We start from the raw sequence: 576716 nt of genomic DNA on the forward strand, positions 1-576716 counted from the left end.
AATACCAGTGCCTTTTTTCCTGTGGGGATGCAGGGGGACACATACCCCTAAACATTTTGGGAATTTAACAGGAGAAGAAATTCACTGTATTTATTTCCCCCAATTTGAACTGTAATTATTTTTCCCCAGTGGTGATTTTCTTAAGTCAAAATGAGAGTACCCCTAAACATTTTTAGAAAAAAAGCACTGAGTTATACCATAAAATTATATATCAATGGAAAGATAATTTAATGAAGAATGTAATGCAATAACTTTTATGAAGTTATTGCATTACATATTTATTACAACAGCAGTCATAAAGAAGAAACGTGAAACACACAGAAAAAAATGTGTTGGCACTTTGCGATAAATAACTGGGTTTTGGCTTGCAGTTTGGGCACTCAGTCTCTAAAAGGTTCACCATCACTGTAATAGGGTATACAAGTGGGACAAGTTGTGCTCATATGACACAACTTGTCCCACTAATTGATATGAGCCTCAAGCAGGCCTTTTCACTCTCCCTTGTTACCGGAAAAATCCGAGGGCTCCGCTCCCTTGGACAAAATAAAGACACCAACCAGGATAACTTGGAGCAAAACAGCAGCCTGTAGGCTTGGCCTTTATTGAACTGTTGCAATAGGGTGTTCTCCTCACTTGCGAGAGAGGAAAGACCCAGAAAGATGGTGTGCAAGACCTTATAAAAACTTTTGAAATTCCCATCCTCTAGGTCAAGCCCACCCCCAGAAACATCATGCATACATTACAGAAAGGAGGGGTTGAGGGAGGAGTTGTGGTGGTAACCTGAGTGTTCTGTCACCTGGCTGGTTCCTCCTTTCCCCCTCCCCATGAGTCACTTCCAGGAGACAAAGGGGAGTTGGCAGTTTCCTGCCCCCAGAGGGAAGATCTGATCATTGTCCTTTGTTTCAGTCCATGCTGAATCCACTCCCATATGCAAGTTCTTTGTGATCTTGATGGTCTTCTGTCTAGGACCATCAGGGTTGGCATAGCAACTGGGCAGGGCTCCTGTGGATGTGCTGGGATGGTGAAGGGATTATGGCTGACCAGAACCAAGCCACCCCCCTTTGATAGTCCTTGTCATATGGAGTAAAATAAAAATGGAACAGTGCAAATCCGATGTATGGTTGATTTTTCTATGAATTTATAACAGAAGTGTGGCATATGTAGTGTGTGAGTGTGAGTGTGTGAAGTTTGTACAAACTGAATGATTGGGGTGGGGGGTTCCTGCTACACTCTCAATTTCCTTTTCTGTGGCTACTGGTAGTCTTCATTGGGCTGCACTCCCCTGGAAAGAACAGGTTGATATCTTGGGCTTGCTCCCTGATTTAACACTGTCACTATAGGCCCCTTTCCAGCTATAGCTGGTTTGGAAGCTATGGCCCCATTTAGACAGAAATGACTTGGCCCCTGTACTCCATGCTCTGGCAACTTCCAGACTGGATTACTGCAGGGTGCTCTACATGGGGCTGCGCTTAGACACAACTTGGGACAGTTCAACTGGGCCAAAGTGCAGCAGCCAAATTACTGACTGGGGTTCCCTTTAGAATCCCACACAATCATAATTTAATAATAATAATAATAATAATAATAATAATATTACTTATACCCCACCTATCTGGCTGGGTTTCCCCAGCCACTCTGGGCAGCTTTCAGCACACATGAAAACATAATAAAACGTCAAGCGTTAAAAAAAGACAACCCATTTCAAAACAGATACACTGGTTGAAATGGGTTCATTTCCAGGCTCATTTCCAGGTGTTCGTATTGGCATTCAGATCTCTACGTGACTCAGGCTCCAAATAGCTGGGGAAAAATGCCTCATTTTCTACAGAGCCTTCCTTCCCCCTCTGCTTGGGCCTCCATTGTTCCACCACCCTCAGAAAGCAGCTCAGGGAGTATGGCCCAGGAGCGGCTGTTTTCTGTGGCAGCCCCTAAGTTGTGGAACTGCCTCCTCACAGAAGTCTGTCTGTCTGGCATCTTATAAAGCTTTTGGCGAATGCTAAAGACACATCTTTTTACTATGGCTTCTTACCCACCTTAGTTTTGTGGTGGTAAGTTTTTTTTAAACTGTTTTTATTTTGTGTGTGTGAGGGAGAGGGGAGGGGGGACTAGCCCACCCCTGAACAATGGCTTTTTACCCACCTTAGTTTTGTGGTGGCAAGTTGTTTTAAGCTGTTTTTATTTTGTGGGGGGGGGGGACTAGCCTACCCCTGAACAATGGCTTTTTACCCACCTTAGTTTTGTGCTGGTAAGTTGTTTTAAACTGTTTTTATTTTGTGGGGGGGGGGGGGGAACTAGCCTACCCCTGAACAAAGCTAAATTTTCCGTTTGTTGCCTTCCCACTTGTGCCTCTGGCTTCTTCCACCAAAGGTTGCTCAGAAGGGAATGTGGATTACTTGGAATTGGTAATCTGTTTGTTGATGGGCCTTATCATTGAAATGACTGGAGATATGAATGGTCTGAATGGAAATGGATGGCTGTAGTTTTGATAAAGTTATTTATGATTGATGGGGTGGGGAATCAAGAGACAGAGTTGAAGAAAATTGGATTGAATTCATTTCTCATTAGAACACAAAGGTGTTGTTTTTTAATTAAAAAAACCCCAACTCTAACAGCAATAGGAGTTGCTATATTTTGTATTTGATTCCATGATCTATCTATTGCAGATTCATACTTCATAACCATAGATAGATAGATACTTAGGAAACATGTATAAACTGGATTTGATGCCAGTGTTTCTCTCCTTTTGCTAGCCACCTGTCTATAGTAGTCAAGCATATTGGGTTGAATCCAGACTACATTAGTTCTGCTTATGTTCTAATAAGTTCAATGGAAATGAAACCATACCTTGCCTGTCTATTTCAGTGGGTACTAAATGCAAGTTTCTGCGTATGAATCCGTTCCGGTGTCCCACCCTGAGTGGTAATAACTGGTAGACTTAGATCCCATCTGCTCTGTACATTTAAAGCTGCATCATACCACTTTGAACAGTAATGCTTTCCCCCAAAGTATCCTGGGAACTGTAGTTTGTTTAGGGTGCTGAGAATTATTCTCCCTCACAGAGCTACAGTTCCAATAATGGTTTAACAGTCAATCATCAAAGGGAACTCTATGCATTGTAGCTCTGGGTGGGGAATCAGGATCTCCTAACAACTCCCAACACCCTTAACAAACTACACTTCCCAAGATTATTTGGGGGAGCAATGACGGTTTAAAGTGGTGTGATACAGCTTGTTACAAGTGTTAAATGTATATAGTCCTGATAGGGCTTTATATGATTGTCAGCAGGCCAGTTCTAAAGTTAGAATTCCAAAAAGGAGGTTTCCATCCAGTTCTCCCTTCCATCCGTAAATATGCAACAGTCTGAACTATATCATGGTATTTCTGTACCACTCCAAGATGATGAAGTTTAACTCTGTTCTTTGAATAATATTTTTATAAACACTTAATGAATAAATAGATTTTTTTAAGGGTAGATTATCTGATAATTTGGAAACACTTATTTTCCTGAAGATACCTATATCCCACCTATTGATTTATATGCAAAATTTTCAAGGCTCCTTCCAAAAAAAAAGAGATAAAAATGCAGAGTAAAAACCAATGCAACAATGAATCACAAATGGTGAAAGCAGAAGAAAACAAGATAAAGCAGCAGTAGAAAGAAATAGCATCAAAACTTCTGAAACAGAAATAAAATGCCATCCTGTTCATTTAAGCACTATGATTAAAATAATTCTTTTAACCTGGTGCCTAAATCTAAGTACATTTGGCACCAGACCAATTACTCTGAGAATTACAAGAGAGTAATTCTCTATGCCACCTAGAGCCTAACATGTTTATTTTGGCATAATCTTTCAGGGATGGAGTCTACTTCATCATATGCATGAAGTGTTATCCTTGTTTAGTAGGAACAAACATGCATGAAAAGGGAAAAATTGTAAACAGTGGAGTCAAATGTCAGCACAAGTATACTGTGGAATTCAGGTAGTTTAGCAGAACTACGCTATTCCATAGATGGGTCACCACCAAAGGACTGGGCAGAAGCCCAGTCACCTCCTGCCTCATCCTCTAAAGGTGGCTAGGTGTTTAATAGAGCAGATCCATATGAAAGCATGAGGTTATCCCAATATCTGAGCTGTTTTAATGCTGTTGAGATATGCTCCATAATCTAGTTACTGTCTTCAAAGGCAGCCCAAATTGTAGAAATTTAATACAGATGTAACCAGAGCATAGATATGGTCAGACCCTCTCTGTCCAGGAAAGGGGCACTTGGTGCAACAGTAGAAGCCACAAGTGCTACCTGTGCACTCAAAAGAAGGGCTGGATCTTAGTACCGCCTACTTGCACACCTGTTCCTTAAGAGGGAAAAGTACAATCTCATCCAGAACAGAGTAAACAGTCTTTTCCTGAACTGTTCCAAACAATTTTACTGTACGTTGGCTTGCTTTCTCCGCAGGATCAATATTTACTGGATCTCTTATCAGCAGTGAAAATTCAGTGCCGATACTGTAGATATAGGCATTCTGTAATGTTCATTATCTCTGAAAGATACCATAGGCACAAAGAAGGGTCAGTGTGAATTGAAATATGTCAGGCCAACATAATAACCAGCAAATTGCAAAGCTCTAATGGTCCTCCTTCAAAATAACAGTTAAAGAGTTCATGACACAGTTTCATGCTGCAAATGACACAATTCTGTCGTTCTTTGCTATTAGACCTTTTATTTCACAGTTATGTGGCACTAATTCTTCTTGAATGTGGTGCACAGCATTTTGCTTTAGACTTTTTCTGTTTGATTGGGAATGACACACTGAAAGGAGCCAGGCCCCGTCTGGCTGCTTTATTGCCTCTCTTGAATTCTTTTTCTGCACATAGACCATCTCAAGTATCTACATTTATTTTTTTTTTTTAAATAATATTTATTAAAATTTTCAAAAATACAGAAAGTAAAAATTAAAATACATTCATAGCCCTATTTTCATATATCCACTTTCTGGGACTCCCCCCTTCCCCCACCCCTACCATATTCCTTTTTCATATTGTTGGCTCCACAAGCTCTCAGTTCTGATTAAAAACTTAATTTGTTTAAACCATTATTCGAATTTAAAATTTCTACACTCCTCATCAATACCCTTAATAAAACACAAAAAATTTCTTTCCCAGGGCCCACCCCATTTTCATTCCACAATTTCCCTTTTTTTTGATAATAAAGACACCCCACATAATAGAAATATCAGAAATAAGAAATAAAAGGTATAATAGATAAAACAAAGCCAGTTCAATAAAAAGAAGTTGACAAGCCTTTGGATTTTAGTTCTCCCCCCCTGTCCCCGGTTCAATTTCCCCCTGACCACCAAACCATGTTATCCGCCTGGAATTCTTACAATCCATAAATCACCTATTTCCCCCAACTCCTTGCTGGTTTTTTTTTTTTTTTCCTTTCATAGTTATTTTTAGAACACTTAACTTCAGATCTTTAATAAAGCTCCCCCCATTGTTCTTTCCAAATTGTAGTCCAGTTTCCTCTTGTTCCGCTGCTGAAACGTTCTAATTCAGAAGCTTAGTAAGTCTGCAGGGATTATTATTATTCAGGAACAAAAACTTGCGTTCAGTCCCTTCCTTTCTTCAATAGAAAATTCTATTGTCTCCTTTAGCTGAACACCCTGTAGACAAAATATTATTTCCGTTTTGCAGCTTTCCCAGAAGATAACCAGTCCTGTGAAATTCCAATGGTATTTTTCCACTTACGACCATCTTTGTAATGTCCCGAAACTCCTCTAGGGGGATTGTTGTAACTTTGTCTTCTCTAGTCCAAAAGTCCGATTGTTATCCATGTTTTCGCCATTTTGTATCCAAGTTTTAACAAGTTGTAGCAAATTGTAACAAATTTAGCCAGCAAAGTTCTCATAGTAAAATCCTCTCTGCTTTCCGACTTTGACAGCTACTTTGACAGCTGTCAAAATCTCCGACTCTTTTCACCAGGCTCTCTCTTCAATCACCCCGGTTCCCAGGGGGGGGGGGTTACGTTTCTTCTCCCTCAATTCATCCTCCAGCACAGTTCTTATGATTCCCCATCGTGGAATTCTTAGTTTTTATCAGCAATACAAATCTTTTTGGACCTTGGTTTCCCCGTCCTTGTCTTGGAAGGTCTACAATAGGGGGGGGACTGACTTCCTTTTTGGATCCCCCCCCGCTCGTGTCCAATTCAAAAAGAAGTTCTTTTTTTTTCCTCCTTTTAAACCCAGTTTCCAAATTACTCACGGGTTGTTGTCTAAAAGTCCGAATTTTCAATGGAAGAAGTCAGCGCTCTCCGCCGGATGGCATGCGGCTGCGCTCGGCAGGGATAGCAGAGGACTCAAAGCACCACGCTTCTCCCCGGCACCCGATCCGTAGCCTTTAAAAAGGCTCCTTCACGAGTCGGGAGGGCGCTAGCGGTGCCAGCCGAGTCTCCATGTCCACGACCCTCGTGGCCGTGGTTTTTAAGGGTCCCCGCATCGCCGGTGCGGTAGGACCCAGCCCCTGCCGAGCAGGCTCCCTCCGGAGCTCGGAGGGAGTCCGCCATTCGGCGATGGCGCCAACCCGGAAGTCCTCAAGTATCTACATTTAATGTATTTTACAAGTTTGGTCTCCATGCTCAGCTAGCTTTCACACTTGAAATGCCAAACAGGGTAAAAACACAAAGCCTCTTGAATCTGACCTGTTGTCCCTTTGGGGGGCATGTTGGAAGAATGAAGGGTCAGTCTTATTATCATTTATTAAATTTATATATTGCTCTTCATTCCGAAGATCACAAGGCAGTTTACAAGTTAAAAACACAGAATGCATAACATAATGATAAAAAATACCCCTCCACTAAGTTTTACTCAGAGAAGACCCCTTCTCCATAAGTAGAATGTGAAATGTGTTCATCTGCTTACAACAGGCATGGGAAACCTCAGACCCAGGGACCAAGTGCAGCCCTTGAGGCCTCTTTACCTGGCCCTTAGGGCACTCTCCAGGCCACACCCATCAAAAACCTTGCTTCACACCCCCTTTGGCTGTTTTTGGCTGGCTGGAATGGAACTTTGAATTCCAACAATGACTCTTGCTTGATGTCATGGACTGGCTGGATGCAGAGGAGGAGAAGGAGGCATCAGCTGGGGAACCTCCAAGGGAAACCTCAGGGGAAGAAGGCTAAGAGCCAGTGGATTGGTGGTAGGACAACAATGAGCGACCAGAGGGAGCAAACTGGGAGGAGAAGGTGTTGGAAGCTGAAGAGGATACAGGGTTTGGTGAGCAGGAAGAGGCTGGGGCAGAGAGCCATCCAGAATCAGAGGCAGAAGCAGGGGTTGTTCAAGAAGCAGAGTGGAGGCGGGCTGCTGAAGAAGTCAGGGAATCTCTCTTCCTGCTGTAACCAGCTCCCCTCCCCACCCCCAGTCTCCCAGAACACAGAGGACGGAGCAAAGAGAAACAAGACGAAGGAGCCTCATGTTGGTGGGGAAAGACCCAGGGGAGGAGCCTTAGAGAGCAGTGGGAAGGCGAGGACCTTCAGTCCTCACAACTGCCTCATTGGGGCAAGACCTGCTGGGAGGAGTTGATGTGATTACTAGGCCTGTGCTGTTTGGGTTTGTTTGAATAAAGAGTTAACTTCTCTGACAGTGTTTAACTGCTGACCTGCCCCTGACTCCCACTCCCGACCCTTGCCTGGATGGGAAATAGACAAATGTGTGTGTAGAAACTAGCCTATAGTAGGTGCAAAGGCTCCACTATTGCCTCTGGTCCTTCCCATCACCGGCATGTGGCCCCCAGAATGTTGCCCACAAATAAATGTGGCCCCCGGGTTGAAGAGGATTCCCCATCCCTGGCCTACAGGGCTGTGTAGGATGAAGGATGCAAGGATTCTAAAACACTATTGCACATAAATGATTAATGATCAAAGTACAGTGGTGCCTCGCAAGACGAAATTAATCCGTTCCGCGAGTCTCTTCGTCTTGCGGTTTTTTCGTCTTGCGAAGCACGGCTATTAGCGGCTTAGCGGTTTAGCGGCTTTAAGAAAAAGGAAACAAACTCACAAGAACTCGCAAGACGTTTCGTCTTGCGAAGCAAGCCCATAGGGAAATTCGTCTTGCGGAACGACTCAAAAAACGGAAAACTCTTTCGTCTAGCGAGTATTTCGTCTTGCGAGGCATTCGTCTTGCGGGGCACCACTGTATACACAGTTTTGATGGGGAAAAGGCAGCTTTTATTATGCTGTGAACTTTAGATTTGGCTGAAAACCCAAAATAATCTTGGTCTTTTAAGGGGGAAAATCAATAATCCAAAGATAGATCTCTGAAAAGATGATAACCTTGTAAATGGTAAGGATGTTGCTTATCTAGAATGAAGTGTGCTGTTCCTCATTACAGACTGACAAAAGAGCCAAATGTGCTTAGATGAATGTGCCTCTTAGCTAAGTTGGTATCATGTCATGGCTTAGGCTGATGGGAGGTTTAGCAAACAATTCTGAGGAATGCAGCTGAGTGAAATACTGGCAGCAGTTAGTGATTTAGTCAGTAGTAAATAGAATCCATTGTTGAAAGTACCAGTAAAAAGTCAGGTTACTGGCAGGTTACTGACTTCATGATAAATCATTAGGGATTGATTAATAATTACAGCAAATGACACACATGAAGACAATCCAAAACCAACTGTTCTGCCCTGCATTTAAAAAGCAGTTGTAGGGGACAAAAGAAACCTGGCTTAAATGTATGCTTTTTGATATTCAAGCCATTTGTTTTAAAGTCCTATCCCATAAAAATATATCGGGGTTTTGTGGTGTCTATATATTGGACAGGCAAAGCCAGTGTCCTTCTGAGCGCATAATATATGTACAGTATAGAATCCACTCACTGTGATTAGGAATTGTAGATGGCATTAGTTGAGGGTGGAGTGGAGAATATTTGTTATGCAAAGAAAGCTACAACAGGACTTCAGTTTCTTTCTTTATATTAATGTAGGTGGGATTCAAATCATAAGATCTGTCAGTGGAAGCCCTGCACAATCACTTCTTGCACAACAGGGTCCCCCCCCTACCAAATTGGTTTAAATGGAGAAAACTCCATGGGAGGAGGAGACGGGGGATCAGTCTGTCTGTAAGCCAAAATGTTTGCATTGGTGAAACTATCAGAAGCTTGTGACATTGAATTCCTCTTATGTCTGGAGGTTCTACTGTATGTTGCTATGGTTTCTCTTTCAAGGCACTTAGATTTTTACAGAATTGCAGACAATGAACAGGTGACATAGAAATACGTGTCAGTGCTTCCCATTAAGATAATTCAAGAAAAAACTCTGGCAAATTGATATCAATTCCAGTATTATTGTGTCAAGCAATGGTCTGTCCTGGATGATTTAGAAAAGTGGTCCCCAACTTGATGTCCTCCAGCTGCTTGGACTACAGCTGTGTCTGGTGGAGTCTAATACAGCTGGAAGGCACCAGGTTGAGATAGGTTGGTGATTAAAATTTGTGCAGTTGAATGCTAGCAGAATCAACTTTTTCTTTTTCTGTCATTACTCCTCACTATTGCCAGTTGTTTATAAAAGAGAGCTGGCATAGCACAGTGGCTGAGGAAATCCCCAGTTTGAACCTTGATTCTGCTAGGAACTCACTAGGCAACCTTAGGTAAACCTAAGCCACACTCTCTGTTTCAGTCCTTCCGCCTGCGGTATGTATAGCAGATAATAATATTGACTCCCTTACAAGGACTGCAGTGTATGCAAAGACCTTTGAACTACAAGTATTGTATAGGGCTGGGCGAATTTCAGGGTGGTGAGCCTGTTTTCTTTTCCTGTTCCCAGCCTACACTTTGTCACACACACACACCCCCAGTGCTATGTGGGTGCTGTCCCTTGCTTGGTGCTGGTGCCTGTAAGATGACAGCAAAATTAACTTGCATTTCCCAGAAAGCAAAATTTTATTTAAAAGAAGCAGATTCCTAGGAGAGTCAGACACATGGAAAGGTTGTTCCTGATATGAGTATCATATATTAGTCTAGTATATTTTGGAGTTATTGTTTTTTTACAAATTAAGAACAATGTTTGCACCTGGAGACTTGCTGAGCAATTTCTGATTTCCCTTTGCGTCATTCCATCCATCTCCTATCTATCAAGAACAAAGCACATATCGGAATACATATTTCCCCACTGCCAAGAAGTTTGGTTTATTCCTTTTTCTTACTGCTTTTTTGCCGTAGGACAGGAGCTGCCTGGCAGCATTCACACTTATTTTCCATGGAAGTGACGGGCAGCTTCACACACCAAATCATGTTAGCCCTCTTTCCACAGGCCGCAAATGGCACAGCATGAGGGGAAATGGGCTCCCTCTGCTCTTCAACCACTTGCAGGCAGCTTTGTTTGTTTGTTTGTTCAGGTTTGTCTCTGCAACTTGGGTTTGTCACAGGGCTACAAGAAGAAACTGTGCATCACTTCCCTGAACTGGCATTAAGTCGAACGGAGGGGGAGGACTGTGCGTTCCAAAGACAGCCCTGGCCACTTCCTTCGACTTCATTCTTGCTCTATTCGCACAGCCCACTGCTGCGGTATGCAGGTCTTCTGAACTGCTCAAACTCGGTATCAAGCCATTCTTTACCCTATCCTTCTGGGTTTTTAAATATCTATGGAAGTGAATCATTGCAGTATCCAAGCAACAAGATAATAAAGAGAGAAAAGAGAACAATATTAGAGCCTATTGTGACAGGTACTTTTCTCATGGGCTCTGGAAGCCCTGGAGCATCAACAGAAGCTCACCGTGAGGGAGACATAACATTTCTCCACTTCTTGACTATGTGCATTGTCAGGGGACTACTGCTGTAGAAGAGCTGTGGTGCTTAATCCAAGGCTGAGGGAAATGGTCTGGGGTTTTTGAGCAGCCCACTGTCTGGCCTGTAACTCTCCACCCCTTATAGAATAACAGGGTTCATTTGAGCCAGAGTCCAATTTCTGCTAATGAAATAATACTTCTGCCGATCTGGTTACCCACCGTCAGCTTCAGAGCAAGTCACTTCAAGAAGATATTTCGCTAGCTGAGGTCTCATTGCATTTGATAGGAAAGGAAGAAAACAGGATGGAAAGTATCCCATCCTGAGCCCCTGTCCTTCCAGCAGGGCTAGCACAAGAGTTTTTACTACCCAAGGCAATACTGTAATTACTCGAGTCTAATGTACCATCAAATCTAATGTGCACCTCGAAACAAAAAAAAGGATTTGTGGCAAATGTACATGTTCCATCGAATCTAATGTGCACTTTAATTTTTGCAATGTAATCTGTTCCAAAACGGTGTGCATTAGATTTGAATAAATACAGTAAATAAGATGGTTCCCTGTCTCCATTTCATGGAGTGGCAGCTAAATTTTGTTTCAAAACACCAGCAGCTGTTAGCATCCTCCACCACATCTGAGGCAGCAGGCTAGTTTAGAGGTCCCATGACAGGCTGTGTGGTATACCCAGCTCTATCCTTGATCAGAAGAGAAATATCCATGGGCTCAGGAGGAACAACCAGGGAGCTGCCACTGCTGCCGTCCAGCATCTGCCACCTAAGGTCATTTCTTTATTTTTTTCTAATAGTAGAGCTGGCCTTGCCTCCAAGATACCAAGCCACCATCTATTATTGGGGCTCTTTCTTCAGACAGAGCAAGTCTTCTTTCCGAAAACCAAACTGAGTTCCAGAATGCCTTCTGAACCCAGAAGGTCCTTGGCATCACCTCTTTTCTTCCTCCTGCTCTTTATGCTGTTTCTGTGGGGAGCATCAAAAACATTTCCTTCCTCCTGTTACTCCTGTCATGCCTTCACGTTGGTAGTCAGAATTGGTAGGCAACTTTTTTGCCCCACATCCTAATAGTAAATGCCAAATTTATCAGGTAAGGTTTGATCTTCCACATCAGAAAGCATTGTCTTCTCTAAACATCAACTTTCTGTCTGTAAAATTAACAGCCTCAAGAAAATTCATTCCAGACCTTTAGAAACAGTTGGATTCAAAGGGGGTGTTGAATAATCTCATGGATCAAACCAAAATATTGAAGCTAGGCTCTTCTTTGTGACTCCTTTTTCTTATGAGAAATAGTAACACCTGCAAGAGGCTATTCCTTGGATGCAGCCCCTTATTTTGGCACATTCCTGAGAAGAGCTTTACTACAAATCATCACTGGATGGTTTGTTGTTTGCCTCTTCACAGAACAAACAGTCACAAGGCTAAGAACACTTGCAGGTATAACACTTGCCACTCAATGCTCTATTTCTGGCAACTGTAGAGTGTCTTGGTACCAATTGTACCTACCTACCTCAAGTGATGCTAATGGAACAGGAGGGCAGCAAACGTCTCCAATAAGTGATTGAACTAAGCAGGTAGAAAATTGTGAATGATGGACCATTTTACAGGTGGAAGGAACCACTGCCTTTTTACTTAATGTAGTTGAAAAGTAATGTAAGTTAACTATATACTTTCTCCTTCCTGCTCCTTGTATTCATTCATTGCAGTTCATTCATTCATTAAATCTGATGCTGCCTGATCATAAGGGCAGAGCATCACAGTGAACAAACAACCCATATTTGGAACCCCAGCATGGTGTCATGAGCAAGGCGTGTTCAATAGTTACAGTCAGTGATCCTGTGACAATTCAGTGATTGTCGGGCCTTAAACAGCACTGTGCACAGAAGCCCTAACTATCTTCCATAGCACTAAGAAAGACACTTTGCAAGCCATGGGCTTCCTGCACAGCACTATGCAAAAATAGGTCACCTGTCAGGTGATGGTCAGAGAGGGGGTGGGATCTGTCTCCTTTCACTCACTTTGATTATTTAAAGTGCCAACACCAGGAGAAACAAACCTGTGAGCTACCTTCAGGCAGGGTTCATGGAGGTTAAAGGGAGCAGAGAGTGCTGTGGAGAGGCAGATAATCAAGCATCACAAAGATAGTCTGAACAATTCAGAGTGCAGAATGCATAAGCAGCCCCTCCCCTCTCCCTCCACCCCCTCCTCTCTTGCCAACAACACCCCATCCACACAAGAGCACCTTGACTGCACCAGCCATGGCTTGTCAGACAAAGCAATTGCTGACTTTAAAAAGGTGATGAGGAAAATGAGTGTGTATGTGCGTGTGTGTGTCAAAGAAATGGCTGGAAATGCTAAGAAGTACTTTAAATTTCAACTCTGTTGTGGGTTTACACAAAAGCTTCCAAAACTGGCTTTCCAACCTCACTGGCCACATACTCTCCACCACTGCAGTGGATACACTTCAACGTGAATATATTTGAGTGGCCAGTGAGGTTGGAAGCAAATTTACAATGTCATTTCTAAAATGTCTGTGTGCTTTTGTCCTATGTGAATGATTGAAAACACACCACATGCAATATGAGTATAATAAAATTAATTGTCCTAGTTGCCATGGAAACATACCTTTGGTAATTTCCTAGGCCAAATGCTCCAACTATCAAAGATGCATGCTTTATTTAGTACATCGCTAACATAAGTCTCCTCTCTTTTGATCTCTTCATCACGGGGGAAATAGAACCTACGGTTTGTGCAGTGAGCTGCTTTAAATGAGAATTTGAGGGATATTGCTTTCTCTGGCTTGTAAACTAACCAGTATTCAATCTCTAATCTTAGAAGCTCCTACAGAGCATGCAAACTTGCACCTTTAGCTTGTTTCCTAGGCGACCAATGATTGGTTTACTGGGTGACAAGACTAGCTCGATTTGAGGAATGTGCCCTTTGAACACATCTCGGTAGCGATGATTCATCAAAAGACACCTGACCAGCAGCAATTCACAGAGCAAAATTTATTTTATGCTAGGTGACAATTGTCTCTGCGGTTGTTTTCAGTGTGTTCCATACAGACCCCCTGCTCATTTCATGGGGAGTTGTGGTTCAATGCCAGCCAATTGGCCAGTGATCGATTTCCATGGTTACTAGGGTGGTTTGTTTCCATATATGGAGGCTAGATTGGATCCTGCTTGACTCTCAGCTACCCCATGGGATGCTTGATAGGCCACGCTGCCCCGATTTGCCACATGTTAAGATATAGGTCACATCCATTCATGCTAGCTTTCCCCCCTGCTACCACATTTTCAGGTTCTGCAGCCACAAAAAACCCTTTCCGTTGTCTAAATGAATGTCAGGCACTTTACATAAACAAGTGTGATTTGCACAGTCTACTATTTTATTGATTTTACACTTTTTAGAGGTGAAAGGAGGCATAATACAGTGAGAATTTTACTAGAGGAAAGATGTGATTAATCCATTTCTGATTTCTTCCTCCTTTTCTCTGATACTGGAGGACTTGCTCAGCAAACCCATATGTTTACAAGCTTGTTTATTTATTTACAGCATGCATAAGCTGTGGAATAACACATGTTCTCTGAGTGATGAACAGTGAAAGCTTAAAATGCCAACTGTTGCTGATTCAAATCATTGCGAGAATCAAATATTACAGCCCCCAAATTCTTTCAGGGGTGCGATTCTTTTCAAATCTTCTGGGGACTGCAGACTGGAATCTCTCCAGTTAGAAGAAATGGGTAGAGACTTCTGCCCAGGTCCTTGGACAGTCACTGCTAGTCAGAGCAGACAGTAAATGCAGTAAATGTCCAACCACCTGCATCCATAGGCGTAGCCAGGATTTTTGTGGGGGGAGCAGGCCTTTTGTTAAGGGGGGGGCAGAACTTCAGTTTGCTGTGTATTTTTATTGATTTAGGGGGCAGCTGCCCCTCCCTGCACCTACTTTGCCAATCGCATGCCTGCATCCTGTCATTCCCTTTCTTTCCTGCCTGTAAGGCAGCTTCCTGTCTTTCCCTCTACAGTGGTACCTTGGTACTTGAATGTCTTGGCTCCCAAACAAATCAGCTCCCAAATGTCACAAACCCGGAAGTAAGTGTTCCAGTTTGCGAACATTTTTCAGAAGCCAAACGTCTGACGCGGCTTCTGCAGCTTCCAATTGAGCGCAGGAAGCTCCTGCAGCCAATCGGAAGCCGCACCTTGGTTTTCAAACTGTTTTGGTTTTCAAACTGTTTTGGGAGTCGAACAGACTCCTGGAATGGATTAAGTTTGAGAACCAAGGTTCTACTGTATTTCCAAAGTGAGTTTGGATCCTTATGTAGCCAAAACAGTACCATCCATACAAATGGTAAAGGTAGCAGCAGGCATGGGGGCATCCAAATGTTTTCAGAAGTAAATAATTATTTAGTGAGGGAAGTGAAGGGAAAGCCAAAACATCCTTATGAGGACTGAGCATGCTCAGTGGTGGCTACAGAATGCAGAATGACTGTTGGTGGGGGATGGAAAACCAAGACAGAGAGAGGGAATGGGATATTCTGAAAGAGGACACAGCTGACTAACCAGAATATGAAACAGGAGTACTCCAGGTTCTTCTTAAAACATAAGAATAACCCTCCTGAGTAAGACCAAAGGCCCATGTTGTCCAGCATGCTATACCCACAGTGGCCAAACAGATGCCTGTGGAATTTTCTGAAAAGTGTTGCCACTGGTTTCAAACAGCTAAGAATCCCTCCCTTTCTTACATTCCAACCAATGGCGCAGCTAGGTAATTTTCAGCTCCTGGGTTTGGTGATCTTATGGAGGAGGAGAGAGGGCCATGTGTGTGACCTCCATTCTGAAGCACGCATTAACAGTCCAACAACATCTGGATGATTACAGGCTCCTCATCTTTCACTAGATGAAACAGTACATTAATGGACAACAGAGAGCCAAACATATTTTTTTAAAAAAATTGCATTAAAAAACCAAGTGCTTTTAGAACAAAGGATGCAAAGTCTCAGCTAAAAAGCTCTATGCTCCTGTTCCTAGTCTTTTAGTCAAGTTAATTAATTTAATAATTTCATGATGTTATTACAATTAATGATTTCATAAATCTGTTGAAATGGTGGTTTTCTTGGAATACACAGCCTTGGGTAAAGTCCCTCATTTTACAGCCATGCTGATTAGGAAGAACCCAATCTGCTTTTATCTTCTCTTCCATTCCTGTTCCTATTTTTAGACACATTGGCTTCATGCAAGAAAGTGATTGCATCTGTCTTTCTCATCATAACCAAATGCTTTTGTTGACATTAGCAATCAAATGGCGTTTGCAGAGCAGAGACTCAGACTATTGTCACTATGACTCTGACCCGTTGAATGGATTTGCTGGATCAGCACACAACCTTTGTTTTCAGTATGTTTGCGGCTTTTAATTCACCATTCCTACTGAAGGGCTTGAATGATGCGTAGGTGTTGAATATTTGTAGAAACTCATGAGGATTTATGAAAATAACAAGTGGCCCTTCAGAACAGTGTATATTTAAAAGAACTATTATTTAGCAATTCAGCATGTGAGATATTGGCATAAAACAAGAGAAATGAAACTGGCTTGCTATTAGCTTGTGCAAAAATAATCTAGTGTAAGAGCCATGGTTGTGTTGGATCTTGGCTAGAGACACATAGGTTCAAATTGCTATTATTATCTCTATCTTTCATTATTACCTATCTTGTTGTATACATGGTATTGGGTGAAGTGAGAGAAACCTATGTAAACTGTGAAGGGTGGTAATATGACATATGGGATCATTAATAATTGTAAGACTCAGGGCTTTTTTTCTAGAAAAAGAGGTGGTGGAACTTGCTGAGCACTCACCCCGATTTGAGCTATGTAATACCTATATGAAACTGCTGTAAGAAGCAGTCATGATAAGTTTTTGGGCAAGGATGCTGATGACACTCAGCTCTATTTCTCCATAACATCTGGATCAGGAAAGGCTATGTAGCGCCCAAGACGGCTGCTTAGATACGGTAGTGGAATGAATAAGCTGAATCTTGGCAAAAAGAAAGCACTTTGGGTGAGTGGTCCCTTTGTCTGACAAATTAGTCAATTGCCTGCCCTGGACAGGTTGCAATCCCCATGAAAGAGCAGGTGTGCTGTCTGAGGATGCTTCTGGATCCAGCTTCTTGTCCAGGAGCCTCAGTGACTAGAAGCACCTTTTACCAACTATGCTTGGTACAACAGCAATAACCATTCCTGAACCAAGAGAGCTTCACCACAGTAGTCTTTTTTATTGCATGGCGAGGCCCCAGGCCCCACAGTTCCCTCAGAAATAAAGACACAGACACAAATATGTTGGGTTAATGGGATAAATTAGGCCACAATTTTATTGGTTACAGATGTGAGTGGTTTGGCTTAGGCAAGTGGGTGAAGCAAGACTATATCCTGACTCCTGCCCGTCTGCAGGAGTCCTGTAAGAGTCAACCACCGATGGGGGAACCCTATGATGCACATCAATTGAGGGTCACCGATGGGGTAGCCCACACCCAGGCTTCGGACAGGAACAACACCCCCAGATCCCTTTAACAGAATACCCTTTACGTGGAGGGGCAGGCCAGAGGCAACAACCGCCCCATGACAAGGCTTATCCAATGCCTAACCGCCACCTGAGCCAAAAGGCTCGCCGCCAACACCCTCACACCTGCAACCAACCCCTAATGCCTTTGACAATATTGGCCAGCCAAATATCATTGGAAAGGTGAACACCATCACTGTGCAACAAGGCCTCCTGGTCAAATGTAATGGCAGGGTGCCGAATCACCTAGCCCCACAATAGTTGCACCTTCTGTGCCATGGCACTATCTGCAATTTTCTAGGCCCTGTTGATTGCTGCCTGGTGTGGCAACCACACCAACCATGCCTCTCCAAGAGTTGGGACCATATTATCGTCAATTCCAGGTGTAAGGCGACCAAATTATCAAAGTCCTCTTTGATGTTCCAGGTCAGGTCAATGCCCTTCCTTAGGACCAAATCATTCATTCCAAGTTGAATAATCAAAGCATCGGGAGGCCCATGCAGGGCAGCTCTGGCTGTCACGTTTGGCAAAAACTCCTCACACCTCATGCCAGGTCTTGTGACCCAAGAAATTATGACAATTTCAGGCAGCCTCAGGCAGCTACCCATGCTGATATTGATGGGATGCACCCGGGCCCAGTGGGCAATACTGTGTCCCACCATACAAATGTTAGTCACGGGGTAACCTGAAATAAGAGAAGTGACAAGGCATAATTAATGAGGGTTCTTGCGGATGTACCTTCTGTACGCCTCTGATCTCCAGCATCCCATATCCTTGATTCTGTTTGTTGGAAAACTCCAATCTATTGACATCAGGCAGCTGCCTTCACTGTATTCTTTTCGTTGCCTGCTTAAAACAATATTGTGTAGGCAAATCTATCCAAAAATGTAGCTGTTGATGTGTTTTAATTTATTTTCAGTTTGCTGCTTATTTGAATTTTCTTTTCAAAGTTTTGACTACTTGTTTTTAACTGTTTTTACTGATATTTTTAATTTCTTGTAAATCCTTCGGAGATTGTGTTACAATCAAGCGTCATAATCACAGTTACAGTGGTTTTACCATCAATCCCTCTCTCCAGAGAACTCTTGAGATTTGTATCTCTTTGACTGGTATAAGTGTCAAATACAAGCTTTTTTTAAAGGGATGATGGCATCAACCCCGGTGGGTCCCAGCATTTGCTTCACCAAGATGATGCTGGGCCTGCCCAACCCTCTTGGGCTGCCTAATATACTGGGCCATCTCAATTCAAGAAGGTCAAAGACTAACCGGTCCGAGGAAGTCACCTTTGCAGGAGTCTATGAATCACTAGCAAGAAATGAAAAGAGCTCCGTTTGCCTGCTGTATTGACTGCAACCACACTATAATAATTAATTAATTACTGAGTAAAACACATTTGCTCTGGTTTCTGTAAATTGGCACTATATTCTGGAAAGGCTTATATATTAGTCATTTCTTTATGTGTTTCCCTTTCATTGTCTCCCTGGGGGTTTTTCACTATGAGGCTGATGGCTTAGCCACAATTTGACAGATCTCCCTGAAATTTCCACTGGTGATTCAATCTCTAATTCTTATTGTAAAGGTCTGCACTGTACCATACTTGTCAAGAGCCACTAGGTATTCGCTTCTGAAGCTGTTGTGTCCTATAACCCTTTGGAAAGCACAAAGAATGATTGTTGGAAGGTGGCACAGCTTGAGAAATCAAAGGCATTGCTAGAGCAATTGTGCTCAGAATACCATTTCAATAGTCTCAGGGCATGTTTCTTCCCTATGGGGTATAGGTTGGGATCCAATCAGTCCTCTGTGCATGTGGAAGGTCAGGAGATCTCTGGAGTGGCATGAGGAGTAGGAAACCTGGTGCCATCACCCCATGCATGCACAAGCTTCTTTGGGAACTAAGCCATAATCTTTTTCTATTTCATTTTCCATTCAAGCATATTCACTCTTCAAAACGGAAAGCAGACAAAACGGAATGCGCGCTATTTAGAGCAGCTCTCCAAATGGAGAGAACAAAAAGGAACAAAACCAATGCAGGCAGATAATTAAAGGTGGGGGTAGAGAATCTGAGCAGCACATTGCTGAAAACACCAAGACCCAACAACAACAAATTCTTCAAATATATATAAGTAGCAGGATACTAGTTAAAGAACTGCTTGGACCTTTGGATGACAAGAGAGGAAAGAAAGGAAAAGGAGATTGCAGAGAAGCTAAATGAATTATGAAGACCTGGGAGAGATGACTGAACTTTCTCAGGAAGGGAACCTGAGTAAATGAGGCAAATGGCAGTGACAAGAGATGCAGTTTGTTTGCTTGCAACTTTAACAAAGAAAGAGTTGACTTGGATTAATTTAAAAGAATATTAGACAAATTCATGGAGGATAAAACTATAAATGAGTACCAGCCATGATGCCTATGTTCTGCCTCTACTGTTAAATGCAGAATGCCTCTACCAGCTGCCTGGAATCCAGAAGTGGGAGCACTGCTGTTGCACTCGGGTTCTGTTTCAGGCTTCCCAGAGGCATTTTAGCTTCCATAGGCTTCCCACAGGTTGGCTAGCCACCGTGAGAATAGGATCCTGACCTAGATGGGCCTTTGGCCTGATTCACAAATGCTCTTATTATGGTGTCCTCCAGATGTTTCTTGTTTCAACTCCCAGCAGTCCCAGCAGCATGGACAATGGTCAAGTCTGATGAGAGTTGTAGCCCAAAATGTCTAGAGGGCACAAGGTTGGGAAAGGCTTATTTAGAATGAATGATTCTGAGCCATTCCACACATGACATGGCAGTCAACTAAAGTTTGTCAGTGACAGGAAACTGCAGTCAATGACTGGCTTTATTTTGTCGCTTTTACACACTACACTCTAGGTGTACACTTAGATATGCACCTAAAATAATAATGATAATGATAATAATAATAATAATAATAATAATAATAATAGATAGTCTATAAATATACAGCAAATGGGGATGCAAATCATAGTATTTGTCATTGTCTAGTATGACCCGGAAGCTGTACACCAGCTCCCTCGGCCAATAAAGCGAGGTGAGCGCCACAACCCCAGAGTCGACTGGACCTAATGGTCAGGGGTCACTTTACTTTTACCTTTAGTGTTTTTGTTTTTGTTTTTGTTTTTTTATGAATTTTTATTGATTTTACAAAATTTTTAAAACAATACAAACATATAAAAAGACATACAAACACGTATAATTTCATGACCTTTTTTTCATAAACCTTCTTTCTCGGACTCCCCCATACCTCCCCTTTCTGCATCCCAATGTCCAAAATTTTCCAGCAACTTCTAAATAGTTCTGTCAAACATATGTCTTCTTAATCTTTCCTTCAGTCTAATCTTATATCGCTGTAACCCTTTCTTTCTCAAAACCTCGACATTTTAACATTCATCAAGTTTATAATAGTCCTTAAGATAGATTTTAAATTTCTTCCATTCTTCTTCCGCCGTCTCCTTCCCCTGGTCGCGGATTCTGCCAGTCATCTCAGCCAGTGTCATATAGTCCATCACTTTCATCTGCCATTCTTCCAGAGTGGGTAAGTCTTGTGTCTTCCAATACTTTGCGATGAGTATTCTTGCTGCTGTCGTAGCATACATAAAAAAGATTCTATCTTTCTTTGACACCAATTGGCCGACAATGCCCAAGAGAAAGGCTTCTGGTTTCTTCGGGAAAGTACATTTAAGTACCTTTTTCATTTCGTTATATATCATTTCCCAGAAAGCCTTAATCTTCGGGCACGTCCACCAAAGGTGATAGAAAGTACCTTCAGTTTCTTTACACTTCCAACACTTATTATCAGGCAAATGATAAATTTTTGCTAGCTTGACTGGGGTCATGTACCACCTATAGATCATTTTCATAATATTTTCCTTTAAGGCATTACATGCCGTAAATTTTATACCGGTGTTCCACAACCATTCCCAGTCAGCAAACATAATGTTATGACCAATGTCCTGTGCCCACTTAATCATAGCCGATTTAACTGTTTCATCTTGTGTATTCCATTTCAGCAGCAAATTATACATTCTTGATAAATTCTTGGTATTGGATTCTAACAATTCAGTTTCTAATTTTGATTTCTCCACCTGGAAGCCAATTTTCCTATCTTGTTTATAGACCTCCATTATTTGATAATAATGGAGCCAGTCTCGTACTTTAGGTTTCAATTTCTCATGACTCTGTAATTTCAATTTGTCTCCATCTTGTTCCAAGATTTCCCAATACTTTGGCCATTCGGCCTCCATATTGAGTTTCTTCAATGCCTTAGCCTCCAAGGGTGACAACCATCTAGGGGTTTTGTTTTCCAACAAGTCTTTATATCTTATCCAAACATTAAATAACGCTTTTCTGACAATGTGATTTTTAAAGGCCCTATGCACTTTGATTTTATCATACCATAGATATGCATGCCAACCACATGTATTATTGAAACCTTCTAAATCCAAGATATCTGTATTCTCGAGGAGCATCCACTCTTTCAGCCAGCAAAACGCTGCTGCTTCATAATACAGTTTTAAGTCCGGCAGGGCAAATCCCCCTCTTTCTTTTGCATCTGTAAGTACTTTAAATTTTATTCTGGGCTTTTTGCCCTGCCAGACAAATTTTGCAATGTCTTTCTGCCACCTCTTGAAACAGTCCATCTTGTCAAGAATCTGCAGAGTTTGAAACAAAAATAACATTCTAGGCAATACATTCATCTTAATAACTGCAATTCGGCCTAACATTGACAATTTCAAATTTGACCATATTTCTAGATCTTTTTTAATTTCTGACCAACACTTTTCATAATTGTCTTTATACAAGTTCAAATTTTTAGATGTCAAGTGAACCCCTAGGTATTTCACCTTCTTAACCACTGTCAAACCTGTCTCTTCTTGAAATTTCTCCTTCTCCATGACTGTTAGATTTTTTTCTAAGACTTTAGTCTTCTGTTTGTTCAGTTTAAATCCGGCTACCTGGCCAAATTGTTGAATTATCTCCAACACCCTTTTCGTACTAGTGTCTGGCTCTTGTAAGGTCAATACTAAGTCGTCTGCAAAGGCCCTTAACTTGTAATGTTTGGCTCCGACCTGTACACCTTTAACCTGCTGGTCATTTCTAATCATATTTAGCAACACCTCCAGAACAGAAATGAAAAGCAATGGGGAAATTGGGCACCCCTGTCGTGTTCCTTTTTCTATCTTAAGTTCCTCAGTTATCACATTATTTACAATCAGCTTAGCTTTTTGTTCAGAATATATCGCACCCATACCGTTCTCAAAACCTTGCCCTACCCCCATCCCATGAAGATTCTTTTTCATAAAACTCCAAGAAATATTGTCAAAGGCTTTCTCCGCGTCCACAAAGATCAACACTGCTTTGGTATTTAAGTTCACCTCTAGTAGTTCCAAAATGTCTATTATATTCCTTACATTGTCTGATAAATGCCTTTTTGGGAGAAAGCCTGCTTGATCCTTGTGAATCTTCTCCATCAACACTCTTTTAAATCTTTTTGCCAAAATGTCTGCAAAAATTTTATAATCCACATTGAGTAATGATATTGGGCGGTAGTTCTTAAGTTGAGTCTTTTCAGTCTCAGTCTTTGGTATGAGTGTAATATAAGCTTCTTTCCACGACTCTGGTGCCTTTTCCCCCTCTAAAATCTCGTTACAGACTTCCTTTAACGGTTGAACCAACCACTCCTTCAAGGCTTTGTAATATCTGGAAGTCAGTCCATCTGGTCCTGGAGATTTGCCCAGTTGCATGTCCTGAATGGCACCCTCTATCTCTTGTTCTGTTATTCTCTGGTTTAAGTCCACCTTACTTTGATGAGAGATTTTTTGTAATCCATATTTATTAAGGAATTCATCTATATCCTTTTCATTTTGTGGCCCTTGAGAGTATAGTTTTTTAAAATAGCTCAAAAAACAGTTTCTAATCTCGTTAGGTTTAGATATATTCTTTCCATCCACTTCTAGGCTTGTAACTGTATTTAATTTCTGCCTTTTCTTCAATTGCCAAGCCAGAAGTTTGCCACATTTATCTGCCGATTCAAATGTCTTTTGTTTCATTTGCTTTATCTTCCATTCAATCTCTTGATTCATCAGTTCCATATATTGTGTTTGATATAACTTGATCTCTCTCAGAATCTCCTGGGACTTTGGTTTTGATCTTAATTTTTTCTCTCCTTCTTTTATCTTTTCCAAAATCTTTTCCTTCTTCTCATTCTGCTTTCTCTTTTTTATTGAATTTTGTTGAATCAGAAATCCTCGCATCACAGCTTTGCTTGCGTCCCAGATCACTCTTTTTTCCACATCGGCCTTTAGATTTATTTCAAAGTAGTCCTTTAAAGTTTTTTGGGCCTTCATGTGGATCTCCTCATCTCGAAACAGGGTGTCATTCATCCTCCATCTAAATTGAGCAGTTGTTGTGAGTTTCATTTCCATCTTCACGGCGTTATGGTCGGAGCAAGTTTGTTTGAGAGAAAAAAGTTCCCTCTCTCTCAAGAGGGTTCCTCGTTCTCCATATGTCTATTAGGTCCATATTTTCAGTCATTTCAAAGAAGGTCTTCGGAAGTCTCCCTTCCTTGGAGATTGTCAGTCTTTGTGCCTTGTCCATATTTGTAGAGACCACACCATTCATATCTCCCATAATTATTACATTGTAATCCAAATAATCCATCAGAGTTTCATGAAGCTTCTTAAAAAATTCCGCCTTGCCTTCATTTGGGGCATAAACTCCAACTATTAAAAATTTTTCTCCTTGTACTTGAATTTCAACTGCCAGGTATCTTCCTTGTTCATCTTTAAACATCATTTTTGGGGTCCATTTCTCTTTTACATAAATCACAACTCCTCTTTTCTTGACTTTGTCCGATGAGATAAATTCTTGTCCTAATCTTTTATTTATAAGTAGTTTCCTGTGTACCCTGGTTACATGGGTTTCTTGTAAGCAAATCAAATCCAATTGTTCTTTTTTCAAAACATGAAACACCTGTCGTCTCTTCAAAGGCATGTTCAGCCCATTGCAATTCCAACTGAGGAATTGCAGGGCCATCTTATTGTTTCTCCGTTACTCCTCCTACTGCTCCAAGTTGTTGCTCTTCCTCTGATGGCGGTGGTTTAAGTCCAAATGATAGGTTCAAAATATCTAAGGCTCTCCTTTGTTCTAGAATTGGATCCACCGTTCCCTTCTGTAAGTCCTCGTTATTTCTCTCCAGGAACTTCTCTTTGTCTTGGATTGTCTTTATTTTGACCTTCTTTCCCTTGTAGTTAAAGGACAGTCCTTGTGGAAACTCCCACCTAAAGAGGATGTTGTTCTTCTTCAGCAGGTAGACCAAATCCTTATAGAAGGTTCTCACCTCCAAGATATATTTAGGGATGTCTTTAAAGATTTGTATAGGTGAATTTTCAATTTCCAAGGTCTTTTGGTAATGTAGTTTTAATATTTTGTCTCTTTCTTCCGTGGATCTGAGGGTAATCAGACAATCCCTCGGGGTCTTTCTGTTCTGTCTCCTGCCCAATCTAAATGCTGTTATTATCTTAAATTCTTCCTCCTCCAAATCCTCCTGCCAACAGTCAGCAAATGCTTGTGTTAGGAACTCCACAAGGCTGTCCCCTTCACTCTCGGGAATTGATCTTAATTTCAGGTTTCTCTCCTTTCTCTGTAATTCCATCAAAGACAGGGTCGCATCATGCTCATATACCTTTTTAGCAATCGGTTCTAACTTCTCCTGTGCCTCTCCAGCAATTTTTCTGGCGTCCTCTGCAATTTTACGTGTTGCCGAGTTTTCTTCAATCAGCTTATTTATAGATTCTGTATTGGATGTCACACTTTTCGTGTTCAAGTCCAATCTCGCTGTTAGTTCTGTTAGTTTTTGTGAGTTTTCTGTACTCTGCTTTGTCAAAGTCTCCAAAGATTGATTTATCTTAAGTAATGCCTGTGTCACTGACTCCATGGAGGCAGCTGTCACTTTTTCTTGCCCAGCTGCTCCTGTAGGAGTTAGACTAGAAATTGAGCCTCTTTTCTTTTGTTGCAGTTGTTGCTGTTTAGCTTTAGCTCTGGTAGTTATCTCTTCTGCCGGGGCACTCATGTCCCAAGGACGTTCCCACAAAGACAGTTCCCTGATGGAAAATCCCACTGTCTTAAACCGTTGCAACTAATTCTTTCAGCCCTCTAGAGGGAGCAGAACAAAATGTCCAAGTGAGGGAAACAAAGAAGTTAAAGACAAATATATCAGGAGGCTTGAATATCTTTTTTCCTGTAGATACTCTTTCAACACACTCCAGTATACTGTAGCAATAAAGTCCCAAAACTTTGTATCAAGCAAAACTTTAACCATGTAACTTTCCCACAAGTTTCTAAAGACAGTTCAGTGTCCTAATATCTTGTTTGGCAGTCCGTTTCAGTGGATTAAGACAGCGGAAGGCTTTTTTTTTTTTTTAGGTAGATCATGCAGAATTCTAATGTCCCTTTTCCTCCCCTCTGCCCTGCTTGCTAGAGGGGATCTATATTCAATGTCAGGTTTAAACAGTTCTAAATTGCTTCCTGCGGATGCAGCTTTAAAACTCCGTTGCTTTAACTGTCATGCAGTCGGGGGAAGGCAGACTTCCTTAATTTTCACCTTCCCCGTTTTCAGCCAAATTTCAGGTTTAAATCTTTAGTTCCAGATAGACGTCCAATCTTACTCACGGGTTTTTCAGTCCAAAATTTACAGGAAGGAATCGGCGCTCTCCGTCAATGGCGACGCGGCTTCACCCTGCGGTCTGGGTAACGACTCTCAGCACCGCGCTCTCCCGATGCCGTTCCGGAGCCTTTAAAAAGGCTCTTTCGCAGTAAGGGGGGGCGCTTCTGGTGCCCACTGAGTCTCCTTGTTCACAGGCTTCCGCGCCTGTGATTTTAGGGGTCCCCCGCTTGCCGTAGCGGGTCAGACCCGAACTCGCAGAGCAGTCCTCCTCCGGAGCTCGGAAAGAGGACCGCCATTAACGCTGGCGCCGACCGGAAGCTACCTTTAGTATTTTTGGCAGTGAGTTTTTAGGATGGAGATTTGTATGCTGTAATTGTCCTGCTGACGAGTTATGCCTGTTTTTCCTTCATTTGACCTTTTAAAGTAAGGGTAACGAACCTCTGTTCCTCCTGGTAACATCACCCCTGGTTTTTGGTCATGCTAGCTGATGATGACGGGCAACAGAGTCTAACAATAGCTGGAAGGACATGGCATGGGTTAACTGCTCCTGAGTTACAGCATCCTTCTCCCCTACTTATTATAATGACACCCCAAAAAATGTGTAAGATCAGCCTATTAAGCACTATGTGAGAACTTTTCTGACACTGCCAAACCTAATTATTTTTCACTTAGTTGTCTAAACAAATTAAATTAGCAAGGGCACAGCCAGAATGTCAAAATTGCTTTTAATGAATAAGCCAGCTGCTCAGTTGTACATAACTCTTGTCTCAGTACCTCTCTGTCACACAAATTTGAATTTTCCCCTTTGCTGCCTCCATAATGTTTTTAACAATTATATATTGTAAATTACCTAAGGACTGCCCCATGTTAGGCAATTAATACATGATGCACAGAACTGAGGTTCTGTAAAGGAGGGGTGGAAAACATTGACCCTCAAGATGTTGCTGGACTATAGCTGTCTATTGGGATTCGCAGGATGATGAGTAAGTCTGCAGGCTTCAACAGGCTGATGCAATACTCTGTGAAGTGCTGGGTCAGAGTGACTCAGCAGGAATGTGATTGGCTATCACCTGTTTTAAAAGGAAAGCCTGTTCAACAGTAATGGTGGTTGTGGTGTGGTGTGGTGGTGCTGTGGTGGAGAGTATTCGTTTGCCCTAAGGTGCAGGTACTCTGTATGAACTGCTTTTGTAAATACTTGCATATAGCTCACATTAAAAAGACTGCAACACTCTCACCATGCTTGACCATTGGCCATACTGGACAGTTCTCACCATTGCTATGCAGCAATCTGAATATTAATGCTTCTTCTTCAAGCATCTTGAATGTGCACATTTCTTGTTTGCCTTGTTTCACTTCCAGAAGTATCACTCCTGGCTGCTTTCCAGGTCTGTGGCTAACTGACCTACAAAAGTATTATGAGAATCTGCCAGGTAGTGATAAGCTGTCCTACTGGAGTAAGGGCTGGCGAAGGGCTATAAAAAGAACATAAGAGCTATGCTGGATCACACCAATGGCCCATCTGGGTCAGCATCCAATTTCTGTCAGCCAAATGCCACTGCAAAACTAGAAAGCAACAAAACTCCCACTTCCTCCACAACTACTGGTATTTAGAGGTATACCGTATAAAAACTTGGAGGATTCATTAGCTATCATGGATAATGCCTGTGCATTCACCTAGTCTGGTGGAGGCTGTGACTGAGGGGGGGCCATGGCTGCTGTTATAAAATGTAGAATGGGGAAGGTAGAAGACTTCCTTTGATCTCATGCACCATCAAGTTCCAAGAGAAGCAATGACTCCTGGCTTTGGAAAAGGCAGTGACAACTAGAGCAAACCTCTGCTGCAGCCTCATCCCTATTACCGTCAAACAGCACAAGTTCTAAAAATTTGCAATTCCCTGTCACAAATGGTGAGGTCCCTTTCCAGTGCAAACCAAACAAAGCAATTGGTCTACTGCAGGCATTGTTCTCTTCTTGCCACCATCCACTTAGTCGTCACCTAGTTCAAGGACCTTATGGGAGTTCTGCTGACTTGCTGCTTATTTATTTGGGAGTCAGAAGACTGATAGCCAAACTCCCAGGCACCTAATTGGAAGTTTCAGCCAGTCACCCCTCCTGATCCCATGTGTGTGAATCTAATAATGTAGCCTGAACAGTATAAGCAGAGATCAAAGAGAACGAGCAGGGTTACATACTCATCTCTCTCCTGATAAAATGTCATCAACAAGGGCAACCAAGGCAGTTTCAGTGCCATGGCCAAGCCTGAAGCCAGACTGGAATGGGAACACCTGTACTAGGTGAGCAGCAGCAAGCAGTTATAGTTTTCTGTTGTCACCTTGGTAACAAATTAGAAGAGGATGGTTGTGAATAGTTTATAATGTTTCTGAGCAAGCATGTATATTAACGGTGTTGTGGCCCATCATTCATTTACTGTGTCTCCTACTTTCCTTCCGTGAATAGGGGTGAGGTGGGGATGGAAAGGCAATTGTAGATGTGGAATGGATCTGGCTACCATAGTCTGAACCACTGAGCCTCTTGGGCTTGCCGATCAGCGGTTCAAATTTGCACGGTGGGGTGAACTCCCGTTCCCTGTTCCAGCTTCTGCCAACCTAGCAGTTCCAAAGCATACCAGTGCAAGTAGATAAATAGGTACCGCTGCAGCGGGAAGGTAAAAGGTGTTTCTGTGCGCTCCAACATTTGTCATAGTGTCCTGTTGTGCCAGAAGCAGTTTAGTCATGTTGACCCAAAAAGCTGTCTTTGGACAAATGCCAGCTCCCTCGGCCTGAAAACGAGATGAGCACCGCACCCCATAGTTGCCTTTGACTGGGCTTAATCGTCCAGGGGTCCTTTACTGTTTACCTACTTGTAATCTCAAGTTGGTTTTGATTTTGGTTGCTGTTTAAATGGCTGTTTTGTACTCATTTACGATATAATTTTAAAAGGAATGAAGCCCTCAACCTTCCACTTTTAGGCAGGATTGCTCATACACTATCCACACCCCCACCCTACTTAGCCTACATTGCCCTTCTTGCAGTATTACCGCCATGGGAGAGCAGAAGCATAAAAGAATCTTCATGCTTTCTGCAGTGGCTACTAGAAAGCAGGTAGCTGCAAGATGACTCAGCAGCAGCGAGTGAGTCAAACTCACTACTGAGCTTTAAGAAAGGAATGGATGTGGGCAAGAAGACAGGATTACTAATAAATCTGACCAGAATTGCATTCCAGGTCAGCCCCAACAGCTGCAATCATGTAGCTCTTGACAGTGAAGCAAAAAGCTTCTGTCTGTTTTGTCTTGTAGCAAGTTCATGCTAATGATTTGTGTTGCGGAGTTAAGACTGGCAGTCTCTACTAACCTCAAGATCTGGAGCAAGGGAAAAATTCTGAACTCAGACATAATATTTGGAAACTTGCGTGTAGTTCTCCGCAGTCTTCTGTGCACAGTCAAATTTAATTACAACGTGCTGGTACGCATGTGATGTGAACCCTGGCCTGTGCTTTAGCATATCTGCTGAATGTGTTGTCATGGACACCCTGCTTGATTCAGTTCGCAGTTCAGTGGCCTTGTCTTTGTGTGGCCTTGTAAAGGAACGGTACATTTCGCTGCTGAACAGCATGAGGACAGTAAGCGTACCTTTGCTGGGCAAATTGTTTATAGAATTCACTCCCAACAACTCATTTAATGAAATGGCTCTCGTTCTGAGACATAAAATGTAAGGTCCATGTTTCAGTTTACTTGCATTAAAGTGTAAACATCATTCCTAAGGTGCCTTTGCATTATAGAGATGAAAGACATTTGGTGTGTTTTTGGTGATGCTCAACCTTAGACACAGTTTGACCATGGTATCTAGATAAAACATCAGAGTTCAAAATACCCTGAAGTGCACCAGCAAAATGTACCAACTGTGTGGATGTAACTCTATGCAGATACACACACACACACACACACACACACACACACACACACAGGATCTGCCTAAAAATGAGAATAGAATATTGAGGGAAAGCACCCATCTTATTGCTTACATTGGCTTCAAAAAAGGCAACCTCAAAAAGCTGCTTCATGCTTTATATAGCGGCTATGTTTGCTACAGACACACTGCTGTTACACAGCTAAGTGTGAAGGGATGGTGTGCATTCCTAACACAGAGAGGGGTGCACTAGAGTGTTGATTGGCTGCAAATCCATATGTCATTTATGTGCCTTTCACACTTTACCTCTTTACTTTAATAAACACTCCACTGCAGCCATGGCAAATGTTATAGTGCAATACCCATCAGGTGCAGATGTATGGAAGCTGCAGTGAGTGGCTACTGATGAGAGGGCCTTCTCAGGTGAGTGGCACCCCAGGTATGAAATGTCCTCCCCATATATGTCTGCCTGGTGCCTACAATGTGGGAAAATGAGAAATTGGTAGAAATGAACTTGACAGATCTTTCCATCCCAACTCTGAATCTTTGTTGTTGCTGTGAACTTTGTCTTAGAATTGTTATCTTCTCTTACTATAATAGATTTTATGGTTTTATTTTTGTATACAACTCTTTTTTAAGTTCACTGTAAACCACCTTAGTTACTGGGCAGCATATTAATACTGCAAATAAGTAAATAAATGTTCCATAATGGAACACCACATGGGTGGGGGCTGAGTGGGACTAATGAAGCCACATAGGTCTTTACTATGTGGTCAGCATGAGCTGAAGCTTTGCATGAAGGGCAGCTGTAAAGATCTTATAAGTTATTGTAGCAACCAGAGCCATCTTTCCTATAGGGCTTAGTGGTATGTTGCGCCAGGGCACCGGCTTCTCATGGGCGCCCCAGTGAGTGGGGGAGCTGCGCTTCTTCCCCTTTCCCTGCATGCCCGCCAACTGCTCCCCGCCAACCATATGGCTGGCGGGAGTGCAGCTTCCCTCCCAAGCCTCTGCAGGGATCACTTTCCTCCCAAGGTGGCCTGGGAGGGAAGCTGCATACCTGCTTCTGTGCCTGGCTGGATCTCCCCACGCTCCCTGTATATGTATGTGTGTGTGTGTATATATACACACACACACACACACACACACACACACCCTTCACCTGCCCACACAGGAGCATGCTCAGATGACAAGCAATGCTATTTAAAGGCTGTGAGACCGCTTCCCTTCCACCTGACGACAACGTATACACATGCTCCCACTGCCCCTCTCCCTTGCCGTGGGGTGATTGCTCTTCCAAGGAATGGCAGAAAGCCCCACAAGCACTCACTGCAGAAACGGCTGGGGGAAGGAGTGAGGGAACCCGGAAGGCGAGACAGGGGTGGGGGAGAAGGATGAGGGACACGCCAAAACATGTTGCCCCCGCCTGTTGGGGGAGGGGGGGTTCCTGGAGAAGAGGTGGCCCCTTTCTCACAGTGGGAGGCAGTGAAGGCAGCCAGGAAAGCAGACCGGAATAGGTGCGATGGCATCTCCCGACTTTTTTAAAAAACAACAACTTTGAAGCAGCTGCAGGGGAAGCATAGAATCATAGATGTCTGACTTCGATCATAGAATTGTAGAGTTGGAAGGGGTCCAAAGGGTTATCTAGTCCAACCCACTGCAATGCTAGGGGATTCTATTAGCAACGTTTACGGGGGGGGGGGTTAAAGCATGTGAGTGTGGATTTAAATCCCACTCCCCCCACATGGTCCTTCCTCTTTGCAGCCCCAGGCACCTGTTTCCTGTTATCTTTTCCTGAGCAGAAATAAGCATGGCATCTTTCCTAAAAAAGATCAACAACTTTGGGCAACCTGGGGGGGGGGGGCACCAGAGGCAGATCTTTGTACCCAGGCGTTGCATATGCTTAAGTCGGCCCTGGTAGCAACAGCACTTTTTTGTGGGATCCAGTGATCATATAAGTTCTGCTCACAGAATGCTCTTGCTGATGGAACAGGAGACCATTTTAGTTGGTTCCCCCTGATGATGCTTTTAAGAACGTGGTGTACAGTACCACAAGATGCTGTAGGGAAAAGGGGGGAATGAGTGAAACCTGTCTCCCACTCTTCCAACGGTGGGAACCTACTGTACATTGGATCAAAGTCCCTTTGATGAATGGAAGGTACACCTTCATTAGCAGAAAGGCAACACTGGATATAAACCAATGACAACTTTAACAAAGTCGCTTTTAAGCTGATGAAATTGCTTCAGTATTCATATTTTTCTTTTTTTAAACTTTTGTATGTATTTTATGATGCTGGTGTTTCTTGACAAGCATGCTAATGAGAATAGAGATGGGCAGAGTGCTTCTTTAAGACAGATCCTCTCAATGGCATTGCCAATTCAAAATACAGAGCCTTGTTCAAGTTTAATGCAGAACCTCATAACAAAGCACCAATTATCAAACAATTTCACGGCTTGGTTTTTTTTTAAAAAAACACACTAGAATGCTAAATTCTTCAGTGCAGATCAATACAGTGGAGGAAAGAAGCATTATCTTGTGATTGGGAAGGAAAACACCAATTAAGCAGGGTGATTAATAAATTTAATAACTGCAGGCTTGAAGTTTTAAAAAAATGTTTTAATTAAATGTCAGAAAAAATGACATTAAAAAATGCCCTCCCTGTAATAAAATACTATATTTAAGTTGGATAGGCTGTTGAAAAGTTAACATAAAAATCTTTAACACAGTTCTTATCACTATTTGTACTTTCCATCTCCCTTATGGAGTTCCCTCTAGTTTGCCCAGAGGTAAGCATTTTGAAACCCCACTGATTTCGATCTAACACCTGTTGATCTTATCCCTTGCCCAAGTCCTGCTTTCTGTCTCTGTTGGCATTGTTTTCTTCTTTGACCACATCATCAACCTCTAACTCAGTTCCCACCTCCTCTCTTACTGCATTACACTCAAACTCACCACTGTTTGCCACTATCAGCAAACCCTCCCCTTGTCCTTTCTAACACTTGGTCTCTTTTAACCCTCTAACCACCATTCAGCCTCCTGTTTACCATTTGCTCCAAACTATTGAAACACATTCCTTACTTGCCGAGTACAAAGTTTTCTACTCTGCCTCATCCTCTTGAGAATTTATTCTAAGTTTCTGTGGGAAAGTTAAATTATGAAAAGTTTTCACTACAGTTTTCAGTTACTTCTTCAAGATCTTTAGGCATGCAGATATGTACCGTAATTATTTTGGAATCTCGGCACACACTTTTGTTTTATTTTATTTTTAAAAGCTTTATCAAACCAATTTCACTGTGTGTATATAGTCTACAGAAACATAAAAGTTTATGAAGCCAAGCATAATGGAAAATCTGCAGAATCTAGTCCCCTTTATGCATTATACTTGTGAAGGAGTTTGATATAATTAGTAGGAAACAGGATTATAACCCTCCACCCTCAGGGTCATGTGCCACTCTTAGCCTGCTGCCATATCTCTACACGGAGCACAGATATTTGAAGAGGGGAAGGCTTTGGGGGAGAATTTTATAACTACAATGAGAAGTAGATGAGTGACACTTGGACCCTGGTAATTCCTCAGGGTTTGCATTGAAAGTGAGAGTGATGCTTCCTGAATTTGCTTTGTTTGTCTTCAATAGCATCAGCACATTAAATCTGATTGGCTACATTGTGACATCATTCCATTCTGACATCATCAATTAATCCCTAATTGTGACAGCCTCTCATAATCCCTAATTGGTTAGGACAATCTATTTGACAGATGGAAGAAGCATTCTCCTCATCTTCCATGGACTTTGCTTGACCTCAGTGACACTGCAATGTAGCCAGCTCTAGCTCGTTGACTGGGATAGCTCATGTAATTAAAGCAGAAAGAACAGGATGCAGTCATTTAAATACAAAAAAGAGCATTGTTACCAAAAGAGCAGCAGAGACAATGGCAGAAAATAGGCTTCAAAAAAGTGATATGACGGCATAATTATTATGCAATTATATATTGCTTCTATACTAACTTTCTTCTTAATTAGTTGTTTCAATGGGGGTGTTAGGCATTTTCAAGGTCTCATATTTTAGAATGAAAGGCAGTATATGAATATATAAATATATAAATAGGTCTGGAAAAAATATTACTTCATCCCTGAAAGCACTATTTTCTCTGTCACTGCTATAATGTTTGTTAACTGTGCTCTGAAAATTGCAAAGAGTGCAAGTGTAAACCCTTTTAACTACAATGATAAACTCTATTTGATGATTTATCAGGAGAATTGTTAGACTGGCTTCTAGGCCTGTTAGCATTATGGAAGTAGGTCATTAATCAAAGCTCAAAGAATTCCTAGTACTTCTTACGATAGAAAATATGACAGAGATTTAAAAGATTATTATTTATAATTTATTTTTAAAATCCATAGACCACTTCATGGCATTAAGCCTCTGAAGCAGTGTACAGAGTAAACACAGAATAAAACTCAGAAACACAAAAAAAGAAAATAAAGAAAAAAGAAACACAAGGTCTAAGAACAATGCAATCAAACTGATAAACTCTAAAACAATAAAACCATCCATACAAACAAAAGCACATCATCAAAGATAAAACTGATCTTCTATAAATGACTGGGTTACACTTAGGGAAAGCCTTCCTAAACAAAAGCTTCTTTAGTAGGCAACTAAGCATCATCATATTTGATTTTGGCTTGTAATTGATTACAGATAGTAGATGCTGCAACAGCAATAGTCCCAGGTTCTAGAATAGGCTAAGTGAACCTCTGGGGCATATGGTACTCTCAATATAGGCTGCAAATCTACACACACTTACCTTGCAGGAGGTCCTGTTGAACTCAGCGGGGCTTATTCTGAGTAGAGATATCTAAGATAGCACCACAAGTCTTTCAGATTTGTTCAGCTGAATATATATTTGACTATATTTGACTTAAATCCTGTGTATATTTAAGATGCAAATGGAACAGAGATGAAAGGAAGAGAGGTGGTGACCCCACCCCCACCCCAAAAACCATTTCACGATACATTAGAACATGATATTCAAACTTCAGGATGCAAATGCTGTAGTCCTGACTGATCTACTCTTAGCTTTCTTGGGTTACTGCACCTTTTAAAGAAAAGCCATAGAAAATCTGGAAAAGATTCAGGGAAGTGTGACAGACTGAAAAGTCTTTAATACAAGAAGTGTTTTGAAAGCCTGAAAAAGAGCTGTGTCTTTTATAGGGACAAGGAGGTACATTCTAACACCTGTAAGATGCTATTATAAAGATGACGCTAATTTGTTTTCTGTTAACAGAGGAAAGAACAAGGAGTAACAGTTTTAAATGGAGGCGACTCAGGAAGGAACTACATGTTACAGGTCATACAAGGCTGTCACTGGAAACAGAAACCTCCAGTTGATTTCTTTCCTAATGCAAAGCAACACTTACTCATGTGACATCACAGTATTGAATGTGCTACCACCCACAGCACAACACTGACTGCAGCTGAAAAGAATGGAGAAATGCAAAAGTTGACATCACAACCCAGGTAAATGTCTTGCTACTTGTTAATATAGGGGGAAAGGATAATCCAGCACAAGGGTGCAATTTTTGGAGGCATCCTCATGTCATAACGTATAATTTTGCCCGGATTTCAAACGTTGCACTCGGCTACGGAAACGTCAGCATGAAATATCTATCATCTATCTATCTATCTATCTATCTATCTATCTATCATCTACCTATCTACCTACTTACCTACCTATCTATTAAATTTCTATCCCACTCTTCCTTCCAAAGGAGCCCAGGGCAGCAAAAAAAGTGATAAAACAGTAAAAACATATTTAAAAGGCTTGGGGGGGGGGAGAAAGGTATTTAGTAGGTGCCAAAAAGACAAAAGAGAGCAGCAGTCTAATATACAACAGCAGGGAATTCCGAATGGTAGGTGCCACAGCACTACAGGCCCAATTCCTACATTGTGCATTTCTTACCTCCTGATAAGATGGTATTTGCAGGAGACCCTAATTATTTTTCAGGAATATATCCTCTGGAGTTCTCTTGTACACACACCTTGATAAGAGGCATGAATAATTTGCATTGGGTATTCATTCCAAAATGGAGGTAGGAATTCAATGTTGTGCTGTGGCAGTCATTCCATCTGTGCAAGCTTTTCAGCTTGCAGGACAGAATGATCCTCAACATGCATACACAATCCCAAGCCAATTTCAGGGGGTGCATGGGGAGAGGAGAGGAGAGGTGTGGAAAGCCTTGATGTCTTAGTGGAAGTCCTTGTTCCAGCTTCCACTAGCAGGAATAGTTAGCTGAATAAGATATAAAGTGGGATAAAAGATAAAAATGTCAGTTGATTGTGGACCGATTCTTTATGCCATATAACGTATAACATCCGTCAGTTATTTCAATCACAACCATTAGATTCTTACCAAACGTTGTGAAGATGTTAATAATGTAATATTACTAATGACAGCTGGAGTTGGGATCTCTTCTGCCTTTGAAGAATGAAGGTTGTTTCATAAGTTTCTCATGGGGAATCATCAAGAAGTGCAAAGATTTTCACTTTAATTGCTGTTATCTAATTATCCTCTTCCAAACGGGAGATAATCAAAGCTGGAATGTGTCTTTAAGGCATTGATTTCGTAGCTACGTGTGGTTTTAAATCTTGATCATATGTAGTAGCAGCAGCTGCATTATTCCAGTTAGTTTTGAACGTCATACTATCTGAGTACAGCATAGTGAATGATGTTGAAGAAATGGTGTTTTCAAATAAAGAATATCAGGAGGACACCAAACTTGAAGACAGGAAGAGAGGAAGCCCCCCCCCCCCCCCCCGGTGCAGTGTGCTTTGAATTTTTTTTTTTTCAGGAGCATGCTTAGGATGAACTTGAGACTTCAGCCTCTGTGCATATTTCCCCCAAAAAAACTGTCTCAAACTGATCATGCATCTGAAGAAGATATTCGAAATACACTGAGCCCAATAAATATATATTTGCAAACCTGAAGGATTTATTGCCCCTTTTATTTTACAATGAAACGGGTAATGAAAGCATTCCCTAACAGTACAATTCTGTACCCCAGGACTAAGTCCCATTGAGTTCCATGGGGTTTACTGCTAGGTAAGTGTGTATAGGACTGCAGCCCATGACTCTTGTATCAAGGGTTTCCAAAGATTTAATAGATGTTTTACTGTATAGTTCCTCACTCTTCTCAGTAATAGGGAATCCCAAAGGCCTTCTACGGGGTCACTTTCTTTGTGAGGAGAAAGCACTTGTGTGTATCTTATGATGTTCTATATCTTTACAAATGTACAGTGTGTGTGTGGGATTAATCAAGCATACAGCAATACCTGTGTGAAACTATAAAGAGTGCAAGTTTCCCTCAGAGAAAAGAGCATTAGAGCCCCCATAAAGGCTCCTTCTTTTTAGTCTTCTGCAAAAACCTACACTTCTATCCCACTTCACGGGCTACAGGGAAATTTGTTTTTCTGTGAGTCTCACCCTGGGTGAATGAGATACTATCAATAGTACTAGCCATGACTGGCCATTATGGCCTATTTAAGAAACCTGTTGTAGCAATCAACACCCACTGCAACATAAAATTGATTCTTGTGTTGTCTGATGAGTGTGTACAGATTATTAAAATAGTATGAAAAAAATTATTTTGCTTGAATAACTACTTCCTAAAGGTAAAGGACCCCTGACCATTAGGTCCAGTCATGACCGACTCTGGGGTTGTGGCGCTCATCTCGCTTTATTGGCCGAGGGAGCCAGCGTACAGCTTCCGGGTCTTGTGGCCAGCATGACTAAGCCACTTCTGGCGAACCAGAGCAGCACACGGAAATGCCATTTACCTTCCTGCCGGAGGTACCTATTTATCTACTTGCACTTGATGTGCTTTCGAACTGCTAGGTTGGCAGGAGCAGGGACCGAGCAACGGGGGCTCACCCCGTTGCGGGGATTCGAACCACCGACTTTCTGATCGGCAAGTCCTAGGCCACAGTGCCACCCGCGTCCCAAACTACTTCCTACATTGTGATTAACATGTATTCATCTAGAGAAGTATCATGTGTTCTGTTGCCGAACTGCTAGTATATCTTCTAAACTGGTGTTTACAGGACTCAGGCTGTGGTAAAAAAATTAAATTAAATTCAGGGAACACTGAGATACTTATGAATCAAACTCAGACTGACAGCAGCAAAATGTTCCACCTACATGTATAAAAAAAAACCTAAAGAAGAAATAGGGAAAGTGGCTTTCCTTACCACTTTGCAGGTGTCTTTTTTCTCTCCTTAGGCTGGGTTCTCACTTTGTACTGCTGGCCTGGCAGTCGCTGAAGTGCCATTCCTTCCTACCTCAACAGGGCAATATGAGAAGCTCTAGGGCCATACATAGGCTTCTCCTTCAATTAGCATTAGTCCAGTTTCCTAAAAGGCAATGCCAGCCTGGGGTTGAGCTGCAGTATGGATTTTCCCCACATGGTCCAAAGCTTCAAATATTATTCCAATGGTATGGGAAGGATCATGGCTTAGTGCTGTAGCAAATGCTTTGCATGCAGAAAGGTGCAGGTTTAATTTTCAGCATCTCCAGGTAGGTCTGTGAGAGAACCCTGCCTGAAACAGTGGAGAGTTGCTGTCAGTCAGTGCAGACAAGAGTGAGCTAGATTGACCGGTGATCTGATTTGGTACAGTATAAGGAAACTTCCTTTAGTGTATATCATTAGCAGGTGCTAATTATCCTCTTTGTCTTGACAAAGACTATAGTTTTGTTTTTGTTTGGTGAAATAGGTGGGCAGTGGTAGTGGGAAAAGAACGTTCACTGTGCTACATCTCCTTCCAGTTTTGACATAAGGCAACTTTCTCAACCTGTTTTCTAATACCTTATCTTCTCCTCAGTCTTTTTTGTTCTCAGTGCAGTTTTTAAGAAGGTTGCATTAGAGCATTCGGATCTTTAGTCACTAAGGCTGCTTACATACGAAACCTTTAAAGCACATCTGAAGCACATTCTGTTCCTCAAAAAATTCTGGGCACTGCACAGAGGCATAGCACGGGGGCAGGGCGCACTTACTGTGCCCAAGCCTCGCTTCTCTCCTGAGAGTGACACGGTGGCTCCGGCACCTGCAGGCTCCACATTGCCCGAAATGGCAGCATGGGGCTTACATCCCAAGTAGCTAGCTGTGCCACTGGCACTGTAGTTTACTCCTCACAGAGTTACAATTCTCAACAACCCTTTAAAACAACAGTGATCAGAATTCCTTGAGGGAAACAACATGCTTCAGATGTCATATTGTGTACACAGCCTAAGTTATTCAGACTGAGACCTTATGCAGTTATTTTAGGGTAGGTCCCACAGAAATTGGCAAAGCCTTTCTTTCTGCACAGAATTGGGCTGCATGGTAGCACTTGCTTAGTATATCCCACTGAGTCCTATAATAATTGCTAACTGCTACTACTACTATTTCTTCTTAAAATTTAATGTAGTGCATTCACTTTGCAACAAACACGGTGAACTCTTTTGCCATCCCTCCCATAGCAGTCTGAGAAAAGTTACTATTGTTTCCACTATGCTGATGGGGAAACTGAGGCTCAGACTGAGTATTACACACAATTCCATGATATATTTTTGTGTTAGCTTCCATACTGACTTTTAAGGGTAGCCCCATGTTAAGCACATTGCAGTCGTCCAAATGGAAAGTCACTAGACTAGAGCATGGATTATTGAGGGCAGGTTATCAGGGTAAAAAAAAACAAAAACAAGGGCAACCAGTGAGCAGCCGGAAATGGGGGTTAAGCACCCCTAGCTGAGGAGTCTTTTTGGGCCAGCTGCGACAGAGCAAATCCAGTCGCACTCCTAGACTTACTAACTTGTTCCTTCAGAGGGAGTGCAGCCCCTTCCATGTAAAAGTGTGGATGCAACAGCACGTGTTTGCAAACACGTGTCTCACACTCCAGGGGGCCAAGATGAGCGGCAGCTCCCCCACGACCGCACTGGCGTGGGAAGCGCCTCGCCTTGCGGGGGAATCTCACCTACCGCGTTGTCTGGTCAGGAACCAGAGCGGACGGCCTCTTTCGGGGTTGAGGCAGCAGGGCGGGAGGGCGCTTGCAGCTGAGCGCTTCTTGTCTTCGCCACCCACGAGCCCCTTTTCTCCTCTCCTCCCCCTCAGCCCTGCCGGCCCCCTGCCCTCCCCCCACAGCAACGTTTCCCGCCTTCTTCTTCCCCTCTGCTGCCCAGTCCACGTGCCCGTCGGCGCTGCTGTTCCCCTTCCTTCCCGCTCCCGACTGGAGTATCTGCTCGCCCCCCGCCCCGCTGCTTTCGGGGACGCTTCTCCGCCCTCCTCAGACGCTCAGCGTCTCTGCTCGGCGGTGCCTTCCTCCTCCCCGCAGCCGCGTTGCTCTTTCATCCCTCGAGTTTAATTGCGCGCGCTTTTCCCCCTCCCTCGGCGGGCGGGGGCTCGTCCGGGGCCAGCGCTCCATGTGCGCGCTTGGGCGGCTGATGGCCCTGCCCTCGCCTCTGTCATTTCTACGTCAGACTCGGAGCCGCCTGAGAGCGCTCCCGCTCTTTCTGGCTCACACTCGGGACGGAGACGCGCAAGGTGGCAGCCGCCTGCTCCCGCCTCCTCGGCTCCTGCCCGCCAAAGGCAAAGAAGGGACGCGGCTCCAGCCACGCCACGGGGCAGACGGCGGCGAGCAGCGGCAGAAGCAGCATCCATGAGAAGCATCTCTCAGCCTTGAAGCAGAGTAAGAGCGGGTGCTGCGGGGGGGGGGGTGTTTGTGTGTGTGTGTGGCGGGAGAATCGCAGGACAAAGAGAGAGCGCAGCGCGTAGCTAAAGCCAAACCAGCGGGATCTTAATAGGCTGCGATGGCGAGATGCGGTTGAGCCAGTCGCCTGCTTTCGCGAACAAGGCTCTCCTGCCTTGGGATCCGCTCCCAAAGAGGGAGGGAAAACTTTAGTTTCAGCACCAAGGAGAGCGCCCGTCGGCTTTTGCAAACGCGGCTCTCTGAACGCACCAGCTATTGACCAGGCTCTATGGGTTTGTGTTGCTTCTTTCCCGCTTATGGATGCTGATCCCCACTTCCTTGTGCCTTAGACTAGACATGTTTCCTTCACTTTCGTGTTAGATTTCTGCCTTCTATTATTTTGTCCTTTTAACTTAGCTATTATTCTGTGTTTTCTTCTCTCTTGTTTTTTTTGTTTTAGCAAAGGCATTATTTTAACACCCCTTTTCTTCCTTCCTTTCCTCCTCCTTCTTCTCCTTGCAGGTGGCATACCTAGCTGTGGCAGAGATGAATGAAAGCATTGCCTTGAATGAAACCAGGAGCCCTGTGCCCTGGATCCAAGCCAGCAACCAGAATTCTTCTCTGGAGCTCTCTTCCAAGCTCCCCATCTTTACCATCAACCCTTGGGATATTATGCTCTGCATTTCTGGGACCATCATTGCCTGTGAAAATGCGATCGTTGTGGCCATTATATTCTACACTCCCAACCTAAGAACCCCAATGTTTGTGCTGATTGGGAGCTTGGCCACAGCAGACCTACTGGCTGGAGTTGGCCTGATCCTCAATTTTGTTTTCCAGTATGTGATCCAGTCAGAAACCATCAGCCTTATTACAGTTGGCTTCCTAGTTGCCTCTTTTACTGCCTCTGTGAGTAGCTTATTAGCCATCACAGTTGATCGCTACCTTTCCCTGTACAATGCACTGACTTACTACTCTGAGAAGACTGCTCTCTGTATTCATATGATGCTGATCATCACATGGGGGGTTTCCCTCTGCTTAGGACTTCTACCTGTCTTGGGCTGGAATTGCCTAGAAGATTATTCATCGTGCAGTATTGTGAGACCCTTGACCAAAAGTAATGTGACCTTGCTGTCTGCCTCCTTCTTTGTCATCTTTATTCTCATGCTGCACCTGTACATTAAAATCTGCAAAATAGTTTGCAGGCATGCACACCAGATAGCACTCCAGCAACATTTTCTGACTGCATCTCACTATGTTGCAACCAAAAAGGGAGTCTCAACACTTGCTATAATCCTTGGGACTTTTGGAGCCAGTTGGTTACCTTTTGCTATCTACTGCGTAGTTGGAGATTCCCGCTACCCTGCTGTGTACACTTATGCCACACTTCTACCTGCTACCTACAATTCCATGATCAATCCTATCATTTATGCCTACAGAAACCAAGAAATTCAGAGGTCTATGTGGGTTCTGTTTTGTGGCTGCTTTCAATCAAAAGTGTCCTTTCGTTCAAGATCCCCCAGTGATGTCTAAGTGACTTCTCCTTCTGTGTCGTTTTGCACAAAGTGACAATCTTTGACTTTTGTGAATTACAGTGCCTGGTATGAACCAGATACATGTTGTGAAATTGTTTTTTGGGGGGAGATGTTTAAACAGTAGCACTTTATGTGTGTGTATTCTTGAGAATGTGAAAAGTCTGAAGCTTTTGGTTGTGTGTGGGGGGGAGGGACCACAGTGTGGTTGTATACAAGATTGTGCATCACATTTGTAAAGTGGAGGCATTCCAAGACTACGTAATTATAGCACTTTATTTTTAGCTGCTGAACTGCCAAAACAGTATTGCCATTTTTAAAGGGCAAAAAGAAAGAGAGAGAAAGAAGAAGTAAAATATTGTCTGATTATTTTGGGATGTGAGTGATAATATATTTTGCTGCACAGTATTGACAAATTATGACATTTTGTATACAAATAAAACAATTCATTACATATTTTTATTTTGTGTGTTGAGCTGATTTAATAGCCTCTAAGAGCCTGAAAAACCTTTCATGATGCCTCACCTTTATTTACTTGAAAATATGAATTGGGTTTATCCACCCATATGAAATTAGTTTACTTATGCAGAGGAACCATGTCATAAAATAAGTTTCTCAAATATACTGTTTTGTTTATTTTGTTTCTATTCAGTAGTAATTTATTTTCTGTAGAGATAAAGCTAATCAAGCATGTGTATAATATTAATTCCTCTAAGTCTTTAAAAGGCCTCATCACTATTCTTAGGTAAGATATGAGACTATCAAATAAAATTGTTTCAGGAGAGGAAGCAAGATCAAAGAGTTATTCTGATTCTCAGATGATGGTTGCAGCTCACAGGGAGATGATTCTATATGAGTGTCATTGAAATCTTCAAGAGTTCCAATTAATTTCCATTCATTGGGGGGGGAGGGGTAGCATCAGAGAAAATTTCTATATTTTCCCATTTGACCTCCTTTGTGGCTTAGTTTTGATTTGGTCCATGTTTCCTTCCTGACACACCTGCGCAAGCTCATAATAAATTGATTTCTGTCACAATCCACAGGCCCTAGGTGCCTCTTTTTGTCTGTCTTTGTCTGACCAATTCTTCAGGGTGACTTATGCACAGCTTGCTGGCTGTGTGCATTAGGCCACATTGTGATATAACCCATTCACTTATAATAAGTCATTTTTTTCCAGAAGCAGCAGGTGAGAATTACATCTTAGCTTGGAAGGACTTGCACAGCTGAATCAAAATGAATAAATAAACCAATACTTTGAAACCATAGTGTATTGCAGTATACGTCTAGATTCAGAGTATCCTTGGGAGAGTTCCTACTTAACTAGAGTCAAATGATTATTTATTATCACTTCTGCTTTTAATTTAAAAAGTGCAGCTATCTAAAACATCTCTAATAAGTTCTAGAAAGCAGATTCCATATTTTTTTTCTAGGTCATAAATTCTTTAAAGTATATTAATCCAGATGCAATCTTTTTAAAGAAAGAAACAACCTATAGTTTAGACCAAATCATCCGGCATTTGCATCCTGCAGCAGTAGAGACTCAAAAACCCAAAACTGCATGAACACTTTGATCCAGTAACATTAAAATGAGGAAAACATAAACATGCTAAAATTCAAGGTTAACAAAATCTGGGAACTGATAGAAATTTCTCCAATCCAGTGAAAGCAATATATTCATGGGAAATAGTTCCTCTGACAGCAAGAGTAGACACACTTTTTTCTCTTGAGTGAGGGCTGCATTTCATTGGGTAATTTGTCAGGCTGCATACTGGTAGTGAGTGTGACTGAGGCAAAAGTAAATGGGACCAAAGTTTGGCAGGATTGCTTATTTTCTCTCTTCCAACTCTTTCGTGCTGTTTTTCACTTCCTTGCCATCTGCATGAAATTAAGCAGAGACACATGACATGAGAGGGCAATATGCAGCTCTACAACCTATGACTTGTATGGATAATGGGGGGGGGGCAGGGAGGACCCTGGATTCAATAGCTGCAGCATTCAGACTCCTGCAGATTTTTAAGGGATGGTGACACCGTTTTGCCACGAAAATTATGAAATTAATGCATAAATTAATGCAATGCCATTCACTTGTTGAGACATGGATTGGGTGTGGGGGGAGAGAGTATGAATATAGTCTCAAAACATCTGGAGGGCCAAGGTTGAGGAAGCCTGATCTAGTAGTTACCCCTTCCCTTCCTCCAAGTTGCTGAACAAATCAGCAGAAGTATTGCTCTGCTAGCACTAGTTAGGTAGAAGGACAGGCTCTGTGAGAGTTTGGTTGTGTTGGCAGTTCCCTAAACTGGAGCAAATGAGTATATTGTGAGTAGAATGTATATGTTAGTTTTAATATCTGCAGCGGCTACACAACATCATTTGGCAACAAAGACTGTAAAGACCAAATCTTTTGGATCAGGTGATCCCTACATCTCTCGCTCCTCCCACTTACATAAGTATAGACCAAGAAATACTACATAAAAATAGCACCAATGTAATTTTCACTTGGAGAGCACCATGCTTGAAATACAAATTTAGTCCATTGCTTAAGTATCAAACAACTGTAGAATGCCAAACATCAGGTATTTAGATGTAAAGACCTAGTTAGGCGATCTGTAATTATCAAAATGAGGAAATGAAAGGCTATTTCACACAGGCATGCATGCCACATGATCTCCCACCACTTTATTGTTCAACTTTTGACGACTCGCAGTGTGAACTGCTTTTACTGGAAAGTATTGCATTTGAGGTGACATGAAACCTCTGCTTGTATTTGACCTGGGAAGGCTTTTTCCATACAACAAAGCCATCATCTGGCATGTGGTCATCAAAGGATGAAGCATGTATAAGCAGTGCCAACTAGTTTCAAGGAATAATACTGCTTACACTGTACCTACGTAGTGTATATAACATCAGATAGACAACAATCTTTTGTCAATTTTTGGCTATTTGATCATCAAGCTGTGCTAATGATATGTGAGCAATGTCTTTACTTGCTACTTATATAATCCTGCTCCACCATTACCAAAATACAATAAATTTACAGTACACCAGCATTTACTGAATAAGGAATAAGCTGTACATAAACAAGAGGCAATAGTTCCACTGATTGACATCTAATTCATTTCACATAATCTTTTGTGATATTGTTAAGTTGTGCATCTTTTACAATGCATGCAAATGTTTATTGAATGTTAAGGTGTGAAAACATGGGCAGAGCAATCCTTTACTCATATTGCTTTGGGACCAGATACAGTATATGCCGCTGCTACATTGGTAGAATTGCTACCATATCCAAGGTGTGCTCAGGAGGGGACAAGGAAAATACACAAGCAGAAAATACAAAAATTGGCAGACATGTCATCAGCAGTCATGGGAATTCTGCCAATACCTGAGAATCCATGTTCTACACATGGAGGGAACCAGTGAACCCATGATGATGGGGACCCTCACCCAACACACACCCCTACATCACCCCCACACACCCCCACACATGGAAATGATACAATACCACAACATCCCCATGAACTCAGTCTTTGCTCCTGCCAGCCCCAAAGCAAAGATACAAATTCATTTATACTGCTCACAATCACAGTTTTATAAGCACAAGGGAAGCAAGAAGACACACCACAGCGCTCACCTAGCTTTTTAGGCAGGATACCTACAAATATTACACACACACCTCCTGGGACAAGAGTTCAAGACTCGTTTAGAAAGTTTATTTTGTAGGGCAGCTGAAGGAAGGCACAGGACCTACAACAGGGGCAGACACACACACAACAGCAGCAGCCTCCAGTGGCTCACTCCATAAGGCATGGATTTGGAAAGCAGGAGACGAGAGCTTAAGCCTATCAGGGGAAATGTGGGGAAATACCCTATTCACTTTGAGGGGAAGTCATGTCAGAGGGCACTGCATGTGCCTAACCATTTGAAGTTGGAATGTGCCTGCCATTTTGAACCTGGAAATTCCCAGATTAGTGAATCCTCTTCCTTGAAGTGAATAGACCAGTCTACACATTGAAGCACGTGCAAGATTCTGCATTGTTGGAGGGCTGTCTTGTTAACACAAGTTACTTACTGGTGCATTGAGTAATCTGATCGATCATTCATGGTAGGATTGTTTTTAATATTAATTTCCCCAGATGATTGGGCACAATCCAACCATAGGTATGCATTTTAAGTACTATTAAGTTAAATGGGTGTATGGGGTATGAGGGGACTTACATATACTGGCCTATATCCAATTTAGTCTTGAATAACTGTTCCCACACCCAGTTTTTCATCAGTTGGCATTCCATGCCACTGAGCATGTTCTTTGGAGGTCTCCCCCCCCCCCATGTGTTTTGTCCTTCTGCAAAATGTTGTGCTTCCCCCACCCCAGCCTGCTGATAATCTCTTTCTCTCTATTGTGCATGGGTAGTGCCATTTTGGATACAGAAGCAACACAATGCACACCCTAAACATTGGAAGTAGAGGGCTTTTTAAAAATAAAGTTTTCTCTAATGTCACTTGTAATTGCTGACTTAATGCTGAATCAAGCTGAGTGGGGTGGTTGCCATCACTAATTAGACAACAGTATTAGGAAGGAAAGAAATGGAGTTCCCTCTTCCCAGTCTAACCTCATGGCTGCATAATAGTTGGTGCTGTCAGACCCTTCATTTCAGATGGCTGCAGTTGTAAAGAACATCCCTCCCTCTCCCGCCCAACCTAAGAGGTGTCTGGTGCCATCAGAGCTCTGTGATATGTGACCTTTTCTCCACAAGGATGCACACTGTTCTCATAAAAACCCACAGAAAACATGTGTACAGCATAATATTTGAAGATCGTGCAAGTGTCTGTTCTGCCTCGTGTACACTCATTGGGAACCCTCTGCCACTCATGTAGTGAGTATATAGACACTGGCATTATGTTTGCAAATGATGACATGTGCTGATCTATGTGGGTCTTTCTCCCCCTTGAATACTAGTGTATACGTGTGGTGGAGCAGACCTCAGAAACTTCAGTATCTCTGGCAGAACATAACATCTCTTATTAAAGGGGTTCCTCGACCATATCGGTATGAACGCATGGTTTCCTACATCAGGACAGCTACATTTTAACCATTCCCCAATCATTTATAATACTGAAATCGATAAATGTTAATAATTGGATAAAATCTTTAATGGTAATAATAATAATAATAATAATAATAATAATAATAATAATAATATTTTTTATGTATAAAGGTAAAGGTAAAGGTACCCCTGCCCGTACGGGCCAGTCGTGTCCGACTCTAGGGTTGTGCGCCCATCTCACTTAAGAGGCCGGGGACCAGCGCTGTCCGGAGACACTTCCGGGTCACGTGGCCAGCGTGACAAAGCTGCATCTGGCGAGCCAGCGCAGCGCACGGAAATGCCGTTTACCTTCCCGCCAGTAAGCGGTCCCTATTTATCTACTTGCACCCGGGGGTGCTTTCGAACTGCTAGGTTGGCAGGCGCTGGGACCAAGCAACGGGAGCGCACCCCGCCGCAGGGATTCGAACCGCTGACCTTTCGATCGGCAAGTCCTAGGCACTGAGGCTTTTACCCACAGCGCCACCCGCGTCCCTTTTTTTATGTATATACCATGTCAAAAAAATCTCTCTCAGCTTGCAAATTGTTTCTGGGAAGGAGTACACCTAAATGAGGAAGGGGACGCTTTGGTTTTGTCTAGTCCTGGTTAACTCTTGGACTAGAATTGACGTCAATCTAGTTGCAGTAAAAAGATGGCCTTTCATTTTCATACTCAGGTTGGATCTGCAAGGGTACCTGAGCAGAATAACATTAGCACCAGCTATGACATTTTTGGCTTTCCAAATAAGAGAAGCCTCTAGTTATATGCAAATGTTGAAAGCACTTTGGGGAAGAGATAATATTCACAGTGTAATTTTGCATGTCTTAACTTTTCCTGCTTGGAGGGCTCTTTAAAATTTAGTAACAAGCACTAGAGAGAAATCCCAGTGTGAAATGAATGAACTAGAGATTTATCAGCAAATGTGATTATATTTTATTTGAGTTTTATCAGAACCATAGCTGTCATTTGCAATACAGGTGCATAATTATCATAGCATATATGAACAGTATAGTATAGTGCTGGCTTTTCACCAATTACTGTTGTTGTGAATTAGTCACTGTTCTTATATACATATGAGATTTGCAGACATTACATTGCCTTTTTCATTCTTCATTGCCTTTTGGCTATTTACAATCTGCATCATTGTGTTTGAATGTGTACATGTGTAAGTGGGAATTTTATTATTTATTATTATTATTATTATTATTATTATTATTATTATTATATTTATACACCATCCATCTGGCTGGGTTTCCCCAGCCACTCTGGGCGGCTTCCAACAAAATATTAAAAATACAATAAAACATCAGACATTATGTTCCCTAAACAGGGCTGCCTTCAAATGTCTTTTAAAAGTCAGGTGGTTGTTCATTTCCTCGGGTGCCACTACCGAGAAGGCCCTCTGCCTGGTTCCCTGTAGCTTTGCTTCTCGCAATGAGGGAACCGCCAGAAGGCCCTCGGCGCTGGACCTCAGCGTCCGGGCAGAATGATGGGGGTGGAGACGCTCCTTCAGGTATACTGGGCCGAGGCCGTTTAAATAGACTACAGCAGCATCCAGAACACTTCCAAGTTTTTATTTGATATTTGTTTGGCCGAGTGTTTTATGTTGCATGATGTCCTTCTAGAAGCCATAATTTGCCACTATGTGTTGGTGCCTCATATAATTTGTGGGGCCCACCTTCTTGAGTTAGAATCCACACCTGGATCCAGTTAAATCAATGGGACATGACTATTGGTGTAACGTTGTGTAGTGGTTAAGAGCAGTGGACTGGTAATCTGGTGAACCGGGTTCGCGTCTCTGCTCCTCCACATGCAGCTGCTGGGTGACCTTGGGCCAGTCACACTTCTTTGAAGTCTCTCAGCCCCACTCACCTCACAGAGTGTTTGTTGTGGGGGAGGAAGGGAAAGGAGAATGTTAGCCGCTTTGAGACTCCTTCGGGTAGTGATAAAGTGGGATATCAAATCCAAACTCTTCTTCTTCTTCTATTCTTAATTTTATGTGAAAGGCTTAAGAATCTACTTAAATCAATTATTTTGAAATCAACAAGAGAAATCAACAACTAATATTTATAGGTTGGGTGGTATCCATTTTTGTAATTTCAAATTTCAAAACAAAAACTAAACTACAATTTATTTTTTTGCATGATTCATCAGCATTCAAACACATTTACATCCCATTTTTTTGGATAGCTTGGGGCCCCAATATGCTTAACTTCAGGTGGACTGTGCACGCAAATCTTCACACTCAGTTACAAAAAGCCACTGCATCCAAAACAGAATTTAAAGCTACTGCTTCAAAACTGTAGAATTTGAAAATAGTTTTGAATAGATTTATGGTCTCTAGAATAACTTTTTGGGTAGTTTTTGTTGGAAAAAAACAGTGGCTAGATTGCAATTTCAATTCTACCTCCCAAGTATGTGCTAAAATATTCAAAATTCATCAGATACATGAAGCGTAATCCTCCGTTAGAAGATATGTATGAATATATACACATACCTGAAGGAGTTTCTCCACCCCCATCGTTCTGCCCGGACACTGAGGTCCATCTCCAAGGGCCTTCTGGCAGTTCCCTCATTGAGAGCAGTGCGGTTACAGGGAACCAGGCAGAGGGCTTTCTCGGTAGTTGTGCCCGCCCTGTGGAACGCCCTCCCATCAGATGTCAAAGCGATAAATAACTACCTGACATTCAGAAGACATCTGAAGGCAGCCCTGTTCAGGGAAGTTTTTAATCTGTGGTATTTTAGTGTATTTTTGGTTTCTATGGAAGCCGCCCAGAGTGGCTGGGGAAACCCAGCCAGATGGGCGGGGTACAAATAATAAATTGTTGTTGTTGTTGTTGTTGTTGTTGTTGTTGTTGTGTGTATGCATGTGTATGTGCATGTGCATGTTCTGTTGCTTTATTATTTCTATTAATTTATGTTAACCCGATACAAGCAAAAAGTTAAATCCTTAGACTACAAGAGAATAATAACTAGGTACACTGTCCCCACTTTAAAATAACTAAGTAGGCCAGCCCCATACTAATTTTCACCCCTGGGGGTGGGGATCACGCTCAATAATTTGAGAAGCTCAATAAGCTCTAGAAGTTGGATGTTTCAATAATACTGGAAATTACCTCTAATTTCTGCTTGAGTGTCATCTGTTATTGGATTTTAATTACAATCAAATCAACCCATTCATATGAATACTCGGTGGTGGTGGCAGGCGTAGGAGGGAGAATGTGTTGCAAGCACGTTTTCATTTTTAAAAAAAGAAGAAGAAAGGGGAGCATTTGAACTGAAACATCCTACACACACATCAACAAAACATGGTTTTCAGATTTTAAATGGATGAACCTGGTAAACTTCTACATCTGTTCTGCATCAATTTATGTCACAAAATGCTCACAGATATATAAGTAAATGAATAAATTGACAGCACTCCAAAGGCAAGCTCTTTATTAGATGAGCTACACCACTGGGGTAAGTGCCAGAGCCCTTAGCCAGAGCGCATTCTATCCTTATTCAACAGGAGTTTTGCCTGAAGGGTCCACAAAAAGCTGATGCACTATTAAAGCCTTCAGTGTTAATTTCACTACCCTGCTATTGCTAAAGGAACTATCCAGTCAGAGTTAAGCATTTTCAAGTCCCACTGGGTGCTATTCACACTGGCGGATGAAGTTGGGGGGGTGGTCAAACCCGGGTGCCATCCTGGGGGTGACATCGTGGCTACCCCACGGGACACGTGGTGTGCATCCCTGGGAAGCTCGCCGCACCCCCCCTGCAATGTGGAATGCTTGCCACACACCCCCAACGTGCGCCACGCACCCCACGGGCAATGTGCCAGCCACGCCCCCAGATGTACGCCGCACCCGGTGCCGGAGCAGGTAGCTTCGCCACTGGCTATTCAACTATATTTTAAGAGTAAACTCGCTGAAATTTATTAGCATGACTAAGTTAGGTCCATTAATTACCACTTAGTTGAATATCACCCATTGATTTCAGTGGGAGAATAGATTCCTTGCTTACCACTCTTCTAATCATAGAATAGCTTCTGTGTTCTACCAAACCAGGGTTATATCTATTCCTCATAAATTCAATAAAAGGAAACCAATTTATACAAAAAGTCTCTATTGTATTCTTCTCTCTCTGGTTTTAAAAAAAATCCCATGAATTTCATCATCTCTATTTGCTACTTTTCATAATTTAATTAACAATTCCTTTAGAGCATGGGCTTCAAAAGGAATTATGCCCCTTCTTTGCCAGCAAATGTTTTGCACCTGCCAATGTACTCCATACTAAATTGATGCTTTCCTTCTACTGTACATACAAATCCTAGTATCAATGTACAGTGGTACCTTGGGTTAAGAACTTAATTCGTTCTGGAGGTCCATTCTTAACCTGAAACTGTTCTTAACCTGAAGCACCACTTTAGCTAATGGGGCCTCCTGCTGCTGCCGCTCCACCAGAGCACAATTTCTGTTCTCATCCTGAAGCAAAGTTCTTAACCCGAGGTACTATTTCTGGGTCAGTGGAGTCTGTATCCTGAAGCGTATGTAACCTGAAGCATATGTAACCCGAGGTACCACTGTAAAATGACTGTATAGAATTTTTTAAAAGCCAAAGGTTTCTTGATAATTTGAACAATGACTTACTAAAACTTCTTCCAAAAGGGTTTGATTACTGGGCATTTCCACCAGACATAAATAACATTACCCATTATTATCTCCTATTTGTTATTATTATTATTATTTTATATATCAAATCAACATGCTGTTAAGTGCCACTGATACAGTATTTTATAATGATTTCCTTTTAAAAGGAATTTCAAAGAAGGCTGCATTCTTCTCTCCTTACAAAAAGCAAGAACAGAATTCAACTAAATGTTGCTGGTAGACAGTTCCTGGAAAATGATGTACTTTATTTTACACTGAATAGTGATAAGGTGTCTCATTACCAAATTTACACATTTTCCCAGGCCACAGTTCTCAGGTGTGACTGCTTTTCAATTGTTACTCTGATAAACTGCATCCTTATAAGGAACAAACTAATTCTGTGCTGTATCATCTTAGTGAACATTCATAGGGAATTATAGGAGAAGAAATAATAAACGGTGGTTGTATTGACCAGAGCTTGGATGACTATTTAAGTAGGAATTTAGGTTTTGCTCTGATAAGTGATTAATTTCATGACACATTTTGTATGACTAAATATTTACCACAGTTGTAATAGTAGCAAGTAATCTTCTGCATCACAGGAAAATAAATAATAAGATTGCCATACCTGCAGGGAGATATGATTTGTCTCTTCTGGTTAATGTTATATACTGTAGGGAAAAGTGAATCTATTTACAACTTAATGCTACGAAAAAAGGCGTACTCCACAAGATCTAAGAGGTAAGAAAATTAAATTACTCTGAATTCATTAATCTGCTCAGAGGAGAGATCTTCAGCATGGCTAACCCTTCCAGATTTTGAGTTATTATTTCCATAGAACCAGAAATTTAGGATGAAAGTCAGTTTATCAACTCCGGCTCTCAGACCTAGCGCAAAGTATCCTTACCATGATGTCTGGAGGCAGTTCTGGGATGGATGTCAGCAGAGGCTTAATCCAGATAAAATGGAAGTGATATAGAAGGGTGGGAAACCTGCTGATCTGAATCGAACTGAAAGACAAAGTTTTCACACAGTGTTGTTGTTTTACCTGTACTTGGTGCTATCTGTGGAGGCACAGGTGGTATTGGTTATCAAGGGTGCCCTTTACTAAATTCAGCTGATATATCAGCTGCATCCCGATTTGGGAAAATGGAACTTGCTACAGTCATTCAATGCCCTGGTTGCACACTCTGTGCATCTGCCTTTAAAGAAGCTTCAGCTGCTGAATAATGCAGATGTCTGGTTGTTTTTGAGCGTATATAGGCAATCAGAGCATATAACACCAATTCTGTGCCCAGCTGCACTGGTTGCCAGGGTTAGAGAGAGCGGTTTGGAAGAGATATCCTTACTGTTTTGTAAAAGAGTTAGCACAATGGTTATTGCTCCAAGCGCATTAAAACTTGGTTAGATTGCAAATAAGTGAATGTTTTACTCACAGAGTTTCCAGAAGTTGCATCAAACAAGTCTCCATCTGTTGGCAGGAAAACAAAGGAGAGAGAAAATGTTCCAAATGACTTAAACAGAAAAATAATTGGTTTCCGTACAAAAAGGATCATTCAATATTCGGGTTAGCAAAGATGCAGACTGTAAAATCTCCTTCAAGAAAGTTACAGTTCACTTGCAGGGAGCCATGGCCACATGGCTTCTCGCTTGCTCCAGGGAGCATGAAGAGAGAAGAAGAAAGGGATGGGGCAGAGGTTGTCCAGAGCCTGCTAAACCATACCCATGCTGGCGACTTGAGCTCAGGACTCAGATTAACCCTTTCATGCACCCAAGTGTTAGTCAGTAACTGTATATTGCAGCAGCCAGTGCATTTCCAAAGCCAATTTGAAGATCTCTCCCTCATTACAGTCGATCAGGTATATGAAGACGAGCAGCAAAGTCAGTCCTCAGGGAATGTGCAGGCGACCTTGGAGCGGACAGCTCACGAAAGAACCCCGACCAAACCTAAGAGGAGGCGTGTAGTGGTGATAGGGGATTCCCTACTGAGGGGAACAGAAGCAGTGATCTGTGGGCCTGACAAGATGTCTCGGGAAGTGTGCTGTCTCCCCGGGGCTAAGATCCAAGATGTAACTGAACGACTGCAAGGAATCATAAAACCCACTGACAAATACCCCTTCCTCTTGGTTCATGTGGGAACCAATGACACTGCAAGCAATAGCCTCCAGAAGATCAAAAGAGACTACGAGGCTCTGGGCAGGAAATTGAAGCAATTAAATGCACAAATTGTGATCTCATCTGTCCTCCCAGTTGAACGACGTGGCCCAGGGAGAGAGGGGAAAATAGTGGAAGTGAACAGCTGGCTTCGCAAATGGTGTAAACAGGAACGGTTTGGATTCTTAGATCACAGACTGCAGTTTCTTGAAGATGGACTTCTGGCAAGCGATGGGCTGCACCTCACAACGGTTGGGAGAAATGTTTTTGCCAAAAATCTCAGAAACCTCATCTGGAGGGCTTTAAACTGACTAATGTGGGGGAGGGAGACAGTGCTCCTGAAGGTAGGAGTCTATCAATTGATGAAGATGATCATCCAAATGTCATAGACCAAATGGAGCAAACAGCACACAGACCTAGTGGTGGGAGGAAAAAATCCTTAAATAAGAGTCACGGGGGAATGATTAATGGACTTCAATGTCTGTACACTAATGCGCAAAGCATGGGAAATAAACAAGATGAGCTTGAGCTCTTGGTACAGCAAACTAAATATGACATAATAGGCATCACTGAAACCTGGTGGGATAAGTCCCACGATTGGAATGTAATAATGGGGGGATACAATCTATTTCAGAGAAACAGACCAGACAAGAAAGGAGGAGGAGTGGCGTTATATGTCAGGGATGTGTATACCTGTGAAGAGATCCAAGATTTAGAACCTCAAAGCCAAAGTGAGAGCATTTGGGTCAAAATTAAGGGAGAGAAGAATAACAGTGACCTCATTGTGGGAGTTTACTATAGATCCCCAAGCCAAACGGAGGACATAGATGATGCCTTCCTGGAACAGATGGCCAAGCATGCAAAAGGAAGGGAGATAGTAGTAATGGGGGACTTCAATTACCCGGATATTTGTTGGATGTCAAACTCAGCCAAGAGCATAAGGTCAAACAGATTCCTCACTGGCCTTGCAGACAACTTCATTGTCCAGAAAGTGGGAGAAGCAACAAGAGGAACAGCCATTTTAGATCTGGTCCTAACCAATGTTGATGACCTGGTTAGTGGGGTAGAAGTGGAAGGATCATTAGGTGCGAGTGATCATGCTCTTCTGAAGTTTACTATACAGCGGAAAGGAGCAGCCAAGCATACTAGGACTCAATTTCTTGACTTTAAGAAAGCAGACTTCATAAAACTTAGGGAAGTGCTGGGTGAGATCCCATGGACAGTAATACTAAAAGGAAAGGGAGTTCATGATGGCTGGGAGTTTGTTAAGAGGGAGATACTAAAAGCACAACGTCAGGCAATACCAATGAGACGGAAACATGGAAGGTGCCTAAAGAAGCCAGGGTGGCTATCTAAAGAACTTTTAACTGAGTTAAGATTAAAAAAGGATGTGTACAAAAAATGGAAAAGGGGGGAAACCACCAAAGAGGAATTCAAACAAATAGCCAGCACGTGTAGACACAAAGTCAGAAAAGCTAAAGCACAGAATGAGCTCAGGCTTGCTAGAGAGGTTAAAAGCAACAAAAAAGGCTTTTATGGGTATGTTTGTAGCAAAAGGAAGAACAAAGAAACAGTGGGGTCACTCAGAGGAGAAGATGGTGAAATGCAAACAGGGGACACAGAAAGAGCTGAACTCCTCAATGCCTTCTTTGCCTCAGTCTTCTCCGATAAAGAAAACAATGCCCGACCTGAAGAATTTGGAGCAAATGATTCAGCAAAGGAAACACAGCCCAGAATAACTAAGGAGATAGTACAAGAATACTTGGCTAGTTTAGATGTATTCAAGTCTCCAGGGCCAGATGAACTGCATCCAAGAGTATTAAAAGAACTGGCAGATGTGATCTCAGAACCACTGGCAGTCATCTTTGAGAATTCCTGGAGAACAGGCGAAGTCCCGGCAGACTGGAGGAGGGCAAATGTTGTCCCTATTTTCAAAAAGGGGAAAAGAGAGGACCCAAATAATTACCGCCCAGTCAGTCTGACATCAATACCAGGGAAGATTCTGGAGCAGATCATTAAGCAAACAGTCTGTGAGCACCTAGAAAGGAATGCTGTGATCACCAATAGTCAGCATGGATTTCTGAAAAATAAGTCATGTCAGACTAACCTGATCTCGTTTTGTGACAGAATTACAAGCCTGGTATATGAAGGGAACACAGTGGATGTAGCCTACCTTGATTTCAGCAAGGCATTTGACAAGGTGCCTCATGATATTCTTGTAAAGAAGCTGGTAAAATGTGGTCTTGACTATGCTACCACTCAGTGGATTTGTAACTGGCTGACTGACCGAACCCAAAGGGTGCTCATCAATGGTTCCTCTTCATCCTGGAGAAGAGTGACTAGTGGGGTGCCACAGGGTTCTGTCTTGGGCCCGGTCTTATTCAACATCTTTATCAACGACATGGATGATGGACTCAAGGGCATCCTGATCAAATTTGCAGATGACACCAAATTGGGAGGGGTGGCTAATACCCCAGAGGACAGGATCACACTTCAAAACGACCTTGACAGATTAGAGAACTGGGCCAAAACAAACAAGATGAATTTTAACAGGGAGAAATGTAAAGTATTGCACTTGGGCAAAAAAAATGAGAGGCACAAATACAAGATGGGGGACACCTGGCTTGAGAGCAGTACATGTGAAAAGGATCTAGGAGTCTTGGTTGTCCACAAACTTGACATGAGCCAACAGTGTGACGCGGCAGCTAAAAAAGCCAATGCAATTCTGGGCCTCATCAATAGGAGTATAGCATCTAGATCAAGGGAAGTAATAGTGCCACTGTATTCTGCTCTGGTCAGACCTCACCTGGAGTACTGTGTCCAGTTCTGGGCACCACAGTTCAAAAAGGACATTGACAAACTGGAACGTGTCCAGAGGAGGGCAACCAAAATGGTCAAAGGCCTGGAAATGATGCCTTATGAGGAACGGCTAAGAGAGCTGGGCATGTTTAGCCTGGAGAAGAGGAGGTTAAGGGGTGATATGATAGCCATGTTCAAATATATAAAAGGATGTCACATAGAGGAGGGAGAAAGGTTGTTTTCTGCTGCTCCAGAGAAGCGGACACGGAGCAATGGATCCAAACTACAAGAAAGAAGATTCCACCTAAACATTAGGAAGAACTTCCTGACAGTAAGAGCTGTTCGACAGTGGAATTTGCTGCCAAGGAGTGTGGTGGAGTCTCCTTCTTTGGAGGTCTTTAAGCAGAGGCTTGACAACCATATGTCAGGAGTGCTCTGATGGTGTTTCCTGCTTGGCAGGGGGTTGGACTCGATGGCCCTTGTGGTCTCTTCCAACTCTATGATTCTATGATTCTATGACTTTAATGCCCTAAATGACTTGGAACCAGGTTACTTAAAGGACCATCTGCAGCTGCATGACGCTTCCCAGGCCTCTGCATGTGCCTGGTTTTTAGACAGGAGAGACACAGCCTTTTCTCTTGTGGCCCCATCTCTATGGAATGTCCTTCAACTGAAGACATTCCTGGCTCCCTTTCCTATTTTTAAAGGAGTCTTAAAGAGCTGAATGTCTCAGTCTGTTTTTTATTGATGCTGGCTTTACATTATACATTCTGTAGTTCTGGTTTCAACTGTTAGTAATATTTTTATTTTTATTTGAAATGTTACCTAACTGTTCTTGTATCAGTTATTTGTAATGTGTGTGTGTGTGTGTACATATGTATTACTGTTACAAGTTTTTATGTTCTTAGTTTGTAAACCACCATGAGGTGGTTTTTCCCTATAAAGGTGATATAAAAATAATCTAAAGAAAATAAAGAAAAGTGTTTGCTATAGGGGACATATGTCACCTGCCCCAAGTGGTGTGGGGAGGTTAAAAAACCCCAGAGGGCATGTACCCTTGCGTATATCTCCAAATATATGCCCATTATTCTATGAAAAACATCCCAGGCAAGACATTCATCCACCTCTCATGGAAGTTTGTTCTGTTGCTATTCATAGTCTTTTGTTGCAATGCATATGCTCATAATATTTGATCTAAATCTTTCTTTCTGTAATTTTAAGCAGCTCTCAAACTGACATCTTTTATCCTAAACCCAGTTACTGATGGGTATCATTATTTGGTGGCGAGGGAAAAGCACTCAGCACCCTTTCACAGGCATCCTGCATGTCTGAGCTTTTGGAATTAGAATAGATTCCCAAATCAAAGCATTTATGAGCCCTGGTTTGAATTAATCCTTTCCCATTTGACAAGCATGTTCTACACCCACAAGGCCTCATGGTGACAATGAGCCTATATAAGCACATGAGGTAATGTTGCAGAAAGCTGCAAAGTACTTTCACTTATGTACACAGACCAGCTATGAGTCCAAGGTACAATCTACATATGGAGTTCTGGGGTGGGACCTGGTGCTGTGATCTTCCTTCTCCCCACCCCCATGCATTGATTGTACCTGGTTTGCAATCATCTGCACAAAACTTAAGCAGCACCAGCATGTCAGCCAATAAGACCTAGAGAGTTTGTGTGCTTCTCATGCATATCAAGTGAAAGTTCACAAACAGCAGATCAGGAGAGCTCTAAAGATGGGGGTTCCTTCATACAACACATTTTTCTACACATGAACAACTGGAAGCTTTCTTCCTTGGCATGAAAACTTTCTGTATGAAAGGCTTTTAAATTTTATTTTATACTGTTGTGTGTGCCCCCACCTACAACCTGAAGTGGTAGAGCCCCCAGACAGCTTTCCCTCCTCATCTGCCATTTATGAGGAGGCCATGGGTATAGGAAGGAGGATGGTATGGGGTTAGAGGGGAACTAATCTGTCAATGTCAGTTTAACTCTTTCTCATTTTTCCAGTCTTCAGTTCTTCCCATTTCAACATCAATTCCTGATTTTTTCAAAAAGTCTGCAGGAACATTTCTACACATTTTTGCATGCGATTCTCCTAATATGTAGGGATTTATATGCTACTTTTTCCACAAATAACTTCCCATAAAATTATGTATTTTCAGCAAACTTTGTCCTAATACACACTTTTTTTGCATGCATCTTTTGGTTGGAGATCTGTAACACAAAATTAGGAGGAATGAGAATTTTGAAGGATAGCTCTGTTTCAGTTTGCATATTGGGTTGGTAAGAGCAAAGGAGGCAAGTTTGGGTTTCTTTTCCCATCCCTAATTACAATAAAGGGGACCTGCTTCTTGGACTGCCTGGTGTGAGGAGTCTGAGGCACAAAGTGAAGGATTACTAGTTCTATTGAACGTTACTACTCTGGCTACTTTTGTATATAATTTTCAATGTTCCTTGCTTGGATAAAGAAAAACAGTGGTACCTTGGGTTACAGATCCTTCAGATTACAGACACTTCAGGTTACAGACTCCGCTGACCCAGAAATAGTACCTCGGGTTAAGACCTTTGCTTCAGGATGAGAACAGAAACTGCGCGGCAGCAGCGGGAGGCCCCATTAGCTACAGTGGTACCTCAGGTTAAGAACAGTTTCAGGTTAAGAACGGACCTCCAGAACGAATTGAGTTCTTAACCTGAGTTACCACTGTATTGAATAAGGCAGTGAACTTGGCTTCTTATTTTTGTAGCACGAATTTAGCTATCAACCCACACACTGGCATATCACCATAACTTTGAAATTGCCATCTTGCCACCCCTTCACTGAATGCAGTTAATAAAAACCAATCTGTGTTAATCCTTTAGTTGACCAGATCCAGGACTTCTTAAAACATGAGAAAATCAATCTTTGTTAACACATGCTACTCAGTGACTAATGGTTGTAAGATTTATTTAGCACCAGCATATGCAAAGTTCTGAAATATGGGGGAGATGGGATGGAAATTAAAATTCTGAATGTGCATACACTGAAAACAAAACAATTTCTTATACGACTCCTTGCATTCTCTTCCAAATTGGACAGCTTGTTGACTTCTGTGTTCTGGACTCATTGTGCTGCCAACCCAGCATTATAATACTGTCAGTTTTAATTATGCTAATTCATTCTCCTGATGACACTTCATGCTTGGAAAACCCACTGCTTCCATTGACGCAAGATTACAGTGTCATACGCCCAGTGGTATTTTGGTCTTTCTTTGCTGCTTTTTCCTTTCTCAGTAAATTTCAGCCTGGAAGTGATTGGATTTGCAACTGAAATGGAGTCAAACTAATGAACTACAATGTGTAACCAAGCTAACTTGAAAAAAGCTTCATGTCATCTTTTAATACTCAATGGAGCTTGTGCTGTATAACTGTGGCTGCAGTTGGTTAATAGGCTGCTGATCTAGATGGACCGGTAACCTGACCTGGTAAAAGGCATGGCCCTATATTCCTACAATCATATCAAACTGTGCCAACTTCATGCATCTGTCTACTGCAAAAATGCAAATAAAACTATAAACAAAACTGCTGATTGTTTTTTAAATCTTAATATCCTGGGTACCTGGCGGCAAGTCATACTGGTGTGCATGATCCCATGGCACAGGCTGGCATGTAGTCCAGCAAGCCAACAAGTCCAAAGTCCAGGTTCCTACCCCAGCAGCTGATCCAGAGGTCAGCATCTGGCAGTCAGTCCCACACAAGCAAAGTCTCTCTTTTTTTTATAAGATATTTATTGAGATTTTCAAAATGCTACAAAATAAAAATAATAATAATAAAAAAAGAAAATACAAAATAAAAATGGTTAACAAAGTAAACAAAGAGAGAAACAAACCCTTCCAACAATACGAATACAAATTCAAAATAAGAAAAAAAACAGAAAAAGACAAAAATACACCACAAACATTTAAAAACATTTAAAAACAAATTCATTATTCTCAAATCCTCAACTGTCATTACCTTCTTTCTTTGACCTCCTCCTCCTCCCTTTCTTTGTATCCTAGTTATTAATTATCCCAGCAAATCCTTTCCATATTTCATAATATTCTGTCGTTACATTACCTTAAACTGTTTTAATCTTATCTTTTTATATAAAAAAAGAAACCTTAAAACTTAAAGCTTAAATCTTATCCTTACCAACTTCTCATAACCATAATATTCTTTCATAATTCTTTAGGCATCTTTACTAAAGCTGAGTAATTTCATTCCAACATTTTTCTAACATTCATCAATTTTATAAAACAGTCCTAATAGTAAAAAAAAAAGAAATACAAACAAATCCAATCTTCATCCAGCGTCCCTTCCTCCTGGTCCCGGGTTTTGTCAGTCCTTATTATCCCATCGATCTAGCGCATTAACCTGGCAACCTTATATCCGAGGCCCTCAAGTCTCTTCCATGTCCCTTCCGCAGCTCTTCTTCATATTTGTAACTGTATTTTCCCTTGTCTCCTGCTCGTGGTAACTCCAGCTTGACAATATTTTTGACCCTTCTCGACAGATCAGCCCCTTTTCCATATTCAACACTAAATTCCATGTGATATTTAAAAACATGTTTCAAAAACCCTCCAAAATTAAGAGCCCCCACAATCCCAAACATCTCACGGCCCATTGCCAGATTTGAAAAGTCCAAACATCCCAGCATAGGGGGGTCAATCCAGCCCCCCATTTCCAAGCCAAACCAAACTTTTTCTTTCCAAATCTGGCTTTTTCCAAGTTCATTTGTCAAATCCGAAAGCTCATATTCCTGTTGGGCCTGTTCTGTCAGGACACACTCCTGATTTAATTCCTGGGTGGGCTCCACATATTTTCCCACTGTCTGTTCAAAATTTCCCACTGCCTGTTCAAAATTTCTAGTCGAAGTCACCATCAAATTCATCTTCTCATGTAACTGTTCCAGTAGGACATTTGTTTTATAGAAAGCGCACAACAGAGCTTCTGAATACATTGTCCTGCAAGGTCAAATGTCTGTTCCCACGATTGTAATCTGTAACAGCTGCCGGCTCCCTGGAATTGGTTACAGTTTCACAGTCTCCCTCTAGGGGGAAAGCTTCTATTTGTTCTTGCAACAAAGTTTCCCTTTTTGAGATATTTTGTCAATATTTGTTCCTTTAAAATGCGAAAGGAAACAGTGGAATCACTATGTTTCTCTTCTTTTAGCTATCTGTCAAAAACGTTTGTCTCTGGTCAATGAGCTTCAAACGTCTGTCCTGACACCCCGCTCCAGGATCAGGATGGTGGAAAGTTACTTTACTTTAAACTCACTTTAAACAGTCCGAAAAAGATCCCCCTTCTTCTCCTGCTGTCGAAGGGGGGTTCCACAATTTTAAATGATGAAATCCAATCCTTTAAAGGCGATTTTCTAAGCTCTAGTTTACGTTGTCTTTGCTTTATTCTGTCTACAAAAGAACGGAAGACTGACTTCCTGTTTAGACCTTCCCGTTCAGTACCAAATTGAAATAAATTTTTAAATCCAATTCCTTTCTGCTCGCAAGTCCTTATTTAAGGTCCAGTTGTTCAAAGTTTAACTACTCACAGGTGCTTATTTTAGAGTCCAAATTGTCCCAGGAAAAAGGCAGCGCTCTCCGGCAACGGCTATGCGGCTTCGCTCCACGGAAATAGCAGTTAACTCACAGCACCGCGCCACTTCCCCCTCTTCACTTTGGAGCCCGTTAATGGGTTCCTTTGCGAGTTGGGGGGGCGCTAAAGGTGCCCGCCGAGTCCCAAGGTCACAGGCTTCATCCGCCTGTGATTTTTAGAAGGGTCCCCACTTCGCCGTAGCGGAGAAGACCCGTTTTCCGCGGAGCTAGTCCCTCCAATTCAGAGGGAGTCCACCATTGCCGATGGCGCCACCCCGGAAGTCCCCCACACAAGCAAAGTCTCAAAGAGAGCCCTGGAACATCCAAGATGTGGCCCAACCAATATGGGGACTTGAGCAAACACAGCTCCATAGCTCTACTGCCCCTTTTATACTCTGCATGCTGATTTCAGCCTCTGAGCTTGATGAGGCATGTGACCCTCACTTGTTCCAGCTGAGGAATCACATCCTTCTTTCCAGAGCCAATGAGCCCCACCTGGCTAGCTAGGGAGCTGGGCTGTGGACCCTTGCCTGCCTCAGTCTCCTAGAGCATACCTCCTTACACCTCAAAGCCTGCTGTATTCGGGGAGACAGGGGCCTCTCTGGCTCTGGTGATGGGTCCTGCTGCTCTGGTTCCTATGCACTGACCCCATCCCCTCGCTATCCTCCACTGAACTGTGAGTACTTTCTACACCAACCTCTCCTTCTCCATTCCCATCTTGCCCCAGTGCGTCTCATTAACCCCTTGCTGGGTTCCTCTTCCTTCTTGCCTTTGTCCTGCCAGTTCATGACACTTAAGCTATATAGTTTTTAACATCTGATTTTATTGGCAATTCGGATCAGTAATTTATATTTTATGTAAAACACTTAGAGGTTTTGACAATTAAGTGGTATATAAATTCTGTTAAATAAAAAGCATAAATATGTGGGAACAGTTCTATAGCTGGCATATGGCTGGTTGAAGGGCTGTGGGAAGCAGTGTGCATGTCACTGCAGCGACAGAAAGGAAGACCAACCTACAAGATGGTACTTTCATTACCAGAGAACAGGTACTCCTGCAGGAAAATGGCCACAGGTGAGTCATGCTCTAAGAAGTTGGGCAGGGCCATCCATTTAACTTTTTTATCCTCAAAGTGACCCCCAGTGTGAGATTTATGGTGAGAAGGTGGATCCACTCCATTCTTTCATAATTTAGTGGGAGTGATTCATCATGGGCTAACTGTAGTGACAAGGCATGGTGAAACTGGGTTTGGTTCTAAGGGGTCTTTTGGCTGCTCCCATGTGCTATTATTGGAAATAGGGAACAGACTCTTTCTATGCATTGGAGTGGCATTTTTGGTGATCTCAATGTTACTACTGTGATGTCAACTTGCTATTTATCTGCTGCTTGAATTTATAACTGCATTTTAAGTAATATTGTCGCTGTTAGTGCTAATTTGATATTGGATGAGGTGGATATGTGATTTTGCTGACCTATTAGCATGGCAATGAGAGTTTATTCCCCAGGGTATATTTCCAAGGTAAACTGGGAGGACAAGAGCCTCGGGCGGAAGTTAGAGAAATAAGTCAAATTCCTCATATGGAGAGTAGACTTATTTGCTGGAGCTCAATTATGTTGCATTAGAGATGTGAGAGATGGTGTGGCTGGATCAGGCTGTAATTAAGTAACTGCACTTATTATAATATCATGTGCTTTTTACTGAGTCTTCTTTTGGTTGCCTTCTCCGCTCAAAGCTCTGTAGTCCCAGAGCAACCTGTTTTATTTTTACTTGGATTGTGGCCAATGTGTGTACACTGCTTTCCACACCAGCAGTGTGAGCACATTGGATGCACAGTAAAATGGAATGCATACACCTAGATGTCTTTGAGCAGAGGTGATAGTGGGACAAATGAAAATACTATGATGGCCTCACTCTGTCAGGAGAAAGGGAGACTGAGAGGAGACAACATGGCACCCCTTTAAGAAAAAGTTTTCAAAAACAACAACATACAAACAATAAAGAAACAAAAACAATGGCTGTACGGAGCACATTATTGCAGTTGAAATAAAATAAAGGTTTGGTGCACTTTTGCAAACATCAAATTAAGAGTCAATTAAGGGTGGTGCTGAAAGCCTTCTAGTAAAGGCAGTACACTGAAGCTGCTTGCCAGGTGGAACAGAGCCACAACACTAGATTCCCGACAGATGGGGCACTGTTGCTTACCTGTGAGGGAAAGGACTAGGGGCAAGGAAGCAGAGAGGTCAACACAGTGCAAACACACCAGCAGGAACACAGATTGTCTCCACTGTACAGCTCTGACCTCCCCTCCCCTTGCCTCTCCTGGTAAATAACAGTCACCCACCTGTCAGGGCACTGTGTTTCAATGTAATACTTTTTGAGCTTAGTCATGCTGGCCACATGACCCGGAAGCTGTATGCTGGCTCTCTCAGCCAATAAAGCGAGATGAGCGCCACAACCCCAGAGTCATCCGCAACTGGACCTAATGGTCAGAGGTCTCTTTACATTTTACTGGGAATGTGTGTTCAGATGCAGTATGAAAGAGAGGGAGAAAATGCAAAGTTTTAAATTAGGGAGATATTAGTACCCCCCGTCTTTGGAAGAATTAGGCTAGTTGGTTCAGTGGGTATGGTTTTGCTTTGCAGAAGGTTTCTGTGCCTTCTGCCATACTTTCTCTGCTTGCCCTCTTCTCCTCTCTTCCCTGAGCACCAGCCATGATTATCACTCTTTAATCTTCCCATTGCAACTGCCAGCAAGCAGGAGCTCTTATACAACACTTGCTCTCAGGGATTGTCTTTTCCCAGAAATTATTCATTCTGCTTTTCTCAAGAGCCCTCAAGTCCATAGCACTGGAATGGACGCTAACCCTTCAAATGTTGAGACAAAAGTGGTCCAGGTTTTCATTCATCTTTTTTTCTTGCTCATTGTTTCTTATTCATCTGTACACAAAAGATAAGGAAAACATTATGTACCTTGCAAAGCATTCTTGAAAGATGCAAATTTGCTGTAAGAGAAGGAAGGGCACATGTGAATATGAAAAATGACTCAATCCACAAGCCAACTGAGCAGATATCTTTCTATTTCTAAGCTGATTGACAGCTCAATCCAAAGCACATTGTTTGGAAGTAAATTTTTCTGGGTATTGTAGACCTTGCTTCCAAGCAAGTGTTCTTAGAGTCAGCATGACAGTCTTGTTGTGAGACTAAAAGAGGAGCAGTTTGATTAGCCACAGCAACAGTAACAACTTCACCATCCCCTCAAGAGCCTTCATAAGTCACCCCTGCCAACCAGAAGAGCCAGGAGATGCAGACTGCATGAGGAAGGATCCTACCACCTGACATTACCTGGCCCAAATTGCCACAATGGCAATGATACTTGGGGACTTCTATTCAAAGCCTTGGTCCTACGGTGTTCCTTAAGTTTCCATTTTGTACTCTGTGCTACTGGGCAATTTATTTATTTATTTATTTTAATTTCATAAAATTTATAAACAGCTTAATAGTAAAAAAAAACCCCTCAGAGCAGTTTCCAAGAAGAATACAATAGAATTATCAGTTAAAACACAACTATTTACAACATTAGAAATTAAAATCAGCAATAAATTGAAAAGAGTTTAAGACTCACATCAACATTCTACATACAGTGATACCTCTGGTTACGTACTTAATTCGTTCTGGAGGTCCGTTCTTAACCTGAAACTGTTTTTAACCTGAAGCACCACTTCAGCTAATGGGGCCTCCCACTGCCGCTGCCCGATTTCTGTTCGCATCCTGAAGCAAAGTTCTTAACCCGAGGTAATTTTTCTGGGTTAGCGGAGTCTGTAACCTGAAGCGTATGTAACCCGAGGTACCACTGTATCTGGGTAGGCTTGTCTAAAAAAAAAGTGTTTTTAGCTGTCGCCAAAAGGAGTACAATAAAGGCACCTGCCTGATGTCAGTAGGCAGGGAGTCCCAAAGTATACGTTCTGCCACACTGAAAGATGGGTTTCTGACAAATGTGGGATGAGCATTGTGTGGCATTATGCTACATTTGTAACAGTGCCAGCTCCATGGATCAAAACAGTTGACTGGGCATATATGGGGTAAGACAATATTACAGGTAAACTGGTCCCAAGTTGTTAAGGTCTTCTGTATATGAAACCACTGGGTGAAGAGCTCTGGAATTTGTTCTTTTCCGTCTAGAACGTCATACTTCCAAAGCATTCTGTTCTCTTTCCCCTTGCTGTGGAGTAAATGAGCTACATGGAGGGGTGTGAGTACACACTGGGAACTATTTTTCAGATTCTGACTTAACGTTCATTTTTCATTTATAAACCCAAAGCACGAAAAAATGGGTAACCTGAGGTAACTGCCTTTGAGAACTATTACAACAGGCCCATGTGAAATGCATTTTACAAACGGTTGTCTCAGACATTAGATTGATCTGCTTCCACAATCACAATTTCTGCTACCTTTCTTCAGTGGCTAGACCTGGCATATTAGCATGAGAATGATGACTATGCTGCCTTTTCAGGCAATTTTGTGTGTAAGTAGCAGGTGACATAGCTAACTGATTTTGAAGAAGTGGCTTAATTCAACACAGACAAAGGCATCCAGTGCCCCTGAGGGTAGCAGACTACTGGGGGTAGGTATGTGACAGACCTGTGGCACACATAGTTCTAGTCTCCAACAGAGGGGAATGGCTAGAGACTTTGGGAGAAATTGTGTGGGAGGGGGTCTCCTGCCCCCCTCCCAGCATCTGCCACCTGAGACAGTTCCCTCACTTTGTCTAAGCCAGCCTTTCTCAACCTGTGGGTCCCCAGATGTTGTTGAACTACAACTCCCATCACACCTAGCTAGCAAGGCCAGAGCTCAGGGATGATGGGAGTTCAGGGTGCCATCACGGCTGCCCGCCCCCACAGGCGGTGCGCCCCGCCTCGCCCCGCCCTGCGATATGCACCAGCCCCGCCCCCACCTGCTCTCTGCCCCCAGTGCTGGAGCATGAAGCCCAATCGCCTTCTCAATCCGGACTGCAGAGGGTCCGGGAATCAGTGTGTTTTTACATTAGTAGAATGTGTCCTTTTATTTAAAATGCATCTCTTGTTTTTTGTGGGGCCTGCCTGGCGTTTTTACATGAGTAGAAGGTGTGCTTTTATTCAAAATGCAACTCTGGGTTATTTGTGGGGCATAGGAATTCGTTCATCCCCCCCCCCCCCCAAAAAATATAGTCCGGCCTACCACATGGTCTGAGGGACGGTGGACCGGCCCACGGCTGAAAAACGTTGCTGACACCTGGTCTAAGGGAAGGGCTGGCACTGCTGAAGCTAGGGAGGTAAGGATGTGGTCAGTATACCACCCTGACTTGCATGGGATATAAATGAAATGGGCAAATCAATCAATGAAAAGGTGAGGATGCAAATATTGAATTATCATTAGCTCTAGTCAGTGTTGGAAAAGAAATGTATTTATAAGCTCACCTTTTTTCCTGACAGGGACTCAAGATGACTTACAGATAAAACAGAAACAGCTAAAAACATACATGCTTTTTCATGTGTGTGAGAGAAATGATATTGAGACCCTATACCTGAGGTGGGAAATACAGCCAAGTGGGGGATGATTTTGAGCTGAAACAGATGATGGGGTAGACTCATGGAATTCTGGGTAACATGGAATTCTGCCTAGTGTGCAGGCTGAGTCATGTCCTGTCTGAAGAAAAGTTCTTTGTGCCTCAAAGGGTTTCATATTCTTGTTCCAACAATCCAGAAAGTATATTAAATTATCCTCAATCTCTGATATAGTATGGTTAAGGATATCTAAACTTTCATACAACTACTTTTCAAGATTTTAAATGGTAAAAAAAAAAACATTGGTGGCAAAAAAGCCAAAGTTAAGTATATTTTAAGACACAACTCTCTTCTGTTGAAATGGATAGGGTTTTGAAGTGCATAGCTTTTCTTGGATTGATTCCAAATCTCTTTTATATCTTAGTCTATTGTACTCCCTAGCTAACACTTTTGATGTTGGATGTTATTGTCTTCAAAATTCAGAACACTGGGCTAATGCAATATCTCCTTCAGATGGCCCTTCTCTGAGGCTTTTAACCTCATATAAATAAATGGCAACAGCTTCTTGGCTGTTCCATTATTTTGTTATATTGATCTGCTGCACTGAGCTCATGGTGTTATGGTCAAACAGTTCTGACTCTGTGGCTCACATCTACAAGAGGAGGCAAGAGAATTATTACTCAGTTCAATTTCCTGTCAAGCACTATTTCTCAGGAGTGTATTTTTATTGGATTCTTCAAATAAGTTTGCTTGCCTGCACACTCTTTTTATGATTTGACACCTTAAAGAGTCTCTTACAACACCTTAAGCACGTGTAAAATGCCCCCAGTCTCACTCCCATGTAGAGACTACGCTTCGAGGAAATGAATGCATTTTAAATTCTCTGCTCTTGATCTTGTATGAAAATGTGATCCTTCATTGCCTGTTTTTAAAATATTTATATACAACAATCATCATAGCTGTCAACTTTTCCCTTTTCTTGTGAGGAATAAAAACAATCCATAGGAAATGGGACAAGAAAACAAGAAAAAATTATCATAAATCCAAACACTACCTTAAAATGCCCACTGGAACAAAAAGTCTTAGTCATGTGCCTGAAGTTCAGAAAGTAGGGTAGATATCTAATCTCATTTGGGAGGGATTTCCACAGGCTTGGGCTCACTATGCTGAATGTAATTCTTCTAGTAGTTATGAGCCATGCATAAACCATAATGGATCACCAACAGAGACTCCCCCAAAGATCTAAGTGATGGAGAGGGGGTATAAGGGATCAGGTGGGTCCTTGTGATATCCTGAGCCCAAGTTGTGAAGGACCCTGTAAATTAATACAAGAACTTGAACCTGGCCTGTTTCTTTCCTGACATCACAGCCATGAGTAGGGTCAATAATAATAAGCTCTGAGAAGTGTTCACTCAAATTTACTATGAGTCTTCCCGGTAAGTATAGATAGGATTGCATTCACAACCTCAGTAGTATGGAGGAAAGCATATGGACACGAGTATTTTCATAATGCATAAGTATGATCAGCACTTATAAATATCTTGTGATTGTAAGTTCTCACAACATCCTGTTGAAACTGTGTAAGGTAAAGGTAAAGGGACCCCTGACCATTAGGTCCAGTCGTGGCCGACTCTGGGGTTGCGGCGCTCATCTTGCTTTATTGGACGAGGGAGCCGGCGTACAGCTTCCGGGTCATGTGGCCAGCATGACTAAGCTGCTTCTGGCGAACCAGAGCAGCGCACGGAAACGCCGTTTACCTTCCCGCTGGAGCGGTACGTATTTATCTACTTGCACTTTGATGTGCTTTCGAACTGCTAGGTTGGTAGGAGCAGGGACCGAGCAACGGGAGCTCACCCCGTCGCGGGGATTCGAACCACCAGCCTTCTGATCAGCAAGTCCTAGGCTCAGTGGTTTAACCCACAGTGCCTACCTGCCACCAACTATTATGTCCTGGTGCCCAGACTGAATGTATTTGAGTCAAACTGTTTCTCAGGAGAATGTTTTTCAAAGTTATCCATGAGTTCCCAGCCTTTGCAGTTGGTCTGTAGATCTTTCTGTACCTTTTCTTCTTCTTCTTTATTGCATTTCTATACCGCCTTTCATCTGAAGATCACAGGGTGGTTTACAATATAAAAACACAAAAATAGGTACCGTGATAACAAACAAAAACAATAAAATAGCTTTCTGCAGAAACGAATACTGCAAATCATGCACATGGGTAGAAGGCAACTCGTTAACCATTCCTGCAGGGATTCTCTATCCAGTTGAGCTTGATCTTGTTACAGAGGAATTACTGAAGTCGTTTAGGGATAGCTGCCCTGGAGTGCCTTGGCTATGGCCTTAGAAACATGCCATATAAAGTTCTATTCTGAGCCCCTGAGCAATGGAAAGGTGAAAAAGTAAACCATAGCTCTTCAAACTCTTTCACCTAACTGTGTTACAGGTTTTTTTTTCCTTTTTAAAAAGCATTGATGATTTAAGAAGCAGGGAGCCTATAATAACATCCTATAATAGATCCGTGTTTGAACTACAGGGACTCAGTAATGATGTGCCTGCATGGGGTAACACATCCGTTCCCTGCAGTCCACCTGCCTGCAGCCTCCTGCTGGCAGTGCCATCTTTTGCTTTGAAACACAACAGCCCCCACCTGGGTCTTTTTCCTCCCCCTGCTCTTTCACCTGCCTCATTCTCAGCCTCCCAATAGACCAGAACACAATGGTGCTCTTGGGAGCTTTGCTGTTGCAGGATGGAGCATTTGTTGGGAGAAAGAGAAAGGGTCTGGACCCAAACTAGGCATCCTCTCATATGCCAGGCTGCTCACTACAATGACAGCAGAGATAGTGAGGCACTATTGGTGGTGCTCAGAGGGATTCAGGTTTTCCAGCTGTCTCATGACTTGGGCTGGGACCTGACCCAGCCATTGAAAATGCTTTGTTTTTATCACAATGCCCCCAAAATAACCAGCAAGGGTATTTATAATTTATCCCATTGGCTTAGCTGACAGACTAGCTGCCATTTAGTTCTTTCTTTCCCTGAACTATTTCTTTCCTGCATAGTCACTGTAAGAACAGCCATGTAACTTCAAGAAGTATTGTTCCAGTTTCTTTATTTTCCCCTTCCCATCCCATTCTTTTTTCTTATTGTGTCATGACTATTCAGAGGTGCCGCCTTGGGCCAAAGATTGGGGAGCGGGGAGCAGCAACATATCATGTCCCTGATGCATGCCTGTGACATCACGTGCCTGTTGCCCATCATGCTTGCATCATCGGGAGGAAGCCTTGCCCGGTGCCACACAGTTTCAATGGCTGCAACTCCTTCTCTCTCACGCTCAGGAGGAGCCTGCCTTTGATGCTGCACTGCGCTTGGCTTGTTAGTTCAGCCTCTTCCAGTAATGGGTGGGTGGAAGTTGAGCCCCCTGGTAAGGAATATTGAGGAGGCTGACGGCACTTCTGCTCCCTAGATTTGGCACACCTGTGTCTATTAGATTGTAAGCTTCTCAGCAGGGACTACCTTGTTTTTTATAATAGCACTTACAATATTTTAGTGCTTTTAAAATTACAAATAACATTTTTATCTCACCCTTCTCCCAAGGAGCTCTGGGAAATACTAGGGGGACTATGCAGATAGGTTATGCTGAGAGAGTGATTGGTCAAAGGACACTTGTTTCAATATCCAAAGATTCACCTCTAGCCTAATCTTGCATTTGGGGACTTCCGTCTTGTAATTTTACTTATTGTTATTATATTATACTGGTTAGTCTCTTGTTACACAGATTTCTTGCTAAGTGATTTACACAAGTATTTGAAAATATAAACATAAATACATTATAGTATTAACCAATTCATACAAAAACGCATGCAATTCATAGAAGTATACAAAACAACACCCCTACCCAATAACAACCACAGGAAGCTTTGGCACCATACTAACAGCAAAAAAAACAACATGCTAAAACATCAGAAGTGAGGGAAATGGATGTTGTAACCTGGCACTGAAACAAAAGTACCAGGCAGACCTCACTGGGGAGGGTGTTCCACTGATGCAAAGCCACAACTGAAAAGGTCCTCTCCTATAATTATTTAATAATAATATATTTTTTTTGTACTCTACCCATCTGACTGAGTTGCCCCAGCCACTCTGGACGGCTTCCAACATAATATACAGAAACACCACAACAGAGCAGAATACATTAGAAGCATATGCAAGGCTGCCCTCAAATGTCTGTGGAAGGTCGTATAATTATTTGCCGTAATCCTCTAGTCCTCCCTCAAAGAAGGAACCCTGAGAAGTAATGCTGCTGGTGTTCTACTATAGATCAGGCTGTGGCCCAGCTGTAGGCCCAGTTGTACCAGTTGAAGGTGATGACCTAGTTTGTTTCAAAACTGAGGTGATATTTGAACCCGGATCTCCCCAGACTTAGGACATTTCCGCTTGTTCTGTGCATAGAAAGCACTGGTCCTGCTCCATTACTAGGGAAAACCTGCTCTTTAGCTCTAAATTGAAGCAAACGTCAATCCGGAGAAAACACAAATTGCCGTTTGCTCCAATTGCATGCTAAACAGTGGTTTTCCCTGGAGAAAAGCAGTGGAACAAAAGGGAGTAGGGATAAGCCATGAGTCAATTACATTACGCAACTCTAAATACCAGGTGACACACTTCCCTGTGGAGGAGTAGGGCGTGGCATTTTTTAAATATTTTGACTCCATTATTGCAAAGAAATGAATTAAAAAGGCTGATTTTTTTGTAAATTATATAAGGCTTCTTTGATGTGCTTTGCAATCTTTATGTGGCTTTGGTTGCTCCTTTAAGTTTGGTGATGAATAATCTCCACATGGCTGATGATGAACAGAGGATGAGAGATGAATGTTTTAGTACAGAATCTCTTCTAGAAAATGGTGGGAAAGAGTATGCTTATTATAAAGGGCAGAAAGAACAAACAGACAAATTGCTAGTTGGTTCACAGAGGCTCCATACTGAGTGAAATATTAAAGCAAATAAGCATAGGATCAATATGTAATAAATCAGCAGAAAACAAGTTTCCCTGCTGAAAAACAGTGAGATGCCATGAGGATGGGTTATATCAGGTAAAATCAATATTTTCTTTGTCAAACTTTTTTTATGGTGAAAAAAAGGGAAGACATTTGTCTGCCTTTCAGCAGACGTCCTCAAAGAAAAACAAAACAGAAGGCAGGTTAGTGCAGATTATAGCATCCCCAAGAAGGAAGTTGGTAAACTTCTTTTTTAGAACACACAAGCTGTTGGAGGTACCATGAAACCTCACATGTTAAATTATGACCATGCAGCCAGCTTCAAACTCTTACTCACTACCTTCCTCTCTGTTCTTCAGTCCTTTTCTCAGCCACCCTTCTCACAATGAAGACTTTTCCATAATTCCTTTGTCCAGGGGGAGAGGTCAAGCTGAAGAACCAGACCAAAGTCAGTAGCTTTATAGGGCCAAGTGGCTTGTATTGGGCCATACTCACTCTTTGTGTCACTTGAACCCTAGGAGGTGCAATATGACCGTCTGTAGTGGTGGCCTTGATGGTACAGAGACAATAAGGCATCTGGGTCTCACTACTGAAACCCTCTGGCATCTTATACCCCAAATGCCTCGATTCTTGTCCACAACTGTAAAAAAACCCAAAGTACTGTATGTGTATTTGAAATGGTTTTTGTGTTTTCATTGCCCTGCTGCGTGTTTTTCTTTTTCATGATTATGTTTTTATTATCCATTTTGCATTTGTATTTTTGGTAGGGATGGCGTAGGAATTTGGTTCCCAAAACAATACACAAGCATAAGTATCCTTCAAAATTCACACTTCTGTGATTTTTGCAATGCCAGAACGAAAATATGGGAATACCCATTTTGAAAAGCTACATAGCAGTCATGATTGCTGTACAGCAGTTTGAGATATCAATTAAATAAGGCTTGTGTCAGCCACCACTGCTTAGTTTGCCGTAATGTGTGAGTTAGGGGTTTTCAACCCAAAGGGTTTTGGCATACATACCTTGCTCATAGCCCCATAATTTATTACTGTAGTTAGATAGTCAGTATGTAAAAAGTGATCTGTCAAAAGACGTAGGTGATCTGGAAGAAAATGTGTGCACTGCCAAAGGATGTAAGGGAACCTGATAAATACTAGCTATGCTTGCTCAAAAGTAGGCCCCACTGATTTCAATAAGACTTATTTCAAAATAAACCTGAATTCTGAGTGTTTATTTATTCTTGAGACTGTCTTGTGATGTAAGAAGGTGTCTGGCTGTGCAGGAGATGCTGGTGAGAGCAACACATGCAAGGGCACATGACATGCAAAGATTATTCTAAACTACACCAGTTGCCAAGTAAGACAATCTGTGCAGTTGATATTTCTCCTGGCTGTGTTTACTCTCCTCTGAACAGTAAGTTAATGAAGGTGTTTTGAACAATCATGTGTTTGGCAATGAGAAATGATTTTTTTAAAATTATAGTCAAAATTTTGAATTAGAAAGAATTTGACTTATGAAGTTTCACTTTGGGCACTTAAATAAAAATAAAAATAAAGCAGTTGATGAACAAGAACGTGATGCGATCACAAGCTCAGCATTTGTGTAGACAGCAGTAGTTTAATCAGCAAAGCATCTTTGCTGTCATTTATAAAATGAAAATCTGGGGTTAACGTGTTTAAAATTAGAAAGGCAATCCCTGTGTGTGTGGTTTTTTTAATTCAAATATTTTTTTATTGATTTTCATGTAAATACAAGAACAACATAGAACTACAGTAACTTGTCCAGTGGTACATTCTTAAGTTTCATATGCAGTACACAGTACACAAGCAATACATTTATTTATGCATTGTCAATTCAGGTTTCTTCTCCACAGAGATTCTTGTGTTGTGGGTGGAATGAAAGTATATACTGTCTCATTTTTAAAGGAAAATAATGGAAGCCAAGTCTCAGCAAAAATGTCTATCTTTGAAGTGCCTTTATTTACCCTTCTATGGCAAGTAAGGCATTCCGATAGAGCCACATTCCAAATATTATTTACCCAGGTTTCAAGGGGGATTTCTATTAGCTGATAATAGAAAAAAATATTAAGTCTCTGCATTTAAGGTTATTTTTTAAATTTGAGCCTAAGGATAACAAGGCAAGAGCTGAATTGGGTGGAAGGAATTGCTGAGTAATTTTGGAAATAATCTGGAACACCTTTCCCCAAAAGGTGTAAACCAACGTGCCACTCCACCATGCATGAAAATACGAGCCTATCACTCAGTGGCCTTTCCAGCATAGGCGAGAGATGGTAGTGTTTATTTTGGCTAGACGTGGTGGAGTCCAGTGCCAGCGAAATACAATTTTAAGAGAAGCCTCCTTCAAATGAGCAGAGATTGTACGTAGGGATGGGTTGTGCTAAATCGATTGCCATTTATTATCTGCAATTAGGATCCTCAAGTCTCTTTCCCACACTGTCCGGAGGCCTCCTGTATCACCTGCATATTGTTCTAAAAGAATGCTATAGTTTAAAGACGCAGCTCCTTTTATGCCATATTTTGATTTGTTATATAGAGACTCAAATGACATAAGAGAATGAAGGCCATTCCCCTTGCGTTCCAAGTATCTTGCAAATAATAATAATAATAATTTATTTATAACCCGGCCATCTGGCTAGGTTTCCCCAGCCACTCTGAGTGGTTCCCAACAGAATGAATGTGCACAATTGAATAGATTGAAACCAGGTTAACTGGGCATCATCCAATTTCTCCATGAGATCATGCGTTGAGATTGCTTTACCTCGAGGCAGAAGGTCTCTTATCGACGGATACCTTTCTCCTCAAGTTTTTAAAATTGTCTTTATTTATCCTCTTGTTGGAATGATGGAGGCAATCCCTGTGTTTGATGGGAAGGGTACAGTCAGACATAGCTGCTCGCAGAAGAAAAAATAAAGGAGCAGCTAGTTATGATTATAACTGAAAGATCAAATGACTCTTAAAACTATCATCCATGCCTGTCTGTATAGGCCACTTCTTGTTGTCTGAACTGCTTTCATTTGCACAAGTGCTTTTGGTAGGTTAGTTTAAGGCAGTCTTTGCCAACCTGGTGCCCTTCAGAAGTTTTGGACTACATTTCCCATCAGCCCCAGCCAACACAGCTATTTCAAGGGCATAAGGCTGATGAAGGCTGGTTTAAGAGATATTGAGCTTCAGGTTTTGCATCCACTGTGTGCAGGAAACTATTCCCTGTTTCATGAAAAGACAGCTTCACTAGATGTACATCTCCTTTAAAGTTTGTATCATACTGGCTCAACTGTGCTTCCTGAGCGCATGTTTGAAGCTCACATGTAGGTATGGCCTTGACAGGCTGCTCTTCATTTTATCAACATCAGTAAATGTGTTTTATTTTTAGAAGCAACTGCCCTTTAGAGAGCACCTGCTGAAGTAAGAATGGAATGGACTCCCCCTGGACTCTCCTTCATTGCAGGTTTTAATGCAGAGGTTGGAGGCCTTCTGCCAGGGATGCTTTAGTTGCAATTTCCTGCACTGAAGGGGGTTGGACCAGATGACCCCTGGGATCACTTCTAACTCTACAGTTCTATGATTCTATGAAACTAACTGTGAATTTAAGCATACTTAGGCGGGAAGCTTTTCCACAAAATTCCTTAGTACACCACAACTGAGTGCAAGGATGCAAATATGCCCGATTAAAATATTGGCAAAGCAACTCTGAGAGGGAAAGTTCGGCATTGGAAAAGTGGTCACGTCCCCCCCGCACTCCGCCAATCCCCCCTGCCCCAAGTTTGCTATGTTTGCTTGTGAGGAAAACACCTTCAATATAAACCTAAGATCTGGCACTTTTTGCAATCAAGCACTGCTCACAAGCCCTATTCTGTGATTGCATTCCATATGCTTGGGGAGTTTTGCCTTCCCAGCCCCAACCCTCTTATGGCAATATTCTTGTATCATTGATAAACTTTACACACAGGCCTGGACACGTCACTGCCTGATGCAAAGAACAATGTGTGTTCCCCACCACCACTCAACTTCAGCTCAGAAACAGAAGCTGAATCTTAATTCACCCCGGTAATGGGTCTTCCACAGCACCTGAGGCAGCAGGCTAATTTAGTGTGGGGCAAAGGCATGTGATATAGTCTACATAGCTGTGTCTTCAGACACAGGGAACTGGGCAGGGCACCTTAGGAGCAACAACCAGGGAGCTGCTGCTCTTCCCCCTCCCTGCCCAGCACCTGCTGCTTGAAGTGGTTGCCGGACTTTGCCTAATGGGAGAGCAGCCTTGCTTACTCTTATATTCCATATGTTCCCATATCCACACTCATCACTGTTTCACAAATGCCGTCTGCGGAGATAAATGTGCCCCATCATGTGAGACAGTCATCCACCTCTCTGCTCACCAGCGTGTGGATGCAGTGAACTGAACCTTTACCAAATATTCAGGTGTGATCATGGAAAAGGGGGCGCATGCTTCTTGTATGCACTTGTGTAGATAAAATGTCACAAAAGCAGCTCTTCCAAAGATCTTCTGGAAATCTTTAATGAGCTTCAGATTGTGAAAAGCAGGGGGATGCTGCCACCTGTTGGTGTGCATTTTCATTTTCACAGACTCTTATCCTAAATTCTACTTCTTATCTTTCTCCATTAGGCTTTTGAAACAAAAAGATTAGCTGTGAGTGAAACATCAGCAGGATGACTCAAGCACTGTGGAAAGCAAGGTCCCTTAAGCAACTGCAGGTGACCAGCTTCTTCTTGCCTGGGGATCAGACAAAGTCCTGGATAAGTCAATGAATGGCTACTAATCATGGTGGCTGAATACTACTTCCAAGAGCATAAGCCAAAGGTTGCCAACCATCTTGGACCAGTGAGCACATTTAAAATTTTGAAAGAGTTCTGTGGGCTCCAGTCACAAAATAGCTGCTATGGGGAGAGGGTGTGCAGCATAACATCACATGGCTGCCGTGGAGAGTGTGGCACAACACACAATTTAGAGAGACAGGCACAGTGGACGACTTTGCTTTACCATGCAACCTCAGCTGTATCCTGCTGGCCCTGGTTTTAACATATACACACTATGCAGAGATGTTGCTGTCAATGTGTCTATTTTATTGTTATGCCGTCTGTTATTATGCTTTTTATTATGTTTTTAATGTTTTACACCGCCCTGGGAACTTTGATAAAGGGCGTATATAAATTGAATTAACATCAACAACACCAACACCATTTAATAATAATAATAATAATAATAATAAATTTATTATTTATACCCCGCCCATCTGGCTGAGTTTCCCCAGCCACTCTGGGCGGCTCCCAATCTAGTGTTAAAAACAGTACAGTGTTAAATATTAAAAACTTCCCTGAACAGGGCTGCCTTCAGATGTCTTTTAAAGATAGGATAGCTGCTTATTTCCTTCACATCTGAAGGGAGGGTGTTCCACAGGGTGGGCGCCACTACTAAGAAGGCCCTCTGTCTGGTTCCCTGTAACCTCACTTCTCGCAATGAGGGAACCGCCAGAAGGCCCTCGGCGCTGGATCTCAGTGTCCGGGCTGAACGATGGGGGTGGAAACGCTCCTTAAAACAAATTACAATCTCAAGAATAAAGTGGGTGTTTAGATATTATTTTCCCAAAAATAATAAGCTAGCTAATATTTTGCCACATCACAATTTTGGCCTTAAAAAACTGTTGGCATGCTGAGCAGCAGAGGGCCCTCATTCTTCCCTAGAGCTATCTATGACATGGACTCCATGCAATATTCATTTCAGCTCAAGATTGGCATGCAATTGTTGTAAACATAACTTTTTTAAAGAATAAGAGGCTACCAAATGTACATAGTAAAACTTATATTGGCAATAAACACAAGAATGCATGTCAGGAGATAGAAAGGCAGCTCTGGTGACCATGAGATGTTTACATGAGATGTTAACTCTTTATTGTAACCCCCAATCTGTAAGGGATGCTGGTGTAGCAATAAAACTGCTAGCACATTTGCAAAGTTAAGCAGGGTCTGGTTTGGTTTCAAAATGGATGGGGGACTGAGCATTGAGGAGGTTGGACTAGATGATACCTGGTTCTCTTCCAACTCTATGATTTTATGATTAACATTTTAATAACGTTTCAGAAAAATGTAATCGGTCAGTGTAAAGTTTAGCTATTCTGCAATTACAGAATTTGCATCCATCCATCCAGTCTATGGAACTGAGAGGATTTTGTATTTTTGTGCTGATGCAAACATTTGCACAAACTATATTGGCTACCATTCTATTTCTTACTTACAAGCATGGTGTAAATCAAGGAGCATTCCGGGGGGGTAGACTAGATGATTCTTGGGCACCTTCCAATTCTACAATTCTTTGATTCTATAAATAGAGGATTAGACTGGGGAAGAAAGCAATATGACATGATTATTCTTAAAACCCTCTTTTCAAAAGGTAAAAGAGAGTATTTTATTCCCACAGATTCCGAAAGCACAATAAAGGATCAAAAAGAGGAAAACTGTTATGGAACTTCGGAAGAACCCTGAGACATGTGAGTTGTGCAAGTCCCACTTTATAATATTTATGCGACCTCCTGTATGCATTCTGTATGTAATCCAGTATTGCATGTTTGGCTAGTAGCAGTTCTCCTGGGGCTCAGTATCTCACAAAACTGCTGGTGATGCCAAGGACTATGTGTGGGATCTTCTGTATGCAGAGCCCTGTGTAATGTCCATGTATATGCAGAAATGCATCTGCCCGCCCCTCTTCTTTCCAGTGTGATGGTGTTCACCAAAACACACAAGGAGCGTAATCAAATGTCCTGTCAGGTGCCTGTCTTTATGCTATGATTGACCCTTTGGAATACTGTAACATACTCTACATAGGGTTAAACTCAAAGAGCTGCCGCCAAGTTGCTGACTGGGGCTGATTGTAGGGAGCATACTATTTCCTTGCTACAACAGCTCCACTGGCTTCCAGTCTGTTTCTGGGCACAATTCAAAGTTTTGACCTATAAAATACTATACAGCTTAGGTCCAAGATATCTGACCATATTCCCTCATACGAACCTGTCTGGGTTTTGAGATCTTCAGGGGAGGTCTTTCTTTTCAGTCCCACCACTTTCACAGGCATGCTTGGTGGGGACACAGAACAGGGCCTTCTTGGTGGCTGCCCCCTGACTTTGGAACTGCCCCCTTCCCCAAGAAGCTAGACTGGCTCCCTCCTTGTTGTCCTTTGGTTGGCAGGTGAAGACCTTCTTCTTCTACCAGGTTTTTGGAAATGGACTTTTAACAAAAGGGCTGGTGCTATGCTGTTTTTATCATAATTATTTGTATGTTTAAACAGATTTTATATGTATATAGTTTTAATTATATCAGTGTTTAGTTTTTTAAATTATTTTTTTATATATTTTAACATTATATTTTTTAAAAACTGTCAGCTGCCTTCAGTCTTGTCAGGAAAAAAGGCAGGGTATAAGTAAATATAATAATAGTGATAGTCCTAATATAGCCAGGATTATCTGCATAGGGAAACTTCCATGTGAGGATTCTCATATGTGTAGGGATTATGTGTAGAAGAAAAATCTGCACACCATCAGACTGACTGCTAAGAAGCATTGTGTGGGTGTCACTGCCAGCACTGCCAATAACGTTGTGAGGTGCATATTTCTGTGTCACAACTGGTCATGCTGTTAAAACTTGAGCACGTGGCTACATAACACTGCAGTGTTAACTGGGGCAGAGTGGTACCAAGATGATGCTATCAGGCATTGCATTAGCCTCCAGGAAGGCCACTGGGGTGTTGTTTTCTGGAAAGACCACCAATGGCCCCACTTTCCATCTCATTAACACAGTCTCCAGAAGCCATGCAAGGTTATTGCTGAGTCATGTAGAAGCAAACACTTTTCAACAGGAGATGAGCACTGGCAACTTCATGGTATTGCTTCATGCCATACTGACAGCGAGTATGGTAGCTTGTTGGATTAGACAATTTGTTAGTCATATTCAGCATAGTGTCAAAATACAAACACGATTAACTTACAGATGAGGTATTTAGTGGCAATATAGGTAGGGGTGTCTCCTCTTCACACCCTCCAACTTTCTGAAGCAAGTAAAGCTGAATTGTGCAATTTAATGTATTTATTTATTGGGGACATTTCTAATCTGCTCTTCAGTGAAATATCTCAGAGTGGCAAATGTAGATTAAAAATTAACAATAACATAATAATATAAAAACAAGGAGAAAGATTTGGTGAAACTAGACAGCTCATTAAAGCACAACATATGGTCTGGGTGGTAACAAGGTCTCCACATGGGACCAGAGTTGAAATGCCACAACTCAGATCCCCACCCCCATAAATCTGAAGAGGGGCATTTGAGGTGGATCTCAATTGGGAGGAGGCAGTTCTTAAGTGAGCCTGGTCCCAGGCCATTTAGAATTTTCAACTTTAAAAGCAGCAGCTTGACTTGGTCTCAGAATGAAGCCAGTGCAGCTGTTTCAAAACTGGCGAGAGATGCATTCCATCAGTTTGGCCCCACTGAGTAATCTTAACTGCTATATTCTATGCTAACTGCAGCTTTTGCACTCTCTTCAAGGGCAGTCCCATGTAAAATGGGTTGCAGTAATTTGAGATGTACCAGAGCATGAATGATTGTGGCCAGGCTATTCCAGCTGAAGAGAAGGTGCACCAGCATTAGCTGAAAGGAACCTCTCCATGCCACTTGAGCTACTTGAAAAAGGACCAGAGCTATAAGCATCTGCAAAAGATAAACCTGGTCCTTCAGGGAGAGTGCAAACACCACCTGCGGGCACGGTAGCCCCTCTGTCTTATCAGGATAAAGACTATTTGCAAAACTAAGTCCTGCTTAGCTGTCTCTCCAAAACTGAACACTTTCAAGCCTATATCCACATTTATTGAGACTAGACAAATGTCTTTAAAAAAAATTGAGTTTCAGAATTATTTCTGTGACCAGTATCAAAATCAATATTTTCTTCTTACACAGAAGTGCAGAAAACATAGTTCACTTTGCAAAAATTATGTATGTTTTGCAGAATTCAGCTTTTATTTGCACAGAATTTGAAAAACCATGGCAGTAATTTTGCTTGTTTAAAACACCAATGAAAAAGGATGAAGTACACAGAAAGTGCATGGTAGTACCTAGGTAGCAATTATCAGGTGTGTCTCTGAAATGGCGGACTAGCACTGTGCAAAAAACATGGCTGCTAATCATAGCAAATGAATCAGCCAGCCCATTTCCCAGAGAAACAAGGTAAAGAGATTGCCACAGGCAACGGTTTGCTTTGGGCAGAAAGTAGTAGGCATATCTCTCAGTTGATCCAAATTCTTGCAAAACATCACTTACTTACAGAGAATCTCCCTCGTCAAGGTTGGAAAGCTTATCTGTAGACAAAATATTTATAGCTGTTAGTTTAGTTCTAATAATCTGTTCATTAGAACATATTAGGAGACAAAAAACCCCTCCTTTATATAGATTACAGATTATGCGTGATTCATCATAGTTATTTCTGGCAGCACTTCTTGGCACACAAACATTTCTTTGAAGGCAGAATTTACCATCAAGCTGCTTTATGGGTTCTTTTGAGAGGCAGAATAGATTGCTCTGTAGTACAGAGCAGGAAATATAAAACAGCCTCCCACCTGCTAATGATCATCAGCCTACTTTGGAAAGCGTAAGAGCTACGAGTTCTCTAGCTGTCAGTTACACATTGCCTTCCTACGCAGACTGTTAAAATTGAGAAGCTAGGTTATTTCATGTTAAACTAAACAGTGCCTTAGGTTCTTCATTACTTAGCTAAATCAAATTGGTGTTTTGACCCTTTTTGTTATTTTAGCTGTTTGGGAAGGAATAAAATTGCAGATACATACCACATGGACAAAAAGCAACAGTATTTTGTTATATAACTACATGGTTGTTGTTGTTTTTTAAGGTGATGGCCCTTTTCCAACAGTGAATGGTAACAATTATTAATTATGATTAATCTGTAGATAAAGAACTTGAGGATTGAGTAAATTCAGCTGAAGCTAATGTTTTCATAGCACAGCTAATTTAAGAAACGAGCAATTGTTTTAATTTTGGTTGGTGTGATTGGTTGATTCATACTAAGTAGTTCCTGACTTACTTAAGGCAATAAATTCCCTCTGAGTAGGGCTACAAATTCACCCAAACATTGGTGTCTGCTGTTGTTTTTGTTTCTTAAACAGTAATGCTCTTAAAGTGACTCGGTGCTGAAAAAAGCAACAGCCAGAAACATTTAAAACAAACCATTTATTTAAATCAAACTGTTATTTCTAACAGTTACATAAGTTACATAGAATGGCTAAGTCAGAAGATTTCACAAGGTGGGGGAGGAGGGTCAAACTCTCAAGCAGGCAAAATAGTATCACACAATAGGTACCAGTAAAGAAAATCTTAAAACATTCAAATAAGGCCATAATTTTTAATTAAAAACAACAATAAAACCCCCAAAGATCATTATTTGTTTTTCTTTCAGTGTGTCCAGTGCTGCTAGAACTACATGTACCTTGCAATGTACAGATTTAATCCAGGCAGTAATAACTAGGGTGCAAACCCCGAAGTTCGTCTCCTGCTCAAATCCCTATGAAGTACCTGGGAATTGCAGCACTTGATGGATTACACCCTTCTCTGTTTTTAAACTGTTAACAGTGTAGTAATGCTCATTACTACGTACAACTCTCCTGGAAGCTTCTGCCTTCATAACTTAAAATTCACAAAGTGCACAGTTAAAGATATGCCAGAAAATTTAAATCTGCTACTCTACCAACAGCTGCCCATGCTTAATACTTAGTGGTCTACTGGAACAAAATTACACTCTTTTAAAAGAGCTGTATCACTGTAAAACATTTAGTTTCAAAGATGTGCCAACATTTTGTGAACTGAAAAGTAGAAAAACATGGATTATATAAAGAAAATACAAAAACACTAGAAATGACCAAACAGTTTTAAAGAACAAGCACCACAATGGACATCAGCATTCAGTTTAGTAGCATATATCCATTCTACTCCAACCAGTCAACTTCATCAAACTCTGAGTCATCTTCTGAATCACTGTATTCCACAGCAATGCGACGAGACAAGATGGTGGCAACATCATTCTCAACACGCTCGTGTTTAGCTTCTTGTTCACGTTGCTCTTCAACTTTTCGTAACTGAATACCTAAAAGTACATGGGGGGAATTAATAGTACTGTGTACCAAATATTTATCAGACATGCTAATATGAACTTGCTTTGTTCAAAGCATTGCCAAAGCAATGTTTTAGACAGCTTTTTATAGTTCATGCATTTGCGGTTTCCCCAGTATCTTGCAAATCTCCACAAAAAACTAGTTTGTATATGGCTATAGGTTTATACAGGGAGGGGATTTCATGTAACATAGAGAAAATTGTTTTGATTCTTCTCCTAAGGACATAAGTGTATGGAAATATAAGGCATAAAAATGCCATTATCACACAGTGAGACTCCAGTTTCTCCTCATGAACACAAGCTATTTCTACTTTTTTTTAAAAAAAAAAAGTACCAAAGGTTGAAGTTATAATTGGCTACTAATGCAGATGTCTTTTTGAGAGGCATATATTCTTTTCAATCATGCTTTTACTGTAAAAAGCAACAACAAACTTCTGTTGTAGCTTGTATTAAATATTCAATGGTCCTTTAGTGACAATGAAGTTTTTTCCTGGTAGCTTTAGAAATCAGCTCAAATAGAAGGCTGATGGATGCTAATCCTACCAGTAAGTATTAGCAGCAATAAATATTATATACCCTTTTCTTCTTCTTCATTGTCCTTTTTAGGGTTCTAAACTCATCAACAACAGTTGCCCATATGAAAAAATTCCAACTTCCCCTTACTGTTGATTAAAAAATAAATTCTGCCTGCATAGTTAGTTGCACGTGGAGAGAGTCACACATGAAGAGTAAACTGCAGCAAAGTCTAGTAGAAATGGGATAATGGCTTCTTTTATTATTTCAGAGTAATTTAACAGCAAAGGGAAATGTCAACAACTCCCTCAATAAATATTCCGAGGTTTGCTGCTAAATTGCTATAAAAATTGTAGCCTCTGATATGGTGACTAAGACTCCCAGGAGATAAAACTAGCCTCTCTCAAATTATGCTGGAGAACAACGTCTAAGAGCACATGCTCTCCAAATGTTAAGCAAGCCTGACCTTCCAATGTTGGGATATGCAGTATATACACAAAGCAGAATACCACTTGGTGATTGTCTTATATGCCCACCCCCTTTCTGCTTTGCTTTATTTAAGTTGAGAAAATACACAGCTTTTCTGAAACCATTCTCAAGCTACTAATTATCTAAAGTTGACAATGTAAAAAGACCGACGTCATGAAAATTATCATAGTTTCTAGGTGGCAGAAGGATGTAACATGACCAGCACAATATCTATCTGTATTTGATTGGTTAAACAATTTGCAATTAATAGAAGGAAAACCTGGTTTTTCTATTTATTACATAAATTGTGGGTTTTTAAAGTCATTCTGGCTCAATTTAAAGAAATATTATTTAAATAATGCTATAACCTCATGGTCATAAAACTGTAGGCCAATTGTTCTGTCATGTGAACACTTCTTCAGCTAACATGAAGCCACTTTTACATTCTTATGTTAAGGAGCCCATCTCGTCCAACACCCTGTTCTCAAAGTGGCCAACCAGAAGCTGGTGGGAAATCCGCAAGCAGGATTTGAGCACAAGAGCATTCTCCCCTCCTGTGGTTTTCCCTTCCTGTGGCCTTATCACCTCCAACTGTGAAGGCAAAACCTAGGCATCATGGCTATGTTATGTCTAATCCTCTTTAGTTCCACAGTTAACTATGTGCTGCATGAAGAACTTTGTTTTATCTGTCCTCAATCTTCCAACATTCAGCTTCACTGGGTGTCCATGAATTCTAGTGTTGTGTCAGAGGGATAAAAACTTTTCTCTATTTATTTTCCCCAGGCCATGCATAATTTTATAAACTTCTAACATGTCACCTTTACACTTTAGCCAAGGATATGTAAAGTGCATATGAGAAAAGAATCTATATATGGTAATCTGCCTATTTTGCAGAACCAATGAAGTGTTTAAAATATCCTCAACAGAAATAATTTAATTGAAAACATTAAATCTGCTAAGAGAGTATTTGATTCATTAAACGAATAACGCTGCTAACCAATGAACAGAAGAGATACCTTTTCGTATTGCTTCCAGAAGGACACTTCTGGCATCGCTGATGACAGGTAGTGTTGATGGGTGACGCTTGGGTTCAGGAGCAGGAGTGACTTGTGAAGGTGGTGATGGAGGCATTATTGGAACGTGAGCCCCAGGGGCAACAGATGTGGGAGTGTGGGAGAGTGCTGTAACTGGTGATGAGGGTCGGATGCCAGGAGGTGGCAATGGAGGAGGAGGAGGAGGTGGAGGAAGTCCTTGCATTTCGCCCTGTGGAACTGGAATGGCTTCACAGACTTGGGCCGCTCTGGTGACGGGAGGAGAGGGTTGTGCCAAAGGAGGTGCAATTGGAGGAGGAGCAGGGTGAAGCACTCCAGGAGCAATCTGGAGAGGAGCTGGGGGCGGCGGCACAGCTGGAGCTTGCAAAACAGCTGTTGGAGGGGGTGGAGGCGGTGGCACTGGAGGTGGTGGAGTGGAAGTCATTGCAGATCTTAATGAAGAAGTTGACAAGGCGGATGGAAGGGGTGGTGGAGGTGGAGGAGGAGTAGGACTCACAAACACTGGTGTTCTGCCAGTAGCAGGTGACTGAGGACGATTTTCAGTCAAACCTGTGGTAGAGCTGAAATGGAAAACACTCCAAGTGATTACTATAAGAGTGAAAGCTGGCCACAGGGCATTTATATTTAACTTTCAATTAAACTCCAGTAATACGGCTATTGCAGATATATTTTTGCACAAGCATGCTAAAGGGCACCATAGTTTAGTCATTTACTACAAGCTTTTACTACTCAAACAATGTAACAACAACACTGCGTTATTTACGCTTTCACTTTTTGAGAATGTTCCATAAATTCAAGTTCTGTCATATGGCCAGTGCTAGACTGAAACCAACTTGAAATACCCTTAAAACAGGGGTGAGGGATCTGTGGCCCTCTTTATGGTATTAGACTGCAATTCCCTTTATTCCTGACCATTGGCCAAGGTGGTTGCAGCTGGTGAGAGTTGGGAGTCCCAACAACATCTGGAGTGCTTTGGTTTCCCCACACCTGCTTTTAAAGCACAGCATGAAAGCACTTTAGAACTGGGAACTAGTATTAAACTGATCTCTAAACATGTTAACAAATTTACAACTACATTTTGGAATGTGTTCGTTTCTTGAAGCCTATGTCTCAAGCCAGGTCCCCACATGGCTAATACTGTGTGAGATGAAGCAGGGTATTTTCCTTACCTTATTTTCAAAAATCAGTGCCTGTGTCCTGCACTGGAAAACACTCTAAAACTCATATAAAGTTGTGTTTGAAGTTTGTTTTTTAGACTTATGCTTTAGAGTGTTTTGTACTGAACGAGATAGAAGTACTTTAAAAGACACTTCGAAAAACTGATTTTTTGTTTTTTTTAAATGTACCGGTAGGTTTTCTTTCAGTAATAATGTAACAAAACTGAAATCTCAATGTTAAGTTCTGTATTTATTATAGTACAGTATCTCAAAGTATTTGGCAAACAAGCATTCCATGCCTTTTAGTTCCTTGATAGGTTGATTTGCCTATAGCCAAGACCGGTGGTGTCAATCTTTCCCCCACTTTGTCAGTTCAATGAAAAGGTGTCCTGAATTAGTATTTTAAGTGTTTCATACCTGACACAGGGTGGAATGGGTTTCACATCTCCTGCTCCATGCATTGGTGGAGGTGGGGGCGGCTCATGTGGCCTGACTAAGACACGTTCCTCTGCTCTGCTCAGCAATTCAGTCATCTGGCTGTATGGCAATGCAGAAAGAGAATAGGGTCCATCCATGTGTTCCACATATGCCTGAGGTCTGAAAAGAAAGAAATCCACTTACAAATTGTATATGCTAATTTTGCATCCTATCTACAGCCCTATTGGTTTCAAGAACCACAAAAGAATGAAGACAGTCCTTCTGGCAGTTTGTATGGGGTTAAGACCAAAGACAGAAACAGTACAAAATGATCAGTAGAACATGACAAACTAGGTTACACAAAGTAGCTCTGCAAGTATAAACGAAGCACTTCGCAAGCATTTAGCAAATATTTTTTGCTTACATTACTCTAACAATTTTTGTATGTTAATAAGAGTATACAAATAACAGTAAATAATGTAAATGGTAGGTTGAGTTCTTCTAATCGCAAAGTAGAAAACAAATAAAGGGGATTTCTGGTTCTCTGAAACAGAGGCAAAAGAAGGACAAAGGCTTAGACCAGGCATGTCCAAAGTCTGTTTCGGGGGCCTAATCCGGCCCCTGTGGAAGTTTTTTTCCTGGGGTAAATCCTAAAAAAGCCTGAACAACTTCAATCCTTAAAAAAGGTCAGCAACTTTGGTTGGCCCCCACGGCCCTTCACCTCATCAAATCTGGCCCTCTTTGAAAAAGTTTGGACACCACTGGCTTAGACACTGAAGGAGGAACAGCTGGACAATGAAGGAGGGATCACAGCAGCAGTAGGAGTGTAGAGGACAGAGTGGCAACCGCTGGTAGTTGGGAGGTTGCCTGAAGAACCAGCATAAAAACTGCATGTGTACATCCAAATATATAAATGGGTATAGTAGGAATGTGTTGTCATAATAGGCCTCAGGTGATTATGCGGCTCAAAAATCCGTGCAGACAATAAATGAAAAAAAGCTGCTAGGTCAGGAGAGAAATATAATTTGATGTGATGGATAGCACCAACTCATGAGCATTTTGTCTACGATATCGAAAGTTTAAACAATGGCCTCAAGTTTTCTAAATTCTATGAAAAATTATTTTACAAACTGGCCAATCTTTATGTTTTTATAACTAATATACAAAATAATTAGCTACTAAAAGTAAGAAGTAAAAAAGAAAACCTCGTCTCAAAATGTGACGCAGGGCCATTAGCAATTTCAATGTGCTTATGTAAGAGACTGGCATCATCTTCAGCAAGCTCTGGACCCAGGGCTAACTTCTGCCACTCTCTGCGCCTGTCATGAGGAGCCCGCGGCACTTTTTCTGGTTCATGAGGACGATCTAGATTCTTCTGCTACAAAATAGCACAAAAAATAAATTGACAACCGTTCTTCCTGGCAAACTATAATATCTGTTATAACACCAACAAAATTACTTAATTATAGGACAAATACAAAATTCAAAATAGATCAGTAAGGCTTATCACTACAACTGATTCAAACATTTATTTGTACATATAGAACCATTTTTAATTGCTTCAGCTATTAATGCAAAGGTTTATTATGCTTTGTAAATCATGCTAATTGAGAAACACTGAAGAAAGTGTTTGAATGGAGGCTATAAGGAGTAGAAACATGCATTTCATATATATAAGCACTCAGTCCCCTTTATCTGGCATTATATAAGATGTTGTGGAAGAGAATGGATTACCTGAGTGTTTTTTCTTAAAAAGAATTAATATACTTCAAAAACAGAAAGAAAGTAAGAGAGAGAGAGAGAGAAAGAAAGAAAGAAAGAGAGAAAGAAAGAAAATTAAACCCAAACACATATACAAATCTTTTTTGTGGGTTTTTTCTACAATCCAGTGACACATAAATTTTATGAAACAAACAAACAAAAAAAAAAAAAAAATAAAACCCCTGGAAAAAGTAATTACAGTGGTGCCTCGCAAGACGAAATTAATCCGTTCCGCGAGAGTCTTCCTCTAGCGGTTTTTTCGTCTTGCGAAGCAACCCTATTAGCGGCTTAACGGATTAGCGCTATTAGCGGCTATTAAAGGCTTAAAGGCTTAGCGGATTAGCTGCTAAAAGGCTATTAAAGGCTATTAAAGGCTTAGCAGATTAGATAAAGGGGGGGAAAGCGAAAAAAAATCTCAAGACTTGCAAGACATTTTCGTCTTGCAAAGCAAGCCCATAGGGAAATTCGTCCTGCGAAGCAACTCAAAAACGGAAAACCCTTTCGTCTAGCGGGTTTTCCGTCTTGCGAGGCATTCGTCTTGCGGGGCACCACTGTATTGGCGCAGTGACATCTTTTAAAATATTTGCTTTATTTATAAATACCAGGATATTGTCCTCAGGCTCATGAAATGCTCACTTAAAGCTGAAAAGTTACTAAGAACGCAGTAGCATATTTCACAGGAGTTTGAACTTTGTTATCATTAATATATAAAATAAAAATTTGCCACATAGCTGAAAGCGAATTCTTGTTTGTCCTCTAGTATACCTTAATTTATGAGTTAATTTTTCAGCAATAGCAATGGACCAGATTTGACGATACCATATTAAATCTTGATTTAATCCTTCTAAATATTTCTATTTTCCATCTTGGCAGCTAACACAAGAATGGGGAACAACCTCTGCCTGACACTAGGGAAACTGCTTCCAGACTGGGTTGAGATTACTAGGCTATATCTCAGCAGCATCTTTTCTTTTCTTTTGTAAAGTAGCAGCATCTTTTCTCTTCCTGTGTTTAGATGGTCTTTGATAATTTCTCCCATTCAGAAGGCTTTTATGGATGCTTTTTGTTTGTGTTATTCTGCCTCCTAGATTTTTATGACAGCATGTTTGATTTTAATGATTGTTTTATTGTGGTTTGTCTTGCTTTGTTGGTTGCTTTGGTCAATTTTAGTTAAAAAAATGAGAAGCAAATGATTAGAATAAAACCAATAAAATATAGCGCAAATCTGAAAAAATTGTTCTATTCATGTGATGTTAAATTTTCTTAATAGCAGGGCATCCTTCAGGACCACGTAACGTAACTCATTTCCTAGGAGGATAATACCTTTTGCTTTCTTTTCTCCTTTCTTTTGTCTTCTGTGTCTTGTAACATCTTTTCTTTCCATAGATCAAAGAAATAGGAAGGATTGGTGTAAAACTTCAAACCCTCTTTTCCATCATCTCTAAAGGAAAAATAAGATTATAAGATAAAACATGTTACTAAATAAATATAAAATATGGTATGCACAGCATGTAACAGCAAAAGGGAGACTGCTGAACCCTCACCTCCCAATTAAGGAAAGAAAATCCTTACAATTAGGAGGGTATGAGGTTAATACAGTGGTGCCTCGCAAGACAAAAAGAATCCATTCTGTGAGTCTCTTCGTCTAGCGGTTTTTTCGTCTTGCGAAGCAAGCCCATTGACGGATTAGCGGATTAGCGCTATTAGCGGCTTTTAGCGGTTTATCGGCTTATCGGATAAGCGGCTTAGAAAAAGGGGGGGAAAGGAAAAAAAACCCGCAGGAACTCGCAAGACATTTTCGTCTTGCGAAGCAAGCCCATAGGAGATTCGTTTTGCGAAGCACCTCCAAAACGGAAAACTCTTTCGTCTAGTGGGTTTTCCGTCTTGCGAGGCATTCGTCTTGTGGGGCACCACTGTATAATTTTCATTATATAAAGTGAACAATAAGAAAAATTGATTGTTTGTTCTTAGGGGTACGGCACAAACAAATAGTATATGGAAGAGAAAAGAAAAGACATGGAGAGGTAGAATGTGTATGTACACAAATTCAAGCTGAGAGTGGATCTTGGGAAGGAAGGGAGATAAGGAAGCTACCATGGGGTGGGGGAGAGAAGACCAGGCCCCACCAGGCTTTTTCAGCTGGACTCTGCTCTTTCTTCATTAAAGCAATGAAGAGGAGGTTTCAGTCACCACCCATCCATCTGGGAGAAGGGTTAAGAGGCCCTCCCTCTAACTACAACCAACCGGGCATCTCGATTACCCCACTGCATCCAATCAGCTGGCTGCATTACCCAATGCATTCTTATGGCCTTTGAACAGCTGGGCTCTGTCAGTGCTGCAGCAGGACTAGTTTGCCCATCCAATGCATTTGGTTGGGGTCCTGGAAGGGAGAGTAGCCAATGGGTCTCTGGGTCCCTCTGGGCTGCAAGTCAGTGCCCCACCTGAGGGCCCCAGCACTGGGCTTGAAAATGTACTCTGCATAGAAGTAATAGAATGGTTCAGTTGGAAGGGACCCTGAGGGTCATCCTATCCAAGCTCCTACCATTCAGGAATATCATCATGCAGTCCCTCATCCAATTTGAAGCTGTACCAGACCCTCTTTAAAGTAAAGGGTAAAGGGACCCCTGACCATTAGGTCCAGTTGTGGCCGACTCTGGGGTTGCGGCGCTCATCTCGCTTTATTGGCTGAGGGAGCCGGCGTACAGCTTCCGGGTCATGTGGCCAGCATGACTGAGCCGCTTCTGGCGAACCAGAGCAGTGCACGGAAATGCCGTTTACCTTCCCGCCGGAGCAGTACCTATTTATCTACCTGCACTTTGACATGCTTTCAAACTGCTAGGTTGGCAGGAGCAGGGACCGAGCAACGGGAGCTCACCCCGTCGCGGGGATTCGAACCACCGACCTTCTGATCAGCAAGTCCTAGGCTCTGTGGTTTAACCCACAGCACCACCCGCGTTCCTCTTTAGCTTTGCAAATATGCTAGCAGTTTTATTGCATTTTAAATCAAATGTTACAGGCCGTAGCCCTGGTAACAGGTTCCTGTGCAGTACTGTATCACAAACAAAACCCTCAACAACATCACTTTTTCTCTACAATGTGGACTGAGTATTTGTAGGGCTGTGGACAAGATTAAAGTATGAGGCTAGAAGACTATACCCATCATACCTGATATTTACATGAATGCTAGGAATTTGGTTGAGCCACTAGTACAATTTCACAGTGAAGAAGACAACAGTTATGCATTCTCAGGGACTGTGTCATCACAGTTAATGGAACATGCAAAAAGTAATCTTAGAATGATTAGCTGTCCTCGTAAAAACTGCCCTAGTAAAAATAAGAATCGAGCTACACAAATCTCCAGTTCCCAAATTAAACTCATTCGCTTGATTAGAGGATTCTTACTTATCACTAGTAAAGTTTGAGAAATTAAAATGCATTCTGTGCATTTTTTAACACTGACCTGTAAGGGGTAAGTATGTTGAGTGGAGGAGGCTGTTCACATGTGTCATAAGTCTCTTGCAAAGGAATGGGCAGACTCTTGCGGTCAAAAAGCTGCTGATCTTGAGTTGTGGAACTTCGGAAAGCTTTTCTCATTGTTATATCTTGCAGTGAAACTGGAAAAAAAAATCAACATTTAGATAGTGAGATATAAATGTTGCATTAGGAGGCAAAAGTTGTATTGGACAATTGTAGCTCATAAGACACAAGTAGATTGTGGAAATTATTGTTGCTGAAAAAGAAAAAGAAAGTTACAAAAAGAAATCATGATCACGTACAATGAAGATTCCATGCAATTCTGTACAGGCAACTCCCCATTTATGTGTGTTCAATATGTGCATGACTGCACATACATGCATTGACCCAAACCTGGTAGTGACCCAAAAACGATATGAAAAGGGGCAGAATGGGATTAGCACAGAACTGTTTTTTGGCAGGCTTTTTCAATGGTATTTCAAATGTACACAATTTCACTGACGCATGCAGTGAATCAGAACATAACCCCCACGTAAATTGGGGGTTGCCTGTATTTAAATATATATGCATAATTTGGAGTAGCAAAGCAATGAGCATTACTCCCATATTACTAGTCATGTCTTTAAAGGCAATTTGAACAGAACTGAGGACATCCTTTGAAGGTACTTTTCTGCAGTGTCTTGTGGAACACCATGATCTTCATAGCACAGGATGAGTAGATGGTAGGGCTAAAAAAAATTTGGTGCCTGATAACAACACACTAACACTGAATCTATAGATTTAGAGACTCCTACTGACAACATCAGGATGTTTTTTTAAAAAATGGGCTGACAAAAGCCTATGTCTGAAAAAAAAGTTAAAATGACTGTTTAGATTTTATATGAGCAGTCTAAGCACTTCAATCATGCAAAATATTCCTCATCTGGCTATGTCTATCTTTAGGATGACTGACTATGATTATATATCAACAGGTCTTGCTTACTGTTTAATTTTTATCCCTTCCGATTCCTTTGGGCAGATAACAATACTTTGGACATCAAAATAACACTCTGCACTTTCAGCAAATTGGCTCTACAGCTAAAGCTAAGTAATCTGTCTGGAAACACCTTTATAGGAATTAGCTTCTCAGCTTTTACAATAAGAAAATTGCCTTCTAGACTTCATCTACTTACTATGCTGTTTTTAGAACTATGCTGCATTTTAGAGAAGGCTCTTCAGTACAGTGGTACCTCTTATTTTGTTCTGGAGGTCCGATCTTAAGCCGAAACTGTTCTTAACATGAGGCGCGCTTTCGCTAATGGGGCCTCCTGCTGCCACCACCAGCTTACAAGTTACACTCATATCCAGGGGCAGAGTTCACAACTAGGGACATCTACTTCCGGGTTAGCGGAGCTTGTTACCCGAAGCATTCATAAGGAGGACAGTATGTAACCCGAGGTTCCACTGTATTTTCTTTCAGCCTGGCCTCCATTGTTCCATTTGCATCCTCCTTGACATATTAAAAGTAAAGGGACCCCTGACCATTAGGTCCAGTCGTGACCGACTCTGGGGTTGCGGCACTCATCTCGCTTTACTGGCTGAGGGAGCCGGCATACAGCTTCTGGGTCATGTGGCCAGCATGACTAAGCCGCAGCACACGGAAACTCCGTTTACCTTCCCGCTGGAGCAGTACCTATTTATCTACTTGCACTTTGATGTGCTTTTGAACTGCTAGGTTGGCAGGAGCAGGGACCGAGCAACGGGAGCTCACCCTGTCGCGGGGATTCAAACCGCCGACCTTCTGATCGGCAAGTCCTAGGCTCTATGGCTTAACCCACAGCGCCACCAGCTATTGCTAAATTATAGCCTTCTGTACCAACTTTACTAAGAAGCTGCTATCCTGTAGCTTTTAAAACTGTTTTTCCCCTAGTTCCCTTTCTATCACTTCATTCATGTCATTTCTCCAGCTTTCCATTACAAGATACATCTTCAGGCTTGGTTCAAAGGATCATGTGAATTCTGGTGAGCCTTAGACTCATGTACTGCCCCCTCTTTGCATGTTACACCTGAATTCTATACCTTAACAGATTCTCTGTTTACATTTTTCTTTGGCAGCTTATAATCTCATTAAGGTGATTTAGGCCTCTGGCAGGTTTTAACTGAGTGCCAGTTGCCTTCTGACACGAACAGGCAAGACTACAAGCTAAGAGGGTTCTGTGGATCTATGCTAACAGAAGTCTTGCACTACAGGTTCATAAATTGGTAATTGTTTTGGCTAATTTTATTCCACTTTCATTTACTTTACACAGAACTAATTTTATAAACTCCAATATCCCTCTAGCAATCCTTAAAACTCTGAATCAAATTGACAAATAACCCCAATAATAAATAAGATTTCCATATTGATTTTACATCCTATTTACTAAGCAATGATTTTTACAACTGTCTGCCCCATTTTTAAACTGACTTCATACTCTGGTTCCCGTTTTTATCATGTTTACTTAGGCTTCATCGCTCTTGAGATTCTTTACTTGTACATAACATCTGTTATAAAACTGCACATAATTCTACATACAAAAATGTTGAAATACACAGGCATAATTTTGATCAAATATTTAGCCAAATATGAAAACTGTCAGACATTTGACAAATATTCTATATATTTTAATCAATCTTTTGGCAGACATAGTTTTGTTATTCAGCTTCCTCCTCTCATCAATATTATAGTCCTACATTGTTATACCTCTACCTATAATAAGCACATAATAGCATCTCTTTCTTTACTTTAATTTACAGATAGGTAGCCGTGTTGGTCTGCCATAATCAAAATAAAATAAAAATCCTTCCAGTAGCACCTTTAAGACCAACTAAGTTAGTTCTTGGTATGAGCTTTCGTGAAAGCTCATACCAAGAACTAACTTAGTTGGTCTTAAAGGTGCTACTGGAAGGATTTTTATTTTTTTTTACTTTAATTTATTTGCACAAACTTACATGGAAGTACTATTTTAATTCATCATTTAAATCAATTCAATCCAAACTAAGTGAAATTCAATCCATAGCAATTTGAAAATTATTCCCCCCCCCCGCCCACCTGCCTAAGTAAATGCTGTCTAGTGGAGTAAAAGGAATAAAAAGTATTTGCATAGGAGGCAGGAAATAATACTATGAATCATGAATTTTCAGTTTCTACTTGACTGTGAAAGATGTTGACAGAGAAGAGCACAAGTCTCTGAAAGAAAAATAGATGAATACAAAAAGTCACTCTTTTATTGGAATACACAATTCAACCAATTCCAATGATATATTAATCCAGTGGCAACCCAACCATTACTTTGGTGTGGATTGAATAATGTGGATTTGATTGGTGGTAGATTTGGAGTTCCACTTCAGATAATTTATTTATGGAATTCTGGCTTTTGCTGCTGCTTTTTTTGTTTTCACTTTTTGGGAAGAAGGGTATGCGGCATGGCTACCATCACACTTTTGGGGTTACCCTGGGCACATGTGACTTCCACAAGGCAGTTCCGGTTTTGCACAGACACATCTGCACCCCTGGGGGCTTAAAAATGCTGGATGCCATTTTTTGAGCCCCAGTCTGAAGCACTGATAGCTGTGCTGAGCTCCCTACTTGCTCTCACTTTGCCCATGTTCTCTGGAAGGGGAAGCTGGTCATGCTTTTGAGAGTTGGTCATGCTTTTGAATTCAACTGATGTACCTGAAGACTAGAGAAGAACATGCTTATGGCAGCACTCCTTCTGATAAGCCTATCACTTGAGGAGGGTAAACAGGGAAGGAGTCAGAACTTGTGGCTGGTTTTAGAAGTGGTTAATCAATTGATGAAATTACCAATTAATACAGTTTTGCAGTCCATGTTGAAGTAATTTGAGTTTGGGAGTGGGTAATCACAACACACAATTCATTCACAAAATTCACTGGATGCATTTGATTTAAATGGAGTAGTCAATTACACAATTAATTATTGGAGTTCAGAGATCAATGTGAGCTTGATATCAATTAGTAAGAGAAGAGATCCAGCCCAGTATTTAACCTTGAGTACTGTAGTTAAAATGGATATAGGACAGAGGAATAAGACCAGAAGAGTAGGGAAAAGAAGTCTAATCATCAAGTGCGGCAGAAAACAAACTGCCCTCCAAGGAAAGGGAGATACTAGCATCTGGTCAAAGGATGGTGTTTTCTGCTTCTTCAAGCGAGTGTAAAAATAACAACACCCATTTGGTAGTATCCTAATGCCTACTTAAAAACAATCTCTACTAATAAAAGTAGTGAACCGAACATTCCAGTGATTGCAGCCATTTGTGGAAACAAGAAAGAAGCTGGGGGTGGACACAGTATTTTGATATACCGCTGGCCATGGAAGCCCAACACAGGCCAAGGTTGGACAATTTTTGCAGGGCTGAGGGCCACATTCCCTTTGGGAAAAGTGGTCAAGGACTACAGATCGGTGATGGCAAGCAGGACCAAAGCAAAAAGTGGTGGAACACTCCTCCCTCTCTCATTCATTCATTCATTCAGTATCCATTCTTTTTCTCCCTCTCCTTCATCCATCATCTATTCTTCCACTCACTCTCTCTTTCACACATATGTGACCACATCTTTTTTAGTCCTCATCCATCCGTTATCCATTCTCTCTCTTTTTAGTCCTGGGGTGCACCAAAGGAGGTGCAGAGGGTTGCATTAGGCCCCTGCGATGCCCTTCTGTGATCTAGGCCCATGCTGCTAGTGCAAACTGCATCTCTCATGTTACCATGCATTACTTAATAATAGTAATACAAATACAAATACAAGCACTAATAATGACTTCCGGGTCAGCGCCATCGGTGAATGGCGGAGTTCCTCCGTCTGGAGGAACGGGCTCCGTGGAAACTGGGTCTTCCCGCCACGGCGAAGGTGGGGACCCGCTAGAAATCCCAGGTGGAGGAAGCCTGGGAACGTGGGGCTCGGCAGGGCACCAGGAGCGCCCCCCTACTCGCAGGGAATCCCATTTAGGGGCTCCGGAGCGAAGTGGGGTGAGAAGCGCGGTGCTGCGAACTGACTGCTACTTTCACGGAGTGAAGCCGCACAGCCATTGCTGGAGAGCGCTGACTTTTTCCTGTGGACAATTGGATTTAAAACAAGTACCCGTGAGTAGAAACGGAAAATTGGATCAAGAAATTTCTTAATTTGGTAACGAAGCGGGAAGGTTCAAAACAGGAACTCTGCCTTCCGCTTTTTGTATATAGACTAAAGCAAAAACTTTGTAAGCTAAAGCCTGGAAAGCTGTCAAAAAAGTCTAAATTTCCTACATTCAGAATTACTGCAACCCCCTTGGAAGCAGGAGAAAAGGGGGGGGGGGACTTTGTTCAACCCTAGCAGGAGAGGGAGTGAAGAAGGATAAGTTTCCACCGTCTCTAGCCTGGGAACGGGGTGTCAGAGACAGAAATTGTTGGAGAGGTTCATTGACTGTGAATGGAATATTTTGACAGATAGCTAAAGAAGAGAAACAAGCTGATTCCAATGTTGCCTTTTGCATCCTAAAGAAACAAAATATCTGAAAAATATCTGAAAATTGAAAGTAATTTTCCTTTGTTGGACTTGCCTAAAAAAAATGGATACAAATAGAAATTGCCTCCTCTAGAGGGAGCTTGTCAAATTGTTGCTGCAGTACATTTGAGGGCTCAACAGATGTGAGATTAAGACCGTGGGAACAGGCTTTTCTGACCTTGACTAAAGATGAGCTGGAAAGAAGACTGGGTGCTTGCCTTATGCAAGACAAGTGCCTTGCTGGAACAGATGCATGAGAAGATGGACTTGATGAATGAGAAAATGGATTTGACTGTTGCAGTTAATAACTGTGGGCAAACAGGGAATATTGATACAGAAATTATCCAGGGACCAACTCATGAATCTGTACTGACTGGGCAAGTGCTGAAGATAATGGAGGAGGATGCGATTGCACCCCAAATAATACAAATGGAGAGTCCCGAGGCCCTACAGGAGTATGAGCCGCTTTCATTGAAGATTGAAGTTGGAGTGGGCCAGGGGGAGTCTGGAGTTGAGGAGGTTCCCAACGTTGGAGAGACCTTGGAATATGCTTTTAAATACTTTCTGGACTATATTGAGGATTGTGGGGAGTGGGACTGTGGGGAATGGGCGGGTTTGATGAAGGGAGATGGAGACAATTTTGGCTTGGAATCCCCCAGAGGCCTACTCCTCAATGAGAAAGGGAAAAAACTAAGAAAGAGACCAACAAAAGGCAAGGAAAAGGGCAAGTATAAACAAGAAGAAGAAGAATTGCAGAAGGGACATGGAAGAGACTTAAGGGCCTCGGACATAAGGCTTCCAGGTTGATGGACTAGATGAAATGGACAGTAAGGACTGACACGATCCGAGACCAGGATGAAGGGACGTTGGATGAAGATTGGAAGAAAATTTATAAAGAAAATTTTCTATTTAGGGAATTGGTTAAAAATTAATGAATATTAGGGAAAATGTTGGAATGAAACTATATGACTTTAGCAGAAATGATATCAGGAGTAATGTATATTTGATAGCTAAGATTCAAGCTTTAAGGTACTTTAGGGTAAGATAAGGTTAAATAAATTAAGGTAATGTGAATAATAGAATATGGGGAAAGATGGAAAGGATTTGTTGAGCTAATTATTAGGTTAAATTAGGTTAGGATAAATTTTTTAACAAAAATTGAGAAAGATGGAAAGAATTTGCTGAAAAAACTAATTAAACTAGAACACAAAAAGGGAGGTGTGAGGAAGTCAATGAAACAAGCAAATGGAAGTTTTAGATATGTAATTTGGGATTCGTGCTGTGTTTTTTTTCTTTTTTTCTTTTTGTTGTATTGCTGTATTGGTTTTTGTGTTTTTTCTTTTCTTTTTATGTATTATAGTGTTGTTTTTTAATGTTTTTTTTTCTCTTCTTATAATTCTGAAACTACTAATAAATATGATTTAAAAAAACACACAAATACAAACCCTAATAATAATAATAATAATAAATTTGTATGCAGCCACTCAGGTTGGCTTACAGCACATGTAAAAACATAGAAAAATGTCAAACATTAAAACCTCCCTTCATATGTCTTCTATACAGATGTTGGTCTATACGGCCAAATGATTTGTGTTAAGGAAACAATGCAGCTGGTGCATTGGCTGGTGTATTGGCCTAAGCTGGTAAAAAGCATTCTTCACCACACCAACGTGTGGGCATCTAAGCAGCAGCCCCAGATCCAAGAGCACACCCAAGAGCATACACTAGGTTTTAAAGGAGTGCAACTCCAGGATGAGATATATTCCCAACCGATTGTACTATATATAGTCCACTGTTCTTGTAAAACAAACCAAGGTAGCTAACAATGTATCCTTTAAAGCAGACATGTCCAACCGGTCGACCGTGATCAACAGGTAGATTCCCTGGTGACCCTGGTCGATCGTGGGATCCTTATCAATCGCGGGCTTCGGAAAACTTCATAATGAATGTTTCCGCCCCCCACCCCCCTCTCTTTGTCCCTCCGTCACGTCATGTGGATGCAGTTTGTTTTTTCCTCATTGCGTTGAGGAATGGAATACGGTGATTGACTTTAGCACTATGTGCGTTTATTATTGGTGTAGTGTGTGAGATGAGCAAAGTATGTCTCAAAATCAATAAAAAACAATAAAAATCAATCAATCAATAAAAAACAATAGTATAAAAATTAAAATGAGCAGGAAAATATCCAAAGCTACATGCTACATGAGCAACAAAAAGCCAGCAAGGCTCATATAAATCCACAGCAACTAGTTTTTTTAAAAAAAGGAATGCAAAGAAAAGCCTGAAATAATAAAAAGCTAGGATGTAGCCTGGTACAAATTTATATAAGTGTCTGGTTTTAACAGTTGTCCCTGGACTGAAAAGGTCCCACTCCTAGCAGATTCCATGGAGTCTTATTCAGCAGAAGCACCTAGATTAAGACGTGTAATGTTGAAAGGAGTGCATGCAGTGACACATATGGGAGCAGGCACAACTCTAGGTACCCAGCTCTGAAACTATTTAGGACTTTACACATTTAAACCAGCATCTTGAATTGAGCTTGGCACAAACATCTAACCCACAGCCTGGAGACAGCATTCTATACTACTATTACAGTATTTATTTAAACATTTTAGGTCATATTTCAAAGTGAAGTCTCCACAAGGCAGTTTACAAGACATAAAATACAAAACAGTGCCCCAAAATAGTATTTTTGTAGAGACTACTTAAAATCCCACAAATTGATAACAAATAACAGTATGAGTGGTGTGTGAGAGAGAGAGGGAAGTGGCCAACCCTCTATGTGGTTCTTGGGGTAAAAGTGGTTAGCTACCCAGCACTAAAGCATGAAATGTCATGGTGAAATCCAACTTTAGCTGGAAAGCTTGCATCACTACTCAGAACGAGTACCTCCAACTTATCAACCTGATTTTGGGGAAGTACAATCTCATTCCAAACAGGCTGCCCTATAACCTTGAAGCAGACGGCCACCAGCCAACATTATTTCTAATTTGTCTGTCAGTTTGTTCACCTTCATCTAGACCAGAGCCTTCCAAACTTTTCATGCTGGTGACATACTTTTTAGTTATGCATCTTTTCGTGACACAGTAGTTCAGTTTTACTAGCAAACCAGAGGTTAAACTAACCCCTTTTCAGCCTGGGGACGAGCGTGGGGAGTGTTTGCATGACACACCTACACACTGCAGCTGACACACTAACGTGTCGGGACACAAAGTTTGGAAAGCTCTGATCTAGACTATCACTGGCCTCAGAGAGATTCTAAGTGCTGCTACAATTCAGTAACATTTGGTAGGTCTTTGCTGAAACCTCATAAGGCTCCATGAAACAGGAGATCCAGGAGATTTCTGTGAGAATCTCCCTCCCTCAAATATTTTTGTTGTTGTCTTTTGCATCTCACACCAGATATGCTCACTACTAATAGCAACTATGGCTGATATGATCCATAAGACCACACATAATATTATTTACATAAAAACTTACGTTCTTCTTCTTTTGGATCAAGCTGTGTAACACTGATAGATAAACGGTCCACACGTTCTTGCAAAGAGTTCACTCGGAAAGAAAAACTGTGTGCCTCATTGAAAAGCTCACCAAATATATCTTCTGCATATTTACCTGCAAAGGAAAGTTTTTAAAAGTTAGGGTTAAGAATTTGAACAAGCAGCTAAATTTGTTAAATTATTCTTTGATATAGGGCATTCTTACATAAGCCTGCCTCCCATAATTCTTTGCTCCTGCCTCCATCACTTGGAGGAATTACCCAATCCAGTGGCTTCATTGTCCACTTTAGTAAATCTGTTTATTATCAAAATTTGCCAATTTAAGAAAGTTAAGACATTGCAATTCTCCTTAATAGAAGCTTGACCCTGTTCTTAGGAGTTTATACTTTTTGTTTTATCATCCAGGATATGCCCTATTTCCCTTCTCAATCATTATTACCCGGTGTTCTCCCAGGTGCAACAAGACATCTGATGCTTTATTCCCACTGCAGAATTACAGTAATCAGTAGCACTCTAAAAATATGAAATGCACATAAGACAACCATGGAAGGAAGTGTTTAAATATGTATTTGCAAATGAAATAAAATGGATTCAATGACTACATGATTCAGTTTTGAATCTGGAGTGTTGCCAGTCTTCTGCTGTATCAAAATTAGTGCAATTAAGGTTGCCAGAGCAGAGTTCCCAAAATAAGAAAGTGGCACAGGTCTGTAATGGTTGCTTGCACAGCATTTTGTTATTTTTTTAAACACTGAATGCCATGCAACCTTAAATGCAACTATCTTGGCCAAGCATTCAGTGTTTTGCTAAGGTCTCAATCACCAATGTTTTACAAACATTTTGATAGAAATCTTTTCTTTCTTTTTATTTAAAATGCACATATATGTAATTATAAACCTGAAAAAGATACAATAATGTATTTCAAAATGTCACTTCTTGTTTATTTGCCTGAAGAATTTCACTGGGACTTACAGTTCTCTCTCTCCCAACAGGCTTTATATTTAAAGCCTGCTAGATCCCATGGTTTCATGCAATATAAAAACTAATTCCTGCCACTGAATGGCTCATAGCTTACACAAAAAATTGTACTTCCTTATGAGTTCAAAACATCCCTTGATCTTTCCCATCATTATTGAGATAATTGTGACTAGGCTTGTCAGAGAGCTTGTCTTCTATAAAATCTCAAATCCTGCAATCCCATTTTATCCTCAAATGCTCACCTTGTATTATTTTAAGATACAAAATCATATAATGCATTGAAATATACCTGCACATATACTGAACCTCTCAGCCGCTGAAACTTGACAGTCCACCAGAGGAACAAAGTTAATGTTTGAAGAAAATGCTCATGCTCCCATTCTGACAGGGAGATAGTTCATAACTGGTATGGTGGTAGTGTGTTAAACACTAGGCCTGCTGGTAATAAAGCATCTATCATGTATGTCTTAATCATGGAAGAGGAGCCAACCTAGTGGCCATGGAAGAGGACATTCTCTGTGGCAGCCCTTAAAGCTGTGAAATTCTGTCTCCAGAGAAGTGTGCCTGGTACCTTCATTGTACAGCTTTTGCTGTATGCTGAAGACACACCTCTTTATCCTGGCCTTTGACAGCTAAGATATATATTTAAGATACACCCTATTGAGATGTAAAATGTTTTAGTTGATTTTATTATTGAACTATTATATTGCTGTATGGCACCCATAGTGAAGGGGGAGCAATAAATCCTAGAAAAAAATGGAAGTGCAATTGCTGTTAATACGTTTTCATGTGCTTGCTTTCGCTACTCAGAATGATATATAGATGGAACCACTAGTGGCTAAAAGCTAGATCTTATCCAGGCCACAGCTACAGTCTCTTTTTTAAAAAAAATAATTTTTATTAACAGGCCAATCACATCACATTAATTCCAAATAACAATAATTCCAAATTACACAGCCAAATTTTTAAAATTTTTGTTGGGGGTACCCATGCTTCAAGCTCCGAAAGGGATCCGATCATCTCTCTTGCTGCTGCTTTAATTACACATTTCTGTCAAAATAATATTCACAGTTCTGTTCAATCTTCTCTTTGTTGTTTTCCTCATCTTCTTGTTGTTATCTCATTTCTTTGTGATCTCTGATAATCTCCACAAGCGGGTTGAAGACAAACGTCGTTATTTCCTGTGTGGATTTTACACTCATCCAAGAGCCATAAAAGTAGACAGACGCTATTTCAACACCTCCGTACAAAACATTCCAACAGTCTGTCCTGATCTCCCCAGGCCCGCCGCTCCCTCATAAATTTTCTCAGAGGGCCCTGCTAGGCCGAACCCACACTCCAACATAGTAACAGCTATAGTCCTCCTCCCCCTGGATTCCTGTGGGCGGGCCTGCCATGATAAATCTCTTTTTATAACTGCGTCACAAAGGACTTACTTTCGTTTCCCGATGCTCCCATAAGCCATGTCCTTACATAGTAATTAATTTCCACACAGTTCTTATTCCTCCTGCTTGTGATCAGTAATTGCAACAATTCTTTTTTTGGGGGGGGGGGATTATTGGGTACTCACATAAGACAAAAAAAGAAAAGTTTTTCTCCCCCCCTCCTTTTCAGTCTTGCTCTGACATACCGATCTTTTGATGAATCTTCTTCTTGATTTATTCCTCTTCTTGATTTATTGTTAAGTCCAGCCCGTCGCTCCTCTTCCCAGAGATCCCTTTAGTTAGCAGTCCTTACTCCCGATCATCGCTTGAAGTATGTGCGTTTGCTTCTGTTCTGATTGTTTATTTTGAGCTCTCGCAACTAGCTGCGCAGATCAGAGACAGCGTCCAGGAGAGCCGACCCACACGAGGGCTTTTGTGCCTAGTGCCCTCACCCGCTTTCAAATCTGGGGGTGAATTATGGGCACAGCAGGCAAGGCAGCGTTCCCCATTCCCTTGGGGTAACGAGGGAGGCTGCATACTCCCATAACAGCCTCTTAATTACCTTGTGTGAGCCGGAGAGATGGTATTGTCGGCCATCTTCTGATGCGCCCCCTAGGCCACAGCTACAGTCTCAGTGGTATTTGGCAAAACTCTTAACTAGCAGAAGAATCTGGAATTTGATATTATCTCTGTACACCTGAAACTCCAGTGATCACCTAATTTAAGACATGATACTCAATGTGGTAATGCAGGGAACAGGGCAGCAGCTCACTGAATAATCCATGTAAGTAGTAGATTTCTTATGCATGTGCTGGTTATCATCTCTCCCAACTTGGAGAGAACTGAATTAAAGTAGTCACTTTAAAAACAAAACAAAACCATACACACATACACAACTTTTAATTAGTGAGAAACACATGACAGAGCCTTCCCCTAATCTAATACTCAGTCTAATACTCCAGTATAAAAACACCAGATAAGCATATTTGAAAAAAGAGACGTATATTCATTTTTTAACTGAAGTCATAATGAACTTCTGGGTCAAGGATCCTGAAGAAGCTGAAGACTTTAATTTATTAGAGAAGCTATGCACATGCTATAGCTCTGTGCTGCTCTCCTTAGGATGCATTTGGCTGACACAGGATGGAAAATGATAATGTCAGTGGTTAAAATGTACTAGAAACAGTTGCAGTTCAGGCCAGTACTGCAGGCACCATATTCCATCTGATAGCCTTTTGAAGTGGTTACAGCTCAGAGGGAAAAACAATACATTTCAGTAAGATTGCTGTAGGGTTCTAAAGTATTCCTTCATTTAAAATTAACATAAAAAAGGGGGAAAGCTTTATTGTTTCCTTTTTTCACTTCTGCTACATACATAAAGCAAAGTGTAGTTCAGGGCAATTAACCGACAGCTATGTTTTAAAAATTATTCTTATTTTGGGAATGAATAAACAAGTTTTTATGAGCATACTTTAGAACATAGGTCACAAGTGAAAATATGAAATCTGTGGTATGAAATATTAAATCAGCTTCAATTTTCTACAGGTAAGACTGTAATATTATTTCAGCTTTACCAAACTCTTGCTATCTGGTTAAATAGAGCCATAGTGTCTTTGTTTTTGCAAAAGAAGAACAGTACAATAACTGAAATATATAAATGATCAATCATTAAATGTGCTACTAGGAAAGGTCGTATAGACTACTTCCAGTACCCCTAAGGTTTATGACAAAACACTTAAGACAGGGTTGGATAACCACTTTTGTCCAATGGACTGGATAAAAAAGTGGCCAACCCACATCTGTCAATCATCTGATGTCATATGACACCAGGTGGCTCCGATTCCATGCAAAAACAGTAGGCTAGGGCTGCTAAGAAACAACTGGGAGCAAACTCTTAAGGCATCTGATTGTTCTTTGCAGGTGTAACTTTAGTCATCCTGCACCTGATGTCATATGATATAAAGTGAGTGACGGTTGGGCATGGCCACCCAAAATGGCATGGCCCATGGACTGGAGGTTTCTACTGCCTACTTAATATAAGCATAATAGACTAGAACAGTACTCATGCAAACACATAAAACATTCCAAAATACTATTATCTATATTCTTCATATTTACACAATCTGTGTTTTGCAAATATTTTGTAGTTTATGCTTATTTGTATATTGTTATTTTTCAATTATATTTTTGAGGACCCTTTTTGAGTTGAAAAGTGGTTCTGAATTTTACCATTAATAATATCCCATATCCCCCCCTTCTCTGAACATTAAATCAGTGGTTTGTTTCTTGTTTATTCTAATTTAAACATATGCAACTACCTGTTTTCCTGCTTTTCCTCTTTATTCAGAATGTCTTGGGAGCAGCCTCTACCATTAAGCTTTCCCCAGGCTGGAATATAAACCTTCTCTCCTTAAAATTGTGTGGAGCTACCAAACTTCTGTTTTAGGTTACCAGTCTCAAAAGTCAATCGTTCTTTTGTTAAATCAGTCGAGTCCCTTTAACTTTGGTTAGGTTAACACTATTAGCCTACTGAGCAGGAGCCTTATTATATCTATGTTTTGCATGGCAACTGCACATGTTGGCTACTAACATTCACTAACGATTGTCATTGTGCTTCATAAGTAGTACAACTGCCAGAAATGTGTACAGAACTAGAATCTAGGTTGTTGTTTTTTAAAAAAACAACCAAATGAAGAGTGAAAATTACTGAAAGACAGAAGGACATAAAAGAGGCCTCTCCAAGAGAGAAATGTTCTTATACATGGCAGTTGTATTATCCCAATATTATCCTCAAAATAGCGGGTCAGAAACATAGCAAGCTGGCAGAGTACAGAGAGAAATTTCTGCCTGAGTTCTATAGTCTTTATATAAACTTTGCAAAACTGCCAGTTCAGTTCTTTTAAGACCATTAAAGTCAACAATGAAACTACACATCATACATTTTGTTAAATGCACAATTGATGGGGACATAGAACATTTTGGAATGATTCAGAAAAGATGGGATGAACATTATGAATTGTTTTGAAAAGAGTAATTTTATTTTGTTTAACCATAAAATGCAGCTGTATTACACATTATCTCAAAATGCACTGTCCCTTAATATACTGGGTACTTACTTAGACTGCTTAGTTGTCTGATTATATTTGCCAAGGAAATATTTGTAACACATTCCAGTTCATTCTTGATGCCTCGTGGTAGTGCTGTATGACAAAGATACCTAGGGTCTATGTTTCTTTTTACCAGTGGCATCCTGAGATATCGATGACACAGCACACCTAGGAAAAGACAGGAGATAAATTACAACATGGTTTAATTAGCAAGATCATTGATCACTTATTGATAATGGGAAAATTTAGACATTATATACATTCTTTACAGTAATGTAAAGTCAAGAGAACTACAAAATGGTTTTTCTTTCAACTGCTGTTCATTTTGAACTTCCCTTACTTGAGAATGCTACAAATGTAGTTGTTAATGCCACAAATACTTTTCTTAAGAAAATGAATAGTATGACCTTTGCATGTCCACTATGTACAATGGGGCTTACTTTCAGGTAACACAGGATTAACAATAAAGAATTAAAAACTGGAGAAACTATTTGTAAATTGTTTTCTTTGCATAAACGTTTTAGTTAATATATAACTACAAAAGCAAGCACAAAAATTAAATAATGATTTTCATCCAGAATTTGAATGAAATTCAAATCAAGAGTCTTCAAAACTAGGATGTTGTAAATATTCCATTGTCCTTGATCCCTCATCCTGCAACCAACACTAGAGGTGACCACTGAAAGTATGGGTACCTTTGGTAAAAGTACATTCATACTACTGCTTATTCCACATCTAATGTGCTCCCACTGCTGCATTCACCATCAGCATCAGCATCTGATGGGAGGGTGTTCCACAGCGCGGGCGCCACTACGGCACTGGACTTCAGCGTCCGGGCAGAACGATGGGGGTGGAGAAGCTCCTTCAGGTATACTGGGCTGACTTTAGCTACAATCCATACCAACCCTATGATTTCTTGACAAATATTTCTGTTTGATGTGCTTTATCCTCAAATCTGCTCCAATCCAATTAGAAAACTGGATGCAGAGTAAGCAGTAATATGAACATACCCTAAGTTTTGGTATGTTAATTCTGCCTGGTGTCGGATCAGTTATATTCTGATGTAGTATTGACTGTACAGTTTTCCACACCAGAAGGGGGTGGAATGGTCTTACGTACAACTGTTGATGTGGCACAATGATCCAGAACACAACCCCCATGCAAATGGGGAGTTGCCTGTATAAAAATACTATTTTTAAATTCATTCAATTTAGTTTACATTCCACTTAATTTTTATCATTGTGTTTCTTTTAAAGAGATACTGTCACTGTATGTTCTGTCTCTTTAACATGTATACTTTTAGAGAAATTACATATATATTATTTTTTCTCATATTTGTACGTATGAATCTAACTAAAACCTTCTTCCATTTTGGCTGCATTGTGGACTAGATGAAGTTTTGAAATTGACAGTGAGAGAAGCCCTGTCTAGAAGCATTACACTAGTCAATCTGTGAAGTTACCCAAGGCATGGATGATGGTGGCTAGGTCACTAAATAATGTGCTTTTTATTGCATTAAAAACAAATAGATTTTTTTAGTGTTCTCTCTCAAGGTAGGGAAAGCAAGAATAGCCCTAAAAATATATTGTACGCATTAAAAACTACAACATGTCTAGCCATATTTCTAGTCTATTTTATTCATTGATTTAAAAATTGTTAACTCTCCTTTCAGAACACATTGCTCTCACTGCGTGGCTTACAAGACTCAGTATAATAGTAACAAATACACTTACATTTCTGACAGTGTTGATGTTTTTGTATTCTTCAAAAACATACCTGTTCCACAATCTAGCTACAGCTAAGGACATTTAACTCCATTTATTTTAATGGGAAATTTAAGTAAATGCACAGCTATCTCCCACTGAAATCAATGGGGACTTGTGCTTACCTTAGGGTGAGTTAAACCCATAAAAAACTGCATTGAAGTGCATCTATTAGTATACAGGCTGATTTTTGTTCCCATTATATGCACTCCCCAAAATAAAAATTAATGTAATTTAGTATAAAATTGCTTTTTTTTTAGTCCTATTTTTTTCAAAATGATTTCACTTTGAGCTTATTCATTATCTCTCCACTGCTGCTACGTATAGCATACAGCCACAAAAGCTCTATGGCTGATCACAACAGCTCTTTGTATTCTTGACAGCCATAGATAACCAATCCCTTTTTAAAGCTAAAAACGTGAATAGTTTAAACAAACTGTATCTTCTAAGGATATAATTACATCATTAATAAATTATAATTTTTAAAGTTCTGTGAAGGCTTTCCTTCTCAAAAATCTACTTTTTATGAACACTGCTTGTGTACAGTTGGAATCTCAAATCCATTTCACTACTTAAGGATAACTTGCTTTTCAAATTCAGACAACAGTTGAATAATCTGAGTTTAAATAAAATGCACACCAATTTATGTTAAAGGTAGTCTAGAATATATTTCAACTTCAAAAAGTCCCCTATTTCCTATAAATAGCAAAATGCAGTCTAGTACTGTACATTTATTTTACACCTAAACTTTAACAGCTAAAACAGGGATGCACAAATTCACTCTGCTATTAAAAACAAAAAAACTGCAGTTCAACCTCTACTGTAATGTTAACTTCACAATTAGTCATCAGTGGCAGAATTCTAAATACACAGAAAGCACAGACGGGCTAGTCAATCACAGAGCTGTGATTCCATTAATCATACTGAACACCTCCTGTCATTCTGATGCTACAGAATGGACCGCCAGCCCTTACACAAAAGAACTGGAATTCAACACACAGTGTCTTCCCTTAATAGTGCTGCCTTTTCAAAGAGACACTCACCCTAGTGCTCACAATTCCCCCTCTTCTTCAGAAATGTGAAGGTTGTTTTTTTAAAAATGGAGGAGGATATATTTGGTGATGAACCATAACTCCTAAATTCTAGGCTAGGACATACAGGCAACAAGAAGCGATGTTCGGGGCGGGGGGATAAATATGTGCAGCTCATTGTGCTGACCATACTGAAGATTCAAGTTGGAAATTGGAAGCTAATGAAATAATAAATCATGTCAGACAAAATGAAATCTATTGTTCAAAGGTCTGTCACTAGGAACTTTCATATCATATATGACCTAATTTGCTGATTATTCAAAGAGTGATGTATACTTAAATTTAGATTCATTTGAAAAATTATTATAGAATTTTAAAAATTACTTTATTTATGCTATTCTCTTATATTAAAAAACTGCCTAACATTCCTTAAGATCACAGGAAATCAGTTGCTCAGAAATTAGTACTATCCACTGCTAAGTAATTTAAGTCCATTAATTCTAATGGGCCTACTCTGAGTATAACCAACACTGGATATTACCCAAGAAATTTTCAGCTTCCTAAATATATTTATCAAGTTTTATATTTTGTAACTCCAATTAACAACTGCTTTTTTAAGTGATAAAAGTTAAAAATGTTTTAGATATAAGATATTACTGAGTTGGAAAGGATCTCAAAGGTAATCTAGGTGAAGCCCCTGCTGATACAAGAAATCCATTACTACTACTACAGTGATCAGCTTGTTATCACTCTCCAAGGGCTGATTTATAACTATTGTGTGGTGAGGGGATCTAGAGTCTGAAAATGTGGAAGTACATTTTAACTTATTTTAATTGTATTGTTTATTCATTGTTTTAGACTGTACATGCTTTGTGGTAGAATTACTTCCTTTAATTGTGTACAGAGCCATATATGTTAATGGTGCTATGTAAATAAATGTGAATACAGTAATGCTAAATTAATGAAAGAGGTACTGATTGGCAACAGAACATGGAACTGGAGCCAAACCAGGGACAGTACTCTTCCCAGCTGTTCTCAGAATATATCCTATACAGATATATTTTTGGCAGGGTTAAAATCTTCTACTGAAAATCAAAATGTGCCCTAGAGAGTCCATGGCTGGGTTGTGCAGAAGGGTCTGCAATTTTATTTAAAAGGTTAGCAATATGTAAAGTAGCATTCTTTTATCAAATTAAAATTCTGAGCTCCATTGTTGAGAAATATTGCTATCCTACTTCAAGTTTGTACTCACAGTACACCTTTAGCTATACAAGTTATTATTAATTTTCAGAATGTTTATGAGATGTTAAGTAAATTATATTTAAATCAGTTTTTTCAAACTAAATGAAGTAATTGCTCTTTTGAGAGTACCATTTTACAATAAAATTTCTTTGCAACCTAAGGAGTTGAAAAACTGCTACCACGTAGTCATATATAGCATCCCATTAGGTTGCAATGTGCTTGTTTTTGATTCAAAACACTAATATCATGTGGCACTACTGCCATAGCAATAAGTCCCATATTTATCATTCTGACATTACAATGAATAGCACAGTCATTCAGTTGAAATTCTGACTATTGCAATAACACAAACACTTGAATAAGTGTGGCTTCTATTCTGCAATGCAAATTCTGAATATGGAAGTAAAGACTTGCAACAAAATGCTGCAGTGTAACACCAGCCCCTAAGAGGTGTTTCCCCACAAAGACCTTGAACAGCAAAATAGTTGTCCGTTTCAGATGGTGGTCTCAGCTGGGTGAGGTTTGAGCTCAAGCAGGACGAGAGTGCTAAGCACAAATTTACAAGGAAAAGTCAAGCAAGTCCAAATTCAACTTCTAGTCAGACAATATCAAGCATGACAAAATTCAGGTTCAGATAAAATAAGAGTCAAGCAAAGCAGAAGTCAGGTTCTGATAAGGCAAAGTCCAAGCAAATCAGTAAATGTCTTGGATAATTCTGTGCAAGGTTTGCTGAACAGCAAACCAAGATTTAGCATTAGATGAAGCTGCAGGACTACCTCCACCTCTAGTAAATGAAGTCTCATCAGTTAAAGAGACTTCATCAAGATCACTAGCTGTTGACTCAAACAGTGCTGGTTCTGTTGGAGCTTCAGGCCTGGAATCCAAAGACTGCAAAATGGCTTCCTCAGGTTCCAGCTGTGCTGCAGGAAAAAAACATAGGGCCAGTTCTGAGGGGAAACCCCTTCTACACCTCTGAATCCCCAGCTTTGTCCACTGAAGACAAATGGGATCATAGGATCATGACAAGTAAGTGCTTTGTAGAATGGTTTGACTCTTGCAGAGGATGAGGAGTGGAAAAGGAAAAAGCAACACCTTTACTGAAACCTTACCCTGCTGTTCTATACAGTCATACCTCGAGTTGAATGTGCTTTGGGTTGAGTGCGTTTGAGTTGCGCTCCGCGGCAACTAAGTCTTACTCAGACTTAAGCTGTTTGGAACCTTTTTCATCTTCATTTTACTGCCAGCAGATGGAGACTTGTTTGCTGTAATTTCTGGAAACTGTGGATAGAACATTCACCTATTTGTAAAGCTAAGAGTCTGTAATGTATTCTAGCTGAAGTATTTTCATGAGGAACGTTTGTTTAAAGATGGATGTGGCCAGATGCTAATCTAACAAAGTTTTAATGTGCGTGAAGCAACCGCCACTGTACTAACTCTGCTATGACCAAGTGAAGAATGTCTCTTCCAAACTTCTCTCACCAAAAGTTTTCAGCTCTACCCTAGCAAGGAAACCACAAGGACCACAGTAAACAAAAAAACTAGACTAAATCCCAACTTTGGAGAAGGAATAATCCCCTCACCCTCACCAATACAGTTCCACACAATACAAACCTAGCTAGAGGGAGTCATTTTAGAATCATACATGGGCATAGCTTTTAGATAAGGCTCTGTGGAGACTCAAATTTCAGCAATCAGTTCAGTTTAAAACCAGGTAAAACCTATTTAGTTTTCTTTTTTAAAAAATGAATCCTCAACAGAGCATCAATGACTAGTTACTCACTGTCCACATACCTCTTGGTTGACATCCATTGTCCACACCTCACTTCCTAAATCCCCCCACCCTTTCAAATTCCTAATCCCTGGAAGTTGAGTCAGACCACCTGATATCATTGGCTTCAGCAGCAGCTAAGGGTAGCTAGCCCAGCGACTAAGCCAGCTCCATAAACTAGAGGGAACTCCAGCTGATACAGTGTCTTGGCCCCAGAAACAAAGGATCAAACTAACAGAAAAGTTAAGCAGCTGAGTAAGGCAAAAGGGTGAGGAGGCCTCTGTCCCTCCACTGTTTGATCTAAGAAATGCCAAGCTCTCAAATAAAGTAACACAATAAATTACAAAAACTGATATGAAGGTAGAAAATCACCAGAAGGGTGAGGAATTTCCAATGTATTGCAGTTTGTCACATGTATAAACTATCTACCTGCTAGACAGAAGTCATGGGTGTGTCCTCATTCCACTGAGCTTCTAGCTCTTAGGGAACAGGTTTTTTGCCTTGAGGCCAAGGTGGGCATACAGCTTTTTCACTGACCCAGAAGCAATAGCACCAGTTCTTAAACTCTTCCTCCTTCAAAGTAGCCAATTGGAACCAGACAGATTTACAAGACAGTATAGTTATTTGGAATCTAATAGGATTGCTGGTCCATTACTGATAAGGTTTATTCCCTCCCCCCTTCCCAGTTGTTAATTATGTCTGCTGCTACTGCTTAGGAATGTTTCTGGAACCAGCCCTGCTGCCAGAGGCAATTTTAGGCTAGTGTAACTGGTTCGGCTGCACTGGACACTGGTGCCACAGGGGACGTGTCAACAGTGATGTAGAACGGAGCAAGAGAGGTAGGTGGGGGTGATGCTGAATTTTAGCATTCCAGAAGGAGCTGCTGAAATTTGACAGCCCAACATCCACCACTGCGGCTGTTACTAGGAATAAATCTAGTACCACTGAATTACATAGTATATATGACATAGTTAAGAAGCACTATAAGTAGGTTTTGATTTTCACACCAATATTTTGTACATATATTTGCAACCTGAAAAAACTGAGAACTTTAGTATGCTCCACGTATATGAAAAAATAAGATTCTTCAGCTTCTCAAGATTGGGGAGTGGGGGAAGAAATTGAGATGTTCCTGTTTTGATTTCTGCAATGCACTCTACGTACAGCTACCTTTGAAGGTTACTCAGAAACTACAATTAATCCAGAATGAGGCTGCTAGACTGGTGACTGAGAGCGGCTGCCGGGAGCACATACCACCAGTCCTAATATATGTGTGTGTGTGTGTGTGTGTGTGTGTGTATATATATATATATATATATATATATATATAGGCTCCAGTACATTTCTGAGCACAATTCAAAGTGCTGGTGTTGACCTTTAAAGCCCTAAACAGTTAGGCCCTATATACCTGAGGACAGTGTCAGAAACTCAGGTATATAACCTAGACACCAAATGGCTCCTTAAAAGGAGTTACAGTTGTCAAAACAGAATGTCTAGTTGCCATTTTGGGGCAAGATGGCTCTAAAGTCTTATTTTTCATATGACAGACTGATTATGATTGATTCTCAGTTAAATATCTGGTTAGTTCAGATGACAACCTTGAGCTAGGTTAAGAGCTTTCAGACCTTAAAGAAAAAATCCATGGACAGTCCACATATATATTGGCATATTCTGACCTCTTTTTCTTAATGGTGACTGCTTCTGCTTAGGCTGCACAGAAAAAGCATTTTGGTTCCAGAAATTCATTCTAATTATGCAGATAAAATATAACTGATAGAATTCTACAAGATGAGGTATTAGCGTGTAAAAACTGTCCAGATCAAATGATCCGTAGGCATGCACCTCCAGATGGTGGAGACGTCAGGCGCCATCCTGGCACCCAGGCATCTTCACTTGGTTGTAAGTAGTCAAAAGCCAGGTGCAAACACTGTCTGGATAAGATATAAGGACTTACTTGAAAATAAAACCCCAAGGTGGTTGTCACCAATGGAAGCAAAGGCTCAGAAAAGGCTCAATATGGAGGCCAAATGGCCGAAATATTGGGAAATTTTGGAACAAGAAGGAGACAAATTGAAATTGCAGAGTTTTGAGAAATTAAAAGATAAAGTGCGAGACTGGCTTCATTATTATCAGATAATGGAGGCATATAATTTGGATAAGAAAATTGGCTTCCAGGTGGAAAAATCAAAACTATAAACAGAACTAAGATTTTGTCAAAGATGTATAACTTGCTGTTGAAATGGAATACTCAGGATGAAACGGTGAAATCTGCTATGATTAAATGGGCACAAGATGTTGGACATAATATTATGTTTGCTGACTGGGAACAGTTGTGGACTACAGGTATGAAATTTACGGCATGCAATGCCCTAAGGGAGAATATTATGAAAATGATATACAGGTGGTACATGACACCAGTCAAGCTTGCAAAAATCTATCATTTGCCCGATAATAAATGTTGGAAATGTAAAGAAAACGAAGGTACATTCTTTCACCTTTGGTGGACGTGCCCAAAGATTAAGGCTTTCTGGGAGATGATCTCTAATGAATTGAAAAAGGTATTTAAATATACCTTTCTAAAGAAACCAGAGGCCTTCCTGTTGGGCATAGTCGGCCAATTGAACTTTCTTTATGTATGCCACAACAGCAGCAAGAATACTTATTGCAAAGTATTGGAAGACACAAGACCTACCCAGTCTGGAAGAATGGCAGATCAAGGTGATGGACTATATGGAATTGGCGGAAATGACTGGCAGAATCCGAGACCAGGGAGAACAGTCGGTGGAAGAAGATTGGAAAAAGTTCAAAGACTATTTACAGAAATATTGTAAAATTGATGAATGTTAGAATGATGTTGGATAGAAACTAAGTGGCTTTTAGCTGTAATGTTATAAGGGAATATGAAAAAATGGACTATTAATAGGTAAAAATTTAATGTTACAATACTTTAAGATCGAAGACTAGGATAAACAAAGAGGGGAGGGATTTGCTAAACTAACAATTGAAGTGGAATACAGAAAAGGGAGGCGTGAGGAGGTCTGGGAAACAAGCAAATGAAAGATAAGTGATTGAAAGACTGAATTGTTTTTAACTATTTTTATTTTGTATTTTTCTTTTTTCTTTTTCTATTTTGTAATATTTTGAAAATCCTAATAAATATCTTATTAAAAAAAAAACAACAGAAAGCCAGGTGCAAACACATCTAAAGGAGTGCCTCCACCATCATCATTCAGTCCTGACACTGAGGCCCAGCTCTGAGGAACTTCTGGCAGTTCCCTCATTGCGAGAAGTTACAAGAACCAGGCAGTGGGCCTTCTTGGTAGTTGCACCTGTCCTGTGAAACGCCCTCCCATCAGATGTCAAAAATTCAAACAATTATATGACTTTTCATAGACATCTGAAGGCAGCCTTGTTTTGGGAAGCTTTTAATAATTGTTGTGTCCCTTTATATTTTGTTGGAAACTGCCCAGAATGCAACCTAGTCAGATGGGTGGGGCTAAATAAATAAATAATGTGGGGTTTTTTCCCTTAAGAAGCATGAGGGCCACCCTCTCCTCAGCAGCTGGCATGGTTGGACACCTGTCAGGGGCCTCATCCCAACATACAAACTGAACCACTGCCAACCGCAACCCTCAAAATTAGACCTAGATGCCACCATTTTTGTTTATCCTTGTGAGCATGCTTTAACAGCACAATTATACAACCCAATCTTAGCCCTTTTTCTCCTCTTCCTGCTTCTCTTTTGCCTCATGGTGCAACTGAAAAAGACTCCAGTTCCTGTAGCACTGGCAGGAAAAAGAATCAACCATTTCTGTCTCCCTCCCTTAGGAATCACTCCCACTTCCATTTGGGATCACTGCTTGATAAATAAGAGGCTGTGCTGGGGTAGTATGCGGGAACAAGTGAAAGGCCAGACTTGAAGGGCAATGCTTCACTTTCTAGCCACTTTCCTTTCTCTTCCCTGTTTCCCCCAAGCCTACTTCTCTGATATGAGCTTTGACTCTGTGGCTGTAGTAGTATTGAGGGATGAACCTGAACCCAACCTTCTCTAGTGGCAGCAACAATGAGCAGATGGAGCCAGTAGTACAGCATGCAGGCTCAGGGAAGCAGCAGTAAGGGGACATGATACTATGGTAACAAAGGGCCTACAAATGACTGAAATCATTCCTGCACAGAAAAAGCAGTACTGTAGTCAACAGAGGTGGTAACTATGATATGCAAACTGAACATCAATATATGAAGAGCAGCAAAGATAAGGCTTCTGCATGAACAAAATCAAACAGTGAATGCGTGTTCCATGACCAACATAGTAGCTTGAGTAGCTTGATGCTGCATGGCCAGAAATACATATTCTATGGCATAGGATTCAATATTCTTGTGAATAAATGATATAGATGTCCATATCAGCAAAATGAATATTGCCACATTCAAAATTTCTACAGAAACATAAATATTACTGTACACATTATCTGTGCACAAAGAAGAATCCATCTTATCCCCAGGGCTACAAATACCTTGTTCTTAAAGCTCCACACACTTCTGTAGGTAGCTTTACATATGCACATTTCCAGCAGTGCAGAGGCCACAAACACGAAAATGGCTAAAGGAAGAATGTGGTATCTTCTGTATGGCTAAAAGAAGGATTGGGGCAAGTTTCCCAGATTTTTTTGCTGTTCTTAGCAGGGGAGCAGCAGTTATTTCTTTAACCAGAATTCAGAAAGCAAGATCTGTTATTTGTTGCTGGCAGTGAAAACTAAGGCTGCCTTCAGAAAAACTGGCTCTATATCATGTATTATGATTTTGCATAATTTTTGTTTATTCTCTTATTTGTAGTATCTTTTACCTTCTTGTGACAAATTCTAGATGCCCTCTTCCCTGCATCATAAAAGCTTCTTTAATAGAAAATGCTTTCTTGTCTCTCTCCCCCATGCCTTCCAATAACAAGGAATAAAGCACGTGTTGTTATTACTCAGAACCTGAGCTGGTGATTTTGGGTTGAATCCAAAGATTTTGTCTGCACAAAACGCCAACTGTGGCAACTTATTTTTACAATAACAAAAAAGGAGGAGAGCACAAAATACATTGTCTATTAAGGGAAATAACCAAAGCAGCACAGTTGTTTTGATTCACGGACTGCACAATATGCTTCAAGGTCTAAAAATCTCCACCTCCTTTCTTCAATATAAAAATTAAGTGTGCACAACCCAGACCTTTGCAGCAGTTGGAGTAAGTTTGTCTAACAGGAGGTTAAAGAATGAGAGAGAGCTGCAAACAAATAGACACATCTAGGAGGATATTGGCTGTTGTAGAGGTCTCCCAGAAATCCTATCTCTCTACCAGCAAGACTTTCCTCAGCTACAGATTGACTGTGGCCAAACTTTCAATGCATTACAAGCAAGATTTAACTGCATGCAAGGGCCTTTATCTGCCTGACCAGTTCGGAATCCCTGCTGGAAGGCACAGAACAGTTTTGTCATTGCTATAACACAGCTCACCCTGGAGGTACATGTCTAGCATGGCCATGATAAAACAGAGAATGCCATATCTACAGTAGAAGCTTGGGGCAAAATATAAGAGCAGACAGTACCACATGGCCAGCCTCTTGGTTCACTGGTGTGTATGGATGCTTCTGTACTCGGTGTACCAACTCAAAGCTGGAACACATCCTTCTTTTTAAAGATTTTCCATTAGTGACTCAACAGCAGTCTAAAAAGCCAAGAATTAATCCTGGGGGGGTGGGGGCTAGTCCAGTGAAACTTCAAGACGAACAAGTATTTGGACATAAGCTTTGGTGGGTCAAAGAACACTTTTCTCAGGCACATGAAATGCTATCTGCAGCTGACAGATGCATCCGTAAACATATGGGTATGCGTACAAGAGTGTACCGTATTTTTCGCCCTATAGGACGCACTTTTTCCCCTCCAAAAATGAAGGGGAAATCTGTGTGCATCCTATGGGGCGAATACAGGCTTTCGCTGAAGCTTGGAGAGCGAGAGGGGTCGGTGCGCACCGACCCCTCTCGCTCTCCAGGCTTCAGGAAGCTATCAGCAAGCCTGGGGAGCCCGCGGGAGTTCCCGCAGGGCTCCCTAGGCTGCGGATAGCAGCCTGCCGCCCGGCGCGTGGGGCACCCTGAAGCAGAGCGCCCCTCGCGCTGGGCAGACATCCCCACAGTTCGGATAGCAGCCTGCTGCCCGGCGCATGGGGCGCCCTGAAGATGAGCGCCCCGCGCGCCGGATAGACATCGGCCAGCCCCACAAGCTCGGGGGACAGCGGGGAGGCGCAGCACCGCCATCCCGCTGTTCCCCGACCTGGTTTTGGGGGGGAAATAAAGGGGGGAAATTCCTTTATCCCCCCCCCCAAAAGCTAGGTGTGTCCTATGGGACGGAGCGTCCTATGGGACGAAAAATACGGTAAGTGTACACACACAGCGCTATAAACAAGTTTGTGGGAAGAAGTGCAGTGTAGCAAAGTGAAGATGAAAGGCTCAGGAAAGCATGATAGTCATGTTATAACCTATTAAGAGTGCAGTTCAGAACATTAGGCATTCCAAAAAAAAAAAAAAAAGAACAAGAAAAATCCAATTATTCTTGTCCAATACGCAGAGAAACAAAAAGCAGCTAAAGAAACAATTATTTTCAACAGCAACCTGGCCACACCCAGTCTCTACTGACCCCAATTGAGATGATTATCAAATCTTTAAGTGTTTTATGTTTATTAATCATATTTCTTTGCCAAACCACAACTAGTTGTGAGTGGGTCACAGCCATGATTATTGTATCTTTTGCTTTTTTAAATAGATTTTGTGGTTCTGTGCCAAGCTGTTCATTTCCTGTGAATGCTGTGTGCTCCACCCCTTCTGTTCAAAGCTTTTGCTTCCCTGGATAGCCTCTCCTTTGATTGTGATCTCATTGCCCAAGGAGAAGAATTCCAACCCTAGTGTTCTCTTTGAAATGTTAGCATCTTTATGTGGGGACACTTAAACATTCAATCCCTACAGCCAAACAGCAGATGCATCGTGTGAGTCAGCTCTCATTTACAATCATTTAGGGACAGGGTAGGAGTGGAGAAAAAGTTGTGTTGGGTGATTGAACTTTCTTCCATATAAACTAGGTTGAAAGTCACACCAGGGTCACTTTTCATTGCAGAATTTACACAGAAGCAGAGCTACTAGGATATGGTCACCTGCACAGCTGCAGCCAATGTCCACAAATTTCAGACACGTGTAATTCAAAATTTTCATTCTGTAAACAAAAAACACCTAGGGTAAAAAAACACAAAACCCTCACTAAATCTACTAATGTTTTGCCATTGTGGTACTTTTTTATTTCTGTTAAAGAATTGCCATATTGGATTAAAGGGAAAGGGACCCCTGACCATTAGATCCAGTCAGGGCCGACTCTGGAGTTGCGGTGCTCATCTCGCTTTATTGGCTGAGGGAGCCGGCGTACAGCTTCCGGGTCATGTGGCCAGCATGACTAAGCCGCTTCTGGAGAACCAGAGCAGCGCATGGAAACACTGTTTACCTTACCTATTTATCTACTTGCACTTTGACGTGCTTTCAAACTGCTAGGTTGGCAGGAGCAGGGACCGAGCAACGGGAGCTCACCCCGTCGTGGGGATTCGAACCACCGACCTTCTGATCAGCAAGTCCTAGGCTCTGTGGTTTAACCCACAGTGCCACCCATAGACGTTCCATAGTGGATTAAAGTGTCCCAAAGGGTTTTCCAAACAAAAACTATTTCAGGGAAGTATATTAAAGTGCTTCTCTCCAACATAACATTTATGCATCTGTCTGGGGCATTCTACTACCCCAAACAAATAAAAATTATCCCCTAAAATTGTCTAGGTCCATTCTCCCTATTATGTTTTATAAAAAGACTGAGATATGACTGTCAATGTCATCACTTATGTTCTACACTCAACATGTATTAACACAAAATAGTAGTACTTTCTAAACCTAGGTTTAACTGTAGATTTTCACTCTAGTCTTTTAGCTTCCGTTGATTAGAAAGGTTATACTAAAACATTTAAAACTGTTAATCAAACTTGTACTTCTCACAACCTGTCTTTGCATTTGATACTTACAATGTAATCCTCAGCCGAAAGAACAATCACCCCTCCCTTCAGACCTCAATCTTTTAGCAAGAAATTGTATATGATGTTCACTTAGAATCTAACAAGATGACAAATGTTCACAGCTACTGAATAATTAACTGAAAGTTTTGCTGACAGTAGTTTAGTCAGAATGAACTAGAAATTAAGAATTGATACAGTTCTATAGAATCAGATCTAAGCCTAACACCAGATCAGGACAGAGTATGCCACCTCAAATTGCCTACATCTTAAGACTCATACTACACTTTTCAGAGTTCCCTGTTTTGTCCCTATCTGCATGTGCTTCTTAAAGCAAAATCAGTCTAGGAAGGTGGCTACCACCCAGGGTACAGAAAGGACTGTTTTACCATTTCAGCTAAAAGTTCACCTTTCCCAAGCTAGGGGTAGAAGTAGTTTGGGGATTTTGAACCAAAAAACTATGAAAGAATTAAGCAGCCACACTTGGCCCAAGGCTTGCTGTCTGTCTAAGCCATGTTTGTTTTAAACAAAAACACATACATATATTTCTATATATGTATAGTTTAAATAACCCAAGTGGCATTCAACTAAGTTTTACTCAGGGTAAATGCACTGAAATTAATGTTCATTAATTTTAATGAGTGTACTCTGAGTAACACTTAGATGAGTAACACCCAGGTATTGGGAGCCCCATATAATGCATAGTTTGAGAACAAATAGCTATACACAGTTGAACAGAATTTTCACAGCTATGAATAAAATGTATGTGTCTATTCTAGTATGCCAAGTTTATACAATTCTCATTTCTTCTAGTTTGTAGTTTAAATTGTGTTTAATTGTTTCATTTGTTCTAATATCAATGAGTTTCCTTTAATGTCAATTCACTGTGTGTTAATAATAGTATGAAATGAATCCTGCTTGTCATGTGTAGCTCTTGCAGATTCATCCCCAAAATTCAAAAACTTTATTTCCATTAGAGACATGGCTAGAATTGATATCATAGTGGATTAATTAACATATACAGTAAGTAATTCTGAATCAGCTGATTGCACTCCAGAACAAAGTGATGCGTTCAAAAGTCTATCTGAAAAGCAGTATGTTTGATGTAAACAATAGCCATACATATTGATATTCAGTGCCTGGATAGGGAAAATTCTAGGTAGGAAAGAATGATCTAGGACAGGCACCCCCAAACTCGGCCTTCCAGATGTTTTGGGACTACAACTCCCATCATCCCTAGCTAGCAGGACCAGTGGACAGGGATGATGGGAGTTGTAGTCCCAAAACATCTAGAAGGCTGAGTTTGGGGATGCCTGATCTAGGATCTATCTGAATGCCAGAACACATCCTCTAAAACTCACAATTTTGTACTACAGCGCCTAGGCCTATACAAATATTCCACTACTGCAATCCTGCATATAGTTCAAATCCTGTATCACACACACTATAGACTAAAAGTAATTTAGTCTATAATAGGCAGAATAACACAAAAGGATGGCAAGTAGGGAGCTGTTCAGCTACCACCAACAGCTGCTATAAAGCCCTCTCCAATCCCTTTTTGATTTATTGACACTCCTTCAACATGTACAAACAAATTAGACTACATCCAAAATCATATACGTGTGGAGGTTAAGATCTACACCAGCTACCTCTTTGATTCTTATTAAAAAACAATATGGACATGTAAATTGGTTTTGGGGGGCTTTTTGTTTGTTTTGGTTTGTGGTTTGTATTTTTTTGCTGTTTTATGCTCTGGACACAACCTCTGGCAGAGGTTGCTAAGCTTTTGGGGCCAACAGGCACAGATGGAATTTTGGGAGACAGATATCCAGGGAATTGTTCTGCAGTAGTTCCAGTTTTATCTCTAGTGACAGTTCCAAAAGGTAGCATTTGATGAATGTCAAGACTTCCTACCATGAATAGTATTGAACTAAGTTTTGAACTAAGTATTGAACTGTTGAACTAAGACCAAATACAGAACTTTCACCCACAAGACCTTTAAAATTATAATTAAAAGAAATGATTAGAGTGGGATGCAAAAGTGTATCAGCAGTAGAGCACTTCAGTAACTGTAAACTTACAGTTACAGATAGGTAGCCGTGTTGGTCTGCCATAGTCAAAACAAAAAAATTCCTTCCAGTAGCACCTTAAAGACCAACTAAGTTAGTTCTTGGTATGAGCTTTCGTGTGCAAGCACACTTCTTCAGATACACTGAAACAGAAGTTGCCAGATCCTTCTATATAGTGAGAAGGTGGGGAGGGGTATTACTCAGAAGGGTGGTGGGAATGGGTGATTGGCAGATAGCTGAGATGAGCCTGTTGACGACTCTTAACGACTGCAATAGGTCTTACAGGAAAAAGCAAGGGGTGAGAAGGCGAGAAATGGCTTTGTCATGTATAATGAGATAAGAATCCAATGTCTTTGTTCAGGCCAGGTCTCTCCATGGTTTTAAGTTTGGTAATGAGTTGTAATTCAGCAGCTTCTCTTTCCAGTCTATTTCTGAAATTCCTTTGTAGTAAAACAGCTACTTTGAGATCTTGTATAGAATGTCCTGGGAGATTGAAGTGTTCTCCTACTGGTTTCTCTGTCTTGTGATTCTTGATGTCAGATTTGTGTCCGTTTATTCTTTGGCGTAAGGTTTGGCCTGTTTGTCCAATATAGAGAGCTGAAGGACACTGTTGGCATTTGATGGCATACACAATGTTAGACGATGAGCAATTAAACAGTCCCGAGATGGTATGTGTGATGTTGTTGGGGCCGGACAACACCATTACTGGCCCCAACAACATCACACATACCATCTCGGGACTGTTTAATTGCTCATCGTCTAACATTGTGTATGCCATCAAATGCCAACAGTGTCCTTCAGCTCTCTATATTGGACAAACAGGCCAAACCTTACGCCAAAGAATAAACGGACACAAATCTGACATCAAGAATCACAAGACAGAGAAACCAGTAGGAGAACACTTCAATCTCCCAGGACATTCTATACAAGATCTCAAAGTAGCTGTTTTACTACAAAGGAATTTCAGAAATAGACTGGAAAGAGAAGCTGCTGAATTACAACTCATTACCAAACTTAAAACCATGGAGAGACCTGGCCTGAACAAAGACCTTGGATTCTTATCTCATTATACATGACAAAGCCATTTCTCGCCTTCTCACCCCTTGCTTTTTCCTGTAAGACCTATTGCAGTCGTTAAGAGTCGTCAACAGGCTCATCTCAGCTATCTGCCAATCACCCATTCCCACCACCCTTCTGAGTAATACCCCTCCCCACCTTCTCACTATATAGAAGGATCTGGCAACTTCTGTTTCAGTGTATCTGAAGAAGTGTGCTTGCACACGAAAGCTCATACCAAGAACTAACTTAGTTGGTCTTTAAGGTGCTACTGGAAGGAATTTTTTTGTGTAAACTTACAGTCTCTATCCACCCTTTAAAGGCACTGGCCCTTGCTTGAGCATTATATTGCTGGTCCTGACTTGGGAACACAGTAGAAAGCTATTTAGATTGTCCCCAGTTGACTTAAGAGAACTAATGTAGAAATTACAGAAATATTTCAAAATAGTGGGACTGCACTGTAACAGCAGAAGTCCTCACTCAATAATTATTTGCAAAACTGCATCACAGTCATAATATGCCAGTAATTAGCAATTTGGATTGGAAGCATTGGTTAATTATCAATTACTCTTGAATCTTGGCTTCTTACACTGCTGCTGACAATCACCAGAGAAAAAGGCAGCAGAAGTTAAAAACTATAGCTAACTAGATTTCTAACTTTTCACATTGCTTCAATTGTGATATCCTGTATCTAGCCTGATGGAGGAATCCCCAACAGCAAGGAGGAGATGTGCAGCATAAAATAGTTCTGCAAGCTATGAGAAGATTGGAATATGTAATTTTCACATTTTTCAATGTATATGTTGAAATAGAATGTAAATTAAATAAATTTCAAGGCATTCCCTAAAACACCATGCTGAGAATCTTCTAATATCTCCTACTGATATATCTAATTAATGTGCTCATCTGTTCAGATGTTGTAAGCCAGACATGAGCTTTATAACACTACTTTCATTCTACAGTGTATTTTGAAAGCATCAGCAGAACAATTTTGCTAAAGTGTAGAAAAAGCCCACAGAACAGAAATTGTGTTATTTAATACGATGGTACAAACAGAAGTGAAACTCTTTTGCTATCATGATGTTCAATCTGTTTCAGATTTCAATTTCCATAATTTGCTTTGGCTGCTAAGCAACAAATCAAATATGGTTTGATGTATTTCATATTTGAATGCATTATTCCCCCTGCTGCTCTGATGGCTGAAAATACAGTTGCAGAAGACTTGCTTTCAGAGGAACACTATTCAAAGAAATATAGATTTCAATAGGGGTATTAATCATCTGAAAAAATACAAGAATCCACAGAAAGTAAGACTCCAATTCTTAGAAGAGTGTTCTCAATCCATCATCATTTCTCCTTCATACAACATGAAAGGGCTTTGGTTCTTACCTTAGTCTATGGGAGAGCATCTCTAAAATTAAAAAAATGGAAACCATGGGAAAACAGTTTAACTCATATTGATCTATTGCTAGAACTCCTTTTTTAGTACTCAAGGTCTTGTCTCTCAAGTTTCCATTTGCCAACTTCAGTACCCTTAATAAATAAATCACAGTATCAATAAGGCACACCTTGCTAAGACCTTCACTTTAAAAGACTGCACACAAGTTACTCCCGGTGTTTAAAAAAACTGCACACAAGGCAACTGATGTTGAGATGGAAGGCAGCAAGCAGAAGAAGTTGGAAACTTTCAAGAATATCATGATTAGGAAATGGCAGCTTGCACATTACCTCTTCCAGAGATAAATGACAGCTGCCTCAAGCCCATTAATTTTGCATTGTTTGACATTAAAATTGGTAATTATAATCAATATTTCACTGGTAGAAAGCAAATGGGATGTGCAAGATAAATTATAGATTTACCATTTAATTAAGCAATTTTTCAGACAAAGAAACTGGAATTCTGATCCAAATTATAAGAATTACCACTGCATTATGGGAAAGTATACTATATTCTCTCTATACTGTACTGGAAGATAGGAACGCTCGACCTTGCATTCAGATTCAGTTTACCAGATCACAGCCAATGTGTCTAAGATCAGAAATTATGTTTGTACCATCTATCTTATCTTACCTTTTGCTTTTCAGTTGTCTTCTACCAATAACACTCCAGGGGGTGTTTGATTTTACACTCTCAAAATAGTCTTCTGTGCATAAACAGGTACTGCTTCATTATAGGAAAGCATACACTGCAATCACTTGTGTCTCATCTCTGGCCAGGAAACGGTCACATCTAGAAGTGAAAGGTTAATTTAAAACTATTTAATCTTTGACCTTTCTACAAATGATTGTCAACAAGGATGTAATTGGTGTAAATTATTATGTTAACACCTGTCCACTGGGAACTAGACTGAGACTACAACTGCATTCCACACATTAGAATATACTGGCTTTTTTGGCATTTTTCAGATTAAGAGATGGATGAACATGACTTTCAGTGAATTTTTTATATTTTCCACCTGCTAGATATATAAACAACTACTTTTTTTTACAAGAAAGTTATAATCTCAATGCTACCATCTACAATGTTGGAGGATTAAATACGAAGGAGGGAAGGAGACAAAAACATCATGGGACAACAGTCTCCATAGTTGTTGAGGAGCACACAGAGTATTAAGTGGGTCAGGTTTGCTGCACAAAATTTACAATTACTGTACATCAAATAGCTGCAGGGGTCCAAAATAACCCCACCGGCTTTGGGGCGGGGGATACATTTTGAGTGTATTTCAAGGATTTGTATCTTCCAAAGCAAAAAGTCCTAATCCTTAAAATTATTAATTATATTTGGGGAGAATACAAATCAAATGCTATCTATATACAAAATTCATTACATGTGAAGCCACATGTAAGTAATGAAGAATCTTATTGACACCTGCCCCTTGCTTAAGAGATCCCTCACTCCATCTGTTTTAATCATCTCAAAATAGGACATCTCAAGTCCACTTAATCTTTGGTTATTTGGATTGGATTTAATTCATCCTGTTTGACATATGGGATTTATGTTACTCTTTTGCTGTGATCTTATTTTATGATTACATCGGGCTTTTTAAAAAGAGGTGATGTGTGCTGTGGTGTCTTTAATGCACCAAGTAAACCTAAGTCTCATGCATGGGATAAAAATGATAGGCAGCAAAACTGATAATGTGACAAGAAGGGTGGGATAGGAATATCAGATTATAGAGCACAAATGAAAATGAGATCCAGTAAAGCAAGAAAAAGACTCAAATTGAAGTTGGTTAGAGAATACCTAGCAGACATGTTCATCCACTGGTTTCTGAGTGTTGACATGTTTAATGTTCAATTCGTGTCTAGGCAGAAAGGCACTGCTGGCACATGATAACACGTATCACACAGAAAATAGGCAAATTAATGAGTCCCTGATGGTACTGCCAATTATGTTGCCCCATGATAGCATCACTTGAGCAAATATGAGGACAAGGCTAATATTGAATCAGTTGAAAGGGCTAGCTCCTGAATTTGTGTTTATTGGTAAGTAGTTGCTTCAGATGGTAATGACGGGCAAAGGAAGCTTTCTACCCAATATTTGAAAAGAAAAGCTCACATTCCAAGACAGGCTGCTGATCCTTAACGGTGCGCTGGAGATAGGATATAGCTGGGAGCTGTAGGTGACAACTATTGATGTTCAATAGTTGTGATAGCAGAAGCCACCAGTGCAATGAATCCTGTTAGCACAATGGGGCTTCCCCCACTCCCAGTTGGCTCCGAGGAGGTTGAGAGAACTGCTAGAACAGCTCACTGGAGGAGAATGGAGATAGTGCCATTAGTGCAAGTATTTATACTTGCCTGATGGAGGAATCTCCTTAGTACTATTTTGAATTCCACCCTTTCTCGGTTCAGTTGACTCATTAGACTGACACAGCCAAATAGGTATCCATTTCTAAATTTGCTTAACTACAGTGGTACCTCAGTTTAAGAACAGCCCTGTTTACGAATGATTTGGTTTATGAACTTTGCAAAACCGGAACTCGTGTCCCGGTTTGCAAACTTTACCTTGGTCTAAGAACGGAATCCAGACGGTGGAAGGGCATCGGCGGCAGGAGGCCTCATGAGGGAAAGCGCGCCTTGGTTTAAGAATGGTTTCAGTTTAAGAACGGACTTCTGGAATGGATTAAGTTCGTAAACCGAGTTACTGTAGTTTTTGAAATCCTTTATGTAGATCCTGTAGATGTTTGTGCCTATACAAGTATTATTGAAAATGCAGTTATGTCTTAACTTGGCTGTAAACCTTCAGGCAATGACAGAAGTCAATTAGAAATTCCACCTTATTCCAGAAGCTATATCTATTACATAGCTATATTATAGTGATCAGAAAATTTAATGGTTATGTACTGGTTGATGGTGGAGTGAAAGGCCTGGAAATATTACTAAAGGACCTCCTTCCTTGGAGTGAGTTGCTTCCCTGCCTCCTTTGGCAGAAAAGGTAAAATATAAATTTAGGAAGTAAATAAATAAAGGTATGATGCCATTGACCAAGTAGATAGTTCAGTTGGTTAGAGTGTGGTACTGATAACAACAATGTTGCCGGTTCAATCCCTGTGTAGGACAACTGCATATTCCTGCATTTCAGGGGATTGGACTAGATGATTCTCAGGGTCTCTTCCAACTCTATGATTTTATGATTGGAGTATCTCAGATACAGTAGACACATGCAGACAGGAGTTGAGAGTATTGCTCCAACTCAGTCAAAAATATGGGGCGCTACTATGCATATGCCAATTTTACAACAGTGACATTCATCTCCTTGAAACTGGAGTGTTAAAGATTGTATTCTCTCAAGCAGACTTATGTGGTGGTGAGTTTTTTCAAAATGCACAAATTTGCTTGGAATCAAAATAGCCAAAGTTGATGTCTATCCAGTAAAAATAATTTGTTTTCAAAATGTATATGCCCCTCCCATTAAAACTGTTCTTTTGTATGCAGTTATTATGAAATATAATTTCATTAGACATTATTGCTGTTTGGAATTGCATGTGACAGCAAGAAATCATTGTGCAAATGTAAAATATGTGCTGGAAAACTGCTGATTAAACTAGCATGTTTAAGGAGGTTATTTGATTTATACTACCTGTACACAATCCAGACAATGTATTCCTCTTGTACAAAGACAAGAACATAGCCAGAATAAATATTAAAATACTCAATATGTTCAGGGATTTGGCCAAGACAGTATAAAGAGACTTCTGAGAACCTGACTTGACACAAGTCTGGTATGCTGCTGTGAGAAGGCTCTGGGACGGTAAACTACAAATAAAAATGTACAACACCCCCACCCAATCAAAAAAGCTACTGGCTTTCCCTGCTTTTTAACTTCTGTACCCTAAAGCAGTGAATAGTGATTTACCCCACAATCTAACCCAACAATGGACAGAATGAAGAACTCCAGCAATGAAACAAAATTATTCCAGAGGAATTCTGGTTAAAGTGCTGGTACAAAATGGAATGCATAATTATGTCAAAAAATTATATACACATAAATCTCAGATCATACCTAAGCCCTAAAATTTCAGTTGATTATTTTACCATATGTATTAAGACTTTGGTTTGGTCGTGGGATATTAATTAGATATGTTAATTAAATGTGCCACACTCAACTGCAAAGTGAATCACCTGACATCACTATGATGTCAAGGGATGCTGTGCCTTGAAGCCCCCATTGCCAGGACTTGGGCTGCTTGAAAGCCCTTTTGCAAACAGCCCTGCACTGCTCTACAAACCTCAGAAAACCAGGGATTCAAGGAGCAGTGCAGGGCTGTCTGCAAAAGGGCTTTCAAACAGCGGTGGTTTCCCATTCAGTGAAAACTGCTTCTCCCTCCAGGAGAAAGGTGATGGGCGGTGGGCATGGCTCTTCCAAACTGGTCTGACAAGGCCAAATAGGAAGGGCTGGGGAGCCATGTCTGACCCATGGCTGGAGGTTCCACGCCCCTGGTATAACATAATGCTATTCTTTAGCAGGTAGTCATTATATAAAACAACTAAAGTTAGTGGTAATGTTTTACATTAATCTAGTATGTTTTCCATTTTTAAAACTTTATAGCAAGCAAGAAGCCTAGAAATGTCTTTCTCATCTGAAGATTCTCATGTTGGAGTTTGATGTGCCAGTATATAATGTCAAACCAACAGGCTGGTCAGATTTAATATACGGGGGAAATGGAATCTATACCCAAGATGTACAAAATGGGGGGGAATGTATAGAAAAGACTGTACACAATGCATAAATGTGATTTAGAAGAATAAATTAACAGGCACTGCACTCTTATTACCTACAGCTTGTCACAAACAAAGCACAGAGATCAGCCTTCCTCAAACCATTCTATCAGGTTTTCATCATCTTGCCCCACTTTTCTTCCAAAATTTTATCCCAGTGCATTTCACTCCACTGTATAAAACAAATTGCAATGAGATGTCCATTTCTTTCCATGCACATTGTGTGCTTAAAAGTTCTTCATCCCACTGAATGGGGAGGGAAAAAATTATTGCCAAATATAATTGGTGTGTGTGTGTGTGTAATATTTGTGTACATATTCCAGAATGGATTCCTTGAAATCCAGTGATTTCAATGGGGGCCCTACAAGAGTGACTTAGTTGAGTATTATCTTCTGTGACCAAGTCAAGAACTGGCAACTACATTAGGCATCTAAAAGATAATTAAAGAAGAACCCTTAGGAATGAACACCAACACATGCCAGTCGGTATTCAAATTCAATTTGTTTATTTAAACTACATATATGCTGCAAAGCCCTCCCAGGGCAGCTTAAAAAGAAAATTGGATTCACTTATGTAGGATAATTTAGCTTCATATGGTTAGCAGAAACACTGTGCTTTCAAATGATTTACAGTATTAACCACTTACAATGCTTCTGATCCTCCTTTTACCATTCACCTTCAATCAGTTTATATGCCACATCCTCTATTATCAGCCGCCACTGGACATAACCTTTGGAAGTTTCAAGCTTGTAAAATAATATACTAGATGACAACTAGCATTTTAAAAATCCACACATTTGTTTGTCCAAAGCAAATAACTCTTCCTGAGACAAGAATGGTAACAAGAGTACCTTTTATAACTGAACTGTTCTAAATATTCCTCTTGTATTGACTCATTCTAAATCAGACAAGGCTATCTTCACATATACCTATTTCCCTCAGTTTTATACAAATGCTGGTTATGTTGTTCATAGACTCACTCTGAAAACACACACACATACTGCACCTCACTGATGGTAAAACTAGAAACAGATATTTGAAAGCCTTTACAGCAAATGCATGCTACTGCAGAACAGTGCACTACTGTATTCACACATTTCAACTTAATTATATATCTCATGCCCAGTGCTGCTGGATAAAAGCAATAGAGCCTTCAACAAAATAGTTTTCTGAATGGGGTATCTGACCAATGTTTTCAAAGATACATTCCGAGCATGATATTTTTGAACACTGGTATTCGTAAACAAGAGACCTCTGTATGTGCATTGTTATGTTCAAAATAAATTTGTTACATTATCACCTAAAGCCAGTAGGGTGCTAATATAGATATATATTTGCTGCTGTTATTATTAAGTTGACCATACCTACAATCAGGTTTTTATCATCTATTATAGAATGTCTAGATTTAGCTTTATTTTTACATTTGCTTCACATATGATGGAACATCTGCAGTATAATGATCCAAAGGTAGTATCAGAGAATTTTTTTGCAAATAGGCCCTTGAGAAATGTTTTCTCTTTTTTTAATACACAGTTTGAGACATCTATTTCCAGACAAAGTTTTAAATTTTAAAACCTAATTTACAGGAAGAAACAATTCAATGCAACTGAAGTACATTATGCAAGATCCAATATTGGCAGATCACATTTCAAATTCTTTAAAATAAGAGCATCAAAGACACTTAGTCTCTGCAATTCTCAAGACTCTGCAAAAGATTAGAAAAAGCCTAGAAATGTAACAAAATATTACTAGGGAGCCTATTTTCATATAAATATTTTATGCTTTATAGATTAAAAAACTTATGAGATACCTCTATCACCTTATTGTCCAGCACTGGCTTTCAAAAGTTCTTATATACATGAATTATTTAAAAGCACTCAAAATAAAATGTCAAATTCAATACCTCATATATGCACTATTTTTAATTTCAAACTAGTACAAAATTATGTAAAATGCCAGAAATTAGCAGCTAAAAGAGTTGAAGGCAGTTGAAAGAACTGATTTAGATCTATCACTATAAGCTTAGTTTCATTTAAAATTAGGCATTTAGACCATTTTAGATTACTACCATTTTTGCATTGTTACCTAAGCACATCTACTTTGCTTGCAGTAGATTTTATACATTTGGGAAGCATGTGTATGCTTTGACTACTACCAGGCAGTTAAGGTCTCTAGCTAGATTTAAGACATATAGGCAAAAAATTATGAAGTAGTTATGATCTCTCATAGCACCACCTATTATAACACATCTACAGAGAAAGAGAGGAAGAGAGGTCCTTTCTTACTTTTACATGTCCAGAAGAAAAGCATTACAACTCTTCATCCCATCCTATAATACTTTCTTGCCCACTTCAGTTATACTGGCTGTATACAGTAGTAATTTATTATTATTATTATTATTATTATTATTATTATTATTATTGCTACCCATCTGATTGGGTTGCCCCACCCATTCTGGGAGGCTTCCAGCAAATTATAAAACCACAGTAAAACATCACACATTAAAAACTTCCCTAATATTTTACTGCACTTTATAGCAGCAGTCTGGCAAATATGAAGAACAATATTCATATTATATGATCTAAAGAACATGAGGCTGCCACCTTGCTGAAGCTAAGGCAAAGGCCATAGCTCAGTAGTACAGCATTTGCTTTGTATGCAGGATTTCCCAGGTTCAATCCCCACCCTTTCCAGGTAGGACTGGTAGAACCCTGCCTGAAATCCTGGAGAGCGGCAGTGAGTCATTGGAGAGGATTGCTACTGATCTAGATGGATCAATGGTTTGACTCAATATAAGGCAGTTTCCTATGTTCCTAAACTGAACAGGTCTAATGTCTGGTCAGTGCCAGGATGGATGATCACTTGGAAATCACATACAAGAAAAGCATGATATAAATGTAAGAAGATAATGAATAAAATAAGCAATGTGCTGAACAGCAGCTATGTTGGGGCTAAAGCCAGAGTAAAACAGCCCCCAAATTTGGATAGAAACACAATAATAAAATAAATAAATTAAAAGGGTATTTCCCAGTCCCCTCCTCCATTTTTCACTGAAACCTTATTACACTAGATCACAGGCTTTTGCTCTCTGTTAATTAGCCGAGAATAAATACCATCTGCTGGTTTGGTATTCAGAACCACTAATGCAGATTAAGATTCCTACTTCACTCTCAAAGGTAAGGTGGGGGGGGGCGAGAAGGGGCCCTCATACTTCTAACCACTCCTTAGTCAAAATGTGGGTTGATGGGTCAGGAAAAAGGAAGTAACAAGTTTGCATCTTACGAGACAGAAGTTGGAAATTGGACAGATGGGGTGGGATGAGTTAGGAAACGGGGGGGGGCGGCGGATTTTTTAAAAAGGCTGTTCTTTTATTTTAGAATAATAGGTACGTACACAGGAGTGCAAACAGCTCAAATAGAGGGGCGGTGAGTAACCAACCTCACGATCAGTCCCTTTTGAGGAGGATTCCCGAAGCAGAATCGCCTCGCCCCCCCCCTTTTCTTTCAGAGACCACAACTCCAATCTCTCATGGGGGGGGCGAGGAGAGCAAGGCGACCGGAAGCTCCTGCATACCCCAACATGGGGAAGGGAGGGGAAAGGGAGAAGAGGCTGCAAGACCCTGACCCACTCGCCTGCGTCTCCCCTCCGTAAGCCGCGCAGAGGCGGCTGCAAGCAGGACAAGGTGGGAGGCTCCCTCCCTTCTCCGGGTTGCAATCGGTGAGGTGAAGTCTCTCCCTCCAGTCTGGAAAACCGGGGAAGGTGGGGGTCGGAGAGAGAAGCGGCGACGGCGGGAATGAGGAGGGGGGAATGGGGGGGGAGCACTGCGGTGAATGCGGGGCCGCAGCAGGGCACTCACCGTCTCTCTCTGCCCGTTCTCACAGCAATAGCCAGCAGCACCGTCCTTCTCTTCGCATCTTCACACAGCCGCCGCCGCTGCTCAGCCCCTCCCCTTTCTGTGTCTGTTGGGCTCGTGCCAACCGGGTCCGTTTGGGTTTGAAGTTCGAACTCTCAATAGCCGCCCCCCTCGCGGACAGGCGCTCGTGAGAATTCGGGGGGGGGGGAGAGAAGGAGGCAGGGATGATCCGTGAGAGAGAGTGGGGGCGGGGGGGGGGAGAGAAGGGGCCGGTAGAGAGAAACTGCGAAGGAGAGAAAACGCGGAGCTTCCCCCGCACAAAGCTTCACAATAGACACGCAGCGGCGCGCGCGTGTGTGTATGTGTGTGTGTGTCGAAGGCGGGGCTTCTCCGCCGGCTCCAGCACTCTCTCCTGGAACGGGGGTGGAGGATGGTAAAGGGGTGGGGGGAGGTGGAGGTGTTGTTTACGCAACCACCTGACTGGCGTCCTCGACAGATCCCTTGACACACATTGGAAAGGGAGTCGGGAGACACCACCATCATCCGGCTCCCCTGCCTCGCCACCCCCCAGCACGATGTCGGGTGGTACAGGCTACTTTTGTTCTCTTGAGGGGGGGAGGATGATGGAGGAGGCACCAGAATTATTGCGGCGTTTACTCAAGCCGGCTTGTCGCAGCCAATCAGAACGAAGGGAGGCGGAGCTGGAGGCTGTTCCGACGCACTTCTATACGAATTATTTCCAGCATTTAGCCCTGCTTATTCGAGAAAAATATTTTTCATGGCCCAGGGTCATCCTATATATTTTGTGTCCGCCTCCATTTTCCTTTTGAGACGTGTTTGACTGGAAGCGAAAAGTGCTGAGGAGCCAGTACTTGATAGCGCAGGCTCTGGAACATTTATCACTGAAGTTTTCTTAAAGCTTATGGGACGTCTCTAGTCTAGGATGCACAAAGGAAGTGAGGCTGCAGTCCTATTACACTCAGGAGCCAACCTTATCCAGCACACCTGACGGATTTCTGAGTAGGATTGGATTGCAGTTTGCGGATGTTTATCGAAAGACAGTCTTACTAAATTCAGTGGTGCTTAACTATCTAGTAAGGCTGCAAGTGAACTAAGCACACTTACGTAAAAAGTAAATTATGGAAATTAATGGGACCTGCTTCTGAATAAGCATGCGTGGGATTAGGCTATAATACACCTAAAATGCACGATTCAGAAATAAGCCTCATTGAGTTCCGTGGAATCTACCTGCAGGTGAGTAGAGGATTGCAGCCTGCCGCCTACCGCCTTAACCTGGGACTAACCCAGGGCCAAGAGCCCTACTTACCGGGGAAATAAGAATTGGTCTTCTGAGTAGCTGTGGTTATGATTGCGCTGCATTTCAGTGGCGTTTACTTAAAAGTAAACATGCATATAGAGCTTGTCGTTTGCTTTAAAACACCCTACTTGTTAATGTAATGTGAAATCAAGTGCTTTGCAGGCTACAGGATAATAAAACAAATGACACCGCGTGGTTGTCGGTATGCAGTGGTTCCTCCTGAGTGCCGCAGGAATGAGCATTGGTTGATACGTAGTTTGTCCTCGTAATGGACATGTAGCCTTTTAAACAACTTGCATGGCTCTTGACAGCGCAATCCTATGCGCCATTTCTAGGGAGCAAGTCCCACTGATTTCAATAGGATTTCTACTCAGAAGTAAGTCCAATTCAGTGGGGGCTTACTTCTTGGTAGGTGGTGGAGTTGCAACCTAGGGCTTCGTGAATGTTAAATCATATTACTTCGTATTTATCTGCTCTTCTGGGGCTACTTGAGAAAACAAGCTTTGTTTACTGGTGGTGGGAAATACAACATTTAAGTGTTAAGTGTCACAGAATATTTGTGGAAGGGGAAACGATGGGGTACTGCGTCTCTTCAGCCATTTTATGGCAGGCCATAACATTCCTTCTCACATACTTGCAGCTGCCGCACCTCTGCTTATTTACTCGGAAGTCCTCCTGAAGCGTTCTCCCAAATACATGTGCATCAGGGAGCCGCTTTATACAGCCCAGTTCAGCGACTAAAAAGCTTTCATGTTTGGCTCTGGGTCGGCATGTCGGTTGCATGCTGGGATTTGTATACTTGCTGGAAGTCCTACGCCATGTAATCTTAAAACCAATCTTGGAATGAATGATACCTACGGCGAAGACTTCTTGACGGATGCTTTTAAAATTAGAGCAATTTTCTAAAAGCAATTTTGCGATTTAAAACTGGGTAAAGTCGCGGAGCGAGCGCGTTATTCCCGACAGGGAAAGGGAGCTGTTTTGTACAGCTGTCAGGACCCGCCGGGTGCTCCTCGTGGCTCCTCCCTCCTGCCGATGGTCCACTTCCGTTCTGCTAAGATGTCGGCCGCCATAGCAGCGCTCGCTTCGTACGGCGTCTCGGACTCCGATTCCGACTCGGAGGCGGAGGGCAGGCCCGGCCACTCGGCGGCTCCCGTCGCCGACGAGGATGCGGTGCTGCACCTCGCCTCGTCTGCCCCGGCTCAGCAAGCGCTGCTGCCCGTCGTAGACTCGGCCCCGGCGGTGGCTGTCAAGGTAGGAGCTGCTCCGGAGTCGCCCGCCTGGGGCCCCGGGGCGGGTGGGGGGAAGGAAGCGCGGCCTCCTCGCCCGTACGTGGTCTGAGGAGGTCGCCCAGAAACGGCGGCTGCGGTGCTGGCACTCGCTCTCCCTCTCTCGCCCCGAGGTTAGTCCTTTCATCCTGCTCCGAGCCTGGCAGCTTCTCCCCGGGGTAACTTACGCCGCGAAGGTTTCTCATTGGCGCACGAGGGTTGGCGCCAGTTTTTCTAGAAGAATTCCTCTGACTTCTATGCAGGACGGGCAGAAAGTCAACAGGGAGAGCTTTCTCGCCGTGGAGGGAGAGTGCTGGCAGACGAGTTCTCGCCTCTTGGAAGCCTGCCTGTTCCTTTAAACTTTAAAGCTTTAGGAGAACTCTTAAGGCGGAGAGGGGACGTGGGGTTTACAAACTTAAGGCTCAAAAATACTTGGGTGTTTTGACTGAGAGAGGGTAAGGTGGCCTATTTGATATTCCTTAACGGGAAAGCGATCTCTAAAAGGTAGTGTGTCATATTTTTGCGCTGCTGCATCTTGGTGTGACCCATATTTCAAACTTTTGCTATGAATAAAATTTGTTTATAAACTTTGTTTATGGGTTTCCCTTGCCCCTACTCAGATTCTGAGTGGGGAAACCACCATTGCCCAGTTAGGCACCTTGCAGTGGAGGGGCTTGAAAAGAAAACATCACTTGTCTTTTCTGTTGATTGGATCCCAGTCTAATTTTTGCTCTGCTCGATTTTAAGGAACTAAGCTCATACCATTGATACGCTGGTTATGCCAGGCTCTAATGCTAGGTGTGATTCCACTCCCTTTATACATAAGGGGAGCTTACCTGCTTCATTCTGTACAGTAGAGATGGCTGACCTGTGACCCTGCAGGTGTTGCTCAGCTCCAGCTCCCAACATCCCTGACTAGTTGCTGTGCTGGCTGGTGCCAATAGAAGCTGGAGTCCAGCTACATCTGGATGGCAGAAGGTGAGACAGCCCTGTTGCCCAATATTCTTCACATCTGGCTAGGATCCATTTAGGCTGAGTTTATTAATGCTTTCTCATGTATGTGAAACTTTAAGCTTATTCTGTTGTAGTAGAACAGGCTAGACGTCTATAAATTGCTTCCTCCTGTTTCCACTTTAATCATCTATACTTCACAGTAACCTCCAATTCCGTGAGATTAAAGACCATTAAAACAACAATAACCCTATGATGATTGCAATAGCTCTTGATTGCAATTCCGTGAGATTAAAGTCCATTAAAACAACAATAACCCTATGATGATTGCAATAGCTCTTGTTTGTGTTCCCCAGCAATTGATATTCAGAGGCAGAGTGCTTCTTATCCATGAGGTAGTATATAGACATCATATTGGCAGTTTGCTTTCAATTCCTTTTGTAATGATCCTTAATATGGAAAAAAAATTAAAAAAATCTTCCAGTAGCACCTTAGAGACCAACTAAGTTTGTTATTGGTATGAGCTTTCGTGTGCATGCACACTTCTTCAGATACCTTAATATGGAATTTGTCTTTTCTTAGCTGCCACACACTGGGTCATCATTTTCTCTGTACTACTCATCGCAATTCCAAAGTCCTCCTGAGAATTGAAATGCTAGTATAGGGTGGACCAGGACTGGACATGAAATAAAACTGAGTGTGGTTATTAGGCTGGGCTGTTAAGATCTGGTCTCTTCTTCATTCTCTCAGCAATTCCTTTTGCTACCCTTGTGAAAAACAAGGAGACCCTCACACGGATCTCTCACCTCCCCAACAGATGTGCTTTTCTTGTCTGTCTTAATTAATGGCAGGTCTTAAGCAATGCTGCTGGTTGAACTAGCAGATCAGGAGAGAAGCAAAAGACTCAACCTTTTCCTTTCTTCTCTCCCTCTGCCATAGCTGCATCGTTCTTCCAAAGTTCAGCATTCAACCACTTGAGAGAAGGAAGTTAGTTGGCAGTCCTCCCAGAAGCAGTTTTGGAGAACGAGTTGCCCAAGCCCTTATACATTGTCCAGTATCCATCTGCATAACCCTTTCCATCTCTTTGTCATGCCAGTGTGTGTCTAAAGCAGATGGAACTCTTACATCTATGGCAATATAATTATTCATGAAATCATGTAGCTGTTGTTAGGTTGTGGGAGTGAGGACTCCTTTTAACCTTCCTGCTCTTGCTTATCTCAGCCCTTTCTTTTACCCCCACTGTAGTCTACTAACTGCTCCAACATCTTTTGTCTAGGTAAAATCCTGTAATGTTTCCTTTGGTGCTAGTTTTGAACAGTGTTCAGCAATTTGGTGGTGGTTGTTTCCTACACAGTCATAATAATTTATCTTGTAAGCATCAGTTATAAATTTTCACTGCCAAAAGGCAGTGAACAGCCAAGAAATGTACATAAGTAGTTCAATCCTGTGTCCAACAGGAAAGGTACGTACATTTTAGGAAGTAGATAACTCTTGGGTTTAAATTGCGTAACACAAATGTTTGCTTCCGATTCTGAAACTTGCATAGAGGCAGAAGTCTGATTTGCAATTGTTAATTCATAGTAAGGAAGATTTATTATGAGCAGTGTTGCAGTTGTTTAGGTTGTATGATTCTAATTAAGTAATGCAAGTTTTTTTAAGCTTTTTTAGTGTACTTCATCATCGTAATAGAGAATACTTTCCCATTTTAAGATTGTTATACTGTATTCATGATACTAATCAGAGAGCAATTTGGAATAATTCTTTTTGTTGCAGTGCATTGAATAAGATCCCACATAGTAGCTATGGATATTTTTCAGTTAAATTTTACTTAGATACACTGAAATTTATTCAATTTACTTAAGTTTGATTAATTTCAATGGATCTACTTTTAGAAAAACTGAGTTGACTGTCACCCTGTTTTTCTCAAGAATGGCCCTATTTGCACATCTTGGGAAGAGCATTGTTTAGCTTCATGTGTGGCTTGCTTGGAGTGAAACAAACCATAACTCCTAGTTTGGCTACAACGCTAAGCCACATGTCATTGTTGCTTTCACTTGTGCTACCAGAAGGATAAATCGGGAGCTTCCTGCACATTTACACTTAAGCATTAGCTATTGTTTGCTGTGACATGTGAATGTAGTCATTACATCTGTTTTGTTTGGTTGTCCTGTTTGCTTATATATATGTGTGCATATATTGCTATATAGATACATTGTGTGTGTGTGCACGCACGCGCGCGCTAACACACACACAGAAAATCCCTCCTAGAATTGTAGCTGTCCATGGGCAGGACCTGGTGTTTATGTAGAAATAATATGTTTGGTAGACTTTTCCAAACTCTGGCATTGTTTGCAAAAGTAGATTAAAATAAATTCTGAGGCTGTTATTCTACACATTATTTTAATGTTAATATGTTTAAAAGTTTTTATAATACGTTTTTCAAATTCTTACTGACTTTCTATACAGCCATTGTAGTATCCATGAAAAATTCACTGACTTGAAATGTGTTGACCTTAGAAAACATTTCCAATGTACCCCTTTTGTTGCTCCTACTATGCTATTACATGCTGCATCAGGTGTTTGACAAGAAGTTGTGGTATAGCATTCCAGAAATTCACTTCTAAATTCCCATATGATCACAGTTACACCATAAATTGAGTGTGATGTTTTATTTCATTGTTTGATTGTGAGTGTTGCTTATTCTTTGAGGAATTGCATGCATTTTTGTCAGCTTTAATTCAACGGGAGGGTAGGAGTAGGTGTTTTGCCTGCAGGAGGGCCCAGTTCTGAGTCAGTCCAAATTTTCTTCTATGTAATGAGTATTGTGCAGTGCCGATGACATTTTCTTAGCTTTTAAAATGTTCTCCTAGGCCCCAAAACTTTGGGGACCCCTGAAAATAGATAAACTCTTAAGCAAGTAGATGTGTCAAGAGTTCTCTACAATGTACTAAACAATAGCTTTTTTTTTGAAGGCTAAAACCAATACTATATATTTCTTTCTCTGCCATAATTCATTAATAGAATAACATTACGTTGTGTAATATTCTTGGGCAATGGTGGGCAATCTGTGGTCCTCTGCAGGTAGCAAGAAAGCAAAGTTAAGATTGTCAGCAGCCCACACTTCCTTTCTCTCTTAAGATTATCACCGCCCACACTGTTCTTTCTCTCTGTGTCTTGAAAATTCAGGAGAGAAAAAAAGGAGGGAGAGAAATAGGGAGGAGTGATGATCATTTTAAGAGAAAAACAGTGTGGGGGTGGTTCTGGCCACACTCTGAGTGGCAGCATACAACCCCACTCCCTGCAAAGAGATTACCTCCAAGAGGGTGCATTTCTTGTAAAGAAAAAAAAAAGCTCATTCCTGTTCTAGTGGTTATATCATTAAAAAAAATGGTTGCTGCACACCTCAGATATGGAGACCAAACAAGAATCAAGCAGCCTGGTTTCAAATGACAGTACTAGTTGCAAAGATGTTGATCTTGCAAAAAAGGAATGCTCAAAAGGGGCAGATACAGTTTTCTGAGTGTAAGGGTCAAGAAGTCATGATTAGACCAATGAGAGTGGCTTATATAAAAAGAGAAATCAAGATAAATTTGGATGTCTGTGATAGGGCTTCCTAAACCTCTTCTCAGATTGAGGAGTGTGGAATCTCTTATTCCTTGGGGCAGCTGGAGGATCTCAGAAAACAATAAAACATCCCCCCTTCTTTCATTTTCCTAATTAACAATTAGAGAAAATGAGTTAAGCATCTTTTGTGATTTGCAGGTTGGGGCTTCTGGGAGAGTGAAAAGAGTATGTGGTCACTCTTTTCGAAGGTGCTGGATGGGTAGAGGAAGAGACACATTGCATTTATTGTGCTAAATGGTTTGAAATAAAAGTTCAGGCAATAGTAGTTAACATGCGATAGCTCAATTGGTAGAGCGTGAGACTCTTAATCTCAGGGTCATGGGTTCAACCCCCACGTTGGTAAAAAGGCTTTTGCATTACAGGGGGTTGGACTAGATGACTTTCATCATACCTTCCAATTCTATGGCTCCACTGTATGTTTGCACTAATCTCTGCCAGAAATAGGGATTTGCACTGAAGTACTCTCTTGGCGTTGCAAGCATAGAAGTGGATATATGGGATTCCCTGCTTCCCTTCTTCAGTTGTCTAAACTATAATGCAGCCTCATTTTTCCAGTGATAACTTTGTGCTGGGAAAAGGCCGTCCTCTAGTTCATCGCCTGGTGCACAAGTGGCCCTCGTAGGTTCTGTTGTGCTTGTGAATATCTCTTAGCCACTTGCAAAGCTTCTGCATTCTTCTCTTCTCTTCTCCCCTCCCTGCCCATCTTCAGAGGTCTGAAGGGAGCAACATCTGCATTAGAATCGTAGAATCTTAGAGTTTAAAGGGACCCAAGGCTTACCTAGTCCAACCCCCTGCAATGCAGGAATCTCATCTAACGCATCCATGACAGATGGTCATCCAACCTTTCCTTAAAAACCTCCAAAGGAGAAGAGTCCATCATCTCTCATGGGAGTCTGTTCCCCACATTGAAAAGTACTGAACTCTGTGAACTTTTCAAAGCAGATCAGCAGCAAACAAAGCCGAAGGTGGAGAGACTGGGAGGGAAGGTAGGAAAGTACCTCATACTATACTACCCTTCTTCCAAGGATCACAAGGCAGTCTACCATATAAAAACACAAAAATACATAGCATAGTAACAAACATCGCAATGCACAATAACCAAAAAATGCCTTGTTAAATTCCTGGTGATTTCACATAATTTTAATTATGCATAAAGTATTTTAATGTGAGTTGTGCTGGAAAGGAGAAGGGCCTTTCTTATGCTGTCTTCCCTGCCGGATTTGTGTGCAATGAAATCCATGAGGGGCTCTGATGTACCCAGCTAGGGAGACCATTGCATAGCATGGGATCACTATGAAGGGTGGGGCAGAGTAGGACGTCATCTCACAATTTTATGAGCATGAAGAAGAGGAGGAGTTTGGATTTGATATCCCACTTTATAACTACCCCAAGGAGTCTCAAAGTGGCTAACAATCTCCTTTTCCCTTCCTCCCCCACAAAAACACTCTGTGAGGTGAGTGAGAGACTTCAGAGAAGTGTGACTAGCCCAAGGTCACCCAGCAGCTGCATGTAGAGGAGCGGGGAAGCAAACCCTGTTCACCAGATTACGAGTCCACCGCTCTTAACTACTACAACACATGGCGAGATACATATGTTAGAAGGTACTCCTTAGAGTACAAGGACCTGGATCATTTGCATCTTTAGAGGTGACCACCAGCTATTTGGATTAGCATTGAAAGCAAGCGGACAACACCTGGTGTCGGCCAAAAGTTGTGGACTGCAACTGCCATCAGCCGCAGCCAGCATGGCCAATGGTCAGTTATAGTCAGTCAACATCTGGAGAGCACCACATTGGCTGCCTTTGCTGTAGGGAGAAAGACTGCACCATACTGCATTAGCTGCAGCTTCTGAATCATCTTCAAAGGCAGTCCCACGTACCCATTCAGTCATTTTTCTCTTGATTTAAAGCTTGAACAATGCCTTCAAGGTGTTGTGTTTATCTTTGAGAATGGTATGTAATGAAAGAAGACAAATCCAGCAGACAGCGCTTTCTAATTTCACTTTTGTCATATTAATGTTTAATTAAAGAGCTGCAGTATATTCTTCATGTTCCATAAATGCTGGATTATTCTGTCAGCCTGTTTTGACTTTTTCTGGTATGTGTGATTTTTTTAATAAAAAACCTAATGTTTAGAAATGTGTGGTACAGAAGCAGGAAGAATTTGCAAAGCAAGGAGTTAGATATATGCACGAGTCCCCCAAAGATGGCTAAAGAGACTAATCTATAATATGGCAAATTTTTGGAGGTGTTACCCCGTGCATGCTAGCCATACAGTGTTGTAAATAATATATTGAAAGAAATCCACATTTGTGCTAATTTCCCCTGCTCCTTTTTTAATCTATTGCAAAATGATCACTATTCCACTTGAAATTTTGGAGTGTACTCTTCCAAAATCACACATAGTGATGTGACCTACACTTTTCCCCCTTCAAAGCAGTACCAAAGAGGTTGAAACATCATGGTTCTGAACATATTTCAGAGACAGATCCAGATAAACTTGTCTGGATTAGCAGGAAGTCATCTGTGCAAAAAAATAGATTTGCTTGTTGAAAATGGTGAATGCAGGGAGCCTTGTAAGTGAAAGCTGGATTAATACTACTGTGCTTCAATTTCAAAGATCCCAGGTTCAGATAGAATGGTGAATGCATTGTGTGGTTTTGAAGTTAGAAGTTGAGCTAACAGTACAATAGAACTGGAATAGCTATAATTGTCCTTGTGAGAATTGTTCATGTCACAGTCTGTTCTCTTAGTAAAATAATTTTAACAGGAAAGAGGAATGAGATAAAATTATGGATTTGTGACATTTCAGCAAGGAGAGAATTTCATATGTTCCCTTAATTAAATGTGGGGTGCTTTTGATTTCTGAATCTACATTAGTTACTGACAGCTAGAGTAGTTGCATAATTGTCTAGTTTCCTTAATAGCAAAAAGTATCCTCATTGTTACTCAAGAATTAATGCATTTCATGTAGTAGAATTTGAGATCCATCAAAATAGATTTTAATATTTTTTTAAAGTATGGTAGCCTCAAACCCATAGCATAGAATTGGAGTGTGTGAACCACACATGTCACATAATTGTACTACTCCATACAATTCTGTTGTGGTGTCTTCTGAAAAAAAATAACTGCTGTTAGTGCAACTCTTTCCAGTTAGAGTACGGGGTTCAAAGTGAAGGTTTGTGAATATACCAGTAGCTGTTGCCATTAGAAGCAACTGAATTGGGAAGAGGCTGCTTTGAAAAGAATGAAGTCAGGCAGTGCATCTACACCACCATTGGAGCACATACTGTGGAATGCTGTGTGTACATCATTTTTAATAGGCAAAGTTAGTGAGACACACTTATTGTTTTGGATTGCAAGTCACTGATTAGTTGATGCATTATGCAAAGTAGCTCACTGAACTGGTGTCTTCTATCTTTTGTAACCCTTTTGTTAAAGGACACAGGGAGGGCATATAGTCATACCTCATGTTGCGTTAGGTTCATGTTGCATCTTTTTGGCTTGTGAACGTGACAAACCTGGTAGTGTATACTTCCGGGTTTTGCCCCACACGCGTGCACAGAAGTGCTCTATCACACTTACGCAGAAGCGCCGCTTTAATTGTGGACTTTTCGGGGTGCGAATGGCACCCCGGAACGGATCATGTCTGCAACTAGACGTACTACTGTACTTTGGACTGTAGCTTTTTTTAACTGGCAATAGTAGTAAACTGGGGAATATAGGTACTTTATAATATGCCTACTTTATTTACTGAAATATTTATAAGCCACATTTTCATATAAGATATCACAAGGCAGTATACAACCTTAAAACATAGCATTATAGTAAAAGCAATGGTTGGCAATAGGGCTGGGCAACATCGCAGTGTATCGCCAGCCAAACATCGCAGTTGGGCAATATACTGCAGTGTTGATAAAACAAGCTGCATTGGCCTCTGCCCGCAAGACAGTGCTAGCAGTGCCGCTGGAGGAAGGAACTGCTAGAAGACGTTGCTAGCAGAGAGACTCAGGAGCAGTGATTACTGCTGCTGAACCTCTGTCAACAGGGCAGGGGTCTGCCACACTAAAGACTCAGCCCCTAGTAGGTTATTCAGATTGTTTCAAACAGAAGCTGTCCCTAATCTTGCTATTCTCAACTGTAGAAAAGTCTGGTGCTTAAACCTCTGTACAGCTTGACCATTTGTAAGCAAACTTCTTATGAAGAGTTCTTTGAAAGCCACCAGCTTTAGCAATAATATACAGTGCATGATATTCTATTTTGAAAGACGCATTCTTTCCTCCTATAGAGAGCTACACAAAAAATACTGTCTGTCTTTCCCTGTATCCTGCAATTGGGGAGTGGGAACCTCTGGTCTGTGGGGCCTTTTCATCCAGCCCACAGTTTATCCTTCACCAGCCCTGTTCCATCTGCCTCTGCTTCACAGTAAATCGTTGCAAGCTGCTGCCGTTGCTTCCTGCTGCTGTATTTTTCATGCTGGACTCAGAGAAATATTTTCTTTCTTCTTCTTCTTCGCCTAGCATGGAAGGAAATTGAGCTGCCAGTGGAGAAACAGATCACTCTGTTTGGGTATTAGCAGCCTGCGTTCCTTCTGTGCTGGCCTAAGGGAAATAGAAACCTATAACCCCACCCAGCAACGAGGAAAGATGCATAGAAAGAAAGTACAGTGGTACCTCAGGTTACATATGCTTCAGGTTACAGACGCTTCAGGTTACAGACTCCGCTAACCCAGAAATAGTACCTTGGGTTAAGAACTTTGCTTCAGGATGAGAACAGAAATTGTGCTCTGGCGGCGCGGCAGCAGCAGGAGGCCCCATTAGCTAAAGTGGTCTTCAGGTTAAGAACAGTTTCAGGTTAAGAATGCACCTCCCGAACGAATTACCGTATTTTTCGCTCTATAAGATGCACTAGACCATAAGACGCACCTAGTTTTTGGAGAAGGAAAACAAGAAAAAAAATATTCTGAATCCCAGAAGCCAGAACAGCAAGAGGGATTGCTGCGCAGTGAAAGCAGCGATCCCTCTTGCTGTTCTGGCTTCTGGGATAGCTGCGCAGCCTGCATTTGCTCCATAAGACACACACACATTTCCCCTTACTTTTTAGGAGGGAAAAAGTGAGTCTTATAGAGCAAAAAATATGGTAAATACGTAACCCGAGGTACCACTGTAAATGAATTGTGGTTGGGGGTGGATAGAAGGAAAGCCTGTGGTGAGGGTGGGGTGGATGAAAAGAGAGGAAAAAGTATGGCAGAGACAAAGAAAATGGGTGTTTTGCCCATTTCTGCTTACTATTGGTAAGTAGCCCTTCAACCACTGCTCCCCCAAGCCCTTGACCCAGGGGTTGGGAACCCTTTTCAGTCTAAGGACCACATTCCCTTCTGACTGAGGGAGTGGGATCTAACCTGGCCAGTGTCCCAAAGGCCAGGTAGGAAGGCCTGTAGTGTCACATTTGGCCCCCTGTTCTCTTAGGTTCCCACCACTGCCTCGACCACATATCCCAAGAGAATGCAGCCTTTGGCTTTAAAAAGGCTCCCCATACCATCTCTATTCCTGAGCAGACACAACACCTAAGCACGTTGTTTTTCCCTTTAATTAACTATATTGCATTTCAATACCTTAAGCATGGTCTGAAAACATGGCAATATCAAAATGCTCATCTTGTGTTTCTTCTCACTCAGTTGTAAGTATCAAGCCTGATGGCTCTTTCCACTGATGTGCTAGGCCTAGGCTAACCTAATTTTCTCAATTTGTGGTATGTGTTGGTTCACTTCCACATCTGAATTGCACATTTAGTTCTTGGTTTCACAGGTTGAGAAAGATGCTGACAGTGGAAAACAGATTTAGGGGAAATTTACAGGGGCAAAAGCAGGTCCTTTGTGGAAAACTTGAGGCATGTTCAGACTGGAGAAAACAAATGTATGCAGTCCAGAGAGTGACTTTAGTCTTACTCAACTGTGTGCATGCACAGTGGCCTGCAGATTCCTGTGCTTTATGTTTCAAACAGCTTTGGCAACTCGCCTGCATTTTAAAAGCAGGTTGCTATGCAACATGCAGGGACTGCAGTTCAAGGAACTTTACTCCAAAGTGCTGATGGTCATGTGGAAATAGTCATGCAATTCTGTAGACTGTGGGCAAAAAGAATATTGGTCAGCATCAACAAGAGCTCGCAACTAGTCCAGTGACTTTTTGACTACTGCTTTAGTAACATAACCACCTTTGTCACATGGCATTCTAGCCATTGGTATAGTATAACATATTGTCTAAAACACAATATAAGTGTGCTATGCTGAAGGGAAATAATTCCTTTCAGCGGCAGCCACTATTACCATATGGAGTCCTACACCAGAGGGCACAGGGGTTGCCACTGGGAGGAGGTAGCTTAAAAAAACCCCATGTGCAAGCAGAACATTGCATACCTTGCTGTGGAACCCAATGATTTTGAACTACATGGAGATTTAATGTTTGGGAAAATGTCCTAGTTGATAAAAGCAGTTAAGCAACTGAGTAAACTGTTTTGTGTGATTGTGACATTTCGTTCCTTGGTTACTTTTAATGGGGGGGGGGACAGATTGTATTTGTCATTAATATTTTTTGTTATAGGATTTAACTTTAAGTTGGGGTAGCTGATGCATGGGGCCCCATTTCCATATTATACACTTTGAACTGAATAGCTGAAATTAATAAAGGAGAGTAGCCTGGTAACAAGAAACAGACAAACAGGTATATTGTCACTAATGCTATGGTAACTTTGTGACATGAAAATAGTCAAATTTTCATTTATAAGTTGTGAATATTCATGTGGATCAGTTGCTCATAAATGTAATTGGACTGCATTATTACATGAATTGGAACAAGTATGAGTTGGCTGTGTTGTGGTAGGTTTGGAATTTGTGCAGAAGGCAATCCCCTTCTTGGCTGATTTTGCATTACAGTGGTACCTTGGTTCTCAAACTTAATCCATTCTGGAAGTCCGTTCCAAAACCAAAGCATTCCAAAACCAAGGTGCGATTTCCCATAGAAAGTAATGCAGAATGGATTAATCCGTTCCAGACTTTTAAAAACAACCCCTAAAACAGCAATTTAACATGAATGTTACTATCTAACGAGACCACTGATCCATAAAATGAAAGCAAAAAACAATGTACCCCAGTCACACAATCAATCAATCAGTAGCTGAACTGGGTTCCACACAGTCACAAAAACAAAACAAAAAAGCACCACAAAAAGGCAAAATAAATAGCAAAAACAGACAGACCTCAGTATAACACTCAAAATGGAAATGTGCAACTCAAATCAGAAGCATGACACTCAAAATGGAAGTGTGGCACTCAAAATGGAGCATGTTCGACTTCCAAAAAAGTTTGCAAACTGGAACATTTACTTCCAGATTTGCAGTGTTTGGGTTCCAAGTTGTTTGAGTACTATGACGTTTGAGAACCAAGGTTCCACTGTAAAAGACTGAAGGGGAGCTGTGGTGAGCTGTATTGTCAGAAAAGGTAAATGGGCATTTCTATATTTGGAAGTATAAGCATTTTCTTAATGTTTTTTTTTTCTCCCCCACCCCAAGAAGTTAGTCTCAGCAATTTATCCACAGGATACTTCCTCAGTGTGGGGACAGTACCACATCAGAAGCAAATGTAATTAGCATTTAGTGCTTCAGAGTTAAAAGTAAAAACATGGTATTAATAGTAGTGAATGTTGCCACTTGGTAGAATCAGCTTATTGCCTATGATGTGCTGTCAGAAAATGGTTTTTATTAAAATACGATTGAATTTTCTAGGAAGATGTGGAAACAGGAGTTCACCTTGATCCAACTACAAAGGAAGTTCAGTTCAACCCAACCTATGACACAATGTTTGCACCTGAGGTAAGCAAACTAACTTTTGTTAAAAATATGAGTAAGTTGGAACAATATTGGCTAACTTTCTTCAAGGAATACCCTGTGAACTATTAAATCATTCCTGTTTAAAAAACAGCCCTTTTAAATTAGGAATAATACTAAATTCTACAGGCATTTCTATAAATCTTGATCTGAGGCCAAGCAAACTTGGCTTTCGTTTTGTATATGTATACATCAAAATATGTAATGACATTATATTTAAACTTTTAAATTAAGTACTTGAAATGTGGCATAGGTAGTTTCTTCTCATAATAAAGCCATAATTTGCACACACAAAAGTAAAATTTGCAGGGTAGTAAATAAAAAAAATTAGAAGTCAGATGTCCTTGTGAACATCTTTTTTAAAGTCATCGTTTTTAAATTTCTATAATGAGGCCACTTAAAGTTGCAAATAGGTATGTTCATCAGGCAAAAATCATGGAATTGCACACTCAGAGTTCATTTTCATGTTCGGTTGAAATGCTTAGGATATATCATGTTCAGACCGGGGAATATTAGACGAGTAAAAGAAAACCATGCATTATTCGCTGTTTATAATCTCCTAGCCAGGGGTTATGTTGTTGTTTTCTTTCCCCCCCATTTGTGGAATCACACAGTTGGTGGGTATACTGCATCTAGCCTGCCTCCCCCCCCCCTCTCTCTCTGATGAATTGTCATATCTGTATACACGAGCGTGCAAGTTATTTCTACTAAATGCTCAGACAATTCATATGTTTCATGATTTGTCAGATAGGAGGGTCACTTGTACCTCTCTGTATCCCAAAGTATCATGTATTCAAATCATGGGTACACTAATCTGGCACCATGTAAGATCTGTGCTTTATTATTTTTGCATGTTGTTTGTTTTTCTGAGTTTGCACAGTTTCAAAAATATACTGTATTTTTCACCCTATAGGACGCACTTTTTCCCCTCCAAAAATGAAGGGGAAATGTGTGTGCGTCCTATGGGCCGAATGCAGGCTTTCGCTGAAGCTTGGAGAGCGAGAGGGGTCACCTCTCGCTCTCCAGGCTTCAGGAAGCTATCCGCAAGCCCTGGGAGCCCGGTGGGAGTTCCCGCCGGGCTCCCTAGGCTTGCAGAGAGCTGCCTGTTCTGGGGGCTGGGGTCGGGGGAAAAAATTTTTCCCCCTTTATTCCCCCCCCCCAAAAAAACTAGGTGCGCCCTATAGGGCGAAAAATACAGTAATCTGGATCTACCCTTATCCACATTAGCAGTATTTATCATAGCTGCAGCTGAGAATGCAGAAAGCATTGTAGTAAGTTACCCTTTTAAGAAATCTTCACAAATGTTAAAAAGAAATACGCTTTAAATGAGTGTGCATAATAAAATCTACTCCAGTACAGTGGGGGGGGGAGGTTGGAAAATAATATTTACTATATAAAAGCTGTCAAATAAATGGAGTATAAAAACAATTTAATCTTGAAATCAAATATTCCTCATGGAAAAACACCTCTGGGGAAATGCAACCAGTATAAAAATACAATATAGTTAGTTTTAATACATGCAGCTGTCAAAATCTTGAAATTGTTGCTGTCCAAAGCTGTAAGTTATTTGTGTAAGCTTGAGGCAGTTTTCCTAGGTTTAGCCAATCAGTAAGTGTAGTTTCCATTCCCCATGGAAAAGCTCATCTGAAGCAAGGATGTTAATATGTACACTAATTTTCTGTTTATTTATTATTTTATAAAACTTAGTCACAGTTTAGGTTTAAATACTGATTATGAAGTTTCAACCTGTATTAAAAGCATGAGAGTGTATGGGAATGCTTCAATAAATAGAAATGGGTTTGCTCCTCTTAACCCTTGAGAAATAGCAAACAATGCATGGAAGGAATCTGATTAGATTTAGCAAATGTGGCGCAACATTACTTTTCTGATGGCTGTGGACTTATTCATTATTTTAGGTTCTCTGTGGGTTATACTACACTTTACAGTAGCTGGTTTATGGGGTGCCAGCAGTTGGACAGGTCAGGCATTGTCCAAGGATCCCAGGGGCTCCAAATGGCTCTCACCTGGCCAGCCTGCTGGACCACACTCCCCACCTAGCCCCCAGAGCCATTTCAGCGATAACAGGCAGCGCTGCCAAGCTCAATTCCCATCCATGGTGCCCACTTGCTCTGTTTAATTACGGAAAACGTGCTAGCCACTCATTTGTTTTGCTGGTCAACTTGTACGCAAAGGCTTTAAAACAGAAAGCTAGTAGGATGGATCACAGTGGATGTTGTCATCAGGACAGCCTTCTCCAACCTAGTGTCTTCCACGTGTTTTGGATTACAACTCCCATCATGCATGACCATTGACCATGCTGCCTGAGGCTGATGGGAGTTGTAGTCCAGCAACATTTGGAGGTCATCAGGTTGGGGAAGACTGGATTAGACTAGAGTTGTTGAGCCCTGGGTTAAAAAGCCCAGCTAGTTGTGCATCTCACTGAGTGACCTTGGGCCAGCCAGTCACTACATCTCATGTTTGTTAAGGATAAAATGGGCAGGAAGAGAATCACTTTTATTCCCCTAAGAGCCTTAGAAGAAGAGCAGGATGAAAATGTTACAAATGCATGGATACACATATGTAAGTAAAGAGTTGCGTGTGAAATGGCCTTTATTTTTAATGCAGTTTGGGCCGGTGAATCCATTTAGGACTCAGCAGATGGCTGCACCTAGGAATATGCTTTCTGGATATACAGAACCAGCACACATTAATGATTTCATGTTTGAACAACAGAGAAGAACATTTGCAACCTATGGTAAGGTGTATTTTTAGATAATCCTCTTGTGATCTTGAATCTGCTACATTTGTCTGTGGTTGACATGGTCTGATAGAGTTCAAAGGTTTTAAATATACTCTTATTAGTTCTAAATGTTAGCTAGTTCAGATAATTAGAAAAGGGATCCGATTAGGAGTGTAATATCGACATGATATGTCCTATACAAGGCCATTGATCTTTGTGCATGGGTCAGTACACAGTCAATAGCCGCTTGAGGTCCTTGTATCCAGTTTGGAGACCTAGAGGTAGCATATGCCGTATCCCTGTTTCCACCAGAATTGTCAGAAACTACAAAGCATGCAGCTTTCAGTTAGCCAGGTAGCTTTAACGTCTCAGTCACTCTTTTATTTGCTAATGTTCTTCCCCCCCCCATCTAAATTTTAATTGCGTGAACTCTGAGGTGGGAGTTCATTATTTAGCATACAACACAGGCAGAAATGTACTTGAGTCTATAAGATAGCTGAAGCTTCTTTTAATTACTATGTGCTAAATGTATGTTAAAGTATGCCACAACTACTTATTTGTATTTATATTTGCTATATTATAATTTGGATTTCTTTATTTGTATTTGTGGGCTAGGGGGTGGTTTAAGGGCTTTCGCTGGGGAGTGTATTTTTTATTAGCTTGTATACATTAGTATTGTTAATTGTTTTAATTTTTATTCTGTATTTTGTGAACCACCCTGAGACCTACAAGTATAGGGCAGTATCCAGAATTTAAATAATAGTAATAGTAATAATTTCTACCTTCTAATGTAAGTTGAGAGCACTGTTGAGATTGAACTGCACTTGCTCCAACATATGCATCATAGTGAGATAAGTGTTTTGGTTATTATGTATTTTCCTAAAATAACTAAATAAGTACAGAGCATACTATATCTGCAAGACATGCCTCCAAACTCTTGTCTCTTCAGAAGCTGCTTTGATTCCTAGAACCATTAATGCAGTCCCTTTTCATGCTGGTTCCCCTGGAAACTGCTAGGTTATCCAGGAGTTATGGTTACCCGATCTGTTCCAATTGTGAAATGCTGCTAGAGAAAGTGGAGCAGTGCTGTTGTTAATTCAAGTGGTAGTTAATATCATGAAGAGTATTGTATATTTTCTGAATTTTGTGTGCTATGATTTCGATCCTGACATCCACTAGCAGCTTCTTTGAAAAATGAAGCCTACTTGTAAGAGTAACTTGAAGGAAATGTCAACTAGTGAATGGTATTTCACTATTCAATAGCCTTTGAGATTATTTTGTAGATGTCCTCTGTAGGAGGATCAGTGAATAGGAATTTCACAACAATAGTGGTAGTGAACACAAGGGCAGCAATTCTGAGAAGTACATCTAAACATTGTGCAAAAAGATTGAAGTCTAAAAAGATTCCCCGTGTCCATTCCACAAGCCTCGTGTTGCTGCTTTAAGCAATCCTATATGTCAGACAGTCAATTGATTGTGGCAAGTAGAGGGAGGAAGCATCTTCAAGAAACCAAAAAAATGGCTACATAGAAAAAGGAAGACCCTGTCCTTTGTTCTTTAGAGAATACTCATTGATGGGGCACATGCTTGCATGCAGAATGTCCCAGGTACAGTTCCCAGCATTTCTAGATAGGGCGAGGAAAGTCATTTGTCTGAAACCCTGAAGAACCACAGCTAGTTAGCGTAGCTAATATTGAGCTCAATAGACAGACTTATTTCTTTATTTCAACAATTTATATGCGGACTAATTACAATAATCTCTAAGTAGTATACAGGTGATTTAGCACAGTATAATGAAGATAAAAATCAGTTAAAACTATAAAATCAGAACAGTTAAAATGTCTGCTGAAATAATAACAATAAAAGTCTTCAGTAGCTGCTGGGCATCCAACCAGGAGGGACCTGTGCAATCTCAGCTGGAAGAATTGAGTCCATAACAGCTTCTGGTGGATCCAGGCTGTGCATCTGAGCCATGAGGATCTGCTGATAGTGACTCCCCAAAGAACTCCGTGATAAGGAACGGATATAATGAATCTGGTGGTCCTTAGGGTATCCTGGACCCAAGCTGTTAAGGGCTTGGTAAATTGATACCAGAACCTTGAACCCAGCCTATGGGCAGCCAGTATATTGGCAGCCAGGGAAAGCTTTTAAGCACCAGAGTGGAAGCAATTGTCTGTCCCTATCAGTAGTCTAGCCACAGCTTTCTGCACCAGCTGGAGCCTCTGGTCCTGACTCAAACGTAGCCTTAGTCTTGGTATAAGGCAGCCTCCGATGTTCTGAGAGCAATTTCCCATTTTAATTGAGATTTTTCAAATAAACAAAAATTACATAACAACAAACAAGACACATAAGAGGGCAACCATTTCTGAGCAGCATCAGCTTTACAAATAATCCCAAAGCCATTGGAATCTGCTAATCACTAATGCCTATTCCAATATGATGTCTGAAAATGGTTGTAAATAAAAGTAGAGAGAATGGATAGCAATCTATGGATAATTTTTTTATCTCCCATCCGCATATACTGTTTTGGAGAGCTCTCCAAAGATAGCCCTTAATGCACCATTGCAATGTCTATATATATGGGGATATGTGCATGTTGCCTTGGAATTAAATGTTGGTGTGGTTTCAGTGTACTTTATAAGAAGAAAAATACTTTGCTTTTCTATTGCATCCATGACATGGTGAGCGATTTCTCTCTGTAAAACCACAATAAAGTAATTTTCTAAATACCAGGGTGCAGAGAAGGACATATTGTCTGTCTCCAAGAATGCAAGCTTCTTTGCACAGGAATGCACTTCATGCCTAAAATGTTGCTAGCATAAGACAAAGGCACCATTGTTCAGTTACATCAGGCTAATAAAATACGCTAGGATGTTGGCAGTAGGAACTAATAAATCTAATTCATCCAGATACTAGGCTGTCTTCCAGGCTCATCTTAGTGCTCCACCATCACAGTGCTGGTAGCTGGTCATAGTCCTTACGCTAACATTAGGCACTAGAATTTATTTTCAGAGAAGCAAAAAAAGAACAAAGCCTCAATTTTGCCCCAACTCTTGCATTTTGTCTTTAAGTAGGTACATTATGTTTCAACCTAGAAAGAGCATTATAGTATGTTTGACATTATTCACTCATTCAGAACTTATTCTTCACCAGCTAAAATATGGTTATACCCATTATGCTTTGTCAAGGCCGTTGAAGTCCTTCGCTTTTAGGAAGGTAGCCAGTCATTCCATTCAAGATCTTTGCTGTCAGGTTGCAGAGGAGCATTTTATTTTCAGGGGATATATGGAAGGAGAGCGATATCTGGGAATCAGAAGGGAGAGTATTGTTCTTTTTCCATACTCTGACCAGTAATAAAACATTTCTCTACTATCCATAAGCAAGATTCTACCTGCTGCATTATTGAAGCAAGTTTCATGCTGCCAGTGGATTATTCTACCCTGAGCTTGACCTTTGTGTGAATAGACAAACTCTGTGGTTTCATTTGGAAGGGAGCCATTCAGCTGCCTTTTGTCGGCATGCATGCTGGCCAGTGGCACTGCGGATAATTCCATCTTGCAGTGATAGCATTTATAGACCGGATGTCACTGAAACAAATAGTATTTATTAGCAGCCACATGCTTGTGTTGACCACATCACTTTCATTGTGTTTTATGTCAAATAGGAAGGAAGGAAAGGATCCTTCTTGGTCAATCTTGTGTTTTTGGACTGTGCTTTTAGACAACTTGCCATTTGCTTGTAACCTCCCAAAGGCAATTTAATGCTTGTGTCCTTACCACGGCTGAGTCAGTTCTGTTGCCACAGAGAAGGTAGGGAAGAGAAGGCAGCGCAGTCTCACAAATGTCTCCTTCTTTTTAAAGACTAAAACCATACAGTGTTCATGTTTCATTTTATTCTCAGTGACTGGGGAAGGTGAACCGCATGTGGGCCTGTTTATTTGTAATTGGGTTGGGGGGAGTTAAGTCAAAGGTTCTATGCAGAGACCAGTTACATAAAAAGAGGTCTGTTTTTAAAACAGCAGGTTTCCCCTTACAGCTGCATTTGGAAGTCTCTGTCAGAAAAAAAAAGATAGGAATCTCTTTCACATTCTCAGCATAAAGTAGGAGTTGTTCAAAGTCCTTTTCATAAGGAAAAGATGCTGAATGAAATGCAGGCAGGCTATAGAGAACACAGCTCCCGCTGAAGATTAAATCTCACCCAGTGGCTCCATTCACGATCACTCGGTTTGAGGGAGCAAACAAATAGTCCCAGAAATGGCATCAATACAGTGAGAGGACAAATAAGCTGCTGTATTGATTTTGACATACATCCAAATTGGCATTTCTGCCTTAAATAAGAACTGTGAAGTTGAGTCTAACTGAGAAATTGGCTCATTGGCCCCACGCAAAGACCTCACTCAGCATAAAACTGGGTTCTATAATGCTTGGCTTATTTATGTGGAATTCTCATCAGAATAGTAAAATCCAGACAATTTTCATTTACAATGGTCATCCTTGCAAATTGTTCATGAAATCCCACCTCACCAGCTAGGTTCTGGCAATTGACCAGACTCTGGGTTGGATTGGAGAGTTGCTACTTTCATTTGGCAAGCAGATTGCACTCTAAAACTATTATTCAGTGTAGGTTTGTTAAGCTGGAAACTTTACTATGTTTATTCAGTTAATTATATTTGTATGCTGCCTTTTGATAGGGTCATTAAGGTTGTTAATATCTGCCACTTTGAGTCATGGTACTGTAAGCTCAGGGTGTGCAAATCTCTGTTCTTATGAACAAGTTAACATTGTATTTCATTGGTTGTAGCAGATTCAAGAACAGTCTGCTACGTTCAGCTTTGATAAACAGACTGAGAATTTTGTTTAAACAGTTCATTCTTTGCTGAAAGCAAAGTGATCCCGTCTTCTATAGCAGATGATCCATGACTAGTAGCTGTCATATTAATATACTGGCACCTAGTAATAGATACTTTTGGTTGAGGCCTGCCACATCACCCAAGTTATTATTGGCCTACTTTCTGTCTTTTTCTGAATTAAGATAGTATTGACTATAAACGATGAAGCTATTCTCATGTATCCACCATGTGAAAGGGTTGCTAGCATGGCAGGCACAGGGGCACGTGTCCCTACAGAGGCCTTCTCTGGCATCCAGAAGGTCCCCTTCCCTTGGTGAAATCAGGTTTGAAAGAAGCACACTTTTGTATTCTGGGTTCAAACAACATGCTAAGCTGAATGATGACTTAGTTCAGTGCAACAGCAAAATGGCCAGGGAGGAGCAAAGCGGTCACAATTGCCTCTCCAGAAAGCTGCATGTCTGTTCCTTTGTGCTAAGCTGTGCTTTGGCTTCACTATGATGGATGTGTCCTCAGGGTAAAGGTCTTCTGAGAGTTGGTGGCTGAAATTGGAGCTCTGCCAATAAAAATATTCCACAAGAGGTGAATCTTAAAATGTTATGGTTTTGTCCTTCCACAGGATATGCTTTGGATCCCTCAATAGATAATTATGAAGTTCCTACTAAATATATTGGTTCTGTTGAAGAAGCTGAAAAGAATCAAGGTAAAGAATATTTGTTATAGCGTTGCCTAATTACAAAGTTCAATCAGTTGTGTGTGTGTGTGCATTAACAAAATGTTTAAAATAAATTGTTATTAATGGATGAAATAGTAGTTTACTTAAGTAGGGAGGTGCTTTTAAGTGACTGATATTGGACATACAAAGGGACTGCTTCTGGAACATAGCAGAAGTCAGGCATAGTGTGTAAAGAACTTTGTGTATCTCAACTTCTTGACAAAATGCTAACAAGATTTGCATCTTATATGTTTCTTCATTGGAGAGTGCAGAAGGCGGCAATAGGTCAGTTGCCGATGAAGGCACAACTCTCTAGAAAGGCTAATAAAATATAGCGTATCGAGAGCTGATTGGTTTATCATCTTGTGATTTTACAGCTGCCATTCACTTTGCATGCAGTGCTTGTTTCTTGTTTGACAGATCATTTGAAGATGCATGTCCAAGGCCAACAATTGCACACAAAAGCCTCAATTTACCCTAATCTAGTACATTCTTTCTTTTCTGACAACACTGAAATGATTCAAGTGGAATGTGGAAGAATACATTGTCGTTCTTAAAGTGAACCTAGACTTAAAATTCTGCTACTGCCTACAGGTCTGACTGTGTTTGAAACAGGACAAAAGAAAACGGAGAAACGGAAGAAATTCAAAGAGAATGATGCATCTAACATTGATGGCTTCTTGGGACCGTGGGCAAAATATGTTGATGAAAAGGATGTTGCAAAACCTTCAGAAGTGAGCACCCCTTGTTTATTCTTCGAAGTAGAATAGTAGTGGTGATGCTTAGTCTGGGATCCCATGTGTGGTCATAGGGGAGTTCCTCACACCTTGCAGCAGGGTGCCTGGCTTTCCCTTCCAGCTCCATCTGCTTTTATTGCATTGAATGCTACCCTGAGAGTCCCCTGAGCTTCTGGTAACTCTGAGGATGGGACACGCAGGGCTGAAGTGGGAGGGGTCTTGAAAAGTTCCCGTTGTCAGAATCAGTGTAGGTTTATTTGGGCAATCTTTCTGAAGGCACAGCAAGTGACAGGAGATGCCAGGGCTGCACACCAGTGGTGGGTGGGAGCTGGAGCCAATAGTGGGCCCAAAGCAAGAAGTGGCCAGTGCAGAGTTAACTGTGTCTACCCACCATGTTGGGCTGAATTCTTTTATATTGTACATGTGCATCTCTGCTGTTCCTTCTTGGCCATTTGTGTGCTTTCTATTGCTCCCTTCCATTCAGAAACTGCTTCTTCTTGAAGCAGCAGCAAGGTTGATCCATTGGGTGCTTGTCCCCCTAGCAACATTTGCCCCCTTCTCTCCCTGTCTCAATATTGGGTGCCTTTCTCGGGAGGCTTTCGTTCTGTGTCAGGATTTTCCTTCTGCCTGACTTAGTTCTTAACGAGAGGAATCTGACACTGCCATAAAGGGAAACTATTAGGCATGGTGATCAGAGTGATTTCTGCGTGAAGGTATGGTACATGCCACTGTGTCCAGTCCCAGATATAGTAAAACATTGGATTTGTCCATTGATTTTTGTAGGCATTTATCACTTTCATCTCAGTGGTGCTACTTAAAATTAACATCTTGCTGTAAGCCAATACAGCAACTTTGGAGTTGTGTATGGCTGTTGCTGTTTGACTATATAAGCAATGAATTGAATCAGAATTGGGAAACATGTTTAGAATTTATTTTGTGAAAACTTGTTTCTAAACTGAATAGTTTACTGACCTTTTGTTTAACATGCTTTTTCGACCTTTCCCCCCCTAAATAGCATTAAAATTGGAAACTTTAAGTGAATTCAGTGAAAATATTCTAGATTTTGTTGTAAAAACAAGACTGGTAATTTTTAATGTTTGGGCTACTTAGGAAGAACAGAGGGAACTGGATGAAATAACAGCAAAGAGACAAAAGAAAGGCAAACATGAAGATGATAAGCCTGGAGAAGAAAAGACTATTTTGCATGGTAAGTGCTTTCTTTAGCAGCTGATTTGCATTTCCTGCATCTACTTTCAAACACTTGTTTATCAGGAATAATGTATGTTGTCATTTATTTGCTATGTTAGTTCTTCTTGCAGCGTACCATGTAGGAAGAAACGATCTCTAAAAGAAAACATGGTGCCAGAGACACAAGGGGGATTTCAGTAAGGAAGAAACTTAGAAACAGCCTGGTTTTGTTGTTTCTGGTAACACCGGAAAGAATTTCAAGATGTGGTTAAATTTAGCTTGTGGGCAGATTGTATTATTGGGAACACTGTGGAAATGTCATTTGCTTGTATATTCATCTCAAATGTCAGCTCCTTGTATTTTAATTTGGCAGCCTCCTTTTCTTGGCTGTCATTTGTACCACATCAAACTTAATCGTTTGAATCTTTACTTTTGTCAACTTTTAGATCATTACATATTGATCTTGCCTCATTTTTGACAATATAGGAATGTAGGCTTCATTGTTGACTATAAAGGCTTGAAATTGTCATTTTTTATTTTGCTGCTGATGTGGAAGCAATTCATAGGATTATGGAGAAAAGTCTTTTTTGTTCCCCACTTCTACATAATGCATTTTCTTAACCTAATGTTTTGCTCCTCTCTTTGTCACATCTCTCCTGAGATTCACACATGTGGCAGGACTTCATTCACATCTCCTTTTTTATAGAACCCTCTTGCCCATCACCACAAATGCAATGATAATTTGCAAGTTAACTTTGAAATTTGAAGTTACATGCAGTGTTTTAATGTACATTTCACTGCTTGGTGCCTTCGTCAAAGATTGCAAGGGGTGTGCAGAAATTGCAAACAGGATTTCTGAATTGTTTCTCATTGGATTTTCATAAACCAATAAAAAAACCCCTAACATTGCAGATAAATCATTTTTGATGTTTCTTGATACAGAGCTGGGTATTTTAAACATAAATATTATACAGCGTTGGGTATAGCATTTTAGCCTATGGAGATTTAAATTGTTACCTAAGAGGCATGAAAAAGCCAGCTAGAATAAAGTATTTAAGATCATGAATGTGTGTATCTGGTCAGGAGAAGTTAGTTTTTGAGCCGTGTAGTTAGTAGATTATTCATTTTAATCACCGTTGTGTCCTAAAACTGATTTCATCCATGTCATATTTGAGGGAGACTGTAAATCTGCATGTTCTAATTTTGTTTTGTTTATTTTGCAGTCAAAGACATGTATGACTATCAAGGGAGATCCTATCTTCATGTTCCTCAGGATGTTGGGGTTAACCTACGTTCAACAGTACCCCCTGAGAAATGCTACCTTCCTAAGAAACAGATCCATGTATGGTCTGGTCATACAAAGGTAAGAGACAATTAAAATATTAAGTTTTCTTGGTTTCATAATTATGGGCCCAGCATCATTTTTTTTTTCAATTTCAAAAATTGCCCTTGCACAAACATATTTCATGTGCCAGCTTGTATTCATTCAGTACTTGGCGATCCTATATAGGTGGAGACACTTGTGGGTAGATTCAGCTGCCCAGTTCTCTTAGCAGAAGCCAGCACAAGGACTACTAGCACAGCTGAACTTCCCCCCTCTGCCACCTCCAAATCCTCTCTGGTGGGTAGGGAGAACAACCAGAATATGGGGTGAGAAGGAGAAATAGGAGGTCGAATGTCCAAAGTCTTCCAAATGCAGCACTGTATGGTTGCTCAGCCAGTTGCTAAACTTGCCAAATCATTTCCTTTGCCACTAGATAAGGTTCCTCTGCAGTGGAGGCAGGAGTGGACTCTGCATTATCCCAATTCTCACCCATAGTTTAGACCGGTGTCATTAGGTGCACAATAGTGTTCATTTGCTAATGGTGTGTGAAAACCTTATTACTATATTCGGAACTATGAATATTTAATTTCACACTCTATATAGGCCATCATTCTTTCACCATTAAGCCATGATACAAGCACGCAAATCCCCTGAGATGCAATTCTCTCAGCCAGTTAGTCTCCTAACTAATAATTCCCTATCATGGGTCCCTGTTAGTGAACTAAACTGGCTTTGAGAAATGTGTTTCCTTATTCATACAGAGGTTATTTATATATTTTGCACCGGTAGTCCTCGCTGTACATTTTGTAGAATTACAAGTGTGTTTCTGTGATTTTATGTTGCTAATCTTTGAGACTTTCTTGGGGAACTTATACAAATTCAGATGCCTACTTGGAGATGGTAGGAATGGAATGGCAGAAATTATTCCTCAAACGTTAGCACATATAGCTGTCATTTAGATGCAATATGCTTAACTTGAATCCATCAGGGCCCCCAAAGCCAAAGACATGGGCAAATCTGCAAAACTTTGATTCAGTTAGATTTGGAGTGCCTGCTTAGTAGTTACTCCCAGGCTTTTTCTATATGTCATATGAAGCTATGGGCCTTGGTCAACTAAGTCGTTGCGCTGGCGAAAGCCAGTGCAATGAGTCCCAATAGTGCAACAGAACTACCCCCAATGTGTGTCCCCTGTTGTTGTTTAGTTGTTTAGTCGTGTCCGACTCCTCGTGACCCCATGGACCAGAGCACACCAGGCACTCCTGTCTTCCACTGCCTCCCGCAGTTTGGTCAAACTCATGTTGGTAGCTTTGAGAACACTGTCCAACCACTCGTCCTCTGTCCCCTACTCCTTGTGCCCTCAATCTTTCCCCTGTACCACCCCCAAATTGGGTTGGGAGAACCCCAAGAACCATGCATGGGGTGAGGGTAGGAGGGGGGAATTCCACTGATAAAGCTGTACTCTTAAAAACAACAGCAACAACCAGAGCCTTTTATTCAGTGGTGAGAATAAAAATTGGGTGAGAATAAAAATCAGCATGATTTCAAAACATTGATAATGTTTTGAAAAGGAACCCATTTTCCAAACACACAGTACATGTTTCTTCGTTAAGAGATTTTGGTGGGCACCAGTGCAACTTGTGCTACTTACTCTATTCAGTAGTATCAAGATAGTGACCTGTTGAATCAGCAAACGGAATTGTTGCTGTGCCAACAGCTAAGTTAGTGGCATTGGCAGCCACCCTTTAACAATGAATGTCTCCTATAGGATCAAATATAAACATGTTTGGAAAGAAAAGAAAAATATTTGTAGCTATTTCATAGTTGTTTTTATTTATAAGGGAGTCAGCGCTGTCAGACTGTTTCCTCTTTCTGGCCACTTGCTGTTGTCTTCTTCCATGGACTGTAAAATTAAGGTGAGTACCTTCAGAAAGTACACTTATTGCTGCCTACAGATGGTTAAATTCACATCAAAAGTATTGGGATATGCCTCCCCTTTAACACTCATGTCAAGGCAAATTCAGTTGTTGCCTTTTTGTTACGCTAAAGTAATAGGTCAGGTTCATAATGGAACCTTCTGTTTATCATGAAACAAATACAGTGACTCTTTAATCACTGTAAAGCAACAACAAGACTACAGCAATATATACCAAGCAGGGTGCCGTACAAACTTTTTGTGTGGGGAGGCGAATCTCCTTGGTCAGTGGCTTTAACTTAGCCTGTAGAGGTCAAGTCATATGTTCTGGTAACCTTTACTATTTCTTTCTGTTTCCTTCAATAATGAGGACTTCAAATAGATGTCTGAAATCTGTTCAGCTACTCTGCACTGACACCTTGCTCAAAACAGGCAGCAATTCATCTCCATAAGTGAGGGAAAGAAATGCACACCTGCCTCTCCATAAAGCAGATGCCTTCGTGCATAACAGCCCAGTTTTGTGCTGTTTCTACTTTTAAAAAATTCCTGAAAGGGGGCTGCAAAAAAATGGGCTGTCAGGCATGCAAACCTTTGCATGGAAGATGCACCTCACATGTTACTGTTTGTGTTTGAACTCGAAAGTGGATTGCTACTCAAATAAAGTATGTGGTACAGGCTATGCTTTTCCAAAACTGCTGTTAATTGAGACAGCATGTAGTAGTTCTCTTATGTCCCAGTCCACCATGCTAGCCACTACATTACACTGCTTTTCTCTCTTTAGGGATGCAATATTTATTCAATTTATCTTAATTTCTTTTGATCAGTGGAAAATGTGACCCTGTTTTTTAAAAAGTGTATAAGTGTTCTCTACTGCCTTGCCGGATATTGTCGAGAGAAGAAAGTGCTAAGGAGTAAACCCTACACAAATCAGGAGTGGAGTCCTTAAGATGGTAGGATGGTGCCTTGTACGCCTCCTTCCAGCCACTCCTGCATCCAAGCTGGTGCCAAATGTATTGCTCTGCTTTCCTTTGGACCACATGAGTGAGGCTGAGAGAGGGGTCTCGTCCATCTGGGCAGCCCAGGACCCCCATACACACCACCCAGGGTTACGCCCTGCGAGGTCACCTTGGTGCTGTAAACGCAGCAGTTTGTTTCTCAAGACAGGAGGATGCCAACAATACAATATGTAGTAAGACATGGGGGGGGGGGGAGGTACACGTGGCAATGCAGCTGCACTTTCCTTCTCCATTGCTGCTGCCACACTTCCCTTGTTTGTTGATACGCAGTTCCAAGAAGTAGCTCTGTGAACATCCTATGAATCAGCAAGTTCTCTTGGTATAACATTTTTCAAATCACACAGTTAATTACATTTTGTACCTGTTTTGTTATATTATGGGAATTACTTTTAAAAAACCATAGCTTTTCATTCAGCAGGTGTTATAAAGCTTTTTTAACCAAGAAAGAATGTTAACAGTACTGGATTTGAAATAGTGTAAATGTATGTTTTCTTAGGAACACGGGTGGCGCTGTGGGTTAAACCACAGAGCCTAGGACTTGCCGATCAGAAGGTTGACGGTTTGAATCCCCGCAATGGGGATGGCTCCTGTTGCTCGGTCCCTGCTCCTGCCAACCTAGCAGTTCAAAAGCACCTCAAAGTGCAAGTAGATAAATAGGTACCACTCCGGCGGGAAGGTAAACGGCGTTTCCATTCGCTGCTCTGGTTCGCCAGAAGCAGCTTAGTCATGCTGGCCACATGACCCGGAAGCTGTACGCCGGCTCCCTCGGCCAATAAAGTGAGATGAGCGCCGCAACCCCAGAGTCGGTCACGACTGGACCTAATGGTCAGGTCCCCTTTACCCTTTACCTATGTTTTTCTTGTTGATTTTGTTTTGTTTTGTTTTGTTGAATTGCTTCAAGAAATTTTATGGGAAGCAATTCATAAATGAGGCAAAAATAAGATGGGCTTAATTTAAAATAGTATGTTGTGTGCATTAGCTGTTCTACTTGCATTTTGTGTCTTCCTTAAACCATATTGTAAAATGTATTTTCCACCCACCAGCTCTGGGAAGTATATGGTGAACGAAGATGCTTAAGAACTTTCATTGGTAATATTTTTATTTTTATTTTTTAAAAATAATCAGCTTTTTAATAAATGCTAATTGTGTCAGATTCCAGTTGTGTGCTGCCTTTAGCAATATGTCCAAATATTAATGTGTGCCTCAAGGGAATAATTAGAAGTGATGGATGCTAAGAAAATAATTATTGAGCATGGTAGTTCAAAATTCTCCCTGCGGTACAATTCATTCATGTGTGGTACATAGCTAAACACACATTTATCCCAAGTAAAGCAATTGGGTGGTACCAGAGGGGAGGGCAAGGGAAGCTCCCACCCCAACAAATAGCTTATCCCCCCCCCCCGCCCGGATCTTCAGGGCTGCTTGTTTTTAGAATGGGGTCATTAACATGAAATATATGTATTTTTGCTCAGCATCTCTTTCCACTTACATTTTAAAAACTATGGTTCACGTGACGTAGCCTAAGGACACCCTGATCCTAGTGAGGGGTGGTACACAGGTGGATCTGGGCCTCCCTGTGCGCAGCCACTGCTGAATTGAGAACTGCATGCGCAAAAAGGTGCTGTATCCCTAGTTTCCAGTGTTGGATTGAGAACCACAGTCACAGCACTTGAGCCCAAATGGTTTGTGCTCTTAATTAGATAGAATAGCTTGCTTTTAAGGGGAAGCAGGGGCAATGGAGATGGGAGGACTGAATAGAGGGGGAGATAAAAAGTGCATGAGCCATATTGCAAATCACAGACACTGCACATCCAACAACTGCCCTAGTACCGAAAAGAAAAACATCTGGTACCCTTTCCTACTAATACTATATATATTTGTCCTGCAGGGCACAGTAAAGCTGTTAGAGATATATGCTTTAACAATGCTGGGACTCAGTTTCTCAGTGCTGCATATGATCGGTATCTTAAACTCTGGGACACGGAGACAGGTAGGCGAATGCTTGTTATGTTTCCTCTTCTGATACCTGTATTTTTGTGAATGACAAATACAACTGTTAAAAGTGCAACAGGGTGGCAGGAGCGCAGATCCCTCTACAGCATTATTGTCTTAGAATAGCTTTGCTTTTTGGATGCATTTAAACCATTCTGGAAAATGGTTGGTTCAAAAGTGAATAAGGGTGTATTTATGAAATAGGATAAGGAAACATAGCTCAGTGATAGAACATCTTGACACTCTGGCATTTTCAGGGCGGGCTAGGAAACACCATTGTCTGAATCCTGGGGAGTTCACTGCCAATCAGGACCACTGTGAACAATCTTGAGTTAGATGAACCAGTGGTTTGAGGGTAACTGCCTATATTTCTGTACTCCAGAAATTACAGTTGTTGGCAAAACCAGGTTTGTTGCTTTGTATTGCATGAAATGGCCATCAATGGATTGGGTTTGGTAATCTGGATTTAAGGCAAATGGCACTCCCTTCAGAAATACAGGTTGAGGCTTATTTTATTATGTGCAAAATTGTCATCCCACCATACAACCCAACAGCTACAACAGAAAACGAAGAAGCTGGGTATGTGAATCTCTTCCTCTTCATTGATCTGTTTCCCCTCCCACCCCCTCTCTAGGACAGTGTATTTCAAGATTCACAAACAGGAAAGTTCCCTACTGTGTCAAATTCAATCCAGATGAAGATAAGCAAAATCTTTTTGTAGCAGGAATGTCAGATAAGAAAATTGTACAGGTAAGTTAGAAAATTCAGAGTATTTGGTAAAGATCATGCAGAAACAATTTGAAGATCAAACCAATTGACTATTTAACCAGAATTCTTTTTGTATTGTTGCAGTAATAATAGGCTATTTCTGTTACAAAATACTTGGTTTTTTAAAATGGATCATTTTCTTCACCATTTTTAAGGAGTTGTTTGGATTTGTCTTGCAGTGGGATATTCGAAGTGGAGAAATTGTTCAGGAATATGATAGGCATTTGGGTGCTGTTAACACCATTGTTTTCGTGGATGAGAATAGAAGATTTGTGAGTACATCTGACGACAAGAGTTTAAGAGTCTGGGAATGGTAAGTAAAAAAACTGTGTCTTGACTTTTTTATTAGAGAGGAAGAAAATATAGTTTGAGTAGTGAATGTATTCTCTTTATACTTTCCCCCTCAATATAGCCATGATGCCAACTGGTTGCAGAACTTTAGACTTCTTTCCTGTGAGTCTACCCCATCCAGAATGTTTAGTAAATTCTCGACTTGGTTTTGCAATTTATGCTGTAGAATCTAAATTTTAGGACCTAGAGTCACAGGTCTCCTCCCCTTCTCTGGAATTAATGATGCTGAGATGTAGCATACAATGACATGGCCTGATTCCTAAACCTTGGTTAGCTTGCATCTCTGTACCAGCCTTGAGATAAAACTTAGGAGGGACCGCAGTTTACTCCACATTTAAAGGGGATGTTGTCAAAGAAACAATGGGCAAATATGGCAAAGAAAGGAGTATGTTTTCCAGTGTTGTGTCAAATCGTGGGTTATTCAAGAAAGGATGCCAAGACACAAACATTTTACTTTCAGGTCAGAGACTGGAGTTATCAGAATGAAGACATACTTTTAGTCAGCTTTCTTTCTTTCTTTCTTTCTTTCTTTCTTTCTTTCTTTCTTTCTTTGTTTTTAAATGGAACCATTGCAATAAAATTATTTGTTTGGGCTTTGGTTAGTTATTGACTCTGGGGAAAGAGCACCACCTACTGGCTTTACCAGTACCACTTCATAATGCTTAAGGGCCATATGAACATCTACTATAACCATGAGGAATGGGTAGATGAAATACAGAAATCACAGTAAATGCAAACGGAGAAATTCATGGAGGGACAATTACACCTAGTGTCTGTACTACCTCCATTATCCAAAGTGGTATAGCTCTAATTATCAGTTGCTGGGAATCTCAAGTGGAAAAGAGTGCTGTTGCACTGGGCTCCTGCTCTAATCTTTCTTGGGGGGCATTTTGACTTCATTTTAATGATCTCTGAAGTTGAATAATAAACTTCAAAATAACAGAATGTTTGGTATAGTGAGTGAGAGATGGGTTGAGGGCCCTCGCATCCTGTCTACTCAGATTTGCTGTGCCCTTCAGGGTGAGGGTTACTTGTTTTCTTAAACAAAAACAAATAAATGTGTGGTTTATCTAAAATCTGTAGGATTCTTTTAATGATGTGCTGCATAAAAGCTGGACATGAAGTACTGAAGTTATTTGCCATAACAGGCAAATAGGTTTTCCTCCCTTGCATTTTTGCTTCTTAAAGGTGTGAGTGATTCTTCTAAAAAAAGCTTTCCGGTCTTTCTGTTGGCCCAAAGCGCCAGTGGTAGAATTTGATTACTTTGAATTTATATGATCTCATGGTTATATGAACAAAATTAAGCTGCAATTAACCTTCATGAGAGCATTTACACTCCATCTAATTTGTCATTAATGTGATGTATGTAAATATTATGGAGGTTAATGTAGCTGTGTAATGAATGGTTTCTGCATTGTTAAATCTTCAGTGCCACCCACAGACGCTGATGATATTTATATCAGCCATAGCAATTCTCAAGAGTTTCCAAAGACCATTTAGTTAACCAAAACTAAACAGTTAAATGCCTTGAGCAGAATCATGAAGCAAAAGAAAATTCTAGTGGGAAATCTTTTATTCTTTGTACAGTGTAAGTGTGCTGAAGTCCTTTAACTCTCTCCTACTTGAGGCAGATCTTCCCATGTATTTATTTTCAAGTATTTATTTATTTTTTAAAAACAAGAAAATCATGTTGAATGCTGCCTTTTACTTTCTACAAATCTTAAGATATTACTAGGAACTATTCCTAGTAATGGTGAAGCAGCCGCCAGCAGGATTGAGCCTTGCCCTCCCCCATTAGCCCACGATTCAAGCTTCCCTACCCTAGTCTAGAGCAGGGGTAGGCAACCTAAGGCCAGGGGGCCAGATGCGGCCCAATCGCCTTCTCAGTCCGGCCCCGCGGATGATCCGGGAATCAGCGTGCTTTTACATGAGTAGAATGTGTACTTCTATTTAAAATGCATCTCTGGGTTGTTTGTGGGGCATAGGAATTCGTTCATTTTGCCCCCCAAAATATAATCCGGCCTACCACATGGTCTGAGGGATGGTGGACCGGCCCACGTTTGAAAAAGGTTGCTGACCCCGTGGTCTAGAGCATTATTCAAAAATAAAGAACTAGAGAGATCTGCAACAAAGTGCTGCTGTGCATACCTAGGAGTGTTCCTTTTCAGGGCTCCAGCTAGCATAGAATCAGGAGTCTTGTGACACAGTGTGGGTTTGTGAATGATAGGTAAATAGACTCCTCCCCAACTCTTCTCTTTCCAGCCCTCCTAAAAACCACCTCCACAGTGCGCATAATGCCAAAGGGCTCAGATTTAAAGCTGGCTGCCTGGCCCAAACCTGAGTCCACTTTGTTGTTTTACACAGGGAGGGGAGCTCTGGAGAATGAGAGGAAAATGCTGCTGCCCCACACCAGCTGTCATTTATGACATCTGGTGTAGGGCAGGTGAGTGTGGCTTGGCCAAATGGCAGGCCTAATTAGGCCTGTGGGCGAGGTATCTCCCACTGCTGCCCTACCCCATCCAATGCACTATAAACTGTTAGAAGCTCAAGCCAGCCCATTCCTTCCTCCTCCATTGTTCTTTGGTTTATTTCCAGCTGATACCCTCAACCTTTCGGGGCTCAACTGCTGTTTTGAGGCTAGGGATTTTTCATGAGCAGGTGGTAACATTTTGCTCTAACTGGCAAACTACTGTATGACAGAATGCAGAAACCCCACAACATTGTCCAGGGCAGGGGGCTCATTTCACTTCAAAATGGTTAGGCATTAGACCACCCACTCTCTGCATTGAAGGAGATCCTGATTCCTAAATTTGGAACACAGGGAGAAAGAAAGAAAGTGTATTACACATGGCGTTGTTAGACACTGCAGAATTCAATAGCCAAGTAAACACATTTAGACTGCAGACCTCTAGGCCCCTCTCATCTCTTAATTTTGTTTACTAGGTGTATTTTTGTAGTATTTCATCCATATATTTTGTCTTCTTCCATAGGGACATACCAGTAGATTTCAAATACATAGCAGAACCCAGTATGCACTCAATGCCAGCAGTGACTTTGTCTCCAAATGGTAAGGCAATGTATCTTCTTAGGCCTCTCATAGAATAATTTATTGCTTTAGAATTTAGCTCTTGAGGCTCCATATTTATGGCAGAATACAAATCCATGTTAAGTCCTATTACAACCAAAATAATTAATAATTCCATGTCTCAGATTGTGTGTCTTTGTAGAATGCAAAATTGGGGCTTTATTTTTTTAAATATACTATGGATATCAGATGTAGAAATCTAAGTGCGTGAATTTATTTTAAGAATGACATTTAACATTCATGTTTTTTACTCTTAACAGGGAAGTGGCTGGCTTGTCAATCGATGGACAACCAGATTTTGATTTTTGGAGCTCAAAACAGATTCAGGCTAAATAAAAAGAAAATATTCAAGGGCCATATGGTGGCTGGGTATGCTTGCCAAGTAGATTTTTCACCTGACATGAGGTATGTTTCATTATAGTTCATCTGGCTATTATGGGATATCATTCCCCATTTTGATTTTCAGACTTTTTCCCCATGGTCTGATTTTGGACTCTAAAGTGATTTAAAAGATGTTTTTAAACTGTCAAAGGAGTCCTCATATGTGTATAGTCTGTAACAATGATTCTGGATTAGGGAGGAGGATGAGTGTCCCGGTTCCTCCATCCAGTAGTCAAGGCTGCACATGTGGTGCCCAATACTAGCAGTGCTGAGCCTATGTTTTGGTACCATTCGTTTTTGACAGAATCTTGGGGGAGGGGAGGAATTGGGGGTTGTCTTCCCCTTCCTTGTCATATGATGGGGCAGCATGAGGAGAAATTGGTTTAACTATTTTAACCCTTTTGAGCAGCTGATTTGCATGGTGATACTGACCACAGCGGCAACCGGTTGGGCAACTGATGCACACAGCATCTTGTAAGCAGCCCACTGCTGGGCAGGTAACTTTTGAGGCCATTGTGATTAGTGTAATTCATTGCAAAAACCCTGCAGTAAAAAGTAAGCATGGAAAGCAATTACTATTTCATCTGCTTTCTATGTTAAACCGTATTTTGGTGTTTTGACATAACCCTTCAGAATTTGATTTCAATGGATTGAAGCAATTTTTAATTTTTCTTTGAAGCTATGTTATATCAGGTGATGCAGATGGAAAACTGAACATCTGGGACTGGAAGACAACAAAACTATACAGTCGATTGAAAGCCCATGACAAAGTCTGTATAGGTGCAGTATGGCACCCACATGAGACATCCAAGGTAATCACGTGTGGATGGGATGGTCTTATTAAGCTGTGGGACTGAAGGCCATACTGGAGAACTCTAAACTTCTCATCACTTGGTGAACACCTGAGATTTTGGAACACCTATTCTGCAACAAAGACATTAGAATATAAAGATGGGTTGCCTCAGGTATTTCAGTATTACAGTGCACATATACCATATGGGGAATTCAGAAGATTTCATCTGAAATGTTTTCAATCTCAAACTATTATAAGCTGAAAGTGACCAAATGAAGTGGTCTAAATGGAATATCCTTTGTAAGATATTTTAAAATTAAATTAAACTGAGGAGATTTGTGTCTAGCTTTGTGTTCATGAAGCTGAAGTATACACTTCATAAGCTTCACTCTATTCTCGAAAGTGCACAATTTGGGAGAAAAAATGTTTTCATTTCAGCATTGTAAGATGATGCACCTGTTTATAAATACTGTTTGGCAGTACTCTCAAATTTCCAAATGTGTGTGTACAGTATAATAGAAGTTGTTAGAATTGTTTTTGTATTTTAACAGCAGTTGTTGGTCATGTTGAAATACACAAAGATTTTATATGTGCAACACGGTTGTTGTTTCTTTGTGAGGGCAATCCCCTCAAACCCAACAGCCCGGCTTGAAAATATGAAGGAAAGCCTAGTGCAGAGACCCAGATAGGCAGAGGATGTCTATCTGTTGCTATGTTTAGCTCCAAGATGGGTTCCATCAAGTCCTGGATGTTTCTCTTCACCCTTATCCATTTTGTGGAGCAGATGGATATAGCTAATGGGTTAGATCAGAAAAATGCTTACGAAAGGTGATGAGCATGAGGTACATTTAATAGCTCCTCCCACTACCAAAAGGCCTTTCCTGGATGTTAGGGCATGCTGCTGAGTGTGGTGGGCTGTAGCACATGGGGGCTAAAGCAGAAGTCACCAAAAATTGGGTGGGGGCACCTTCTTTTTACAGGAGCCCAATATTCAGCAATCCACATCCTTCCTGTCAGCCCCCAACACCACAACCCATTCCATTCACCGAGGGACAGGCTGTTTGTGGTGAGATGGGATAGGAAATACATTTTATGCTCCCTCACCTCCAGGTATTTTTCTCAATCCCATTATATTTGCAGATGCATGGATTTGGATACATGCTAAGAAACTCTTCATTTTTATCATGACTCCTTTTTTATAATTATTATTGACAAGTCAGGTTTCTATTCTTACTCAAATATTTTCTTTTTATAATGAAAAAAAATCCAAAGAATATTATGTATATATGTATATAAGACAGTTATATACATATATAACTGATGAGTAATTCATCAAATGCTGTTTTAGCATAGGCCCCATTCAGCCAGTGGAGCTTGTGCAATTAGTGAATTACTGCCTTTGTGGAGATGCTTCCGAGAGGTATAACTGAAAGCACATTGCAGCTTCATTGCCATTTGACCACCTATGTCTTGTAAATGGGCACTTTAATATCTATTTTTATTTCATAGAATTATGTGTTTTGTGCTAAACTACTGTACATATGTCTCAATCCTCCTTTTTACAGATCTTATTTTTAATAAATGTTTTATATTAAAAGATGGATACCAGCTTAGTGTAACATCTCTAGCATTGTCTGCAGGTGGCTGCTGCTTCTTCCTTTCTTTCTTTTTACTCTTTATTTGGTATTAAAGTTGTAACTGCCTAGTTTTCTGCAGTGCCAGAGTGTAAATTTATCTTTCATTGAATTTATTATATTAAAATATTGTGGGATAATTTCTTTGTGCTGTACATTTCTACAGTTGAAGATGTGCAGCATCTTCAGAAATCTAGAACCGCTTCACACATTTCTGGTAACATGGCATTTACAGTGGATGAAGCATGTAAGAATACTACATTATAGCTACGCAACCACTTTTTTATTCTAAATACATGCATCAATAAATTGCTGCTGCCAAATTTGTGTTTCCCATCTACTCACCCACTGCTACATGTGCTTCATCTAAGGGCCTAACTAGGCATGATCTCACACTGTTTTTTAAACTTAAAATCAGCTCTTTGGGGGGCGTTTGTAGTGGAGTCATAGCATGGAGAGAGGAAAGGTCTCACCTTTTTCATTGCTACCATAGTCCCAGTTCCACATGCCTCCTCAAACAGCTGTTGGCCCCATGGGTGTGAAGCATACAGGCACCTGTGTGCCACTTTGGGAGGATTCAGATAGGGCAATTGCAGGGGGCTTAATTCCCCCAGAAGCCCCAATCTGAATTGCCTTTTGAAAACCTTGGCTGTTGCTGTGTGAATTTACACAACTGTTTTGTAGTTGTGCATGGCTGCTTCTAAAAATGTGGTCATGGACCAAAACTGACACATTTCACACGATGATGGGCAGTTAATAACAGCATATGTTGTAAACCACCATTCTGATAACCTTAGCCCCCGCCCCAGTGAAGAAAGCTTAGTATTTTAAGACAGCTTTTTTTGGGGGGGGGGATGCTATTCAGCCATGAAGAAACAATTTATTTGTCACACATTTTGAGTTTTTAATCAGTATGATGATGAAAACATCTCAACAGGCTTGGGCTGGGCAGCAGCCAAGCGCATAGATAAAGTAAACAAAATACTTTATCTTAAAAGAGTTGAAGCTTGAATTTATAGAACAGGCTTCCTCAACCTCGGCCCTCCAGATGTTTTTGGCCTACAACTCCCATGATCCCTAGCTAGCAGGACCAGTGGTCAGGGATGATGGTAATTGTAGTCTCAAAACATCTGGAGGGCCGAGGTTGAGGAAGCCTAATATAGAAGCTATGCCTTCCCACTTTTGTTGGGGAACAAAAATATATATTATATACCATAGCTGCTGTATTTGCACTTTGGATAATTTTTGACAGTGCATCTCTGAACTCACCTTCAATAGTACCGTTGAAGGGGATGAGTCGCAGTTCTGTTCTGTAGGCCGAAGCCCCTATTTCCATCTTGTATTCACCCAGCTCAGTGTATAACAACTACTTGCGTTGAAGGCTTCCCTTTTTAGGAACATCTGTGGTTTTGATAAGTCTTTGTAAGTGTGAAAAAGCCTGAAGTCTTTCAATTCTAGCTCTTTGAGGAGACTGTACCAGTACCGAACCACAGTGCTGTCATTGCCGCTGACCTCAAATCCCGGCCAATGAACATGGATTTCCAAGACCAGTTGCCCTATGTGTTCCACAACGTCCTCTAGGATCAGGTTTTCCAAAATTTTCCACTCTGCACTTTCCATATCTGCTTTGAGGATATCGATCTGTAACAGTATGACAAGAAAGCATGAAAAAGAGGCTCCTTGTTTCATAAATCAATTGTCATATGAATCAACTATATATTTAATATATCAAGCCTCATCAGGGAGGCCGTTTCCATGTGATTATTAGAGGTTAGAATGGTAGATTATTTACCATAGAAAAGAGATTGCAAAGGAGGTATAAAAAGAACTAATTATTAGAAAACAGAGACATGCATTATGGTGAGATCACAACTGACTTCCACATGTGCAAATAAGACCTATGCTTCCTTTCTTCATTGCAGCCCCCCCCCCCCCCCGGGCAATCTGCTTTGGAGTTTGGTGAGCCACTGGAGGAGATGGAAGGGGCTGCAGGGAACAGAAGAAGCAGCCTCATCATATCTGTTAGCATATTGTCGGGTCCTGTGCATAGTATTCTATGCACTACTAATAAATTCATGTTCCAGGTGTGGATCCTTATGTAACTGAACAGTTCTTTGTGCGGATACTGGTTGTATCTTAACAGCCACTGGAACATCCATACTCCCTTTCATATAACACAATAATGATAGATAACCTGATAAAAATTATCATGCAGAAGACTTCCCAAATAAAAGACCACACACACACTCCTACAACACAGAGAGATGCACCAGCCAAGAGTTTGTCAAGAGCGATTGCTCAGCTGTCCTGACTACCCTTTGACTGACTTGGCTGAACGAAGTGCTATCTGTCGTTTCCATGGGCACTCGATTCATTCCTAGATACAAATTTCTTCCTGATTGCTTCACAGTTTCAACAGTCACAGATAACTTGGCTTTTAGGCATCCTTGCTGGGGAGCAAGTCCCATTGAACTAAATGTGAGTTATGGTACTTCTAAGTAGATGTCTGTAAGATTGTGCCATTAGCATCTATGGAACATTTTAAGAAAAAGGAAATCCTTTCTCTTGTCATAGTCTCTCCTGGTGAAAGGAAAAGTCACTATCAGGAACCAAAATAAAAGACTTTATTAATGTGGAACTTGAGAAGCAAATGTCACAATAGCATCCACATTTCCCATGAAAATTATTTCAAGTATGGTGGCTGGTGTTCCTTCCTTAGCCTCTGCACTGCCTATGCCCCCAATAGATCTAAAGGCAATTACAACAAATGACAATCATTAGGAGTAGGAGCCAGCCAAAGTTCAGCACTTTCAAATTCCACTATTTCAGCAGCAGAGTCAAGTATGGGTTGAACCTTTGGCTTCAGGTGGAACATGACTATGGAAAACAAGAGACATCAGTGGAAGTGGTAAGGAAATGATTGTGGCTCATGGCTGTGAGCACCAAACTCCAGGATAATGAGTTGCTCTTAAATATCCCAGTGTGGTACATTTTACTATATAGTCCCTACATCATGCAAGGCTATTTAAAGGAACTAAGCTTATAGATTGCTTTTTTAAACAGGACTAGAGCATTCCCTTGAGACTGGATGTCAAACATCTGAAAGGCACTCATCTCTTCTAAAGAAGAAGTACAAACATGGAATGCTATGCAGATGTTTGCTTAAGTATATTAATTACTGCAGGACTGCTACTACTGCCAAAGAAAAATCCCTATTAATGCTTTTGCAGAAGAGGATTCATAGCAATTTCCTTACTGTGCGTGAAAGAGAACCTAGACTACTTAGTATTCACGTCAGACATTTGTTGTCTCCACCCAGATCCACAGCTGTCAGTTTATGTCTTCCAAAAGGAGAAAAGAAAAAGTCCATCTTGGAAGATGGAGAAAAGCATGCACTCGTCACCAGGCTCCATCTGGTGATAATTCAGTTGTGCCATCTCAGTTTTGCTATGTGCGCCATCTGCATGATTTTGCTTCATGCCCTGTTTAACTCTTCAATACCTATTAACTGCCTGCAATAATTAAATTAGGGTCAGAGCAGACAGTGCAACCTCTTTGTGGGGGCTGCTTGACAGAGCAAATGTGCTCACCCAGTGAACTACTTTTGTGTAGTGACCTACGGAGTGGATGGATTTTCACCTGGGCAATCCTGGTGGTTGCTCTTTTTTCTATCTGTGTGGTGGGATCCCATACAGAAAATAATTCAATACATACAGTTAGGCAGCAAGCTCCTACTTAGGGCAATTGAAAATGACATCCACAAGACATCTGTTTGGTGCATTAGGTCTTAAATCTTTTTTTGTATTGGGACAAGTAACAAGAGGTTCAGATATCGTACATCCCATATTTAATACGGTACAGGGGGAAACTGTCCTCCCCAAACAAAAAGAGAATTTAGACTACTTGGGAAATATGCTCATATTTGTACACAGGTAGGATTCATTCACACAATCCATCTGCTGCAGTCAAAAGCAATAGATGGTTCACGAAACAGAGGAAGCCTATTTGTGCAGGAATGTTTGCACATAGGTCATTCACAATAAGCAGCCTGATAGGGAGTGGCAGGGGGAAGCCCCGCTGGGCAAGGCCCAAGACTCCCTGCCATGATCCACCACATGTAGAATTTACACACACCATTGAATTAGCCCTACAATTAGAATTCCAAGAGGGATTTCATCAGTTTCAGTTCAGTGGAGAAACAGCTGCATCTCATGCTAACAGCTGTTAGCCAGTATGATACAGGTCGAGAGAGAGGGTGGGTGGAAATGTATAAATGGTGAATATGCATTGCATTTAGTAAAATGTTAAAAGTATCATAAGATACACTTGAAAAATTAGTTTAGTTCCTGCAGTTGTGCAGAAATATTAAGCCACAGGCAACACATTTAACCATTAAAGTTCTTGTGCCTTCTGTAAACACCCAGCTCACTGGTTGCTATGTTTCCATGTGACATATAAGGTAACCAGGTATATCTGAATAGGAGTATCTTAAGATCTATTCGGAGAAAAATATGCTCCTCCATCAATTTTGTGGGTATTTTAAAAGAAACATCTCTCCGCCCCCCCGCCCACTGTTTCCAGTGGGAGGGGGAAAACAAGGAAGTGGTTTAAAGGAGCTCCTTAAGTAGACCACATGTCATCCTCGTTTAGGTTTAGGGAATCCCTGGTGGCTGAGACAGCTTTGCACCCTTCAGAACCAAGCTGATTCCGAGTCCTTTCTCAAAACTGCCCCAACGCACACCGTTTCTGGCTCTTCTGATGTCAGAGCTCCAGTGTCGGTAGAGCCAAGATGCTGGAGGCTGCAGTGGCAGAAGGGAGGAGGGATCCAACACCAGATCTCTCTGGCACTGCATGCTTGCATATGGTTTTAAATAAGAAGAAAGAGACATCTCCCTTACTGAAATAGTTACGTAGAAGAGGAGGGAATTTCAACGGCTGCTACTTGTCTCACAAGCTGCGATTTCCAGGATTTTCTCTCTTGCACAACTATTGAAAGCATAGAGATCCTCTACTCCTTTGCAGTTGGTCCAGGGACCCTAAAGGAGGGGTAAATAACCAGTGGCTCTCCATATGTTGCTAGACTACAGCTCAAATCCTCCTTGACCATTGGCCATACTGGGGGAAACATATGAAAGTTCAACAACACCTGGAAGGCCACAGGTCTCCTCTGCTTTAGAGAAAAGCCAATGTACAGCATGGTAAAAAAATTAAGGGGGTTTCCAGTTTGCATAACTATTGTAACTAGATATCTGACTGCCTTCTCATACAAGCATTTCCCTTTTCTTACACACCTGCAAATGCAACCTTTTCTTTTTTACATAAATAAGAATAACTTGGCTTTTCCCCCTTTCCATTCCATCAGTGACAGGATGTTTTTTGGGGAAATGTTTCTGTCACATACCAGACCTTCAGGTTTGCACAATAAAAGTGGATTAAGCTGCTCTTTCACCCTAGCACAACAAATCCACTTTTAAAAAATAAACAAACTTGTGTGGTTCAGAAAATGACAAGGAAATGCACTGAGGGTTCATCCAGACATCCTTTTCATGGTGCATTCATGGTGCTTTGTGCTCATGATGGGATCTACGCGCTCAGTGGTTTTTGGTTTTTTTTAAAAAAGAGGTGCTGGCATTCATATATTGATAGTGTCAGGGGTTCAGGGACAGAGGCACAGGGTAGGCAGGAGATGGAGAGCGATGGGGATGAGTCCCAGGACAGCGAGGAAGAGGATGACAATGACTCAAGAGATTCCATGAGTCTTTCCAGCGAATCAGAGGATTCCCAGAAGGGGGCGCCGGTGGTCAAGGCCAGGGGAGCCCCAGGGGGAACGTGTCAGGAGCAGGGGGCCAGCGGGGGATCCCAAAGTGGCAGCTGGGCGTCAGGACCAGCCTCCCTGCCAGAGTGCAGCGAAGGGGGTGGAGGTTCCAGTGTATCAGGGGAAGCAGCTCCGGCAGCAGAGAAGGGAGGGAGGTCGGAGCAAGCCACCCTCCCGGAAGGGGAGGGGAGTAGTGAAGGGAGTAGTGTAGCTGTCAAAAGGAAGGTTAGAGGTTGGGCGCGCGCGCCAAGTTCAAATGTGGAGGCGCGCGGAAGTACAGGGAGCCCGGAGGAGGGGCCAGGTCCCAAAGCCCGCAGGAGGGGGCAAGAGCAATCTGGGGATTCCGCGTCAGAGGAATCCAGGAGGGGCGAAACCCCAGCGGGCAGGAAGACCCTGCGGAAAAGGAAAGAGAGAAAGAGGTGGAGCAGCGCAAGCCTCTTAAACTGGTGCAGGGGAGGGACTGACTCAGAGGGGACTTCAGCGGTCTAAGCGTAACAGACGTAGGGCTACGCGCCTCGGATGTGAAGCAAACAATGAACTGCAATAAACACTTTTGTATATAAGAAGAGATTGGCGTTGGTCTTTTGTGAGCTGAGACTTGAGGCAGCCCTGACAGATAGGATTGCTCTGCCAGAATAAAACAGCTGCCATTGGCAGCAAAAGAACAGGTGCTGGTATTCCGCATAGGGAGTTACTGTCACAAAAATGCCCTGACATGCAGCAATGTGTGATCCCATTTTCAATACTGTTTGCTCCTACAGAAGTTCTGGGATGGACATACTGCTTCATTTCCAATTGCTGCCTCTCCTGAAACTCTTCATGCTACAACAACAATAATAATAATTTATTATTTATACCCCACCCATCTGGCTGGGTTTCCCCAGCCACTCTGCGCAGCTTCCAACAAAAGATTAAAAATACATTAAAACATCAGTCATTAAAAACTTCCCTAAACAGGGAATGTTCCAGGATTGTGTGTTACTGTTTTTGTCCAGCTTTTGCTGTGTCTCCAGATGACAATAATTGCAGTAACAATGGGGAAGCATCACCGAACAACACATAAAGCAGAATCATGTGTGGACGGTCTATTGTTGCATCAACAACATTGTGAACAACACACACACACACACACACACCTGTCGAGTGGCCTGAAGAGGGTGAGATGAATAAATAACTAATGGGAAGCTGTGAAAACACCCTGTAAGCAAATCGGGAAGAATGCTCATTGACTAAATCATAACAAATGCTTAATAAAGACCAGATATAATCTAATCTTGATGTAAGGATAGTGCACACAAGTCCAGATGAATACCCAGTATATGGGTCATCTGGAGGGGCTTTTAGGTTGTGGTATTCTGGCTTTGATGCCTCCCTTCACCTCATGTACTCTCAAGTTAATGCCCAAAAGAGTTGACAGCCTTGCATTCAGGAGGACAAGCAGCAGGTATTTAGCTCATAACCTACAACATTCACAAAACTGAACTGAAATGTGACTGTTATGAACAGCATCTCCAGGACAAAGTGAGCTGCCGGAAGAAGAAAAGCATAAGCTGTGCCTCTGTATCTGTTGCATACGGGAAAGCTCACAAAAGAAAGATGACAGTATTAAGAGATAGCAGGTAGCCAATTCAAAGTTTGACACTACCTGCACTGCTCACACAAAAATGTTCAGCATGCTTAGAAAAAGAAAAAAGATTGACAGAAAAGCACAGCATCTAAAATGCTCCAGCATCTAAAACCCAAAACAATGCCTGCCATGAAGGGCAGATTTCTACCCTCAGCTCTAAAAAAAAGGTGTGAGTAAGTAAAATAAAGACATGAACCAAATAGATGTGTCTTTCTACTCATGACTTTCTATACATTACTGTTGTGTTACTAGTGCACGTCATTCTGGACAGTTCTGTCACCAGACGTACACACCCCACATACACACTAAATCCATGTCAGGCAAGGGGTGTGTGATTCTGTGGCCCTCCTGACAGGCCCTGCTAGCTGGCTGAGGAGAGTCCAGCAACATCTGGAAGGCCAAAGCTCCCTCAGCCCTGATGTAAGGGCTGCTCTGGACGAGCACAGGCCTGTTCCAGTCAGAGCTCTAAGGAAAGAGGACAGCAGACATGTACTTAGCAACAGAAAAACAGATCTTTGTGGAAGTGGCAACATCACCACTCTTCCCATTGCACCCAGAATGAAGCCTAGAAAAGGCTACTCTGGGCAGAACTATTATATATTGAATTAGAAAGTCTTCCTCTTTTTCTCTCTGTGAGACACTCTCTCTCTCTCTCTCTCTCTCTCTCTCTCACACACACACACACACACACACACACACACACACACACACCAGCACAGCTGTCTGCTCACTATAGGAAGAAGTCCAAGTGGGCAATGCTGCCATTATTGCTCATGTGCCCCTAAGCAAAACAGGTGGTCATGCGACCATGCACACATTAAAACTACATTTTCCCAGACATTAATAGAATACTATAAGGCGGCTTCATGGTGTGCCAAAGATTGATTTTCCCTCCTTATTTCCAGATTCATTTTACAGTGTGGAACTGTAGGAAATTTCCAGGGAAGGAGCATAGCACATACTTTGCCTACTTAGTTCAATCCCTGATTCCATGGCATATTTAGCTAAAAGCATCACTTTGCTGCCTGAGATCCTGGAAAGCTGCCGTCAGTCAAGAGACATCAAGTCACAGGAAACTGCTTTATACAATATCAGACTTTGGTCCACCTAGCTCAGTTTTATCTACACTGGCAGTGGCTCTCCAGAGTTTCAGGTAGGAGTCTCTCCCAGTCTTGTCTGGAGATGCCAAGCACAGAATGTGGGACTTTCTGCATACATAGCAGATCCCCTGCCACTGAATTATGGCCCCTGCCCTAGACAATTTGGGGATGAATTGACAAAGAACCTGGCTTGGTGTAATGCACCTTCCTTTGTTCTCACAATGCACACTCCCTACTCCTGCAATTTGCTTGAACTGTTTTTAATTTCTGAATTTTAAATTGTCCTGAGATCTGCTGCTGAAGGGCATGCAATAAACTTAGCAATAACACTGCTGCTGCTGATATTGTTGCACACCTAACCTTCATTATTTCAGGCTCAGTCATAAAAATGGAGATGCCAAAGGAGTGTGCAGGTTCTGTGTCTTAAGCATTCTACCTACGCGCTGCTTATCACCAGGACACCATGAGCACCTGAAAAACATTTTATGTTCCTGCTGCAAATTACCCTCAGGAGAGACAAAAGAATGTTGCTTTAATGATTCACCATGCATTTGCCAGCATTATGTTCCGTGTATAATCTGTTTCCCTGGTGCTACATTGCCATTCTTCCACACGCTGATGCTGAGTATGGGAGACTGGGGAAAGAGGAGACAGATAAATTTCAAGTATACTTATGTTTACATGCAATTTCTTCAGCAACTGGAATGAAAAGTAATAAAGACTTCTAATTTCTAAACCCGCAGGCCCATAGCGCCTGCTCTACTCACAGCCGTGTGGAGCTGGTGCACTTAGCTGCTACAACAGCTACAAGGACGGATGAAATCCAGAGCTCATCAGAGAGCCTTGAGATAGCACTGACAATCCATTTCCGGTTTCTTTTATATGACCAAAAAACATACCGGGAGTGCACTTGTAGAAGTACTGAAAGGAATGTAACATGCCAACTGGACTCATTGTTGTGGCACAGTCCCAGCCTATGTCTTAAATTTTTTTTTTAAAGCTTCACAGTTCCCTCAGCTTCCATTCCCTAGAGGCAGGCAGACCGTGGAAGCTCCTGCCAAGTCTCAGTGCACAAGCTGTGCAAAGCTTGCTGTCTGGCAGGGGAGTTGGGCAACTCTGACAGTCATTAACGCTGTGATAGCCGCATCCCAAAAGGTGGTAACAGTACCTTTCCTGGCTATGTGCCACTCATCAGACTGGCTTGCTCAGAGCCACCTGTCAATCAGAGCCCACCCGGACAAGGAACCCTTCACAATGGAATTTGGCCAATAAATTCACCGTCCATCCAATCAACCTGGTGCTGCATTACTCAGGGGCCTATGTTTGTGAGTAACTACTTAGGATAGTTGCTTAGAAACTTAGATAGATACTTAGGATAGTAGCTCGGTCCCAGCTCCAGCCAACCTAGCAGTTCAAAAGCACGTCCAAGTGCAAGTAGGTACCGCTCCTGCGGGAAGGTAAACAGCATTTCGGTGCACTGCTCTGGTTTCACCACAAGCAGCTTAGTCATGCTGGCCACATGACCTGGAAAAACTGTCTGCGGACAAATGTCGGCTCCCTCAGCCGGTAAAGCAAGATGAGACTTGCAACCCCAGAGTCGTCCGTGACTGGACTTAACTGTCAGGGGTCCTTTACCTTTACCTTTTTACTTAGGATAGAGTAGACTTGGTATCAGGGCCAGATGAAGACATGCTGAGACTATAACCCTAGTCAACTTTAAGAGATCCCACAGCACATGAAACACCTTTAAATGAAAGTACCTTCTGAATTCTTACTTAGCATATATGAAAACTTTTTATGCTCAGGAACATAAAATCAGTTACACACATAGTTTAGCACTTAACGAAGCAGAAGAGGCATGCACCCTGTGTGTTATGCACATATCATAAAATTTAGAAAGAATGAAAAAAGCATTTAGAGCCCCCTCTTAATCTGAGGCCTCAAGCTGTAGTTTACTTAGCATGAAATGTGTGAAGTGCTTTTTACTTCCTTTCATGCAGTATTCTGCCTTTCCCCTTTTTGTTCCCTTAAACCCTTTTCTCTTAAAACTGGTTGTAGGGGATTACTCATGTGTTGTTGTGACTGCTCACAAGATAGTCTTCTCTCCAGGGTGCCTAGATCTCTGGGTCCATGCTGTTTTCATGTCTAGGGAGCACTGCGGGAAAGCTAGCTGCCCTCCTTCGTAGAGGGAGAGAGGCGTGGGCTGGATGCTCCCACATCTCCCTAACCAGGATGAATTGCTCACAGCCTTGAGCACTGCCCTTCTCTCAAAGTCAGAGGAAAAGGAAGGGCTGGTGGCAGCAGACCAAATGGTTAGAGACAGGAGCTGTTCCTGTTCCCAGGAGAGAGGGAGGGAATGAACTCTCAGGCTTTCGCTACAATAGTCAGGGCCAAGGGGGCCTTAATATCTGCAACAACAAGGTTAATGGGATTTCTGATATATCTGGCATTGACCTGAGTGCCATTTAAAGTTCCCTACAGAGAACAATCAGTTGAGAGTAAGTACCTGAGAGAAGCTATTTGCCAGCGTTATCACAGCATGTGATAAAAGCCACTAGAGAAAGCAAGATATCCCAATTTACCACACATCAGGTTTCCTGCATCTCTGCACATAACAAGAGATCATATCTGCAGTGCTTGGGTCCAAAGAGATTTAGGTTACATAGCCATAGTGTCAAAGTTAAGCACTGTAATCTTTTCTGGTTGGGAAAGAAGGGAGAAAATAATTTCCCTAGTTCCTATACTTTGCATGGATGACAAATCTACCACATTGTATATTTACATGTTTAAGCCATATGCAAATAAAGGAGTGGATTGTAACGATTTCCCTTCTTATTTGGGCTATTCAGGAAGAGTTCACCCTAACAGCTGTTCCATCACCATGACCTATTCTTGGCATAGGGAGCATTTGGTGTTTTGCTCTTGTAGGATTTGTTTAGGATTCTGTTCCTGGGATATTAGTACCTCAATCAAGAGATACACACAAGGACTGGATGAGCAGCACAACAAACACAGAGCACCACAAGCCTCCTTCATATAACGGCAGGATGGAAAACCTATCCAAGGGTCTGACCTCATGCCAATATATAAGGACTTCTCCTGCCTTTCAATACACAAGCGCGCGCGCGCACACACACACACACACTCAAGAGTAAAACACAGTCCAAGGCTACCCAGAGCTTAACCCTGGAAGCAAGGGTCTATTATCATTCCATAACTTCTACTATTAGGATGTTTAGGGCCTGCTGACACACCCATAAAAGCTATTAAGAAGAATGGCTTTAAAGCCTGAGACATCCTTTCTGTACTATCCTGAATTGTGGATTTCCCTGGACTGATCTGGGAGAAGGTTTCTTGCCAATAAAACCTGAATAAAAAAAGAACATAAAAAGAGCCCTGTTAGATCATCCAAAGGGGGTCATCCCTAGTCTAGTACAGTGGCGGAGCAACCTGCTCTGGCACTGGGAGTAGTGTATATCCGGGGGCGTGGCTGGCATGCATCCCAGGGGGTGTGGCGTGCCACTGGCAGGGGCATGGTACACGTCGGAGGGGTGCGCAGCAAGCAGTGTTGTCTCAGGACGTGTGCGGTGAGTAGCAAGCATCTCGAGGGTGCGCGCCAAGTGCCCTGGGGGGTGGGGGTGGCTGCGATGTCACCCCCCCAGGATGGGCCGCGATGTCACCCCCACCTTCGTCTGCCAGTAGTCTAGTATTGTTTTCAAGAGTGACCAGACAGATGCCTCTGGGAAACCTACAAGCAGAGCGTGAGGCCGCAGCCCTTGCTATTTTTTCTCCCCAGCATTGTGTAAGTAAAGGTGCAGCATCTTTGACTCTGGGCATTCTAATTAGCTCAAATAGTTAACAGCCATTGACAGGTTTTTCCTTCATGTATTTAGTCCTCAGACTCTACCTAAGAATAAGAACAGCCTGCTGGGTCAGGTCCCCGAGGCCGGTATTGCATCTTGTCCAGCATCCTCTTCTCACAGTGGCCACCCAGAAGCCAATGGGAAGCCCACAAGCAGGACCTGAGTGCAACAACACTGTCCCCATCTTTGGTTTCTAGCAACTCTATATTGCCTCCAACAGTGAAGGTAGAACAGAGCCATTGGGTGAGTAGCCACCAATAGCCTTATCCACCATGAATTTGTCTAATCTCCTTTGGAAGTCTTCTAAGTTGGTAACCTGACCCCTTGAAAACTTCCCCTGTTCTTAACTTCACATTTCAGAGGCTTTCCTATGGTAGTAAAATGCAGCAGTTACTATAGAATAGAATATAGAATCCCCGTGGACTAGACAAACTTTTGTAGAAATGACTGAGGTTGTCTTATTTACATTTCTATCTTTCTATGAAAAATATTGCACTAAAGGCAGGCAATTCATACTCTGCTGCACAAACTAAAACTCACACACTGTAAAAGCCTTAAAGTGCTGGCTTTCTTCCTCTTCTTCTTCTTCTTCTTTTTAAAAAAGCACCTTAACTTAATCTCTTCTGCCATCAACCATCAATAAAATGAGTTGCTCTCTCCCCCCATCCCCACAATACATTTAAAGCATGCCCAATGCACATTTAAAGCACTGGACTTCTCCCAAACAATCCTGAGGACCATAGTTTCCCTTCACAACGTTGCAATTCCCAGGACCCTTCTCAAACAACAGTACCCAGGATTCCTTAGGGGAAGTGATGTGCTTTAAATGAACACTGGATGTGCTTCAAACATACGGTGCGGATCTGCTAAAGATGAACTCGTGGACTGGAGGAAAAGATTCTGCTAACAATGGGCACAATCGAGTCCCAAAGGTAGGCATCAAAAGTTGAGGTTATGTTTAATTCTCTCACTGAGGTTAGTAGGACTCAGAGTGGAATCTTATGCATGTTTACTTGGAATCATCTGTAGTGCAAAAGAAAAATCCCATCTTATCTGCAGTTTTGATATGAAGTGCCACAGGCCCAGACACAGCTGGATTCCCTAGCATACCGGATGTTTACATAAAAGAATTCATTATTTACAACAGTGAGCCCCTGTTGCTCCTTTTTGACAGAAGAACAAATATTTGCAGCTTGTTTACACTGTTCTGGTTTTAAGCTATGCGGCAAGTTTGCAATACGTAACCAATCTCAATCAGCAGCCTCTCTCTGAATGTAAAAGCACGTTACAATGCATTTGAAATTATACCTGCAGCTGATTAGAAAGAGAAGTTTTATGTATTTCTAACACAAAGCAAATATTTAAACAAGCAGAAACATTACAGTATGTCACACATCACCCCAACCTCCGCGTGGTGCAAGATTCCAGGGGCTCCAGGCACTTCCACAGAATGTGAGACAGCAGAGACTGTGGTGCCTTTACGATATATGGTTTATTCACAAATACATACAACCTGAGCCTAAGTTGCAGGAGCTCACAGCGTTAACACCCCCAAAGGTCTTGCTTCCCCCATAGTCACAGCCTTGGATTCTAGCATAGACCAGTCATGCCTCTCTCCCAGCTTCTGCCCACTTGCAGCTCTCCACTCAGCTCACTCTGCCCTTGTTTTCCAAATACCGGCCAGGTGAGGGAGGGGGCCCATCCATTTGCCCTCTGGCAGAGAGCAACTTCTTTTGTTATACCAGGGATGGTACTCAGGCATCATTGAGGCTAACCATCCTCCCACCAATTCACAACAGCAATTCAAATATGTGCAATAATTGTGTTTGATTGTTCAGCATTATAACTATAACTACTGTATTTAATTCTTTCCCCATACTCCCTTTAGCACGCAAAGAGAAGTTCATGGCAGCTGTTACCAGGATTATCATCTTTGGGAGGAGAGGGTGCTAGAAAATTGATATAGTCTCTTTATTTATTTACAGCTGAACAGAATACAGCAGGAATTGGACAGAAGCAAGAATGCACAGGCAGAGAATACTAGTAACACGGCAGTATTGAGCCGTGCCCTAAAGCTGCCATCTTTCAAAAAGCCTACTGAGTCAGTCAACACCAAGCAGCTTCTTTCACTTCTTCTTGCCCATTTTTTTTTACAGACAAATCCCAGCTTCCTAATGACCTGCAGAAAGAGCAGCCCTAGCTGGATACAACATCTGGAGTCCCATGGTAGTTAAGAGCATGAGCCACAAAGTAACCAATTCAAATCTCTGCTCAAACCACAAAGCCTTTAAGAAGCCTTAGGCAAGTTAATATGTCCACTGCTGCCGAGCCACTCCAGGTATTTCTGGATGATACTGATGATCAATATCTGCTTCAATCTGCTTTTTTACCATGATTTTTTGGCACTGAAAGGGCCTTGGTCATCCTGGTTAATGATCCATGGCAGGAGGTGAGCAGGAAGGGATCAGATTCTTCATCTAGCTACCACTCACACCATTTCCTCATTTGGGGGGGGGGGCAACCTCACCACCACTGCTCATTTTCCAGAAATAGTTTACTCCTAGAGCTCAGGATTTATCATCCCCAGGCAGATACTTTATGCCCCTATCCAGGAGGTCCCACCTCAAACCAGGTTATGATGCCTCTTGCAAAACACACATGAATTGCTTTGGTTGCTTACAAAATGCTTATTTTCCTATGACGGGGAAGTATCTTACATCCCATGGTGCCTTTGCAAAAAGAACAACCTAAGGACTGCCTGCTGTAACCTATCAAAGACTTGAGCCAGATGCAGAAGAAAGAACACAAGGAAGAATCACAACAGTACCACAGGAACATCACACCAAAAGCCTTCATTGCTAGGACATGTTACAGGGGAGTAACAGATACCCGATTCAGTTACTACTTCCCAGCATCTCCCTTCCACTCAGTTTAACCTCTTCATTTAAATTAACACCTCTCCGCTGAAATTCATGCCTAGGCTCTCTGGAGATTCATAGCCTCTAACTTTCTGCCAGCCTTCACCATTATTCAGAAGATAATCACAGATAAAAGCAAGCTCCTAAAAAAATAATCCAGATTTGAATTCGAAAGCTGTTTTCACAAGTGAGGCATACCTAAGTGCTCCCACTTTTCCAGCTCTGCAAATGGAATGAAGAAAGAAAAAGAGACATCCATTAGACTGTTCACTAGATCTTAAAACAGCCATTTTCCTTTCTCACATTAGCAACATGTACAAACAACACATCCCAGACCGCGGCATTTTCAGCATCGCTTGTGAGAACACCCAAGGGGTCTGGGTTGAACTGTAAAATAATAGTCATGCATGATAATTAAAATATGCTGCTATTTTTAGATAGCTTCCGTTTTAACGCTAAAGGAGGAGCAAAATGTTAAATGGAAACTATTTGTTCTGAACTCTTTCTCTTCCCAAGCCCTTCTGCAATTTTCCTGTTTCCTTCTGCCTGATTTGACAAGTTAACTGCCTTGCTGTTCTCACTAGCCCAGGGGTAGGCAACCTAAGGCCCGGGGGATGGATACGGCCCAATCGCCTTCTCAATCCGGCCTGTGGACAGTCCGGGAATCAGTGTGTTTTTACATGAGTAGAATGTGTGCTTTTATTTAAAATGCATCTTTGGGTTATTTGTGGGGCATTTGTTCGTTTTTTATTTTTTTCAAAATATAGTCCAGCCCACCACATGGACTGAGGGACGGTGGACCGGCTCATGGCTGAAGAAGGTTGCTGACCCCTGCACTAGCCTTCCTGATTCTATCCCTTCCTGCTTGACAACTTCCCTACCATTATCCTTCCTCTCAGAGGCAGATTTAGGACAGTGTGACCAGATCCTCCAAACTGGGCACTGAGCCTCGGGGCACTGCAGGGCGTTGCAACTGTGACCTAGTGAATTAAGTAGAACAGAAGGTTGAGAGGCAGGGGGACACAAATTCTGGCTTTGCACAGGGCACTGCTGAAATTTCAAAGACCGAAGTCTGTCACTACTCCTTACCACCACATAATTATTTTCAGGCTGCTCCCCTACCACACTCCAATATACCACCAATCTCCCCATTCAGTCATCCTTGCCACGTCCTTCTCTTCAACATCTGCCTGGTTCCATTTTACTCTTAGCCTCCAAGCTCCTGAAACTTGCAGCTTCTGCCCATCACCTCAGCCTTCTCTCCCCTGACTTCTCTACTGGCCTCCTCTAGCTTCTAGGTTCTGCCCATAGTGCTCTAAAATCATTGCACTGATTTTGCACTTCTCTGAATTTTGTGATACCGTTCTTGGCTATAAAAAAGTACCAAAATGTATTTTAAGATTAAAAAGAGGCCAAGAAATGTGTATGTTGAGATAAAATATTTAAGTATATACAGCGGTACCTCGGGTTACATACGCTTCAGGTTACAGACTCCGCTAACCCAGAAATAGTACCTCGGGTTAAGAACTTTGCTTCAGGATGAGAACAGAAACTGCGCGGCAGCAGCGGGAGGCCCCATTAGCTACAGTGGTACCTCAGGTTAAGAACAGTTTCAGGTTAAGAACGGACCTCCAGAACGAATTAAGTACTTAACCCGAGGTACCACTGTATATACTTAGTAGTGCAATTAAGAACAAATTTCCTTGCAGGTTTAAAAAAATTCACAAGGTGATGACTGAACAGACTTGGGAATTGTCACTTGTGAAATTGACATGGACCGAAATTGCCTGACCCACCCATCCCTGGAAAATATGCAGATTTCAAACATCTTAATATAGGACTAATGCTTCACCAGCACTTGCAGAATGCTCCCAGACAGTAGTTATCTTCCTGTGTTCCACCACCAAAACTGCTCTTTTTCTAGCCTGACTCCTTCCTTCATCTCCCAGAGGAAGGATAGCTACTTTTTCTAGGTCACAGTCAATGAGGCTGTTGGGAAATGTAGACCTTAGCTTCAGAATTATTGTTACAATATCATTAAAACACATTTATGAATGGGAAACAAACCTGACAGTTTTCAACACAACAGTGACATTCCATTTTTTTAAAGGACCATTTGATGTCCACTGAATTTATCTTATTCTAAAAGCAATGACTTCCCACACCTCAATGATGCAGGTTTAACCGGTGAAGGTCAAGATGCCACAAATGAGCTTAGTTCTAAAATATTAAATGGAAACACCTGCTACTTGGCTACCAATAACAGTTTGCCATAGAAACAGCATTCGCTTGTGTGTTGACATATCATTGGAAAGAAGGCTCACACGTGGTAATGGTTAATGCACAAAATTAAGTTGTAGTAATCATAATGGCATTCCTGGGCTTCCACCAAGGTTCAACTCGGTCCTGATTGTGTAAGCATGATCCTGGTGGAACTTAATTTGTATCATGCACCATCAATCTTGCATGAGCCCATAATTCAATTATAGAACTGAAGACAGATGTTTCTTGTTGAATCACATGCTCTAATAGTTTCGGATTTATCACCTTAACATGATGGTTTTTAAAAGAGCTTTCGATTTTATCACTAGCTATTTCCCCATGATTTTAAAAGGAAGGCCGTACATTAACAAGCCCTTTCCCCTTTCTGTTCCTGCCGTTTCCCATCTTCCATTTCTGTTCAGACATCATAGGCATTTTTCCACTTGTCAAACTTTTCAGTAAGTACACCTGCTGGCTACAGCAATCCAACTTGTTGCCAATTCCCCCCCCCCCTTTTTTTTAAAGAAACGTTTTGGTACAGCAGTAAGAAAGTCTGACCTTCATATTCTACTGTACTGTGCTTTCATAAAATAGAAAGATTTCAAAGTCAACCTGGAGATAACACGTTACGGTGCTTTTCTATTAGAAAGCACAAAATCTGCTCCAGATCTAACATTCTTTAGCGTTTGATTTCATCCTGCTGATGTACCTCTGCCTCTGCTGGCAAAGCAGCCTTTATGCCCCTTCTTGAGGCCCCTCATTGGATTTACCTATCAGGGTAGGGGCACCTTCAGACTGTTCAAATTTTGTGGGAAGGATTCAAGTGCATAACAAAAAATTTAAGTTTTCACAATTAAAGTGGGTGCTTTACCCCAGTGCAACAAATCCACAGAAAGAGGGGTTTTTGTGGTTAGGAAAGTGATGGGATAATGCATTGAGAAGTGTAGAATAATCAAATAAATGTAAGCACAGCAAAAACAAATCGGAATGAACGCTCATTGTCCTAAAAAGTCCTCACAAACAAATCAGAACCAATGCTCTATAAAGACCAGGTATAAGCCAATCTGAAGGAGCCCTAGGATTCCTAGCTAAGGGCTTATTCCACACCTACCTTTCCTCTGCGCTTTCCAGGCACAGTCCACAAAAAAACCCAAATAGCCATTTGTTCTGATTCAACTTTAAAGAGCACGTGTTCGCGGGGAAAGCTCTGGAGCAAAAAAAGGGGAGCACTCAAACACGGAGCTTTAAACCTGTACGGGAAGCAGTGGGGCAAAATAAGTGTGGATAAGCTCCAAGTGTTTTAACCAGTTATAAGAAAATTGAGGTTTTTATTTAGTACACATAAACAAGGAAGTTCCCACTGCATCACTAACAGATACTCTAATCCAAAGACCTACAATTGCACACTTGGATCTCTTTCATGCTTCCCATTCATTTCAATCACAACTTACCGTATTTTTTGCACCATAACACTCACTTTTTTCCTCCTAGAAAGTAAGGGGAAATGTCTGTGCGTGTTATGGAGCGAATGCACGCAGGTGGCGGGGGGGATCTGCTGCAGTCGTGAGCAGAGGATCCATGGTTCCCCTTCCTTCCCTCCTCCGTGGTTACAAAGCATGGATCCACATGGATCCTCAGGATTTTTGCATTGGGCTACTCCAAACTCACTATCAGATCACATGTCTGTGGCCACAGCATGAACCACAAAAATCATATATCCACTATTTCGTTTAGAGTATTTTTTTTCTTCTTTTCCTCCTCTAAAAACTACGTGCGTGTTATGGTCTGGTGCGTGTTATAGAGCGAAAAATACGTAATTTATTTGTGCTGGCATATCAGATTCCTGCATGAAACCGGTGGAGGACCCATTATAGATAGGTTACGAAAGGTATATGTGGTATATGTTGCAAATTCCACAGCCCTAAAAAACAACTGCTTGTGTGTTTTTATTTCTTGCTCTTACTATGTCAGCATATAAAAATGAGCTTATTGTCCTTTGTTAGAAGGCCTGGAAAATTTTGAGAGATCAAGGAGGAGTGAGTTTTGCTTTTTTTGTCACTATGGGCAGCCATGTCTTTGAGCCTCCCTGCCATTAGCCTGACTTTTGATCCTGGGGGCTTTCTTCATTCCATTGTTAGGCGGCACAGCAGACAGAGCCAGTGCCAACATTATGATTTTCCACCACACAGGAATGCCAAAAAGAAAGAAAGAAAAAAATGTGACATTTGAATTCACAATCCACACAGACTTTGCCACCCGGTAGAGCATTTTTTTTACATGAATCCCTTCGAGGATGAAGAAAAAAGTAGGGAAGAAGCACTAAAGGCTGGGATCTTCAATTTCTATTCATGTGCAAAGTAAGAAAAGAGTGATATTGCTTCCCCAAAACTACAATATGCCTTCTGATAAAGCTGGAAGCAAAAACTCCTCATTATTTCTCACCGTTTTACTTATTGGGCAATGCTGCAGAACCATAAATAGAAAGAAGTTCTCTTAGTTCACTGCTTTGAAAATTAAGAATAGCTTTTCTTCAGGCACATGTTCTATACTGTCTAAATCAGGGGCAAAAAAACCAAAAAACCCCTCAGGATCAAGGGCTGAATATAGCCACTGCTCTCTCTTTCTGGCCAGAGAGAATGTACCCAGGCTACATCTCCCACCAGCCCTGCTGTGTTCACCTTGCCTAAGATGGAGAGAAGTGTGTGTGTGTTTAGAAACCTCTGACCTTTGCATGGCTGGAATTTAGTCTACCGTACAGAGGTAAGAACTACTGTCACACATCTGTTGCTTGGCCCCCTTTTGCCTCTGGCCCTGTTCACCACTGGCATGAGGAAGCCCCACAAGGCTGCCTAGAGGAAATGTTGCCCCTAGCTTGAAAAAGCTCTCCAAGCCTGGTCTAAATGCTAGAAGTAACTAACATGCACAATTTTTTTTTCATCTGCACAATTATTTCAATAGTTTGCATAGCTTCCACCAGAAATGGCAGAAAAATTTCATGACACAGACAGTTTACCACTTGTTTATATCTCTGCTGCTATGTGGTTTGTACTTGGCCAGCTGTTGCTCAGTTCTAATTTATTGCTATTATGGTCCAGCCATAAGGTCTCCCGTGAGTTGAGAAAAGGGACACTGCCAGGATACTTTGGGATTGAGAGGGTGACCTAGTTCTTTTCTCGAGGGCCGAAACAGATGATTGGAGTGCTATTTTCAAAGGCAGCAGACTCCAGTCTCCAATTCAATGCAATGAACTGTGACATAACCTGGGCCAGCCCATGACGTTTTGCAGCCTGTGGTGAAGCAGCAAATAGCACCTTTCTCCCAACCAAGGCCATTTGTTTATTTGGAGACCTGAGGCAGAAAATCCCACAAGCACCTCTCCTCTTTTCCTGGCAGTAAAATATTGTCATGGATTGGTTAGACACAGAGGACTGGTGGGAGGAACCAGCTGGGGAGCCACCAAAGGAAGAAGGCTCAGAGCCCAGAGAGTGGTGGTGGGATGTCGATGAGTGGTCAGAGGGAGAAGACTGGGAAGAGGTGGTGTTGAAAGCTGAAGGGGTATCAGGGCTTAATGAGCTGGGAGAGTCTGTGGCAGAGAAGTTCAGAATCAGAAGATGAAGCTAGCAAGTGGGAGGAGGGAGGTCAAGAGGCAGGGATGAGTCAAGCTGGTGAAGTTACGGGTGTCTCACCCTCTGCGACAAGCTTCTCTCCCCCATCTCCCAGAACCAGGAGATGCATGAAAAGGGCATGAAATATACTCAGAGTCACAAAGTGATTTCATGCTCTTTATTCAGCTCATAGTGGTGAGGAGGAAGAATGAAAGTCCCCTCAAGGTATCTGCTTATATACATTATTTACACAATGGGCTGCACACGATTGGCTAATTCCGGAATTCTCCTGTAGGCCAATCAGGTTGTGGATTCACTTCTATCTGCAGCATGATTGGGTGGTTCCTGCCGACCAATCATACTGCTGCATTGTTCTAGGACCAATCAGACTGCTGCATTCTGAATCCTATTGTTCTAGGACCAATCAGACTGCTGCATTTTGGATCCTATTGTTCTAGGACCAATCAGACTGCTGCAGTTTGGATCCTATTCAACTCAGTACATAACAGGGCAGATGAGACTGGCTGCACACAAGCGCAGTCTCAGATTGCTTGGGGAAAGCCCTGGAGAGAAGGAGACTTAGACCGCAGTGGGGAGGCGGGGACCTTAATCTTGGCAACTGATTTCATGGGGTAAGACCCACAGGGAATGAGCTGCTGTACTCATGAAGCCTGAGACTCAGCCCAGTCTGTGGAGATCATGTTTTCGCTAATAAAGAGTTAACTACAACTTTGAACTGTGTAATTTACTGACCGGCACGCTCTGTAACAAATATATACTAAAAATTAAGTAAATTAACAATCTGCTCCACTTTCGTAACACTCAAAACCAACTGCCTGAGGTGGCTGCCCCACTTTGCCTAATGACAGGGTCGGCTCTGCATCATTAGTACGTTTCTTCAAGTTTGGAATGTAGAGCAAGGAGAAATGGCAGCTGTTTAATCTCTGGAGATGTGGCAGCACAGAAGGGAAGCATAATAATGGTGAATATAGAGATAAAATATTTCTATTTGAGGAAGGAGGTGCAAACGTCTTCAAAACAGAATATTCATATTTGAGCTGTCACCTTAGATTTATGCAATAAAATAAGAAGAGGTAAAAATAATGATGTTCCTACTCCAAACCAAAGGGTATGTGCTTTAGGTTGCAAATATGTACACACCTGGAAGTAAGCCCCACTGGATTTGCTTTTGAGTAGAAATGTATGGAATTGTGCTGTTTAAGATTTGCATGAACTGCCTGGAAATAAAAAAGTGGACAGGAAAAACTCCTTGTCCAGGAAGGCACTGAGCTGTTAATGCATTCTACCACAGAGTTAAGTTCTTCAGCAATGGCGTTGGATATTTAAAAATACACCAAAAGTTAGTTTTTTGCTTACTAAGCCTTAAATCTCGGCATGCTTTTCCAAACAGAGCTGACATCTGTTAGCAGATTTGTCACACAAGCCACCTTTACTTAAGAAGCCAGCACCAATTATCCTTAAAATAGCCACTGTGACTCAAAGACTGCTTTCCTTTCTTTTAACTGGGAACCTAAGGGTGAAATCTAATGTCAGGCAAGCAGGCATCCTCTCACACAGTGATGCTTCTCTTTCTTCTTCTCCTTGTAGCCCCCACATGCCCTGAAAAATCTGCTTGGGGTGGGGGTGGGGTGTGCAGGTTGCAGAGTGGGAGATGAGAAATGCCTTTGCCTACAAACCTGATTTCAACCCAGTTTTAAATATTAAGACTTTGTAAAATTTAACATATTAAAAAAGGCTTTATGGAGATAACAAATAACTAAAGATATATGGGTGATTTTAGAAACCCAGTGCAATGCTGAACAGGTTTTCTGACTGTCAGAAGTTGAAGATCCATATCTGAACATTCCTTTTATTTTGTCATGGTTATTTTTCTCCATCTCCTGGTGCTTCTACTCTCATAGGTACCAGAAGGAATGCCTAATCCCATATAAAACTGCTCCTATTCCAAGGCCCTCCAGGGTCCCCCATCAACTTAGATGGCATCTGGAAACTGGAGGGAGGGCCTTCTTGGTGGTGGTGTCCTGTTTGTAGAATTCCCTCTCCAAAGAGGCTTGCCTGGCACCTACTATGCTATATTTTTGGCACCAGTCCAAGACATTTTTGTTCTCCCAGGCTTTTAAAATTAAAACAGTTTAAGTTTCAATGGGAACTTTGAAGTGTTTGGCTTTAGTACAAATCTATTTCATTTCTGTTGTGCTGATTTTACTGCTATTCAATTTTTACCTGAACAGTGGTATAGGAATGCATTAAATAATAGACATATGAGCAAATATATACCGTATTTTTTGCTCTATAAGACTCACTTTTCCCCTCCTAAAAAGTAAGGGGAAATGTGTGTGCGTCTTATGGAGCGAATGCAGGCTGCGCAGCTATCACAGAAGCCAGAACAGCAAGAGGGATTGCTGCTTTCACTGCGCAGCTATCCCTCTTGCTGTTCTGGCTTCTGAGAGTCAGAATATTTTTTTTCTTGTTTTCCTCCTCCAAAAACTAGGTGCATCTTGTGGTCTGGTGCGTCTTATAGAGCGAAAAATATGGTAAATGAATTAACATCTATCCTCAAGCTCCATAATAATCCCTGCTTCCCTTATCCAAGAACTCAAAAAGCTCAAGAAATTCTGCTTCAAGAAATTTCCACTTCCAGAAGCCAACCCCATAAAATATAATAATTGCTTTTATTTTGTATCTCTGATTCAGGGCTATATGCATTTTTCAAGCACTGAAATTTGTGTTAGGCACAGAATACCGCATACTGAGTGTCATACAATCTGCTGTATGGCCTTCCTAGAAGAGTAGCCACTTTGCGTTGATCTGTTGAAGATCAATGTACAGACATCTGGGTGTACACAAATGTTGGTGCAACAAATGTTGTACATAAATGAATATTTCTACATCTGTGCTCACAGTAGCAGTGACTTGCTGTAGAAAGAATAGCAGCTACCACAAAGCAGCCATGAAAATGGGCTCTCAGCTTACATTAGCCCAATACTCTCTGTGCTGGCTGGAAGAAGCTCTCCAGTACCTTAGCAAATTCCTAGTCTTTAAGGCACAGAAGATCTGCTTGAAAGTGTGAGCAATGCCAGGCTGATGAAACCTCAGAAACAGGTGGGTGGTGTGCATAAAGCAACGAGATTTCTACCAGTTATAGGACAGGTCCTCAGTGTACTACTCCATGTTTGGCATAAGTAGAACAAAACAGGGCAAAATAATTTTTACTGCTTTGCAAATTCAGCTTTTCATGATATGTTCCCTTAGGATTGCCTAAGTACACAGTCCTACCTGACCTCCAAGAGCAAGGTTGCGTACATATTACCAGCTAAACTGTTCTTTTCCTCAATTCCAATTAAAGCTGTTTTGGAGGAAAACACAGCATTTCATAAGAAAGGACAGGATAGATACAGGATTGTGGGTAATATTGTGTTTACCGAAACCAGCAGTGGGAGTGCACTGGAGCAAGCAGGAGTGTGAATACAGCCTCAGAGCCAATTGCAAGTGATACTGAGTTGTGTGTAGTTTTCCCAACCTACTTCTCCATTCAGTGGAGGCTGGTGGAAACAGGACCTGGTGGGGTGCCTAGGAGGTCATGTGGGTGGTGCTTAGGTCACATGGGTGGCACCTAGGTCCCCATGCTCCCCCCTTTCTGTTGTAATGGTAAAGAAGGTAAAGGACCTCTGGACGGTTAAGTCCAGTCAAAGGTAACTATGGGGTGTGGCACTCATCTCGCTTTCAGGCCAAAGGAGCTGGTGTTTGTCTGCAGACAGCTTTCTGGGTCATGTGGCCAGCTTGACTAAACCATTTTTGGCGTGACAGAAGCCAGAGCGCACAGAAACACGGTTTACCTTTCCGCTGCAGCAGTACCTATTAATCTACTTGCACTGGTGTGCTTTTAAACTGCTAGGTTGGCAAAAGCTGGGACAAAGCAACCGGAGCTCACCCCACCGAGCACATTCGAACCGCTGATCAGCAAGCCCAAGAGGCTCAGTGGTTTAGACCACAGTGCCACCAGCTCCCTTTCTACTAGGTCAGCCACTTTTGTGGCTTGTTTACCTGTTCAAATGAGGGAGGAGCTTGATGAAACTTAGAGGATTGCATACAGCATACATCATTCATCAAAATAAAATGACAGCAATTGCCTCACTGTGATACAGTGACAGTACAAAGACTGGACCATGGCGTTGGATGTTTAGGTGAGTTTGTAATCTTGACAGAACTATGTCCCACTTTTCCCATAAAAAAAGCCCTGCCCCCATGGCTTTTTCTTTTCTTTTTCTTTTTTGGAAAAAGAAGCCTCAGAGCTGCAGAGGAAGAGGGTCCTAACCCATTCCTATTGCCAGTTTTCTGTTAAAATTCCTCCAAGCTGGGTTTTTCACCCATAGCAGGAAAGAGAGGTGTAGCCCCACCCCTCAACTAAGTGAAAGAAGCTTGGGGTGTGTCATGTACTGAGTTGAATAGGATCCAAAAGGCAGCAGTCTGATTGGTCCTAGAACAATAGGATTCAGAATGCAGCAGTCTGATTGGTCCACAGGAGCCACCCAATCCAGCTCCAGGTGGAAGTGAATCCGCAACCTGATTGGCCTACAGGTGAATCCCGGAATTAGCCAATCATGTGGGGCCCACTGTGTAAATAATGTATATAAAGCAGACATTCTGGGGGAACTTCCATTCCTCCTCACCACTATGAGCTGAATAACGAGCATGAAATCCACTCTTGACTCCGAGTATATTTCAGGGTGTTTCACTGCAGTAAGGGAAAGGGTTAAGAAGCCTCTCTGCTGCACATTTTGTGCTTCAGTAGCACCCTCCATGAGTGCATTTTGTTTTCTATTTAAAACTCAGCACATTGTATAATTTGGCCCTATCCCAACAATAACTGTTCTGCCACCAGCAATGTATACATATGGCAGAGCTAATGCCAGGGGGATCCTCAAATTATTACATGGGGGGAGGCTTTCCTAAAAGGATAATAAATCATTGTTGAGGGGTTCCAGATAGATATATCTTCATTATTTTGTGATCCCAGGCTATTTCTCCAGTGCCTTGGCCCAAGGGCACAAACAGATTTATGGAGAATGAAACATCCTCCAAAGTTGCAAATTGCTGCCATGACTGACGATGTTTAGATTCTGCTGGATCATTAGAAATGCAAGTCACAGGCACATGGCTGAAGGAGAAGGGAGATAGTGAGTTAAAGCCAAAAAGAAATGCCTGATGTGCAAGTGAAACGTGGACACCCAACATACAAAGCTGCCTTGGGCAATCGTTCTGTTTAAGCCAAGATAGGTATAATCCTTTTGCATACACTCTTTCTCCCCTACACACACACACACACACACACAGAGAGAGAGAGAGAGAGAGAGAGAGAGAGTCCTGTTGCTTTTCACTTCTGCACAAATCGTGATGAAACAAGGAAGTCTCTCATTAACCACAGTTTATCATTTTCTTCACTTTAAACCATGGTTTAATATATTCGCTGGTTCCAAAGATGACATCATGAATTTCCTGATTTGGACAAAATAGGAAACTAATACTATGGTTAATCAGAAACTCCATGGGGGAATGGCTTGTGTGCAGAGGCAAAATATCCATGCACATTTCAGTTTAATAAGCAGGTGTATGATTGTATGAACACAGCCACACTTTAACTTCCAAAATAGTAGGGGTGCTCTTTTTTGTGTCAGCCACATGAATATGAAGACAAATATTTCCAAAAGAACACTCAAGAGACAATCCATTGCAAACTCACAGAGCTGCCTTAGAAGCAGACCTGAGAGAAAATACAATTTATAGAAAGAATCAGAAATTAGTAGAAAGAGCTGCATGAATGGCTCCCCATGATCTGTTGTGGAGGTCAGATGTGGAAAAATTAAGCAGGAGCTACTAAGGGATAATGCAGGCAGTTTTATGGGACATGTTCTTTTTAATGCAAGAACCAAATCTGATTTTTAATTTCAATGGGAATGGCTTGGATTGTAGCAACTGGAAAAAGGAGATGTGGTATTAGATAATAGAACAGTCACCAGGAATGTTACTATGTCAAGCATACCCACCAACACTGCTATGGTAAATATGCAAAGAAGCCCAAAGAACATCCACATGTTTGGATTGTGCCCTGGGATTGGATCTTCCCAAAAACTCCATGTTTTCACATTAGTGGAAAAATGGAAGGAGGAAAAGGCAAGGAGTAATTTTCAAAAAGATGCTGGTGCCATGCCTGATTCCCTCCCCCCTCCCAAAACAAGAGCTGCGGAAAGGGCAATGAAAGGTCCTTCTAGAATTACCCTAAGAAAGTGAATGAACAAAGTGAATGAAGAATACAGGGAAGAAGAGACCTCTAATTAATATGTGCTGGAAAGTTCTGGCATCAATTTGTTCTCAGGCAGAACATGATAGACATATAGGCAGATGAAAAGCCCAGGCGGCAATTATATAAACACTTACAAAGAAGTAAATCCTATTGAACTCAGTGGGACTTACTTCTTAGTAGACATGTCTGGGATTGTACTGTCAGTATTTACTCTGATGCACTCTTTAATTGATAAGGAGCTTTGGGGAGCCTCTCTGCAATACCCAACGCAACCTTAATTCCCCCAGCCTTTTCTCAAGAACAGAGAAAGCAGTGTAAACAAACTGTGTGTTTCATTCTGTAAACAAGAAATTCTCATTAATTGGAAGCAACACAGTTCTAATTCTCCCTAAGTAACCACCCCAGACAAAAAAAACAACAAAACACGCTGTGAATATAAGCCTTCTACAGGACAAGATGCAGTGTTCACTTGGCTGGCTTCCATCTCCTTTGTTCTGTCATCCTGCAGGGGTGGCCCCATCATGAGACATATTGAGACAGTCACCTCAAGCAGCAAATGCTAGGGGGCAGAGACAGGATGGAGCTGTGTGTGCTCTGCACTCCCTAAGATAGCCTTCAAATGTAGTGGAGGATGGGACTTCCGGGTTGGCGCCTCTGGCAATGGCGGATTTCCTCCGATCGGAAGGAATCCGCTTCGTGGAAAAAAGGGTCTGAACCGCCACGGCGAGGCGGAGACCCATTAAAAACCACAGGCGGGAGAAGCCTGTGGACGTGGGATTCGGCTGGCACCTTTTGCGCGCCCCCTACTCGCGGGGAGACCCGGTTTCGGGGATCCGGAGCGACGTGGGGTGAGCGGCGCGGTGCCTTGAATCGACTGCTTCTTTCACGGAGTGAAGCCACATGGCTGTTGCCGGAGAGCGCTGACTTTTTCCTGTGGACAATTGGACTCTAAACAACGACCCGTGAGTAGAATGGAAAATTGGATTAAGAAATTTCTTCTAATTTGGCACTGAAGCGGGAAGGTCTAAACAGGAAGTCAGCCTTCCGCTTTTTGTAGATAGATTAAAGCAAAGACACGGCAAGCTAGAGTTAAGAAAATCACCTGTAAAGGATCAATTTTCATCATCTAAAATTACTGAACCCCCCTTGGAAGCAGGAGAAGAGGGGTGGGGTTTTCTGGACTGTTTAAACCTGCAGAAGAGAGTGTAAAGAAAAGTAATTTTCCACCGTCTTGAACCTGGGAGCGGGGTGTCAGGACAGACGTCCTCGGGAAGTTCATTGACTATAGACAAACGTTTTTGACAGACAGTTAAAAGAAGAGAAACATAGTGACTCCATTGTTCCCCTTCGCATCTAAAAGGAACAAAATATTGACAAAATATCTGAAAAAGGAAACTTTGCTGTTAGATCTGCTATAAAAAAAAAAAAGAGAGAGAGAGATGGATACAAATAGAAGCTTTTCCCCTAGGGGGAGCTTGTGAAACTGTTATTAAATCTGAACTGGGGAGCTTTGCAGCTGCAATAGATTAAGATCGTGGGATCAGACTTTGACCTTGCACAAGAATGTACTCGGAGGCTCTGGTGCGTGCTTTCTGCAAGACAAGTGCTTTATTGGAACAGTTACATGAGAAGACGGATTTGATGACTGTTGCGATCGGAAATTTTGGACAGGTAGTGGGTATCTATATAGAACCCACTCAGGAATTAATCCAGGAGTGTGCTCTGACAGATCAGATGAGGGAGGAGGTTGTGGCTGGACCTCGGGAGGCAGAGATGGAGGAAACTGTGGCCCAGCAGGAACATGAGTTGTTGGATCTGACGAATGAACCTGGAAAAAGCCAGATTTGGAGAGATAGAGTTTTGCTTGGCTTGGAGATGGGGGGCTGGATAGACCCCCCTATGTTTTGACTTTTCAAGTCTGGCTTTGGGCCGGGAGGAGTTTGGAGTTGTGGGGGTCCTCAACTTTGGAGGGATTCTGAAACATGCTTTTAAATACCACATGGAGTTCAGTGTTGACTATGGAAAAGGGGCTGATCTGTCGAGAAGGGACAAAAATATTGTCAAGCTGGAGTCTCCATGAGTGAAAGGAGCAGAAGACAAAGTAAAGTACAGGTATAAATATGAAGAAGATCTGCGGAAGGGACATGGAAGAGACTTAAGGGCCTCGGACATAAGGTTACCAGGTTAATGAACTAGATGGATGGGATAGAAAGGACTGACAAAACCCGAGACCAGGAGGAAGAGACGTTGGATGAAGATTGGAAGAAAGTTTTAAAAATTTTACTTAGGAATGTTTTGTAAAATTAATGAGTATTAGAAAAATGTTGGAATGAAATTATTTGGCTTTAGCAGAAATGTTAAAAAGAATTATGTAAGAATATGCTAGGGTTATGAGAAATTGGTATAAATAAGATTTAAGTTTTAAGTTTTAGGGTTTTTTATGGTAAGATAAGGTTAAAATAGATTAAGGTAATTTAATGACAGATTATTATGAAAAATGGAAAGGATTTGCTGTGATAATCAACAACTAGAATACAAAAAAGGGAGGTGTGAGGAGGTCGATGAAATAAGGTAATGACAGTTAAGGATTTGGGAATACTGGATCTGTTTTTAAATTTTTTTGGCTTATTTTTGCTTTTTGACTTTGATGTGTTATGTGTTTTGTTTTTGTTTTTTGACTTTGATTTTTATCGATTTGTATTGTTTAATTGCTATTTGTTCTTTCCTTGTTTTTTCCTTCTTTTTCTCTTTGTTTTTTTTTTGTAATTTTAAAATTCTCAATAAATATCTTAAAAAAAAAAAAAAAAACAGATGTAGTGGAGGATGCTGTCCCACTGCCCGTGTCAAAGTAAGATGAAACTCCCAGTCTCGCTGGCTTCTGTGCAAGGAATGAGGGGAGGCGTAATCTTGTCTGCCTCAGGCAGCAAAATGTCTTAAGATGGCCCTGCTGCCTTGTCTAGTTCTGGCTGCTCAAAACTAGGGTTTTAAGTAGATAGTCTTCTCCTATCCTGGTATGTCCCACAGAGAAATAAAAACATCCTGAAGATCCCAGGCCACAGAGAGGTTAGGCTGGCCTCAACTAGAGCCAGGGCCTTCTCGGCTGCGGCTCCAATCTGGTGGAACGCTCTGTCACAAGAGACTAGGGCCCTGCGGGACCTGACATCTTTCCGCAGGGCCTGCAAGACAGAGCTGTTCCACCAGGCCTTTGGTCAGGGCGCAGCCTGACCCCCTCCTCTGGCAATCTGCACAGAATTTTGCTTAATGGTTGCCATCAATTTGATTTTAATTAATTTTATAATGAATGTTTTTAGAATGTTGGATTATTTTGATTGTTGTTAGCCGCCTGAGCCCAGCTTCGGCTGGGGAGGGCGGGATATAAATAAAATTTATTATTATTATTATTATTATTATTATTATTATTACTATTGTTTATCCCTATGTTCCAGTATAGAGACCTCTAAAGTTCCACATAAGCAGGCATGTCCAAAGTCCATTTCGGGGGCCTAATCCGGCCCGCCGGTCAGTTTAATCCGGCCCCTGTGGCAGTTAACTTCAACCTGAACAACTTCAATCCTAAAAAAAAAAAGTCAGCAACTTTGGTCGGCCCCTTGGTCGGCTCTCACGGCCCTTTAAATCTGGCCCTCTTTGAAAAAAGTTTGGACACCACTGAAAGGTATGGCTCTTTTTAGAGGCTTTCCCAGTCTTTACAAACTCCAGTCATTCTAGTTTGAAAAGAGAGACAGACATTGGCATTGTTGACAAGGGGCATTATTTCATAGCAACAAAATATTACAGTCCAAACGGAGAATTAAATATACCTGCAAAAGAGGTATATTTTCAAAGAGAATGGCTAGAATCGCAGCAGATATGAGATGCAGCATTAGAGAGCACAACCAAACAAAATGGGATGACTCCAACGCAGTAACAGACTCAATGGACACAACTCACTTAAGTCCATTGATTTCAGTGGGTCTACTCAGAGTATGACTTAGATGGATACAATTTGGTGTGTTGAGAAATTCCCTTAGAAACAAAGGAGCATTCAGAAATGCTGCCCAGAGTGGCTGGGGCAACCCAGTCAGATGTGTGGGATTAAAATAAAATACTAATACTAATAATCAGAATGACCTTTTTAATACATCTCTTAAAAATAAATTATACCCTACCTTTTTGAAAGAGCTCAAGAATACACACAACATAATAATGTATCAATGACAAATGATAACAATAAAAAGTAAGAATCCAAAGTTCAAAAATCAGCGAACAGCAGCCACCTGAAGTACACCCACCCACCAAATGTAAGTGTTACCAAAAGATACCATTTCTCTCTGTGGTTAAGTATTATCTGGTCCCAAGACAGATTCATAATGTGATTCAATGGTAAAAAAAAAAAAAGGGTTCATTTTCGATTTTTAGCTATTTCAGAAGTGTTAATTCCCCAGAAAATAGCACGTTGCACTTTGCAATGATGCTTTATGTTTCACAGCCTTGCTCTGCAAGCCCTGGAGGTGGTGTCCTCAGCCAGGTCTGCCCATGTCTTAAAAAGGAACCAAAAAGCATACAGCACTACCTGCAGGCATCAAGATATATTAGCAATCTAATTCATTCCCTGCACACTCTCAAGGGCAGCTGTAACTTGAAAGTATGCTAGCTGAGAATGTCATGAACTTTTTGAAGTATGCATTGGCAAAAAGTTAGTGGAAAGCTTCTACTGCATTCACAGTTCCCTAAAAGGAGGTCAGGCAAGTCCATTAAAAAAAACTGCACTCCATTTCAAGCCAGGATGTTTTTGCTACTGGTGTCACTAACAGGGAGAAAATAGTGACCCTATGAACATCAACAATCCCTTTATAATCTCTTCTGCTCCAATTATAGCTGGAAATGTTTTCCCATCTCTTTAAATTCTGCACTTAGGACCACTGTACAATTCTGCTCATTGCTACATTTTCAGAGCCAGTAAAGAATAAAAGTTGCAGATATTGTAAGACATACAGTACAGTACTGATGGGGCAGAAAGGGAGAAAAATATGATCTTAAGAAAGTGAGGGTGATTTAAAAATTGTGGGGGTGTTTGACTATTGATTTTAAATCACGATTCCTTCCCCCATTTGTGTCCCTCCCATCCTCAAATATCCACAGTAGAAGCTTGATTACTCACACCATGACTACCTAAATACACGTTAGTGTAGTTCTATGTCAATGTAGAAAAACAGTCCGAATTATCTAAACATCTGACTATCCTAATATTATGGACATTCTCTGCGTTGCTTATATAAATGGAGTTTAAGCTCTAATGGCTTATAAACAAAATGAAGGCCCCCAGTAATTCATAAAGCTATATGAACAGTAAGTGGAGTCTTACCTTGTGGTGTCCAAAGTCATTTAATACAGTGCCAAGCTTCTTGGTGTTGGTATGAAGCTTATGAGCCACGATCATTGGATTTGGATCCCGCCAGTCAATGGACAGGCGATGGTACCAGAGGCGCTGTCCTTTCTGAATATGTGCCAGTTTGATACTGGGGTCAAAGCGATGCACCTCACATCCACTATTGGCCATGCTGATCTCAAACTGGTTGTTGTCACTGCCCAGTCTTCCCAAAGCAAACAGAAGAGGTATTGTTACTTCAAATAAAAACAAAATCTGAAGGATCGCTACTATTAACATCTTAGCGCACCTACCCCTGAAGGACTTAAGGTAGAAAACATTAATTCTTGGTAGATGTGCGGAAGCACTAGAAAGAGCTTAAAGGTACCCCTGCCCGTACGGGCCAGTCGTGTCCGACTCTAGGGTTGTGCGCCCATCTCACTTAAGAGGCCGGGGGCCAGCGCTGTCCGGAGACACTTCCGGGTCACGTGGCCAGCGTGACGAAGCTGCTCTGGCGAGCCAGCACCAGTGCAGCACACGGAAACGCCATTTACCTTCCTGCTAGAAAGCGGTACCTATTTATCTACTTGCACTTAGGGGTGCTTTCGAACTGCTAGGTGGGCAGGAGCTGGGACCGAAGGACGGGAGCTCACCCCGCCGCGGGGATTCGAACCGCCGACCATGCGATCGGCAAGTCCTAGGCACTGAGGTTTTACCCACAGCGCCACCCGCGTCCCGTCAGAAAGAGCTTACAATACCACAATTTTCAGAAAATACGTAAATAAAAACAGTAATAATAATAATAATAATAAGACTAATGAAAAACAGTCACTGCATGATTTGTCAGCCTAATTCTAATCAGCCCAGAAGTTTTCCTGAAAAGTGAAAAGCCAACAGTGAAGTAGAAGATACAAGGATTTGTTTAGAGAGGGCATTCCATAATCTAGGTGCTACACTCAAAAAGGCCCTGTCGCGTTCCTGCATGTTACACTTCAGACAGTGGGGGGAAGGGGCAGTCAGCAGGGTATCAGTAGTTGACTGAAGCACCTAGGCAAATTCATATGCAAGTTTGGGGACCTTAAGAAACCCTAGTTACAAATTATTTCGGGCCTTAATGGATATGACCAATGGATATGGCATATTTAATTGGGCTCATAAGGAACTTAGCAGACAGCATAGTTGAAACAAAACTAGAATGATGTGCTCAGAACACATCTGCCCAGAAGTCTGTATGATGCATTCTGGAGCAGCTGGAGCTTCCAACCTCTTCAACGCAACCTTCCCATGCAGATGCTCTAATCCGGATGTAACTAAGGTATGAAAGACTATGGTTCGGTCCAATTTCTCCAGTTCGGATGTGCATGTGCATTGCATGATGTAACTTCATTCAATGGCTGTCAGCTAAACTTGTCGACTTACTCAGTTGAAAGCCATTTTGTATGTAGCGAAACATATCTGTAACATGTCAGGTGTTAATGGCACGTTGGCACATGCTTGTCACCAGTTAATGCTCCTGCTATCAAGGGTGAAGGCGCATGTATGAGTTTGTCCAAACACTGCAAGATGAATTAAACTCAGGGCATTCTCAGGGCTAAACATCACATTATATTAATCACAATTTTTTAAAGAGCATGCTTAGTGCTGATATCTTTATTTTGAAGGGGAAGTAGCTGTGGGGCCCCCATCTAGTTTCACACTCCCAATTCAGACTGAGGTCTAAAAACCAGTTGCTCATTAACTCCACACTCACCCCACCCCACCGGGCCTCAGAACAGTTTGTAGTAAAGAAGCACCTTTGGAACCAGTAGTAACTGGGGCAATTTCAGGTGGGAAAATAGGGAACAGGAGATGGCACCAAAGACCCATGGCTACATTTCCTTTAGCATAAACCAATAGTGTTAAGCACATTAAAAACCACAGGGCGAGGCCTTCCACACATAAGCTGAATTGTGACTGACTACTGCATATTGGCAAGTCTCTACATAGCATGATAACATAATAAATGTAGTATGGCTTAAGGTCATAAACAATGCTCTTCTGTGGGCTACACACTGATTTTCATGCTGCTCTGATTTCTGGAAACGGAGGCAGATGGGAATCTAGAAGAAAAGTTGAGCATCCTGTTTCCACCAAGCATTCATTAGTTCCACCTAGCTTCCTCTGAAATCAATGGAGTTTAAGTCAAGTCATAATGGGGATTACATGCAGCTAACAGCACAATCCTAACCATGTCTACTCAGAAGTAAGTCTTGTTGAATTCCATGGAGCTTACTTCCCAGAAAGTGGGGTTAGGATTGCAGCCTTAGTCTGGATCCAGCCTCATGAGTGTTCAGTAGCTAGAGGAAAATGTAAAATGAAAGCTGTCTTACATTCATTGCTGACTGTCAATTTAAAAATGCTTAACGATTGTGTGCATAGTTAAACACCTGAGAATGCTGAAACCTGGTAAAACCTTTTGTGAGTCTGTGGTTGTTGTTTTTTTAAAAAAAAAACCAACAACACTTTCAGATGGAGCATTAATCTCTTTAATAAATTCAGAGTGCTTTTTATACTAAGCCAATTTAAAAATGATCATTCAAATTCATTGATGCATTTTGCGATATCCCAGCCAGCCAGTAACATTGCCCTCTGTACACCACAGAGTGTCACGTGCCTCCCAATGGATGGAGTAGCTAGAAAATAATCTAAAATGGGCAGCCTCCAGAGGATTTGAGCTCTGCTCCATCATGTTCATATGAAATGCTTCTGCTTTTCATCTCAGTCCTCACAAATGCACAGACAATAACTTCATTCCTCTCAATGTTTCATGCAATACGTATTTTTCATAGGGCTGTCCTATATATACTCAAAAACATTTGTTCTCTCTCTAGTCATCCTCTGGGAAGAAACCAGCTGGTCTTCATTTCCTCTTTCATAAATAGAAATTCATTAGATAAGAAGTGTATTTCAAGGAGATTTTGTCTCATTCTGAACAAGATTGCTTCTCTGTGCAATCATACACCAAAGAGCAGAATTAAGTGCCAATGTTACTGAAAGATTGTAATTGGATTGGAGTCACAAGGAATTAGAATTGATTGCTATGTAATTCCTCAAGAATTGCAAACACACGCGTGCACACTTAATTTATTTGAACGTTACTAGAGTTTGTTCCTTATTTTCATTCTGTGCTTTAGGGAGAAATCTTCAGTGCTTATATATTCCAGCAGAAGGGACTGGTTTAGTTTCCATTTTTTAAATATTTTATTTATGCAGCAAAACATTTTTTCAAAGGTCTCATTGTGCGCTTGCTTTTCTTAGGCTAGCAGAAGGCATTCTTAATGGAAGATAGATAAGGAGGCAATAATGTTCTTTGAAGTAAGGTGACAAAATTCAACATGAAATTTAAAACTGACTCAATTGAATTATTTCTACATAATCTATGTGAAATCATAAGGAGGTAAGAATAGACCTGTTGGCTCAGAGTAAAGGCCCGTCTAATCCAGCATCCTATTCTCACAGCACCCAACCAAATGCCTATGGAAAGCCCCTAAGCAGGACATGAGTGCAACAGCCCTCTCCCCATTTGTGGTTCCCTATCAACCACTTCATCAAAAGCTTTTTGAAAGTACACAGTGTCAATTGAATTGCCTCTATCCATAGGCATCTTGTTGCAAAATGGATATGCACCAGTCTGTGCTTGAGTGGTGCAAATACCTCTGAATACACATTTGCATGACTTTTTTATTTTTTGAAAAAGTCGGCTACTTCAGCCCACATTCTTCCAATTAATCTTGCAATGGTGTTTTTTTTAAAAGAAAAAAACCACATATATCCTGGAGCAAGATAAGCATAAGATAGCCTAGCAGATTGTGTGAAGAGCATGCCATTCACGATTGCTTCATTTGAATTTCCCCCATCATGCATCTACCTGTGCTTAAAGATCAGCACCTGATGCCGTCCTCTGTATGCCACCTCCAAGAGAGGTTCAGAGGGTAGCAACAAGGGAGAAGGGACTTTTTGGTTGTGGCTCCCCACTTATGGAATGCTCTCCCCAGTGACACCTGGCTGGCGCTGACACTGCTATCTTTTCAGCAACAAGTTAATTTTTTCATGTACCCCCAGGTATTTGGTGCTATGTGATGGGCTGTTTTTAACACTGCTTTTGCACCAGTGTTGTTTTTGTTGCTTTGTAATGGAGCTGGGGTGGTTTTAGCACTAAATGAATTGTTGCTTCTGTTGCTTTGTTTTAAATTTTGGATACCTTATATTTCTGTAAGTCAACTTGGATCTCTCTGAAAAGGGCCCCTTAAGAATGTTAATTAATCATGAATAACATAAATGGATCCCCCCACTCAAATGGGAGACTTACCCCAGTGAATATAGACGGCACTGCTTTCTTTTGATTTGATGAACTAAACTGAATCGGTCATCCAAGCATATTGACCATGGCCTCCTTGAGCTGTTGGGGTTTCCTGGCAGGTTGTTCATGCTCATATGATCACATGAAATCTGTTAAAATAACAAATGTTGATTTCATTCTGTGTTACAATCTTTCTACACATCTCACATTCTGTTTGAGCAGGGAGAAGGGAGGATGAGGGAATGTCTTACAGGAAATTGTTCAACAGTTATGTGACTGACAAAGTGGGGTGAGGGAAAGGCAGCCAGGCTTAATTTATTGTTTGCTTATCTCTTGTTTGTTTGCTTTGCTAAAAGAAGGATGTGCCAGATGAAAGAAGTCAGACGGTGAGAAGAGCAAAGCAAACATTAAAAGGCAAATAATTGAATTCCAGTGAATATTATGTGCCAGATGCATTTCACCAAAAACAGCTCCCTGGACTACAAAAGACCATTTATTTTTATCCTTCAAGCCTTGGATTCGATTCCACATTTAACATTATTTAAATAATAGTAACGACCTAACTCCCACTCTTAACTTTAGGTTACTTGCCCTACAGGTCTGAAATCTGTATCTATTGGGATCTAGCCTCCCCACTAGAACATCAAGGGGCCTCTTTGGCACAGGGAGCCTTAAACCAACTGAGGCTGCCCCAATGGGTACAACCCCTTTTGAATGGACACAGCCTGGCCACAGGGACCGTTGTAGCAGCTTCCAAGTTAGATTACTGTATGCGGGGGCTGCCTTCAAAAACTGTATGGAAACCACAGTAAGTCCCAATGCAGCTATTAACAGAGACCAAGTGCTGAGATCATATCACACGAGTGCTTAATGGACTGGACTGGACCATCTCCCAGTCCATTTCCAGGAACAAATACTGGGGTGGAACTCAATGTTGTGCCATTATGAACAAAATGCACAATCATTTCAGCTTGCCAGATGTAACAATCCCCGCCCCAGTGCACACGCCGTTCTGTGGGTTCTTGCGTACCCGCACCAGTACAATTTTGGGGGTTCACACACTGCAACATGCTGAAGTCACTCGTGCATGCCACACAATGTGCCCTCCTCCTGTCCTGATGCTGCAGCCATTCTGTCTCCTGGTGGCTCGCTGTGAGGAAGGTCACTAGCCACCTTTCTCAAAGTAAAACATTGGGGTGTTCAAAAAGGATGTGTTATACAGCATGTGTGTGCTGGGCCTTCTCAGTTGTGACCCCTCAGCAAAGCGCATGCTCCTGGTGATGGGCATTGCTTAATGCTTGCTTACTTTGTTATCTCTTTGGTGCCTGGTGAACTCCTTTTCCATTTCTTAGGCCTTTTAACGAATCCAGCACGTGATATAAAAATGTATTTTCCTGCTCTTTTATAGGCTGTTCCCCCCCCCCCCGCCTGCTGTTAGTTTTGATATCGTCACATTTTCCGTGGTTGCATTTGTTTTTGTGTGTAGTAAAGAAAGTCATTTTGAAAGAGAGGCTATACATATGGTAAAATAATACGGTTTTCTTAAATGGAGGTTGTCCTACAGGCATGCAAAGCAGCAGTCAAGCCAATATAAAGTCTCTGATAAAAAAAAAAATCTCTCTCCCACCCGCCTCCCTACCCTCCCGTGGGGCTTAAATCCCTGCTCATTTGAATACCCATATGCTTAAATCCATTCATTCTTTTTCAGTGGATGTGCTTAAATAAATCCCACTGGAGAAAATGAGAATTAATTATATGTTCAGCTCTTTGCTGAACACATTCTATATAAAGTAAGAATGCACTGTAATAATCCTGTCTAGAACTCACAACAGGATTATTTGATACAGAAGGTGTCAAACTAACGATTGCCCTGCTATGCACATATGAAGCAAAAGAAATCTTGCCTCAGAATTCCACAAGGTTCCACAAGACAAGGTTGCTCATACTCTGTAGTCCAAAGATCCAAGCTCTGTAACATAATACTCCAGATTCTGCAATCTGAATAAATTCTACACACACACACACACACACTTGATTTCCTACCATAACGGTTTTCACTTATTTTATTTATTTCAATGTATTTATATCCCGTTTTCATTTAATTTATATATTTCTGTTTGGAGTGCCTAGGCTGTTCCTGACGAGAAACAGGAAGCTCATTCAGGGGACAGAATTATAACACCCCAATAAATAAAAGTCCTGCTCAGCCGCTCCTGGCTGGCTTTGAGATTTCACAAGCCAGGATGCTAGAGGCCGTTTCTGCAAAGAAATAGAAGAAGTTTGAAAGAGTGATAGTTCTACTTTCACCACTTCTTAATATATTACAAAAACCTGCAAAACCTATTCAGCAAACAGGATTTGTGGGATTTTGCATTCTATTAAAATCTACAAAGCCTGTTTGATCAGTGACTGGAAGCAACACTGAGATAGAAAGGCCTCTCTCAAACCACTCTCTAAGAACTAGAAATTTTCTAACGGGAGGGGACACATTTCCATGTTTACAGAGTAATATCTAAGACACATAGAACTATGAAGGTTCTTGAAGAATTTGATTCCAATGCTAATTGATACAATCCTGGACAACTGCGCAGTTTGAAACCGAGTTGTCTTTTGGATTTCGTACCCCTCTGACTTTTGTGTTATTATTCTTGGCTGCGTATACACCATACATTTAAACCACATTACTTCCCACACAACTGTGCCCTCCTGTAGCACAGAGAAGGTTACCAGGGCTTTTTATCTGATATTGATGCAGGCTGAGGGGTGGATATTGCTGGCTTCCTGAGATAAAAATATATTTATATGTACTTGTCTTTAACTGCTGTAATGTACAGTATCTTTTATCTTTGCACTCAATTTTCTTGGCCTGCTACCATAACAAACTGCTTGGTTGCCCAAAGCATCGGGAACTGTATGTAGTTTGTTAAGGGTGCTGGTAACTGGAACTCTATGAGGGATAAACTAGAGTTCCTAGGATTCCTTTGAGTGCAGGAAATATGCTTTAAATGTATGGTGTGTATGCAGTCCTTGACTCAAAAAATGTATCCTAAAAAAGCATATTTTAGGATAAAAAATGTTTACAAATGAGATTAAAACATATTAAAATTTTAAATATATATTTAAATGCAAATTTTCATATTATTTTCTCTTTAAAGTTACAGATTAGCACAGAAATGGGATGGCATGATCACAGGCAGGAAAGAGACTGATCCATTCATCCTGACACAGAACACGCACCGTCTTGCTTATACGAAAATCCCATCAGACTTTCCAAGACTGGGGAAAAAAATCTATAAAAATCCTACCCATGCAAATGGAAGTTGAATTAAAGAAGCAAAAATGAAAATCAGGAGTCCGCCTTGACTAAAGCAGATGCTAACTAATCCTTCCTAATGAGCAAACTGAACAAACATGATTAACGAATATTAAACTTTATGAATGTGTTATACTGGGAGAATTAACACTGGAAGGGCTGGATGCTACTGTGGTTATTTCTCACTCCTCCGTTCTTCATTCCCACAAGATTTTTATGATTTTTATTGTAAGGATCTGACTTTCCTTCCTCTACCCTTCCATAAATGTAGTAAGCACTTGTTTTAAATATGGGAGTGGGAGACTGCTTAACTGTGCAACACATTAAACTGAAGTAAAATTAATAAGAGTTCTATTAACATTGCTAGCAGGGGTCACTGATGAAGGAACTGGTGGGTATTTTAGCAGGGCAATTTCAATCTTTATGAGAAATTATTGGGTGCTGGGGCGGAGGCAGGGGGTGCCACAGCCAGCACCATGAAAGCATGTGATTGCTAACTAGTTAGCCTTGCCTCAAACCCCATTGGGTTGCTGATATAAGCAAGAGATGCTAACAACTATATGCTTGCATGAGGCTGACAGAAGTGCCCCTTTCTCCAGCACTGCCTCCTAATCTCTGGTAAGAACAAGAATTCCTCTACTTTCCTTGATCTCCCAGCAATGTTCACCAGCATGACGAGTGAACTGGTCCCTGATCATAGCAAGCAGTTGAAATGGTAATGTAGATGTCATGAGTCCCATGGAGGTGTTGGTCAGATTCTGAGGCGGAATGGGAGGAGCTCAGGGAATCAGAGCTATAGGAATTGGGACCCCAAAAACATGACTGAGCCCAGGAGGGAGCCAGAGTCTTCGCAGAGGGAGATCTGGATCCAGTGGAGGGGCTTAGTGGTTATGTAAGAGCCCCATACTCATATTACACCCTCACTAAAAGCAGTCATGAATAAAGGCATTAAAAGAGCCCACCAGAATGATAGTAAGAGAGAAAAGATAGCTTGCTGAAACCATGAAATAAAACTGCAGAAGGCCTAACGTTCATTGTTAGGTGGGAATTCTGCAGCATCTGGCAAAAAGAGAATGCGGATTCCTCTTCCTTCTCCATTTTAATTTATGCCTGCCTGGAGGAGTTGAGGCATTCATTCTCCAAACTTAAAAGTCCTGATTGCTATGCCAGCAACTATAAATTCTCTACAAATTGATGCGCTTGTAGGTTTTGACCCAGCTAGTGAAGCCTAGCAGACTCTGCCACATTTTATTACATCCTTGAATGCGGTAAAGGGCTGGCTTGCTGCACAGTGAAGCTACTTCACTCCGTCGCTCTAGTCAAAAGCTAGGTTGCATTTCCACACCTTCAGACCTCACAGGTGTTGTTTCATTGCTCTCCTTTCAAATGCAGTTGTTTGATTTTCAAATGCAGGATGTGTTTCTGTTTTGTTTCATCTGGGTGCCACTTTTTATGTGTGGGGGGTTTTTTTCCTGGCATGGAGAACAATACCAGTGGTGGAAGAAGTCTGCACTTTTCAGGTTATGAGTGGAGGGAAATGGTCTCTTTCCGACTCAGGTTTATCCTCAGTCCCCAAGGTGGCAATGGCAGTTATATCACCATTGCATACTTTTCCTAACAGGAAGGTTTTCCTACATAGCCAACAAATGCAGGAAACAAAGTATTATACAAGTATTTAATATCTCACCCCCCCCCCAAAAAAAACCCAGAGTAAAGATAATATGGAACGGTTTGGTATCACCCGTCACTTCAGGTATTCAAGGCCTTGACTACTGAAAGGATCCTCAGGTAAGCCAGGTCTCTGCTGTAAGGATTCTGTAGCTTAGAACCTCAGCACAGGGCAAATAGTTCCATAAAGGCATAAAAGCAATGCCCAGTCAAACCACAGAAAAAGGGCACTGCAGAAAAGAGTCAGGGTGCAATGCAGCATAAACGACATGCCTGTTGCAGATTCAGAGATTTCTCACCATGAAGTGCACACCAGTTGGTAAGCATTCATTTAAAAAACAAAGCTGTCCTTTGACAGGTTGAGTGGCACATGCCTAGGACAAAGTCATTGTCTTCATGCTTGGGAGCATTTCATGGGGAAATGTTTTCTCAAGGGAATGTACATCCATCATGCAACATTCATTGCTCTTCCTAGACACAAAGCAATAGTACTAAAAAAAAAAAAGGAGTTAGGAAAATGGCTTTCAGACTACCATTCAGATGCACATTAGATGCACACTTCCATTTTGTAGTCCCACAAGTCATTTGGGTGACAGAGACAGAGGTACACTTGGAAGGGAGTCCCACTGAACTCAGTGAGGCTAACTGCTATGTAAACTTGCACAGGATCACAATGTCAAACTGTAATAATGAAAGGTTCATGCACAATTCTACGTGCTTTTGACTCATGTGTTACTGCAGATACTGAAATATCTTCTCACACTGTGGTTCTGCTCTGCTCACAGAAGTGATTTGCATGAGCACTTCTGTTAATGAAAATTGCAATCTGGGAAGCTGACCTGAAACATTCACATTGCTGGAGTGGTAAATACCCTTCACTATTCCTCTTCAGTGAAGGAGAGTTAAATAAAGTCAGAACATATTCTCTCTTTTAACAGGAATCTGGAACAGTGTTAGAAACTGAGATATGAAAGCTAGGAGTTAAATGGCACCTTAAACCTAGGTTATGGGCACTTTTTTTAATAACAAGAATACAAAGCTGGAAATGAATGAACTGCAGCTAAAATATTATGTTCATTTTTCACATGGTCTAGTCTTCATCTGAAGACTGCAAAAAATAAAGCTATGCTTCCCCTAACCACCCCCCTAATATTCTTAAGAGGGTCTCTTCTCCAGTCTTCAGAGAGTAGCTGGAAGTGGGGAGGCAGAAAAAGGTCCTCCTTTGCTTCCACTCTGCAGTTTTAATCTGAAATCTTAGGTGCAGCACTGCGCCCAGACCTCAGAAACTGCTCATGCTAATGAAATTCCTTGTCGCAAAACGCACCTGGAACAATGGGCGTTTTGAACACTGATCTGGAACTAATATTGACAACTGATGCTAGCTTTAGGGAGGATTCCAGTTCACTCCGCATTTGGGGGTGAACCTTTCGCCCTCCACCCCAGGTCCTGTGCACATATCAGAATGTAGTTCTGCGGATTAAGTTGCATAATCAACAAACTAACCCACACATGGGTCCTGCACTTACAAGACAGTCGAGGGCTGCCTCTTTCTTCCTTTAAATGTTTTAAGCTGTTTAGAGCAACTCCATGCAGTAAAAATTCTCTGTTGAAACATTGTTCAAATACATCATATTGTTCAGTGGGGAATTGTATGGAGAAAAGGATGGCTGCCCCATGTACCTATGGGAGTTCCCATCTTTTTCTTCATTCAATTCCCCAAGAAGGGACTGCACATTTTGATGTATGGTCATTTCCTGGGAGCAACTTAAAATATATATTTTTTGCCTCATGGAGCTGCTGTAAAGAGCTTAAAATGTTAAGGAAGAAAGAGGCAGTCCACAGACTACCTGGAAAGTATTTTTGTTTGTTTGTTAAAATGGGTGTATTTATCCGCCCATAAACAAGATGAAACAGAATCAGTTTTGTTAAAAAAAGAAAATGAAACCAGTACATTTTTTTGAACTTTACCTTTGGGCTATAGTCTTTGAGAGCAAAAAAACCCAACACCCTTATGGTTTAGATCCTTTGCTTAAGTTATTGTGGAAGAGCTATACCAAATGAACAGAATTTCATAAAGACGAAGATTAACCAGAGTCATATAACAAGAGGTTAGGAGGGGTCTACAGCTGCCATCTGTGAGAAAGTCTTCATTTGTTCTGAAATTTGTATGAAATGGGATGCAATCCAGGAGACTGTACTAAACATCTGAGATCCAAGAACACATTTTCCCCCACCAAGGGGATTTGCTGTCATATAGCACAATGCTGGTTACCTGGATAGAGCAGTGGTACATCCAACTTTTAATTCGAAGGGACCCTATTCAGGCATACAATGATGTCCACCCAAATCCTCACTAAATTTCCACTTGTGCAAAAGGACTTCCTTCATCTACCCCCTGAAACCCTCCTGCACCTCCAAAATCTGCTCCAAAGGGTCAAGCTTTCAGGACAGATTTTGGGGGTGTGCAGGGGTATTCAGGGGAGAGTTGAAGTTTACCTGAACCATGTTGGATACCACCCACAGCTCTCTTCTTGAAAACCAATAGTTTGGACCCTGGGGAGTGGATACATGTTGGCCTCAGACTGGGAAAGAATCATCCATGAAACTCATTGGGTGAACTTAGTCCAGTCACTAGCCTAATCTACTTCACAGAGTTATTGTGAAGCTACATATTCTAGAGCTCGATAGATGGAATGGTGGAATAGAAGTATATTTAATAAAATAAATAAATACTCGGAAGTGCTTCAATGTTTTAGAGACGGTGTGCCATAAAATGCACAAACAATAAAGTCCCCCTCAAAGCTTCCTAGTTTTCAGGGTAATGATGGATTTTGTGAATCAGAACCCCTCTTTAGAGCTTTGGTTTTGACTACTATTTTTATCTGAAGCAGTGCCTGTTAAATGGTAAAAATCACAAAATGAATGGTCATACCTTACCCATTATGCTACTTGCCGTATGATTATGCCACAGATTTTTTTTTCTGAGAACAAATCTATATAAACTGTGATTTCCTAAATGACTGTCAAGATGAAAACCAACCTGTGCAGTGCTGATGTATTTTAAGAGCCTGCGGGCTTCGTTATTCAGGGACGCTGTAGGACTTGCCCAGGGTTGCAAATTTATGTGCCAGCGGATTGTCTGGAATACCAAGGAGGGACAAAAAGAATATTAGCATAGTCAAGAACATATTTTCAAGAAAAGACATTTCTAGATCTAGAGCAGAATGCATTGAAAGTTTAATTATACTATGTCAATATATATTTTATATTTAACAATACTTCCACCCAGTGCTTTTTTTTAGGCAGTATGCTGTACCGCTGTCTCTTTTTCCCTTGCCTGCTGCCGCCACCGCTTCCCGTGATGGCAGGCACCAGTTTTTGCAGAATAGACATTAAGTTAACTGTCCTATAATTTCCCGCATCCACACTGGATCCCATTTATGGATTTCTTCTTTTTGTGGCTGGCTTTATGAGGTAAGAATAAAAATTTATAAAAACACAAGCTTGTTCTGTATCTGTTCCTGCCAGCCATGTGGAACAATGGATGCAGCCTATCTAGACTTAGAGGAAGTCAGAAAGAAAGACCAAGATCATAAGAAAAGCTGCAAAGGGGAGTCAAACAGGGCTCCCCAAATCAGTCCTCTGATTTTGTGAATCTAACCTTATAATTCAAGAAGCTATTCTGCACCTGTAGAGAAAAGTTATTCCATCCCCCCCCCCCCCGTCGAGACCATTTTGTGGTGTCCTGAAAGAGGCAATGTTGTTGCCCACAGCATGGCATGCTCTTGATTTCATCTCTAGGGAAAGCTAGTGTCAGCACTGTTCGTACTTTTTGGAATCTGTGAAACCTGTCAGCTCAAAACCTTGGAGATCCTGTCAGCCTAGCATATAACTTTTCACACATAAAATAGGACAGGAAAGAACTTGAGGAAATGTGCTTGCATTAACAAAGGCAATTGCATTCCTTCGCACCCTCCAGAAACCCATTCCCTTGGTGGAATCTCTGTCATCATGTCAAAAATGCATATGGCCACCCTTTTCCTCTCAGAAATACATAAAAAATAATGCTCTTTTAAAGCAGGGGTGGCGCATCAGTGGCCAGGCCATATTGTTGGAGTACAACTCCCACCCTTTGACCATGTAGGCTGGGGCCTGATGGGCATCAGAGTTCAATAGCAACTGAAGTAGAACAACACAGTTCCAATTTCTTTATTGAGGTACTTTCATCTGGCTTCAGAAGGAAGAGAAATCAGACTCCATTGACTTGGCTGAGGGACAAGCTGAAACCTGCATAACCACTAGCACAGCCTCATTTGAACATCTGCTACTTCCTCCCACCTTCCATAGGAAGACTACGGTTAAATGCAGACTCCATGGCTGCAACATCAGTCAGCTTTCTTTCTTTCCTTCCCCCATCCCTTCCTTGTTTGGTTTACCATTTGCCTGGAGAAATAGGATTTTGGTTCGCCTTTGTATTGCCCTACTGGGGATGCTGGAATTAAAAAGGATTCTTCCATGCTGTTGATATGCTGTGGCTATGATGTGAATGGTAGTTTCATTTGATATTCAGAGACTGGGGAAGTGGGGGAATGTATGAAGTCTGAAGTAGGAAGTTATGCTTCCTCTCTCCTGTTCTCTATGATACACCTAATGCCAACCACAGAAAAAGCAAACAAAGTGAGAGCCAGCTTCTGATGGCAAGTATCACTACGTTGAGTCCCACAGATATTTTCATCAGAAGAGGTGCTGAATAGGGCAATATATCACCAGCCAAACATTGTGATATAGTGACATATCAGGATGTTGAAAGGCGGGAGTGGTGGTGGTTTCACCCTGGCACCTCGTGGGGCCAGAGCTGGTGCAGCTTGTTCCTCCCTCCATGCGCCAGGTGCTGGCAGTGGAGGGAGTCAGGCAAGCCCCACCCACAGTATACCGCCGGGTGAAGGTGCCATCACGCTCTGGCCCTCAAACCAGTCCTGGGTGATACATCAATACATCACCCAGGCCTAGTTCTGATGAGTAATTATTTCAATCATTAATTTGTGCACTGGCATGTTCAGATTTGGATCCTAGGTATTAACACTGTGCTAGTGGGATCTTTTCTGACAAAGCCAGTGTCCTGCTCCTGCTATTTATCATTAAGAAGAGTGAGCTCAAGCAGGAGGAGCAGAGTTGGCGTTAGAGACCATGGATTAGGAAACCTGTGTTTTTCCTCTATTGCACAGAAAAGGAGAAAATAAATATATGTAAAAATAATGGGAAGGGAGGTACCCATCAGGAATTCTAGGAGGTTGGAAACTAAAACACAGTCCCTGAACAAGAGTGCAATTGTGGATTTGATAGGGCAGAGGTCTCCAACCTTTTTAGGCCAGCCCCTCTCATCACTTCTCCCCTCCCCTCCACTGGATCACCTCCTCTCCCCCTCCCCTGGCAGAAACAGAAAAAGAGAAGGCACCTGTACACCTATTTTGCTTTTCCAAGGGAGGTGAGTAAAAGTTGGATCCAGTAGTGACTGGCAGAATCCGAGACCAGGGAGAAGAGTCGGTGGAAGAAGATTGGAAGAAATTTAAAGACTATTTACAGAAATACTGCAAAATTAATGAATGTTAGAATGATGTCAGAATGAAGTTAAGTGGTTTTAGCAGCAATGTTAGAAAGGTGTATGTAAAAATGGATTGTTAACAGGTGAGAATCCAAAGTTATAATATATTAAGTTAAAGGATTAAGACAAAAATAAAGAGGGAAAGGAATTGCTGAATTAACTAAGTGAACTGGAATACAAAAAAGGGAGGTGTGAGGAGGTCAGGGAAGCAAGGAAATGAAATGTAAGGCATGGAATGATTGATTTGTTTTTAAGTGTTTTTTATTTTTCTTTTCTTTCTTTTTTTCTTTTTTTCTTTTTTTATTATCTATGTAATCTTTTTTTTGAAACCTTAATAAATATCATTTAAAAAAAATATCATTCAAAAAAAAAAAAGTTGGATCCAGTAGAATTGATCTGGGCCTTGGAAAGCACATAGAGCTTAAAGAGAAAATTGGAAACTGTGTTTAAAGATGAAATGGGAAGAAGAAGAAGAAGAAGAAGAAGAAGAAGAAGAAGAAGAAGGAGAAGAGTTTGGATTTGATATCCCGCCTTTCACTCTCCTTCAGGAGTCTCAAAGCGGCTAACAATCTCCTTTCCCTTCCTCCCCCACAACAAACACTCTGTGAGGTGAGTGGGGCTGAGAGACTTCAAGGAAGTGTGACTGGCCCAAGGTCACCCAGCAGCTGCATGTGGAGGAGCGGAGACGCGAACCCAGTTCACCAGATTAGGAGACTACCGCTCTTAACCACTACACCACACTGGCTCTCCCGCCAGTGACACTATGTGCTTTTCAAGAGAGAGAAAAGGTAACCTCCTCGTGACCAAGGGGGCAGTGAGCGTGGGAGTTCGAAGGCTTTGTGAGTGCCCATGCCATTCCACCCATGAGTACAGTGGTACTTCGGGTTACAGACACTTCAGGTTACAGACGCTTCAGGTTACAGACTCCACTAACCCGAAATTATTACTTCAGGTTAAGAACTTTGCTTCAGGATGAGAGCAGAAATTGCGCAATGGCAGCGCGGCGGCCCCATTAGCTAAAGTGGTACCTCAGGTTAAGAACAGTTTCAGGTTAAGAACGGACCTCCAGAACAAATTAAGTTCTTAACTTGAGGTACCACTGTACCACATTGGTAACCCTGTTTCTATCATAAAAAACCTCAGAGCCTGTCATAGAAACGCCTTGTACCATTCAAGAACACTAACAGAAACAAAAGCAAATTGGGTGCCAGGATCTGAATTCATCTACAACGGACTTCATGGAGGTCATATCCTTAGGACTACCAGAAAAGGATCCTTTGCAAGGACGGATGGTAGACACATTGCAGCGAGCGGGGTGGAATGTAATGAGAGGGAAAGGGCAAAGTTCAAAGACAAAAGGGGGATGAGAGTCAGACCAGATCAACAGCCATGAATGGATAGCGTGAGTCATATTTTTGCAGCTTAAATAAACACTGTCTTAATGGGAGCCAAAAACACTACACGAAGCTTTTTGTTCATTGAGGGTAAAATTCTCCCTCGTTCCCTTGTAGAGGAATGATGAAAAGAACATTTTAGAAATTTTTTGCAGTTGACAGCCAGAAAGCCGACTTCGGTTTTTCCATCACTTAAACTGTTCTTTTGCACTCTCTTAACTTTCCATTACTGGTCAATGAATGAGCTTGCATGCCCTTCAAAACTGAAGCTGAAATACCAACTTGCAGCATCTGTCACTGCTATCTCATTTCTAGGCAGCAGTGTTGAATTGCCTGGACCCATTGGGAGGGAGAAGCATGAAGTTTTCCAAAACCATTCAAAACTTTCCTACAGCCAGACAGCATTTGAAGGAACTTGAAGGCTGGAATTCTGACAGGTCAGAAGACAGAGATGAGAATGAGAATTGACAACACATTCCCAGGCAGAAGCCAAGGACATATGCAGACCTGAGTCCAGTTAATTCAGAAGTGTCTTTGTGGCAGGCAGTGCATGTACCACACAAAAGAAAGTAAACTTTAGTATATCCAAACCTACATTTTAAATGTATTTTTACATATAGCTTGCAGCGGGTGGGGAAAACATCTGCTGCAACAAACTGAACTTGTGTCTTTATTTTTTTAAAATAAAATACTTGCCACCTTTCTGAGAAGAATTTTTTATCATGGCAGATTTAATGTAGTTAACTTTTTGTGGAAAGACATGTGTCTAGGTTAGCCAACATGGCGCCCTCAAACAGTTGTTGGTTCACAACTCCCATCAGCCCCAGTCAGCATGGGGCTTGGGGGGGCGGTGTTTTGTTACCGGCAGGGGAAGATAAGATATACAAAACCAAGCAGTGCTAAAGCAGAAGCAGAAGAAAGACTGCTTCTAAGAACTCAAAAGCTTACTTTCCCTCAGTCGAAATCCAAAGGGCCCAAATCGTTCATTTTATCTCATGCCCTCAAGCTTTAGGACCATTTTACCATTTTTATGTAAAGAAATACTTGTAAAGTATTTTATGTAAAGAATCACCTGTTGTTCACCATCAACCAACAAATACAAGCTGGGCCTGTACAGAGAGGGATTTCACTATGCTTATCACAACAGAACAGCCTGGCTCATGGCAAATCAATCTGAGATTTTAAAAAGGAATAAGAAATTATGGGGAGCAGTGAATTGTCCAAGAGCAACTAATGCTGCAGCATTGCTAAAGCTAACCAGCTGTGGACCTGATCAGCCCCTTGAATGGAAGACCACTGGTAGCACCATGTAAAAGCAGAAGCAGGGGAATTAAAAAGTAGGATAAAAGTATGCTGTCTCTCAACATGTTTGAATGTACATCAGTGCAATTGCAGTATTATACTTTTATGTCCTCTGCTCTGCTAACCTGGCACAAGAGGCTGCTTTAGCAGCACAGAGGTATGTGCCAGTCCATTCATCCCAGAGATATTATGGGCCAAGTATATTATTGATAGAAAATTAAATCACAACAGCCTCAAGACAAAATAGGAGTCAATTTAAACTCTACATGATAAATGGGAACGTCAGTTAATCCAAATGTAACTGCCAGGTGCTTGTAAACATTGGCAAAGCAAACTGGAGATGGTGGTACCAGCTATGGAAAATAATCTGATGGTTCCATAGACATTTGAGACAAATGGGTCCTAGACAGGAAGCCAATCTCAGGAGGAGGAAGTGTTACCAGCCAACTTGTCAGGCCAGGAACACTGGGTTTGGGGGTGGAGGAGGGGGTGCATGTGTGTCTGAAAAATAAAAAATAAAAACTATTATCTAAATTCAAAGTTGCTTCTAGATGACATGTTTAATGAGCATTCAGCCTTATTTGTTTGCAAAGAGGTTAGATGCTGAAGGCCATTTAAAGAGCACTCATCAGAGCGTTTATTATCCCACACTTTTCAGTGCATTTTCTGTTCACTTTCCTTGTCACAAAAAGTCCAAGCTTTATTTCACAAGGGCTCCACATCAGATTTAATTGTACAGTCTGAATTTGCTGAGATATGATTGAATCCCACCAAAAATTAATGACAGTCTAAAACCTCCGCAAGTCAAGATTTTTTGGACCTCTGATCTTGACAGTAACAAGAATATGGTAGGGCATAGATTTAAACACAATTAGATTTCCTGTCCAATGGCTGACACAAATTCCTTTCAAAGTTAATGAACGGATCCAATTAGGACACAGATTTCTAAAGCACAAAATTCTTATCCACAGATGTCATTTCTCATATCAGGACCAGCAGCATATAGATGAAGCACAACTTGAGAAGCTAAAACATGATTTTAAAAACACCACCACCACAAAAGCTTGTGATGTCTATAGTTTTACATTTCCTCTTTTTTATCCAGTACATACCTAAATGTTAACTGTTAACTGCAGTCTTAAAAAATTACTGCTAAATACATAACACACCTACAGTGCTTTGTGTTTGTTTGTTTGTTTGTTTGTTTGTGTTTTTTACAAATGATTCCCTGCATACAATGGCTGTAATACAGATGTAAAGCAGACCTTTTTAAACAGAAGACAAAGTCTGAGAATTACCGTACATGTACATCTATGGGAAGTCCTCTATATTTTGTAAGAAAGTGTAATTCACAAACAATTAGGCATAAAATCATATGGAAATAAATGCAATGTGGTGCACTGCACAGCGTTTAAGTACCACATTCTTTCTAGCATGGCATAATGTTTACTGGATTGCTCCATGGGAATATAAAATAAACCCCACAACAGAAGATGTTTAATACTACAGTTGTCTTCATCTAAGAGAGTGCACAGCTTTGCAGAATATCTGACAGCTAGTACAGATGTTACATATTTAAGGAGCCTGTGTGTCACTTAACATCTGATGCACAGAGTGGTGTCACAGCAGAACAGAGCTGGTATTTCAGCTATTATAAAAATTGCATTTCCTTATTTGTTTTTAATCCTTTCTCTTCCTCACGAAGAACCTCAGTAACCACAAGATAGGGATGGAATGTTTTGAAAATCTCAGTGTCAAGTTTCTCTGCATGGATTTTTTCTAACTCCCATCCTATTCCTCGATTTTGAAAAGAAGTTAATTCCCCCTACCTAACCACTAAAAATAATAATAAAAATCCTGCTAACAATATGAATAAGTCTAGCATATCATACACTTTTTATACAATCCAAGTTACCTAAAGTAACCAACATGTAAACAGATGCATATAGCTGTATAAAAATACTTATGTATCTTATAAAATTGTGCAGCAGAAATATAGTATAGCATAAGGCTTGACTCATTTATACATATTGGACCGTATTCAAAGTAGCACCATTTCCCTTATTCTCTGCTCTCACAATCCCTTGACTCAATAATGGTCCACATTCCTACTGATGCTGGTTGTCTCTGGTGCCTCACGTAAGAGACATCATCTCATAAGATGTGGCCTTATGACATCATTGACAAAATCACATGGTGCATTCCAACAAGACTAAAAAAAGTAGAGTGAACAAATTGGGCCTAAGAATGTGAGATCAAAGAAGAATGAAGAGAAACAGAATTACCGTATTTTTTGCTCCATAAGACTCACTTTTTCCCTCCTAAAAAGTAAGGGGAAATGTGTGTCTTATGGAGCGAATGCAGGCTGCGCAGCTATCCCAGAAGCCAGAACAGCAAGAGGGATCACTGCTTTCACTGCGCAGCGATCCCTCTTGCTGTTCTGGCTTCTGTAATTCATAATATTTTTTTTTCTTGTTTTCCTCCTCCAAAAACTAGGTGCGTCTTGTGGTCTGGTGCGTCTTATAGAGCGAAAAATACGGTATGTGTTCAGAGGTGCCCACCATTTTAAAAATTTTAAGGTACTTTTCATCAAGCACCTGATTATACCCTGATTATACATCAATGCATTTTTAGTCATCTTTATTATTTCTATCTGTGTTTTAAGCAGTGCTATAACAGCTGTAGAAAAAAAATAATTATCCAACATGCAAACTTTTCTTGCATGGAAGATGTTTCTTTTCATGGAAGATGTTCTCTTCCATGAGACAGTTATATGTTTTTGAGAATCTGTTTAATATCTAGAATCATGCAAAGGTCAGGTTGTTTTTTTTAAGTGTTTTCTTTGGCCTAATTAGACAGTAATCTGTGTTGATGTTCCCCTGGAGACCACTCTCTCTTTCAGCATATGCGCCCTTTAAATAATCTGCAATTAAAATCGTCTCATGTGTCCTTCTGAAATGGCAACACTGCAATAATAAAGCATTCAAAGGCCAAGTTTACAAGTAGCTATTATATCACTGGAATGACAGACTACAAGGATCTTTGGATATCAGCTGGTGGGCTATGCCTTGTCACTGATACTCCTTGTTTAAAGGGGGGGTTGCTTTACCCTCAAGGGCAGAGAACCATGCCACTCCCAGTCATTCCACACTGGGCTACATGGGCAAAACCTTTGACAGGATGTACGGCTGCTTTCTACATGTGAATTCAGTGTGTGAGCTTGCTGTTACTCCCTAACTCTTCACTTCAATTGATGGCCATAATGTTGTTCTCCAAACTCGACTTTTACACCCATATACTTTATTATGGCTGGCACCGATGTGTCCGCTTGCCCGAGAGCAGGTGACAGTGTACTATCCTTCTTTCCCATAGCAATAGCATGGATGAGAGTTAAGTCGTGGGCAACCAGCCCTGTATATTATGGTTTGGGTACAAAGAGCTGCTCTGAACACCAGTTGCTAGAAATCACAAGCAGGAAAATGCTATTGTCTTCATGTCCTGACAGTGGGCTTCCCACGGGCTTCTGTTTTGCTACTGTTAGAAAAGAATGCTGGACATGGTCTGATCCAGCAGAACTCTTCTTATATCCCCATGCTTGGGCTCACACAAGAGACTTGTGCTATCCCAATATTTGTGTTTTTTGGATTCCTTCACCTCTGGATTGCCTGACCTACATGTCATATTGCAAAAACTGTATTTTGAAAGTCCACTCAGTTTGGAAAGCAGCTTGCATTTTGGCATGGGGAATGCTGTTTACGAACAAGAAGTCTTACCCTCCCCCTTGAGCTCATGGAACTAGTTTCAGAGAACTTTGGATCTTGGTCAGTTTGCCCCACAGGGAGACTGCCACGAACAGCACCCTACATGCTATAATGTGAAGTACCACCCACCACATAGATCATCTGTGTCATGTAAGTAATTCCCATACCAGTTGCTGTCAGGTTGCTATATTCTAAATTCTCTGATCTACCGTATGTAGCAAGCTAATCTAGACGTCAGTGGCAGTGCATGGACCACATGGAAATAACATAATTGTGAAGTAAATGACATCTACACCAGCCATACCCATGCTGCAAGGCACCAGAGGTCTTGGACCAGGGACAATGGCTGGTAGCAGAGCCTAGCTCTCTTGCTCCATGTGCCACAAGGACAGCTCTCAGGTTTAGAGATCTTTCAGCCTGATCTCTGCAGTGCCACTGGTTTTCCTGGGCTTCAGGCAGGGAATCTTTTCCCAGTCCTATCTGGAAATGCTGAGGATTGTACATAGGACCTTCTGTATGCAAAGCAGATGTTCTACCACCTGGGGAGCCATGGGTTTGCCTCAGGTCAGAACCAAATGCTTAAGCAGAGGTGTTTGTACATGAAGAAAAGAAATGAAAGCATTAAGAACCAGCAATATTCCATGACCAGAGAGAAATATTTAGCACCTGTTCGGGGGGGGGGGTCTGCTTGTTCTAAAAGACCATTTTCACATTACTTCAATGGGCAATGTGTGCCAGATTCACGATCACTTTCCTGACAATATTTTTTAATATATATTTTCTTTGGTTTCTTTCTGTGCCTCAATTTTTTTCAAGTGAATTGCTCAGCCAATATTCCATGATCCTATGTTGCTAAATCTGACTGACTGTGTTATGTACTGAGTTGAATAGGATCCAAACTGTAGCAGTCTGATTGGTCCTAGAACAATAGGATCCAAAAGGCAGCAGTCTGATTGGTCCTAGAACAATAGGATCCAAAAGGCAGCAGTCTGATTGGTCCTAGAACAATGCAGCAGTATGATTGGTTGGCAGGAACCACCCAATCCTGCTCCAGATAGAAGTGAATCCACAACCTGATTGGCTTACAGTAGAATTCCAGAATTAGCCAATCATGTGCAGCCCATTGTGTAAATAATGTATATAAAGCAGATACTGTGAGGGGACATTTATTCATTCCTCCTCACCACTATGAGCTGAATAAAGAGCATGAAATCACTTTGCGACTCTGAGTATATTTCACTGGCGACGAAGATGGGATCCCGCTGAGCTGACTGCCACACACAGCACCGCAGCACCGCCAACTGCCGCACCGCTGCCTCGCACCGTGTATCCAGGCTTCAGCTCCGGGGCACAAGGAACTCAGAATGGCAGCCAACAGCAGCTTCTCGCCATTCAACCCAGCATCTGGAGACTGGGAAGCGTACGCCTCCCGTTTCACCTTCCTCCTAGAAGCCAAAGGGGTCACCGACGAAGAAGACGCCAAGAAGAGGGCGATATTCTTCAGCGTCTGCGGAGAGGAGACGTTTGAAATCGCCCGGGCTCTCCTTGCGCCTGAAGACGTCGCTACTGTTCCATACAAAACAATAATGGAACAGCTGAAGGGGCACTTTTCGCCGCAGCCCTCAGTGGTGGCTCGTCGAAATGCCTTCTACGCAAAGCGGCAAGCCCCTGGGGAAACCATAACTGGGTTTGTGACCTCTCTCCGCCAAGCCGCCCGGTTCTGCAACTTCTCAGAGCTGGAGAACATGCTTCGTGACCGCCTCGTCGGTGGCCTGAAGGATGAGAAGCTGCAACGACGCCTCTACGCTAAGAAGGACCTAACGTTCCAGGTCGCTCTGGAGGAGGCCCTGGCAACAGAAGCTGCCGAGAGGTCGACCCAAGAGGCACGGCCGAGCCTGCCATCCCAACCGAGGGTCCACCATGAAGACCTCACCGACGACTCAGGATCCGACAGGGAGGAGGTGCACCGAGTACAGCAGCGCACTCAAGCAGCGCACAGACCACAGCTGCCTCGACGAGAAGGAGGGAACTGCGCAAGCTGCGGGGAGAGTCACGAGAGGAGGACCTGCCGTTTCCGCAACGCAGAGTGCAGGCAGTGCAGAAAATCGGGACACATCGCCCGGGTGTGTCGGGCTCGGCCCACCCGACACCAGGCATCAGATGACCAATCCAAGAGCCCCAGGTCCCGGGGCCCAACGCACCAAGGCAACTCGACGGAGCTCACGGACTTCCAGGTATACCAGTTGCCCCACCCCAACGTAGAGAAAATTTATGTAGAGGTACAGATAGAGGGGGCCCCATGCCGCATGGAGCTTGACACGGGTTCAACTCTATCCATAATCTCGGCAAGGACCTTAAGGAAACTGTGTCCCACTGGGGGTCCCAAACTCAGGCCGGCCCCATTCACCCTCCGGGACTTCCAGAAACGTAAGGTCCCCACAATGGGGGTGGGGACCTTCAGGGTGCAATACCGAGGGCGGACGCGGCAACTGGACTTGCTTGTGGTCAAGGGCCCCTACATTAGCTTACTGGGATTGGCATGGTTTGGACCACTGGGGCTAGCTGTCACCGGGGTGAACCACACTAGCTTACAAGTGGACGTGGACGCCATATGCAAGGAATTTCCAGGGGTTTTCGATGGGAAATTGGGACAGTATACGGGCCCCCCCATTGCGCTACAGCTTGACCCCGCAGTACGACCGGTCAGGCTCAAGGCCCGCCGGGTCCCGTTCGCCTTGAAACCCCGTATAGACGAGGAATTGGACCGACTCGTAGAGCAAGGAGTGCTGGAGCCGGTGCCTAATGCTCCCTGGGAAACCCCAATCGTCACACCCGTCAAGCCTAATGGTTCGGTCCGCATCTGCGCAGACTACAAATGTACCATAAACAAGGCCCTCACGGCCCACGCATACCCAGTGCCAGTGGTCAGCCATGTCCTTGCCACCCTGGCTGGGTCGAAAATTTTTGGCAAGCTGGACTTGGCCCAAGCATATCAACAGCTGCCAGTAGATGAGGCCACAGCAGAGGCACAGACGATTGTGACGCACAGAGGAGCGTTCAGGGTAAAGCGGCTGCAATTCGGTGTCAGCGTGGCACCAGGCATATTCCAGAATATAATGGACTCTCTCCTTAAAGGGATTCCTGGCGTCACCCCCTTCTTCGATGATGTGTTGATTGCCGGCCCCACACCAGAGGAGTTTGAGGACCGCCTCCGCACCGTTCTGCACCGTTTCCAGACGGCGGGTCTCAAGGTGAAGCGGGAAAAATGTCTACTAGGAGTGCCTCAGGTGGACTTTCTGGGATTTATGGTGGACGCAGAAGGGGTCCACCCGACTGGGGACAAGGTACGGGCCATTTGTGATGCCCCAGCGCCCAAGAGCAAGACTGAACTTCAGGCCTTCTTGGGGCTATTGAACTTTTACCATTCCTTCCTTCCTTCCCCACAAGGCGGCGGTAGCGGAGCCCCTACACAGACTCCTGGACAAGCGGGCCCCTTGGGTGTGGGGCCAGCGCCAGGAGGCCGCATTCCAGGCAGTCAAGGACTTGCTTGTCTCAAACTCGGTCTTGGCACACTTCGACGAGAGGCTGCCGGTGGTGCTAGCATGCGACGCCTCACCCTATGGCATTGGAGCTGTCCTGGGGCACCAACTCCCGGATGGAAGAGAGGTACCGGTGGCGTACTTTTCCCAGACACTCAACACAACCGAGCGGAACTACTCGCAAATCGACAAGGAGGGTCTGGCAATCGTAAAGGGAGTAAAAAAATTCCATGATTTCTTGTACGGGCGGCCCTTCACCGTGGTGACTGACCACAAGCCGTTGCTTGGCTTGTTTGCCCCCGAAAAGCAGACCCCCCAAGTGCTGTCTCCTCGCGTCCTCAGGTGGTCAATTTTCCTTGCCAGCTACCAGTATGCACTGATTCACCGACCTGGGAAGGCGATGGGCCATGCGGACGCCCTCAGCAGGCTACCACTACCGGAAACAGGCCCTGACCCAGCACCTGCACAAGAGGTTATGAGCCTGGAGCTGCTTCCCGACCGCCCCATTCAGGCACAAGAAGTTGCACACCATTCCAAGAAAGATAGGGTCATCTCCCGGGTCCTGGACTGGGTGTGGAGGGGATGGCCCAGCAGCAGCCCCGGGCCAGAATTCGCCGGCTACACAACCCGCAAACATGAACTGTCGGCCCACAAGGGGTGCCTGTTATGGGGAAGCAGAGTCGTTGTTCCCCAGCCCCTCTGCAAAAGGGTCCTCACAGCCCTACACGAGACACATCCAGGGGTAGTAAGAATGAAGGCCCTTGCCAGGAGTTATGTGTGGTGGCCGGGGATCGATGGAGAGATAGAGGCCTGGGTCAAACACTGCCAGGCCTGCCAAGAATCCCGCCCAGATCCCCCAAGGGCCCCAGTCCAGTCCTGGGAGTCCGCCCGAGCACCATGGTCACGCCTGCATGTGGATTTCGCTGGCCCCTTTCAGGGGAAAACATTCTTCATAGTGGTGGACTCCTACACCAAATGGCTGGAAGTCGCACTGGTACCGTCCACTTCCACGTCCGCAGCCATCCGGGTACTACGCAGGCTGTTTGCAACCCACGGGCTCCCTGACACTCTCGTCTCAGACAACGGGACTGCATTTACGTCAGGAGAATTCCGAACCTTCACAGCGCAGAACGCCATCCGCCACATCCGTTCGGCGCCGTTCCACCCTGCCACCAATGGCCAAGCAGAACGCATGGTGCGGACCACCAAGGACACCCTTCGCCGCATGACGCAAGGGGACTGGGAGTACCGCCTTGCCACATTCCTTCTAGCACAGCACAGCACCCCCAGCTCAACGACTGGCCGGAGCCCCGCTGAACTACTAATGGGTCGGCGCCTTGCAATCAGATTGGACCGCCTTCACCCCGATAGAGCTCAGGATGAGGTAGTGGTGGGGGAAGGCAGGAACCCCCGGACCTTCGAGGCCCAGGACCCAGTGTACGCAAAGAATTTTGGGGCAGGCCCAGCATGGGTACCCGCCACAATCACCAGGGTCACTGGCCCCGTGTCGTACGAGGTGCTAACGGATGGGGGGCAATGCTGGCGCCGCCACTGCGACCAGATACGGCGACGATTCCCAGGAGAAAACCAGGAGGAGGACAGGTCAGAGGAGTCCCAAGGGAACAGCGGGGCAGTGAGGCCCATAGAGCAGGAGGGGCCAGCAGGAGAGGCAGAATCAGTAAATACAGAGAGGACCAGTGAGGCCGAAAGGACACCGGAACCAGAACCACGACTGAGCGAGCCGGTTGCACCAGACCAAACAGCCGCATCACAGCCAGCATCCTTGGAACACGAGCCAGAACCCGGAGCCCGGACCAGGGAACACCCCAGGCCACAACGCACACGTAGGCCGCCGGCATACCTTGAGGACTATGAATGCGACCTCCCGGGCAGGACTGGAACTTAGAGGGGAGGGGTGTTATGTACTGAGTTGAATAGGATCCAAACTGTAGCAGTCTGATTGGTCCTAGAACAATAGGATCCAAAAGGCAGCAGTCTGATTGGTCCTAGAACAATAGGATTCAGAATGCAGCAGTCTGATTGGTCCTAGAACAATGCAGCAGTATGATTGGTTGGCAGGAACCACCCAATCCTGCTCCAGATAGAAGTGAATCCACAACCTGATTGGCTTACAGTAGAATTCCAGAATTAGCCAATCATGTGCAGCCCATTGTGTAAATAATGTATATAAAGCAGATACTGTGAGGGGACATTTATTCATTCCTCCTCACCACTATGAGCTGAATAAAGAGCATGAAATCACTTTGCGACTCTGAGTATATTTCAGACTGTGTCCCCCACTTGGAGTCATTTTATTTGCTGGCAGCACTGCTCAATGTCAGCCAGCAACTACAATCCAAAACGTTTCCACTTCCCTGTGTGTGCCAACATGTCTTCTGTTTACAAGGCAGATGGACAAAAAGAAAGACACAATCTTTATCCTTACATGCCCATTTTATAAGTGTGAAAAACAGAAATCCAGCTAATTAATTCTCTAATTGCTCTTCAGCATTACAGCCAAGATTAACATAACCATCATAAGTCAAGGACTAGCAATAAATATGTGAGTCATGGAAACACAAAACGTCTCTAACATTTGATTTACTGAGAAAATTGCTATTTTTCCTACTATATAAGCCATTCCAGGATGTCTGTTCAATCCATATATTCAGATCTTTCCTCCATACTTCCTTTAACCCAGTTGGATCTCCAGCATTTATCTTGCAGATTCAGGAAACCAAACTTGACTATGAGTGGCTCAAACTGTTATGTACACATGAGACAGTTTAATATGTGTACATGCATCACACAGTTTCATTCCCCCTCACCCCGTGCGCTTTTGTACATGTTTGTCCACACAGGAGAGCTTTCAACTGAACTCTGTCTCAATGTTTCTCAGCCATCCTAGTGGGCTGTGCTTGATGGGGTGCATTGTGACTTCCTCCCCCTCAATTTATATTTCCCTACCCTTCCTGAATTCTGGAAACTTGAAGTCCATTGTGGGCAAACACACAGGTATTCGTTTACCTGTGAAGGCAGTCATTCTTTCCCATTATTTCTGAGATACGAGCTTTATGATATACAGTGGTACCTCAGGTTAAGTACTTAATTCGTTCCGGAGGTCCGTTCTTAACCTGAAACTGTTCTTAACCTGAAGCACCACTTTAGCTAATGGAGCCTCCTGCTGCCGCCGTAGCACGATTTCTGTTCTCATCCTGAAGCAAAGTTCTTAACCTGAAGCACTATTTCTGGGTTAGCAGAGTCTGTAACCTGAAGCATATGTAACCTGAAGCATCTGTAACCCGAGGTACCACTGTACAGTGGTACCTCTGGTTACGAACTTAATTTGTTCCGGAGGTCCGTTCTTAATCTGAGGTACCACTTTAGCTAATGAGGCCTCCCGCTGCCACCGTGCGATTTCTGTTCTCAGCCTGAGGTAAAGTTCTTAACCCAAGGTACTACTTCCGGGTTAGCGGAGTCTGTAACCCAAAGTGTTTGTAACCTGAGGTACCACTTTACCCGACTTGCACAAAAACAGCTGTTCAAAACAACATCACGTGTGTTGACCAATCCCACCAGCAACCCATGGAGCACCTCGTCAACAGAAGTAGAAAGTGTGTTACTAGATGGTCGTTGCAACCAGCAAAACATCACCATATATGTAGCGCAAAGCAAAAACATTCCTCTTCTCCCAGGCCTTTGGCTAACGAAACAATCAATCGCCTTTTAAACTAGGGGAAGGGGGTGTTTTTTGCTGGGTGCGGGTGACAAATGAAGCCATGGTTTACATGTTTTACATGCTTTATTTGTTACTATGTTATGTTTGTTTTTATATTGCAAACTGCTCCATGAGCCTTGGATGAAGAGTGGTATAGAAATTATTATTTTTTTTTTTTAAATCCACTAAAACAATACACTTTAGAATGTCCACAGTCAGGTAGCATGCACTTTTAGGCTGGGATTTCCTCCCCCCCCCCCCTCAGCATTATCCACCAATTGAGAAAATCTGCACGGGGGTGGGAGTTGCAGTCTGTCACTTAAGATGAGAAGATCATCTTGACTATGCAAAAAACATGCACAAATGAGACGCATCGAATCCATTTTCAGCTGCAGCGTGTGTACACAGCCAGTGATAAGTCTCTTGTGGCTTGAGATTGAGAACTATTAATTCTTAATACATATTGTATCCTGAATGTAAATTCATTGATAATGCAATGCAAATAATTTACCTGCAGTAAAAAGGATAGGAAACAGACCCTAGAGGCTATTTTCCCCATGTTCATGATTTGCTCTACTAACATCTGTGACTGAAGCAAGCTAATGAATTGCTGAGGGAGGAAAACTAATTTTGCAAAGAAGCCCACCACATTTCTGCAACTGAACTGCCTCACTCCACACTGCAAACACCAGTGATTGTTTGACATTTATACTGGCTGCACCAACAATTTGTGCTTAGCTACTCAAAAGGTGGCATTCTTATAGCTATTCTGCAGCCTCTGTAGGTAAAGTTAGAGTGATGGCAATTTTAAAAGAGCTCTGCGGCTATGCACACATTCCTGTGTACTCTTGGCTCCAGTGCTCTCCTGCTGCTGGTGTTTGAAGTTGTGTTCACATGAGGTCAGCCACGATTCATACTGAACCTGCAGTTCCTTGAGAAAGTGTTGTTTGATGCATTTCCTATCAAACCAGCTTTCATCTGATTTGAACATACAGTGGTACCTCACAAGACGAATGCCTCGCAAGACAAAAAACTCGCCAGACGAAAGGGTTTTTTGTTTTTTGAGCTGCTTCGCAAGACGATTTTCCCTATGGGCTTGCTTCGCAAGACGGAAACGTCTTGCAAGTTTGTTTCCTTTTTCTTAACACCGTTAATACAGTTGCGACTTGACTTCGAGGAGCAACTCATAGAACGCGGTGTGGTAGCCTTTTTTGAGGTTTTTAAAGACTTTGGTGATTTTTGAAGCTTTCCCAAAACTTTCCCGACACCGTGCTTCGCAAGACAACAAAAATCGCAAGACGACAAAACTCGCGGAACGAATTAATTTCGTCTTGCGAGGCACCACTGTATAAGCCACAATCACTTTGCAGTTAAGTCGAGATGTGCTACGCTTGAGACAGAAGATGACAACTTTGTGAACAGGAACGGGGGAGGGGGAGTCCTGCAGGCATGAGGAAACCAAAGGGGCAATGCATATCAAGTGAAGACATTCCCACCCCCTCTCTGGTGTGTACAGCAATGTGTACATGCAATTTGAAACACAGAAGGGGAAACCGGTATTTCACCACGTTTTAAGCTGCTAATCTGTACACAGTCGACCACTGAAATATAGATTGCCTTACTGAACATGAACATGTCTAGAACTGGAGTTTAAATATTTTGTAATGCAGCATTACTGGAGGGAAACATAGTTATAGCTACAAAGTCTTCTCCTAAAAGGTTGAGAGTTTGTTGGCTGAATATCACAGGGTGTTTGCTGGAGATGGCTTCCTTTGAAGCAGCAGGTAATTGCCCGAGAGTCAAACTCCCACCCAGTTAAGTGGAAAGCTTGGAGGAGGAAGGGCTTGCAAAGAGTCAGTAGTAGGTTCCCCCCCCCTCCATTTTTAGACTTCAAAGGCATTTCCCTGAGAGAGCCTTTTTAAGGCTTTCCTTGACAGCATCAGCATTGTGTACGCGTACAATGCCTTCTTTGTATCAGTTCGTTAAATAATGCTCTCACTCTCCATCAGTATTCGATTTCATGCCGTTTAGCAGTCTGACCACATGTGGAATCCATCCCACAGCCCTACAATAATAGAGCGTGTTATCTCAAAACTTGAAGCTGACCCACAAAGGCCTTGTGCCAAAAATTAGCTACCCAGTGCAGCTACCCACTGAGAGCTCAATAGCAGCCGCATTTGTAAACTAGCTTGTGTGCTAAGGGAAGCCAGGAGGGGAGACGTCAAGTCTTCCCAGGCCAAATGTCAAAAGCAAAGCACACTTCAGAGCTGTAAAAAACCGATAAAAATGAGGGGCACTCCTAAGATTGCTGTGCCTTAGTAAATATAAGTTTCACTTTGGAATGCCCATGTTACCAGTCTTTGTACGTTCTGGAAATCCCACCTGATAGACATTCAAATGTGCACCATTGAAAGCAATGCTGTGCGGAAAGACAACATCCGTAATTGGATGCACGGAACACTGTGCATCTGAAAGCACAGATCATGAGCCTCAGATTGTTGCGTATGATTCCTGATCCAACAAGGCCTTTGCCCTGTGCAGATCATCTTCCCTGAATTGAGCAAAAGTGTCTTGCTCCACTTTTACTGCATTTCTCATGTGAGCTTAAGTTTTTAATAATTAAAAGCAATTAATTCTGAAGCACAATATTAAAAAGCATAATAATGACAAGTGCACAAATTATCTGAGTCGAAATCCCCAGGAAGTAATGCAATGTCTTTTTTATTCAGACAATAATCTAGTGGTAGGGGATTAGTAGAGGGAAAGGTCCTTTAAGTGCAGGCTCTTTTTTATTATTTTAATATATTGTACACCAGTGTTTCATTATGAAATGCACTAAGAGTTATTATCCACCCTGAGCCTTTGAGAGAGGGAATATTAACAAGTGTAAGAGCAATAAATGATTTTTTAAATAAATGATGGGCCACAGGAAACAGTCAAATATTACTTAATCAATCATTTATTTCGTTGTCAATATACAGGATGCTTTGCAGAGGTAAAAAGATAGGTCCCTGCCCCAAGGAGCTTAGCCTCTAAATCTAAATTTAGAGGAAAGTGTCAGGGACTCCAGGGATCAAGTCAGAAACACCATGGTCTGAGGTGGGGCTGTTGCCTAGATACCTGGGGCTGTACATGTTGAAGCATCAAAGCGTCTATCAGCACAACAGAGGATGGGAAATGTGCAGCACCAACCCCTGTGATTTCGTTAAACTATTTCTACCCAACTCTTCAGCCAAAAAAGCTCCCAGGGTAGCTTATATAATATCAGTTATAAACAAGACTGTCATTACCCCCGGGCTTACACAGCGGCGTAGCGTGGGTTGTCAGCACCCGGGGCAAGGCAAGTAATTTGCGCCCCCTAACCCGGGGCAAGGCAAGTAATTTGCGCCCCCTAACCCCTAACCTGCCGCCGCTGCCAGCTTCTTCTTGCTGCTGCCTGGGCTGGTCTGGTGTGGTTCTCTCCCGTGCTCAGCGCTGCGCTGGGTGGCCGCTGCACTGTCCCTCCCCCAGATAGTCCCTCGCTCTCTCTCCGCACCGCACGCCTGGCACCCACCCCCTCCACAGTGGGCGGCGACCCAGCTGCTCGGATCGGATTCGCACAGCCAGCACTGCAGTGAGAGAGAGTGAGTGAGCCAGGTAGGGGCAGAGAGCTGCGAGTGCAAGCGCGCCCCCCCCCAGATGTTGCGCCCGGTGCGGCCAGCCCCCCCTGCACCCCCCACGCTACGCCACTGGGCTTACAACCTAAAAGGCACAACGCAAAGGAAAAAGAAGAGGGAGAAGGAAAACAAGCAAACTCAGGCACCATTCTTAAAGTTATAAAGCTCTTCTAAAGACCAGTTCAAATGAAAACTGTTCAGGGAAAGGAGCAACTGTGGACCTTGCTTCCCATCTGTCCCATTGCTGCAGTCTGCTGGAATGACTGCTGCCAGGAGACCATCGAGAGGCCTTTGCTTAATGCTGGTGACCATAGCTTGCTACAATCCAGCCTACCAAGGGACTTTAGGGAAACCTGGGGCTCAAAAACTCACTCTCCAGATTTAGCTATAGCATAGCTGTTAAGCGTCCCTTATTTGAAGGGACAGTCCCTTATTCTAGCGCCATGTCCCGCTGCTGTCCCTTATTGATGGGTGTCCCTTAAATGTCCCTTAAATGATGTCCCTTAAATTTCAAAGGAAGCAGCTCCTCTCCCTCCCAACCGTGTTGCTTGGCTGTGTTGCTCACCTAATAAGAAGTCTAAGAACGACTGGTGGGTGGAGCTTGCATGCCTTGTGTGTGGCTAGTTAATGCAAGCTGAGGGGGCTTTTGAATGCTGGACGCCATTTTGTTGCACGTGCTGCTGCAAACATTGCAGTGCAAAGCCAGGCCGGGGAGCCATCTTAAGTTGAGGCTGCATAGGCCTTGTGGTGCATGTGATTCAGATTCTATTCAGTTGAACCTCTGGTTACAAAGTTGGTTGGACAGTGTTCTCGAAGCTACCAGCATGTTTGACCAGACTGCAGGAGGACAGGAAGACTGGAGTGCCTGGAACAGGTGAGGCTGCAGGTCCCTTATTTTGGCTGCTGGTCCCTTATTTTCAAGGCTGCTGGTCCCCTATTTTCAAATCTGTAAGCTGACAGCTATGAGCTATAGTAATGACATTACTGACCAGAATGGTTAGATCTCTCAGGGATGCTGGGAGTGGGCCAGTAGCTGCCAAAGGGCTACAAAGATAATTCCCTCCCTAGGATAAAGTTTCATATACAAGACTGGCTGAATTGTTGGTTTAGAATGCAAATTCTAAACCTGTGGCTTAGATGCCGTTTTAACATTTATACAGCCATGTTATATTGCAATATACAGTGGTACCTTGGGTTACATACGCTTCAGGTTACAGACTCTGCTAACCCAGAAATATTACCTCGGGTTAAGAACTTTGCTTCAGGATGAGAACAGAAATTGTGCTCCGGCGGCGCAGCAGGCCCCATTAGCTAAAGTGGTGCTTCAGGTTAAGAACAGTTTCAGGTTAAGAACAGACCTCCAGAATGAATTAAGTTCTTACCCCGAGGTACCACTGCCACATGTTGCATGCCTCTGTGGCGCAATGGGTCAGTGTGTCTGCCTGTTAACCAGAAAGTTAGTGTTTTAAGCCCACCTTGGGACAGCTGTGAGCAGGATTCCTGCAATGCAGGGGGTTGGACTAGATGACCCTCGGGATCCCTTCAAACTATGATTCGATGTTTTTGCACATGTTCTTTGAAGTTTCTCATGCTCACAGGAGGAAAGCAGCAAGGGGAAGGACCAGTAATATCTGCAATGCAGGACAGAGAAGGATCAAAATGCAAATAGGAGAGCACACCTCTCTCTCTAACAACTCTTCAGCAGCAAGAGTGGATGCAGCCAGGGCTTTTCTTGGCCACAGACACTTCCACACATCACCTGATTTTGGATTTGGTGCTGCTCACTCACACGAGCTGCATGCAAAGGGGTGAGAACAATGAAATGGAATGGTCAAGTGAAGTGGAAGAAACTATGGCTGCCTCCTCTCTTCTTGTCATGGGGCTCTTAAAGAGATAGCCTGATTGAAACTTAGCAACTCCTTTTCCACTTAATGTCCAAGTTGCCAAAACCATCCTTGCCCATCACTGTTGACAGGTCAGCTATACTATTTTTGATCTGCCACCTACAGCAGAGCATTCCAATAAATCCAGATCACTAAGCAAGCTAAACTAGCCAACTTAAAGTCTGTCTAACCCTAGACAAACATTGGTCTGTAAGGAGTAAGTGGTGCTTGACTTCAAACAGGCCATTTCCCAGACGATAAGCTCGAAATGGGATGATCATCCAAATGAACCAGATGCTTTTATTAATCAGTAAAATCAAGTGCTTGGGAGATTGTGATCTCTAACCCCCAAAAGCAGGTCTTCCAGTCGATTGCCAGATTTTTAGTTTTACTTTGGAGGCTTTCAGGACTCTGGAGAGCACTACCACTAATGGCTTATTATTTATACACCATACTTAGAAATATACTCTTAGTTTCAAGTGCTTGAAAGCATAACCACAGCTTTTAAAATCTGGAGGCCCACCAGGGTACTGGAAAGGTAGAAATTGGAAATTTGGAAATCTCCTCTAGGCTCTGAAATTAAAGACTGTTTTGAGTGGATCCAGCTGACAATGAACATCTGGTCTTTGAACACAGAAATCCAGTTAATTAATCATGCATATTCTAAAGGGCGGGTTGTATGTTGGGGTGTATTTTTATTCTCTTTATACACAGGTATAAAACAAACGGGTTTTGAATTTGACAGAGAAAAGGTTAAATGTAATTTTAAATCTCAAATCACAAGCCGGGCTTGCAGCAAAATGTTGCAGTATTTCCCCACCCTTTTAAGCGTTTGGTTCCAGAGTTCCACAGAGCAAGTCACACCTTCTCCAGCATTCTATGAACTGTATGGAGCTCAAGGCAGCTAATTCTTTCACCTACATCTTCCATCTTTTCTGTTTTGCTTTTTCATCAGACATCCCTGGAAAACACAGGGCATTCTCGTGGGCTGTTGGGAGGGTATCATTCCTTTTCCTTTACAAAATTACATCTCTATTTCCCCGGTGGGGGGCAGGGTCACCAAAATGCTTGGAAACCAGCACCTTCTTTAAGGTGCTCACATTTTACTTTGAGATTGATAGGGCCTTGACTGAGTGCACTATGAGAGGGAGCAATTAGAATCTGTCTAGTTAAAAAGAAATGTCCTGTAATATATACAGTACAGCAAAAGGGAGCATCACAGGAACACAGGAAATTACCTTATACCAAGTCAGACTTTTGGTCCATCTAGCTCAATATTGTCAACTCTGATTGGCAGTGACTCTCCAGTGTTTCAGACAGGTCTTTTGCAGCCTAATATTAAACCTGGGACCTTTTGCAGGCAAAGTACTGTTGCATGCCACCCCAATCTCTGAGCAGTGTGAGATTCCAGGGGTTCCAGGCGCTCACCCAAGGTCCATGTTTCCTTTGGGAATGAGGCACAGTGGAGACTGTGGTGTCTTTATGATATATGGTTTATTTACACATATGTACAACCTGATCATATGATGGAGTGGTTCACAGCACCCCAAAAGGATCTTGCTTCTCCCATAACCCAAACTGAAATCAAATATTGCTTTTAAACATTACTCTCACTCTCTCTCCAACTTGCTGCTTCACTTCTGGCCCGCATCACTGCAATTCTAAACTCTTCACCCCTCTAACTAACCATGAGCTGAGGGAGGGAGGCCCACCCATTTGACGTCTGGTGCCAAGCCACTTCCTTTGTTGCCTTAATAACCTAGGATATTCCCTCAACTCAGGAAGCTATCCTGCCTTATATTTTAAACTTGCTGGATCCAGGGCTTAGATGGCTCTCAAATACAGCCTACTTCTTCCCACCCAACCCCCAAACTTATAACACAATGTATTCTGCCACTGAGCTATGCCCATCCCCATCCTCTTGGTCCAATTCTATACTGGTTTATTTGGCTTTAAATCACAACGGGTTAAATGAAAGTTACTCTCAAGTAAGTGAGAATAGCAGTGCAGCTGCAGGTTTTGTTTTTTGTTTTTTAAGTAGAACTAGCTACGTGTTAGCTAATAAGTCTGGAACAAGATCCACTGTGCTTCACTTGCTTCTGACTACTTTAAAAGAACCACACCTTCATTTAAAAATTTTCATTAAAAGAACTAAATAGCATTACTATGCCTAAAGCAAGAAAAATAAAAAATACCCTGTAGTCTTTTACAAGCAAAAATCTGCTGAGCAGAACAAATTCCCCTAATCTTTCTTTTTTAAAAAAACACAACAACCTTAAGTCTTTAAGCAACAAGGGTTTTTTATTTTTATTATACATTATTGTTGCATGCAAATACCTTTCCTACCACCTGAGTGTTAATGGCTGTATCTTCAAGCAATATTAACTATTTTCAGGTGTAGGATTACCAGGATATAAAAGATCAGTAAATTAACATTTCCAGTAGTTACTTATAACATAAGAAGACCCTGTTGGATCAGACCAAAGGCCACTGGGCAGAGCAATCCTAACCTGCACTGATGTGGCAGAGGATCCAATGCTGCAGGGGGCTTTCCTGCACCCACCAACACTGTAGGGTGTTGCCAGTGCCAGCAATATCCAATGTAATGTCCTCAAACAGGGAAGGATGAGGAGAGAGAAGCAGAACAAATGGCCCACCCAAGGGTCCAGTGTATCCCAAACTGGTTTAACAGTTAGGGAGGAGTCAGATCTGGATTAATTAATTAATTTTATAATAAAATGATTTTATAATGTTTTATCATTTTACTGTTGTTAGCCGCTCTGAGCCCGGCTTCGGCTGGGGAGGGCAGGATATAAAAAATTATTATTATTATTATTATTATTATTATTATTTCTTTCTTGTACCCACTTGTTGCCAGCCCAGCAACAAAATCAAGAAATATACTGCAATGGTGGCCCCCACTGCTCTGCTCAGCCCCACTGCTCTCCAACCAGAAGTTAGGATTATTCCAGAGGACAGGATGACCCCAGTAAGGTCCAGTGAGGACTTAGCATGCTTAGAGTTTTAGAATCGTAGAGTTGGAAGGGATCACGGGTCATTGAGTCCAACCCCCCAATGTGGGGCTCAAACCCACAACCCTGAGATTAGGAGTCTCATGCTCTACCGACTGAGCTACTTAACGTCTTAGAGACCACAGAATGCTGAATGACTTGGGGGGGGATATAAAACCAGAATGGAATAGAATGGAGTGGCCTGGAAGAGGGTGTGGTTGGCTAGAGGAGGACTCCAAAACGGCAAGACTTTGTTGCAGGTCCCACTTGTTCAACTAAGTTTGCTGCTAGCTCCTGTAAATGAGGCTGGAAACAGCTCAACTGCCTCTGCTCTAAATGCTGCTGAGTTATTACCACAACAGTAGATTCCAAATTATAGCCTTCATTCCACTGGTATGCATGGCCTTCAGCATATTTGTATACAGAATTCTATTACTCTAATAAATTATCTGGCTCCTTAAGAAGGCCGGCATGTCGCCTTTACTTTATTCTCTCAAAAGAAGGCTGACTAGCATAAATAACTTCAAGCTGCATCAATAAGTTACAAAGATCCTAAAGGAATGTGGATATGTTGTCTAGAAATGATAAACTAGTTGCATTCTAACAAATTGCAGTCACTCCATTTATTATCTGCTTTACGTTTCAGCCCACTAGGAAGACTGCAGGTTATATTTTATAAATACATGGGTGTGTCTCCGCATGTATTTAATAGCCATTATACTATTCAGTATTTATATGCATTCACATATGTTTTTCCAATAATATATTACACATATATGCAATTTTTCAAGCAAGATTAGTTCCCAATCAGAAAACCCTGCAACAGACCATCTACACTGTGTTACTCATGGGGAAACCAGAAGCCTATATGTAGCTAGGTCAGCATAAATTTTAGCTAGGGGGTCCCTTTATTTTCCAATAGCCTGCTCTATCCATTTTTATTATTCTTAATTAAACTTCATAGCATTTGGCTGCTGGGGTCTGAAGTGCATTTCAGCCAAACTCTAGGATTCAGATAATCTCTCACATGTCTAGCCACTGAAACCTATGCTCCTGGGGTGAAATAATGGGATTTCAATGGAGAGAAGAGCTAGTCGCACTGTATCCGCAAGAGGGAAAGGCAGCTGGATAGTAGCCCTATTGCTCCTTGTAAACTGAGATAGATCTTGCACCCTGGAGAGGGTCATAGAAACTAAATGCTACTTCATAGTCCCGGGTTTTAGTATTTCCTTAAGCACTCTAGAACTCCCTCCTGTCTGGAGGCTGTAAGTGTTGAAGAAAAGTGGCAGCAATTACCATATAGTTTCAGGGCATGGCTGACCTACTCACAAGGAAATTGTGCAAGGAAGTGCATAAGCAAGCTCTCCCAGCCCCCCCCCCTTCTGTTACATTGCCCAGCTGTAGATTTTGCAGGTTGTTGTTTTTTCTTATACACCAACATGGCTACATTTTTAGGTGCCTTGGAAAATACCTTCTTAGTCAATTTGGCATCACTCAACACTCTCACCTAGCGCCACACAGAATATATCATCAGCTTTGCTAAAATACAGATTGCTGTGCTTCTCTTTGTTTCTGCTCTGTGCCTAACTAGGGCCCTGTGTGTATCAACTTGTGATGTGTTGAGGGAGCTGAGTAACGGGTGGCCTTTGTGTTCTCAGAAATATTGTGTAACTTGGTATCTGTAACAACAAGCAGAGATTTTTTTAAGTGCACAGTTTTGGAACCAAGTCTAAAAGCTCATAACATCCAGAATAATTTATATACTTTTTTGCTTTTTAATTCCCACCCCCCCGTGTCCCTGCTAGGGATGCAAGAAGGCATTGATTTCCATTCTGACCCATGTTCATTATGTACAGTGCTTCTGTTCTGAAGCATTTCAGCTTCTGACCACTGTAATGTAATTTTATGTAATTACATAACTAATGATGTTATTAATCACAGTATTATTATGCTATGCCCCATGATTCATTTCAATGCACAGGCCATTCACTTCAATACAATACAAAGGAAACACAACTGAACTTGGGGAAAGGCGAGTCATCCATTATGTATCATCTGAAGACTGAAAGCAGCAACAACTGATCATATTTGCTGGATTGATTTCCATTCTGGACACTGGACAAATAAGTGGACATCAGCATTTTCCTCTCCAGTTTCTGTCAGAGGTCTCCAGCATCCCTTATCCTCACTACCTCCTACCTTGGTGTAGTATCTTGCCTGATGAAGAGTTTGATAGAACTAGAAATGTTGCCCCTATTTAGTGACAGATGCATTGCCCAACTGTGTATTTTGGAGTGTCAACCCCCACTCAAAAAACAATGCTAGGAAGTTGATCCAACAGATCCTGCTCGTTAGCTGTTGTGACTAAAATGCTAGCAGGAAATGAAGAACAAGGCAATACCCTCTTACCAGCATGCTGGTAAGAACCGTCTGCCTCCCTCGGCATAGGAGCTGGGGCAGAATAATGACTCCCGGGATGTGGGGGGCAGAGCTAGAGAATGGGGAACAGGAAGGGATGAAAAGAATTTGAATCTTATTGGGAGAAAGGAAGACGGAGCTCTCTGTTCATCGCCCATCACCCTGCAATTCATCAAATTTGATGAGATTTTGCTAGGTGATTATAATTACAGCATGTCATGCTATGAGTTTCCCCCACCCCTGAAAGATAGGATTCCCCAGCTGCTGCTCAAAAATGTATGAAGCAAGACTAATTTTTTAAAAGCTAAGGATCATGGCTCTGCTGTGTGATCATTAACCTAGTAAGCTTGCAAGAGACATCACTGCCAGGAACCATTTTATAATCAGTATTTTCTGGTCTATTAACTGCAAATGAAAAGGCTTTAAAATATAATTAAAAGATCAGTAGCTTTTCCTTGCACAGTTACTGCGAAAATAATTCCAGAGCTTCTATATCTTCTGTTTCATTCTTTCTCTACTCCCCTCCCCCCTGATTTTGTACCAGGTTGCGCTGGTGCTCCTGGGACCTGATTATTTGCTGTTGAAAACAACTGTCAATGAAAGGGCATCCTTTTATTGCAAACACAATAATCTCTCTCAGTCTGCTCTTTCAGACTGACAATATTTGAACAAGAACTCCCTGAAGTCTTCCTTAGTTATCCATGCAGATGCCAATGGCTTGAAGTCACAATACCTAGTGCTGTAATGCTATTAATCTCCCAGGCGAAATGGGTTTGATCACAGGAGAAGATAACCAAGAGTTTATATAAAATCCATGTGTGCGAAAAGTTCCCCTTTCTTTGCAATGAGAGCACAAACTCCCTTATAAGCCCTTTGCACCCAGAGGATTCCTAAGGAATGCTATAGGACCAATTCTAAGAAAGCTAGTTGCACTTAAGCCCCATAGTTGTGGGTTTAACTTTCCCCAGAGCATGCCCCACATCTCATCCATTCACAGTGCATGAGGTGGGATGCCACTGCTGTGCCACCGCCACCATGACCAAGATAGGGCAGGGTGACAGCCACAGCAGGGGAAGGATCAGGCTGGCAGTGACAGCAGGTATATGCACATCTGCACCCACGACTGTCAACCCAGTGCTTCCCCAGCCATTCCAGTTCTGGCAAGTGGCAGCACTGCCACAGCTGAGAGAGCAACAGAGCAGCAGCACACCTCATGTGACATTGATGTATTCAATTCAGGATGCCTTTTATGTCATTATTTCAGCAACCAAGAATGCTGTTGCTATATGTTCACGAAATTATAAACACAGGAGTGAAGGACTATGTCTCCAAGTGCTCAATGTCCTTAAAACAGTGCTGACAGTATCTGCTAATTTTGCAGCGTGATCCTCACTTCCAAGCAAACATGATTAGGATCGTATCCAAAGTCTGGGTTTTGTTTGTACGTGCATGGGAATAATCAGAGACTAAAGATGACCAAAACAACAAAATGAGAAGCAGTATAATGAGGCTCCTCTCATCTGAGATTTTGAAAACCTAGTAGGGTGGTTAATTCAGATATGAAGAGATGGAGGAGTTCAAAATTCTCTTGTCAGTAGCACACTAAAAGCAATCCAAGATATTGAGCGAAGATATAAGAATATGTGCAACACTTGAGATTCCCTGCCTGAGTAAACAAGGAATGTTGATGCAGAATAACTACTCTGAATCAATCACTTCTGAAAGGTCTGGTATATCAGATCATATACATAAGCCCTTGGAAGGAATGCTAATGATTATAATTAGTTTTGGTTTTTCCTTTGAAGCTTCCAGTCCAGGCACAGTCAGATATAATTTCTTTAGTCCATCTGTTTCAGTGTGGCATTTCCTAGTTTCTAAGATGATGCAATAGCATTTTTATTGTAACATAATGATGTTATTGTTAAGTGTCCTAAAGATTTCAGTGTGTGTTTTTTTTTGCCAAAGGCTACAAATTCCCTTTATTAAGGAAAATAAATCTGGATGAAAGTCAAAGAGAATGCAAGATTTCAATTTTTAAACATTCAAGAAATGTTTCTTTCCCAGAAACATAAGAAAAAACCTTGTAATGGTGTGCCTGTAATAGTCAGTTCCCAACTTTCTCTTTGACTCCCTGTGACAAAGGGCAGAGAACCAATTCTGGCAGGAAACTTTATCTTCCCTGAATCTCAAAACAGGGGGTATAAAAAAGATGCATTTCCGAGGCTTTGCCTTCAGCAGCTCAAGAGGGGAAGTGGGACAGGCAATATATCAAGTGGAAGTATTGGGGAGGAGGGGATGGAGAAGCTGGGGAAGACCTTGAAAGACGTCCCAATTATCAGCCTCTCTCAAACCTTTCCTTTTGGGGCAAGTTGGACTATTGCAATCTGGTGCACATACATTTTATAGGATGGGAGCTAGTTTGAAATAGTCACTGGGTTGCTGTATTCACCCAGCTCCACTGACTTCCAGTCCATTTCTGAGCTTAATTGGAAGTGCGGATGATTAACTAATTTAAACACCTACATTGTTTAAAGCCCAAGTACATATTAGCTCATCTTTGTCCACACTAGTTCACCCAGTCCCTAAAGTCATTGTATGTCTTTTCCTGGTGTCCCGTCCCCCCGCCAGGGCCGACCCTAACATTAGGCAGAGTAACACATCTGATTCAGGTGGTAGAAGCCAAGTGGCAGCAGCCTTCCCAGCTGCTCCTTTTGAGGCTCCCATTCATTCTCCCACAGCCTTCTGCCCTCTAAACTAGGCTGCTGCCCTCAGATGCAGTAGTGGACACTGTCCCATTGTTGAAGCAAAATCTGACTGCCAGTACAGAGAGAAGTTGGAATGTGTGTGTGGGGGGGTGTCCGGCATTGCCCTTTCCCTCAGACCACAATGTCTTGGGCTGGGCCTGCCCCCTTTTGAGGAAAGGCAGATGGTGAATGAAATAGGCCACGTCTTCACCATACATTTAAAGCACTATTATACCATTGTAACAGTCATGGCTTCCCCCAAAGAATCCTGGGAACTGTGATCTTTTAAGGGCACTGAGAGTTGTTGGGAACCCCCTATTCCCCTCACAGACCTACAGTTCCCAGAGTTCCTTGGGAAAGGGGATTGATTGCTAACAATTGTAACTGAGTGGACTAGTGGTCTTCTAAGAACTCTTAAAACTACAGGATTCTTCAGGGGAAGTCATGGCTGTTAAAATGCTATAGCAGTGCTTTAAATGCATAGTGCAGATGTGGCCAAAGAACTATTCCAAGGTACTCAGCCTTGGAATGTTTCCCCAGGGAAGCTCACCTGCCTACACCGATATCAATCCAGTGCCAGGCAAAATACCTTTTTATTCTCCTAAACTTTCATTTTAAAGCCTACTAAGTAAGCCACTGAGGAAATGCTTATGTGTTGCATTGTATTTATTATGTTCTACCTGCTATTTTAATCTTATTTTTTGTTGATTTTTTTTATTTAAAAATGTATGATTGGACTGTTTTTAGTCTTTTATAATCAGCATGGATGAGGTAAGGCACAGGATAAACATTTAATGAATGCATAAATATTAAAACGTAAACTTCCATTCTATTTTCTTAGTTGCAGTTAAGGCAATGAGTAATATGTAGGCTTCATAATTGCTAGCAGCCATGAAGGACAAATGTGTGCATTTCTGAAAATAAAAACCTGATTTTTGTTGGTATTGTTTAAAATCGTCATCATACATTTCTTTCCCACTGTGGTATTTTGAGCCATACTTGACAATTTTATCTTGGCTACTCTATCAGGCTATAAAGAGGGCTTCATGCTTTCATTTTGCAAATCATAACACATCATTTCTCTCCACTAGTTATTCTTTGGATGGCTGTGATGGACTGTGAATGCCAAGTGGGATAATATGTTTTTTATAAACCAGAAAGTGTAGAAACATCTGGTTTCTTGGCAAACATGCTGAAGAATTATATTGGTGGCTCTGGTGTTTACCAGATCTGTCACATGGTTGGGCTGCAAAGGACAATCCTTTTGTTTTTTATTGGTGTTTTCCATACATTCAGCTTTTTAAAAATCAGATAAATGTACTTAGCAGTTATAACTTTACATAAAAACAGCCTGAAGGTGAAGACAGAAGCCATTTAACTCTCAATGTGTTATTTTAACACACACTAAGAACAAAAAATCCATATGATTAATATGATTATAATTGCTTGCAGTTATGGAAATAACCTGCAATCAAGATCCTTGCATCTGATAAGAGGCAGAACTTTATGAAATATTTCAAAATCTTTTCAGCATAGCCCCTGTGCATTTTTTTTCTCTTTACCTGCGGCTCCCAGCAGGAAGTCCCTGATGAGCATGCCAAAAACCATCATCACAATGTTTACTCATAGAAGAATACCGCTATTTCCTGATAGTCTTTATCAAAAATAAAACAAAGCAAAGCAAATTTCCTCCCAACAATTCATCTAAACCCTGTGGTTATTTAAGGATTATATTAAGAACATCATTTCAAACATCTGAGAGTGCGATCCTTATCAGTATTTTAAATTTCTCTGTAATCCATTTTAACTGCTGGAGGAGAAATGGGGGTAGAATAACTTTTACATTTACAAAGCAATCCAAGGAAGCAAGTCCTATTGAACTCAATGGGGCTCACTTTTGAATAGACATGTCTAGGATTGCACTGTAAGAGCATGGGTCACCAATGTGGTACCTGAGGGCACACAGCTGCCCACAGAAGCCGCCTATGATGCTCACAGGGTCTCACCCCCCTTCTGGCTTCTTCCAAGGGTAATAAATGATTTTTTTCAAGCCTAATTGAGGCATGGGGTGATTTTAGTGGGGTTACAGCTGGGGAGGGGGGGAGAGTTGCAGCATGCATGTACTGCCCAAACTGTTCCTCTGCTTTGCAAATGTGACCACAGGTCCAAAAAGAATAGTAACATCTGGTAAAGGGCTTAGGGTCTGACTTCCTTGATTTTAGACTTTGCTTGCTGCTCTAATAATGGGTGGTGTCTTCCATCCGAGGTTGACCACAAATACAAAGACTGTCTGTGTACTGGAGCTTTTTGTAGCAACCATCCAAGGCTATGGTGGGAATCACTTAGAAATAGCATAGGTAGGGTGGCACTGGGCAGGCTGTGGCACTGAGGCCCACCTGAAAGTGGTACAAGGTCCAATGGTGAATCCCAGCGTAGTGTTTGAGAAACACTGGTCTAACCTATCCTATGTTCCTAAAAACAAACAAAAGCATCCCTGAAATGTAAGTAAAAAGCAGAAAAGCAGAGGCAGAGAGACAGAAAGAACCGCTGAATTATTCATAAAGTATTTGTCCTGCCTTAACACAATGCAGCTTACCATTCACGTACGTACACACACACACACACACACACACACACACACACACTATCCAGATATAATGTAGGAAATGAGCTACAATAAGATATCTGAAATGAAGGACAGGCAACAGCTTTTCTTCTCTGAAGTACATCTGGGGACATCTGATACACTTTAAAGAGGGAAATTACTGCCACCAAGAATTATTTCTAATTGATGAAGGGCACTCATATAGAGAGGACCGGACATAATGCAGATCTGAAAATGACATTTCCCTGAAGTACATGGCTATTTAGATCTGAGACACCAGTTGTTATCTGAACAGCCTGAACTTAAATCATGTTTACTCAAATCCCACTGATTTCAAGTGGGTTTACTTCAAAGTTTAGGTTGCTTCAGACTGCAATCTTACTGCAGAGTCTCAAAGCTCGACATTCTTTGATCACATTTGAACTCTGTCCTCATTACAGAGCTTGTATTGCTTCAGGTTGTTATTGTTCCAGATGAGGACAGCATTTTGAGTCCCTCATCATAAAAACTAATTTACTTCTCATGATCTCTTTGGCTCAGCTGCTTCAAACCCTGTCTGGGCCCCAAGTTTACGAACAACTTCAAATTCCCAAATCAACCTTAACCTTATTTTTGAAGGCAATTTTACCAGCATATGGGGCTACCTGCCATAATGGAAATAGATTTGCTAGGCTGAGATTAAATAAATGTACCAGTCTAGCACTCATGACTTATGGTTGCCTTACGATATTCATTGTCAAAGGATGCCTTTTATTCCAGAATACACATCCTGTGGATGCTCCAGATTTCTGTAGAATATTTCCAAGGTCACTTTTTCAGATTAGACAGCTACACAGGGCCCCTCACTTTACAGTTTGGTGACAGCTTTACCAGCTCAGTCTCAGTGCATGCCTCACCACTTATTTCATACATATATTGTATTTTATTGTACTATAATCTGAATTACGCAGAATTAAAATTGTAATAAAACAAAATACAATATAAAAAAGAAGCAATAAAAACAAAAATCCCATATTCAACCACAAATCGACAAACATGCCACAGACCACCTGAATAAAGCTCACATGCCACACACGCACACCCAATAATCTTGGGAAGAGCAGTTTAACAGTGCTGGGAATTGTAGTTCTGCTGGGCAAACTACAGCACCTACAATTCCTGGAGGCTGGATGTACTTTAAATGTAGGATGCATAAACAGCCAAGAGAGAAAGAAAAGAAACCATCCCTTTTGCGACTCTCAGCAGAACTAGCAGACAACCCAAGGCCACCTCATAATTTAACATCATGTCCTGGCAACCTCAGGGCCTCAATGCATCGTATTGCAAGGGGTTGGACTAGATGACCCACCGGATCCCTTCTATGATTCTGGGATTCTCCTCCATACGATTACCTCCTCACGCCCACCAGGCCTGAACCGAGCCACGTCTCAAGCAGCAGCAGCAGCAGCAGCAGCTCCCAAGTGAAGGGTGAACCACCGACCGCACGGAGGCGGCCATTCTTACCTTCTTGCGGGCGTCGCTCGGGGGCGCCCCCTGGAGGCAACAGGTGGGCTCGGCTGGGCCCCTGCGGCGGCCGCTCCTCACATAGGTCACCTGCCGCCTGCTGGTCGCCTCGTTCGCCTTCTCAGCTCTGCGAGCTCCCGGCGGCGGCGGGAGAGGCGGTTTGCGCGCCTCCTTGGCGGGCTCTGCGGCGTCCCAGGAGCGCCGGAGCCCCAGCTGCAGCAGGCAGAGGAGGAGGGTGGCGGAGAGCAGGCAGAGGCGCAGCGCGCAGCCCTTCCCCGGCCGCCTCTCCTGGGCCGCCGCGCAGCGCCACGGGCTCATGCTGCCGCCAGGGTCCCGGGCGAGCGCGCGGCTCTCCTCTCCGCGCTCCTGCCGCTGGGCGCGTGCCTCGCCCAAGGACACATGCCGGGGAAAGTTTGGGCTCTGGCTGGCGGTAGTTCCGCCCCTCTCCTCCTGCCCCAGCCGAGAAGCGGAGGGCGCCTCAGAGCCGCCGCCTCCCGGCCACCGGGCGAGGAACGCGAGCCTCGCTGCAGCTCTTGGCATCCACCGCGGGGCTCTGCGGGTCCCTCGGTCCTCCTCTTGCTCGCTCATCGACGGAGCAAGCAGGAGAGAGCATGGCCGGGTCCGGTGGGGCTTGGTTGGAAAAGCGGCGCAACAGGTAGAAGTTAACGGAAGGCAAAGGAGGATGGCGGGAAAAGTTGGCCTTTCTTGCAGCGCTTTCCAACTTTCCCTTGAAGTTATGCCATCGGAGCCGGCTGTCCTGTGTGGCTGAGTTCGGAATCGGGGTTTGTTGCTCGTTCCCTGCTGTTTTCTAGGTAGTTGCAGCTTGCAGTGGATCAGTTTAAAAGCTGCTACCCAAGCTTTTGACTGGCATAAAGCATATATGCTTTTTAAAAACTGTGTAACAAATGAAAAGTACATCTAGAAGGGTGATTCCACCCACCTCACCTGGAGATTATCTGTGTGTGACAGACAGTGAGTGGTGGAAAGATCGTTATCCCTTAACACACACACACACACACACACACACCACATCAGTGCCGGATTTGCATATAAGCTAAACAAGCTATACTTTAGGGTCCCACTCTCTTGGGGGCCCCCAAAAAATGTAAAGGGGAAAAAACTGGATGTACATTTCCAAAATATAAGGTAAAAAACAAAATAAAACCTGCATACAGCAACAGTGGTTTGTGTTGTATAGGTTCCTACAATGTAAGCAATGAGCCCCACCTGCTAGCTTGCTCCCTAAAATATCACTGGTTTGCTTATTTCTATATATTGGGTGCCTACATTCTGCATGGACTGGTTGCATGGCAACATGTGCAAATGGCTTTAGATACCTATTAGGTCCATAAATTACCATATAGCATATATTCAACACAAAAAAACAGCAACAATTGGTTGTTGAGAAAGGACAGCTGGACATATAAAGAGCCCCATTACCTTCAGTAGCTTGGGGCCTCAAATCTGGCCCTGCTCCCAATGCTTTCCCTCCTTCCTTCTTCCCCCCCCCCCCAGCTCAGACCAGGATCCTGCAATGCAAATCCTCCTTCAGCAACTGCCCCAAGTGAACGGGGAGAGGGGGGCTATTTCCCAACAGAACCCAAAGGGCAGGAGGCAACAGGCAGTGCCGTCATGTCCAAAAGTAGCTCTATGGGTCAGAAGTTTCCAATCAGGCTAAACAAGCCCCTCCAGAAATGTGCTTAAAATGTATGGTGTGGATGTGACCATAGTATTAGAGATCATACAGAAGCACACCCTGATCATATGCTTAAAGCACGTGGCTACCCGCTGAATCCTGGGAACTGTAGTTTACCCCTCACAAATCTACAATGCATTCAACTGCACACTAATTGAAGCTGACCTAGCAGTGACCAGGAACATTTCATTAAACGTTTAATCGTGCTTAAATAAGGTACACATTTCCACCAGATTATTTTCAAACCCTGAAAACAGCAGTGTTAGTCCAGATGCCACTCTTTAGAGTCCATGCGTATGTTTGAAGCAGTTTCTCACTGGAAAACCACAATGTAATCTGCAAAAAATTAGCAAACCAGAGCACTGGCCTGCAACACAACCAGGCTTAAGAAGTGTTAGTTCAAGGAGGAGGAGACAGTCTTTTTTGTGAGAGCAAAATGGTAAGCAGAAAAATGTCCTGGTATCCCCTTCATCCCTTTTATGGTGATGAGGAAATTAATATTGTTCACAGGTTTGGCCATGATTGTTAGATAATAATCATCAAATAAGCCCCTCCCTAACTGGTAAAATAAAATAAAATACAGATGCAGCTGCTATAAAAGTTCTTAACAGCCTTAGGTATTTGCTTGAAAAGAGAAATGCTTTCTCCTGGTATCAATGGACTTGTATTCTCTTGGCAGTCAGAACATACTTGAACAGTTACAGTTGCTAAATAAATTCAGCCAGACAAAAGCTCCTTTGTCCTGAAGTAATAGAGGGCAAAGCCAATGTAGGGTAAAAAGAGCAGAGGGCCAAGTAAACATAATTGCTTTTCATATAAACCGTATGAGGGGAAAGTAAATTCTGTGGAATGCTACAGTAGCCTTGAGTCTTCTTCCTGCGTGAATTGGTAAAGAATGGAAAAGGTATTCTTTGAAAGTCATTCCAATGAACCTGAACCAGCATAACCTATTCATGGAAATCTAAGGTGAGCCACTGAACTTTTTATTCAGAAATTGAGCACATGCTACACTGTTTGTTTAGCAGGTGTTTAATTCTCAAGTTACTATGTGCCTTTAGGATCGTGCAAGGTGTTCAAGAAGAGCGGTGAAGAACAGGTTTTAAAATATATATTTACTTATGTTTCCATGCAGGCTGTTGGAGTAAAAATCAAAAACCTACCCCCAAGGCAACTTACATACAATGAAAACATAAAGCTACAAAATAATGCCAATAAAAATCATTTAAAATTGAAGTGTAAAACATTTCACAACCCATCAACACCATCATACAAAACTAGTTTGAACAATTTAAAAGAAAACAAACACTGCAGCAAAATAAACAATTAAAACTCAGAAATTCAATTCCACATCTCAGCTAATAAACCAATATCTAACGTGTTTCCCTAATAAAAAAGTAACAGAAACGAACTGCAGTCCTGCACATAATGTAATGTATGCATAAAGCCTCATTGATTTCAACACATGTGATTCCTTAAAAAAAGCAGTATGCTGCTTCAGTCGCTTTAAAAAAACCAACACCTGTTACCGGTAAAAACAGTTATGGTGCAGGTAGGGACTGGAGGAAATGTTAGATAAAGAAGGAAGAAGACACCTGCTCTGCCAGTTCTGTAGTTGTGGATGGTAATGCCAGCAATTGTGCTGCACAGGCACCCTTAAGTCTGATCCTATGCATCCCAGAGAAGGAGTGCCAAGCAAAGAATCAGACTGTGGGCTGCTTAGCATAGGTGGCAGCAAGCTCATGTTTATTCCATGTACAGTGGTACCTTGGTTTAAGAACAGCTTAGTTTATGAAAAACTTGGATTAAGAACGCTGCAAACCCGGAAGTAGGTGTTTTGGTTTGTGAATTTTGCCTTGGAATAAGAACATGTTTCTCTTCCTGTTGAGTGTGTTCCATATATAAATTGAGTTCCCTGCTGCTATGGGAAAGCACGCCTTGGTTTAAGAAAGCTTTGGTTTAAGAGGGACTTCCAGAAAGGATTAAGATGGACTTCCGGAAAATGGACTTCCGGAAAGGATTAAGTTTGTAAACCAAGGTACCACTGTATACATGTTGTTAGAAGTCACAGCTAGGATCCACTCCTTGATGAATGTATCCACATGATACAGGTTTGCCATGCTATATTTTGCATGTTTAATTTGCATGTGCAAATCATGTGTATAAACCTAAAAAAAATATTGTGTGAAATGGCCGTGTGGAAGGGAATCTTGTCCCATTTGCTAAATGTACATGCTCATGCAAACACACTTGGTTTGAGATTTAAAAGAGATGGTGCAATATCCAATGTTATATTAGCAGATTCAATGGGAATTCCCTTTGGGAAGCCAACTCCTGAGGGCCGAAGTCACTTCAAACCCCCCCCCCCCCTGGCATCCGCAGTAAAACATTTGAGGATGTCCAGGAAGAGGACAAAGTTGATGGGCCTTACCATTCAAATGGGATGTGTGGGCTGCATCTTGTGATTGATTATGTGGGTTGGGGCTTACCTGGGGCTAAGAGGAAGAAAAAAAAACCATTGCACGAGCAGAAGTCTGTTGTGCATGTGGACTGACATCAGTGGATGTCACCCAAGGAGATTTGATTTTCTGATACACTTGGTAGAGTGGCTAGGGAACACTATGATGCCACATTGTAGTTCATTGTTATGAAGATGTTTTAAGCAGGGCAAGCTGAGAGAACCAACACAGAGAAGTCCACACCGTTGTGAATGGCACAGGTCTCTTGCTTTAAAAGTAAAATAAAGGGGGGACATGACCCCCTCATATAGCTACAGTGAACAAAAACCCCTTTCCCTCTTTGTATAAGAGAACATTCTTCCTCAAATAAGGAGAATACCACCCCCCTGTTTTTACATGAATGCAATAGTTTTGCAAAAATAAGGGGACTTTACCCCAGCACTGGTAATACATGGATCAATCTATACTGGAGTGAGATCATTTAAATGGTGGCAGGGGTTTTACTCAGAAAGGAAATCTTCCCAAACTTGAGAAGCCAAATAGAACCTACTTTCTTCATTGAATTATGTATAATATACTGTTGAGCTATCACTCTGAAATGGAACCAAATCCAAAATCTGTGATTAAATCAGTCACAAGATCTTGGTCATTCTGTACATTCTGATAATTTGAAGTACTGTATGTAAGGCATAATCACAGGCACATTATTGAAAGTGTGCTTAACAGTTTTATGCTATTATCAGCTGCATTGAGAAGGCTTTTTGCCCTGAAAAAGAGCCTAAAATGTTTCAAATAAATACAAATGATACATAGCTTTTAACAAAATATTTGTACATACTAGAATTTCCCTCTCCAGCTGCTAAAATAGGCCAAACAATTCTGAACAGTTTTATTAAATGGCACTGTATTTTATGGTACAACTCTGTGTGGATGCACAGATCTAACACAAATACCAATATTAAATGGTTAATTATTTCCTTGGTTCAATCTAGCTAGTTGCTGTAACTTTTGGTGTTAAATCATTCACATACTGCATAGGCCTTTGATCTTAGAGTTAAATGTTTTATCAGCATATTCAGGACTTACTTAAAAAGAGTTGGTTGTTCTTTAGATGTAAACTTTGGGATGGGTTAATGGAATGTATGAAATGGCAATTGTTTTTACTTTGCAAGGACATCAGTAACACTGAAACATTTATAACTAATGTTAAATATCCTCTCCCTGCTCCTCTGCAATATGCAAACTTAAAACCTCACTGTAGTCAGTTACAAAATTTCCTTGGTGATCAGGCCAAGATGTAAGCATGTGTCTGACAGTTCAATACTATGCATATTTACTTGGAAGTAATCGCAATAGCACTATTAGCCATTATCAGCAGGACTATGGAAAGGAATCCCCCATCTTCCATCTGGCTAAGTTCCCTGGCACAGGATGTTTCCAATAAAATCCTTCCTCCCTTGTTAGAGAGGAAAAGCCAGGGTTAACCTGCCTGAGTTTTATCAACTGCATGATGCTGTCACTTCTCCAGAATCCAGTTTGGTGGCACAACTACAAAATCCATAGTTATGAGTCAATCATTATTAATGTGGAAGTGCTAGTCGCTAATAGACTAGCGGTGCAACCCTTAACACATCTACTTAGAAGTCCTATTGAATTCAATGGATCTTACTCCCAGGCAAGTGGGGATAGGACTGCAGCCTTAGGTAGGAATAAGGAACAAGGTCCCTGGTTTGGATTTCACCAGACCATAAGCAAACTTAGTTGCCTTATGGTTCATTGTGTTATGCATGTAGACTAAAAAGGTGAGGTATAGCGTCTGATTTCCTGTATACAAATAATACTATCTTACCTTCAGCCTACTATCTGTGATACGGTGTTAAAGTAACTGAACCAATTTGCACTGTTGTGGTGAGGATTACCACAAGATATAGGTGAAACTGTTTGAACACTCAAAAGCAACAAAGGTGGGGGGGAACCCAATTTTGGGAAATGGCAACAGCTGGTTGTCTTAACCTTGCTTGTCCTCCGGGCAGTCATGCTTGGCTTTCCCTACCTGCCCACCTGTCATCACTGAACCTGCCTAATGGTTGCCCAATCATTCTTAAAAGTCTGGAATGTTTTAGGGAAAGTCTTTCATCCCTGAATTCAACACATTGCAGTGCTTAATTCATATCAATCCTCATTACCTTCAGAAATGGAAATCTAATTTTAGAATACATTTCTTTTGGGTGACTTTCCACCAGCCCTGCCTCTTTCCTTGCAAGATATTGATTGACCTACATTATAGGGGAGGCTGCAAACCTTTTCCTCTGCTACCTTTTAAAGACACATGGAATGGTTGGCCTAGAAGTCACAGTCAGAAGCATTACACACTTTGAAATAACCTAAACAACTTAATGGACTTAATGGACATTGGGTAATGGGAATCATGCAAGTCTCCTGAACCTTTTATACCATCATAGGATAAAGCTTTTTAGCCAGGTTAAAAAATGTATTATTTCCGTCAGTTTTAAATTCCATATGAACCAGTATTCAACAAATCTGTTTTTCAGTTGCATTCAGTGGTGGCTGGGGCCCATTGTGGTGGGGCAGAAAGTAGGGAAGCCAGGGGTAGGTGGAGCAGATGCCGTAACAGATGAAACTGACTCCTCATAGTTTTGCCCCCATCCTCCTCCTTGTTGGGTTCTCAAAGGGTGAAACTGAGATGAAGGAGGAGGAAGCTGCCAGCCAGGGCCACAACGGGGATGGTTCTAAGTAAGGCAGCAGGCAGGTGGCTACTGACCCAGCTTGGTGGGGCAGTGCCCCATTTGCCCTATTGGATCAACCTCCACTGACTGCATCAATGTGGTTATGGAACCTCTAACTATGCATCTAAGCACACATGACTAAGTCCTACTAAGTCATACTCCAAGTAGACCCACTGAAATAAATGGCATGCCTAACAAGTCAATTGGTTTCCATGGGTCTAGCTGGAGACAACCCACCAATATGCTATTTACAATTGGTAAATTAATACTTTGGCTTTATACGAGAGGCAAACATTTCTCAATGCACCAAATACCAAATCATCATCCTTTTATTTGTATGCCGCCTTTCCACAGTTAAAGCAATGCTCAAGGCGGCTTACAATATGAAAAGATTTACATAATTACAAACATAGCAAAGTAGTCATAAAAATAAAGAAAACACATCAAAAACTACATAACCAAACTGAACAAATTCCACTTAAAAATAAAGCTACCAAAAAAAAAAAAAAAATCAGTAACAGTAGTAAAAACTCCCAACAAAAACTTCCCCCCAAATACCCCAGTCCAAATCAAAGTCTGATGGCTCCACTTGGTCTGCTGGCAACCATTTTTGCAATCCTTTTAATTTTAAGCATGTGCACAATTAGGATGTTGGTAGTAACCTCTGCTTAGCCTCAAGCCTTCCACTGTGACCCACACTATGTATGAAATAAAATTAATTCTTTAAGCCTCAGGCTGTTTGCAGGCATATGGGGTTTGGGGAAATACTTTAGGTCTAAAGTCCACATAAACAAAGAGTGTATGAAGCTATTCCACATCATGGCAGCTGTCACGACCTGGTTCAGTTGATCTCCACCCCATCCAAAACATTACTATTGTCCTAAATCCCTGGCCTACCTGGCAGCAAGTCAGTATGCCAAGTCCAAACTCTGAGGTTCAATCTACACAAGCGAAGTCCAAAGACACAGTCCAGGGTCAAAACAAGTAGCCAGGTCTGGAGTCTAGCAGTCAGGATACAGCTCAGAGTCAAACCCAAAGCACAATCCAGGAGTATCCAAGCCAAGGTCCATCAACATGGACAGCAGACACAGCCCCTCAGCTCTGCTTCCCTTTTGTACTTTGCTGATTGCAGCAGCTGAGCTTGATGAGGCAGGTGACTCTCACCTGTTCCAGTCCAGCTCTAGCTGAGGAATCAAATATCTCCTTCCAGAGCTAGGGAGCTGGGCTGTGGGCCCTTGCCTACCTTAGCCTCCTAGAACACCCCTCCCACTGCTCCCTAACCTCAGAGCCCACCGTGTTCATGGGGACAGCTGTTCCTCTGGCTCTGGTGATGGGCCCTGCTGTTCTGGCTTCTGTGCAGTGACCCCCATCCCCTTGCCATCCTCTGTCACCCTGTACTTCCCCACCCCCTGCTTGCCCCGGTGTGGCCCAGTCCCAGCTACACCCCTCACTGGGATCCTTTTCCTCTTCCACATCATCCTGCCAGTTCATGACCACTATAAACAATAGCAGAGAAGGAACAGGATGCCAGATGAACAGTTGTCATTTCCCTCCCTTTAATCACAGTGCTATTTTTAAGTTGTGGGTGAACATATCAGACGATACAGCGATTCTTCAAACAGCTCTTGTTTATTCACAGAACAGAACTGAACTGAAGGGTTCAGTCAGCCTGCTTATATAGAGCTCCAGTACAACGTAACTATAGCAATTTTCGAAAACTATCCAATCACTGAATGTCACTTTCGATCCCTTATTTGCATAACTATCTACAGTATTCCCCCTGCTGGCCCAGGCTGAGAACTTCAGTACATAACAGCTATGATGTAGGAATGCAGGAGTTGGTGAATTATGACACAACACAAATGCTAACACTTAAGACAAAAGCCACAGAACGGCAGCTGCAGCATATGAGAAGAGACCACAATGCTTCTTTTAAACAGTGGGGAAAGACAGAAAAAGAAACATTTCTGTGGCACCATTTCTTCATGTTGCAGGTCAGAGGCCGAGAAGGGGGGAATTTCACCTAAAGCCACCTACTGAATTTCCAGCAGCAGTGACATTTGAACTGGAGCTTATGATTATTTTGGTTCAAAGCTTCGCCTCTTTGCAGCTCTTCCCTAAGAATGCAAAATTCTGCCAAAGCTGTGAAATATGATTTGAGAAGTGAAGAGGGAGAGAGGAATGTGTGCACCTCTAGCAAAACAGGCAAGCAGCACAGATGCCTTTATTGGACGAAAATGAAGATCAGTGAGGTCAAAGGGCCATTTTATCACATCACAGTTGTCTTTTTACAATAATGGGGAAGGTGAGAAGTTGAGTTGCACAGGTGCTGTATCCAGATGATTGCTTCAGATACACTCCTTTTTAGTCTTCGAATTCTTGCCAGAGTTCATGATCCCACAATGCATTTCTTTCTCCACCTAACTACTTACTAAACCACCTTAAATTGTTCCAAATGAGACCGTGAACTCTGGAGAGGTGGATATTCCCGCCCCCTGCCAACCATAAGAAGTGTCTCAGTTGATACAGTTAATTCCACATGAGTTTGCCCCCTCAGAAAAGAGGGGGAGGAATTGCTATGTGGTACTGATATTTATTGTTCTTCAGCAATGTTAAAATCTTTTGGCAATAATCAAGCTCACAGGGGGAAGGGAAAGCCTGTAGTTAATTATTAAAATGCTGCCTTAGTTATTGCAGCATGTCAGAAACCACTGGATTTTCAGAGTTGGGAAACTTAATTCCTTTAAAACAGAATACATAGAGTGCTAGGAAAAAAAATCAGTATAATATTTAGTTTGTTTGCAAAATAGATGGCTGCTAAACATCAGAATAGCCAATTGGTGTACAAAAAAAGTAATCATATAAGGCAATAACAGCATTAGAAACATAATAAAACAAATTTCTGACATTTTTGCAATGCTAGTAAAGGTAAAGGGACCCCTGACCATTAGGTCCAGTCGTGACCAACTCTGGGGTTGTGGCGCTCATCTCGCTTTATTGGCCAAGGGAGCCGGCGTACAGTTTCCGGGTCATGTGGCCAGCATGACTAAGCCGCTTTTGGTCAACGAGAGCAGCACACGGAAACGCCGTTTACCTTCCCGCCGGAGCAGTTCCTATTTATCTACTGGCACTTTGAGGTGCTTTCGAACTGCTAGGTTGGCAGGAGCAGGGACCGAGCAATGGGAGCTCACCTGTCGCGGGGATTCGAACTGCCTGACCTTCCGATTGGCAAGCCCTAGGCTCTGTGGTTTAACCCACAGCGCCACCTGCATCCCTTATTTGCAATGCTGGATGTAGACAAATTGACTGAATTGGCCCACATGGGTGAACTTCCCACACATTGGGGAGTTAATTCCTGTTTTCTGTGCAGAAAAGTTATAAAGAAGCCAATCCAGCTACTCTACACCTACTGTTACATAGGTCATCAGGTATGGAGCAGATGAGTGTGACTTGGGGAAAATTCCAGTGGGAGACCTGGCAGGCCAAATTGGGCCCACAAGCCAGAGGTTTTCCCATCTCTGCCTTAACGGAATACAACCCTCCGGGTTTTCATCTTTGTATATCCAGGAAAGCTTTGCGCCACTGAATCAATCCAGGTCATAGTTCTTCACATCACTGCAAGGTGCCTGCAGACCTGAGAGTGCCAGATGGCTCAATGAAGCAACTGGAACTATAAGGGAAAGTTTGAAGGTATAAACTTTAATCATAATTTTAAATTTTTTAATAATGTTTTTTCACCCATGTGTTAACACTTATGACTAGACAGGAACCGTAAAAAAAGAGAGGATAAAGACTTTTAATCCTTCATATTCTATCCATCTGTTGTTTAAATGAGACAAGTCAATCCAATTGTTCAGGTGCCACTCTTGAAAACGAAAAGCTTTAGTAGTGATTCAAGGCTGAATCATTGGTGCATATTGCATCAAAACAGCCTTAGTTCAGCGCTTAGTAGGTAAGAGTATAATAAGAGGGCTTTTTTATCACAGCATTTCCCATTAGCACATCTTGCTCCAACAGAGGTTTTCAGCGGTATAACAAATGTTCCAGTCTGAGGTTCAACACAGGGCGCAGGAGAATAAGGGCAGGCAGATCTAGAAAGCTGATTCTCCTCCCAAACTGATGGACAGTCATAGCAGAGTGACATTTTCAAGCAAAGAAGCTTCTGTTCTAGATCAGGCCAAGGAACCATCTGGTCCAGCATCCCATTTCCCCCAGTGGGCATCCTTTCCCCTACCCCTTAATGTACACAGAATCATAGAATCATTTTTTCCCCCTGATGCTAGGCGTTTTCTCCCTATGTATTGTTTGTGGTTGATAGGAAATTTCTACAAGGTATTTAGTGTGCATGTTTTATGATGGGTGTCTTAATATAGTTGGGCTCCACTAAGGGACAGAGGCACGATGATGATATCAATATCAGAACGGTAAGGAACCTTTACTTAAGTGGAGTCTCTGACATGCAGTGCTTGCTTTGTTTTGGTTGATAACATACAGGCTGAAGTATTTTAATCAACAGCATCTAGAGCCGCTTGTCAAAACTGTCTGGGAATTTCCAACTTTTACAGAATGCAGCCATCAGGTTGTTAACTGCCATGAATATATCACTCCAGCATTACAAGATCTTTCTGCGTCTTTCATTATGGGCTCTATTCAAAGTGCTGTTTTTGACCTTTGAAAGTTTAAATGGCCTGGGGACAGGCTGCCTTCTGCTACATAAGCCTACTTGTCAGCTGTGGTCATATTCAGATGCCCACTCTGGCTGCCCTTGCTATCAGGAGACACCTGCTGAATTTGAACTTATCAAGCCAGTTGATTGATTTTGTTTAGGTTTGAATTGAGGCAATGGGTTCCTGGCGCACTACCGGAGCTAACTAACTCCCCAGTGCTGTGATAGTTTTGTTATTATCGCTGCTGTTGAGAACTGTCACTTTGCTTATCTTAGACTGCATACACACCATGTATTTGAGGCACACCCCACTCCCACAATCCTAAGAACTATAGTTTACCTCTCAAACATCTACAGTTCTCAGCACCTGTAGCAAACTACAGTTGCCAGGATTATTGGGGGGAAGCCATATGGTGCGTATGTCGCTACAATATTTACCTGGAATTGTCACAAGCAGTGCTTATTGCATTTGATTGCCATTTGGCTCCATTGCTTACCATTTTCTCACTGCATACCAGGGATGGGGAATCTGAGGCTCCCCAGATGTTGTCAGTCTTAGTCAGCAGGATCAAATGTTATGGATGATGAGAGCTGAGGTCCAGCAACATTTGGAGGGTGACAGATGCTCCTTCCATGCTCTATTCCTGTTATATACATACCTACCAGTTGACAACATTTGCATCTGATGAAGTGGTCCACAAAGGCTTGTGCCATAATATACATGCTAGTTTTTAAGGTGCCAAAAGCCTTAACAATTTTTTAAATCACTGTCAGTATCATTATTTCATTTGCTCCAAGGAGCTCAAAGTTCTTCCCCTCTTCACTTTATCATTTCAACAACCCTGTGAGGTAGGCTAGGTAGAGATAATTCTCTCCTTAAATATGTTGACCTGGCACCCTCACCCTTATCCTTCTGGCACCTGGTAAAGTCCATTCTGCTTCTTTGGCTTTTAATAGTATTTAAGGCCCCTCTATCTGGTTTGTACCTGCAATTTTTGTTTGCTTTCTGATTTTTCCTCCTGCTGTTTTGATTGTTGTAGTTGGATGCTCTACTTTTATAGCGTATTCTGTAATGTTCACTTGCCGTTGTTTTGGAAGCCAACTTCAGGGCTGTTTAAACTCATATTCTGTTATCTGCCTGTTCTGAAACATTGGTAGCTATGCCCAAAGTCCCCACCCCCACCCCTAACATTTGCAGCTGGAAATATTTTTAATTTTGAATGCAAAGGCTCAGAGCAACCTTATTTTCTCACCCATCTGCATCACATCTAACGATTAAATATTGACATGGCTGCCTTCGGAAGCATGTTTCACTCCCTGAGGCTAAATATCAAAGGCTATTCTTGTAGCAGGCCAGCAATTAGTCTCAACTGTATAAAAAGGAGAAAAATAATATTGAGTAGATACTGCCAGAGGGAACTCTATTTCTAAGTCATTTATTATCGTTCTTTTTTGCACCTACTTCCTGTTATTATTACTGATAATTTCCAGCATTTTAATACTATAGAATGAGATTAGCAGAATGCCGCCTTTTCCAGCCCAGTAACACTAGCACTAGAGATAAGGTAAGCATAGCGACCAGGGGGCTGAAAGGGACTCTCCCAATGCTGTACTCTGGACTCAGTCCTGAATGTAGGGTTGGAACCACTGTTAATACAGTGTCCCCAATTCCCATTCCCTGGATCCAGTCTAGGAGGATATCATGGGTGATGGTATCAAATGCTGACGAGAGATTAAGGAGGAGGAGCAAGGTCTTGTCTTGCTGTCTGAAAAGGTCATCCATCGGGGCAACCAAGGTTGACTCAGTTCTGTGGCCAGGCCTGAACCCAGATTGGAATGGATCTAAATAATATGTGTTGGAGGACACAGAATGGTTGCAGATGATGTTATAGCATCACCCTGGAGGAAAACAGGTTGGTATCTGAAGGAATAATAATGCTTTTCCTTCATAGTAAGAAAGCCTCTTCTCTTATATTTCTTACTGCTTTTCATTTGGAAAGCAAATTAAGAGTTAGAGAAAGCATTGTAAATTCCTTTCTTTGTGTTGATTTTGACCTTACACCTCTGTTTCAGCCCTGCAATCCATGATTACTAGGAGACTTTTTCCAAAACATGGTGGACTGGGGGATTCAACTGTGTAATCCAGTGGTTTTCAACCAGTGTTTGAAAAGGGGTGAGGGGCTGCTGGCTCTGCGAGCAAGGGGTGACATAACTGGGCTCCTGAGCCCCACAGGGGTGCCGCAGAAAGAATGTAGTTGCTCAAGGGAGCCTTGGACCCAAAAAGGTTGAAAACTTCTGGCCTAATCTACAAAAAGTACTGCTTAAATTAACCTTACAATCTGAGCTTGCCTCTCCTGTTGTTTGGCAAAAAATGCAAAGCTGAGAGCCGAAATCCACGTTGAATATGTTCCTCTTCCTTTTGTGGGATGCAAGAAAAGCTTGTCTCTATTCCCTTCCTAAATGAATCTCTCGGTGTGCCTAACAAGCCTTGCCAATTTTGCCCCCTGGAGGCAGAACCCCATCTGCTAAACCAGAGACTACTAATTCAAAGTGTTAGCTCTCATCTCACATGAAATTTTAATGAAGTTAAACTGAAATCCCTTCTCTGTCCCTGAACATCAACCGATCAACTTCCTTGATTGTGCTCTAAGAATATCAATATTCAGTGGTGCAAAGAAAGACTTTCCAAGAGCTGGGGCTATCAAGGTGTCTCCTAAAGTGTTGTTAGTTCATATGTTCTGAGACAATTGGCCTCTGATTTGTATTTGTGAGAGTCAAGCACCACTCTGGCAGTGTGATTTTAGGCATGTCTGCTCATAAGTGAACCTGAGTTCAGTGGGCCTTACTGGTACATGTGCATAGAACTGCAGCCTGATTGGCTGAAAGCAAGAATGTGGACCCTGATGTGATACTCTCCAGATGTTGCTGGACTACAACTCCCATCAGCCCTGACAACTACCTGTGCTGGCTGGGGTGATGGGAGTTGGTGTCCAACAACACCTGGAGGGACAGAGGTTTCCAATTTCTAGCTTGGAAGAAGGGTGAGATGAAAATGTGACTTAATATAGAAATTGTCTTTTTTAGCAGAGCCTATTCTCTGAGGAACAGCATTTGCTCTTGCATTCAGGTGAGCATATTGCATTCCTGCTGATTTCCCAAATGCTCCCCCTTTCATCTCTCTGAAAGAGATCTGAAGGCAAAATTGAACTGGAAACATGGAACAATATTCTTCTCCCTGTAAAAGTACAGAAGATAACCAAATGACAGCGACAGAAGCCAGGAACGCAAATAATACATGTGATATATATCCCAAAGAGAAGCACTTTGAAATCCCAATTGGTTTCCACAGCAATGCTTATAGGCTCCTCCAGACAGTCAACTTATTGAGCGATTCATCCTGATTTGCTTTCACAATCCTTGTGCAGACGGTGGATTATGGAGCATTTGTTCCAATTCCCTGGTATGAGCTTGAATCACTCCCACAAAATACTGTCTGGGGGTGACCTAACTCTCCCCTGAAATCTTTAGGGCTTGATACTTTACTTAGATGTGTAAGATTTATAAATGGTTTATAAAGGAAACCTACAGTTTGGGAAGAGGGATGCGGGTGGCGCTGTGGTCTAAACCACTGAGTCTTGGGCTTGCCAATCAGAAGGTAGGCGGTTTGAATCCCCGCAACAGGGTGAGCTCCCATTGCTCGGTCCCAGCTCCTGCCAACCTAGCAGTTCGAAAGCACGCCCCTCCTCCAAAGTGCAAGTAGATTAATAAGTACCACTCCAGCAGGAAGGCAAACGGCATTTCCATGCGCTGGTGTCCTGTTCTGTTGTGCCAGAAGTGGCTTAGTCATGCTAGCCACATGACCTGGAAAAACTGTCTGCGGAGCGGACAAATGCCAGCTTCCGCAGCTAGTAAAGCGAGATGAGCGCCGCACCCCAGATTCGTTCGCAACTGGACTTAACTGTCAGGGGTCCCTTTACCTTTACAGTTTGGGAGCAGAAGGAAAAAGTGAAAGCTTCTCATAAGAAGCTAAATTGGGGATAGCCAGCACAGAGGCTTCAGATGTTTACAACTCCTATAATCTCAGCTGGGGTTTATGGAAATCGTAGTTCAAAACACCTGGACAGTTGGATACCCCAGAGCAAAATGTGTGTGTGCAGGCACACGTCAGGTTGCAACCCAGAGCCTGGAACTGGATTACTGAGGAATGACTGAGGAAGTGGGAGAGAAGCAGCTATCTTCCCATCTCTAGCGATGCAGCAAGTGGGATTCCAAGTTGGCAGGTATAGTGGATGAAATGAACCGACACAGGGCTAGCTGAGGCTGCTTTCTTACATCCCGTTGTCTTGAAGCTGTACTTCAAACTCTTGGGCTGCCTGCAATGCTACTCAGCACCAGCAACATCTGAAAATGTTGCTGGGGTGACTGTAGCGAGGAATGCGCTGTTCTGTATTCAGGAAAGGTGAGCAGTTTTGCTCAGAGCTACTTGTAAAGAGTTACAGGCAGCGTAATGGTCTGACTATTAAAGCCCAGGAATTTGGCAGCATCGTGCAACAAGCTAGTAACATAAAAGATAACGGCAACTGTAATCTACAACTGCCTGCAGCTTCACGGTCTGCAGCTTATGATATATGGCTCTGCTCTATAGTTTGAAGGATGATGTTTTGGCACTGTGGCCACACACAGCACTTGTTCGAGGATAGCAGATGCTGCTCGTGTGTTCACAAAGGAAGGCTTTTGCATAGTCACCCAGGGCTTCTTGGGAGGAAGGTGCAGGATATAAATTTCATAAATAAATAGTCATCATTGGGAAAGCTTCCACCATGAACAAAGACATGCACTAAAAAGAAACAGCTGCAGAGTTTTTCCCATTCAAAATAGGAGACGATTAGTCAACCCATCACATTGGCAAAGTCTGCCCCTTGCCTTTTTTTTTTTTAACCCACAAGCCCCACTGAAATAAATGGGAGGCTGGTCTTCACTACAGCGAAGTATGTGCTGAATAAACCCCCTGGGGCTTGCTCCCTGTGCTTCTTACCAGTATGTTGGCTTCTGCAGAGGAAATCCTTTATTAAGATGATGTTCAGAACAGAAGAAAGAGCGGAAGAATGATTGGCAGCAGGGAACTGGTATGGGGTGCTGGGTGGAGTCAGAGTGAGTGACAGGCGGAGTCAATTGATAGAGATCATTGGAGAGTGGAGAATGACGCAGAAGAGGAATTAGCAGAGTGCTAGGAAGAGCAGTGAGCTGAGTCAGAGTGGTGTTAGAGCTGCTGAAGAGAAGAGACAAGCATGCCAGGTTATGACAGCATAATTCTTTGTTATTATATATTAAAAGTCCACTTGCTTGGATGGCGCTCCATCCAAAATTATATACCAATTTTAAATTTATGAATGTATTCTGGTCTGGGGGATTCCAAGTTAGCAGATCTCACTCCGCATACTGATTTTGAATTGCAGCCAATAAAGGGAAAATCTGATTCCTCTATGTAAAGGAGTAGGTGGTGACAGCAGGTTGCTCTGGGAAATATTAGGGGAAGTCTGGCCTGGACCAACTGAGGGCCTTGCAGGAGACTCTTGGAATGCCAGTGTTGCAGCTTCTGAACCATCCAAGCCATCCCTGGTTTTTAAAGAGCAGCCCCCATTCCCAAGCAACTTGAATAGGGCTCAAATAAGCGACTGATCCAATGCTGCCCTCTGCTGGCGAATTGGAGATGCACAACAGAAATTTTTGCAAGGGTTGGTGACTCAATAATATTTTGTATTCAACTGCATTACAGATTAAACACTGCAGACAGAACCTCTCCTCCCATCACCTTTCAGCCAGTTCTCACATTCCCCTGCTGGCCATCAAGTGCTCAGCTGTCAAGAGAGAGACGCCTCTGTAAATCAACCCAATGGCATTTTTCCTGACCAGATTTCAGAACTAACACACTAATCCAATTTATATCAGTAATTACTTAGAGAGAGAGAGAGAAATGAGAATATGAACGGTCACCTTACAGGCTACAGTTTTGGCTTATGCCTTGACATTTCAAGGGCTGCAATGCACTCTTTAACCAGCTGGGTTGCTTCCTTAGCTGTACCCTGGTGCACGGAAAATCCACCGCCCCCATGTCCATAATTGTGCACCACCAGAAGCTTTCCACTGCCTCGAACCAGTATCTCTTTCTGGACTCTCACGGCTGACCTGGATGGCCTCAGGCCCACCCTCACCTTTATATCCTGAGCTGCCTGAAGGGATGGCTCAAGAGCACAACATCGGCCAAATATGTCTTTGCTGATACTGGGATCTGGAGACAGCTTCCAGTTGCCTTTTTGCCGTGTCCCACCTAACGTTATGTTGTGTATCCCTGGGTAGATGTAGGTTAATCCATCGCCGTCCCGAATGAAATGTGTTACCCAAGGGGCCTTGACCTTGAGAACCTGACCTCTGACGGGGTGTATCTCGAGGTCACCCACGAGCTTCCTGGAGCCAATGCCAGAGCAATTCACTATGATGTCATAGTCATTCCGGAGCTCCCATAGGTCTCTGATTTTTCTAGCATGCACCTGGCCCCCATTTCTTTTCAGCCTGCAAAGAAAAAAGAATCAAGAGGTGAAATCATTATCTATCAGTGTGAATGTTTTGCCTGACTGTTATGCGGGCCAAGGATATAAGATAATTTAGATGGTCTTTGACTAGTGTGAAATAGAAAGATGTAAAGAAAAAAACAGAAAGGTTCCAATATGCAATCCAGATAATCTCATCCTACTTTTTTAAAAAAGAAACTGTTGAGAAGAAAAAACAGTGAAGAGATTGAAAAACCTTATGGAACAGAAGTGTACACAAGTCAAATGGGATCCATTTGTTTAGGGAAGTTTTTAATATTTGAAGTTTTATTCTGTTTTTAGTGTTCTGTTGGGAGCCACCCAGAGTGACTGAAGAAACCCAGCCAGATGGGCGGGGTGTAAATAATAAAATTAATTAACAGTTAAAATTAAAGCATGCATTTATAGACATTGCTGAGTATATCCTATCTCCTTCAGCTATCAGTTCATAGCCACCAGTTCAGTCAAGAGATAAAGTATCCATTCGTAGATGGATGTAGAATATCTCATTTATGTAAAGATTCAGGTAGGTAGCCGTGTTGGTCTGACGCAGTCAAAATATATAAAATAATAATAATAAATGTCCAGTAGCACCTTAGAGACCAACTAAGTTTGTTCTTGGTATAAGCTTTCATGTGCATGCACACTTCTTCAGATACACACTTCTTCATTTATGTAAAGTTAGTGGAACAAAAATCAAAAAAGTGTGGCTGCTGTGTGTGTGTTTTGGTAAGTCCCAATGACTCTCGACAATCTAAGCAGGAAAAATATGCAATTTGGAAAGAATAACAAAGGACTGAACAAGTGGGAAATGTACAACTAATCACAGGTTAGGTGATCTCCTTCATTCTCCGGCAAAGAGCAGTTTTTCCAGGGATCAGGAAAAATGCTGAGTCAAGATCCAAAGTATCATGCAATTAGTTTTGTGCACCCACAAGAACTTTAGACTTCTGTTTCTCGCACAGTTGCCCACCAATTCACATGTCAATCATGGAACTGAGGAGACTTTCAGAGCTGTTCATGATTTGGTGCTGGAGATTGCTGTTCAGAAAAACAGAAGTTTTTCTGGTTTTTTTAACCCACTGTGGAAGCTTCTGCTACTTGAAGCAGAAGCTTGCCTGCACAATCCTACCGATGATTCTCACTCCTCTGTGTTTTAATTCCGAGTCTGTATTACATAAGAGGCTGAGCTGCACTGCCTGCCTGTTTGCTCTCTGCTTGCCCAGAGTGAGGTGGTGGTGGTGCTGTGTAAAGACCTATACAGATTGAGACTCAAGAATTTGAAGGAGCTCCTCTCTCACCATCTGCCAGCCCAGGCCTTAAGATTTATATGAAAGGCCCTGCCTGCAGCTCTATTGACAGTGGTGGTTCATGGTATGATGGCACAGAACAAAACCTTCTCTCTTGTGACTCTGCAACTGTGGAACTCTCTCCCATGGAAGATAAAGCTTCCCACCCCCCATCACCAGCCTCCCGCCATCACATAAGGATGCGTACTTTTTTCTTCAGGTCTTTGGAGCTAATGAATTGATCTTCAGCAGATGGATTGATTGCTTTTATTATCGTTATTGGTTTTGCTTGACATTAAAGTATCAATATAACATTGTGCACCGCCTGTGAACCTGCCGGTTGAAGTGCGGGTTATAAACACTATAAATCATCATAATCATCATCAAAAATGCACTGAACAAAGTCAGAGAACAGAGCTTTGAGGGAGGCTGCATTTCCCAGGGGTGTTTTGTGCTCTTACAAAACATCTGTTCCGTTGCAAACACATGTGCTAGGCTGGTAATAAAAGGACACAGAAACCCACATAGATCAAAATTACAGGAAACTGCTCATTGTGCCCAACCTTGAAAAAGCAAACGCACATTTCCCATCTACCTCTACCAGAAAATAATGCATCCCAGTGTCAGGCTAAAGCAGGATACAAGAGCTGATGGACATTAAGTTGGCCCTCGGTTTATGCTGAAATCTCACTTGTCTGTGCCGCACCAATGCATCGTCACAGGTGGGCACAATTCTTTTTTAAAAAATCATGACCCTCTTGTGCCTTCAACAAATCAGTTGTTCATGGGACATGCCGCCTCTCAGTGGCAATCCTTTTACTGTGAGGCAAAGATGTTTTTGTTTTCCCAGGTTTTTTTCATTTTAGTTGGTTTTTGTTTAGCTATTGCAATGTTTATGCAGCTGAAAATTATGCTGCCGTGGAACTGAATGCATCAGAAGGTGGTAGACTCTTAATTCCTTTGGTCTGAAGAAGAGGCTGGCTGGCTGCTCATCATTTATGCTGCAGCTGCATCTCCTGAATTGGATGTGGCTTTGAGGTCACTCCCAATTCAATGTTTCTGAAGTTTGTTGTGACAGTCGAAAAGTAGCCGACATGCCCCAATCAAAACTCTTCTTGCCTACAGAAGTGGCTCGTGGGTTCCAGCCAAGTGCTTATGATTGATTCTCTTTTTGTATCTTTTGATGAACAGCGCCATAAATAGTGCTCAGGGCACTTGAGGGTACACAATAAATTACACATCTAATAGACACTTCCTTCTGACCCACTCAGTGAAAGAAATCTTAATCATTTGTTTCAGCTACTTGGACACCATCCTTCAAATGGGCCTATCAGCAAAACAGCATTCATTTGAGTGAGTTTTGTGCCAATGACTCGCTCTGAGGATCAGGCAGCTCCTTTGGGAAATTACAAGAGTGTAAGACAGAAATGAGGGGCAGCAGAGGCCTTTGCCCACAGGCCTGCCTGACAGATACTAAATGGATTCTGCAATTTAGTTGAGCGTCGGCACCACTTTCAGGACTGTTTAAAAAATGAAACATGACAAGGCATGAGTTCCCCATGAGGTTGCTCATATGTCAAAACAGCACACTGGAAGAATAAAGAGCACTCAGTGTGTGATTGCTTTGAAGCAAGAACTGCTAGCCCATGTTGTAACATGGTGTAAGAATAGAAGTGCCATTGCATTACAACCAGGGAGCACTTTCTTAACATTTGGTCTGTGTTTCACTTTGCATCACATCACCACAATAAGAAAATGGCAGTGTGTTGAAAGCTGGGACAGGGAAGCTGTGGTCCTACAATCCCCATCATCCCTGACCAGACAAAGGACCATCACGTTCTGCTTGTGAGCATGCAGAGGCATCTGTCTGGCTGCTGGTGGAGGTAGGATGCTCGGATAGAAGGATCTTGGTCTTATCCAATAAGACCGTTCTTTCATTTGTTATAGCAAGGTGTCCATTCAAACACTCATACCTTTTCTCCAGCCAAAGCAAATAGGGTGGGCAGTCACACTTCAGTGTAGTAAAGGCCTGACCACATTTGTGCTGCGGAAATTTCTTCATTTCCTGTTCAGTCATCGAGCGAAACCCCAGAACCACATCAGACCAGAATGGAGGCTTCTCTTCAGGAATGGTTTTAAAGATCTGCCAGCTCATAGACATGAAAGGGGGTGGGGGGAGGAACGTAAAACACACAGCCATTCTGTTCTGTTACATTTCTTGGAAAATCATTATCTAAGAACAAAATTATTTCATATAATTGTGGTTGGGGGTTTTGGGGGGGAGGGGTAGTTCCGTGCTCCTGCTACACCTGTTCCTAAGATGTATTTCCCCCCATAACCAAACTAGGGCCTTTGTAAAGTCCACAAGCTGGGCTTAGTGGCAACAGTCCTCTCCTGCTGTTGCTCTACTGCTTTTAATACAAAGCTGTTAAACAGCCATCATGATGAATAGCCATTGGGAGACCAGTCCCAAATAAATTTTTACCATTCATTCATGATACCAAAACATGTGCTTATGTGACAGTGGGGGGGGTTGGAATAAATACCACACTGGGAACAGCATGTCCCAAGGGTTCCATTTAGGATGTTATTGTCATAGAATTGCATGGGGGGAGTATTTGTTTTTGCTTGTTATTATGGTATGTGTTTTCATGTTTTTATATTGCAAACCACCTTGTGATATTCGGATGAAGGGTGGTATAGATATTTAAATAATAATCATCATCATAGAATCATAGAGTTGGAAGGGACCTCAAGAGTCATCTAGCTCAACCCCCTGCAATGCAGGAATCTCAAGTAAAACATCCATGACACATGGTCATCCAACCTGTTAAAAATCTCCAATGAAGGAGAGTCTACCGCCTCCCTAGGGAGTTTGTTAGTGCCACTGTTGAACAGCTCTTACTGTGAGAAAGTTCTTCCTGATGTTTGGTCAGAATTTCCTTTCTTGCATCTTGAAGCTATTGGTTCAGGTCCTACTTACCCTCCAGAGCAGGAGAAAACCAACCTGCTCCATGTGACAGCGTTTTAGATATTTGAAGGTAGCTATCATATCTCCTCTCAGACTCCTCTTTTTCAGGCTAAACATACCCAGCTCCTTCAACTGTTCCTCATAAGGCCTGGTTTCCAGACCCTTGATCATGCCCTCCTCTGCACATGTTCCAGCTTGTAAATGTCCATCTTAAATTGTGGCGCCCAGAACCGGAACAGTATTCTGTAATACTAGTAATTCATGAGCGCATATTGGTTTTGTCTCTCTCCCTTTCTAAAACATGGCCATAGATTACAATTCCAATGCATGCATTTTTATGTGTTTATTGTATTTATAGCCCACCTTTCTTCCTCAAGTCAGTGTACATTGGGTTCCTACCCAAACAGTCACACAGGCACTGTCCAGACCTTCACTGCTTTATGTGCCTTGGACTCTGCTTGGCCAACAGGCTTGCCTATCCCTCTGCTTTTAGTAAGCATAGTACAGCCTTCCTTATTTACCCAGAGACCAAATGAATCCCAGCCTCTGAAGCTTCTGAGGAATTACAGATTACTGACAGGTAGTCAAAGGTCTCCTTAAACCACTGCTTCTGTTGATGGTCCGGTGTGTCTGCACAGCAGAAAGAAAACACATTTTAAATGATGTTTTAAATTTATAGTTTCATATCTCTATTCTCCATACTCAGCGAAACATCTAGAATACAATGGAGCTTGATGGTAGTTTGATTTGTAATCTAGTCTTGCAAAGTGATTGCTGCTTCTTCCTGTAAAATACGGACTACCTTCATACGTAGTTGAACGGATATATTTTCCAGCTTCTATGATGTATGTAACATGGCCAAATAAACAATGCAAATATTTCTGCCTGGAAGCAAAGTGTACATACAGAGTCCAGAACAGGGAAGAGTCTGCATGCAGCAATAGGGGTACTATGACAGGCACTGTGTACTCTTTGGATGGAGTTTTGGAATGACCCTAGCCTGGCAATATTACAAAGAATGTTAGTAGCTTATTGAGTGGGTGCAAGTGCAATGTGTAATATTTTAGATTTGCTACTTTTTCTCCTTATAGAACTACTGTAAAGAGAGAGAGAGACGTACAGTTGATGCTAAACATATGTGGAGGTTATGTTCCAGGGATAATGCATAAAGCCAAAATCGTGAATAAAACACACTCTCCCTGCATCTCTGAACGTGCTCCCAAGGTGAGTGCAATGGTGGGAGGGATCCTTTTTGGCCAAGTACATAAAGCTGGATTTGCACAAGTTAAATGTGTGTAAATTATGAATCAACTGTACAAGCACCTCAATTTGGCAACAGTAGCATTCATTTCACAGCAACCACTTCAGTGTTTTGTTGCTCGTGGTGCACTGATCCACTTGTCATGGAATCAGCCCTGAAAATGACAGTTACCCCTCTCTGAAGCCTGTTTTGGGAGCTGATAGTAAACACAGAAAATCATCTGTAGGATGCTGAAGACGCACCTCTTTACCTTCGCTTTTGACACTTGAGGCATATATGTTAAGGACCCACCTTATTTTTATTGTTGTGAGTTGCTTAAAACCATTTTTAATATTGTGTTTTAATGTTGTAACCCACCCTGGGACCTTAGGGAGAAGGACGGAAAACAAATAAATACATAACGTAAAAATCTATGCCTATTTACATTTTGCATCTTAGGAAGGAAATTCCACTCACCTGGGTAAATATGAGGAATGAGCATCCCAGCAGCTACATCACTTGTTGTATTGGGGGTAAACCTGTCAGCAATGACAGTCACACTGCAGTCTGAGACAGATTCCGAAATGCAAACAGCAGTAGAGAGGCCAATGAGCCCTGCACCAATGACTGCAATCTTTGCCTTGGCCATGTTCTGTTATGAGAAGTGGAAGAAGAAAGGGGGGGGGGTGAAAATAAAATTCTAAAGACAAAACAAGGATTTCTTATATAATGATTTTTAAAATAATAATAATAATCTAAGAATACTTTTTTAAAAAATCTGTCCATTGTGGAACAAGATATGGAGGGCTCTTAATCCATAGATATCTTAAGAGGGATTAGCATAGGGCACCTCACCCATGCACTTGATTGAATAGGTTCTTCTGGAAATAAAGCTTGAGAGGTATCCGTTCAGCTTCATTGACAGCACCTGGCACTTTGGGGCAGTTTCTTGGATCCCAGCCACCTGGCAGGGTCCATTAGTCTGGATGCCTTTTCACTCAGCTACAGGCTTCCTTAGCAGTGGCTGACAGCCTTCTTAATTTCCTACTATGCCTCACAGCAATGGTACACTAGGGTTATGGAGGGACTTAAAAGGGTCGCTCACTGTTGTCGCTGCAAGATAAGCCCTGGCCAGAGGTGTAACAATGCAGACTGGGACCCACGGGAGAGGACTTTGCTGAAGGCCCTTTCAAAACTACAGCAGCTCTGCCACTGTTTAAATAACAAAGTAAAGAGAAGATGGAGTATGCAAGCAAGCACAATTTCTTCTCCAAACTAAAACACAGCCAATTAGCCAGTCATTCCTTTGAGTGGAACAAAAGGTCAACATGAAACTGCACAATGTCCAACTACACATCTGCAAACAGTGTCTGCAAAAGATACCATCTGTGAAGAAGAGAAAGTCACCCCAAAGCATGGGGCAACATCAATATATTGTGTCTTTGACAGTCCTGGCAGAATGCAGAGATTTTGTATTCATAGCATATTCATATTCATCGAATCTCCTGTTGCTTTGATAGCCACGGCATTCATGTTGGAACAGTTTACGGATCAACAAGTACTTAAAAAAAAAATCTAGTAGAGAGTGGCCTTCGTACCCTGCTTTAAAACATCTTAGGTTTTGAACTTCCTTTGAACTTTGCACATGACAAGTAGAATTTGGTTGATAATTCCCCAAAGTTTATTTCTGATAAAAGAGTACCAATGGAAAGAACAAGTATTTGTTTTTTGTTTTTTCCCTTCTAGGAAACAGCAACAGCATGATTGAGATCAATATTTTCTCAAAATATTTTGGCATTTCAGTTCTCCCCAGCCTGACTTTTGAAAAATCAAATGAGGAAAACTTTAGTAGATCTGGTTCCTTTGTTTAAATCTTCCATAACATGTTTTAGGTGCTGGTTTATTTTAGACTGAATTCCTGCTTACCATTACATTCTGATATTTTGTGTCTTTTTTCTTTTTTGCTGGGGAAGGCCACCATGCTCCTTAGAGCTATGTTGTGCTTTCTCTATAATACAGATATACTAAGGAAGAGGGGGGTCATTCAACCTTCCCAGTGAGCATACATAATTTATCAGAGGCAAGGGCTCTGACACTTTTTCCTAATATGAACTGAGTTTACACTATTCCATTTCTTTAATCTGCACGTTTTCTTCTCTCTCTCTCTCCCTCTCCTGTCCAGTCCAACAACAAAACAAAAAAACAATTCTAATGAATGCACAACAGAGCCACTCTTATGATGAATGAATATGATCCAATGTTTACTGCTTGCAGTCAAAGGCCAACACACAGAATAGAGGTAAAAGGGGAAATGTCTGAAACAGACATACAATGTGTACAATTAAACTACCAGTTCACCATACAAAGCATGATATAAATAGCAGCTAATAACAACTTCCAAAGGTTTCTAGCTGTTTAGTTTGGTGAACCAACTTTGCAATTTACCTACACATTATTTTTAAAAACCTGCACAGATTTTTGTGTTTGTTTATATGTGTGTTGCAGTTGCAAAGATCAAGTCAAAGTGGAAATATTTCTGCCCTTCCACAGAACAGAGAAGACACCTCCATCAACAAAACACATTTCAATATATGTACTGTAAAATGTTTGGCACTGAAAAACATGAACATTCGATGCCTTATAAAATTAGGAAATAAGATTTAAAAAAAAGTTTTTCACACTTGTACTGCACGTTTCATCTAATGAACTCAGGGCTGCATACATGGGATCAAGCCCATTTTACTGTCAGATTATGGTATACTGGGCTTGAGATTTGGTGGGTTTCATGGTTGAGTAAGGTCTGTCCAGCAAAATTCTGTCCACTAATGCTATGGAGTATATCACACAGTTTTATACTGGTCCAAAAATAACAAGAACCCTGCAGCATATTAAAGCCTAATATATTTATTATGACGTCAGCTTTTGTAGAGGTGTGCTGCAGTGGATTCCAGTCCATGAAAGTTTGTGCAGTTCTAAATCTGATAATCTTTCAAGGTGCCACAAGACTTTGCTGCTTATGCTGCAAAAGACTTAACGTTGCTACCCCTTCTTGAGGTTACAATGGTCCAGTAGGCTGAGGAAATAAGGAAACAAGGGTTTTGCCACCGAGTACTAAGTCGTCTTTTGCAAAGGGATCAAATACTTCTTTCACTCATTCTAATGCACATCAGTCTCTGACTTTTGTCTTCTGGGTTTCTGGGGGTTTTCCTGTTGTTATTCTGTCTCTCACAGCTACAGTAAACCTACCATTAAAATTATGGACTGGTCATTTCTTCGTTAGGGGGCAAACGGGAAAATTTAGCAGGGGATCAAATACTTTCCCCCCTCACTGTACTAGTCCCAGCCCCTGCCGTTTGTGAAGCACCCTTTTAAACGGGGCTCAATTTCTGTTCAGAAACGGTGCAAAAAACACGATTTGACAAATGATCTCTGACCAGTCAAAAACGCGCCAGTATTTTCAGCAAACTGCTTAGAATGCGGATAAGAGCAGAAGCTATGAAGTGGGATAGCATTAAAATAAAAAATAAAAATCCACAAAGTTCTCTGCCCTCTCCTTTCTCCAGGAACCGGCTTTATAATAATATGTAGGTTCACAGCGTACATTTCCTACATGGCTCTACATTTACTTGGATAGACGGACTAGAGGAGTTAACGGGTTTTCCCGCTCGTTCTGACGAGCCCCGGACAACTGCGGGAGAGAGGCTAAAAAATACCTTTCCTTTCAAAAGAATCCGGACCCTTTCCGACAAAGTGGCGCTTCCCCACCAAAGGTTTCCAGGCCACGGACGCGACCATTAGAAGGGGACGGAGGGGAAACGCAGGCTCGGAGGGCGGAGCAATCGCCAGAAGACGGCTCTGCTCGTTCCCGATTGGTCAGCAGCGGCGGGTTTCGGCGACTTCACGGGCTGGAGGGTGGCCCGTTTCGTGCTCCCTCCCGCCGAGCCTCGCTCCTTGCAACTAGGCGTCTCCCGCTGGTGTTTTGGATTCGTCCGACTGGATCCCGGTCGCGGAGTGTCCATGGTCCCTTCAAGGGAGACTGCTTTAGTTGTCTCGTTGCATGATTTTAATTGGTGCTACTGAGCAACATAGCTGTCAACTTTTCCCTCTTTTAAGGGAAATTCCATTCTTCCGAATAGGATTCCTCGTAAGAAAAGGGAAAAGTTGACAGCTATGCTGGGCAACGAAGTCAAAATAGGAGTCGCAAGGTGAAATATTAAACCAGAGGCAGTTTATTCATGGCCGGATTATAATGGTTGCAATTGGAATAATTGCGCCAGGGCTTATGTTTGCAAGGGACCCAGGGAATGTTTCACGCTCTTGTGTGTCAGTCTCCAGGCGGGGAGTAAACTACAGTTCCCGAGATTCGGGTGTGCAGCCATGTGTTTTAAATGTATGGTGTAGCTGTTACATTCAGGTTTCCATTACCTCTCAGAGGGAAATCTGTTAAAGCTCCTCTCTTCAGACATGTCTATCAGAGCTTCTGCCAAAGGTTTGTATATATGAGTGGGCCAACCCAAATGGCCACCCCACTCGACATTTCTAGCAAACGTATGGAAGGAGGCTTTGACTGAAACCCCCCTATGGAGGGAATCTCCCTTTGAATGAGAGCATCCTAATAATTTGTATTGCTTGTGGACTGCCGCCTCTCCCAAGCTGGCAGTGAATCACAAAACATATTAGCATGCAGTTCAAAAAAAATTAGTGGTTGCAAATGCAACGTGCAGAAAATGATTATTTGGTACAGTCTCTTGCCAAAATGATACAATATGATTAGATGTGTCGCATATGGTCACAGTGCAACATAGATTTAAGTACTGTGCTGGATCGTGGCCAAAATTCATATTTGCTTTATGATCAGAATGTTTCAAGTTGCTGGTTATATTGAATATATTTTATGTTTATTTTTATATCTTTAGGGCCAACTATTTACATGAAGGCTGTTCCAGGTGGGTAAAGAGGTTTATGCCTTGTGTAGATGTAGGATTCCTCAGAAGTTGGGAAGAGCAAATTAATACTCCATATATCTGAGTCCTTGGTTATGTATGCAATAGCTCTTTTCCAGAAATGTAGGAAGCCCTTCCTTATACCTTATTTCTTGTTGGAAGGGAATCCAATGTGGGCACTCTCTTTCATCAATGGTCAAATCATCACTTTGCACTTTGGAAGCAATTAGCTGCATAGTACATGTGTAAATTTGTTTTCAGTCAAAACAAATCCTCATATTTCCCAGTGACTTACCATAGCAGGTAGAATGTTAAGAGCTGCTGCTGATTTTTCAGATGTATGGAGGCAGCCCCTGGAAGCACCCATTCATTGCCTGGATAAGGTTTCAGGTTCAGTCTCCATAATTTTCCACCTAGAGATCTCTGCCTAGGAACTGCTGCGAGCTGGAGAATGGGAATGTCTGGAAACTGCTGGCAGCCCATGAAGAAAATGCTTGGCTAGGCATGGACTAGTTATCTGAGCAGGGACAGCTTATCCCATTTCACTACCTGAGGATAAACAGGAATTGCCAACCCCTGGTTCCTCCCACCATGCCCCACTTCTGCTGCCACTAAGCTCCAGTTCTCTCTGAACTCAGCAGGAGCTGAGGTGTTCCTCCAGAAGTTGCCACTCACTTGGCTTTTCCACCCAGGGGCAGGGAAGACAAGTGGCAATGTTGTGCTCCAGAATGCCTCCCTCTCTGTAGTGGAAGCGGTGGGGTGGGAAGAGAACTGCCTCTTTCAGTTCCACCACCTGAGGTGGGTGCATCACCTCACATCATGGGTGGGCCAGCTCTGTATCTGACAGTCAGCATAAGGCAACTGCTCAGCTTATTGTATATCTGCATGTATAGATATATAACACCACCAGGATTTTTTAAACTATAAAACCCCCTTAAAATACATAGCTTGCTCTGACATATTTTGTTAATTTATTGTTAATTATAAATAAATTTTTAAAACACAATGTTATCACTGGTCACAGTTAGTGGTACATAGATTTACACATTGGACAATCATTTATGTCTGTTCCTTCATAGAAAAAACAAACACATTCATTTTCTATAAGTAAAATAGTATCTGGGTTCTGAGGGCATAAGATGTTTGTCACTTGATTTCACTGCCATATTTTCAGTTATTGGATGGCATCACTACTCCATAAATCCATATTCTTATGAAACCCAATCTTGTGAAAGAGAACATGTGTTCCAGGAAAAACCATAGCTCTCCTCTTCACACACTGTTACAAGATATCCTCATGATGTTAGTAGAGACACACATTGGCTACTGCAAAATAGAGTTGTCTGGCTGCTGATTGAAATGGCACTTCCTCCTTTGCTATCTGACCATCTTTTTCCCTGCCAAAAGTGATATTTGTCAGTCCTGGTTTTTGGGGTTGGTGGGAAAGGTCACCCCTTGCCTGAGGGGAGGCCTGCAGCCTATGGCTGCCAGTGTATGTTGGTGCTTTCCTGCTGGTTGTCTCACAGTAGTCTTTACAGGGGGAAGCACTGAGAGCACTTCTTTCTGACTTAACACTACTGTAATGCATTGTGCATAGGGAGAGGTGTAAACATTGCATTTAGTGACATAATCAGGGCATTTTATCATCACATGTTGATTAATGGGATAATTGCTTTTCTAATGTGGGGATGTCATTGACCACCAACGTTATGATTGGTGGATGGCAACAGGGTTGCTCAGAACAATGCAGGATTGTCTGTTTTATTACACTGCCTCTTGTTTTTCTTGCTGTTCTTTGGCTTTCACCTTTGCTGCTGAGAACACATGGTGGCATAAATGAATTGCCCTGCCAGTCGTGAAACATTTATTTCAAGGGAGGGGCACCCATGACCCTCCTGATATTGTTGGACTCCAACTCCTATCTGCCTCAACTAGCAGAGCCAATGGTCAGAAATGATGTGAGTTGTAGTACAACATCTAGAAGGGGCAACCCAGACAGATGGGTGGGATATAAATAATAAAACTGTTGTTGTTATTAAGGTCCAGCCCAAGTACCAAGTATCAAGGCAGGACAATACATGTTGCACCCAAGGATAACTGAGGATGCCAAAGATTTCTGTCGTTAAAATAAGAAACTGTATATAATTGGCCTACACACACACCTTTCCAGAACCACAGTCTTTATCCCCTAGCCTTTGAAAGGGCTGACATGGACAAAATGGGGCATATGAGAAATGGCAAGTCTCAATCACTGGAGTCAGGAGGGTTCAAGAATCAGGGAGGGAGAAGGGGGTGTTGGTGGGTAGGAAGTCAAAGTACAGTGGTACCTCTGGATGTGAACGAGATCTGTTTCAGAGCCCCGTTTGCATCCTGAGTAGAGCGTAACTCGCGAGTGCGCGTCTGCACGTGTGCAGGTCGTGATTGCCACTACTGTGCATGCGCATGACATCATTTTGAGCGTCTGCTCATGGAACGCGTTCCGTTACTTCCAGGTCGCCACGGAGCATAACCTGAAAACACTCAACCTTAAGCATATTTAACCCGAGGTATGACTGTATTCTCTAGGGCAGTGGTTCCCAATTGGTGGTCTGTGGACCCCAGGGAGTCTGGATAACCTACCCAGGGGTTCAGTAGTACCATTCATCTAACAAAAACTACCAGAGATATCAAAAATTTCAAAAGTAAGGGGGGGTGTCATAGCTTGGCTTTCAAAAAATGGGGTCTGCAGTACTTAGCGTGGTGCCAGCGTGGTGTAGTGGTTAAGAGCGGTAGACTTGTAATCTGGGGAACCAGGTTCGTGTCTCCGCTCCTCCACATGCAGCTGCTGGGTGACCTTGGGCCAGTCACACTTCTTTGAAGTCTCTCAGCCCCACTCACCTCACAGAGTGTTTGTTGTGGAGGAGGAACGGAAAGGAGATTGTTAGCCGCTTTGAGACTCCTTCGGGTAGTGATAAGGCGGGATATCAAATCCAAACTCTTCTTCTTCTTAGCTAATTAGGAACCACTGCCTAGTGGTCTCAATATTAGAGTTTGCTGTTGTTGTTCAAGGAAATAAGTGTTTCCTTTAATGCTGCCTCAGAAATATGTTGTAGCATACATTTTGCACAGTCGAGCTTTTGCAGTTTCACACAAGGGTTTCTGCTTCTTTGCTAACTTTACCTTAGTCCACTTGCTTCCCTGCACAGTGAAACACCCATGAACAAGAAGCTTGCAAGCATTTGCTAGAGGTTCAGAATGTGAAGGAGTTGCTAGCAAGCTGAAAGCCTGTGAGGTGGACTCCTGTACCTCTAGAATGGGTGATCAGAATGTGATGGCAGGAGGTGGCCTTGTTGAAACTTGGGACAGATGTGCCAGGATGCTTTGCTGAGAAAATGAAACTACAAAGAAAGGAAAGAGCAACAGGGCACAGCTGGGGAGCCAGAGGAAGAGGAAGGGAGAGGCCAAAGAGATCTGAACACATGAGAAAGTTAAAAGTGGGGAGGTAGAGGAGGAGGAAGACAAACGTGGCTTGGCAAGGCCCTTCCTTCTGAAGCCACAGGGGAATCATTGTGGAAACCAAAGGCTGAGATTGTAGCAGCTGATTCCCCTCAAACTGTTTTCTTTGTTAAAATGGTTGGGAAAGTTGCATTTCCAACAGGAACAGAAATTAATTGTGAGAGAGCTGCAGGGGTAAACGTAAGATAAATGATTGAAGAATAGCCAAAAAGCTTTGTTCTGAAGACTCAACACATATATTTTTAAAAAGCCTAGTATGTATAAACATATGCATATGTAGAACACATCCAGCAAAAGACCTGTGGCCTGGTGACCCCAGCCTCTGCTCTGCAAAGTAGTCAAGCACATGTCCTTAGTTTTAACTGAGGGTGGTAAAGAAACTCTCCAGGGTCAAAACTACATGTTACTTTAACCATTTTAAAAAGAAATTAGCAAGCTTAAGAGCTATCATTTCTCTTTATTAATAAAAAAGCAGCAATGAGGGAGGGCCTTTCCAGATTGGGACAATGGTTAACTCTTTCCCTTATGCCATTTTCACACTGACAATTGGCCACAGAACTGTTATTTGCCCCCAAAGAGCTATTTGCAGCCAATACTCTGTATACAATATCCTTCTGTAGTTTTGTTCGCAGATTTTTCTGGTCTTCAGGCATACCAAGACATTTTATTCTTACAGCACACTTAAGATGATGAGACTTATACGAGCTGAGTGAAAATGTATCTTGGATTATCCTCAGGTTTGTACCGTAGATTTCGGCTTATTAGGCGACTGGGCGTATTAGATGACCCCCCAAACTGGCAGCTGCCAATTTGGGGGTTCGTCTTATAAGCCCAGTCGCCTAATACGCTGGGCAGCTCCGCGCCAGGAGGAAGCTGCCCAGCGAAGCCAGCTTAACATCACTGGGCAGTGGGCGGGCTCCATACCCGACGTATAAGACGATTCACAACTTTTTAACCTCTTTTCTGGGGTTAAAAAGTCGTCTTATACGCCGGAATCTACGGTAAAAGTCACAGGGCATGTACACACATTAGTTTCATGCCAATTCTCTCCCCCCTTGAAGAGCCCTGTTAAAGATTGAAAGAGTTAAAGATTGCAACTGAAATAAAGGGAAGGAATGAAAAGGAATGAAATAAAAATGGCCCTCCAATTTTTAAGACAACCTGATTTTATCTGTGTTGCAGAGACATTGCTACAGACAGCTACCAATATTTTATTCCGGTCACACATAATTCCTTTAACATTCAATGAGCATGCATACTGTCTATGCAACTTACAAATGTTGACTGTCTCCATTAGAAGCCATGGGCTGGCTTCTCCTTTTAAAGGGATGGCATTGCTAAGAAATGAGACAAAAGCTTAGAAAACCTAGATTGGCATGTTCCATTTATTAAGAAATAACTACAATTATTTGAGAGTTTTCCTCCTATGTAAACATTGTCTAAATGTCCAAGAACGTAACAATACCGATTCATGATTTGTTGTGCTTGCACTTGGCAATTCAAATGTTATTGACAGGGGATTTTGAAGTGACAATGAATGCAGCAGGAAATCTGAGAAAGAAACTAGAGGTGGCCTTTTAAAATCAGTATCAGAAAAACATATTTCTTTGAATTAGCATTACTCACTTCATATGTTAACAAGGTGCTTCAGAACAGCTTCAAAATATGTTCTTCAAGCTCTAATTATTGTCTCCATGATGAGAGGGCAAGAGGGTGTACAGATTACAAGGAACATGTACTAACCAGTGGATATTGCAAACGAAGGAGCACAATACAGCACATAATAGCTTTTTTAAAAAATCTTATCCATCAGTGCCATCTTATCCATCTTGGTTCAGCATCTCAATCTTATCCCGTGCTGCACCATCCTGAGATGCTGGGAGAGACTTTTCTGAGCCACTGTCTTTTTTCATATGCTCATTGAGTTCTGCCCATGTATTTGTCAATGGCTTCCCAAGTGTTTCTGGTAGCATCAGGGTTAGCACTCCACTCAGGAAGGCCATGACTCCTACAATCAGCTAAAAGAAAACAGGACATGTAAGTGAGAGAAGCTAACTGCATGAAAAGCAAAACAAGAGGTTTTATTTACTATTGTTAACAATGACACAGATGAAGTTGCAGAGCAACCCAACCCCCCAAGTTGCGCTCAAGGGGGTTGGATAGAGCCCCCCTCCCAGCTCTGCTTGGCTCTGCCATCAGTAGGGGAGCCCTACCACTGAGGAGTGTTGTAATTAGCTCTGGATGAGGCAGCAGCAGGGTGACAGGGAGGACTGAAATGGCCATGGTTTTAATTTTGAGTATCTACAGGCTTGTAACTTCAAGCTTAGCATTAGTTTGGCTTAGCATCATATGTGAACTGGTCCATTGTGGATATGCTCAAGTTATTTTCAAAGGGGCTGCAGTGCTGATATTTGTTTGTTCCAGGCCTCAACTACTGGCTGTTCTCACACCTGGCCATCTAGTACATTACTGGCATTGTCAAGTTTGATGAAGCTGTTAAAACAAAGCATTTACCTGTGGCATAAAGATCCAAACACTTGACAGGTAAACACAGAAAGGGGCTACCACGCTCCCTACCCGGCACATCATGCTCCCACTGCCCACTGCAAGGGTCCTGAACAGTAAACAAAAAGTCCAATTTCAATTGATAGTGTTATAAGCAGAAGACATTTTCACAGAGAAAAGCTGCAGGATACAATTCTAATTCTTAAGGGGTAAAGAGTTTTGCCTTACCGTGCAACTGTTGGATATAGCTCTGCCGTATACAGGTAGATAAGGCCGAATGCAACACCTATTGCAAACTTTCCAGCCATATTTGCTGCAATAACTAGAACACTGTAATCCTGTTAAGAGGAAACATATTTTATAACAGCATAGGGAGCATGAATTCACTGAGGGTTACTGAGGGACTTATGTTCCAGAACTCATTCATAAAAGCCTTGCTATTTTGTAAACATTCAGGAACCCCTACTGCACTGTTCAGAGCAGACAATGCTTTGGTTTCCTTTACCAAGTAATTAATTCCATCTCTGCACTTAATCATGACTGGACAATATTTTTTTACTACTATTGCAGGCCCAAAGGCTGCAGTTTCCTTTCTTAAGTTCCATCTAAGCATGTAAACACTCACATTTTGGAAAAGGTTGCTAGATCAGCAAGTTACTAGTTTTACAGATGGAATATTGTCAGTATTTCTGGAATTTATAGCCCATTTCTTTAAGCCATGGCATCAGCTATGATCTACAATTAGTTTCAGTAACAACCCTCTGTGTCAACCCAAGGTCCCATAATTGCTGCAATGTTGACAAGAGCCGCTATTGCCAAATGTGGCCTCATGTAGCCCAAAACTTGCCAAGAGGAGATGGAACGGGGGTGGAACTGGGGTAATATTCTTCCATAGCATTCTGATGCAGTAATTCAAGCTGGCAGCAATTCAAAAACCATGGGTGGAATTCAATGTCACACTGTTACAGATGTTCCATCTGTGCACATGTATCTGCTTGCCAGATAGAATGATATCCCATTTTCTTATCCTCTGCTATCCTGGGAGTCTTCTCAGTCTCCAGGAGCCAATTTGGGGGAGTGCACAGGGGGAGGAGAGTGGGGGAACCCTGTTGCACAGGCAGAAACCCCTGCACTGGGCTTCTGTTGGTGGGGTTCATTAGGTGAACCCTGCCCTTAGACTCCATCTGTACTATACATTTAAAGAAGTACCATGAGACTTTCAACAATCATGGGAACCAAAGTTTGTTAAGGATGTTAGAAGACCCCTGTTTTCCCTAACAAAGCTACAATCCCAGAGTTCTCTCGGAAGAGGAATGGACTATTAAACCACTCTGAGAACTGTAGCTTTGTGAGCGGAACAGGCGTCTCCCAATAATCCTCAGCATCTTTAAAAACCACCGTTCCCAGGATTCTTCATGGAAAGCCAGGACTATTTAAAACGATGTGATACTGCTTTAACTATATAATGCATATATGGCTGAAACTGACACAGGCCCTGAAGAAGAAGAAGAAGAAGAAGAAGAAGAAGAAGAAGAAGAAGAAGAGGAGGAGGAGTTTGGATTTGATATCCCGCCTTTCACTCCCCTTCAGGAGTCTCAAAGCGGCTAACATTCTCCTTTCCCTTCCTCCCTCACAACAAACACTCTGTGAGGTGAGTGGGGCTGAGAGACTTCAAAGAAGTGTGACTGGCCCAAGGTCACCCAGCAGCTGCGTATGGAGGAGCGGAGACGCGAACCCGGTTCTCCAGATTACGAGACTACCGCTCTTAACCACTGCACCACACTGGCTCTCCTGAATAGATCCTCTTGCCTTGCTCAGGATGCTACATTAGTACCAGACCCACAGCATGTTTATATACATCTGATGCAGGTGTGAATGACTCACCTGAGGTATCACCATGACTAGAGCGCAGATCACTGCACTCGAGATGAGGAATGGGATCAAGGTGTTCCTTCGTCCCAGTTTGTCCATTCCTATGCAAGCCAGGACATAGGCAGGAAGCTCCACAGCACCTAGCATCAGATAACTCACATTTTAAAAATGTGTTAGATACATAAAGACATGGCTAGACTGCTGCTTCTCATGATTTTTATTTTCTCTCCAGTGTGGCCTTAGCCTGCCCCTCCCCTTATGCCTCAGCCATCCCGATTTGCAATATGGCGATGGCAACAGGGCAGCCTAGAATACTGTGAGGTACTGAATATGAAATACACTTGCCACTTGGGGAAAATGATCTGCAGAAACAAAGGCTGTTACAAAACAACTTTCCCCAGGTGTCAAAAGGATACCTAAAATGGCTCCTGCAGTACTATGTCAAAAAGCCGAAATAAAAAAAGAGTTCTTTGTTCTGTGGCACTTTAAAGACTTATTGTGACACAGGCATGCATAGGGTGAAAAGGCCCTTAGGATTGCCTGTTAACTGGAGCTCATATGACTAACATCCTGACACTAAATATATTGAAATAACGGGCACAATCCCATCAAACTGAAATACTGTACAATGTCATTGATAAAAATGGAAGAGATTTAAGCGTATGTTTTAAGTCTCCCGCTGAAATCAGCAGCACGGCTCCAATTCGGCTGAACCATGCCTTAAGTGGTCAGCAGCTGATAAATTTCTTCACGATTACAGAAAAATTCACTTTTTGTAACAATATCAATCCACTGGCAATACACTGCTGCTAAACAAAATGGAATACTAGCACCTTATCTTACGCACATCCTCAAAAATGTCAACTGATGATGCCAGTTTGTGAGAAAGAACAGCCCAGCCCCATCCACAGCTTCGATGTTGTGGCACAGAGGCATTTGTGCTGCATACAGCTACAGCAGCCTTTCTAGGCAAGGCAGGTGAGGGAGGGGTGGCCACCTCTGTTCCCACAACCCTTCTGGGTTCCAAGTGCTACTTCCTGTCTGCCTGCATAAACATCTGCAACAGCATTAAATGGCCCGAGGACTATTAGGATACTCTCCTAGTGGCTATAGCTATAGCAGGTGGCATGGTGGGGCAGAGATGCTGACTTGACCTCTTGGCAGGTGAGTCCCTGCTGCTTAAGAAAGGTGAGGTGGTGGGGAGGGCAGCACGCTCAACGCAAAGGCAGAGCCAACCTGCTGCTGCTCCTGCTGCTGTGTTTGCATTGTGCTGCCCTCCCTGCCACGTTAGCTCTTTCCCACCCAGTAAGCAGCTGCAATTCACCTGCCAAGAGATCAGGTAAGCATCTCCACCCCACCAAGTCATCTGCTGCTAGGCTGAAGCCAGACCTGTACCCTGCCAGGCCTGAAGGAAACCCTTGCATGGTACTTCTCCATTGCATAGCAGCTCTTCCACAGTTTTGGTGCTGTTGTAACAATGGCTCCTGGTCAGATGTTGGGGCCAACTCCCGCTGCCAAAATAAGGAGACAAAAATGTACTCTGGATTCAGCATTGGGAGCCCTGCACTTGGTTCTAGGCTATGTTATTGCTGCACAGCACAGAAGCATCTGACTCCAAGCATCTGATCATGCAATTTCCAGCAGGTAATCTTATTTGTGTAGTGAGGCATCAGTACAATGCACTGCATGCACAACTCAGCATGTGGCACAGAGTACATGTGCATACGCTTGATTTCAGCATTCTTTCCCCTCTTTGTGGATGTGCAAGGATTTGAGGACATGCATACAGAAGTATGCACCTGTATCCTCATAGCACACCAGGTAACGTGTACAGTGGGAGAAGCATGCATACTTGATTCTCATTTTTTGGCCAGCATTTCTAAACCACATTCGTGTAAACCAGGAGTGGCTAAACTGTAGCTCTTCAGATATTACTGAACTGCAATTCACACGATCCCTGGCCATAGGCCATGCTGGATGGGGCTACAGGTTAGCCACCACTGCTGTGAACTAACCTTAAGTGAAAGCCAAATAATTCATGTGAATAGTAGCCACTTGAAACCAATCCCATAGTAAGAAATTCTGTAGCGAGAGGCCTAAAGGGACAGAGAAGCTTTGCAGAACAGCCAGAACATTCATACAGGCAGACTATAGCCTAACATGTTTTACGTTTGACAGTATTATATCTTAGTGAACAACAATGCTCCTTGTACATGTTTCTTTGCATCTCTAAAAGTAAAAGGCTAGAAACTTGATGAAAGCTGAACATTTAGCTGGAATATCCCTGAGAGGGCCAGGTTCCCATTCCCATAACCACAGCCCTGCTTGAAACATGACAGTATTACCCTGAAAATCATCTGCCTGTGAAATGGCCCTCACATTATAATTTGCATGTGTGTATGAACAGGGCCTGAGTTTGGAAGTTCACTGGTGGTGGCGACAATCACTAGACATTTATTTTTAAAAAGTTGGTTGCATTTCTGTTACAAGTACAGTAAGTTACATCAAACAATATTTACCTATGAGAAATAGATTTAAATATTCATTGCCTCCAAGGTTCACGGAACTGAGGGAGAACACATAATATCCTAAACTCCCAGTGAACCAAATCAGCCAGACTGTAATGGTCCTTCTTGCAATGTGCCAGTTATGAAACAGATCTAAGATGTTGTGCTTCTTCACGGGAGAAATGTCATTATCACCCGTTCTGCTACTGACTAGATCATCTTGGACGGGACACAGTTCAGAAATTTTACAAGGAGTGCTTACTTTATTCCATCTTGCCATTACATTAATTACTTTTTGTGCTTCTTCGTATCTTCCCTCTGTGAGCAGCCAGAAGGGTGTCTCTGGGAGCATCCAGCAGCACAAGACAAAGGGGAGAGTTGTTACGGAAAGGCATATCTGGTAGACCCACCAGGTCGGGGCCAAGTAGCCTACCAGAGCCACAACCATAATCCCCAGTGCAAAAAACGCATGGACGTGCATGGATGCCCACGTGCGAGCCTTTATGCCAATATATTCAGTCACATACACAAACACTACAACCAGATAGCCACTTGAAACCTGGGAGGTGGGGGAAAAACAGAGAAAGAAAATGGCTTCAGTCTAGTCTCCCTCTACAACAAGAATTAAAAATAGATGGTCATGCTGCAGAGGCTCAGAATTTCAAGAAGTCCATGATCTACAATAAAGAGGAAAGCGGTGATCCAAGAACAAACGAAGCAATGGTATTGGATATAAATGTAGGCTATAATCCAGCCAAAAAGGGAGCCAGTGTGAATTGGATCAGGGTGATCTGGGTTCAGATTTCCCCTCAGCAATGGAAAACTTACTATGGGCTCATCCACACTTCTGTTTGTCCCATGATTACTAGGCCTGAGTCCGAGAGATTTTTCTTTTGTCCCACCGCATTCCCTGGGAAAACCCACGCTTTACTGCTGAATCGGAACAAATGTCAATCAGGTTTTCTGCGGATTGATGTTTGTTCCAATTCAGCTGTATTGGAAAGTGGCAGGACAAAAGAAAAGCCTCTCAAACCTAGGCCTAGAAATCAAGGGGCAAACAGAAGTAATCATGGAACAAATGGATGTGTGGATGAGGCCTAAGCAGTCTTGGGACAATCACTCTCTTTCTCAGCCTAGCTTACCTCAACAAAGCTATGCAGGGGAAAAAATAAGATTACCCAAGTTCACTTCCCTGCTTCTTTGAAAGAAATATGGTATATAGCTATATATAAATAAGAAAACATTCAGTATTTAAGATCTGTTGATCAAATGAGAGAGGTACATGTTTAATGCTTCCACCTTAAATGAATGATATTTCAAAGTCCTTTGCTTTGGCTGAATTGGGCCTACATATATTAAAGGGCAGTCAATATAAAACAAGGTTAGGCAATATGCTCAGAGGCAGCCAGGCAAACTCCTGGAGAAACTTTAGAAGCCCATAGAAGCAATTTTGTGTCACTGAAATCGTACTGAGATCAATCCAAGTGCTCTGGCTTAACTGGTTTAGAGACTGCAGCTAGAATACGCTTTTGGAGGTTTAATAATGAAGAGCCTTCGAAACAGTCAAGGAAATTATTTTGTTGGAAAAATCAACTTGGGTTCTTACCATTGCAAGCAGGAAACGGACAATCACAAAGCTTGTGTAGTCAAATGTGAACGCCACTGCAATGCCAAATATAAATTGGCCAGTGCTGGTGAACCACATGACGGGCCGTCTCCCCATCCTGTGGAACGCAGTAAGAAAACAAGCATAAAAATAAATATTGCAAAAACTGCATCAGAAAAACATTTCTAACTCTGGGGCTTGCATTACCAGAACAAGAGAGAAAGAAGGAAGTCTCACAAATGCTGTACCTAGCAGTTTATAGCTTACTGCAGATTTTACACTTGTTATTTACTAGATTTTTATACGTGATATTTCTGTAATAGATTTTTATTAATCTCTTTTTAAAAACAAAATTATCTTCATTTCATCAACTCAAAATGAGCTTCAAAGCTCATTTTCAGAGTTTGCATTTTAGCTAATGGCTTTTTAAAGGGCAGCTGCTATTACTTTATCTTTGGATGGAGTAACTGTATAGAGCATGAGGGCAACATCCTGTCGTAAGCAAACTTCCAGGGGCCAGAGGCAAAAGTAGGTGGAGCAACAGATGTGACTCTTGCCTTTGCACAGTAGGCTACATTCCTTCCTTGCAAAATAAAAAATCTACAGACACACACCTCCAGCCAGCCAAAGCTACACACTTCTATGTCCTATTGAGTTCAGCAGGAGAGAATGCTCAATTTAAGTCCCACTTAAGTTTAAGAAATTTTTTTAAATGCTTGACTTTGGCTTAAGTGTTCTGAGGTCACAGGCAGACTACATACTTTTAACTAGGGAAAGGCAGCGTACAAAGGAAATGATGATGATGATACAAGCCTCATTGCTTGCTGCCATTCTCAACATTCTGTAGACCATCTGAAGTCCACCTACAGTGATGCTAAGGGGCTGGAGTATGTCTGCATTATATTGTGTGTTGCATTTCCTCAACAAGGATACTGAGGTGTGTGGTGGAGTTACTGTAATTTCTCCAGCCTACGTGGCAGCTGCATTCCACCTACATCTTAGGTTCCCTTAGGCTACAATTCTGAGTATGCATGAATAGGATTACCTTTCTGTTTTTTATGCTCAAAATACATTTCCATGGATAACACATAAGCAGGGCCTCCCTCCCAAGTTAATAAAAGTGACCCAAAAATGCACTGGAGCTATGTGTCTCTGGCTGAGTAACTTCTTTTCTTGTCTTTTGACTAGGGCATCAGAGAGGGTGGAAAGAGAACAGGACACCAACATTGCATGAGCTTGCAAGTCACCTACATTTCCTCTTGAAAATACTCAGTTAACATGCCTTGTTCAAGCTCAGCCTCTGACTGTTAACTTGATTGAATAGGAATTTTATTCCACATCTCTCAGCTCTGTGCTTTCTACTGCAAGCAGAAACTTGCTTGAGAAATCTAGAATGATATATTTTGATGGCATCCTTCTGCGCTCTCCTGTTGCGTCTAACAAACCAAACCGTGTCAGGAGGGCTTTTTTTTGGGTGGATGAGGATTTGAACCCAAGTCACCAAGCTAGTTCAGTACTACTGTACCTGTCAGCAATATCTCCAAAGATCACAGCTCCAAAAAGGACTCCCAACATGAATGTGGGCTGTGTGAGTTTTGCAAGCCATTCCCGCTGACAGACCAAATCCCACTCTGTCACGATGGTGCTCTGCCATTTGGTCTGGTCATAGATGAATCCATCAGTGCATGGAACATCCGTCTTGTTACCACCGTATTCGTAAGTAAAATTTGAAATGTCCTCTCGTTTGGACCTGCTGCACTGATTAAGTTCCCAGACATCTCCATTTTCCAGCTGGACCAAGATGTAGTGTTGTGCTGATGTCCAGAGTGCCCAGGCATCCTCTATTCTTGAACTAGATGAATTATAAATCAGAACACTACTCACGTTTCCAGGGACACTGCATATGAACTTTGGTGTAACAGCCAAGAAGACAGAAGCTAAGTAGTGGATGCCACAAGAAATAGATTGAAAAACAGATGCAAAATAAACCCATGCCTGATATCTGAAAAGGAAAACAAATAATTATCATTATATTTACCATTTGAAATTATATCCTGATGTTATAAAAAGTGTCGCATTTTTAAACTCAAAGAAATGGTTTAAAAACCCAACTTTGTCCCAGTGAATTGATAGAAGAAAACACAGTTCTTTTAAGATAAACAATATGCACATGGATCTGGTATGTCTTGTGTAAGGAACATAGACACAGGATCGGGGTCCAAAGTGTTTTGCAATCTGCAGTTGAAGGATTAAAATCTACACTTTAGTGAGACAACTGGCAAAAATGACACCGATCTTAGCCAATCCAGTTTATAGACCATAAATAAATCTTGTCCTTTTTGCATATTTGGATTTCAAAATGGCATGCTGCTGTTTCTATATTAACAACAGGTCAGGGGTGGGGATGGATGAAAATCAACCTGGGGTGTCAACATGGAAAAAACCTTAATCCCGGAAATTGCACAATCTGAGGCAGGGAAGGAACATCTCTCCAAGAAGTTCCCCTTTCTTGAGAATGGTCTCCACAGATGGAATAAAGGATTCAACACACACTTACTGTGGTAAGAGGTGGAATCTACACACATATAAAACCCATTTTGAAAATGCTTTTTTTAAAGCTTTTTTTAAAAAAATACATTGAATTTTCCATAAGGCCATCACCATCTAGTGTCACATTGTATATTGCACTTAAAACACACTTAAAATGTTTTATTTGCAGCTGTATAGCTGAGTCCAGAGTTACAGCCCAGTTTCAAGGAACAGCACCTCACCTTTGCTTTAGGCTGTTCTTTAACAGACTATATTACTTTTTTCTGAGCATTTCCAGTGCTAGCTCTTTAGTTACTATTGTTTGTTGACTGACTGTGACATGTCTAATTATTGTTATGACTATTTTTTCTGTTACCTATAGATTTCTTTCACTAGTCAGAAACAGTAAGCTTACTGAAATGCATCTTAGGCAACCTTGGATGAGTATATACTTTTATACAAGAAGGCATTTATTTTGTTGAGAGACATCTATTCCCACTTTGATTATTTTTCCTAACTGTTGGTCTTGATTTTTTTCTTATATTTTCTGCCCTGTAGAACCATATTCATCTTTTTTTTTGGGGGGGGGGGTAATGCGTAAAGTTCCTTATGCAAGTTTTATTCCACTGATTTTCCATATATCATGCATACAGCTCTCATCAAAATAAATAAATACAAATTTGCTTTCATCAAGAGTCCTTATATCAGTATGGTATCTCAACATTTATAACTTGATTAACTAGGTAATTTTCCTATTCCCCAAACCCAGCAAGTCTTGTACACAACACCCTCAACATACCAGGCCTACTGTGAGTGCAAAGGATGAAGAGCTTCTGTTCACAAACCCAAATTACTGCCAACATCGGGCAAAAGCCACACAAAGGTATTCCAAAACTGGCTTCACGTCCATTTATTGCAACACTTCCCAAAGGGAAGTCGAGAGAAACTCGACTTATGGAAAACAGAAGCACACAGGACCCGAGCTGGAGCAGGGCTCTGAACGAAATGTACTGAAGAAATTGTATGTGAAGGAAAATCTGAGGGAAATCTTCATTTATCACTGCCACCCAGTGTCACAGCTGAAACAAAGATGCAGAGAAGCAATGGCTGGAGGAGTGGTAGGAACAGGAAAGACCCTTCTGGCCTATCTTCAAATCCAGAAGTTAGCCACAGTGCCTATGGGGCCTCCCAGAAGCAACCTCATCCCACATTATTCTGGAGGCCTCAAACTCTCCAGAGAGGCTTTATGAGATGGGGGTGGGAAACAGGAAACTTTCCTTCCATGACCTTCCTCAAGTTAGCTTATCTTAATAATAATAATAATAATAATAAATTTTATTTATATCCCGCCCTCCCCAGCCGAAGCCGGGCTCAGGGCGGCTAACAACAATAAAACAGTACAAAAGTACAGCATAAACAACAGTCTAAAATCATTCGTTATAAAATTAATTAATTCAAGCCACTGGCAACTATTGGGCCAGAGCTCCGCGAAGATTGCCGAGGGAGGGAGTCAGGCTGTGCCCTGGCCAAAGGCCTGGTGGAACAGCTCTGTCTTGCAGGCCCTGCGGAAAGATGTCAAGTCCCGCAGGGCCCTGGTCTCTTGTGACAGAGTGTTCCACCAGATCGGAGCCACAGCCGAAAAAGCCCTGGCTCTAGTTGAGGCCAGCCTAACTTCTCTGTGGCCTGGGACCTTCAAGATGTTTTTATTCGAAGACCGTAAGTTTCTCTGTGGGGCATACCAGGAGAGGCGGTCCCGTAGGTACGAGGGTCCTAGGCCGTATAGGGCTTTAAAGGTTAAAACCAGCACCTTAAACCTGATCCTGTACTCCACCGGGAGCCAGTGCAGCTGGTATAGCACCAGATGAATGTGGTCTCGCAGCGAAGACCCCGTAAGGAGTCTCGCTGCAGCATTCTGCACCCGCTGGAGTTTCTGGGTCAGTCTCAAGGGCAGCCCCACGTAGAGCGAGTTACAATAATCCAGTCTGGAGGTGACCGTCGCATGGATCACAGTGGCTAGGTCAGGGCGAGAGAGGTAAGGAGCCAACTGCTTAGCTTGGCGGAGATGGAAAAATGCCGCCTTTGTTATAGCTGCAATCTGCGCCTCCATGGAAAGGGAGGTGTCGAAGATTACACCCAAACTCTTAACGGACGGTGTTGGCACTAATTGCGCCCCCGCAAGAGATGGGAGTTGTCCCCCCAATCCCATATCGCCCCGTCCCAGCCACAGGACCTCTGTCTTCGAAGGATTTAGCTTCAACCGGCTCCCACGTAACCATCCAGCCACAGCTTCCAAACATCTGGTCAATGTGTCTGGGGCCGAGTCAGGATGGCCATCCATCAACAGATAGAGTTGGGTGTCATCGGCATACTGATGGCAACCCAGCCCAAAACTCCGAACAAGCTGGGCGAGGGGGCGCATAAAGATGTTGAAAAGCATCGGGGAGAGTATCGCACCCTGAGGTACTCCACACACCAAGGAGTGGCGCGATGACAATTCCCCTCCAAGCGCCACCCTCTGTCCCCGACCAGAGAGAAACGAGCGCAGCCATTGAAGGACTGTGCCCTGGATCCCCACGTCGGCAAGGCGGTGGTCCAGAAGTTCATGATCGACCATGTCGAAAGCTGCTGACAGATCTAAGCCTGTGGCTGGATCTCCCAAAATAAATGAACAACAGGTTATTGAACATATTTCAGAAATAACAGCAAAACAACCCCAATAAAAATGCCTATCGATCAATAAAACCATTACAGACTAAAGTATATGGGGCAAGAAAAGCAGAAGCGCAAAAATCCCATAGGAAGATGTTGCATTTCCCCTTCTAATCTGGAAACCTCAAAGCATCCCACAGGATTTATGGCACCAAAATTATTTTGGTACTTTTCCTGTCCTTCCAAATACCTTCACTAGGAAACTGCTTATTCACAGACAAAAAGGCAACTGTTGGGCGGCATGCATCTGAGGGGTGTGTTCAGGGGGAGGAGAGTCCCAGTAATAATGCCACCAGTGATACTTACTGTGTTCAACAACTTTAAGAAGAAGGCACTTCTTTCCACAAGCCAACAACCAAGTATAAATAGCTGGACATTTCTTTTTTTGGGTTACAGAACTGCCAGAAATGTATGGAAACTTTGCAAGGCTACACAGCCCAAACTTTCCACAACACTTGCTGCTTTGTGCACTACTGGATGTCATGGAAGGACAATTCCAGTCCCCTCCTGAGGTGCTTTCAGAAACTTGTAAAGAAGTGTGTCAACAACAAACCTATTTGAGATGACTGTGCAGAGCAATCATTTGTGGAATGGATCTGTGGTGCTCTAGTATTTACCATCCCGTTAGGACAGGAGTGGGCAAACTTTGGCTCAGGAACTGAATGCAACCCTCCCAGTCTCCCTGTTTGGCCATCAGAACTCTGTCTAGGCTACACCCCATCTCCCGTCCTGCCCCACACCCTCCTTGAGTGTTTTTGCCTGGCTGGAATGTGTCCTTGAGCCCTGATCACGCCTTTGGCTTCCCTGGGTGGAGGATAGAGAGGGGTGTGTGAGTGCATATAGAAACTAGCCTACTGAAACAAAGGTGAAATGTGCATTCGTCACTCTGACCCCTTTGCCTCTGACCCCATTCACTTCCATCATGTGGCCCCCAGAAGGTTGCCCAGAAAGGAAAGCTTTAAAAAAATGGTTCCCCAGCACTGAGCTGGCTCCTATACCACATGAATAAATTAATCCTCAAAATACATGAAGCCAGGAAAGTCATAGAATAGTGTGGACTTTGTGCAAAGCAAAAAAACAAAAGTAAAAGTCAACAAACTCCATTATGTTGCTTCTCATTTATAAGTACATTTTCTGAGGCCAAACACAGCAAGTAAGAGCTTAAAATGTCACTAAAAGGCACACATTTCACTGGGAATTAAGTGCCTTACGTAATCTCTTCAAAGTACATAATGAATGCTGTGCCCACTGAGCATGCTCAAGCCTCACTGGGCTGTTTTGGGTACACTCCACTCCATTCTGGTGTTTTACAGTGGGGTTGGACACATTTGTACTCAATTCCAGCTACAGTGGTACCTTGGGTTAAGTACTTAATTCGTTCCCGAGGTCCGTACTTAACCTGAAACTGTTCTTAACCTGAAAAACCACTTTAGCTAATGGGGCCTCCTGCTGCCGCTGCGCCGCCAGAGCACAATTTCTGTTCTCATCCTGAAGCAAAGTTCTTAACCTGAAGCACTATTTCTGGGTTAGTGGAGTATGTAACCTGAAGCGTATGTAACCTGAAGCGTATGTAACCCGAGGTACCACTGTACATGAAAAATACTGCATTTCTGCACCGATTCCTATGGGCAGCTCTCACTTCCATCCTTGAGTATATTTAAAAACAGCTTATCCAAATACAAAATTTTTCTTTTTCCTTTTTGTAGCTACCGTTTTAAAATATCAAAATCTCCCTTCCTCCATCCTCCTTTACCAGTCACTTCATTCCACTCCCATCCCATTTTCAGATTTCCCCCTCTCTTGTGTCAGTCAGCATTCTGTGGCCAAGCATTTTGGATTATTTTGTGGGACTTCCTGTAGCTTAGAGGTATTTTTTTACCTCTGCAAACCTTGGGGTTATCCTGGGTCTGTCAATATCACCCCCTTGTGTATGGATGGTCCCTTTTTGGGTACGTATGTGTGAGCACACGAGTGTCTGTGTAGGCAAACACTGAAACTAAGCTTAGTAAAAGCATGTCAGATATCCTATAAATATGTCATAACAGACCAGACAGTCAAGGCCTAATTGTCCCTTTTTGTTACCTGTATTTTTCATTTTTGGTATAGACCCATAAGGATTCCCTGGGTCGCAAATAAAGCCTTAGGCAGTCACTTGAACAGAGGCCACCTGCTATAATTACAATGAATCTGTCAGCACTGAACATGCCTCTTGACCTCACAAATACATTATGAACCCCACAGAAGGGGAAAAAATGTTTGGGTTAAGCGGACGGAGGTTCAGATTTAGAGCAAAGCCATTGCAGGTTGACATATAGGGTGAAGGAAGCAACCCCACTCCTTCTCCCCCTCCAGCTTCCTGCATTACCAGCGCTGCTCTTCCTTTAAAAAAAAAAAAAAGCACACGGGGGCACCTTACATACATAGATTAGTTCCTCGTATGTTCAGTTAGCCCTTCGTATCCCACTTTTAAATGTCCTGGTCAGACTTTTCCCAAACAAGAACAATCTGCTTCTGTCCATTAAAACCTAGTTCTGCCTTTCCCTTCCTTAAATCCTTAAAACACATACACAACCATTTAATAACAAACAGGTACAGAGGAGCAAATTACATTCTTGTACTGTATCTCATTACTGGATAGGCTTTATTTTTGTTAATTTCTAATCTTCAAATGCTCTTCAGCATAGTACTTCCATCCATCAATTATGATGCATGTTTGATGGGATTTAGTTCATTGGTTTGTCTATTTATGCAAGTTATGAAGCAATACCAGTGTTCAATAAAATAATATGTTGTGGTAATGCCAAGCAAAACCCAAAGGATGATATCCAACATTGGGCATATTCGAAACGGACCCACTGAGACCAATGGAGTTACAGAACCTAAGTAAAATTAATTTCAGAGGCTCTGCTCTGTGACTTTGTTGGATATCACCCTAAGTCTCTGCTAATTACACACTATAATTGAGACATCTACAATACCATATAATTGTCTGAATATTGTCTATATTAGGCCTATTTCTGTATTTGCACTTGAGTTCTTCTTTTCTCCACAGGTTGTAGGGCTTCTCAAATACCAGTGAAATCTAGAACACACTGAACCCTAGAGCAACTTAAGACAGTTAACAGGATACGTTAATATACCGTGAACAACATCTCTACATGCATTCAGGTTTTCTTGCTTTTAACAGACTGCTCCTCAGGGTTTGCTGGAACTGATAAAAATTCTGCACATAACGTCTGGATTATTTACCAGTCAGTCACAGAACAGAATTTGCCGAAGGCATTGTGGTGCTTTTGTATTATGATACAGGTGCACTTTGCCGCATTACTGAGACAAGACTTCACTTGCGCATCGAACAAAATATTTTAATAATTCAAGCAGTTGCCCACCCATGGAATTATAAACAACTGTGTGAGTCCCAAGGCTGTCTTCTTTGGCTTATAAGCAAGGCGTGCCCTCCTGCAACTAAAAGAAAAACGTGCAGAGATTTAATTTATACGCCTTTTTCTAAGAAAGGTACAAGAAACCACCAAGATAGTTACTTGGAACTAGAGGTGAAATTAATCACATCTTTGAATTCCCTGCTTGGTGTTCTCCTCTTTTTAAACCTAACTACAGCAGTAGGGCTGAGGGCATGGTGTTGAAGGAATGTTGTGCTTTCACCCATCTTTACTTTCATACCATTTTCCATTTTCACCCCTTTGCTGCTTTTTACCCCTGGTGTTTCTATTGCAAACAGAAAGGAGGATGTCCACAGGGGAAAGAGTTTCTAGAAACCTACAGTCCAGCAAATAAAAGTCAACAGCAGGTATGGGAAACCTGTGATGCTCCAGATATTGCTGGATTGTAGCTCCATATGGGGTGTATGGGGCACCAGAGGAGGGGCAGCACCTTTGGTGGGAGCACATCATGCTCCTTCTGGGATAATTTGTCCATCTTTGGTCCCCACCCTATGCTCAGCTCCCCAATATTTTATTCCAATTGGCACTCCTGCTTTGGTGCTGCTTATGCAGTGGTTTGACTCCACCCCCAGAGGTGCACTCCATTGTCTCTTGAGACAGATGGATGCCAACAATAGCTCCAATCTTCCCTGGCCACTGGCTTATGGAAGTTGTAGATCAACACCATATGGCGGCCCACAGGTTGTCCATTAGTTCATAGTCAAGCAAATGAATAATATGTAACCCACACCGGTAATGTGCATCAAATCACCAGTTCCCTCCAGGCTTTATGTACTTACTACAACATAATGTTGCACTGTGCTCTTGACCTTTTAGCCAAGAAGTTGTCACGGTGTTGGTTGTAATAAAACGCAGTGCAAGGCAATAGTGGCCATGAGCACACTGCTGTATTGTCACTTCAGGTGTTGGGCTAGGATGGAGGCACCCAAAGCAGACCATTGGGGCACAGAAAAGGGGTGAAGTGGCAGCAGAAGTATCAGTGGAGGGGAAGAACAACAGAACGGACAAACAGCAGGTTTTGGACAAGCAGTCCCCATGTGTTTTTCCAGGCTATACAAACGTTTCTCTCTTATAATGGCTCTAGTGTTCAGCATTAGCCCTTGAATGCCCTGTCAAGAATTCATTTCAATAACTGTCTTGTTATTCATCAGCGGACTCCAATCTAGAGATAAGCTCCAATTAAATGCCAATTACACATGCATAATTGGCCAATTACTGTATTTGCCCAGTTACTTGTAGAGAGAAAAAAGCTCACACTGACGTATATTAAGCCTTCCTCTTTATTATTATAATTTACTATACTTGATTTTCCATGTATACTATACAAAGCACAACTTCCACCACTGCAGAAAATAAATAGGTGATGACTTAAATGGAATATATTGACAAATTTCCAGGCCATTTTCAAGGAAAAGCAGGTTGAAAGCAGAAAGTTGTGTAAATAATACCCTTTTAATCTCCTACCTACTCTAATGATCCTAAAAAGGAAATAACATATTGTTAACGTATTGTTAACTTTTAAAAAAGTTATATTAATAGCAAAATATTCATTGGTTCATCATTTGCTGGTGAGGATAACCAACATAGCAAGTGGCTTGGTGAAGCAAGGGTTCCCTTCTGCTCCTGGAGCAGCTGGTTATATGAAATTCAGAACCTTATATAAAACTCTGCTATTGGAGTAACACTCATGAAGATTTATGCTCTTCGGTAAACAAGAATGGGGTGGGGAGAATTGCATGTTTTAGCTTCATAGTTTTAACAGGTAAATCTTAGAAGCAACAAACTTAACGTTCCAAGAGGGGTACAAAGTGCCTTGTTAGCAAACATTTGATTGCCTATGAAGGGTCAAAGATACTTACTAACCCGAAAAAGCAAATGACTGAAGATGCATAAAAAACATACTCAAAGCAGCTATAAAGCAGTCACAGTTTCTATAAGCAGTAGTTCTTAAGAATGCTGCTTCAGGACCTGTTCGAGCCCTCAAACTCTGTACTCAACTTGAACTCAACTTGAACCATCCTTGTAGTTATGTGTTAACATGTCATTCTGTGATAAAACTGTGGACTCAGCTACATTAGTCAAAAAACAGAGTTTTAATTGTGTTATAAACATGCAACGCCAGATGGAGCTGTAGAGCACAAAACTTTTCTATGCGATTTTACATAGTGTTGGTTTTTTTTACTTTTGTTACGATTTAATTTATGACTTATTTATAGCTTTTTTCCTGTGTGTAGATCCACCCAGTGATTCTGGTTTTGGATATGTGTGCGTGATATATGCACATACACACAGAATGCAAACTGAAGGTGAGTGTAGGAGGGCCTACATGCGTATGGTTCAATGTCTGCATTTCCTGGACTTTCCTGCTTTCAGGAGTCTGTTTCAAATTATTGGAAGAGGAGCCATAGCTTGTTGGTATAGCACATCCTTTGCATATAGAACACCCTAAGATCAACCACTGGCATCTACAGGTTAAAAGGTATCCAGAAGCAACACCGGTGTGAGATATTGCGGGCATAGGGCAGTATATGAATTCAATAAATAATAATAATGTTGGAAAGCCACTACTCATCAGACACTTCTGGGTTAGACAGACCAATGGTCTGGCTCACTATAAGCCAGATCCATACATACTCATAATAACAGCATCTATGTAGAAGCTTTATGCAGTTATCTGTGATGGGATGCAGGCTCCCAACGAGGAACTCAGAACCGTTTTGCTTCTCCCATATCTTTTTTGCTGTTGTGCTGCACTGTAGTAAGCCAAGGTTTGGCTTAGCATGCAATCAGAACATGGGCTCATGGTTAAGCTCTCTCCAGACTAACCAAGAGCCAAGGTTTGGCTTAGCACGATGAGGTCACTGTATAATCCAGTGAAATATCAAATCTGACATGGACAACACATGCTCTGGAAGCCTCCCAGAGTGGCTGGGGTAACCCAGTCAGATGGACAGCTTATAAATAATAAATTATTATTATAATTTATCATACCTGTGCTGAGGGCAGGAGAACAGAGTACCCCTACACCTCTACACACAAGGGAGAAGGTGCTTTGAGAAGTGAAATTCCAGATGCAGTGTTACAAGATCTTGTTTCCTTTGGATAATATTTATTTATTTATTTACTTGCTGGCTTAGTTTGAGATAAACCCTACTGGAAGTAAGAACAACGGGCAGCAGATATTCAGATATCCCCCTCCCAATGCTGCACCTAGTTTGCACTAACTCCCTGTCTCTTGCTGTTTACATATCACTGCTTAATCTGGATCTAGCGCACAGCCACCACTGGTTTTTGAATCCCGATACACTTTGCACACTATACAAAGCGCTCCTGTAGCTCCTTGCGAAATACTGCCATTTGATGCATTTTACCTCAAACCAGCTACAATCCAAAAGAAAAACTGTTCATTTGAGAGATCCATTGTGCATGCACAGATGACAGCTTCATGAATAGGAGCTGCGTGTGCATGCAGGTGTAGGGAAACCAAACAGATAAATGCACAGACATCCCAACCCCCTCTGCTGTTTATAATAGCAAGGGGGAAGCAATCTCATTTTGTTTCAAGCCACTAATGTGCCCATTAACTCCAAAATACAGGCTCTCTCACACACCCCTCCCTGCTGAGTCCTATTCCTCAACACTAGACTGCCCATTCAGGAAAAATCAACATTCTTTTTTAATAAAACCCTGGATTACTCATTCACAGTGACAACAATATGTGCTTAATAAATAAACTACCAAGAAGGCTGTACATCAGATTTCTCTCTCTAAAAGCAAAAACTCTGTAGAGAGAGAAAGAAACTTAATAGGAACTGAACCCACAGGTGCAAAGAAACATAGAATCCAATGCAGGAATCTCATCTAAAATATACATGACAGGTGGCTACTGAAGCTCTGCTTAAAGACCTCCAAGGAATGAGAGTCCACCATATCTCGTGGGAGACTGTTCCACTGTCAAACAGCTCTTACTGACAGAAAGCTACTCCTGATGTTTAGTCAGAACCTCCTTTCTTGTAATTAGAAGCCATTGGTTCAGATCCTAGCCTCTGGAGCAGGAGAAAACAAGCTTGTTCCATCCTCCATCTGACAACCCTTTAAATATTTGACAATGGCTATCAGATCTCCTCTTTTCCAGGCTAAACATACTCAACACCCTCAACAATTCCTCATAATCTTTTGTCATATTGGTCGTCCTCTGCACATGTTCTAGCTTGTCAATATCCTTAAATTGTAGCGCCCAGAACTGGACACAGTACTCCAGGTGTGGTCTGACCAAAGCAGAATAGAACAGGACTGTTAGGTCCCTTGATCAGAACACTATACATCTGTTGATGTAGCCTAGAATAGCATTAGGGGTTTTTGATTGTTTGTTTTTTGCTGCTGCATCACACTGTTGACTCATGTTAAGCTTGTGGTCTACTAAGACACCAAGATCCTTTTCACGTGTACTACTGGCAAGCTGCCCTGCGGGACATATTCAGGAGAAGAAAAGGCTAAGGAGTAAACCCTACACAAATTTGGAGTGGTGTCCCTAAGATGGTTGGATTGGGCCTTGTACTCCTCCTGCAGCCAAGCTGGCGCCAAATGGTTTGCTCTGCTTTCCTTTGGACCACATCAGCGAGGCAGAGAGTAATGACTGTCATCTGGGCAGCTCAGGACCTCTATACACACTGCCCAGGCTTGTGCCCGAGTGAGTTTACTTTGGTGCTGCTAAAACTGCCAAAACAATGTGGGAAGTAGCAGTTACCAGTCTGTGCAGTCACTGTGGGCCCTGTGATTCTCCAGCGGTTTGACTTCACCCCCAGAGGCGCACTCCATTGTCTCTTCAGACAGACAGATGCTAATAGCTGGCAAGCCAGGTGCCCCCCATCTTATATTTGTGCAGCTGGTTCTTCCTGCCTAAGTGTAGAGATAATTTCCTAGAGGCGAGAGCATACTCAAAGAACCCCAAGACACAGGTTTGCCAAGCCCCTCCTTACACACACCCCTGCAATAAGCAGCTCCCAATGTGTTTTGCATACACAGGGCAGGAAGAAAACCTCCATAACCCCCTTCAAACAGCATATTCCATCCCCATGTGGGAATGGGAGCCAAGGCTCACTTGGACCCTACCCACAGAGCTCATGCCACATAAATGACAGGAAGTTTTTTTGGAGCATGTGCAAAATAACCACTACCAGACCTGTGGGATAAAGGGGGAAATTTCCGTAATTTAGGGAACTTCCTCTTTTTAGTCGTTTGTCCAAAAGAGCTTTCACAGAGTATAGTACATATACTCCCTTAAGGGTTCCTACACCGGTATTTTAAAACAGGGGCTTTTATTAGCCTCCAAGCCCCCAAACGCTGCATTAACGTGCTGTAGTGAATTGAGCTGGGAAGACACCGGGGTTCAAATCCCCATTCATTCCTGAAGCTCACTGGGTGACCTTGGGGACAGCCACCATCTCTCAGCCTAGCCTACTTCGCGAGGTTGTTGTGCGAGGATAAGCCGCGAGCGGGAGAAGAGAAGCGCGCTCTCTGCTTCCCGCTTTTTGGAGGGAGGGCGAGAGTCAAAACTAGCAACAAACCTTCACTGGAAGTGGCCAACCTTCGCTCCCCGCGGTGGACACGTGTCTCCCTCCCGTACCCCTGGCGGGCGCCCGAGTCAAAGAAGCTCTCCGCTTCTCCCGCGCCTCGCCAACCCCCACCCTCGCCCCTGCCCGGGGAGCGGAGGGCCAGACCGGAGACCCACAGCGCCTCCAACTCTCCAACCCCACTCCTCCTCTGCCGCTGCTGCCTCGCCCTCGGCGCTCCAGTCTGTTACCTGCCGAAGTGTCCCAGGGAGTCAAAGAGGAGCTCGAAGTTGCGAGCCATGGCGCGGGCGCTCGGCGGTGTGCGGGGCCGGCCAGAGTCCCATCTCAGCCTCTCCCCTCCCTGCCCCGCAGAGCCCGCCTGCTGGGAAGGGGCGGCTCCTTCGCCCGCCTGTCCAACAGACGGACCCTTCAGGCCGGTGAAGGGCCGCGCTGTAACCCCTCCCCTGGCTCCCCCGGCCGCGCGCGCTCCTTTCCCGCCCGGTGCAGGCTTCCTTCCCTCCGTCCAGGCCCTTGGCATTCCGCTCCCACCGGGCGCGCCTCAGCTCCTCTAGCAGCGCCAGGGTACACCTGAGCCCTTTCAGCGCGCTTAAAGTCCCGTTTAAAGTCGAATTCCCTGGCCAAATTTCCTAGGATATGGTGGTTTTGTTCTTGTGGCCGTTCGCCTTTTGTGGGCTTCCAGTCGGGGCGGATGGTTGCCCACTGTGAGAACAAGTATGCGGCACTAGATTATTTTTATTTATTTGCTTTCACATTCGCACCCCACTTTTCCTGCAAGCTCAAGGTGGCGTCCATCGTTTTCTACTCCCCACCCCCCACTCCCCCTGTTTTACTCCTCAGAACAACCCTTTGAGGTAGGTTAGGCTGGGAGGCAGTGACTGGGCCAAGATTCCCCTGTGAGCTTCATGGCTGAGTGTGGATTTGAACTCTGGTCTCCCAGTTCTTTGTCGGACACACTAACCACTACACCACGCTGGCTCTCAGATGGGCCTTCTGTTTGAACCAGCAGGGCAATTCTAATGTTCATATATGGAGAACATATATGCCTCCTATGCGCCCCCCCCTTTAAGGTGTTGGACACCTTAAATACAACATTGTGGAGGAAATCATTAAGGGCTGCTTCACACCTGGAGCACCCCAAAACCCACTTATGTTTCCTTGTAATACTAAATCTTGGAGCCCTGACTATATGAGACTGAATTGCTAGGTCAGCCTTTAACTCAATTTCTTTACATTCTGGCCTCTGCAGAAATGCATCTGTTTAAGGCTAAGGCAAGCGGCAATCAATGTGATGCACTCCAGATGTTGCTGGATTCCCGACTCCCATCATCAGCCCCAGCCAACACAGCCAATGGGCTAGAGGCGCTGGCAGCAACATCTGAAGGGCACCACATTGGCTGTCCCAGGTCTAAGGGATGCCCTGGGACTGCAGAGCAGAAGGAAGGCACACACCCTCCTTGCCTCTGCTATGAAGTCTGTGAGACATACATCCACTAACAGTCTGCACCCTCTTCTTCCCAGGAAGAAGAACATCATGGCAGTTGTGCTGTCAAGCAAAGTCTTTGTGGCAAAGGTCCAGGGCCCCATTCAGCGCCATCATGAGCAGGAGGACCTCCAAAGTGCAGCAGAGCTGGCTGCCCACATTTTGAAGTAAGTGAAGTTGTAATACACATTGCCATTTCAAGTATGGAAGGGGGGGCTAAGGCCATCATGCTGCCATTTAGGTTTAAAAATCATAGTTGGGGGAAATAAATGAAACAATTGGCCACATTCTGTGTGCACGGGTTTTGATATTTTTTTGGTCTTCTTAAGTATAGTTTATACTTTAGCAGAGCAGCTTGTAAAATTCTGAAGGCTGGAACAAAAAAATGCTGAGGACTGGGTTGTGAATTGAACTGGAACGGAATTAGGTGCCTTTTGCAGAGGGGTGAACCGGAACTGGAACGAATTCCTTTTTTTAAAACAAACTTCTTTGGTAAAACTAACCATCATACACAAAGCAGGCCAAAATCACAGCTGGATTTATTACAAAGATTTTACAAAACAAGGAAATGAGGTTTTACTAACACACAGCCAGAATCAAAGGGTGGAAAGTGCTATTGAGTGGAGACTCATTAATTTCCCAGCAGGAGTTCATGTTTCCTTGAAAGCACATTGTGCAGCTGAACACGAGTCTTCATATAACATTGTCTCATGTGAGCATTTATTGTTGAGCAGGTAAAGATGGATTAGTGTCATCATTGTGAATGGTTTTGAAACAATCCACCCTTCAGAATAAACCTAACCTATAATTTTGCACTGCTATAAATCATGGTAATTGTGAAAAAGAGTCAATTTGCTTCTAGGTTGAGTCACCTGTTTAACAAGGAAGAAATATATATATTTTCCCTTTCCACTTATCAGATGCTGGATGTACAGACAGGCTGTGACCTACAGTCCTCTAGTGACTAAATTTCCCAGACTTTGCTGGTTTTTGACTCACTTGTAGAAATAATAGCAAAAGCACATTCCTGGGGTATGGGGAATGGAAGGATGGGCTTCATTTTATACTTCAGGGACCCTATACAACATTCAGGGGAAAGGATTAGCAGTTATTATAGGGCCACTGTTGCAGCCCCATATTAATTAGGGATGAGTCAACTGAATCACATTCCATCATTATAAAGAGAAAATGAGAGGAGGTGATTCTACAGCTTTTAGTCAGAAAATAGTTCAACAGACTGATCTGAAACTTGGCTGTGTAAGAGATGTCGATTTGAGGATGGTCCATGCCAGCTCTAGGGTAGAAATAATAAAGGCCTTCTTTTAAATGAATTAAATGTTTGACAAGCTGAAAGATGGCGTGCATTTTCCTTCCATGGGTTTTACTAGGATGATTTTTAGGAAAAGATTTCTCCATTTGTTCAGCATCTTTTGGGAAATGATTTGCCGTGTTGGGTCAAACACAACAAGCATGTGCCTTTACTCATGAATTGTATAACATGCTTGCAGTTTTGGTTTGTTTTTCTTTTTAAAGGCTTTTATGTGGCCAGTGTTAGTCAATGGGATTTCAGAAGGGTGTTCATCACACATGTTCAATATGAACCTGTTCTGAGAGAAGGTTAAGTGGAAGGAGAGTTGAAAGGGAAGTTTAGTGGTGTGAGAGTGAGTGACAGAGAGGGTGTGTTGGCAAACAGCTGTGTGTGAGGAACATGAAAGGACAGTGGGAGGGAGAGATGAGATGTTTGCTGAAGCTCCAGCATGCTGGGAAATTACAACTGCTAAGGGTCATACATTTAACATACATGTTCTTTAGGCAATATTGATACGATGGCCTACTCTTTGGTTAGTTCTAGCTTCACTGCTGCATTGGAGTTGGATGGCTGTCAGTGGCAGTGTGGTGGACCTAAGTCCCAGATTGTCCGTACACTGCAATAGACACACGAAGTCTATGCAACTGAAGATATGCAACTGAATATAGAACACTGTGTTATAAGTACTTAATTCAACTGGTGACCAATGCTATCCAGCTGGTAAAGCCAAATAACATATGTAGCATGATCAAAATCCACCTTTCCTTAACAAACAACACCTGCAATAGTTTCTTCTGCTACATGATGTGCCCAGTTCTCATTGGCCTATGATGACACTACTTGTCAAATTCATAGTCCATGGCTCATTATAGTTTTGGTATCCTACAGTGGCTTAACTTTTTTTTTTTTACTATGTTTAAAAGTAGGAGTATTCTATGAACATGCCAAGATAGAACATAATACTGCAAACCTTTATTATCTTTTAATTTGACCCTTTTCCTCCCCTCAAGTGCAAGAAAGAAATACAAATCCACCCCAACACTGATCAAGTCCACAGTTGCTTGCAAATCACAATAAAATATCCCCCCAAGGCCCTGTTTGGTGTGCCTTCATCAGGGCTGTGAGGCAATTAAGCGCAAGAGATAGGAGCTTCTCAGCTCTGAAACTCCAACATTCTGGTGGATATCTGGTTCTTTTCACAATAGTTCCTTAAAGTCACCAGAATACCTGTTCAACCCCTTGGGCATGTGAAAATAAAACTTTCATCTGCGTAAGCAGATTTCATCACACCAGCTGCCATTGAGAAAGACCTTCCACTCTTTCAAGTTATATACTGTAGTTAACAGTGCAGCCCTGCACATGTCTACTGAATTCGATGGGGCTTACTTCAAGGTGAGTGAGTACAGGGTAGGATTGCAGTCCAAGGGAGCCAAATATACAACCATAGTTAATATCTCTGCTTGTGTGATATTCTCTGCACTAAGCTAAACTAGTGCATGAGCTCACAGATTTAAATTCAAAATGAAAAAAATCTTTTTTAAAAATTCTAAGAACCAAGGCATACGTAGCATGGAAACATAGTAAGAACAATATTAAGCATGGTAAGATCTTGCTCATCTAAAAGAGAGCAGGGATTGAGTCAGGCAGATCATAGGAGGACATGTTCTACCCTCCTCACCTAGGGATAAAGTCCTTCAGGTTCTACAACAATTAACTTTATACACATGATTAATGATTTCAGGCACCATTTATTCTAACATAAATCTTAGTTAATCAATTTCTAGCATTATTGGCTTGGATTCTAAGATAAGAAAGTTCACAGAAATAACATTTTAAGCAGAGGTTGGATGGCCATCTGTCATTGATGCTTTAGTTGTGATTCCTGCATTCCAGGGGGTTGGACTAGATGGCACTCAGGATCCCTTCCAACTCTACAGTTCTATGATTTCCCATCCTCTCCTCCCACTGCAATCACCTTCATACTCCCTCTGCACCTCCCAAATCTCTGGAGGGTGAAGGGCTAAAAAATACGGGATGGGGATCAGGGGGCTGCTGGAAGAGGGGGAGAATTGTCAATCAATCCAGTTTGGGGTGATTCTGCCCCCCCCCCGGCAGCATCCTCCCATACCTCATCTCACAGAGTATGTAGGAAGTGGAAGAGATGATAAACTTTGCTTGCATTAAGTTAATTTAAGACCCAAGATCACATGCACACCATGCATTTAAAGCACATTTATGCCACTTTAGCAGCCATGGCTTTCCCCAGCAAATTATGGGAACTGCAGTTTATCCCTTACAGAGCTACAGTTGCCAGCACCCTTTAAAAAACTGCAGTTCTCATGGTACTGTGGGACGGGGATCAGCCATAACTGTTGAAGTGGTATAAGAGTGCTTTCAATGCATGGTGCAGATGTGCTCAGGTCAGTGCATTGCTGCAAAGACTGCAAGAACTTAATGTTTCACCCATGTTATTAGAAAGTGCCAGCCATTGCCTGTCCCTCTTGATTTCATATTAAAATTTCTCAGAAGGTTCAACCAAGTGACAGTTACCCAGTAATGCTAGAAGAAGCCGTGTGCTGGCAGCAACTTGCTTTGACACACTTGGCTCAGTGTGTTCTATGGGAATAACCTTACTTAACCAGAACCCTTTTTACAAAGGTTTCTAATTTCACTTGGCCTAACTTCTCAGCTGCTCTGCCTGTCACTGTCCTATATAAGAGATGCTGGGAGTTACTCATCTACCATTTCCTGATTTGGAACTCCTAAATCGAGAGAGGAGGTAGTCCTGGGTATTCAGTGGTGAGGGAAAGATTTTCTACCCAGCCACAGCAAAACTGGCATTCTTATGCCACCCCTTCTCCCATGGATATCCTCTGGCTCAACCAGGGTATAGGGCCAGGCTCAACCAGGGTATAGGGCAAGGAGAGGTTCAAGGCTAGATGTGAAGCTTTGCTCTGGGGAACATGGAAGTTGATCCAGCAAGGAATAAACAGAAACTGAGTGCTTTTGTAGCAGTAGCACCAGGTGCAACTTTATGAGAAAGGACGGCATAGAAATCTAATGAATTAAACAAATAGTACCACTTACGGTTACAAGATGCTTCTTTGCCTAAATGGGCCTAGGCCTTATATACAGCTGTGGAGTGGGGGAGGCTCAGGCCTTCTGCAGGAGAGCCCTCCAAATGTGAGGATGGCAGTGCCACACCCTCAGGTTGGGGGTGCTACTCTGTAGGTTCATTGGGTATGCGGTGCCCTGCATACCTGTCAGGGTTGGAGTCCTCACCTTCATCACTCAATTAAGAGGAATCTTGCTCCTGTTCCCTGACAACAGAATGGTACAGGTTAGCTTTTTCCTATTACAGCCCTTGCACCACCTCTCAGTTAGGGCCCTGCCCCTGTTTGTCATGTTCTTCCAGGGGTTTGACTCCTGCAGTGGGTGATCTTCTTCCTCCCCAACCTGCATCACTGTCTCAGGACAATCCACTCTGCTGTATCGAGAAATTTCTCATCTTGCCTGGTATCTCGAAAGTGGATAGGTGGGCATCACGTTGCTGTACTTTCTCTTCCAGCAAGGCAACCAGCTTGCACTTGCTGCATGTGTAGTTTTTCATATTCTGAGACAGGAATACAAACATGGCACAGGTGTTGCAGGTCACGGCGGCAGCTCCCTTGCCGTCCATGTCTCTTGGTCCTACATACACTATGAGGCAGCGCTCCAGGCCTTTCCCACAAAACACCCTTGCAAACACTCCTGTTTACAAGTCCTTGGTCACAAGCTCCCACAGGCTGCGATAAATAGTTGGGTTGCAACATCGGCCTGCTCCCAACCCTCTCCAAATTGGCAGAGATCGTTGGTTGTTTATGAACATCGCTGCCATTCTTCCAGCAAATAGGAACACAGGAGATGTGTGAACAGGGATGTAGCGGAGTGACGTTCAGGAGCTTTTTCAGAGCTGGAGCAAGACCAAAATTATCAGAGTGGCAAGGTGACTGAATGAATCTCCTATGGCAAGTAAATGTGGTGACAATGAGACTTTTAAGCTTGTGGCAAATTATCATCAAGGGAATCTAAAAGTGAGGAAAATAATCCAGCATACTACTTTCTTTTTCTTTGGCGAGGTTCCTACTTTTCACTAACAGTTTAAATGTCAACACATCTGTCTGAGGTTGTTTGCGTGTCTAATTAAAAGCTAAAGGTTGCGTTTTTAGCTAGCCAGAGGTCTTGTGTAAAAGCTCATTGTGTTTCACAAACTGATCCATTGCAGTCAGAATTCAATGGAGTTTGCTGCCCCAGGAAACTATACGCAGGATTGCAATCATGCTGGTACTAATAAATTGTGTATTATGCAATGTATTACTGCCACAGAGAGAAAGAGAACAGACAGACAGACCTGCATGGATTTGTGGCATGGCTACATTGGGGCGTGACTACAGGGGCTGACATGGTGAACTCCTGTTCTCCAAAAAATTTCCACTGTCCCACTGAAGGGAAGCTGAATGGAGGCAAGCAGTGGGGCTACCAGTTACTTCCCTTCATCTGGGAACCAAAGTGGGAATTGGCTTCAGACACATCCTTGGTGCTAACCCTTCCCCCACAGTTACAGGGTCTCTCTTCTCAATCCTCCTTTTTGTGAAAAGGGCAATAATAGACTCTGCACCCACCCAGAATGCTGTGTATGTGAATGGGGAAGGCACATGCATAAAATGCACATCTCTGCCCTGCCCGTCATGTCTAGATTGGCCTTGAGCAACTGAAAATGTAACATTAGCAGAGCACACAGCACAGCAAGTGTTTGGAGGCAGTTTTCCTAACAGGCTCTTCTTCCTTGGCTGCTGCAGTCAAAAGCTCCCCCTCCTGTTGCAATCTGTCAAGAACAAACTTGTCTGTGACAGCTGTTAGCTAAAATTGCTAACATATCCCACTCTTGGAGAAAACAAACACAAGGGTAAAAGCTGGCGTTCTCTGCTTTTGTGCTTTCTGAATTCACGTACAATAGTCATTTTTTGGTTAGCATTTTTAAAGAGAATAAAATCAAATAGAAAGCCATTCATTCAGCCCGAATAGATTAACAGAACATTTGAGATGCTTTACTCAGAATAGCATCTGCCCAAAGCCAAGCCTCCACTGGAGAGGAGCCAAAACGTACTGTGAGAGGGTTTCACTTGATTCTCATGTTACTAAAAGAAACTGTTCAGTTGCTTTCTCTGGTCCTCCATGTGCAGAAGTCCCGTATACTTAATACAGCGGCAATTGTCCCTTGACATGTAAGCAGGCTTCTTGGTTCCTTATCTCATCTATGAGAAAACAAAGCAGTATTTCTTTATAAAGAAGAAAGCAGCCACTGTATGAATGGAATAGTCACTCTTAGACTAGAGCATAGGTGAATGAGGTACTGTAAGTGGCACACTGAATGAAAATCTCTAGGCTTAAAATAGGATCAGAGAAGAGACAGATACTTCACTCTAAAAGGAAGAGGACAGAAATAATTTTCAAATGGTCTTGAGTGCTGGAGCAAACAATCTATCAGGAGTACCATTTCAGATTTTGAGGGAAGGGTAAGGATGGAAATTCACAGCAGAACTGAAAGGCCTGTTCCTTCCTGTATACAAGATGATGGAGTGTGTGTCATTTTAAAAGCATTTCATAATAATAAGAGGCACAGAACCATTGTCAGAAACACTAGGAGGTATGCATGACTGTTCTTCAGTATATTAATGGCAGTCCTTCCATTGGGGGGGGGGTACTTTGATTTGCAAAAACCTGAAACCACACACACACACACACACACACACACACACACACACCATAATCTGCTATTTGACTCTCTATGGCCAGATCAGATGGAAGGAAGAAGAAAAGTGAAATGCAGGCAAAACTAAGGTTGTTTTATTTTTCTTTTAACTTATCCACCATGTATTGAGGAGGAACATTCAAAATGACGTGCAATATAGAAGAGTAATTTTCAGTTAGAACAACTACTTTAAATTAGTGAGAGCCAGAAGTTATTATAAAAATATTAAAATGAGAGTCAGAGATTTCTGCTGTGAAATACTTGTCCAACTCTTTAAATTTACAACGGATTCATTTTTAAAGCAAAATGGTGTGTCTGAATGGTAACCTATTTGAATGGTGCAGATGGTCGTGTTCTTCAATCGCTCGTACAAATCTGTAGATCCCTTGCCACTATCTTTCAGTCCTTAACCAGTATTCATGACAAGCACACCTCAATTTTCATAGGAAGCTCCGTACTATAGATATCTGATATGGGAACTATTTTTAGCTGCAGGTCTGGTCTATTTATTTGACTGCACTGGCGTGAATAAGCAGTAAGCAAAGAAGCTGTTTCAGAATACGCATTACTCGTACCACCATGTTTTTCACTAAAAGGACCAATGAGCTTAAATCCTTCTTTTTTTCTTTTGTCTGATTGAAAGATGGAAAACTGCAGAGATAACATGCAAGGAACAATGCATAAGAAAAAATGGCAGACGGCAAACTTTTGCATAATGGCAAACTTTTGCATAGTGGAAAGCAGTCCCTGAAGCGCCCTGAGATCTTGTGATGAAGAGTGGTATATAAATATAATAAATCAATAAGCCAGAGAGAAGGCTTCGGAACACAAATGTGAAGCTATTCTTATTCATTCTACTAATATTTGCAGCTACTACCAGTATATGATGTGAATCTGGAGCTTTGCCTTCAGTCACCAACAGGGGGCCACCTTGTCATGTGCACTCACTTTCCTAAACTGAAAAGTTCTAGGGGCATTGTCCTTACCTGGATTTGGTTTCACTTGGAAAAGACCAGGGATTTATGGTTTTTCTGTCTTCAGGGCCTGCACCAGGTTTGAAGGTGCCCTACGCAACAAGGGAAATAGCAGTAGCAGTTGCAGCTTCTTTGTCCAGCGCTTCTTTGCTCAGGTCCATGCTAAGCATCACCATATGTCCCCCCCATAGACCGGCACTGCTAAGACAAGATGCACTGGGTGAAACAACCCTGACAGTCGCCATCTTCATTTTCCCAGATGCATTCTGGGGAAATGAAGATGGAAGCAGCTGCAGGTTCACCCAGCTAAAAGCATGCTGCCATCCAAATGTTTGCCTAACCATTCTGGGTGCTGATGTTGAGCATGAGGGTATTATTTGAGTTTATTTACAAATATTCAGGTTGAGCATAGATGGAGGCAGATATCTTTTTTTAAAAAAACAACAACACTCCCACAACAAATCCACTGGCCCTCATCAGATCTCCAAAGAGGCGGGCCCCAAAATGGGTTTTCCAATGCTCAAAGCTCTCTGACTTTCTCCGTCCCAGTCAAAAACTGCATTACTTTTGTATAGCAAGGGTGGTGTTCTCACAGACACAGATCTAACTTGACATCATCTTTAGCTGGAATGTGGGGGGACGGGGACGAGACAGAAAGGCATGTTTTGTTGAAATGGCCCTCGCTTTCCAGAGGTGCCCCTAGCTATTTCCAAGCCATTGTATGCTATTTACCTGTCATTTTCCCAGGAAAAGATGTGCCTGGCAATCTGGCCTACTGCCTGTTAAAGAAGTTTCAAGCTGTTGTTTGTCCCACAGCTGTTAAAGGCACAGATGCCTTGCCAGAAAACCAAAACAAAACTGGCAAACTTCTGGAAAGGGACACACATGGTGTGGTTTGCATTGGACAATGTTTTCAAATTCTTGTGGTACAGAAAGTATTTTGTACCTAGTATGTGCAAATACAAGGCACAAACAACACTTTGAACATTGCTTTGTTTGGCATGCTAATGAAATAACTAAGGCCAAATTATTATTAACTGCAAAACACATTTTGAAAGAGATTCTTGTTTTGATTCAGTGTTCAGCATTGCCAGCATAACAGATGGTGAAGACATTCAATATAATACCCAGCACATGTTTAATTAAACTGGATTTATGTCATTATGACCTTTTTAGAGACTTTAGGGGGGAAAGTAGCCCCTAAGAACCAGCCTTGGGTTGGGGAGTCATTTTCACAGGAAATGCTTAGCAATGAGCTGTGCTGAAAAGGAGAAGATGGGGTTGGATCATAGAAGTAGGAGAGGAGAAAGAAAATAAGAGGATCTAACATAGCTCAGTCGGTACAGCAAGAAATAACTCTTAATCTCGGGGTTGTGGATTTGAGCCCCATGTTGGGCAAAAGATTCCAACATTGCAGGGGGCTGAACTAGATGACCCCTTGCATCTCTACAATTCTATGATTCAGTGGGATATTACACTGGCATAGGACCAGGAGTGGCAAGGTAGCTGAGCGTCATTTTCAATGATTGCCGACACTTTGCATATGCAATATGCTACATTTTAAATTTTATTTCATTTGCGTCACTGACCCACATCCCAAATCTCCAAATGCTCTTGCCTGCATTGCCACAGGCAGATCATCATAAGCCTGGCTGGCTCTGCTTTCTGTCTGAGCTTCCAAAAGAATCACCATCCACTTCAGAGATGCTTTAGATGCCACAGGAGTTTGGGCTTCTACACAAGCAGCCAGTTTGGTAACAAGAAACGGGCCAAACTAGCAAAGTTATGACCCGTTTTCTATGCTTCTTGACAGAAAGAAAGATGCCTGGTTACAGAATACTTCCTCTGTTTTCCAGATCTCACACAACTGGGATTTTAATTCTCTCCCTGCCTAAAGTATACAACATATCCTGGCCATAGTTCTGTGCAGTTGTGACTGGTGGAGAGGCTTCCTCCAACAACCCGACAGCAGTAGATGTGTTCATTTCTTCTAAGCCTATTGCAAATCCATGCTATAAGCTAGCCAGTTGATCAAGCAGTATCACCTTTCCCTGCTACTGTATATCTTGGCCCTAAATAGCTGCTAATGTGCATTCCCATTAGCACCATCAGAATTTAACTGGAACTACCCCTGCCAATGTACAGTCCCCACTTCACAATTACTGTATATTCTTATTCGTAAACACAAATGCACACACGTTTTGTGGGTGCCCTGCATCCTTAGGAAGGGGTGGGTGTGAGAAATCACTGCCAATGCTCTTGCTCCAGCCTCAAGACTGCTTTAGCCTGTCCACGTTCTAGTAGAAATCAAATTGGAATAGTAACTCTTGGCCTGCCACCCACTCCCTACATCCTCTCATAGCAGGTGCAAGGGAACGTGTGCCTGCCAGCCATGCTCCGCATGTGTCAACACACCCACCATCTGATTTCCTGGCCAGTCAGCATTCCCCAGTCAGTTGGTGGGGCTGCACATGTGTAGAGCCCCTCTGCCAAATGCTTGGCCGCCAGGAAGAGAAAGCACAGCTGACTTGCAAGGGCATGGTCACTAGGAATGTTCCCACTAACCCCAATCATCTCTTGCACCTGTGAAGGGACCTCATTTGAACACCCATTTTGTGTACCTTGGAACCTCAAAAGAGGAATGTAGGAAGCTGCCTTATACCATTGCTCCATCTTGCTCAATATTATCTACACTGGCTGGCAGCAGCTCTCTGGGGTGTCAAACAGAAGTCTTTGCCCAGCCTTACCTGGAGATGCCAGGAATTGACCATGGGACTTTCTGCATGCAAAGCAGATGCCATACCCCTGAGCTATGGCTCTTCCCTAAACAGGATTTAGCTAGAGTATGCCAGTGTTTGAACCTCTTTAGCTCACTTGTTTTGGAACAGAACTTGGAAAGTCCCAAGTCTCTATGTTTATTTGTTCATTTGTTTCTGTTCTTTTAAAATTTTTTTTTAAAGAATGTTTAAATTTTTGTAAGAGTTATTTGCCTACAGGGGTGCTGTTGCAACTTTTAAAGAAAGCATTATTTGTACAAAAACAGCCTTAAGCTGCTCAAGTAAATGATTGACACCTGGCCAATTAGCCATGATGTCAGAACCAAATTCAAAGGCAAGGGAAAGCAGGACATTTATGTACACTTTCCTCCACCGCAGATCACATATACCGCCCATGCTTTATTAGAAATAAGTGTTTCCAGACCAAGGGGATGATGCATTTCTCCCAGAATGAAATTGCAGTCTCAGCAAATTTGCAGGACAGCCTTAATAAATCAACTAAAGAAACAATTAGTTTCATGACTTGCTCATCCTTTCATTATACATTCTTGCACAATTGTACCCAGTTGCAAGCCATTTTGATTCTGTAACTTCTTATTCATGGAATTTCTGCATCCAATTATAGGGTTGCAGCTTTCTCTCTATCATTCTTAGGGACGGGCTTATTTTATGGGATCCTACAAGCCTGCAAGTGGAAGACAGGAGTGCCTGGCGTGCTCTGGTCCATGGGGTCACGAAGAGTCAGACATGACTAAATGACTAAACAACAACAACAAGAAGACTGATGCATGATATTCTTTTCTAGTGAGGGAAGTTGTGTTTCTTTTTCAAGCTGAAGTGAAAAAGTATTGTTATATGTACCTCACTTTCTCAAGCTACAAGAAGTTCCAGGAGAAGCCCAACTCAAGTCTGCTTTCCTTGAAATGAAAGTAATGGAGGCTTCTGATGTTGTTATAGCATTCATTTTATTTTACAGATGGACAAACATAGAATCATAGACACATAGAACTGTGGAGTTGGAAGGAACCCTCAGGGTCATCTCGTCCAACTCCCTGCAATGCAGCCATCTCAGTTAAAGCATCCATGACAGGTGGCCATCCAACCACTGCTTAAAAACAATCAAGGAATGAGTCCGTTCGACTTCTGTTCTGCTGTCAAACAGCTCTTACTGTCAGAAAGTTATTTCTGATGTTTAGTGAGAATCTCCTTTCTTGTAATTTAAATCGATTGGTTTGGGTCCTACTCTCCAGAGCAGGAAAAAACGAGCTTGCTCCATCTTCCATGTTACAACCCTTTAGATATTTGAAGATGGCTATCATCTCTCCTCTCAGTCTTCTCTTATTCAGGCTAAACATTCCCAGCTCCATCAACCATTCCTCATAAGGCTTGGTTTTCATCTTGATCTCCCTCCGCTGCACACTTTTTGGCTTTTCAATATCCTTCTTAAATTGTGGTGCCCAGAACTGGACACAGTACTCCAGGTGTGGTCACACCAAAGCAGTACAGAGCGGGGCTATTATTTTCCTTGATCAGGACATTATACTTTTGTTGATGCAATTTGACTAGTATTCACATTTTTTTTGCTGCTGCATCATACTGTGGACTCATGTTTAGTTTGTAGTCTACTAAGACCCTGAGATCCTTTTCACATGTGCTACCGGCAAGCCGGGTGTCCCACCATCTTCTGTTTGTTCAGCTGGTTCTTCCTGCCTAAATGTAGAACCTAACATTTGTTCCTACTGAGATTCATTTTGTAAGTTTGGGCCTATTCTACAATCTGTCATGGTCATATTGATTCCCGATTCATGCTTCTGCGGCATTTGCTACCCATCCCAGTTTATTGTAGTCTGAAATCAGGGATGGGAAACCTGTGGCCCTCCAGGTGTTGTGGGACTCCATCTTCCATTGGCCACAGCCAGCATGGGATTATGGGAGTTGTAGGCCAACAATATCTGAAGGGCATTAGGATCTCCACCCTTGGTCTTAAGTGCAGGTGGCCATGTAAGCCTATGTCACCCTTATAAGGCTATATACCAACAATGTCAAGTGAGATACCCAGAGAGAAAGTCAAAGTATTAATGCTGATGGACTGCTCACAGCACACACTCTCTTCCCCTCTGCCAAAATTCAATTTATTCACTACGCTCTTTTCCCCTGTCCTTTCTCCCCCATTCCACCTCCTTCAACCTTGAAGGCTGACTCCTGCAAAAGGCTCTGAGAGAGATCTGCAGTTATCTCCTAATCAATTCAGTGGGTTAGGTTGGATATTTCTCAACGATCTTGGGCCATTAACCAGTAATCTGCCTAACAAAGGAAATAGGGGCCAGCGCCATAACATTATTGTTGAAGTTAAGGTTGAGTAATGCAGGCATTGGACTGGTGACTGAAAAACAACTGAACTTTAATCTCATCAGATGTTTTTCACTGAGTTGAGTCTTTTTGCAAATATACATGGGAAGACAAAAACAGAAAACAAGACAAAAAACCCTGACCTTGGTCAATACGTTACGTTTGATAGAACTACCCTTGAAAATAAATCTACTTTCCTGATGCTGTTTTGCTCCTGGGCAGCAAATATTCTATTTCCATGATCAAGCAAAGGGAATCTGGGAGTGAGTATGGATCTCCCATACTAGGAAGAAAAGGGCTGGTGTGTTTTTCAGAAGGGAGGGCAGACTTTTCTCACCCTCCAAATAGGTCATGAGGACTGTAATAGAGATAAGGGGCCATGAAATGTATAAAATAAAACATAAAAAGACAATTAAAACAGCATGAAAAGATCATTAAAATGACTGGCTAATCAAGAAAGTTTTAAACAACTGCATAGGCATGTCAGCACAAAAAGGTCTTCAAGAGACACCTGAAAGTAAAAAGCAGGGGTGCCTGCTGACTTTGCCAGAAGAGTGTTCCGCTGCAAGGGAATGACAGTACTAAGTGTTCAACTTCTAACTGAGGCCATTCAGGTCTCTGTAACACAAGGTGCAACTAACAGTGCTTCTTTGTATGATCTCACTCATCAAGCTGGGATATAATATGTTGCATTTGGTATTATTGGATGGGCTCGGGTGGAGAAATCCTTGAGTACAACATTGGACCCACATTAAGGAAGTATTGATGCCCATGGTTCTCCATGCTTAACACACTCTTTCCAGGTTTTGTAGATATTTGTGGTTGAGGCACTTTTTCACACAGCACATGTTTAAACAATGGAATACATTAACCTGAAGATCCAGTACTGACGATCGACTGGGACAAATTCATGGAGGATATTAGTGGTTACTAGCCATAATGGCCTGGTGCTACCTTCAGTAAGGGAGGTAGCATGTCTCTAAATACCGGTTTCTGGGGAGCCCAAATGGGGAGAGTGCTCTTGCACTTGTGTCCTGTTTGTGGGATTTTCATAGGTGTCTGGTTCACCACTTTGAGCACAGGATGATGGGCCTTTTGCTCCGCTTCAGCAGGGCTCCTCTTACATTTTGTTATGTCGTACTGCTTACAAAACCTGTCCCATCAGCTTGACCTTCAAATCATATATAAGCTGACGTTTCCATAAGCCAATTGATAGGGATATATTTTTACATTTAGTGCTTCTGCTGCATATTGCCACTCCAATCCTGAGTTCTACATAAATTTTGCTGTACACAAAACTCAAACTCAAGTGTTAGTGAGTACCATTAATTTCAATGGTGGCAGGTTTATCCACTTACAGTAAAAATGGCAATGCTACACTGTGTTTCTACTCAAGAGGGAGGAACTACAAAAGAAGACACTCCACTCAATATATATTGCAGGCCCTCCCCTCTCTCTCTCACACACACACGGAATGCAGCTGCTCTTATTAATACTGACAGATACCCACAGGTGTTACAAAACAAATGCTGTCAGCAGTCTCAAAGTGTCACTATCAGCATGACATTACAAGACAACTGCAAATGTCAAAATGCCTTTGCTACTAAGTGGCTTATCTCAACCAAATAACAGAACTGTGCCGAAAGCAAAATGCGCTTCTTTGCCCAACTCTCCATAATAATTCTATAGCACCCACAGTCAGCAGCAGGCCAAATGACCACTCTGCTGATAGACAAACCTTTGTTTTGACTGATACCTTCATTTTATCTGCTCCACATGAGATAGCGTTGTGTTTTATGGTTGTGTTTTAATTGTTGTAAGCTGCCTTGTATGGTGTGCAAGTGCTAGGAGGGAAGGCTAGAAGCATTTGCAATAAATAAAGCCAGCTACTTTGCTGGGCTGACAGATGATATGAAACTCTTCAGATGATGAGTGTGCATGTGTAAGCCAGCCCGTGGACTCAGGTGGAAGTGTCATAAGCAGCTGAGCTCTTGCTCCTTTCAGGATGGGAAGGATAGCTAGGCAGCGTCCAACCATAAATCCTGTTAATTCTTCAGGAAGCTTAGGGCTACCTCCTTGTTAGTTTTAATGGCACGGCTGCAATTGTATTTTAAAATGTGCAAAACATAAAATGTATTCTAAAATGCACATGGCCTGGTGTGGTTGGGTGGGTGGGTGGGAGTCACGTGGGGTTCTTATCTGCAGCCTGCCAGCAGTTGTTGTGCTCCAGCTCCTAACAGCCCCAGCCAGAATGGCCAAGGGACATATACTGCATTTAGAACACATAACATCCCCCCCAAAATCAGAACTGTAGTCTCCCTCTTCCAGAGCTACACTTCCTGGCACCCTTAACAAAGTACAGTTCCTGAGGTTCTCACATGACTTTCCCCGATGAATTTTGGGAACTGTAGTCCCCAAGCTTCATGTCTCAGCATCCTTAACAAATTGCAGTTCCCAAGGTTTTTTGGGAGAAGCCATATCCTTTGGATGGGTGTTGAATGCACTTTAAATGTATGGTGCAGATCTGCCTGGAATTGTAGTCCAGCAATATCTGGAGGGTCACATCTTAACCACGCCTGCCACAGGCCAAAGATCTGAGCTGTTCTGCGATTTACACATTGGTTTGCAATGCATGGCTACAGAACATGTAGGAACATGCCCCCCAGGCAAAGTGCCAATGTTCATGTTGATTGAGGGTATGGGTAGCCACAAGTGTTGGTCATGTGTATGCGTTCACAAAAATGATCAGGTAAAGCAGTAACACATGGACTCTAACCTGGAGCTCTTCTTCTCCACACTTGCTGCCCGCCCCCAAGATTTGCCAGCAGAGGGCACCCAAAGCTTAAGAGAGCTGCTAAATTAGCCACACCTTGCCCACTAAGCAAAAGTCCAAAAGGATTAAGAAAATAATCTCTTTATACAAATGAAGCTGCGTAGATATTTGTAAGACAAAGACCCCGCCACCAAATTTTAACGTGTAATTAACCAAGTTGCATGAGATAAAACTTGGGTTTGGTGATCAAGTTTGCCAATGCAGCTTGTATCTTTGTTCCTCCTATGCAAAGAAGCAAACCAAAACACAAAGACTTCACAGATCAGAACAGGAGCTCAGAATCAAGAAGCAGAAGGCCCAGGTTTTAGCCCCTAGTCCCAGAGAATTAAAACTACTGTATTGCTTTGACACTTCATATTTCAGTTATTAGTAACAAGCTAAGCCCCTCAAATAGCCCACAGTAAGACTTTGAATAAATTGAGGAACACAGTGCTCTACGAATCTAGTTTTAAAAGAATTTGGGCACTGTTTGGTTTGACAAAAGTGCAGTAGGGAGATTCTGAAGTGCAAAAAATGGAAGGAAATATAACAAGCTGTATGTAAGTAAAAAGGAAGATGAGCAGAGAATAGCAACTAGAGGTGGAACAGTTTTATGTTTGAAATACCTGGACTGACTTTCAGTGGCCAGTTCCAGTGCAAGAAAGCCATTTTAATGTGCAATAGATAAAACAGCTGTTACTCAGTGCTGGATATCCAAACCCTCTCTGCAATGTAATATTTGGATACTGCATTCCCACTAATATTTTGTTATGGAGAACCACAACTGCACAATTTTCACAGGTCTTTGTTGGTGTAGTGCCAAATTACATCATTACCTAAGTCCTACAGTATTCTGAGTGCTTTTTTAAAAATTTCATTTTTATTTATTTTTATGCAGACAAATACACATGAAAGTAAAATACAACAAAACTAAATAGTAAAACTTCAAGTGTTTTAGTCATTTCCCTTGGAGACACATATCATTAGAGTGCTTATGTGCCCTCATATTTTTGCTTACATTTTCTGGGTAGAAACATTCTGAATGACCAAAGTAAAATAAATGAATAGGGGAATCTAGTCACAATTTTCCAAAGGTAAACTATGCATTTGGACCGAAGCAGAGATGTACCTAGCTCACAAGCTACATGTTCTTCCCAGCATAGTTCCTTGAAGACTTTAAATGCAGCCCATCTCCTTCCTGAGCAAACACAATAGAATAGTAATCCAATTATCATAGCGTAGTAGGCAAAATTTCCTTTATTCCCAGAATTACCAGCTGCTGGGCACGCAGAAGCAGCAAACTTCTGGTGTAGCTTTAGATCAACATTACTCACGGCACTAAAAGCACATCTGAGTCTCTCTCACTTTGTATGTATCATAAATGAATGCTGCAATAGCAGAAGATGTATTGAAAGTATGATCTCATAGTTGGGCAATTTCCCACTCACTCGTTTGTTGAGTGCAGTGTTCATAAGGGATTCAGCAGAATCTGTGTCTTGCAATAATATTGGGTGCTGTTTAGGATTTAAATCAAGAGTTGACAAGTTTCAGCACACGTTGTTCCAAAGCACAATCATTTACTGTATCTAATTCTAGGCATGTTGAGTCTTTGTCATGATGACTCAGGATTACCTTGGTAATTTGATGGCAGCTGAAATCAGCCATAACGTAAGACCTACTGTAGTTGGCGCCCTGACTGCTGTTTGCATCTTAGTATCGCTATAAGGGAGTTCAACTCAGGAGGGTAATAGCACGTCCCTAGCATTGCGTTACTTTTTTGTGGCTTGGATTTTCGTCCCAAACCACCTCTGTCTTGCCTCTTGTCCCTTGACATCCCATGCTTTCTTTTCACAGAGGTATGGAATAGCTTTTTAGGAGGAAAATAGGAGGGGAAATCCAGGGTCCATTAGTTTTGAAAGGAATGCATACATGAAAAATATTGAAGTTAACTAGTCAGCAAAAGATTAGCAAAAATTCTTGCTTCAACACTATTCATCTCAGCCTTTCAGAGAGAAAGAGAGACAGAAAAAGAGAAAGAATTGCTTTAATTTATGCTTTGTTCACCTCAGATCACTCAATTCACTGAAGGCTGAAAGCTTACAAAAATTAAATGCTGGATTGATCCAATTAACAACAAAGGCAGCCATGATGCATTTTGATTAATGCAGTTAAAAATCTGAATGAGTCTGAACACTCTCAATCTGGGTGTTGTTGTTTTTTTAAAAAAGCTTATTACTCACAAGCTTTGCTTTTCAATTGGGAGAAAAGGAATGCAAAACTTGTCCCATTAACTTTCATCACTACAAGCTGGTAAAAAGCAGTAGCCAAGAGAAGGATGATTATTTCCACAGCATACGAGGCTGCCTGGCTTGTCTCATGTATTCCTGCCTAGTACTTTGTCCACTTCACACCCTGGCACGTAAACCTGAAGCAAAAGCAAATCTGCCATGGATGTTAAGGGAATGGGAAAGGTGGAGGCAGCTACACTTGTTCCATTGTTTCTCTGAAATGCATGCGCCTATCAACTCCAGATAGCTGTATTGCTCCTTTAAAACATAATCCACAGTAAAGCAATATCTTTATTTGAATGAACCAATGCTCACAGTGCACTACTTCAGCTTTTGTTTCATGTTTGTACAGAATCCCCCCTTAAACTGTACATTCTAGACTTTATTTTAAAGGGGAATAAACAAATGTTTCCAAGTTAGGGAAAGCTATCAATGCATAACTACTGTATACAAGCAGGGATAGGGAATTTGCTTCCCCTACATATATTGTGGATGAGAGTTCTCATAATCTGTGGCCATTGGTAAGATTTAAAATGCATGTAATGTTGTCGTGGGATGTGAGTTAGAAGGACAGAACTCGTGGCATCTCAGCCGCTTGGCCACTGTACTCCATGCTCTGGTAACTCCCAGACTGGATTGTTGTAATGCACTCAACATGGGGCTGCTCTTGAAGACAACTTGGAAACTTCAATGGGTCCAAAATGCAGCGGCTAGATTACCGGTTGGGGTTTCATTCAGTTCTAAACCAGCTGCACTGTTCATATCCAGTTCTAAAACAGCTGCACCGGTTGCCTATTTTGGATCCATTTCAAGGTACACATGTTAATGTTTAAAGCCCTAAACAGCTCAGGCCCCAAATACTTGAAAGACCCCCTCCTTCCCTACAGACCCCCTTGGGTATTAAGATCAGCAAAATGGGACCTTCTGGAAGTTCTGCCGCCCTTAGAAGTTCTAGGGTAGTGGAAGCCCAGGAAAGGGAAATCTTTGCTTCAGCCCCTAAGCTGTGGAACTCTCTCCCCATAGAGGTGCATCTGGCAACTTCATTATACAGTGGTACCTCGAGTTACAGACACTTCAGGTTACAGACTCCGCTAACCCAGAAATAGTACCTCGGGTTAAGAACTTTGCTTCAGGATGAGAACAGAAATCGCTCTGCGGTGGCAGTGGGAGGCCCCATTAGCCAAAGTGGTACCTCAGGTTAAGAACAGTTTCAGGTTAAGACCGGACCTCCAGAACGAATTACGTTCTTAACCCGAGGTACCACTGAACAGTTTTTGGAGAATGCTTAAGACACACTTTATTATCTTAGGCTTTGACACCTAAGATGTATATTTTTAGGACCAGCCCTATTTTTGTGATTGTAGGTTGCTTAGAATGCAACATTAAGAACAGTTTAATAGTGTTGTAATACTGGGACCCTAGAGTGATGGGCAGATAATAAATTAAAATACAACACCACCAGCACAATTGGCACTGGTTCTCCAGGATTCCAACTGTGGGCAATCCCAGTACTTAGAGATGCCAAGGATTGAACTCGAGACCTTCTACTTCTCTGGACTTAGTGACTTCCATGGCAACACTAGGGCTCTCCCAGTTTGTTTTGGGCCCCACTCATCAAGCAGGCCACACACTGGATCTGATCTTTGGGGCTGGCATAGATGTGATCATGCTCCCCGCTGTGGAAGTGCCATGGTCTGATCACTACGCTCTGAAAGCCAAGATTGACTTCCTGCTCCTCCCCAGCTCGGGTGGCAAACCTATTTGGGCTCGTCCGCGAAAACTGATGGATCCTGATAGATTCCGACAAGCCTTGCGGAACCCTGCTCCTCCTGGCGACTCATTAGATGACCTTGTTGAGGACTGGAATAACCGGCTCTTGGCAGCCATTGATGAGATCGCGCCTAAGCGCCCTCTGCAACCCCGTTGAAACCGGGCCCCTTGGTTTACTGAGGAGCTCCGGAAAATGAAGCGGGATCTCAGACGGCTAGAGCGAGTATGGCGACGGACTCGTGATGGAGCCTCAAGAACATCTTATAGGATGCTTATGAAAGCCTATGAGATGGCTATGAAAGCTGCTAAGAAATCTTACTTTGCAGCTTCCATTGCATCCGCTAGCTCTCGCCCGGCACAACTTTTTAGAATAATTAGGTCAATAACGTCCTTAGGAGGACAACCAAATTTAAGCACAAATTTGACCCACAGCTGTGAGGCATTCGCAAGCTTTTTTGCAGAGAAAGTCCTGTTGCTCCGCCGTGACCTCCCTGCCAATTTAGATACAATGACTGAACTGGAGGCCTCTCGACTGACTTCAGGTCCTGTGTTGGACCATTTTGATCGAATACTCCCTACTGATGTTGATAGATCCCTCCAAGTTGGTAGGCCCACCAGCTGCCTCCTTGATCCGTGCCCGTCTTGGCTGATTAGGGAGTGTCCAGATGTTGCACGGACCCCCCTGGTTGAAATTATCAATTTGTCCCTTGACACGGGGACATTCCCAGGGGAACTGAAGGAAGCAGTGGTGTGTCCACTCTTAAAGAAAACTTCATCAGATCCCTTAGACCTATCCAATTACCGCCCAGTTTCAAATCTTCCATACCTGGGTAAGGTAATTGAGAGAGCGGTTGCTGAACAGCTTGGTAGGTTTCTGGAGGAAACATCGGCATTAGATCCATTTCAGTCCGGTTTCCGTCCTGGTTTTGGGACCGAGACGGCTCTGGTTGCCCTAACAGATGATCTCCATAGACAACTGGATCGAGGCGGGTCAGGACTGCTGATCCTTTTAGATTTGTCAGCAGCCTTTGACATGGTCGATCATGATCTTCTGGACCACCGCCTCGCAGACATGGGGATACAGGGCATAGCCTGTAACTGGTTGTGCTCTTTTATCTCTGGTCGGGGACAGAGGGTGGCACTAGGGAGAGAAATGTCATCGCGCCACTCCTTGGTGTGTGGAGTGCCGCAGGGCGCAATTCTCTCCCCGATGCTTTTTAACATCTTTATGCGCCCCCTTGCCCAGATTATCCGGAGCTTTGGGCTGGGCTGTCACCAATATGCTGATGACACTCAGCTCTATCTGCTGATGGATGGCCACACCGACTCGGCCCCGAACACACTGACCAGATGCTTGGAAGCTGTAGCTGGATGGTTTCGTGGGAGCCGATTGAAACTAAATCCTTCAAAGACAGAGGTCCTATGGCTAGGTCAGGATGGCATGGGGATGAGGGACCAACTCCCTTCTCTTGCGGGGGCCCAATTAGTGCCATTGCCTTCCGTTAAGAGTTGGGGTGTAATCCTTGACGCTTCCCTTTCCATGGAGGCGCAAGTTACAGCAACAGCCAAGGTGACATTTTTCCACCTTCGCCACATCAAGCAGTTGGTCCCTTACCTTTCCTGCCCCGACCTGGCCACAGTGATCCATGCGAAGGTCATCTCCAGGCTTGACTACTGTAATGCGCTCTAAGCGGGGCTGCCCTTGAAGCTGTCCCAGAAACTCCAGTGGGTACAGAATGCTGCAGCGAGGCTCCTCACGGGGTCTCTGCCATGGGAGCATATTCACCCAGTGCTTTTCAAGCTACACTGGCTCCCGGTGGAGTACAGGGTCAGATTTAAGGTGCTGCTTTTGACCTTTAAAGCCCTTCATGGCCTAGGACCCTCGTACCTACGGGACCGCCTCTCCTGGTATGCCCCACGGAGAGCCTCAAGGTCCATAAATAACAACACCCTAGTGGCCCCAGGCCCTAAGGAAGTTAGATTGGCTTCAACCAGAGCCAGGGCCTTTTCAACTCTGGCTCCGGCCTGGTGGAACGCTCTGCCTCATGAGACCAGGGCCCTACAGGATCTGATTTCTTTCCGCAGGGCCTGTAAGACAGAGTTGTTCCGCCTGGCCTTTGGCTTGGAGCCAATTTGATTCCCTCCCTCCCTCTCTTTCTTTTTTCTTTTCCTTCTCCTCCTGCGATGAGGCCACATTTTAATATTCCATTATTTTAATGTTGTATTTTATTTTTGTTTTTAAGTTGTAATCATTCACCTTGTTTTTATTATTGCTTGTAAGCCGCTCTGAGCCCGGCCTTGGCTGGGGAGGGCGGAGTATAAATAAAAAATTATTATTATTATTATTATTATTATTATTATTATTATTACTTGCAAACCAGGTGCTTTGTCACTGAGCGAAGGCCCTTTCTCAACAAAATACTGTTGCCCACCACCCCAGTCTTTAAGCAGTGTGAGATTCCAGGGTTACCAGGCCTTTATCCAGGGTTTGTGTTTCCTTTTTGGAATGAGGGATAGTAGACACTCTAGTGTCTTTATGATATATGGTTTATTTACACATAGATACAACCTGAGCCAATGATAGAGGGTTTCACAGCATTAACATCCCAAGAGGGTCTTGTTTCTCCCATAGCTGTGCTCTGCCTCTCTGGAGGAGGGTCCCCACTCATTTGCCATCTGGCACAGAGCCCATTCTCTTTTGCTCTCTTAATAACCCATCACCTTTTCTTTGTTTTCTTAATGGCCCTTCACCCAGACGATCACCTCATGAGGAAGCTAGCCTGGCTTATATATAGCCTGGCTTGCTAGGATTATAGGGATTTGAAGTCTGGCACCGACAAATTCATAACAATTCCCTCAGGAAATAATTGTCTCAGTGTTTGAATTAATAAATTGGGGAGCCAATGCATCTAGAAAAAACCTTCTCCTGTAGTTTGTGTTCTGGATGATAAAAGCCTGTAAACTGTTCTCCAAGCTATCCATTCACTACTGGGTAGGGAAGGAAGTAGAGGACTCCTGGATGAAAGAAATACCGTACTTGTGAGCCTGTGATTCATGTGTGATGTGGGATCCCTTAGCACAGCAAAATAGTGAGCTATTTTGACACACAGGACCACTGACTCAGGCTGAGGTAAAGACGTTACTATTCCATTGCTGCAGGAATGGACCTTGGCATCAGCCAGTTGAAAGAAGTTCTCATGTTGCTTCTTTGAGAAGTCAGAGATAGTTTACACACATCTGAAACCTTGCTTACGTACAAGCGCCAAGAGTAACTATATTTGGTTAGTACTTTGGCAGGGAGAGTATGCCCGCGTTCTGCATTTTCAGATAATAGATGGCCTCAACTTTACATCTCGGCTTACTAGTTAGAAAACTTTGAAGCAAAGTGATACAAACTGTTTATGTGACTGTTTATCTCTGCATAAGGCAGATATTAAGACAGTTGGAGTTGTTTTATACATCTCTGCTAGTATGGTAGAAGACCCTGACGTAGAAATACCATATTTTTTTATATGCAGGATTTAATGGAATACCAAATCACTTCTGTAAAACTCAGCAGCTTAAAAGTGATTGTCTGAATTATTATCTCTTGTTTATATTAGTCACCAAGGAAAGCAAGAGTGAGCTTGATTACAGGCTGACAGGGACATGAGCATGTGTTTCCAACATGATAAACATTATTTTGCTCACTAGCCTTGTATGTACATTAAAGCTGAGGCCATTTCATAAGCTGTGTTATGAAAGGCTGATCACCCCACATCTCTTGACTAGCAGGACATTCCTGGAATGACCTCCCTTTGCAGTGCATAGAAATCTAACGCTGTGTCTAAATTCAAGCTGCTTTCTTTCTTTCCTTCCCTTTTTCTTTTTTTCACTCACCCCTGCCAAACAGAAACACAGATTCAGTGCCCCAACTGATTTGCTGAGGGTGTCCTCCCATCACCCCTCATAACTTCCAAGGGCCATTATAGAAACAGCTGGTCATGAAGCAATTCAACAAAAGATGGTCACTAGACAGCTAATACAGGACATGACCATTATTAATTAACACTTCAGAGACTTGCAACAAGCTTGAGTAAATTAGGATTCTAAAGGCATGCAGGCTACAAATCTTCATGTCTGAAAGCATCTGAAATACAGGAGCATACTGAAGTGTAAATTACAGCAGTTGATTTACAGCACAGAGTTGTAAATCAACTGCATATGATTTTCTTCATTAACTCACACATTGGAGAGGCATAGAATGGATGCGATCTGTTCTAGTGGTCCTAGATCATGGGTGCAATGACTTTGAAGAGGGCAAATTCTGCAAAGCAGCATGGGCATCTGAAGGTGGCTATGGCACTCTTCAGAAAGAAAGCCACTGATTTAATATGGCCACTTCTCCTGACAGGGTTTCTCAATACTTTTGCTTCAAAAGGCAAAGTGCCACTCTCTCTGCCCTATTCCCGCTGCACTAAAAAAGCTCTTCAGTAAACTCTGAATTCAAGCATTCATTCTCTTGGGTATGCAAACACAAAACGGGGTGAGCAAATACATATCTGTTCTCCTTGCAAAGTCTTGCTCCGTCTGTTTCCTCTGTCCACATCAACTATAATTGTGCAATCTGAATGTGCCAATATGTGGATCCTAACTGAAAATAGCAACAGTCTAGAAGATTAGATTAAGTGGTATACAGAAACTGAAGCAACAACAGACAATTTAAATAAAATATTGCAAAAACACACAATTACATATAGAGATGTTACATTAATACAAAATTACTAATATATATACATCAGTATCAGTTCATTTTCTTTCTGACACACCCTCCCTCTCACCCAGAGGACTGTCACTCAGGGCCCAAACAAACTCTCATCTCACCCACAAAAGTCTCACAATGAGAAAAAGTGGACATCACCCTGCTCTCTCACTCTAGACTTGCTTTTTATGGGCAAGCCCAAGGGGGATGGTACTTCCTCAGGCTATGTCCGATTCAGCTGCACTCTCCACCCCCAGTTCCAGGTGCAGCAGGATTGTTGACCCAGGGGGTCCAGAGGATGGGGAAAGGACCCCCGCTCCACTCACAGCTCTTTCTTCACCCTCTGTCCTCTCCTCCTCCATCCATACTTTGTACCTTTGCCCATGTACACCCACACACCCCACAATGATTATTTATGGTTAGCAAAAACATTTTGCACTGAGCAGAGCTGTAACTTAAGGACAAGCTCCACTATAGCACTTTTCACTGGTCAACAGAACCTGGAGCATCCCAGTTAATGATAAGTATTGACAGACTGCCTTTCAACTGATAGAGGAGGAAGGGAAATGACTATTTTTCTGTGCCTTTCGATATGTGTATCAATTAGATCCCATCATGCTTTTGTGTCAAGCTATACATACAGCAGAACCTATTTACATAAATGAATTGGGCACTAATGGATAAATCCCTCATCCCTGGAATATATGTACCTTTAAAATGTCTGATTAAGATGTTTTTAGAAGGCTTATAAAATAAGAGCATCAGTGAGGACCCGGCTTGGCAAAGGAGGGACCAGTAGTCTCCCCCAGCTATGCCTGACTCTGTTCTCAGTGCAGAACCAACCCAGAACCTCAGAGAGGCAACGTCACCAGAGTTGATTATCCTGTCTCTGGGGCTGAGCTCTTGGGACAGATTAGATATTCTGTTGGGGTAGCATCAGGCCCTCTACCCAACCATCTACCTTCCTGAGCAGAGAGGTGGCCTCAGATCTGTTGTTGAAGACCCCTAGGTTGATAGTCCTGGGAGACAAACATCCATTCCAAGGTGCAGTCCACCTTGCGTCCTAGACACATGGCAGGTCATGCACTTGGATTTGGCCAATATTACTTACAATGCATAACTACCTCTTCCACCTTCAATATCACAGAATGTTGGGAGCTGCATAGGCTGTTGTAATCAGGTAGTCCAACAGTTGAAGTTTCTTGCTGTCATTTGGGATCAGAAGGAAGTTGTGTACCAGTTCAAGCCAATACAAGTTTATTGGCTGCTCTGACACTCTGAAACTAGCAGCTCAGTTTTAGTTCACATGGGAAGAAAATTCACACTACAGTCCTGATTTGAATATCTGATGGTGATCCATCATTGTTGAGTTATTGAATTTTATATTGGTACTAGATGATTCATAATAGTAACTAGGCAAAAGGCTAGCTGTAATAGCAGATAGAAAATTGCCGTGAGTAGGGAGAGAGAGAAAATGATGAAACAAAAAGAAAATAATGATGAAACAAAAAGAAATAAACATATTGATTTTGTTTTACGATTGCTGGAATTATTAACAGATCACTCCTATCCCCTGCCCAGGAGCAGCAACTTATGACAAAGTAGCCTAGTCACCACGGCACCATTGGTCACACTGGATGGGGGTCAAGGGTTGGGTTATGGAGGCTAGAATGGTGTGGTAATCAGGCCCAGTGCATCAACGGCAGCAATGGAGCTGGCTCAGACTACCAGAGGTGCAATCATTAGGGGGGAAATTAATTTCAGCAATCACTACCAGTATGGCAGAGGCACTGCTGTTCTGTATTTTTCTTTCCTTCTCTCTGCTAAAGTGGATTGGGGTCTAAAGTAGCAGACTGAATCTCTGTTTCCCCGACACTGAAAATGGCAGACTATGGAAGCCTGGACAAACTGCCACATAAAATCCTCTTGCATTTGTGTGTGTGTGTGTGTGTGTGTGTGTGTGTGTACATGCTGTTGAGGTTGGGTGGGGGTCCAGTGTGTGTAATATCACATCAAGGCTTTTTTGAAGCTGAACCGTCATTCCGAACCGGTAACTTCGTTTAGTTTTGCTTTTAGGCTCTTGAATCCAATATGAAGAGGGATTCAGTTAAATGTTCTGGGGGGGGTGGGGGGTGGAATCCAGCTAACTTAGGGCTCAGGTTCATTTTAATTTTCTTATTGTAATCTCAGGGTTAGGTCCACAAAAACACTACTTGCCACACTGTTTGAAAGTTAACTATTTATGATTGTCTCTTCATTTTACACAAACATGTATTTTCTTCTTCAGATCTGGTATTATTATTAGTGTATTGTTGATTTTTAAAAGTAAAAAAAGAAATAAATGAAATATCAACAATGTATAAAATGGAATAATCAAAATGTAACTCTTATTAACATATGAGGGGTATTTTACTTTGGTTCCTGTCATTCCAGTATGTAAAAAAACAAAAGTGCTACATTTTTCAATAAAGTTATTATCTACATACCTACTTTCTCTAACTCCTATGAATTAATTTGAGCATATACACTCATGAAGATACACATGCTGATCAGTAGTGGCAGGAAGCCACTGGGGGATCAACTATACTGCAGAGGTCCCAATTCAGAATTCCACTGCAGAGTCGATCCCTGCCCCAAGCAGGTCTTGCTGTAAGTAGAGATATTCTTTTTCATGGTTGGTCGGAGACATGCCCACAAAATGTTTTTTTTGGGGGGGGGTCACCTGACATTACTGTGATGACAGTTGATTGACAGTTGGGCAGCCTCCCCCACCTGTCAAAATGGTCTACAGGATGTGAGAAAAGTCAAAATCTGGCTCACTAGCCAAATCCTGTTCCTCACCTCTGTGCTAGAGAAAGAAGGGGTTGAAATACTTGAACGGTGTGAACTCTGGAAAGTGTTAGAAAGCACAATTGCAGCAGTAAGGAGCCTGGAGAAAGGGATCCAGAAATCTGGATGCAAATGGGCAAGTATCAGTTTGGTTAAGGAAACAATCTAGATAGGTAGAGATGGATGGATGCATTTATTTGCTCTTATGGGTAAACTGTAAAATTAGTTCTCTTCTATGGATGATTTTTTTCCAAAAAGTGTTTTATCTAAATCCTTGAGTAAAAGCACAATTTGTTTTGGAGAAATTTGGTCAGATGCCTTGTTATACAATCCATGCCAAAGTGCCATACCACTCTAGCCAATATTTGGAGTAGGTTGGGCCAGTAAAAATAGAGAAGCTTAGAAAGCTGTTTGCTGAGCAGCCAGAGAAATATAAAAATATGGCAGCAGTGAAGTTAACAAGAATGTATCATAGATTCGTAGAGTAGGAAGGGACCCCGAGGGTAATCTAATCCAACCCTCTACAATGCAGGAATCTACGCTAAAGCATCCATGCTGGATGGCCACCCAACCTCTGCTTAAAAACCTCCTATGGGAGTCTGTTTCACTATTAAACAGCTCTTACTGTCAGAAAGCTCTTCCTGATTTTTAGTCAGAATGTCCTTTCTTGTAACTTAAATCCATTAGTTCTGGTCCTACCCTCCATAGCAGGAGAAAACATTCTTGTTCCATCATCCATGTGACATACTTTAGATATTTGCAGATGGCTATCATATTTTCTCTCATTCTCCTCTTTACTTAGCTAAACATACTCACTTGCTTCAACCATTCCTCAAAAGGCTTGGTTTCCAGACTCTTGGTCATCCTCCTCTGCACATGTTTCAGCTTATCAATATCCTTCTTATATTGTAGCACCCTGAACTGGTCACACTACAGATACGCTCTGACCAAGGCAGAATAGAACGGGACCATTGCTTCCCTTGATCATTACACTATGCTTCTATTGATGCAGCCTAGAATAGCATTAGCTTTTTTTGCTGCTGCATCACACTGTGGTCTACCAAGACCCCTAGATCTGTTTCACATGTACTACTGGCAAGCCAGGTATGCCCCATCTTATATTGGTGCAGCTGGTTATTCCTGCCTACGTGTAGAATCTTACATTTGTCCTTTGTGAATTTCATTTTGTATGTTCGGGGCCCAGTTCTCCAATCTGTTAAGGTCATATTGAATCCTGATTCTGTCTTCATTTGCATTGTTTACTGCTCCCAATTAGGTGTCATCTGCAAGGGTTGGCTTTCCTGGTTTGCTTTCTTCTCTTCACTTTCACAATGCCATCTAAAAGCTGCACAATTGTAATACAGTCGTACCTCAGAAGTCGAACAGAATCCGTTCTGGAAGTCCGTTCGACTTCCAAAGCATGGCTTCTGATTGGCTGAAGGAAACTCCTGCAGCCAGTCAGAAGCCCCGTTGGACGTTCGGCTTCCAAAAGAATGTTCAAAAACCAGAACACTCATTTCTGGTTTCTGATCGTTTGGGAGCCAGAACGTTTGACTCCCAAGGCGTTCAGGAGCCGAGGTACGACTGTACTGTTTCTTAAACTCATAGTAGCTCCTTTCCCTGGAGAAAATCCACATGATTGGATCCTGCCTGCTGTTCCCGTGGGCAGTGCTATCCTAAAGGTTCTGAATTGCTGTCTGTGAGCCATAGGAACCCTTTGCCATAGGTGGGAAACTTTTTTTTTACTATTTATAGCTTATTGCCATCGCTGCAGCTGTTAATAATCTGATAATAATTTTCAAATCCTCTGGCACTGTAGAGCTTAAATAACAAAAGAGAACTACAAGCGGATCCATACATAGTCCATATGATCCGCTTGCAGTTCTCACTTGCTGTTTAAGCTCTATTGTGCTACCTGAGGATTTAGAAGTTATCAGATTATTAATTTTTAGTTCAAATGTGTGCTAGAGGAACACGCTTTCCAATGGTTGTATCCCCCCAGAGGACAGCAATGACGTCTGTCTTGGGGAACCTTCAAGGGTGCCAGCACTTACAAGTTCAGCTTTCTTGGAATAAAGTTCACTGGAGCCTGTGATGTCATTTTGATACATGGTTTTAATTACACATAGATACAACATGAGCATAAGATGAATGGTCTAATTGCATTAACACTGCAACCGATTTTGCTTCCCCTTAGGATTCCAGGCTGTCTTCAGAGCCACAGCTATGGTTTCAACACAGAGAGCAAGTCTTCCCAGCTCCTGACCAGACAAGACCAGCTCCTGGACTGTTTTTCTCGTACCCCTAGAATGACATCCACCCAGGTGAGAGGTGAAAGCCTACCTCTTTCTTCTGGAGGCTTTACTAGTTAGTTGTTTCTGTGGCAACATGGCCAACTCTTTAGTCATGTAAAAAGGGTGTTTAATAGGCTTGACAGAGCCAGTAACTTAACAAAGAGACTTGTTTGACCCTTTCAGCAGTTTCTTGTATTATAGACTCGCATCTAGAAACATATATGGGGGGTGGGGATACAAAAAAAATGCTAACTTTTGTGCAAACTTCCAACACTGATATAGGGCAGTTCTTAGGATGAGTTGTGGGTTCTGGGACTTTTCACACCTCACTCCTTGGCAGTTTTTTTTTCTCTAGAAAAAGAGGTGCTGGAACAGAGTTCAGTGTGTTCTGGCTGAAAAAAGCCCTGCTTCTTGGGTAGCTATACCTCTACTTCCTACCAATAAAACTAGCATGATTACTGAATTGTGTTGTGCTAAACCTGTGACTGTTTAAACAGCAATCTTCTGCTAGCAGTATATATTTCACAGAATTTCAGCTCCCTTCCCTCCCCACTACTAATTGGAGAAGATAAGAGGCAAGGTTGTCCGCCAAATTCACACACACACCTAGATTTACACCTTGCAGCAGCACTCCTGCACAGCATGGTAGGTACTGAAGGAAATTCATCGCCCGAGTTAATACAGAATTCTGCCAAGTACTGCTTTGGCTCATTCTGTCTCAGCAGCATTTAAATACATTTATATGGAACAGTGGTGTGCCTGAAAGCTAATTTAGGCAGGAGAACAGCACATTTGATGGACAGTCAAATTTTCAGCCGTACACGAGGGCTGCATGTAATTAAAAAACCACACACACACACACACACACACACACACACACACACTTGTGCTCATCTGAACAGATCCCATCCACAGCAATACAAAGAATGGAATCCAGTTTAATTAAAGCCTGGACCAGGAAGTTTGTTTTCATAGAAAATCTACATCTGAAAATATACTTGTAAATCTGAAAATAATCTTAAACAATAACAGCATTCCCCGACTGGGCCAAGACAGTATTACTGGGCTTGAAAGAAATTCATTAGGTCTTCCTAGGCTTCCAGTTTTCTATTCATCAACAGTGGGATAATAACCAATTAATTTCAAAATGAGGATCCTTTAGGCCAAAAGGCAGGAGTAGGTTAATAAAATAAAACAAGAACAAAGTCTCTACAGGTTCTGCTAAATATTACTGGTATTCATGTTCAGAAGTCTCTCGTCACATGGTCTCCACTGAACACACCATCCATACCAAATATCCTACACTGATCAATCTTGTGCATGGAAAATCATGGAAACTATTCCTTGTATCTGGATTCAAGCATTCTCAGTGCTCCTTGCATATCAGACACCTTCTTCCAGATGCCTATTATAACAATTTTGCCCACCAATAGCTCCTTCTGCCAACTTCTTTCTCTCTTTCCATCTCAAAGGAGTCCCCCAAAGTAGTGCGGCTCAGATCGCAGCATCCTTTAGTACTTCCACTTCCTAGCTCAGCCTTTCCCAATCTGGTGCCTTGCAGATGTTGTTGGACTCCAGCTCCCCTCAGCCCAGTTGGTGAGGCCAGTGGTCATGGGTGCTGAGAGCTGTAGTTCAAAACATCTGGAATACACCAGGATGGGAAAGGCTGTCTTTGCCACTTGCCTTCCCTCAAAACAGCAGGACCCTAGGCTCTTTATGTGGATTTTAGTACAAGTGGCCATCCCACACTGGACTGCCTTGGCTCTCCTCATGGGTCTGCAAATGTTTAAACGACCACCCTCCCAAAAATTAGCACGACTCAGCCCCCCAGAATTGTATAAGCAGCCCCTAATCATCATAGATGCAACAACCAGCAATATTAGACAGCTTTGGCCGGGGAGGGCGGGATATAGGGATATAAATAAATAAATTTTATTATTATTATTATTATTATTATTATTGAAAGATCTGAAAAAAATAAGAGCTGCAAAAACAGAATATGAAACTGTAACATCAGAGTACACCAGCCCCATCCCTGAAAACTCCAACGTCCACCTCCCTCCTTTTGACTGACCCAACCAAGTACAGACATAGGCTGTGTACACAACACTATGCATTTAAAGCATCTCACCCTCCCAAAAGAATCATGGGAACTGTAGTTTGTTAAGGGTGTTGAGAATTATAGCTCCATGAGGGGTAAAGTTCATTTCTCATGATCCTTTGGAGTGATGTGGTTTAAAACTGTGTTGCAGACTCCTTCACACACACGGCAAGCAGAAAGAGATCATAGCACTTCCAGCTGCACGCAAGCAACCTGGGTGCTGTGGGAAGGAAACCTGCATGGAGAACCCAGAGATTTTCCAGGAAAAGGATCACGAGTCTTACTATGGCACTATGGAAACAATGCCTTCATGCAGACAAGTCTCATGACACTTAAACAGTACAATTATATTCACGTCTCCAGGGGGAACCAGTGTTTTAAAGAGAGGGCGGGGACATGTGGGCCACACGTACAGGAACAGAAGCTGCCAACAGCAGATTCACAGCAGGCAACCTAGCAATGATATATTTAGATTTTAAAAAGGGTGACACATTGCAGTTAGCTCCCAGGCCCCTGCTTCAGAAAACATCACCTTATCTACAGAGATTTCAGGCATAGGTTCATGGCACGTCCTCTTGTAGCATCTAAGGGGCTAAGCCCATGAAATGTCTTCTCCCCCTACCTGCCTCAGGACCATATGGACCCAATCATAGGTAGATCAGTACTGAAGTGAAGGGGCTGCATGAGGAGTGATAGCTCCATGGAAAGGTACAGATTCAGCATACACAAGATCTTTTGGTACTGTCTTCCAGCTGAGAAGGGACGTAATGTGCACCTAAGCAAGCGCACACAATTCCCGAGGCAGATTTTAGAAGGGTCTTAAATCAAACAACAGTTCAGGTCTGTGGAATTCATCCTGTTTCCACTGAAGCCCAAAGTTTACACATGTCTCATCACACAGCTGCTTGACTTCAACTTTTTATTATTATTACAAACGTATATTATTTTTGTTTAAAAAATTCACACTGAAGCAATTCAATTTAATTACAACAAAAAATAAAAATGATGTAATGAACAAAAAGCATAGTTTTAACAGTCTTCTGGGACATTATGAAAACAGTAAATGCTTTATGAGGGCAAAGCCTGACAGTTCAGTGTCTTGTAACTGCCCAGCAGAGTTGGTGGACTTGGTACTGAACCTCTCCCACTGCAGGGCAGGAGGTGAGGTGAGCTGGGTGGCAGCAAGAACTGGACTCCCACAGTGACATCCTATCCTATATTTGCGCCACTTAAGCTAGTTCAAGGTTAAGCATATTCGGCAGTTGCTAGATAGCTGCCAGATTCTTACACTTTCACTTCAGCAACATAGCCAGTTGAGATCAATGCTTGGTGACAGCAAGGAAGAATGACTGAGCTCCAGACAGAAGCAGGAAAGGACCTGTATGTGTGTGTATGTCTTCAACGGGGCTGGAGGTGTACTTTCTAGGACTCCCCTACATTGTTGACTTGAACGTAATTATCCTAGCTTGAGCACCCCATGAAATCCCAAGAAGTGAGAGTACAAATCTGGATTTGGAAGGGTTTCATTTTAATTTTGCAAAACTCAGCAGCCACTATAAAGTACACTGCCATACATAGGGCATCACTGTTGAGCTGAAGTTGCATAAGAGAGGACACAGAACTATATAATAAAGACACAAGAATAGAAGATGAATATGTGAAATTATATATAAAAGAAAACTTATGGCAGGCACCCTTCCACAGTGAGGAAATACAACTAAAAACCATTTTAAAAGCATACTACATGACAGATATAAAACATTATTTAAACTGCTGTTAAAAAGGGACACCTTCAGTCCACATTGTGTAATACTTTTTAGTGTCTACACAAGACAGATTTTCTTTTAAAAAATTAAATAGTATTAATTTACTACTAAATATTTAGGAGATAACAGTGCATTAAGGACTTTCCCCCCATAAAGCAATACACATCGTTCTTGTGTGGCAAAACATATAGATTACACATGGACTTTATGTACAATATGTTTCTTTTATCTTAAAACAGTTATTGTTGCTTAATGTTGCTTAAGTACCATCACTGAAGATTATGAAGGAGAACTAAGCTTATTATGTTTATATAAAATATCATACATAATCAAATACTTCAAGCTTCCACCTCCCCAACCTCAGGATGTCCTCCCATCCTTCCCACCCCAGCCCCACCCGAAAAGATACAGTGTCACAGATATAGAGTGCAGGACTTGCAGCTTTCACAAAATTCTTCCTTCATTATGCAGTCTATGCTACCAATACATTTCATCACTGCTTTGCTAATCCTATTTCTTTGCTCCTTTTCTCTGAAAGCTAAGAAGAGCAACATTGTAAGAATGAGGCTTGAGCAGCTGTTTCCCAAAGTAGCAAGACAGAAACCAACCAAGGTTGATTCCATGTCCACTTCTAAGAGCCGATGAGATAGGAAAGAGAAACTTATTATAGGTGACGTCAAAGCTGCACATGCTAGTAAGAATGAGTTGACAGAGCTGCACAGTTATGAAAATGTCCATGTTCTGTGTTTCCATAACATACAATATATGATTTGTCTTACATTACATTTTTGTTTCATGAAATTCCCCCTGAAACAAAGCTACCTCACCTTGGCTTGCCTTAGCCCTGCAGTACGTGAGACACTCATTTATTATACATATAGCTCACTGCAATAGGCCAAGTATGCCCCAAAAAGCCAAAATACAAATACAGAATGAGTGCAGTAAACATTTCAGAAGTGTAAACCTATACTTTCATCTATTCCCCTGCCAATGCTTATTTGGAAGGCCATGAAGTATTACTTAGCACAGCTACATTTGTGTGTACAGACACCATGGGGAAGTGGGGTATAGCAAGCAAGCAATTTGCAACTATCGTCAGTACAGACAACGATCATGGCCATCCTTCTAGGGGACTGGAAGCTCATGGAGATAAAGCACATTCAAGACAGGTCGTCACACTGCATGCACATAGGAACCCACACTCAGACAGAGCTTGCCGCAGATGCTGGGCTGTAACAAACAGGAGGTTGGGGGACAGAGCAACAGAGGGAGAAGAGGAAAATGAGCAATTCACAAGCCAATCAAAATAAAGTTAAATCTCCTAAGCTGCTCACCAAACATTAGCTTGGGTGCAGGAAGACATGGAGCTGGTAGAACATTTTCACTGAAAGCTGGTGCAAAAGAAACATTACTTCAGTAAAACAAAACTAGTGTAAGATACATGATGCATAAATGTATGTTTGTATCAAATGGAATACTTTTTGTTTTGTCCCCCTGTTATGGGTATGCTATGATAAATTAATTTTTGGCTCTCTCCAGAGAGCCAGTTGGTATCAACAGCAAATGGAACAATGTCAGTGACTAGACAAATTGAGCTTAACATCAGCTGACCTTTTAAAGTTTAAAGTGGAATCACACACAGTCCTGGGATAGGATAAATGTATTACTCGTGGGATTAAAATAGTTTCTCCCTCAAGAAAACTGGCCCATCCCCTTGTTAGTTTACTGCAATCTTAGTGCAAAGATTTGTTGATTTTTTATATCAATTCAGATCAGAACACAGAGTGGGCATGAGCTCCTGCTAGACAGCAGGGGTAGGCAGATCAGGATCTATTGGTAGATATGTAGATAGCAGATTAGCAAGAGTTTGTGATTACCAGTTGTTTAATAACAAAAACAATATAACATTTCCCAAACACATTAAGCTTGTGAAATGTTAACCAGAAGTAGACTTTTGTGTGAAAAGACTGTGAGCTCAGTCCTGTGCTGGTACAGAAAACACATTTGTAAGCTCAGAATGCTCAAAGGCACTCTTCCTTTAATTTTAACTATATGGCTCTGGCTGATTTTGGGGTTCGAGTAAAAATTAAAGTAGATTCAAGAAGCCTGAAGTCTGCAAACCCCCTGCTATACCATGTAAATGCTTATAAATGCATATATCAATAACTGGCTCCTCCCTGTACCTCTTTCTTAAGTATTATAACAAATACAGGGTGCTGCATGTATATTCTAAAGTTTATGCCTTTTCCATTTTAGTGCAATAAAGTCAGAGGAGCTAAAACCATTCTGCACCAAGGTAACCTGAATTCCACACAAGTAAAAGCTGGATTCTGCAGTCTGTATAAATACTGCAAATTAGCAGACATGTTGGACAATGTATTTTGCTTTTGCTAGTGATGGGGAGGGGAAGCCACTAATGGGCACTCAAGATTTAACCCTTGAAAATCCTATTCAGCTCCACTTCCTCACCATCTAGCATTTCACTAAGCATTGCTAACAAACTTTATGCCTATCTTCATACTCAGAAAGGCAATAAACCTGGTTTTTTTTAAAGAGACGGGGGGGGCTCATAATCACAAGATGCAGAACTGCAGAAGATATACAGCTTTTACTAGGTGTATTTCTGGGCCTCTTAAAAAACAACAACAACAAAGGGAGATGCCTCAAAGTATGGTCTCTGATCACAGGTACTTGATACTGAGTTTGATATACAGATCTGCTTGTGAAAGCGACCAGGCAGAAGGGGACTGAAGGATAGCTTCAGTCTCTTAATCTCATGACCGTGGTCTTGAGCCCCACACTGGGTTAAATATTCCTGCATTGCAGGGAAGTGAACTAGATTATTTTTGTGGTCCCTTTCAACTCAACAATTCTATGACCTATGACTTTCTTGTCCCCTCTTCTCCTCAGTAGCCCTTGGAGCACCCCTTAAAATATGAGTAGATGCCTCTGTCTGAGCTTCTGTGAGCTCCCTCTTCCATCTCGGACCCTTTGCCAGAACCACCCCACTCAGCTAAGTGCCATGATCCTCAGAGGAGAATATTCAGGGGTGCCCCGACCTAGTGGGGAGAGGATGGGATAGTCAGTTTCTGCCTACCCCTTCCATAGGTGGATCCTTAGATCCAACCCAATGGCTCTCCAGTATTATGCTCTGGTGATAAGCTGACATCTCCTCTGTCAGCTGCCTATCCAACATCCACAATATGTCTGACCTTAGGAAAACAGTCGTTTCAGTACAGCCTTACTTACCTAGCACTTAACCAATTTAGGTTAATCACAGCAGTGGTAAGATAGCAAAACATGCATTTTCCCACATGAGAAGCCTAAGCACTTCCAAGACATTGCTCAACGACTTCAATATTTGATCTGGTTCAAATGGATAATGAAGGTTAGTAATAGTAAAAAATAAAAATGGCTTGTCCAGGTTCATGATTGCAAGTGTCCTGCAAGTAGGCAGCAGTTCATGCCACAAATGTGCTAGTCTCTTAAAGTGCCACAGCACATTTTGCCCTTTTTTGTTGCAAGTTACAGAACCATCCACGTTTAGCAAACAAAACTTAGAAGGTAAAACATATACTAAAAAGATGCTCTGTCCCTCTTCACAGCCCCCCAAAGTAGTAGCGCAGTCTCCTTGTTTGCCCTTTTTCTAGTTGATGCTAAACTCCTACGGCAGAGTTCTGAAAAACAGATAAACATTGGAGAAGACACCATTGCATGTACGAAAAACTGCTAGAGAAGACACCATAGCATACTCTTGTCCTACTGGAGCCACAGAAGAGTTTGCCTTCCACTTCACTGTTATGCCTTAATTTAAAGCAAAGCTTAGGTTAACCCACTTGGAAGATAATGGCAAATGATCTATGGGAGCTCATCTGAATAATAAAAACAAACATTCATAATCTTCTGTTTGGTGTTCAATCCAAACACATAACAAGTAATAGTTGCTGCAGAGACTTGGGTTGTATATTTTTCTTTTCTTTTCTTCTTCTTTTTTTTTTTAAAGACCATCTGAAAACTAGACTAATAAAAAAGGGAATAATAAAATACTCTGGAACAGTAAAATCTGCTGTTCTTGACATCCATGAGCAAAACAGTAATATCCTGTGAAAATAACATAGTGCTTTTAAAAGGTGCATTATACCTGTATAGCTAAACGGGTTTGCCTAGTAAAAAACTAACTATATACAAGCTTGAAAAGCCTGGGAGTTCAACATTTCAAAACTTTAAAATCCTGGTAAAGGGATTTGAAAAAGATAAGATTTATGGCAATTACTACAACACAAGAAAGGTGCACCAGGAATCCTTCAAAAATTCCATAGGTTAAAGAAGTTTAAGTGCTGGGTTCGGATCAGACGGTTTCATTCGAGTAACCACAATGGAACACATGCGAAAGCAAGCTGAGGGGAAACTTCACAAGAATCTCCTTTATGGCAAAAAAAAAGGATAAAAAGGTCTCTTGTCTCAAAACAATTAGTTAATAAAAGTTCTCCTTTTATAATTGTTAACTTTAAAATCTGCATCACAGTTTTGCATTTTTGGTTCTTCTCATGGTTATGAACTTCATATTGCTGGAGTCCGCCAACTGCTAGTTCATTCCTTTCTAACACCGTCTATGTGCTCTCCTCAGTATCGGTGTGACTGGTGAGACTGATGGTACTGAGAGCTCTGCTGAGATGATGTGGAATAGCCCATTGTACTCTGGGACTGAGAAGATCCCTGAATGTTGCTTTGGTAACTCAGGCGTGAACTGGAGTGCTAAAGGAGGGAGGGAAACAAAACATGTTAGAACATTTGGGTGGGCAGGAATTGCTCCAAAATGATTTTTCAAAATGTTAATGCTGATGATCCCTGTCTTTTCTCTCAGATAAGATTTACACTGGGCAGGGAAACGAGACAGGGATTTATACTGTCTGCTCCCCCCACCCCCACTTTTTTTCTTCTTCTTTACTAATAGAATGTCTGGATTATTGCTATTGAACAAAACATATGGTTGGATCCAGAGAACTCTACTCATGCAGCGGGGTGGTTCCTGCCTCCCCGTTTTTGCCTTGTGCAATTTCCTCACACACACCCTAACACAGAAAGCCTGGCCAAATGGCCAGGGATTATCTACAATTATATGGAACACGGCATGGAGGGATCCGCAGAAATCACTTGGTGGAACTTCTACAGGAGGTCTCGGTATACAATTAAGAGATTATAACAAGAAGGTATAAATCTACACTGTTAATACTGTTATCACACAAACACTGCACAGGAGCTACTGTAGATTTTAAAAAGCTATACTGTCCAGAAGTTTTATTTTAGACAATGAACCAAGAAAAGGTTCTATGTGATTATGATGCTCCAGTTAATGATAGCAAGAGACAGCTTACTATATGCAGTTATACCTAGATTTCATTACTTGGAAGCCAGAGGTATTTCTTTTTATAGCAAAAAAAGCTTTACTGAAAGAACAAAATTGAATTATTGGGGGAAAGGAATCAATAGAGTCATACAGCAAAAATAAGGTCAAAGTCTATCAGCCGAAAGGGCAGCTTGTGATGTTCTAATTATTTATTTCATTCATTTATTGCAATATCTTCAGAATTTCTAAGCAGTTTACTTCAAGGTTTACAATATGAAATGACAAGATTGGCTGCAGTTTATCAAGTAAGAAACACTGGCTTTATGATAGACTGATGTCACCACACCACTAAAAGCAATTCTGTGGTTGCAATTGATAAACAAACATACTACGAGTATGACTAAACATTCAGAAATGAAGGGTTATGTCTCAAATATCAATCTTGTGATGGATCTGTTGTGTGCTGCAAGAATAAGGAATTTCCTTCCATTAATGGAAGTCTTAAAATATGGCAAATGGCAGAAGGGGATAAGAATGAGAAAGGGCTATAAAGATAACAAATGCATACAAAACCAGTTCCTGTTTATTTAATATTGGAATAAGAAGCATAATTATTCTGTAAATTTATACTGGTTTAGTTACTTAAATGATATACAGTAGTATTTTTTTAAAAAAAGTTTCCACTATTAATCTTTTTCAGTGTGGTTTTCAAAGCCTACTTTTTCTAATTTACTTTCTTCAAGATGGCAAGCACTACTGTATATAACCCACTTGTTCAGAGCAGCCTAGCATGCTTAGGAAACCATATAAACGTTCAGCCAAGACCAGCACAACTGATGACTCAACAAGCTGAACACAGGACATCAGCCTTGGGACAATATTCTTCCAAGGGTCCTATAAACTTTCTGTATTCAGCTTGGATAGGTAGCGTTATATGTCTGGTAAGCTTAACTGGGTATCTTAAATCACATGCTCAGCAAGCGTGGCAAGGCAGAATAGGGTAACAGGAGATGCTACAATAAATCTGAAATATTATTTCTCCTATCACCTCCAAACTGCATTGGCAACTTATGCATGTTTTGAAACTGTATTGAAATAACCAGCTATTAAGGCAGATCAAATGTTCTTAACTAGGTCCTTTCCTTACCTCCAATTAACATAAAAATGAGAAGGCCTAATGATATTAGTATTCTACATAAATATAGGAGGGAAATTCACAGATCTTCATATTAAATCTAACCTTTCAACGAAATAACTGCTCTTCACCATTTATTTTTCTGTTTTTGAGAGTAAAATGTCCTACCAAAGCTTCTATGGAGGAAGCAGAACAAAACAAATTCTGTGGCACCAACTGGGATTAATGTAAACTTATAGATGATTCCAAAATAGAGAATGAATAATTGGCCTGGGTATCAAAGCAGAGATCCAAATTCTTCAAGCAGTGTTTGAGTGACATTTCAATGTCTTTCCTGCAGTCTGATTCCAGGAATGCATGCACTGGCAGCTCAGCCACAAATTTTCGAATACATCTAAAGGTACAATGTTCACTTAATGAAAAGACCATTATCAATGAAAGCTAATATACGCTACCAATTTTGTATGATGATGCTATCATATGACTGTTGTTGCAATTACGCCTCAAAAAGGTCATGTGGATTTAGCTGTCTGCTAAAGATGATTCACATAACCCTAAGTGAATATGCACTAAACTAGGTCATATGAATGTCTTACAACATATCCCCAAATTGTTGATCACTGTCAGCCTTTGATGAGCTGACTGAATCCTTGTCCTCAATGCAGCAGTTTGGATGTAAGGCTGCTAACTCTTTCATACCCTCCAGGCTCAACAATATTGAAATTTAGCAGACAACGCTTTCCCAGCATAATGGGGGCGGGGGTGGAATTCACCTCCTTAATTCACATGTGTTAGGCTGCTATTAAAGGATGTAGGAAGACAACCAACAAACGGCACAGCGACCTGATCTGGGTGCATGACTGCTTTGGTGCAGATGGGTGGGAAATCTGTGGTCCTTCAGATGTTGTTGGATGATAATTCCTATCATACCTGACCAGTGGGCATCTTGGGTCGGAGTTGGAGTCCAACAACATTTGGAGAGTTCTCCATCTCTGCTACAACCTAAAAGTTCACCACGCGGCTCAAATGTGACAAAGGGCAACTGGTGCTACAGCATGTTCCAAATGAACAAAAACCGTACCTGATAATCCGAAGGTATGACAGGCCCGCCTGAATTAGTGCCTGAAGGCCCTATGCGTGGTTTTTTATTTGGAGGCACCTGGTTGAGGCTGGAGTCCTGGCTGTGCTGGAGACCTGCCCCAGTACCGCCACCTCCTGCTCCACCTCCCCCTGTAGTTCCATTTGTCTGGGTGCTGTTCTGCTGCTGCTGAGGTGCTGCTTGCTGCTGAGGTGCTGTTTGTTGCTGATGTTGGTTCTGCTGCTGTTGATTCTATGAGATTGAACATGGGAGGGAAAGCCAGAGTTTGGATGAGTATGTTTTAGCAATTTCTTCAGTCCACACAAATTTACACAAGATTGTACTGGCTATGAATACTGTTTATATACTGTTGTCAAGGGCGCTTCACAGCCAAAGGAATGCACATGGCAGATACTGTAGTTAACTCTTTATTGTCAATGATAATATAGTCGTTTCTACAGTTCTGGAGACCTACGCGCACCAATCTAGCATCTAGGCAGCTATTCTGGGGTCTGAGCCCTATGGAGCAGCTGCTGTAATAGGGGAACCCTCCCCCCCACCAGTTTATGTACCTTCCTCAGAGGCTATGCCTGCATAGAAGCTTCCATTGCTCATTCCTTTTCAATTCCCTCCTGGTTCTGGGACACAGAGGTGCGAAAGAGGGTGGGGAAGCAGATGGCCTCACACTTGCCTGACCTGCCTCTTCCTCCTGTTGTTCCGCCCCATCCTGTGCTCCACCCTCCAGCACAGCAAAAGCATCTTAGAGGCAAACTAGCTCCCTCTTCAACCTCTTACCTTGTTTGTAACACCTGAGCTCAATTTTTGTAGGATTTCCATAGCATTACATATAAAGTGGGGTTAATAGTGAGAAAGTAAGAATTAAACAGCCACTAAAAAAAAGAAGCTTTGGTGTCAATTTCTTTTCCCATGTCTCTCAGTGTAATAAAAGGGTTTCATTGTTTATAATCAGAAGGCTGAACAAAAGGCAACACAAAGCAAAAGGAATTTCCACCACCAAGGATACAAAACTCTGTTTTACCACTGCGAGAAGTTACAACTGAAACCATGTTTGTGCTTTTATTGCAAAAGAGGACATGTCACTATTCAATGGGACTAACCAGCCAGGACTACAGTTTGCAATTGTTCATCAGGTTTATGGCCAAAGGAATGTGCTCTTGGCCAAATATCCAAGTAGTTGACTGAAATGTAGCCCTGTGAACCAGGGGTAAAAGGGAAATTGGTTTATTTGCTTTTGTTAACACCTGAAATGATTAAAGGCCATTTTAGACCGAGGGGGGTGGGAATTCTTGTAACAAGAATTAGCTTGAAAATATATGACCAAACATGCATATCCTAAACTAGCTGTTGGGGATGCTGGATGCTTCATCGTGTCTCCTACTCTTTCTGCTTGTGGCTATGTGATTGGAAATAGCCAAGTGCTGGGGGTCTCCTGGAGCTCTAAACATCAAATTTGGGTAAGCCAAGAGAATGGACAATAGCTCTGGCTAAAAAAACTAGCCTTTACGGGAATGCTGCTAAGGAAAATCAGTTCCCTTCTCATTTTACAACACTGAGCAGCCCTTCATTGAATATATGTGGCAGGAGGATTGTGCAAAGAAGCCACCCCAAACGTATGGAAGAATATGGAATCTTATGGACTAATTTAATTTGTGTCAACTCTGCATTCTTTATTTTATGAAGGTCTGTGGACACCAAAGTCCTCTTGTTGTATGTGTTTTTGTAAATGGAAAATCAATCAAAACACTTAAACAAAAAACCACCCAAGTCAAGGCCCTCTGCTACCCAGAATATAGGGCATAAAGGGCTGGAGGGAAATTTCTCATCAACTGAAAGATATCATCATCAGATGATTAGAGCTAAAAGCATCCTCTCTTGCTTCCTCCAGCCATGTGTTACTAAATTAGCTGTTCAAGATAAATCAACCCATGCCCCTGTAAAGCATCAGGCATGAAAATGCTACATATTTTAGAAATGTCCCATGACACTGTGCTGGGATAGTCTTGACCAGGAATGTGTGTCTGATACAACCCCCTGTGTTCTGTCAGTGTTTCTGCCAAAGAACCATATTTTCTTCTTCTTTACTGTTAGTTGAGTAATATTTGAACTATACCTTATCCCCCTTCTCCTCAGGTTCATCCTCATTGAGAAATTCTCGTTTTGGGTAAGGAATCTGGCAGCCAGCAAAAACACTGAGGCAGAGAAAGAAAACATTGAGGGTGTTATCCTTCAATCTTGCATTTATTTAAAAGTACTACAATCTTAATGACTTCATTTGGAAATAATACAAAACTACAGTTTAGTGTTCCACGAACAAGCTTCGGCTAATGAATTTCACAATACACACACCTCGCCAAGCATGGATGTGAAAACGTTGGAATTTTTTTTAGTTCATTTTAAGCTACCTCTGATTACTCATTGGTCATGTTGGGATGTCGTCATAAACTGTGTTTTATCATGATGGAAATGAGCCTCGTTTCCCTCTGGGCTTACATGTTCTTCTCCAGTGATGTGGCTGTGAGAAATTTGGGAACATTCACTTCCATTTTTTCTTAACCACAGCTTTTCATATTGTCCAAATCTGACAAAGCTGTGTTTAATCTTAACCATAGTTTGGAGCAAGTCCACTTCAAACCATGGTTCATACGCTAGTGTGTTTCAAGCTACAGTTAATATTAACCACAGTTTAGGGGTGAAGGGTCAACTTTCCACTGCAGCTGCATTGTTCAAGAAGGTTGCATTGCCCCAACACTTAGGCTTGAAAAAATGCATTATATTTAAAAATGTCCTCCATGCTTTGTTGTTTAGGCGTTTAGTCGTGTCCGACTCTTCGTGACCCCATGGACCAGAGCACGCCAGGCACTCCTGTCTTCCACTGCCTCCTGCAGTTTGGTCAAACTCATGCTGGTAGCTTCGAAAACACTGTCCAACCATCTCGTCCTCTGTCGTCCCCTTCTCCTTGTGCCCTCCATCTTTCCCAACATCAGGGTCTTTTCCAGGGGTCCTCCATGCTACAAATAGGCTTAAAGAAAGCCCCACTACAGGAACTGATAGAGTGCTTTTTTCCCAACCATGCTCTGCTATGGCTTCCGACCAAACCAAGAAACTATGGGAAGTATGCCTCATTGAACTCAATGGGACTTACTTCAGGAGTAGGACTATACCATTGGCTGTGCTGTATAAAAATGAAGTTTATGTTCAGAGGAAAAACCTGAAAATAACGCATAACCCATCATGTTTGCAAGTTCTCTTCACTTTTACTAAATTTGATAACTCATAGGGAAATCTCTGTCCATTTAGTGAACTGCATCATCAAGCTGACTGTCTCCTGGAAAAGGCAAGTGATCAAATGTAAGTTTTTCTTTTTTTTTATCCCTTGCACTCAGCTATTCCTTACTGAATGGAGAAAGCATACTTTCACTTGGTACGTAAGTAGGTGTTTCAGGGATATAGGCAGACAAAAATTCTGCCTTGTGAACTCTTTAGACATTTATTTTTATATATTCACAGGGCACACAGATAGCCAAATTTACCGTTAACAAGAAGGGGAAAGCTCTAAAGAAGGAAAGGGTTAGCAGAGAGACATACTCTGACGTAGGCAGTGGGTCCTCTTGGAAGTAGGGATCCTGCAAAGCTTGCTCTGAGGTAATTCTTTTTGTAGGATCCATAGTGAGAAGTTTTTGAAGCTGTGTAGCACAATATTAGAGAAAGTAAGTTCATATGAATAGCACTCACTGGGTTATATGCCAAAATACCAAGTATTAAATGGTAACTAAATCAAAGAAAAACTTAGGATTTCATACACAGAAAGAATGCTGCTTATCTTTATAGTGACACAAAAATTGTGGTTAATACATGATAACACACACCCTCAGTTTGTATCATTTGTAATTCAGAAGAAAAGACTTTTCAGTAGAAGAAGAAACTTAGTTGTCTCTCCTGTGTCTACAATAAGATGTCATAAAAAGTTCAGAACAAAAGTCTATCTCGTCTAGCATCTCGTTCCCTACAGTGGCCATCCAAATGCTTCTGGGAATCCCACAAGAGGAGGAAGAAAGCAACTTTACTTCTGCACGCCAGGAACTAATATTCAGTAGGGCAACCAGCAATGTCACATTTGAGTTTCTTTACTCTTGGATGATGACATTTGGAACTGGTGGCTCGTTAATTTTTAGTCAGTTCTGAAACTTTAGGGCTAATTGAAAAAAATAGTCAGTCAGGCCAATAACATTAAGAACACCAAAAATAAAAGAACAGAAAACAGATTTTAAAAAGTAGTCAGGGCTCAAATCTGTGCATCTTTATCCTCATTTTCTGTCAGAAAAAGGGACGCCTGTAATCCAATACACAGATTTCCTGGGAGGAAGACCAACTGAACTCTACAGGAATTTATTTTTGAATAGACATATATGGAACTGTGCTTATTATTTTACAAAATAAGCAGTCTTCAACAGCACTATGAGATGGGCAGCGTAACTTACCAAAAGAAATACTTTGCTATCAGGCTTAACTTTGTGTTTTTCCATATATTTTATGAGGCTACTATTGGCATACCTGAAAAACCCAACAGAAAAACATGTTTTAAAAGAGTAACACATTAACAAAATCATAGAAATGTATGTAGTAATTTACATTCCAAATAACACTTTCTGAGTTTTTTTTTAATTTACTGAAACAAATGATGTACTGCAAGGCAGGTGGTGGTATTTTGTTTGTGTCTCATGAATATCTTTATTCAAATATGTAAACACTGATATGGCAGTATGTTTTATTATGGGGTGTGAGGTAAAAGGTATTGGTATTTATTGGGTATGGGATATGTTAAACAAATGCAGGGGTGACTGACTTGTCACAAAATTCCTACATTTATCAATCTGATTAATTGATATCCCATTTTTAACTGAGGTTCAAGGAAGCTAAAAAGACCACAAAACACATAAATAATACAAAATATAAACAGTAGCAAGAGATAGAATTGAAGCTTAAACCAGGATACAGAAAAAACATAAAAACGGAAGAATGAATATTGAAGGCGCGTCATCATACAGACTCATACTACTCTGCCTAGAGTAACCACATGGAGTCCTCAGCCCCAGGCAGCATGGCTAGTAGTCAAGGATGAGGAAGTTGTAGTCCAACAACACGTAGAGAGCACAATTGTTGACTACCCTTGTACTAAGCAACGTGTTACATATAAATGAAGTCAATAAAAAGTTGGTCCTAATAATAATATTTTAAAATCATAATTTTGGTCCTAATAATAATATTTTAAAAGCATAATTTTGGTCCTAATAATAATATTTTAGAAGCATAATTGCCATTAGTCAATGATAAATAGCACTTACGTTGTTCTCCTAAAGTCCTTTTGAAGTGTAGGATATTCTGGCATCTTCCTAATGTCTTCCCAGTCTTTATCTTTGACAAGAAAAAGCAATTTGAAAATTTATTGAAGGATAAGAAGATATACTGTACACAAAATAATGCATTTTTACTCCCCGGTAATATAAGACTCTAATTTACTGGGAGTGGGCAGAAATCAAATAAAGGATTTTGCATGGGGCTCCTTCATAACATTAAATTACCTGCAGGAAATCCCATTACACTGAATATGCGATCAAGTTGATCATGATGAAAAGGATTGCTTGTTTTGATGTCTTCCTGACGACAGTGGAAGATAGGTTCTGAAGTCAATAGCTCAGCAAATATGCAGCCAATGGCCCATATATCTAGGAAAGAAGATCACATGTGCAATCTAGGTATCCTCATTTATTTTTTCACTGAAGTAAGATACTTTTAATGTTCATCACAAAATGATATGATGAAATATATAGCAAATGTGGATAAACAAAAATGGCATAGTTGTGATGCAACTAGATGAAACAAAATGCCCTATAAATTCCACATGAATACAGTACATACGTTCATAATCAGATATTGTACAAAAAATGATTCAAAGCAGAAAAACTATTATGTCTGATGACAAACAAAAGCTATTTTGTTGACTATCTAAAATTACATTCGAACAAACTCAAGCAAGAATTTTCTGCAACATTTCAAACTTCTTCAACCAAATTATGAATGCCAGCAATGATTATCAACCCTCGTTTTGGAATTTCCCAAAGGAGGTTGTTTAGGGTGGGTTAGATGGGGAGGGTGCATAAAATGATGAAGAATCAAACAAATTATTTGGCCCAAAGGTACTTTCATGACAGTCACATGAAGAAGTTTCTATTTATATAAAATTAGCCCAGGGCATTTCTGGTTGAAAGGAGACTGGTTGAGTTGTGCTGGGGAAGGGTGTGGAGGAGCTGAAACATACTGCTGCGATTGTCCCCCTGAAGGGCCAGCAGGAGTGTCAAAGATGACAAGAGAGCTTGTAGAATTGGAAGCTACAGTCACTGTCTAGAAAACTCACGTGTTGTGCATGAGAGTAACACTCTTACCCCTATCGTATGTCCCACAGCAATGGGCACTCAGAAGTACGCAGCATCAGAGCACAGAGGTGACATTTAGCTATCATGACTGGGAGTTGTTCAAAGAACTATCCTCCATGAATTTGTTTAACCCTCATTAAAACATACTCATACTTGCACACTGTGAGCAATCCTTATTGAACCCAGTGGGACTTTCCTGGGTTAACAGGTATAGGATTCCACTCTTAGCCAGGAGCAATCAGCTGCTGCCAGCACCATTTTCTAGCAGTCATTTAAATAAAACTATGTTGTGTGAAGACTCCTTTATTTGTCCCAAATCTATAGTATTCTGAGGGAGAGAGAAATTCTCTTGTATTACTTTAGCATCACTATTCCTAGCTTTATTAATGCTGTCTGCCATCATCACCCCTCCTGCCCAAATCCCTCAGGAGAGACACAATATCATGTAGTGTTCCCCACATCCAAGGGCTTTTTTTGGGGGGGGGGGTAGCAGCTACTAGCCAGTGACTGCCAGAAAAAGCTTCAGAAATTAGCACTCAATCCTTTCCCCTCCCCCCAATCTTCTGGAGGTGTTTGGTTTTCCCATCCAAAATTTCAACTCCAGATTTCTCATGAGGACTTTCAGGTGAGCGCTAAATTATTTTTGAGCTTTCTTTGAACTTTAATAGGAGCATTTATACAAAAAAATCTAGCAACTAACTAATCATGGCTTGCACTTGTTAAGCATTAAGATAATAAAGCAGGGTTATTTGCTTTAAGTTTAATCATAAATTTAGAATGAAAACACTGCCATTTGGAGGAGCACTTAACATAGCAAGAGAGCTGGCAGAGTTACAAAATCACAATTCTTGGGATCATGCTTTCAGCATTTTCAGGGCATTCATTTATTTACTGTTCTGAGGTATTCTTGCCTGAAACATACGCAAAGATAAAGGACACATATAATAATAATAATAATAATAATAATAAATTTTATTTATATCCTGCCCTCCCCAGCCGAAGCTGGGCTCAGGGCGGCTAACAACAATCAAAATAATCCAACATTCTAAAAACATTCATTATAAAATTAATTAAAATCAAAGTAAAATCAAATTGATGGCAACCATTAAGCAAAATTCTGTGCAGATTGCCAGAGGAGGGGGTCAGGCTGCGCCCTGACCAAAGGCCTGGTGGAACAGCTCTGTCTTGCAGGCCCTGCGGAAAGATGTCAGGTCCCGCAGGGCCCTAGTCTCTTGTGACAGAGCGTTCCACCAGATCGGAGCCGCGGCCGAGAAAGCCCTGGCTCTAGTTGAGGCCAGCCTAACCTCTCTGTGGCCTGGGATCTTCAGGATGTTTTTATTTGCAGACCGTAAATTTCTCTGTGGGACATACCAGGAGAGGCGGTCCCGTAGGTACGAGGGTCCTAGGCCGTATAGGGCTTTAAAGGTTAAAACCAGCACCTTAAACCTGATCCTGTACTCCACCGGGAGCCAGTGCAGCTGGTATAGTACCGGATGAATATGATCTTGCAGCGAAGACCCCATAAGGAGTCTCGCCGCGGCATTCTGCACCCGCTGGAGTTTCTGGGTCAGTCTCAAGGGCAGCCCCACATAGAGCGAGTTACAATAGTCAAGCCTGGAGGTGACTGTCGCGTGGATCACAATGGCTAGGTCAGGGCGAGAGAGATAAGGAGCCAACTGCTTAGCTTGGCGGAGATGAAAAAATGCCGCCTTTGTTATAGCTGTAATCTGCGCCTCCATAGAGAGGGAGGTATCGAAGATTACACCCAAACTCTTAACGGACGATGCTGGCACTAATTGCACCCCCGCAAGAGATGGGAGTTGCCCCCCCAATCCCATATCATCCCGTCCCAGCCACAGGACCTCTGTCTTCGAAGGATTTAACTTCAACCGGCTCCCACGTAACCATCCAGCCACAGCTTCCAGACATCTGGTCAGTGTGTCTGGGGCCGAGTCAGGATGGCCATCCATAAACAGATAGAGTTGAGTGTCATCGGCATACTGATGGCAACCCAGCCCAAAACTCCGGACAAGCTGGGCGAGGGGGCGCATAAAGATGTTAAAAAGCATTGGGGAGAGAATCGCACCCTGAGGCACTCCACACACCAAGGAGTGGCGCGATGACAATTACCTCCCAATATATTGTTTTACAGATACTGAAATTACTTCTCATGTTAAATTGTTCTAGAATCTTACCAGGTACACAGTCACCATGCAACATAAATAAAACTCAATGCACTGGGGAAGGAAATTTGTCCACATTCATGATACCACAATGAAATCGCTTTTACCACAATGATTATTAAGGTCTCTTAGTTATATACTTTGGGCATAATCCACCTAGAGTTAGGCACTGCCAAGTTCTATTGTTTTCAATAGGAGAGCTAAGCACATGCTTTGATCTGTTCCACCAAAAACAAATTTGTCTTGGGAACATTTAATTTTGGCTGGATTGTACACTTAGTTTTTTAAGAGCATGCCATTTTGGTCTCAGGCTTCATGCACCATATTGCAAAATCACTCCATTGGCTGTTTACAGCAATATTTATTCTGTACATCTGTTATACAATGCTACCTATTAAAAAATTGAGTCCTCAGTTTAAAAAGCACTATGAATAAGGAAAAGCTAGAACCACTCTTCAGATATACAAAGGGCTCATCCCTACTGGAGTTCAATATGGATTTGACTCTGCTTGTGTCTCTTTCTTCTCTTTTTGCGGTGTGCACACATCCACAGATAATACACTAGGAAAAGAAAATCAGATACAAAACTGCATGTTATGCGACTGGGTGTACTGAAGTGCAGCGTATGGGCAGGATTTTGCACAGGTGTGGTGGTGTTTCACTGGGTGCCATCTATCACTACCACCCTTACTTCCACCTTGCTTCTATCAGCCTTGAACTTTTCCACTGTTTCCACTGGTTGTTGCTGAAGGCACATTTGCAGTATTCTTATTTTTGAATCAGCTCTTTTGTGCACAGATCTAGATTAAAACTATCGTCCTTGGAAGGAGAAGGGGAGGGGGAAAGTGTGGGTGACTCCAAATCCTTGCCTGACTTTGAGCAACACACCTATTTCTTTAACAAGCTGATATCCTCTCCAACTAAGGATATGCTCCAGGAGTGGGAAGAGGTGGGCTCTGGGACAGCATGATTCAGTCAATAGGAATGCAGAAAGATGGGTTTGTGATGGATGAGTTGACTGCATGGTGAGACAGTATAGTGAGCACTCACAATTGACTGGATGGTGAGACAGTATAGTGAGCACTCACAATGCACGTTGGCCCCAGTGAAGTCGGAAAATGTAGCCATGAAATCCTGGAAGCAAATTAAGTTGCTGGGTAGGGTGCTGAAATCCAGGACCCCCCAACACAGCATTCTCAGAAATGCTACTGTTCTATGTGCAGGTGGTGTCGGAAGAAAAAGTTCAGATGTGTTAGGTACCAGAAAATGTTTTGGAGAAAGCCCCACCTTTATAAATTTCTTTTTTTTTTTTTTAAAGCAATTTATTAAATTTTACAATAAAAATAAACATGATAAACAATGTAACATTGATCTTAACATCTTTTCACATTTTCTTTGGACTTCCTCACATCTCCCGCTCCCATTTTCATCGTTGAAACATTTTGTCAGCAATTTATCATCTTATTTAAATTCTTATATCCCTTCTATATTTCCTAATCTTATAATTCTCAGAAGAAGCTAAATTTCACAGTCTTACTTATTTTCTTAAAAACTTCTAAGTTTAGTGGTGCTCAGTTATTTTGATCTAGCATCTTATTTAACATTCACTCAAATTGCAATACTTTTGTAAATAGTTCTTAAATTTCTTCCAGTCCTCCTCAATCCTCTCTTCTCCCAGGTCGCGGATTCTGCCGGTCATTTCAGCCAGTTCCATGTAGTCTATCAGTTGTATCTGCCATTCTTCCAGTGTGGGTAGATCTTGAGTTTTCCAATGTTTTGCGAGAAGTATCCTTGCTGCTGTTGTTGCATACATAAAAAATGTCTGGTCCTTCTTTGCCACCCCTTGGCCGACAATACCCAAAAGGAAAGCCTCTGGTTTCTTAGTGAAGGTATATTTAAATACCTTTTTCAGTTCATTATAAATCATTTCCCAGAACGCCTTCACTTTAGGGCAAGTCCACCAGAGGTGGAAGAACGTTCCCTCACACTCTTTGCATTTCCAACACTTATTATCAGACAGGTGGTAAATTTTAGCAAGTTTGACTGGGGTCATATACCATCTATAAATCATTTTCATTACATTTTCTTTCAGGGCGTTACATGCAGTAAATTTCAATCCATTACTCCACAACCTCTCCCAGTCCTCAAACATGATATTATGCCCAATGTCCTGTGCCCACCTTATCATAGCCGATTTAACCGTTTCGTCTTGTGTATTCCATTTCAACAGCAAGTTATACATCCTTGAAAGTACCTTAATCTTTGGTTCTAACAATTCTGTTTCTAATTTCGATTTCTCCACCTGGAACCCTAGTTTCTTATCATTTTTAAAAACTTCTTTAATCTGAGCGTAATGTAACCAGTCTCGCACTTTGTCTTTCATTTTCTCCAGACTGCAATTTCCAATTGTCTCCATCCTTTTCTAGTATTTCCCAATATTTTGGCCATTTAGCCTCCATATTGGGTCTTTTTCGGGCCTTGGCTTCCAAAGGTGAAAGCCACCTTGGTGTTTTATTTTCCAGCAAGTCTTTATATTTTGTCCAGACATTAAACAATGATTTTCTGACAATATGGTTCTTAAAGGCCTTATTTGCTTTAACCTTGTCATACCATAAATATGCATGCCATCCAAAGGTATTGTTGAACCCTTCCAAATCCAACACATCAGTGTCTTCAAGAAGTAGCCAGTCTTTTAGCCAGCAGAACGCTGCGGCTTCATAATACAACTTTAAGTCTGGCAGGGCAAAGCCCCCTCTTTGTTTTGCATCGGTTAATATCTTAAACTTAATTCTGGGCTTTTTGCCCTGCCAGACAAACTTAGAAATGTCTCTCTGCCACTTCTGAAAGCACTCCGTTTTGTCCAAAACCTGAAGTGTTTGAAATAAGAACAACATCCTTGGCAATACATTCATCTTGATAGCAGCAATTCGGCCTAACAAAGAAAGTTTCAATTTTGACCAACTATCTAAGTCTCTCTTAATTTCTGTCCAACATTTTTCATAATTGTCCTTAAATAGACTTAGATTTTTTGCTGTTATGTTTACCCCTAGGTATTTTACTTTTTTAACCACATTAAGTTCCGTCTCATTCTGAAACCGTTCTGACTCTGTATTAGTCAAGTTTTTCCCCAAAACCTTAGTTTTCTGTTTATTTAATTTAAATCCAGCCACCCGACCAAAGTCATTAATCAGTTGTAATACTCTTTTCGTACTGGGCTCTGGCTTCTGCAAGGTCAAAACCAGGTCATCTGCGAAAGCTTTTAATTTATATTGTTTCTGACCGACCTGAATTCCTTCCACCAACCGATCCCTTCTAATCATGTTCAATAGCACTTCCAGAACCGAAATAAATAACAAAGGGGAGATAGGGCAACCTTGTCGTGTCCCTTTTTCAATTTTAAACTCTTCTGTAACCACATTATTAACTATCAGTTTAGCTTTCTGTTCTGAATATATCGCCTCAATCCCATTCTCAAAACCCCGTCCCACTCCCATCTCTTTCAAATTTCCCATCATAAATTTCCAGGAGATATTGTCAAAGGCCTTCTCCGCATCTATAAAGATTAAAACTGCTTTTGTATTTATGTCTGTTTGCAAAAGTTCCAAAATGTCAATAATGTTCCTTGTATTAGCAAACAGATGTCTTCCTGGGAGAAAGCCAGCCTGGTCCTTATGAATTACTTCATTTAAAACTTTTTTAAATCTATTTGCCAAAATGTCTGCAAATATTTTGTAATCCACATTTAAAAGAGAGATGGGACGGTAGTTCTTAAGTTGTGTCTTTTCAGCTTCCGACTTTGGTATTAATGTGATAAACGCTTCCTTCCACGACTCCGGTGCCCTCCTCCCCTCCATAATTTCATTGCTGACCTCCATCAAAGGTTGTATCAAATAGTCTTTCAATGTCTTATAGTACTTGGAGGTCAACCCATCTGGTCCTGGAGATTTGCCAAGTTGCATGTTCTGGATAGCTTGTTCGATCTCCTGTCGTGTTATTTTAGAATTCAGGGTTGTCCTATTTTCTTGTGACAATTTAGATAATCCGTTTTTTGCCAAAAATTGTTTAATCTCAACATCATCTTGCGGCCCTTGGGTGTATAGTTTTTTGAAATATCTCTGGAAACACTTTCTAATGTCCACTGGATTCTGGATGTTTTTTCCATCAACCTCTAAGTTTGTAACAGTATTTAATCTTTGTCTTCTCTTCAACTGCCAAGCTAGCAGTTTTCCACATTTATTCGCCGACTCAAACGTTTTTTGTTTCATTAATTTAACCTTCCATTCAATTTCCTGATTTATCAATTTAGAATATTGTGTTTGATAAAGTTTAATTTCTCTCAGAGTTGGCTGTGACTTCGGATTCACTCTTAATTTCTTCTCTAATTCTTTTATTTTATCCAAGATCTTATCTTTTTTCTCATTTTGTGTTCTTTTCTTCACTGCATTCTGTTGTATCAAGAATCCCCTCATTACAGCTTTGCTTGCGTCCCAGATTATTCTTTTTTCCACCATATTATTCATGTTTATCTCAAAATAGTCCTTCAAAACTTTTTGGGCCTTCTTGGTAATTTCCTGATCTCTAAACAAATTGTCATTCATCTTCCATCTAAAGGATCCAGTTGGTAATAGTGTCATATCCATCTTTACTGCATTATGGTCGGAGCAGGTCTTTGGGCAGATTTCCACTTTTCTGACCTTAGGTGCCAGGCTTCTAGAAATCCATATTTGGTCGATTCTTGTCCAGGTCAGTTGGGCTTCAGAAAAGAATGTTCCCTCTCTTCCTAGTGGGTTCTTTGTCCTCCAAATATCAATCAAATCCATATTGTCAATCATTTCAAAAAAGGTTTTAGGTAGTCTGCCGTCTTTTGTAACATTTTGACTTTGTGACTTGTCCATGTTAGTTGATACGACCCCATTCATATCTCCCATCATTATGATGTTGTTGTAGTCTAGATAGTCCAGCATTGTCTCCTGCAGCTTCTTGTAAAATTCCGATTTCCCTTCATTAGGTGCATAAATTCCTAATATCATCAGTTTCTCTCCTTGATATTGTATCTCAATAGCCAAAATTCTTCCATGTTCATCTTTAAATAGGAATTTAGGTGACAGGCTCTCTTTTGCATATATCACCACGCCTCTCTTCTTAACTTTGTCCGAAGATACAAATTCCTGGCCCAATCTTTTATTTATTAACACTTTTCTGTGGAGCCTCGTCACATGTGTTTCTTGTAAACAAATAATGTCCAATTGTTCTTTTTTTAATATATGAAATATTTTCTTCCTTTTTTCCGGAATGTTACAACCATTAATATTCCAGCTCAACAGTTGCAGAGACATCCTGAACTATCTGGTTATTTTTCAAGGGGTGGTATCTTCTCAGGGTCTTCAGGTTCCACAGATGCTGATGTTGGTACTGGCGTTGCCTCAGGCCCAGAAGGTAGTTCAATTCTTTTTTGAAGGTCCTCTCCGTATGTAGACAGGAATTTGTCTCTCTCTTCCAGTGTTCTCACTTTGACCTTTCTCCCTCTAAAGGTAAAAGATAATCCTTGGGGAAATTCCCACCTGAATGGAATTGCGTTGCTCCTTAGTAGTTTAACAAGTTCAGAATAGGCGGCTCTAAGATCAAGCAGTAGTCTTGGGATATCTTTATAAATTTCAATTCTTCTATCCAACACCTCCAGTGATTTTACAAAATGTAGTCCCAAAATCTTATCCCTTTCCTCCTTTGATCTCAATGTTATCAAACAGTCTCTGGGCCTCTCCTTCTTTATAAATCTTCCAAGTCTGAAAGCTGACACAATTTTAAAGTCCTTTTCTTCCAAGTTCCAGAACTTGGAGAATTCTTTGGTCAAAAACTCAGTTAGATGTCCTTCTTCTGCCTCTTGTAGTGATCTAATCCTTAAGTTGTTCTCACGGTTTCGCAGTTCTATCATCGAGAGATAAATCTGGTGTTCCCCGACTTGTTTAGTGAGTGGTCTTACCTCTTGCTCTAAATTTTCAAATCTTTGTCTGGTGTCCTCAGTCAATTTCCGATTTTCTGCTGAGGCCTCCGTTAACTGTCCAATTGCTTGTGCATTCTGTACCACTTGTGTGGTTAATTTATTTAGACATTCTGTGTTTTTATCAATCTTTGCTGATTGCGCATCTGCTTTCTTGTCCAAAGCTTCCAATTTTTCAAAAATTTTGTCTAGTACAGAAACAGATGCTCCTGAGGCCATATCTTCCAGTTGTAACTGCTCTGCTTCGCCCTCTCCCTCCACTTCTGAGGGCAAAGTAGGCACAGATGATCTGCGTGTCTGTGAGGCTGAGGTTAGAGTTGTTAGAGTTGTTTGTTTAGCTCTCCCTCTTTTTCTTGTGCCACTCATTCCAACGTTATCTGTCAGTCAAGGTCACACTGAGTTGTTCCCATGGGAATGGAAAGGTCCAGAGCAAGCAAACAGCAAGAGAATCGAAAGTAAAAAGTGTATGTAAAATCACTGTTATAATCCAATCCTCTAGAGGGAGCTTAATCTGTCTTTCAGAGTCTAATTTAATGTCCAAGAACCTTCAAATACAAATGTTTAGCAGAGTTTATAAATGGTCACTTTGTTGCAGACAGTGCTTATTTATCTCCAAAAAGAATGTTTCAAATTTAAAAGGTCTCAATACCCTCAGATTGTTTCAAGTTCCAATATACAGTATCCAAATCTGCAGTACTGACAGCTCCCTTAGTACTCAGGCAGCTCCTGACTCTGGGTTTCACCTTCTAGTTTGTAATCCAATAAGAGGAGGAAAGTCAAGTACAAATAGAAATCCCAAATCTTTAACTTAAAGTCTTTACTTTAAGATGCAAGTTCAAATAGATGCTTAGATCTGTAAAACTTAGAGTCTCTTTCTTTCAGCCTCCACTCCTCCAGCTGATTGCTTTTTTTTCAAGTTCAATGGCTGCGGAAGATGGACTTCCTGCTTCCACGTCTCTCCGCTCTCAGCCAAGTTCAAGCCAATTTAAGTTTCCCTTTTAAAGTCTCAAATTCAAGTGATTCAGTCTTTTACTCACAAGTTAGTTGCTTTTTCGTCCGGATCCGTAATTTAGCAGGAAAAGGGATCAGCGCTCACCGACAATAGCAGCGCGGCTTCGCTCCTCAGGCTGTGAAACAGCTCACAGCGCCGCAACCCCCCTCCGTGCTCCGGAGCCCCTTACGGGGTTCCTTCTGCACTTGGAGGGTCGCTCTAGGCGCCCACCGAGCCTCAAGACCCCAGGCTCTTGCCGCCTGGGGTTTTCCAGAGTGGGTCTCCGCTTCGCCGTAGCGGACGACCCGTTGCCTGCGGAGCCTCCTCTCCCGTTCAGAAGAGGACCGCCATTGCCGTTCGCGCCGCCCCCGGAAGTCCCCACCTTTATAAATTTCAAAAGGATAGACTGCACTTGAGAAAAATGGTTTGGATGAGAGCCAATAATCAAAGTCAATCCTGACAGGACAAAGGTTCCATAAGTAGGTGGTTCGTCTCGTCTAAGAAATGTTGTTGTACTCCCCTTAAAAGGATAAAACACCGAGTTTGGGCGTGTTCCTGGCTCTAGCTTTGTCAATGAAAGCTCAGATTAGTGGCAAGGGGTGCCTTTAATCTGCTTAGGCTGCTGTACCAGGCTCAGCCTTTAGCTAGCCATCCTTGAGAAACATCTAGGATTGTCTACCATAATGCGTGGTACATTGGACTGCCTTTGAAGACTGTTTGGCAATTCCAGTCAGTTGAAAATGCAGCTGCCAGGATGTTGATCAGGACTGGTTGTTGGGAACATATCTCACCAGTTATTGCAATAAGTTTGCTGTCTTCCACGCTGTTCCCAAGTAAGAGTCAAAGTGCCGGTGACTACCTTTCAAGCTTTGTGTGGCTTACAACCCAGGCACCTGAAGGAATGCCTGCTCTCATAAGCAAGTTGCCTATACATGGAGGCTCCTTCCATTCTTTAGATGAGGCTGTCCTCTAAGTGCCCTGCCAGGTAATGCACGTGGCCACCAGAGAGCCTTTTCGGTGATGTGGTTCTGTTTCTTGAACTCACTCCCAGATAGGCTTGTCTGGCATCAGTATTGTTATTCTTCTGGCGCCAAGCAAATGTGCTTTCGTTCTCCCAGGCTTTTAAATGTATTTTAATACATTTTCTGCTTTAACATGTTTGCTGTACTTTAATTATCTTGATTTTGTAAGCCATCCTAGAAATTCCGCTGAAGGGCATATAGATATGTATGGATCTAAATATCTAGCCACACACACACAAGCATAATGAACAGTTATAGATGACACATTCCCTGCAAATATATTGGTTGTCCTTTCCCTACATGCTGAACTTCAAAAGGAGTGCTTATAAATCTACAAGCTATTACTAAATAAGGCAAGTCCTCTTATGAGGGTTGTGCAATTTAGATTCAAATGGTATTTAATATAAATATATTTCAAGCTGTAGCGTGAGATTTGAATCACACCACAGAAAGAATGTGCATGTAATAAGCATTGTAGCTGCAAAGCATTATACGATTAACTCATTAACTTTTTTTTGTAAAGTGTGCATAATGCTAGAGGCAAGTCTGGACTCAAGAGGTACATAAACAATTATAGTTATTATGTCTGCTGCTTGTCCTCCTTGCCATGAACCTTCATATGACTATCCTGGTAAATTTGTCTGATCGTGTCTTTATCATGGTCTTCAATAACACATCTTGGAACACAGTTGTACCACAGCTTCTCTGACTTTCTCAATTTATCACATTTATCCTTGGGCATTTTTCTCTGGATGTGTCACATGCTACAGGGATTTCACATTTTCTGCACAACCAAACTGCTGTATTTAACATCTAGGAAAATGCAGTGTATCTCCCATAGTGCCCCCAGCTTTGGTTGTGGCCACATGTATGTGCTTTGTCGGTTTCGTTTGAGATCATCTCAAACCTTCCTTCCTCTTTATCCACTTTCCCCTATTGCATGAAGCACTTAAAACACACACACACACACACACACACACACACACAGTTTTAGAGATTGTGAACTCCCCTGCTCCTAATGAAACCATAGCGCTTTATATAACAGTAAGACCAACCACCCAACTGCTTAGCCATGATATAGACTGGGATCCCACTATTTAAGGTGTTTGTGTGTATTTTCCAGTATTGCTTCATCCTTTACTCCTGGTACAGTGCATTATGCAGAACACCTAGACAAGCAACTTTCAAAAGCCATTGCATACAGTAGAAAGTGCATCTCAAGACACTGCATTGGTCTGAAAGTGACCAAAAGAAACAATATGCCCATTGTATTCCATAATACAATGGTGCAGACAAACTAATGTGCCATTGTAACTACAGAGCATGTATATGTATGGATATGTGTGGAATGGGTGAAGCACAGTCAGTGAACAGTTCAGCTGATCATATGAACCCTCAGTAACAAACTCAAATACCAAATTGATCAGTGAAAATATTGCCATTTAATAAACTGACTAGCTTGATTAGAATCCTGTACAGGTATTTCTCTTAGCCCTGATGCGATCTTGTCAATTTTTTTTTAAAAAGGGGATGACCAACTTGTGGCCCTCCAAATGTCTGTGGAGTACAACCTCATCAGCCACGATCCACCCTCTTATTTTCTTCCCCTGTATCTTCACATTTCTAGATAGAAGTATGAAAGCATAAAATCCAAGGACATGACATTTGAAGGCAGAACATCTGGGATATTAAAGGCTGCCAAAATGCAGAAGCTAAAAATGGAAAGGTACGTGCTAGTGATGTAATGGATGCAGATAATGGTACTGGAGGAATGTCAGGCAGCTCACTCAATGGGATAACAGTGATTGAAAATACAAGATTAATACTAAGTGGCCATTAGAGACACCTCACTTTCTAAATCTGCATCAGCACTAACACAAAGTTCTTAGACTGTTAAACTCCTGGAGGCACCACTCTCAGATGTTTCAGCGATTAGCTCAGAGGATGGGTGAATGAGAGCATGCTGCCATTTCCCCTGTAATTATGGAAGGCCTTTTGATAGAGATGGCTTGAAGCATAGAATCTTTGGCACCAAAGATCCTTAGAAGAGACCAGGAAAAAGACTGGCAGCTGGATACATCCCATTATAAAGTAAGGGTGGGTGGGCCAGCACAAACACATTCATGCAGAAAACACCCTCGGCCTATTGTGCACGCAGTTTACATGTTCACTGACGGAACCATGTCTTGTTTCTGAAACGTACTTGCACCAGAAATTTCCTAGAAGTGACATGTTCTGGAGCCCTAGATTGCAAAACCTAATATCTATACATCTGGAGACTAAAAAGGTAAGTCTAGCCACCCGCTTACCAATGGCCTTTGTGTAGTGCCTTGCACCAAGTAACAATTCTGGGGCTCTGTACCAGAACGTCACCACAACTGGATCCAGATCTGCGAGTGGCTTAAGAGGTGAGTTGAATAACCGTGCAAAGCCCATATCAGCTGAAAAACAAAACAGTATTTTTATTATACTAAAAGCAAAAGCTTCGAAAGCAAGCTGCAGTGCACTGTACAATTAATATGGGGGAAACTAGACAATGCCTGTGCCTGCTGAACCTCAGAGGGGAGTGGCAAAATAAAACATTACAGAATAAAGTCAAATATAAAGTATACTTTCAAAACAACATAATGAACAGAAACTACAAAATTATCTTAAAGATTTCAAAACAAAACATTACAAAGGAAGTCAGCTACAGAACACACATTTAATGCAGTATATAAAATGCACATTTAAAACAGCATAATTAGCAATAAAATAAAATATTATCATGAGTATAAACATTGCTGCTGCTGTTGCTGCCAATCCCACCAATGGTGGTTCATGGCGGATAGCGGCTGTGGAAGCTCAGGTTTGATGACGTGAGTCTGCACTAAGTGGCAGTCAAGACGGTCTCTGGCCCCTTCAGCAGCCTCAGCTTTTGTAGCTGGAGTCAGTCAGGGCCAGGTGGAAAAAGATCTCCAAGTCATGGAGCAGGTCTTCCAGGATTCATAGCCATGATAATCTTTGGCCCTTCAGCAGTCATTAAATTACAACCTTAATAAAAGCAGTTGCAACAATTTGCATTAGAAATGTAATGAATACTTACCAATTTTAACTCTTCCTCTTTCAGGACCTTCTCCCATTACCAGAATATTTGCTGGTTTCTGGAAAAAAAGGTAAAATATTCTGCTGACTAGCTGGTAAATCCACATGAAATTAAGTCTTCTGTGTACTTTAGAAGTTTAAAGTACTCAGATCATGATCATTTTCCCTCTTTGAAATACCATTTTAAATTGTATGCAAGCAAATAGTTCATGAACTATTTTAAATTACTCTGTTTTACATTATGCAAAACAGAGTTTCAAACAATCACAATACTGGCCTGTTGCTGCAACGGCCTGTCTTTGCCTGCTGCAGTTGCCCATGGCTGTAAACCAGGAAGGTGGGGAAGCAAAAGGTACCAACTGAAGCAGTTCCAACTTTTGCACCATATTTGCTATTTGGAACTAATAGGACAGAACATCAACAGTTAAATCTGCTGTTTAGATTAGAGATAATTGCAACTCCCATTAATTTTGTAGGTGTCAAGCAAATATCCTGAACACAATGAAATAAAACTGCATAAAATATAATTGTGAAATCTGTCAATGCACACTATGAGGTAGGTTTTGGTTCAATAGCAATCTAAGATGACATAGGAAGAAAATGAATTGAGCACAACAGCATAAGCTATATCTGTGAAACAGCTATGAAGCTTGCAGGTCTGTTTCTGAGTACAACCATCAGTGAAAACCACCTTATGTCCCTCTCTATCTCCCAGCTTTTCCTTATCCTATTTTACCAATTATACAAGTGACAATTTACGCTCTTCCCTCCTTCTCTTGTTATTCCACTAAGTTTGGCAGATCCTCCTAATGCACCTTCTACTTTTTCCTTCCTTCCTTCCAATAAACCAACCAGCATAATACCATTTCGCTATGAATACTGGACAGATGTTTACAGAACATCATTTGAGAAGCACTATACATAAACTTTATATTGTTAGTAGAGTTTGAAAACAGGTCCTCCAGCACTAGATGGAAAGTCTGGGGCAATTTTGAATCTCATTTGAATCTACTTAGAAACAGAGAACCATAATTGCTTTGATGAAAACACCTTTGGAGATTGATCGATTTGTTCCTTACTGTTTTTTCCCCTCCAGAAGAATTCAAGAAACTTTACTTACATGTGAAGTTGAAGTAAATACATTAGACCATTTTATGGTGTTGAATATTTTAAGGAATTAGTACAGAAGAATCATATTAGCAAATATGTTTGCGCATCCACCTGAATACATGTAGACTAAAACTGTGGGTGAGGAGCAGGGGTGTACAAGGAAAGTCTGCAGGGTATTTTTACTTGTATTTGCTTGAACATGAGTAGAACAACATGCACAGTCGGGGACTGAGTGGGCGGAATGACTCACATCCAATGCTGGGAGTGGGGCTTGCATGCATGTTCCTGTACACGAATTCATTCTTCACGTGTCCAGGCATTTGCCTGGTCTAAATATATGCATGTATAAGAAGACCAAAAAGCTTATGTAGGCATATATATGACTGAAGTATGAAAGTATGTAGTTGTTGTTATCCATAAGAAAATGCAGCAAACATTATAAGCCAAAGACAGCATTAAGATCTCCAACACTAACTTCAGAAAAGACGCATGTGTTCAGCAAATCCAAGGACATCTCAAGGGCATGCCTCCGCTTTGGACAATGGCATTCATTCCAATGAAAACATGAGAATTCATGGTTCAAAATTACCTATCAGATCTCTTATAATAGTATATGTGCTTCCTAATTACGTCAACACCTCTGGGCCAGTTAACACCTAGTTTAAAAACCTTATACTTTTAAAACTCAGCTTACAGTGAACAGAAGATGCCAGCTGTTAAAGAAAATGATAGTACTGATCAGCCCATGTTTAGTTGCTATAGAAACAAAAGGTTAGATTTGGAATCTCATGTTTAAATTATCAGCAATAAAAACTGAACAAACAGATCCCTGCTGAGTGTGAACTATGGGGTCTGACTGTGTAGTAAAGGTGTAAATGTAGAATGTACAAGGTCAACAATAATAAACTGGAACCACCTGCTGCAGAAGTAGCATAGATGTTATAATTTAAGGCAAATTCCTTTGAGCAGTAAATAAGTAAATGATCATGTTTTCTTTCCTCCGGCTAGTGGGTGTAATGCAACGAATACATCTCTGAGAGGCAACACAAAGAGCAAGAGCCAAAAGTGCTCAGACAAACTATCATGTTCTTGAAGAATAAAAATAATTCAACATCAAACAGAAATCAAACTGTAAGAACATTGGAGCTGCTTTAATGCATGCAGGGGCAATCAATTCTTTACTATGAAGGCCAGAAAGGAGCCAGCAAAAACCAAACATAAGTAAAACTGTCTGCAGCTTTGAATAAGAGGAACACAACTGATTAAATGATAAGGGAAACAATGGCCAACAGAATGCTAGCATTTAGTAGCCTTTACTGTTCCTGAGCTTATCTAGGATATAATTCTTTAGAGGTACGACCTTCCCATGAGAAAAATGTTATCCTCTGGGTACTGCTGGTTTTTGTTTTTGTTTTTTTTTAATCATTCACATGCAAACAAAAGCAGTTAACTATTGGAGCGTGCCACTATATCAAAACAATCCGTAGGAAATGATTCATGAGCACTTGGCTTACTAAGCCATTAATTCAAGAGAGGATCAAAATTGTTAGCATGCTTCCACAAGAAAAAGTGAAATTTGGCACACCCATTATCCAAAACATCCTGATTACCAGGGGTAGGGTGAAAATAGGATATTTTACACATTGAAAGTTCAAATGTTCCCTGCTGCAAGTATTGTGTAGCTGTGGGTAATGGGCAACTATAGCTGTCCCTTTACGTCAGGAGAGTGTAATAACAATTAAACTTTAAAAAGCCTCTCAAATAATGTGAACTCACCTCACCTTACCCCCCCCCAAAGTGTGCATATATGAAGCATACCTAAAATGGCATTGCCTTTTTCCAAGATGGCAGCATCACTATTTTGTACAAGTTCCAGTATCTTTACTATGCTCAAGAATTTCCTACTGCCCAACTATAGAGTGCATTGTCTAGAGCAGGGATGAGCCTCTAGCTCTCCAGATGTTGTTGAACTCCAAGTCCAATCTGCCTCAACCAACATGACCAACCCTCAGAGATGGTGTGAGTTGCTATCGAGTAACAACTGGAAAGCCACAATTTCCCCAGCCCTGGCACCTTTGTAAAGCTCTTAGTATGACTGCTGCTAGGGGACTTGGTGAGGTAGCCAAGGACTGCAATGTGAACTGTAGGCGGCCACGAGTTGCCCATGCCCACCTCTCATCTAGCTAGTAGTTTGCCCAGTGTCTCTCATTGACTATTGAAATAAAAAAATTAAGGTCTTAGATATATAAAAGATAAATGTTCGTAACTGCATATATAAACCATATGTCTGAAACCCCACAGAAAAAGTCCTGAAACCATTTTGTCCCTCCCAAATTGACCTCAAATATTTCTCTGCAAGGTTGAAGGAAAATGGAAAAGCCTCCTCATTGTCTTTTCATTCACAAATTCTGTCTTAAGGGTATATGTCTGTGTATGAATAGGGTGAGTCTGTGACCTAGCTCGGGAACTAAGTATTTATCATTACAAAAGACTGGCCAGGCTCCCCCCCCCCCCGGGTATCCAGTCAAGCAACCATTAACAGGTAACCTGACAGACAGGAGATAAACAACACACTCAGATTTCTGTTGTATGCAGGTATGATGTATCTGGGGGGTGGTCTTAAGCTACACCCCTTTCTGCGATGTAGGTATGATGCATCTGGGGGGTGGTCTTGAGCTACACCCCTTCTGTGATGTATGTATGATGTTTCTGGAGGTGGTCTTGGACTCCAGGGCGGGCAATTTAAAATGTCTATATAAGGGCGGGCACACCTTTGTTCTGCGTCCTCCTCCTTTCCTGCATGTGAGGGGAGCACCCTGTTGCCACAGTTCAATAAAGATCAGGCTTACGAGCTGCTTTGCTTCTCAATATTCTCTGGTTGGCCTCTGTTATTTTCTCCGAACGATGGAGAACCTACAAAGGGCTCTATAAGGGATCTTGTGTCTCCCATAAGGGAATAAGGGCAGATTTTTGTTTATTACAGAATGGAAGTCACTTTTTGAAGTCAGGTGCACAAACTGAATTTAAACAGCAAATTATGTATCTGTAGAACCTTCACTCCCAAATGCCATGTGGTGTTTAATGGCTAATTTTAATAAGCAAAGTAATAGGACATTGTGCTTCTTCTATTACTGTTTGTGGGAGAGCCTAGCAATTTAAAAATGTGCACTTTTTAATTATTAAAATATAATAAAAAGGAATGAGTAAACATGATACACTGGATTTCAAGATGTTTATCCTGCCATGCTCGCCTTGTGAATAATGTAGTGATGTGTCTGTGTATTTTACTAAAATTGAAACCAGTGGTCAATGTTACATGACCCTAGTTGAAACTTCATACAAATCACACCATTGAGGTAACACTACTGGAACAAAAGCAAAGTTGCAGTTAAGTATAGACTAAAATATAGGGAAATTGTTTCACAGTTTAGTTTTTAAAAGAAGTACAGTATAACCTGATATGATCAACAGAGATGGTATTGCCCACACAAAGATTCAGATACCTGAACTTTCAAAAATGGATGTCCCATCCCAATTAATATTTTATAATGATAGCAGCAGATTTGGGGACAGCTCTTCTGCATACTCTAAGTGGAATATTAAATTCTTTTATAAACGGGTTAAAAGGGATTGAGTACTGAAAAGGAATCAGAGCTACTGAAATAAAGAATTACTGCTATCAAACAAGATCTGTGCTAAAGCGGCAGAATTAATGTCTTGCACTTTCCTACTGTCAGTGTCTGCTAGTACATATTAACTTTTGAGAACTGAACTTTCAGTTGGGCTCAGTTTGCTCTAGACCATTGAACAAATAACAGTATTTACATAATCTGAGTAGCAACAGGTATGGGTGACCTGGCTAGGGTAGTGTTCTATACTGAAAACATTTTGACTGTTAACTTTGGCATAATAACTTGCATATGATTCAAAAGCATGAGAGAAAAGAATGGTGGCCATGATCTTTGGCATGTATTGTCCATGGAAGCTAATTGGCACTGTCCATTCTCTGGGTTGTCAGCTGGACCGCTCTGGATCTAGATGGAAAATTAACCTCAGATAACAACAAGGCCTTGTGCAGTAGATGGTTCCAAAGTTACTCTGCACTGAGTGCCAAGAATCCAAAAACCAGAACCTAAAGGCTGAGAAAAGACACTCAGATAGGAAAGGAAGACTGTGCTTGGCGTGGTGTCTAGGTTCACTTCAGGTGATGGAATGTATTGTACTGGAGTGATTGTTTTCTGTTGATGGGTAGGCAGCCTACCATGCAATGAATATCACTGAATTCCAGAACATAGCTGCATTTTAAGTGATATTTTTTAAAATGGAAGATCTGATCACTGATCTCTAACATCTGTTTAATTCCGCTCTTTCTTGAAGGCAGGTGATCCAACAAGAAGGGGAAATACAAAAGGGATAAATGGTTGGGGAATTCCCTAACCATCTAGCCCTTTTAATTTATTTGAGTCAGTACAGTGCTTTGCGACTCCACAAATCATTCCCGCAAAGCTCTAACTGGTGATAATATTCACTTTTTGGTGCTGCTTAGCTGTCATTGCTACTCCAGTCTGCTGCTGCCTCTGTGTCTTCGGAGACATTTAAGGTTCTCTCTCCTTCGGAAAATGATATGAGCCAATCAGTTTCATGAAGTGAATATGGTGATGAGACAGTGTGCTAAGTTTTCCCACCTGTGGCAGATTTACATTGGTAATATAGTGATGGAGAAGGGTAACCCCCCCCATACTGTGGTCCCATTCTAATGGAAGTGGGGAGCTCTGGTAATGAAACCAGAGATCCAATCATGAATCTCGCTAAGTTTGGCCCTTAGAGGCTTGAAATGTATAATTCCACATTTATAATGCATGCTGATACTTTTTAGGTATTCTGATGAGTGTATTTAATAGAAGTAATAAATAACCCAGAGAAGTACTCTGTCCTACACAACACTCTTCATATGCTGAGAATGCATGCATGCATGCATTTTCTAACTTATAACAACTTTCAAATATATGTGATGGTTAAAGTACATGCATGTAACTGCCCATCTGACTGAACTTAGTGGCTTTAGGCTAAATGAAACATGTTTGAATCTTCAAGTGAAATAGAATGTTTGAAGGGTGGGCAGGAAGGAGAAGGGCAAGAATGTGACATGACTATTTACAGACAGAGGTTAATTTGTTTTAGTCTTTTTTGCGGTTGAGTTGGGAATACCTCAAGAACAAGTGGTAAAGGACAAAAAACAGATTCCTCCCCCCCCCCAAAAAAAAATACGTTGTAGCGATTGTTCTGTAAAAAAGAAAGTAACTGAAAAAGAAGCTAATTTTAAATCAAGGATTCTGTGAATTCCAGACTTTTTACAATAGTACCGCTATATTATACAAATAAGAGTGATATTTTTTCACCATCTGTGCATGCTGTTTTGAATAGCAAATTGTTAAGACACAATCAGCAGCACTATTTAAGAGCAGCACTCTAAAAATGCCTATTATAAATATTCCCTGAAGGACTTATTATATCTAGATGATACAAACAATGTCCATAAAATTAAACTAAATATCAACATGGTACCAAGGACAAAGCCAAGAGATTAACATAGTTTTCCTTGTCTTCTTTACGGATACAATATTTTGCCACAGGACCGAAGGAGAAACATAACCCACAGTATTTGCTGGGGTGGAATGAACACAAGGAAGCAAACCAAAAATGAGCCCCACTGAGCTGCACCCATAAAACATTTTAAATGAATGTTTCTGATGGCAAGTTAATATGCAGCACTCTAACAAAAGTTGTTTTGAGCTAGACAGTTTTATAACAAACTTTACTTCCTTTTCACTTGCCTCAGATTTTTCGTTTTCTGCACCAGGGGACTGGAGTCAAGGGATAAAGCCAAGTCAGGACCAAACTAAGAGGCAAGGCTGAAGAGCAAGCTATAAATCAGGACCAGAGGAAGACAAAAGGGGACAGGAATGCACCAAAGCTCATCAAGACTCTATTGCTCAGGCAAGGCTCAACTGGAACAGAAAGACGACTTCTACTCCTTCCTGTCCAGGAAGATCCAATGGCTAGCTTTGGAAGGAAGAGTCTGACCAAGTTGGGAGTTGCCAACCTGGTGCCCATAAGCAGCACAGTAACTGCAAAGACCTTTATTGGTGCCCCACCTCCCCACGGAGCTCTTCCATCCGGTAAAAGGGGAATTGGACATTTCAGGGCGTATTGGTTTCCCGTGTACACCAACGGCCCTGGGAGGGGGTGGTGTGGGGGTAATAATTTGTTATTATTTTTATCATAACCCTAATTTATTATTTATACCACATGGGTGAGCTACATACAGATTTCAGTATTCTCACTTTTAGTCCTGGGCACCATCTCACTCATCTGGGATCACCAGCAACAACTCGGTCCTGACATCTATACATCAAACATGTGCCTTCCCCCAAAATATGGTTCCAGGAAAACATGGCTATGGGCTGGATTCAACAACCCAGTTCCATTAGTGGAAAACAGCACAAGAATTCCCACTAGCACAATGGGGCTTTACCTCCCCACCTCTCCCAAAACCATTCTGGAGGGTCAGTGAAAACTCCCAGAACAGTATGTGGTGGGAGGGAGGGAGGGAGATTGTTCTGTTGGGCAGGCAGAAATGTTTATGCTGACTGAATGATCTCCATAGCAAAGAGTTTAATTCCACTCCACAATCTCTTCCCACACACTGTCAGCTTTTCTAGACTGCAAGTAATGTTCATCACCTATGGAAGCAAGCAGGTCACCATACATTCAACATGCTAACCACAACTCATGTCCCTATGTCCCTAATGATTGGATCCCGCACACTACAAGTATTCAACCACTACCAGAAAATGTATGCTCAGCATTAAATCATGTAGATGAAAGGTAGGTCTCTAAAGGTTTCCTATTGTGCCTTCTTACACAAAGATTCTCATTTTCTGTAACCGTCTCTCTGAGGACCAAGGAACATATTATGTTAAAAGCATGCTCAGATTTCTGTGCAAACCACCGAATCCCTAATCTGGACCGGGTCTGCAATGCAGGTAAAAAAAGGGGGATAACCTTTCACCTTCCTCTTCATGATCCCAAAGAAAACTGCACATGCATGCACACACATCAGAAGGAAGCCTCTGTTGATGCCAGATCTGGGTGGGAAGGTGTTGCAACTGCTATTTAAAATGCACATACACAAATGCAAGTATGTTTTGCAAACAACTCTTGGATGATCTTTTCAAGTAACAGAATGCCATTCAATGGTCTGCTAGGCAATTCTCTAATCCAGCCCACTGGAAATATTTAGCATCACGTCCTTAAGGTTTGATACTCATCAGTTTCCAACTCCTGGGATCAGCAGCTTTAGAACACTGGCTCCTTTCTCCATGGAAGCAGAATTACTGTCATGGGCCCCTGAGGAAAGGCAGCCTTCCTGGTAACATTTGTTTCCTGTATGAGATGCACAACAGGATCTTATATTTGTTTTGTTTGCAGATCTATATCACCACTGAGTAGCTGAACTATGACTGGTTCTCACAATATTTCACAGTTGTCTGTTATTTGAAATTTTCAGCAGGGGTATTTTATTCTCTCTGTGAAAGACTCTCCTGTCAGTCAGGACTGGTATAACATGCTCCAGGCTCCCCTCTACTGTTCAGCTTCATGGATGTCCATGAATACTTTCATCAAACGCTTCCGCCAAAGAACAAGTGAAAGTTGAGCACTGTCTAAAAAAGCAAACAGACAAGGTAAACAGCTACCTTGTCAACGATCCAGGGGGCAGTCCACAATCCACCATCAGTTACAGCCTGACTGATGATCTAGGTCAGTGTTTCCCAAACTTGGGTCTCCAGCTGTTTTTGGACTACAACTCCCATCATCCCTATTTAGCAAGACCACTGGTCAGGGATGATGGGAATTGCAGTCCAAAAACAGCTGGAGACCCAAGTTTGGGAAACACTGACCTAGGTAACAAAATTTCTATAGGTGGCAGTGAGATTAAGAAGACATTTAAGCACCTGAAGTTGAAAAAAATATTCCCAGGGGCTTACCATAAGTGTGTGTGTGTGTATTTGAGATGCTGTTAGTATGTTATACTTTTTGTATTTATCCTGTATTTAATAATACTGTAAGGTTTTGTTGTGCTGTATTTTTTGTCATATTTTTGGTCTGATGAAGATAATAAACAGGAGAAGAAGCAGGAATGCATGTCATGATGGCACTTGTCTGAAGGTGCCTGTGGATCCTGTTAGCCATGAATGCCAACAACTCTGGAGCAGCATGGCCAGAAAAGAACTGGCAAAATACTTTCCATTTTCCATGACTGATTCCACATTCTCTGCATGGATTTAGAGAATCAAGATCAATAACGGCATGCAGGCACATACTGCGGTGAGACCCATGACAGTTCTGCACCAGATCTCCAAATAGAGCCCCAGCACCCTAAGGCTGTTTCAATAAATTCAGAGCTCTCTTTGCCGCTACACATTCAAACTGCTTCCATTTATATTTCAGGGGTCTCGCATTAGCTGAAGGGCTTAATTTTTCCAACTCCCATGAATACTACATTCCAAAGGCTGAAGAAAAGGATCCAGCTATCAAGAGGGAGAAGGGAAGAAATATTTTTTCCATTAGCGCTCACTGATGAAACTTCATCCAATCATTGACAGCATACCAAAGGATGGTCTCCCAGTATCCATAACAGTGCAATACAAAGTTGTTAATGTGTTCAGAGTTCAAATAATTTCATTATTTATTTATATACTGCTATATCATAAAACAACATCAAAGCAGTAGTATCTATATATATATAATAAAAACACACACATAAAATTAAAATCAGACACCACCAACTAACTATTATGGAAATATGTGTTCTTAATTGCCTGCATAAACATGGCAGAATAGAGGAATTTTCAGCAGGTATTTAAAGATTGAAACAGAAGGCACCCATTGAATCTCTACTGGCAGAGTATTAGAGATTGACTACAGAATCATTTAAATTACACCCACACTGGACACAAACAGCTTATGAAAACGTTTCTTTCACCTTTCAATAATTATGTACAAGCCCCTGAGAATAACTGTGCCTTAATGCATTTGAGTACTATTTATGTGTGCACATGAGAGAAGGTAATAGCAGCAGTGAAGTCAAATGGTGACTTCAGTATCTGCTCCCCCCCCCCCAATACAGTCGTACCTTGGTTTTCGAGCAGCTTAGTTCCCAAATATTTTGGCTCCCGAACGTCGCAAAGCTGGAAGTGACTGTTCCAGTTTGTGAACTATTTTTGGAAGCTTCCTGCAGGCAATCAGAAGCTGTGATTTGGTTTTCGAATGCTTGGGAAGTCGAATGGACTTCTGGAACGGATTCCGTTCGACTTCCAAGGTATGACTGTAAAAAGGAATGGCTGCACCCAAATACCGTATTTTTCGACCCATAGGACGCACCTAGTTTTTTTTGGGGGGGGAATAAAGAAAAAAATTATTTCCCCCCCAGGCACGGGGCTGGCGTGGGGGAAGCCCGAGCTTCCCCCGACCCCAGCCCCCAGAACAGCCCGCTATCCGCAAGCCTAGGGGGCCACGCTGGTCTCCCCAGGCTTGGAGAGAGCTGCGCGAAGCCCGGGCGCACTCTTCAGCACGCTCCAGGCTTCGGAATGCAGGCAGCTCTGCGCAACCTTTGGGAGCCCGGCACGAAGTCGCGCCAGTCTCCCAAGGATTGCGCAGAGCTTCCTGAAGCCTGGAGAGCGAGAGGGGTCGGTGCGCACCGACCCCTCTCGCTTTCCAGGCTTCAGCGAAAGCCTGCATTCGCCCCATAGGACGCACACACATTTCCCCTTCATTTTTGGAGGGGAAAAAGTGCGTCCTTTAGGGCGAAAAATACAGTAAGCAATGTTAGATTAATAAGATAAGAAAGAAGCCTCTCCACTTTTTTAAAAAAACAAACTTGTACTGCCCCCCCCTTTTGGGAAGTTGGGAGAGGGGGATGCAATGTGACTTAATATTGCCACCTTGCGGAAGAGGTGGTTTCTTAGATAAATTTCTAAACAACTTTTCATATTATTCAGCTGTCATATACGCTCGTGACAGAATTATGAGGCCAGTGGTTTGTTCTCTTTTTTTTAAGAATAATTTTTTATTAACCGACCAATCACATCAAATCAAACCAAATTACATAAATTCCAAATTACACAGCCGAATTTTTGTTGGGGGTACCCATATTTCAAGTTCCGAAGGGATCCAATCAACTTGCTTCTTACTGCTGTTTTAATGTCCACAAATCTACCGTATTTTTCGCACCATAGGACGCACTTTTTCCCTCCCAAAAAGCAAGGGAAAATGTGTGTGCGTCCTATGGAGCGAATGCAGGGGGGAGGCAGGCGGGAAAAGCCCTCAAGAGCCGCACACAAGCTTCGTGCGCTCTTGCGGGCTTTTCTCCAGGAGGGAGAAGGGACTGACTGGCCGCATCAGTCCCTTCTCCCTCCTGGGGGAAAAGCCCCCAAGAGCGGCGCCCTCTTTAAAGGCTGTGCGGCTCCTGCAGGCTTTTCTACTTCCAGAAAAGCCAGGAGAAGCCGCGCAGCCCCTTTAAAGAGCGTGCGGCTTCTGCGGGAGGTGGGGGAAGCTGCAGCAGATTCCCTCCTCCCGGGCTCCCTTTGAAGCGGCAATGTGGGAGGGGAGCAGCTTACACTCGTGTAAGCAGCTCCTCTCCCACTTTCCTCCTTCAAAGCTACTACGGAGGAGGGAAGGAAGGGGACCATGGATCCTCCGCTGCTAGAGGCTGCAGCGGATTCCCTCCTCCGTGATTGCTTTGAAGCGGCAATGTGGGAGGGGAGCAGCTTACACTCGTGTAAGCAGCTCCTCTCCCACTTTCCTCCTTCAAAGCAACTACGGAGGAGGGAAGGAAGGGGACCATGGATCCTCCGCTGCTAGAGGCTGCAGCGGATTCCCTCCTCCGTGATTGCTTTGAAGCGGCAATGTGGGAGGGGAGCAGCTTACATTCGTGTAAGCAGCTCCTCTCCCACTTTCCTCCTTCAAAGCAACTACGGAGGAGGGAAGGAAGGGGACCATGGATCCTCCGCTGCTAGAGGCTGCAGCGGATTCCTCCTCCGTGATTGCTTTGAAGCAGGAAAGTGGGAGGGGAGCAGCTTACATTCGTGTAAGCAGCTCCTCTCCCACTTTCCTCCTTCAAAGCAACTACGGAGGAGGGAAGGAAGGGGACCATGGATCCTCCACTGCTTGCGGCTGCAGCAGATTCCCTCCTCCTGGGCTCCCTTTGAAGCAGCAAAGCGGGAGGGGAGCAGCTTACACTCATGTAAGCAGCTCCTCTCCCACTTTCCTGCTTCAAAGTGGAGGGAATCCACTGCAGTCGCGAGCAGAGGATCCATGGCTCCACTTCCTTCCCTCGAAGCAGGGTGCGGAGGTGCAGGAGGGAAAGAGGGCAGGAAATAGATGCCGGGCAGGAAGACACAACCACACTTTGACCACTGAAAGTCCACCCCAGCCTCCCCAGATTTCCACTGAGACGGCTAATCTCGATGGCCATAAGTCAGGCTCAGCATTATTAACTGGACTTAGATAAGCCATGGTTCCCCTTCCTACCCTCCTCTGAGGCTCAGTTTAAAGCAGCAAAGCGGACAGGAGCCACCTGCTTTGGTGCTTTAAATAGTTTAGTGCAACATTTGATTCAGAATATTTTTTTCCGTATTTTCCTCCTCTAAAAACTAGGTGCGCCCTATGGTCAGGTGCGCCCTATGGAGCGAAAAATACGGTAACCTTATGATGTTCACAGTACTATCCAGTCCTTTCTTATTATTTTTCCACATCTCTTGTTGTTATTCTCATATATTTTTCCTTTCTCTTTGTGACCTCTGATAGTCTCCGCAAGCTGGTTAGAACAGTGTAATCCTGCGTGAATATTATTTTTTTTATCCAGTAGCCATATCCAGACGTTTTCCATATAACATCACTTCCATACATCAAAACAGTCTTAGCGTCATTAATCTTCACCAATCTGCCTCCTTTCTCAAAACCTCTGAGGAGATTCACTAGGAATGCAGTCTGAAAACAAATCCGTTCTTCCTCCCGGCTGTAAATCCTTTGGCAAGATGGCGACTCCGAATTAATTGCTGCGTCATTCCCAAAAGCTCTTATTGCTTCTCGGTCTCCATAAAGCATACTTTTGGTTAAGGTTTATCTCCACACAGACCTTAATCATCCTGCTTGGGTCAGTTCAACCAACGGTTCTAATGAGGAGGGGTTCTTGTAAATCACATAGAAGGAAAGTGATTTACTTTCCCCCTGCTTGGCAGGGGGTTGGACTCAATGGCCCTTGTGGTCTCTTCCAACTCTATGATTCTATGATTCTATGATTCTATGAAAGTAAAAAAAGGTTCCCCCCCCCCCATTCAGCCCCGTTGTCAACATACCCCGCCTTTGGTGTATCTTCATCGTAAAATATTCCTGTTTCTCCAGCCCGTCGTCTTCTTTCGCAGAGGTCACTTAAATTAGCAGACTTCACTCCCCTTCTTCACTTGAAATATGTGCATTTGCTTCTTTTGTAATTAATTATTCCAAATTGCTGCAACTAGTGCGCGATCAGAGACAGCGTCCAGGAGAGCCGATGTCCACACGGGGGCATTCTGCCTAGGGCCCTCACCCCCTTCTTTCGAATTAGGGGGTGATTTATGGACACAGCAGGCAAGGGCAGTGTTCCCCATTTCCTTGGGGCAACAAGGGAGGCTGCCTACTCCCATAACAGCCTCTTAATTACCCCGTGTGGGTCGGAAAGATGGTATTGTTGGCCATCTTCCAATGCGCTCCCTAGTGGCCCCCCGCCAGTGGTTTGTTCTCATGAAACAACAACTGTTTCTGGACTATATCATAAAACAACATCAAAGCAGTAGTATCTATATATATATAATAAAAACACACACATAAAATTAAAATCAGACACCACCAACTAACTATTATGGAAATATGTGTTCTTAATTGCCTGCATAAACATGGCAGAATAGAGGAATTTTCAGCAGGTATTTAAAGATTGAAACAGAAGGCACCCATTGAATCTCTACTGGCAGAGTATTAGAGATTGACTACAGAATCATTTAAATTACACCCACACTGGACACAAACAGCTTATGAAAACGTTTCTTTCACCTTTCAATAATTATGTACAAGCCCCTGAGAATAACTGTGCCTTAATGCATTTGAGTACTATTTATGTGTGCACATGAGAGAAGGTAATAGCAGCAGTGAAGTCAAATGGTGACTTCAGTATCTGCTCCCCCCCCCCCATACAGTCGTACCTTGGTTTTCGAGCAGCTTAGTTCCCAAATATTTTGGCTCCCGAACGTCGCAAAGCTGGAAGTGACTGTTCCAGTTTGTGAACTATTTTTGGAAGCTTCCTGCAGGCAATCAGAAGCTGTGATTTGGTTTTCGAATGCTTGGGAAGTCGAATGGACTTCTGGAACGGATTCCGTTCGACTTCCAAGGTATGACTGTAAAAAGGAATGGCTGCACCCAAATACCGTATTTTTCGACCCATAGGACGCACCTAGTTTTTTTGGGGGGGGGAATAAAGAAAAAAATTATTTCCCCCCCAGGCACGGGGCTGGCGTGGGGGAAGCCCGAGCTTCCCCCGACCCCAGCCCCCAGAACAGCCCGCTATCCGCAAGCCTAGGGGGCCACGCTGGTCTCCCCAGGCTTGGAGAGAGCTGCGCGAAGCCCGGGCGCACTCTTCAGCACGCTCCAGGCTTCGGAATGCAGGCAGCTCTGCGCAACCTTTGGGAGCCCGGCACGAAGTCGCGCCAGTCTCCCAAGGATTGCGCAGAGCTTCCTGAAGCCTGGAGAGCGAGAGGGGTCGGTGCGCACCGACCCCTCTCGCTTTCCAGGCTTCAGCGAAAGCCTGCATTCGCCCCATAGGACGCACACACATTTCCCCTTCATTTTTGGAGGGGAAAAAGTGCGTCCTTTAGGGCGAAAAATACAGTAAGCAATGTTAGATTAATAAGATAAGAAAGAAGCCTCTCCACTTTTTTAAAAAAACAAACTTGTACTGCCCCCCCCTTTTGGGAAGTTGGGAGAGGGGGATGCAATGTGACTTAATATTGCCACCTTGCGGAAGAGGTGGTTTCTTAGATAAATTTCTAAACAACTTTTCATATTATTCAGCTGTCATATACGCTCGTGACAGAATTATGAGGCCAGTGGTTTGTTCTCTTTTTTTTAAGAATAATTTTTTATTAACCGACCAATCACATCAAATCAAACCAAATTACATAAATTCCAAATTACACAGCCGAATTTTTGTTGGGGGTACCCATATTTCAAGTTCCGAAGGGATCCAATCAACTTGCTTCTTACTGCTGTTTTAATGTCCACAAATCTACCGTATTTTTCGCACCATAGGACGCACTTTTTCCCTCCCAAAAAGCAAGGGAAAATGTGTGTGCGTCCTATGGAGCGAATGCAGGGGGGAGGCAGGCGGGAAAAGCCCTCAAGAGCCGCACACAAGCTTCGTGCGCTCTTGCGGGCTTTTCTCCAGGAGGGAGAAGGGACTGACTGGCCGCATCAGTCCCTTCTCCCTCCTGGGGGAAAAGCCCCCAAGAGCGGCGCCCTCTTTAAAGGCTGTGCGGCTCCTGCAGGCTTTTCTACTTCCAGAAAAGCCAGGAGAAGCCGCGCAGCCCCTTTAAAGAGCGTGCGGCTTCTGCGGGAGGTGGGGGAAGCTGCAGCAGATTCCCTCCTCCCGGGCTCCCTTTGAAGCGGCAATGTGGGAGGGGAGCAGCTTACACTCGTGTAAGCAGCTCCTCTCCCACTTTCCTCCTTCAAAGCTACTACGGAGGAGGGAAGGAAGGGGACCATGGATCCTCCGCTGCTAGAGGCTGCAGCGGATTCCCTCCTCCGTGATTGCTTTGAAGCGGCAATGTGGGAGGGGAGCAGCTTACACTCGTGTAAGCAGCTCCTCTCCCACTTTCCTCCTTCAAAGCAACTACGGAGGAGGGAAGGAAGGGGACCATGGATCCTCCGCTGCTAGAGGCTGCAGCGGATTCCCTCCTCCGTGATTGCTTTGAAGCGGCAATGTGGGAGGGGAGCAGCTTACATTCGTGTAAGCAGCTCCTCTCCCACTTTCCTCCTTCAAAGCAACTACGGAGGAGGGAAGGAAGGGGACCATGGATCCTCCGCTGCTAGAGGCTGCAGCGGATTCCTCCTCCGTGATTGCTTTGAAGCAGGAAAGTGGGAGGGGAGCAGCTTACATTCGTGTAAGCAGCTCCTCTCCCACTTTCCTCCTTCAAAGCAACTACGGAGGAGGGAAGGAAGGGGACCATGGATCCTCCACTGCTTGCGGCTGCAGCAGATTCCCTCCTCCTGGGCTCCCTTTGAAGCAGCAAAGCGGGAGGGGAGCAGCTTACACTCATGTAAGCAGCTCCTCTCCCACTTTCCTGCTTCAAAGTGGAGGGAATCCACTGCAGTCGCGAGCAGAGGATCCATGGCTCCACTTCCTTCCCTCGAAGCAGGGTGCGGAGGTGCAGGAGGGAAAGAGGGCAGGAAATAGATGCCGGGCAGGAAGACACAACCACACTTTGACCACTGAAAGTCCACCCCAGCCTCCCCAGATTTCCACTGAGACGGCTAATCTCGATGGCCATAAGTCAGGCTCAGCATTATTAACTGGACTTAGATAAGCCATGGTTCCCCTTCCTACCCTCCTCTGAGGCTCAGTTTAAAGCAGCAAAGCGGACAGGAGCCACCTGCTTTGGTGCTTTAAATAGTTTAGTGCAACATTTGATTCAGAATATTTTTTTCCGTATTTTCCTCCTCTAAAAACTAGGTGCGCCCTATGGTCAGGTGCGCCCTATGGAGCGAAAAATACGGTAACCTTATGATGTTCACAGTACTATCCAGTCCTTTCTTATTATTTTTCCACATCTCTTGTTGTTATTCTCATATATTTTTCCTTTCTCTTTGTGACCTCTGATAGTCTCCGCAAGCTGGTTAGAACAGTGTAATCCTGCGTGAATATTATTTTTTTTATCCAGTAGCCATATCCAGACGTTTTCCATATAACATCACTTCCATACATCAAAACAGTCTTAGCGTCATTAATCTTCACCAATCTGCCTCCTTTCTCAAAACCTCTGAGGAGATTCACTAGGAATGCAGTCTGAAAACAAATCCGTTCTTCCTCCCGGCTGTAAATCCTTTGGCAAGATGGCGACTCCGAATTAATTGCTGCGTCATTCCCAAAAGCTCTTATTGCTTCTCGGTCTCCATAAAGCATACTTTTGGTTAAGGTTTATCTCCACACAGACCTTAATCATCCTGCTTGGGTCAGTTCAACCAACGGTTCTAATGAGGAGGGGTTCTTGTAAATCACATAGAAGGAAAGTGATTTACTTTCCCCCTGCTTGGCAGGGGGTTGGACTCAATGGCCCTTGTGGTCTCTTCCAACTCTATGATTCTATGATTCTATGATTCTATGAAAGTAAAAAAAGGTTCCCCCCCCCCCCCATTCAGCCCCGTTGTCAACATACCCCGCCTTTGGTGTATCTTCATCGTAAAATATTCCTGTTTCTCCAGCCCGTCGTCTTCTTTCGCAGAGGTCACTTAAATTAGCAGACTTCACTCCCCTTCTTCACTTGAAATATGTGCATTTGCTTCTTTTGTAATTAATTATTCCAAATTGCTGCAACTAGTGCGCGATCAGAGACAGCGTCCAGGAGAGCCGATGTCCACACGGGGGCATTCTGCCTAGGGCCCTCACCCCCTTCTTTCGAATTAGGGGGTGATTTATGGACACAGCAGGCAAGGGCAGTGTTCCCCATTTCCTTGGGGCAACAAGGGAGGCTGCCTACTCCCATAACAGCCTCTTAATTACCCCGTGTGGGTCGGAAAGATGGTATTGTTGGCCATCTTCCAATGCGCTCCCTAGTGGCCCCCCGCCAGTGGTTTGTTCTCATGAAACAACAACTGTTTCTGGACGATCAGTATCTCAGCTTAACAAGCCTCCTGCATCTGCGTGCATCTGCACACATCTGCTTTATCCCTGTTGTGCAAGCAGGGAAACAAGCTAAGAAGTGACAATTAACTCTAGCTTTCTATTGCATTGAAAAAGCAGAGGTCAATGGCTTCCAAACAAAGCAGGATATTAAAAACATGAATTAATATTTTGGTTTGTTTGGAAGCCATTAACTACAGTTACCTGATCTGAATATAATGAGAAGCTAGAGCTCATTGCAGCTTCATGGTTGTTTTCCTGCTCATGTGAAGGGAGGACAAAAATGGCTCTATGCATGTCCAGGAGGCGCTTTCATACATTGGCTTATTATGACAAGATACGATTGCACAAATGTGGCCATAGTCTCCTAAGGATCTTCCTACAGCTTGTTGAGTTTTAGAATGGTAGACAGCCAAAGTAACCCAGAGCAGTTTAAACGGCTACCTGCTTTTTCAGTGTAAAGTGTTCTTTGGCTGATGTATTGTTTGCTTATAAAGCTATTTGCTAACTGGATGCAGCACCAGAGACTTGCAGCAGATGTTGCTGTTAAAAGCCAGTGATGATACAAGTTTACTTTTGCCATGAAACCCCTAGGAGTATTTAAGAACACCAAGAAGTGAAGCAGTTTGTGAGATTCCCCACCCCCACCCAGTTTATTCACTTCCCAAAAACAAAAATGTAATCCAAATTATTTCTAAACAGTTAAAAATCACAGCACTTACTAAGTCTCTGTGAAGCACCCAATTTGCGTGAAGATAATGAATTCCATCAAGAATCTGATAAAGCAGTGATTTCACCATAGATCTTGGCAACTGCATGGGTTTCTTGTTTGCTTTTGAGGCACGATGGAACTTGATAATATGCTAGGAATAAAAAAAAAGATTACAGACATGAATGTTGATGAAATAAAATTCTTACAGTGAATTTTAAAAAATAAAAGCCTTGCATGTTCCAGGTGGCTTTCTGAAACTGAAGCATGCTGGCTAAGGGGACTCTCAGTCTGGTGAGTTGCAACGAGCTATAATATAACTTACCTGAGTAGCACCTTTTTACATCTATATGCCATCTGGTATATTTTCAGCATCTATTCTCCTGAGGAGGGATTCTACTTGCTTAGTGTTGTTATTGTGACTTTTTGAAACTCAGTAAAATATAATTCAAGAAATATAAATTTGAAGCTTCTCTAGTTCCAAAATCAAGTGTGCAAGTATGTCCCATCTTACATGCTTTTACATCTGACACTTCAGAAAATGAAACAATGTGATATGATATTTTAATCTCCTTGGATATGAGATTACTAGGATTGGAATGAACTTTATTTTCAGATTTGCTTCTCATGCTTTCCCAATTTCTATGTAATTTCCCATTGTTTTAAAGCAATTTTATTAAATATAGCACTGTGTTCTTAAGAGTCATAGACTCTGGGAGATCTGTGCCAAATAAATGTTTGGAGTCAGTGGAAAACAAATTATGGCATGCAAACCCCACCCCAATGTATTTTGCTTTGTTTACATTACATGTTTGGGGTAAGAAGATACAGCCCAGGAGTTCTTTTCTTAAATTTTTTATCAGTAATTAGAGAAGGAAAGTTGAGATTAATGGGAAAACAGGGATAAGGAGTATGGTCATGGGGAAAGGCTGGGGTCAATCATGAAAGATGTAAGTCTCAATTGGTGGGATCTACTACCAGGTTGCGATCTGATCTAGGGTTGGTCACAACAGCAGCACTGCTACCATGCAAACATTAAGAATTGAATCCTCAAATGCATGTTATATGCCTGTGAAGAACAGTGGGCTACGTGTGTGAGAGGACTGGTGGGTGCAGTGGCTGCTCCATCATTCTTAAAACCCAGCAGTCAGACCAGAAAGTAAGTAGGACCGACCAGAAGTGACTTGAGGAGGAAGAGGCAGGAGACTCTGCCTCCCTCAGGGGAATAAAGCAAGGCAGGGTGGGGAGGTCCCAAGAGAGGAAAGAGGCTGATAAGGCACTTGAAAGGAGTGGAGAGTCCATACATGGGAACAAAGGGAAAGCAAGAAAGAGGGGAAGAAGCTAAGAGGGAGCACATGCAAAAGAAAGGGAGTGACTCAGAGTAGGAGTTGTCAGTTTATATAAAAGGACAGGATGCTGGATGAATGCTGAATCTGTTGACCTAAGACTCAACAAATATTACACCAAGCATCAAAGAACTTTGTTAGACATAAGAAGTACATCCATCACATTAAAATATTCATACTGATTTTTAATTGTATTTTTATTGCTTCTTCTATTTTTTATTTTTGGGGGAAGTTGCATTAAATTTTGAATTCCATTAAAACGGTTTTAGCATCTAGCATAGTGTATTACAACTGCTAAACAACAGGCAAAACACACACACACCCCACACACATTAAGTGGTTTGCTAAGGCCCTCAGCAATTTTCAAGTGGTCTGAGGTGGGTAGAAGTTTAGAAGCCACTGCTCTAGAGTGCACAGGAAACTGAAGTAAGAAGTTGCTGGCGATCTGGCCATGGGGGGGATTTCACTTTGTTAGTAGCACAGGCACACACACCAAAGAGAAGAAAGGGACTAAGTTTGTGCCATGGGTTGTTAAAGACCTGCTTCCAGTGCAATATCTCTGTCGCAGTGCAGTGAGTCTGTTCATATGTGAAGTGCCCTTCCCTGATCACTGAGGTCTAATGCACATGTGTCAGCAGCTGCTCTCCCATATTGAAGTTTTCAAATAAGGTGCAAATCCTGGGAATGCTACACATGGTCCCCACCTTCCTTCTCCTATCTCCAACACAACTCCACACCTTCCTCCCTGGTCAGCCTTTCATCTGCACTGCTGCTAACCATCCTTTCTCTCTCAACCAGGGCTTCCTGACATTTCAAATTCCAATTTAGAGGGTTAGTTGGTTACTGTTGATGAGAGATAAAATGAAAAATCATACTAAAGCTGACAAGAGAAGGAGTAGGGAATTCATGCCAGAAAGAACACGAGGAACAGAGAGGAAAATGCCAATTCAAGGCTGTTTTCCAATTTGGTTGGCATTACAACCAGAACCAGGTCTCCCCACAGGAGTTTCCAGGGAAGAAGGGCTCACTTCTTAGACACTCAGCATCTAGAAAGGCACAAGCTCTCCATAGTGAAGAGTCTATAGAGAAAAAGAGTCTGGGGAAGGAATGCTTATATTGCGATTCTATACTATTACCTTAAACTTAATTGAAGCTGTACTGTTGATTATGATCGTTATGTAATGGATGTCTTCAAGAAGTACAATTAAGTTAGTGCTTTCTGTGGTGAGTTAAAGAAAGATTTCTCCACCAGCCCTATTTAAAATATAATCTAAAGCCTGAGGACTTACATAACCTGTTCACTGGACCAAAAAACTTAAAGCACCCAGAGATTACAGATTACAGTATTTGTAATTGCAAATATTCCTAATTAGGTTTTTCTCCACTTCGTTGGCATGCAATCAGCTTAAATGTAGAAAAACAGCTAACGAAGAAACATATACAGAAGTTGCAATGCTTAGAAATCACTCCAGAAACTAAATGCTCAGCCCTATTTCTCAATTTTTATTTAATTGTTTGCATAAAAAAATCCATACCTCCAGCATTAAGGAAAAAAATATGGCAATGAACAGCATAAAAGCAACAATAAAATTACTGGTACATTAGTAAAACAAGTACAAAAGACATCATAAATCAGTAGATCAGCTTAATACGAAAACCCTGAGGGAAGAGATGAGTTTTAAGCAGGCTCCTAAATGCCAAGACCTTAGCTGCCTGTATGATGTTCATTGGGGGCATATTCCAAAGGGCAAGTGCTGTCACACTTAATGCCCTGGTCGTAGTGGACATTAGATGAATCTTGGGACAATAAGGCACTGCCATGTGTTTTTACTTAAATTGTTCTCCAGATCATAAGTAGAATACAATAATATTTTATTTCCTAAAACAAAGTGTACTGGAATTGATGACTCTTAACTAGTAGCATATTGACAAATGAATTGTGCAGTCTTCCATATTTTTGTCTTGGCATGTGTGTCACTGCCCTCTGGCAACTGCAATGAGTTTCAACCTTCCAACCTTGGAGCACTAGTGGTGGCAGTGTTCATCCCAGAAGTCAATCCCCTCCCCAGAACCAAGGATGGGTGGCTGCACAGGCCAAGCTACCTAGAGTATGTTCACCATGCAGGGCCAAAATGAAAAGCCACCACATTCTGTCCCAGAGCAGGAAAGTAAAGCAAGATGCTTCCTGAGTCTGATTAAGGCGCATGGAGCATTTTAGCTAAGCAACAAGAAAAAAAGATGTGCTCTCTGGTAGGAAAATAAGGTGCAGGGCCTCCTCAGCTGCGTAGAAGCCAAAATAGCAAAGTAAGGCTAGAGATTTAGCAACCATAATTTTTGTCTTGGTTTCCAAGTCTAGTCAAAACTGTTGATCTATGGAAATGTATCATCTTTGGATTTTATTTTATTTTTCTAAATCTGCCCATTCTCGCAGAACTCCTTCCTATAAAACCTATGTGACACATCCTCTCTCTTCCTTCAAATTATACCTTAAATTCAGTCCTTCTGCGATACTTCAGCATAACCCATAGTCCTCATTGTTAGGATATTTCCGTTCCACCTTAAAAGGGAGCAGGCTTTGTGAGTCACAGAGTCTGCGCATTTCCTGTTCACAGGATGTTTATGTTTTCTGTTGCTTTCGTTTTCTCTCTCTGTGTCGTAGACACTGAAGCAGGCAGTCATGTTTTTCTTTGTTCTGATCAACGCTGAATAAAACTTGTAAATGATGCTCTCCTGAGTGCGACTTTGGCTGTGCATTATCTGCTGATAGAGAGTGTGCATCGGCTCTAGATGTTGGGCTATTTCTGGAGCTCATGTCACTAATTGCTGATACTGCGTGACTATGGGAGATCGATGGATCGTCCGGAGACGGCTTGGGGGCCATGATGGACTTTGTCTCCCTGGCAGTATCCCAACAACAGGTTTCAGGCCCAGATTCATGGCACTTACAGGAGAGTAAGACTGCAAAAGACTGCTGTGAGGTATGTGTGGGAAAAGTGAAAGTAAGGCTTTTCTGGTGCCACGGAAGAGTCTTTGAACTCCGGCTGGCTTAATTGGCCTGGGAGCCGTGCCAGAGGCTTCGTGATTTATGAGCTGCCGAGATAAGAACTTTTTGAAGGCATAAAGGCTCACGGCTCAAGTAAAAACCTGGGATGGAGTTTTTACAAGCCTCAGATGATGGCACTCAGTGCCCAAAGTTAAATCGGCACAATTATGGGACCTGGGCTGTGTGGTGTGAGAGTTTGCTGCGTCACTTTGGAGTGTGGCATACTGTGTCTGAAGCCCCTCCAGTTCCTCTGACAGATAGATGGAGGGCCCAAGATTCAAGGGCCATAGACGTAATAGTCTTGTCCGTCTCTCTGGAGGAAATTGCTACGCTAGCTGGCAACAAGACAGCACGTCAGATGTGGAATGCTTTGAAGGTAGCCCATCTGCCGGTCATCCAAGCCCAGAGTTTGACTGCATCGGAGGTCCTGGCTGTTTCCCAGAATGCGAGAGAATGCAGGGATGCCAAGGGCACCGGTTGCAAGCTGCAGGGGGAGCTGACTGTGATGTCATCCCAGGCAGCATTCCAGCCTCCAGGGGGAGCCAAGGAGTAGGCAGCTGAGAGCTCTGTTTCTCATGGGAGCCAAGGTCGTCCTCACAGATACCGGAAGGCCAGAGGTAAACAGAGACAGATGCCTGCAGATGACCAGAAGCAGAGGGAGGGTGAAGAGCCCACGCCAGTGGAAAACAAGGCTTTGTTTGCTGGAACAGCTTCACCAAAGGCTAAAGGCAAGTCTGATGGCCAGGAGCAGGGGGGCAAGCTGCAAAAGCCCACGCCGGTGGAAAACAAGGTTTTGCTTGCTGCAAAGGCTGCTCCAAAGGCCAAGGCCAGATTTATTGTGGACTCTGGGGCCAGCCGCCATCTAACAAAGGATCACCATCTTTTTATCTCCTTCACACCTCAAGACGGAGAGATCCACCAGGCTGATGGAAAGACGTTGCGAATTGCAGGAGTTGGGACTGTGAAACTGGCAAGTCTGCACACTACCATCAGAGATGTACTTTATGTTCCAGGTGCTGCAGACAATTTGCTCAGTGTCCCACAGCTGACTGGGCGTGGCTTTGAGATTTCCTTCAAGAGGAGCGTTTGTGTCATCAGAAAAGGCAAAGAGGACATTTTGCATGCAAAGTTTATAGATGGTTTGTTCTGTATAACTTATGATGACAATGGTGCTGTTGTGTCTAATACTGATTCTTGTTGTGTTGCACAAACTAACAAAGTTCTTCATGCAGGATGCATTCATGATGCACACAGAAGGTTTTGTCACCTCTCTTGGAAGGCACTGGTCAAGATGCCAGAGATGGTTGAGGGTTTGAACATCAAACCCTGTAAGTTTCACATGAAATGTGTATCTTGTGCAGAGAACAAGGTGAAGGTTGCTCCAAAAGGCAAGGAGTCTAGCAGGCAAGCTTCCAAACCCTACCAGCTAGTGCACGCAGACCTGGTTGGTCCACTTGCGCCCTCTTTGGGTGGAGCAAGGTACTTCATGGTTCTAATTGATTCTTATTCCAGGTACATTCATGTGTTTATGCTCGAGCAGAAATCGCAAGCGTTTCCTAAGTTCAAGGGATTCTGTGCTTGGTTGGAGAATGTTCACGGTAAACGCATTGGTTGTTTGTTTACTGATCGAGGCGGGGAGTTCACTTCTCAGCAGTTTGAAGCTTTCCTGACTGAGAAGGGAATCCAGCATGACTTGTCAACGCCTAGATCGCCATGGATGAATGGGCTTGCGGAGCGAGCAAATCAAACATTGCTGCAAGGACTGAAAACCTTGTTGCATGATGCCAATCTCCCTGATAAGTATTGGGGGGACGCTCTGTCGAATTTTGTTTACACTTATAATCGCAGATTGTCATCACCTATTGGTTGTACCCCCTATGAGAAGATGTTTGGTAAGAAACCCAACATCAAGCACATGAGAATCTTTGGTTCTGACATGTGGGTACACACCCCACAAAGCAACAAGCTTGGGAAGCGTGGGGCACATGGTTTGTTCATGGGGTACAAAAAAGATGCATACAGGGTATGGATGACTGACTCTAAGTCCATTAAGTTCACAAAGAGTGTTGAGTACAATCCTAAGTGGGGGGAAAATGTGGGAATTTTCCAGAGTTACCCAGAGGAGGATGAAGGTGATGTGAAAAAAGCAGATGATGTTGGGGAAGCTGAGGATGATGATGATGATGATGATCAGAGTTCGGATTCCAGCTCAGTGGGCAGTGCTGCTGCTGGTGTCAGCGACAGTGATGACACAGCAGACTACAAGAGCGCAAAGGCCTCAGTCAGACCATCTGATGCGTCTGACAATGAACTGGAAGAACAACTGTTCACCATTGGTCACTTTTCTCCTAAGAAAGAGGAGATGAGTCCAGAAGACTTGCGTCTAGTACGCAGATCTGAGAGGGCCACGAAGGGCAGACCTCCAAAGAGATTTGCTGATGAGTTTGCTAAGACAGCAACTGCTGTTCTTAGTAGCTCAGAGAAGGTGTGGGAACCTTCAAGCTTCAAAGAGGTTCAGGAGTTAACCTCTAAAGATGCTGAGCCTTGGCTTAATGCCATGAAGGTTGAAGTTGACTCCTTGAATAGGAACCAAACTTGGGAACTGGTACCGGTAGTCCCAGGAATGAGACTGGTTGGCAGCAAATGGGTCTTCAAGGCCAAGACAGACCAGAATGGCAAGGTAGTTAAACACAAAGCCAGATTGGTTGCCAGAGGTTTTTCACAGGTACCAGGACAGGATTACCACGAGACCTACTCACCCACCGTCAAATATGAGAGCATTCGGCTGATGCTCAAGATCGCTGCGGAGGAGAAACTGCATGTTTCCCATCATGACATTAATACAGCTTTTTTTGTACGGGATTTTGGGGGAGGAGCTGTTTATGCTTCCACCTGACGGGATGCAGATACAGAAGGGAATGGTCTGTAAACTGCGGAAATCCTTATATGGTCTCAAGCAGAGTGCTAGGTGTTGGAACACAAAACTCACTGAGACGTTGCTTTCTCTAGGTTTTCACCAGGGCAAAGCTGATCCATGTGTGTTTGTCAAGGAGGAGGGGCAAAACAAACTGTATTGTTTATGTTTTGTTGATGATCTTCTGATGTTTTGGAAGAATCAGGCTTTGTACCAAAGCACCCTAGCTCAGCTGAAGGAGCACTTTGACATGAAGGATCTTGGTGAGGTATCCAACTATCTTTCTCTGCAGGTGGAGAGGGACCAAGCAGGTAATTTTCTGGTACACCAAACACAGAAAATTGCTGATGTATTAACCAGGTTGAATTTGGTTGATGCAAACCCAGCAGACACACCGATGGTGACAGGTTACCAGGTAGACAGTACTGCTGAAGTGTTTTCTGACACAACGCTGTACAGATGCATTCTAGGCAAGTTGAATTTCATTGCTAGATGTTCAAGACCTGACATAGCTGTAAGCACTAACCTGCTTAGCAGACATGCTAACAATCCTACTGTTCAGGATTGGAAAGCTCTGAAGTGCATAGCCCGCTATTTGAAAGGGACTATGCACTACAGGCTGAGGTTCACTAGTCAGAAGACTGGAGGTCTTGAAATCTTTGCAGATGCAAGTTTTGGAAGTGACACCACGGATGGTACAAGCACTTCTGGAGTATGCTACATGTACAACCACTGCCTGTTTGACTGGTTGTGCAAAAAGCAGACGACAGTGAGCCTAAGTTCCTGTGAAGCAGAACTCAATGCTCTGTCATTTTCACTCATGGATTGTGAATGGTTGATGCAACTGTTTAAGGACATCAGAGTTTCTGTGAAATGTCCTATACAAGTGTATCAAGACAATAGATCGTGTTTGGCTTTGCTGAACTCAGAGAGTTGCAAGCAAAGAACCAAGTACTTGCAGATTAAGCTACATCATGCAAGAGAGTATATTCAGAAAGGACTCATTCAGGTGTCCTACATGCCAGGAAATGAAATTCCTGCTGATCTGTTGTCTAAGGTTGTTAACAGAGAACAACTTAAGGTTTATGTACAGAAGTTGCAATTGGGTTGAACCACAGGTACTACAGGTTACACGGAAAGGGGGAGGATGTTAGGATATTTCCGTTCCACCTTAAAAGGGAGCAGGCTTTGTGAGTCACAGAGTCTGCGCATTTCCTGTTCACAGGATGTTTTTGTTTTCTGTTGCTTTCGTTTTCTCTCTCTGTGTCGTAGACACTGAAGCAGGCAGTCATGTTTTTCTTTGTTCTGATCAACGCTGAATAAAACTTGTAAATAATGCTCTCCTGAGTGCGACTTTGGCTGTGCATTATCTGCTGATAGAGAGTGTGCATCGGCTCTAGATGTTGGGCTATTTCTGGAGCTCATGTCACTAATTGCTAATACTGCGTGACTACGGGAGATCGATGGATCGTCCGGAGACGGCTTGGGGGCCATGATGGACTTTGTCTCCCTGGCAGTATCCCAACACTCATCCCCTACTGAAACTAAGCCCAAATATTCACAATCTTTCTCCTCTCCATTCATCACCTTTCTCTAGATTGGGTTTTTTATTGTAAAATCCTCAAGAACAAGGACCTGCCTTTTTGCTTATTATTCTAGTGACAGTAACACAACAAAAAGTGTTACCTTCTGCTTGTTTATGTCCTAGCTCAGTGGTACCCAAGTATGGTCATATTATTTATCACTGAATTATTGTGCCTATGAATTTACAAGTTCTAAACTGAACTGAGATTGGGGTTCTTTTTTAAAATGTTGAGCACGAACAATCTCAGGGAGAAAACCTGCTTTATCTTTCTCGCACGAAGCAGCTGAGGAAGAAGATATTAATAAAGTACAGTGAGAAGGCAGAGATTAATAGTGGCCATTTAAATCAACAGTAGAGATTTGAGTAAAGCAAGGGTGGAGAAACACTGGGGGTGCTTTAAAAAAACAAACAAACCAGTTTTGACAAGGAGAAATAACAGAGGCGTGTACAAGACAGAAGCTATCACCAAAAAGCTAACACAACAGAGGCTCATATTGATAATATGGCAGTTAAGTTTTCAAACTTTGGTGAAAAGAGAAATGTGGAAGTAATATATTCCTAGCTTATTAGATCTGATTTAAGGAATGCTAGGAAGCTGTATGCTGGCTCCCTCGGCCAATAAAGCGAGATGAGCGCTGCAACCCCAGAGTTGGCCACGACTGGACCTAGTGGTCAGGGGTCCCTTTACCTTTACCTAAGTGCCTCTAGGATCACCTTGCAAACAAAGCTAGAGAGGCTCAGATAAGCTTATACAACAACATTTGTACTGTGTGTGGAAAGGAAGGTCATACAGCAGACTATGTCCAAATTCAAACATCAGAGCTCTTTTTAAAGGTCACAAATCAAACTGTGGCAGAATAAAGTATTCACATGCTCAGGAAAGTAATTATACCCTGGACTGCAGCACTACTGCTATTGCAAATGTTCCAGCTGTGATGAAATCTAATTGCCTGACCCAGGAAAGGAAAAGCCCTGGACAGACTTTTGTTTTTTAAAGAAACAAAACCATGGGATTCCGACTAGCTTTCTTGATTCTCTGTCTGGTACATAAAAATAGCAACTTTTTCAGCATCTTCAACCTCTAGAGACCACCCTGTTCAGTACAGAAATGGTGCACAGAGTTTTAATACAGATTTATGCAACTAACTTATCTAGAACTGTATTTAAAAAGGTAGATTAACCAAATCAGATATATCACTGATTCTATTAACATTTATACTTATTTTACTATGTTTCATTAAATACATTTTTTTAAAAATAGAAATAGAAATGGCTTTTCCCCAGATACTGTTGGAACCAGCAATCTATGAATTAGAAAACAGATGGAGGTTTTCCCACCAACTTATAGACCTGGTTTGGACATCACATTTAACCACAGTGAAAAACAAACTATGGTGTAAACATGTATGAACAATCTGCTGCTGCATGTTGAATAAAGGTCCCTACTTCACTATCTCCCCTGCTTCTACTGTTGCCATGCTAGAGAGGAAACAAATCAGAGGCTGGCTTTGCACTATGTGTGAACCAGTATTCATGGCTTGTTTATCTCTGAACAAACCATGGGCAGTAAACCAAACCAACATCTGTTCTTGGTTCACTGCTTGTTCTTTATCTGGAGAGAAAAAGTGGCAAGTGCTAGTTCACATGTAATGTGAAGCTAGCCTCTGGTTTGTGTTCTCTCCAGCAGGAGCAAGGACTTTTGAGGAGCGCACTCCAGCACACTGCTTGTTCATGTTAAGCCAAACTTTATTTTTAGCTATCATTTAATGTGATACTTGACCAGGCCATTCCAAGAAGGCTTCAAAGCATCTATAGTTGTTTTACTTCTTTAACGTTATGAATGCTTCTATATTTTCCTTATTTATTCCCCAATAAAGCTTGTGACCCCAACTAGATCTTATCTCTGTGCTAAATTAGAACCTTCTTCATATGACTTGGTTTCCTCATAAGTCATGGCTTATTAAATTACTGTTTATTGCGATGACTTAGTGTTCCATATGAAACTTGAATTTAAGTATAGCTTGGTGTTGACGTGTAAATCTAGCATCCATGGTTTGCACAGGCATCCCACTGCAGATGATCACCAAGAAACAAAGGCATAAGACAACAGCAATTGGAAATCAAGTTATGTACTGGAGAAACAACCCATGTTAGGCAAACTATGGCTTAGCACCATGCATGAACCAGGGCAATATTCATTTAATGTACTTGTATTTCACCTTTCTTCCAAGGAACTCAGAATGACACACATGGTTTGCCTCCCTCCCATTTTATCTTCACAAACAACCCTGGGAAGGTAGGCTAGGTTACGAAATAGTGACTGGTCCAAAATAAACCAGGGAGTTTGATGGCTGATTAAAGATTCAAACCTTGATCTACCTGCTACTATTCCACTGCTCAAGTCGCTACACCATGGTGGCTCTCAATCTAAAATATAAAATGCTACTAGTATAATCAATGGCCCAGACTACCATCTTTTCTATCCTGAAAATTTTAAATATTACTCTTTATTTATAGCACAGAGCATGCAAACAAGTATGACACCAAGAATGTAAGTGATCTGATAAGAAAATGTGTCCTTAAACATGTGGGTTTTAAAGTTGGTTTTGAAGGAATAGAGTGAAGGAGCTTTACATACGTTGATTGGGAAGCTGTTCCAAGTGTAAGAGGCAGCATGGAAAGAGACAAAGTTGGGAGTGAGCAAAAAGACAACGGGGGCAGGGGGAGGGGGAGTGATGCTTAGAATAAGTGACAGAGGGGGAGTTATTCAAAACAGGAGGGATAAAGTTTTGGCCGTCAGCAAATTTCAGACACTCCCCAGAGAAAGCAAACATTATTCAAAGATGTACATTATGGAGCTCAATAAACAAAGAAGGCAGGGATCCTCCTAGAGCTGTGCCCTTAGCAACAATCTTTTCACATTTCATTTCACTTTTTAAGTTTCTCACTGGCCCAAAATAATTAGTTTCTCCACACCTCTGAAATTCCTCCTCCCAGAATTGCATGCTTCCTAAATGATGAAATAGTACAATTGCCCCAGTTACATCTTCTGATGTTTTATACAAAATATTAAAAAACCAAGAGAGCCAACAGGAATAATGAAATAGCTAATTTCAAGGATCATAGAATATTCAGATTTTGGGATCCAAAAACACCCCAAAACAAGGCTCTGCTTGCAAAGGTAGAGGGTTGAAGCAATGACCAGAAAGGGACACTAAGTAAGATTCTGAGTTAATTCATATTTATTCATGAGAGTCACTTTACTGGAGGACATCCAACACTATTCCAAGAAGGCAGGGCCAGCAATGCGGTTACTACCCACACAAATCTTACTGGCAGAGAGGGAAGCCAGTGTTTTAGTGGTAAGAAACGACAGCATTGGTCCCATCTATATGGCTTGATCATATGCAGATTCTCAAAGCAGCATGGTACCTCCCTTACCCATTACCACTGCAGGTATATGTGAAGTAGTCATTAGCCTGTGGCAATTGCGCATAAATACTTTTACTTCTTTAACGAGCTGCATGATTTAGTTAGAAAAATATAAAGTACCTTTTTTCAATGGCTCAATGTACAAACATATTTAAAAAGTGGAAGCGTATATCTGAAAATTGTTAGTAATAATAAATTGGTGCATTGCACAGAAAGTGACAGTGCACAGTGAAATATGTACACTTTGCATTATGACTGCATAACAGATAGCTAACAAGTAGTGGTGACCCGACAAACCTATTATTCATGTGGCAACTTTCACACAATGCAAGCAGCAAGATCTGCAAAATGAATTCTTAAGCACACTGCTCATTTTAGCAGCAAAATATTGTTTTGTGGTTGCTTTTAAAACAAATGAATTCAACTGATGTACAGAGTTAAAGTTCATGCATATAAAATGAGGTTATTCATAATAAGACTGTGATACTTTGGGGATATTAATTGTACACTCGTTCTTTGTGCAATTAACTTCAATGGGGGAAAACTTCGAAAATGAGTGGGTGCAAGCTAGTAAATCTGTAAGAACAAGTCTACCCAATTAAACTATAAGCAGCATGCAGTAACATGAAACCTCATGACTTTATATCATTTTGATCCAAGTTTCTTTTTACTTTGAACATTGTGTGTGTGTGTGTGTGTGTGTGTGTGTGTGTGTGGTTTCTTTTCCTTGACAGTAAGCTATTACTCATATATTTTGTAATGGCTTTTCAAAGTGTGGTTTCCTTGCTACTGTAAGTTTTACAGAAATTTGTCCCAGGCAAGCCTAAATTTCATGTTAATGTAATCCAAGTTCAGTATAGTTTAAACTGATTAGGGAAGACCAGTGGTAATTAGACTATTTCCACAGGAGGTTATTACAAACAAACTGCTAACAAATATGTTTGATTTTCATATTGTACATGATGCACAAACATAAACGTTCGCACACCAACTTGTAAGCAATATGTGAACAGACTCCTAATTTATTTATTTATATTTTTATTAAAGATTTTCTTGGTTTACAAAACTACATGCCGTGTCTCTTTTTTCAGGTTGTACAGTCTTTCTTACAAATCAGTTACATTTGTTGTGAGACCTTGGTGTTGAGTACAGTATAAGGTTGGGGAAGAAGAGGGGGGTGAGGAGGGTGGGGTGGTGAAGCTTATATTCTTTTGTATAGTGTACTGCGGGCTTTTGTGTCAGCGTCAGCTGAGTAGGTTCTCTTTCTATTCGTTTATTACACTTCCTTGGCAGTGAGAGGTACTGGGGGGGGGCAGGGTGTGGTTGGCTGTCTGTGGTTGGCTGCAGTGGGGTTTGCTTGCATTTGTGGGGGGTGGGGGAAGAGGGCTTGTTAGGTCAGGCAAGCACATTCAGGGCATAAGCCCTGATCTCAAACAGTTATCTGGATTGCAGCATTGCAGGCATAGGTATCAATATTTGCATACTCCTAAAACTATAAAGCATAGAATAGGGCAATGTGAATTAAAACACGGTGAGAAAACCAGTAATATTACACATCAAAAAAGGGAAAGCTGGGGTGGGAGATTTCTAGTCTTCATGAATAAAAAGTAGTCACGCCTCTAAAAACAAGGATGTCTCCAGACTGTAATTATTTTACAGGAGCAATTCAAATGCATACTGGATCTTTAGTGCAACAAATCCACTTAAATCATAAAAGAATTGGACATTTGTAAACTGACAGGGAAACACATTGATAAGTGTGGTATGAATAAAGATCCACAGGAAAACGTATAACCCCCATCCCTACAAGCAAATCAGGAAGAATACAAAATGAATACTCTATGTCATAGAACCAGCCCGTAAACAAATCAGAACAAATTTCAATAAAGTCAAAATGAATGAAGTCTGACCACCGTGTAAGCTTTGTGCAAGCAAATCAGAATGATGCTAAATAGACAGGTCATCTGAAGAAGCTCCTTCTTTTAGGCCAATTGTTTTATAAAAATAAGTAAATCATTTTGGCACTCAAGCTATGTCTCCATTTCCAATTTGTCTTATGCGGCTGTATCTATATAATAAGCATATGAAAATGTGCACAAGTTCATAAATTATTCTGATTTCTGGGGTTTTGGATTTATTCATTTTTACAGATTTTTACTATCCCCAACTATGGATATGCAACCACAGCCAGTCAAAGCACCAATAAATTCTGAACTTACCCACAAATCATGTTCGGCATAATCAAATAGCAGCCACACTTTTCTGTCACTATGGGAAAGGAAAACTTTCTGTAATGCAATCACATTAGGGTGCTTCAGTTCTCGCAAAAGCTGTAAGTGAAGAGATAAAATCATCAATACTTCTGTCACCACAAAATGGACAATTTGCTTTTAATTTGTCAAAAGGATTTGAAAATTCCAGCAATTCCGGAATAATCTAAGCACAAGAAGTACCTCATTTACAGAACAATAACAGAGTAAGCCTTTTCCCCAAAGTAGTACAAGAGGAGATCAAACAGGAACAATGTGTATAATCCCCTCCAGGGACTGATCTCTGCAGTGGACCCACATACATTGCCTCGAAAATGAGAGAATTATGGAATTATGGATGCTCTTTGCCGATTCCTCATTTTCCCTGCAGCCCCCAGTCCCACCTTCCCAGTCCCCCAGACCCCACACTGTTCCCCTCAGCCTCTGGAGGATGTTTTCAAGAGGCACAGGTGACAGCAGAGGGAAGAACCCTGTAGTGCAAACTGAAACTATCCAACCCCCTTTCTCTAGTGCCAACAGAACTCCACTGAGTGTAAGTCAGGGTGCAATATATAGAAATCTATCCTAAAAGCATAGTCCAACTTTCAGCCTAACTCTTTGGTGTTTAGGTTGTTTATTGCATTAAACTGATAAATAAATGGAATGCCATGAACAACATAAACCAAAGGCTTCATTTTGTTCTAGGATTAAAACATAGTAGCAGTTGGCAAATATTATATGGTCATTTAAAAATTCTTAAATGACCTTTACAATCTACTGGCCTATGATCACAAAAGAGAGATCAGTATGAAGTTCAGGAAGGTTATTATTTAACCTGCCATTTCACAATTATTTAATTTCTCTCTTTCCCCACTTCCCAATTTTTAACACAGGGTATTGAATTCAGCATTCTTAAATATAACCTTTAAGAAATGTCAATCTATCGTGGATTTTGACTTTGACAAAAGTTCCAATTTTGCACAAATATTTAATTACTAAACATTGCATAATCTGGAGCATGTTCAAATATAACAAATTATTGTCATACTGGGCATGTCTTTAACATATTAAGTAAGTAAGGGGGAAAAATATTTGTGTTGCTGGCAGTGTTTAGGTGAAAACATCTGGGAGTACTTTTGTGATTTGTGGGTTGATTCCACCACAAGAGAAATCTCCCTAAAATACAATGTTCAGCAAAGATCGAATGTGCTTTCTTGGAAAAGGCCAGTGCAGTGAAGCAACAGACTCACTCACAAAAAATAAAGCAAGCCATATGGAAAGGAAGAGAGTTCATCTCTAAATCAATACAAGTATCAGTAAAAAAGTGCCAAGCTTTAATCCAGGAGAGGCAGAATGAGAGGAAGAGAGAAGAGGATGCCCTGTCCTCGCCTGGCTTCTGCTTCATCTGCTGCCAGTGTACAGTCCCCCCTCCAGGGAAAAAAGTGGGAGGAGGTGCCTCATCCTTGCTTCCTCATTCTTGCTTTAATCTGTTATTTGACATAAAGCTTTAGTTGAGTAACTGATGAAGCCTATTTTTATAACAGTGAGCCAGAGAGCAAATAATCTCTTTTATTTGCCTAGGCTATTTTGATGCAGTCCTCAATGAAAATGAAAAAGAGCCTTAGAAGATAAGACGGCCGCTTTTTCAATCGGCACATGGCAGCAGCTTATTAAACTGAAAGAATTCCTACACTTCTTTCATTAGCTCCACAAGGCACCTACACTGATGTTTTGGCAATTTGAAATAACTATTGCTCCAGGCCAGCAGAGGCTCTTGTCAGCGAGAAGGAATTTTTGCCTACTCTACAGCCCATAGAGCACCACCTCCCATGTGGTTCTAGAGGGTCTTCTAATCTCCAGAGCAATTTATTTTTCAAAGGGCATAGAGGTTGCAAGGGAAATTTAGCTAAAATCACCTCTCCCCCTTTACTGGCAGGAGCCTTTGCTGGATCAGAGCTTAAATACAGAGCTTATACAGTCATGGGGAAAAGAAAGTACATCCTCGAATTCTGTGGTTTTTCAATATGAGGACATAATAACAATCCTCTGTTCCTTAGCAGGTCTTAAAATCTGGGGGACCTGGGGGATCATTCAACTAATCTCCTCCCCTTTAAGTCCAAGGTCTAGGTGGAGAAAAGGAGAAAAGTTTTTCATTACTTATTTTAAGTAAAATAAGTAATCCCAACTTCCATACCACTGTAAGTAAGCCCAACTTCCATACAACTGCCATCATTTAGTATCACTTGCACCCTTAGCATATTAACTTTCCAATAATCCCTGATAATTGTGGGATGGAGATAAGGTACAAAGTCGAATATAGTTACTATACTTAACAAGGTGTAGTATTGAATATAGTATTGAATTCTGTGATTTTTCATATGAGGACATAATAACAATCCTCTGTTCCTTAGCAGGTCTTAAAATCTGGGGGATCTGGGGGATCATTCAACCTAATCTCCTCCCCTTTAGGTCCAAGGTCTAGGTGAAGAAAAGGAGGGGGGGGGTTTCATTACTTATTTTATTAACAAAGCCCAACTTCCATACAACTGCCATCATTTAGTATCACTTGCACCCTTAGCATATTAACTTTCCAATAATCCCTGATAATTGTGGGATGGAGGTATGACAAAGTCGAATATAGTTACTATATTTAACAAAGATAAATAATAAACAAGCATTAATGTTTATTTATTACAAGATTATGTAGCGCCCAATCTTGTGGTTACTTTAATATGCAGTACAGCTTATTTTACACTGCAAAACCAATACAGGTTTGATGAAACAGTTAACTTATTAAAACTCCTTTGTTGGGTTGCCCTTGTACTTACTCCACCCCAGTTAGGCCTCACCAACACTAAAACAGAGCACCTTTATTGAAACCTCTGTTTCCTACTGATCGTTTGGAGCATAGATCTGTTTTTACTGTGCTATCCTGGAATCTTCCTCTGGCTTTCCTACCAGACACTACAGCCTAGAATTCCAAGCTGCCTCTCATTTCTTCACCTTTGATGCTATATACATATTTTCCCCTCATCTCTTTAGCCTGAGGCAAGTGATTCAGCTACCCCAACAAGTCTTTGGCCACCAAGCCACTCTGTCTTCCTTTTGGGTCTTCCTTTTTCTTTCTTGACCCTCTTCCTCTGCTGTCTTCTTGCTGTCCACCACAAACACCATCAACAAACACTAACTCCCTCTCTGATCAACACAAACTGATACAACCAACGCCAACTCTCCCTGACTAGCACCCAGCCGTATATTCACTTATTCTGGCTCCTCTAGTGCAGCCTTAGCAAACCACACTGTCTAACTCAGAATTCTAAATCTGAAGCCACCTACCATAATATACATATCTTCTAACCTACTCTTGCACACAGGCAGATGGGAAGGGCCTCTACATTTTTATAGCTTAAATTTCTAAAGTTGCAAGAAGTACAAGACAATTTATTGTAAAAGCATCACTAAATGCCAGATCCTTCAAACAGGCTGGATGCTGACTGCTCATAGCTTGCAGAACTATTGGGATACCAGTTTCGCCTTCAAAACCAGAATTAAGAGGACAAATCACTTAACCAACTAAGAATGGCTATTCACTGCCTAGGATAAATGGTGTGCAGACATCTGAAACCGAGCAAGGGAACTAAAATGCCCTTAGGATATTTTACACAATAGCTATAGCTTATTGAATCCTTGATTTTTAAAAATACTTTCTTGTGCATTGTTGGCAAGTGCTGCTTTTCTTTTTTACTACAGTTGCTCAAGTCATGCAACACCCTTGTTCCATAACAAGCATTTTGAAAAGCAGTTGTTCTATAAATAATTTCATTTCAAGATCTGAAAATGTTCTGGCATTAATGAACAGCATTCTTCTTAAACAAAAGCATTTCAAGTGACTTTAAAAAGGATTATGCTTTGATTCAAGTAAAGGAAATGAGACAATTAGCATTGTGCTTTCATTCCATGGGGTTCACAGAAAGAGCATAAATAAGTTTGGCACTTTTACTGATAGGAGGCACAGTAAAATATCACAATCACTAGCCTGCATATTTTTCAATAGGGATGGGCTAAGCCTCTAATTCCATCCTGTTTCAGTCTTGCTGGCTCTTGATCATAGCTGTGTTCCATCCCATTGCGTCCCCTGGTGCCCACTGCATCCAATTCATCTGCACTTGTCCTGCTGTATGCATTCCGTGCACACTTAACTTAAAATCAGCAAGCAAGCTCAGGAGCATCAGATCATGTTACTGCACTGCAAAGTAGACCAAACAAATTTCCTCCTATGCCTATTTTTTAGTGCAAAGGTAGAAGCAGTCAAACCCACACACAAATATCATCAAGTTAACAATTGCCTATTCTGAAATAGGGCATATACCACACCCAATCATAGTGACCAATGTGGGAAGGTAAAAACGGTAGCAGAAAAGTTTAATAAATCAGGCAAGCTAGATGATTGCAAGAAAGGAGTGGTGCTCTAGCTGAATAAATGATAAGTAGTCTGCAAGTGTTCACAATATAATTTCAACATATTTTATGTCTGCTGATTACATGGGTGTAAATGCTTCTGCAGACATTAGACAGGGAAATCAATGAAGATTTGTAGCAATATTAAAATCTCTTCTAAACCTCACACTTGAGTGCTGTTGTTTTTAAAAAACCCAATATGTACATGTAGAATTTTATAAAAAGCAAAGCAAAAGAATCGAAAATAAAAATTATGTTCAGACTTTAGGACTGTGTCTTCATTATATTTTCATCTGAGCTTAAACTATGCAACATGATAGGAGTAAGTAAATGTTGCAGATGTTTCTCTATACAGCCACCTAACAATGTACTGAACACATTAAGAGTCAAATAACTAAATATGATTAGAAGACCAAAAGGTAAAGCATACAATATTCATTTTTCTCCCTACAAAATGCTAATTGTGTAAATTGTGACTGAATTAAGTTTGCACAGATTATTTCCATATCTGATTTGTTTGTTAAGTGTTTTTAGCTTGCTCTTCAGCTGAAAAAAGGCTTCCAGAACAGGTTTACAAATAATAATAATAATAATAATAATAATAATAATAATAATAATAAATTTTATTTATATCCCGCCCTCCCCAGCCGAAGCCGGGCTCAGGGCAGCTAACAACAATAAAACAGTATAAAAGTACAGCATAAACAACACTCTAAAATCATTCATTATAAAATTAATTAATTCAAGCCACTGGCAACCATTGGGCCAGAGCTCCGCAAAGATTGCCGAGGGAGGGAGTCAGGCTGTGCCCTGGCCAAAGGCCTGGTGGAACAGCTCTGTCTTGCAGGCCCTGCGGAAAGATGTCAAGTCCCGCAGGGCCCTGGTCTCTTGTGACAGAGTGTTCCACCAGATCGGAGCCACAGCCGAAAAAGCCCTGGCTCTAGTTGAGGCCAGCCTAACTTCTCTGTGGCCTGGGACCTTCAAGATGTTTTTATTTGAAGACCGTAAGTTTCTCTGTGGGGCATACCAGGAGAGGCGGTCCCGTAGGTACGAGGGTCCTAGGCCGTATAGGGCTTTAAAGGTTAAAACCAGCACCTTAAACCTGATCCTATACTCCACCGGGAGCCAGTGCAGCTGGTGTAGCACCGGGTGAATGTGATCTCGCAGCGAAGACCCCGTAAGGAGTCTCGCTGCAGCATTCTGCACCCGCTGGAGTTTCTGGGTCAGTCTCAAGGGCAGCCCCACGTAGAGCGAGTTACAATAATCCAGTCTGGAGGTGACCGTCGCGTGGATCACAGTGGCTAGGTCAGGGCGAGAGAGGTAAGGAGCCAACTGCTTAGCTTGGCAGAGATGGAAAAATGCCGCCTTTGTTATAGCTGCAATCTGCGCCTCCATGGAAAGGGAGGTGTCGAAGATTACACCCAAACTCTTAACGGAAGGTGCTGGCACTAATTGCGCCCCCGCAAGAGATGGGAGTTGCCCCCCCAATCCCATATCGCCCCGTCCCAGCCACAGGACCTCTGTCTTCGAAGGATTTAGCTTCAACCGGCTCCCACGTAACCATCCAGCCACAGCTTCCAAACATCTGGTCAGTGTGTCTGGGGCCGAGTCAGGATGGCCATCCATCAACAGATAGAGTTGGGTGTCATCGGCATACTGATGACAACCCAGCCCAAAACTCCGAACAAGCTGGGCGAGGGGGCGCATAAAGATGTTGAAAAGCATCGGGGAGAGTATCGCACCCTGAGTGGCGCGATGACAATTCCCCCCCAAGCGCCACCCTCTGTCCCCGACCAGAGAGAAACGAGCGCAGCCATTGAAGGACTGTGCCCTGGATCCCCACGTCGGCAAGACGGTGGTCCAGAAGTTCGTGATCGAAAGCTGCTGACAGATCTAGAAGAATCAACAGCCCCGACCCGCCTCGATCCAGCTGTCTACGAAGATCATCTGTTAGGGCGACCAGAGCCGTCTCGGTCCCATGACCAGCGCGGAAGCCGGACTGGAATGGATCCAGAGCCGATGTTTCATCCAGAAACCCACCAAGCTGTTCAGCAACTGCTCTCTCAATCACCTTACCCAGGAACGGAAGATTCGAAACCAGGCGGTAATTGGATAGATCTAAAGGATCTAATGATGTTTTCTTTAAGAGCGGGCGCACCACTGCCTCCTTCAGTTCCCCTGGGAATGTCCCCGTGCCAAGGGACAAATTGATGATATCCCCCAGGAGGGCCCGCACCTCGTCTGGACACGCTCTAATCAGCCAAGACGGGCACGGGTCGAGAGGACAGGTGGTGGGCTTTCCAGCTCGGAGGAGTCTGTCCACATTGGCTGGGGGTATCCGGTCGAAGTGGTCCAATACTGGACCCGAGGACAGTCGAGGGGCCTCCAGTTCCCAACAGCAGCAAGAATACTCATTGCAAAGTATTGGAAGACACAAGATCTACCCACTCTGGAAGAATGGCAGATGAAGCTGATGGACTATATGGAACTGGCAGAAATGACTGGCAGAATCCGAGACCAGGGAGAAGAGTCGGTGGAAGAAGAGTGGAAGAAATTCAAAGATTATCTACAGAAATATTGTAAAATTAATGAATGTTAGAATGATGTTGGATAGAAATCAAGTGGTTTCCAGCTGTAATGCTTTAAGGGAATATGAAAAAAGGGTTATAAATAGGTAAATATCTAATGCTATTATTTTTAAGATCAAGGATTAGGATAATTAAAGAGGGTAAGGATTTGCTCATCCAACAGATTGAAGTGGAATACAAAAAAGGGAGGTACGAGGAGGTCCGGGAAACAAGCTAAAGGAAAATAAGTAATGGAAAATCTGGGTGTTTTTAACCATTTTTATTTTGTATTTTTGTTATTTTTTTCACTTTTATTGTAATATTTTTAAAAAACTTAACAAATATCTTATTAAAAAAAAAAAGAGGGGCCTCCAGTTCCTTTATTGTATCCAAATTGGCAGGGAGGTCATGGCGGAGCAACAAGACCTTCTCCGCAAAAAAGCTCGCAAATGCCTCACAGCTAAGTGTCAAATTGTTATTTAAATTTGGCTGTCCCTCAAGGGACGTTAAAGACCTGATTATACTAAATAATTGCGCTGGGCGAGAGCTAGCGAATGCAATGGAGGCCGAGAAGTATGACTTCTTAGCAGCCTTCACCGCCATCTCGTAGGTTTTCATAAAAGCCCTATAAGACGTTCTTGAGGCTCCGTCACGGGCACCCCGCCATACTCGCTCTAGCCGTCTGAGGTCCCGCTTCATTTTCCGGAGCTCCTCGGTAAACCAGGGAGCCCGGTTTCTGCGGGGTCGCAGAGGGCGCTTAGGTGCGATCTCATCGATGGCTGCCAGGAGCTGGGTATTCCAGCCCTCAACAAGCTCAGTCAATGAGTCGCCAGGGGGAGCAAGGTCCCGCAAGGCTTGGCGGAATTTATCAGGGTCCATCAGCCTCTGCGGGCGAGCCCAAATTGGCTTGCCACCTAAGCAGGGTGGGGGCGGAAAGTCAATCCTGGCTTTCAGAGCGTAGTGATCAGACCATGGCACCTTCATCGAAGGAGACATGATCACATCTATACCTACGTCAAAGATCAAATCCAGCGTGTGGCCCGCTTGATGTGTGGGGCCCGAAACAAACTGGGAGAGCCCTAGTGTCGCCATGGAAGACACCAGGTCCAGAGCCTGTGAGGAGGGAGTGGCATCAGCATGGATGTTAAAGTCCCCCAATACCAATAGGTTAGGGATCTCCAAGGCCCAGCCGGCCACCGCCTCCAATAGGCCTGACAGGGTGGCTGCTGGTGCGCTAGGTGGCCGGTACACCAGCCAGACAGCCAAGCTCTCCTCGGAGCCCCACACTAGGCCAACATGTTCAATGCCGGGGATCGATGGCGATGGTAGAGCCCTGAAAGGACAATCTTCCCGGATTAATAATGCCACCCCTCCCCCCCGGCCCACAGTCCGCGACTGGTGGAGGACGGAGAAACCTGGGGGCGCCATCTCTCGTAAGGTAACTGTTGCCCCTTCGCGCACCCAGGTCTCCGTCACACAAGCCAGGTCGACCCCCTGCGAGATAAAGAAATCTCGCAGGGTGGCGGTTTTATTGCCTATAGACCTGGCATTGCACAGCACCAGTGACGGAGGTGAGTAATCCTTGCTCACCCTACCCTCGTCCCTCAGGATGGGGCGCAGATTGGAAGGGGTACGAGCATATCCGTATCTCGATCCCTTTCGCCTATAACATCTGCCCCCACCGCCATACCTCCCTCGCCCCTCCACGGTAGCAATCCCAGGCCTCATATCAATAAAAAATATCAATAAAAAGCAGCTTCATTCCCAGCATTGCTCGGGAATACTAAGAAACAAAAAAATTAGTGCAGTTTTGAAATCCATGGTAAAAATCAGTGTGGTTTTGAAAGGTTCAATCGACAATTTTGATTCAAAATGACAGTTAATTATACTCAGATACAGATGAAAACCTGTACCTTGATCTCAGAAGCTATCATACAAAAATTGGTTAGCTTCAGAGGTATTCAAATGCATAGTGAACAAACTTTCAAAAGGAAAGGAGACTGGGAAGGAAGAAGGGGAAAGCAAACTTAGGCAATGGATTTTAGTAATAGAATTATTTTAACAGCCAGCTGTACTGGATAGAGTTCAAGGATAGCAGGGGCAAAAGTTGGTGTTTTTCCAGTAGAGCCAATGGAGAAGCCCTATAGTCCCATCTCCCTCTGCTAGAGGGTGGTGGAATGGCTGCTTCATAATTCACATGTTAGGCTGCAGTCCTTTAATATAGGTTTCAGTACGGATGAAGCAAATTAGATGCACTGATTTTAGTGGGTGATGAAGCACAGAAGTGACAGACTATGCCCCATTTTAACATTATCTATCATTCTGAAGTATTTTCAACATAGTAAAGGAAGGTTTTAAAATGTGCTTCCAAATCACGCATAGGAGGAGGCATTCACAATTTGGAAACATTTAATATTTTAATATTCAAGTATATGCAATTCAGTAATTAGAATGCCTTTTGCATATTCAGGAAATAGAAGCCATGACCTACCCCATTGCTGATGTGCTCTACCTTGCTGGTCTTTTGAAAATTCCTAAAATGTCTAATTGTTTTCATTCTTGCATGGTACAGGCCAACTAAGCATGGAGCTTAGGATCAGCCAGGGGGAAATCTTAAATTCATACCAGTTGGTTTCAGTGGGAATGCTTCTTGCCAGCTTTGCATAACTGCACAAGAACTCCAAACATACAGAAGCCACTCTAATTATTTGATGCATAACTTTAGCAAACCACTCAAGAGCATGTGTTGAAATCCAGCTACAGTAAAGCATCACCCTTAAAGCACTACCACTGCTAGTCATTCATACATCTTAAGGGTGTGTGTGAATTATTCACTGGAGATTATGAGTAGAAATTATATTTTCACTTCATTCGATACACCCCAGGGTGACTCCTAGGTGCCCATCAAGACTCTGTTCTCCTTTGCCATTTAGGTCAAATTGTAGGGAGTGAAACTCTCCTAGTATAAATTGACATATAAGAGAGTTCTTTCACTTAGGTCCTAGTATTCAGTTTGGGATATGCTCTCAAATAATCCATTTTGTGGCTCCAGAAAGAGGATTAGTTTAAGAAACAAAGGAAGCTTTGGCTTCCTTCCCAGTATTCCTTGCCTTCTTCATTTTTATTGTTTTGAACTCAAATCAGTTCAAGATCCAAGTGAGCACCACTACACAATTTCCTTCCTAGTCCCATTCAAAGAAGCTTTGTAACATACCATAATAGGCTCCAGGCACCTGCAGAACTGGGAAAGCCCCACCCCCCACCCCTGCAACCAACCCCAAATACTCCAATCTGGTGCTAAGAATGATGTCCATATTCAGTCCCTGCTTCTTCATCTCAGGAGAACAAATATTATGGCTTGATTAACCAATGCTTTTTTTTGCTCTTAACAGCCTGCATATTAAATCAATGTTTTGCTTTGTAATAAAACTATGCATTCCATTTCTGAGCACTGGCCTGTTGTCTGAATACTGTCTCTCAATGGCACTCCATGATTCTGAGAAAAAGACATGTATACACAGTCATAAACATGCATGGCTCAGCTTTATGAGCTTGCCTTTTATAGGTTCCTGGTCTCCTGTTATTTGTTGAATAACATGTCCATGCTTGGTTATCCATTCCTCTCCTAGAAAGAGGTGATTGAGCTATAAATGCAGAATGACAGAAATAATTCTAGAAGTGGGAGGGACTAAAGGAAGAGTATCTGTGTCTCGCACCTGGTGGCATATTCAGCTAATGTACCATTTCATATTTTGTCAGTGGCATACAGGTCAGAAATAGACACTACTGCTGAGGATTACATTCATGGATTTAACTTTTCATTACTGAAAAATGAATGCATACCCCCCTAAGGTAATAAGCACCACATTTCTTTTTAAAACACCATTATTTTTTAAAAGTTTTTCACTACCTCCAGCTACCAAAACAGGGAGGTGTTCAATTTATACACTAAGTCCAAAAACCATGTAATCTCTCTTAATTACACATCAGAGCATTTTCATAAGATCCCTTCTAATGATGGCACAAGTTCAAGAAGCTCCAAGCTACAAATTGTTTTCAAACCCAACTGGAGTGGTACCAAATGTTCTGCAAAAGTTTCTTTAAAAATAATTCTTTATTTAACTTTCATACGCACCCACCCACCCCACATAATATTTAAAAATCCCTAGGCAGTTATCATAAATCACAATAAGGTGATTACAGGAGAAAAAAATCTATGTACATAAAACATTCAATAAAATTACAAGAAATAATGGAGCAGGATTATGAATCTGATGAGCCAGGAAAAGCCTGCCCAACTAGATGGCTGTTCAGGATGTATTTAAAGCTTGCATTTTAAATTTAACAAAATACTTTAAAAAAAATAGTTGTGTATTATACTTGAATAAAGTTTCAATTAAGAAATTTATCAGATAATTAAACCTGAACTTTTACAAAAGTTTTTTTTTAAAACCCACCATTAATTATAAACTTATTTAAGCAATGTATTCACTTACTGCTATTTCTCTACATGCCGACATGGATATCCCTGTACCTTCAATCTGCTTCAATGCATACTCCTTTTCATCTTTTCTGGAAAAAGAAAACAGTAAATGGTACAGGGCTTATTTAGATTTAAAATAGTTAAAGAACACATATACTAATTAATCTCTAGTCTATATTTGTCAGGGATGACAAAGTTCTTCTATTAACCAGAAAACAATAAATCTGGCATGTGATATTCTAGTGAAAATACCTCCTCTTGAAATGGCAGTTTTCCAAATACCACCCAAAAACAGAACAAAAACAAAACATGATGAAGATATGGTATTTTAACAAAAGCACACAGGGCTGCACCAAGCATAGCCTGAAAACCTGGATAATTCCCAAGATCTAAGCAGCCCAGCTACACTAGCCAACAACAGCAAGATAGAATCTCCTAACAGAAATATAGCTGCACCCAGGAAATACAACTAAGACAGACAAAACAAGCTAACTCAACCCAAAAACCTTAGACAAGTTACAGGGTTAGCACCAACAAGGTGCAGGGATCATGGCACTGATGGAAGTGAAGTTGAACCTTTCCCTGCCCATCTGTGATAAATGAACATTGATCCCAGTGCAGTACGGTCATTAGTCTTCAGAAAAGATCTCCCATTGGTACCAACAGGATTATTTTTGACACCAAACTGCAGGTTGAGAATGTTTGTGCATGTGTTTTTCACTGGAACTGGTGCTGGGGAGAGAAGGGCTAAACCTCTTGATGGGTTGCATGCCTGAATAATATGAGATGGTTGGAGGAGAGAGACTGTACACTAGGATTAAATTTTAAAGCTATTCGGACATGCTAGCCACGCATGTAATTCACAGTTTGATTCTCCGTCAAGTGATAAGGAAGGAAGCTGGTCTTACCATATTCTTGACATCTACTGGAAAGTGAACAATCCACATACTGCAAGTTTAAGACTGCTTCCCCCATTCCTAATGGGTTTGAAGGTGGTGCTTATGTGGGCGATATCTGCCTCCTCAGTTGGGTGTGTACCAAGTCAGAGATGCAAAGGCATCAGGGAAGAGGGAGATTCCAAACTGCCCACCCCCAAATTATGCTACTGCAAAAACTGAGAATCTGAGAATATAATACTCTTTCTTTGAAAATAATAGGTGAAATGCTTTTTGGAAGTAGCATTGAAAACAAATATTGTTAGCACTCCATTTAAAGAAGGATCAGATATCAGGAGATGGGGAAAGACCTCTGCATAAGAACCACAAGAACCTAGAGAGCAACTGGAAGACAGAGAAAACAATACTGGGTAAAACAAATAGCCTTGCCTACTATAGAAAAGCAGTTTCCAGGGACTGTCTTTGGACTATTAAACAAGCAACAATCTTGTCTGGAAAATGTTTCAGAAGTTGAATACAGATCATGTTAAGATACAGTGGTATCTCGGGTTACATACGCTTCAGGTTACAGACTCCGCTAACCCAGAAATAGTGCTTCAGGTTAAGAACTTTGCTTCAGGATGAGAACAGAAATCGTGCTCTGGCAGCGCAGCAGCAGCAGGAGGCCCCATTAGCTAAAGTGGTGCTTCAGGTTAAGAACAGTTTCAGGTTAAGTACAGACCTCCGGAACGAATTAAGTACTTAACCCGAGGTACCACTGTATATGAATCAACAAACTCTTCTTGCAACGTAAAGCTAGGACCTTTGCATGGGGAAGCTTCAGACTCCAGACTGCTCTTCACTTTCCTCAAATTCTTCCCTCTTCTGCATCAAGTGACATAAAGCCCAATGAATGATTGTCAAACGTATACAACCAATGAAAAAACTAACATGTGTAAGAGAGTGAAGAACCTTCTTCCAATTCATGCCATATTCCATTTTCAGGTGTCCATGAAGGTCAAAATGAAAGTTTAAAATCAGAACTCTTTCAGATACTGATCAGAAAAGGAATTTGAGCTATGCTAGTTTTTTCAATGATATATTATTTATACCCAGCTCTCAGAAAATAAGTATGGTTTTAGGATACCAAGGATGCAATCCTCTACACACTTACCTGAAACCAGCCCCAATGAACTCTATGGGTTAAACTCAAGTAAAACATGCTCAGGATTGTAGTCCTGGTTTTCTATATAGTTAACGTGGATCAGGTTTCCTGGTGTTCTCCATACATTATTGGACAATTCCCAACTAGTTGTTGGAAGTTACAACAGTATCTGAGTTCTGTGTCTGAGCTTACGTACATGTTTGCATGTTTCCAGCTACTGGTGGTCTCCAGGGTTACTAAAGCATTCCACTTGGATAGTCTGTGGTAACAGTTATGATATGACAGTTAAACTGTTGTCTTGCCAGCTGGAAGCTTATGTTCTTCCTTCAGCTGTTATGCACGTTTTCTGCCAACATCAGGTATGGAAAGCTTGAGTGTTCCTGTACATGATCCAGGTTGTTCAATGAGGATCATCCTCAAATATGCATAGGACAGCAGCATTTGTAAAATGTTATGTGTCTATTAAGTTTACGCTAAATACTCAAATTCAGTGCTACACATTAATCATGTTTCATTAATGTTTATTTTCTCATCTTTAAAAATGCACATTTAATTTGTTTATGCATTGTTTTGCTCTGGTATACCTACTTTTATGCTTAGTTAATAAAAATCTTCCTCTGCTTACTAGATCAGTTTTCAACTTCTATTTTATTTCCCCCTTACTTTTCTGACTGACAAAGCCAAAGATGTTCTTAATTTTTTTAAAATTTTTTTTATCAATACCTATTTAAACGTTGAACAGCTAAAAGAAGAATATACATACTTGAAGCAAGCAGGAAACTACCAAACCAGTAGACACTGACCAAACTTTGCTCACATTTTAACTGAGGAGAAACTGAGCATAGCATCACTGGACCAAATACTTCCACAATGTCAAACACCAACTTATTTTTATACACAATTATTTTCATTTTAGCTATTATACCCCATGTTTTACACAATAACACTTGTGGTTTGTATAGGAGGATTCATTCTATTTGCAGCACAGTGGACATAGTGGACACCTCTGCTAACAGGAGAGGGGAGCCAACATGCATCCATTTCCCAACCTCTGTTGGCTACCCTCACTACCTCCCATGCTGTTCTAGAGGGCTCCTATATAGAAAATAGAGTAACACCGGGTCGGGGTGGGGCTGCAGAGGAGACTCAGAATCAGCTAAAATTTCCTCCCATTTCCATTATCAAAGATGACTGCTGGATCAGAAATCTTTAAGTTTAAGGACCACCTACCTACTGAGCCCTAGACACGCTTCAGGGAGCATAACCAGAGCAGGTGTTGCTCTGACTACTTGGCAGATGGGCAGACGCAATCTGATCTTCTTCCTTCCTCAAGCTATCAGGGCCTGCTCATTAAAGTGTAAAATAGGTATTGCCTAAAGCCAGCAAATTATTTTTAATTGGGGGAGGGGGGATATAAGGGGCCACAAAATCCTTTTGACGTTGCAGCTTCATAGGAAGGAGCCCATTGGAACAGCCAAATTTAAAAACTTTGAAAAATTAAATGACAAGTGGAGGGGGGGCAGACTTGCCCATGAGGTAACCACCTGTAACGTAGCTCTGTGGCAAACAGGAATTCAACATGTCTGAGCCTTTTCTGTTACAGAAATTAAATTATAAGAAAAGTTTCACCTGTTGACATTCTGACTGTTAAACATTCTATTACTCATGTGTAGCTCCCCCACTTCTATTTGGACTCTCTACCCCACCTGCAACAGAGGATATATTTGGTGGGACTGGATTTCACGGCCAGATATACAAACAAGCACTTTACTCATAGTATAACCCCAGCATAATTTGTAGTCCCTGCAAAAGGGTGGTATCCTGGGAAATGGAAATGCAGTTTAGGGATCCAGGCCGGTTTCTGTTAACTCATTCCCACCCAAGGAGCGTTTCCAAGATATTCAGCTCTGGCAAAAGACAAAGGGTTGTTGTGGTTCAGTGTCATTCATGCCATTATTGTGTAAGTAACTGTCAGAGTTTGCAGCTGGTACAATCAAGTGTCTTGCTGCTGCTGTGTTCCTTGCCTCGTCCTTGAGGTTTCTATACCGCCACCACAACCCAAATTCACTATAAAAAAAGGAAATGCCCAAGCTTTAAGAATATGGAGAGTGCAATTGATTACTATTATTTGAATTCAGGAATCTATTCCTCAGTTCAGGACAGCTAGTGACACTATAGCTGGTTTTGCCTTTCTTTGGCTTGCCTGCTTAAGCCACACTGCAAGTCAGCTACTTGCATGCACCTCGATGTGAGACATCATGCTCAGTTGTGCTGTCTGCTTGCGGCACACTGTAGACGAGATCATGTGAATTCTTTAGGCAGGGGTGGGAAAGAACATTAATGTGTAAAGGATACTTGTCATGATGCAGAGAGCTGGCTCCCTAGAAGAACCTCTCCTCATATCCAGCCCTTAGATTTTTATGAACCATATGTCACATTCATAATAAGGTTGTACAACCGCTTGCTATGCATCATCATCCTAAAATAGTTTCCCACTGGCAGTGTCACCTTCCTGAAACCAAAGTCTTCCCCCTAGACACAACTCATGTTAGAAATTGCTATAGTACTCAACAGAAATACTGAAGAAAATTGAAATCACAAAATGATAGTGATACCAGTATTAATAATGTGATCCAAGTTAATAAGCTACCTTTCACACCCTTTATATTTGGATAGAAATAAATGTCAGCAGCATACCTAAGCAATTACTATCACACCAAAAGATTTGTTCTACACATAAATCCCAGAGAAATAAGATTAAGCCTATGCAATTTTTAATATTTAGCCCGGAGAAGAACAGTAAAAATTGAAGCATAAGCCTACTTACTGAGAAAGCTATGAAATGAAAAGCAGACATGCTTAGTTCATTGCATATACTCTTCATTAATTCCATGGGCAACTGTTCCATGTGCTGACCTACATATAAAGTGCATTATTTTTCCCCTCTACTTAATTTTATTTACACAAGAAATTAATCAAGCCTGATTCAAGCACTGCCAAGCCCATTAGCAGCCATTATTTAGTTTTGTTTAGTCAACTTGAGCTATGCCAGGTTCTAGTGGCAGTGACTGAACCACTAGCAGGCCAGCAGCAACTGTTGAGATTAAAGATGCTATTCGTGTAAAAAGGTTATCAGCTCCTGGTTTTGTTTCATGCATGGTGACAATACAATAAAACCGAAGTTAAATTATAAAACATGTAGAAGAAATTATCAACAGGAGTTTGTCAAAACACATCCATAGGAGCCATATTCCACTATAAACAAAAAGTTTAACATACACAGAAGAGGAAATTAAATTAAATGTATTACATATTGGTTTCGCCTACAATCATGAGCCTAAACGGAGTATGTACAGGTAACTCAACATCTTTCTGTTTGGTTCAACATTCCTATTCACTTTACTATAAAGTTGGCATTTGACCGGTCAAATATTGTAAAATAGAGGCCAAGTATTGAAAGCATTAGTTTATTGGAACAAAAAAAGACATAAATTGAAGTATATCAATTACAAAAAAATTCTGCTTTGAAGAAGCCTCCAGAATCCAGACCTCCCAAAAACCTTCCAGAGCACCAAGTTACATCATATGGTGGCCCCTTTTCCATAAAAAGTGCAATGAATAAAGCTTATGGGACCTAGAACAAAGAATCTCTTAGAATGTGCGGAGTTCTTTTCTGAGGGGAAATCTTTCCAAAGTGCCATTAAGCATGTGCAGGCTGCCTTTCCTCTGAGAAGGGAATGCTTCTCACCTGTCTATACCCTCATCATCAACCTACCCACTTAAAATGGCAGAGGTCACATGGATGCTGTACTGCTTGAAAAGTGGCCTGTAACACTTTTCAAGAAAGCTGGCTAGCCAGCCAAAATAGCACCCAGAAGATGCTAGCTGCTAGTTACAATAGCTATGCTCTTCCTCCACGGTCAGAGGCACTATGCCTCTGAATACCAGTTGCTCAGAACTGCAGGTGGGTAGTGCACTGTTGAGCTCATGTCCTGTTTGAGGGCTTCACACAGGCATCTGGTTGGCCACTGTGAAAACAGGATGCTGAAGCAGATGGGCCACTGGCCCAATTCAGGAGACTCTTATTATGTATCAAGACCAATACACAAACGTACACACTGAATCTCACTAGATGCATTCTATGGAATGGTGGCAGCCACCTCCACGGCCCTCCCATAAAGCAGCAGAATGATAGGGAGCAGAACGTGTGCTTGTATCGACAACACACGCAAGTACTTCACTGCAAATGCCGACATGAACCCTTCAAACCTGTGAAGACTCTGTGTGTGTGTGTGTGTGTGTGTGTGTATTTGCTTGCTGCAAGCTTCTTCCTGAGCATTATGCTCATGTCGAGAGATACCAGACATTAAGCGAAAGGACAGAAAGTGAAGTTAGGCCATGTGGCCTAAACTGGGAATGGAGAATGAGTAAGTCTTCTGAGGAGAGTTGAAAGGAATAACCAGTCCTATATGAGAGGCTAGTCTGTGCAAGTGAGAGTGACCTCCCTCACTCTCACCAAAGTAGGAGACAAAGGCTCTACAGTGGTACCTCAGGTTACAGATGCTTCAGGTTACAGACGCTTCAGGTTACAGACTCCGTTAACCCAGAAATAGTACCTTGGGTTAAGAACTTTGCTTCAGGATGAGAACAGAAATTGCACGGTGGTGGTGGTGTGGCAGCAGCAGGAGGCCCATTAGCTAAATTTGTACCTCAGGTTAAGAACAGTTTCAGGTTAAGAACAGACCTCCAGAACGAATTAAGTTCTTAACCCGAGGTACCACTGTATAGCCCTTCCATTGCTATCAGGTGAGCTTATGATGGGAAACAGTGGTAAGCTGAGACTTACACAAGGGCATTCTTGATTTCATGGAACATTTGATGATGGAACTTTTGACCAAGTTCAAACAACAGGCAGTCTATTGACATAACTGTTCTATTAACTCAGATCCCAAGCCGACAGGACTATATTTGCCTTTTCCCTAGAAGGATTGTACAACACTAACTACCCCAGCGCACATTCGCACACAAGCACACACTATGACGCCAGAAGGCAACACTCCTCTTTACCTTCTGCTGAATATTCTGCTACCTCCAAGGCTTGAAGTCCATATACGAGGCCCGATGGAATCTATGGACACAGCAGAAGTAAAAGGCAGAGATTTATGTAGATATACAAGATTTACGTCTCAACAGCGCCAAATACCTAGATATCCACTGAGCAGTTCTTTAATAAATAGGCACACTATTTGGAAACATGATAGTTATCAGTCCAAGACTTTCAAGGAAGTTCAGGAGTCACTAAAACAACAAACAGGTAAAGATTATTCTTTGATACTAAACAGAAATATTTGAGAGTTGAAAGTGTTTGTGAGTGGCTTAACTTCCCAGAACATACCCACAAATAGACACATTTCATTGGCCAAACTTTTGCTTCTGGTTAAACACATTTTGCAAGTTTCTGAAACAAGTATTTTTTTTAAAAAAAACCCTAAACTTCTTACCAGTGGGATGAGAGTAAACACTATGAGCAATCACTTGCACTTTCAAACCATCTTAAACTCACTGAAAAAAACATCATCTGTATCCACTTCAGTATTGCTGAACTACATGCAGTACACAAAAGCAGTTATGGCTACCTTGAAAATACAACTTACTCAAAAGTTTTTTTTCAAAGTAAGCACTGATAAGATCTTCATATACCTTTTATGGAATATAAATGAATATCTTCACTTATCCTACTTTTATCACACATGAGCTAATAAGCTCTTTATTTGAGGGGGGTGATTCAAAATCCTCTCCATTTATAGCAAGCTAGATATGTCCCACACAGTACAGGACCACCAGCCAGTTTGACATAGAAGAAAATTCCATTCCTCCTGCCTCAAGGGGAGGGTGAGAAGAGAGGACAAATTATTGTGGGAAAACACTTAAGAACAAATGTATATTCGAAAGTTATCAACAAAAACATAGAAACAGTACTATAAGGAACTAATAAACAGTGAAAATATTTGCATGGATGCAGCAGTGACCACAATATCATTCATGATAAGGAGAAGCCTTTCGGACATCAGTAGTTCAGAAACTGACCTGAATCAGAAGTTTATACTAAGTATTCCAGGTACAGGTGGCAAAAAATAAATTGCCACTTAAACATTTTCCAAAACAGCACTGTTTGCGCTATATACTGCAGAACAACTGTAAAAATGAATGGCTATTTGCAAGCGAGGCTGTCACCTAGGAGTCTGAAGTGTTTCTTGAGTTCTCGGATAAATGCAATCACACCTGTTTCCTAGGCTTTCTGAAGAGAAGAATTACACTTTAAAACTCCTGAAACACCACATTAAAGGTAAAAATAATGCAGTTTTTGAAGACAGGTTACCATCAAAACTAAGAATAATTTCTGAAATATTTATTCAAGCACTAAATAGAAAAATCTGCTCAAATCAATTAGAAGCAAACAAAGGGATCAGTGGAAGGTCTGTATGTATTATCATTGCTCCTACTGTGCTATAAAACTTCATAACAGAACTTATCCCCCCCCCTTTAGGGGGCTATGCCAATATGCATAGGTAAACAGCTGCCATCTCCAATAGTCACTCAGCAAAGAGGAGAAAAATACAAACAGAAAATCCCAAAATGGTGTAAAAAAACAACAGCAAGCATATAGAATACCTGAAAACTCTGCCGGTACCAAGTAGCCAAGACTTGTACTGCCAATGAAGCCCATAAACCGCCCACACATAGAGGGAGGCAATGAACTAGTGGTACAGCAATAAAACTCCTAACACATTTGCAAAGCCAAGCAGGATCTGGTATGGTTTCAAATTGGATGGGAGACCACGTTTTGAGATTCCTGCATTACAGAGGGTTGGACTAGATGATCATCAAGGTCCCTTTCAACTCTACAATTCCATTCTAACCCCTGTCAACAGGGACATACTCCCAGGTGAGTCACTCAAAGGTGAGTCATCTGTCATCAGGCGAATCACAGGTGGGTGGCCCTATTCACCTATCAAAGTAGTATGAGTAAGCAGAGAGAGGGGAGAAGTCAATTCCCTTTTGCCCATGAAGCTCCTCCCATCTTCTTATTTACCACTCCACAACAACAAAAACAAGCAGGGCAAAATCATAGTCTTTCTTGAACAGCATCATGGATAATAGGGTTCCTGTGTCTCAGATAGCTGTTCAACAGACAGCAGAGTAACAGGTGCAGTATCCCTCGTGGAACTAGCTCAAAGATAGGAACATATTCATCTGCTGCATAACTCTCTGCCATGAAGCTTGCACGGGTACAGTAGTCTGCCTGGAACAAGCAGATTAACAACCACAAAGGGAAACAACCAGGAGCGTGCTGGGCACTGCTGCTCATCGTGGGATGGGTCTCCCATGTTCTCAGCATGGAAAGGGGTGTTGAACAGGATCCTATACCCAGTGGTTTTTTCCTTAAAAAAATGTTTAGCAGTACTCTCATTTTCCTACTCATATTGAGATACTGCCCCTCAATGAGGCCAAACTTAGATTCACAAAATGTTTAGGGGTATGTGTACCCCTGCGTACCCCCAGAAAAAGCACTGCCTATACCTGTTGCCAAGCAGTCTCTGTTAGGGCAGACAGAGCAAATAACAGTCAACAGACAGAAAACATAGTTTGTGGACCTGGATGCACGTTGCATGTTAAGTATTTCAGAGTGTGTGAAAAAGGGAGGGCAAGTGGTGCTACCTTAGTGCTCAATCAAAACTGATGCCTCTGCACCACCTGGATGGGGAGAGGGGAGGGGGGAGACTGGGGTGACCATGAGCATGTTTCTGCTTAGTAGGGCTATACTGAAGCACTATGTATGTAGCTGCTGGTTGTTCTGCGATCTTCCAAGGAAGGGGGTGGGGAACCTGAGGCCCTCCAGATGTTTCTGGACTAGAACTCTCATTGTCTCAGACTATTGGCCATGCTGACTGAGACTGATGAGAGTTACAGTCCGACAACATCTGGAGGGCCACAAGTCCCCCACCCCTGCTTAGTGCAGAGAAGTGTTAACAATGTCCTGAAGTCCCTTAGTAATGTTCTGGAGACAAGCTATTTTGTACAAAGTATCCCGTTTCCCAACACTAAAAGTTCACCTTGTGAACTAAACATGCATGGCAAGAGAAATATTGCCCCACGCCACTGGGGCTCTAACTATGAAATAAACATGTATAGGTGACAGCCTAAGTATGTTTCTCCCCTGGGCTACCCATAACTCTAGGTTATTTTAGCCTTTCTACCAGTGTATCTTGGCTGTCAGAATGGGCTGCAAACACAATGTTCTGACAGTACCATATTTTTCGCCCTATAGGACGCACTTTTTCCCCTCCAAAAATGAAGGGGAAATGTGTGTGCGTCCTATGGGGCGAATGCAGGCTTTCGCTGAAGCCTGGAGTGCACACCGACCCCTCTCGCTCTCCAGGCTTCAGGAAGCTATCCGCAAGCCTTGCAAGCCCGGCAGGAGGTCCTGCGGGCTCGCAAAGCTTGCGGGCAGCAGCCTGCAGCCCACAAGCTCGGGGGACAGCAGGGAGGCGCAGCGCCGCCACCCCGCTATTCCCCGACCTGGTCTGGAGGCTGGCGGGGGGGGGGGAGAAGCAAGCTTGCTTCTCCCCATCACCAGCCCCACAAGCTTGGGGGATAGCGGGAAGGCGGAGCGCCGCCACCCCGCTATTCCCAGACCTGATCTGGAGGCTGGCGGGGGGGAGGGAGAAGCAAGCCTGCTTCTCCCCATCGCCAGCCCCACAAGCTCGGGGGATAGCGGGGAGGCGGAGCGCCACCACCCCGCTATTCCCGGACCTGATCTGGGGGCTGGCGGGGGGGAGAAGCAAGCTTGCTTCTCCCCATCGCCAGCCCCACAAGCTCAGGGGATAGCGGGGAGGCGGAGCGCCGCCACCCCGCTATTCCCGGACCTGGTCTGGAGACTGGCGGGGGGGGAGAAGCAAGCTTGCTTCTCCCCATCGCCAGCCCCACAAGCTCGGGGGACAGCGGGGCAAACCGCTGCCCCACGGAGGCTAGAGAGGCTGTCCCTGAAGGCAGAAGAGGGAGACGGAGCGCTCCGTCTCCCTCTTCTAGCTTGGGGATGGCTGCGCAAACCTGGGGGGGGGAAATAAAAAAATTTTCCTTGATTTCCCCCCCAAAAAAACTAGGTGCGTCCTATGGGCCGGTGCGCCCTATAGGGCGAAAAATACGGTATATCTAAAGATGGTGATTAATCATGCATTCTGCCTATGTAAGGGTGATTCAGCCAAATCCTATAGTCTCTCAACTGATAGATATTGAGTATAGGATTGTGCCTTAAAAGTCTTTTCAAAAGAAATATAACACCATCACCCCGCCACACAATACTACAGTTCCATTACACTTATACCATGTAATTGAAAGGACTGTGCATTTTATTTTTTTCCCTACCCTTAAAGGGAAACCAAACATGGAAGACATGCATTGTAGCTCTGAACAGCCATATGCAGTAAGAAAATAAAGGATGAGGCACTGCTGTGAGGTGGTATACAACTGAGTATCACACAGTAATTAAACTCAATCTGAGACAGAAGCAGGACTGATGCTCATTAAATGTTGCATGACCATTTTTTCTTTAATTTACAGTACTTGCCAGAGAAGTAGCAATAACACCATTAAACCATGGCCTAATAATCTATACACACTAGTATCCTGAACTACATCCTGCTTTTCTTCCCAAGGCCATCCTACATCCTGCATAAAAGCATGATATAAAAACACTGCTTGAAAACAACTAGATAAAGGAAATAAGTCTCACAGCACTAAGGAAACAAATATTATAAATTCTTACACCTGATTACAAATCTTTGTTGTGGAACATCTTGATAGTGCTAAGCACATTATCTGAAATACAAACATCACTTTATCTGTTCCAGTTTTCAGTTTTGGTTTCAAACACTGTAAGTTAGGTTTCATATGTTTTCCCCTTTCAGTGACAGTTTATATTCAATTTATGTTAATTTTCTTCCATTTATTAAAAATGCTTTCACATTTGACATCAACAGCACCTTGCAGTCTGTAATATATCACTTGTGAATGTTGTTAATGCAGTAAGGAAGAAAGTCACTATACACATCTGATCTTATGTAAGACTGATTAATACAAGAAAAAAACTGGTGGCTATGGAAACAAGCTCTTTGTGAAGAACACAACCAGCAGGAAGTTATACATGAATGAGACTCATACCATAATTCATGTGTATTTTGCCATTTCATTTGGGGGCGAGGGGTGGGGAATAAGCTCTGTGACTGAATAAAGAACATACAAGAAAGCATTGAGCTTCTTGCAGGTGGTTGGACTAGATGACCCTCACGGTCTTATCTAACTCTACAATTCTATGAGGGGGGCATACACACCAAGAATTTTCAAAGACATTTTTCCACTCAAAGCGTTCTGAGCACTGTAGTTTGTTAAGGGTGCTGGAACTATAACTTTGTGAGGGATAAACTACAGTTTCCAGGGTTCTTTGTGCGACGATGTGCTTCGAATGTGCTTTAAAGGTATAGTGTGTAAAAAAGCAAACCCAAGGCTAGCTCAATCACAAGGAGTGCTTACAGCAACAATTTCCAGCAGAGTAGCTGTGTAAGTGTTGTAGCAAAGATCCTTGCAGCGCCTTAAAAGCGATTCTATTCTTTTTTCATTCAGTATAGTAACTGGGCTGGGTGAAGGAGAAATAGATTGCTCTGTTCCTCCTTCACCAGGTCATTTGAGTGTGTGCTATAATAGCAAACAACAACAATTTATTATTTATACCCCGCCCATCTGGTCACATGGATAAAGTTTTCCTTTCTCCTTCCTTCCTGGTCCCCATTTTTCACCAGTGCAGAGTTGCTCTACTGCCACTACTGCTGTGGTTTGTTTCTTCCATCTGTGCACATGCCTCTCCCATTTTTAAATCATCAGACAGCAACACAGCAAAGAGATGGTCATGGCAAACCAAGCCACACCACAAGCAGTGAGGGTGACATTCTTTCTTGTACTTGTTCCCTCTGTTGGGATCTCCTCAGCACCCAGTAAGACAGCATTGTCCCATCCCCAGCCAAACACTCTCCTTAGTGCTGCAGAGGAAGAAAACTGGCCATCTGAAAAGCCTCTAGATGTTATTACTCATGACTCTTTGATACCTTTGCTGAGTACAAAGCGTGTCTCTGGTGCTTAGGGATCATGATGAAAATCTTTTTGGCTCCAGCTGCCACCACTTCTGTCTCCTAATACCATACCAAGACAAAAAGGTTACTCTCCAGCTGTGTATTTCCAGAGTGGATGGCCCAAGAGGCTCAGGAACCCCCACTCCATGCTTAGTTGGACCCACAAAGGACCTTGCTATTGAAAAGAAAGTGAGTGGCAGCTGCCTTGCATCTGACACTGGGCAGCTGGAATTGGCTGCCCCTTTGCTATGTGCCACCATCACTGGCCCCTCACCTCAACTCTCTTTCACCACTAGTCCCCATCCATTCCCAGGGAAGTAAGTGCCTGGGGTCTCAAGCCTCCATCTCTGCTGGTCAGTATGCATCAGAAACACGGTCACTGAGTGAGAGAACCTCTTCTCCCAGTGTACAGAATTTCTAGCCTGCAATTTGTTTTCACTAGGCAACTTTTAATTCCTAAAATAGACTGACAAAGGAGAGCTGAGTTTTCAGGGCATACTCAACCTGCCCTTCTTACGAGTCAAAGCAAATGAAGAAATTTGTCAGGCTTTACCGTCAAGGTGTCAAGGGAATACATTTTCAAAACGATCCACTTTGTGGGTCATGTGTACCAAGTGGGTCATGTGTACCAAAAATATTTTCCCTCTAATATTTTAAAGCAATATATTTTCATTAACATAATGTACCACAACTTTTTACCCCGTTACAATACAGTTGGAACTTTTTTTGGAACTGAAGTTATTGAACAAGCTTGCAAACTCATCATAAAACATCCAGCTTGGAGCAGATTCAGACTTGAAACAAACAAGTCTTTTTTAGGTCAGCTGTTCATGTATTTTATCCAAGGTGAAACTTGAGATAAAATACTGCCTTTGTTTCAGTTCATGAACACCAACAAACAAGGTCAATAAAGGATACATCTTTCAGAAACACAGTTTCGGTTTTTTAAATAAAGTGTGTAATCCTATGCATAGTTACATATGAAATCTTTACTTCTGACTAAATATGCATACTACTATACATCTCGCTAGCTAGAATGTAAGCTATATTTGACTGGTCTACCCTAACCAAAGCTTCTTTCCCTAAACAATTGACTTATGTGATGTTGACAACAATTAAAACAAACAAAAACATTATTTCCAAACCTTCTGCCATTACTGACAATAGACTGGATACCACTTGACTTGTGAATACTTCGATTCCATAAGGTTTTTCAATCTTATCATTGGTTTTTCTTCTCAACAGTTTCTTTATTTAAAAAGAATGGGCCCTTTTCTGTGGCAATGGTGTGGATAATTTTTCAAAAATGTACTAGAAGTGCAAAATACTGAAAGCCCTTTAAGTTTCATCCTCAAAAAAATTACTTAATTTCTCAGAAGGGTAAAGTCATTCATCAGTCTGATACATGTAGATATAAAGCACATTTACATGAAAAAATACAATCACAAGTAAAAATGGGGTTTTTTTTTTTGCATAAACACACTATTCAGTTTAGCTGCAATCCTATGCACATTTACATTTAAGCTCACTGAACTCACAAGGATCTACCAATTAAACTTAAAATTATTCAAACAATTAAGCATGCTTAGATCATGCTGCATATATCAACTTTATACAGTTAATGTTTTTTGGCAAGCAAAAAGGGGAAATACGTTATGCAGCAAACTGATTAAATGTTTGTCAAGTTATAACGCTTGGAAGGGACTCACTAAGCATGCTCTCCACAGAGGCTAGAAAGTCATTAAACGATGTCCCTTCTCACAGGTTGAATCTGATAAGTATTCATAATGGGAAGAAAATGCTTTGAAACAAACAAGGTGAGCAGGACTGTCTGAAGCCTTTCATACTGGATAGCAAAGGGAGCCTATCTGAAGTTTTGTCAGGTTTTACTTAGGGCCTGTTCACAGTTACGAATCCAGTCAATCTTCACATGAGGAACCTCAGTGTGAATGAGGCTGTACATGGAGACTGCAGAATAACTTCCTGAATCTACCAAAGAAATAATTGTAGGTTTCTCACAATGTAAACAGTCAGATTTTTTTTTTTTACCAAGACTGGCCCACATGATCCTGTACACACCAGAGATTGTACAGGGGGAAATGAACAGCTGGTAGTCATGTGAGCCAGTTCATAGTGACTTACTCTCATGACTGGCAGAGCAAGAAAGTCATGTCTATACTTCCAGGAAACCAGTAGTCAAAGAGACTGCACTAGGAGTTACAGATTCTCTGTGATAGAAAGGTAAGCTCAAGAACAGAAGACAAAGTGCATAATGGACACAAAGTTTGAAGAGAGTCTGCAGACAGGTAGGAATGGCTTTGGGGAGAGGTACTATGGTTACTGTAAGGATGAGTAGCAAGCATTAATACTCTTCCCCAGGGAGGCTCACCTGGCACCTTCATTAAATATCTTTAAGTGTTAGGTGAAAACATTCCTCTTCCCCCAAGTCTTTGGCTGATTAAATAATCTATGGCCTTTTAAACTGGAAGGGGTTATTGTTATTTCGTCATTATGTTATGTACTGTATTTTGTGTTTTCGTACTGTAAACCACCCTGTGATTTTCAGATGAAGGGCAGTATATAAATTTTATTCATCATCATCAAAATATTCCTGACATGAAGTAGCAGCTCTTAAACTGGAGCTAATAGATTTAAATTTTCATAGATGACAGACCTGTCTTTCTAGTCTGGATGTTTCTATCAGAATGACAATTACCGAAATTTGTGCTTAAATAGCTTGCAGATGCAGCCCACCTCAACAGCCTCTCAAAGCTCTTGATTTACTATGAGTGCTGACTTAGGAAGGTCAAGTTTAGTTGGCTGTCTCAGCAGCCTAGAAAGACAAGATCACTTCAAACACAGAATTCAAACATGCAAGGTTAGCACTATAATAAAAAGGTTATTTAATCAATACAACCAACAGTCTTCAGAATCACTAAGCACCACCGACAGCCCACTGGTCTGACCAGGCACTTCAGGCATTCATCAACTCCCAAAAGAGTGTGTTTATTTAGGTTTTTTAAATAAGCACTACTGGAGGTATGCATTTTCTTTATTCTTACCCCTCTCTAAAGCTAGATTCATGTAGGATGTGGGTCACATGAAAAGCTTTTATCTGGATAAGCTTTACATGTGCTTCACCACATTTAAATTCACATACAAAAAAAAAGTGTGCTCATCCATTCATGTGCAACATTAGCATGCCAATAGCACACCCTGATTGTTGGCATGCTAATATTACATGTGAATGGGGCAACATATCCTGCAAGTTCTTTAAGATATAGCAAGCATGGGAAACTTACATGAGTAAGAGCTTTCACTGTGGTCAATTTCATGTATAAATCAGGTCTAAGATTAGCTACTACAGAGCTGACCAAATCAAAGAGATATGCCACTGGCTATGCCATCACTCACTACAGGGGGAAAAGCTACTACCATAGCAATTATTTCTTTGTGTACCTATCCAAGCAAAGCAACTGTTTTAGAAGCAATATTTCATAGCTGACAAAAGTGTGATATAACAATATTTATTGCATGATACTTATTGAATCTGTAAAATATAAAGTGGGCAAACAACAATCATGAAAATGTACTAAGTACTGAATGCATTCTCCCAATTTGTTTAAGATTCATCTGCAGAAAGATTAAGAAGGATGCTGAAACAATCTATAAGAATGGGTAGAATGGATTTTAGCTATAGCAGTGCCTTGGTACCATGGTGATTGGCAAACTATAAATATGCATCACTGCTGGGTTTCTATGGAGTTTTAGCTGGCAACACGGCTAGAGGCCTCCTTCTACCAATAACATTCCCACACTAAAACTTTGCCACAGCTTTTTCTATTCAAAAACAAGTATTTTTTTCAAGAAGCCATTCTTGCAACTTAGTATTTGTTGATGTCTTTTTTCTAAATTATTTAACTGATACACCTCAAAACTTCATATACATAATAGGTGTGATTTGCTTAGACACAATGAGGTACACAGAGATATTCAGCGTCACAAAATTAAAATCAAAGCCATTTAACCTAGCATGATTAAGCTAAGTTTATTTTAACACAAGCTTTGTAGGTATGATGCAGCCTTCTATGTAGACATTTTTATAATCCTAAATAAACACTTACCAAGGAAAAAGTTCCACTGAACTGAGTGGATCTAACTTCTGAGAAGACGTTATAGGATTGAACTCTTAACGGGTTTTTTTCCACCTTTTTTAATGTATTAAAATCCCAAGAAAAAAGATGTCTTAATATTAAGTGTTCTAACACTCCAACAAATTTATCAAACTTACTTCTAAAGAAATTACCCCTCCAAGCATTTTAATTTAATTTATAAAAGACTCCATTCATTTGAAGGCCACTATTCGCAGGTGGCGCTGTTGTCTAAACCATTGAGCCTAGGGCTTGCCAATCGGAAGGTTGGCGGTTCAAACCCCGTGACAGGGTGAGCTCCCGTTGCTTGGTCTCAGCTCCTGCCAACCTAGCAGTTCAAAAGCACATCAAAATGCAAGTAGATAAATAGGTACCACTCCAGCAGGAAGGTGAACGTAAACAGCATTTCCGTGCGCTGCTCTGGTTTCGCCAGAAGCAGCTTAGTCATGCTGGCCACATGACCTGGAAAAACTGTCTGCAGACAAACGTTGGCTCCCTCAGCCAGTAAAGCGAGATAAGTGCTGCAACCCCAGAGTCGTTGGCGACTGGACTTAACTGTCAGGGGTCCTTTACCTTTTTATACTATACACACTTGCTTGGGAGTGAGTTTCTTCAACTCAATGGAACTTACTTCTGAGTAGACATGCATACAGGATTGTACTGTAAAAGTACCACTCCACAACCATTTGTTCCTTCCCCCATTCTTAAGAGAAAAATAAACACATATGTAGTGTTTCTTCCCTCTCTGAATATCCACCTTAATATTTAGAATGTTTAAAGCTGTTTCAGAAATGTTGGTATCCGAGTAACTGACTCATGAAAATAAGTTTTTAAACCATATAAATTAGTAATGAGATATTAACATGGCTATCTGATAGCATCTACTCTGAAGTAAGCCTCATTGTTTTCATTTCCACTTTCTCCCAGGTAAGAATGAATAACCAACCAAAATAACTGAAAGACCTGCCAGATGTTCACAGGATTGCTCCCCTCTGTTTCTACTTATTTCTAGACAAAGTATGGCGGTAATGGGATCTTTATCTGAACAGAACCCTAGGTACAATCCAAGAACACATGAATACCAACACCTAAAAACATTTCATATGGAAGAATGCATTTACTAAGGCATATCGCATTGTGGTCTCTGAGAAGCCTCAAACAGCAAGAGCATAGCATGTTACCCAGGTTGCCCCCCCCCCTTTTTTTACAGAAGACAGAACTCCTGGAACTTAGATGTAGAAGAGGAATTTCAATTACCTTTTCTATACAACTATTAAAGGCACAGGAGCTATGGTTGTAGCCAAGGGGGGCAGGGGGCAGCTGCTCTCCCAAATCAGTCAGTACATAACTGACTGAGGTTCTGGCCCCCTAACATAAAGCCTGCTCCTCCAACATAAATCCTGGCTATGCCCATGACAGGAACCCTATCTTCTTTTTCATCTGGCCACCCTAGTTTTATGTAGTGACTGTGTAACTCCCCTTTGCTTGATTCCAAATCCATTCTTCTTTTCCTGAAACCTTGTGCACATCCCCATCTCCACCCCACCCCCCAAGAACATTCAGGAATAAAGGAACAACGAGAAATGAGCTTCTCTTATCTTCAGGTTCCCCTGTATCCCCTACCCCTCCCAAAACATCGCAAGAAAAGCAGAGTGAGGAACCAGCAGCAAAGAGGGATCCTAAGAGAGTGGGAAAGTCTGCTTGTGGGCCTTGTCCTTTATTAGAAATGAATTCTAAAGCTTCTCAATTGCAAGGACTTTGCTTGGAAAAGCAGGAGGACTGGAGGCAGAGCTGAGTAGCAAGAACAAAGACAAATCCCATTACTAGCTAGACCCAAATTCAGAGGGATCTCAACACTCTATAACGGGGCAAGGCTTTCTGACCTAAATTCACCCTATCACTAGCTTTTAGTGGTCACTTCTACATTTTAGAAGTGCCTTCCCAGAAGCTGAACACACTAACAATGCGAAGTCATTTGACGTAGCATAGAAGACTGGAATGAGCAGCAACATGTTTATTTTGACAGTACTTTTATAACTTGTTTCTCTACTTGTCTTGAGTTTTCGGGGGTGGGGTTAAAAGTCTAAGTACTGTAAATAAAAATAAAATTTGAAATTGTGGTACACAAGTTAAATGTAACAAAAGCAACTACATATGTAGCCAGCTCCATTGCTCCTATTCCACGAATACTGAATCAAAAGACATACAACCATTACACCCACGAGAGCCAAAACCACCAGCTTATAACTGTATTTATATCATAAATGTACCGGTAAACTACAGTACAGGCAACAAAACTGTTTTAAGGTGCAATAAATTTTGCAAGCATTTTTATACATGGAAAGTTTTAAATAAATGCAAAAAGGTTTAATCAGATCTTTTGCATTCATTATTCTTTCCCAAACTGTATCCTTTATGGCAGCAATAACCGATTTAATTATAAGACACAATGTAAGAGACTCTATGAATTTCAGACTATTACAGCTCAACATTTCAAATTTGTTAAAACATATCTCAATATGGATGTTTTGTGCAATAGTGCCTTGAAACTAATCGACAACATCTGACTTGCTAACAATCTCAATACCATTACATTGTAGCTATTTATCCTGGCCAATAGGCAAGCAGATGCTTCATGAAAAAACAGCCATTACAGAAGTGAGGTGATAAACTTCCAGAAAAACTGCAGCGGCAAAGTTAATAAGCCTTCTGCACTGGTTTGGCATATTGACTAAGGCCAACAATGACCTTCAAGGAATTTTCCCTATGACTTCCCTGAAATCGACATGAATCCAAACATGACAAAATCAGAACCAGAGCAGGCCTCTTATCACTCTTGCAAGTAGTTGATTAAATCTTCCTCCCACCTCTCCACCCTCACCCACTGGCTCCCCCTTTTCCCCTCCCACGATCTCCCTTCTCATATCTCCTTCCCTACCATCATGGTGCTTTTTCCACACCTACAAAAGGCATTGCAGCTTTCTTCTTCCCTTTTAAAACTGGAACAGGTATCCTGAATGCGGCCACCACACATTTCCTCCAAGTCTGAAAGACGGCAGCAGGTCTCACAAGCCTGTATATAAGAGCAGCTAGTGCAGTAAGGTGGTACTGCAGAGATATGTTTCCAATATGGGCATCGCTGCTGCTTACCAAGAGGTGTTGTAGGGGCAGAGCAACAGTGAGGTCAAGGCTCTGCGAGCACATCAGAGGGAGTACTGGATTGGTTCCACCAGTATGCCTGCACAGCCCTGACCTCCCACTACTAACCCAGTAAGTGAAACCAGTATCAGGAGGGTATCTTTGTGGTACTGCTTCACCAAGCTGGCCTCTCCAAGCTGAAAGAGGGAGGTGCATTAATAAAGCTAGAACAATGTATCTCCTGCATTGCAAGAGGAATTGTGCATCAAGAAAAGCCAAGTGTTAAAAGTCTGTTGATACTATGCAAATGGAGCCAAAACGAAATATCATGCATGTCAGACACATTTATTCTATTCTCCTAGACATTGAGAGGCAGAAAGATCTATTTTAAAAAATTGCACCTCCCACCGCTGGACAACTGAGAAGCCAGACAGGTGGCTAAATAAGGTTTCATCAGGCCTTGCAACATACTTTTAAATATCTTTGCAGGAGTAAGGACAAGGAACTCACTTTATTTCAAATTCAGATACATTCCCAGGAGGCAGAATTCTGTCATCATGCAGAATCATGAGATACTGGACTTATGTCAATGTCATGTGTAACAATCAACTCTGTAACCATGGCTAACAGCACTGTGATAGGACAAATATGTAGTTTGGTGCTGCTATTCATTTGGTTGACCAAACACAATCCAGGAAAACAAGTGTGTTGAGCTGCTAATTCCTTCCATATAAATGGCCATAACGGGTAATGTTTGAGAAAAATATTATCTTAAACAATTTAAGTTCTTTTTATTTACTCCAAAGAGATGCAGGAAGATGCTGTTAATTTCAGCCCGGCCAGTTGTAAATATCACAGCTATTGCAGCTGCATCAAAGTAAAAGAAAAAAACCCAAGTTTTAATAGATCATGCTAAGGCAGTTTAAGGCTGCAGTTCTAACCCCACATATTTAGGAATAAGTACTACACTTGAGTTAGGATTGGACAGTAAGTCTCATTTAATTCCATGGCACTGTTAGTCAGTTTAATTTTTTTTTATTGTTAGTGAGGGAAGGAAAGCACAACTCAAAATTTGTGATCACACCTGATCTTTTGATAACAAAGTCGGTGGACGGAGGTTGTCTAATCATATATTTTGCTTGAATCTTTGGCATGTGTGGACCTGAGCAACAACTGGTGGGAAACTTTTGAAAACCACATGCATGCGGCTTCTGAACATTCAAAAGGACAAGTGGAATATAAAAATAGCAAAATAAATAACTGTCAATATATTAACACAATATTTGCTGAAAAGCAGTAAAACTGTTTTGTGATTTTTTTATCTCAGTATTGCTTTTTCTGGGCCTAGTATTTTGATGCCTCTGAAATCTGCCCATGCTTCAGAACAAAATGTAGAGGTATTGGAGCAAATATTGGTTCTCCCTCTCCCTACTGGAAAAGCTGTTAATCCTAAAGTTGTGTTTCCCTTTTCCCTACTGCATAATAAGTAGAAGGGTTCTCATCTCATGACTTGTGTTGGAAGACTACTGTGATTAACTTTGTCAATAACATAACTGAAACTGCAGGCTTGGTTCACTTACAATACATTTATCCACATGGCTCCCACTGTAAAAGAAAACTACCAAGTTGAAAAGACAACACACACATAGCTATGTTGATCTATCAATGTATTACATGGGAATGTCTCTACCTACTGTGATTTTTGCTATAGTTTCTATCAGTTAGCATGAAATTAATATTGAATGTCTGCAGAAGAGAGCTACTAAGTGTTGTGAATTAAGGATTTGTATACTCAATGAGACAAGCAGTCCAATCCCGTACATATTTACTCAGAAGCAAACCCTACTGTTTCATGGAGTTTATTCCAAGTAAGGGTAAATACACAGGACTGCAGACTTACCAGAAACTGGGTTTTGTGCATCCAGAGTTTTAAGCATTTGTACATACTGTAATCAAAATACCTGATTTGCCAAAGCAGAATAGTTACAAAAGGGCTTGATTTCTTATTCATGGTGCAGACCATTGACACTATATAAACATAAAACCACTTTCAGTACTCAAGGGATTTTACATCATCAGCCTGTATATATAGCATTACAAAAATATAGATCAGAAATTTAAACATGGGAGTATACTTTGCTCTTTGTTTTCATACATTAACCAATCCTAGATACACATATATAGAATACCGTAATAATACTGAATAGACTTTTCGATCCAGAGGAGTTCCAAAAACTATCTAGTCAAATCATCTACAAAGCATCAGACTCCTCTCTATCCAGATATACGCCTACACAAGACAGTGCAGATTATTATTATCCAAACAGGTAATACCTGTGTCACATGAGATGTACTTGTAAGACAAGTAGTAAAAATAATTTTTTCTCAAGCAAGTAATTTGTGCACTAACCGCAAAAACCCTTTTATTCCGAGCAGCTAATATGAATTTGGGGGGCTCTCCCCCTCAAATGTGGATCAGCTAAAATCAAAGTATGATATTAAGACCTATTAATCCAACAAAGACCGTTTTCTTAGCTCTGTGACCAGGATACTATCTCAAGCTCCAAACATTCCCAGTCCCTCCGACCGAGAAAGAGGGAAATTTTGTTGCTTTCTCAAATCAGGTCAAGCATTTAAATTCTAGGCTTTGAACGGCTGAGACTTGAGAGGATAGTTTTAGTCCTGCTTCAGGCAGAGAAAGCACGGCTTGGGCTGGACCCTAAAAACAAACGAGGGGAAAGCGCGGGGCGAACCGGGGTCCGTCTCTTCCTGAATCCTGTTCGACCCCGAGCCTCCTTCACACCCCAAAGGCACGAGGAGCGGAAGGAGGGATTCGCCAGCGCGGGACAAAGTTTGTTCCCGCCCTCAGCCGCCTCTAGCGGGCGGGGTTGGGGCTCGAGAAATAAAACCCGCCGCCGCCGCTGTGACAGCAATCGCGGAAAGCGGCGGGGCTTCAAAGTTCAGCCGACCTCGCCGGCGCCTCCTGGCAATCTGCGCTTGCTCGGCTCCCCCCCGCTCTCCCCGAACCCCCCCCCCCGCCCTTCTCGAAGGAGCTCGGTTCCCTCTTACCCGTCCTTGCGCCGCGCTTTGAAGACGTGCCCGTAGGTGCCTCTGCCGACTTTGCACCCCTCGTACTCGAACAGATCCTCCACCCGCTCGCGCTCGGCCGCCAGCTTGGATTTGAACTCGTAGTCCATGTCTCTCACCCATGGAAGGGGCGGCCGCAGGGAGGGCGGGATGAGGCGGCGGGACCAGCGGCCGCGCGAGCGTCAGGGGCACGAAGCCACCGCACTGGGCACCATTTCCTTGTTTTGGGTTTTTGTTTTTAGGGGGGGGGGAGTCCGCTCCGCCGCCACCCGCTTCAACTAGGGCTTCCAATAGTTAGGGCCGCAAGGGATTCTGGGCTTGGTAGTATCGGAGGAAGCGCGAGCTCGAAGGCGTCTGGGGAAGGTGGAGGAAGCGGAGACTACAGTTCCCGGCGTCGCTTGCAGCACCGAAGCCTGTGTGCGCCTGCGCATTGCAACCCGCTCCCCGGTTATTGCTGAGCGGGTGGTGGGAAGTTGCTGACTCTTCACGTTGCCGGGCAGTGGCGGGAGAGTCAGACGGTTGCTTAGAAGGGAGACGGCGGAGTCTTTCTTTGCTTCGTTTGTCCGCCTGCAGAACAATGAGTCGCAGTCACACTCTCAAGCGACGGGGCGGGGAACGGGGTACGGCCGAGGTCGGTCGATTGAGGGTCTCGCGCTGGAGCTTGTTTATCTCCTGAGCTGTCATTCAGGTTGTAGCCCCGCCCTTCGCTCCTACATTCGTCACCGTTGGCTAGACTGCGTCCCGCCTTTTCGCCCTTCACCATTGAGCCCGCCCAAACGCCGAATCTGAAACGCTGGCCTTTTTGTCAATCAATTGAAAGGTGGAGCCTCAAGTCTGAGAGTTGAGGGAGAAAGGCTGCCGCTTGGGCCGATCTCCGCGTCGTCGTCGTCCTCCCGCAGCTCTTCCCAAGCCTTCGCGTTTCTCGCCCTTCCCCCCTTCGCTAGCATATTGACAATGGCTCTGCTCACGCGCTTCTCGCTGGCTCCCACTCCCGCCGCCTCCGGCTCGCTCGCTTGACATTGCGCAGCGCTGTTTTCCTGGAGCGTCTCATGTTCTATGAACGGAGGAGCGGCAGAGCACCGGCAAAGCTCTTCTGCCCTCAATAATTAAAAGAAAAGGCAGCAGGTGCACGTTCCCAGGCGCTAGAGCTGGAAGACGCTGCCCCACAGGCAACACGTACAATATGCCTCACCGACCGCGGACTACCTTAGGACGCGGAAGGGGGTGGAGATAGGGTAGAGCAGTTTTCAAGCTAGCGTTGCGTTTAATGTCTCTTGAACATGAAGCCTAGAGACTTCGAAAGTTGACGTAGAGGAACACTTTGCTTACATAGATAAAATTGATTTGGCACCTATTGGTTTGCCTCCACCTCTTCCTAATGTATTTCAGGTAACCATCAGCATTCAAAAGGCATTATTAAATGACTCATACAGTTTACTTTACATGCAGGTCTGTGCTTGCTCTGCAAGGTCTTTCTCTTCTTCAGATAATGTGAACTTACAGGTGTGCAGACTACCATATCACAAAAGCTGTGTTTTCCCTTTCATATCATTTATACCTTAAAAACAAGTCATGCCAGGCAAATCTCTCTTTTTTTTTTTTAATGGCGTTACAATCTTGGTGGATCAGGGGAATGCTGTGGACACAGTGTATCTTGATTTCAGTAAGGCTTTGGACAAATACAAATACACACACCTCGTGATATTCTTGTGAGGAAGCTGGTAAAATGTGGCTTGAATGAAGTAACTGACTGACTGAACCCAAATGTACTCATTAATGGTTTCTTCTCATTCTGGTAAAAAGTGACAAGCGGGGTTCTGTCCTGGGCCCACTGTTGTTCAATGTCTTTATAAACAACTTGGACAAAGGAATTGAGGGGATGTTAGTCATGTTAGTCCACCTACCAATGCTACTTCTGTACTCGGTGAATTAAGTTTCAGCTTCTTGTACAGCATCCAGTCCTTCACAACTATAAACAGTTCACTGTTTCAACTACCTCCCTTGGTACAGCTGAAAATGAGAGACACGGTTGGGTGTCATCAACATACTGTTTATTCTGCATCTGAAATATCCATATAACCTCCCCCAGTAGCTTCATTAAGGTGTTAAATAGGGTGAAGGATAAGAAAGAGCATTGTGGAACCTCTAATAACAAGTGGAGCCCTGCTAGATCAAACCATAAACAATTAGTTTACCACACTGTTCTCACATTAGCCAAGCAGATGCCTATGGGAAGCCCACAAACACAATACAAGCACAATAGCATTTTCCACATTTGTGTTTCCCAGCAACTGGTATTCAGTCACATATCACCTCCAATATTAGAGGCAGCATACAACTATAATGACTGGCAGCTTTGATAGCCTTATCCTCCAATAGTTTGTCTTATTCTTTTTATGTTTGTGTAAGTTGGTGGCCAATGTTAAATCTTGTGGGATGAATTTCAATAGTTTATGTGTAGATGACTTTGGGTTCTAATATTATGGGAAGGGGAGAAAGCCTCTCTATCCACTTTATCCACACCATGCATAATTTTATGCACAGTTTCTAACCTAAAAAGCCCCAAATGTTGTAACCTTTCCTTATATGGAAATTGGTCCTGCCTTTCTATAATTTTGGTTGCCTTTTCCAACACCTTTTCCAGCTCTAATATAGTATTTTTGATGTATGACAACCAGAAATGTTCGTACTATAATCTGGTCACACCATCAATTTATATAACACCATTATGATTGGCAGTTTTATTTTCAGTCCCTTTCCTAAGGGACTTTATCAAAAGCTTTTTGATAAATGGCCATGTTTATGTTATCTGTTGATCACCCCTAGTCATATGGACACTCTGAACTCTAAAAGGTTAGTTATATATGACTTAAATTTGCAGGAGCCATACCGATTTTGCTTCAGCCAAATTTGGTCTTTTATGCTTGGTAATTCTAATTTTAATAATAGTTTTCATTACAGGTTGGTTACTTGAAAACTAATTTCCTATATATTTTCTGGATCCCTTTTTAAAAGTTGATTACCGGTATATATTGACCACTTTCTGGTCCTCAGGTATGCAGGCTGATCTCACAGATGTTACTTTCTTTTGTTAGAAGATCAGTTATTTAAATTCAAGTTTTAAAAGGACTCTCAAGTAGATGCTACCTCCTGGATGTGATGTCTTCATTTTTAGTTTGTCATCAAGGCCTAGAATGTCAATTCTTGTAACCACCATTTGCCTCTTCAGACTCAGTTCAGGCACAGGGATCAGCACTACAGCTTCTCTGTAATCTCCTTTTCCTCCTTTAGTACACCTTTGACTCATTTGTCATCCAAAGGACCAAACATCTCTCCAGCTAGTCTGCTGGTTCTAACATGTTTTTTAAATGTATTATTGTTGGTCTTTAAAAAAATTTGCAATATGAAATGTTCTCTTGTTGTCTGCTTGCATTTATTTTGCCAAAGTTTCTGTACCTTTTTGTTCTCCTCATTTGGATAAGACTTACATTTTATAAAGGAAGGCTTATTTTCTATCGTGACTGGAGCATTCATTTACCCAATTGAAGTCACTCATTACATTTCCTCCTTTGGATGCCTCCTTGGTTTCTGTCTCCATCTCAAGATGACACTGAGCATTTTGGGCAGGGGGTGATAACATGTAAAAGGTAAAGGGACTCCTGATCATTAGGTCCAGTCGTGGCCGACTCTGGGGTTACGGCACTCATCTCACTTTATTGGGCAAGGGAGCCGACGTACAGCTTCCAGGTCATGTGGCCAGCATGACTAAGCCACTTCTGGCAAACCAGAGCAGCACACGGAAACGCCATTTACCTTCCCGCCGGAGCGGTACCTATTTATCTACTTGCACTTTGATGTGCTTTCGAACTGCTAGGTGGGCAGGAGCAGGGACCGAGCAATGGGAGTTCACCCTGTCACGGGGATTCGAACCGCCGACCTTCTGATTGGCAAGTCCTAGGCTCTGTGGTTTAACCCACAGTGCCACCCACGTCCCAAGCACCATGCGTGTCCCAGTGATAGCATGTACTCAGTACTAAATTTATATTGATGCCTTAGTATTGCCACCCACAGCAATTTTGTGGAGGAATCTACCCCTTTTATAAGTTTTTGCTTGCTGGACTCTGTGTCCTTTGGCATGCAGAGCAACACCACCTCCAGTACACCCTCCTACTGACCTTCCCATAGTTTACATCAAGAGATAGCTGTTTTGCACTAGTTCTCCCACTGCACTGGTACTCTCCATTTGGTTTCAACTAGGCCCACTATATCAACGCTTTCCTTTAAAACCAAGCAGAAATCGTGTGATATTCTGTACAATACACTGGCTAGTCCCTTACTGGCTTTCTACTGGCATACCTGTTATTGTTGTTTATTCAGCTAAAATCCAGCGTTGAATGTAAAAACATTACAGGGAAGGGCACTGTTGTACTGTATTACTTAACAATATTTACCAAGTGTGAAGCTATAAAATGCAAGTTGTTCAAGTTTTTGATCTTTTGCAGGTATCAGCACCAATGCTCCTGAACTTTTTACTTGGATATAATCAAAGCATGATATTAATACCAGCCTACATGATGGTTGGGCACACAACTACAGAGGAATGATCTCGAAATACTGTATAATCTATTTGGGAAACTAATTCAGCCATCAGTTTCCATGTAAATATGAACACAGGGCTGTCCCTAGGGGAAGTGCAGCACCTGGGGCAAATTACACTGTGTGACCCCATCTTCATCTCCCCCTGCCTACAAAAGAGGGAAGCAGAGGAGGGAAAATGCTAAAACCCAGTGTTTGTCATAGCTTACTCACACAGTGATGAATGAACCATGGTCTTCCATTAGATCTGAAGTAGGCATTAACATTGAGGTATGAAATCAGAGCCTTACTGAGTAAAATTAATAAGAGTTTCAGTAGGTTTCTTGTACACACGTCTACTTTTAATTCCCATTGATACATTTTCACTTCTAATCTCAACACATCTTTTTACTTTTTTTGTTTTTCCCTCTCACATACAAAACATGTTAAGCTTTTCCTGAGGTACTTTTATCCTCCACTAATTCATCATAGGATAGCAATCTTAATTTAGAAAACAAATACTGTATTATGACCCACAATTCTGCTGTCTTCTGCTTTCAGATCAGAAGTAACCATTTGTTCACGCTTTTCCCAGGGAAATCTTGTGTGCTCTGTCACAATTTCCCCTGAATTAAAATATATTTTCTCAGATGCAAAAGCCTCCCCATAAGCTTGTGTTGTTTGCCTGCCCCTTACACATACACTGTTCAGATGTGGAAGTAGCTTAATTTTAGATAAATTAATTCACACAGTCTCATTTGGGGAAATACAATAGCTCAAGGCAGTGGATTAATTGCCATTGTGATTACTGTGTGGGATGCAGTTACAAGTTTCAGTGGCAGCTATTGGGTATTTCCTGTGATGAAATTAGCAGCAGAATGCTTATCTTCCCCTTTCCACACTTTCGGGAACTTTCATTTGTTATTATTTTAAAGTAAATATATTTTGGATGCCCAGGGATAGCCCTACCATTAGGCAGAATGAGGTTACCGGTAACTGCCTCAGGTTGCAATATGTTGTGGGGCAGCAGTGGTAGTCCTCTAGCTTCTACTCCTGAATCCCACAGCTGTACTCTTCTGTTAAAGGCAGAGCTCTATGTGCCACACTCCCCTAACTAGCCTGGTACTCTCAGGTGCAGTGGAAGACACTGTTCCATTACTGGTCCAATTAGCTTCTATACATGGAATGGTGGAGACATCATCTTGTCCTTTGCCTCAGGCAGGAAACTGTCTTGAGGCAGCCCTGTGGAAAATCCCAATGCAAGAATTCTCAACCAACTACCTCCCCCCTTTTATTTATCAATACACTGCATAATTCTATACTTGCTTACTCATAAGCCCTACTGTGAAGCTTACTGCCAAATACGTTAATACAGGCATAGCCAAACTTGGCCCTCCAGCTTTTTTGGGATAACTCCCATCTTCCCTAGCTAACAGGACCAGTGGTCAGGGATGATGGGAATTGTAGTCCCAAACAGCTGGAGGGCCAAGTTTGGCCATGCCTGGGTTAATATAAGATTGTAACTGTATGTCACTGAAGCTTGTCCATCAGCTCTCAGTAGATTCCCTATCTTTATGTGAAACTGTAAGTTCTCCCTCTTGCCCTAGGGCCTATGGATGCAAAACACACCCATGCAATAAAATCAACTGTATGCAAAAAAATTGTGCATATTGTCCCATTTTTCCTGGGAAGTGGGTCTGTAGCTTTCATCAGATTCTCAAGTGAGTCTGTAACCCAAAAAAGGTTAAGGACCACTGTCACACAGCATAACTATGCTCTTCCAAGTCGTGTGCAGATTCATGGATTATTGTGCATTGAAAAGAACTTGAAGTTAAACATAAAACTGCAATCTTAAACATACTTACCAGGGAGTATGCACATTGAACACAGTAGGATATACCTAAATGGAAGCATGATCAGAGTGCATTGAATTATGTTGAATTATGTTTTGACTGACTGTGCAGTAATGCCCTTATATACTATTAAACTGGGGAAGATTTGCTTACTGTTGGTGGAATCCCAGTGGGTTTGGAGAAATACATCATTGTAAATGGCTGGTTAATCTGGTTGCAGAGGACAAAATCATTGAACAGCTGCTTCAGTGAACAAGGGGGTTTCCCATAGCTTTCCTGTTCCTGAGTTACAGGTGTAGTCCAGTCCTATGCATGTTTACTCAGAGATAATTCCCAGAGAGGTCAATAGTATATTTTATACACAAGGTTCTATATATTAGGCAACACCCTATACTTTCCATTTGTCACAAATATATTGAGTCTGTCACACATTGCCTGTTTTCCACCTTTAGCGTGTACTGAAAGAGCCATATTTCAGAAGGTCCCAGCAACATGCCCCAGGCACTCATGATTTAAGTGTAGTCCAAAATGCTCATTAAAACAAATGTCAGCTTTCCAGTACCTTTATACCTTCTCTCCTGAACAGAACCCCAACCCCCCTCTTCTAACCACAAACATATTTTCTGTTGCTACGCAGCTGTGTGCGGTTTCTTTGTATTCTTTCTGCAGCTATTCTCTCCCTCTTTCGCCCACTGGCTCCCGCGAGTGCCAGCCGGGGACGTTGCCTCTGTCCGCTTCGCCTTCGGGCGCACAGGCTGGAACCGTCAGTAGCACGGGGCAAGCCCGTGTCGCCTGACAGACATCTCGGAGCGTCCTATCGGTGAAGTAGATGGGCGGGACTAACCAGCAAGGACCCAATGGCGGCGCTGCGGAGGAAGGGACCCGAATACCTGTGCGCATATAAAAGCTGCTGCGTGCTTCATTCCTCTTCGCTTCCACAGTATGGCCGGCGACATTAGCTAGCGCTCGCTCTGTGCTTTTCTCTGTAACAGGGGAACACACGGACTACAAGGAACCGAACCGCATCGCCTGCACGCCTGCCTACTCCGCACTTCTCTCCTTCCATCTCCCTCCTTCCCCTACCCCAAAGGACTGTGTAACAACCCGCCACCTTTCCCGCAACCGCTCTCTGGTATATATATCTATATATATATTTCTCTTATAGCCTAATATAAGATTACTACCCCGTCAAAGGTGAAACCTGTTTGGGACGGGCTGAGACCCGGTGAAGGCGCCGCGGCCCGGAACAGCAGCAGTACCAGCCTTGGCCGGTGTGTAGGTGAAGAGGAGGGCGGCGGCAGCGGCGGCAGCAGCAGCAGTTTGGTCGGGGGTGTCTGTCGTTTTAATTTCTGTGGTTGTTGGTTTTTGCGGAGTTGTCTCACCATGATGGAGGAGAACGGTGCACACTTCTTCGAAGGGACTGAGAAGCTACTGGAGGTGTGGTTCGCCTGGCAACAGCCCTCGCCGCAGGAGCCGCACCAAACCAATGGGTCCGGCGATCTCCGCACCATCCCCAGGTTAGTTGCTCGCGAGGGGAGAAGGAAGGGAGCCAGAGGGGCCGACCGGAGTGGTGGCGAAAAAGGGGAAGGTCCGCTTTGCTGGAGGGCGGCCGGGCGCGGGAGAGAAGCAACATGGATGGGTTAGTGGCGAGAGGAGGGGGGGGAGCGAACATGCCCGACTGGTGGCGCACATGCACTGGCAAGAGGACTGCCGCGATGCCGGCTCCGCTGGGCGGGAAGTGAACGAGGCTGATGGCCAGCAAAGGGGAAGGGCATGGCGGCTGCTCCATTCAGAGCGCAGCTCGATGTGTGGATGAGTGTGTGACGGGAAGGAGGGACAGTGCGGGGCTGGCCCGACGGAGAGGGAGGGATACGGCGGACATTGAAGTGACGCGCTGAGTTTCGCCGGCTTCTCTGGGCGTTGACGGGCGGAGGGGGGGGGGCACGAGAACGAACAACCGCCAACCGCCACCAACGTCCCTCCTCGGCACGCGCGCGGGCCTGGCTTCCATGCACGGCCGTTGGCGGGCAGGCCTGCGTCCGAGTTCCAAGCAGGCCGCGCAGCCCTAGGAAAAAGTTGGCCGAGTGGAGGAACTTGGTGGTGGTGGGAAGAGCCGGGGTGACCTTGCACGGGCGGAATGTGACCTTCCGCGCCGGTCCTTTTAAACGACCTTGCTAAAAAGGTGCCTTCGGGAGAGCTTCCGACTTCAGCTCAGTCCGCGTGGTTCCTCTCTTCCCCCGCCCCTGCTCTGAGGTAGCGCGGAGCGATGCCATCGCCGCGTGTAGTCGTTGCCGGCCGCCCTAGTAATGGTCGGGGCGGGCGGCGGTTGGCTGGGCCTTCGGGGAAGAGTGGGAGGCGCATGAAACCTTAGCCGCGCGCGGGGCCACCGGCAAACCTGCTCGCCCGTGTATAAGCGGCGTCTGCGTCTGAAACGTATTTCGTGTGCGAACTGGGCACTGCCCGCGGCTGAGAGCACGCAAGCTCGTCATGGGAGAGTAACGTGACGGCGGGACACGTGTCTAACGCCTCCGCCTCCGAACGCTGCACCGGCGGCCGCCGTTACCCCGGTCTCGCCCCGGCGGGAGGGCGAGCGAGCGAGCAGCCTTGCGTGCCTGTGTCGTCTCCATTGGCGCCGTGGTTCCAACCTGGCCTCGATAATCTCGGACCAAATTCTGACAGAGCGGGCGCTTGGTTGTCTGTCAGCCCCAGAACTTGGCTTTGTGGAAGAGTTAATCGAGTCTGTCAGCTACCTGTGAAACGACGCTTTTAGCGGGCCTTACTAAATGCTGCGGAGCGTTAGCCCTCGCGCCGTCTTGTGTTCAGCTTCTGACTGGGGCAGGTCTAGTGTTCTGGGCCACATAGGGACGTTCCGGCGAGGAGAGCAGTGGCCGGGGCGGCTCTTATTTGCGCGATTGGCTTTTCTCCTATTTGGGCACTGGGGCGGGGAGAGGCCCCTCCTATCTTTTGAAAAATGTGGCTGGAACCGAGATCACACGTGAGGCTTCTGGCTCGCGCCCCAGATGTGGTGGCCTCTCCTTCCCCATTGACAAGCTCAGGCCAATGAGATTGCAGTATCATTTTAAGGGCTGGGCCTGGGCCTGTCATCCAGTGGGCATTTCAGGAATGTGGAGGAAGCGCCAGCTCAGCCAACAGAGTAGTGGGGGGAAGGGCTGAGCCCTGCACAGCCTGAAATGTACATGTGCTTGCATCTTCCTTGCTTTGTGTGTGAAAGGGACAGTTCTCCCTTGACTAGTTTTTAGTAGAACTTTGAAACATTGGGCTTGTTAAACATAGGAACCAGAGTGGGAATTAATGACTGACAAGGTTAACTTGCTGAAACAAGACAGAGAAAAGTGATGGGCAAGGGGAGCCCTGTTCAAATCAAGTCTTCTGGATAGCTCACACTTCTATAAACTGAGCTATTTGAGAATTCAAAACACACCTGGACTCCTATGGCAAATTATCTACATTGTGGTTGCCAATCTTGTTTGTCAGTGGTATTAAAATACGTTTTGGCCCAGCATTGGTGAAACAATTTTTTGTAGTTTTGGCTATTGCATTGAAACATTTAATCCTAAAACAAGTTAATATCCAGTCTGATCAACATGTAGTCTAGAAACAAGTACCTGTAATATAGTTGAGGTTATGAAACTTCCTTTAAGACTTATACTTTTTAGGAGATTCTCTAAACCTGGTATGTTAAAAACAGATTTTTAAAAACAGTACCTGTTGTTGTAGTAATAATAATAATAAATTTTATTATTTATACCCCAGCCATCTGAGGTTTCACCTATAACTTGGATATAATAGTACTGGAAACAAATACAACTTATTTCCTGTTTTATGGAAGTCTAAAGGAGCAGGTGTGTGCCCCTCATAAAGAGGCATAAATGAAAAATGTAAGCACCTACCCATGCATATGAGCATTTCAAGTGTGTCCCTTTTGTATATGAAACACCCCAAAGCTAGGACAGAATCGGCAGCATGCAAACCTCTTAATAAACACATTACATCCATCTCCCCCTTGTTTGCAGTGTGTTACCAGTTGGCCAACCAATATCTACACATATACCTTAAAATTTCACATAGTTGACGGGCAGGGGCTGTTGTGGATCACTAGTGAAGTTTATGTGTACTATGATTCCAGGGGGTTGGACTAGATGATCCTTTGGGTCCCTTCCAACTTAAAATTCTGTACAACAGTGGTACCTTGGTTTAAGAACAGCCCTGTTTATGAACTATTCGGTATACAAACCGGAAGTAGTGTTTCGGTTAGCGAACTTTACCTCGGTCTAGGAATGGAAGCCAAATGGTGGAAGGGCACCGGCGGCGGGAGGCCTCATTAGGGAATGTGCACCTCGGTCTAAACATAACCAGGGTTTTACCCTTGGCACTCTCTCCACGTGTGCTCCTCAGCAACAGGTATTCAGAGGCATATAGCCTCCAATACTGGAGGTAGGATCTAGCCATTGATAGCCTTATCCTCTTAATTTGTATAATCCTCTTTTAAAGCTGTCCTAAGTTAGTGGTCATCACTACATCTTATGATAGGAAATCCCATAATTTAACTCTCTACAATGTAAAGTACTTCATTTTGTCTGTCCAGGATCTCTTGATAGTTCTTTGAACTGGCTCTGATTTTAAGGGAGTGGGAAGGTTGATGTACAGTAGCAGCCATCTTGAAACAGTTTTTTTTGCTTGAACAAGCTCAAAGTACACCGTAAGCCACCCCCAACCTCTCTCACCACAAGTGCATAGTAAGAGAATCCATACAAGTAACACTGACACAGGCCCCCCTAAGTAGAATAATAGAAGCATAACCACCTGACCCCACCCCACTCACCATTCCCCCTCCTCCTCTTCCTTTCTTTTTCCGTCTTCTTCCTAATTGTTTTAAACCAATTCATGAACCAAAAACTTGTGTACATTGACCACTTATAATGAAACATATGTTGTAGATATTTTCCCACATTTATTATGCTATTTTGACATGACATGAGAAAACTTGCTATACTTATTTGTATAACATTATTCTTGTTTATAAAACCCACAATAATATAAATAAATAAATAAATAAATAAAACAAGTGCAAAGTACAAGGCAGCAGAGCAGGATGGCCTTAAATCTGTTGCCACTCTTCTGCACTTGTTTTGTGGAGGAGAAAGCATCACATTTTGCTTGATGCTGTTATAGAGCAGATAATGTTGATGGCAGGGAGCAGAACCTGTAGTCACCACTTACAGTTCACTTGTCTTGAGCCTGGAGAAGGCTACTGGCTGTGTCTTGGAGCGTTATGGAAAGCAGCAAGGCTTCTCACTATTTGCTGAGTCTTCACTTCCTCAGTTGGTGTGAGGGGGATTTGTGCCTGCAGTTATGCAAAGCTAGAGGTACCGTTGTACCTCGTGTTACAGACACTTCAGGTTACAGGTGCTTCAGGTTACGGACTCTACTAACCCAGAAATAGTACCTTGGGTACTTTGCTTCAGGATGAGAACAGAAATTGCGCGGCAGCGGGAGGCCCCATTAGCTAAAGTGGTACCTCAGGTTAAGAACAGTTCAGGTTAAGAATGGACCTCCAGAACGAATTAAATTATTAACCTGAGGTACCACTGTATTCCCAACTGCCTGGGAGGTTAGTGTGATATCACAGACAAGACCCATCCTGCAGCTTTGTTAGTCAACCACCAATAAGTTGTGGACCCCTGAACATTATGGTTCTGCTGCAGTCAAAGTTCTTAAAAAGTGTGAGCCACTGACTCCTGCTTCTTATGGGTGGGTCATTATGCAAAGAAGGAACAGAGAGGTTGCATTATAAAGGAAGAAAGTGCACCAGCATGTGCAATGTGGTCCTCACTAGCATAAAGTTCTCTCAATTCCACCTCCTTACTACGCAAGAAATATGGCGACCCCTCATCCTATTGCTCCATCTGTAACTCCAGTGGAGCAGCATGTTCTCTCCCCCCCCCCCCCCCCAGCATAGCATTCCCTTCCTTTAGAGCTATTCATAAGAAAACTGTCCAAAGGAAAGCAGAGCAATGCATTTGGACCAGCTTGATTGCAGGAGTTGCCAGGAGGTGTACAAGACATCTTATGAGGACTCCAGTCTGGATTTGTGTAGGAGTTAGTCCTTAGATTTTTCTTTTCCCATAGATGTTTTGCAAGGCAGCAGGTGCAGATTTTTCCTCAGGTTTTAGTCCCGGAGCCTTTTTCATGGATGAGTATAGCTGCAAGGCAGTGGAGGTTTAGGATCAGTTTCCTTTCTCCAGATCTTATTTAGTAAGTGCTGAGCAAATAAACAGAACTTAAGCTTACTGTCTGCCAAGGCATATGTTGGAAGCCAATATGTAAATGGAACTGATTCCAAAGTGTTATTGGGATATAGAATGAGGCGTCTCATAGAACTCAAAAGTTCTGTGTAAGACAAGAAAATAAAAAGGCTTTTCCCTCAAACATGGCTATTCAGAATCCTCCTAGTATTGACAAAGGTTTGTTACGTTAAATCAAAACCTAATTCTTACTGAAAAAATTGGTACAATTGCTCAGGCAAAAGTAAACCCCTTTCATAATTGTGATCTAAAACACTACCAGTCTATGAATAGTAAGAAAACTGGTAAGGCTAAAAAGATGTCATTTGTTCTAAATACTGCAGTAGCAAACATGCTAGTAACTGGAAGCCAAATGCTTGTCCAAACATTCTGATAGAAAAAACTAAGTCTATCATGCTATAGGCAGCTATGACTTAGTTATGTAGGTTATGTGCACATTTGATGGTGCTTCAGTATTTTTTTGGTATTCCATTAAGTTATCCTAAGGGTAGGGTTGCCAAACTCTTTGGGACTGGGCACACATTTGCAAACTGGAGAAACACTCATTGGTACGCAACCATCTGCTACATATATTTCTAAAACAGTGGTGTATATCTGACCACTACATCATGTTAATTACAGCTACTTTTATTGACACTATTTTATTTTGCTTTTGTATCTCTTCATTGTACTGTATACCATTTGCATGCATTCTGTTTTACTTTTAGAGGGAATGACATTCAGCCATGACAATAATTAATAATTAAGGGAATATTGGAATTGGTGCACTGGACAGTTGTCATATTACTTGTGTTTCTGCTTCATTCTGCCTTGGCACATCCCCCCCCCCCCCCCCCCGCCAAAAAAGCAAGCAAAAATAAATGTCCATGATTGATAGTTAATAAGCAGACATGAGTAGTTTATTTTCATGTAGTGCAAAAGAAATACCTATGTTTGGTAGGTAGAGGTGTACATATTTGTATATGAGAAATAATCACTTTAATTATTTTACATAGAAAAATCTCATTTTAACTCAAATGTACCTAAGAAAGGCACTTATTCAGTTCAGAGATCTCTAGGGAAAACATTAATATTAACCTAGTGGTTGTTCAAGGAAATAGTTTAAAATATATTTAAGAAGCACCTTAAAATATTTTAAAATGAGCCTTTAAAAGCAATTTCTTTAGCCACCATGCCAAAATTTCCATTTGGTAACACTTTTGTCTAATTTTTGAGACAATTTTTCATACTTCCAATTTGTGACAAACCTCATAACTGAATGAGACTCTGTTTTAGTTCTTTCTGTGTCCTGTCTATGGTGATGTTTTCCAGGTTTGCAAAATGTTTTCAATGTGCTGTGAAGCATGGCTTGGACTATAAAGCCTTGAAAGATGCACTTGTGTTCACCAGATGGCAGTGGCAGAAAGCTTGTGGTCCTTCAGATGTTGCATTCCAACTTGCATGAGCCTCAACCAACATGGCCAATGGTCAGGGATAGTTGAACAACATCTGGAGGGCAACAGGTTCCTCATCCATGCCATATAGTGTCACACTGCAGTGTGTGAGGCCATAGCCAGGCCAGAAACAGGCTCCTATGCTGAAACTTCAGGCTTTATTCTGCTTTTGCAGCATTCCTATATTCTAATTCTAAAGGCATGTGATGGCTTGTAAGTGGTAATACTCAGATACCAGTAGCTTTGAGTGCCCAAATACTAAAATTAACACACAAAAATGTTTCACAAAAGAAAAAATGTTTTGCAACATGTTGAATTGCAATCTACTATTACTCTTACATCTGTGGCTTACATCTAAGCCATGCTGAGGCTGGTCATTATGTTACTACTCATGTACCGTATTTTTCGCTCTATAGGACGCACTTTTTCCCCTTCAAAAATGAAGGGGAAATGTGTGTGCGTCCTATGGAGCAAAGATGCCATAGCCCCGCGACCCTCTCCCGGCTGGAGAGGTGATGCGCGGCTATAGAGGCTCCTGCCATAGCCACGCGTCACCTCTCCAGCCGGGAGAGCACGCGCGGGGCTAAAGCAGCCCCCTGCGACCCTCTCCCGGCTGGAGAGGTGACGCACGGCTATTGAGGCTCCTGCTATAGCCGCGCGTCACCTCTCCAGCCGGGAGAGCGCGCGCGGGGCTAAAGCAGCCCCCCGCGACCCTCTCCTGGCTGGAGAGGTGACGCGCGGCTATGGCAGGAGCCTCTCCGCTGCGCCTTTCCGCTGCTCCCTGACCTGCTCTTTGGGGCTGGTGGTGGGCTTCCCCCTGCCAGCCCCAAAGAGCAGGTCGAAAGGAACCTGAAGCCTGGAGAGCGAGAGGGGTCAGTGCACACCGACCCCTCTCACTCTCCAGGCTTCCAAGGTAGCCGCCTGAATGCACCTTAAACGGCACCTTGTTTTAGAGCGGGAAAACAAGAGGGGGAAAGTTCTCCCCCTCTATGTGCAGCGCCTCCTGCTGCTTCACTGAAGGGGCGCTGGGCAGAGAGGGGGAAAATTTTTTTTCTTGTTCTCCCCCCTCTAAAACAAAGTGCGTCCTATGGTGCGAAAAATACGGTAGTTAAACAGAATCTACAAATCACTAAGGAAGGAAAATAAGGCATTGGACACTACAGCTATGGACTTGTTTGTACTACCCGTTTATGACTTGAAATAGTAATGTTGTAGTCGTATTGGATTTCTGCTTGAATTAAAATTTTAAACTTTATTCTCCCTAACAGGTTTGAGTGGGACAAACTTTTGGAGAATGTGCATTGTTTGATCATAAGTGTGACAAAAACTGACAAGCAGGAAGCTTATGTACTCAGGTAAGCTCACAAAGGTTAAACATAGCTTTTTAGAAACAATCTTATCACTAAGGTTCAAAGTTATGTATTTGTTTGATAGGTCTGTTGGCTTTACTAGTCAGGTAAGATCTTGGTGGTCCAGTAGAAAACTCAGTGAAAACATGAATTTGTGTGCTGTGGTTGTAAATGAGGGAAAAGTCAGTGTTGAGAAATATACTTACTATTTCCAGTCTGTGTACCCACTTATAGTGTTTTATGCAGTTCTGATCACCACAGCTTTTTTTAATTAAAAAAAACCCTTTATAGTATACTCTGCTCTGCTGATCATAGACATCCCTGTACACACGGAGGCAACCCTCTGCCATCAGTTCCAAATCTAAATGCTTGCTTGAAAAAACAAGCACCAACTCAACTCTGCAGCTACCCAAATGGTCTCCAATTGGAACAGGTGGATGATTCTGATAAAATTATGTTGTGTTTTGGGCTGCATATGTACTATGGTATAAATATTGTGATAGTCTTTTATTGCCACCTCTTGGCTACAGATAGGGTAGAGTTGCTTGGATACTCAGGGGAGGGGCACCCCAAAACAGCCCCATTATGAGTTTTGTTGGAGTGTGTAGCTGTGGAGAAAAGGAGCCTACCCAACTCCCTTTTTGTTACATTTTCATGCTATCCTTACACCGTATGAGAAGTTCATCCGAACATTCTAAGGCTAAGTGCAGTCTTGTGGTGGAGGTTAAGTCAAGAATACTGACTTGACCAAAGTCTGATCATTAGCTTTGTAGTCAAGTTGAGATTTGGATCTGGTCCCAACACTGAAGCCTCTTTACCATGCTGGTTTTCACCAATACAGAAGTCTTAAACTGTTTTGGCATAATTATTCATTTCATTGTAAGGGATGGCAAACTAGATGAGATGTTGGAAAATTGTGAGTGGATTGTCTGTGGTGTTTTTTCTAAGAGGAAAATGCAGAGGAAAGTCAGATCAGAATGGCAGTACTACAGTGGGTGGTAATCCTTTTCAACATGCTTCAAATTCAGTATTTCAGAATTAAATCCTTTCCCTTTGAAACTAATATCTGTCTGATGGTGGAAAACATATATGCACTTTTTTTTTCACCCTGTGGGGCCAGTTGCAGTTGTGGAAGGGATGATCTTAAGTTGGGAAATGGTATTGGGTAGGGAAAAGTCCTCCTTCCCCCAGCAGTGCAGCCCTGATCAGTTGGCTCTGTCTCCCTGCTCTCGGCAAAAAACGTTTGCTGTCATTTGTGAGAGATGTAATAATGTCTCTTCACATGGTATGAACCCATAGATAGACCCATAGAAAGTTTTGTGGTTGCTGTTCAGGAGAAAATTAGTGTTACTATCTAATATTCTATATGCCTACTTCATCAGCCATTAGTAGCTGTGTTTAAGATGGTATATAATGCTGTCATTGTATTCCTTCCCTGTATTTAAGACAACCACAAATCTGCATATTGAGGACATAGGCCTTTACTGTTAGAAGCTACCTTCTCTCCCAACAGTGAGGGGAACAATTTGTCAGGTCACAATGTTGATGCAGGCAAAAGTACTGCAGGAGAGCTGTAGGCTTCTGCCTGATTCAAAGCCCATTGTGGAATGATACACCCCCATCCAATCTTTAGGGAACATTCCCAGGGATGTTTCCTAAGAACAGCTTTGAGTGAACCAAATCAGTTGACAAATAAATTGATTTTCCCAAAGCTACCCAGGCATTAAATGTAACACTACCAATTGTATTTTGTTTTTCAGTGAGAGTAGCATGTTTGTCTCCAAGAGACGTTTCATTTTGAAGACATGTGGTACCACCCTCTTACTGCAGGCACTGGTTCCCCTGTTAGAGCTTGCTAGAGAGTACTGTGGGTTTGACTCGATTCAGGTAAGATACCCAGAATCTCATCCTTACGTTATAGCTGCATTGAAAGGTATATTAATTTCTTAAGTGTGGTGGTGGTTTACATATTTAAGGAAGAGAAGTGTAGAGTGCTAGACCTTGTTTCAGCGTTGTTTCTATGTTTAAAGCTTCAGCAGACATCTTATAGAAATACATTGATTCCTGGATCCTGCACAAGAATATTCTTCATATTAATGTGTTTTTTGGAATGAATACAACATCTCTCACAAACCAATACCAGCAGGATGGCAACCCATATTGCCTTTAAACATGTTCCATAAAGTAACATTGCCTGTGTTTTTATGTACAAGCAGAAAAAGCTGTGGGAGAGCCAGGTCAAATTCACCTTCTGGTCAAATGCACGACAAAAAGTTGTTCTGGTTTGGTCAAAGATAGTGCATGATGTTCTTATCCATCAGTATACCATATGGATGCCCTGTAGTGTACCCTTCAGTTAAACATGGCTTGCTGGAACATGCACAGTTCACAACTGTACAACAGATCTATTCTACCCAGTCCCTTGCTTCAAAAGTTAACTTTACTTCTGTGTGATCTTAATCTACAAGTTCTACTAAGGTTCCTGAGTACTATTGTCTGCATGGCCTCTTTTAAAGACTATTTAAGCAGTTGGAAATAATGCACTCATGAAAGTATTTTTCTGTATTTACAAGAATAGTGTGTGGCACAATATCGCCTTGTTGTGTGGCCAAGCCACCGTAATGAATACAGCATGTAATATGTTTCCTTATCCTTACCCTATCCCTGCCTGGCACTGGGCCTTGAATTGTAGTCACAGCATGTAAAGAGCACTCTAGGGAGAGGCTCTAGAAACACTCCTCTTGACATCCTGATGGTCATTTTCTCTCACTGCACCTTGGAAATTGGCAAGCATATTGGTAGTGCTTTCCAAAATAATCAGTTTGTTAATGTACACATCAAAGTGCACTGTAACATACTAAAGCTATTTCAATTTATATGTGCTTATGGGATCTCTGAATAGCACTAATCCACATTGAGAGGAAGCAATACATATTAAGATAGTGTTCTTGGCTAGCAAATCAATTCATTGTATCTTGTTTGGGGTAGACATTTGTATAAGCCTAGGATTTCCAAGCTGCATAATAGTAAAGTAGATTGATGGTGTATCAAAGCAGCAAAACCAAATGTTGGTAGCTAAACAGGTAAAACTTTGAAAGGCATTGGTGGGCTACTGAAATTAATACCCAATACTGACAATCAAGGTCATGGCTTCTGTGAGCCCTTATCATTGGACTCTCCTTTATTTGACTCAGTGAAGGGAATAGCTTGGTGTAACAAAAGTGTTACCAGTTCTTCTGGTGACCCCCAACCCCTGCATTATCTATATGCAGTTGCCAATCTGTATTTTAAAGACACCACTTAAAATCTTTCCAGATCATTCTTACGTATTATATGTGACAAAACTGATGTCATGTTTTGTTTTTGCAGAGTAGTGCATTCATCTTTGAGTTGACAATAGATTAAATTGTAGACAAGAAGGAAAGGCCTTGAGCAGAAGCATGTGTTTAAATAATTTCCTTTTGATCCTAATGGAACTTTTAAGAAAAGCTGCATATTTAATTTCACCCCTCTTATTCTTTAGAGCTTCTTTTATTCACGCAAGAATTTCATGAAGCCTTCCCATCAAGAGTACCCACATAGGAATTTCCAGGAAGAAGTAGAGTTCCTTAATGAAATATTTCCAAGTAAGTGAATGTGTATTTTTAATGGGATGCTTGTAAATAATAAACAACTGTCCAAGAGGCTTATGCGCAGTGGGTTGTTGAAACTAGCATGTAAACCAATATAAAAGCACTATCATGCTAAAAATGCAGCTTTGCCTTGATTAGAAGTGATAGTCTGAGTTGACCAAAAGATGTCAAGAACTGACTCTTACATTATCTACTCTTATGTAGACTTTCACACCTAGTCAGAATTATGGTATGATAAATGTAATAGGTTTATACAGTGCACACAGTTTGATGGATGTCCAATATTTTTATGTGTATCCTTGGGTGATAATACCCCCTTGTCTTCTGTTGACAGTAAGTTCAGAAAAGGGTAAAAAGAAAACAGTTGCATGGACAAAGAGCTATGTAGTTCTAGCAAATCTAGTAGATTGCTTGGCAGTGAAACATGGCTGTGTCTCTTTTGCAATCACATGGACAACCAATGCCTATAATAAGTAGTCAGAGCTTAGGAGCTCTGTAAGAAAAGCACAGCGACAAATCTCCATTGCCAACTAGTAATATACTAATTTTTTTTATTATTATTTTTTGCTGCAAGCCAGTGATGTGGGGTTTCATGCATACATTGGAAAATTTTCTGATGCCACAGAGTAATCTAATTTAGCATGTTTATTTTAATAAATGAAATAAAAACATTGAAACTCAATCTTGCCTAATACTGGAATAGGCATCCTTTTTGTTGTTGTTAATAATGAACTTACAAATGGAAATATTTACAGGGGTTGGGGAATCAGTTTGCAGTACTAGTTTTCTACCCCCACATCACTGCTACAAACTGATGTATGGCGTGAATTACTCTCATGATATTATGGAGACACTAATTAGACAATGGAATTAATTTTTAGCTGTACTAAACATTATGTTTCAAAACAAAGATGATAGTCCTTGTTTCTAAGCTCTATTCCTGGTCTTGTTTGCTTTTTACAGATGGAGCAGCTTATTGCATGGGTCGTATGAACTCTGACTGCTGGTAGGTTTACTTTGAATTATTACTTTATAACTTGAGCAGTACAAATTTGACTTTTATGTGCTATATATTATCTTCTTTGATTCTCTGCCCCCTGTAAACAGGTACTTGTACACTCTGGATTTTCCAGAGAGTCGGGTCATCAATCAGCCAGATCAAACACTGGAAATTCTGATGAGCGAGCTCGATCCAGTAGTTATGGACCAGTTCTACATGAAAGATGGTGTTACCGCAAATGATGTCACTCGTGTAAGTGTGAATTGTCTACTGTGAAGGAGAAGAACAGAGACTAATACAGTTCCTAATATGTAGGACTGTCCTCACCAGCCCCTCACTTGTAAAGTCGTTAGGCAAATCCTTTCCTGATTGCCAGCTAATTTGTCTGTAAAATAGGAATAATACTCAAAAGGTTTTAAATGCAGGGAGTAGAAAAGTTTTCCCACAATTAAAACATGCTAGGCAAGCTTTTAGTTTTAACTAAATTTAAGCACAAGTTATCGTAGTCACTGTAAGAAACATTGACTTGTTTTAGGGTTGCCTAGTCAACAATAGAACATTCACTACATCTCTCATCCATATCTCAATGAAGACACCATTTGAACAGCTTAAAACACACATAGTGATATGCATGCATCTGGAATAGTATTCTCAGCTACTTAACTGGCTTCTCCAGTTAAAACTAATACGGTAAATTAACAGCCAGACATCTAAAGCCTTGAACTTATTTGAGAGAGGAAGAGAGGCACCATGGGTGAAAAGAACTGATTCATCAGACGTACATTAATCGGTTGAAGCAGTAGTCTACACCGAAGATTAAATATGAGCACACATTTTAAGAAGACTTTCTGTTTATATGACTAGTTTTAATTTATCTTTTTAATTTGTATGTACACTGCTTAGAAATGTCAGCTACATAAATAGCTTAAATAAACAAACACTTTCTTGGCTTTAGGTGAGTGGAATTCGTGACCTGATAACAGGTTCTGTCATTGATGCTACAATGTTCAATCCTTGTGGATATTCAATGAATGGGATGAAAACAGATGTGAGTGCCATATTTTTTTATTCTTTGCAATGAGAATTCACTTATAAACTGATGCCATGTTGAGATTTCTAACTTGGTTCCTTTATTTTCTTCTAGGGAACTTATTGGACTATTCACATCACTCCAGAACCAGAGTTCTCATACGTTAGTTTTGAAACCAACATAAGTCAGACATCCTATGATGACTTAATTAGGAAGGTCATAGACATTTTTAAGCCAGGAAAATTTGTGACAACCCTCTTTGTTAATCAGGTACAAACATTTGTATTACTTTCAGTAGGCTAGTTTTGGCAGCCAGATAATCCCAAATGATCCAGCTATCCACAAGCATTACAGAAGTAATTGTATTTGTAATCCAGAAAATGTTTACCTAGTCAGTCTATTACAGCAAAACCAGTTTTGTGGCATCTTACAGCATTTTATTTTTATTATTGCATAAACCATAATAAATTGGAAATGCCATAAATGGCACATAAAAGGCTACTTCCACACAATCAACTTTACTGTTTCCACTACCATTGCCATTCAGTGTTCCCGTCCCCCAATGGCCATAGTTTTTGCATCTTTGTTTTGTTTCTTCAGAAAACACAAATACACTGATTTAAAAAGAAAGAAAGAAATGAGTAACAGGTGTATTCCGCTTGCAAAAAGGAGACAAAATATGGTTTTGTAATGTTGATGGTCAAGAGAAACAGGACAGGAGCTACTTTAAACCACACCAAATGTTAGAGGACCCTAACTGATTTGAAGGCTATAATCCAAAGCATGTTTTCCAGATTCAAATTGAACTTATAAGTTGTAAACATTCATGCTTTTGCAGAGAGAACTGTAGATTTTTATGGGGCCACCACTTGATTGCAGAAGAGGAAGGCCTTGAGTGTTTCAGTGTCCTCCTGTGAAAAAGAACTATAGACTGAACAGTGTATTGTGATCTAAAGCTAACATGTCCAACACCTCAATCACGCCTCAATATGTATGCCTCAATTGCACTATGGCCAGGCATCCTTTGCTCCTTCTTCGCAGCCAGGGCTCTGCTGTGGGAGGGAGCGAGCTGCGCCTCTGCTTTTGCCGTACCGTGAGTTCCAGAGCACACTTCTCTTGCTTTGCTCTGCTAAGGAAGCTGCTCTCGGCTGGGTGGCCCTTGCTGGGTGCTGCAGGGCCACACTCGTGTGATGGAGAGAGGGTGCAGCGGTCCCCCTTGGGAGCAAAGGAAAGTGGGGCATGGGGGTGCCAATGTTTCACATTCAGGACAAGGCTGGATAAAAGGAGAGCGCCTTTCCTTCCTCCTCCATACAGACCGGCCTGTGGCTTAATCAGCTGTAGTCTCCGTTTGGGCAATACGTGGAAGAAGGCGATGGGTGGAAGAAGGCGATTGAATCGACCGTGAATCCGTGCTAAGGAAAGAAAGGGTGTTTTCCTGGCCACCAACAACGCCTTACCCCTCGCCCCTAAAGCGAAGAAGTTGAAGAATGACAATGGGAGTGTGTGGTAGATCACTGCCCGTTTTATTTACTGGATAGTAGATCACAGCCTACTTGAAGTTGGACATGCCTGATCTAAGGGAAAGGATAGGGGAAGTAAGCTATTCTTCAAGCAAGCCTTTGAAGACTAAACAATACAATACATTTTACTGGATTGCATTTTCATTTGTGTTATGCAAATAGTCTAGAATAAAAGATCCAATCATAGAAGATTTAGCACATCAAGATAAACTAAGAGATAAAATTATGTAATGAACTAGCCATTCCTAGTTTCAGTTGATCCCTAGTCCTAAATATCATCTACATATGAATTCCAAGTTAATATCTTTACATTATTAATTTGCTTACTAATTCATTAGTTGCAAGTAAATCATTCCCTTTTTAACTTACCTCATCTTCCTGCTTTTGTGCATAATAAATCTCTTTGGAGTTACAACAGCCAAGGGATTGTAAAATGTCTGCCCCCTTCAAACTCATGCGCACACATTTTCTCTGTACTTACAATAAATTATGCCTACTCAAAAGGTGTGTCATGTCACCCAACTCTTAAATGGAGCTCTGGCCCATTATAGTTTATGCCATAATTTATTTTTTAAGGTGGCACAAGGCTCTTGGTGAAGGGACGCGGGTGGCGCTGTGGGTTAAACCACAGAGCCTAGGACTTGCCAATCAGAAGGTCGGCGGTTCGAATCCCAGTGACAGGGTGAGCTCCTGTTGCTCGGTCCCAGCTCCTGCGAACCTAGCAGTTTGAAAGCACGTCAAAGTGCAAGTAGATAGATAGGTACCGCTCCGACGGAAAGGTAAATGGCATTTCCGTGCGTTCCTCTGGTTCGCCAGAAGCGGCCTAGTCATGCTGGCCACATGGCCCGGAAGCTGTAAGTCGGCTCCCTTGGCCAATAAAGTGAGATGAGCGCTGCAACCCCAGTGTCGGTCACGACTGGACCTAATGGTCAGGGGTCCCTTTACCTTTACCTAAGGCTCTTGGTTACAACATACAAATGTGGTTACCCCTCTTAATTTGTTAGTATTGAATATTCTACCATCAAGATTCGTGTATCTGAAGAATATCTTTTTCTTTTTCTATTAGAGTTCAAAATGTCGCACAGTGTTTTCTTCAGCCCAGAAGATTGAAGGTTTTAAGCGCCTAGATCGCCAGATTGCTCAGTTTAATGACTACAACTTCGTGTTTACCAGTTTTGCCAAGAATAAACAGCAGAGTTGATTAAGAGAAATGAAGAAAAAGCGCAAAAAGATACCCAATAGAGGAGGTGGTGGTTGCTTTCTAGTTAATGATACAAGGGGCCATATTTTTCATATCCACCTCGTAGTTGCAGAAAGCCCTAAATGTAATCATAGTATAATTTTCAATTGTATGCATTATTATATCAAAAAATTAGATATATTGCATGAATACTCTCTACTGTGTTTAGGTATTCTATTTCACTTTTGCTGTGAAATTGAAATGCATGTAGAAAAATGTTACTGTACGAGACTCTACAGCATTTGTAAAAATTCCAATAGGATTACATGCAGTATAGTTTTTCTCAACGTATCACCAAAAATTCCCCACAGACAAGGATTTCGTCCTCATTAGGATTTCCCATGGACCTACTTATCTGAAACAATTAGTTGTTGCCTAACTTTTTTCATATGTATGCTGTAACTTAAAATTTTAAAAATAATCTTGAATTTGAGCAATTTCTAATTGACATTTATTTTGTAACTCTTTGATGGCAGATTCAAACTTTTTGCAGTTTTGAAATATTGAGACTGGTAGAACAAGACTACTTACACATGGTGGACTACTTCACTTTTTAAAATTTGAGGCTAGTATAAAAAATTATCACTAGGTCTGTGTATATTTTCACAACCAGTTGAAACAATATGCTGGGGTTTAACGCACTAGCTTTTTACTTCTGGAAACTTAATTGCTCATTGGTCATTTTATTTTGATCAACTTTTTTCAGTTTCGGCCAAGACCATTTCTGTTCTGTGTTGGTCTTTTGTTCAAAGGCAACACATAGCAACTGGTGAAAATTGTTGAACATCCGTGTAAGGGTACTTACACAATTGTGACAATATAGACTAAGCTGACTCTAGGCATTTGACAAGCTTCAAATAGTTGCAGCGTTGAGGAATCTAATTGGTTTGGAGCTTGGTACTTACTGGTAACTTGGCAGGGACATCTAATGGAATGTGATTCAAACTACTGCACAAAATGGTTAGTTACCATTTACTGTGAAATAAGGTGGCTCTATTGTTGCATATTCAAACACCACAAATCCTTCCACACTGTGACTGACGTCCTGTGACAGCATTGTGCATGTGATATTTAAGCTGAACTTAATAATATTGTGACTTCATCTGTGTTTCTTAATTAACGTGTGGTTCCTTTTTACAAGATGTGGAAGGCACTGAGTGATTTGGCTGCAGGAGGCAAAATATGAGAAGCCTAGACAGTCAAGTACAACACTTTATGCACAACTTTTAATAACAATTTAGGCATGGAAATACCACTTCATGGATATAAACTTCAAGCTTCTGAGACAGTATATTCAAGTAACCTTGGAAATACTGTGGGATTTCAGCTGTTGAGACCAGGAAGTCTGTTACAAATTTGACACTCATCTTTGCTATGTTTTTGATTCTCTGAATATGACAATATTTTGTTCCTTCTGTATTTATAAATGAAACACTTTTTTAGTGTTTCTAGGCTACTAAATCTGCTTGGTTGGATATCAAGCGGTTGAACACCTTTTTATTTTTAAGTAGATTTGTTTTCTACCAAAATTACCAATTTTGCTTATAAGTAGCACCTAACAGTTTAGGGTGCTTTAGATTTTGAGGACCAATTTTTCAAATGGTTTTTTTTCTTGAAAGAGTGCCTCAAGTTGACTTGAGGTCTGCTAGACTGAAGTTCCCTTCAATAATACTGAAAATGCAGATTCAGGTAAAAAGCCTTGGATAGAAAGAAAGCAGCTGAATTGGGTATTTTTAAACACTAGGGCGAACAATGGAGGGGGTGATGTTTGGTGTTAAATCTTCTCTCTTGTGGTGTTAGACATGGATCATTAAAATGTACAAAAATATATCTGTACCTGAAATTGTAATGCTTCAATAAAAGTTTGCTTTCTAAGCTCTTTCAATGAGTGAATGTTGTTTACCCTGACTTAGATAATTCTATTTTGATTTCATACATGGCAACTTCAAGCCTTGACCTGGTTAAGTTCTTGTCTACCTCCAGACAGCCCCTTGTATGCTAATAACTGTGATGGGGAATCAAATGTCAGGGTGACCCAGGAGGTTTAAGCCTATTGGAAGCACTAATCCTGCTAATCAACTACCTGTCTGTACTATTTTTAATCAATGCAAAGGGCAGACTATTAATGTAATCTTGTTTTTAGAATGAAGGCACTACTTAAATAGCAGTTGTGTATAGTCCCAAGTGCAACTGAATGTGTGTGATTATATTCTTACAGAACACTCTGCCATTGTTTATAATCTATCATGAGCAGCTCCCCTAAAAAGGACCGACAAAAGTCAATACCTTTACTTCTGGCTTTCAATAGAAAAGAGACGTTTGAGAGATCATGGTGATAGGGAGGGGAGATTCTAGGGTGGCTGAAGTAGGCACTGAGCAGGGTTTAAAATTTATTTTAGCAATGTTGCTTTTAAATTATTACTATGGTTAGTTTGCCTACAACCAAGTTGGAATTGCCACTACTTTTTACATTTTAAATCCCTCTGCCCTAATCTTGCCATCGTCTACACATGTATGTGTGCCTGCATCTGGAGCTACCACTTCATGTATCTTGTGGTTTCTGGTCCACAAAGATCTTAACAAAACTGTTACTGTATTTCTTTAAGGTACCTCAAGGCTTGTTTGCAATTTGATCCAATTATTGGTAGTGCTCTGATAATGAGAGGAGTGGACATACAGAGGAAGTGGTAAATGCAGTGGATGACTGACTATAAGGTGTGAAAAGCTAGTGTGTAGTGGTTAGTGTCCGACTAAAACCTGGGAAACCAGGATTCAAATTCCCACTTGGCCATGAAGCTCACAGGGTGACCTTGGGCCAGTCACTACCTCTGCTTAACTTACATCCCAGGGTGGTTGTGGGGATTAAATAAGGGGGACAACCATGTACACTAACGAGTTCATCTGAGAGAAAAGGTGGGTTATAAATGCAATAAATAATAAGACTGAGGCAACAGAAAAAAGCAAATTTAAAATTATAGATGGTAAGCACTTATTCTGAAACTTGTTGCTGTTGGACATAGATAATAGAGACCAACATCTTGGAGGTATTGCTAACCTGTTGTGGAGTAGCACTTAAGAATCCATAACAGTAATGGTGTTTTATATCAATACCCTTACATTGTTGTGTACACAAGTTGCCTTTTAACACCCCATACAGGTAACATTAAGTGTATGATACCTGTGGCTTTGCCACTACTGGTAACATTCCTGACTAAATCAAAATGAGATTGCTTAATATCAAATATGCATTAATAAAATAAGATCAACTCCTTTTATTCTCTCATTTCTTGTGTTATTCTCCACTTCAAGTATGTATCTCATCACAAATAAATGAATAACCAGCTTTATTATTATTATGAATGTAACATCCCATACCAGCCTTGGTTTGGTTTGGTTTTTGTGTGTTTCATGAAGTTGAGCTAGTACAGTACTGAAATCTCAGCTGCTAATTACTCCCTCTTGTCTTCACCAAGAAAACAGTATTGAATTATTTCCCTGCTTGTGTAAAACTTATGAGATTAATTTACCTATGTGCTGCTGAAATTCTAAGTCTTGAAGCAAGATAGTGTAATTAAAATACATAGTTTAGTAGGGGGTGCAGGTTTTCAGAGCATTATTTATACTGTACTGTATATGACTTACATCAAGATAAAAGGGAGAGTGCATCTGAGATCATGCAGAGTTTATCAAAAGAGAAGGTGAAACTGCAATCTTACGATTAGAAGAATTGGCTTGAAGGATGACTGGCTTGTGGTCCCAGCAGCTGCTATTTTAAAAAGCAGCCTACTGACCTTAATACTTGATGACCTGGTGCGAAAAATAAATAACAAGAGAGCTCTTCTTAAAACGCCTATTTTAGTTCTAAAATACCCAGCTAACATTCAGGTTTTGTCCGTTTCCTTTGGATGTACGTCTTTATTTTTATTACTATGGCACAGTGGGCGGCTATATTTTTACACCGTGCTTTGCAGTTTTATACGCAAAGCGGAATATAAATACTTTAAATTTAAAAATGTATCCGGGACGAGAGGATGGCCAGTGAAGGGAACAGTCGTTAACAGAGGACTTCGCTAAACAGCAGGAAAGCCGCGAAATGAACCACATTTATGTTAAAAGGGCGGAAGATACAAGCGAACATTTTTTCCCGCTCTCCACCAAAGTTCTCTATAGGTCAGGATATATATTTTTAAAAACAAAACACCCCAGTAACATTTTCTAGAGGATTATGAGTCATCATTAGACTGCCTGAACTGTACCTGTCTCCCCCTCGGCCGCTTCTGAGCAGAAGCCGCCGCCCCAAGCCTGCGAACTGCGCGCCTCTCCCGTCCCTGCCCAGAGTCCTCCTTGCAGCAACCAGAGGCGCTGCTCTTGCCGAAAGGGTCCTGCGTAAGATGGCGGCGGCGGCGGCAGGGGGATCACGTGACGCTCGTTGAGGCGCTACCGGCATGGAGGCCGCGGAAGGACCCCGCGACGGGGAAGAGGTGGAGGTGGAGGTGGGTGGCAGGAATGGGCTCTCCCCCCACCCCGCGGGGTTTGCTCCGCGCCTCACCTCGCGACGAGGCTGCCGGCTGCCCTCCCGCTGCGGAGTCTGAGCAGGGAAAGCGGCCTGCCAGTGGTTCAGCCTGGGCCTTTCTTTGTAGGGCCGAGAGCCGTGGAAGCAGCGTCCCGGGTTCGTTGGGAGTCCCGGGCTGACGCCTACGGATGGGTCATGGGGATTGCGCTTCCTCAGGGCAACCTGATACACACGCATGTTCACATGGAAATAAGTTCTGCTGAGCTCGGTCGGACTCGATTCCTGGCATTAGTCTCGTCATCGCCAGCATTTAATGCCATGACTCACCTCTCCATACGTTGCGAAGTGAAACTAGAGCAGGCATCCCCAACCTGCGGCCCTCCAGATGTTTTAGCCTACAACTCCCATGATCCCTAGCTAACAGGACCAGTGGTCAGGGATGATGGGAATTGTAGTCCAAAAAATCTGGAGGGCCGAAAGTTGGGGATGCCTGAACTACAGCGTCTTGGAGCACCATTCTCTGTAGTGAAATAGCTGCAACACTTGGATCTCCTAATATTCAAAAGCCTTCTGCCTCCACTGGTCCATATCCAGGATCACTAAAATGATTACTTCACGGTATAAAGGAATACATGTATACCTTATACATGCTGTCAGGTTATATTGGTCCATCTGCAGAGCGCCAGCCGCTGCTGAACTACAACTCCCATTATCCATCCCAATGGCAATGGTGCCTGGGGTTGATGGGAGTTGGAGTCTGGAAGGTCACATGCTGCCGTCCTAATCCAGCAGAATACAATTTGTCTACCTCCCTGAAGTCCATGTTCCCCTCCATCTCAGACAGGAATATTTCCTGGCTCTGTAACTTTTGAGATGCGGCTTTGAACTTGGCCCTTCTACGGGCAAAGCATGTGTTGTACACCTGGAATATAGCCCCAAAGGAAAGGCGAAAAACATGCCCTTTTATTATTTTGATAATAAACATTAATGAATTTCAACAGGCATTTTACTGCTGGATATTGTGTTGAACATGGCCCTGTTCTGCAGGAGTTACTCTGGGCCAGCAGTGACAGTAACTACAGCTGCATCTTCCATCAGTAGCTTTCATGCTGTCTCCCTCAGGATGGTTGAAACATTGTATGTACCGTATTTTTTGCACCATAACACTCACTTTTTTCCTCCTAGAAAGTAAGGGGAAATGTCTGTGCGTGTTATGGAGGGAATGCCTATGGGTGGCATGCCTACGGATTTTCCTCCTCTAAAAACTACGTGCGTGTTATGGTTGGGTGCATGTTATAGAGTGAAAAATACGGTAAATGGTTAAGGAGTAGAGTGTACCTACTTTCCAACTGTATAAAGCTCCTGCATACTCCCCTACTTGGTGGTGGAACAAAATGTGGGAGTGCTAGTACTTTTTATGTCAGCCTATGAAAAAAGCTGAAAGAGGCAGCATTAGTTTACCCTGGGTTGAAATGGCAGTGCAGAATGTACAATAGTGAAGTCCTTTACTGCTGGAATTAAGTGGGAGTAAACTGCTGGTGTTTGAAAATATAAATGTGAATGCATCTTATGTTTCCTTTACTATAACTCAGAAGAGCAGAATTGTTTTTGTTTACCTCTTGCATATGTTGGTGCATATTTATTAGTAACAGTTCTAGTGGGCACTACTTAGGAATACAGAATCAGAAGTTGATACTTACTCTAAACTGATTTGTTATGATTTTGTTTCCATGTCCTAAGTTGGTGAGAGCAGTGAAACATTTTGAAAAGCCATTAAGTAAAGGCAACAGATTTATTTATTTTTTAATGAAACAAATATAAGACTTGAAATAGTCAACTGCAGCTGCAAATTGGCACTGGAGAAAGATGCACATCACTTTCATTGCATTAGAGCAAAACTAACTAATGTGAGATATCCAGCCTACTGAAACTTGGAGGGGAGAAGAAGGTGTGGATGTCTTGCTCTCCCATAGCATCACAAACTTGGTTGAAAATATAAATGCATGCAATTTCAACATAGAGGTTGATGGTTGGGTGGATGTGTTTGTATATGTGCTCCTGGAAAGTGGTTGTATAGCAGTAATATATTTGCAGATGGGCTCCATCTGCTGGACTGAAAGGGAGATTGAGTTTATGAATACATTGTTTTAAATATATTTTAAAAACTTTCTGCCCCCAGGAACAATTGGTCATGGTGGAACTGTCGGGAATAATTGATTCAGACTTTCTGGAAAAATGTGATAACAAATGCAAGATTTTGGTGAGTGTGATTAATACAAATTTCCATCTTTGCAGTTTTTGTTAAGAACAACAAACCTCTATTCAGAACCTACAAAAATCAATATAGGTTTTGCTTACTATAGTCTGGTTTGCGGTTGTTGTGGGGGGAAGTACTGTCATGTATGAAGAATGTGCATGTCTTCGTTTTTTTGTGTGCACACAAAGTGGGAAGTTCTGATCAGCTTAGGGTACATAAACACTGTCAAAATAGAGACTGCATGCTCTTTGTGAATGACAATGATATCTGTAACCTTTCATAAGTGTTACAGACTTCAGCAATTTAGGCTGTGCTTTGAGTCAAAATTGCTTGGGAGGTATTTGCATTTAATGATCTTTTTGTTAAATGCAGCTGTGTCTCTTCTTTTTCTTATTTGCAGGGAATAGACACAGAGAGGCCCATTTTGCAAGTAGACAGATATGTTTTTGCTGGAGAATATGAAGGTAAGAAAATGTTTTATGAATACTATACTTCTTTTCATAAGCCAGGATCCAATGCACAATAAAACTAGTCATGTGAGCCAAGGCAGAATTATTTTTTATTAGTAGTATACCTTTGCTGTTTTTCCACACAGAGAAAAAGCAAATACATTTAGGCTGATATCCAATTCAAGTGTCCTGCTTGCACAATGGACTTCAACTTGCACAAATGGAAATTATCCTTCCTCCTGCAGCCCCTCCCCCCACGCACCCAAAATCTGCTTAGGGTTGGGGACGCTACGAAGCAGGGGAGGGGCACAGCGGGGAGATGAGGTAGGGGAAGTCCTGTTGCATCTGCTGGCATAGTGTTGGATCTCACCCATAAATTCTCAAATAACATCACAGTAAAAACACCTAAATACAAACATAGGAGATGTTAACATTAACTAAAAGCAGACAACAATTTTCACATACAAGTTTTAGCTACCATATCTGTTTGCAAATTGCTTTTGAAATTGAGGGGAGTTCTGAGAAGTTTGTAATATGGCATTGGTGTAAACTGATTAAATAAGAAAAAAGGAAGCAAACAAACAAAAGTCCCTTGTATGAACTAATCAGCTCTTCTGGCCCTAACTTTACATACATTTATCTTCTAAATCTATTGCTTAACGAAAGTAGATACCGCTCTTTTGAGTGTTATTCTTTTAAAAAGTAACCTGCACTTTCCTTAACAAAATGTTCATTTTCATTCCCAGATACTCTTGGTACCTGTTTGGTGTTTGAAGAAAATGAAGATCATGGTAAGGAATACTTTTGTTCTAAGCTTTTCAAAAGCTCAAGAGAACTTTAGGGGGAACATTGCAAAAAGTAAAGTTACCACTTAAAAATAATCTGTAATTTTTCCTTATACTAGATGCAGAAGGCAACCAAAAAATACAGCTAAAATATAAATGCCACACAATGAAGAAGCTGAACATGACACGGACACTCCTGACTGAGAAGAAGGAAGGAGAAGAGAACATAGGTGGTTCTGAGAAAATTACTGTTGCTTTCTATAGTTCCCCTTCTAGAAATCCCATTTTGCATGCTCACCAGATTTCTACATGTCATGCATTGCTTCACCACCCTCCTTTGCCCAGTTCCTGTATATACAGATTGCTTCACTTCTTTCTAACCTCCCTCATTCATAAACATACCCTCTCTTGGCACCACTTCTACTCCACTTGGAAGTAACTGAGCCTACAAGGAGTTGTGGTTCTGGTCCTTTGTTTTAGTGATTCCAGTTAAATCCTGGCCCTGACTTGGTAACATACCAGGGCTGTTTATAAGTTTGCTATCAATAATATGTACAAAACTCTTTATGTCCCCATCTCCCTCAATTGGTATTCTTATGGCATATATGAATGTATTCCTTAACTACTGCTACATGATTAACCCTAAAACTTCCTATTGATGGTGATTATATAAAACCATTAGCATAGATTGTGCTTTATAGAATGACATTCACTCTTTTCCTCTGAAGAAGTTACCATCTAAATCAAGGCACTGACAAAGAAAGGGGAAGGGACCAAAGGAAAAGGAGAGACAAAGAATAAATGTGACTAGTGAATTTAATACTACTGTAGTTTAAAAAGTTTTAAAATCCTGTCCCCAACTCATCTTCTTCCTGATTTCTCTCTCTTTCTCTGACAGGTGGTGGTGTGGAATGGCTAGAGCTTAAGGATAAAGATTTCTCATACAGCAGACCTAACATGATTTGCAACTTCTTATACGAGAAAGAAGAAGACGCAGCTGAGTCCCAAGACAAAATGGCAGAAGAATCTGAAGGAGAAGCCAGTGACAGAGGAAGTATTGATCAGGCCTTTGAACCTGAGATGCATCCACACATTGAAAGGGATGGTGGTGCCCCTCCTATGGATGCCACCTCCTCCAAGGCAGTGGACTCTTCTTCAGAGAACAGTCAGGTTATTACTGCAGATAATTCTCCACATTGCTCTAAAGACTGTAGTTGAGAGATGACAATTAATGGACCTTCTTATTGTTGTATACCGTTGTTTTAGAGAACTCTTTGTGACCGATGGTTTGTTTACATCACATATAGGAGAACTGGACCCTAAATCTGAGTGCTAAGTAGTGTCATCTTTCACAAATCAGGAACTACGCAGCTAAGTCCCTGTTCCTCACAAGCCCTTTTACTTTCAGTGACCCCCCGCTCGCCACAAGACCACACAGCACCATTAGCCACTTCCAAAACTCAGCAAAGCATGTTGTGCAGCAAGGAACTGATATTCAAAGGAAAAAATAAATCCTATCAGGTAAATGTAAGGCCTGAGGCATGTCCACCAGACATGCTGGACTTTGGCCTTTGTCTAACATCCCTGGCCTCAGAAAAGCAGAGGGCTATGCCTGAGGAAGAAATAATGTCAACCCTTTCCTGATTCTTCTCAAGTGTGGAAGCAATTTTTGTTTTACAGTTTTACTTCTATAATTTTTGTTGTAAAATAAATGTTTACTGTCTTCAAGCATAAAGGCAGACTGAAATTTATATCTTATATGTTGAACAGGCAGTGGATTTATTGTAAACATGTAATAAGTGTTTTCTCCTTCCGCACATGCTATGCTTCACTCCCACAAGGAATTGGGCATCATTGGTACATTCACCATTATTAGAAATATCCTGCAGCATCTATACTTTCTGCATCAGCTTCTTGACTTGGAAAAGATGTGGCATGCTGTCAGAAACACATATGATATCCATAATTTTGTGTTTTATTGATCGTAAACATATATATCAATGTGCAAACATAAATGTTGCTTTCCCCTCCACACTAACTAGAATCTCTTTTGAAAGCACTGCCAGTGCAAAAGATTGAACAGGAAAAAAACAGAGCAATTAACCATCTGCTTTTATCATTTCAGCTCTTATGAATCTAATAATTGCAATACCAGCAGCTGCAAAAGAACTTTAGCAAGCACAATCTCCAGTTTTTGGTCAGAGAGATGTCCTGTGCCCTCGCCGTCCCATGCATAACATTTGCTAGTGATTCTAGATATGCATTTGTTTCTCTGTTTCTGAAAACAAACAAGCATAGCAAAATGGCTTTGTTTTTCTTTGTGCTTGTTTGGTCAATACTACAAGGACAGATTAAGAGTTAGTATTGTGTTTGCCTCCTGTGGTTAGACACTGTTTTAACCTTCAAATTAAAATAAACATGTACCCTGTGTTCCAGTTAATTGCTAATTATATATAATCACCCCCCACCCCCAGCTCAGAATATCCATTCTGCTTAGATTGTTTTGCCTTTCAGTGTCAATTTTACCATTCAAGGTAACATAAGTATTACAATGTCTAGCAATGATGAAATAATAATATACTGATATAATTACAGATCACATGTGAAGAAATGTGTCTCCATATTCTCATTTGCTTCATCATTGCTATAATGAGCTTGGTAGTCCCGTGCTTATCAGCAGGACAGCAAAATGGAGCCATGCACAGATAAGGCAGGGTTTCTACACATTTGGCAGACGCCCCAAGCTTGCAGAAAAATATTGGCTTGCAAATTAAAAAGGAGCAAGAACGAAACGGCACGGCAACATGGAATGTCGAAGGAGGTATTGGGGGGAAATTGGCCTGACAAACCTCCTAGCTGTTTTTATTACCTTGGGAGCACCAGATGATCACTTGATACCTCCCAGTCTAATGATACTGTGAGAGTTCTCTTTTGAAGTATTACTGTAACCTGACTGTAATGTAATTTTCTGCAGCAGCTTTCACCAAGCTGCTGGCCTTCAGGTGTTTTAGACTACAATTCCCATCAGCCCCATCCAGCTTAGCCCAATGGTCAGGGTTGATGGGAGTTGTCATCCAATGATAACAGGACAGCAGTAGGTTGGCAAAGGCTGCTCTACAGCATTTTCCTGTCTACTTGCTAGGGAGGCTTGCAGGGCTTGCATAAGAAGAACATAAGCTGAAAAGAGAACTAACATAAAATATAATTGTTTTCAAAGTGTTATGCTTAGAACCTCCAAGAACATGTTGCAAAATACTGACTCAAGCATCACTTCAGCAAAGCTCCTGAAATAATGCTTAGAGCCACTTATAAACCTACACCAAGCATTGCCTGGAGGCTGCCAACTTGCGCCGCCTTTTACATTATCAAAGTCTTGATTTGAGAGCTTTAAATAAAACAATGAGCCTGATTTGCATGTGATGGTGCACTTTGGTCCCCCAACAGAAAGATAAGCCACTATAGATACTATTCTCAAAGATGTAAAACCCTATTATCCATGTGCTTGGCTAGTTTTAGCACACTTTTTTTATATACTGAGGGGGGAGGTGAAGCAAATGTGTTTACTGAGAGGCTGCTCCAACAGAAACATGTCCCACAGAGTTCAGTGCAGCTTACTGCCAAGAAAGTGTGCATAAAGCCTAACACTATGCATGCTACTTGGAAGTAAGCCTGACTGAGTTTAAAACAACATACTTTAAAGCAGAGCAGTAGCTACCTGTGGGGTGGGTGGGTGGGCTAGCCAGGTTTCTTGCTGTAGTGAAGCCTCCAGAGGGGTGCAATTGAGGCTCCCAGCCTGTGTGTGTATGCTAATGCACATGGGGGGTGCCATATGGGTATTTGACCCGGGTGCGATAGGACCTAGTTTTGCCCCTGCTTAAATGATAAGGATTCATCGTAGTACACATATCTGTAAGCAAGTGCCATTGTGTTTAGTATTTTTGACATCTGGGTAACCACAGGATTTCCAGAGGGGTAGTTGTGTTAGTATGAAGCAGCAAAAACAAGCCCTTATGTTTAATGACGTAACAACCTTATTGTTGCGTAAGCTTTTCTGGACTTAAAAAGGTTATGCCATAACAAATTTGTTAGCCTCTAAGGCAGGAATGGGAAATGTATGGCTCTCCAGATATTGTTGAATTCCAAAGCCGAACAATCTGAGGTAGTATGATCAGTGATCAGGAATAATGGAAGTTGCAGATAAACATCCTCTGGAGGGGCCACAGGTTTCCCACCCGTTCTTTGGGTACTACGACCTTCTTTTGCTGCATATGCAACCATACATTTAAAGCACATTTCACACCCACATGCATCAAATCCTGGGAACCATAGTTGACCCAGAACAATAATTCTGAGCACTCTTAGCAAGCTACATTTCCCAGGGTGTGTACACAGCCTTTGTTGTTTATAACCGCAATAAGGCTAAGAAAGAAGCTAGTTTGTAAAAGAAACTGTCGGTAGAAAAAAATGTAAAACTTAGTTTACTTATGTCTCCACTTTGTCTAGCTTGATGTTCAAAGCTCTTCCACTTTTCTGGTAGTACTGCAATACCTATAGTCTGGTCAAGCAAAACATTTTACTTGTACAATAGTACAGTCCTCTGCACTTCTACTCACTGAATTCAGCAGGTCATATTTCTGGAGAAGTGGGTGTAGGATTGCAAACATAAATATATCTAGGAGCAGGCCTAATTTGATTGAATGGCGCTTACTTCTCTGTAGACAGTATTCCTCTATGGGAGGGTGAGGGCCTTCCAAGGAAAGTTTTCTCACCTCACCCCATTGATTTGGGCAGAGGCAGCAAAGTGGAGAATCACCAAAATAGACACTGCACTGAAGGAGGCAGAGAAAGCTAAACCTCTTGGCCCCGCTGGGGATACAAATCTTCCCACCACAGTCTTCAGTCTTCAGAGCCGCATATCAACTGATAAGCAGAGATAACTGAGGAGGGGTGTGGGGTTAACTTCAATTCAAAATGCTGTAGACACACCTATAACTTAGCTTAGAAGTTGGCCAAGGGTGACTACAGACTACAGAGCTAAAAAAAAGTGGTTAGCTGATCATGCTGTATACACAACTACTTGGGAGTAAATTATGTTGAATCACAGAACTGTCCAGTTGGAAGGGACCCCAAAGGCCATCTGGTGCAACCCCCTGCAATGCAGAAATCACAACTAAATCTCATTTTTGGGTGGTGGTTTTGTGACTCCCCCAGTCACCCTCCTGCCCCAGGGCAGAACTTAAGCTTTCTTTTGAGTAGGCAAAATAAAAAAAATCCTTCCAGTAGCACCTTTAAGACCAACTAAGTTAGTTCTTGGTATGAGCTTTCGTGTGCAAGCACACTTCTTCAGATACACTGAAACAGAAGTTGCCAGATCCTTCTATATAGTGAGAAGGTGGGGAGGGGTATTACTCAGAAGGGTGGTGGGAATGGGAGATTGGCAGATAGCTGAGATGAGCCTGCTGACGACTCTTAACGACTGTAATAGGTCTTACAGGAAAAGGCAAGGGGTGAGAAGGTGAGAAATGGCTTAGTCATGTATAATGGGATAAGAATCCAATGTCTTTGTTCAAACCAGGTCTCTCCATGGTTTTAAGTTTGGTAATGGGTTGCAATTCAGCAGCTTCTCTTTCCAGTCTATTTCTGAAATTCCTTTGTAGTAAAACAGCTACTTTGAGATCTTGTATAGAATGTCCTGGGAGATTGAAGTGTTCTCCTGCTGGTTTCTCTGTTTTGTGATTCTTGATGTCAGATTTATGTCCATTTATTCTTTGGCGTAAGGTTTGGCCTGTTTGTCCAATATAGAGAGCTGAAGGACACTGTTGGCATTTGATGCCATACACAATGTTAGATGATGAGCAATTGAATAGTCCCGAGATGGTATGTGTGATGTTGTTGGGGCCAGTAATGGTGTTGTCCGGGTGTATGTGGCAGCAAAGTTGGCATCTGGGTTTATTGCAGGCTCTGGTGCCAGTGTCCGTGTTAAGTCTGGTTGTAGTATTATTGTGGGTTAGGAGTTGTTTAAGATTGGGTGGCTGTCTGTAGGCAATGAAAGGTCTTCCTCCCAGAGCTTGAGAAAGAGAACTGTCATTGTCCAGGAGAGGTTGTAGATCTCTGATGATGCGTTGTACTGTTTTAACTTGGGAAAGGCATGCATTCTACCCTGAAAGCTTGAGGCAATAAATTGAAAGAAAGAGATTACGGTAAGTCTTTCAGACTCTTCTTGTTGATATCTGTCTATCTTGGGAGACAATGGAAGAGTGTGCCTTCAGGGGTCAGCCAAACTGTTGGACCAATATGGGAGAGGGTTAGTATTTCTGTTTTCTCAACATTACACCCCTCCAGGCAATACCAAGAAAACTCCCATTAAGGTGGAATAAAAGCCTGCATGCCAGAATATCCTGAAAGTATACCTGGTCTCAAAAGGAAGTGTAAATGGAAAGCTTTTAACGCTTTAGCAAAATATGTTAAAGTGTGGAGGAATAAATGATGATGATGATGATGATGATGATAAATGTGCTTTTAACCAAATAGAACAACCACTCAAGATTCACTGCTCCATGCAAAGGAAAACTTAAATTTCCTAAGGTTTCAGAGATAAGGGACACCTGGAGCCCGAATCCCCCCCGCATTTCCCTCTCCTCATTTTAACTGCAACCTCGCACTCTGACATCCTGTATCATTTCCCCACCTTAATAAATAAAAAGTATCCTCAAATTCCCTTAATGGGGAGTGAATCCATTCGCTCATCTCTTCCCCCTGGTGGTCATAAAACAATAGTGCATAGCAACCATGGTACGGACAGCGGAACAATGGGGGTAGGGGGAGAGCCATACGTTGCTTCCACCTGTTCTAAGGTGGAAACAGCCCAGCGCAGCCCCTGAAAAATCCGGTCTTCGTCGCTCCATTTGCAAATATCATCTACTGTATATAGTACTTCTATGTAAGACCCCAAACAACCTTCATGGAGCAGAAAGGCTATTCTGCTTAAACTGCCCCTTCCTCCCACACCAAATTAAGGACTAAATTGCAAACGGAAGCCTTGAACTCATTTGATTGGCAGTCAGGCGGCTTGTGCTGTCTCTGAAAAACCTGTGTTAGGAAGAACAGGGGCTCGTGCTGTACGGAAACATTTGGGGCGGCGTCGGGACGCCTACTGCAAAATCCTGTATTTTCCCCTTGATTGCTATGGCCCTCTCTCACTTCCCTTGCGAGGAGCAAGTAATAATGTCTATGCAAGATACGCCTTTCTAAATTTGTGTATACAGTATCTGCAATTACGCGCCCAAAGAGAACCATGAATCACAACAGCTTTAAAACCGGAGGTTTATATTGGCTGTTCAATTTCTTATCTCTATGGCCGACGCTCTACCGTAAGCCCTTTCTCATAGAAATGGGAAATTAGGACCACTTCCACGCAGCCTGAACTTCCGATTTAGATCTGAACGTTGCCATATGCGGGGAAAGGAATTAAAAAGTGATAAAATGTTATTCCCCCAAAACTATTGAATGCTGCTCCGCCGCGCAGAATATTTCAGTATATTTTCATTGGCTCTGTGAGACAGAGATACAAATGCTTGTGCGTTTGTTACGTTCCAAAGCTTTTAGCCTCTCCTATCTTTTTACGCCTGTTCCCAATGCCGGCGGATATGACGTCACCACACCGGGCGTAGTTCTTCTTCCGGCGCACATGTTCGACGGACGCACGTGGAGACGGGTGATATTTTTCGGCGAAAATGGAGTCCTTGGACCGGGTGGTGTAAGTACAGTTGTTTCGAAGCGTTGCGAAGTTTGTGCCCGTAATAGTGTGGCCGCGTTATTTTGAGGTCGTGAAGAAAATGTTTAATTGCCCCTATAGGTTTGGCAGATATACAGCCTTAGGCTGGTCAGGTCCAGTCCTAAGTAAAACCCAGTGAGCTCAATGGGATTTACTTCCAAGGTTTCTGTCTTTTTATGGCATAAGCGCTCGCGGACTTACTTAAGCGCGGGAAGCACTTTCCTCATTCCGCGGATGCAGAAATCAAGACATCATGCTACTGAATGACCATGGCTATAGTTTGAACTGCAGGCTTTATAGGTGTTATGACAACGTCCTTTTGTATATGGAAAGCCAAATAAGCCATTGCTCTACTACTCCTTTGCTTAGGTGTAGAGCAATTAAATGTCTGGTACTCTGCAGCTAAGCTGCTTTATCTGTCAAGAAGCGTATTGTAATTATAAAGGCTTATAAAAAAAATGGAGTGCACAGTGTATTGAGCAATCCTGTTCAGATTTCAGATAAGAGAGCCCATTTCATTAGTCGTTTTAATGGGCGGATCCACCTCTGTGTGTATATAAAGAATTTCTTGTAGGCAGTGTGACCCCAGAGTCATAAAATGCAAGGATGACAATCTGACATTTCTGCATAAACGTTCTTCTCGCATCAGTCCATCTATCCCTAGGGAATTTTGGTTGCATACTAACTCGTGTTCAGATGACTCCAGATTTGACCAGATCTTTATTCGGCTACATTTCAAGCCGTGTCAATATTCTTATTCTTGGAAGGCTTGGTAACAATGCTGAAATGAGGAATTGTTTTATTTGGTTGTCAAAGCATTGGACTTTGAGCCAGGGTGTAACCTAGACACATATAAAAACCATTCTGAAAATGCTTTTTTTAAAAAAGCATTTTAAAAATACATTGAATTTTCCATAAGGCTCACCATCTAGTGTCACATTGTATATTGCACTTAAAACAGACTTTAAAAGTTTTATTTGCAGCTATATAGCTGAGTCACAGGAAATTATGTGTGCTTGGGTGTGTGAGGTGTAGTTGGGGTGAAAGGACAGCGTGAGGGAATTGTGCCTTTGAAATTCCCTGTTCCTTTGAAAGAGCACAACTCCTTTAACGTTCGTGTTTAGATCCTAATATCCAGAACTATATTATCAATCTGAAGTTAATATTCCACTTTGAAAACTTCAAACTCTTCAAAACACTATTTGTGCTGACTTTAAAGTATAAAAGCATCTTAATAAAGCTTGATATTTCAATCTATAAAGATTTAGATTCTCATGCAGAGGCAGCACATTGTTACTGTGGCATTACTGACAAACCAGCTGAAACATCAACAGAATAGTAATGTTAATCTATTTTAAACAAAAATTTGTTGTGACATGTCTGTATCAGTATCTTGACTGATGCTGCAACTTAGCTCTAACGTGCCCAACAATTCCTTGCTTTTTTCTTAATCTAATCATTTTTTTCTATGGCTTTTCAGATTGTAGTAAAACTTGCAGCCCAAATACAGCCATGATTAATTAGAACTAAGATCCATGGATTTCAGTATGGCTTCCTTGCAGCTAAATATGTTTAAAACTACAATGGAGTAACATTTTTAATGAGGTGGCTTCAGCTGATATGTTTCTGTTTTGGTATTGAACTGGATAGAGGAAACCTCAGAGGCAGCAACTGCATTAACTACCCATCACTAAAGTACTATGTACACTTGCTTGGAAATAAAGCTTGGTGAATTGAGTAAATATGCATATGGAGTTCCATATTCTTCTTTTTTTGCTCCTTACTAATACGTGATCATTTATATTGACTTCTTTGAAGACTAGTACAGCTTTTTTCTCCATACATTAAAAAGCAACAGCTGTTTAACAGTGTCAGACTAGGATCTGGGAGACCAGGGTTCAAATCCCCAGTTATCGATGATGCTCAGTTGGTAACCTTGGGATAGTCACTTTCTCAAACTAACCTACATCATGGGATTGTTGTGAGAATAAAATGGGGAAAGGAGGAAGAACTATGTATATTGCCTTTAGCTCCTTGGAGGAAAGGTAAGTAAGTAAATAAATACAGTAATAACTAAATATTAAGTATATTTAATAGAGAACACAAAATTATGGGCGGTATTCAACTAATTTGTTGGGCTAGTGCAACAGGACTTCACCATCCCTCCCCTCATGCATGCCCCATGTCATGCCCAGATCTGCTCTGGAGGGTTGGGGCAATCCCAATATGAGGCATGCTAAGGGGAGGATATGGCAAGACGGTTTTGCCATGCAAGAACAATCCTTGCATTGATGGGACCTTGGGCTATGTTGAACCCAGTTTCTTTATAGATGTGCTCAAATACTTTTTGAGAGCTGACTCTGTGTCTTATAAATTCCCATGGCAGAAAGCCCAAAACTAAGAGGGCCAAAAGGTTTCTTGAGAAGAGAGAGCCAAAGCTCACAGAAAACACAAAGAATGCGATGCTAATAAAAGGTGGAAATGCAACTGCAACAATAACTGACGTGCTCAAAGATATTGTAAGTATGATTGGAATTTGTGTGTGTGAAATAATGGCTAGTGTTCTGGGTTGTGTGGGAATGTGACTTGGAGAATACATACTGGGCATTATCTTTTAAGTGAAGTCCTCCAAGCGCTAGATTCCAAATGGCCTTACTTCAGTTGTATTATTAATGTATGCTTAATCTCTGCCAATTCCAAAAATTGTTGCAGAACACTTGGGGTATGCAGCCCAAAAAATTCTTTTTGGAATATTGATTCTAAACCCAAATCGACAGCACCTGGAATTATTGATTGTTAGTATATTTGAAGGATTTCTGAAGCTGCTCTTTCCAAGTGATCCTCTTCTGCTTCCCCCCATTTTACTCTCCTGATGAATCTATATTTACGTCATTCATTTGGAGGTCTCAGGGTGGTTTATAGCAGTATAGCTACTGCAATAGAAAGGGGCCATATATTTGGACCAAGGAGAAAAATAATATTGTAATGAAGAGAGAAGAAAGTCCTTTTTAAATTTTTAATATTTTTAATTTATTTTTATTAAATATTTTCTTGATTTACAAAAGTACATGCCTTGTCTCTTTTTTCAGGTTTTACAGTCTTTCTTACAAATCATTTACATTTGTTGTGAGACCTTAGTGTTGAGTACAGTATAAGGCTGGGGGAGAAGATGGGGGAGAGGAGGGGTGGTGTGGTGAGGTTTATATTCTTTTATATAGTGTACGTGTGGGGTTTTGTATCAACATCAACCGGGTAGGTTCTATTTCTATTTGTTTATTGCATTTCCTTGAAAGTGAGAGGTATGGGGGGGGCAGGGTGTGGTTGCAGAGCTCCCTGATGGATTGGTCCATTATCAGAAAGCTGTTGGGAAGCACAGTACACAGTGAAATCCTTCAGGCATTCCTTAATCTGTTTTATCTGTTCAGACAAGCACTCCCCCCCTTCTGTTTAAAGTGATTTGTCATAGAGTGGTTCAACGTTAAAATGTTATCTCTAACTTCTATTTCTTTTTGTAGTATGCGCTGAAAAAGCCCTTTGCTGTACTATATAAAAAGTAAGTGTTTTCCCCAGTTAATCTGATATGAACATGTATGGCATTTAGCATATTTTAAGAGCAGCTAATACATGCATGCATACATACATACATACGTGTGTGTGTGTGTGTGCGCAGTATTCAGCAGTGTTAGAAACTCGAACGGTATGTCTTGGTGCCATTTCCCCCCACTTTATATTTTAAAGAAAAAAATCTCAAAGTGGTTTACAACACATGAAAACTTCAAATAAAACACTCCAGAATAAAACAAATTCAAGCTTCAACAAAAATATTTCAGATCCTTCTCTAAGTAATAGTTTGCTTTCCCCGCATTGATTCAACTACTTAATTTATAGAGCTGCCCCATAGCAGAAATACTCTAGGAAGCCAGTGTGGTGTAGTGGTAAGTGTCAAACTACAACCTGGGAGGTCAGGGTTCAAATCCCCACTCAGTTATGAAGCTCATTGGGTTACTTTGGACCAGTCACTGCCTCTTAACCTCCCCTTTGGTTAATGCAAGAAGTTAAGGAAGAACTGCTTAAATGTGGCCTGAACTTAACCTATCAGATTCACGGGTAAAGTATGTTGTGATGCCTTCAAAAAGGGCTAGATATATTTATGAAAATTGAATCAGGAATTATAAACTGATCAAATGGAGCCCCTATCTACAGAAACAGATGTTGGGGGACAACCACCTTATTTGGTTAGTGTGTTGGACTCGAATAGGCATGGCTAAACTTGGCCCTTCAGCTGTTTTGGGACTACAACTCCCATCATCCCTAGCTAACTGGACCAGTGGTCAGAGATGATGGGAATTGTAGTCTCAAAACATCTGGCTGGCCAAGTTTGGCCATGCCTGGACTAGAACAAGGGAGATGCATTAGCTGACCTTGGCCAGTTGCTAACTCACTATCTCAGCTTAGCCTATCTCATAGGGTTGTGTGAAGATACAAGTTGGAAACCGTGCCAATGGCAGGTTTACGAGGGCTCTAGGGCAAGACCTCTTCCTCTGTGGGTCTGTTTCCTCTTCCCATTATCATTAGATGCTCCGTGTCGTCCTTGTCATAGCTATCATCAGCTTGCATGCCAGGCAGAGAGCCAGTGGCAGGTACTGCTCCTCACCACCACCACCACCACCACCACCTGGGGTAGAGTGAGATGCAGAGAAGGAGGTGGGATATGCAGGTTGCAATGTTGAAGAGGAGGAGCAGGTTGTCTGTGGTCCCCTGTTGGGATGTGGGCCCTTGGCAGATTCCCATTCAGGCAGGTCTTTGAGTAGAAAGAATTACACTGCCCTTGGAAGAAAGGTGGAATGTAAACAGAGTAAATAAGAGCATTTGATTGATCCATGATAGAGTTGATATGATATATTGCATGGGCCTTTGCAGTGCTGCAGCCTTCCTTCAGGGTGTTCTGGACCAAGATTCCCAGTAAGGAGTGCCAATGGTCACGAATAATGGGAGTTGAAGTCAAAATAATTGGAATGCACCTGGTTGGGGGGAAGGTTACTGTACCACAGTAAATTTAAGTGGTGATGAAGCTCCTGAACTGATAAAGAGAGCAAGAGTCTTTCGACACAGTGTGCCTAAAACTTCAAAGTCAATCTTGTCATGCCACATATCCAAGAGCCAAAAAATTTAAACCTTTCTGTTCTCTCTAGAAAAAATATTGCAAGACCATTTGAAGATCAAACCTCGCTGGTAAGTATACAAAACTTATATGTCCAATCGGAACAAATGGGCTGTCTTCATTGCATGGCTCTAAACAACAAAATAAAGATGGATTCAGAGGAGACGGATATGCTGTGCTAGTATATGGATCCACTTCATTTTGATTTTCGTAAAACAAACACTGCAATCTTTTTCTTCCTGGCACAGTAATTCTCTTAGCAGTAATTCTTGGCTTCTAGGCAGTACTTGTTGAGGAGGAGACAGAGGATCCTTTATGTTTAAATTCATTAATAGCTGTGTTTGATTCTGAAATATTCAAATAAGCAGCTTCCATTCTTTATTGTGACTTGGGAAACATGACCTATTGTGAGAAGTTTGTGAAATGAGAATATTGTTGCCATAGAATCAACCTGAATGAGGGCTGCATGGTATTCTCAAGGCAGTGATGGGTAAAACAGGAGCAATGTGCAACTCCATTCTGTTTTATACCTTGCTCTATCTCAAAAACTCAAGCAGATAGTAAACATTCACCCAAGCTTAAGTTGACTATCTTGGCATTTCCCTAACCTTTTCAAACATATAAAGTCATTAGGTAAGTGTTGTCAAGTAAAAACTTTAATAGGACACCCTGTGCTCATTTCACAGCTGGTGTTCATTGGGTATTGTTTATGCATTTAGACATGATTCTGGAGGATCTGGATTTGGAATGTCAGTCTCTTATCTGAAAAACACAAATAACTTTAAAATGAATGTTTATAGTGCATATTAGGTTTCTTAATAGATGAAGAACATGTGTGATTGATTTCAGATTTTATTTTTTTAAAATTAAACCTCATGCCCTTTTAATCCAAAGTTCTAGGATCCAAAGTGCCCCAGATAGTGTTTTGTACAAGGGGTGCATGTGTGGCTTTTCAGCTCTCCCATTTCAGAAGCACCCCCTCCCCCATGCATAACCCGGATTCTTCCAGATCACTGTCACTAACTTTCATCAGCCCCAGGCAGCATGGCCAGTAGTCAGGGGTGTGATGGGTGTTGTAGTCCAGCAGCATCTGGAGGGCCACAGTTTCCTCACACTTGCAATAAGGCATGAGAGCTTGTGGCTGGAAAGAAAAGTTTGTAACCTCACCTTGTGGGTGAGAGAGTGTCTTGCATGTGAATTACAGAAGCAGTCTGTACAAGCAGGCTGTTCAATAATCCTGAGACCAAACCCAACTGGATGCACACACTGGGTTTTCTGGATTGCCACCCATGTCTCTCCTGCAGACTTTAAATAAAACGTCATAATATTCCAACAAGGCCAGTTAGGTTTAATCTTGAGATAAGCAGCTAGTTGAGTTTCCTCCTTTGGCAGGATTTTAAGGTTGCTCAGGAGCAGAACATTCTTCCAAGGGATTGGCATTCAGCACTGCAATGTGCTTTTTATGTTGCACTTTGCAAAACCGTCAACTGATGTCTTTTATTAACAGGAATTTTTTTCCAAGAAATCTGACTGTTCTTTGTTCCTGTTTGGATCACATAACAAGAAGAGGCCTAATAATCTGATAATAGGTAAAGTTGTTTCTTTTCTGTGAGTTGGAAGAAATAGATTACCAACAAGATCCAGCTAACGTGAGAATTAAAAGATCAGTGCTCTTCTGCTACTTTGACCTCCTTTTTTTACAAATAAGTTTGGAGGAAAGTAACAGCAGTGTGCTTAAAAGATTCAAAGCAGAATTAGGCCTTTTCCTGTTACATAATTCGAAAGCTTGTCTGCTTTTGTAGAGATGTCGGTAGGAGAGCTCTTGGTTCGTCTTGGTTCGTCTGTAACTTCATTATCCTTTTTCCAAGTTGATCCTACACACAGAGAGGAAGTGGGATTGGCCCTTTCCCCCTAAGTTTTATGCATGCAACTGAAGACAAGAATGGGCTGTAGGGTCTGTATTTTCAAGCAGAAACTATTGCACAGCCACGCATGTTGAATCATTGCCTTCCACCAAATGCTTGCAGGTTAGGGGAAGGGCCAGCAGAGGGCATGGGTGAGGCACTGTCAATTCAGCCAGTGCACGTTAAAGAAAATGAGGATAGAAATTTTGGAGCACTGATTTAGTTGTGACAAGAAGAGCTGTCACAATTTGTTTAGCACTTCTGATTTGTGCAATACTTTCTACAGTTCATTGCCTTCATCCGCATAAATATTTTGTTGGGGAGCAGAACAAGTGGCCAAGGCTATGCAGCGAGTTGGTGGCAAGGGTGATGGAACTCTTAGCTTACTGGATTTTCCAAAATGCTGAGATGCCTCTCTCAAAGGAGAGGAATGCAGAGTCTGAAATGTATATCGTTTATGAAGACAAGGTTGCCGGTTACTCACAAATGGTTAACCATTATCTAGCAGTACTTACATCCATATAACTTGTGTTTAAATATGTACACTGTAATCCTATTGTGCATCTGTCTTTGTGCTGGATATACCTATTCAAGGAGAAGATTTGATTCACTTTCTTTTCTTTGGCAGGTCGCATGTATGATTATCATGTTCTGGATATGGTTGAACTGGGTATTGAGAAGTTTGTAGCTCTCAGAGATATCAAGGTAAGATGATGTAAAACCAGTAGCTTATCAGTTGCTTCCAAATGGATTGATGGCTACATATCCTTAAAATGAGGAGTGATGTGGAGAAGTACACCTAAACTATGTATTAGGCATTATTCATTCATTTATTTAAAACATACCTATATTTCCCTTCAGTTCAAAACTTCTAGGGCTAAAAAAAGGCAATAAAAACCGTTAAAGTGATCCCTGAAAAGAATGACGGAAGCAGTGGAGGGGTGGTTCAGCTTAGGTTAAAAGTCATGGAAAATACAAATGCCTTTGTCTACTGCCTAAGTGGATATTTAACCTATCGTTTATGCTGTGTGGTTTGTAGATAGTATAGGAATATGAAATTCCTTTTAGTGAGCTCTTGTCACATACTCTTGTGGCCCTCCAGATGCTATGGGCCTACAACTTTCATCACCCCTGACTTTTGGCCATGCCTGACTGGGACAGATGGCAGTTGGAGTCCAGCAACATCGAGAAGGCCACAGGTTCTCCGCCCCTGACTTAATACCTAGACCTGGCGAGGCTTCTCCCTGTGAAATGCTATCAGGCAGTCAGCACAGATTAAGCCAACTAAAATATTTGTACCTTACGATAGCTACGTTTCCCTCTTGCTTGCATTGGGGTTTTGTGTACTTTTTATCCCTTATTTCATTGGCAGTTTTCTGAGGTGTTGCTTCTTCTCCCACTGCAACCCTTCACTTTCTAATCTTCTGATTCATTTTTTTTTAAAAAAACCAAAATTAATAGAACAGCAAGTGCCCTGAAGGGACAAAACCTATGTTGATATTTGCTGGTGATGCTTTCGACATCAGTGAAGAACACAGGAGATTAAAAAGCCTTCTAATTGGTAAGTATTCTTAATTTGCATTTTTTGTGCAGCAGAGTAGGAACTCTTGCAGTGCTGAGTCATGGAAATTTTCATATTTGGGATTTAGCCATCTGTTGGGAGTACTAAAATGTGAAAGGTTGCGGTGATTTATGTTGTTTTGTAAAGTTATGTTGAAGTTTTATCTTTCGGTCAGTAACCCAGGTGGTTTTGTGGTCATCTGTTCTTTTTTTGCAGCAGGGGGTGGGGTGGGAGAACATTGAGAACTGTCCTCCTATGAAGAAATGAATCTGTAAGCTGAAATAGTTGCAGCCTAAGTTAAAAATCAAGACCCAGTGGATTGCCTGGGAACATCTGATGCATTACGGAAGCTCAGTGAGTGTGGACTTGCTCAGGACTGTGGCTAGGAAGGCCCTGAAAGCCCTGTGTAAATGTAGTGTGTGTGTGTGTGTGTGTGTGTGTGTGGAATCCTTGGCAGATGGAAATCAAGCCTGCAAATATAACTTCAAATTTGTAAGTTTTCAAAGTCATATTGGAAGTCAGTATGATATCTAAACCCCATCACTGGTTACTACTGCCCAGTTGCCCAGTTCTTATGTCAGAAGAGAGCAACTGGATGATCAGGGAGATACAGTGGTACCTCGGGTTACAAACGCTTTGGGTTACAAACTCTGCTAACCCAGAGGTAGTACCGCAGGTTGAGAACTTTGCTCCAGGATGAGAATGGAAATCGTGCAGTGGCAACAGGAGGCCCCACTGGCGAAAGCATGCCTCAGGTTAAAAACAGTTTTGGGTTAAGAATGGACCTCCAGAACTAATTAAGTTCGTAACCCAAGGTACCACTGTATTCCAAGTCAGATGGGGGGGGGGGTCCTCCTTTTTTAGATAGAATAAAATTGGAATGGGTAATTTGTGTTTGTTTCCCTGTAGGCATTAAAATATTGAATTCAAATATTGTTGCCTAATCCCAGTCACATTTAAAATCTTGATTCCTATGAACATACCTCATTTCTAGCCCTGGGAATTTTAAAAAATACCCTAGAATATCTTCTCCTTGCGGAAGAAGTGAACAACCTGTGCAAAGTGAGCGAGATAGTTTTCTCTCCCTCTCTTTATATCTGTGCAGTTCTTTCTCTCGCCTTCTTTTTCAGCCCTTCCATTCTTCCCTCTCACCTGGCTTTCAGCATTTTGTTTCTCTTGTCAGTCAGCATTCTTTGGCTCTTCAGTCCCTGCTGGGCTGTTTTGGGGAGTTCCATTAGGTTGTTTTTCTTCTTAAAGGCTTTGTGTGTACTTGGCAACCTTAGAATTAGCTAGAATCTGCTTATACCTCCCTCATGTGATTATGCAGTACGGTTTTGGCTGCAAAATTTTGCGAGCAGGAGAAGATTAATTGACTATGTAAAGGCAAAAGAATATGAGGAGCAAGAAGTTTTCCATGTCATGTAATCATAAAGGAGTAGACTGGATTTTCTACAGTTTGACCTAAGTGGAACTGTTATTTATCTGACTGGTGAAAAATAAACATTTTGCTTTGGATTTCAGCTAAAAGTAAATGGCTTTTAAAAAGCCACTGCCCTTGTAAATATCACATTCTGCTTTTAGCCACAGGGAATATCAAGCATCAAATAAACTCTTACCAAAGCTATGTGACCACATCAATGTTCTTGGTAAACAACTAGGTTTCTGTTGACTTGCGAGCCATTGGCCGGTTGTGGAGTTTGCCCATTTGAGTCATGTGACATTGCTGCTGAGGGAGCACAAGGGTTGGGAAAATGAGGTCATAAGTGTTATACTAGAACAGGAAAATTCTCCTGGCCCCTTTAAATCTTTTTTTAGGGCATGTGTGCTAGTTATACATGTGACATGGCTACAGTTTCCAGAAGCATATTGAATTTGAGACAGTTTTCTGACACTCCCCCTCTTCCTACTTTAAATAAAAGCATTGCATTCTGACAGATTGTAAATCAGTTTTGTGTGAGAATTAGTTCCTCTCCTGTGACAGCACTGATTCATTAATCTGTTGGCATATTCTGAATGATATCAATCAGGAACAAGATGAGGAATAGTTGAGCACAAATGTCACTCAAATAGTTGAGCACAATGTCACTCAAAGGAACATTACTGGGTTCTGAGGTGAACTCAAATGAAGTGAGTCCAAGAGTATCTCTCCTACTATCGATGTGCAGGTTCCTCCTCTTCCCCACCTGGATAGAGAGTCAATCAGACAGACACCAGCCACCTGTTCTGGATCAAGGGACCCCCATCCATTTGGTGTAGCGTGTTCAGAGTTGAAGCACCACATGTGCAACCCTAGGCACTAGAGCAGTGTTTCCCAAACTTGGGTCTCCAGCTGTTTTTGGACTACAATTCTGATCATCCCTGACCATTTGTCTTGCTACCTAGGGATGATGGGAGTTGTAGTTCAAAAACAGCTGGAGACCCAAGTTTGGAAAACACTACACTAAAGGGATTTTATCCTGAAGCACTCTTATATGTGAGCAGCCTAATTCTGTATATAAACAGAATTAAACTGCTCAGGACTGCAATACCTCAAGGACCGCCTCTCTCCATATGAACCTTCCCGGACTCTGCAATCATAATCTGAGGTCCTTCTTCGTGTACCTACTTCACGAGAGGTCCGGAGAGTGGCAACACAAGAATGGGTCTTCTCTCCAGTGGCTCCCCATTTGTGGAATGCTATTCCCAGGGAGACTCACCTTGTGCCTTCATTATACACCTTTAGGTGCCAGACAAAAATGTTCTTCTTTAACCAAGCCTTTGGGTAATTAACATCCTATACTCTTTTAAATGGAGGGACACGGGTGGCGCTGTGGTCTAAACCACTGAGCCTAGGGCTTGCCGATCAGAAGGTCGGCGGTTCGAATCCCCGTGACGGAGTGAGCTCCCGTTGCTCGGTCCCAGCTCCTGCCAACCTAGCAATTCGAAAGCACGTCAAGTGCAAGTAGATAAATGGGTACCACTCCGGTGGGAAGGTAAACAGCGTTTCTGTGCGCTGCTCTGGTTCACCAGAAGCGGCTTAGTCATGCTGGCCACCTGACCCGGAAAAACTGTCTGCAGACAAACATCGGCTCCCTCGGCCAGTAAAGCGGGATGAGTGCCGCAACCCCAGAGTCATTCACGACTGGACTTAACTGTCAGGGGTCCTTTACCTTTACCTTTACTCTTTTAAATGTGTTTGCAGGACGGGATGGGGAGGGTGGGAGGTTATTGATTGGAGGGGGGTTGGTTGTTGTTTTTATTGTGTATTTTGTGTTTTTCTCTTATATTTTTATGTTGTGAATTGCCCTGAGATCTATGGATGAAGGGCAGTATATAAGTTAATAAATAAAATAAGCCTTTTGAATAGGAATTGCATTGATTCGCATAACCTTTTTATATTCAAACATAACTGCATCTTCTGAGCATGTGTGAAACTGCTCAGTTTAATCAAAGGTGTCAACCAATATGCTCTTTCAATGTGCGTAACTTCTAAGTTTTAGCAATATGGCTGGTTATAGCTCACAGACAGTTGGTTTTGGAAGAGCACGAATTGTTAAGAAAGAAAAAGGGGAAGAAACTGGCAAGAACTCGAAGAATAACATAATAGAACAAAAATAATTTTCTGAAACTTAGCACCTTTATGTGGATTTTGATTTAGCAGTGTTCCTGTTGCTATAGAACTTTGGACTAGTGCCAGTTTAAAGATTGGATGCCAAAAACATAGGAAAACAATATTTCAAAAGCTACCCACATAGAACATCAGTCATGGGCAGAGAAAGTTTGACATTGAAATGTCAAGAAAATATTTTCTCATTTCTTCAGTTAGAAATCTGGTATTTCAAAAGGATACATGTGAAAACGTATTAAACTGATCACTGGTATATTTGCACTTCATGCTTTTGGTTTGGCTGAAATAACCAAGGAAATGACACTGAGAAAAATACAGCTGACTCTGGAAGCCAAAGCTAGAAGAGAACGGAACATTTAGCACTATGGTACTTTTTAAATTGCAGTACTGATACTTGTTTTTGTTAACATGCCTTGTACTCTGCTTCAAGGCCACGTTGCTACTGAACACAATACAAAATTGTTAAGGGCCGTTTGAAAATAATCTGGGCATACAGTCCTGCAAAATTTCAGAAGTTGTTGGTTCAGGGTTGCTAATCTGAACTAGCAGCCCTTATTTGTACGGATAAGAAATTGCAGAATGTTCAAGTCACACTCTCTAACTTGAGTTTATGGGTCTTGGTTTGGCAGGGAATGCCGCATTCTAACCATCCTCTTCATGTCCCCAACTCTAGTCACATTTTGTTTATATTAATTCAGAGATCTTGTTTTAATTTTATCTTCTCTCCTCACCCTCTAAAAAGAAGAAGTTAATATTCCTAAAAGAGGGATAGTCGGTGTAACTCAGTGTTATTGGACTGCAGTCCACATCAGCCCCAAACATCATGGTCAAGTATGATGGTAACTATAATCCATTAAGATCTGGAGGGCATCACATTGGCTCTTCTTGTCCTGACACAAGCTGGAACTGAAGTTCAAATGGAGAGTCGTCTTAAAATGTACATATTGATGGTTGCTGGAGGAACTCAGTGCTCAAGATGAGATTTCATTTACAGTGGGTTTTACATCTTTGATATGCCTTGAAAATGAGCACATACAGATGGTGTCCTAGGTTAGGTTGGGAAAATGCCTCCAATTTAATATTTTGAATCTATTGTTTACGGTACATGGATAGGTCTGTGCAGTGATTATGTTTGTCCTTGGTATCAACAAGTGTAGACCAGAGATATCTTACTTGTGCTTTCCCCCCTCATCCCTAAGTCTCAAGGAGGTGTGAGCTTTACAGTAGCAATTTTGTTAACATCTTCTGATCATAATGACTGTATAAAAATCATAAAATAGCTTTTGTGTTTCTGTTAAGTTTTACCATGTTGGATATCATTTTGTAGACCCGAATATCTAGAATAATGTTTTGTTTCATTTATGTTTTACATAACTTGCACTATTAATAACTGAAATGCGTCAGGGCTGGGAGGCAATTCTCCAATTTGGTTGTTATAATTAGTGCCAAACGTAGGGGGTGGGGGAAGTACTGTTAATCAGCCACTTCTAACTCTTTATTTTCCATAACGCATAATCTCTTGCAACCTCAAAATTGTCCACTAGTGTCAGCTGTTTGGTGTGTGTGTGTGTGTGTGTGTGTGAGAGAGAGAGAGAGAGAGAGAGAGAGAGAGAATCAATCTATTTTGAAGTGAGGTATTGTTTTCTGTTCTTTCAGTCCTAATTTTCACAAACATTGAAATATGTGGAAAAGCACTATTTTAAAGATAAAGGTCTTTAAAAGTGTATGGTTATTTTGAATCCTCCTGTTTTGGTTGTTGCATGTGCACTGTTTGACCTGAACTGTTTTGGCCTAGTGGCTTTAAAAAAAATATTTCTCTTGTGCCAGAATATTTTGCTGGTTGACAGAATTACACGTCTGGCTGCAAGTGGCGATTCTATTTGCAGGTCCCTGATCTTGTTTCTTTTGGCTGTCTAGAAATGGCTCTTGCTCTTTTCCCTCTTTCAGATTTTTTCAGAGGCCCTGTTGTGCCCAGCGTTCGCCTGGCAGGCTTAGAACACGTTCTTCACTTCACAGCCATTGATGAAAAAGTCTATATGAGAAGTTACAAGTAAGTCTCTCATTGCTGATTTCTTGCTCTTATATGCAATACTAACATGCTTCCTAAGAATTAGATTCTGTGAAGTGCTTTGTAGGATTGAGTTAGAGCAGGCATAGGCAAACTCTGGCCCTCCAGATGTTTGGGACTACAATTCCCATCATCCCTGACCACTGGTTCTGTTAGCTAGGGATGATGGGAATTGTAGTCCCAAACATCTGGAGGGCTGGAGTTCACCTATGCCTGAGTTAGAGTTATAGAATCAGACTTTGAAAGCTCGTAACTTGCACACGTTTAACTTGTGCGCATTCAGCTTTATGCATGTGGCTATATGGGGGCGGGGGAGAGAGAATGGGGACAGAGTGAGAAAAATGACTTTTGGCAATGCCACCCACCATTGAGCCCAATGTGTTTTGGCTATAAGCTTTAGGTGTGAACCTTGGAATGTAACCCTTGCGTAAGTTGCGGGCTTGCTGTATATCAAAGTGAAGGTGCCTAGTTATAATTTCCCAAAATTATCAAACAACATTCACTGCGTGCTATCATACTGGAGCCAGGTGGTTAGCGCCTCCTAGAGGTCAAGGCAGGAATGACATATTTTATAAACCTTTTAAAAATAATTTCCATCATGTTCTGCTTAAACTCTTCAGCTTCCAAATTATTTAGGAATATGAGAAGTTGCCTTTGTACCAAGTCAGACCCAATGGTCCTACCATCTCATTATTGCCTGGCAAGCAGCTCTCCAGGGTTTCAATAGAGAGTCTTTCCCAGTATTACTTGGAAATGCTGGGACTTGAACCCAGAACCCTCTGCATGCAGACCAGATGGTCAGCTATTAAGCTATGGAATATATAGTAAAAACAAAACAGCTAAACGTTTGTGTAAAAATTCTACTGGTGATTGGAAAATGTGACAGTGAATGGTTTTTTAAAAACAATATTAAGGAATGATCATCCTACTAATTTATTCACCTCCAAACTAAATGACATTTAAATATATGTACTTGCTTGTAAATCTATATGACATTCATTCCAGGGAAGCATATTTTAAGAGCAGAGCTTTAAGTTTGTGGCAGACAAGTATAACCTCGGTGTACTTTAGCATTGCAAAGTAAACAATAGCTTGCCGCAACACAGAGAAAGCAGTACTAAATGCAGTGCAAATGGGGCCAACACATGTTGTGCCCTGCAAATAGTGATTTGCCTGTGGGAATAGCTGGTTGGAGAGGGCCACTCCTGTGCCCTTAAGGATGCATGTCATGGGGCAGGGTGGTCCCAGTATTTCTGTCCACCTTAGTCCTTCCACCTAAGTCTGTTGTTCAGCATTTGTGCCCTGTGTTTTTGCTTTACTTAACATTTGCACACCAGCATTACTGAACCAGTCACACATGCCAGGGCATCAATGGCATCAGGTTCAAAGAGGGTAGGATTTGGTTGCTAATGAGTCATGCTGAACTATCAGGATCTTAGTAACTGCTTTCTTCCCAGAAAAAAAGAGCCTGTGTGCGATAGTTTATCTCTTATTGGAAGTAAGCTTCCAGCCTGCACAAAACTCTTCAGCCTTACTGAGAAAAGCACATCGTCCAGTCATGTTGGTATTGCATCACTGTGGAATGCGAGTGAGGGGGAGGTTGATTGTTGCAAGGCATCTGTTAAACATGTCAGATGAGAAGGCAACTTGTTCTTATCTTTTTAAGAGTACTGTTGAAAAAATCTGGTTGCAAAATACCAAGGATTGAACTTGAAGACATGGGGCCATCGCTAGATTTGGTGATGAGAAGGACCCATTTGGCCTCAGATGATCTTTATAAGTTATCTCTAAGACAGCCCAAAGCTCTCAAGGTATGTTGGCACATCTTTATATCACTGAAAGCTTTTCCATAAGAAAAGAGATGTGTAGTTTTCTCGTCTTCAATGTTTACCCTTGATGTAATCAGCAATTCGTTGTCTTTTTCCATGTTCTATTACATCATCCATTAAGCTTTGTCCTGTTTTTCTTATGATCTTTAGTAGGTTTTTAAAAGATTCCTTGACATCAGGCATGTTTTGAATCTGCATACCACTGTTAGGTCTCTAATTTAATTGGAATTATTTGGATGCGGCCTTAATTTGGAAGGTCACTGCTGCTAGTAATTCATATTGTCACTAGTGCTCTGTTAAAGAGCTGTCTCTTCCTGTAACGCCCAAATCACTGCTTCTGGAGTTTTCTGCCAAATGAAACCTTATGCCTGATGGAGTTTTAGGGGGTGGCTCTTCTAAGTTAGTAGTTTGTGAGTTGCATCCAGTCTTGGCTGTCATTTATCAAGACTTTTGTCCTTAAATGCAACTGTTTTGAAATGTAACAAGGGATGGTGGCATTATACAAATGTGAGATGTCAGTCTAGTGAAACTGTAATGCTTTCTTATTTTTCAGCCAAAGAAGAAGAAAAATATTTCCCATGATGTCTTTGGTACAAAATATGGACGGATCCACATGCAGAAACAGGATCTGGAAAAATTGCAGACCAGGAAAATGAAGGGTTTAAAGAAGAGGCCAGCTGAAAAGAAGACTGAAGATGGAAAGAATCCAAAGAAAGTAAAGTTAGAATGATAGGCTGCATCTGGACTGAGCACTTGAGCTGGCTGCGCCTTTGATTTATTCATTTAAATGCCATATACTTCTGAAATTTATTTTGAATGGGTTTTCAGGCAAAACTACTTGGTTGTTCCTGGAAGGCAGGGATGTTTTAAAGGGAGGAAATGAATATGTATTGCTTAATTTTTGGACACGTTTCTTCTGATAACCACTTGAAACAGATACTGCCAGCCATTGCTTCCAGCCATTCAGGATGACTTGTTCTACTCTTCATTCTCTTCCCAGCCCCTGTTGCCATTAAGTTTTCAGAATATGGCATTTATGTTTGTGCTTTTAAAGACATTATCATCACGGACATGAGCAGAAATACATCTGTACTCTGGATTTTTAAAAAATAAACATATTTGGATATTCATCACTGGGAAAGCCATGACCTAGTTCCGGGGGGATATGTGTGTGTGTGTGTGTGTGTGTGTGTGTGTGTTGTTTAGACCATCAGGAAATTGGCTTATGGCTGTTATATTGAACTACAAATTTCTGTCTGTATAAACAAAGAATTCCAGGTTGCTTTGACCTTTTCATCCTATCCTTGGATTTTTCCCTAATCAGGCTGTGCTTTGTCTACCCTTGCTATTGCTTACACGATAAGCTAGCCTGGGCTGAAAAAGAATTAAATGCAGAGCCCAGTATTTATACCAAGAACTTTTCTCTTTCAACTTTTTTTAAAGTAATAAACAAATTAATAATAATTGAATGTTTGAATTTGAGGGGTTGGAAGACTACTGTAACTGCAATATTTCATTTGACATCTATGGTTTCTTACTGGAATAGTGTGGTTTTTCCAGTTCTGTTGGAACAGTTAGCATCTGAAAAGCAGACATAGTTCACAGGTTTGCCTACTATGGTGAAATGTATTTCTATTTAAACTACAGGAATTGTTTCTAAATAGCCAAGGATGTCAAACTCTCTTACATGCTTCTCAACAAGATGGAAATGTACAGTTTTGATTTACTTCTATTCCTTAAACTAATTTCAGAGGTGTTGCAGCTTGGGTCTTAAAACTTGGGTTATGAAACAAGTTGGCACTTTCTGTCAGTTTCCCAACCTTCTATAAATCTCACTCCTGAGGCTTCTCTTTTAGGATACCAGACCAGCAGATCACCACACCCCTCTAACTGGTTTGGGATTACTCTTCTCTCTCCAGAAGATCTATCCCTTCTCACTGAATTGAGACCCAAGTAGAGTCTTCCTTCATCACTCCCACTTCTCCTTTCTCAAATTCAGCTTCCTAGTTCTCCCTTGTCTGTATGCTCTTAGAAGACACCAGCCCCTGTCTGTTAAACTAACACCCAGCTCAGACACTTCCTTCTCTGGCTGAAAAACTTCCCTCAGGGCGAATTACACACAGTTCAGAGGCTATACTCCTAACCAGCTGAACGCCAGGGACCCAACTCTCAACTGCTTCTCTCCCCCCCCCCCCAAGTGCTGTCTCTGCCCCCTCTGGCTAGCTGTACCTGCAGCCAATCAGAGTGAGGTTTCCAGCACAGCACTCTGCAAACTTCCAGACTCTGGCCTACCTGAGCTTTCTGTCACACCAACCTTTCCTCGAAGGAGCTCAAGGTTCTCTCTTCCACCATTTTATCCCCACATCATAGGGTGATTAGGCTGGAAGGCAATGACTGGCCCAAGGTTATTGGGTGATTTTAGGGGATCTAGGGAGGCTGCAAAGGGAAGGAAAAGCCCTGTTCCGCAAGTGGATGTCCACTCACGCCACATTCGAAGCCACCAATATGAATTGGCACATGTAAATATTATGCAGATCTTTGTCTTTGTTCTGGTGTTCTGTGTTGAGATGCTTTCTTCCTAAAGCTAAGTGATCTTCTCAAATGAAGGGAAGTAAACATCTTGGGAGAATAGATATTGGCTCCTTTAAAGAAGCCAGGGTGGCTATCTAAAGAACTTTTAACTGAGTTAAGATTAAAAAAGGATGTGTACAAAAAATGGAAAGGGGGGGAAACCACCAAAGAGGAATTCAAACAAATAGCCAGCACGTGTAGACACAAAGTCAGAAAAGCTAAAGCACAGAATGAACTCAGGCTTGCTAGAGAGGTTAAAAGCAACAAAAAAGGCTTTTATGGGTATGTTCGTAGCAAAAGGAAGAACAAAGAAACAGTGGGGTCACTCAGAGGAGAAGATGGTGAAATGCAAACAGGGGACACAGAAAGGGCTGAACTCCTCAATGCCTTCTTTGCCTCAGTCTTCTCCGATAAAGAAAACAATGCCCGACCTGAAGAATTTGGAGCAAATGATTCAGCAGAGGAAACACAGCCCAGAATAACTAAGGAGATAGTACAAGAATACTTGGCTAGTTTAGATGTATTCAAGTCTCCAGGGCCAGATGAACTGCATCCAAGAGTATTAAAAGAACTGGCAGATGTGATCTCAGAACCACTGGCAGTCATCTTTGAGAATTCCTGGAGAACAGGCGAAGTCCCGGCAGACTGGAGGAGGGCAAATGTCCCTATTTTCAAAAAGGGGAAAAGAGAGGACCCAAATATTACCGCCCAGTCAGTCTGACATCAATACCAGGGAAGATTCTGGAGCAGATCATTAAGCAAACAGTCTGTGAGCACCTAGAAAGGAATGCTGTGATCACCAATAGTCAGCATGGATTTCTGAAAAATAAGTCATGTCAGACTAACCTGATCTCGTTTTTTGACAGAATTACAAGCCTGGTAGATGAAGGGAACGCAGTGGATGTAGCCTACCTTGATTTCAGCAAGGCATTTGACAAGGTGCCCCATGATATTCTTGTAAAGAAGCTGGTAAAATGCGGTCTTGACTATGCTACCACTCAGTGGATTTGTAACTGGCTGACTGACCGAACCCAAAGGGTGCTCATCAGTGGTTCCTCTTCATCCTGGAGAAGAGTGACTAGTGGGGTGCCACAGGGTTCTGTCTTGGGCCCGGTCTTATTCAACATCTTTATCAACGACATGGATGATGGACTCAAGGGCATCCTGATCAAATTTGCAGATGACACCAAACTGGGAGGGGTGGCTAACACCCCAGAGGACAGGCTCACACTTCAAAACGACCTTGACAGATTAGAGAACTGGGCAAAAACAAACAAGATGAATTTTAACAGGGAGAAATGTAAAGTATTGCACTTGGGCAAAAAAAATGAGAGGCACAAATACAAGATGGGTGACACCTGGCTTGAGAGCAGTACATGTGAAAAGGATCTAGGAGTCTTGGTTGACCACAAACTTGACATGAGCCAACAGTGTGACGCGGCAGCTAAAAAAGCCAATGCAATTCTGGGCCTCATCAATAGGAGTATAGCATCTAGATCAAGGGAAGTAATAGTGCCACTGTATTCTGCTCTGGTCAGACCTCACCTGGAGTACTGTGTCCAGTTCTGGGCACCACAGTTCAAGAAGGACACTGACAAACTGGAACGTGTCCAGAGGAGGGCAACCAAAATGGTCAAAGGCCTGGAAACGATGCCTTATGAGGAACGGCTAAGGGAGCTGGGCATGTTTAGCCTGGAGAAGAGGAGGTTAAGGGGTGATATGATAGCCATGTTCAAATATATAAAAGGATGTCACATAGAGGAGGGAGAAAGGTTGTTTTCTGCTGCTCCAGAGAAGCGGACACGGAGCAATGGATCCAAACTACAAGAAAGAAGATTCCACCTAAACATTAGGAAGAACTTCCTGACAGTAAGAGCTGTTCGACAGTGGAATTTGCTGCCAAGGAGTGTGGTGGAGTCTCCTTCTTTGGAGGTCTTTAAGCAGAGGCTTGACAACCATATGTCAGGAGTGCTCTGATGGTGTTTCCTGCTTGGCAGGGGGTTGGACTCGATGGCCCTTGTGGTCTCTTCCAACTCTATGATTCTATGATTCTATGAAACCTAAGCGGCCTGTAGCAGCTATGTCACTTTTGGTACTTTGCAGATGAAGTACTAGCAGCACTTAATACAAAATTTGAAAGTACAATTAACTGTTTTTTTAAAAATTAAAAAGACCAGTTGAGCATCTCAGTCAGCCGTGCAGCTTTTCACATAATATTTCTTACTTGTAGTACTTCAGTTATCTAATTTCCGTACATATAATACAAAAAAAAAAATCCCTAAGGGGCATCAATTAAACTCCTGGTGTGCTAATAAAACAGTAATAAGCTTTTAATTTATTTAAGTGCTCAAGTTGAAGTCTCATTAAAACTCATTTTGCAACAGCAATAAATCATGGCAGGTTATTAGGTAGAATATTAAATAGCCTCACAGAAATGGGCTGTGGGGAGCTTTTCCTTTCAGTATCTTAAAACTGAAAACTGGTTCTTTTTAGCCATTTATATTTACTATACCAAACGATATTGGGACTTAGCACCATGGATTTCAATGGGAATTGTTCCTAAGGAATATGAATAGACAAACTTTTTCAGGCTCCTAACAAGGAATGGTAACAGCTTGCTTACCCTTAGATTGCAATGTTACAAGAAAGCGTCTTACTCTTTCTAACCTTGGTTCTGAAGGGGGAGGAAACCTAGAAAGCAACATGAACGTTGTCTTTTAAAATTTTCTCCTAATCTCTGAGCTTCCGTGCCCTGATGAATCTTACTTTTTATTATTATCAAATACTTTGATCATTAGCATGGGTTGAGCAGGCCCATTGAAATGAATGGACCTATGTTAGCCATGTTGATTAAATGGGTCTACCTTTATAGGGACTAATAGTGGCTCAACCCAAATTTTCTAAAAATGAAATATTGGATATCCTCATTTTTATAATATCTAACATCCTACAACATAACATACAGTCCAGAACCTTGATGCATTTGTTTTTTTATTTGTTAATTGTTTAAGGCATAGGAATGGGGGTGAATTTGGCTTGCATTTTAATGAGAACCTAATTTAGGGGAAGGGCTATAACCTATAATGGTCGGCTATCTGTTTTATATGCAAAAAGCCCAGGCTCAACCCCCAACATCTCCAGCTACGGTTGGGAGTGACACCTGCATGAAACCTTAGAGTATGAATGCTAGTCAGTGAGGCTGCACTGTTTTAGATAGATCATTGGCCTGACTGGCTATAAGGCATCTTCCTATGTTCCTAATTCACTTTTTGCCAAAAAATATATACTTGAAACAAATCATAGGTATCCTTTGCACTCCTTCAAATTCTGAGATGTTCAAAAAAAGCTTATAATAGGAGAAAAGCGCAGTAAAATGCTGCTGAATTTTCACGAGGATTGGGGGGGGGGGAGACTGCAAAGTAATACAAAAATTTGACAAACTGAAAAATGAGAAATTGAGGAAAACTGGAATAGTGGAATTTGTTCATTCTTACTAAGCCAGGATATTGCCAATAACAATTCTTGAATTGTGTATTGCACTTCTTTGTGCTCAGGCTATGCTGAGTAGCAGCATAATATCAGAAACTATTCCAGCTTCCATTTGACAACAAGCCTTTGGACAAGTTTCCTCTTGTGGTGTGTATTATAGCGGGAATGATTTTTCTCCACTATTAAGTTTCTTGAATAGAGGGCTTTTACTTTGCTGGTGAAGTCACAAAGGGGACGCATGTGGGGATTATGAATAAGGCTTTATGAGCAGCGTTGAATGTGCTTGTTGAATGAACTAGAATAAAAGGCTTGGACGTGCTTGTGATGGACTGGATTGTGCTTAGATTTCTCCTGGACAGAATATGTTTAAGTTTGAATAAAGATGTTGATTAGATATAAATATTTTTAATTTGTAAGCAGCTAAAATATTTGACTTTAATGCATTATCTTAAAGCAGGTGGCTTACACTTTGGTTTGGTTTATTTGCTTTTTAAGAAGTGAAGCAGCTGCAATGCTAAATGTTTCCTCCATCTACTTTGCTTATTGTGGGTGTGCTGTATGTTCATCACAACTCTTGACACTTTTGTATGTGTGAACCACAATGCAGTGGAGCAACTAGCAAATGGTTTATGTCTGAAAAAAATGCATTTCATTTGACAATTTTCATGCTAAACAAACTTCTGATGAAGCTCTATATAATTTATTCAGCGCTAGCTTTATCAGGCAATGTGTCTGAAAGTTACAGAAAGGTTCCGTTCTATGAACAGGGGAAGGGAAAAATAAATACGGTAAACTTTTAACCTTAAAGGCTAAATCAACAGAACTTGCAGTACTATTATGGTACAGCTTGGAATATATTGAAAATAGAAAGAGCAGTGAGTCATCATTAGAGAGGAACTGCTGCTGCCCAGTGCAGAATGACGAAAGCTTAAATCCCAAATTTGAGGGTTTGATTTTGTCCAGGAAGTGTAGGCCTCAAGTTTGATCTATGTCTTTGCCTTTCTATTACTAGAACATAAAGACAATAGAACCAATTATATACAGAACATATTTTTTAAAGGTCTTCTTTCAGAGCTGGTGCTACTGGTGCAATTTAGCTACCGTATTTTTCACCCTATAGGACGCACTTTTTCCCCTCCAAAAATGAAGGGGAAATGTGTGTGCGTCCTATGGGGTGAATGCAGGCTTTCGCTGAAGCCTGGAGAGCGAGAGGCGTCGGTGCGTGGGCTGGCAAGGCTTGCGGGCAGCAGCCTGCAGCCCAAAAGCTCGGGGGACAGCGGGGAGGCGCAGCGCCACCACCCCGCTATTCCCTGACCTGGTCTGGAGGCTGGCGGGGGGGAGAAGCAAGCTTGCTTCTCCCCATCGCCAGCCCCACAAGCTCGGGGGACAGCGGGGCAAGCCGCTGCCCCACGGAGGCTAGAGAGGCTGTCACTGAAGGCAGAAGAGGGAGACGGAGTGCTCCGTCTCCCTCTTCTAGCTTGGGGGTGACTGCGCAAACCTGGGGGGGAAATAAATTTTTTTTCCTTGATTTCCCCCCAAAAAAACTAGGTGTGTCCTATGGGCCATTGCGTCCTATAGGGCGAAAAATACGGTAATATAAGACACTGAAGTTACTAGTCTTACAGGGCACCCCTGTTTTCTTCATTTTCTAAGCCATTTAAAATTTCTAAGCCATTTAGAAAAGAAATAAAAACAATTTGAAAATTCAATAAAAATAATTGGCAAAGAAAGAAATAAATAAATAAAAACAGGAATCCAGTTATACAGCATGCAGTTTCATGGATCAAGGAAGGCATGTGCAAAAAGATATGTCTTTACAGTGTCAAAAGCAAGTAATTGGAGATGCTTCATTTATGACAGACGGAAGAGCATTCCAAAGGCAATGGTGGAAAATCCTTATTTTCCGAATTCTCCCTCCCTCCCTCCCTCCCTCATGATATTTTGTAGGGTGCAGGGACATGAATAAATTTTGCCCAGATTATCTAACTGATCTTACAGATCTATGCAGGAGCAAGTGGTCCTTCAGGGCATGTGTATTACTTAATTCAACGTGTGGTAAGCCAGCTTTGTTCATTCTGCTAAGTAGAACTCAAGACTTCTGTCCAAATCCTACCCAAACATACCACTGGCTAGTTCCCACATCTTACTCATGTGAGCAATGTTTATTTTGTAAAGCGGGAACATAACACTAGAAGCACTGCTTCCAAGGCAGCATCCTGTATATCAAAGGCCCTTCTAACGAAGCATCCTGATTCCAACAGAAGCCAGAACACAGAGCATGAAGGCAATGGACCTTCTTCCTGTTTGCAGTTATTTTCATCCCTCATCCTCTGTGCTTCCTTGTTGTCAACAATCCACCCTCTTCTGCAATGGTGGCAAACCTTTTTCATTACCTTCTGGGCAACCTTCCAAGTTGCCAGTGGGGGGGCGAGGCCAGAGACAAAAGTGGGAGAAGTAACAAAGGTACATCTTAACGTTGATAGGCTAGTTTCTGCACACACCTCTCTCTACCCTCTATCCAGACAACTAAGAGGGGTTATCAGAGTTCAAGGACACATTCTAGCTAGGCAAAAACAGTCAAGAAGGGCTGGTGAGGGGTGTGGCCTGGAGAGGATAAGTTACTGAGAAGGGGGTGTGGCCTTGGGAGAGGCTGAGAAGGGGTGTGGCCTGAGGAGAGGCCTGAGGGTCAGATACAGAGACCCAGAGGGCTGCATTTGGGCCCCTGGCCTGAGCCTCCTCAGTCCACCTTCACTGGATGATACTATCTGGTATTGGAAGGAAGCTTCTATTGCACCACTTGCAATTTACATCCGAGCACACGTTTAACTTAGCTTGATACTAACCTAGGGACCATCACTCGATCTTGTGCCAGCAAGTTCTATAAGTTAATTAAGTGTTGCATGAAGGAGTACTTTCCCAATTCTTTTCATTTAATTTTTATGTATTATAAGCGTGAAAGGCCTGTTTCACACAACTTGTTGAAATGTAACATTAAATAAACTGTAATTTAGCATATGTGAACACACTGCCCCTTCCCCACCCTTGGAGCAAATAAGCTGCCTGGGGAAGGGAAAATGCCAGAGACTGACTTCTGGTCAGGGGCAAACTCAGATTCATGGTTTGTTCATCTCCAAACAAGCCATGAGCGGTAAACCAAGGTTTGTGCTTGTTATGAGAGGAGGAGATGTTGGCAGCATTTGTCCAAATGAAGAGATGCCTCTGTCCTCCTTTGGACATTAACATTTTGTGTTATCTGGACCCTGATGCCCAGTACCCCACTTCCAAGGTAGGGTGGGGGAAAACTCAAGTGGTCATTTCAGGATTATTTAACTTCTTATTTGAGACTGCTTTTCCGATGGTCTGTTTTCCAAAACCTTTGTGAAAGCACCTTTCTAGGATCATGCTTTTAAGTTGTTCAACTTTTCTGCTTTGAGCTCTTGAGATTTGAAATTTGAAGAAACAACGAGTGTTGCTACTAATGTGCCACATCAATGTTACAGAATGGTTTGTTTGTTTCAAGGATGCTTGTCCCAAGCCAAGTAGTGCTGTTAATAGATCTAGTTTTGACTCGTTTGTTTCCTGTAGCCTTGCTTACTCCTATAGTTTACAAGTATGAAGGATTCATGTGGCAAAGCAGATTATTCCTGTGGGTCTTTGGTTGATGTGTGAGCAGTACTGGATCCAGATTCATGATAAGCTTACTAATGCAAAGAGCTTAGTGGGATTTTGAAAAAGGATTAGACATTTATATGAATAATACAAATAGGAGCAGCTAGGACTCAAAATAACTTGGTGATGGGAATACACAGTATTGAAAGAGTGCAAAAGTGCCAATCTTGCTGTGGAAATCTTCCTTAAATGTCTTGTTTAATGCTCAGCTCATTGCTGTAAAACATTTGGGGTGATATCCAGCTAAGCAGCTCTGTGTGAGTTCTAATCTGTGTCAGGGTTTCCCCCAACTCTCTTGAGCAAATTTATAGGCTGCCTAGAAGCACACGGCGGGAGGAGGAGGAGGCGCAGAAGTTCCATTGGAGAAAGATCCTTTCACTAGAAGAACTGTTTAGTTGGATACTGCCCCTTAGTTTTTCTTTTGCTTATTGGGTGTTAATTGCAAAGAAACTCACCAAAGAATGAGGCTTCTCCTACCCATACATGATTTGGTGCGTTTTATGGACAGAAATGACAGATTAGGATTCTATGAAGGTTATACTTTTAAAACACCATCATATCCCTTTAAACATTCATAGGAATCCTGGGAACAATGGTTTGTTAAAGGTGCCAAGAGCTGTTAGGAGACACCTATTCCCTTCACAGGGCTCGAATTCCCAGAGTTCCCTGGGAAGAGGAATTGACTACATCCATTTGTTGTAGTTCTGTGCGGGGGAGGGGAGAGCTGTGGCTGTTTAAAATGGCATGATTCTGCTTTATAAATGTATAGTGCAGGTAGGATCAAGTTCTCTGAAAATGATAATGGGAGGAAAGGGAAAGAAGTCCTTTCCATGTAAACAGTAAACATATTTTGGGGATCTAAAGCATTCCTTATTTTCAGAGAGCTTATGAAATGTAATTCAGGCTGTGAAGAAAATAGCAGTTACCAGAGAGAACAATAAGATTGCAAAGTCATATTGATCTCCCAAAGATGCCACATGATTTTTTTATCTTAGAAGAAGCAGTCCTAACCTTGGATAGATCATGTTGTGTACTGTGTAAATGCTTTGATAAAAAAGAGGGCCTCTTGCAGATACCATCTCTTCAGGAGGTCAATTCCGCATGGTTTAGGAATTAGTTCTTTAGTGGCACCTACCCTTTGGAACTTTCTTCTGTTACATTTCAGACAGGAACTATCTTTACTACACTTACTTTACTTCCGGGTTTGCAGCGTTTGGGTTCCACGTTGTTTGAGTACCAAGGCATTTGAGAACCAAGGTACCGCTGTATTCACTTACTGCAACAACTTCGTGGTGTGTCAGCACCATTCCCCCCCACAAAAAAGCATTAATAACAATAATATGTTAATTAGGGGTTGCCTTTTTTTTTTTTTTAAAGGTAGGCATTGTGTTTAACCTGTCTAGGTCAAAATAAATATAATTATGCAAGTAACAGAAGTTCAGTGGCAAATAGAAATTATCTTTCTGAAAGTACTTTATACTGAGCACAGATGGTGTCAATGACATGGTTTATTAGGCTAAATTTATTGCTTTATTATTGCTACATGCAAATACAGCCTCTTTAACTACATCATCCAGTTGTTTAACGTTTCTGAACACTACTAGTTGTGGGGGTTTTTAAGGCAAAAAATTCAGATAAACTGCTTCTTCTTCTTCCAAGTCTGATGGTTTTGTCATATTGTTGCTCTGACATCAAAAGAGAAGGTGCCTCTGGAAAATAATGGATGGTTGATTTTGATGATAGATTGATCCTGTCCAGAAAATGGAAGTTTTTGTCTCAAGTTTAAACTATTAGATTTGCCCTCGGGGGGGGGGGAGCTCCACGGGGCAAACAGTCTGATAAAGTGTTTTAAATTGCATTTTAAGCTGGCTGGGAAAGAAATCCACATTTTGTTGTAAACTATAACCATTATAAAATATAAATATTTGGGTTTCAGACGTATTAATTTACTTGCACCAAGTATGTTTTTGTGTGTGTGGATAACTGGAGCAAGTGTGCTGAACCTGTGGGCCACATCAGGCTCACCAAGCCATTACGAGTGGTCTGCCAGCCCCCACCTTGTTCCCTAGCACAGCTGTGGGCTGAGAGGATTGGTCTCTGTAGCACAGAGAGCACAAATATAATTCCCACTGCAGTGTTGTTTGCTGGAAAGGTGTGTGCTTAGAGAGAGAGTGCCCTGCAGGGGTGCTGTAGTGTGTGTGTTTGGTTATGTGTGCATTTGTGTTCAAGAGACTGTGACTGCAGGGTGGCCCATTTTGGCAGTGCCCATTTTTGGTTCTTCTGCTACATGGAATACTGTGTCTCAGCTATTCTCCCTTGAGGTATTCGTAAGTAACTTTAGCATGCATTTCCCCCCACATATGTGCACTACTGGCAATGTTGCAATTGATCATTTTTCACAGGATGGAAGCCAAGAAAGTCAAGAACCTTGATTTACTTTTGATCAGCTCTGCAGTATCTGATTCATAAAAATCAAACCCAGATGCTTATACAGCCTTCCATTAAATGACCACCACATATCAGGGACGGACTTAGGTAATGTGGCACCCTGAGCAATGACAAAATTTGGCATCCCCTAACTTTGAGTAGGTACCTGTATAAATATAGGTATTTTTATTATTACTATTATTACTACTATGTGCCCCCTCTTCTTAGCGCCCTGTGGGAGGGAACCACCCACACCACCCTAATCCGATGCTGCACATATTCTCATAGCACAAAATTTTCAGAAATGAATGCAGGCAATAATTTAACTGGGGTGGTTTATGCTGGAGAAAGAAATTGGAACCACCAACAATGACAAGCTAAGTTCTGAAATGCCATGATTCTGAAACTAGACTTCAATTGCTCGGGTAACCTGTCTTTCATGTGCTTCTTGACTGATTGCGTCTAATAGAGATAACATCTATTGTCTTGCTCTGAGTACTGTAACTTGTTTTTTTCAACAACAACAACAAAAAGCAAATACCAGATTGTTTCCTGTCATCTAAGGATAGTGTTTGCTGATTTTACCAGAGAAAAGTAAGAAAGCAAATTGAATTCTGCAACACTTATAGATCTCTCAGCAGATGGCACTTTTACTGCTTTTTTTAAAGCCACACATGTTCAAGAAGGGTTAGCCCAAAGTCAATAAAGTAATAAAGTGAACTGTTTATGATGCACATAAAATTAACTTCAGCAGAGAATTTTCAGCATAACTGCTTTTGTGAGTCTTTTGAAGGAGGTTTTTTTTAAGGGTTAACATTGTTATAAAGTCAGCTCATTGGTCAAAGTTGGTCTCTGTCCTAGGTTCACCCTTTTAGGCTGAAGTTTTCTGTGCTACATAATACATAATATTGAACTATGTTGTAACTTCTGTTTTTGTTTGCCTGCAGTGACTGTGTCAAAGTAGGTACTGGAGACTTTTAAACAAATCCGTAGTGCACTCAGCTAAACCTTAAAACAAACTTTTTTTTAAAAAAAAATGCAAAGTACAAATTATCGCAAGCATTCATTTCACAGGCAAGTTTGTTTGTTGGTAACTTTACAGGGCTTGTGCCTAAAAATAAACAGATCACAGGCTATATTATGCAATGAGCAGTAGGCATATGTAGTATAAATTATTGAAGCTAGCAGAAACTAAACAGAACAATTTGGAGATGTGGTAAAAAGGAAAGTAGGGAAGAGGTTAGCACACACACGCACTCACACAGCAAGACTGCTATGGATTTCACAAGCTTGAAAAGGCTGAGGTCAATGTCTAAGAAGTAATAATGCAGTACATCTCTTGTTACGTTTGTTAAAAAGTGAGTATATAGAATGCTTACCTGAAGGTAGTGAATCTCAAATATTACTTACATAGGAAACACAGCCAATTTCAATTATACAGTACTGGACATAACTAGGTCAAAATTACACACTTTTAATTAATTCTTCTTGGTTTGAAGGCAATAGTGTTTAGTATCTGCTTATTTTCTCTGTAAAATCAATCAGATCTAAAAGCGCTGAAGTTAGTTTGGCTGGATCATGCACATTTCTTATAAGTTTCAGAAATATACTTCAACACCTAATGGACTAAACTAAAGCTTCTGAATGGTTTGTCTTCAGTTATCTGCCTTAGCAGATAAGCAGATGAATGACCAACACTGAAACTTTCTCCTAAGTACTCAGCCTGTCCGGACCTTGGAGCTGATGGGATGAAAAGACCCACATTGCGTCATTCTTCAGCATATCATCTCTTCCATAAGTACTGAGACAGAAGTGAAGGCTGCTGAAAATGTATTATTACATTACTTCATTTGAATGGAAGCCTGGCTGGACTTGGTATGGAACTGAGGAATGCGTATAGCAGGGAAGGATAACATTGACTACAGAAATTCAGAATGCTGTCCATATTTTTTAGGGTTGCCATATTTTGAAGATCAAAAAAGAGGACATTCAAAGCAAATAAATGCAAATTGCCTCAAATTTTACTCCTGAAAAAGAGGACGAGTCCTGGAAAAAAATGGCAACCTAGACTCAAGAAAGTAGTTCCAAACTACAAACTTATTTGAACAGATTTGGGTCCCCCCCCCCTTTATTTTGAATATTATTTATTTACTGATGGAAGCCAATGCAGACTTTTCAGAGAGACGGACACATTAGTCTGTTGCAGCAATAGCAACAAAAAGTCTTAAAGTACCTTAAAGACTGCTGCCAGTCAGTGCAGGAAATACTGAGGTAGATGGACCAAATAACTTGGTATAAAGCAAGTTACTAGGTTCATAAGTTGATTATGGCACAACCTTTCTGTGGCCTAAGAGAACATCACTGGATGCACTGAATGAAGTGCCATTTTTAAAAAAGGAATCATATACTGTATAAGAAACTTTGTTTTAGTGTACACTTGGAGAGTTATAATACTCTAGAAATTCAGAGAGCCAACTTGTGGTCTTCTAAGGCAGCTACAGTAATGCAGTAGAATTGTTGCACAGCACCCCAGACTATATGAGTAGTGCAAAATTCTTGGGGTTTGGGGTGCATAACTCAGGTTCACTTTCCTTGGTATGAGGGGCAGTGGAGGCCATGGTATCTTTATGATATATGGTTGATTTACACATATATATACAACCTGAGCCTACAATGGAGAGGTTCACGGCATTAACATCCCAGAAGGTCTTTCTTCTCCCATAGCCAAAGCCTTGGATTCAAGCAGAAATCAGGCATGGCTCTCACTCTCTGGCTTCTGTCTGCGCTCTCTCTCTCTCTCTCTCACACACACACACACACACACACACACACACAAAATTCTGGCTTTTGTCTTTCTTACTACCAGCCAGGTGAGGGAGGGGACCCACCCATTTTCCCTCTGGCCCAGAGCAACTTATTAAAGATCCATACTAAAGACCCAAACTGAGGGCCATTACCAAGCAGCTGGCCTTGCTATTCCAACACTTTAATCCTCCATTATATTTTAACCCTTGCTGGATACAGGAATTAGAAGGGACTCAGGCATACACACCAACTCAAAACAGTATGTGAGAAAACAAAAGAGGTAATGTCTAACTGGTATGTCCAGTGTATTTCAGCATATAGTCTTCCTTACCTCTCTCGCCCTGACCTAGCCACTGTGATCCACGCGACGGTCACCTCCAGACTGGATTATTGTAATTCGCTCTACGTGGGGCTGCCCTTGAGACTGACCCAGAAACTCCAGTGGGTGCAGAATGCGGCCGCGAGACTCCTTACGGGGTCTTCGCTACGAGATCACATTCACCCGGTGCTATACCAGCTGCACTGGCTCCCGGTGGAGTACAGGATCAGGTTTAAGGTGCTGGTTTTAACCTTTAAAGCCCTATATGGCCTAGGACCCTCGTACCTACGGGACCGCCTCTCCTGGTATGTCCCACAGAGAAACTTACGGTCTTCAAATAAAAACATCTTGAAGGTCCCAGGCCACAGAGAAGTTAGGCTGGCCTCAACTAGAGCCAGGGCTTTTTCGGCTGTGGCTCCGATCTGGTGGAACAATCTGTCACAAGAGACTAGGGCCCTGCGGGACTTGACATCTTTCCGCAGGGCCTGCAAGACAGAGCTGTTCCACCAGGCCTTTGGCCAGGGCACAGCCTGACTCCCTCCCTCGGCAATCTTTGTGGAGCTCTGGCCCAATGGTTGCCAGTGGCTTGATTTGAATTAATTTTATAATGAATGATTTTAGAGTGTTGTGTTGTGTTGTACTTTTGTACTATTTTATTGTTGTTAGCCGCCCTGAGCCTGGCTTCGGCTGGGGAGGGCGGGATATAAATAAAATTTATTATTATTATTATTATTATTATTATTATTATTCCTAAAGAGCTAAACATTGACATGACACACTGCTACAATTGCATGAAGGTGAGTCACATCTGCACACAAACCCCAGGTCTTTCACCTACCTCTGCAGCAGCTCACTGGGTATGGCTAGGTGGTAGATGCACACAATATATTTCTGACTTTGTTTAGCAAAAGCACATTATGCCAGGTAATTGAATGCATTAAAATAAAGAGCACAGGACATAATATTAATAGAAGCAATTTTGACTAATAATGTATAACTAGTATATCACAGAAGGGAGCCAAATGAGACAAAAGGGCAATTAATGTCATGTGGAGGTCCCTACTTCATCTACCTCTGTTTTTCAGCTCTGGCTAAAGTAATGACTAAAATTAATCAAGCTTCTAGTATTTTAGGCTTGTATCTTAAGAACTTCATAGCAACTGTGGTGGAAACATTTTCTGCCTATCCGTTTTGCAGACTCAGCTTGGAAACTGAAAGCTCAGATGTATTTCTGCTTCATGCATCACTAAGATTTTGCAATCTCATTGCTCAGCTAACAGTTCTGTTAATCATACACCAATCCGTATGAAATACTACTAGCAGGACAAAAAAAAAAAGATTTAAAAAATATATCATACTAAACACTTTTGGCAGGTACATATGATGTCTTTTGATTGCCAGGTAGAGGTGATCTTATATGCATAGATAATGTAATCTGATGGAATTCTGCAATCAGTTGATGTACTCGTTCTGTGGTGAATGCAAGTTAATACTATCATCATGTTTGTAGATTTAAGGATCTCACAGATGTGCTCATAAATAAATTCCAGTGTGTTAAATGCAAGGCTGGGGAAGCTTTTTCAAATCAAATACAGTGGTACCTTGGGTTAAGTACTTAATTCGTTCCAGAGGTCTGTTCTTAACCTGAAGCACCACTTTAGCTAATGGGGCTTCCTGCTGCTGCTGCACCGCCAGAGCCCGATTTCTGTTCTCACCCTGAAGCAAAGTTCTTAACCCAAGGTACTATTTCTGGGTTAGCAGAGTCTGTAACCTGAAGCGTATGTAACCCGAGGTACCACTGTACCACCTTTTTCTGTGGACATTCTGGAGTCCACATTCCAGTGTGACACGGGGGCAGATGGTAAAGTGGGTGGATAAATAGATACCTTTCAACAGTATGCTACATTTCCACCACCAGTTTTTCCATCGCTAGCCCAGATACAAGCCTGCCCCATATCCACTGACTGAGATGCCACCTGGACTTGACTTTCAGGGGAGCTGGGGCTATATACCTGTTCCTGGGCTGACACAGCTCTTCAGGCAGCATTGGCCCTGAAGGGAATGATGCCAATGTGTCCTTTCCCTTTTGGGGATGAACCACTTCAGAGGGAGGATACATGGGCCACCTCCCTAATATTTCACAATTGAGGCCTTATGCTGGTGTGATATCTTGCCTATTTGTGTCTGCTTGAGTGGAACTTTTTAGCTTTTGCTTAACCTGGTGTATATATTGCTGAGTTATTTGGAGGCAGGGAAGCAATACATATGACGGGTGAGATCAGCTGGGGAGGGAACAAAGCAGGGAGGCAATTACAGTGGTTCCTGGGTACTGGGAGATATGGTGTGGGAAAGGGGGCAAGCCATGCAGCAGGTTCAAGGCACAGACAATTAGTGGCTATGCCTTGGGCCAGCCCCCTTCCCAGCCTGAGGAATTTTGGTGGTTCTAGCATAGGCAGCCCCAAACTCAGCCCTCCAGCTGTTTTGGGACTACAACTCCCACCATCCCTAGCTAACAGGACCAGTGTTCAGGAATGATGGGAACTGTAGTCCCAAAACAGCTGGAGGGCCGAGTTTGGGGATGCCTGTTCTAGCAGCCAGCCCTCAGGTCTGCAGCTACTGCTACTGAATGCCAGGTCAGCTTTGATTAAGACTTCCCTTATCCATGTTTTTATCATACATGAGGAGACTGATATGGTTTGTATCATTGAGGCCAAAGTGAGCAAGCACGGTGGAGTTCATCTCACCCTGCTGTGCCCAACTAGGTACTCAAGACAGCCTAGGTGCAGACTTGAGGACTGGGGAAGGGGAGTTACTGTAATTTATAGGATCTCCTCCCATGCTTTCTGTCCACTTGATTGGCAATATAGAGTATCTCAACCTAGTTTTAGGCATTATAACACATTTTGCTGGTTTACTGCCCACCTCACTGCCCAGCAGCCTCTCTGCCTGACCTGACAGATATGGTCTCAGTGCCAGTGTTGAGGACTCCCTGACTGTTCTTGAACAGCTATGCTTAGGCCATTATTTTTGGGGTGGCTCAGGACTTCATGGTCACCATGATAACCTTGGGGGTGTCCCAATATGTCATTGGCTTCATGCATGTGGCAACTGGAACTGGTTTTTCTCACTGTGACATCTAGTGAAGCTTTTCCAGGTACTATGAGACATTTTACGGTATGGCCCAAAGGAAGTAATAGAATTGACTCACTGTGACTTGTTTGCAATGCATTTTAATTTCAAGATAAACTCACTTCTACTCTACTCACTTCACTTCTACAGTAGAGAGCCTGGGGCTTTGCAACTGTTGTAGGACTCCACCTTCAGCTAGTCTAACGAATGGATAAGGATAATGAGAGTCTAACAACATCTGGAGAGCCATAGGTTAACAATCCTTGTTCTAAGGATCTTAAACTGAAATTTAAGGTCCCAAAGCAAGCTCTGGTCTCTTTTGCTAAATGTTATTTTTCTTACAGAGATAAGCATCCAGATCCTTATTTACTCTTAAGCAAATACATTTCCTCTGCCTCAAACTACTTAGCAGCAGGAGCCCAGGCACTAAGCAGCAGCAGCAAAATGTTTGCTCCAGCAGAGAGGCATGAATTAAATGATATGATGAGGAAAAAGCATAAATATTTGACTTCCATATTGCTTGGCTACCATGTAGCCTTCAATTTTCTCTTCCTTCTCTTTTTGTTTAAACTTAGGACCAAATATTGGAAAGAAAAGAAAAACACCCAGTGAATATTATTAACATTTTATAGTTGACAGCGTATCTTTTTTAAGGGATATGCCCCTATTTATGAATTATTTGTTCTTAATAAACTTGCACAATATGCCAAACTTTCACATTAGGCTGGACTTTTTAATCTTATCTGCCTTTCCTTTTACTCTTGCATTTATTGCCCATGGATTACCTGGAATACCTTAGACTGTGTACCTTACGTCAGATGTCGGCACTTTTGTGTGGTCTATCATGTGGGCAGCAAAGGCTGGACCACAGTGTTTAAAAATATGTTTACCGCTGACACTAACTTCAGTAGGAACAGCTGTGTATCTTCATAGTCAGAATAGAAGGGTGCTTTCAGAGGAGTGTTTGTTGTGGGATGGGTGGTCCTCATGCATGCATTTCCCCCCCACAGTATCTAAATGATATTTATGACATGAAAAATACCAGCCTATGTTTCCTCCTATTTAATCCAAATTTAATTTAATTTAACCCTGTAAATTAAAGCTTGTTGCCAGTGACTCATTTGCAATATCTGAATGACCTGTTAACCATATTGAATCTTCTGCTGGAAGCACCTTAAAGCAGCTTTAACAGTGAAAAAGCAAATCAGAAATGTAGCTTTTAGCCAGTTTAGTTAATAAACTTTTATTGTCTGATCTGTGTTGTAATTCCTTTCAGACATTATATCTAATATCTAGATCTAATTCTCAATTTTGTTGTAACTAAGGTTTGCTTAAGTTATTGCTAGAAGTCTCTCTCTCTCTCTCTCTCTCTCTCTCTCTCTCTGCAATACTATCTTAATTACACTCACAGTATGAACCTCTCAAGGTCTTCTGTAACCCCAAACTGAGCAGCAAGGAACATTTGGCAGGCCACAGCTGACCTGTACATGGTGCGCCTGACACCTATCTCCAAGCACATTTGCAGTGCCATACAGAACATTTGCACAGCACTCATGTCTTAGTCTGGAAGAGTAAACGTGACCAACTACCTCCTCCCTTTCCATCTAGCTTCCCCTTGCAACTTGGCTTCTTGGATTTGAGACCTAGACTGACTTTATTTTGAACCTTGATTTGAAGCCTTTTGCGATGCTCACTTTTGTTCCAGGCCCAAGGGGCTGAACCAGCAGAATGCAATAATAGCTCAGTTGCATTAGCTTAAAGGTTCACCCTCTTTCCAGCAGTGCTTATACAGGGTGAGTCCTTTAAAAGCGGCCCCATGGATACAGAGTACACATGTTCCAATGGGCCTCTTTTAAAAGACTCACCCTATACAAGACTCACAAATGTAGAATAAAGGCAATATCCCTCCCTTGCTGTTTGCCCCCAGCGACTTTCTGCTGTTGAAGATGGCATACTTCAAAGGAAAAGAGTTGTGTTTCTTTCCTTCCTTTGAGGTCAAACTCCAAGGACTTCCAGTCATCACTGATAGGCTCTGGCTGAAAAGCCTGCTAGAATGGGCAGCATTGGGGGAAAGTACATGTGATCCCAGTGGCGTTTAAAGTCAGTGCTGATCAGCACCAAGTTCAAACTGCCCTTTTGGCAGGGTTTGGCTCCACTTGAGCTTCTGAGCAGAACCAATCCCAGTGGTACATGGATTTGATGTCAAATTTAAAAGGAACCAAAGGCAAGGCACACTTGCAAAGAAACAATTGGAAATGACCACTAACTTGTCTCCTGCTATAATTAACTCACAGAGGCAATTATCCACTGGGGGTGTAATATCAGCTAGGTCCCATGAGCCCATTTGATGGGGTAGGAGTGATATGAAGCTGTCAGATTCTAGTTAAGAGTCCAGAAGGCCCCATCCTGATACGCAGTGTGAAGAAAAGTTTTTATCCCTCTTTCAAATACTAGAAGTCCATGCATTAAAACTGAAAGTTGAAGACTTTTGCACAGACAAAGGGAAGTACCACCTCACACAATAGTAAAAAAAAATTCACTACATAGGCAACTTGATGGCCACTGTGAGAACAGGATACTGGGCTAAGATGGGTCCTTCTTAATGTTCTAACTGCATTACAGTCACTTCCTCAAAGGCTGGGTCACTGTAAATTCTTCGCAGGGCATTTCAAAACAAACAAACGGTGAGCAGCCTGTTTCCATCCAAGCTCATCATTGTAAGAACCTTTTAACACTAGGAATTTGGTGCCTGAATTAGAATTTGGTTTGCTTGTTTTCCTTCCCACCCACCCCACATCCCTTTTGTGTCATGTCTTTTCAGATTGTGAGTCTGTGGGCAGGGGCTGTGCTATTTTTATTCCTTTGTAATCTGTTATTTTCTGACTGAAGAGTGGGGTGAAAATCGTTTGCATAAACAAACTAGAATGAGGAGAATCTGCTTGATTTCTAGGGGGCAAACAATTATTCTTCCTTTCCCTGCCACCTTTCAAAATGTGGTCATAACATAGCATATGCTAAGATAAATGAGATTTGTTCATCAAAAAGCGTGTTAAGCTGGAAAACATTATTTTAAAAGAGAATTACGGTAACACAATGTAATACTTAAATTTCAATTTGGGTGTTACTACTGTATTGTGTGCAGAAATATGAGATGTACTATATTTAAGTGGTCAACATATGGTGATAAGGTTGCACAACCAACAAATCTGCTTGTATTATCTACCTGCTCAGAAATCGTTTTATGTTCCAGCTTTTAGAGAATCTGAATCAGGAGTCATAAATGAAAACAAGCTAATTTGATACCTTTCCATGGCTCAGGACTTCTGGTACTTGGTACACATCCTGCTGGAAAATATTAATTACTAGAATAATTAGTGTAAAAAATTGTAAATACTGATTGCTTTTTGTTTTTACATTCAGGAAAAAACTGAGAAAAATTATGTGTAGCTCCTGCAGCAATCCATGTTCATTTTTTTAAAAAAGCTAGGGTGTATATTGCCGTTCATGACCACTGACTTTCATATGTCTAGACTGTTTAAAATATTAAAGGGATTAAGAGACAAAAAGTCAAATCTGTAATTTAGTTTTTATTTACTCCATTTGAAGTAGAAAATATGAAATAATAAAATATGTAAAGGGGCTTCTGCTGTGTGAAAACCATTCTGTCTTTGAGTATGGTGATGTTTTTCTCAAATAATTTGCGCAAAAATGGTTTAGCAGTTTGATAAGAAAGACATACGGTATTTTGTTCAGAAAGCCAATAGGATTGAGAAATGAAAAAAATTATTAACAGAGCTCTAAGTCTCTCCTAGTTTTTCAGAGAAAATTGCTAATTTATTGGTTCACCTCACCTGAGACTGCAATGGTTTTAATAAAAACCCTCCTTTGTTTTTATTGTCACATGGTTTAAAGCTCTAGTTACTTTTCTTGTTTTTATTCTTATTGTACACAGATCAACTTGAAATTATTGAAAATGAATTATTTGTTGGAATTAATTGTTTGTGCATGGAAGAGAAAGAAGACAAATAGATTATAGTGCTCAAAAAAGTATTAGATGCTAAGAGTCACACACAATAAATCACATGTACAGAGAGGGGGCTTTTTACTTCCTGCTTCTACCACAGCTTCCTGCATCCTCCAGAAAGCCTGCTCTGAAAGGTCAAGAATCTTCCATAGAAAAATAAGCAACTCCAATATCCCTTGTGAACATAGAAGCCAGTTCCCAGCTCCCTTGGCCCCCCTACAATAAAATATTGGAGGGGGCTGTTCCCCACCAAAGTTGATGGACATTGCCGTTCAAATGGTGTACCTACCCTCCCAATATTTTAAGTTGGCCACCCCTGCTTGCAGAGCACTTTGTCCACCCTTAATCAGCTAGGACTCTCTACTCCAAATGTATTTGTTCCACTGCCTATGACCCTGTATCCCCCCTCATTCTCCTTTGTGCCCCATACCAAATAAATATTGGGAGGGGAGGGAAGGGGGGAAGCCAAGGTCTTTTCAAGCTGAAATGCATTTTATATTGCTAATGTAGAAGGTTGAGACACACTTACCTTTGCCTGTTGATTGTTCCCTACAAACCCACCACCTCCATGCACTTTAGTTTTAATTGTATTTTAATTATGTTGTTTCCGCCCCCCCCCCATGTTTTTAGCAGTCCTTGTTTTTATCTGTAAGCTGCCTTGAGTCCACCCCACATGCAGGCTCTGTAACTGGAAAGGAGCTAGAGGAGAAGTGATGAGTTTAGGAGGAATGTCCCCCACTCTGTGTCTCTGCAGCCTTGTTATTTCTGCAAATAAGGAGTTGCGGCTATGCATTTGCTCATATAATTTGCCTTTTACTCTCTCTTCTCTAAACGCTCAGAATTGCTTTATATACTTTTCTTAGTCCTATCGCCATACCTTATGCCAGTAGTGGGCAACATTCTTAGGGCTGAGGGTCACATTCTCCCAGAAACGTGTGTGTAAAATAAATATATGAATACAAAAGTGAATGAAAGGAGGGGAGAGAAAGAGAAAGGGAATGGGCTTTCTTGCCCACATTTGGCATTGGCTCCATCTGGCAGGTGTGTCCAATATCAAAACTAGGCAGGGAAGCCTCTTTTTTTCTCTGTCCTCTCTCCAGTCATTCTCTTCTCTATTCATATATTCTCTCTCACACACACTTACTGTGGCACTTACTATAACAACTTCAAAGTGAGTACTGGCACCTCCCCCCCCCCCCCAAAAAATACAAAAATTATGACATACACAATTAATTGAACACCATTTGTATGCACTTGGGTTTGAAGTCAATAATGCTAGTCTGTTGTCTCTTTCAGCAAATTCAGACATAGACTTCCTCTGAACATGGATGGAGGAAAGATTGCTATAGGGAACTCAAAGTTTCAGAGGCAGTCTACCGGAGTAAGCTGAAGTCGTGTTGTGGAGGCTGGCAACAGGAAAGGCTTTGGGTCTCAAGCCCTACTTTGACTAATCACTTTTAAAAGTGTGCCAACCAGTGGCCAACACCTCACGATAACAATCATGGAGATTAAAAAAATTCCTTCCTGTAGCACCTTAAAGACCAACTAAGTTAGTTCTTGGTATAAGCTTTCGTGTGCATACACACTTCTTCAGATACACAAGTGTGCATGCACACGAAAGCTTATACCAAGAACTAACTTAGTTGGTCTTTAAGGTGCTACAGGAAGGAATTTTTTTATTTCGACTATGGCAGACCAACACGGCTACCCATCTGTAACTGGAATCATGGAGATTGTCTTGCTCTGTAAACAGTGCAACCCCATGTCTACTCAGAAGTAAGTCCTATTAGATTTGGGACAAGCAATACCTAACTGGTTGATTTTTTTATTTTTCTTTATGTAATATAGAGCCTTTTATTCTTGGTATTCCTTGTGCCTCTGATGGTTTCAATCACAGGTTTATGTTTCTGTATATCTTGCAAGTCATGTGCACCACACCTCTTGTTCTCTTATTTCTTCTGATGGTACTCTCTGTTTACCTGTCTGTATCACACTGCAAATATCCAGATAACCAGATTTAATATTTCTTATTGTGAACATTCCATGCCCACCTTGGTATGGTTTGGTTTAATTTTCATGTGTTTGTTTCATGAAGTTCTATTTTGTTATTTGGGTTATATGGCTAGATTTTTAAAAATGCTTTTTGTTAAGGAATAAAAAGACGAAGCAAGTTCCAGTAAGTTAATTGGGACTTACTCCCAGGTATGTGGCCTTAATTTCCTCCATAGAGCTCAGAAGAGATTCAAAAGCGACTTTGCCTTCACTTTCTGTTCCCATTTGAGAGTAGCCATTTGGGCGGTAGGACTGTAACAGATGTGGAAATCAAGTGTCTCTCAGTTGGAAACATGAATATAGACAAAATATTGTAATTGGAACTCTGTTCTTTCCCTTCCATTTGTCCACACTGACAGTGATTTAAAAAGCAGGGTGTTAATAAGATACCCATTGTCTCACTGTCATGGAAGATAGGGTTTACTCACTTGCCTAAAAAAACTTGAAACACAAGAGATGTATGTTGAAATTGGGGAGACTAACTTCTCTCTTCTTCACCCTCCATCTCATTATCATCATTCACACACATATACATGTATTTTGACATAAGTGGGTAGTATTCAATGCTAGACCTACTCAAGAGTAAACCCATTGAAGTTAATAGACATGACTTAGGTTTATTACTTTCAGTGGGTAGGACTTAGTATAATACAACCCAGAGTGTTTAGGATTACTACCCATCCTAGCCACAAAGGATTTCCCACGCATTTCAGCCTCCAGAATGCTCACTTCTCTCCTCACCATGGGAAAAATAGTTTCTTAGGAGTCCTTTTTCCCCTCACAACCCACCTTAGCAAAGAAGAAAAGATGTGCTGCTAGGTCCTCCTCCACAAAGAAAACTTACACAGGCTGCTGCAAGCTAGCGAAGGAGGGAAAATGCAGACTAGAAAGACCAAACTGATAAATTTAGAATGCATAGTTCTGATTGGCTTAGCATGCCCCCGCTTATTTTTTGTGGCTTGGGGTTTGGTTGGCCAGAGAGAGACAGAAAAGCATGAGGACCTTGAAGAACGGAAAACAAAGGCTTTCCTGTTGGTTAAATTATTTGTTTTTAACAATTTTTGTTGCTGTGCAGGGGGACGGACAGCTTCCTCTATGGACCTTGGCCTCTTTATATTTCAGCCAACATATCCTTCAGTCAATCATATCAGAGCAGCATAGAATTCTCCCCCTCATCAGACTAGTTTCCTAATGCAACAAGTGACCAATATCTTCTGCCCAATAAGTCAATCAGAAGTGTAATTTTACAAAAGTCTCTCTCAGTACAGTATTTTAAAAGAACTCAGTTTCTCCCAGACCAGACTTGTGTAACTAAATAGCAGATGTTAGCCACCAGGATACCTAGTGTTACACATTTAACATGACACCCCTATGCACATGCATATCTTAACCAAACCCTATTTTTAAAAGTGATTTCTCCCTAGTAACTCTGCTTACAAAACGAACAACAGCCCTTTTATTGCTTTTAATGAGTGTGGTATATTTTTATGGTATTCTGTAAATGATCCTTCTTGAACCTACATTTCTAAATAATTGGCATTAATACGGCAAGACAAAAATAGCAAAAACCAGGATATTGCTATATCAGTAAACACCTGACTTTGTATTGTGCTTTTGGCTGTGTTTGTACATGGTGATATATTGCCTACATTGTCCTTGTGGGACTGTTTTAGTTATGTAATATCTCTTTAAAAAACTGACAAAGTTTTCTGGCAATATAAGACCTTAACAGATTTATTTTGGCACAAGTGGGGGCTGCAACAAAATGTTGTAGTGTGGAGTGCTCTTATTCAGGTTTCTAGCCCTGGCCTCAACAGTCAACCAGCATTTGTTACCTACTAAACACAACCAGTCTATACTGGGCATTTCCCCGCACCAACCAATTTTTTGGTACTTCTGCAAATATTGGGATTCCCCCCATGCCTACCGCTTCTTCTTTATTGTGCATTACTTGTACCATTTGTGCTACATAAGCCTGATTCAGTTCTGTTTCGGTTTTCCTAGCACTCAAACACAGGTATGTTTTCTCTCATTTTGTGTTAATTTTTGTTTTGAAGCCTGCATTTGCATTTGTATGAATTTCATACGCCCTTTTTACATAAAATACATTTTCAATGCTTCTCAATGCATTTTTCAGGAGAAAAAAAATCTGTATTTTTTGCACACTGAAGCACTGCAAAATCTGGAAGTGTGACTGGCTGGGAGTTGCGCTGTGATCTGCAAGAACATTAAACTGGCAACAGCAGATTGCATCTGTTTCCTGTGAAAAACAGACCAAATTCCTCCTGTGTCACAAGCTTATCAGAAAAGGAGAAAGTGATTGTGTGTGTGTCGACAAAAGGGAGTAGTCCACAAAAGCTTATACAGTAAATCTATTATAAGGTGTTTGTGGTACACTAAAGTATATACTTGAAGGGGGGGGGGGTATAAACCCTGCTGTTCCCCCTCTGGATTTTACTTTTAAAAGTTGTTCTTCAAGAGACCTATCTCCATTTGTGCTATGTGGCTCAGTAAGTAATCAATGCCCAGCACAAACATATTTTCCTCTTTTTCTTCTTGGACCTGTGTTCCCATATGTAAGCAATTGAACTCTGGGAAAAAGGCTTGCCCCTTTGTCCTGTACCTTGGCAGAACCTTTGTTTCCCTGTCGCCCTGCCAGCAAAGTATGTCGCTGACTTTGGGGAGGCGACTGACGTCACAGACACACACCTTGCCTTGCGTGTGTTACGGTTCCAGTCTCTGGGGCCGCTCTTTTCATACTTTACGTTTTATATACAGTATAGAAGTGTATGTGTTTTCATATATATCTCTGTATGAACTCTGTCGCAAAGCTCACGGGGACGTTGCCTTCTCAATTTCCCCGCCCCCTTCACCCCTCCCCGCCCGCCCCCGCGCGCCAAATTGCGCCTGCTGAGGGAGGAAAGCAGCTCCATTCGCTGCCGCCGCCTTCCACCAACCGCCTTCCATGGGTGGTCGTTAACTGTTGACTTATGGCTCGGCACGCGCGCAAGCGCGCCAAGAGGCACGTTCTCTCCCGAACGTCGCTGCAAGGCTGGAGTCAGTTTCCTCATCCACTGGCACGCTGTGCTTTTCTCCTTCTCTCCCGCCTCACCCTCCCAGCCTTCCGCTGCGGCCCACGGAGAGGGCGGAGCTTCCCCGCCTCCTAGCCAGTGAGAACCTCAGGATTAGGGGGACGGAGAAGGTGGTAGCAAGGGAGCACGCCCCTTTGCCAGCCACGCCCCTTGGTGGGGCGCGCGCGGGGTGGGGGGTTACCCCTTTAAAATAACCTGAAGGCGCCTTGAGCGAATTTAGCACCCTCAGGGGCCGGTTTGTGAGGGAGAATTTTATACGGGGGAATTATATAGATCTATTTGCATATACTATATATATGTTTTCAAAGCGCTGAGTTTTTTTTCCTGTCGAGAAGTTTGATCCCCCCCCCACCCGCTCATTCCCGTTCCTGTTTCGAGAGAGATGACCGCGTTGCCTCCGCGGAGCTAAGGAGGGAGCGAGCGAGAGGCGGCGGCGGCGGCTGGGCTCCGGAGAGGCAGAGCGAGCGAGGGAGCGAGCGAGAGGGGGGCAGAGCGAAGGAGCGAGCAGCCGCGTGAGGCCGCCCCAGCCGCCCTTCCTTCCCTCCGCGTAGCTCCCGCCGGCGGGCTGCGATGTCTCCCGTCAGCGAGGAGGTGGGAGCGGGGGACGGCTGCCCCCCGGCTGCCCCCGTGGCCCCCTTGGAGGGGGGCGAGGCGCTGGGCGACGAGCCGAAGCAGGAGAACGGTGGCGAGTGGTGCTCGCACCAGACGCTGCTCTCCTCCCTGGAGGCAGCCGCCGGGGAGCCGCCCCCGGTGACGGCGTTCGCGGCGGCCGGGAGCCCCCCGGAGAAGAAGCTGCAGAAGCCGCCCACGCCGCCGCCGAAGGGAGGCGAGGCGCCGTTCGAGCCCCCCGAGGGCGGCTGGGGGTGGGTGGTCATGCTGGCCTCCATGTGGTGCAACGGCGCCGTGTTCGGCATCCAGAACTCGTGCGGGGTCCTCTTCAAAGCCATGCTCAAGGAGTTCGGAGACCCCAACGACCCGCAGCTGACATTCAAGACAGGTGAGTGAGTGCGGGGGGGGAGGAAGGCGGGAGGTGCGGGAATGGAGACCCCCCCACAACCGCCTCTGAATCGGGGCTCCTGCTTTTGCGTTCAGAGAGATAGGGAGGTGATCGGGGAGAGAGAGAGACTGGGCTGGAGCACTTCTGGGCGAAGGTGGCTTGTGTTTAGATTTAAAACCACCCATTCATTTTTGGTGCACAGAACAAAACCTCCGAATTGGTGGGCGGACTGGGTGAAGGAGGAGCAGGCGCTAAGGTTTTGCAGTTGCTGCTGTGTATGTGCAGAATCTGCCCCCTCTATTTGGGGGAAAGTTTCTGCCCTGCTTCCCATTGTTCTGGGACTGTAGGTGACGTCCTTTAAAAAAAAAAATCATAAGAAGGGCCCTGTTGAATCAAACCAGTGGCCCACCTAGTCCAGCATCCTGTTCTCACAGTGGCCATCCAGATGCCTGTGGGAAACCTGCAAGCAACTGGTGTTCAGAAGCATTGCTACCTCTGATCATGGAAGCAGAGCATTGCCATCACGGTTAGTAGCCATTAAGAGCCATATTCTCCATGAATATGTCCTCTTTTAAAGCCATCCAAGTGGGTAGCCATCACTGCCTCCTGTGGGAGCAGAGTTCCATAGTTTTAACTATGCACTGTATGAAGTACTTTATTTTATTTGTCCTGAATTTTCCAGCAGCAGCTTCATTGATGCCCATGGTGTTATGAGAGGGAGAAAAACTTTCACTCTCTCCATGCCGTGTATACTTTTACAAACATCTATTACTTGTTTTTTCTCTAAACTAAAAAGTTCCAAAGATTGCAACCTTTCCTCATATGGGTGTTGCTTTATTCCCTTTTAAGGGTCATGTTGATCACACTTTTCTGAACCTTTTCCAATTCTACAATATCCTTTTTGAGGTGAGGCAACCACAGTATTCCAAATGCAGTTGCACAATAGATTTGCACAATGGTGTTATAATATTAGGAGTTTTATTTTCAATTCCTTTCCTAATAATCTCTAGCATGGAATCTGCCTTTTTCACAGCTACTGCACAGTAGTTCTTCATTTTCACCAAGCTATCTACTACAAACCTGAGGTCTTATTCCTGGTCAGTCACTGCCAGTTCAGACCCCATCCACATATGTGAAATTAATATTTTGTGCCAGCTTTCATATCTTTACACTTTTTTTATGTTGAATTCTATTTCATATTTCACCACCCAGTCACTTAATTTGTAGAAGCCTTTTGGAGCTCTTCACAATCTTTTTCTTTAAATGATCCTGAACAATGCAGTCCTGATGGGATTTCTGCTTTTGGATGTGTATTTTACTTCTGTATCTCCTTCACCCTCTCTGTCTAGCTTGTGCAAGAGTTTGTAGATTCTGTTTACTGAAAGAAAGAAAATTAATCAGAATTGGGTTTAAAGGTTTGGCTAAGGATTTGTAACCAGCAGGACAACAATATTCATAGAATCATAGAAATATAAAGTTGGAAGGGATCCTGCAGGTCATCTAGTCCAATCCCCTGCAAAGCATACACGACAGATGGCCATCCAACCTCTGCTTAAAATCCCCCATATAATGAGAGTCCAAGAGTCCACTGTCCAAGAGGTCTTACTGTCAGAAAGGTCTTCCTGATGTTTTGTTGGAATCTTCTTTCTTGTAACTTGAATCCATTGATTCAGATCCTACCCTCCAGAGCAGGAGAAAACAAGCTTGCTCGATGTTCCATCCCTTTAGATATTTGAAGATGGCTATCATGTTTCTTTTCAGACTCCTCTTATTCAGGCTTTTCCATTGGGCTGTCTAAAATAATTATTTTCTCACCTTTGCAGTAACTCTGCATGCAGGTTTCTGCTAATCTGTTTCACAGATGTGTGAGATGAAACTGAAAAGGAAATTTTACAAGACTAGCCACTGAGTTTGTAGCAGAAATTGGGTTCTGTGGTCCACCTTAAAATATAAATGAATTTTACTGATTTATTGTGATAATGCTACTTATGTGCAAAACACTTTAAACAGATTTTGTGTCATTTAACTTAAATAAATGTGAATCAGAAATGTCCATGTAAACTGCTAACTTATCCAAAACTTGCAACTATTTGAACAGCTGTTTTGGACTAGTGTCAATCTTCAAGATATCTTGGCAATATAAAATCCGTCTGAACACATGCAGTCTTTCAAATTTGCCCCCTATTGTAATCAACAGTGTGTTTCTTTTGGATAATAACTGAAAAAGAATAGTCAGCTAGAACAAATCTTGTTTAAATTAATAGTGGCCTTGGGAGGTGCTTCTCTGTTGTATCAAAACAAATTTTAGCAACTGTAGACTGTTTCCTGCTGAGCACCAAGACTTTCAGGAAGCTCCTGGTATGTAGAAGGGAAATTATTCTAGTAGACAAAGTTTCTGTTCATCTGGCTTAACCTTTGAATTAACTATGTAACAACTACATATGGAACCCAATCTGAAGCAGAGGTTTACATTAGTAAATATGTATAGGATTTCAGCCCACTCTCCTTTCATCTCAACTCTGCCTTAAACTGAATAAAAGTTTGAAATATCTTCTGTTTAAAGTTTAGATCTTATGAATTGCATCCAGTAGTGGCTTTTCCTTAGCATAAAGCACTTCTGTTTAAACAAAATAGGACATCCAATTTTTTTTAATCTTCTCTTACCTACTGCAGCCCTCTGAACCACATCCTATGAAGTTCCAGAAAGTACCCTGACATTGGGTGCAACTTTTTGGAGGAACATAATAAGTAGCTAGAAGGGTGAATAAAAAGCACATATAACCCAGCTTGTGCAAGCAAAAATGCTTTCCACTTACACTAGCTCCCATTTTGGATATAACCCTATATATTTTTCCCACAGCTTTGATAAATGCTTTGATAGTTGGATAAGCTGCCAGGGGAGAATAGAAGGAACACATTTTGTTTCATTCCCTGGTAATTAGTCTATTCTAACGATCTCTGAGAGAAACAACTACTTCCAGCTGGAAAGAAAATAGGTACATGTATCTCTTAATCCAATTAGCATGTCTTCCTGTTATAATTAATTATCATGACTGCAAGCATCTGGTTGAAACTGAGCATGAACTTCACAAAAGGTGAAGGCAACCTAATCCCCATTATTTTTGCTCACTGAAGAGGATAAGTGAATTAATAAGCAGTAATCTTTGGATAATTGCTCTGACTTGGGCTGGAGGTGTGTTTCATTCTTATGAAAGTTCTAAAAGCTTACAGAATTGTCAAAAATTGCCAAGTATTCAGAAAAGTCTAATTATTAGAGTGCTATGTGCCTCCCATGCTTGTTTTGAAAAAATAATAATATGGCTATTGAGCCACTCTGGGTTCCAGAGCACTGCATGCGTGCACATGGGAATGGCCAGTGGTGGCACTTGCACCACTCAAAGGTTGGACTCCTGTAGACTAGGACTCAGTGATGTATGAAAGGCTGCTGCATGTAGGGAGACTTGGCTGGTTTCTGTGCATGCACAGGCCTTTCTGGATCTCGGATCATATTTTAGAACCTCCATTTTAAAGCTTTCTAGTGGGGGATGTAAGAAAAATATATTGCTATCAGATGTGTAGCTTGAAAATACAGTGGTACCTCGCAAGACGAATGCCTCGCAAGACAAAAAACTCGCTAGACGAAAGGGTTTTTTGTTTTTTGAGCTGCTTCGCAAGACGATTTTCCCTATGGGCTTGCTTCGCAAGACGGAAACGTCTTGCAAGTTTGTTTCCTTTTTCTTAACACCGTTAATACAGTTGCAACTTGACTTCGAGGAGCAACTCATAGAACGCGGTGTGGTAGCCTTTTTTGAGGTTTTTAAAGACTTTGGTGATTTTTGAAGCTTTTCCAAAACTTTCCCGACACTGTGCTTCGCAAGATGAAAAAAATCGCAAGACGACAAAACTCGTGGAACGAATTAATTTCGTCTTGCGAGGCACCACTGTAATAAAATCGTTGCTTATAGAAGATAAAATTTACAACATTGGTACAGCGCTATGTTAAATTGCTAGGCAAGACACTAGATGTTCGCATTAAACCAAACATTTTATTACTGGACTTGTGGTGCTCCCGTCATTATGATAGCAGCACATATTTCAGCTGAGCTATTGTCAGGATATACTGATCCTGCCATAGCACTGATGGAGTGACTATAGACTTTGTGAAACAAGAACAGAAGAGATTAGTCTCTTGGTAGAAGATCTAGACCTGCTAGTGGCTTGTCAATATACCTTCCTCATCTAGTGTCGCTCAGAGAACTGGTAGCTTCTACCATTGCAAAGCAAGTGTGGGATGGACTTTTGTCAGGACATCTAAAGTATTCACTTGAGGCTTCTAGTGTGCACATCTCCTTAATTCTGTACTGAAGTCCTGAGGCTTCTTTCTGGAAACAAAATACTGACTGCTTGACCTGAAAGGTCTTTACATTCCCTTGATTTATCTTCTCTGCTTTACCTTGCCTTTTCTCTGTAAAGAGCAGAGTATAAAAAACTTGCTTCCAGAACATATGGTATAGTTGAGTATCTGCAGCTGTTGGGAATCAGTGGGCTTTTGAAGAGCCCATAGGTATTGCATTGTTTCTAGAGTGTGCAAAGTCAATGTATATACAGAGGGGTAACTGTTAGTTTGTTGCTGCAAAACAGTAGGCGTACGATACATTTAAAGATAGTGAGTTGTAGATCTAGCTAAGGCATACACAGAATTAGACCCACTGAAATTTATTAAGTCTATTAACTTAAATTAGTTTAAAACAATTTTAAACATCACTGATTTTAATCATGTTTTTAAATTTATTTCACCTACCCTGGGACCTTATGATCAAGAATGAGAAAGAAATCAAAGTAATAATGTCCACTGACTTCAGTAGGTCTCCTTTGAGTATGTCTAAGACTTAGTTGATGTCAAATGTAAATGTTAATTGTAGAGCAGGAATGGCTGACATTTTTCAGCCTGGATGTCACATTGACTATGAGCCCCTCTGGAATGTAAAAGGTGGTGTTTTGAGTGGGTAGAGGGATTGTATCACCCACTTTCCTTAGTACAGCAGTGTGAAGATTGGGAGAGAAAGCTCAGGACTGGCAAACCACATTTCTGGTTTGCAGGGCTGGATCTGGACCACAGATTAGCCTTCCATGTGGTAGAATAAGCTTTTGTGAAATTTATACATCTGATGAAGTTGAATCTAGTCCGCAAAAGCTCCATAATTAGGATTGTGGCTGCATTTAATTTAATCAGGGGATACATTAGTGAAGCTACAACAAATCTCAGACACATTCTGCCCACAAGGTTAAAACTGAGAACTGCATGTTGGCATTGGTTTAATTTATTTAATTTAAATAGTGCTACAATGAAAGAGGCATTGGGATTGGAACTACGATTCTTCAGCAAAAATCTCCCTAAGATGCTATTTTACATTAAAAGGAAGGTGTCACTGCAATCTATAGAGAACATATCCCTTTGTTGCATTTGTTATTCTGACCCCACTCCCATCAGTTTAAAATGTACAAATCCTGGAATTCTCAGGAATTTCTGAGTGCACAACTGGAACTTTCAATTATTTAACCAGGGAAATATGCTACAAAAAATAAAATACTAAAAAAAAAATTTCAGTAGAATGTTCCAGTTAGAATTTAGCCTACAATCCAATAAAACTATGAAAAACACTTTTGCTGAGAAGCTTCCCTGTTCATATGACAAAAAGATTGTGATCTTTGCACTATGATCAAACCTTGTTATTCAAAGGTTACAGATATTACTTATCACAGTTTATAGAAATTGCAATATAAGCAAGTCAAAGTCTAAAACTAGTTTACTGGTTCAAACTCAATATGTCTTTCTCAAAGAACCTCACAATCGTTTCTAAAACAATTACATAAAATTTCTGTGTGTTTGCTCCAAATTCAGCATTTTATTTTTCTAGAAATTTGCTTACAGAGGCATGGACAGGAAATATGAATGCCAATTTAACTACTAATTAGTCCCCTGAGCAGTGCATTTTGCTGTTCCTGTAACTAGCCATCAGAGTGTCAAGAGCTTTTATGTCCTCTTCCTCTCAGAGATAAGATTTACCGTATTTTTCGCTCTATAAGACGCACCAGACCACAAGACGCACCTAGTTTTTGGAGGAGGAAAACAAGAAAAAAAATATTCTGAATCTCAGAAGCCAGAACAGCAAGAGGGATCACTGCGCAATGAAAGCAGCAACCCCTCTTGCTGTTCTGGCTTCTGTGATAGCTGCGCAGCCTGCATTCGCTCCATAAGATGCACACACATTTCCCCTTACTTTTTAGGAGGGAAAAAGTGAGTCTTATAGAGCAAAAAATATGGTATTTCTGTTTAAGACCTCAGTGCTATACCTACATACCATGGAGTACCATGGGACTCACTTTTGTGTAGATGCATACAGTGGTACCTCGGTTTAAGAACAGTCTTGTTTAAGAACAATTTGGTTTACGAACTTCGCAAAACTGGAATGGTGGAAGGGCACTGCTGGTGGGAGGCCTCATTAGGGAAAGCGCGCCTTGGTTTAAGAACAGTTTCAGTTTAAGAACGGACTTCCGGAACGGATTAAGTTCGTAAACTGAGGTACCGCTGTATAGGGTTTGACTCAGTATCACCACTTCACTTTAGACTTTCAAGCTGACCTTCCTCCTTGGTATATTTCAGAGCCAAACTACATATTCCATTAGTGGACTCATTGGGGTGAGATTTGTTTTTTCTATTAAAATCAAGCATTTCCTACCTATTCATGCCTCTGTACTTCACGGCAGTCAATGACACTTTCAAATATATTGCCGTAAGCAAGCCTTTGTTCTACTGTTATTCAGGGTTCTTTTATCCATCTTAGACAATGCTGCACTCAGTTGTTCACATCACAAAAGGAATGTGAACATTTATACACACCATCTTGGATTGATGCTTAATGCAAATATACTAACTTATGGTCAGTGCAATCCTGTATCTATTCAAAAGTAAGTGGCACAAAGTACAATAGGACCTATTCCCAGGACTCGGCCACATTAGTAAAAAAACAATGATTTGAATGCGCTATAAACATGCAACACCATATGGTGCCAGAGAGCAGGGAATTTTTATACGCGTTTTTCCATAGAGGTTTTTTTTTGTTGTTGTTAGAATGATCTAATTTCTGAGTTATTTATAGCAATTCCCCCCGTGTGCAGATCCACCCCCAGATAAGTGTGGCTAGGGCTGAAGCCTGAACAGGCTGCAGGCAAGTTCTGAAACTGAACCAATTAATTTTCTAAGCAAACTTTGAGATAATTACAATTATTGATTTTCTCTGTCCATATTTTAACTAGGGTCTCTTTTGTCCTCACACTCAGCATTGCAACTTTTTTTTTTTATAAATGAGATGTTAGTGTTGTATGCAGAAGAGGGGGAAGATTCGTTTGCATGTGGGGGGGGGGCTGTTGGGTGTCAAGTTAGCCATATTGATTTGTATGCTGTCAGGGGGTTCTTGTTGTTGTCTTGTTGGGTTGTGTATGTAATAAAAGGGAGCCATACTGGGGTGAAGGCGTCCTCTTCTGTTTGTCCCCGTATCAGTTTTAGTCTGTTGGTTAGCTTTTCTAGTAAGACTTTCCCATATGATTTGGTACCAGTGGTCCATGCTGACTCCTGGAATATCTCTCCAGTGTCTGGCTATGATGCTTCTGGCTGTTCATCACTGCAGCTATTGAGATAATGATATGTAGCAAACAGACTTTTTCCAGTTAATTACCCATGCAGAGCTGGTCTTAATGAGCCCAGTATGAAACTTTTTCAGGAAATGCTGTGGTGCAAAGAACAGTTTGGCCTTATTTCTTTTTAGCCAGGAACTTGGATACTGAACCCTTAAATGGGGACACAGTGCCATTTTTAACCATGGGAGAATATTTGACAAACAAGAGAGTAGTGGAGAGTTCAAGTAATCTTGATTGAAAGTGTCATTAACTAGTGAGTTAACTAGTGAGTTCTTAGCTATTTAAGATTGGATTACAACAGTCATACTTGGAGTAGACCAAATAAGTCCATTGATATCAATTGGTCTGTTCTATGACTAATCTTGAGCCCTGATCCTATGCAATCCCTTTCATCTCTGTAAAAGGATGCACAGAAGCACTCACTCTCCAAGTATGTTTAAACTTTTTTAAAAAGCATATGTATGAAATAATCATTGTAATCACAGTAAGTGTTAGATGTTAGCAGTATCCCATCTTGTGTTGAAAGTGGAGGATTCTTGGGATATGTTTTATGCTTTACCCAGCATGAGTTTTTACATACAAGTGGCTCAAACTATTTTAAAAATTGCATTGTGTAAGTAATGGGTACATTAAATAATGACTAAATGAGGAGCAATTGTGTTCCTCGTTATATTTAATTGTCAAGGCCTTGCATTCCATAATTCTGAGTTTCTAAATTTGGTGCCAAGAGACTAAAGCAGTCACTCTCCTTCACACTCATTGCAGAGCTTCTCCTGCAGTTAAAAAACAAACAAACCATATGTTCTTGTTGTACAAAAATATTTTTTACTATATTTTATGCAGAAGTTGAATGTATTGGGGCTTAATAAATTATGCTATAGGGAGGCAATGGCATAACTGTATATAAATTATTTGAAAGGCCTTTGACCTCCCATTCAAGGTTAGGGCCTTTGTTAATGCTTATCACCTTGGTTTTGTCCTTAATTCTTCCCTCAACGACAACTAGTTCTCCACAGAAATTTATCGATTTTAAAAGGATACCATAAAATGATTTGTTTGTTAAGGATGTGGCATATTCATTTTCTAACCTTGATAGATATTGCAGACCCCATTCCCTCTATTTATTTCAGTTAAATTTCTGTTGTTGTAAAAATCATTGGTAGCTGGATGTCAAAAAAACCCTATGGCATTTGCTATTCATGAACGAAAATTAAATACCGTTGACTATGACACAGGAAGCCAGAATGATGATTAAGGGTAGAATTCAACGTGGCACTAGGAGATTGTTCCATCAGCAAAAGCAGAAATGCTTGCACTGATGGAACCATCTCCCTTTCGCCCTTGCCTCTGTGTGCTGTTCTGGGGATTCTCCCAACCCTCCAGAGCAGATATTCAGGAGGCATGGTGGGGGGGAGGAAATGGGGGAAATCCCTGTTGCACTAGCCAGAGTCTTTGTGCTGGATTGTCCTAGGTACATGAATCTGACTCTAGGAGTGTTTGTGTAGGACTAGGGAGGCCCAGGATGGAAAGCAGGGAGACCAACCATTGGTGGTGCCAGAACCTATGACAGGAGAGCCAAATAATTCTCATTTTGTTCTCATTTCCTCCTCATCTTCCTCCCTGCTGAATTCTACAAGAGCAACACAGACTAAGGAGGAGAAAGCTGACAGGCACTGTCATCCCTTGAGCTGGTTGTAAGTAAGAAAGCAAGCAGGCGGGGCTACCTGAGGGCAGACCTGAGGGTGGTGGGCAGTGCCTAATTCATTGTAATAAACCAGCCTCCAATGAGCCCTGGCCTACCTCACAAGGTTGTTGTGAGGATAAAATGGGGGCATGGAGAACCATGTATGCTTCTTTGAGTTCCTTGGGGGATGATACAATATAATGTAGTTATTTGCAATATCTTGCAAAAACATGAATGAATGAATGAATGAATGAATGTGTGAGACATCAAAGATCAACTGTAAAAGTGCTAATGGGTTAGAGTTAAACCTAGCTCAACTCTGTGGTGAAGGTGCTTCTCCAGACTTACCCTAGAGGTGATGATGAAGCTTGTCAGTTTCACTACTATTTTCAGGTGCTTTGCATGGGAGCTAGATAAATGTTTGATTATTGCATTTATTTATTTATTAAATTTTATCCTGCCCTTCTTCCAAGAGGAGCCCAAAGTGGGATATAAATTTAATAAATAAATAAATTGGCATTAAACTTTCTAGGACTGATGGCTGGAGGCACATTCTTGTTCACACAAGCCTACTCAGATGCTTAGAAAGTTGAAGTAATTTTAATTTGTTTTAGTATTTTAACTTTTGTATGCTTTAAAGTACTGTTGTATTTTTAAATTGATTTTAGTGTTTTATCTATTTGTAAATCGCTTTGATTTTTGTTTTGTTTTTTAGAATCAAGCAGTGTATACATTTCTGAAATAATAAAAGAAAAATAAAAGCAAGTTAAAAGGGCATAGACTTGAATTTTGCCTCTGGGCATCCCTGTTCTTCTGAAACAAAATGTACTGTTCTGTTCTAGCTGAATTCACCTGTTTTTGAAAAGCAGTAGTCAGCTTTCTGAATGTGTATCTGTTGTCTTATAAACCTAGAGCGTATTAGGCATAATTGTTAACCTTTTCATTGAAAATTACAAGGTAGAAAATTGCAAGGTTGCTAATTATGTGTAATGAAGAAATAAAAGAATTCCAACAGCTATTCTGGCAAACTACAAAACAACCTATAAATCATATCACTGTAATTCTCATTATAAAATTAATTTATCAAAATAATTCCTGCTAAAGGGTTAGACAAGGCTAAGTACAAAGTAATAGAAACTGTAAACATCCATTCTTGTTCCAGCCTAGTAAATATAAAATGGATTATATTGAACTGTATGTGTTTCTAATGTAATACAAATGTGATACTGTACACTTGTAACTACATAAATGGTCAATCTGCTGCTTCTAACAGCAATTGTTTGCATGCATTTCATATACGAAGTTTGAAACATTGTGTTAAAAAAACTTTTAATGTCACTGACTAAAGAGGGATTGTTATAAAGCAACAAGTATATAACTTGGCATCTGTTACTTCCAAGTGGTGAGAAATAGAAATCAAAGGACTGTGTTGACCCTGAAGTTGTTTGTCTTTCCTCTGTGACTTGCTTTATTCACTCATATTACAAGCACATTTCTGTGATGGTCTTTTGTATGTAACATGCAGTACAGTGGTGCCTCGCAAGACGAAAAACTTGCTAGACGAAAGGGTTTTGCGTTTTTTGAGTCGTTCCGCAAGATGAATTTCCCTATGGGCTTGCTTCGCAAGACGAAACGTCTTGCGAGTTCTTGCGAGTTTGTTTCCTTTTTCTTAAAGCTGCTAAGCCGTTAATAGCCGCTAAGCCGCTAATAGCCGTGCTTCGCAAGACGAAGAGACTCGCGGAACGGATTAATTTCGTCTTGCGAGGCACCACTGTACAGGAGAGCTGCAGCAGAGCTGTAGTCTGGATTGTACTGTTAGAGCAGATGAGTGTATTATTCTCAGTCAGAAGGAGTGGAGCATACATCAAATAATTAACTTCTCTTGAAAAAGAAGACAGGGTGAATAGGAAAACACTTTTTCCTTAAAGGAGGATAGAAATCTTGTTTTGGGCTCTGCCTTCCAGAGAATGTCAGGATGACTCTGTTGCTCCTGAGCTACTGCTTTGAAGTAGCTTACAAAAAGAGAGAAAGAAGTAGTAGTGGGGGAAAATGTTTTGAAGAGCACTAGGCATTACAGTGGTACCTCGGGTTACAAACGTTTCGGATTACGTGTTTTCAGGTTGCAGACCGCAGGAAACCCAGAAGTACCGGAAAGGGTTACTTCTGGGTTTCGCCGCTCGTGCATGCACAGAAGCGCTAAATCACGCTTCATGCATGCGCAGAGGTGCCAAATCATGTCATGCACGTGCGCAGACATGGCGCTGCAGGTTACGAACGCTGCAGGTTGCAGATGTGCCTCCGTCACGGATTATGTCCACAACCCGAGGTTCCACTGTAGTGGTAATGCCCAATGCTCTGTGGATCATAGATCTATACAGCCTTCTTTTGGTGGTGGTGGGGAGGGGCAACCACATGGGGTAGTGAGAAGACCCCCTGATAGCTCCCCACATGTAGCACCCAGCTTCCTCCCTGTTAAGCAGGGGCCAGCTGCCCAGAGTTTCAAGGAGTTATTTCAGCCCCTCAGGTTTAGAGCTCTGTTCCCTCCTTCAGTGGTCATCAAGGTGCTTCAGAGAAGTAAGAGATGGCATTCAGCACCACCTTTCTTTCTCCACACCTGCTTGGGCAACAGCCTGGGAAAGGACAACCTCTTGTTCTTGGCAGCCCAGCTCCGTGCCTAGCAAAGTGACTAGCAGGACATAATCTACAGTAATGTCCCTTAGCACATGCAAGTTGAGAGTTTGCAAGTGTTGGAGTCCTGGCAATTTCATCAAACTCCAACATCTTCAGTTGGAGGGAGCCTAATCTATCTCTGGTCAGCCAGCAACTATGGGGAAATGTTACATGAATAATCTGGTCAGATGCCAACTTTTACCCATTGTTAAGTTTGGAGACCCCTTCACTGAATCAGCAGTCTGTTGTGGCAAATAGATACACTCATCATTCATGCTAAAGGAGAAGAAAGAGAAGCCCTTTATTGTCAGCAAGCAGTTTCTTTCCCCTGTTGAAGGAAGTTTCTGCCACATATCTGCTGCATTCCCATGAAGGAGAACAGTGGAACTGGCTGCAAAGTGGAGTGTACCCTCCCACATTGGCTTCTGGCAAGCAGAAACACACACACAGTTCTTGCACATAAAATGTATTCTCATTGGCTGGCAGCTGGGCCAGCTCTTTTGTGCAAAGAAGAAAGCCAGACTTGACATTAAGAGGAGATTTACTCCCTGCCTATTTTCCCTGCCTACAATCTTGTATCCTAGACAAGAAGCGTCCTCCTTTCAGATGGCAGCAATAGCACCTGGGCTAGTACTGGTGAGGGAGCAATACCAAGCATAGGCTATCCCTAGTATGGAAGCCTTCAAGCTGAGTCCAGGTAGCTCAGCATACTGTCAGGTCCCATCCCTTCAGTTTGACTATTTTGGGTTGCCATTAATTTAGTCACAGAACTTGACTATTTTGGGTCACCATTAATTTAGTCACAATACTGAAATGTGAAATGGCAGGTGGCACTAAGCAAGGAAATCACGGCCTCAAAGGGGTTTGCTTTGTTTCTGCCTAAATGACAGATTATGTCTTTTTACCCAGAGTATTTTCAGCTGAGTAAAATAAGTTCTAAGTTGGGGACTGGAAAATGGATTACCATGCCCAAGGGTTTATACCTTTTTTAAAAAAAATGGGTAAGGGTTCTGATATCAGAAGTAGTAAAATGGGTATGAATCAAACTTCAGAGGATATGTATCAGAGCCATTGACACTCCACCAAGCCAAGCTATCTCAGAAGGGGAGACCCTTCAGCTCTGCTCCCAGTCAAGTCGTTCCTGTCTGATTAGCAAGCAACAGGCCTCTGGCTCTGCTGACCTGTTACAGTGCTAAGTTTTTAAGTGAAGCAGCTTGTTTCTTTTTAGGCACCTTTTTAGGCACATTGCAGCCAGGTTGTTGGGGGGTTTTTTTTGGCTATGCTTTGACCCAAAGTCTGAAAAGAGCTTAAGGATACATGGTCATTTGTGGCACGGCTTCCTGCACTCAGCTTTTCCTCCCTCCATTTGAAGCAAGAAAGCAGCTGGAGCTTGCCTCAGGCATTTCATTGTGTCTTGGCTAATGTGAGGGAGATGATGTTTAGCAGACCTCAATAAAATGACATAAATGACTTCCAATAAATGTCTGCAACAAGAATATGATTTAATCTGCTGTTAATTTCTGGTGGCTGCTTTTACTTTAAATAATTTTTATAAACTTCTTAGGTCTTTATTGATAATTTGTAACTATTATTTACAATTAAACCATGACTAGGGCTTGAATGTACTATTAAAAATAATGTGGAAAGTACAGATTGAGCAACTATTGTTATTGTCAGCCATTTTGCAGACAAACATCTGTTTAGTATTTCACCCCATTATGCTTTACCACAGTGGAGTAAATTGAGGTAATGGTTTTAGGGGAAGTGAAATCCAGGACAGACTCTAGATCAGGGGTCAGCAAACTTTTTCAGCAGGGGGCCAGTCCACTGTCCCTCAGACCTTGTGGGGCGCCAGACTATATTTTTTGGGGGGAAATGAACAAATTCCTATGCCCCACAAATAAGCCAGAGATTCATTTTAAATAAAAGCACACATTCTACTCATGTAAAAACACCAGGCAGGTCCCACAAATAAGCCAGAGATGCATTTTAAATAAAAGGGCACATTCTACTCATGTAAAAACACACTGATTCCTGAACCATCCACGGGCCAGATTTAGAAGGCAATTGGGCCGGATCTGGCCCCTGGGCCTTAGTTTGCCTACCATGCTCTAGATTATCCTTTCTCTTTCTTGTAATCTTTATTTAACAGGCCATAATGCAATAGCTGCATATCAGATTTTGATATCTACGTAACATATCTCAACCTCTGCTTAATAAATTCCACCATCTTTCTCCACAACACTATAATCTCTAGATTCAACTTTGTCTATTTTGCTATTCTAGAAATCTAGATTTTGTTATGCATCCTGTCTTTCTAAGAAATTACGGTTCTGGCCACAAGTTGTAGCTGGGTGCTAAATTGTATGCTGTTGTGACTACACAATAGAAAAGCAGGCAAATAGTAATCCATGTGATATAATAATAAGGTGGAGAGCCTCCACAATGCTGCTGCTGCCCCTACAAGTGCCCCTATTTTTCAGGGACCATCCTGGATTTACAGAAGCCGTCCTGGTTTCTGATTTGATCCAGGAATGTCCTGCTTTTCCTTAGGACGTCTCTATTTTTATAGGAGAAATGTTGGAGGGTATGCTGCTGGCTGCTTACCTAGATATCTATATTTGTATTTGACTTTATTTACTTGGGAGTTGGGAATTTCAAAAAGGTAGTCAGCCCTGGCCTCCTTGCCCTGCTGCCAAATTTGCTTGTTATCTTGAAGCTTTGCCAGTGGAGCTGAGATATAATAGATATGTGAACTCACAATTTTAATGCTAAATAATTATTTAAACATTTAAGTATAGTGCTGTACTGAGGATATAGTGGCAAACAAAATTTTGCCATATCAGACAAGCTATATTGGTGTTCTAAAGTGTCTTTTTACTACTTCTTCCTGATGCGGTACACTGAACTGCATCAAGTTTTGGTCTAAAACACAAAGGCAAAAATTAGTGGGCACTTTTTTGTAGTAAGATGTAAACCACTTTTTTGTCAAAGTAATGAATAAAACAAACCTATCTTAAAATAAATCAGTAGTAACAAAGTAGTCATAGCAACAAGGCAAAATCAACCAAAATCTTGCAGGAAAATGTATTAGTTTCTCTAAAATCCCAGCAAGGATGTTATTTTTCATCTTTGCTTAGACAGAAGTTTCCAAAGCTTTGGAAACACTTTTGCAAAGATTCTAGTTCTAGTTGCGTCATCCTTACTTTTTTGAAAACAGAGCGGCAAACAATGCTGATTAGTCAAATCTTATGGGGAATAGGAGATTTGGTTTTTCAGATTTGTGAGTTCCACCTGTGAAAGGCTTTAAAGAATCATTGAACTTGGAAGCAAATTGGTAACCAATGTAACTAGAGCAGAACAGGTTAAATATGGACATGACCTTTGATGGAAGACTTGCTACATTTGCATTGCTTGAAGCTTTCAAGGACATCTCCTCTACTGGAAGTTGCAGAAATATGGATTAGTGTAGCAAGTTCTGAGCTACTTGGAGTGGGGGAGAGTATCTGTCTTAAGCAGGCCTGAATACAACAGTAACCCATTCACCCGCTCAGGCAACAGCACCCGATCATGGATAAAACTGCTCCTCTCCAGGGCAGAAATGCTCCCACTAATATAATCTTTGTCTTGTATGGATTCAGTTTCAGGGCAGAGATTGCTTCTCTGAAGAAATATAGACCTGGGTGTCATCTTCTGATGACAGTCAACCCCAAAGCTTCTGAACTTGGTAACTTCACATTCTGTAGATGTTAAGCATTGGAGCTTAAGGCACCTTGGTTAGTCCCAGGTTGCTAACACTGTCCTCAGTAATAAAACTCTTTTGTCTTACTGGGATGCAGCCCTTCAAGCACCAGCCAAATTTTGTAATGGAGCTAAAAGAAATATTTTGGCCTACCATATCAAATGTTGTTGAGAAGTCGAACAAAATGTATCCTCCCTAGTAGATCATGGTCCTCCCTAGTAGATCATGTATCAAGCAGTTTCTGGCACATTGAAAAAGCTGAAGCCAAAACACATAACTCGGGAACGTCTGGAGTTGCTGTGTTATCTTGTGCTCAAATCATTTTGAGAAAGGGAGGTTGAAAACAGGCTCTAGATTGATTTGACTGCCCTTATCTTTAAAAAAAATGTTTATTTAAGAGTAGACAAATCATTGCCTTCTTCAACCCCTGAGAAGTCAACCCTTTCTAAAGAAAGCATTTTCAATTCTGGCAAAAAAATAAATAAATCACGAAATTCTTGGGTAAGGATCCAACTTGTACATGCTGGCCTTCACAACCCCAGTTATCAAATCCACATCTTGGAGAAGTCAAACTGACCTAAGCAATTGTTCTTCATGCTTCTGGTATATAGCTCACATCAACAGTGGAATCAAGTTATATCAAACACAAGAGTAAAATTATGTATTGAAAACTTTCCTGGCAGTTAGAGGATGCATCTAGGCCTCTAGGGATTCCTGCCTGTTTAAGAAATCCCATAGCATCTGCTGGATAAGATTAGAGGAGAAAGCTTTGTTTGACACAATCATTGCCACCTCATATACCTGCTGCTGGACACTCTAGTCTGTTGGATTCAACATGTGTAAAACAGGTCTTTCCTTTTGGGTTGCTATCTTAAGTATATTAAATTATGATGTTCAAATACTCTGGTAAATTTAATTTTGTGCTACATATTTTATTTCCTTTTATATCATTATTTTTATTCTATGTCTCATGCCCTCCAATACGATGCCCCTCTGTTTTATAGCTGCTATCCCTCAATTCTTCATCCACTAATCATAAAATAAGTCCTCTAATTTTAAATTGTATGAGGCATTAATTGGAAAAATATGCTAATATAGTTATAGGCTTCTGAGTACACACACTCTAATATTTTCCCTCTGTTCCCAGCAACTGCTGTTAGCTGCCAGCTGAAATTCAGGCCCCAAAGGACCCAAATCTATTTTTCTCTACACCCTCTGGTGGTCATGATTTGGAAGTATGTGGAGCAACATTTGCAGTAGATATTTAAGATGTTTCCACCATAAAGCAAAAAAATGCGTCTTTTTCTGATGAACATTGAGCATTTTCATGATTGTAAGCATTAATTCAGACAGTTTCCTGTACTACTTGTTGAAGGCACTAGAATGATCCCAGGGAAAGGTTGGACCATATCTTCTGCCTCACCCCATCTGCTGCATATCAGTTCTGCAAGTGAGGATGTAAGTGCCCCAAGGAGCTGGACTGCCGGAATTGCACTTCCAAACCTTGCACTCGAAACTATCATTTAGAATGCCCTATTAACACAAGCACACTCACTGTCCAGCATCTAGATTAGTGGAGTTTTATACAGCTGCTTTATAATGCAAACACACAGCTTTAATACTGCATCATTCTTACTGGTCAGGATCCAAATGTAGCCTTCTGCTAACAGAAGGGATCTTTCCATCTACAGAAGAAAGAACCAGGGAAGAGACTACATTTGCCAGTTTCCCCAAGCCCTTTGGATCCCGTTTGTCAGTGTAAGGGGGTGCATGGGGAACTGACAAATGTTGCCTCCAGTGGTGTGCGATCAGTAGACTAGGGGAACTGGACTAGTCCCCTAAATGTTCCCAGTATATTAGAATATTAAAGCCTGGAGCCTCCTTCCCAAAGTCCATGAAGCTTCTGCCTGACTTAGGGAGGCGTGGTGCTCACGTGCATGACATCGTGCCTCCCCCATTGCTCTCACAAGCTGACATCTCTGGCCCTAACTGTTCCCCTATTAAAAATTTCACAGCACGCCACTGGTTGTCTCCCCACTGGTTGGAGCAAGGTTAGGACCCAAGCCTCTGAGTTTACTACCTTAATTTAATTAGAGACAAAACAGAATGATTAAACAGTGGGAGTGAAAGGGAATATTGGAAGAATATATCTCTGGCCTCAGAGTACATACATCAGATCTATAAAATAGTGTGCTTTTGTCACTGATGTGGTTGTTGAAATTATGTCAGTAAGTGGGAAGGAAATTCCTATTGTTAGGGAAGTGATGAAGATGTGCTGGATTGCAACACCTTTCAGCCCTAATCAGTGTGGCTAGTGGTCAGGGATGATGGGAATTAGCATAGGAAGCTGCTTTATATTGGGTCAGGCCATCTAGCTCAGTATTGTCTACATTGACTAGCAACTTCTATCATACAGTCTTCTGTTTTTGTATAATACAAATTTTAATATAATTTAACATAATTGATCAAGACTGCTCATCTAATATGCCTATAATTCCAGTTGCTGGGGAATCACAAGTGGGGAGAGTGCTCTGGTCCTGCTTGAGGGTTTCCCACAGGCATCTGGTTGTTCACTGTGAGAACAACATGCTGGAGTAGAAGGGCCATTGGCCTGATCCAGCAGGTTCTTCTTAGGCTGTTAGTTTGCACAACAGTACCCAGAGTTCAACTTGAAGTTTTCCTGAGGTTTTTCAAACTGGTGGTTAAACAAAATGCTGGTTAGTAGTTTGTTTTACTTATAAGATTTCTTTCTGTGTTCCTTTAAAACTAGTTATAATTGCACTATATGCTATTTTGTCATGTAATGAAACCTGCCATATTAAGTTAACTGTTCTATTCTTAATCTTTTCTACAGCTTGGGTTGGTTCCCTGTCCATGGGAATGATCTTCTTCTGTTCTCCCATAGTCAGTGTATTTACCAACCTATTTGGCTGCCGGAAAGTAGCTGTTGTTGGAGCAGCAGTGGCACTTGTTGGGCTTTTGTCAAGCTCATTTGTAAGGTAAGAATACACATTCCACTGACTTTTCTGAATGCACATGGCCTTTGGCAGTGTATCTTAATTTAGACCATTTTGGCTGACCGAAGATATATGATACCTCCTGGCATCCTGATCATATATCCTGAAGATACCACCACTACATAGCTTTTATTTGCAGACCTTACCATATATTCTTTATAGATAGTGAGCACATGGCATGGTGGCTTATGCTGCACCTCTCTTCTGACATAGACAAGGCAGTATTATGTGCTACAAAATATTTGAAAGGCAGCCTTTTGAGTATTAAACTGTCATCTATGATAATCAAGTATTAAGCTCAATATGTCCAGGAGGAAAGCAAGAAAGTAAAGTTCAAGTGTCTACTCAAGGTTCTATCAAACAAAATTTAAATGTAAGAAATATTCTGTGGCCTTATGATTTTCTAAACTGACTAAGTGGACCAGAAATAATTAACATAAAAGAATGATATTTGGCATTTATGTAGTACTTTGGAGGGTTAAAATCATTTCACATAGATTACTTCAATAATCTTTTATAAGAATGTCTAGGTTTCTTGCCTATGGTCCTGTAGTATGTTCAAAGCAGTAATGAGATTTTTAACTGGGTATGGAGCTGTGAACCAGCCCCTTTCTTTGCTGCTCATTCTTGCAAGACAAGATAATTCATACACTGGGCTGCACAGATAGTGCACCAAGGAAAGAGCCAGCATAATGGCTACCAATGACTACTAGTTACGATGGCTAAATCTTATCTCCGGTATTGGAGCTAGTATGTCCCTGGATACCAGCTGTTGGGGAAGCTGAAAGGAAGAGTGCTGTTGCACTCATGTCTGTCATATGGCATTCCCATAGGCATTGGGTTGGTCACTGTGGGAAACAGAATGCTGGACTAAATAGCTTTGGACTGATCCACAGGGCTGGTCTTAAGCTCTTAATAAAATAAGAGGCATTCATGTTTTCCAATGATGGAACCCTGTAGACCTCTTTATTGCCAGATAGTGTGTCTTTCCATTGATAAGCACCTTGTATATGGGAGAGATTTCTGATGGAGAAGACAAAATGGAGAAGAGGTTAGTGGTGGTGTTATGGTATCCCTGAAAGGAATATTTCTTGCTTATTTGAGCAGATTTTTAGAAGGGAGAACAGACTTGCCTTCTATTACCTTATGCCACATGCTAGGCATAAGCAGTTTGGTTATATTAGTGTCTTGCTTCCCCCACTTTTTTCCCTCCCCACTAGATTTGTGAAGAAACATCTTAGATGTGGCTGTCTGCTTTTCTTCTACCAAACACAACTCTGTGCTTTTTTAATCTCTGTTTTAATGAGTCATAAGGTCTAGATAAATATTAACCAGTATTTAATGCTACTTCCTCACTTATTAATGATGATGGCCTTGAATGAGTCTGTTGTACTGGAACATGCTCTAAAAGCTTTCAGTAAAATTAATATGCAGAAATATACTTTTCCAACCAAATTTAATTATCTTTGAATATTTAGTAGAGATAATGTATTATTATTTTAAATAACATTGATTTATCCTGCACAGAGAGTTCTTGTTTCTTAAAACCTTACTAATTATTGATATACCTATTTTTGTTAACTAAACATAAATATTGGTTTCTTATTTTTACTGATGCCTCTCCTATGTTTTGTAGCTATTATAGAACAATGGAAAAAAGCAGGTTTATGATGTTTATAATAGTACAGTGGTACCTCAGGTTAAGTACTTAATTCGTTCCGGAGGTCTGTACTTAACCTGAAACTGTTCTTAACCTGAAGCACCACTTTAGCTAATGGGGCCTCCTGCTGTTGCCGCGCCGCTGGAGCCCGATTTCTGTTCTCATCCTGAAGCAAAGTTCTTAGCCTGAAGCACTATTTCTGGGTTAGCGGAGTGTGTAACCTGAAGCGTATGTAACCCGAGGTATCACTGTACATTAATCTTGATAGAACACACACATTGGATCCAGAGAACTGTGCAACTACCGTGTACACAAGGGAGCTTGAATTAGTTTTTGTTTTTAAAATAGCAATTCCCCTATGCTTGCCACATGACAAATTTCATTTGAAACTGAGGTTATGTTATTTTTAAAATGTTAATTTCCAACAGCGGAGGGACTATTCAAAGCAATCTGTGAAAGAACTTGAGAATCGAACAAGGGAGGTGTTATTGGAAGAAAAAAAAATGTTTTTAAACAATCCAGTCTTCATGCCCAAGTTCATGTGTGCACCTAAAGTTGTGCATCAGTCACATCTGTATTTTTTGGCATAAGTATTTTTTCCACCTCCAGGAACTTAGTAAAGCAAATAAGAGTTCAACAGCTGCAGATGAAGTTTTTAATAAATTTCTCTGATAATCTATTTGCTCTTCAAGGAGAAGATAAGATGTGGGTAGCTTGCTTTTCAGAAACAAAGCATACAGAATTGTGGTTTCAATACATATTGTTCAGAGAGAACTCTTCCAGTTTTCCATTACGTGTATTAAACTAGGGAGATAAGTCCATTAACACAGCTTCTGTTTTAGATCAACCATAGCTTGTCTTGTTGTTCAAGCCTCTACAAACTTGTGCTTATTCTTAACTATGGCTTGCTAGTTTACTGGATCACAACCTACCCCACAAACCTGCAAATCAAATGAAGTCACATTTGAAGACCTCCCTCATTCTGTCACCGTGAGATGACGTGGGCCTTAGTAGTGTCCCAGTTGCGGAACTCCAACTCAAAGGAGGTTAAACTGATACCTGTTGCCTTTTAGACAGAAATTAAAATGCTATTATACTGCCAGATTCTTAGTATATATTAATCTTCCTAACTATCATTTTACTTCAACTCTTAATGCTATCTTGTTTTTATGTGCATTTAGTGCTTACTGTTTTAAACAAGCTTGGGATCCCTTCTTAGGGACAGAAGGTAGCATAAAGTGTTTTTATAAGGAAAAATAAAAGAAATATGCAGAACATAACTGTTAACTTTTTCTGTTTTATTGTAGCTCACTTGGACCTCTATACTTCACTTATGGAATCTTATTTGGCTGTGGTTGCTCATTTACCTATCAGCCATCCCTGGTCATTTTGGGGCATTATTTCAAGAAGCGCCTGGGACTGGTGAATGGCATTGTCACTGCTGGCAGCAGCTTGTTTACTGTAACACTGCCCTTTCTTTTAACTGTACTGATTGACTCAGTTGGCTTATACAACACTTTCCGGATCCTGTGCATTTTTGTGTTCGTTCTCTTCCTGGCTGGTTTTACTTACAAACCTCTCATTCCCAGTGCCAAAGAAAATGGGGAAAAGAGCAAGTCCACATTTCCTCCTGCAAAAAATATTTTTAATTTTTCCATTTTTAAAATTAAGAGTTATCTAATCTGGGCTATTGGGATCCCAGCTGCCTTATTTGGATACTTCATACCTTATGTGCACCTAGTAAGTAAACTTATTTCTCTCTCTCATGTAGATAGATAGATATATTATTCTAAAGGAATATAAGAAATAGATACATTTTAAGTCCAAATGAAGAAGATCCCAGGAACAAATATTTAAATCCTATATAACCTTGAACAGGAATATGTAAATATAAACTGCAGTTAATCTATGTATGATTAAAACAGAATTCTTCTGGTATAGAAGACCTGGTTATTTTAACTTAGTAGTTCTTTGTCTGGCTCTTAGCAGAATCTATTATAATTGAGTACATTCTGTCATGCCTCCTGTTGTTTTCAACCAAACAATTGTTTTATTCAAGGCTTTGTGAAACTTTTAGATAAATCATACAGCAATTTCCAGAGGGGTAGCTGTGTTAGTCTTTTGCAGTTTATATATTTAGCTCTAGGCTCTACAACTTGCAGAAGTTATGAGCCTTCTCTTTAGCAATTTTGTATTTATTTAAAAGGCTATGCATCCTCTTCATTTTATACACGTTTTATTAAATTTGGACATTTTTATATTGATTTAATAAGCCAAGTGATACACAGTTGCTTTGCATCTGTATGCAACCCCTTTGTACAAGTCATGATTAAGTAAAGAAGTCTCTTATTAATCATAGTTTCCTGTTTCATCGGAATTGGGGAACAATTGTTATCAGCTTTGGAACAAGGTGCCTGTGAGAAAGTCCTATTAAATTCAGTGAAGTGTGCTCAGTTAGGTGGGTTTAGAATTGCAGACTAAATCTGGAGGATAGCTCCCAATATTTGGGCAGGAAGGATGGATCTGCTTTTGTGTGTCCAGTCCTTAGCACAAAGGCTATGAGACAAATAAGTCATTCATACACGCGCACACACGCACACACACACACACACACACACACACAATATTCCTGGGTCATTACTTAAAATATTAACTCTGATTTCATTTGAAAATCACGTTTTGTAAAACCCTAGCAAGAAATATAAATCGTTTTTATGGAATCGGTTATATTTGAAGAGTTTACAATCTCCAAAAAGCACATTTAAAGTATTTTCTGCCCCTCCCTTTGTTTCTGGTAAGTGCTGGGAGAATGCATCCCTTTGTTGTTCGGTATTATGATTGCCAATATTGTGGTACTTAATCTATTGAAGAAGCATGTGAAGCCTATGGGGTAAGGTTTTTGTATGTAAAACGTAGGACAGATGGTGAGAGAATTTACGTTGTTCTTGCTTTTCTGCATCACAACAGAACTGGCAGCATGTAGATGCATCTACAACTCAATGTGTTGAGTTCTACTGCATTCCCCCTTCTCTCTCTTACCCCATTTTCCTCCCCTCCTCCCATTTTTTCATCTATTCTGTCTGGTTTATTTCTTACTAATAACTGGCTGCTTGTTCTAGTAGCCTTCTAACATGGGGAAATGAAGGTGTGTTGGGCCAAGTTGTTTGCTACAAATTGGAAAAAAATAAAATCTTAGGAAGCAGTGACAAAACCAACATGGGGAGCATGAGACCCAAACTCTATTCTCAATAGACAGAGCACATTGAAGTGTGTTTTGCAGACTCCAATCCATTGGCAGAAGGAAGCATTCATGTACAGGTGTTCAGTACACTTAGGAAAAACCCCAAGCAGAAGTCTACTTCAGATTTTACTGCAGTATGATGTGATATTTTGAACGTTTGCTTACATCGATGCTTAAATAATTTACAATGTCTTTGTTTCCTCCTTTGCAAATTTATGTCTTTGGTGTTGACTTGATATATAATACAATGCAATGTCTTGTAAACTGGATAAATCATTTGAGCTGGCAGCTGTGGCTTCTTTAGAGAATATCCTTGCTCATTTTTGAAGTATTGAAATTGTTTGTGGTAGGGATCTCTGTTTCTGAATAAGTGCAACTTCAATTTTGTGAATTTCATAGGTTTGCATCTAGTGTTTGATAAAAAAGGGTGCTAGATAAACCTAAGGGGACCTCTTGGTTTCAGTGTTTGTCCTACCTTCTATATATCTCATATTTCCTGCATGGTCTTTTTTTTTTTTTTTTTTGTAAATGGGTATGCTTTGGGTATTGATCAAGACTTTTTATATATCCACGTATCTTTTCTAAAATTGAATTTGTACTAGGAAATAGAAATGAGGTCAGCCTGCTCATGAGGTGCATTGAAGGCCTAACTCAGGCAAGAAATAGTAGTTCCGAATAGATTGCCTTGTGCCCTAACTACTGATGATTGGTGGCATCAGGGGAAACAGCTCCAGGATGCTGCAAGGCAAATGCAATGTGTGCAGACACCCTGTGACTGTGCCGTGACATCTCCATATTGGTGATGCTCTTGAGCAGGCACAGGCAAACTCTGGCCCTCCAGATGTTTGGGACTACAATTCCCATCATCCCTGACCACTGGTCCTGTTAGCTAGGGATGATGGGAATTGTAGTCCCAAACATCTGGAGGGCCAGAGTTTGCCTATGCCTGCTCAAGAGCAATGACTAGGAAACCTGCTCACAGTGGACATCTGCTATCAATTTGGAGCTGAAAGACAACCTGATAATAGACAGAGGTAGCTAGCTTGTTCAGCTAGGGCTGTGAATAAGGCTACTCCATTGAAAAACACCAGTAGCATTATGTATAATGATGAAAACTCATACCTGAAACATTGCTAACGTTGCTTGTCTAACCCCATCTTAACCTTCAGTGTCTGGATTCTCAACAAGTTGTCATTAATGAACTATTGACCCCCCCCCCCAAAAAAAACCTTCAGACTAAATTCCTGAAGTTCAACTTTAGATTGCTTGGAAAAGATTATAAAACAATTTACTTGCCTTTGGATTTACCTCTCCTGTGTCTGCCCCTGCCCAGTGCCTAAGTTTAAAATTGGAGGACTGTAGCAACTTTGGTATGTGCTTTAGAGGGCTGCTGGAGCTGGAGAACAACCAAAGAAAAGTAGAGAACCCCTGCCCCTGTAAACACACATACCTTCCAATTGCCAGAGAGGCCCTTTGGATCCAGCCTTAAATAATACTTGGCAATATCTTTTTTTAAAAAGGAAGAATGACTTTGTGGATATTTTACCCAAAATGCAGAGCACTGTGTGTCAAACTTACTGTGATCTTCAAAACAAGTGTCTAGGGCACAACCCAGTCTTGGCAAGCATAGGTTCCAAATTCTGTATGAATTTATGAATTAACTCCTAATTTACTTTTACTGAGTTAAGCATTTACTGAGCATTTTGCATAATTGTCTCGATAACAACTAGCTGCTTTAAAACAGTGTTTTCTATGTCTGTATAAAAATAAGTTTGATTATCTTTTTAGATATTCTCAAGTATGACTGTTAAATATAATATTTATTCCCACTATCCTCCTCTTGTGTACTTTCCCCTCTTTCTCTCTTTCTGTTTCTTCTTCATCCATGCCACCTTCTACACATTTTTTCCTATCCAAAGTTAATATGGTACCTGTGTATTACAGTGCCATCTTGATTTTTAGCTGGACATTTTCTAAGGCACCAGATCTTCAGTGGCTCCTGTGTGCTGTACTTGCTTTTCTAATCTTTACATTTATCTTCCTTCAGATCTCAACTTCTGCTGCAATTTGACTGCCCAGGTTAGTGAATTTCCCCCCCTTTATACTGCATTTCTTACTATGCATTTCTTATCTCTTCTTTGCACTTGTCAATATTGACCTGGCAGTCTAGCCCCTTTACTTCCATCTGAAAGTGATACATTATAGATGTTCATTTTAAAAATGTCAGGAAACTATTTTCCCCTCCACAGAACAGTACTCTCTTTAACAGTGCTCTGCCGTGTTTGCACCAGGCCAAACTGGTGATTGTTCATCATAATTATCAGTGACTACTTATCGGTGCTATTTTTGTTGGCATATAGAAATATTCTTCTCTTGAAACTTCTATAAAATATTGGAAGAGGGAAAGGGCAGAAGAGCAAAAGGAATGTGAGGCATGAATGTTAAATGCAACGAGGCAGTAGACATATAAAATGTTGGCTGACATCAAATATTATTTCTCATGATAGATCATTTTACTTCCTTGTTCCAGGGATTTAGAGCAAGAATAATAATAATAATAATATTTATTTTCATCAGCCACTAGCCAAAGCCATAGCAATAAAATAAAATAAAATGTACTGGAGATAGAGGTAAAAACTTAACTATACAAAATACATTCTGGAAGTTTACATCAATAATCAAATAATAGAACTTATTCGAATTGCCCCTGCTAATTTTTTTGCAGTTTTTGCTGTCACCTGATTATCTTGATCTGCTAGAAGAAAGGACACAGTAGCAATGGTTGAGGGACCTGGTATGAATAGTAGTAGAGGGGTAATAACCTCATTCCTCAAATCTTTATAAAGAATTCAAGTTAGAAACACATGAGCTACTGATTCAATACTGCCATCTCTACATGGACATAACTCTTTTTCCAGCGGAATTTTTTGAAATCAACCCTCAAGTACAGCTGAAGGGAGTATATTTAATCTTGTGTAAGTGAAAGCTCATCTGTATTTTGGAATTGTTAAATTTTGCAAATAGGGTGCCAACGTGTCAAAACGACTAGGTGGGAAATAATCATACCATGGACAAAATTTCTTTATCATGGCCAAATCATTCTGTCGCTCAATATCATATAGGCACCATCTAATAAAATTATTTGCTTTACTGAAACTCAGTGTTAATAACTGTTGTGGTGATAAACGAGAAAAGTAAAGCTTTTGGTTGACAATTTTGCGATACTAAGGGTAGTAGACTGGTGGGGTTTAAATTCAGCTGAAGCCAATAACTGAATGTCCTACACCAAATTTGTAATTCAACAGAGGGGAAATTAGGCTCCAAGCGCAATGAAGCATTTGGAAAACAGGATGAAACAGAAAAAAAAATGCCTTAGGAACTTAGATTGAACAGCTTCTGTAGATACAAGGTGAGCTCCTGTCCAAAGCTGAGCTCCATATAAATAACTGTGCTAGAAGTTTAGCTTGAAACACTTTTAATTGCTGATGGTATGTGATTGCCACCTTTTGTATGCACTTTGAGACACGTTTTTCTTTGCATATTTCTGATGTGCTCCCCATGACTCTGTTGACTGAAAAATAAGGCTGAGGTATTTTAAGACTTTAACTTGTTCGATCAACTGATTATCCATATACTCTAAACTTGTGGCTTAGAGCAAGTTACAGCAAGTTAATCCAAACTGGTTAGGGATTTAATTTTTAAAGCACAATCCTATGCATGTATGCTCAGAAGTATGCCCCAGTGAGTTCAGTAGGACTTACTGCAAGTTAACTGTATATGATCACAGCCTGAATCCCCCATGGCCATACCCAGTTCATCATCCATTGTATTACTTTCCACATGAATCTATGTTATAATCAAATTACTCATTCTCTTGAGGCTGTGATCCTTAATGTGAATCCACATGTAGCATGTATATAAGCTTAATGACAGTGCAGTGAGCTTCACAAATGCAATGAAGTTTCTGACCCCTTTCCACCCAAATGGAAGCTGAAACTATGCTACCGTATTGGCCCAAATATAAGCTGTACCTTTACAATTGGAGGGGGGGGGAAAGAAAAAAAGAAAAAATACTGGAATATAAACCGCTCTATTCCTCACTGCTCCTGGCTGCATACTAGACCGGGGGCAGGGGAGCTGCACTTGGTTGCCGGTGGCCTCACAGAGTGATATAATAGCTTTGATGTCACTCTGTACAAAACATTAAAATAGTGCTGCTTTTACAATGTTTATTTATGAGCCTCTTTTGTTATCTAATACCAAAATTAGTGCAAAGGACCAATGAATGGTATTAACCTTAGGGTTATTGAAAAGGCTGAGTACACACACTTCCAAAGTCGTCATTCATTTATATTTAATAATTTCTGTATTGCGTTTCAAGAGTAAAATTCTTCCCAACGCAGTTCACATAACCTGCAACAATAAAATAGAGTAAATAACATTTAAAAGCATTTCAAGAAAATAATCCTATATTATTAAAATAAGAAATCTAGCATGGTGCAAGGCAATTAGATTCCCAGTCATTGTTAGTTTTTGTAAGACTAGATAAATAGATCTTGAAAATATCCAGGGATGGGGCCAAATATCTAATGGGATAGTATTCCACAATTGTGCATCCACTGCTAAAAAAATCCCTGGCCCGTGTGCTTGGCAAACTAATTTACTTTGCTTGTGGGGATCTCAACAGAACATCCTCTTAAGGCACAGGCAAACTTGTACTGGTATAGTCAATCCTTTTAAGTTACCTGATCCCAAACTGTTCAGGGCTTTAAAGGTCATGACCAGCACTTTAAACTGGGCCTGGAAACACACTGGCAATCAGTGCAACTATACAATATTTGTATAATGGGTAGCATTCAATGCACTTGTTCCATTAACACAAGGATTTATATTTGTACCACAGAACTTTCCCTCCCTCCCTCCAGTTGGGATAACCCCTTAAACAGATTTAGGGGTTCTGCAGGTAAGCAGGGAGTTCCACTGCATATGCATGAATCCTGCTGACAGAACGAGTTACTAGTGCTACATTGAATGCAACTCAATATGCTGCTTACCTGGTTCTAGCCTGGAGTTGTGGCCACATTTTTTACCAGTTGAGGTTTCCAAACAGTCTTTAAAGGTAGCCCAACATATTGTATTATAGAATGTATTATAGTGTTTTATATAATACACAGAGTATATTACAGTGGCCCATTTGGGATGTCAGTAGCGCATGGATAACTGTGACAATCCCCATTCTCTTTAGTTTGTCACAGCCGTCAGATCAGCCTAAGCTGATGAAAGGTACTTCTGGCCACAGCAGCCACCTGAGCTTCCCCAAGTCATGCTGAGTCGAAGAGTATACCCAAGTATTTTAGGAGGTGTGCAACACAGTCCAAGACCGGTTGTAATCCTCTATCCAGAATAGTCTCTTTCCTTACCCACAACACTTCAATTTTAGATGGATTAAGTTCCACCTTGTTCACCTTTATTCTGTCCAATCTAGCTATCAGCCATTGGTTCAGTACTTCAGAAACCTGCCTACAGGCTAGCTCAATACATTTTGCTGCCAAAGGCAAAGGAAAAGATGGTGCCCTCCCCAAGGCACATGCAGAGGCAAAGGTGGATTTAGGGGAGTGCAACCACTAAATAGTTTGGTTGCACTAGGTGTGGAGCCTGTGGGGGTTGTGCACCATATTTTGGTGTTGCACAGGGCATTATTGAAATTTGAGACCCCAAGGATTGCCACTGGCAGAAGCCAATTTGACTGGTAGTTGAATCTTACTCCAATACTGGTAAGAGGACAGTATCTTCCACCACAGATGAGGGCAGCAGGCTAGCACAGGGGGTACAGGGCAGGCCACATGGCACACACAGCTCTGCCCCCTCCCACACCTCAGCATCTCCCCCCTGAGGCAGCTGTATCACTCAGCCTCATAGGGTTGGCCTTGCCTGCCTGGGATTAGCCGCTGGAAAAGAGAAATAGAGCTGTGTGTCATCTACATATTTATGATTCTTCAGTCTAAAGCTCTAGATTATTTCTCCCTGCATTTTCATGTAGAAGTTAAACAGCATATGTGACATTGTGGAATCTTAAGACACCGGAAAGGCTAAGGGGTGGAACAGAAGTCCCTCAGCATGTTTAATTAAATGTAGGATTTATAACCACAGCAGTTTTATTTCTGGCTATTAGTACACAATTTTATTACACTCTTGAACTCCCCAGAAATATAAGCTATGAGTAGGGGCATGAAGAGTATATATTCCTTAAGTTAATGTACTTTGAAAGTCTTGAGTTCAGCATTCAAAAGTAGCTAATTTTGAATGGAACAGAAATGGGCAAGTTGACATGTACCTGGTGTTTGATATTACAGTGTGTGTGTGTGTGTGTGTGTGTGTGTGTGTGTATAGCCACCTTATTTTCTCATTAAACAGCATTATAAAGAACATTAGAAACTGCCTTATACTGAGTCAGTTCATCTGTCTTGGTATTGTTTACTCCAGGTATAGGGAATTTGTAGCCTTTCAGATGTTGGATTATAAATCCTATCATCCATTAGCCATGCTGGCAGGACCTGATGGGAATTGGGAATTGGGAGTCCAACAATATCTGGAGGGCCAGAGGTTTCTTATTTCTGGTCTATACTTCCTGGCATTAGCTCATCAATTTCAGACAGAAATTTTCTCAATCCAACCTGGGACATTTCATGCAAAGCATATAGTCTGGGCTGGATTAAGACCTTTAGAGGCCCTAAGCACTTAAAAGATTTTGGTGTCATATATATATATAAATATAAACAATAATAATAAAAAATATTTTTTGAAATGAAACAAAACCTACAGAAAATTGAAAAATAATGTTTATTTTTGTATATTTTTATAAATAATGCTTTGTTGTTGTTCAGCCGTGCCATATGGTCCATGGTAAATTTGGCAAAGCTCTGGTGCCCTCTATTTCCTACTGTTGATAAGGGAGCAGTATTAATTGTGTTAGTTTTCACTCTCTAAATGACTGAGTATATACTTCTAGAAGACTAAATAAGTGGAGTTCTAATTGCTGCAAATTATCACCAGTGGTGACTGGAAGCGAGAGACTGGCACACACCAGCTAATAGTATAAAATCAGTTGCATTTAAGATGTATAGAGTACTGTTACCTTTATAAATGATTCATTTGCATGATAACAGTTAAAACAAATAGTGTCTTTAGTGCTTTTCTGTGTGTACATTTCTTGCAGATGTTAACATTAGTGGTAAATCACTGACTTTAGAAGTACAGTGGTGCCTCGCAAGACGAAATTAATCCATTCCGCGAGAGTCTTCGTCTAGCGGTTTTTTCGTCTTGCGAAGCAACCCTATTAGCGGCTTAACGGATTAGCGCAATTAGCGGTTTAGCGGCTATTAAAGGCTTATTGGCTTATCGGATTAGCTGCTAAAAGGCTATTAAAGGCTTAGCGGCTTAGATAAAGGGGGGGAAAGCGAAAAAAAAATCTCAAGACTCGCAAGACATTTTCGTCTTGCGAAGCAAGCCCATAGGGAAATTCGTCCTGCGAAGCAACTCAAAAACGGAAAACCCTTTCGTCTAGCGGGTTTTCCGTCTTGCGAGGCATTCGTCTTGCGGGGCACCACTGTACTGTCAAAAACCATTGTACATACAGAACCACAATGATCCAAGTTTGGGTAGTTAATAGGATATAACCAAGCTTCTCCCAGACTCCTGTGTGTAGTCTTAAGTGGGTCTTAGCAATAATAATAATAATAATAATAATAATAATAATAATAATGTGATGTTATTTTCTTCTGTTGGTTGTGGGGTGACTCTGGTACAAGATTTATGATATGGGTGAAGTTAAGTCTTTTTGAAGTGCCACTTGCTTCCTTTTGGAATTTAAAAGCAGGATCAGTTAGCCTTACTAGTACCCTTTCTTTGGTCTAGAGTGAGTGTACTAGGTAACAAACTGTCATTTTTCCTTCAGAGTTCCTCCAGATGTTGCTGAACTACAACTCCCATAATCTCTGGCTACTGACCATGCTTGTTGGGGCTGATGGAAATTGTAGTTCAACAACATCTGGAGGGTCAAAGGTTCCTCACATCTGATTTACCTAATCCCTCTTCCAAGGACTTTAGAGTGATATATATAGCTCTTCCCCTTATTAGTCCTTTCAACAATTCTGTGAGAGGCAATGAACAATTGGCTTGATGGGCAAACAGAGATCTAGACCAGTATTGTAACCTAAGCCACAAATTCTTAAACTGTTTTAGTTTAGCATTCCTGAGCACACTTTCATGGAATAAACTCCTACTAAAAATAAATTGGGTGCACTTGCAAATAGAGAAGTTTATTATCATTATGCAAAAGGGTGAAGTAAACAGCACATCTGAAGATAACTGAGGCTTGTCAGCACTGGCTATGCTTAAATTGCAGCTATGTGTTCTGTACCTTGCACCAGATAATTTCTTTTATAAACAGCAGTGGTGAAGGAAGACACTAATTCTCTGGAACTTTAATTCTCTAATAAAGGCATTTTGCCTTGTGGGGGGAAAAGAGTGGAAAGAACATGCTTTTGTTTAATGGGTTAAGTACCAAAAAGTGTATACCCATAAGTAAAAAGGACTAAACAAATAGTTTTCACACTTCTCTTCATTAGGAGTTCTGCTTTATAATGCCATTATAAAATACAGTGTGTTGCATACTTCACAAACTTAGTAGAATCAGAAGATTTAGGCTTTTACATTCAGTTTTTGTTTTTTTGTTTACAACTGTCTAAGGAAATTACATTTTTTATTTTAAAACCTAGTTCATATCAGTGCAATGTTTCTTGACCAACCTATAAATTGGTTTTGTGGGTGGGGTAATGAGAGTGTGGTTGTATTATTCTGTTGGCTTTAAATGTGCTGTGACTCATCTGAACTCTTCATAAGCTAATGGTCATACATTCTGTATTATTCTTCCATCTTTAATATTTTTTCCTTCAACAACATATCTTTATTTATTTCTTAAACCATTTTTCATTGTGTGAAATAATAGTATCTGGTCACTCTCTCCCCCTTATTTTTTTCTTGATAACACTTGGGAAATCTTAGATCTTTATTTTCTACATTTTCTACATATTTTTCTTTGTACACATTTATAGTTCTTTTAGTTCTTTGTCTTTGGGTGGGATCTGATTATTTCATACTCAGAGTAGACCCTTTGACATGAACTTTCCCCGCAATGAATTTTTATTGATTTTCCAGTAATTACCATAACACAGCATAACAACAACTTTAAATTATCCAGTATTACAGTCTATGAGTCTTCATATGCCATCACATTGCCAACTATCAGCTCTGATAGTACTTATTGCCTGTAAACTGGCAGACCTCATACAGTATTTTGCCAGTTTACAGATAATGATCCACAGTTACATGTGGCTTGATGGACGGCAGTCTAGAAATATAACAGCAGACCACAACTTCCTCTGTTTCCAGTTGTCTGTATTTTTGTCATGTTAATCTCTTTCAGAAGTAACCAATTGACCTTTCAGGCAACTTTAAAAATATGACTGAGAGCATCATGAAGAAAAATCCGTTTTATGATTAGGAAAGGTAGATTTTCTTGTTGAATTCATGCCATCTTTTTGTTTCTGAACAGTTGCACCATGTGAAGGAACGTATTGGTGAACATGTTCCAGATGAGACGCTTCTGCTTTGCCTTGGCATTACTTCAGGAGTTGGTCGATTGATCTTTGGCAGAATTGCAGACTATATTCCGGGTGCAAGAAAGGTTTATCTACAGGTACACCAAATACATAACAACCCTGATAAGATTAGAAATTGTAATTGTTTTTAGATTGCAGCTGATACTATGTAATATTTATATTGTACTTTGTAATTTTGTTTTGTGATTTATTTTTATCTTATGTATTTTATATACAGTACTCCACCAGTAATTGGCTCTAAACAAATGGGCACCACTTAATGGTAGGGGCTAAATGTGTGGCTTGGACCCATGTAGTCAGGACCAACCAGCTATGATCCGGTGCAGGGCATGCTGAGGTCTGCCTTTGTGAAAAATCTTATCAGACAGGAAGCCTGTTGGATCAGAGGGAGACTAACAGGATGTAACAATAGTTTCTCTTGAAGTTTGGCTCCCACAGAGAACTTAAATCAAAATGCAAAGAAGGATATCTTTATGTTCAAGACTCAGCAGGGCTACTTGCTGGAGATGGTATCCAAGTAAATCCTTTTGTTCTGTCTATCAGGGTCTAAGTAAATATTTCCTCACCTGTATGATTAGGAAGGGGTGCATATGAGTGATTCACAGGACTTTGCAGATATCAGGAAGGGAAGCTAACTGCATTCTTCTTTGAAGTTTCAATGTTAGGAAACGACAAGTCTGAGCAGAGAGAGATTAACTCCAGTGTGATTGACTCTGCTTAATAGAAATATTGAAATTCAATATCCTAATATTAGCACAACACAGAATTTTGAATCTGGTCTTTTAAGCATATATTTGAGAGAAGGTACTATTGAAACACATTGAATTGGCCAGTAAGTTGTTAGTGATTTAAAAATTGCACATGAAACCTTTCACCATACTTGGCCTGACAGATTACCAAGCTTGCAAGATTATACCATGGATTGAATGTTGAAATTGGTCTGGCGTGTGTGAGTTCAGTGATGATGATGATGATGATGATAATCCTTCCATGCTTTGTGAATGCTGTTACAGTAAACATGCACTATATCTAGTCCCCAGCAGAGTGAAGTAAATTCTAGAGAGGATTGCCTTGATACAAGGTTCAGTTTCACTGTTGTTGTTTTCCCTTATTAAATAAGACTTATTTAAAAACATTTGCTCTAGTACTAGAGATGGGAAGTACACAACTGGCAAAAAAAAATTCTCCTCACTCCAAAAGTTTATAAATTGGCAGGTCACTGCTGCAGATGAGAGGTGTTTAGTTGTTGCTGATTGCTACTTTTTCTGGTTTATTCGTAAATAACTACATGGACATTGCCACACTTGTGATAGTGTGAAACACAATAAAATATTTATGACATAACAAAATTAAACTTTTAACTAGGTGGTGTACATGTTGGGAAGAGTCTCAGAAAATGTTCCGTAGGTGCCCATGGCATGCAAATAGCCTCTCCAAATGGTGGGGAAATGCAATATCCTTGCAATTATTTTGTTCTAAGAAATTATTTCTTTAAAATATTTTTTGTATCAAATGCAAAATCATTATCCAAGGCAGTTTACAAAATGAAACGAAAACTATTACATAAAACAATTATTATAAATTGGAGCATTCCAAATGAAAATGAATGGAAAATAAATGGAAGTGCTCCCTTTATTGCAAGGTTTCAAAAACCTTTCCCCGAATAAATGTAGTTTTAATTGCTTAACCACAACAAAATCTGGAATGGCTTCATAATATTTAGTACCCTGAAACCTGCCCCTTTATTCTGATTTTACAATTACACTTTCCTTTACCAATATGTAGGTGATTTCATTTTTCTTCATTGGCCTGATGTCTATGATGATTCCATTATGCGACTCCTTTGGAAGTCTCATTGCTGTCTGCCTCTTCATGGGTCTTTTTGATGGCTGCTTCATTAGCATTATGGCACCAATTGCCTTTGAGCTAGTTGGTGCACAGTATGTTTCTCAGGCAATTGGATTCCTCTTGGGCTTCATGTCTGTTCCAATGATAGTTGGTCCACCTGTTGCAGGTAGGCAGAATTTTTTTGTTTCTAATCTGTGTAGGAAGCATGTGAAAGTAGTAATTGCTTTCAAAGTGTAGAATTGTGTGGTTTTTTTCCCTTCGTTTGTATAATTGTGTAACTTTCTCAAGAGATTTCAGATCAGTACTATTTTTTCCATTAACAATGTTGCTTCTTATAACATACTGAAGTTGAGGTCTGCATGTGTTGTATTCAGGTCTGTTACTTTGTCACAGAATACTGAATACTATTTTCTTTTTCCTCAGGAATACTTAAAGATCACCTGGGTACTTATGATGTAGCATTCTACCTAGCAGGAGTTCCCCCAATGATCGGAGGAGCTGTATTGTGTTTCATCCCATGGGTGCATGAAAAGAAGAAACCCAAAGAAAAAGCTAGTCCTATGGATGGGAAAACTATGGAGAAAATGCTGGAAATCAAAAGCACCTCAGAGCCAGACTCATATGAAAAACCCAGAAAAGAATCAGAGTCCGTTATTTAATGGCCGATATTTTTCTTACCAGATTGAATTTATTTTTATAAGAACTAGGTTAGCTTTCTGTTTATGAATTGAATGTACCGTATGATTGTACTTCAAAAGCAAAGCCACAATGAGAGCTATCAAAGTAGTAAAGGTTAAAACAAAATGGTTAATAGCTAAAAATGCCTTTCACCCATTTTTATATAGTCTCAAAACACACTTCCACATACTACATGGAGCTTTTTGTCATCAGAATACATGCTAGTGAGGGCGTGTGTCAGGAGAATTTAAAACAAACACATATGACTGCATTTCTGGAACTCAAGAAATGTCTCCCTTCTACTAACTAATCCTTTCATAATGCATCCAGCAACTTCATGATTCACCTAATGGTGGAATGGCATGCACCTGGAATTATTAGTAACATCCTAATGTTCTTAAAGCTACTATTTTTAATCTTTAAAAAGATCTGTGGGGTTTGCAATGTGGATTCACAGCTTTTTAGATCCTCTTAAAAAAATCTATGCAGATTTTGGCATGCCTAAGACCACTGATTTCAGTGGGTTTAAGAATGTCTAATGCTGTGTAAGATTGCAGCTTTAGCTTTTAATCCCCAGGAAACCATTGCAGTAAACTATGAAAATGTATTTTCATAATGCAATAGTGACAATTTAACTTTTGCTTAACTCTGCAGTGGAATCCTTCTTGCATTTCTTCATTTATTTGCTTCATGTATTTTAAAGGTGGGTGGCATCATGGTAACCTTATAACTCTTTATTTCTTAAATAATTTAAACTGCTGAGCTAGTGATAAGCTAATTCTTCATGTGTACGTGAAAAACACGGTTCTTACATCATCTTTCTTAATAGGTTACTAGTAATTATAAAATCACATATACTGAATGAAATCCAACGGGTTTTGCTCTGCTGCTGGAAGCCATCCATCAGTAGAATGGGTAGGGGGTCAATTTATTTTATTTATTTATTAAATCTGTATACTGCCCTATACTGGATGGCAGTTCACAACATAAAATTACAATATAAAAAACACAAAATACATGATAAAAATATAAACAGAAACAAACCAATAATCCTCCCTTCCACTACACATTTAAAAGGGTATTGAATGTCATTCAGCCAGAGGCCTGGTTGAAGAGGAATGTTTTCACCTGGTGCCCAAAGGTGTATAATGAAGGTGCCTTCCTGGGGAGAGCATTCCACAAACGGGGAGCAGTATATGGCAATTCCTTCTTTGTAATTCAGCACTCAATAATCTTTTATTGGGGTATCCTCCAGAGCAAATCTGGCCAGGATGCAAGGGGAAGAAAAATTGCCAGATTTTGGCGAGGGGATTCAGGGGTAGTTGCCAAAAAAATTCCCTACCTCAGATTTGATAGGTACATTTCATTAGTGCAGCGACACCCATTGGATTCCATCCTATATTATATAGTGTAGTGAGGCAACTGTTTTCCATCAGATTTGTCTATTTTCATTATTTAACCCAAAGTGTAGTAATACTGCTTGTGATTTCTTTTGATGGATCAGTTCAAATCAAGGGGCATACTTAAGATTTCACTAACATTCTGGTTTCAATCCTACTATGCATCTGATTCCTTCTGTTGCAGTATCAAGAGATATACAAAGCAACATAGCCCATATATGGAGGCAAGATTCTGCTTCTCTTTGGTACTTAACAACAGGTATGAGAAGAAAGTAATGAAATCAAGATGGATGGGGAGACCATTTACTCCTCCAAGTTTCAAACCACAAGCTGTACCTTTCTGAATGTCCCAAAAACCTCTGACACCTTGCATTTGCCTTCTGTGGTCTATATACCCGCTTTCTTTCAAAATATATACCCCAGTGGGGTAGAAACACCAGCCTTTGGATCTGAAACAGAGCTTCAGTCTCTAGTTGCATGGTCTCTAAAAGACATTCTGCCAAAATAATTTCATTCTCTTTCTAGCTCCTTAAAGATCAGGGCTAAAAATTGGTGTTGCTTGCTCACTATGGGATCATGGAAAAACTATGGAGTAGAAACAATAGGAAACTGCCCTCAACTACTTCTTCCAAGGAGATTTGGAGATTGGATTAGATTCACAGTGTCCATGTGAGGTCTTGGGAGGACCTAAGAGGCTTGTAGAAGGGGTATGTGTATGCTCAGAGGTGGTGTTCTTGATAAAGTGCCTTCATATTGCTTGATCATGTTAAAAACTTGCTAAGACTTAACAAGATGTTGCTGCTACTTCTCAGATACTGAGGTATGCACACGGGGAAGGAATTTCTCTCTTGAGAGAATCTCTCTTCCAGAAGCAGCAAGAAGAGGGAAGGGAGAACAAGGGGGCAATAGCATAATATTGTGCACATTAAGGTAGGGAATTGCACACTTTATAGAGCATCTGCATGTTGTCATTGTTATGTTCCTGTTTTCCTGAAGCAGGTCTATCATTTCTCAAATCACAAAACAACTCTTCTTTCCTTTCCAAGAGGTGTGGTTTTGACCCTTGCAGTTGCATATTGGATGGGTAAATACTTTGCCACACAGCAAACCTTCCCTATTACCTGTCTATTTGGGAACAGTTTGTCTGAAAGTCCACTGATATTCCTTAGCCTTCATGATTTGAAAGAAGAGACCTTTGTAAGTCTCAGGAAGCATGCTGGGAGTTGAGTAATACAAAACTGTATGCAAGTCTCCAGAGATTCCCCCCTCCTCCTTCTAATGTCATTGTGCCTTCCCCGACTATGCAAAGTACAAATAGAAGAAGGGAGATTTTTGTGGAGGACAAATGCTCAAAATAAAATACTGTAGCAAGACGAATGAACTAGCTTGTTCCAGTGTGTCTAGATCTGCACAATTATATAGAGATTTATATCATCTCTGTGTCCATGCACAAATATTATTTAAATAGACTGTAGCAAAACAAAATTGTTTTGACTAAAAACACATTTTATTCTACAAAGAGCATGCAGTGTTTTACTACTGGTATCTAATACAATATCTGTATGTATAACAATGCACATGACAATGTTTAAAAATCTATCGTCAATCGGTCAATTTATCACATGTATATGTTTAAAGTGATTGATACCAGATGAACCGTTTATTCACTGAAGGTTATTTAAAAAAAAACAGAAAAAAAGAAACCCCAAATCCTTGTAAAGGAACAAGCAACAGTATTTTTAAAAAGTTTAATCTGTGCTTGTTCTGTCTCATCTTTACAATATTAACCAAAGTTTTTCTAAAAGCACAGATTTTATTAAATAATTCTCAAGCTTTGCTTTTAACATGACTAAGGCAGGGACTATTAATGTTAGAAAATGGATAGTTGCAATGTAACTTTAAAAATTGCAAAACTTGTTCCTGCACTTCAGTAGCCCCTCCATTGCCCCTCAGGTCTGCTCTACACAATTTTTATGTACAATGCGAAATCTGAAGGTGTGGTCATGGAAGTGGAGTGGCAAATGGCACATCCATGTGTCTTACAATAAACACACACTTTTTTATTTGGTGCAAATAATATTACAGTATTCATAAATGGAACCAAACTCCTCTTGGCCCTATTACTGCTGGTGGAGGGGTGGGAGTCATAGCCTTTGATGTTTTCGTTACTGCTGTGTAACCCATGTGAATGTAAAAAAAAGTTCACCTTTTACTATGTGAACAAAGCTTTCTATCTGAGAAAAAAGTTTTCTTGCAGCATAAGTTAATCCCATGAAAAACAAGCATTTTTTGAACTGGCATGTTGTTATTTCTACACACACACACACACACGGAAGTGGCTTATCTATGCAAATCCTACACACATTTACTTGGGTGTATCACATTGGACACAATGGGACATGCTTCTGACTAGAAGGCAGAAAAAGGCCGACCTCACTTCTAATTTACTGTGCTATATCTTCTAAAAGATTCATTTTAATGTGCTGATGTTGCACTCTGCAATAATTAGCTCTTGGATCCCTTCTTTGATTTAAAATGTATACTGTGTGACATGAAAAAGTGTGCAGAATTCTATAAACTGTTTATAATTGTGCCTTGCTCCATCTCAAGAATGCAGCACCACAGTGGTTGAAAATAAAGACGTCATAAATAGTAATGGTACAGAATGTACATCCTGTGTAACTAAATGGATACATTTGTTACTTGTACTTGTTTACATTTAGATACATTTGTTACTTGTACATTTGTTACTTGTACTTGTTTACAAGATAAGGGCAGTACCAAGAAAGTGAGAGCATCAGTAACTACGTCTTTTGACATTTTACCTTATCAGTGGAATGCAATAAACTGACTTGCAAAGTACCCAGTCATAATTCTTTAGAAGAGTAACCTTGATTCTTAACATATTTGTAGTTCTACCTCCTCCACTTATACAATAAACAGTTTTCAAGGAAACCTTTTTAGTTATTACCCAATCTGAAAACATTTATAAAAATTTCCAACTTTTACTTCTAGCCATATTCCTATTACCAACATTCTAGCTGCATAAAACAAAAAAACTGCTTATGTCCGAAGTACAAATATCTATCAGCTTTATCTCACTTTTCTTAATAGCTTAGCCCCATGTATCTGAGGCTTTTTCTCTTATCTGTGCTTCTCTGTGCATGTGCCATGCTTAAGGAGGGTGGTGACAGCAAAGGTTTAATAACCCTGTCTCAAATATTAAAAACCCATTGCCAACTATTTAGTTGTATTATATATTTTGTTACCTCCTTGAAAAAGTAGGGTGGTGAATTTTCTGCCTTGTCAAAATGCAAATGGGCATCTATACCCAGATAGCCGATCAGCAGAGGTCACAGTGGGCAGGGTGGAAATTCAAACTACTCAGCCCCACCTCCTAGCAAGGTGCTATATGAACAGGGTTCTCCTAAGCCACTCTCCGCCCCAGCCCCCCAGCTATTGAGAAAATATATATACCAGCCTACCGAAACGATAAAATAAAAAGAGTAGATAAATAAAACAGTACATTTAAATATCCAGAATACAATAAATACATTGTTACCGTCATTTAAAATAGCAAGTCACCTCTTGAACAGGGTAACACTCAGGACTCCAAATAGGTCCGAGTAAACAACTCGAGTTTTTAGGAGATGGAGCATCATTGCGAAATCTCCTTTGGAAGGGTATTGCAGAGGGTTGGGGCTACGACAGAAAAGGCCTGCTTCAGAGAGTTTTTGTATAAGGGGTACTTGCAGTGGCAAGACACTTTCTAACCACTTAAAGACAACCCCCATACACTACATTTTCCACACGCAGTAAGATCCGAGTTATAAAAAGCATCAAGTCCTGTTTGAGTGGATGGTCACATCGTTACGCAGCCACAACCATAGGAAATGTTTGACTTTCTCCGTTGCTTTCTCCCCTTCTTTTTTCTTTTTTAATTTCAAGTTTACATACCAGTACAAGGAATTACCAATTTCTTTCTATGGCGAAAGGGAGCTTTCACTCCCGTCCCTGTAAAAAGGCAGCGGGGAGGCGGAGGACCCCCAAAATGCACAAGAAATCAGTTTCCCGGCAACGGAACGGTCCCTTTAGCCTTTTCCTCTCTCTGTCCCCTTCAACATGTTCGTTCCCTTAGCAGCACTTCGGCAACAGCCGGCAAGCCCAGATCTACAAAATACAGTAACGAGCAAACGGCAGGTAGCGACCCGGCCACCCTTTTTCACCTGGCGGGAAACCGCTTCCGTAAAGCAGGCGACCTAACAGGGAAGCTCGAAAAGCACATTTGAGCGACGTTAGCCAATGCGAGCACTTGAACGGCCTTCGCGGAAATAAACAGGAACGAGCGGGCATACAGCTGAGGAGGGCCTACTTCCCGGGGCATTCTGGGAGTTGTAGTTTTTAACAGGAGGTGCCGCCTGGTCCTCCGGCCTTCTCCGCGCAACGTGCGGAAGCCACGTGTGCGTCGCGGGGTCACGTGGCCCGGCGCTTGCCGTAGCTGCTCCCGGCTGTAGGGATGGCGGGCGCTGCCGAGAGGAAGAAGCAGGTTCGCTTCGCTCGTCTGGAGGAGGAGGATGAAGGCGGAGGAGCAGGAGGCGGCAGCCGCCGCGAGGCAGAGAGTGAGTCGATGGCAGCGGCAGGAGGGGCGCCTTCGGAGGAGCCACTGGGGGGCTCTGCTGCGCGGCTCGCCCTTCAGCCGCTGGTCGTGGTGGCCGAGGGCGGCCGAAGAAGCCGGGCTGGAGGCGGCGGCGGCGACAGCGCCGCAAAGCGGGAAGCGGCTGTGGCGGCGGCTCCGCGGCGGGCGCTGAAATGGTGCACTTCGGCGGCTCTATGCGCCGCTTTCCTGGGCCTGGTAAGCGCGCGCACGTTTGTGTCACTCAGCGTTTCGGGGGGTGGGCGTGTGTCACTCAAAGTTTCCAGAGTTTCTTCTCTCTCCCCCCCGCCCGGTTGTCCGTTCGAGGCGCCCTCGCAATTCCCTCGCAATGCTGCCGAAGGCCCTCAGACCACGGAGGAGCCGAAGGAACTTCAGGACGGGACTCGGCACGTTCCGGTCCTTGACACGGGGAGAAATGTGGCGTCACCGCCAGTACATGCGTAAAAACAAGTACACGTGTGTGTGAGAGCGAGCGAGCGAGCTGAAGGATGGAGGGATTTGCGGGGCGCCTATCTTCCCTCGGACTTCTCCAAGAAACAAACAGATACCTTTTCTTTAATTGAATTATTATTATTATTATTATTATTTGAATTAGTGCACTGTTCTCCTCAAGTACTTGAAATACAGAGCGTTAGCGTGGCCTTCCCAGGGATGTGGATTAGAGTTCTCACTCACTGCAGCCAAGCAAAGATTTGCAGGTGGTTGTGGCCCAAAACACCTGGAAGGCTCTAGGATGCTGAAGGATATTATAGTGAATTATCCACTCCTGTGTAGTGCAGCTGCGGTCCCAAAATAGAAGCCCTCAGTTTGTTAGGTTTAGATCCTGCCTTTTGCCAGGATAGCCTTAAGATAGCCTGCAATATATATTTTTAACCATATAAATTAAATAGCTCAGACCAGCAGCAGCACCAGCAGAAAAATCCATGTAAAAAGGAGAAGTATATTTGTAGGGTCAAAGGATGAAGATATTGTTGCCTATTGCATGAAACCACCTAGTGGTTTCTGAGGATTTTGAGTCAGGTGTCGCCAATGCATATGCTGATGTTGCTCTGCTGTTTTTGTGGTTAAGGTGGGAGAGTGGAAGTGCTAAATTGTTGTTTGGGCTTGGTAATGGATTAATAAATTTAAGATCAATCTCAGCAAAATGGAGGTGCTGTTGGTAGGTGATTCTTCTGTTTCAGACATGGTGTTCAACCTATTGAAGGTGGGGTTATTTGTCTAGCATGTAGTTTCTTTCTTAAACTACTCTTGCACTGAAATAATCACAATGTACTTGCTGCTTTTGACGATTATCTGGAAACCACAGTTAGTTCACAATATAGCTGTTTGGGATGGTTTCATGAGCATTTAATTGATCTTAAAACTGCTTTTGATCTTATTCCTAAAAAAAAAATTAATGGGAGAATAAGTATTTGTATTCTGTGGATAAGATACTTCTTTAAAAATTTGAATTGCGAGTAATAATCTCCCATTATCCCACTAATACCAGTTGCTCTTACTTCTGGATAAGTGTGCTTAGGATTGCAAGGAGTGGTTGTCACCTACTGACTTATTTTTTATGTCAAGTTTATTAATAACAGAAAGTATGTTTGATTTGCACTTCACATTGATATTTATTTATTTCCAGGGTATGGCCATTGCTATCCTAGGGCCCACATTTGAAGACCTGGCTGCAAATGTGAATAAAAATGTCAGTCAAATTTCTTATATTTTTGTGGGCCGTTCATCGGGGTACTTTGGTGGTTCTCTGATTGGTGGTATACTTTTTGATTGCATGAATGCCCAACTTCTCTTGGGTAAGTACACAGGGAATAATACTGATTTTTATATCATTGCCCTGATTCACAAAAGTTGGATGGGCAATTGCATAGTCAAAAATGTAAGGGCACAAATACGTATGTCACAAGCTGTTCATGCAGTCCAACCTGAGGGGAAATGGAGTGGATTAAGTTTCTCTTGCTCCCACAGCCCATTCCCCAGGCTGTTTGATACTTTCTTTGCACTGTTGAAGCAAGTCATTCAGTTTTTTTAAAATGGCTTGACTCTTCAGCAGTGAGAATTCAATGGAATTCAGCTTTATGGGTAGCTTCCTTGCATGTTAATAACTTTTTTTTAGATTGCTGCTTCAATATGCAATCAACCCTTTGGAGTCTTAAGACTTTAGTACTATTCCCACTTACCTGGGAGAAACACACACTGAGTAGACAAGTATATGTCTAAGGAGACATGTTTAAGATTATACCTCGTGCATGCTTTTGATGTCTGAATATAAAACTAGCATACAGGGTATTTTGTGTGACTAATGTCTTATGTTTATTACTTAAATCTAATTTAAATATTTTCCTGGAATTAAAAAATTCCAGAATAAACTTAGATATTATTATATTATTAGATATTATTAAATTATTATAAATTGTAGCTTTTAAAAAGTGCAATATGAAATGGTGTGTTTAATTATTTCTCCCTTATAGGATTTTCTATGCTGGGTACAGCTCTGGGTCTTTATGTCATCCCCTGGTGCAATAAAGCACTTCTGTTAACATTCATGATGTCTGTCATTGGGTTTGCAATGGGAGTCCTTGATACAGGTAATAAAACCACAACACTTGTTTCATGATATTCATCCTGTTTGGAATGATTCAGTTAGGATTATGTTGAATCTCTTAATTTAAAATGGCTTACAAGTTTTAAATCAAAAATATCAATATAAAGAAATATAGTACAGTATATAAAAATCTACAGTAAAAAGGTAAACAGCAGTTGACAGAGCACTCAGCAAAGCTTAAAAAGACCGGGAAACCAACTAATGCTGATGCTAAGCCGGCTTCTTTGTGAAGAGCATTTTATAACTGGAGCACCACACCTGAAAACCCTCCGTCTCGAAGTTGCTGCCTTCTGGTGGTGGCAATCAGAGAAGGCCATTGGCAGAAGATCTTAGAGCAATGGGAGGTTGATATGGCAGAAGGTGCCTTTGATAATCTTCAGGGTTGATTGACTGTGTGTGATTCTGGATAGAAGAGGTGTAGGGATCAAAAGAGCAAAAGTGTTTTTTGGGAGAGCAGCACAATCAAGTCAACTGTTGAGACGGTCTTGAACTGAAGCAGAAATAACACGAAAGTGAAGAGAGATGCTTACTTTGAAGAAAACTACTGCTTTAGTGGTCATGGAAGGGGTAAGAGATACCATGCGGGGGAAGATGGAGTATGCACAGTGTTGAAGAAGCTATGGTGATGATCAAACAGATGAGGCAGCAAAGAGCTTAGAGACAGAACAGTTTCTATTGAAGATCAAGAGAGTATCCAAGGCAGTGAATGGTGCAGTTAATTCAAAGGTGAAGGTCAAAGGAACACAGCAGAGGCGGTGTTAGAAACTCAGATATATAAGCTAGGAGCCAAAAGGCTTCTTAAACCAAGATTGCAGTCACCAAAACAGAATGTCTAGTTGCCATTTTTGGGCAAGACTACTCTAAGGTCTTATTTTCAAATGATGGACTGACTGATTGATTCTCAGTTAAACATCTGGGTAGTTCAGTTGACAGCCTTGAGCTAGGTTCATAATACTTTGAGAACTTAAAGAAGAAAAGCCACTTGATCCAGGGACAGTTCACATATATATTGGCCTATTCTGACTTCTTTTTCTTAATACAGACCATTCATAACGTAGGAATATTCTTCACAACTGTGAGCAGGGCAGTGGGGTAGGGTAAGTGAAGACAAGCTACAACAATTAACTATAACATCCTTCACTGCTCCTGCTCAGGCCGCACAGAAAAAGCATTTCGGTTGTCATGTGTATTAAAGGAGATGGATGGGAATATTGTCAAATAGGAAGAAGGTGAGCCAAGGATTTTGATCTGAAATGATTATTGAGAAGGATCAAGGAGTGATAAAGGGAAGCGGAATGGAGTGGTAATGGAGAACCGTATCATACAGAAGTATGGATTTTGGAGGTTGAAAAACAGTGAGATGGGTGTGGTTGTGGTCAGGCACTGCGATTAGCAGGGAGAAGGCCAATGCTAATGCAGCCACAGGAAAGAGGTGAGCACCTGAAGGAGAGACCGCTGAAGGAGAGGGCAGCAGCAGTGTCAATGCAGGTGGTAGTGTGTCAGATTTTGGTGAGTGCAAGTTGCTGGAGGGTTTAAGAGAAGAAAGGATTGTGAAAGATAAATGATTTCTGAGTGAGGGAGCAGCAGTTCCAGAGGGAGGATGAAAATAGGAGTGGGAAGCAGTGAATGGGAGACGGCAAGTGAATGCCACAATGCTGGAGGAAGCCACTAGAGCTCCGGAGCCAAGAAAAGGCGCTGAAGGAGAAATGGAAAATGACATTGGTAGAGCAGTGAGGGTCATAAAATGCATCTCTGGCAGGTAATCTTGTTGTCTTCAATGATGGGTTGTTTCTATGGTGTAATGCTGGTAAGAGGGTCAAGCAGGTGTGATATCTTGCCTAGTAATGTATTTGCATCTTTCGGTTGCAAACATAGTGCTTTCCTTTGAAAAAGAAGTTTAGTCCTCAGTAGCACTTGGAGCCAAGGAAGAAAGAAGACTGTCAAGACAACAGGGTTGTTGTTTTTTATGTTGGCAGGCCTGTGCACTTGTTAAACAATTTCTTAAGGCAGTCATTTTAATCATTGATTTTAATTTTTTTATATTGCTGTACACCGCCCGCCCTGGTATTTTACGAGAGTATGGGATATAAATCCTTATCAGTAAGCAAACCTTTGACCTTTGAAGTGTCACTGTCAAGCTAGAGGAAACTTTCTGTGTTTCTGTGAATAGAGGCCGTTGAACACCTCCTGCTATTTATTCATAATATTATCAAAACTGTGTTTTCAGCAGGAACCGTTCGAGAACAATTAGAATTTTATGGGAATGTTCACTTAGTTATTGAAATAATTGTGAAGCTTTATAGTTGACATTGAATATGCTCTGTTAAATTGACCTCATTCTGCATACTAGTGAGCAGATGGATTCCATTTAATTAAGATACTAAACATATTATTGCAAATAGTGCTTGTCACTTGAGAGAACCTGGGTTCTGCCTGTTCAGAATTTTGAAGGAACTCCTTTCTGTCTTACCTCTTATGCTCTCCTCCTCTGTGCTTAATCAATTGGAGGAGGAGTTCATTCACCAACTGGCATGACCTGCATACAGCTGCCAGTTGTCGTCCCCCTGAACCTCCCCCTCACCTGTGATCACTGAGTGAAAGTATGATGTAGGGCTTTGCATGTGTGATTGGGGAAGCAGGGTTATCCTAGTTGCCCTAATCATTTGTTCAGGCCCTGTGTGTTTACAGTTGAATGTGCACAGGGCCCATCAGCAGGGTGGGATTCAGCAGGTACAAGCTTTTCACACACTGAATATGGATTGGGAGTGTGAGAAGAGGGCTTTCAGGAAGACTTGGGATGGAGGAGCTGCTAGTCTATCTGCTTTTCATCATTTCTTCCCCCCTCAACTCGTGAGTAGGGGGGCTCCTTGTGGCTCTTCAGGTGCTGCTGGGTGCTAGTTCTCATCTTCTCTGAATATTGGCCCTCATGACTGTGGCTGATGGGGATTTAAGTCAAGCAGCAACTGGAGGTTCCCACCCTGGGAAAGTACACTGGGAATTGAAAACAGGCTAACTAGCCAGCTCCCCCTTTTCTTTCGTTTGGCTGTAATCCCTTCTAGTTACCTGTGCCTGTTGATGAGGGAGCCTTCAGAATTCTCAGCAGGTGGAGTGAGGTTGCTCTTGAGTGATGATGTGTAGTTCCAAGAAACCAGTCTGAATATGGAAACTATACCCTATATATTTTCTTTACCCCACAGGTGGCAATGTTCTTGCCTTGGACACATGGGGAGAAGAAGCCGGTCCGCATATGCAGGCCTTACACTTCAGTTTTGCTCTGGGTGCTTTTGTGGCTCCCATCCTGGCCAAGATGGCACTCGGTGGCTCCGCTGTTGGTTCTCCGGTTCTGTTGGGTGGTAATGTTGACAATCAGTCTGCCGTGAATTCTCTTCCTGCTGCTACACCAGTCCTGAAACTGCATTTAAGCTTGAACTTTATGTGGTCTTATGTTGTTATAGGCAGTTATCTTTTGTTTGTTGCATTGTTTTTCCTTGTTTTGTGTTTGAAAAGCAGTCCCGTCCGCGACAGGACAAAGGTTTCCACACAGAAATACCAGGTTGCTAAATACCACCGTGCCGTCATATGTCTCCTCTCTGTGTTCTTTTTCTGGTATGTAGGGGCAGAGGTCACTTATGGTTCTTACATTTTTACTTATGCAAAAACCTTCGCTGCCATGAAGGAACATGAAGCAGCTGGGTTGAATTCCCTCTTTTGGGGATCATTTGCAGCTTGCAGGGGACTGGCAATCTGTTTTGCTGCTTGCTCTTACCCTGGAACTATGATCCTTCTGAGTATCATAGGCTCCACTCTGTCATGCCTATTCCTGGCACTGTTCAGTACATACCCAGTCTCTCTGTGGCTTGGCTCTGCAGTATATGGAGCATCCATGGCGACTATCTTCCCTAGCGGCATTTCCTGGATTGAGCAGTATACAACCATCCATGGGAAATCTGCAGCATTATTTGTAATGGGTGCAGCTCTGGGGGAAATGTGTATTCCTGCAGTGGTTGGCTACCTTCAAGGACATTTTCCTGCTATCCCTGTGCTCATGTATTCTGCGTTGGGAGCAGCAGCCATGACATCAGTGCTGTTCCCCGTGATGTATAAATTAGCTACATCACCCTTCGATGCTAAACTGAAGGACGCTGGAGATGGTGAGCTCCAGGAAGCCTTATTGTCCCATTCTCATCTTGAGGATGAGGACGACGACGATGGCAGAGAATGGAATGAAGTAGACTTTGAAGTAATTGAGATGAATGACACTATGAGGAACTCTGTCATAGAAACATCCAAGACGATCGAAGGGGAATCGACACTTGCCACTTCTGGTCACCCTTCTTCAAGAAACATTTTTAATTCTTCTCCTCGGCTTACTGTCGGCTCCCCAAAACATAAGAATTCTAGTAAGAATGACTAAGCCTCTCTTGCTTTAAGAACAAGAGGTTCACCAAACACTTCATTAAAGTGGTAAGAAGCTGGGTTAAATCCTAGTTAAAATTGGTTTTTGGTATAAATGTGTATTTGCAGGTACCAAAAAGGGATGTGATGGTAGTAGAAAAAGCAAACAAAAGCCAGGTTTTCATAAATCCATATTCTAGTGGTTCTTTAGTCAGATGGCGAGCTTACATCTGGGAAGTGTAGTAAAATAATCACGACTGTCTTGATTCATATCTGATTTCTGTACTGAACATTGTAAGCAAGCTTTGACCAAAGGGGGTTGCATTTCATTTGAACCATGGTGTGATACTTAACGAGGTACCTTGTGAGGGCACCAGGGGTAGTCCTCATTCTGTAAATAGTTATCGCTTGTGTTCCTAAGATGTTGATGCCAAGATTTACTCTAATAACAAATATATTTTTTAAAAAGTGAAAAAGTTGTTTTGCGGGTTTTGAATAGTTGTATCTGATTTTTGAAAAGCAGAAGTCTCACATTATGAAAATATTTAATTCTTTAGTACTTACATTATTGGTACAGGCAGTTTTTAATTTGTGTGGAGGTTATGTTCCGGACTTCCGTGCACATCGATGGAGCATGCGTAAGCCTGTTCTGCTCCCATCCCACCCCTTTTTGTGACATCTTTATGTTTTGGGGCTACTTTAGGTTCAGGGCCATGTGGGTGATTGTGTGTCATTCAGACAATCCTAAATTGATCGTTGCCTGTACTTTCTCTGGGAGCAAGCTAAAACCCAGGCACATCTATTTCCCTTTATGTATGAGTAAGCCCTAGCCACCCTATTTCCACTAGCAGAACTTACAAGTCATATCATATTTTATTTTACTGAAAAGCACATGGCAACAGCAATTTGCTAGGTTACTGTAGAAGGGAAATGCTGTAATGTGTAATGGCACTTCATCCAGATCCTTACCCTCAACAATGCCACTTGGTAGAGGTGTTCTTTCTAGAACATGCAGAATGTGGTTTAAAGAACACAACATTGCAAGCACTACTAGAAGAGCACAGGTTGTGCTTTCTTCCCCCACTCCAATCCAGGCATAATTTCTCAACTTATTAGTGTACAGACTGTCCATACCTAAGAAATGCTCTTTTGTAACTGCTGTATAATTGGAATGGTGTTATTTATGACTGTACAATTAAATGGCAAGATTCTGTAGTATGTGGTTTGTTCATGGTGAAATAGAGGAATTGTGGACTGGAACTTGGGAAAGCTAGCATTTTGGCTGTAGACAATGATGCTACCTCAATGGGATGATTTTTAATATTAAAAGCTGAATAAGTGAAGATGTCGGTCTTTTAAAAACTAAGCATTAATATGCAATAAATTGCGGATTAGACTGAATTTGTACACTGTTTCACAATTAGAAATATTACACATGTAAAAGCCAGAGTTACTTGTGTTTCCATTAACTGAATCTCATTAGTAAATTTCTTAACCGTTTGAACTGCCTGAAGTGTGTATATCCAGCTTATAGTTGCCTGTAAGAACTAGGATCCAAAATACTACTTTAGGCATGGATTGAATATGCACAGGGGATTGTTTTCCCCCCTCATTTTGAATGGTGCACCTCATTGCCATAACAAGAACAGGTTTTCCATGCACTATGAAAAGCTGCTGTTGCTGAATTACAGTTTCAAAGTTTCTTTGAAACTGAAGCCATGTGGTTGTGTGGTAGCCTTTTCATTGATGAAAATAGCTTCCGATTGTTGGGTAAAATCAAATCAAGAACATGGTAATAGCTTATGTTTTTCAAGAATTTGTGCTGAGTTGTGGGTGTTGGTTATTACAAGGTCGTATTAAGGATTCTTGCTCTTTCTTGGGGTTCTAAGTATTGTAAATGCTGTAACTCCAAACTCAGTATTTACTTGAGGAATCGGGTCCTTTCCTACAATGCAAATGTTATTCTTGGTATATTTGTGATTGTTCTGTATGAAATGGCATTATGAAATAGACATTTTGACAACTTGTTTTAACTCACATCAATGCTACATTTGCCTTAAATGTTATAGCTCTTATTTGGGTATGATGATTAGTTTTTCTCAAGTGTGTGTCTATTGGTAAGGTAATTTTGTAATGTAAATGCAGCTAGGGAGTTAATTGCTTGTGTTTACAGGGGTATTGGGAAGTCTGATATTTTCTTGAATAAAAATTATTTATTTACCAAAGTGAGCCTTGACCACCATTTCTTAGGGAATCCAATAATCAAGTCCATGAGTAAACAGAGGACATTCATTGTTTCCCTAATGATCGACTTTGCATGTAACTAAGCCATGATTTAAGAAACTACAAATAAATCCTGAGTTGTTTCAGTCAAACCATTGCTTCTTTCTCTCCATAGTTTGGTATGTTTTCCAGGTGCTCCTGCTTGTGGGGTGGCCAAAGGAACTGTGAAAAAGAGTGCCAGGTTCACACATTAGACAAAGCCATGAAAAATTTAGTAAGGTAAGCGATTGTGTAAACAGGTCATTTAACAGTATTCTTTTTCTTTAAAGCTTGCTTTATCCTATGAGAATTTCTTATTTGAGGGATTGTTATACTAAATTGTGACTAAAGGTGGATTTCTCAAGAAAGATGATGGTTTCAACACTAGCTTCAGTTTTTAGGGAATGTCATTTTGGAACTCATTGGCCATTATTGTTAAAGAAAAGCACTACAGCTATATTGAAGTTTAAAAATGCACATACATTTATTTTATTTCACTATGGTTTCCATTAATTTTTAAAACAAAATGATTTTCAATTAAAAAATGCACTGACCACATAATTCCTTTTAATTTTATAGTTATACAAATATTCTAAATACACATTTTCTCAAGATGATGGCAAATAAGATTTAACTGTACAGTACATCATGAAATATTAAGCATATTTAGAAGCAATAGAAATGTCTATACAAAAGCAAAAATGGAATAAAATTTCTTATTTAAAGTATTGCAACAGTCCCACAGGTTTGTAACAAAAATGTCTTTGCACAGTTCTTCACAATGCCCCAATTAATAGCTAAAGCAAGACAGTGATTTTTAGAAAATGTTTCAAAAATGCTACACGCTACTGTTTGCACAGTCTGGTCAAAACAACAAAGCTACTTGGAATCAAGCAAAACTTAGGAGAAATACTCCAACTGATTTTAAAATTGTCCGTATAAAATTCATTGCACATTATTTTTACTCAGTTGTTTGAAAAGTAAAAAAGTCTATTTACAAAATATTCTGCAGTCAAAATTATAAAGTGGATGAGATATCTATAAGTAACATCCTGATACTGACAATTCAATAAAACACAATGACATTTCCCCAAAGATTTTCAGTACTTCAGAAGCCCATTGGGAAAAGGTTTTTATATTGAAATGGATTTACAGGATGTTAACACAGCTATTTCAACATCTGCATTATAAAACAGTATGTTACAAAGGCAGAAGAATGAGGAAAATTGACATTGTAAAAAGTCAGTTATTAATAGATTAACAAGTGTTTTTCAATTTACTTAGGACAAACATTTATTATTTCTCAGAGTAGGTCAACAATGAATGAAAATTCTAGACAAGATGAAATTGAAGGACCATGCATGATAGTTTTAGAATGGTAAACATTAAAAAAAATAGCACCTGCAATCCTGCTATTATTATAGGCAATCTAAAATTGATCAAGTAGCTGGCGAAGATACGGTGCCTTGGATAATTCTCTGCTTACTCTTGAGACCTTGTAAAGTACAGGACAATTCAGTGAAACACAAGGTATCTGTCGCTCCAAGCAGCCTGTACAATTCTTGCATATCTAAAGGTACGTAAAATGGAGTAGTGTAAAATTCACATAAGTAGAAGAATTATAATAATCTTGGCTACAACATTTACTTGGAGGAAGACAGGTGAGATGGGACCAACACTAAAAACAACGTGAGGAGGGTTGTAGGAAATGAATGGGCTTTCAAAAGAGAGCGACGGAAAGGCCAGAATCAACCAACCCCATAAAAACACAGCAGCGATGCCCACGCTACAGGTTGGATCCCCATATGGGAAAGCAGCCTTTTCCTGCATTGCAGGAGGGAGCTCACATTCCACTTGAGAACACATTCACTCAAAGGAAAAAAGTAAGCATAAATAATGGACAATATTTTAACAAATATTCTAGCTGACTCAACATTTTAGTATCATGCATCTGGCAAAGTAAGAGATTTATAAATGGCAAGAGCTGCATTGCAGATAAGATTGATTTCGGCTATATATGTGGGATTAAGGTATATTGGACATAAATACACTGAAAATTTTTATGAGAGTACAGTTCCATTAAATCCTGGTACTTCTTGGTAATATTAAATAATATATTGAAATTAACAGAACAGTGGGGAATATACATTTAATGGCAGAAATTCTAGCAGTTTCAAAATGGAAACTGGATGATGATCCTTTGATAAAAGAGTGGCTTAATAAACCTGTTTACAACCAAATTCTTTCTGTACAAAGCAAAGAGAATCCGTCACATAAAAGGAAGATCTTTATGCTGGGGTTCTTGTGCAAAATATCGGGGAATCCAACATAATTTTGTATTAAAAGGTCATTCATTAGCCTGCCAGTTTCTCTGATAGCACTTTTTCATGCCTTTGGAATACCTTTCGTGAAAGTTCGTTATTTTGCTTATTAGGGAACATGTTATACTTAACTATTAAAAAACAAAAGGTGCTGTTTTCTCCACCTCAGAAAAGTTTCATTTTAGGTTCAAGTTTATTAGAAGCAAAATAAAAGATGATTTCCCCTACCTTGGCTAGGTGTTCGTGCTTACGTTCCAGCTCTCGAATTTCTTGATTAAGAATCACTACCACATGCTGTGGTTGGCTCCTACATTTACTGCAGATGCCATGCTGAGTCAATTCATCACACACAGGACAGTG

The 576716-nt window shown here is 41.8% G+C and overlaps 14 protein-coding genes and 5 long non-coding RNA genes across 38 annotated transcripts in view; 11 read left to right on the forward strand and 8 right to left on the reverse strand.

Moving 5' to 3' along the window:
* The first annotated feature begins 1791 nt into the window (after window positions 1-1791).
* Window positions 1792-80276, forward strand: GPR6 (G protein-coupled receptor 6). 6 transcript variants are annotated; one of them, XR_013984645.1, is made up of 4 exons: window positions 1792-2048; window positions 35192-35424; window positions 77602-77817; window positions 79411-80276. XR_013984645.1 is itself a non-coding variant. In XM_081000431.1 (3 exons), the coding sequence occupies exon 3, from the start codon at window positions 41170-41172 to the stop codon at window positions 42151-42153; it is 984 nt and encodes a 327-aa protein (XP_080856557.1). In that variant the 5' UTR covers window positions 1821-2048; window positions 35192-35424; window positions 41146-41169; the 3' UTR covers window positions 42154-42614. The 6 variants fall into 6 exon arrangements, 5 of the variants coding, with proteins under 5 accessions (XP_080856557.1, XP_080856558.1, XP_080856559.1 ...); XM_081000431.1 differs by lacking the exons at window positions 77602-77817; window positions 79411-80276 and adding an exon at window positions 41146-42614 and having other exon boundaries at window positions 1821-2048; XM_081000432.1 differs by lacking the exons at window positions 1792-2048; window positions 77602-77817; window positions 79411-80276 and adding exons at window positions 2132-2154; window positions 41146-42614.
* A 2921-nt stretch (window positions 80277-83197) lies between these two features.
* WASF1 (WASP family member 1) lies at window positions 83198-135163 on the reverse strand. Of its 4 annotated transcripts, XM_081000390.1 has the most exons (12): window positions 134605-135163; window positions 126598-126756; window positions 121414-121501; window positions 120511-120569; window positions 107534-107692; window positions 101996-102130; window positions 92982-93135; window positions 90845-90962; window positions 88966-89138; window positions 87761-87940; window positions 86151-86746; window positions 83198-84126 (listed from the first exon to the last, which is right to left on the reverse strand). In XM_081000390.1, exons 4-12 carry the CDS (start codon window positions 120566-120568, stop codon window positions 83969-83971), a joined length of 1731 nt encoding a protein of 576 aa, XP_080856516.1. In that variant the 5' UTR covers window position 120569; window positions 121414-121501; window positions 126598-126756; window positions 134605-135163; the 3' UTR covers window positions 83198-83968. The 4 variants fall into 4 exon arrangements, with proteins under 4 accessions (XP_080856516.1, XP_080856518.1, XP_080856517.1 ...); XM_081000392.1 differs by lacking the exons at window positions 120511-120569; window positions 121414-121501 and adding an exon at window positions 112693-112838; XM_081000391.1 differs by lacking the exons at window positions 120511-120569; window positions 121414-121501 and having other exon boundaries at window positions 134605-135161.
* A 503-nt stretch (window positions 135164-135666) lies between these two features.
* CDC40 (cell division cycle 40) lies at window positions 135667-173446 on the forward strand. Of its 3 annotated transcripts, none has more exons than XM_081000385.1 (15): window positions 135667-135855; window positions 149540-149626; window positions 152267-152396; window positions 157847-157930; window positions 158537-158676; window positions 159790-159886; window positions 161091-161230; window positions 163030-163104; window positions 165163-165208; window positions 166008-166109; window positions 166746-166861; window positions 167059-167192; window positions 170221-170297; window positions 170576-170720; window positions 171376-173446. In XM_081000385.1, the coding sequence occupies exons 1-15, from the start codon at window positions 135805-135807 to the stop codon at window positions 171551-171553; spliced, it is 1602 nt and encodes a 533-aa protein (XP_080856511.1). In that variant the 5' UTR covers window positions 135667-135804; the 3' UTR covers window positions 171554-173446. The 3 variants fall into 3 exon arrangements, with proteins under 3 accessions (XP_080856511.1, XP_080856510.1, XP_080856512.1); XM_081000384.1 differs by lacking the exon at window positions 135667-135855 and adding an exon at window positions 136964-137173; XM_081000386.1 differs by lacking the exon at window positions 135667-135855 and adding an exon at window positions 138042-138165.
* Window positions 173447-174002: 556 nt separating this feature from the next.
* Window positions 174003-253233, reverse strand: METTL24 (methyltransferase like 24). The gene is made up of 5 exons (XM_081000394.1): window positions 252457-253233; window positions 218361-218459; window positions 210349-210488; window positions 205998-206226; window positions 174003-174764 (listed from the first exon to the last, which is right to left on the reverse strand). The coding sequence occupies exons 1-5, from the start codon at window positions 253042-253044 to the stop codon at window positions 174450-174452; spliced, it is 1371 nt and encodes a 456-aa protein (XP_080856520.1). The 5' UTR covers window positions 253045-253233; the 3' UTR covers window positions 174003-174449.
* An 8108-nt stretch (window positions 253234-261341) lies between these two features.
* Window positions 261342-279013, forward strand: LOC308474325. The gene is made up of 3 exons (XR_013984660.1): window positions 261342-263045; window positions 275960-276092; window positions 278291-279013. It is a non-coding gene; the product is annotated as an uncharacterized lncRNA (long non-coding RNA).
* DDO (D-aspartate oxidase) lies at window positions 269758-279969 on the reverse strand. 4 transcript variants are annotated; one of them, XM_081000415.1, is made up of 5 exons: window positions 279822-279969; window positions 276586-276760; window positions 275390-275498; window positions 273871-274047; window positions 269758-270591 (listed from the first exon to the last, which is right to left on the reverse strand). In XM_081000415.1, exons 2-5 carry the CDS (start codon window positions 276755-276757, stop codon window positions 270024-270026), a joined length of 1026 nt encoding a protein of 341 aa, XP_080856541.1. In that variant the 5' UTR covers window positions 276758-276760; window positions 279822-279969; the 3' UTR covers window positions 269758-270023. The 4 variants fall into 4 exon arrangements, with proteins under 4 accessions (XP_080856541.1, XP_080856542.1, XP_080856543.1 ...); XM_081000416.1 differs by lacking the exon at window positions 279822-279969 and adding an exon at window positions 279735-279755; XM_081000417.1 differs by lacking the exon at window positions 279822-279969 and adding an exon at window positions 279710-279730.
* Window positions 279970-285913: 5944 nt separating this feature from the next.
* SLC22A16 (solute carrier family 22 member 16) lies at window positions 285914-307721 on the reverse strand. Its single transcript, XM_081000382.1, has 8 exons — window positions 307539-307721; window positions 294562-295038; window positions 293037-293154; window positions 291443-291989; window positions 288936-289063; window positions 287280-287389; window positions 287061-287160; window positions 285914-286564 (listed from the first exon to the last, which is right to left on the reverse strand). Exons 1-8 carry the CDS (start codon window positions 307586-307588, stop codon window positions 286367-286369), a joined length of 1728 nt encoding a protein of 575 aa, XP_080856508.1. The 5' UTR covers window positions 307589-307721; the 3' UTR covers window positions 285914-286366.
* Window positions 307722-307817: 96 nt separating this feature from the next.
* LOC308474316 (uncharacterized protein) lies at window positions 307818-369097 on the forward strand. Of its 4 annotated transcripts, XR_013984652.1 has the most exons (5): window positions 307849-308159; window positions 308827-308955; window positions 338626-338752; window positions 353468-353518; window positions 353678-353854. XR_013984652.1 is itself a non-coding variant. In XM_081000467.1 (4 exons), the coding sequence occupies exons 1-4, from the start codon at window positions 307997-307999 to the stop codon at window positions 343146-343148; spliced, it is 300 nt and encodes a 99-aa protein (XP_080856593.1). In that variant the 5' UTR covers window positions 307819-307996; the 3' UTR covers window positions 343149-343367. The 4 variants fall into 4 exon arrangements, 2 of the variants coding, with proteins under 2 accessions (XP_080856593.1, XP_080856592.1); XR_013984651.1 differs by lacking the exons at window positions 353468-353518; window positions 353678-353854 and adding an exon at window positions 343128-343367 and having other exon boundaries at window positions 307818-308159; XM_081000467.1 differs by lacking the exons at window positions 353468-353518; window positions 353678-353854 and adding an exon at window positions 343128-343367 and having other exon boundaries at window positions 307819-308019.
* On the reverse strand, window positions 314926-326146 carry LOC308473071. Its single transcript, XR_013983890.1, has 3 exons — window positions 326135-326146; window positions 325930-325998; window positions 314926-315391 (listed from the first exon to the last, which is right to left on the reverse strand). It is a non-coding gene; the product is annotated as an uncharacterized lncRNA (long non-coding RNA).
* CDK19 (cyclin dependent kinase 19) lies at window positions 341729-442077 on the reverse strand. The gene is given in 15 exon segments (XM_081000406.1): window positions 341729-347344; window positions 350153-350401; window positions 352281-352359; window positions 353756-353853; window positions 354649-354721; window positions 355513-355582; window positions 355750-355893; window positions 369105-369236; window positions 369881-369938; window positions 388699-388839; window positions 403225-403335; window positions 414776-414851; window positions 421870-421916; window positions 421918-421930; window positions 438344-442077. Coding segments are annotated over 15 exon segments (1551 nt in total). The 5' UTR covers window positions 438472-442077; the 3' UTR covers window positions 341729-347212.
* Window positions 369903-377876, forward strand: LOC308474327. The gene is made up of 2 exons (XR_013984662.1): window positions 369903-369950; window positions 376850-377876. It is a non-coding gene; the product is annotated as an uncharacterized lncRNA (long non-coding RNA).
* Window positions 442078-445695: 3618 nt separating the features above from the next.
* On the forward strand, window positions 445696-464198 carry AMD1 (adenosylmethionine decarboxylase 1). 4 transcript variants are annotated; one of them, XM_081000427.1, is made up of 9 exons: window positions 445696-446306; window positions 453817-453903; window positions 455658-455784; window positions 457421-457523; window positions 458493-458535; window positions 458637-458781; window positions 459485-459577; window positions 459674-459829; window positions 460874-461130. In XM_081000427.1, the coding sequence occupies exons 1-9, from the start codon at window positions 446173-446175 to the stop codon at window positions 460898-460900; spliced, it is 915 nt and encodes a 304-aa protein (XP_080856553.1). In that variant the 5' UTR covers window positions 445696-446172; the 3' UTR covers window positions 460901-461130. The 4 variants fall into 4 exon arrangements, with proteins under 4 accessions (XP_080856553.1, XP_080856552.1, XP_080856555.1 ...); XM_081000426.1 differs by lacking the exon at window positions 460874-461130 and adding an exon at window positions 462146-464198 and having other exon boundaries at window positions 445699-446306; XM_081000429.1 differs by lacking the exons at window positions 445696-446306; window positions 460874-461130 and adding exons at window positions 446824-446971; window positions 462146-464198.
* Window positions 464199-466588: 2390 nt separating this feature from the next.
* Window positions 466589-472058, forward strand: GTF3C6 (general transcription factor IIIC subunit 6). Its single transcript, XM_081000454.1, has 6 exons — window positions 466589-466812; window positions 469012-469092; window positions 469490-469553; window positions 470285-470329; window positions 470443-470553; window positions 471222-472058. Exons 1-6 carry the CDS (start codon window positions 466765-466767, stop codon window positions 471539-471541), a joined length of 669 nt encoding a protein of 222 aa, XP_080856580.1. The 5' UTR covers window positions 466589-466764; the 3' UTR covers window positions 471542-472058.
* A 5872-nt stretch (window positions 472059-477930) lies between these two features.
* On the forward strand, window positions 477931-495357 carry RPF2 (ribosome production factor 2 homolog). The gene is made up of 10 exons (XM_081000443.1): window positions 477931-478079; window positions 480484-480616; window positions 481613-481650; window positions 483290-483329; window positions 484766-484847; window positions 485791-485867; window positions 486624-486723; window positions 492278-492380; window positions 494065-494209; window positions 494781-495357. The coding sequence occupies exons 1-10, from the start codon at window positions 478057-478059 to the stop codon at window positions 494955-494957; spliced, it is 918 nt and encodes a 305-aa protein (XP_080856569.1). The 5' UTR covers window positions 477931-478056; the 3' UTR covers window positions 494958-495357.
* Window positions 495358-511083: 15726 nt separating this feature from the next.
* LOC308474324 lies at window positions 511084-521560 on the reverse strand. Its single transcript, XR_013984659.1, has 2 exons — window positions 521336-521560; window positions 511084-512836 (listed from the first exon to the last, which is right to left on the reverse strand). It is a non-coding gene; the product is annotated as an uncharacterized lncRNA (long non-coding RNA).
* Window positions 521561-521740: 180 nt separating this feature from the next.
* SLC16A10 (solute carrier family 16 member 10) lies at window positions 521741-562981 on the forward strand. The gene is made up of 6 exons (XM_081000404.1): window positions 521741-522801; window positions 541450-541594; window positions 544580-545012; window positions 556127-556270; window positions 557979-558207; window positions 558465-562981. Exons 1-6 carry the CDS (start codon window positions 522375-522377, stop codon window positions 558698-558700), a joined length of 1614 nt encoding a protein of 537 aa, XP_080856530.1. The 5' UTR covers window positions 521741-522374; the 3' UTR covers window positions 558701-562981.
* LOC308474326 lies at window positions 556283-557690 on the forward strand. The gene is made up of 2 exons (XR_013984661.1): window positions 556283-557507; window positions 557559-557690. It is a non-coding gene; the product is annotated as an uncharacterized lncRNA (long non-coding RNA).
* A 1559-nt stretch (window positions 562982-564540) lies between the features above and the next one.
* MFSD4B (major facilitator superfamily domain containing 4B) lies at window positions 564541-573998 on the forward strand. The gene is made up of 4 exons (XM_081000383.1): window positions 564541-564971; window positions 566401-566569; window positions 567245-567361; window positions 570576-573998. The coding sequence occupies exons 1-4, from the start codon at window positions 564636-564638 to the stop codon at window positions 571790-571792; spliced, it is 1839 nt and encodes a 612-aa protein (XP_080856509.1). The 5' UTR covers window positions 564541-564635; the 3' UTR covers window positions 571793-573998.
* A 496-nt stretch (window positions 573999-574494) lies between these two features.
* The window catches only part of REV3L (REV3 like, DNA directed polymerase zeta catalytic subunit), a 60485-nt gene continuing 58263 nt past the window's right edge, over window positions 574495-576716 (reverse strand). The window contains exons 31-32 of the mRNA XM_081000367.1: window positions 576585-576716; window positions 574495-575605 (exon numbers count right to left, since the gene is read on the reverse strand). The exon at window positions 576585-576716 is cut by the window's right edge and continues 78 nt beyond it. Of these exons, the coding sequence (XP_080856493.1) occupies window positions 575465-575605; window positions 576585-576716 (273 nt within the window). The 3' untranslated portion in view covers window positions 574495-575464. The remainder of the gene's footprint in view (window positions 575606-576584) is intronic.

Source organism: Podarcis pityusensis, assembly GCF_964106645.2.
Source record: "Podarcis pityusensis genome assembly, chromosome: 3".
NCBI lineage: Eukaryota > Metazoa > Chordata > Lepidosauria > Squamata > Lacertidae > Podarcis > Podarcis pityusensis.

Coding starts and splice junctions, on each gene's coding strand:
- DDO (XM_081000414.1), bottom strand. CDS start 279,064: ATGGACTGGAATCCACTGCAGCACACCTCTACAAAAGCTGAC. Junction 276,761..279,022: donor ACACCTCTACAAAAGCTGAC/GTCATAATAAAT, acceptor TTCTCATAACAG/AACATGGCCAAGGCAAAGAT. Junction 274,048..275,389: donor GGGATTCATTTGGTCTCTGG/GTAAATAAGGAA, acceptor CATGTCTATGAG/CTGGCAGATCTTTAAAACCA.
- MFSD4B (XM_081000383.1), top strand. CDS start 564,636: ATGGCGGGCGCTGCCGAGAGGAAGAAGCAGGTTCGCTTCGCTCGTCTG. Junction 566,570..567,244: donor GAATGCCCAACTTCTCTTGG/GTAAGTACACAG, acceptor TCTCCCTTATAG/GATTTTCTATGCTGGGTACA. Junction 567,362..570,575: donor AATGGGAGTCCTTGATACAG/GTAATAAAACCA, acceptor TTTACCCCACAG/GTGGCAATGTTCTTGCCTTG.
- CDC40 (XM_081000384.1), top strand. CDS start 136,979: ATGTCGGCCGCCATAGCAGCGCTCGCTTCGTACGGCGTCTCGGACTCC. Junction 149,627..152,266: donor ACACAATGTTTGCACCTGAG/GTAAGCAAACTA, acceptor TTTTTAATGCAG/TTTGGGCCGGTGAATCCATT. Junction 170,721..171,375: donor GATTTTTCACCTGACATGAG/GTATGTTTCATT, acceptor TTTTCTTTGAAG/CTATGTTATATCAGGTGATG.
- GPR6 (XM_081000431.1), top strand. CDS start 41,170: ATGAATGAAAGCATTGCCTTGAATGAAACCAGGAGCCCTGTGCCCTGG.
- GTF3C6 (XM_081000454.1), top strand. CDS start 466,765: ATGGAGGCCGCGGAAGGACCCCGCGACGGGGAAGAGGTGGAGGTGGAG. Junction 469,093..469,489: donor ATAACAAATGCAAGATTTTG/GTGAGTGTGATT, acceptor TCTTATTTGCAG/GGAATAGACACAGAGAGGCC. Junction 469,554..470,284: donor TTTTGCTGGAGAATATGAAG/GTAAGAAAATGT, acceptor TTTCATTCCCAG/ATACTCTTGGTACCTGTTTG.
- RPF2 (XM_081000443.1), top strand. CDS start 478,057: ATGGAGTCCTTGGACCGGGTGGT. Junction 480,617..481,612: donor CTGACGTGCTCAAAGATATT/GTAAGTATGATT, acceptor TTCTTTTTGTAG/TATGCGCTGAAAAAGCCCTT. Junction 485,868..486,623: donor TAGCTCTCAGAGATATCAAG/GTAAGATGATGT, acceptor CAAAATTAATAG/AACAGCAAGTGCCCTGAAGG.
- LOC308474316 (XM_081000466.1), top strand. CDS start 308,774: ATGAAGTCTGTGAGACATACATCCACTAACAGTCTGCACCCTCTTCTT. Junction 308,956..338,625: donor CTGGCTGCCCACATTTTGAA/GTAAGTGAAGTT, acceptor GCTTCCCCTTAG/GATTCCAGGCTGTCTTCAGA.
- AMD1 (XM_081000426.1), top strand. CDS start 446,173: ATGATGGAGGAGAACGGTGCACACTTCTTCGAAGGGACTGAGAAGCTA. Junction 457,524..458,492: donor CCTTAATGAAATATTTCCAA/GTAAGTGAATGT, acceptor TGCTTTTTACAG/ATGGAGCAGCTTATTGCATG. Junction 458,782..459,484: donor CCGCAAATGATGTCACTCGT/GTAAGTGTGAAT, acceptor TCTTGGCTTTAG/GTGAGTGGAATTCGTGACCT.
- WASF1 (XM_081000390.1), bottom strand. CDS start 120,568: ATGAAAATTTTGAATTACACGTGTCTGAAATTTGTGGACATTGGCTGC. Junction 107,693..120,510: donor CATTGGCTGCAGCTGTGCAG/GTGACCATATCC, acceptor GTCTTTTCCTAG/GTGTGCTGTGTCATCGATAT. Junction 87,941..88,965: donor GCGTCACATTTTGAGACGAG/GTTTTCTTTTTT, acceptor CTTTCTTTTCAG/ACCTCAGGCATATGTGGAAC.
- METTL24 (XM_081000394.1), bottom strand. CDS start 253,044: ATGAGCGAGCAAGAGGAGGACCGAGGGACCCGCAGAGCCCCGCGGTGG. Junction 218,460..252,456: donor CGAGCGACGCCCGCAAGAAG/GTAAGAATGGCC, acceptor TTGGTATTCCAG/ACAATCCGCTGGCACATAAA. Junction 174,765..205,997: donor ATGACTTTGGACACCACAAG/GTAAGACTCCAC, acceptor ATACTGTTACAG/ATCGATATCCTCAAAGCAGA.
- SLC16A10 (XM_081000404.1), top strand. CDS start 522,375: ATGTCTCCCGTCAGCGAGGAGGTGGGAGCGGGGGACGGCTGCCCCCCG. Junction 522,802..541,449: donor GCAGCTGACATTCAAGACAG/GTGAGTGAGTGC, acceptor TCTTTTCTACAG/CTTGGGTTGGTTCCCTGTCC. Junction 558,208..558,464: donor AGTTGGTCCACCTGTTGCAG/GTAGGCAGAATT, acceptor CTTTTTCCTCAG/GAATACTTAAAGATCACCTG.
- SLC22A16 (XM_081000382.1), bottom strand. CDS start 307,588: ATGGCTCGCAACTTCGAGCTCCTCTTTGACTCCCTGGGACACTTCGGC. Junction 289,064..291,442: donor TTTAAATCTATTTCTCATAG/GTAAATATTGTT, acceptor ATCTGATGCTAG/GTGCTGTGGAGCTTCCTGCC. Junction 287,161..287,279: donor CTATATCCAACAGTTGCACG/GTAAGGCAAAAC, acceptor TTTACTGTTCAG/GACCCTTGCAGTGGGCAGTG.